At 41.9% G+C, this 576,716-nt stretch overlaps 2 protein-coding genes and 1 pseudogene across 2 annotated transcripts; 1 reads left to right on the top strand and 2 right to left on the bottom strand.

Moving 5' to 3' along the window:
* Window positions 1-15,349: 15,349 nt before the first annotated feature.
* LOC124553837 (neprilysin-2-like) lies at window positions 15,350-286,550 on the top strand. The gene is made up of 15 exons (XM_047127825.1): window positions 15,350-15,730; window positions 63,066-63,143; window positions 133,963-134,096; window positions 141,058-141,138; window positions 142,708-142,956; window positions 161,928-162,139; window positions 164,485-164,661; window positions 196,577-196,794; window positions 219,075-219,233; window positions 222,393-222,536; window positions 237,277-237,373; window positions 261,504-261,672; window positions 267,611-267,729; window positions 281,386-281,567; window positions 286,001-286,550. Exons 1-15 carry the CDS (start codon window positions 15,699-15,701, stop codon window positions 286,161-286,163), a joined length of 2,214 nt encoding a protein of 737 aa, XP_046983781.1. The 5' UTR covers window positions 15,350-15,698; the 3' UTR covers window positions 286,164-286,550.
* Window positions 286,551-347,512: 60,962 nt separating this feature from the next.
* On the bottom strand, window positions 347,513-347,630 carry LOC124554321 (annotated as a pseudogene).
* A 46,306-nt stretch (window positions 347,631-393,936) lies between these two features.
* Window positions 393,937-395,391, bottom strand: LOC124553207 (zinc finger protein 415-like). Its single transcript, XM_047127100.1, has 2 exons — window positions 394,954-395,391; window positions 393,937-394,260 (listed from the first exon to the last, which is right to left on the bottom strand). The coding sequence occupies exons 1-2, from the start codon at window positions 395,360-395,362 to the stop codon at window positions 394,094-394,096; spliced, it is 576 nt and encodes a 191-aa protein (XP_046983056.1). The 5' UTR covers window positions 395,363-395,391; the 3' UTR covers window positions 393,937-394,093.
* Window positions 395,392-576,716: the final 181,325 nt, after the last annotated feature.

The raw sequence follows: 576,716 nt of genomic DNA on the forward strand, positions 1-576,716 counted from the left end.
TTTTAGTCAATATATTTTTTTTCAAATTTCTCTCATTTTCTTGTTCCTATCATGCTTTCTCCACTTGAAATATCTCTTCATGTGGTTTTAATTATTGATATGTAGTAACTTCGAATTAATTTCTTCCATCCTATATTTTTGTCCATGCTATTGCATTCATTATTTCTGTTCCTAATTTTCCTAAAATTTCGTTTTATTTATAATCCCTTTTTTCGTTGAAATCTTCATGTGCTGTATTTTGTCCCTCGTGCAATAATTAATGTTTTTTATGTTTTATGACGTTAGCCATCGAAAAATTTACAAGAAACTGAACTCCGCCCGAACTGACCATCAATATCCAACGGTGCCGACCGGCCGCCGTGTCATCCTCAGCCCACAGGCGTCACTGGATGCGGATATGGAGGGGCATGTGGTCAGCACACCGATCTCCCGGCCGTATGTCAGTTTACGGAACGGGAGCCGCTACTTCTCGATCAAGTAGATCAGTTTGGCTCACAAGGTCTGAGTGCGCCCCACTTGCGAACAGCGCTCGGCAGACTGAATGGTCACCCATCCAAGTTCTAGCCCAGCCCGAAAGCGCTTAAGGTCGGTGATCTGACGGCAACGGGTGCTGCCATCGCGGCACGGCCGTTGACAAAAAATGTTCATCTTATGACGAAAAATACGTTTCTCACGCAACTGCACAATAAAAGTAAACAGAGTAATTGGTCTTTGTGTTTTACCGAATACATCGTCAGTTTTCAAATGTTTAAATATTATGATACATAAATAAAAATAACTGAATTCACAGGCACAAAGATCTCATGTGGAAAAAGCATGAAACAATGAGACGGTTTTAAAAAGTTAACGTGTTGATTTAAATGCTGTGACGAAGGAACAGAAATAAAAAAATACATTTAACCCAGTTAATTCAATAAAAAAGATTAAAATCATTGCGATAAAGAACGAAAAATGAAAATTTTACATTGTCCAACAACATTCGACCCCATAGCCTTTGGCACACAAGGCCTGTACCTTAACTGTTACGCTGCTAAATCAGTCTATTGTGTGTACCTTTTTTCAAAAGTTAAAGACTTTTCACGCGAAATTCCGAACCTTTATCTTCGATTACTCACGAACGAGAGCCCATCAGGATGAATGGCTGCAGAGATTGATACGTGGGATCTTAACCTACATCGCCGTATTGATCTACATCTACATCTAAATCTACATCTACATCTGCACAGATACTCTGCAAGCTACAGTACGGCGCGTGGTGGAGGGTACCCTGCACCACTACTTGTCATTTCCTTTCCTGTTCCACTCGCAAAGAGTGCGGAGGTAAAAACGACTGTCTATATGCTCCGTATGAGCCCTAATTTCTCGTATCTTATCTTAGTGGTCCTTACGCACAATGTATGTTGCCAGCAGTAGAATCGTTCGGTAGTCAGCTTCAAATGCCGGTTCACTAAATTTTCTCAATAGTGTTTCCCAAAAAGAAAGTCGCATTGTCTTCAGGGATTCCCATTTCAGTTGCCGAAGCGTCTCAGTAACACATATGTGTTGCTCGAACCTACCAGTAACTGATCTAGCAGCCCGCCTCTGAATTGCTTCGATGTCTTCCTTCAGTGTCAAGGATATGTCGCACCAGCATCCTATATGGTCGCACCAGCATCCTATATGTGGTTTCCTTTATAAGTGAACCACTCTTTCCTAAAATTCTCCTAATCCAATAAACAGAAGTCGACCATTCGCCTTCCCTGTCACAGTTCTCACATGCTCCTTCCCCCTCATATCGCTTTGCAACGTTACACGCAGATATATAAACGACTTGACTGTGTCAAGCAGGATACTAGCACTCCTTTCTTTCAGGAGTGCTACTTCTGCAAGGTTCGCAGGAGAGCTTCTGTAAAGTTTGGAAGGTTGGAGACGAGGTACTGGCGGAAGTAAAGCTGTGAGGACGGGACGTGAGTCGTGTTAGGGTAGCTTAGTTGGTAGAGCACTTGCCTGCGAAAGGCAAAGGTCCCGAGTTCGAGTCTCGGTCCGACACACAGTTTTAATCCGCCAGGAAGTTTCATATCAGCGCACACTCCGCTGCAGATTAAAAATCTGATTCTGAGGACACTAGTAATACTGTATCCGAACATTACAGGTTTGAGCTTCCTACCCATCCGTATTAAATTCCACTATTCCATATTTAGGTCTAGCTACCATTCATCACACCTGCTGGAAATTTTGTCTAAGTCCTCTTGTACCTTCCTACACTGACTCAACTTAGATGCCTTATCGTATCCCACGGCTTCTTCAGCAAACAACCACAGATTGCTGCCCACGCTGTCATCCAAATCATTTATGTATACAGAGAGCAACAGCGGCCCTATCACACTTCCCCTGGACACACGTGTAGCCGATGAACACTCACCGTCGAGAACATCATACTGGGCTCTATTACTTAAGAAGTCTTCGAGCCCCCACTTATTTGTAAACTTATTCCACATGCTCGCACCTTCATTAACAGCCTGCAATGGGGCAGCATATCAAATGCTTTCCGAAAATGTAGAAATATCGAACGCACCTGTTACCGTTCATCCATAGTTTTCAGTGTAACATGTAAGAAAAGGGCAAGCTGAGATTCGGAAGAGTGATGTTTTCTAAAACCATGCTGATTCATGAACATAAGCTTCTCAGTCTCAAGAAACTGTATTATATTCGTACTGTGAATATACTCAAAGATTCTACAGCGAAGAGAAGTTAGGGATATTAGTCTGTAGTGTTGCTGGTCCGTTCTTTTACCCTTACACAGCAGAGTGACCTGCTGTTTTCTCCAGTTGCTTGCTACTTATTGCTGGGCTAGACATTCACGATAAATGCAAGCTAGGTAAGGGACCCATCCGTAGAGTAGTCTTTGTATAGTCGAAATGCGATTCCATCCGGACCTTGTGATTTATTTGCTTTCAAGTCTTTCAGTTGTTTCTCTACGCCAGCTATGCTTATTACTACGTCGCCCATGTGCGAGCCTGTTCGATGGTCAAATGATGGTCCGTATGTACGATTCTCCTCTGTGAACTATTTCTGGAATATGAAATTTAAAGCTTCGGCTTTCGTTTTGCTATCTGCAGTTGCGACACGAATTTGGTCAACAACGGACTAAATGAAAGCCTTATACACGCTTAGTAATTTCATACACGAGCAGAATTTTGTCGGGTTCTCGGCCAGATCAGGTATGATATTGGAAGTTGTTGTATGCTTCGCACATAGATCATTCTACAAACGCACGAATCTCTACTGACCCTCGCTTGTCGTCATTGATGACTCCAAAATATCGACTCCAGCGTTGGGGACCTCTCTTTGTAAGTGAAAGTTTTTGACAGTATTGACCTGCAATACGCTGTAAAGTGCTGAGGGCAGCAGGGGTGAAATAAGGAGGCGGAGAGGCCGTTTACAACTTGAACAAAAGCCTGGCGGCAGTTACAGGGGTCGAGGGGCAGTGGTTGTGAAGCGAGTGAGACAGGGTTGCTGACCATATCTGCCTCCACATCAGTACCCTGCAAACCAGTGCAAAGTGCACGGCGGAGCGTCGGTCCTTTTCTACCAGTTAATAGGGCTTTTTCCCTTCCATAGACTGCTGGAATATATTCCTAGGTTCATCACTTAAAATTAGTTCCAGAAATTTACTAAATGCGTTTCCATGGTGTAGTATCCATCCTTCTTGAAGCGCCTCCCAGTGCAGTTCTTTCACCACCTTCGTGACTCTCTCGCATGCATCGAACCAGGCGATTCGTGCACCCTTTCTTTCTATCCGTTCACTGTCTCCTGTTAGTCGTATTCTATAGAGCCCCACACACTTTATTAATATTCTATGATGTATCGTACAGGTGCCTCCATTGTAGACTGTTCGCATATACCTGTTATTTTACACATGAAAAATGTCTGCCACCGACCTGCTTTACGTACAACTGAGACTTTGCGGTCGTTGCATTTCATTTCCCTACAACTTATCAGACCCCACTATTTCGTAATTTGCCTATTGAGTTAAGAACTGGACTACTAACGTACGTAGTAAACTAGGACATGATTTGTTCATACTATGACTTAGTATATAAATGTTCATGACCCAGTAACCAATTTTGTAACGTAATCAGACTTCTGAATTAAGAAAAAGAAGTAATCACAGTATAACGCAGTTACAACAGACCATACATCTAGTAAATGACGAGCACAGGTGTTACGACTGAACGTCAAACAGTGTGAAAATCACTCACATAAAACTTTTCAAATTTCAGAGTGCAGAAGTGGTCAACTTGTAGCCACAGACAGTGCAGAGGGATGATTCCCTCTGAATGTAACAACAAAACCTTAATCTGAAAATGTTTCGTTATAGGTAACACCTCACCAAGGCAAATGACTAATGATGGAGGTTGAAGGACAAGACCAGCGTGTACTATTGCGGAAACTGGACGGTATCATGTTCCCTGCACGCTATTTTGAGGGTACTTGAAAACATACACTATAAAAATCTGTCACAGATGTTCTGCATTCTATATCAAACATCTAAAATTACCTTTCACAACATAAAAATTATGAATGCAGAATATAATTACAAACAAAAGTAGGGAAACTGCACACAACTGAGCTAATTCATTATCTGTACTGTTTCAGTCGGCTGAATCGACAAAGAAGAGGTCATCAACGTGTGTGCTCGAGATGGAATCATATAAAGTGTGGGACACAATTAGGTGTGAAAATTAAGTACATGAGTTAGCAGAGTAGAAATGAGTAACAGTGGTACTGATTCGTTACCATGGAGTACTTTCAAATTGATCAAAGAGTGAACATAAGCCTGTGGGAATCTCCAATACACATCAAATCATTGACGGAAACACAAATCTTCTACACATGTCTTTCAATAAGGCAGTGGGTAAAGTCAACTGCTTCAATTATCCTGCCTTGTCGTCCAGAGCAGAGTATGATTTTAAACTCGCTCAGCTGCATGACGCAACTTAACTGCCCACTGCTCTGATTGACCGAAAGCGTGCTAAGCTCGTCAGAGCTGAAACACGCCACCAGAACAGAGCTTCACAGAGAGGTGACTCAAAGACTTTAAACACCAGCTACCTATTCTGGTTACAGAATGTGTTCACGAGAAATTTGCAAAGACTGTTTCGTGGCCTAAGGAAAACAAAACTTTGGCTAAACTGAAAGTGCCATTTAACATGCATCTGTTATCACCTTCTCGTCCTCAGCTGAATGAAATTTGCAATGTGCTCTGGAGGGAAATAGCAGAGGGTATTGCAGTCTAGTGTGGAAAACATTCTACTATATTATATGAACGTGTGATGTCTGTTCTTTCGGACATGTTCAAAAGAATGAACACTACGTGTTCACAAAACTTATTCGCCTCGATGGGTCATGAACCCACCACCTCCAGTGCACACGCACAATTTCATTCGATCCTCCACCGAAATCTCACCGTAGCGAGTATGGACGATGACTGCCGATCGGTGGCGCAAGCTGGGAATGTGGGCTGGCCAGGAGGGGTTTCGGGGTAATCCGAAGAAGTTCGATGAACACTGTGTCTGGAAGACGCAGTGGTTAACGCAAATGCCTCGTATGCAGGAGATTTCAGGTTCGAATCGCAGTCTGGCACCCATTTTCACTCAACCCTATTGATTGCACATATAGTCCCTTTCTTTTCTTCCTCCTCCACTTTTACTCTACACTGTCCTACTATACTTTTGAAGAGAAGTGTTGAACAATGAGAATTTCAGCACAAGTGATTATTCTTTGGAGCTAAATACAAACAACGGCAATTTTATTGTAAAGTTCATATTATAACAATAGGAAGAGAACATAAAAACAAATAAATTTAGTTATGGTACATATGATCCCTGATGGCAGTTTCTGATGCTAGGGATGATTTACACAGACGATAGTTTAGAAAGCTATTTACAGCAGTGACACTGACAGGAACTGCTCGAATGCTCAATCGTTGGCCCGTAAGGGCACAGTACAACATCACATCACAGACTGTCGTCTCCATGTGAAGGTGCCTGGCACATCCACAACGGTGTCTGCAGTGACAGCAGTCCAAGTGACGAGGTGTTTTTCTGTTTCCACAACGGTTTTCCGACACCAGGTGCTTCCTGTGTCCACACAGGAAGGAATCGAGACACGTGATCTCAGGTGACCTGGGACGCCAGGCCACAGGACCTCCTGAGTCAATCCATGGATTCTCGAAGGTGGCTCCCAGACGATTCCTCACAGGGATGCGAAAATGGGATGACACATCTTTCACCTAACATTCAGAGGTACATGCTCCAACCAATTGTGGCCACACGTTTTTCACGAAAATGGGATATCTCCATCCGTTGAGGTGAAATGGGAGAATGTATGGTTCGATCCACCTATCATCAAGAATGCAGGTCAACGCATTAACACCACATAGCTGTTGATGAGCTCTTAGTCAACTACCTCGTGAATCCACATGTGCCAAAGATTGTAATTGAGGTTATTGAAACAACTTTGACTTTCCCATTCAGCGACATTGACACAACAGATTACGTCACCAGAGCTAACAAAACGTTCGGTAACAGTGCAAGATAACTTCAGATACAATACGTTCGTTATCGAAATATACGCTGACGTAAACAAAGGATAACATCGAGAAGGAGTTGTGCCACATAAACGAAAGTTGTTGGACGTGTTTCTACGTCCGAAAGATGAGGTATATTCAAATTTCGCGCCAGTAAGAGTGGCCCTAGTGGCACTACTATGAGCATGCATATCAGTTTTGCTTTACATACTCGCTGTAAGTTTTGAGAGCGTTAGTGACCTTTGATACTGGACGTGGTGAGCTGATTCCAGTCAAGAATGCCTTTAAGACGGTAACGAAATCATTATCAACCCTTCACTGAGTTTGAACGAGGTCGCATAACACGGCTGGAAGAAGCTGGATGCTCCTTCTGTGATACTGCAGAAAGATTTAGCAGGAATGTAGCCACTGCAGATGATTGCTAGCAGCGGTGGTGACAAGAATGTAGGGTGGCTAGAAGACCAAGCTCCAGATGGCGTCATGGCACCACTGAGAGGGAAGACCATCGCGTTAAGCGTATGGCTCTGGCACATCGTACTGCAACAGCAGCAGCAGTCTTAGCAGCAGCTGGCACCACAGGGACACAACGAACTGTTACAAATCGGTTACTTCAAGGAGTGCTCCGAGCCAGAGGTCCTGTAGCGTACATTCCACTGACTCCAAGCCACCGCCATAAGTGGCTACAGCGGTGTCAAGTGAAAGCTGCTTTTAGCACAGGATGGAGGTCTGTTGTGCTCTGTGATGAAAGCTGGCTCTGTCTCGATACCAGTGATGGCCGCATGTTAGTTGGAAGAGCAGGTCAGGGCCTGCAACGAACTTGTCTACGTGCTAGACACACTTGGCCTACACGTGGATTTATGGTCTGGTGTGTTATCTCGTATCAGCACTCTCGTGGTTGTCCCACGCAACCCGATAGCAAATCTGTACATTAACGTGGCGATTCGACACCATTTTAGGGGGTGTTTTCCAACAGGATAACGCTAGTCCACATGTCGCTGTTTTAGCCCAGCATGCTGCACAGAGTGTCGACTTGCCCCTGGCCCTGCTCGATCATCAGATTGTCTGCAATGGAACACATGTGGGGCATGATCGGACGACAGCTCCAGTGTCATCCAGAAACAGCACTGACCGCCCCTCTGTTGACCGCCCAAGTGCAACAGGCATGGAACTCCTTCCCGCAAATTGGCATCTGGCACCTGTACTAGACAATGCCAGCACGTCTGCACGTTGCATTTAGCATTCTGGAGGTTATTAGTGTACCAACATTTCTCATTTGCAGTGGTTTTTCAATCTTATCCACATAAATATGTTAACTAGACGAAATTTCATTAATTTAATTATCTTTGGATGTTGTAAGTTTTTCTGGCATTGTGTTTGTTTTGATGTTTTCTGTCGCCTGTATTAATTAGAATGAATAATTTCAAAAGACCCTGTATAAAGCTAACACAGGAGTTCCAGTTTCTGAGTTCAGTAACAGTAAAGTTACTTACAGTATACCGTGAAAGCATAACCTATTATTCAGAAACTTATGTTCAAGAAAATGATGGCCTGATTCCCCATATTGAGCAGTCAAAACATTATTTTATATAATGAAAAATAACGTTTTACACTGAAAACTGACTAATTCTCTCGCACAAAAGAATAATAGAATAGTGTGAATACTCTGTTCTTATGTGAAATCAGATACAGAAATACATCTAGTACAAAATCAGGCTAACGCTTCAGATTATGTATTCAAAGTCGACAATCACATTTTTTTTCTGTCTGTACGTCAAGACTAATCTCAGAAACTGCCGCAGAAATGTTAATATTGTTCTCTCTGATAGACAGATTCATGAAGAGGGTTTCAGTATATAATTTATTACCAGTAGGCTAGCCAATTATTTCGCCCAGAGATACGTAGGGCTTACCTGGGTGGAGCCGAAATGGCTTTCCTAGTTCCGTCACGAATCACACTGGGCCAATTACCTCCTCGTAACGTTGACAGTCAATGATTCCCTTCCTTTATTGACTTCAAAAAACAGATCTGTAAACGTGTATTAGTTACTTTTACATATATTATGTTCAAATTGTCATCTCACAAATGTTTCAATTGCTTGTACTTCTTAAAACTGTCTATGAAACTAGCTTTGGCCACCCTCGTAGCACTACCGCTATCACTGTTCTACTTAATATCTCTGAATGGTGATGGGTCAAAACACTATGACCGCTGCCCACTGTGATGTTAGATGCCGCCTTGTGGCCTTGCGGGCACGTTACGCTATAACAAGAGTATGTAAGCAGAGCTGAAATGGACAGGGTATCACCCTAGCGAAGACATGGGCTGCAAATGGAGAAATCCATTGAGATAAGCGGCTTTGACAATTAACAGAGATTGTGAACAAGTATCTCGAAAGCGGCGAAGCTGGTCGAATATTCACATGCTATTGTCGTGAGGAAAGGTAGAAGGACAGTGAAACTACCACTAGGCGGTAAATTGTTGGACGACCACGACTCTTCACACAGTGTGGGGTTCGGAGGCTTCTCTGTTCTGTGAAGTAGGACAGATGGTGATCTTTGGCATCTCTACCGATAGAGCACGAAGCTGGTGCATGGACAAGTGTTTCGGAGCCCACCGTTCATCCAACATTGTCGAACATGAAATTCTGCAGCACACCACACATTTTTACCCAACGTCATCGTCAATTACGGTCGCAGTAGGCATGGGGCCATCTGGATTCGATCGTCGATCAGTGGAAACTGCTGTGAGCGAATCACGTTTTTGCTACACTAGGTCGCTCGTCGTGTACACAAACGCCGTCATCGAAGCGAACGGCCCCTCGAAACCTGCAGGCTCGTGGGAGCAGCAATATACCGTGAGAGACATTCTCCTGCGCATCCATGGGACCAGTGGTAGTAATCGAAGACTCGCTGACAGCTGCGAATCACCTGCATCCCTTCTCGCTCAATGTCTTCCCCGACTGCGATGTCATCTTTCAGCAGTGTAACTGTCCATGTCTCAGAGCCATAAGCGTGCTATAGTGGTTTGAGGAGCATTGTAGTGAACTCATGTTGATGTCTTGGCGACTAAATTCGCCTGATGTAGATTGAAAACAAACTTTTTAGTCGCCACAGACAGTAGCAGCAGCATCAAAGTGACTGCATTTGCACAATACGTATAGCAAAATGGTTCAAATGGCTCTGAGCACTATGGGACTCAACTGCTGTGGTCATAAGTCCCCTAGGACTTAGAACTACTGAAACCTAACTAACCTAAGGACAGCACACAACACCCAGCCATCACGAGGCAGAGAAAATCCCTGAGCCCGCCGGAAATCGAACCCGGGAACCCGGGCGTGGGAAGCGAGAACGCTACCGCACGACCACGAGATGCGGGCAATACGTATAGCACCAACTTGAGACCTTATGCTGGGGGTGCCATTGGCTACAACCACAGATCACAGTTGGTGCCTGTCCAGGGCACTGTGACCATTGTGACCCAAGTGAATGACATCCTGTGACCTGTAGCCATACCCTTTCCGCACAACACCTCGGACGCCATTTCTCAGCAGTACAATGCAAGACCACATGTTGCTACATGAACACATGCCTTATCGGTGTGACAGGATGTCAGGCTTTTGCCCTGGCACGCCAGATAACCAGACTTGTCACCAACGGAAAATGTGAGGGATGTGGGGCAGTGCTGTGAGCCAGTGCCGACCACCACAGGTGAACTATTGGATGAGGTGAATGCAGCGTGGCTGGCTGTACCACACTACGCCATTGGCGCCTTACACGCATTGATGCCATAACACATGGAACAAGTTATCAGAGTCTATGGTGGACCTTGTGCCTAATGGGATACAGGGCACATGCTGAACCGAAGTCACTGAAATGCTAATCATTTCTGTAGAACATATTAATGTACATGTTCCGTGAGTGTAGGTGTTCTATCTCTAGTCGTTGAGGGTGCTCCGTTTTTTCTGAACGTGAGTGTACAAATTTTCAAAGTCTGTAATGTCTGACTAGAGACTGAAACTAAAACATCAGCTAAACAACGGATCAATAAAAGGAAAATAACACTCCAAGCACACACGGCAAGAAGGAATTCTCATCAGACTAAAAAAGGGAGAAAATGTTGTTTATAACCTCGCACAAGCGACACTGATTACATGAAAACATGTAGAGCATTATTTACTGGCTTTCATTGAATCGCTGCCGTCAAAAAATAAGGATCGAAATCCATTCTCGTCATTGGTGTCGCTGGACTGGCTAGCATAAAAATCAATAACAATTTCTTCTATTTCGTCTGTTAATTATTCATGCTCAGTACCTTTCTTTCCGGTCCGCCCCAATGGCTGAATTGTCAGCGCGTTCGAATACCACACACGGGGTGCGCGGCTTCGATTCCCGGCTGGGGTGGGAGATTTTCTCCACACAGGGACTGGGTGTTGTGCTGCCCTCAACATCATTTCATCCCCATTGTCGACGCGCAAGTCGCCCCATGTGGCGTCGTACTCAGTAAGACTTGCACTTGGCAGCTGAACTTCCTACCTGGGAACTCCCGGCCACTGAAGCCATACACTCATTTGCATTTTACTTTTCTTTCCGACATCTTCCATATGACTTCAAACTGCTTGCCATTTTAGCTCACTCACAGAGGAAAATTTTTCCTCAGCCGTCTTCCATACATCCTCGTGCTTAAAAGTAACGTTCTCGACAGCCACTCAGTTCTTTACTTGTGTCCATACAATTTCCGTTGCACTTGCTCCTAACAAGATGAGTGCGGGGCTTATTTTATACCCACCTCTTGAGAATATTGTGGTCTAGTCAGATATTTTATATTTTATAATTTGTAAAATTATTATTATATTACTTATTTTATACCCACCTCTTGAGAATATTGTAGTCTAGTGAGATATTTTATATTGTAAAATTATTATTTACCGTTTTAATGAATTCTTCTATAAAAATTCCATATATACCTCAAATTTGTTGGTTAAAATTGAACCAAAAATTTTAGTCTCTTTTGGAGATGTCACTTTTCCCACTGACTGTCGTATTCAATATTTCCACGATCGGGATATGACTTTAACACATCCACATTTCTTTAAAAAGTAGCAATGAGCTAAATTTGCATTTTTAAACTTTTTGTGGGGGGTCATGAAGTCGGTCACACACATTATTGAAAGTGCGTTTATTTTGCTAAGAGTGGGCTAAAAGGCGTTTCCCGCTTCTAGACCATACTTACACATCAGTAGCTCTTCAAAGAGTATGTTGTTAACATAGTTCAGTAACAATTAACAAATTTAGTTTTTGTTTTTTAGTTTTTAATGAACCATGTACCTTGCCGTTGCTGATGTGGATTCTGTGCCTCAGTGATACAGATAGCTCTATCGTAGGTACAGCCACAACGGAGGGGTATATATTGAGAGGCCACCTTGTGGTTCCTGAAGAGGGGCAGCGCGGGCTTTTCAGTAGTCTGGACGATTGACTGATGTGGCCTTGTAACATCAACCGCCTTGCGAATGGCTGGCAGCAAGGGGGAACCATAGCCGTAATTTTTCCTGAGTGCATGCAGCTCTACTGCATGGTTAAATGATGATGGCGCCCTCTTGGATAAAATATTCCGAAGGTAAAATAGTCCTCCATTCGGATCTCTGGCTTGGTGACTACTTAAACAAAAGTGGTATTCCATGGATCACAGTGTGGAATCCTAGTCCCTTAATTGGGCAGGTAGGTTAGAAAATTTAGAGGGGTAAATTGATAGTTTAAAGTTAGATATAGTGGGCTTTCGTGAAATTCAGTGGTGTGAGAAACAGGACTTCTAGTCAGCTGAATACAGGATTATAAATACAAACTCAAATAGAGATAATGCAGGAGTTGGTCTATAATGAATAAGAAAATATGAATGTGGGTAAGCTACTATTGAAGACATAGTGAGAGCATTATTGTAGCCAATATAGGTACGGAGCCACAGCTTATCACAGACTAACTCTGTACATGATGAAACTGAAGAAATGTATGATGAGGTAAAAGAAATTATTCAGATAGTTAAAGGAGACGAAATTTTAATTGTGATGGCGGACTGGAATTCGGTACCGTAGTGGGAAAAGGAAGAGAATGAAAAATAGTAGATGAATATGGACTGGGGGCAAGGAATTAAAAAGGAAGCCGCCTGGTAGAGTTTTGCACAGAGCATAATTTAATTATAGCTAACACTTGGTTTAAGAATCATGAAAGACGATTGCACACATGGAAGACACCTGGAGACACCGGAAGGATATGGATTGACTATATAACGGTAAGACAGATATTTAACAACCAGATTTTAAATTTTAAGACATTTCAAGGGGCAGATGTGGACTCTGACCACAATTGATTGGTTATGAACTATAGATTAAAACTGAAGAAATTGGAAAAAGGTAGAAATTTAAAGAGATGAGACCTGGATAAGTTAAACGAACCAGAGGCTGTTGAGAGGTTCAAGGGAGCGTCACTCAACGATTGACTAGAACAGGGAAAAGGAATACAGCAGAACGTGAATGGGTAGCTTTAAAAGATGAAATAGTGAGGATAAGAGAGGATAAAAGACAAAGCCTGGTAGGATCTCTTCTATAATTCATAATATTAACACGTGAACTCGAAAACTGAAGTACTGCTTTTTAATAGTAATTGTACAAGGAGGCCAACGATCTTCATATAATTCGAAAGGTACTTTGCCATAGATGTACACAAAGCCACAAAGAAAAAATAATCTGTGTCTTTAGCTGTTAAGAGTGGAAAATGGAAGCAGAAGCTTTCGCATTTGTAACACTGATGTTACATTCTCTGTCACGCGTTAAAATCTCCAATATCTAAATATCGAAAACTCAAGGACTACCACCCTCCGCCCTGCGCACCGATCAGGTACAATGGTAGAAATGACACACGAAAGCGACATTTCGTGAAATCGCATTCTAGGGGCTTTCATGTTTACATGGTTCATTTGCAGTAAAACATGCGTACAGTACAGCTAGCATGCGACAACTGCTAGTTCGATGATGTTGCCAGCAGTGAAAATTAACATATAGTAGTAACAGTAGTAACGAAGTCAGTAAACAACTGTCTGCCTCAGGCTGTAACAGCAGCCTGTAACACTTACATCGATTAGGAGTAGATTTATTTGATGTAACGGTGTATTTGCAATTTATGAAATTTGTATTCTGTGCCGTTTAAACTCCTCCTCTATTGTGACAAAATTAGGGTTTTGTAATGTGTATATGAAAAAAGCAAAAGAATATGTTGAAATGATAAATTATAATAATATGGATATGTTCATGAAAAGAAAATATTTGTTAAAAGCTGGTTCATGCTTAAGGAAATTGTATCTGTAACATGTAAACGCTGTAGGGAAGTCCCTCCACAACGAAAGAGGCATGGCGCGATGTAAAAGGTAGGTTTGGCGGTCTAACTGGGCGGCTGCTTTGTGTGAACGACACGCAGTACGTGGCTAGCCTTAGCACGGTACTCTTCGACGGTGCTAAGAGAGGCAGTTGGAAGCTGCATTATAAGGGATTTGCCTCGGATGTGGATCTGGCTATTATTTGGTATTCACGGCATAATGGAATGGCTCTAATACGTTGAAAATTCGACGCCAAGAAGAGATTTTATAGGGCATTCGTAAATCAAGAGGCGTTCAGTTCGTACAGTTAGCCCCCATGTCGCCTGCCACCAATCTTCGCCGCTGCTTCACAAACTTCATACATTCAGTTAAGTAATGTATATGGGCACGGACCAGTTAATTTGTGTGTTGGTTCAAGAGGCTAGAACTACTTAAACCTAACTAACTTGAGGACATCACACACATCCATGCCCGAGGCAGGATTCGAACCTGCGACTGTAGCGGTCACGCAGTTCCAGACTGTAGCGCCTAGAACCGCTCTGCCACCCCAGCCAGCTACGTATCACAATATACTACCACACAACCAGGGAGATGTACAGAAAATACGGTAAAGCGTACCTTTCTACACTATGTCCTAAAGTGATAAGACCATAATGGGATCGTCAAAACATATAAACAGAATCAGCATAGCATCGTCATATAGATCTAAAATAAGGTGTAGAACAGGCCTCATCGTCCACACAGTCATTATTGCAACTGGCTACTGAAGTACAGTAGCTACCAGAAATCTGTTTGTCTACATCATCCCTAGATGTCCCTACTGTCGGTTTAGATGTAGTCATCATTTATGCAAAAATCATAATCTGATAAAAACACATTATATAAAATACATGTAGCAGACTTTTAAAATTGATAACTGATCATAGAAACTAAATTGTGATGCATTAAAAGACGAATACAGTTACCTGTACAAAATTATTAGAAGGAAATATATGAATAGAATAAGACCGATCCTTTTTATGGTGAATTTACAGTCAACAATTAATATGCGTATTACATTGCCTGTAGCAACCTATAAATTGTCTATGAAAGATAAAATGTCTATATGACAGCTGAAAAAAGGACAGATCAATGATCAGCGCCCTCTGTTGGGTCGGCCGGTCATTTAGGCGTGCACCGATCTTAAGAACTGAACCACTAGAGGGCTTTACATACAACGTGATATACCTCCCACGAGAAACTAAGAAGTTAGAAATCCCTCCAGTATGGATTAATTATCTTTAACTACGAACACGCCAATGAAATACCGCAGACATAGCCGGGAAGGAGATAAACTGGCTACACTTCCCCTCCCGCTGCCCCTTCCTTCGCCGCTACGTCGATTCCCCCATTTCACGGCCCGCTCACGGCACAACGCCATTGGCTGTCTGTCGCCTCCCGTTACGAACACTGCTGGTCTGCGCCTTCCCATCTCTGCGCCCGGCAGTCGCCGTCGGAAGCAACAGGTGGCTGCAGTGATTGGCATCATCTTTGCTGCCGTGTCGCGCAGACACGTCTCTGACACACGTATTGAAGAGCTTTGACGGCGATAGTACGAATCGTTCGTTGTTGCTTCGTGCGTTCTATTAACTGACGCTCCGACCTTCTGACTCGAAAAGCCGACAAACTGTGAGACAACGTGGAAAGTGGCACATGTTGCGAAATTATTAACTGGCCAGAGCTCGGAGTAGAGCATCGATCTTAATTTAGTTTTCTCCGCCCACAATGTCCAACAACACGACGCAGACCGTTGTAAAGTGAGTATCCTCTTTTTTTTGTAGTGACTTATCTCCTTTCCTGTTATTTTTACCTGTTATTTTACCATATTTCTTAGTGTGCAACATAAGTGCCATGAATCCGCTATTTGGTTTCTATATACTGCTGGGCCTACATTATATTCAACAGCCTCCAACCGTATAATAATGCCTTAAACACTTGTGTCTGTTTCTATTTCTCTCTTTCGGACCTGAATTTTTTTCACCAGGCAGGATATTTTTTATTTATTTTCGAATGCTCATAAATAATTTTTAATCATTATAGAAGCAAGCTGTTTATAAATATATGTATCCTTTATCATAATATACTTTATACACCCAGCTTCATTACGTGGACAAAATTAATTAATTTTACAATACATAAATGTTGCAATACATAAATTAATCATTCAATAATTCCCATGCAAAAGAACAATTATATTCTTCAATTACACAGTGGAATACAATTAAGAAACAGCTTCGGTGTATTCTGGCGGTTACGATCAGTAGCACATGCACTTGTTGATGCTTTTATAGCGACACAGGACAAGTGGCGGCACTTGTGCATGATATAAAGATTGAACAGTTGCAAATGTGTACGCGACGTTTCCATTGAGGAAAAATGTTTCTGTTGAAGTCAAGGTTCAAATTCAAATGGCTCTGAGCACTATGGGACTTCACAGCTGAGGTCATCAGTCCTCTAGAACTTAGAACTACTTAAACCTAACTAACCTAAGGACACCATACACATCCATGCCCGAGGCAGGATTCGAACCTGCGACTGTAGCGGTCGCGCGGTTCCAGACGAAGTCAAGGGAAATTAAAATTTAATCTACGCAATTGTAACCTGAAAGGGTTAAAATACAGGTGCGACTCGTAACTTGACAGCTAAGACAGATTTGCAATATTTTATCCGTAATTTTTTCCCTATAGCGCAATGTACCTTGGCTATATAGGCATACAGCACAATACTGTGAAATGTACGTGACACTCAGTGAGCTAGTAGACTAGAAAAAGCCAGACAGCGCTTAACTTTGGTGATCTGACGGGAAACGGTGCTACCACTGAGGCAAGCCCGTTGCGTTTACGGTCAATAAGGCGCATCTTAAGTTTTAGGCAATTTTTTTCAATAACATTTTTAACCATTTTTATTATTAGATTGCAAAGCCAGTCTAAAAAATGTTCTTATAAAGCTGAACTCACATTTAAGATCCTTGAAAATTGTCATCTGAACTTTCTTCTTCTTCTTCCTCTTCATCATCATCGTTGGCCTCTTCATATACTGGGTGATTCACAAAGATATGCAAATATTTTAATGTGTTATTCTACAAGTAAAACTAAAGAAAAGGGTTCATATAAAGATAGGTCCGCAAATGTTTAGTAACGGAGTTACAGCAAAAAAGATTTTGCCTGAAATTTAGCAACTTCGCTAATATGAAGCCATCGCTACACTTTACAAGGTTAAAGTAAAGCATGGTTTCCATTTATTTTGTTGTTATTGATCTGATGAATCTAATAAAACATGTCCCAGTCGTGTATCTGCAGTAATTTTCCAGAACATCCAGAGAAGCAAAGAAGTAATTTCGTAAAATTTTTGATTGATTAACTACTTAGCCCAATTCGATTTTTAAATTCCAGACAATTGCACAAACTTTTCAACGGAAGTTGCAGAGAATTTAATTTTGGAAAAATAATGGAAATAACATTAACTGAAACGGTATGAATGTGTCAGATAATCTGCTTTTATTAATGCCATAGCACACATGAATTCCTGTTAAACCGTAAAAAACAAAGCTCAGTGTCAAGGAAGTTGTACAGTGTACATACAAATTTACAATACACTCACAATAAATATTCAAAAATGTCCCCACCGAGTTCAATGCATTTAGCTGCACGTGTATGAACAGATTTTGTTCCTCTTTTCCGTTTCGCGAGGTTGTTCTTAATTTCGTCAACTGCATTCATAATTCGAGCAAGTAATGCCTCACGCGTACTGACTCTGTCCTCATAAACTATGTCTTTCATCCATCCCCATACACAAAAATCCACTGGCGTAAAATCGAGCGATCTGGGTGGCCATAGACTTGTAGCACCACGACCAATCCATTTCTGGGGGAAATGTTCATTTAAATGTATAGTAACGGCGAAGTGTGGAGCTGCGCCGTCGTGTTGACAATACATTTGCAATCGCGTAGCAAGTGGAACATCTTCGAGCAAGTGGGGCATTTATTCTTGAAGGAACTGTAAGTACGTCTCGCCTTTCCTCGGAAAATGAATGGTTCAATAAAGTGTGTGTTGATTAAATGATACACTTTTTGTTTATGGTAAGGATACAGATTATTGTACCTCACTGTACGCCATACCTTATATTGTGAAATGCCTAATCGTTGATACATCGTCTACTGCTACTCGGGCTACGCTGAACAGTATCCACAGTATCCTCATCATCGTCTTCACGTACCGACAGCTCGTTGTGATTATGAACGCTAGGTAGAGCACCTGTCTCGCGTTCGAAATACTCCTCTAACGCGCTAATGGTTCGTGTATTCCGAATGTTCCGAGTTGGGTAATCTTCAAACTACAGCCGTAGCATTACCATCGCATTTGCCATAAATATACATCATATCGACGTATTCCTCTGTCGTAAATTTGAAAGCCATCCTTATTTCATAAATAATATACAAATTACAACAGTTACTGCGTGGTTTCACTGAAACACACTGTTGTTATTATATTCTTTCACTGAACAATGCAGCAAACTAACTCGTTTCAAGATTAGGAAACGACTCAAACAACTGACTAGCGTTCGCAATCAATGACATAAACGCTTCTACATTGTTAATGGAAAGTAAATAATCCCTGGATGTTCTGGAAAACTACTGCAGATACACGTATGGGACACTTTTTATTAGACTCACCAAATCAATAACAACAAAATAAATGGAAATTGTGCTTTGCTTTAATCTCGTAAAGTTTTGTGATGGCTTCATAAGAGCAAAGTTGCTAAACTGCAGGCAAAATCTTTTATTAGCCGTAACTCCGTAACGAAACATTTGCAGACCTATGTTTATACGAACTTTTTTTCTTTAGATTTACTTGTAGAATAACATATTAAAATATTTGCATATCGTCGTTGAATCACCCTGTATAAGATGCGCCCTCACTGCCATCGAGAGCAGCACTTCATGAAATATTTAACAATAATGTCTTCTCGCACTCTAGACCAGGGGTCTCCAAACTACGGCCCGCAAGGGCCGGCAAACCAGCCCGCGTTAGCTGGCCGGACGTCCCCGGTATCCGGCCCGCCAAATATTTGAGGTGGTACCTGTACTGCCAACAACTGAGCTTCGAGGCCTATCACGACCAATACACCGCGACATTGTCGGAGCTCTATCTTTACAAAGCGGAAGGTCATGGTTAAACTTGTGGCTATCCACAATAAACAGACAGACCATTCTCCGTGCGATAGTGAAAAAGTAGTAGTCTGCCTAAACAAAATGCAATTGTACTTTAATTACTAAATTAAATACTCACAATTACACTGTAGTTCCACTAAAAAAGTCGTGCTATACGTATCTCGATTTTCAGATTTTCCTTGTCTATTCGATTTCAAACTTTCAATTGCCCCACACTTCGTCGTCTCACCTACTAGTACAGCACATAAAGCACTAAAAAACTCGTGAGACACTCGCAACATAGACACAGTCACGCAACAGAACCATCAAATATATGCTCTGGCTCTGCTACTCGCGACAAGACTACAAAACTAAACTTACTGTTGCGCCGCTTGAGATAACAATGCGTTGACTACCTCTGTTACGTCTTGCAGTAATAGTGTTGCTAACAATGATTTTGAGATTTCGTTAACTTTGCAGGACGCTTTCGTGAAGAATGTGCAGTGACATATTTTCTTGTCGGTGAAGTTCGCCAGAATAAAATACGCCAGAATTTCGGTCAGGTACGTTCACCAATCAAAATTATATAATTAAATAAAAATCGTAGTTCGTTTCAGTGCTAGCTATTCCCACAACCTTAGATTTTTGCGATTTCATCTTGCCTTTAGCCTTACATTACGGTAATCATGGAGTGCTAGGGTGCTTTAATCCCACTAGGACTCGTGGAGGAGTCAATGTGGCCCGCGGACTAAAAAGTTTGCAGAGCCCTGCTCTAGACCATGACTGTTTTATCCACTGACGCGCTTGTTTGATTGTAGGTCGTTTTAAAGCTCCATTTGGCGTGAATTCAGTTGGATTTCATCCATCATCCATCTGTTCCATTCCTCTCTCATGTAAACTTTAAATAGTTCATTTATCGAGACAGCAAGAGGCTGAAATTGCGAAGTAAGTTCTCCCGGAATAACAGCAAGCTCTGTATCTCACTGTTTCGATTTCTCTTTCACATATTGTTTCAAATGACTACTAAACTGATCTAGCACAAGAAGAGAACTCTTCTTCAATAAAGCACCTTTCTTCTACACTCCGATAATCCATTATTTCATAGCAGCCTTGTCCATCCAGTCCTTGTCATGTACGTGAGCAACAATACCTGGGCGAATTTCTGAAGGTTTTGGCTTTTTTTGCGCTAGAAAATGATCATTGGACTAATTTCAGTACCGTCAGCACAGCGTGAAAGGCCAACAGTGCAGTGTATTTTTTAAATGTCCACTTGTTTTTCTGGTTACAGTTTTAGCTCCTTTCATGGCAACAGTTCTGTTACTCGGCACATCAAATGTCACAGGCGTTTCACCCATATTTGCTACTCGGCTTAGTTCCACACGGGTCTTATTTCGATACGGAATAAAAACGACATGGAAAGATAATATTTTCTCTTCATACTGTTGTGGCGTTGTTTGAGATAGTTTGGTTTTGGCTTGCAAGCGAAGTTCATGGCGCTTCATAAACCTGTGTTGCTCCGCCCTTAAAGTCGGTTAAGTTGCACTATAGCACTAGTCTTTGAATGATTTTCGTATTAATTACAGTGCCATTTTGACGGTGTCCTTGAGTCGATTTCAATACGTCCTTTTCTAGTTTTGGCCATTTTGCATTCAGTTCTCTATTTGCACATTTAGTCTTCCTCCTTTTTTTCCTGTTCTTCCTTACTAGACCGCCAATCGCGAATAGTTTTTTCTGTTGGTGGATGGTGGAAGGCCGAAATGCCGCTCAGCTGCTGTTTTTCCATGTTCTTCTGCATACGCTGTTACTTTAAGTCTACAGCCCACATCATAAGAATACCGTTTATTTCCTGCCAAGAGCGAAACTACCTACTAATAAAAACATTGTACTGTTACTGAGAACACAAATCACTTTCAGTTCAAGTCACTGTCAGCGCAGCCTGCAGTGATGCATCATAGGCTAGACAGTGTGTTCTGGGTTTGTGATGGCGGGGCGGGAGGCAGACAGAGTTAACAAGCTGGTGAACCCCGGCAACTCGTGTTCGTCGCATGGTGTGTACTGCTGATGGCAGTTGACCCAGTGTTAAAGGTAGAGATAAGTTTCCCGCGGCGTCGAATATATGGCTAGTTTTAAGACTGCCGGGAATTTTAAACCAAACGCTGGAATAATTTATAGTATAAGAAGCACCTGAATTTTAGAGGCAATTTTTCGAAGGAAAACAATCCGTCTTTTAGTCGTAATCGGTTCTAGCGGCGACTTGAACACCAGCTGACGACGGCGCCGGGCAAAGCCGGAACTGCTTGGTCCCGTATGGCACCGACGCACGAGGGGGTATTTTGCCCTAAAAGCTGGTCAGAAGTCCGCTTTTGAAATGTGAGTAATTCCCAGAATGCGTGGCTTCCTGCTGTTGTCTGATAGAAGCGGCACTGCTGAGGCGGTGTGTTGCTTGCTCATTCTGTACTGATACGCGATACAGCCAGTCTGTACTTACGTCGCGCTTGCAGTACGTCTGAAGCTCCTCTACTGCCTTGAATTCACTCTGCGTTTCTGAATGTGCTAAAGTGTATTTTTACTTGAAATGTGGTGAAAAGCATATGGATTTCGAACATCCAGATATGTATTGTCATTTATAATTATTTTCATTCATACTATTTACTACTTTTATAGTAATCTTTTTTTTTGTAATAGATCAGCTTTTTTCCTGCATATTTGTTAATGTAGAGTGATAGAAAAGTCATTTCTCTGGTGGAAGTTTTTTTTAATAATAGCCGCTGAATACTGCAGTTTGATTTTATGCGATTGAAGATGCAACAGATCTACTAAAGAGACTGTGTAAACTTAGACTGTTCGTTTTCTTTTGGAGTAGCGCTGCGAGGTGTGGAATCCTTACCAGACAGGATTAACGGAATACAAAAAATGGTTCAAATGGCTCTGAGCGCTATGGGACTTAACATCTGAGGTCATCAGTCCCCTAGAACTTAGAACTACTTAAAGCTAACTAACCTAAAGACATCACACATATCCATGCCCGAGGCAGGATTCGAACCTGCGACCGTAGCAGTCCCGCGGTTCCGGACTGAGCGCCTAGAACCGCTAGACCACCGCGGCCGGCTTAACGGAATACATAGAGAAAGTTCAAAGAAGGGGAGCACGTTTTGTATTATCGAGAAGTAGGAGAGAGAGTGGCACTGATGTGATACAGGATTTGGGGTGTACATCATTAAAACAGAGGCGCTTCTCGTTACGGCGGGATCTTCTCACGAAATTTCAGTCACCAACTTTGTCCTCCGAATGCGAAAATATTTTGTCGGCACCGACCGACATAGGGAGACATGATCACCGTTATAAAATAAAGGAAATCAGAGTTCATACGGTGTTCGTTTTTTCCGCGCGCTGCTCGACGCTGGAATAATGGAGAAAGTAGTGCCAGGCACTAAAATGTGATTTGCAGAGTATACATGTAGTCACCTACAGAAAAGTCGTCTCCAGAATGAGTTCTTAAATCGTATTGGTTTTTATTCTAGGCCCTTCGGAAGTCAAAATTATGACAGGAAAAGAGAGATGTTCTGATAAAGAGTATGTAAAAAGATTGGACTTTATGAAAAATTATGTAGTATAAGGTCCTACCTTCCCTGGAGAAGGAAAGAAAGGTTTGAAACACAAACTGTGTTATATAAAAAGTCAGAATTTAAAAAAACGATGGCTTGCGTGACACAGCCTGAGAGTACTTTCTTAAAAAAATAACCATAAGTAGCTGAAAAGTACCAATAACAGTACGTGTTCTGGGATTCGAATTGGTAGCCATCAAAGTCGTTCGTAGAGTTAAGGGAATGCAGTAAAAGACGTAATACACACCTACTGACAAAATATTTTGGTGCTGTTGAATTAACGTATGCCAGTCAAATCAAGTTCCGAGAAACTGGAAATGTTGAGGGTTCCAAAGTGGTTAAAAATACTTCTTCACCTTCTACAACAGGCCCTAAATACAGGCAAGCATTAGATCGGAGTCATAGAGACTTAGAAGCAAAAAAATGACTTTCACGCATCTAAACCTTGTTAGTCTTTATGGAAGCCTCGCTGGAATACAAAATAATACGAGAAGCTGATAAGAAGGTACATCCCTGTTACAGCACACTTTAAGAGGTTAAAAAGCAATGCTACCTTGTGGTTTCGACGCGCAAGTTGCCGAAGTGGCGTCGGAGGCCCTAGTCACACGACATTTACATTTTACTTTGTGGCTGAATCCATCAGCAGACTGCAACATGACTGTAGATTCAATTTCCAGCTTTGTTTAATCACACATATGGGCGAATTGTATTATATTAGAAAGAGGTTTCAAATGATCTTCCAAATGGTGACATAAGCGCATTGGAATTTATCATTCAAAAGGGACAGCGTCGGTTAAATTTTCTGCCGGTATGCTTTCGCGCTAGAGGCCGTAGTTCTCGAATTATTGAAGAAAAACGTACAAAATTCACTTTCAAAGTCACATCCACTCCAACATTCAGTCCGTCAGGATTTCTAGTATGCTGTTAATGACAACTCCTTCCGACAACTGTACAAATATTTGTGACTGCATAAATTATATCCCACGTTCGATTTCGTTGGCATTTAGTGACTGGTCTTAATACGCCATCGGCTTAGCCGAGAACTTATAGATTGTATAAATTGTACCAAAAAATTTTGTGAACTTTCAGATGGTTGAAATGGCTCTGAGCACTATGGGATTTAACATCTGAGGTCATCAGTCCCCTAGAACTTAGAATTACTTAAACCTAATTAACCTAAGGACACCACGCACATCCATGCCCGAGGCAGGATTCGAACCTGCGACCGTAGCAGCAGCGCGGTTCGGGACTGAGGCGCCTAGAACCGCTCGACCACCGCGGCGGGCCCTTATGAATTTTAACATCATAGAATAATAACTACACTATTATACTCGTCAGGCTTTCTGACTGCGAAATTACTGTACTTGTAATGTTTATGTTTGGGTCGAGTTGTCAATGTAATTAGTTTATCGTAATATTTGCAAAAGCCGTTTCATTTCATAGCTCTCACGGGTACGCCTAGATTAATAATGTTCACTTCGTCTCCGACTATGCAGGTGGAGTAATAACCCGATCAACAGAGACCAAAATAGATCGAATGTCGAGAATACTTCGTGTGGTATAAATTTTTCTACATTGATTGGAGGTAGTGCTACAAACAACACACTAGAAATTCCGACTGGTGAGGGATGAGAGTGGGGATGGAGGTACGTTTGAATGTCAAATTTGTAAGTTTTTGTTCAGTAGCTCGAAAACCGTGGCCTCCAGCGAAAACGTATCCCAGTACAAAATTTATCTATATTACATCTTCTTCAAAAAAGATTCAATTCATTTTTTTTCTGTAGGACTAATAGTTTGTGCGAAGCGAGCGAGAGGATATGAAAATCTCGCTCGTGAGTTTTGAAGGCCAGACATAACATTGCGGGTTGCATAAAACGATATAGTTAGGGGAGCTGAATCGCCTTGCGTACCAGACCAGCATCGGAGTCGCGCAGCGTTGGATACAGGGCGCAGCAATGCGCTCAGTCGGGAAGTTTGCGATCGCCCCTTGTAATCTGAAGTGTAGTTCTTCTCTTAGCTTACCACTTGGTCGTGCTAATCGCTGTTTCTATGTCGTTAGGAGATATGTTCAGAAAAAAAGATTTGTCCTTTTATTTTATTTTTTTTCCAACCCTGAATGTCGATAATTTGACTTTGACATCAACGTTACGACTTTTTCAAGATTCAGTGTCGATAGTGAAACACTGATGTTAAAGCTCCCACCACAGATTTTTTTTTAATAGCGATGATCGTCGATCATCCCTAAATTAGTCATCTTCGCGAAAGACTGTTTACAACAGTTTCATCATGTTACTGCCTATATCAGCGCTGTATTTCGTGAAGGTGAGCCAAAATCGGTTGATAAAAACAAAATAAAAAATTAAGAAAAAGACATTTGTGCTCGGCTCAAGGTGTGTGACGTGACAGCTATGACAGCTCTTTGCTTAAATTTATGAGTTTTTAAGTGGTTTTTATGGTTTCTTGGTTACGTATAACTAATAATGGTGTATGTTGAAGCGCGGTGGCTAACATTACTTAAGAGCTAGGAGAAACTGAATTGTAGAGACGTACTACAAACTGCATCACAAGTTTTTCAGAACTGATTTGTAAGTGACGAAACAAAGTAAACTCTTTTATTCGCATCATATGCCTTTGCTAAATTCATTCTGATTGCTGCTCATTCCTGAATTAATTTAAGTGTATATTGAGAATATAATTGGACAGTAAAGTGCTATTCTAACTTGTGTATACTAGTTACGCAATCTCAGGCACAACTTAATTTCAAAAATACTGTCAGACGAGTGGAATACGTTACAAACGACGTTCTTGCGGTATAGTTTTGAATCGGCTTCACTAACATTTAACCACACTGCATATCTGAGAAAGAAATCCACAATTTTCGACATTGCGTTAAAGAAGTTCGATGATTTTCCTGATAGGCAGCACAGTAAATTTTTTTCAGTGACATTATACAAATCTCACAAGCCGAAATCACAGAGAACTTTGGCTTGGAGCGGGCTTATTTTATCAAAGACATTTATTAACATAAATTATGTTATATTAAAATGTTTTGTCTCATTAGCATTTCATACGAAAGAAGATTTTCTTGATAACAGTTTACCAAAAAAGGTACAGCAAGATTGGATTCCAGATTTATGTAAGATTTCATTGTTATAAGTAAATAAAAGTAATCATAATCTTTCACCGCGTACAATATTTGGGCGTGACTAGTAAAATTTTAAAGAAATTTATTTTTTTAAATTTTTTTATTCAATTAGATGGTACGACCCTGCATTCCTGAACCAACACTTCACCTGCCCTCTCTGGCGCTAGTCGAGTGCAGCTACTGAGTTGTTAGGTGATGGTGCTGAGACTCTTCATATGACAGTCACGTAATCCCGACCAACGTGACCGACAGTGTGGTGGAACGATAGACGGTGGTCTCCAGCAGGCCTCTATGCTGACACTGTCCAATTCTGACAGGTGCTGGCAGAGGTTTCTTCTCCTTGTATGAGGTACAGACGCGATATTCTCACAAAGTAACAAAATTCAAATGCGATTTCTGAATGTCAAACTCACAGCATGATCATCCCTTATATACAGAACATAGAGGGCATCACTCCTACATGCTATGTGCATGTGCTGAAATGTAAATAATTTGCATATCGAGGTACTGGATGCTTATAATTAAAGAGCAGATACTTATGGAGGTCGATGTGGGCTGTAAGTATCGTATGGTAGCGAAATTTGGTAGATATGTTGATGCATTTATACACTCTAGGTTCTGATGATCGAACGTCCATTCGAAAAGTAGGCCGCAACGGCCAACGCGCGTACCTCTCTTGCACACAGCATGGTCGCTACTAAACGAACCTTAAAAAAATCGTTAAGTCTCGCACTGTTGGTTCCACTGAAACCCACGCAACAATGCCTAATAGCTGCTGTGTGCCGCGCGTGCCAAGTAAGGAAGTTCCCGCACCGCACCCTGCATAAGAAACTTTTTGCAAGAGGTTGCCTCCTCCCTACCAGTGTACCTGTTCTACTCCGCAGTTTCGATAAACAGAAGTATAGCTTGCTCACAGGCTGTCTGAAAACTACCAGCATCCAAATTTATTTATGAGGTGCCGAGACCTGTTCTACTGCCACTTCTGTACATACCGTTGGTTGTATTGTGTTTGTCTTTCTGAATTTTTCTTTTATTTTAATTATGTCTATCTGTATGCTGTAATTCTCGTATTGTGTTATATGATGTTATTTGCAACTCTGTTCTTCAGCTATTCTACTGCTTATTATGTGATGTGCGGTGTTTGTCCTTCAATGTTTTGTTTTTTCTATAAGAGCAAATGTGTGTTTGTCATAACGTTATATTGTAGTTCTATTTGTAATTCTGTTCAGATGTCATTGTCATCACTGCCGCTGGTTGTCTGGTTTTCGTCTAATATAGCTTTTATTTTACTTTAAGAGTGTATTCATATGCTAACTTCGCCATTTTGTGCTATTCTGCTTTTTTGCTGTTTTTCTTTGGCACTTTATAAAAATAGTTGGCTGCATGGTACTTGTAACCCAGAGCCAAAGTAATGAAAAGGTTGTATTTCAGCAACGGAGCCGCGGTACGTCTGATCTGAGGAGGGTCGCGTGGTCGCCGGCCTTCTAAAGCGCCTGCCAAGGCAACACGGAACTTGGACCATTCGTAATTACCCTCGTCTTACTCGAAGAATGACGTCAGTCCCTAACTTATCTTAGTTATTTTCTCTTCTTTAATGCTATGACAAATGGCTTACACATTTACGAAAACGAGCGAAACCATCTGTAATAACAGCTCAGGTTATTCCATTTTCGTTTTTTGTAGCATCCCCACAATCACAGCAGAGCATCATATAGCCGATTACAGGTCTACGACCATTCTCGGATATATCTCAGTAGTTTGCAAACCCTTGTTGCGTGGTTGGACAATAAATTAGGAAAAAAAATAAACACTTTAAACCAAACCTCATCCCACAAGCCGTCCTTACGTAATGGAAGCTGCTACTGTCGGCAAAAAGAAATTTGCTCGTAACTTCTTTACTTTCTCTATAGCTTCTTTTTTTTTTACACGATACGAGGTCAATTCATCTTGTGATGTTTCGGAGCTATTGCAGTCTTGTTGCATGGCCTTCGTCTCTCCCTAATAACATGGCTGGTCACTAAAAAGGCAACAGACATGAAATTGGCATAAAATAAAATGGAAATGAGCGTATGGCATCGTTGGCCGGGAGGCCTCACTCGGGGGAGTTCGGCAGCCAAGAGCAAATCTTATCTCAGTCGACGCCACATTGGGCGACTTTTGCGCCGGTGATGAGGATGAAACGATGATGAGGACAACACAACACCCAGTCCCCGAACGGAGAAAATCTCCAACCCGGCCGAGTATCGAACCCGGGTCCGCTACCATCCAGCTAAGCAGGAGGACAAATTGGCATAAAGTGTACTACATATCGGGTGGTTGTAATTAAAGTGTAGTTACTAACACAGGTACTACTTGGTAGATATGCTGATGTGTTAATGTAGAACCGATCTGTGTTGTTCAATGTACCCCGGTGATGCCCCCACTCACAGCTGCCTGTGGAATAACTCCTATAGCGACAAAGAAATGCATTCTCGAATGTGTAATGAATGCTGTCAAATTCACATCTAGTGTCCTAGCAAATCCTGATGTAATAAACAAATCTGTTCAGAGCAAAACTCAAAATCCAACTAACTCTAAGAATGCCCTTATCTGCAAACATTATGCCAAGGCAACATTTCCATCGTTTATAGTTGCAAACTTGCAACGTATGATGTTATAGTTGTTTCTAATTGTGGAAACATAGGGAGAGCTGGTCTATGGCTTCCATTCAGTCCTTTGTTGACCAGTCTGGTGCGGCAGTTGAAGATATGCAAACGAAAGCCGAAGGTTGAAATTTTGCGTTTAAGAATCGTTGAAACAGGAGAATCGTGCCAACATACCGTCATTTGACTATCGAACAGACTCCCGCGTGGACAACATAGCAATGTGCATCCCTACCGTAGAGAAACAACTGAAAGATCTGAAAGCAAATAAATCACCAGGTCCGGATGGAATGGCAGTTCAGTTTCACGAAGAGTACTCTACGGCATTATATCCTTACCTAGCTTGCATTTATCGTGAATCTCTCCCCCCAGCACAAAGTCCCCAGTGTCTGGAAAAAAGCGCAGGTGACTCCAGTAGATAAGAAGGGTAAAAGAACAGACCCGCAAAATTCCTTAACTTCCGTCTGCCGCAGGATCCTTTGACCATGTTCTCAGTTCGACATTATCAGACTTTCTCGGGACAGAGAAATTAATGTCCACGAATCAGCACGGTTTTAGAAAGCATCGTTCGTGCGAAGCTCACCTTGCCCTTTTTCCACATGATATGCAGGGTATACTAAGAACTGTGGATGAAGGGCAACAGGCAGACTCCATATGTCTAGACTTACACAAAGCATTTGCCACAGTGTTCCGTTGCAGGCTGTTGAAGAAGATATGAGAGAGTGTGTGTGTGTGTGTGTGGCTCGCAGACTTCTTATGTTATATTGCCAGGTATGTTGTCCGTGACGGCTAGCGCTCCTCAGACAAAAGGATATCGTCAGGAGTGCCTCAGGAAAGTGTGCCGGACCGCTGTCGTTCTCTGTGTACACAAATGATTTGGCGGACAGGGTGGGCAGCAATCTACGGTTGTTTGGTCATGATGCCGTAGTGCACGGTAAGATGTCGAAGTTGCGTCACTGTAGGAAGGTACAAGGCGACTTAGAGAAAATTTACAGTTGGTGCCATGAATGGCTGCTAGCTCTAAATGTGGAAAAATGTAAAATAATGCGAATGAGTAGGAAGAACAAACCTGTAATGTTCGGATACAGTATTACCATTTATCTAATTGAGACAGTCAACTCGTTTAAATATCTGGGCTTACGGTAGCAAAGCGATGTGCAATAGAATGAGCATGTGAGAACCGTGGTAAGGAAGGCGAGTGGCCGACGTCCGTTTATTGGCAGAATTTTAGGAAGAGTGGTTCACCTGTATAGAAGACCGCGTATAGGACGCTGGTGACACCTATTCTTGAGTACTTCTCGAGTGTTTGGGATCCGTACCAGGCCGGACTGGAGGAAGACGCCGAAGCAATTCAGAGGCGGGCTGCCAGATTTGCTATCGGTAGTTTCGAACAACATGGTAGTGTTGACGGAGATGTTTTGGGAACTCAAATGTGAATCCTTGGAGGACAGGAGACGTTCTTTTCGAGCAACGCGGTTGAGAACATTTAGAGAACCGGCAACTGAGGCTGACCGACACCAGTTTGTGTTCTGCTGCAGTAGCAGTTACATAACTTGTTCGTAAAGCTACTGAGACAGCTTATCGTGACAAGCATCTGCAGTCTGTCTTTGGAAACATTGAAAAAAGTTCTAGAAACGGAGTGTGGACAGTGAAATACGCCTTGGGTAAAAGAAGATCAACTCATGAAAGACATAAGACCACCATTTTAGAGCAGTAACATACACGATGCAAATGTCATTAAGAGGCGATCAACCAAACGAGTGTTCTGGGAACACTACATTCCGTCGCATTTCATTCCTCTTCACCCTCCGCTGCGTCTCCACATTTACGGCAATGACTTCCAAAATTTGTTACAGCTGTCCGAAAGTCATCTACGGAATGTGCGAAGTGGTGCGATATATCCGAGCAAAACTTTGTTTAAGAAAGAATCATTGTTTACAAACCATGTCAATCTTCGCATTATGAACTAATGGTTACCTGAAAATCCACGACGACCCAAAGAGTCGCGTATCATGTCGTTACTGGAAACCCAGAATCTACTCTGTAGGAATCAACATGGATTCCGGAAACAGCGATCGTGTGAGACCCAACTCGTTTTATTTGTTCATGAGACCCAAAAAATATTAGATACAGGCTCCCAGGTAGATGCCATTTTCCTTGACTTCCGGAAGGCGTTCGATACAGTTCGGCACTGTCGCCTGATAAACAAAGTAAGAACCTACGCAATATCAGACCAGCTATGTGGCTGGATTGAACAGTTCTTAGCAAACAGAACACAGCATGTTTTTCTCAATGGAGAGACGTCTACAGACGTTATAGTAACCTCTGGCGTGCCACAGGGGAGCGTTACGGGACCATTGCTTTTCACAATATATATAAATGACCTAGTAGATAGTGTCGGAAGTTCTATGTGGCTTTTCGCGGATGATGCTGTAGTATACAGAGAAGTTGCAGCATTAGAAAATTGCAGCGAAATGCAGGAAGATCTGCAGCGGATAGGCACTTGGTGCAGGGAGTGGCAACTGACCCTTAACATAGACAAATGTAATGTATTGCGAATACATAGAAAGAAGGATCCTTTATTGTATGATTATATGATAGCGGAACAAACACTGGTAGCAGTTACTTCTGTGAAATGTCTGGGAGTATGTGTACGGAACGATTTGAAGTGGAATGATCATATAACATTAATTACTATTAAAAACAGTCTTGATCACGATTTATTTAACAAGACTGTTTTTAATAGTAATTATTTATAAGACATTGATCACTGCTGTTCCCGTAATGCATTCAAAAGTAATTCATATAACATTAATTGTTGGTAAGGTGGGTGCCAGGTTGAGATTCATTGGGAGAGTCCTTAGAAAATGTAGTCCATCAACAAAGGAGATGGCTTACAAAACACTCGTTCGACCTATACTCGAGTATTGCACATCAGTGTGGGATGCGTACCAGCTCGGGTTGACGGAGGAGATAGAGAAGATCCAAAGAAGAGCGGCGCGTTTCGTCAGAGGGTTATTTGGTAAGCGTGATAGCGTTACGGAGATATTTAGCAAACTCAAGTGGCAGACTCTGCAAAAGAGGCGCTTTGCATTGCCGTTTAGCTTGCTGTCCAGGTTTCGTGAAGGGTGCGTTTCTGGATGAGGTATCGAATATATTGCTTCCCCCTACTTATACCTCCCGAGGAGATCACGAATGTAGAGTTAGAGAGATTCGAGCGCGCACGGAGGCTTTCCGGCAGTCGTTCTTCCCGTGAACCATACGCGACTGGAACAGGAAAGGGAGGTAATGACAGCGGCACGTAAAGTGCCCTCCGCCACACACCGTTTGGTGGCTTGCGGAGTATAAATGTAGATGTAGATGTAGAGTGGATGAAAACAACGCTCTTGGCCTATTAACGATTGGTGCGTGTCTTGTCAAGACTCGAATAACTGGTCCCTGTTTTATTGATGCGACTCAATTATTTATTTTATTTTTATTTACACAAGTTCCGCAGGGCCAAATTGAGGAGCAAATTTCCAAAGTAATGGGACTTATCAGTACAGGAAATTACAACATAACAGTAATAAGAGGTAAAAATAAAATGTTTATGAACCAGAAAAAAGTGAAGCCGTAAGTTTAAGTAAACACAATCAACAATACAACAAGAATCAGCTTAATTTTTCAAGGACATTATCGACAGAAGGAGTGACCGATGTGGAAACTCTTCACTTTCGATTTGAAAGCGCGTAGATTACTGCTAAGATTTTTGAATCCTTGTGGTAGCTACTGAAAATGGATGCAGCAGTATGCTGTACACCTTTCTGCACAAGAGTTAAGGAAGTCCGATCCAAATTCAGGTTTGATTTCTGCCGCGTATTAGCTGACTAAAAACTGCTTGTTCTGGGGACTATGCTGATACTGTTAACGAGATATGACAGTAAGGAATACATATATTGAGAAGGCAATGCCAAAATACACAGACTCGTGAACAGGCGTCGACAAGAGGTTCGTGAACTTACACAACTTCTCGCACAAACCGCCGAAAATGTCCTTTTAGAACAGAAAGAGGTACCCAAAAATATAATACCTTACGACATAAGCGAATGAAAATAAGCAAAGTAGACAAATTTTCATGTCGAACGATCACATACTTCAGATACTGTTCGAATAGTAAAAATGGCAGCATTCAAGTCTTTGAACAAGATCTTGAACGTGGGCTTTCCACAACAGTTTACTACCTATCTGAACACCTAGAAATTTGAACTATTCAATTAATATTCCAATTCTGTGAAATTAAAACGTCAGGTTTCGTTGAATTGTGTGTTAGAAACTATAAAAACTGAGTCTTGCTGCGATTTAGCTTTAGTTTATTTTCTAAAACCATGAAGTTATGTCATGAACTGCACTATTTGAAACCGAGCCAATGTTGTACACAACATCGTTTACTAACAAACTAGTGTCATCAGCAAACAGAAACATTTCAGTGTTACCCATAATACTAGAGGTCCCCCCCCCCCTCCCCCCCATTTGACCGTACCCCGCCCAGACCCGACATCATAGCCATTCGCAACATTGTGAATAATGAACTTTTGAAGTACACTCAAGTATCTCGAGCTCCTCAGATACGCTGCTGCCTCAGCTACTGGAAGACATCACACTGCACCAGACATAAGGCAGTTCCTCCCATCCCCACCTGGAGAGCTTCGGAACAGGCGTACAGGCAACGCAAAATGGTCCGTACACTCACAAGACTTGACACCTATGTACTTTTACCTTTGACGAAAATTAAAACAAAGACTACTCCTAAAGGCAACAAATGCATTATAACGCGCACATGTGGCTGCCGCTAGCTCCAGATGAAATTCGACGTGCAGTATTGTTTCTCCGTTATCGCTTTACATTGTGTAACAATGGTCTAGGTCAACATTTTCAGCACTTGGTATGAGGGCCGTGATAATAAACAAGTGAATCGTGGCTAAGTTACAATTTTGCTTATGTTTGCTTTAATAGGGCAGACGTTCGTGGAACCTCTTCTCCTGGTAGCCAGTACTTTGAGGTACTGTTAACTTATACTATTTGATAAAGGCCCATACTTGTTACGTCGTTGAAGTTCTCTTAGAAGCTTCTGTTAAATGACAGAGAAAAAGTATTTAATATATAATTCCATCGGAAATAAACAAAGTCGGTGGCGTAATTCGGCGACTGTGAACGAGAAAATTACTTAAAAACGTCAAGAAATTCGGAACGCTCTCCGTTATAACTTGGCGAAAACCATACCTCGATATATTTGTTCATTCTGGATACATCTGGGCCGGTCTGCTGCCTCGCTCTGTGTTGCTGTGATAGTGGGTACAGTGCCCACCTTGTGAAGTGTGTAACCTCACACCTCGTAATCGGCCTACTGGATTGTGGTATAACTGACCGTGATAACGTATGCCCAATTACATTTTAGAGTAAGTAAGGCTATCGATGCCAAAGGAAAATAAAAGTTGGAGAGAAAGTGCACAACGGGCCCTTCTGAAGGAAGAATCTGTTCTAAACCTAATCTAAAGACTGATGATACCTTTGAAATGGGTGGAATATACTGGAATCACTCACGAACCATACATGGGGGAAAAGGGTGGAACATAATATTTACAGTACTACAAAAATGATTGATAATACAAAGAAAACACTGATTAGCTAAAAAGGGAATACTTAAATGTTCGCCAGCCTGCTTGGGCAATGAATCTCCAGAATCTTAAGGAAGGTAATGGCAAAGAAATTCAGGCAAATAATCACTGGCATGGCAACAGAAGTTTTTCACACTTTTCCACACCTCAACAGTTGACGAGAAAGTGAACCAGAAACCTCTGAGTTTCCAGTACTTGTTTTGAAATACTAAATTTTGAAAGTAATATTAATCCTTTAACTGCTCTGGACGTGTCAACGCGCGCGCCTTTGTACCTGTCCCTGTGTGCTCTGAACGTGTTTACGCGCGCCAACAGTCCTTCAGAGCACACAGGGACAGGTACAAAGGCGCGCGCGTTGACACGTCCAGAGCAGTTAAAGGGTTGAATGGAGTTACTGCCTAAATAAATGTTACTAAAACTTCGTTATGTAAAAAAAAAATACTTTCGGTAACCTCAGTGTAAAGTAATACAAAATTTAGAATAGGGCAAGCAATTTACTTTTGATTGTTGAAAGATTGAAATCAATTTCCTTTAAGCAATGAGCAACTGATTTTACTTGAAGTATAGCAACAATAAAATACACACTAAGCCGGCAGAAGTTACTCGCTAAGCTAAATATCTACATCGACATCCATACTTCGATAACCACCTGTACCCTGAGTACCTCTATTGGTTCTCCCTTCTATTTCAGTCTCGTATTGTTCGTGGAAAGAAGGATTGTCGGTGTGCCTCTGTGTTGGCTCTAACCTCTCTGATTTTATCCTCGTGGTCTCTTCGCGAGATATACGTAGGAGGGAGCAATATACTGCTTGACTCCTCGGTGAAGGTATGTTCTCGAAACTTCAACAAAAGCCCGTACCGAACTACTGAGCGTCTCTCCTGCAGAGTCTTCCACTGGAGTTTATCTGTCATCTACGTAACGCTTTCGCGATTACTAAATGATCCTGTGACGAAGCGCGCTGTTCTCCGTTGGATCTTCTCTATCTCTTCTATCAACCCTATCTGGTACGGATCCCACACTGCTGAGCAGTATTCAAGGAGTGGGCGAACAAGCGTACTGTAACCTATTTCCTTTGTTTTCGGATTGCATTTCCTTAGGATTCTTCCAATGAATCTCAGTCTGGCATCTGCTGTACCGACGATCAACTTTATATGATCATTCCATTTTAAATCACTCCTAGTGCCTACCCCCAGATAATTTATGGAATTAACTGCTTCCAGTTTCTGACCTGCTATATTGTAGGTAAATGATATGGGATCTTTCTTTCTATGTATTCGCAGCACATTACACTTGTCTACATTGAGATTCAATTGTCATTCCCTGCACCATGCGTCAATTCGCTGCAGATCCTCCTGCATTTCAGTACAATTTTCCATTGTTACAACCTCTCGATATACCACAGCATCATCCGCAAAAAGCCTCAGTGAACTTCCGATGTCATCCACAAGGTCATTGATATACATTGTGAATAGCAACGGTCCTACGACACTCCCCTGCGGCACACCTGAAATCACTCTTACTTCGGAAGACTACTCTTCATTGAGAATGACGTGCTGCGTTCTGTTATCTTGGAACTCTTCAATTCAATGTCGCAATTGGTCTGATAGTCCATATGCTCTTACTTTGTTCATTAAACAACTGTGGGGAACTGTATCGAACGCCTTGCGGAAGTCAAGAAACAGGGCATCTAACTGGGAACCCGTGTCTATGGCCCTCTGAGTCTCGTGGACGAATAGCGCAAGCTGAGTTTCACACGATCGTCTTTTTCGAAACCCATGCTGATTCCTACAGAGTAGATGTTTAGTCTCCAGAAAAGTCATTATACTCGAACATAATACGTGTTTCAAAATTCTACGACTGATTGACGTTAGAAATATAGGTCTATAGTTCTGCACATTGTTCGACGTCCCTTCTGAAAACGGAAATGACCTGTGCCCTTTTCCAATCCTTTGGAACGCTACACTCTTCTAGAGATCTACGGTACACCGCTGCAAGAAGGGGGGTAAGTTCCTTCGCGTACTCTGCGTAAAATCGAACTGGTATCCCATCAGGTCGAGCGGCCTTTCCTCTTTTCAGCGATTTTAATTGTTTCTCTATCCCTCTGTCGTCTATTTCGATATCTACCATTTTGTCATCTGTGCGACAATCTAGAGAAGGAACTACAGTGCAGTCTTCCTCTGTGAAACAGCTTTGGAAAAAGACATTTAGTATTTCGGCCTTTAGTCTGCCATCCTCTGTTTCAGTACCATTTTGGTCACAGAGTGTCTGGACATTTTGTTTTGATCCACCTACCGCTTTGACGTAAGACCAAAATTTCTTAGGATTTTCTGCCAAGTCAGTACATAGAAATTTACTTTCGAATTCATTGAACGCCTCTCGCATGGCCCTCCTCACACTACTTTTCGCTTCGCTTAATTTTTGTTTGTCTGCAAGGCTTTGGCTATGTTTATGTTTGCTGTGCAGTTCCCTTTGCTTCCGCAGCAGTTTTCTAACTCGGTTGTTGTACCACGGTGGCTCTTTTCCATCTCTTACGACCTTGCTTGGCACATACTCATCTAACGCATATTGTACGATGGTTTTGAACTTTGTTCACTGATCCTCAACACTATCTGTACTTAAAACAGATTACAGGGTAAATGAAATTGGTCACTCTTAATTTGCGCTATATCTTTAGTTATTAGTTTTGCCAATGAATTTTTACGTTACTTGAAGTGAATGAAGTTAATGGTGAAATTTACAAATTAGTTAAACCTATGTTATGCAATGCAAGAACGAGCAGTTACTGAAACATTAAATTTAGACTGAAATCTGTCATTAGCAAATACCCAAAAGTGCCAATAAATAATTAATCAATTGTCGTAATTTTACGGCACTCGGTGACTGCCTGGAAAGGAAAGGGACCCTGCTTGGCAATAGCTTCTGAGGACAATGACAACACAAGTTTTAACTATTGCAGGTTATTATGCAAGTTAGTGATATCTTCTGAAAAAATGCCGTTGGGTTCACATTTTTCACTTAACAGTGTTGCAATGTTGTGACGAACACTGTAGTCGACGACAGTGCTGAGCTAGGGGCTGAGAACCCCGAGCCGCCTCCAGAGCCGCGGGTAGTTGAGGGACAGCCAGCTGCGAGGACTGCAGCTCCCTCCGCCTCCGCCTCCGCCTGGCCACTCCCGCCGTGCTCTCAATACTCGCTGGTTGACGACACTCGCGCTCCTACACTGGCGCGTCTGCGAGAGCGCCCAACAAGCAACTCCCGCACTCTTCCACGACTCAAGCTGCTCTGCCCCCTCTCTGCTCGCAAAGCGACACAGACTGTCCATACGCAAAGATAAACAACGGCACAGCTACTGCCATTTCGTCGACGAAATCGATACCTCTAAATAAAGTCCCCTTGTGTATTACCCAGCAGTTTACAATATTTTTATTATAATTACACTCGATTATATACTGACAGAAATAAATACACTATTACGTCGATTAAGTATTAAATACAGTTTCTGTAATACAGCTTACAGATTCAGAATCACAAGGACAGTACAAGTTACCAGCGAATATGAAACGGCGAAACATTTTGAATGGTCCAGAAGGTATGTCATCTGCATTTTCGGTGTTACGAGTAGCCGGTAGAAGGTGCTTTCGCTTCCACTTTCCTTTTCAGGCACATAGACCTGTTGCAGTACATAAAACAAGCCTTTGCATGTAGAATATTACACATATTACTTAAAGAACCATTTGCATGAAATAACAAACGTACATTTCCTTCATTTAATGGAGCATGTAGTCTACATTGTTCCAACTGGTACCTAGAGGGTGCTATCACTGTATAAGAGCAAAAATATATCTTCCCATCTCTCAATCTCAAACGCTTGTATATTATGTTTGAAAGATAATTTGCGTCATTTCATAGTGCTCTAATATTTGCGGTAGATTTTTTTTCCTCTATAATAGCGATTTTCTATTTTAATGCTATAAACGTCGTGTGTCCCCTTTCCTGACTTACTAGTACTATTTTGCATTTAATTATCGCTTCTTCACTTTTGAGCGCTTAATCTATTTCAAAATAGTTTAGTTTGTTATGCACCTTCATCAAACTCGCCATTTTTTCAGTTGGTAAGTACTCCTCGTCTTTATATATCTCAAATATTTCTTTCCGCAAGTTTTTCACTCGCTCAAAAATAAATAAATAAATAAAAATAAAATAGGGATTCCGTACAAACGCAGATATTGCCAAAATGGAAAGTGCTACTGACATGTGGTTTTCACAGAATGGATTGGTACTCAGGGGCTCGTATTATTAGCCAACAAACAGATTTGCAATACTACTTAAAAAGTGTATTTTCTGTGAGAACTCACATTTTTTAAATATAACACTGCGTATTGGCATTAAGAAACTAAAATTAGAGTAAACTATGTCACCGGTGTTTGTTGCAGGATTCTAGTGCGAGTCGTTTACGAGACATCGTATTCTGAAAAGTTCCCACACCGAAACTTGTACAATACCCGTGATAGCACGCACTAAGCAACACCAGCTATACGGATTCTGACCAGTAACGAGACAATTGACGACGACAGGTGTTGAAAATAACCACCGGCAGCGGCAGTACACGCTTCCAGTGTGGTATGGAATGACTGCTGTACACGTGCAAACATTTCAGCGGAGGTGCCCGAGCAGACTGAACTGGTATGTCGTTGCATACCATCGGATGTAGTTGGTATGTCCTTATAGACAGCTTTCCCCGCAGAAAGAAAGCTACAGGCGTCAAATACGGGGAACGGGCCGGCCAAGGTACAGGTCCTCTGCGTGCAAACCAACGGTTTGGAAAGAACTCGTGAAGCCATGCTGCAGTACTTCGGCCACTATGGGCTGGACAGCCGTCATGTTGGTACCACAGGTTCCTTTGCAGAGGAACGTCTTCTACCATCCGTCTGTTAGGAGGCTTGCGATACTTGTGCACTTTCAGCGTTCCGCCTAAAAAAAACAGGCCTATGAGGCGCAACACGTTTAAACTCCATGGGCGCTGACGTTCCACCTGACGAAGCTAACGGGTATTGTCAACAGACTAATACTGCATGATTCGGTGGTTTACCTGGCCGTAATTGCTAAATGTGGCTTCACCGCCCTTTACAAGCAAGTTTATACAATTGGAACCCTTTTTTTAATGATCATGTACTGTTAACATGATTCTCATAATCGTATCCATGCAGCAGTCGATTGGGTGATATGCGGTAGCGATGGAACCTAAGTCGATGGAGAATGCGTAGCACACTCGCCTAACTCACGCCACTTCCTAGTGCGATTGCGCGGCAGCTACTATGCGGATCAAATGCAACAGCAACAAGAATATTAATTTCTCCCTCTTCTGTCGTCATTTGTTTCCTTCTGTTGCATTGTCTAGATGTTACACTACCACTTTCATATAACTGTCTGAAGAGGTTGATAAATAACTGCCGAGATGGCAGCTACTATGCGGATCAAATGCAACAGCAACAAGAATATTAATTTCTCCCTCTTCTGTCGTCATTTGTTTCCTTCTGTTGCATTGTCTAGATGTTACACTACCACTTTCATATAACTGTCTGAAGAGGTTGATAAATAACTGCCGAGATGGCAGCTACTATGCGGATCAAATGCAACAGCAACAAGAATATTAATTTCTCCCTCTTCTGTCGTCATTTGTTTCCTTCTGTTGCATTGTCTAGATGTTACACTACCACTTTCATATAACTGGCTGAAGAGGTTGATAAATAACTGCCGAGATGGCTCACGTCTATTGGGATATCTCGCCGCCTACACTATACAGGAAAATACTGCATTCTTCCTGCACTCTCCATACACTACGAGCATGTCGGCTTTTTCTGCATTGCTAAATCCCACCGTCCACTCACGACCCACTCCTGGGACTGCCACACACTGACTGACTATCAAGTCGCAATGTACTCAAAGAACACACAAACACCCTGTGAGTAAACATAACAATATGGTGCCTAGCAGCCACGCAGGTTGAATGGCACAAAGAAGGGTCGGTGTGGAAACTGTTCAAAATAGAATCCTGCAGCAAATACCACTGTAATTGTAATTTAGCCCAATTTTTGTCTGTTAAAGTCAAGAGCGATTGTCACATTCAAAAAAGTGCATGTTTGGACAAAAAATACACGTTCTAGGTATTATTACGATCTCTTTATTGTCTAACAATACGGGCCACTGATTACTAATAAATTCTGTGACAATCGCACGTCAGCAGCACTTTCCATTTGCGCAATATTTGTGGATCGAGTTTTGGATGATTCAGCATGTGTATAGACAGTTCATCCGTGGCAGGATCGGGAATCTCCACCACTTTTGATTATTATCGATACTGATACTGGCGACGTATCGGTCCCAGGGTTTTCAAGATTTTCGACAGTGTTTCAGTTTCAACAACATAACTGTGGAACAAAGTCACGCATCAGGCAGACGACCATTATTACATTAATGAGTAGTTCTCCGTCCGAGCTGACCAAGTCGCAATGGTACCAGTCAGACATCAGGCAAGGACGTCTTTATTGCTGATAAGACGCATTTCGAAATTTATCTGTCATCAAAACGCAATATCTATGTGGAGTAGTAGCTCCAGGTTATGTGATGATGGATAATTTCCGAAGTGTGTCATATGAGCAGTAGAGTTATTTCTCACCTGGTGTTTGACTTTTACCATTGCGACCCGGTGATTCTGAATGCCGGACTGCCGATTGTTTTAAGTTAAAATCTGACGTCGAATAACAAATGAGGAAAGAAATATTTTTCGTCTGATATAATTCACTTTAAATATTTTCGGATTTTTTTCTTTACTTCTACTGTGAAATTTTGCTTACTGCCAAATTTCATGATTGTAGGTCAACGGGCGGTACCCTACGGGTTTTGATGATTGAGTTTTCGAGTGCCAAAATACGCTGACGGACTAAAACCTCATGACCACTGCCCACCGTGACGTGGCGCGCTAACAAAAGGATGTTAGTCGAGCGGACACGGACGGGCGATCACCCTAGCGAAGATATGGGTAGCAAATTAGGAAATCTATTAAGATAAGCGACTTTGACAAAGGGCACAGTATTATTACGCAGAGCCTGTTAACTAGTATCTCGAAAATGAAGAAGCTGGTCGAATGTTCCCGTGCTACTGTCGTGAGCATCTTGGGACAGAGGTAGAAGGACAGTGAAACCGCCATTAGGCGCTAAATGGTTGCACGTCCACGACTCTGTACAGAACGTGCGGGTTCGCAGGCTTGCGTGCTCAGCAAAGCAGGGTAGATGGTGATCTGTGCCATCTCTGCCGAATGAGCTCAACGTTGGTGCACGCACAAGTGTTTCAGAGCACAGTGTTCGTAGTACATTGTCGAACATGGAGCTCCGCAGCAGACGACCCCTATGTGTGCACATATGGCCCATCGACATCGTCGATTACGATTGAAGTGACCACGGGACCATCAGGGTTCGAATGCCGATCAATGCAAACGTGTCCGCTCTTCGGGTGAATCACATTTTTGCTACACGAAGTCGATGGTCGTCTCCACAATCATCGTCGTCGAGGTGAACGGCGGCTCAAAAGGTGCAGCGCGCTACGGACTAAGGGTGGTGGGAACAGTATAATGCTGTGGGTGACATTACTCTCCGCTTCCATAGTACCTGCGCTAATAATCTAAGACGAGCTGACAACTGCAAACCACTGCATCCCTTCAAGCTTGATGTTTTCGTGACGGCGATGCCATCTTTCAGCAGACTGTCCATGTCTCGGAGCTACAACCGTCGTACAGTGGTTTGGGGAGCATTATGGTGAACTCCTGTTGATGTCTCGGCGACCAAACTCGCCTGATGTAAATCGTATGGAAGCCGTCTCGGTGGTTACCTGGCGCCATCGCCGCACACGCAGATCAGCGGCCCGTTAGTTACCCGAATTACGTGACCTGTGCGTAGACATCTAATGCCACACACCTCGACAAACCTATCAACAAACTTTCGGATCCCTGGTACGCAGAATCAGTGATGTACGAGTATTTCGTTCCAAAGGCGGAAAAACAAGCTGTTAAGCAGCTGGTCGTAACGTTTTGGCTCGTCATTCTATGTGACATAAATGGCCGTATCTTTCGATTGTATTAACTTAGTAGGTTTCAATTTTTAGACAGCCAATAGACCGTACACCATAACCTGTCACTTTAATCTGAACTTGATACTTGTACTTGTTGCCGAAAAAAAAGGGTTCTTAACAGCTGAACAAAAAGAGAAACGGACAACAAACTGATACTTTAAGATTTCCGTTTCTAGAGAGTGAGGCGCGGAACCCTGAGAGTTGTTCTATATTCGACTGTCCTTCTCTGCGTTATGTCCGCAGATTTATTTAGTAGAATCAATGAAAATGAACTTCTGTTCAGCCAGGAGAATGACGGTTCTGTGTTGTTATTTATTCTTAGTACTTCAGGTCAAAACACTTCGAGAATCTGTGTACTTTGATGGAAGACACTGGTTATTTTGAAGGGTAGTATTTTGAAAAAATAACATAAAGTTATATTATTCAGCGATTACTTCAATTTTAAATCATAACTAGTAACAGAGAAACCATAATAAAATTTTAAAAAATAATAATTTTCGACAAAATGTCGAAAAAACCGCCGTGCTGCTAATAGTTTTTTTTTGGCAGAGAACGAGTAATAGGAGGCAGATTTCCGACTACCCAACAGATCAAAACGAAAATTTCTGTTCCGACACGGACAATGTTGAGTGTTTATGAAAAAAGTTCAAGGCAATCGTAAAATGCGTTTTAGACAGGTACGTGCCGAGTAAAACTGTGAGGGACGGGAAAAAACCCACCGTGGTTCAACAACAAAGTTAGGAAACTACTGCGAAAGCAAAGAGAGCTTCACTGCAAGCTTAAACGCAGCCAAAACCTCTCAGACAAACAGAAGCTAAACGATGTCAAAGTTAGCGTAACGAGGGCTTTGCCTCAAGCGTTCAGTGAATTCGAAAGTAAAATTCTATGTACCGACTTGACAGAAAATCCTAGGAAGATCTGGTCTTACGTTAAATCAGTAAGTGGCTCGAAACAGCATATCCAGACACTCCGGGATGATGATGGCATTGAAACAGAGGATGACAAGCGTAAAGCTGAAATACTAAACACCTTTTTCCAAAGCTGTTTCACAGAGGAAGACCGCACTGCAGTTCCTTCTATAAATCCTCGCACAAACGAAAAAATGGCTGACATCAAAATAAGTGTCCAAGGAATAGAAAAGCAACTGAAATCACTCAACAGAGGAAAGTCCACTGGACCTGGCGGGATACCAATTCGATTCTACACAGAGTACGCGAAAGAACTTGCCCCCCTTCTAACAGCCGTGTACTGCAAGTCTCTAGACGAACGGAAGGTTCCAGGTTCCAAATGATTGGAAAAGAGCACAGGTAGTCCCAGTCTTCAAGAAGGGTCGTCGAGCAGATGCGCAAAACTATAGACCTATATCCCTGACATCGAGTGGCGCAGTGGTTAGCACACTGGACTCGCATTCGGGAGGACGACGGTTCAATCCCGTCTCCGGCCATCCTGATTTAGGTTTTCCGTGATTTCCCTAAATCGCTTCAGGCAAATGCCGGGATGGTTCCTTTGAAAGGGCACGGCCGATTTCCTTCCCCATCCTTCCCTCATCCGAGCTTGCGCTCCGTCTCTAATGACCTCGTTGTCGACGGGACGTTAAACACTAATATCCTCCTCCTCCCCTGACATCGATCTGTTGTAGAATCGCGTATCATGTCGTTTCTGGAAACCCAGAATCTACTCTGTAGGAAACGACATGGATTCCGGAAACAGCGATCGTGTGAGACCCAACTCGCCTTATTTGTTAATGAGACCCAGAAAATATTAGATACAGGCTCCCAGGTAGATGCCAGGTTACTTGACTTCCGGAAGGCGTTCGATACAGTTCGGCACTGTCGCCTGATAAACAAAGTAACAGCATACGGAATATCAGACCAGCTGTGTGGCTGGATTGAAGAGTTTTTAGCAAACAGAACACAGCATGTTGTTCTCAATGGAGAGACGTCTACAGACGTGTGCCACAGGTGAGTGTTATGGGACCATTGCTTTTCACAATATATATAAATGACCTAGTAGATAGTGTCGGAAGCTCCATGCGGCTTTTCGCGGATGATGCTGTAGTATACAGAGAAGTTGGAGCATTAGAAAATTGCAGCGAAATGCAGGAAGATCTGCAGCGGATAGGCACTTGGTGCAGGGAGTGGCAACTGACCGTTAACATAGACAAATATAATGTATTGCGAATACATAGAAAGAAGGAGCCTTTATTGTATAATTTTATGACAGTGGAACAAACACTGGTAGCAGTTACTTCTGTAAAATATCTGGGAGCATGCGTGCGGAACGATTTGAAGTGGAATGATCATATAAAATTAATTGTTGGTAAGGCGGGTACCAGGTTTAGATTCATTGGGAGAGTCCTTAGAAAATGTAGTCCATCAACAAAGGAGGTGGCTTACAAAACACTCGTTCGACCTATACTTGGGTATTGCTCATCATTGTGGGATCCGTACCAGGTCGGGTTGACAGAGGAGATAGAGAAGATCCAAAGAAGAGCGGCGCGTTTCGTCACAGGGTTATTTGGTAGCGTGATAGCGTTACGGAGATGTTTAGCAAACTCAAGTGGCAGACTCTGAAAGAGAGGCGCTCTGCATCGCGGTGTAGTTTGCTCGCCAGGTTTCGAGAGGATGCGTTTCTGGATGAGGTGTCGTATATATTGCTTTCCCCTACTTATACCTCCCGAGGAGATCACGAATGTAAAATTAGAGAGATTCGAGCGCGCACGGAGGATTTCCGGCAGTCGTTCTTCCCGCGAACCATACGCGACTGGAACAGGAAAGAGAGGTAATGACAGTGGCACGTAAAGTGCCCTCCGCCACACACCGTTGGGTGGCTTGCGGAGTATAAATGTAGATGTAGATGTAGATTCGCTTTTCGCCGGTGTTATACAGAACGAAGTTTGGGAAACCTCCCACCTGATAAGCACTCCAGTCACTGGAGCAGTTCCCTACAACTGATCGGAATGGCTTCTTGTAAGCGATCTCCTTTAGCATGTGTCGCACTTTCCTAAGGACCTTCTAGGTAATACAAGTCTTTATTACACTGATAAAAAAATAATATCGCAACACCAATAAACAGTTAATGTAGAGTGATGCAATTTCTGGAATATATTTTTGTACGGAACATATTTAAGTGATTAACACAGCTGGGTCACAGGTTAACTCCAGGTGTGGGTCCATTGTGTCTAGCACGCAGACAGGTAGGTTGCAGGACCTCAGTCGGCCGGTGTGGCCGAGCGGTTCTAGGCGCTACAGTCTGGAACCGCGCGACCGCTACGGTCGCAGGTTCGAATCCTGCCTCGGGTATGGATGTGTAAGGAGTTCTAAGTTCTAGAGGACTGATGACCTCAGATGTTAAGTCGCATAGTGCTCAGAGCCATTTGAACCATTTAGAACCATTTGCAGGACCTCAGCTGGTCTCCTTGTAGCCAACTCGGTCACCGCTGACTGTGAGGAAGTACCAGCTTTCATCAGACAACACTACAGGCGTCCATCCTAATTTCTATCACATCGTTGTGTTACTGCGGTGCCAACTGCTGCTGCAGGTGTAGTACGCTGTGGCAGAGCCACATACATAACGTGTAATGTGACTCGTTCCACATATTTTCGATAAGACAATAGTTCAAATGCTCCATGGAAAATGTGACTGACTAAAAACACTGCAGAGCCAAAGAAACTGCTACACCTGCCTAATATCGTATAGGGCACCATCAACAGTCAAATGTCGGTGTTGATAGGACCACGCGAGGTGTAAAACTTCGTGTCTTGCAGTCATCAAGGGCTCACGAGTGGGCTTTCGACTCCGAAAGCTCATATCGATGAGGTTTCGTTGAATGGTCCGCACGCTGACACTTGTTGACGGCCCATCACTGAAATGTGCGGTAATTTGGGAATGATTGCAATTCTGACACGTTACTAGTCTTCAGTCGTTGGTTCCGTTCTCGCAGGATCTTCTTCCAGCCGCAGCGATGTCGGAAATTTGATGATTTACCGGATTCCTGAAAGTCACAGCACACTCGTGAAATGGTCGTACGGGGAAATCCCCACTTTATCGGTACCTCGGACATACTGTGTCGCACCGCTCGTGCGCCGTCTGTAACACGACGTTCAAACTCACTTACATCTTCGTAACCTGCCATTGTAACAGCAGTAACCGATGTAACAACTGTGCCAGACACTTGTTGTCTTATACGGGCGTTGCCGACTTCAACGCCGTTTTCTGCCTGTTTACATATCTCTGTATTTGAATACGCAGGGCCGCGCGGTTTGAGGAGAAATGTCACGGATTTCGCGGCCCCTACCGCCGGAGGTTCGAGTCCTCCCTCGGGCATGGATGTCTGTGTTGTGCTTAGGATAAGTTAGTTTAAGTAATGTGTAAGTCTAGGGGTCGACGAACACAGCAGTTTGGTCCCGAAGCCTTTCCCTGGCCTCCCACACGAGTGAAGGCAGAGCCGAGGCGCAGCGAACGCGCGCTCTGCCACTACACGTGCGTACGTGTGAAAGTTTAATGTGGAACTTCTGAATGACGAATATAGAGGGTGAAGAAAAATTCTCAGGCTCGGACTTCGCAGCGCGATTTCTCACATACTCGCAATACGAAAATGTCTCTCACAAAAATTTCGTTCTGCGCTTATTTCGGGCAGTAAATGGACGTTAAAGATCAGCAATCCGGCAACACTGTTATCACATGTACTGTAACTACCTGTCTCAGAATACAGATTTTTGGATGACATACAGGAGGGCGAGGGTTCGACTCTGCGTCGATGCATATTTGTTTTTATTTGCAAAAAGTAGTCTGCGTGGCACGATATCTGACGCCTTAATCGTCATACAGCGATTACTGTGGGTCTTGTACAAAAAAAATTGCGATCATGTAGTACGAACACAGAAATGGAAGTACAATCGTTTTCATTGGCCAGCTTTTAAAGAAGCCTTTTGCACGTCGTGGACGCGAATTGTTTCACACCACTGCAATTACCACATTCCAAACCTGTTCTCTGTGTACTCTCCCCTAATGGTCCCATCGAAATTATTTGAAAACCGCGTTGCTAGCCCTACTGGTGGCGTAAGGCTCTGACGGATTGTAATGGACCTGAGTGCAGCATGTATAATATCTGGTATTAATCGATGGACCATTGGGGGATGGTACACAGAAAACGGGTTTGGAATCTAGCTGATGCAGCCGTGCGAAGCAATTCGCGTCTACGATAAGCAAAAGATTTCTTTAAAAGTTGGCCAATGAGAACGATTGTATTTCCACCCATGCGTTCGCAATACGTAGCTGCAAATACTTCGTAGAAGACACAGTGTAATCGCTGTATGACGATCAAGACGCCAGATACCGTACCAAGCATACTACTTTCAGCAAAAAAATAATAATAATAATAAAAAAAGAAATCAACAACACGGAATCGAACCCTTGACCTTCTGCATGCTCTACCCAGAACACTATCCAGTGGACCAACTTCACAGCTATACTGCGATATACTGTAAGAGATATGTTACTGTTCACACGATTGCAAAGTTGCCATATTGCCGACCTCTAACGCACATTTACTGCCCGAAATATGCGCAGGACGTAATTTTTTGAGAGACATTTTTGTATTGGCGATATGTGAGGAATCGCGCTGCGAATTCCGAGTGCGCGAATTTCTTTTCACCCTGTATAAAACTTATTCTGACATCTTAAGGTGAAAAGCTGCGTGCAGGGCAACAGAACTGTGTTAAAATTAAATTTTGAAGGAAATATATGAATCTCACGCTATACGGTGCGAAATCCCGGCTGGCTAGTACATCAAACGATTCGCCTGCGAAACAGCAATCCGTTTTCAATGAAATTTACATGTGCTATTTGACTGCAAAACAAATGTCTCAGATTAAAATGTTGACCCTGAATGTTGTTAATCTTTATCTTCAGAACTATTATTCTAATTAAACAGCAAATGGACATAAAATTTAACGCATCTGTCTTTCTGATAAAACTGCTTGAAAACCCACAAGATTGCACTCTCCTCAAATCTTTTATTAATATCAAACCACTGACCTGATACTGATATTTTCACACACACATTCCGACAATCACTCTACCTTACAGTGGATGAACTGTAATGATAATTAAATTTGTTGGCCTACCTTTACGCACGGAACGTTTGTCTGCTCTGCACCCTTTCGCCATAAATAATCATGATGTGACTGTCAAAAACCAAATTTCATTTACCGTACTTGCGATGTGCAATGCAAGGCGGTATCTTACCACTTTTTATAAAAATGCTTCTGCAACACGCAACTCGCGATGTGCAGTGCGAGAATGCAAACACATTGATAAAGATAAAGAATGAGAAATAAGGAATTTAACTTAACTACTGATAAACGCTTCATTAAGCCATAACAACACGCCTTTTCATAAAGCACTCACAACTATACGAGTTATCAAAACATAGGCCTATTTTAACAATGTTCCAGTGTAAAATTACTTTCCTTGGCACTTGTTTCAGTTATAAGACGAGGCCATGTGCTTAATTACAAAATTCCTACAGCATACCACAACCACACGCAACGTTCTAACAATAAGAAACTACACAGTTACAAATATAAAACAAAACTGGATTACCTTAAAAGTTCCTGTTATTGTTTCATTAATATTAGCTCAAAATCTTCGGCATTCCTCAAAACGCATTATTACAAAATCCTTCTTAAATAATCCAGAACAGCTTCCGTCCTTTTCAAACCGAGTTCAGTGCCAGACTGTCCAACACACACACACACACACACACACACACACACACACACTGCTCAGTGCTACTCTCTGACTTCCTCTAACATCTTTGGTCTCAAAACACAGACTTAACAAAGACTGTGATTATATCGATACTACAGATGCTGAGTACATTTATCAGATTCGCAACTCAACTTCGTTCACACTTATGGCCGAAATTTCTCGAAAATCGACATGCCAGATCGGATAGCCCCCTTGCACATGCTACGGAATCCACCTTTCCGTATGTGATGGAGGCTATTTCTCGTACCACTCACTGCTCCCCCTCCCCTGTTCCATTGTTGGTAAATATCCGCATTAACACAAATTTTTCGGATTGTCTCTTCGTAGTCATTTCGCAAAAGGTGTGTGCAATATGTTGTCAGACTCTGCCCAGAAGGTACTAATACATTCACTGAATGCTACAAGTGGTCCGTACGAACTAGAACTGCCAACTATCCCGTATATTCCGGGAAATCCCGTATATTGATTTAAATTGAACGAAAATCCTGGCTCACGTGTTTTACACTATGTATCCCGTATTTCCTGAATCTTTTAAATGAGATAATTATTGCTTTGTTGCTCTTGGTCATTTTATTTCCTTTGTTTTCCTCCCACCCTCCGCTTGATGAATTTAGGCTCAGCAAGCGCCCTCTTTGCATGGGGCCCCCAAAACCGGATTTCGTAAACCGATTTCCAAATATCCTTCTGGGTGGTCGTGTAAACACTTCGAAGATCGATTCTGGAAATCCGCTTCTAGTTGCGAGTTTTCCAATTCCGCAATCGATTTACCCTCCCATGTAAACACAACCGGTTTGTAACGTGCTTGGACTGTCGGGTTTCGTCTCGTTATTAAAAACTTTCGGCTAATATGGATGGAGTGCCTTAATGTACAGTGAAGGATATGTAGAAATATTAGTACGAAGCTGTTTACACCTCGTCTAAGTGATGAGAAATAGCGATTGTGTTTACGATATCAGACTGTAACAGCTGTTTTCCAGGCGCCATATTTAACTGGGGTAGCACAACCACTTCGGAACTTAACATGTAAACACGGTAGCGAAAAACTGTTTCCGAAATTCGGATTTCGTCTTTCAAAAGATGTGTCGCATGTAAACGTAGCGATCATGATTTCCGCGCGGCGTAGCAGCGTGGTCGAGGGCGCTTTGGCACGGTTCGCGCGGATCCCCCCGTCGGAGGTTCGAGTCCTCTTTCGGGCTTGGGTGTGTGTGTCTTGTCCTTAGTGTAACTTAGTTTAAGTTAGATTAAGTAGTGTGTAAGCCTAGGGACCGATGACGTCAGCATTTCCCATAGGAACTTACCACCACCCACCCATGATTTCCGTTCGGCGTTGCGTCGGCCAGATACTTCTCGATGCGGGCCGAGGTGTTCCTCTTTCACTGTCGGTCAGTGGTTGTATTTGTGTTCTGGGACGACAACGTGTACCAGTCAGGCAGTGAAATATTTTCCAAAGAGTGACAGGTGAGTGTTGCTGGTGAGTATACTGTACAAGAAAACTCACCAAGAAAGAGAATTAAAATTGTCACGTGTGTATCGCACTAACTGGAAGGAAACGCACTCGTCGATTTCACACGTAATGAGTAATCGTCATGAAGCACATTGTTCGTTCAGCAAATGGCATATTATTATTAGGAGGAGCCTGTGAACGAGTATCTCGAAAACGGCGAAGCTAGTCGAATGTTCTCGTGCCGCAGTCCTGAGGTAGAAGGACAACGAAATTATCATCAGGCGCTAAACGATTGAACGTCCACGACTCTTCACACAGTGTGCAGTCCGGAGGCTTGTCTGCTCTGCACAGCAGGACAGACGCTGATGTGTGGCATCTCTGTCGATAGGTCACAGTGCTGGTGCACGCACAAGTGTTTCAGAGCACACCGTTCATCGTACATTGTGGAGGGTGGAGCTGCGCAACATGCCACCCCTACATGTTAATATGTTGACTCAACGGCATCGTCCATTACGATTGCAGTGGGCACGGAACCGTCGGGATTCGCCGTCATCGAGGCGCACGGAGGCCCGAAACGTGCAGCGCGCCAGGGAAGCAGGCTGGTGGGGGCAGTGTTGTGCCGCGGGAGACGTGGGAGGGCCTGAGGCAGTAGTCGAAGACACGCTGACAGCTGCGAACAACCTGTATCCCTTCACGCCTGATGTCCTCCCTGACGGCGATGTCGTCTTTCAGCAATATAATTGTCCGTGTCTCGGAGCCAGAACCGTGGTACAGTGATTTGAGGAGCGTTATAGTGAAAACGCGTTGATGTCTCAGCGACCAAATTCGGCTGATGTGAATCCTATGACACCCATATGGGTCGCTATAGGGCGCTAGGGCGCCATCGCCGCGTGCGCAGATGGGCGGGCCGTTATTTACACGAATTACGTGACCTGTGCGTAGACATATGATGCCACATAGGCCTACCTCCATAAACCTACCAACAAACTGTCAGATCCCTGATAGGCAGAATAAGTCATGTATTTCGTTCCAGAGACGGACAAACAAGCTATTAAGCAGGTGCTCTTCATGTTTTGGTTCATCAGTGTCTCGTTTCAGTTTTTCTCAGCAGACATCCCTTTACCTTGATGTGTAATTTTGGATAACTCGAAATGCGTTATACTAAAAATATTTGACTTCCGTTTCATGTACTGGAACGTATTCATAAAAATAAAAAATTGTCAGAGTAACGCCATGAGATACGACGGTCAGTGAAAACCTCTTAACTCCAATTTGTTAAGCCGACTGGTGTGGCCGAGCGGTTCGAATCTTGCCTCTGGCATTGATGTGTGTGATGTCCTTAGATTAGTTAGGTTTAAGTAGTTCTAAGTTGTAGGGGACTGATGAACTAAGATGTTAAGTCCCATAGTGCTCAGAGCCATCTGAACCTTTTTTTTTTGTTATATTTTACTGGCGAAGCAAAAACCGTACCTTGAAACATAATGTGAAGTGATCCACAAAGTTTCTGCATACACTGAAGGGGCAAAGAAACTGGTACAGGCATGCGTACTGAAATACAGATCTATGTAAACAGACAGAATACGGCGTTGCGGTCGGCAACTCCTATATAAGACAACAAGTGTATGGCACAGTTGTCAGGTCGGTTACTGCTGCTACAATGGCACGCTATCAAGTGAGTTTGAACGTGGTGTTATGGTCGGCACACGAGCGATGCGACACAGCATCTCCGAGATAGGGATGAAATAGGGATTTTCCCGTACGACCATTTCACGAGTCCGGTAAAACATTAAATCTTCGACAGTCCTGCGGCCGGAAAAAGAACCTGCAAGAACGGGATGAATGATGTCTGAAGAGAATCGTTCAGCGTGGCAGAAGTGCAGTCCTTCCGCAAATTGCTGCAGATTTCAATACCGGACCACCAACAAGTTTCAGTATGCGAACCATTAAACGAAACATCATCGATATGGGTTCCAGAGCCGGAGGCCCACTCGTGTACCCTTGATCACTGCGTGACACAAAGTTTTACGCCTCGACTGGGCCCATCAACACCGACATTGGATGACTGGAAACATGCAGCCTGCTCGGACGAGTCTCCTTTGAAATTGTATCGAGCGGATGGACGTGTACAGTTGTAGAGACAACCTCATCAATTCATGGGCCCTGCACGTCAGTAGGGAACTGTTCAAGCTGGTGGAGGCTCTGTAACGGTGTGGGACGTGTGCAGTTGGAGTGATATGAGACCCCTGATACGTCTAGATACGACTCTGTCAGATGATACATACGTAAGCGTCCTGTCTGATCACCTGCATCCATTCATGTCTATTGTGCATTCCGACGGAGTTGGTGAATTCCAATAGGACAATGCGACACCTTACACGTCCGGAATTGCTCAAGAGCGACTCCAGGAATACCCTTCCGCGTTTAAACACTTCCGCCGGCCACCAAATTCAGCAGACACGAACATTACTGAGCGTATCTGGGATGCCTTGCGACTTGCTGTTCAGAAGAGATCACCACCCCATCGTACTCTTATGGATTTATGGACAGTCCTGCAGGAGTCATGGTGTCAATTCCCTCCAGCACTACTTCAGACATTAGTCTAGTCCATACGACGTCATGTTGCGGCACTTCTGCGTGCTTGCTGGAGCCCTTCACGATATTAGGCAGGTGTATCGGTTTCCCTGGCTGTTTAGTGTAAATGAGTGTGTAGTGGAAGTATAGCTGTTGACAGATGAAAGAAATCCGTGCAGTTGCAAATCTCTCTTTGATTATAGAGTTACTGGTTACCGTTATTACGAGTTTTCGCAAACAGATGGAGAGAAATCCACGCACTTACAAATCTCTCTTTGATGCCTACCAGCCATATGTTAAAGTAAGATATCTTTCAGGAATGACAATGAGATTAAGATACTGTAAAGTTGTGTCTTCGTGTGTGAGGAGAAGGGGCGACTGAAATCATCGCACGAGGTTGCAAAATCCCCTGCCAACCGGCTCTGCATGTGAGTCCCATTCGGAGCACTTGAAGTCACCTACCTTCTGTTTCTGATAGTTGCGGGCATCCGCGATCACTAGCGGCCATTTTTCTCCTATTTATTGCGCTGTACAGCAGACTTAATTTAATTTCACATTTCCCACTACAAACGAGAACCATACTTGAAGGTGATTGGCCGTGCAATGAACATTTACAACTACATGTTCCCGACTTAAGATTATACCGTAGCAGTTCATGCGTAACGCTCGCCTGTCAGTTGGCAGTGCTGAGCAAGAAATTCCCAATCATCTGTGCTTCTACGTTCTACCCCTCCCCCCCCCCCCCCCCATCAAAGCGGGTAGGCTATTGTACCTGTGCCACTTGCATCTCCCGTGACTAACTCTGCCAATTTTGCAAGTGCATACAGTACTTGCTATGGATATTGTCTGTTTACATTTGTGCACTCTACGATTAAAGCCTTAAACCACAGTTTTATTTGTTTATGAGGGCGATCCTGAAATTATTCAAATTCGTTGCGTAATCTCCAAAGCGACGAAAGCCTTCTGCCTAAAAGCTTTTAACTGAATTAAAAGAGTTAGCAGGACACTTTATCGCTTAAAGTTAGCCTATACGCTGCACTGAGTATTCTAATGCCTAATACCAAAGTTCATACGTTTATGAGAGGAGGACAATATAAAATTTTCAAATAATTTCGTATCAAATAACATACATCATAGCAGATGAAATATTGGAGCTAAACACAGAATTCTTTTCACACTACCCAGAAATTACCATAAAAACCACATGCAGAGTTTCATGAAAACAACTTCTGCACTTTTTGAGAAATTGGTACGTAAAGAGGGACTGATTTTTATACTTTACATTTATGAACTTATTATTTTTAAATTATGAATACGAAAGCCTAGAACCATGAAAATTTACGCCAATGTTGTTTTAGATATGTATCATATATTGTAAGATGTTCATTAAATTGCCCTTAGAACTTTAAGGGGTATGACGATTTATGTTCCGAACAAAAATCCTACCCGCTCCACTTCAGCGTACAACGTCATTTTAGAGAGTGGAAAATGCTCTTATTAGTGCTCGGGCGTAATTTCTTTCAGTTAACTCGTTAAAAGTGATAAATGGAAATGAGCGTATGGCATCGTTGGCCGATAGGCCCCATCTGGGGAAGTTCGGCAGCCAAGTGCAAGTCTTATTTCAGTCGACGCTACACTGGGCTACTTGTGCGCCGGTGATGAGGATAAAAGGATGATGAATACAGCCTGAACAGAGGAAAATCCCTTACCTGCCCGGGAATCGAACCTGGGCCCACTTGCATGGGAGGCGAGAACGTTACCACCCAGCTCAAATGGCGACTGTTAAAAGTGATAAAGGGGTATAATAAATAGCAGCTGGCCAGTGCACGCATATCTAACAAAGGAAGGAGTGAAGAAAGGAACTTTCATGTCCAGTCGACAGCCAAAGTTATTAGTTTGCTTGAAGGCAACGATGCGTGGGCAACCTCATCACGCCATCTGCGTAAAAAAGTTAGAGGAAACCACGGAAAATAAAAATTTGGTGGCTGGTCCAGGGACTGAACACGGGTCCCTCAAATCCGAGTCGAGCCGCTTTGCCACTATATGAGCCCCTCTCGGCCTCGCATATGTGTCGAGGTCAATATATATGACACTGATCAGACCTCTGATGACGTACGCAGCTCCAGTCTGGAGATATGCAGCTCCTACACGCCCGCAGATCATACAGAACAAACTCCTATGCATCTTTAGCAACGCTCCACGCTACACCCGCACCGTGGATCTTCATACTGAATACCGCCTTGGAACCCTCAAGGAAGTATTCAGAGTCGCCACACGACTATACAGTAGCTCTGGACACTCGAACAATCCTTTCATCCTTGCTCTGGAAACTAAGATCACAACCATAGGTGGTAGTATAAGCGGCCAAAGACACTTCTAGCTACGGTATAACCACCTATCATTCATTTCATTTCCATGTCCGGTCAGGATTTCCAAAAAATAGCAGTTGCAGTAGCTTTGTCATTTCCTTCGTAAACATCTTGTATTGAGCGCTGGTTATCCAGGAGGGGGCATACAAATAGATGGCTCGGATCTTCTACAGCCCCGTAGTCGCAAAAGGTGCCAGTGGTCGCTGGAAGGATTCCCTATTCTTCAGGTTGGTCTTGCATCGGGGGACGCCCACTCTTACGCGATTGAGGGACCTCCATACGGGGTATTGTACGTTTGCGGCAGGAGCTTGTTCTTCTTTCGGTGAAACGTCTACGAACAGTGAGCTCTTCCATGGCGAGCTAACATACACTCAAAAGCGGCAACGTTGGCAAGCCCCAGCCAAAACATTGACTGAATACGCCAGCTTCTTTCAAAGCCGACCAATAGGCTATAGCAGGGAAGCCGTCAAGCGACACGCTAGGCGCAAATTGAGACGCGTACAGCGCGTGTGGCGCGGCGCGGCGCAGCCCGCATTTTTGTGGCTACACAGGTTCAGATGGGAGCGCGAAAACTGGGACGCGACGCGACTGGGACGCGACGCGCGTCTGGCCCAGGTCGCGCGGCGTTGTGGTCGCGGCAGAGTTTCTCGCGCCCCGCGCCACGCGAGCGCTGAGGGAGGGGTGTGGCGGGGCGTGGGGTGGGACTCCTGCCATGTGCTCGCTTCGGCATGGCGCATATGGGCAGTGGAAGTACTGCCCATCCGAAAAGTACAGCCTTACACTATATTGAATTTTATTGTCACTGAGTAGTGTTTCGTTTTTCGCCGTTTAAGCGCTCTAACTCTTTTCGTTAGTACATAATAGTTTACAGTTGCATATATCTGTCTATTTTTTGTTTCGTTTATTCTTTTGTTAAGAACGATGCACAGTTCAGTAACTGACGAGCCATTAGCCAATGGGACTATATCTTCTGCCTACAAAATGTTTTCAGATCGTAAGAAGGGACAGATGATTTATCGTAAGGGTAGCGAATAAGGAAGTAAGGAATATTTTAAAATCATGTGATCTAGAAGAAAGGCAGGAAAGTAAAACAAGGTTATCTCCTTGCTGCCTGTTACGTTGATATCTCTACGATCTGTTACAAGAAGTCGAAAAGACGTAATTTCGAAGGGTACGACCCCTTTGTGCCCCTGGTAAAAGACGTCCAAGATCTGAAGTACATAACTTTCACTAGCATTACTTGGATATGGGTATAATAAGGGACGTTATACTATGTACATGTGGACAACACATTCCAACTGCAAGCTAGAAACAGCCGAGAAACCCTCACGAATAACAGTGTTTTAATTGGCTCTTCATGACGACAAGAAGCATTTCAGTGGCTGCATACGTACTATCAGCATTAATAAACTAATTACACGACAGGCTACACGAATGAAGATCTGGCGAGTACTATTCCGAAAATAAGATGGTTGGTTGGTTGGTTTGGGGAAGGAGACCAGACAGCGTGGTCATCGGTCTCATCGGATTAGGGAAGGATTGGGAAGGAAGTCGGCCGTGCCCTTTCAGAGGAACCATCCCGGCATTTGCCTGGAGCGATTTAGGGAAATCACGGAAAACCTAAATCAGGATGGCCGGACGCGGGATTGAACCGTCGTCCTCCCGAATGCGAGTCCAGTGTCTAACCACTGCGCCACCCCGCTCGGTCCGAAAATAAGAGTATCCTGGAATAGTGTGGTGTTTTAATATATGTAATTTGTTGAAATGTATTGCTGACAAAGGCAGATCTACTGTAATGACTAGCTGACAAAGGCATATCTATTTTAATGACAATGTTTTTCGAACGGCATGGACTCCAGTGTTAAAAATACCATGTTGTTGTTGTTGTTGTTGTGGTCTTCAGTCCTGAGACTGGTTTGATGCAGCTCTCCATGCTACTCTATCCTGTGCAAGCTTTTTCATCTCCCAGTACCTACTGCAACCTACATCCTTCTGAATCTGCTTAGTGTATTCATCTCTTGGTATCCCTCTACGATTTTTACCCTCCACGCTGCCCTCCAATACTAAATTGGTGATCCCTTGATGCCTCAGAACATGTCCTACCAACCGATCCCTTCTTCTGGTCAAGTTGTGCCACAAACTTCTCTTCTCCCCAATCCTATTCAATACTTCCTCATTAGTTATGTGATCTGCCCATCTAATCTTCAGCATTCTTCTGTAGCACCACATTTCGAAAGCTTCTATTCTCTTCTTGTCCAAACTACACTCCTGGAAATTGAAATAAGAACACCGTGAATTCATTGTCCCAGGAAGGGGAAACTTTATTGACACATTCCTGGGGTCAGATACATTACATGATCACACTGACAGAACCACACGCACATAGACACAGGCAACAGAGCATGCACAATGTCGGCACTAGTACAGTGTATATCCACCTTTCGCAGCAATGCAGGCTGCTATTCTCCCATGGAGACGATCGTAGAGATGCTGGATGTAGTCCTGTGGAACGGCTTGCCATGCCATTTCCACCTGGCGCCTCAGTTGGACCAGCGTTCGTGCTGGACGTGCAGACCGCGTGAGACGACGCTTCATCCAGTCCCAAACATGCTCAATGAGGGACAGATCCGGAGATCTTGCTGGCCAGGGTAGTTGACTTACACCTTCTAGAGCACGTTGGGTGGCACGGGATACATGCGGACGTGCATTGTCCTGTTGGAACAGCAAGTTCCCTTGCCGGTCTAGGAATGGTAGAACGATGGGTTCGATGACGGTTTGGATGTACCGTGCACTATTCAGTGTCCCCTCGACGATCACCAGTGGTGTACGGCCAGTGTAGGAGATCGCTCCCCACACCATGATGCCGGGTGTTGGCCCTGTGTGCCTCGGTCGTATGCAGTCCTGATTGTGGCGCTCACCTGCACGGCGCCAAACACGCATACGACCATCATTGGCACCAAGGCAGAAGCGACTCTCATCGCTGAAGACGACACGTCTCCATTCGTCCCTCCATTCACGCCTGTCGCGACACCACTGGAGGAGGGCTGCACGAAGTTGGGGCGTGAGCGGAAGACGGCCTAACGGTGTGCGGGACCGTAGCCCAGCTTCATGGAGACGGTTGCGAATGGTCCTCGCCGATACCCCAGGAGCAACAGTGTCCCTAATTTGCTGGGAAGTGGCGGTGCGGTCCCCTACGGCACTGCGTAGGATCCTACGGTCTTGGCGTGCATCCGTGCGTCGCTGCGGTCCGGTCCCAGGTGGACGGGCACGTGCACCTTCCGCCGACCACTGGCGACAACATCGATATACTGTGGAGACCTCACGCCCCACGTGTTGAGCAATTCGGCGGTACGTCCACCCGGCCTCCCGCATGCCCACTATACGCCCTCGCTCAAAGTCCGTCAACTGCACATACGGTTCACGTCCACGCTGTCGCGGCATGCTACCAGTGTTAAAGACTGCGATGGAGCTCCGTATGCCACGGCAAACTGGCTGACACTGACGGCGGCGGTGCACAAATGCTGCGCAGCTAGCGCCATTCGACGGCCAACACCGCGGTTCCTGGTGTGTCCGCTGTGCCGTGCGTGTGATCATTGCTTGTACAGCCCTGTCGCAGTGTCCGGAGCAAGTATGGTGGGTCTGACACACCGGTGTCAATGTGTTCTTTTTTCCATTTCCAGGAGTGTATTTATCGTCCATGTTTCACTTCCATACATGGCTACACTCCATACGAATACTTTCAGAAATGACTTCCTGACACTTAAATCAATACTGGATGTTAACAAATTTCTCTTCTTCAGAAACGCTTTCCTTGCCATTGCCAGCCTACATTTTATATCCTCTCTACTTCGACCATCATCAGTTATTTTGCTCCCCAAATAGCAAAACTCCTTTACTACTTTAAGTGCCTCATTTCCTAATCTAAATCCCTCAGCATCACCCGACTTAATTAGACTACATTCCATTATCCTTGTTTTGCTTTTGTTGATGTTCATCTTATATCCTCCTTTCAAGACACTGTCCATTCCATTCAACTGCTCTTCCAAGTCCTTTGCTGTCTCTGACAGAATTACAATGTCATCGGCGAACCTCGAAGTTTTTATTTCTTCTCCATGGATTTTAATACCTACTCCGAATTTTTCTTTTGTTTCCTTTACTGCTTGCTCAATATACACATTGAACAACATCGGGGAGAGGCTACAACCCTGTCTTACTCCCTTCCCAACCACTGCTTCCCTTTCATGTCCCTCGACCCTTATAACTGCCATCTGGTTTCTGTACAAATTGTAAATAGCCTTTCGCTCCCTGTATTTTACTTCTGCCACCTTTAGAATTTGAAAGAGAGTATTCCAGTCAACATTGTCAAAAGCTTTCTCTAAGTCTACAAATGCTAGAAACGTAGGTTTGCCTTTCCTTAATCTTTCTTCTAAGATGAGTCGTAAGGTCAGTATTGCTTCACGTGTTCCAGTGTTTCTACGGAATCCAAACTGATCTTCCCCGAGGTCGGCTTCTACTAGTTTTTCCATTCGTCTGTAAAGAATTCGTGTTAGTATTTTGCAGCTGTGACTTATTAAGCTGATAGTCCGGTAATTTTCACATCTGTCAACACCTGCTTTCTTTGGGATTGGAATTATTATATTCTTCTTGAAGTCTGAGGGTATTTCGCCGGTTTCATACATCTTGCTCACCAGATGGTAGAGTTTTGTCAGGACTGGCTCTCCCACGGCCGTCAGTAGTTCCAATGGAATATTGTCTACTCCGGGGGCCTTGTTTCGACTCAGGTCTTTCAGTGCTCTGTCGAACTCCTCACGCAGTATCATATCTCCCATTTCATCTTCATCTACATCCTCTTCCATTTCCATAATATTGTCCTCAAGTACATTGCCCTTGTATAGACCCTCTATATACTCCTTCCACCTTTCTGCTTTCCCTTCTTTGCTTAGAACTGGGTTTCCATCTGAGCTCTTGATATTCATACAAGTCGTTCTCTTATCTCCAAAGGTCTCTTTAATTTTCCTGTAGGCGGTATCTATCTTACCCCTAGTGAGATAGGCCTCTACATCCTTACATTTATCCTCTAGCCATCCCTGCTTAGCCATTTTGCACTTCCTGTCGATCTCATTTTTGAGACGTTTGTATTCCTTTTTGCCTGTTTCACTTACTGCATTTTTATATTTTCTCCTTTCATCAATTAAATTCAATATTTCTTCTGTTACCCAAGGATTTCTACTAGCCCTCGTCTTTTTACCTACTTGATCCTCTGCTGCCTTCACTACTTCATCCCTCAAAGCTACCCATTCTTCTTCTACTGTATTTATTTCCCCCATTCCTGTCAATTGCTCCCTTATGCTCTCCCTGAATCTCTGTACAACCTCTGGTTCTTTTAGTTTATCCAGGTCCCATCTCCTTAAATTCCCACCTTTTTGCAGTTTCTTCAGTTTTAATCTACAGGTCATAACCAATAGATTGTGGTCAGAGTCCACATCTGCCCCTGGAAATGTCTTACAATTTAAAACCTGGTTCCTAAATCTCTGTCTTACCATTATATAATCTATCTGATACCTTTTAGTATCTCCAGGGTTCTTCCATGTATACAACCTTCTTTCATGATTCTTAAACCAAGTGTTAGTTATGATTATGTTGTGCTCTGTGCAAAATTCTACCAGGCGGCTTCCTCTTTCATTTCTGTCCCCCAATCCATATTCACCTACTATGTTTCCTTCTCTCCCTTTTCCTACACTCGAATTCCAGTCCCCCATGACTATTAAATTTTCGTCTCCCTTCACAATCTGAATAATTTCTTTTATTTCATCATACATTTCTTCAATTTCTTCGTCATCTGCAGAGCTAGTTGGCATATAAACTTGTACTACCGTAGTAGGTGTGGGCTTCGTATCTATCTTGGCCACAATAATGCGTTCACTATGCTGTTTGTAGTAGCTTACCCGCATTCCTATTTTCCTATTCATTATTAAACCTACTCCTGCATTACCCCTATTTGATTTTGTGTTTATAACCCTGTAGTCACCTGACCAGAAGTCTTGTTCCTCCTGCCACCGAACTTCACTAATTCCCACTATATCTAACTTCAACCTATCCATTTCCCTTTTTAAATTTTCTAACCTACCTGCCCGATTAAGGGATCTGACATTCCACGCTCCGATCCGTAGAACGCCAGTTTTCTTTCTCCTGATAACGACATCCTCTTGAGTAGTCCCCGCCCAGAGATCCGAATGGGGGACTATTTTACCTCCGGAATATTTTACCCAAGAGGACGCCATCATCATGTAATCATACAGTAAAGCTGCATGCCCTCGGGAAAAATTACGGCTGTAGTTTCCCCTTGCTTTCAGCCGTTCGCAGTACCAGCACAGCAAGGCCGTTTTGGTTATTGTTACAAGGCCAGATCAGTCAATCATCCAGACTGTTGCCCTTGCAACTAGTGAAAAGGCTGCTGCCCCTCTTCAGGAACCACACGTTTGTCTGGCCTCTCAACAGATACCCCTCCGTTGTGGTTGCACCTACGGTACGGCTATCTGTATCGCTGAGGCACGCAAGCCTCCCCACCAACGGCAAGGTCCATGGTTCATGGGGGGGGGGGGGGGGGGGGGGAATACCATAGGTTATGGGAATTCAACCAAAATTCCAACAGAATTGGGGATTTCTTTTTGTGTGAATTGTTAACCTTTTCTCATTCGAAGAACATCATTTATTAGCAACGGCCACATTTCTCTTGTTAACAGGTTTAATAATATTTCTTTTCCCAAAATGCAGTACAATTTGACCAGCTCCTCTTGCAACAGCTATTGCGACAGAATTCTCAAACACAGTGTCCCATTAAACAAGTAATTAGCGACCAGAGAGCTCAATAGCTTACGAAAAACCTCATTGTGTCGGTTTGCAGTGACGTAAGAGAAGAAATTTCACGTTTTTTCCATATTAGGAAACTCTTGTTTCACTAGCTGTCGATAACTGTTAAAAAATTAGACTCCTGGGAATGAAAAAAATAAAATAGAAAGTATACTTTCTGACACGTCGCCATAGTTATGTTTGTTTACGAATTGGCAAAAGACTCTCCTCCGTGTGTGTGCTATCATTCGCCAAAATCTCGTGTCGAAGTCTCGAGCGGATTAAGAGATATGAGGGATGTTGTGAATATTTTATTCTCGCAGGCGTGAGATCGGGAGTGAACGCGCTACATTCGATCCATTTTCTCGAGATCGGAGACAGATAGAGACCTCCTCCCAATTCTGAAGAAAAATTCAGTGTGTTGGCTAAATTTCGCACACATGTGGTGAAATACAGGACAAAATGCAAAATCATAGCGACCTCTATTTTTCAATGCAAACTTTTCGAATTTTGCTTAGTGTCTTACTAAAATATGTACATCACAAAAAGTATGACCATTAGCGAGACGATGGGCACTTCGCCATGAAGCTGACACATAGTGCCACAAGTAAGGCAAAAATCAAATATTTTAACAGAATAATTTCTGCAAAAGGAAGATTACTGTGTGCGCGCGCTTCGATTCTGTCAGTGCAGAGCGTCGCTAACCAGTGCGTGCAAAGTCTGTGTACGCGTCTCAATAAACGATAATGAGTCCATATGTTACAGGTATGCTGATGCTGACCGAGAAGCCAACATCGTCACCCAGCTGCAGCCGGCGAGTGACATGGCTCCACGACGTCAGAGGTACGCGCCTGCATGATACCCACTACTAACAAAGCCTGCCCTTGCATGACCTGTCGCAGGCAGCATGAAATCCGCTACTCCTCTTACAACCCCACCCAACTACTGCAGAGGATTTTTTCCCTTGGCTCTTGCCTTGGCACATTTTTCCTCTGCCCTTCAAACCGCTACCCTTCATTCAACTTTCGTCCCAATCTATCTCCAGATGAGCGCGTATTAATGGATAACCGTAACCAGACGTACGCAAACATCGCAGTACCGACATCCTGCGAGACCCCACTTAGAGGAAACTAGCCAATATGCAGAGGCGGCAGTAAGCGTATTATGCCGGTGTGAGCATGGAGGGGCTCCACCATACTTAAAAAAAAAAAAAAAACCTCATACGTGGTTCACGAGCTGCGGACAATCGCATACGTGTATGAGTGGAGTCGCGACTCTCCATTTTCTTTGTCTTCCTTAAAATACTCACTAATAATACATCGAACAGTTCATTTATATCGCTGTATTAAATTTCAAGTAAGGACTACAGTACTTTTTTCGTAAAATGTACCAGAACATTTTGTGCCACCTAGTACTGCGCCACGATTTTCTCGTCCTCGAAATTTCAGCGCACTGAATTACTTGAAAACAAAAGAGAAAATTTCATTTTTTAATACTGCAGGTTTCCCGACAAGTGACCGAAATGATAACTAGTAAGTCGACGCCATTGAAACCCTGTCTTCCGCTTGTATAACCGTATAAACGCCACCGCCTAGACCACAGTCTCCATGGGTTCCAAGATCGATACCATGTATTTCTAAAGATGATTCTCGACTTCGGCCTGCGGTTTTAAATTCTGAAGTGATGCAGTATTTGATAGAAAACGTACCCAAACAAATCAAAAAGCTTGATTATCCTCGTGATGCTTAAAATCGAAGATTTTTCCACTTGTGCCGTGTCCTACGTGAGCGACAGAAGCGACCGACAGCGAGCGACTCCTGGATGCGCGACACTCCAGCGGCAGGCAGCAGCATCGGGGGAAGAGCCCGGCTGTCCTGCGTGCGAGCGGCCGTGTCGCGCTGCGAGATGGCTGCTGAGAGCCGACCAGCTGTCTCTGTAAAACGCCGCCCCTAAACTGTGGAATACTGTAACTGGAGGGTAAGGCTAACAAAACTAGGTTTACGTAAGCAAATAAAGCGTAAAGGAATGCTGTGCATGAAATTTATAAAGGGAGGAATCTCAATGGAGAATTTCATAAATATCATCAACTACGAAGATCACCAGACAAATTCTTCGAATACACGTGAATGAGCAGGGGAGCATTCGACTATCTCATCAATAAATTAAATGCAAATGTTTTTTACGTGAACAAGAACTTTAAACAGCCAATAAATGAGGAACAATGACTGACTACATGACTAACTACCCTAAATACACACATAAACACACAGACCGATAACCTGCATATCCAGCCGTGGTGTAGTGGTAGTGTTAGAATTTGTGGTTATGTGTGTCGAGAAGGTCCTCCGTTCGACAGTGGGTTCTTTGTACATTTTAACTGACTCAGTTATAGTTCTGTATACAGAGTTTTGTGTATACTATTTACACTGCATCGCTGAGTATATATTCGAGGTTTTGCCTAGTAACTTGATCTTTAAGTGTAAACACACCTGTCCCAGTATATCGCACACATGAATTTCCTAATAAATTGCAATGAACCATGAAATTTTACAGATATTTGATGTTGCGAACGTAATTCATCAGCAGTCAGTGCTAACGCCAAGGGTTTCAATTATTCTAAATAGTCTGTAAAAGTAGAGCATACTAAATTTTCGAAAAGAAACTCAAACGTTTTGTGTAATGATTTGTCCCAAAGGATGAAATAAAAATTATTAGCGAAACATTTGGTGCACCTCATTTTCTCTTCATGATTTCGAGCGTCATTCAAAGGCACTTAGAACGTTTCTCTGATCTGCTTATTTCTTTTTCAGAAATCATTTCATAATATATTTGACCGACTTCTTTCATTTTTATATTTTCGAGCTTGTCAGGAAGCATGATCGTACTGACTCCTCGTTTGCCTTCCTAACGTACTTGATTCGAAGGAAGCCTTATTGACATTTAAATACCGCACCAATGTATCTTTTTATGTGCAAAACAGCTCGGCCTTGCGCAGATGAAATTTTTGGCACATCATTTACTTAGCTTGGCAGCAACTTGTCGTGAAATACACTCCTGGAAATGGAAAAAGAACACATTGACACCCGTGTGTCAGACCCACCATACTTGCTCCGGACACTGCGAGAGGGCTGTACAAGCAATGATCACACGCACGGCACAGCGGACACACCAGGAACCGCGGTGTTGGCCGTCGAATGGCGCTAGCTGCGCAGCATTTGTGCACCGCCGCCGTCAGTGTCAGCCAGTTTGCCGTGGCATACGGAGCTCCATCGCAGTCTTTAACACTGGTAGCATGCCGCGACAGCGTGGACGTGAACCGTATGTGCAGTTGACGGACTTTGAGCGAGGGCGTATAGTGGGCATGCGGGAGGCCGGGTGGACGTACCGCCGAATTGCTCAACACGTGGGGCGTGAGGTCTCCACAGTACATCGATGTTGTCGCCAGTGGTCGGCGGAAGGTGCACGTGCCCGTCGACCAGGGACCGGACCGCAGCGACGCACGGATGCACGCCAAGACCGTAGGATCCTACGCAGTGCCATTGGGGACCGCACCGCCACTTCCCAGCAAATTAGGGACACTGTTGCTCCTGGGGTATCGGCGAGGACCATTCGCAACCGTCTCCATGAAGCTGGGCTACGGTCCCGCACACCGTTAGGCCGTCTTCCGCTCACGCCCCAACATCGTGCAGCCCGCCTCCAGTGGTGTCGCGACAGGCGTGAATGGAGGGACGAATGGAGACGTGTCGTCTTCAGCGATGAGAGTCGCTTCTGCCTTGGTGCCAATGATGGTCGTATGCGTGTTTGGCGCCGTGCAGGTGAGCGCCACAATCAGGACTGCATACGACCGAGGCACACAGGGCCGACACCCGGCATCATGGTGTGGGGAGCGATCTCCTACACTGGCCGTACACCACTGGTGATCGTCGAGGGGACACTGAATAGTGCACGGTACATCCAAACCGTCATCGAACCCATCGTTCTACCATTCCTAGACCGGCAAGGGAACTTGCTGTTCCAACAGGACAATGCACGTCCGCATGTATCCCGTGCCACCCAACGTGCTCTAGAAGGTGTAAGTCAACTACCCTGGCCAGCAAGATCTCCGGATCTGTCCCCCATTGAGCATGTTTGGGACTGGATGAAGCGTCGTCTCACGCGGTCTGCACGTCCACCACGAACGCTGGTCCAACTGAGGCACCAGGTGGAAATGGCATGGCAAGCCGTTCCACAGGACTACATCCAGCATCTCTACGATCGTCTCCATGGGAGAATAGCAGCCTGCATTGCTGCGAAAGGTGGATATACACTGTACTAGTGCCGACATTGTGCATGCTCTGTTGCCTGTGTCTATGTGCGTGTGGTTCTGTCAGTGTGATCATGTGATGTATCTGACCCCAGGGATGTGTCAATAAAGTTTCCCCTTCATGGGACAATGAATTCACGGTGTTCTTATTTCAATTTCCAGGAGTGTATTTACATTTTTCCTCAACTCATTAATTAAGTTTTCGTTAATTACCCTGATTACTTTCAAGCTGTTAAATACTTTCATGCAAAACTAGACCTCATGCTGGTCACTTTGATACGCCGTTTACCTGTTTCTCTCCGTTTGTTTGGCTATGAAAATTCGGACAAAACCTCATGGTGTAATTTATAGGCGATGTTGTTTCCGCTCCGCTCACGCGTTTACAAAAACGTGGCGAGTGTTGATCATACGATAAAGTAGTCCTTTCTGCGTGCTGTCACTTCCAGAAATCGTCGCTTCGATATCTTGAACCGTTTATGAGATACGACCATTTTTACCACCACTTGATTCCCTAAGCGCAGGATAGGTTGGGACGCGCCGCGACCGACCCGTCCGCGGATATAACAACCAATGTCTCAAGAATGAAAAGAGATATCATTCCGGCCTCTACTTTAAATACAATTTAGATATATTGGTTACATTTCATACGCAATAATGTGTGGCCTTAAATGAACTATCCTTAAAGTCTACACAATGTGATTTCACCTCTGCAAATTCTTAAAAATTTCGTGCAGCCATGTACTTATTTTCGTGCAGCACAGTAACTATGACGAATACTCACACTCACTCACCGGTCATACCGGACTCCATTACCGCAGCAACGTATTTTCACCACCTGTCCTTGTCTTGGGCTATTTCCTTCCATTCACCTTCAATACCTAGGCTCCTCAAATCAGACTTCACACTGTCCTCCCATCTACGCCTCGGTCCCCCCACAGGACGTTTTCCCCCTAGGTGCCCTACCAGTACTCTGCGCGCTGCCCTACCCTCATCCATTCGAGCTACGTGACCCGCCCATCGCAGACAACGTGATTTAATAATACTGATTATGTCAGGGCTCGAATAGAGTTCGTGAACCTCTTCGTTATGCAGTTTTCGCCACTCTTCGCTAATTACATCCCTTTTTGCTCCGAAAATTTTCCTCAAAATTTTGTTTTCAAATACTCGAAACGGCTTTTCATTTTGCACAGTGAGAGACCAAGTCTCACACACATACAGCATAGCTGGTAGAATAATAATTTTGTATATTCTAATCTTTAAATTCCTAGACAATATCCGTGATGAAAGTAATCTATTCAGTGGGAAGTACCACGCATTTCCCGCCAGTAATCTCTTCTTCAGTTCGGATTCAATCTCATTTCTCGAAGTGATGTCCACGCCTAGATATTTAAACGTGTTCACTTTTTCAAACTGCATGTCTCCAACTCTTAACATTTCCTGATCTACTGCTGTTGGAATTCTAGTAGTAACCAGGTATTTAGTTTTGTCTTCACTTATCCTTATACCTACATCTTCACTAGCGTTGATTAACGCATTCGCATTTGCTGTTACAGATTCTTTCCTATCGCTAATGATGTTTAGATACCCGAATATCTTAATATTTCCATTTAACTCCACACCCTTTGAATTATCTGCTGCCATTCGTACAATATATTCTAGGACTAAATTAAAAAGTACCGGAAACAGGGCATCTCCCTGCTTAAGTCCGTTCTTTATTATAAATTCTTCTGACTCCAATTTCCCCACTCGTACTCTACCTTTTGTGTTTTTCAAACTCGCTTGTATAAGTCTAACATACTGCTTTGGTATTCCAAGTTCCAAAAGAATTCTGTACAATTTTGATTGCAATACTGAATCATATGCTTTTGTAAAATCAATGAAAAGATTATAAACTGGTTTATTGTATTCCCATTTCTTTTCCGAAATTTGACGCAGGGTGAATATTATTAGGTCTATTGTTGATCTGTTCCTCCAAAGGCCAGCTTGGTAATCCCCCACAATTTCATCTGCACATGGTGTAAGCCTGCTTAGCAGAATATTCCAGAAAATTTTGGAACATACTGGTAACAGCGATATCCCTCTATAATTACTACAATCCATTTTGTCGCCCTTCTTAAAAATTGGGATCAGAATCGACTCCTGCCACTCTTCAGGTATCATCTCTGAGTTCCATACTTTACCTATCACTTTGTGAACTACTTACACCAACTTCTGTCACCCATTTTTAACTGTCTCGTGGGCCCCTACCACAACGGCACAGCGCGTCCCCAGGTTGCGGGTAGGGGATACGGCCTTCAGATATGAAGGGTAGCTGCGAATACAAAAAATAAGCAGTCGCGGACAGCCGCTGGGGAGCAGGCGATGGCGTGATGAACCATCCCGTTTCTTCTTCTCTTACTATCAAATCTATTCATCAATAATCAGAAACATTAATGGGCATGGGTCCCTTTGACGTAAACTATGAAGAATAACGAAAATAAATTCAGACTTTTATCGAGCAAAGATATAATGCTGTTAGATGCGGAAGAAAACAAAAAATTCACTGAATACTTTTCTTAAAATCGGATGATTAGTATTTCAAAGCTGCCGTCGCGTCCGCTCCACTGCTTTGCCGGGAAGACACGTCGTGCGTGCTGGAGCGACGAGATTCAAACACGTTTGAATTCAAACGTCGCCAGTTGCAGCGGGAGACAGGCAGCGACACAGATGTCGCTCACGTAGGACACTTCCGTAACTACACCTGCGGTTGTGTTTTGTCGCCTGAAGCTGTCGCGCGCTGCCGGTCGCTTCTGTCGCTTTTCATAGGACGCGGCCTGAGTATTACGAAAGGCGTTTAAGAAACGGCGCTAAGTACTACAGAGAATGGGTGTTCCAATCATATTCGAGAAATGCTGTTTCCTGCTCATTTCGTAAGCTTCTCGAAACAAAACATAACAAATTCCGTGACGGGATTAGTGAGTTCAGCTTTATTCCTTAACAGACATGAGAAAAGTTCTGTGCATTTCAGAAATTATAAAATATGAATTGAGATGAATAACTCTTTAAAAAACAGCCTGCACCAGAAACTTTTAGATGCTGAAAAGGAGCGTTGACAAAATGTTATTGTAAGGATAACGCACGTGATTCAGTTTCTTGAGTTCACAAAACATGGCGTTACTTGAAAAGAGCAGAAAACTGTATGACTGGAACAGTGATAACTTTCTGAAACGCACTGAAATGTTAAGAAAATTCGGTGAGCGATACGAGTTTCACGAATATCCTGACGTACCTCGGAGACAAAATTCAGAATGAAATAATTTCTGTACTTGCAAACCAAATCAAAAGTCACTTTTTAAATTTATGCCGAACTAATAACTATTTTTCAATTATACTTTACTGAACTCCCGATTATTCACATATGGAAAAAATTGATGTTGTTATTAGATCCGCTATTTTCGACAAATGCTTCACAGCTCTTTGTCCAATTTTTGATGCCACTGGCGCCAGTTTGACTTCTTTTATAATAGGAGAGCTACCAAAATATAATCTGAATGTAAATAGTCTGAGGACAGGGCTATGACAGTTGCTGAAATAAATAAACATCAACGATACATAAAGTTTTAATAAGGTTCATTAATCAATAATTTCTCTTCGTTTTTAAACATTTAAGCACAAATTCACCATTGTGCTGGAGCACTGTAGCCACCATGAAATGTTGGTTACAAATTTCTTTATATATATTTTATCGGAAATTCTGATGTTGAGACATTATTGCGCAACTACAGCAACCTTTACATGAGCACAAACAGTTGACAGTATTGAAGACTGGGTTACAAATGATGACTCTGGGTGATCAAAAAATACTGTTGATAGCAGATAAAATACCAACAGGCGAACATTAAAAACGCTTTAAAGCACCGACGTTGAGTGGAACTGACATTGTGGTTGTTGGCGAGAATTTACTGGCTTGACAGCTTGACGGTGATTAGTGATAATCTTCAGTGTGTCTGAGAAACCCATCGTTCGTATGATGCATTGTGATGCCTACTGAAATTTTTCAGAGGAGAGGAGGGATATAATTTTTTGATCAAGATGATTAAACCATTAACCAGTACAATGATTAACCCATTAACTGATACATACCAGTGTTGTGCTTCAATTCTATTCCTAGCAAAAGTTAATTATTCACTCACAGGTAGGGAAACAAACAAGGAGTTCAGCCGTATGAGCCTACCACTTGATGATTCGTCGAAAAGAGGACAATCACATACTGAAATCCCGCAGATTGTTTCATTAGTTCGCCATTGATATATACGCCACAACTGAAACGGTGCGTCTGTCATATATACATTTAAATCAACAAAAATTGCGAATGGAAGAACGCATTCTAGTGCGTTATGCCACGAATGTAGATGGAAATGTAAACCATGTCGGCTGACCCACCAATTTTCCAGCTGGAAGCCAGAGGCACGTGCACGAATACATGCAAGAAGCGATGATCTACGAAGTCTGTTCAAGAAAATGCGGAACTTTGTTCACAAAATTTTACTGCGCTTACCTTTTACTTCTTGTGCATGGTCTGCTTCGACGTACTCTCCTCCACAATTGATACACCGCTCCCAACGCCGTTTCCACTTCCGGAAGCAGTCTTGGTACACCTCTTGCTGGATCGCACGAAGCGCCGTCTGCAAATTTTCTTTTATCTCGTCTATCGTTGCAGAGCTTCGTCCTTTCAATTTTAGGAATAAAAAAAAGTCCACAGGACCAGGTCTGGATTGTATGGAGGATGAGGCAGCGCAGTGATTTCGTGTTTTGTGCAACAGTCAAGCACCAATAGGGAAGAATGCGCCGGTGCGTTATCTTAACGCAAGAGCCATGAATTGTCTGGCCAGATTTCACGTCGTTTCCTTCTCACATTTTCTCACAGGAGTCGGAACAGGTCGCGATAAAACATGTCCCTGTGCCACAAATTCATGACGAGGCAATCTTTCAAAGTCAAAGAAAACTATCATCATGGAACTGACATTTGACCTGACCTGACGGAGTTCTGCCCGCCTTTTGAAACCGTGTGAAGCATCCGTAACGTCGAATACAGCTCAATCACTCGTCACTGTAGGCTTCCTGCATCATTTGGTGTGTCCCTGTAAAGGTTTTCGTGATTCTCACTCAAAAATGTAATGTAGACACGTCGCTCCTCTAACTCTGGCGTTTCGAAGTTTGCAAGCTATGCGACAGAACGTTCTACTCAGTACATCACTGAACAATAACTAACAGACATACGACAATGAGACTTCCGGCAGTTACACATTAAGCACACGCGTGTGCAGGGATGCCAACCGCATTTCGCTCTGACTCGCAACTGGCGCGAGATTTCGAGTGTTCCGAAATTTTTTGAACAGATCTCGTATGCGCGCCAATACCAGCGACCAGACTTAGTGATCACTTCCACTTGCAACCCAAAATGGATCGAAATCTTGCAGCTGGTGGATCATCCAACAATTGCCGCGACACTTCAAAACGACTGTTCAAGAAAAAATTGAAGGCGGTCATAGACTTCATTACGAAATGTCCTGTCTTGGGAGACGTGTGATGTCGGATGTACTCTGTGCAGTGGCAGGAAAGAGGACTGCCTCGTGCACGTATTCTCCAGTGGATGGTCGCGAAAATAAGATCAGATGAAACTGACGCCGTAGTCTGCGCAGAAATTCCTGATCCCGAAACAGGTGCAGGGTCGTACGAAGTGGTGACGAGGAATATGACTCATGGACCGTGCGGCGATCACGACCAGAAATTTTATCCAAAACAAATGCTATAAACATTAGCCGCATGCTTTTTTTGGCTCACAACAGAACAGGAAATACCTGAAGCATCCCTTAATTGGAGAGCTTCATGGTATGTTGCACTAATTGTGCCAAGTGTTCACACTGCGGAAAGTATGAGTCATGCTCCACATGAGATAGCATCACATCCTCTTCTGCAGGTTGCTGCCATAAGCTGAAAAGCTGGTTTTATTTCTTATTAACAAATATACATTCAGCTATTTCACAACAATGAATATCTTCAGTAACAAGATTGCTGAACTTTATTTTATTGTGACAGTATATGTTTGAGACTAGCTGTTTCCAGTTGTTTGTTGTTGATGAATTTGGACCTCGCACCCTTATGCAAAATTAATTATGTGTGATGGTTATGCGGCCACCTCCTGTACCGTCGTCACTCTGCACAGGATGACGGCGTATCGATAACGTCGAAAGTAAAAAGTAAACACGTTGTACTGGACAACAGCTGGACTGTTCCGAATTGGTCGCTGCTTTCCAAAACAACCAAAGCGCACTGGAATGTTGAGTACTGCAGTTCTGTCGAGTTCATCAAGTATGTTTGCAAGCATGCCACGGGAGGAAGCGACATGGCTGTATTTGGTACTGCGGCTTCTGATGCCACCGATGAAGTTTCGCAATATCAGCAGCAATGAGACGGCGTGCAGGACCTTTTAATTTCCATACGCGAAACTCATCCCACGTGGTCCATTTTGGTGTGCACCTGGAGAATGGGCAACGAGTCTATTTGACGGCAGCAAACGCAGCGCAGAGAGCTGAAAGACCATCAGCAGCAACTTCGATCAGCTTCCTCTTGGCGTGCGCAGGTGATCCATAAGCGAGAACTCTGCTTTACACGGAATGCCGAGGTATTTCCGTGGAACGCATAATTAAAAAAAAAAAAAAAATTCTAACGAGTGGCACACGGAAAGCCCGTTGCTGGATACGTGAATGTACAACACCGATAAGCCAAAACATTGCGCCCACTGTCCACCGGGACGCTGGATGCCGGCTGGTAACGTTGCAGGCACGTGACGCGATAACGAAGGTGTGCAAGCAAAGGAACACGGACGAGGGATCACCCTAGCGAGGATATGGGCTGCAAATGGGGGAAATCCATTGAGATAAGTGACTTTGACAAAGGGCAGATTATTATTACACAGAGCCTGTGAATGAGTATCTCGAAAACTGCAAAGTTGGTGGAATGTTCAAGTGCTATTGTCGTGAGCACCTGCAGAAAGTGGTAGGAAAGTAAAACTACGACTAGGGGCTAAATGGTTGCATGACCACGACTATTCAACGAACGCAGAGTTTCGAGGCTTGTCTGCTCTGTAAAGTAGGGGAGATGGTGGCCTGTGACGTCTCTGCCGAAAGAGCACAGTGCTGGTGCACGCACAAGTTTTTCGGAGCGCACCGTTCATCGTACGTTGTCGAACATGGAGCTCCGCAGCAGACCGCCCATACATGTTCACATGTGGACCTGACGACATCATCAATTACGACTGCTGTGGGCATGGAACCATCGGGGTTCGACCGTTGATCAATGGAAACGTAAATCACACTTATGCTGCACTAAGTCGAAGGTCGTCTCCACAAACGCCGTTATCGAGGTGAACGGCGCCTCGAAACGTGCAGCGCGCCACGGATGCAGCTTGCTGGGAGAAATATTATGCTCCCGAAAACATTCTCCTCAGCTTGGATGGGACCTCTGGTAATCGGAGACATGCTGACAACTGTGAACCACCAACATCCCACCATGCTTGATGTCAGTCCAGACGGCGATGTCATTTTTCAGCACTATACACTGAAGAGCCAAAGAAACTGTTCCTCCTGCCAAATATCGTCTAAGACCCACGCAAACACGGAGAAGTGCAAAAACACAATGTTGCATGAACTCGACTAACGTCTGCAGTGGTGCTGGAGGGAACTGGCACCATGAATCCTGCAGGTCTGTCGACAAATCCGTAAGAGTACGAGGGGGTGGAGATCTGTTCCGAACAGCACGTTGCAAGGCACCTCAGATATGCTCAATAATGTTCGTGTCGGGGGACTTTGGTGGCCAGCGCAGGTGTTTAAACTCAGAAGGGTATTCCTGGAGCCACTCTGCAGCAATTCTGGACGTGTGGAAAGTCGCATTGTGCTGCTGGAATTGCCCAAGTCCGTCAGGATGCAAAATGGACATAAATGTATGCAGGTGATCTGATAGTATGCTTACGTACGTGTCACCTGCCGGAGTGGTATCCAGACGTATCAGGGTTCCCATATCACTCCAACTGCACGTGCACCACACCATTATAGACCTTCTATCAACTTGAACAGTCCCCTGCTGACATGCACAGTTCAGGAATTCATGAGGATGTCTCCATAGCCGTACACGTCCATTTGCTCGATACAATCTGAATCGAGACTCGTCCGACCAGGCAACATGTTTACAGTCATCAACAGTCCAATGTAAGTGTTGACAGGCCCAGGCGAGACGTAAAGCTTTGTGTCGTGCAGTCATCAACGGTACACGAGTGGGCCTTCAGCTCCGAAAGCTCATGTCGATGATGTTTCGTTTAATGGTTCGCATACTGAAACTTGTTGGTGGCCCGGTATTGAAATCTGCAGCAATTTGGGGAAGGGTTGCACTTCTGACACGTTGAACGATTCTCTTCAGCCTTCATTGGTCTCGTTCTTGCGGGATCTTTTTCTGGTAGTAGCCATGTCGTAAATTTGATGTTTTACCGGATTCCTGACATTCACGGTACACTCGTGAAATCATAATACGTGAAAATCCCCACTTCTTCACTACCTCAGCGACGCTGTGTCTCATCGCTTGTGCCCCGACTGTAGCACCACTTGTAACTCACATAAATCTTGATAACCTACCATTGTAGCAGCAGGAACCGATATAACAACTGCGCCAGAAACTTGTTGTCTTATATAGGCGCTGCCGACCGGAGCGCCCGATTCTGTTTACATATCTCTGTATTGTAATACGCATGCCTATACCAGTTTCTTTGGTGCTTCAGTGTAATTTCCGTGTCTGGGAGCCAGAACTGTGATACACTGCCTTGAGGAGCATTACAGTGAACTCACGTTGATGTATCGACGAGCAAATTTGCCTGATGTGAATTCTATGAAACCCATCTGGGTCGCTATAGGGCGCCATCACCACGTACGCAGATGTGCGGCCCGTTATTTACTCGACTTACATGACCTGTGCGTAGACATCTAATGCCACATACCCCCACAAACCTGCCAACAGACTGTCGGCTCACTGATAGGCAGAATAAGTCATGTATTTCGTTCCAAAGACGGACAAACAAGCTATTACAGGTGGCCATAATGTATTGGCTTATCACTGTATATTCAACTGATGCGTTTCTACAGTTCATCCGAACAATGATGAATATTTTTACTTACGCTTACTATTATTTAATGTTGGTGGACCGACTTCATTTGAATTTTTTATTAACTCTGAATGATGAGTTTTGCGCAGAATATCGAGACAACTGTCAGTGTTCACACTCGCTTGGGGATGACATTCATGGGGACCACACACTCGCTGATGCTGTTATTTTGTCCACTGGGCATCAAATACGATCACTTTCTGCCACCATCGTTTCAACGCGTTTTTCATCGGGTCCGCCTCATTTGTGGAACAAATGCGAGTACAGTGCTGCTGAAGCCATTCTCCATCGAGTGCGGACAACAATAGCAAATACCGAACTTGAATTACACGTGGAGGTCCACAGCGAGGGGTCAATTTCCGTAGAAGACTTGTGCCTGATGATGTCCGGCAAGATGTTGCACGATTAGGAACGCCAGCGACGAATCGCGCCCTGCACGATACACTCGAGAAAGTGAAAGAGAACGGCAATACGATCGAGATGCTTCGAGTCGGTCAGTACCAACTCAGGTCCCTCTTTTATCAGCAGCAGAAAACACTAGTGACAGCAGTCAACAACGGATACAGAGGAATCTTCTTCCTCGAAGCACGTGGACGAACTGGCAAAACGTTCCTGATTTCGTTGATTTTAGCTTCGATTCGTCCACAGAGTAAGATAGTGCCGGCCATAACACTATCTGGGATCGCTGTCACATTGTCACAAGGCCGACTGACTTGCTGATTCAGCGGCCGAACTGCCGCTGAATTTGCAGAGGACAGATGAACCGAAGTGCAATATCGCCAAAAATTCAGCAACGGAAGTATCATAGAACTGCAAAATAATTATTTGGAATGAGTGTAGCGTGGTGCAAAAACGAGAGTTGGAGCCATTTGGACTCCTGGAGGTACGAAGATTCTGGTGGCCGGTGATTTTGGCTAAACGATGCCGATCGTTCCCAGATCGACAGCTGCTGACGAAATAAACGCTTGCTTGAATTCATCGATCTTGTGGAGACACGTGGAAACTCTCAAGTAAACAACGAATATGAGTGTCGCTTTACAGAGTGATGAATAGCCGGAAGTGTTCTCCAACTAATTAATAGACACTGGCCACGGAAAAATTCTGATTGAGGCTTCCACTGGCCTCATTTCATTCCCACCCAATTTTTGTCAGTTCACAACATCGAAAAAAGAATTGATCACGAAAGTGTTCCCGAATAATGCTGCAAATTACAAAAACTGCGTTTGGTTGAGCGAACGAGCCATTTCAGCAGCGAAAAACAAGGAAGCACACGATTTGAAGGTAAATTGAATTTTTACCTTCAAATCGTGTGCTTCCTTGTTTTTCGCTGTTGAAATGGCTCGTTCGCTCAAATCGCTGGCCAGAGAATTTAGGAATTCAAATGGACAGTTGAGGACTTAATATGAATCGGTAATGGAATCGATCGAATCAGGTAAATGCACATTCAATTACTGATCCAGATGAATTGAATTATGCAATTGAATTCCTGAATTCCTTGGATTTTCGAGGTACAAAAACGCACAATTTGCAGCTCAAGGTCGGCACGGTGAGAATCACGTTACGCAACCTGGACCAACCGATACTACGCGATGGAACAAGACTCACTGTTGAGAAACTGACTACCAACGTGGTCGAAGCAACGATAATCATACGAAAGTTCAAAGCCGAGGATGTTCCGATTCCAAACAATTTGCCGTTTCAATTTAAGCGTGTCCAGTTTTCAGTATGTCTTGCATTCGCAATTACTTTTAATCTAGGAAGTGTGTGGAACGAACCTCTTAAACTGCCGTGTTTTTCCCACGGGCATTTGTACGCTGCGTGCTCGAAAGTCGGTAAATCATCGGCGCTATTCGTTTTCTCTCCGGACGGAAAGACAAGAAATATCGTTCACCACCAAGCGTTGCGATGAACGCATTAAAAACACCAACATATTATTGTCTAAAGAATGAATTCGATAGATTCCGTTTCAATAAATTCATGATGTTACTGAAATTGCTTCAGTTGACATAAACTGAAGGAAAGATTAGGTTAGATGAATCCCTTCGCGACCAACTGACTGAATCCCTTCTCGACCAGCTGACTGAATCTCTTCTCGACCAACTGACTGACTGACTGACTCACAACACATAGCTTAAACCACTGAAGGTATACGAGGTGATTCCAAAACAACTTGCACAGACTGATACGGCATATCGGGCATACAGCAAGGCTCAGTAATCACTAAGGAATCAGGATTTCACAAAGGCCATCCGGGCCACTGAATGGCGTTGCAATTACTCAGTCACCTGCGGAAAGTGTAATCCCACTGCAGGAGGTGCTCAGACTTTTGTCCAGATACATTGAGACACGCCTCACATCGAAGCTGCATTTGAACGGCCTACCCTGTCGAAGATACCTAGTGTATCTCGAAGACATCCGCTGTCGCAACATCCCTGCCCATTAGGTCCTCCAGCGATGTAACAGGTGTTTCGTACACAGGACCCTTCAGAGATCCCCCAAAGGAAAAAAATGATTTGGGACGGATCGGGTGATGGTGGCGGCCACGTGATTGGCCCACCATGACCAATACAGCGGCCGGAATGGTTGATTACAGGCGCGACCTGGCTTGTATCCTGGAACGCGCAGCGGCTCCTTATTACTACCAAACTCGAATGCAGCGACGGGTAGCCATGGGGACACTATTCAGCATGTCCAGCAGAATCTCTCGCAGCAATACGAGATGTGAGCTATCGTCAAGTCGGTCCGGGAGAAAGTACAGGCTAATTAAACAATCCTGACAGTGCCAGCCCATGCATTGAAGGTAAATTTGCGTTGTGAGGCATGCGTAGGGGTAGCATATGAGCTAACATCAGCCCACGTACGCCCGTTGTGAACGTCCGTCACACACTCGAGTGGGAACGCAGCCTCATCTGTGAAGAGGACGCTCGCTGCGGTCTGCCGTGGATGTTTGCAGAAACCACCGTGCAAAACCCTGGCACTCATTGTAGTCCCCCGACTGCAGTGCCCGGACGCCTTGGAATAGAACCAGAATCAATCCTTCGTCGTGTGGAATGCGCCACTCGGAAGGTTGGGGGGTATCAGTGGCGCGGGATACACCTCGTGTTCTTGTTGACGGCGTACGCTGCACCCTTCGAGAACGCCTTCTCCCTCCGCAACTGTCCTCGTACTTCGTTGGCGACCAGCAACCTGCTTGCGCACGTGAAACTGGTAGGTTTTGCACAATCGGCGGTACAGGTTGACGAATAATGTGTGGTGTGGTGTCTTTCTGTTAGGATATTTTTGCACAATACAATCGCACGGCTTCTCTCCCAGTGCAGTTGTCGTGCCATAAATCAAATGCATCTCAGCTGTTTCGCGATGCGTGTAGGTAGGTAGGCGCGTTATCGCAAAGGTTCCACGGCGTGCGATCCGCCCGTGTTTGTACAGCAACGCCCTCACGTGACCACGGCGCCCTTTTGTGGCGTTTGCGACCCCCGGTTCCTGTGTGACGGCTGATCCCTGCTGTCTGGCCGATGTGACACGTCAGTTTCTAGACGTTATTTTGAATCATCCTGTAGACGTGTTGTACAGGGTGGAGCAGAGGGTACGCATGTTTTTTGAACCGCTTGTACGCGGTAACGAGAGGGGGCATTGACCTTGAATGAATGTTGGCAGACTGCCCATACAATACAGTTTCAGTCGCTGTGATGGAGCGTTGGAGCGCAGAACATGGTGTGTTGCAATGCCACTTCCTCGGAAGAGAAATAAAAATCAAAAATTAGCTCCCAATACCCCGAAGATTTCCCCCCAAGTCCCAAATTCCCAGAAAAGTGAATAAGCGAACGAAGTTCCATTTATCACAATTATTAGGACAATAACAAGTAATTAAATCAGGAATCTATGACTTGACGATTTAGCAATCTACGAAAGAAAGATTAAATTTCAGTAAAATTAAAATCAAAATCATAATAAATTGCAAAATTAGCATAAGTTAACATTCGCAAAGTAGAACCAACGATCCCAAAGAATACTCCGTGTGAGTACTTTTTGGGAATCGTGAGTAATGACTAAGTATAATTCAATGCATTGTCACTACGTTACGAGAGTTAGCCGAAGCAGGTCGTATATTTGAATGCTCGTACATGTAGGCGCGCTTAGATTGTTTTTGAGATTGAATAATTGCGATCTATTATGACGCAATAATACTATCTTCTGACTTCAAATATCACGGCATTAGAATTCGAACGGGGGACTTTTACCTACTATAATAAAGTGAACTTTTAACTAGATAATTGAACTAAACATTACTTAGACAGTGATTTTGGCAACGAAAACTGATAGACAATTTTCATTCATAATAGCCAGTGGTTTATGGAACTTCAGTGATAGGTCCGAAGCATATAATTTAAATGCCCCCAACGTCTGGGAAAGTTTTCTTCTCAAGACTCGGTTAGGAAGTGACTGATATTGTGCAATAAAACACCCTCTCGTGCCAAGTCGTGCATTTGTGACTTAAAATTCTATCAAATTATTGACATGAAACTCCCGAGTAATAATTACTCGCAGCGATAATATTTGACTGTAGCGCTCGGCGCATGTGTAGCATCTTTGACTCAAATAATAAGCTCACTGTTACGATTTCTTAGATACTTAAAATTACGACCAGCTTGTAGGGAATTTGTTGTGGATGTGACTGTATTGATTTTTTTATCATTAATCAGTTAAACATCGATTACGAACGATTAATTACGATTCTTGGTGAAGTAAATATCTCACTCACGTCGACATTTCGGTTCAGCACTGTGATTTTGTGTAACGTCGTCTTCGTAACTTGATAACGATCTCAACACTCTACCGACTGTCGCCGAGTTTTAGCCGAGGCCAAGTACAAATCAAACCAAATCATCAAGAAGAAGAGGCGTTATAGTGTTCGTTGTCGAGCAGTACTTTTAGAAACAATGGTTCCGTAGTCACAGTGCAACGTCTTTTTCGTCAAAAGTTGAGAGTTGGACGTCGAGGTGCAGTGTCTGATCGAAATACTGTACTCCGATGGGTTGCAGCATTTACAAATACTGGATCTGTGATGGAAAAGAAGCCACCTGGTCTTCCCCGTTTAATTCGTACTGCGGAATATGTAGACCGAGTGAGAACGGCAGTTATTGCTAGTCCGAAACGACCGGCCGGGCGACAGCCTGAAGCGATGGGTATGTCACGTCGTTCGCTTCACCGCACCTTACGTGATGACCTTAAGTTTCACCCGTACAAGATAATGATCGTCCAGCAGCTTAGGGAAGGGGATTTCGTGCAGCGCAGAGAGTTTTGTCGCGTAAAGGACGAAATTTTTACAGAAGATGCAGATGCTACAGTCTTCATGAGTGATGAAGCACATTTTCATGTACACGGTTACGTCGATGTTCAAAATCGTCAGTATTGGGCGCTGGAGAACCCACATGAATTACACCAAAGACCTGTCCACAGTTTAAAACTAACAGTGTGGTGCTGCATTTCAAAGATGGGGATTGTTGGACCCTATCTTTTGAAGAGGAAGGAACTGGAAGTACTGTGACATCAGCGCGCTGCGTTAAAATGTTAAGCAGCTTTCTTCGTCCAGAACTTGAAAGGCGTCAGGTGAACATGAGAGAAATATTGTTTCAGCAGGATGGCGCCACAGCTCACACGGCGATAGTATCCATGGAAGTGGTTCGACAAATGTTCCCAGGCCATGTTACTTCGAGTTATGGTGATGTTTACTGGCCCCCTTGCTCACCCGATTTGTCGATATGCGACTTCTTTTTGTGAGGATATTTAAAATCAAAAGTCTACATGAACAAGCCTCGCACAATCGATGATCTGAAGAATTCCATTCGTCTGGAAATTGAAGCTGTGCCAAATGAAATGTTGGAGAGAGCCATACGTAACTTTCGGGAGAGGACCCAAATTTGTATCCAGCAAGAAAGACGTCATCTCCAAGACATTATTTTTCGAACATAGTTAAATTATGTATATTTCAAAATTGCATTAAGAAATCTATCACGTAATGCATGTTTTTATTATTTTTATCAAGCTGTGTCCCAGTCATTCGATAGTGAAAAACATGCGTTTCCTCTGTACTACATTGAAACTCCAAAGGAACTGGCATAGCCATGCGCACTCAAATACGGAGATCAGGCAGAACAAGGTGCTGCGGTCGGCGACGCCTAAATAAGACAACTAGGGTCTGGAGCAGTTGTTAGACTGGTTACTGCTGCTACAATGGCACGCTATCAAGATTTAAGTGAGTTTGAACGTGGTGTTGTAGTTGGCGCACGAGCGGTGGGGCAAAGTATATCCAAGGTAGCGATGAAGTGGTGATTTTTCCGTACTACCATTTCACGAATGTACCGTGAGTATCAGGAATCCAACAAAACATAAAATCTCGGACTTCGCTGCGACCGGAAAAAGGTCCTGCAAGAACGGGACCAAGGACGACTGAAGAGAATCGATCAAAGTGACAGAAATGCAACCCTTCTGCAAATTGCTGCAGATTTTAATGCTGGGCCACCAAAAAGTGTCAGCGTGCGAACCATTCAACGAAGCTTCATCCATATGGGCTTTCGGAGCCAGAGGCCCACTTACATACCCCTGATGACTGTACGACACAGCGGTTTACGCCTCACCTGAGGCCCCTCATCACCGATATTGGACTGTTGATGAGTGGAAACATGTTGCCTGGTCGGGCAAGCCTCGTTTCAAGTTGTATCGAGTGGATCGACGTGTACGGCTATGGAGACAACCTCATGAAGTTGGTGGAGGCTCTGTGATGGTGTCGGGCATGTGCACATGGAGTGATATGGGACCCCTGATATGTCTAGATACGACTCTGACAGGTGACATGTACGTAAGCATCCTGTCTAATCACCTGCATCCATTCATGTCAACGGTACATTCCGACGGATTTGGGCAATTCCAGGAGGACAATGCGACATCCCACACGTGCAGGATTGCTACAGAGTAGCTCCGGGAACACACTTCTGAGTATAAATACTTCCTCTGGCCACGAAGCTCCCCAGACATGAACATTATTGAGGATATCTGGGATGCCTTGCAACATGCTGTTCGGAACAGATCTCCACCCCCTCGTACTCATGGATTTATGGACAGGCCTGCAAAATTCATGGTGTCAGCTCCCTCCAACACCACTTCAGACATTAGTCGAGTCCATGCCACATCGTGTTGCGGCACTTTTGCGTGCTCGCGGGCACCCTGCACAATATTAGGCAGGTGTCCCAGTTTCTTCGGCTTTTCAGTGTATTTTATCAGTACCGGGGTCCTCGATGTTCGCTCATATGATAGTGAAAAGACGTAAATTTAAGTGAACAATGAAGCTTCCTGGCAGATTAAAACTGTGTGTCCGACCGAGACTCGAACTCGGGACCTTTACCTTTCGCGGGCAAGTGCTCTACCATCTGAGCTACCCAAGCACGACTCACGACCGGTCCTCACAGCTTTACTTCTGCCAGTATCTCGTCTCCTACCTTCAAAACTTTACAGAAGCTCTCCTGCGAACCTTGCAGAACTAGCACTCTTGAAAGAAAGGATACTGCGGAGACATGGCTTAGCCACAGCCTGGGGGATGTTTCCAGAATGAGATTTTCACTCTGCAGCGGAGTGTGCGCTCATATGAAACTTCCTGGCAGATTAAAAGTGTCCCGAGTTCGAGTCTCGGTCGGGCACACAGTTTTAATCTGCCAGGAAGTTTCATATCAGCGCACACTCCGCTGCAGAATGAAAATCTCATTCTGTTAGGTGAACAATGCCCCAAATTTATTGACAGCTGAGCTGGGACCTTGCCTGGTGCAGCGGTGCGGGTCTCCCGCACCGTCCCCTACTCCCTGTCAAGGAGTATGGGACTTCATCATCATCATCATCATCATCAGTCGAAATAACATAATTATCCTCCATGCTGGCAAGATGTATTATTTATACAGAAAACGAAGCGTCAGCATGGACGCCTTCAAAACGTGGAAAGAATGTACACTGTGAGAACAGTTCTCCTGTGATGTGATCTTGTAACTTCACAGTGTGAAATCAAAAACTTTTAAATATTTGCCATTTCTTCATACAGTATTAAAAAATATCGTTAATTAGTAGGGCGACCTTTAAAAAAATTAACTGCATTGTAAGGCATTGAGCTCTTTACATGTAAATAACAATAACTCGGTTTAACAATTACAAGAAACGGTGGAGATTTACGTATCGATCTCGGTGTTGATGCTACATCCGTCAGTTATTTTAATGTAACACCGGAGGTTAAGAACTGTGTCGCTAAATACTGTGCGAAGTAAAATAACTGCTTGCATACGGGCCGCAGAGATTTCGTTCTGCTTCGGCGACAGTGTGGTGGCTGTTAGGTCACGGAACATTCTTCGGACAGACAAAGCCCATTCCCATCTCCAAGGACATGTCAATACTCACAACTGTAGGATATGCGCAACGAAAAATCTGCACGCACGTCGACCAGTGGCACTTGATTGTGCAAAGGTGACCGTGTGGCGCGGGTTGGCGGCGTCGTTTATCGCGGGGCCGTAAGAGAGCGAGATGAGCCCTGCGGCTCCTGTTGCCTGCACCGTCACTGGTAAACGCTGCTAGAGGCTTTTTCCGCACCAATGTCATTCCTAACGTCCGATAACGTGGATGTATGTTAGGACCATTTTTATGCAAGATGGCGCTCCTCTGCACATCGGAGAGCTAGTGAAGCGGCTGCTTCAGAGGCATTCCGGAAATGCTCGCAGAATTACCAGCCGTCATTCCCCTACAGCCTAGCCGTCCGGATCACCTGGTCTTAATCCGCGTGGCTTCTGGCCGCGGGGTTATCTGGAAGGTGTTGTGTTCAGTGCTCTGACTGCGAAGGCGGCTGAATCAGCGGCACGCCTTACGCAGGGCATCCTGACCGTGACCCCTGAGACGCTCCCATCTGTTGTGCAACGTGCTGTTTCTGAGTCTCGGCTTGTGGCAGAAAACGGTGGATAGCATAATCAACATGTCGTGCGCCTATTAGAAACAGATGTCATTTTGATTTATATCCGCTTTTTGGCCCCAGAATAATTAGAAACATATGTCATTTTCATCTTTATGCGGTTTTTGGCCTCGGGACAGAGGTGGATGGGCTTAACCTAAGTGACAGTGCCGCTGATGTTGACTGCAGAACGTTTTCAGTCATGCACGTTGAACAGTAGTGCAGTGCTGTCCCATTCGCATAGGAAGCAGGGGTACGGAGTATGGCCACCCTCTACACCAAGGCTCATAGAGAATGCTTTCAAATCACTAAAAATGATGCACTCATATTCTTCGTAATTATGCTTGTCCGACTTAAAGGGTACAATATCATATTTTTCTTTCAGATATATTCAGTCTCCAACTGGCATGGAAGCTTGAAGCGCAGAAGCACAGCTGTGAGAATTCTGTTTGAAAATTTAATGAGGAGTCTCCACTTTCTTGTCTCGTGCTCAGTTCCAAACATTTTCATCAAACCAGGAACATTTGGGCAGCACACAAGGTCATCCTAATGAGGAAAGTGAGCAAGGAAATGTCTTTTTTTAAAAATCTGAAGCAAGAGAGAGAAGTTCAAAGGCCAAGTTATTTTCCTGTAGCGCAGAGGTTTTTAGAAATGACAGGTCTCTGATCAAATCATACCGTTTAAATTGTGAGAACAACTGTGGCACACGGCAGTCATGGAATTTCTAATCTTCATCAGATGTGTCACACGCCTCATTCTCCGAAAGTGGAAGCACTTCATTGAGATTAACAGATGGCAGAGGCACAGAATAAAAGATTTTCTTTTTGGTTTAAATCGTGTCGCCGTATGTTCCGAGCGCACAAGTAACGCTAATCTCTGTAATTTAAAGACTCCCTCCGGACCAATGGAATCCCCAAGTGGTAAGATTTCACATTATTGTTCCAATTTTGGTTCCAAAAAACAAGACGCAAAAGTTAATAGGAATTCTTGCGTCTGTAAAATCGATGCGCGGAGCATACAGCTTCCACCGTCCAACGAAAAATTTTGCCGAGAGTCCTAGAAAATTTTGGCCTAAGTAATACTGCTTAGGGGGCCGAATGGTTCTATCCAGTCACTCTTCAGACTCTGGTGCGACAACAGAAGACAACGAAAGAAAAATGGAATTTTTAGATTTTGCGTTGATGAAATGGCTCATACACATATAAGTAAAACATATCGTTTGACCATCGCACACACCTTCGTCTGAAGGACTTAGTAATAGAAATACCTATCGTAGAGAGACAACTGAGAGAGTTGAAAGCAAATAAGTCGCCAGCCCCAGACGGATCCGCAATCTGGTTTTACAAAGAGTGCTCTACGGCACTGGCCCCTTACTGGCCTTGCGTTTATCGCGAACCTTTCGCCCAGTGCAGAGACCCAAGCAACTGGATAGAAGCGCTGGTGACTCTTGTGTACCAGAAGGGTGAAATAATGGGCCCGCAAAATTAAAGATCAATATCCTTAATATCGGTTTCCGACAGAATCCTTGCATATATTCTCCGTTCGAAAATAATAGATCTCCTTGAGACGGATAAGCTTCCGTCCACGAATCAACATGGTTTTAGGAAGTATCGCTCGTGCGAAACTCAGCTTGTCCTTTTCTCACACGATATCCTGCGAACTATGGATGAAGCACAACAGACAGAGTTTATGTTTCTAAATTTCCAATAAGCATTTGGCATGGTGCCCCACTGCAGGCTTATAACGACGGTACGAGCGTATGGAATAAGTTCACAGTTATCCGAGAGGTTCGAAGACTTTGTAACTAACAGAACCCATTAAGTTGTCCCCGACAGCGAGTCTTCATCACAGGCATGGCTATTGTCATGTGTGCCCCAGGGAAGTGCGATAGGACCACTGTTATTATTTATATACATAAATGATTTGGCGGACAGGGTGGGCAGCAATCTGTGGTAGTTCGCTGATGATTCCGTGGTGTACCGTAAGGTGTCGAGGCTGGCTGACCGGAGGAAGATACAAGACGACTTGGGCAAAATTTCCAGTTGTGTGATGAATTGCAGTTAGCGTTAAATGTGGAAAAATGTAAGTTAATGGGGATGAAGAGCAAGAAAAGCCTGTGATGTTCGGATACAGTATTACTAGTCGTTTAAGTATCTGAGCGTAACGTTGCAAAGCGATATGAAATGCAACGAGCATGTGGGTATTGTAGTAGGGGACACGGATGTTCGACTTCGGTTTATTGGGACAATTTTAGGAGAGTGGGGTTGATCTGTAAAGGAGACAGCAATTAGAACATTTTTGCAGCCGATTCATGAGTACTGTTCGAGAGTGTGGTGTCCCAACCAGTTCGGATTGGATTAAGACACGGAAGCAAATCACAGGCGTGCTGTTAGATTTGCCACCGATAGGTTGGATCAACAGACGAGTGTTACAGAGTTGCTTCGGGAACTCAAATAGGAATTCCTGCAGGGAAGGCTACGGTCTTTCCGCGAGGCACTATTCAGAAAGTTTAGACAAGCGGCACTTGAAGCTGTCTGCAGAACGAATCTACTGCTGCTGGCGAACATTTGACGTAAGGACTACTAAGATGAGAGAATTCAGGGCTCGTATGGGGCGTATAGACAGTCGTTTTTCCCTTGCTCCTTTTGCGGGCGGATCAGGAAAGAAAATGACTACTGGCAGTACAAGATACCCCACGTCAAACTCCATGTGGCGATCTGCGGAGTATGTATGTAAACGTGTGTACGTATATGTTTGGTTGGACTGCATGCGGAGTGCATCCTGACGACTTGAACAGATTAGCTGTGGGGTAAATCACTTGTCCTCATCCCCAACCTTTACCCCAAAGTATGCAAAGTACATTTCTCGGACAAAGTCTCAAACGATGCGATACTGAAGTCCCTTTGTTCTTCGGAATTATGATGTGATGTTCCTTCGGACGTACATGCATGTTCGAAGGAACAGGTACTGCGGCGACAGCAGTCGTCATGAAATACATGACATGTATCTGCAGTTACGAATACTGATAACCATCAGCTTTACAATGAACTGACGACAATGAAAATTAATATGAGAACCGGGAGTCGAACCCAGATTCCCACATTGCACGAGGGGTCGCTTTACCATTTTTGTTTTGTTTTTTTCTTCTTTCTATATTGTTCGTTGAATTTGTTGGGGGCGGACGTCCGACAACACATTCACTCACTTTTTTGCTACAGAGGGTAGCTGACCGAACACGCTGAGCTACCTTGCCGGCACCATTAGGCTATCCGAGCACACTCCACGGCAAGACGCAAACTTCCGTATGTGGCTGTAGACACATGGTTGACGACATACACAAGTTTGGGTCTGTGCATATAGCGTGCTGTGATACAGTAATGGTAAGGCGACTGCTCGCGAAAAGTGGGAAACTCGGCTTCGAGTCCCAGTCTGGCACAAATTTTCATTGTCGTTATTCCATTGTACAGTTGATGCTTGTCCATGTAAATGTAAAAGTGCTTTTTAATTACAGATTTGCAACACTTGTTGCAGAAGCGTTCAGGCGAACTAATATGACCTCTTGAAGAAATGAAATTTCAAAGCGCAGTCACAAGTCGACTTATCACCCGTCACTGAAGTATGCGTGAAAAACTTGATTTGAAACAGAAATATGTTACTAGATATTACACTATTGTATATATATATTTGGGTCGTCAGTGTTCTGACTGGTTTCATGCGGCCCGCCACGAATTCCTCTACAGTGCCAACCTCTTCCTCCCAGAGTAGCACTTTTAGCTTACGTCGTCAATTATTTGCTGCATATATTCCAGTCTCTGTCTTCGTCTACAGTTATCGCCCTCTACAGCTCCCTCTAATACCGTGGAAGTCATTCTCTGATGTCTTCACGGAATTACTCTGTACTCATTAATCTGTTCATTCCATTCAGCAGATCATGTAATATTTCTTCACTTTGGCCCAGGACGGCAATGTCAACAGCTTATCGTATCACTGATATCCTTTCACCTTGAATGTTAATCCCGTTTCTGAATCTTTCTTTTATTTGCACATTTCTTCCTCGATGTACAGATTGAACGCTAGGGGTGAAAGACTACATCCTTGTCTTACATCGTTGCTAATCCGAGCACTCCGTTCTTGGTCGTCGACTCTTATTATTCCCTCTTTGTTCCTATTTTTCTCAGAATTTCGAACATGTTGCGTCATTTTCCATTGTTGAACGCTTTTTCCAGGTCGACAAATCCTTTGAACGTCTCTTGATCCTTAGTCTTGCTTCCATTATCAACCGGAACGTCAAAATTATCTCTCCCGTGTCTTTAACTTTCCTAAAGCCAAACTGATAGTAATCTAACACATCCTCAATTTTCTTTTCTATTCTTGGGGAAGAAATGTATAGGTAGCCGTATTATAGACTATAAAACAAAATATGCTTTTGTAGCAGGTTATTTTGGAAACCTTCGCGGCCGGCCGAAGTGGCCGAGCGGTTCTAGGCGCTACAGTCTGGAACCGCGCGACCACTACGGTCGCAGGTTCGAATCCTGCCTCGGGCATGGATGTGTGTGATGTCTTTAGGTTAGTTAGGTTTAAGTAGTTCTAAGTTCTAGGGAACTGATGACCTCAGAAGTTAAGTCCCATAGTGCTCAGAGCCATTTGAACCATTTGAAACCTTCGCAATACAATGCACCTGACTAAATAGATATATTTTGCTTATCCCACAGAAATTCTGAATTTGTGTCAGAACTGCATTCATTGCACATTCTGTGTACTTTATCTGAAATCACCACTGCAAAATACACAAAAAAAAACAGTTTGCCTTAAAGAAAAAAATTCATTGTTAACGAGAGTTGCGGTGACAATGATGGTTGTACGATAATGACATTTTTTTCTTTTTGAGTCATCAGTCTTCTGACTGGTTTAACGTGGCCTGACGTGTGCCAAGCTTTTCATCTTATAGTAGCAATTGCAACGTACGTCATCAATTATTAACAGGATGTGTTCCAATCTCTGTATTCCGCTACAGTTCTAATCCTCTAGTACCATGGAATTTATTCCTTTATGTCTTCACAGGTATCCTATCATCTTGTCCCTTCTCCTTCCCAGTATTGTCCACTTATTCCTTTCCTCTCCGATTCTGCGCAGAACCTCCTCATTGCTTACCTTATCAGTCCTCCTAATTTTCAACAATCGTGTGTAGCAACACATCTCAAGTGTTCGATTCTGTTGCGTTCCTGTATCGCCACAGTCCATGTTTCACTGCCATACAATACTGTGCTCTAAAAGTACATTCTCAGAAATTTGTTCCTCAAATTAAGGCCAATGTTTGATAGTAGGAGACTTCTCTTGCCTAGGAATACCTTTTTTCTTAGGGTGCTAGTCTGCTTTTTGGGTTTCCTCTGCTCTGTCCTTCGTGGATTAGTCCTTAACTTCTTTTACTTTGTGACCCGCTCATTACTTTCGCCTTTCTTCAGCTTACTCTCAGCCCGTATTCTGTACCCATTAGACTGTTCACCGCATTCAGCAGAGCCTGTAATTCTTCTTCACTTTCACTCAGGATAGCAATGTCATCAGCTAATCTTATCATCGATATCCTTTTACCTTGAATTTTAATCCTGCACCTGATATTATTATATTATTATTAGTAGTAGTAGTAGTAGCACTAGTGTTTTAGAGATGATTATGGTGACGGAGCACATTTTTATTACGGTGGCGATGGCGGCAGCGGTGGTTATGATTAAGACGACGACGTCGACGATAACTATCAATACATTACAGGTTGTTCTTCAGTGAAGTCTGATGCATTTCAGCCAGACTGACTGCCACAGTGGGCCAGCGATGGGGCTGTAACGACTGTCACATCGCCGGGACAAGCGCTCCGCCACGCCAACAGGTGTTTCTTTGGACTCGGAACGCGCAGCGGGCTGTGTTCAAACTTATCCTTCACCTCGCCGGAATTGAGGTCGGTCATGAACTTTGGCTCAGCGCTCCACGGTTGATTATTGGAGAAAATGACGCCGCGTGCCTTCTTATTGCAACGGTGGCGGGAATTATATGGTACCATCTTCCCGCTCAAGATGCTCCTGGCAGTGTGTGGCTGTTGCGTCACACTAGCATTAAAACCAGACCTTGGAAACTCGAAAACGACGCCCCACCCCCTTCTTCAGTCTGAATGGGAAGCTCGTCTCTAACGAGCATAAAACGAGAAACACTCTCTTCCATTAGGCCACAGCATCCAGTCCGTGCTGTTGCTAGTGCTATATGCTTCTTATACAGCGGACGTAACAGGTTTACCTTGAGGTAAAGGCTCAGACCTTCCTTCACCTGCTGCCATCCCAGCACGAGGTCCTACGGAGAGTCTGAAGTCTAAATCAAATATTGGGGGGGGGGGGGGGAGGGGTACTTGATAATACTAGGAAGAACTAGGCCGGTTTAGTTTTTGTAGTCAAGGTGGTGGTTCTGTGTCACCACGAGGGATGCTCAATAATTATAGGTATTTAGAAATTAACATCGATGTTTCAGTATCGATGCTTACGTATGAAACATTGCAACGTCGACGTTAAAGACGAATCATACGCAATACCTTCAATAAGTAATGCAATAATTTTTTTCTGGGAACAGGCCGATTTTATGCAAGTAACCAGTATACCGTATTATTTCGCACTCTTATGCCTACAAAAGCGTACTTCTCAACATAATCTCCGTGCAGTGAAACGGCCTTATACCATCTCACTGGGAGAGCCTATATGGTTAGCATGGTGCATTTCGACTGGTCGGTGTCAGAGCCGACGTCTTGTTGCCTCAATAAATTCCCCATCATCCACGTCCTACTTCCCGAAGAGTGCGTGGGCCAAACAGATGGACATCACAAATTTTGGCACACGGACTTTAGCGTCTATGCGGAACAACAGTCCGAAAAGTTGCGTGATCTCGTCCCGGGTGCGCAGTCTTCTGTGGAGCCTTGCATTGTCATAGAGGGGAAGTTGGTTTGCACTTCTGTGGCGACGAACACACTCGAGTCGTTTCTTCAGTTTGGTGGGGTCACAGCTGTGTGCGTCCGGCCGGCACGTGGGAGGTCGGACAGGTATGCGCGACCTTGGTTGCGATGACGACAGATGCCTCGCCCAGCGACTCACCGTGCCTTTGTTCGATGCCAGGTCTCCGCAGGCATTCTCCGAGCACCTTGAGGCGAAACAAGCGCTGTATCATTTGAGACATACAGAGGCGAGCGAGTGTGCCGGGACTCACCCTGGTTCACTGCTAGCAGCCCCGCGTCACCATAACGCGTCTGTGCGAAGTATAACATACCTAAATACATCGTTTTAAGAAAAATTGAAGGAGCTAAATATTTGACTTAGAAATGTGAGAATTTGTATGATGCTTCAGTTCAACAGAAAAATAATAACTACGCAACCCCATTAAGCTACCTCTAATAGTTTTCGAGTAATTTACTGAAAACTAAATTTGTAGTAGATTAAGTATCTGTTATATTAATACTAGACAGTTTTGGTTCAGCATGTGATAAAACCTATTAAATAATAGAGCTATAACAAGTCTTAGGACCTTGATATTAATAACAACCAATGCAAGGTCTCTTAAGGCCATAGTTCAGAGATCATGTTCTACTGTCAGTTCTGTTCAAAGAATTCTAGAAGGCAAAGTTTTAAGGCTAGCGAGCTAAAACTTATTCTGTGATTTTGATCAACTTACCCACATGCACTCAAAAACTAAGAAGATTCTAAATTGATTCATAACATTGTTATTAAATATTTTTGGCCGAGAAAGCGACCGTTTAAAGACTACTACCGTATGCATAGAGCTGATGACAGACAGCAGGTGTTCCCTTGGCCGTCCGCTACGCCACGTATATAAATACAGCCCGAGAGGCAAGACTAGGTTTCACTTCGCATCCAGCTACCATAAGATCTACGCCAATCAAACGCCGGAGTTCCAGCTGCCTTGGATGACGTCAGAGACGGGCTGTTACAAAACGCTTATTTTCAGTAATAATAGAAAGTGAATTCGCGAGGACTGTAAACCGTCCTGAATCACTTAGACTTTGTAGAAGTAACTATTACTGTAATGTTAAATGATCTGCGTGGCAAGTGGTAACAATTATTTTCTACTTTTGTTGCGACCATTTATTTTGATTACTAGTAGTTAGGGCGAAAGCCAATTTAGTAGGAACATACCGTAGAGGTCGCCTCTGAACTGCTCATAGTGCTATTTAGGATAGAGAGAGGTACTGTCAGTATGAACATAATGAATATAACAATGTTGTGCGTGTGAAACTTTACCAAATACATGTATCAATTAGAGCTCAAAATCTTCATATAAAGGGTGAGTCACCTAACATTACCGCTCGATATATTTCGTAAACCACATCAAATACTGATGAAACGATTCCACAGACCGAACGTGAGGAGAGGGGCTAGTGCAACTGGTTAATACAAACCATAAAAAAATGCACGGAAGTATGTTTTTTAACACAAACCTACGTTTTTTTAAATGGAACCCCGTTAGTTTTGTTAGCACGTCTGAACATATAAACAAATACATAATCAGTACCGTTTGTTGCATTGTAAAATGTTAATTACATCCGGAGATATTGTAACCTAAAGTTGACGCTTGAGTACCACTCCTCCGCTGTTCGAACGTGTGTATCGGAGAGCACCGAATTACGTAGGGATCCAAAGGGAACGGTGATGGACCTTAGGTACAGAAGAGACTGGAACAGCACATTACGTCCACATGCTAACACCTTTTTATTGGTCTTTTTCACTGACGCACATGTACATTACCTTGAGGGGTGAGGCACACATCCACACGTGGTTTCCGTTTTCAATTATGGAGTGGAATAGAGTGTGTCCCGACATGTCAGGCCAATAGATGTTCAATGTGGTGGCCATCATTTGCTGCACACAATTGCAATCTCTGGCGTAATGAATGTCGTACACGCTGCAGTACATCTAGTGTAATGTCGCCACAGGCTGCCACAATACGTTGTTTCATATCCTCTGGGGTTGTAGGCACATCACGGTACACATTCTCCTTTAACGTGCCCCACAGAAAGAAGTCCAGAGGTGTAAGATCAGGAGAACGGGCTGGCCAATTTATGCGTCCTCCACGTCCTATGAAACGCCCGTCGAACATCCTGTCAAGGGTCAGCCTAGTGTTAATTGCGGAATGTGTAGGTGCACCATCCTGCTGATACCACATACGTCGACGTGTTTCCAGTGGGACATTTTCGAGCAACGTTGGCAGGTCATTCTGTAGAAACGCGATGTATGTTGCAGCTGTTTGGGCCCCTGCAATGAAGTGAGGACCAATGAGGTGGTCGCCAATGATTCCGCACCATACATTTACAGTCCACGGTCGCTGTCGCTCTACCTGTCTGAGACAGCGAGGATTGTCCACGGACCAGTAATGCATGTTCCGTAGATTCACTGCCCCGTGGTTTGTGAAACCCGCTTCATCGGTAAACAGGTAGAACTGCAACGCATTCTCTGTTAATGCCCATTGACAGAATTGCACTCGATGATTAAAGTCATCACCATGTAATTGCTGATGTAGCGACACATGAAACGGGTGAAAGCGGTGACGATGCAGAATGCGCATGACACTACTTTGACTCAGTCCACCGGCTCTCACAATGTCCCGTGTACTCATGTGTGGGTTCATGGCAACAGCAGCTAACACACCAACTGCACCCGCTTCTCCTGTGACGGGCCTGTTACGGACCCGTTTGCGTGCTACGACCATACCTGTTGCATACAGTTAGCGGTAGATGTTTTGCAATGTGCGGCACGTTGGATGCTCTCTGTCCGGGTACCGTTCGGCATACACCCTGCAGGCTTCAGCTACATTTCGTCGACACTCGCCATAGATGAGTATCATCTCCGCCTTTTCAGAGTTCGAATACACCATGGTCACAATTCCTATAGCACTACACTATCACAGACGTCTGGTAACGCGATGTACTACAGTTGGTCTGCGTGCGGAGACGAATGCAGAATAACAATAGCAGCAAGCGCTACATGCGGACACTGCGATAGCTAGACCAAACCACAACAGTGCACTACAGCCACACTCGTAAACACGGTCGTCATCGTAAACATGTCCCTGCAGATGCTGCTCGCCGACTGTGGCCCGTGTTTGTTACAACACGCAACTGAACGTCGGAGGTTTCAAGCGTCAACTTTAGGTTACAATATCTCCGGATGTAATTAGCATTTTACAATGCAACAAACGGCACTGATTACGTATTTCTTTATATGTTCAGATGTGCTAACAAAACTAAGGTAGTTCCACTTAAAAAAACGTAGGTTAATGTTAAAAAACATATTTCTGTGCATTTTTGTATGGTTTGTATTAAACAATTACACTTGCCCTCTCCTCACGTTCGGTCTGTGGAATCGGTTCGTCAGTACTTGATGAGGTTTACGAAATATATCCAGCGGTAACGTTAGGTGACTCACCCTGTGTAATCATAGTTGTGATCCCGCTGAGCAAATAGAGAATATAAACAATTCTTTCAATGTGCTGGACAAGAATGTGGACTTGCAGACTGGGAACTATGGTTAGTATGTTCTCCATCACTTTCTGGCTGACGAGAGAAATAGTTGCCAGGCTCTCGTAAAAGACGGCGAACAATATTTACAACAATTCCAATTTCATCCTGTGACCAATTACTAGTATTACTGTTCAACCCGCCGCCCCACAACCTGTCAACATCTGCGATACTCTGGTTTTCAGCCAAAAGGAACTCAATGAGAGCTTTCTGTTTGGACACACCTCCGTTACGGAAGGCGACTTGCAGGCTACGGGAAGCGAGCCCTGCTACGTAACAGAACTTCATGAAACTACAGGAAGTGAGGTGAGAATATTCCACGACGTCCCATAACAAATTTCCCAGTTACGGAATAATATCACTCTTTTCTTGCAACGGAGAGCTGCAGGGCAGGAGGGGCCCTCTGGCGGTCACGCTTCTTCAACCACTTCCCGCCTATGCGGAATTCTGGCGTTGGTGATAACAGAGGGCGCTGATTATGTGCAGCACCATGTTTTCTGTCACTGTGGCTTCTTTAGCGATTTGTTTTATGGTTTTTAATATTATCCTGTGCACTATCAAAGGTGTTTATTACTTATGTCATTATCTACAATATTGGCACTGCAGCATATGTCAACTACTGTTTCTTAACTCTTCCTCTTTTTAACAATCTTATTTTTGTCGTATTCTATTTCATTGCTTTTAACTACTTTAATGCCTTTTATACGTTATAAGCTCATTACAAACTTCAACTATTGTATCTCCCTTTATTTTCGCGGTTCAATTAATTATTGAAAACTAGTATATGCCGACATTAGCGACATCTGATGAACTTACAGCACAAACATCTTGTGGCTACTGTACGGCAGCTTGTTTTGAACAGTAGTGCTACTGAGAACATGACTCGTGCTTACGATGTTATTTATATATGTTTGATGGTGCTGGAGCTGATGCTGCATTTAACATTTGGCGATGCCACTATGGTTGCAGTACATTAGGACATTGTTTTTATAAAACGGCTATGCCTCTTCATACTTAAAGCGCACAAATGCATATATGTCAGTAGTACTTTTCATTATTTTCTATTTATTGTTTTTAATCTGTAGACAATCTGCGAGTGTATTTATGTTTTTCCCATTTTTTGCTTCAGATCTGGTGATGGTTATTATAGACCGAAACTGGTAATCTGTTAACACAAAATTTGTGACCATAGACGCTAATTAAAGAAAATTAAATATCCCAGTTTTTCAACCGAAAGTGTCCGAGAGAAAAAGTTTTGTATTGCGTACTAAACGCCCCTCTTAGACTTTGAGTGTAGGCAAAAAAAAAAAAATAAAAAAAAAACTGTCTCCTCAGTACCCCTGTCTATAATTTTTTTCGCCTTTTAAATAAATATTTACCTAGACACGTGCCATAGCGACATCAGTGCAACACATTTGTGACTTGTCGAACACGGCCAGTACAGTGGTGGTAGGGGGTGGAGACGAAGGGCAATACTTGTGAAATGAGAAAGGCAGGAACCTTGGAAATCGTTAGCCGAGTTGTGGCGAGTTTTTGAGAGTTAATATCTTTTTTTCTTTTTTTTTTAAATTGAGTTAGTAGTTACGAAAGGCCTTATAGAGTTAAAGCAGATCCCAGTGTTACGTTAACTGTGAAGTGAGTATGAATTAGTATATCCGTGGATCATTACTGGAGCTACCAACATGTAAGAAAATTCGTATTGAGTTGTTACCTAAAAGATGGCCTCCTAGAGTTTAAACAAGGTGTAGGATAAACTTTGTGAGGCATTACCAAGTGACATTCTCAATGAATTTTGTTTTAATAAATAACTGCTGCACATAATAATCGTAGGTACCTGACCTTATAATTGTCCTTAGTCATATTGTCCCATCCGTTTCCAATGACTGAATACCCAAGTGTCGTTATTTACACTGTCAAAACATAAGTAACAAAAGACTATCATTTCCAGTTTTTTTTCTATGCTTAGAATATAACTAAAAAACATTTATAATGAACCCTCAATAAGTTTACAGTGTTGCTCAATAATATTCAGAGGCACTGACGTTCTTGCTAATTGAATGGAGTCAAAGTAAATGTTATTTAAAATTAAAGTACTTCTGCCAGTGTTAGTTCAAAGAAAAGAATAGATTTAGTTCATGTATTTCATTTATGGGTCTGTAGCAACAATAACATTGTGTTCTGTCTTGGCTCGTATTTCGGCTTTCCCAATGTGTTGGATACCAACAGTTGCTTATTTGATCCAGTAAATTTTCATAGTAATTACAATCTACTCAAAGTGCGCAGCTAACCATGTCCACGAACCTAGTGCTCGTAGATAAACTTTTATCTGAGGTTACGTAAATTACTGTCGTAACAAGAGATACCTCCACTCAGTTATTTACGTTTAAGTGAAGAGTTAACATACCTTTTCCAAATAACACATCTGATTATTAACTTTATAAGACAGTTGCCTTCTTTCTTTATTATTATTTAGTAACTTGGTGTGTTGTCAGGAACGTGTGCTAACCTTCTATTGCTACACATACACTTAAACGGTTACGTATTCATTGCTGTCCGAATTACTGATTAGACATTGGAGAGACAGTGCCCAGTTGGGCTGTCAACTGCATTAATTAAGTTGTGTATTGCTTCAATAGATTTGTTGTGGACTCTTTGAGTCATGTAGAGCATCTTTTTGCTTCGTATTTTACATGTCAGATATGCGCTGTTTAAATATTCAGCCAACTGCAAATAAGTAGATAATGCTTGGACAGAATAGGTTGCTCGTTAGAATAATCTGTGGCACACATATCTCCATTATGCGGTCAAATTTTCTTCGCAGACGAGAGCCTTGTCCAAATTCAGATTCATTTGGCATACACAATGACGTTCGAACACAGCCGATAAAAACTTAATACATTGTTTTTGAGGTTCCCATTCACTTAGTATTTATTGTTGCAAGAGTGCATATTGTAATCTCCCCCCGCCTTCCTAATTGCATCTGTTTTTCACATTAAACAATGTCCAGTCCAAGTTATTAATAATCAAAGTCGTTTATGAAGATTTAAGAGGAGTGAAGATTATAATTAACTTCCAAGTTTACTTATCTTGTCATGTTGAAATAGCTCCAGTTCTTCTTGTCTAGGGGTCTGATTCTTGAAACTGAAAATCTCACATTATGTCCTCATGTTTGGTTTGAACTAAAATAAATTTGAAGATTGTTTTGCAGCTTTTTCTACGTAAATATATTTTCTCACATTTTACTATAGCGTATAGTATTTTGTTTTTTCACATAAACTAAGTCTAAATAACATTTTTCACACAAAAGACCGTTCGATGACGTCAAGGTAAGCTTACGACAATCACACTGCGGAAATAATGATATTCGAAAGGGTTTACAATTTTTCTTAACAAATGAGTTTCTGCTAGTTTCCGTTACATTATTAATTTCAATTATTATTCAATAACTGCAGCCAGAAACAAACATAGAAGACAGTACAGGATTGCGTAATTAAAAATAGTAATTTTAAGAGTGCCAATAATTCGTAGTTTGAAATGATTCTGAAAAAAGATAATGTTAACCGTACATTCAGAACTAGTATTTATCGATTATAACATCGAAGCTAAAATATTTTATAAAGTAACTGCTTTTCATAAATTTTAGCTCTAAATATAACATACTGTGCATAAAACTGTATGAAAGTTTTCGAGCAAAGCCACCGAGACAGCATTGACCTGTCCAAAATTGGAAAAACAGCGCTGGCATCGACAAGCACTATTGAGGAAAAGCAACACTGGAGGAGAATGTCCCGTTACAGTATGCAGCACATGAAATGATCACGTCTGCAGATCAATAGCACAAGCGGTTCTGAGTTACCAGGTACCCATGATTCAACACCCATATGAGTACGTGGTGTAGCCTCAATGGGCGGCAATGCAGGAGCTCGAAAAATAACATACTGTGCATAAAACTATGTGAAAGTTACTCTGGCATCAAGTTGACTGTACAGATGGGGAATACTGTCATAGGATACGTCATGCCACGCCTACTCCAGCTGTTCACTTTGCTCTGTAAGAGTTGTGGGCTGACGAGTTGCGCGAGTCACTTCTTGTCCCATCGTATCCCACACGTGCTCAATTGGAAACAAGTCTGGAGATTGTGTTGGCCAGGGAAGTGGCTGCACGACTTGCAGAGCTCGTTGAGTTTCACGAGCAGTGTGTGGCTGAACGTTATACTGCTGGAATAACAAATCACCTTCGTGTTGCAGTAACAGCAAAAGTACGGGTCTAATAAGATCCTACATAAGGTGTGGGGTAGGGTCAGTGTGTCAAAGACTAACGCACTCACGAGACAGCGCTCGCCAGCTCCATGTCGTGTGTGCAAACGACCGTCACTTGCGTACAGCAGAACCTGCTTTCATCGCTGAAGACCACAGCGCGCCATTCCACGTTCCAGGTGATCCTCTGACGGTACTGGTCGAGCCTTGCACATTGGTGCTACCATGTGAGTAAGAGACAGGTTAGAGGTGTGTGAGCCCATAGTCACACTGGCAGTAACCAGTTCTCAACAGTTCGTGTTGACATGTCCGGGCTCACAAGTTCAAATGTTCTAATGTGTGTCAAATCTTATGGGACTTAACTGCTAAGGTCATCAATCCCTAAACTTACACACTACTTAACCTAAATTATTCTAAGGACAAACACACACACCCATGCCCGAGGGAGGACTCGAACCTCCGCCGGGACCAGCCGCACAGTCCATGACTGCAGTGCCTGAGACCGCTCGATTAATACCGCGCGGCGGGCTCACATGTCCTCTTACCTTGGCTGTTACAGCTGTGCCATCTGACACTGCCGCCCTTACACTACGGCGACCTTGGCGGGCATCTGTGCTGCCTGGACGTCCGTAACCTCGTCTAGCAGTGTGCGAATGTTCACGTGACCGGGACTGATACCAGCGTCTCTGCACAACTGACGCACCACGCCCAACTTCTGTGGCAATCGTGTGAGACGACCGTCCCGCCACTGGAAAAGCCACAATTTGACCACTTTCAGGGTCGCTCACTTGACTGTAGGAAGCACGAGTGCATCTCTGTGACACGGTTTCCTGCTTGCTTCACGTGTTTGCGCCACACTGAGCCTTCTGGCTGTGAGCATTACCTATTGAAGGATGGAGACACAGGTGGTGCTAGCTGTTGGCGGAATACGTTGAAACCGTTATCAGTACATCTGCTATCCCACAGGAGTGATATGCCGTCATTGGATCAAAATCGACATTGTCTTTACAAGCGTACTATTTTTTTTTCCAGCAGTGTACTATCGCATTAAAACCGATCATTAGGGGGAGAGGTTACAAACCAGCGTCCTGAAACACAGTCGGCAGACTCTAGCTGAACGCTGAGGTTGGAGCCGGCCAGGCTCACTGTGGTACATGACTCAACAACGACAGCTTCTCGTATGCCACAGCGTCATCAGCAAACAGCCACAGACTGCTGTCCACTCTGCCCGCCAGATCGTTTATGTATACAGAGAATATTATCAGTCCTGTCGGGCACTCCTGACGATACCCATGTCTCTGCTGAACACTCGCTGTCGAGGACAACATGTTACGTTATTATTTAAGAAGTCTACGAGTCACTCACATATATGCTAACCTATCTACATCTACATCTACATCCATACCCCGCAAGACACCTGAAGGCGCGTGGCGGAGGGTACTTTGAGTACCTCTATCGGTTCTCCCTACTATTCCAGTCTCGTATTGTTCATGGGAAAAAAGATTGTCGGTACGCCTCTGTGTGGGCTCTAATCTCTCTGATTTTATCCTCATGATCTCTTCGCGAGATATCCGTAGAAGGGAGCAATATACTGCTTGACTCCTTGGTGAAGGTATGTTCTCGAAACTTCAACAAAAGCCCGTACCGAGCTACTGAGCGTCTCTCCTGCAGAGTCTTACACTGGAATTTATCTAACATCTCCGTAACGCTTTCGCGATTACTAAATGATCCTGTAACGAAGCGCTCTTCTCTCCGTTGGATCTTCTCTATCTCTTCTATCAACCCTATCTGGTACGGGTCCCACACGAGCGAGCAGTATTCAAGCAGATGTGACTTCTTGGAATCCTGTTATTAAAATTATACAATCACAGCGGAATCGACAGTGTCATTCGATACTCAATGACTAGATGAACCTTTATTTCCACCACCGAGGGCAGCACGTACAACTCGGCTATGCTGCGCATGTCAACACCTGACGCATGCGCTGTAGGATGCCAGTACATTTCACATGCGCGAGATTCGGCATAAATACCGCGACTGCACCTGAAACATATCACCCCGGACTACAAGTCCATTAAAAAAAAAAAGGGCTCTTCAGTAGTTGTGTACTCACCTGATGATGGCCGGACGTCTCTGGGCCGAAATATCGTGGCAGAATGTCGACGGGATCCGGCTGCATACCCGGAAATTATTAGAAGTATTCAAGCAGTTGGCGAATAAGTGTACTGTAACCTACTTCCTTTGTTTTCGGATTGCATTTCCTTAGTATTCTTCCAATGAATCTCAGTCTGGCATCTGTTTTACCGACGATCAACTTTATATGATCATTCCATTTTGAATCATCCTAATGCATACTCCCAGATAATTTATGGAATTAACTGCTTCCAGTTGCTCACCTGCTATATTGTAGCTAAATGATAAACGATCTTTCATTCTATGTATTCGCAGCACATTACATTTGTCTACATTGAGTTCAGTTGCCATTCCCTACACCATGCGTCAATTCGTTGCAGATCCTCCTGCATTTCAGTATAACTTTCGATTGTTACAACCTCTCGATATACTACAGCATCATCCGCAAAAAGTCTCAGTGAACTTCCGATGTTATCCACAAGGTCATTTATGTATATTGTGAATAGCAACGGTCCTACGACATTCCCCTGTGGCACACCTGAAATCACTCTTACTTCGGAAGACTTCTCTCCATTGAGAATGACATGCTGCATTCTGTTATCTACCAACTCTTCAATCCAATCACACAACTGGTCTGATAGTCCATATGCTCTTACTTTGTTCATTAAATTCTGTATTTTCCTATCTTCGTTAACAGCCTCTAGAGCGGTAGCGTGTTAAATGCTTTTCAGTAATCTAGGAATTTGGAATGTGCCTGTTCCCCATCATCCATAGTTCCTAGTGTGTCATGTGATGAAAGGGCAAGCTGTGTTCCACAAAAGCAATTATTTCTGAAACCGTGCTGATTCGTGAACGTTAGCTTTCCAGTCGTCAGGAAGTGTACAGGGTGTATCAAAAAGAATCATCCGATTTGGCACGATTATATTTCTGGAACTAATAAACGCCTACAATGAATTTTTTTTTGATGAACACGAAACTCAAAAACTTTTTTCCATACCTTTTATAGGTGTTCACTATGCCCCCCTTTGAGATGCACGGCACATGTCAATGCGGAATTCAAATTGTTCCCACACTGCAGCGATCATGTCTTGAGTTACAGCTTCCACAGCTGCTGTTATGCGATGTCTCAGCTCATTCATTGTTGTTGACAGCGGAGGCACACAAAAAGAGTCTTCTACAAACTCCCACAAGAAACAATAACACGACTTTGGAGGCCAGGAATCTAAGGCTGAATCATCTGGTTCAGTACGACCGATCCATCGTTGAGTAATCCTTTGATTTAAAAGTTCCTGCGCTTCCAGATGCCAGTGTGACGGTCCTCATGCTGTTGGTAAATGAAATCGTGGGAAAAGAAAGTTTTTGCGGACTCCTTGTGAAACTATGCCGTATGCGTTCGACGTCTGTATCAGACACTCGGCGACGGCCTAGTGATTAGCCTTTACACATACAACCTGTTTCTCGGAATTGTTCAGGCCATCACCTAATGCTCTGTACTGTAGGAGGATTGTAGCGTTGCTCTTTGGGGACGAAAAGAAAAAGAATTGTTACTTTATTTTTTGAAAAACGTCGAAAAAGTGAATATTTTGGTGGGCCACTTGGCAACAGAATCAGGGATTGATTACACTATTATAATAACATACGTTGAGCATTAAATACCTGAATAAGAGCAGCATAATGATATATATATTTGAGATCGTTCAGAAGAAACATTAACATTTCTGGGCATTTTTATAGTCGCGATGTAGTCATACCCGGATCAACACTAAGGGACCAGAAGATTTATAGACTTTAAAAGAACTACACAAAAAAGTTGGTTCAGAAATAATAGGAAAACGATAATTTTCCTTCTGCCTCATGCTGCGTTCGGCCCATCAGCGTGATCGTAATTTCTGGTGATGAAGTAACACAAAATAATTATAATTCAAGTAAATGAGGAGATGGAAATCATCAAGGTTAATTTACTATAATAAGCACACTTATCTGTAACACACCTTTTTTTTAATGCTACGTACCTTTTCATATTAAATTACAATAGATGACCATTGTGGTTAAATACTTTATACATAACAGTAAAAATGTGCACTTGATGCTGTCTGTTCGTAATCAGTTACAAGAAACTACATGTTTTCTGATTGAAAAAAAATAACATTTAGCATATTCACTCAATATTTTCACATAGAATATAAAATACAGTTGCGGAACGCAGCAAGTCCGCGTCTGCCTTTCATAGAATACAAACAGTAAAAGGTGAGGCGCCAAAAGCCTCATTTGTCTTGAAACAGCAGAATTCTTTTTTATACCATTAATCGATACATGTACATAGAGATTTACAGGCACCGCGCAAGAACGGCAAAGATAAAGAATAATAGACTCTGTCGCTGCTATGCGATGGTTCATTTCTTTTACTTTACAATTGTTCGATAACTTTAGGCCATCAGGCATTTACTATTGAGCGTATATTAATGTTTGTGAGGCGAAAATTACTAATATTACACTGCCTCCCATGAGGAGGGAAGGAATAGTGAAGATATTATTTTCATCCTCATGCCCATTGGAATATTTGTAATTTTCTGGTGTAACATACAGGTTATTAAAAGTTTCATTTCACATTCATTCCACAATAAAAGAATTAACGTTTCAATTTGTAATTACTGACGGTGGATCATTGTGAATTTGTTCTGTGTTTCTATCAGTGTTTGCATGGATTCAGTCTTTCTTGATGATTCTTAAAATTAAGGCTATAAGTAAACATATTTACAAAATTTATAAGAAAATAGAGTGACACTTCATTTTTCATCGTTGCAAAAGTAATTTGGCTATCACAACTGGTACACAACTTTCTGTTTTGACTGTATTCATTATATTGTCATCGTCTTGTCGATTGATTGCCTTGTCCGTTGTCGCACTTGATTATACATTTATTTTCGTTACACATACACTATTTATGATAGACTTGGATTGTAGAGCGGCCACTGGTGATGGCTTCGACAAGGAAGTCCATATCTTTCACTTTCAGGGCTCGATTGTGGCTCTCCGAGTTATTTCACATATGAAACAGATAAAATATATTAGAATAGCTTATAAAACTAATTTTATATACATGTGGGATGGGATATAGGAAGGATCGGATCTTTTGACGTATTTTCGTGTGCTTATTTTCATTCGTATCGTGACCTCTCGTTAAAATTTACTTTTCAACAGTGTTCAGAGGTGAACTTGTGACTTATCTCTGTGTACAATCAGTCATTATACTAATTACGCTAACTTCTCTAGCTTAGAGTCTCTCGGAAGGTTTATGATACATACAAAAATGTTTTCAGTACTGGATGTGAATGTTTTTGCTACAGAATATAGCGCACAGCAACTGCTGTTGGCGGTTGAACGTTTACATTATTTTGTCACATGGTGGCGGTCCGCCTCCACTGTTGCGAGCAATCTTGAAATTCAGTCTGTGCGCGCGCACGTGACCGGAGCTTTCTTGCAGAGCGTTGATTTCGCGCTTGAGGTGCCGTGCGTCGCTTTTGTTCGGCGGATCGTGGCTTTGTGCTTTTTAGATTGCTGGAGGGAGCTTCTGCCACCGAAACTGCCTCACATCACTTCCTGTCCACTATCCAGTTACGGATTCACAGGTAAGTGGTAGCTACCGCTGCAACTGCATGTGTGGAATGACACTGATTATAACACACTGCACACATCAATGAATTTTTCACACATATGGTGCAGTAGAATACTGCCACCGAAAATCGTCGAACTGTAAAACTTCACTTGCTCTGTGGTGAGCGTCTGCGTGAACGGTGTATTAAAAGAAATTCTCGCTTCATAACATCACACGGTGTTTACAAGTTGATTTACATACTAATATTTACAAGAGTTCATTTAAATCGAGAAATAATCTAATTGACCACTTTGAATCAGAACAATTGTTTCTTAATTAGTCTTTTTTTAATTTATGCCTACGGTCACAGGTAAGCTATTATAAGTCCTTTTTCTTTGACCAAATTCATTCCAATCTCCTTTACAAATTAATTTCATTCATAGTAATCTTTATCACGCTTGCTTATCCATTTTGTAGGCTCAATACATTTTCTTATTTAGTGACTTGTGAGGGGAGCTTCATTTATGTCAATGTTTCTCTCGTATGTGTTTGTCTTTAAAGAAAGTTCGAGGACAGATTTGAAAATAGCAAATCCGCCTCTGGATTTCGTGTAGAAATACAAACAGTCGAAAAAAAAGGTGGGAAAAGCGGGCCTACTCGCGGATCGTCGACAGAATTTAAATTGCTCCTTAACGAGGTCGAAAATTTAATTTACATTGCGCATTACAAAAGCAATATGCGCGTCGGGAACCTACTCAATTTTTATACGTAGTGCCTCACTTCCCAAGCACATGTGCATCTTTACAAGTTGATCCTGGGGAGTGGATAGGATCAAGGATCTTAAAGGATTTGCACTAAGGAAAGGTGTTCAATAATCACATAATTACAGAGACAACAATAAATATTGCAGTACGCACTTAAAATAAAATCTGTCACTTCAAGCATGTATATCTAATATGTATCTTGCTGCAGCTTGCTTACTACTCTTTGTTCACTTCTTAGACTAAGTCAAGTTTATGCATTACCCATTTGGGTATTAATTATCATTTGTATATATAAGCCTCTCACTAGAGTGTTGTTTTTTGCTGCTGTCGCGACCTGTGAAGCTTGGGCGAGAGTCTTATTCTATTTGCTGCTAGCTTGTGAATTTGCAGTATCGCTAATGCTCAATAGTACCGTGTAGTTGCCATAATAAACCATGTTACTCATATGTTCTTTCACTCAGCTTATTTATAGACTGGACTCATCTTACTTTTCGTTATATAATAAACTTCCTTTTTATTCCATCACGCTTTTACTTAAGGTTAACGTCAGGCCTTTTTAGAACAATTGCACTGTGTTATCAATCTGTTCATGCTTAATCCTAGGTACCTCTTTACTTCAAAGAGATGTTATTTTATCGCTGGCACAGCACTGTGCTGGAATTTAGAAGTTAATTCTACCGACTGTTTTATGCTAACAGGTGGTGCCTTATTTACGTCACATTTGAAAATAGGGAATAACCTCATGGAATCGAATCTTTTCACACAACTTTCCTCTTTTGTCTGGACGTTTAAGTATTTCCTTTTAAAACAGATCATTAATTTGTCCTTGAGTAAATTTCACTTACTAATACTAAGCACGTATAATCATCATTTTCATATTACTATTTAGCGAGAGAAGTGCATTATTCGCGCCTTTCTCTTTCCTCATTTTAATACCTCGGGGCTAATTAATACCTCTCGAGTACATCATTTTTCTTACATACTAACTTATAACTAAAATTGAAAATCGCCTCTAGGACATGTCCTCCTGTTTACATAAAGATTATTCATGTAAATACTTGTCTACAACTTATTCTGTATTTTATTTTCCAGACACGTTGTTTTAATACATTAGGTTTCCTTTTAGCACCGGTTAACGTCCGTAGTCAGTTCAGTTCAGTTCTTGTTACTCATTGGTTAATCCTGATCTCCAATACCTTAGAATTTTCTTACAGCTTAAATTAACTTAATTCCTGGCGTTATAAAATTTTCTTAAATCATGATGGTGGATTTTATTCGTGGCAGAGTCAGTTAAAAAATAGCTACCAATGTGTGGTTTCCTCATTTTCACAAAGGGACCTTCATAAATGTGTTGCCACTTACGATTCTTCCTTAACAACAGGGATGGTTTCAAGTGAGTCCTGACTAATACCTTTTCTCCTTCTTTGAAATCTATAACTCTGTTTACCTTCTTATCAAATGCCTTTTTTCGGAGGTTAGCATACGTTGTCAATGACTTGAGGGCTTGCCTGATTTTTGCGTCTAGGTCCAATTCGTTGTCTTGTAACTTTGGAAGGGGGTCTATCCATTCATTCCTTTCTTTTGATCTTGACAGTAACTCATGTGCCGTGAATCCGGTCGACAGATGAGGAAGGTGGTTATAATCTGTTCGAAAGGTGTTACGAAGTCTACCCACTTAGATTGCTTATTCAGAATGTACGTCCTTATAAATCTGTTAAATTCTTTGAAGATTCTTTCTGTCGGATTCGATTGCGGTCGAAACAGGGATATCAAAATTTGTTTGATTCCATGGCGAGCAAGAAATGCACGCCACGGGCGTGATGTGACATTTGAAGCATTATCGGACAAGATTGATTCTGGAACCCCGAATAGTGTGAAATAATCATTTTCAATGCGACGAATTATCGGATTTGCACAAGAAGATTTCACTGCGTACAGTCTTATGTGCTTAGAAAAATTGTCCAGGATTGCTACTAAGTATTTAGTGCCTCCCCTACCGGTGGGTAGTGGACCTGCCAGATCAATACTAAGAAGCTGGTTTGGTGTTTCAGCAATTATTGGATTTAGTGGGATTGAAGTGGAAATGTTTAAGGATTTTGCCTTTTGACAGATGACACAGTTTCTCAATAATTTATGGATTCTCTGATGTAGATTCGGAACATAACATTAAGTCGAGATTTTCCTTTTACATTTTTCTGGTCCTTAGTGACCCCATGAAATGTGAGTGTACCACAGAAGACGTTCAATGAAATTTCGAGGGATGCAAACACACCATCTCTCAGATGACTCAGATGTCTTATGAAATAGCACTTGGTTATGAACTTTATAAAACTTGGACAACTTGTGGGCTGGATTTTCGTGAAGAATTTGTCTAACCTTTTTCCATTTTGGATCTGTATTTTGAAGAATCTGAATCTGCCTACATAACTGAAGAAAATACTTTCTGTGAATTGGATCTTTCATTAACAAAACTTTATAATTAGGCATTTGTTCCACCAGTTCGCTGGTTTCTGGTAAGCCCTCAGGTGAGCGAGAAGGTGTGTCTGCTATAACATTATCTTTACCTTTTATATATATAATGTCAAAGTCATATTCCTGCAGGAATAAGCACCAACGAGTAAGACGGGGATGTTGCAACTTGCATGAAAGGAGGAATGATAAGGCTTGATGGTCTGAATAGACTTTAATTTTTCTTCCAAAGATATAATAGTTAAATCGCCTAAAAGCCCATACTTCGGCGAATGCCTCCAACTCCGTAACCGCATAAGACTTTTCACACTCACATAACACTCGACTCGCAAAGCTGATCACTTGGATTTGCACGTGTCCATTTACTAATTGAATCTGGAAAAGACAAGCGCCGATACCCACAAAGGAAGCGTCTGCAGTAATGCAGAATTCCTTATCCATCTGAGGATGATGGAGAATGTTACTGTTAACCAGACAGTCTTTAATTTTCTGAAATCCGTCTTGGCATTCAGGTGTCCAATTCCAGTGTGAATTCTTTTTTAAAAGGTTGTGAAGAGCGGGATTGTTCAATACCTGATTGGGAACAAAACGTCTGAAAAATGACGTAAGACCGATAAATCCTTTCAGTTGCCTTTTTGTAACAGGGGTTGGAAAGTTTTTTATAGCAGTCAATTTTTCCGGGTCAGGTTTAATTCCTTCAGGGGTGATGATGTGTCCTAAAAATTTAATTTCACTTTTTCCAAACTTGGATTTCTTAAGATTTGCTGTAACACCATACTCCCTGAATCGTTGAAGTACCTTTTGCAGAAGGGCCACATGATCTTCCCAATTTTTCGATGCTACAAGAACGTCATCCACATAGACTGTTACCTCATCTAAAAGTTCAGGACCTAGTACATAGTCAAGGGCAGAAATAAAAATTCCGGAACTCACATTTAGTCCAAACGGTACAACTTTTAAATGGTAAGATCTACCTGCAAATATAAACGCAGTGTACTTCCTAGACTCCTGCGCAAGTTTTACTTGCCAGTAACTGCTTTTCAAATCAAGGGTGCTCAAATACTTAACTCCATGAAACTTCTGCAGATGCTCTTCAAGAGCCTCTAGTCTCGTTCTTACGGGTACTATAATTTTATTGATTAATCTTGCATCTAGGACTAGCCTTACGCTACCATCTGATTTTAGTACAGACAATAAAGGACTCGAATAAGGTGAATGAGATACTTCTATCACATTCCAGCGTAGCATTTTCCTGATCTCGCACTTGACAGCTTCGCGTCTCGCATATGGAATGGAATAGCTTGTTCTACAGTAGGTTGAATGGGGCAGGACATCCATTCGATATTCAAAGCCTTTTATTAGTCCAGGTTTCTTAGAAAATACTTGAACGTAATCTGTTAACAAATTGTAAAGCTCATTCTTCTGTTGTTTGGATAATTCAGTGGACTCACTAGCTTTACCGTATAATTCATTCTGAGCGGGAATTAGGTCTTTATACTCATCGTCATTGACACTTTCAAGATCTGTCATGTCTTCTGTCTGACTGTACTGTTGTCTTTTAGTCCATGGCCGTACTGCTATTTGAAGCACCCCAAAGTTTGTCTTCACCTTACTTCTTAACAAATTTACAGTTACTTGTTGCTGGCTCGCTACTAGAGTACAGATTCCACACTCGATGTCAATTTTAGCTTTCGTCTGCCTCAAGAATTCCATACTCAGATTTTTAACAATAAGAAAAATGCACGTTACTGAAATAGACTCTATCTGGATTTGAAGCTGAGTCTGAAGATTTACACGTTGTGTTAGTGGACCAATTGCTCCCGAAACGGTGCAACCTTGAATTGGAAGTGATAAAACTTTGCATACAGAGGATATTTGCTTAAATAAACATAAAGATAAGACATTTATATTAGCTCCTGTATCTACAATGGTTGTTACTGGTATGTTGGCAATTGATACTCTTATGGAAGCTTGAACTTGTTCGTCCCTTACGTCATCATTGTCTTTCGTCTCAGTGACTGCTACTAGATCATCCCGTAAGTTTGTCTCTTTGTCATACCTAATTGCTTTAATTTCGTGTGGACTAAGGGACAGGGTGCCCCCATTCAAACCTGCAGCATCCTCTAGGAGGCTCAAAGGTGCTGCTTTTAATTTTCCGCTCGACGCTTACTTTCCTGCTGATTTATATTTCTTAAAGTTTCTTCTGTCTGGAACTGGTGTTGGTTTTGTGGTACGAACTCGGTTGGAAATGGATCTTGTTGTCCTGGTGTATTCGCTTGCGCATAATAAATTTGCATATTATGCTGGCGTTTAGGCTTTAGACTTCCCGAAGGTCCATTCGCTTGTTGCGTGAAGTGTATATTTTGTGGTTGAAAGGTATTTTGCTGTGGCTTGTGTTGATTGTAACCGTTACTGAAAGGTGTACGTTCGTCTCCACCTTGATTATGCCATTTATTTCCTTTCCACTGACGATTTGAATCGTAAGACTGATCGTTTTGATAATTACCGTTGATCGGTTACGTGTTTCCATAATGCTGGGGCTGTGTATTATAATGTGCATTTCCGTACTGAGGTGGTGACGAATTATATGCTGGATTGTATCTCTGGCCGTTATTCTACTTATTTTTGTATTTACTGTTTGAGTACGTAGGGTGTTTATTTTTGAAACCGTTGTGGGGTTGGTACTGGCCGTCACTGTGACGCGCTTTCGCTCGGCCACCATTGTTGCCCGCGTATTCTGTATTGTGCTGGCCGCCAGCACTGAAGTGGGCGTTGCCAACATCAACTCTAGCGTCCTCATAAATCAGATCTAACGAGTCTAACACAGATAGGAAAGTGTCCGTATCGTCCTCAGACACGTTTACTAACTCTGATCGCAATCGGTAGCTTAGTTTTCAGAATCATAATAACGTCTTTGGCAGTGATCGGCGAAATACTTTTCAAAATATCTTCTCAAACTACCGCGCTTACTGTTAAACACTTCGGCGTTGTAAACCTCTTTTTTCAGGCGCTGCTGCACACCAGAACTCCAGAATTTAGCGAAAAACATCTGTTCAAACTCTTTGTAACATTTAGAAGAGACGACCATTTCGGTTCCCCCTAAGGCAGCATCGCCTACGATAAATCCAGTAAAGAATTGAATTCGCTGGCGGTCACTCCAGCTATTCGGGAAAATTCCTGAAAAATTTCGGAGGAACACTATAGGATGAATTTCTCTTTTCTGTGGGTGAAAGGTCGGAAAAACACGATGTTTGATCACGCTTTCTTCCTGCATCAAACTGACAAAAGTGGGTAGGCCGGTACTCTGGTTAAATTGCGCTTCTATAGAACTATGAGTTTGAGCGTTATCGAATGGTGAACGGTAATGTACCTGCTGTTGTTCATTACATCGTGGTGAATTATTCCACTCTCCTGACACGGGAGGTGGGGAATTTTCAACTTGACATTTTAGTGTACGAACTTCATCGACTATCTGTTGACGCCATTCAGGTAAATCTTGAGCTAACGTTCGTCTTATCTGACCTAATTCTGACATCACCGTGTCTCCTGTTTTTCCAGGGGCTGCCAATATTTCAAAGGTCACGTTTTTGACAGTTTCCCTGAGTTCGTTCTTGACCTTGTTTTCTATGAATCTGTCTTTGTTTTTAATCCACTCTTGGTAGTGGTGGGACAATGCTTCAGCATGTGCTTTAACAGTATTCTTTATTTGATCCTCTACATTAAGAGTCTCAGTCTGTTTGGAAAGATCATTAACAACATTCTCGATCGTGTCTACTGCGGTTTTAACTCCCTTGACCTCATCAGAGATTGCAGTATAATCTTCTTTTAAGGTCGCAGCTTGTTTTTGATATTCCATCACTTTTGAATTTATCTCTCCCTTGGCTGCTTCGATTTTTTCATCTAACCGTTTTGAAATATCCTCTATTTTTGACTCTTCTTGTGTGTCAATTTCTAGCCTCATGGTCGTGATCTGACTACTGATTTGGCTTTAGACATTACCCAACAGGGTATTTAAATCAGCTGTTATGTCTGCCTTTAGTTCGGCCTTTACCGAATTTAACCGTGTATTTAGGTTATTCATCTCCGTTTGCAGATCTGTTTTTACTGAATTTATGTCTGCTTTTACTGAATTGCACAAATTTGTAAGGACCTGATTTTTATTATGCCCTCTTTCGGCCTTCTCTTTTTCTTCGCGGTCCTTTTCATCTAATTTTTCCTGCTTTTCACGCTCCTGTCTTTGCGCTTCTCTCTGTCTTTGACTTTCGAACTTGCGTTCCATTATTGCTTCGATCATTGCGGCCAAGTCATTTTTTTCAAAAGCGGGAATAGTTTGCACACTAGGACCGGCTTCTAAAACTTCGGTCGAGGCTGCTTCTGCCTCCGCTCGTGTACCTATCGCGCGTGATCGTAATGGATAGTGAGGTCCATTCGCATCACCGCTGTCGTCTGCTTTTGTTTGTGTCCGCTGTTTACCGTCAGCCATGTTCATTAATGTCAAAATGCTACAGATATTGTTTGTCACTGCCGTCAGTCGTTTGTCTGTCACGTAGTGCTATGGCTTACTGGGGTCTAAGATGAAATTTTAACTCTGGGTAACAACTGACGTTCATGTACGCCAAGAAGACAAGATGGTTCCTACTAATTACAAACAAATGAAATATCACACGTTTTACCAGTTTCGAGCGTAGTTATCCGCCATATCGTAATTTTTTTTATACACTGACAACAATGGTACACTTTCACTGAATTTAACTACATAAGAATGGACTATGGACAAATTTAAATAAAGCTGTTTCAAGGCAAGGAAAGACAGGTTTACGTTCTGGTCAGCTCGAAAAATGCTACGTCACTACGAAAGCTTGGCTACTGCGTATAAAAATTTGACTTACTATGGCTGTCTTGATGGTGATACGGCTGGATACTCGCGTTTTTTGGTAATTTCATCAATTGTTCTTCTGAATTAATTAAAAGGTTTTCCCACTTCTCTTCCTCGGTTGAATTGCATCCACATGAAAAAATGAAACAATTATTAGAACAAGCACTGAAAAATTTTTAAACACCTACATGAAATGACTTTTGATCAAGTTCCTGTTCGGGCGCCAAGTGTGGCGTTGCTCTTTGGGGACGAAAAGAAAAAGAATTGTTATTTTATATATATATTTTTTTTTTTAAAAAAATGTCGGAAAAGTGAATATTTTGATGGCCACTTGGCAACAGAATCAGGGATTGATTACACTATTATAATAACATACGTTGAGCATTAAATACCTGAATAAGAGCAGCATATTGATATATATATTTGAGATCGTTCGGAAGAAACATTAACATTTCTGTGCATTTTTATAGTCGCGATGAAGTCATACCCGGATCAACACTAAGGGACCAGAAGATTTATAAACTTTAAAAGAACTACACAAAAAAGTTGGTTCAGAAATAATAGGAAAACGATAATTTACCTTCTGCCTCATGCTGCGTTCGGCCCATCAGCGTGATCGTAATTTCTGGTGATGAAGTAACACAAAATAATTATAATTCAAGTAAATGAGGAGATGGAAATCATCAAAGTTAATTTACTAAAATAAGCACACTTATCTGTAACACACCTTTTTTTTAATGCTACGTACCTTTTCATATTAAATTACAATAGATGACCATTGTGGTTAAATACTTTATACATAACAGTAAAAATGTGCACTTGATGCTGTCTGTTCGTAATCAGTTACAAGAAACTACATGTTTTCTGATTGAAAAAAAATAACATTTAGCATATTCACTCAATATTTTCACATAGAATATAAAATACAGTTGCGGAACGCAGCAAGTCCGCGTCCGCCTTTCATAGAATACAAACAGTAAAAGGTGAGGCGCCAAAAACCTCATTTGTCTTGTAACAGCAGAATTCTTTTTTATACCATTAATCGATACATGTACATAGAGATTTACAGGCACCGCGCAAGAACGGCAAAGATAAAGAATAATAGACTCTGTCGCTGCTATGCGATGGTTCATTTCTTTTACTTTACAATTGTTCGATAACTTTAGGCCATCAGGCATTTACTATTGAGCGTATATTATTGTTTGTGAGGCGAAAATTACTAATATTACAGGATCTACACCATACTTAGTCCGGAACCCCGGCTCAACAGTTATTACTGACCCCGCACTGCGCAGAACGTACAACAAAAACGCTTTCTGTTGTTCCAGCACCATTTTTACCAGAACAGACATGCTAATGTCAAACTTTAAGTGATCTGATGTCGTATTTCTATTCGTATATTAACGTATAATACAGTCAGTTGATGAGGAAGTATTTTAATCAAGATTGGCATTAACATGTCAATGCCAATCTTGATTAAAGTATTTGCTCCTAAACTGACTGTATGATACGTCAATATACGAATATAAATACGACATCAGATCACTTGAAGTTTGTTCTTGTAGTAATTCATTTCTTTATATATTTTATTTTGTCAGTCAGATTAAAATATTTGCCCTTGTATCGATTTTAATATAAGAAAACGAGCACAAATTACATCTCTTAGCAAAGTAGGCCTGTGCCATATCTTTTTGTCAAGATCTTTGTTGCATGCAACAGTCGTATAGAACACGCTGGATGCTGCCAAAGTTTCGCTGTCACAGTGTAAATCAATATAAATTGTGTAAAAGTGTGGGAAGTGATATTCCAACTGGCATCAAAACTGAGGCACACACATGGACACTAACGAAAAACGCCGCCGATATTGTCGCAGTACTTAAAAAACTGAATTTACATCCATAGCGCCAGATAAACAACAGTCATGGCAGCGTGTTCCATCATCTTGTCAGAGAGCCAGCACCAAGAATTATGCTAGAAATAGTGATGTGACTTCCGGAAACCATCTGAAGATGAACCTGAAAAGGTTCGAAAACCGGTTCATGGAATAATAAATAATTATTCAAAAAAGTGATTGGTTGCAGTTTTATGTATTTACATGCGAATAATCTGATGGATAGATCGAGTAAGTAATGAGGGAGCATTCGCGTGGAATCATTTGAAGAGGGCAGGGCACATGATGACACATGAATAACTGTCTCGCAATGAGGGAGGGGTGTAGTGTGAGCAGCAAAAACTGAGACAAACAATGAATATCGTAAGCAAATGGATGTAGGCTACAGCAGTTATTCACAGATGAAGAGTCCTTCGTGGGATATAGTGAAGAGCTGCATCATTCCAGTCTTTGGACTGCAGACCACGAAAACAACAATAACAACAACAACAACAAAAGACTAGAAGATAGCAAAAGGAAAGCTGAAGTTTTAAATTTCGCATTTAATGACTAGTTCACGCATGAGAATCGTACAAACATGTCGTCGTTTGACCATCGCAATCACCTATGTACGAAGGACATATTAATAAGCATCCCTGGTGTAGAGAAATAACGGAAGGATTTGACACCAAAAGAGTTACTTTTTCGGATGGAACCTCAGTTCGGTATTACAAAAAGTACCCTGCAGCGTTGGGCGCTACTCTCCTCGCATTCATCGCGAGTCTCTCGCCCAGTGCCACAAGTCCCAAGGAAGGACCTGCGAGAGCCGCGAGTGGCTCCTGTATACAGGATGAACAGTAGTGAAACGGAAAAGCTGCAGAGACGGATTTCTGACCTGAAATGGAAGGAAAAAGATCGTATGAACATGTGTCTGGAAATGGTCAGTGCACTTTCAAAGACAACAAACTGCCCAGAACACAGATCAGAGCTGCATCGCATCCACGTCACAACACATGTTCAAAGTGGCCTCCATACGCTTGCAGGTGACAGAGATAGTGGTGGTTTTCACGCAGGATGCACATAATCGTACTCTGGCTTACACTATGTTGGTGGGCCACTTACCTGGAGCCTGTACTGGGGTTCGTCTCAATGTCCCGTAGAACCTGGTCCACCAGATCTGGTGTATGCACAGCCCGCCGCTTCTCTGCACGTTCATCTATCTGTAAGGACCCTGGACCTCAGAAGCGCCCAAAAAGCACTTGGAATGTCGTGAGAGATGGTTGGCGTCTGTGAGAGTACTTGCTGTGGGATAGCCGTGCTGCCTCTCGGCCGTTTCCGCCTCCTTGGCTGTACAGAAACACTGTCTCTGCCTCTTTCTGACATGAATACCGGACCATTCTGCTGCTCACATTACACTGCGTCAGTCACACAGCCTACAACGACCACACGGTACGTGGTTAGAGGCACTTTCATTCGTCAGCGCCATCTACTGTGGCAACGATGCGTTTCCAGACACATGTTCATAGGATTTATTTTTCCCCGTTTCCAGTCAGGAATCCGTCCCTGCAGTTTGTCCATCTTATTAATGTTCACCCCCTACAAGATGGGTAAAAGAGCAGACCCACAAAATTACAGAACAATATCTGTAATATCAGTCTGCTTCGGAATTCTTGAACATATTCTCAGTTCTTATACAATTAATTTCCTTGAGGACGAGAAGCTTATGTCCACGAATCAGCAGCAGTTTAGAAACCATCGCTCATGAGAAACTTAGCTTCCCATCTTCTGACATAATATCCTCCGAATCATGGGGGAAGGAAGACAGTCAGACTCTACATTCCTAGATTTCCGAAAATCATTTGACACCGTTCCATATTGCAGACTGTTAACGAAGGTATGGGCATACGGGATAAGGTCCAGGGTATCTGAGTGACTGGAAGATTTCTTAACTAACTATATGAGTACGTTGTCCTCTACGGCGAGTGTTCATCAGAGACGTGGGTGTCGTCAGGAGTGGCCGAGGGAAGTGCGACACGACCGCTGTTGTTCTTTATACACGTAAGTGGCCTGGAGGACAGGGTGGGCACCAACACTCGCCTGTTTGCTGATGATGCTGTAGTATGCGGTGACGTGTCGTCATTGAGTGACGAATACAAGATGAGTTACACACAGTTCCAGCTGTCGTGATGAATGACAGATAGCTGTAAATGTAGAAAAATGTTAAGTTAACGCAGACGTGTAGGAGAAACAAACCCACAACGTTCGAATACAGTATTAGTATGGCGCTCATTGACACACTCAGGTCGATTAAATATCTAGGCGAAACGTTGCAGAGCTACATGAAATGGAACTGAGGACGCGAGGATTGTGGAAGAGAAGCCGAATCGTCGACCTTGGTTTATTGGGAGATTTTTAGGAAAGTGTGCTTTATCTGCAAAAGCGGCCGCTTGTAGGACACTACTGCGACCTATTCTGGAGCACTGCTCGAGTTTTCGGATCTGCACCAAGTTGGATCAAAGGAAGACATCGAAGCAATTCAGAGACGGGCTGCTAGAGTTGTTACCAGTAGGTTCAAACGACATACAAGTGTTAGTCAGATGATATGGAAAGGCGAAGTTCTTCTGTAGGAACACTAATGAGAACATTTAGGGGACCGACATTTGAAGCTGTCTGCAGAGCGATTCTGCCAACCCTCCACCGTCTACCTTACTGCGGCTTGCGGATTATTTACGTAGATGTCGATAGAGTCCGCCCTCATGAAGCATGGATGAATATAATCGTCTTTATGTTATGCTGCATAGCTTTTGTGAAAGACATTTTGGTGTAAGACCACAAGAAGCTGCTCAAACCTTATATTATTCTGCGTTTCGTTTAGAAATTAAAGACACTGTTTGCCAGACTTTCAATTTTTGTATTGTGCGTATAACGGGTCTACAAATTTAAAACAGATTATTATTTAGAATTATTGTGTTCTGAGCGGGACCTTCTACATTCACACGTGTAAACAGTTATTCAATACGTATTAATATAGTAGCCATGTGGTATACACTTTGGCTGTGATTATTCGAATAATTTCATTTTGACGATGTACCTCTCTGAACACAGCAGTGCCAGACTAATCTTATAGATATTGTTCGAAGAATGAAGATTTATATGGTCGTACTTGCTGCGAGAGCAGTTGTCATACTGGAATGAAATTGAAGCTGCCTAAAGAACTCGCGATTATGAGAGACTAGCTTCTGGCTATCCTTTTGGAAGCTCTTGGGTTTCGAGTTTTTTGTGGTAAGGTCTTATGGAACCAAACTACTGAAGTCATGGGTCCCTAAGCTTACGCACAATCTAACTTAAACTAACTTAGGCTAAAGACCACACACACACACACACACACACGCACACGCACACGCACACGCACCCATGCCCGAGGGAGAACTCGAACCTCCGACGGGGGGAGCCGCGCAGACCGTGACAAGGCGGATCAGAGCTCTCGGCTACCCCGAGCGGCGTTTCGAGTTCGTCATCCTCTCTGATTCAAGACGAGCGCTGCAACTATTAAGAAACCTCAAAAGCGGAAGATTCAACTGCCCCATAGCAAATGGCGCCATGAATCTGATACTGCAGATCACAACTAGGAAGCAGGAAGTTACCATGTGCTGGTATTACCACTGAGACGTTCATGCCGCTGATAGAGTAGAGAAGACACCCAAGGCAGCCGTCTCTGACTGAATGGGCAGTCGTGTGGAATTACCAGCTACACTTTCTTTAAACGTTAGTAAATCAACGATCAGGAAAACTGAGCACAAAACGGCATGAAACCTCCAGTTACGAAGTTAACAATTATGCTAGTAAAGAACCCGGTGCTGATTCCGAACTTCCAGCATGAGAGACATCGCAGCTCCAGAAAGTTAATATTGAACCATCGCTGTTAAGAAAGCTTCTACGAGGGTGGTTTTAAAAGTTCTCGGAATTACCACGAGAAGTGAGCGCTGTCGCAACGAATTGTTGACGTGATATTCGTTGGACTATTGCCTGTAAACACGTGCCTTGTCAATGCTCTTGGAAGAGAGCTGTGCCAATGACGTGACTCTGTTGTTTTTCCCGCGTACTGATTTGCGAAGATGGAAAAGAATCGAGATTCGATCAGTGATTAAGTACTTCGTAAAGAAAGGTATGAAAGCAAAGGACAATCGTGCTGATTTCCATATTACACTGGGGGACTCTGCTGCTTTATATTCAACTGCTGCCAAGTGGACAAACGAATTTAAATTTGGTCGGGAGAGCTTAGATGATGATCCGCGCAGTGGTCGGCCAAGATGTGTCACTACTCCAGAAATCATTGCAAAAGTGCACAAAATGGTCACGGAGGATCGCCTATTGAAAGTGTGTAAAATTTCTCACGCTTGAGATGTCATCTGAAAGGGTATATCACATTTTAACTGAAAATTACAAATGAAAAAATTATCTGCAAAATAGATGCCGCGGCTCTTGATACTATACCAAAAACGCATGAGAATGGACATGTTGAATCAATGTTTGGCCCATTTTAGGAGAAACGAACAAGATTTTTTGCGCCGATTTGTGATCTTAGATGAAACTTGGGTGCATTGCTATACTTCAGAGACAAAACAACAGTCAAAGCAATGGAAACATGCTGATTAAAGACAATTCGTTCGGCGGGAAAGGTCATGGCATCAGTGTTCTGGTATGCGAAGGGGATTCTGTTTGTACACTCATGCTCATAAATTAAGGATAATAGGAGAATGTGGTGCCACACAACGTGGCATACACAAAACTGTCGCTAATAGCTTAGGCACATAGGGAACACACACGACACAGGTCTGTAAGCCCACGGTATTGGTGATAAGTTGAGAAAACCGTCCCGAAACACATGTGCTACAAAACGCCACGGTTTCCTGCGCATGTACCCCCACATCAGTATGGGATATGATTACCAGGCACACGTACACAGGTCGCACGATGGTTTGGCATACTCTGCATCAGGTGGTCGAGCAGCTGCTGGGGTATAGCCTCCGATTCTTGCAACAGTGCCTGGCGCAGCTCCTGAAGTGTCGTAGGGGTTTGAAGACGTGCAGCCATACGTCGACCGAGAGCATCCGAGACGTGCTCGATGGAGTTTAGGTCTGGAGAACAGGCAGGCCATTCCATTCGCCCGATATCTTCTGTTTCAAGGTACTCCTCCACGATGGCAGCTCAGTATGGCCGTGCGTTATCATCCATCAGGAAGAAGGTGGGACCCACGGCACCCTTGAAAAGATGGACATACTGGTGCCAAATGACGTCCCGATACACCAGACCTGCTACAGTTTCTCTGTCAAAGACATCCAGGGATGTACGTGCACCAATCATAATCCCACCCCACACCATCAAACCACGACCTCCATACAGGTCCATTCCAAGGACATTAAGGGGTTGGTTTCTGGTTCCTGGTTCACGCTAGATGAAAACCTAGCGAGAATCACTGTTCAGACTATACCTGGACTCGTCTGTGAACATAAGCTAAGACCACTGTTCCAATGACCATGTACTCTGTTCTTGACACCGGGCTTTACGGGCTCTTATGTGACCATGGGTCAGTGGAATGCACCTTGCAGGTTTCCGGGCGAATAAACAGTGTCTGTTCAGTCGTCTGTAGACTGTGTGTCTGGAGACAACTGTTCCACTGGCTGCGGTAAGGTCCCGAGCAAGGCTACCTGCAGTACTCCATGGCCATCTGCGGGCACTGATGAAGAGATATCTGTCTTCTTGCAGTTTTGTACACTGTGGATGTCCCGCACTGTAGCCCTGGACACGTTTCCCGTCTGCTGGAATCGTTGCCGTAATCTTGAGGTCACGCTTTGTGGCACACGGAAGGCCCGTGCTACAATCTGCTTTGTTCCGCAGCCTCCAGTCGCCCTAGTATTCTGCCCCTCATAACGTCATCAATATCTGTTCTTTGAGCCATTTTCAACACACAGTCACCATTAGCACGTCTGAAAACGTCTGCACACTTGCTCGCTGCACCGTACTCTGACAAGCACCAACACACCTCTGCGTATGTGGACTGCTGCCAGCGCCACCGTGCGACGACCGCAGGTCATATTCACGGCACGGTCATACCCCGAGGTGATTTAACCCACAAACCGCCCACAAGAGGCTTGTTCCACCATGTATCAGTATTGTCCTTAATTTATGAGCATGGGTGTGGATTATGTCGCCACTGGGCAAACTATTACTGGAGAATACTGACCTCGTATGCTAACCTCCTGGACAAATTGCAACAAAAAATACGCGAAACAAGGCCAGGTTTAGAAAGGAAGAAAGTCATCTTCCATTAAGACAATGCGCGCCCATACACATATGCCGTCGCCATGGCAAAATTACACGAATTAAGTATGAATTGTTGCCAAACCCGCCTTATTCACCTCATATGGCTCCGTCAGACTTCCACTCTTCCCAAAACCGAAAATTTTTCTTGGTGGACAAAGATTCATTTCCTACGAAGAATTGATAGCGGGAATTGACAAACATTTTGCAGGTCTAGAAGAAAGTTATTTTCGAGATGGGATCAAGGCACTGGAACATTGTTGGACCAAGTGCCTTAATCTACAAGGCCACTACGGTGAAAAATAAAAAAGTTTCACTGATGTAAGTACTTTTTTTGTATTCCGTCTCGAGAACTTTTCAAACTACCCTCATACATTGTATAGGTGTGGTGGCATCACCACTGTGCGAAACCGGTGCAGAACAGGATGCCTGTCACATTACCCACAACGCCACGAACCTCCTACAGTATCTGGTCGCCATCCGATTCCTGTTTGCAGAGAGTATCACCATAAAAGACTTGAGAAGACATCACCTTTTATATACCTCTTTGCTAGACGAGGAGATCATCTTGTAATATGATTCTACTGCAGTTTTACGTACGTCTGTGGTGATATTTTATACCTGATACATGTATAGGTGTATGAGTCCTGCTCAGACAACAAAATGAAAAACCTAAGAAGAAAAAAGAATTCTGCCAGATAATGACGGTAATGTCAAAGTAGTCGCAGAATAACAACAATTTTTAGCAAATTGTGGTGGTTATATATCAAAAAGTCCTAAATATATTGATTCAACTTTAGAGTCCTTAACATCTGGATCTCTAGCGCCATTTCTGTTTCTGCTACCATGCGAGTACATTTAGATGCTAAGATACGAGAGGGACCTCAGGAAGTAGGTTACGCATGTCGACCCACACTAACAAAGATACTACCCGGTAATTGAATTTTTCTAAGTTTTTGTATTCGTGGTATGTGGAGTTAAGAACTCAAATACCCATGTCCGAAAGCGGTTCAATACAATTGTAAAAACGCTCGAGAAAATCGATTTTGAAATTTTTAGGGGACCAGTATTTCACTAAAATTAAGGGTTTCTAGCGGTGGCCCGTGTTGATCACTCAGTACCGTTGAAAACAGAAATCGCGTGATCGAATATCGCCATGGTCCTTTTTATTTTCGTTCCTTTTTCTTCGTTGAATTGGAATATCCTCATCATTTACTTATAGAATTCATCAAACATATTGTAATTAAATTATCTAGTCTTAATTCCTAATTATCGATATTTCATAAGATTGATAATAATGATGGCTTAAATTTTAAAAAGCGTTATAAAACTATTAATAATCTTTTATAAAGTATCTATAATTAATAATTTATATTTCCAGTGAAAGCTACAGTTTTGTGTCTGGTATGTAATAAGACACAAGAATATGAGGATTTTTTATGAAAAACTATGGTTAAATAGGTTTTAATTGGTTTATATTTGATGCATTTTATATTTAACAGATTAGGGATTCCAACTGAACAAAAAATAAAATGGAAAAGTAATTCCATAGCAAGATTCGAAGCAGCGACCCACTGATGACGCGATTGTCATTGTTAAACGCTACCGAATCAGGCAGGCGGTTCACTGTGAAAAGAGCCTTAATTTGAGAGAGTTACTGTAGCTCGGAGAAATTCAAAACCGATTTATTTGAGAATTTTTGAAAATTGCATCGAACAGTACGGGAAGACTGATGTTTCAGTTCTGCACTTCGTGCACCACGGATACGAAGATCACGGAAATCCGCTTGCCGGGCGGCCCCCTGCTGGGACCACTGAGCAACAGGTGTGGCGCGCTGTCAGGGGCGAGCGAGGACACGTGTAGCGGGCGGTCCCCCTGCAGAGCCGCTTCTGCCGCTGCTGGGACAGCTGCGGGTGGAGTGGCGAACCGGCTGGGGACGCACCGCACGGCTTCAGTGTGCGGCTCAGCAAGGGGCGGGTCTTTTGTCATCGAGCAACTGAACGATGCGTAGAACGCACCGACCGCTATTTACACGGACTTGGCGATTGTGTTCAGGAGTGGTGTCAAGCGTTTGTATAACTTTTAAATGTAGCGCAGAATTCAGTAAAAGTTATTTTGCCTGCCGTTATAACGTAAACTTACCTTTTAAAGTCCCGTCGTACATCTACAAGCGCGTCTGTAGTCTGCAAAGCACAGTGAACCGCACTTCAGTACGTGCTTAGCTTTGTCCAAATGTCAACCCCAAACCCACGATATTCTCTGAACTGGGGCAAAAGCTTAATAGTGGCGCCCCCCCTCTCCCACCCCCTATCAGCGTTTGAGATAGGACGTCAAAAATTGAAACGAAATCAATTTTTCAAAAATACGTCAATTTTGTGGCGCATATCTTTCTGAAGAGTTCAATATATGAAACATATATCTTGGAGGAAATGTAGGATTGGTCTCAAGTGTGCCAAAGTGCAATGCCACGCCTCTCCATGCAGCATTCTTCTACCACACGTCACTGTACTTCACTCTATTGAACTGAAACATGTACACACATCAAAAAAAGTCTTACATCACCTCGGTTCCGAGGGTTCGGAAGTCTGTACAGAAAATTGGAATGTAGATCAACAGAAACATCATTTCCGCCCTTTTTATTGCTCATGAGAACCACGCATAGCATGTTGTACCACCATACAGCGAGACCTTCAGAGGTGGAGGTCCAGATTGCTGTACACACCGGTACCTCTAATACCCAGTAGCACGTCCTCTTGCACTGATGCATTCCTGTATTCGTCGTGGCATACTATCCACAAGTTCATCAAGGCAATGTTGGTCCAGATTATCCCACTCTTCAATGGCGATTCGGCGTAGATCCCTCAGAGTGGTTGGTGGGTCACGTCGTCCACAAACAGTCCTTTTCAGTCTATCCCAGGCGTGTCCGATAGGGTTCCTGTCAGGAGAACATGCTGGCCACTCTAGTCGAGCGATGTCGTTATCCTAAAGGAACTCACTCAGAAGATGTGCACGACGAGGGCGCGAATTGTCGTCCATCCAGAGGAATGCCTCGCCAATATGCTGCCGATATTGTCGCACTATCGGTCGGAGGATGGCACTCACGTATAGTACAGACGTTACGGCACCTTGCTTGACCACCAGCGGCGTACGCTGGCCCGACATAATGCCACCCCAAAACAGCAGGGAACCTCCACCATGCTGCATTCGCTGGACAGTGTGTCTAAGGCGTTTAGCCTGACCAGGTTGCCTCCAAACACGTCTCCGACGATTGTCTGGTTGAAGGCATATGCGACACTCATCGGTAAAGGAAACGTGATGCCAATCCTGAGCGGTCCATTCAGCATGTTGTTGGCCCCACCTGTACTGCGCTGTATGGTGCAAACATGGACCTCGCCATGGACGTTGGGAGTGAAGTTGTGCATCATGCAGCCTATTGCACATAGCTTGAATCGTAACACGAGGTCCTGTGGCTGCACGAAAAGCATTATTGAACACGGTGGCGCTGCTGTCAGGGTTCCTCCGATCCATAATCCGTAGCTAGCGGTCATCCACTGCAGTAGTAGTCCTTGGGCGGTCTAAGTGAGGCATGTCATCGACAGTTCCTGTCTCTCTGTATCTCCTCCATGTCCGAACAACATCGCTTTGGTTCACTCCGAGACGCCTGGACACTTCCCTTGCTGAGAGCCCTTCCTGACAACAAAGTAACAATGCGGATTCGATCGAACCGCGCTATTGACCGTCTAGGCATGTTTGAACTACAGACAACACGAGCCATGTACCTCTTTCCTGGTGGCATGACTGGAACTGATCGACTGTCGGACCCTCCCCCCCCGTCTAATAGGCGCTGCTCATGCATGGTTGTTTATATCTTTGGGCGGGTTTACTGACATCTCTGAACAGTCAAAGGGACTATGTCTGTGATACAATATCCACAGTCTATCTTCAGGAGTTCTGGGAACTGGGGTGATGCAAAACTTTTTTTGTGGTGTGTATATCGTTTGCTTTTAGTACCAGAACAGAACTTACAAGACATCCTTGTCGACAGTCATTTTACGAAGTTTTGCATGCAAAAATGAAGTTCGATACTGTTGTCATACTGAATTTACGTAATTATTGAGAAATCACTTACGTAAAATATTGCCTACAATGCAATTATTTTCCCATTTGACAAATAATAATCCTTATGACAGAATTTAGGCAGACTAAACAGGGTGCAGCTGACATCACAAGGAAAGCCTTCTCGAGGCTCAACTGTTGCTGTGTTAATTCAAAGACACTACCACCATACTTTATGTTTAACTCGAGTCTGATTTTGCTTTACATGATTAACTGTGAAATGAATTATCAGTAGCTCGCCTTTTCACAAGCAGTGGAGGTGAGAACATGGTGTATAATTGCTTCCACAGCATCCGCAGTGTCACATGTTATTCAACTAGACCATACACGCCATAATGTCTAACTTCTGAAACCATTCTACAAGCAAGATGATGCAACTTTCGCAACACCATAAATTTCTCTGGAAATATCTTGCATGCACGGCTGCTGTTTTCATGACAAGATTTATTACTGCAGATGTACTAATTACTGTCGTCTTCTCCATGAACTGCATGTTAGCAGAAAATATAAAAGTCATGAAGAGAAAACGGTCTCAGTGAACCACTGTTAGCTGGCTATGTCCTTTACTTCTACCCATCTGCTGTACACCTCGTTCCAAAGACTGGGAGCTCCATAAACGGAAGTGACAAGGCCTTCCTGTAAAAATGGCGTTCCAGGAACGGAACGGCAAGGGAAAAAGCTTGATAGTTCACAGCCCTAATGGCTTCCTACTTTCGTTAGATGAACCCTACACCTTTACTTACAATAAGTTATTGGTTTCTCTGGAAGAAACCAGACTACACTAATGTACGAAAGTGTGTAACACTGAAATAAAATTTTCAGCTATAAGTCATAGTCTACTTTTAGGTCTCTTTCCTCATATTCATCTGCAAGTAACCATCAATAAATAATATTAGATGTATATATAAAACTCCTTAAATGTAAAAGCAATGCTTTTCCATTGTACATATTCTTTATTTTCTTTGAATATCTGAAAAAGATAACGTATGCCCTCAGGAATGCATTTGTTATTCAATATTTTATTTCCATCTCAAATTGCTGTGAGTATAGCCCCTATTGGATTAGTCGATGGAACAGCAAATAATTTTTGAGAAACGTTAAAGTTCTGTTGTGTATGTGAAGTACGGTTTTGTGCCCTCACAAATAATTCCAGAAGTGTTTACATCTCTTAACTGTTGTTGACTCTTCTTTTTCGGAAATGGTATAATGACTTTCATATTTACCTTACATCCGATTTACGAAAGCAAATGCTTTATGGACAACATGTGTAAGTAGGCTGTTTAGGTTTTTATGTTGGTAACGTCACCTAGCGCTCTGTATGAAAATCACTGGCTGTGCTGTGTGCAGTCTGTGGCTGGTTTGCATTGTTGGAATTTGCTATTGTAGTGTTGGGCAGTTGGCTGTTAACAGCGCGTAGAATTGCGCAGTTGGAGGTGAGCCGCCAGCAGTGGTGGATGTGGGGAGAGAGATGGCGGAGTTTTTAGAGCGGATGATCTGGACGTGTGTCCATCAGAGAGAGTAAATTTGTAATACTGGATATCATGAACTGATATATATATATATATATTATGACTTTTGAACACTATTAAGGTAAATACATTGTTTGTTCTCTACCAAAATCTTTCATTTGCTAACTATGCCTATCAGTAGTTAGTGCCTTCAGTAGTTTGAATCTTTTATTTAGCTGGCAGTAGTGGCGCTCGCTGTATTGCAGTAGTTCGAGTAATGAAGATTTTTGTAAGGTAAGTGATTCATGAAAGGTATAGGTTATTGTTAGTCAGGGCCATTCTTTTGTAGGGATAATTGAAAGTCAGATTGCATTGCGCTAAAAAATATTGTGTCAGTGTAAGCACAGTCATTTATAATTTTTCTAAGGGAATATTTCACATGGTCATCTTCTTCCTTCCACCGGAGAATGTAACTCTTAGACCTAAATCTGGACTTGCAATTCCCCTATGAAATGGTTTATTCAAATCGTTAAGATATAATATTATTTATTTGGCAAGACCTTCTCTTATCTTTTTGAATTCAGATTGTCATTTTGACGTCCTGACAAATGCTCTGTTCGATTTCAATAAATTATTCATGTGAGAATCGTTAAGTGCTTGCCCTTTCACATCTTTAAAATAAAATTCTATTATGAGTAGATGAGCTTTCAATTGTTTTTTGGACTTCGCTACTGGACAATATTTTATTGCATCTATTTTATGTGAATTCTTTCAGTCATGCCCTACAGACATAATATCCTTTCTTATGGGCTATTAACACATTGTCTACACACATTGTAATTTACGAACTTACTTCTGCATCCACTATTTTATCAGCTGTTGCGATAAATACTGGTAGTTATGTGTTTAATTCTAATGCTGTACTGCTAGCATTTTCCTACAAATAAAAATGCAAATACTTTTGTGATTCAGGTACTGATGACATCTGCCAATATTCTGTCATTCAGTCCGACCTAGCTGTACATCATAAATCATAAAAGTTTTGTAACAGTTGTTTAAATTCTCTGGACGGTCAGTTTCCCATTTTACTATTTTGTTCAATATATGAGCGTCTATTACAACCTGAACCACTCCATATTTCTTACTCACTGTTCCCAAGGGATTATTGTACAGACCACAGCTTTGCTCTACTATGCCTCATTCCATCATCTTATCACTTTATTTTTGTACTTCTTTCTTCTTCGAAATAGAAATTGGAAACGGATGAATGAAAACTGGTTCGTATTCTTTGGCATCTACCTTGTGTTCAAATCCTTTTACTAATCTATATGTATCAGAAAATGCTCGTTCATTGCCATTAACACCTGATGTAAATCCTGCTTTTGTGTTACTACCAAATCATTAATCGGCTCCACTATTTTCGTTAGCTCATTTATTTTGTTCTCATGATCATCAATGAGTCTTTCATTGTACTGCTGTGAACCATGACCTAAGCGGTCTTTTGTCCTAGTGTACTTTATTCTTAATGAATAACTCTGATTTAAGTATCTTCCACTTAGCTCCTCAAAAGCTATTTGGAGTTACTTGTCATTCACTACACATTTTATTACTTTTTTATTATGCTTCACCAACCACTCTATCCCAAAAATCACTTAGTTTGTTAGTTACATGCTTTATGGACCATTTGGACGATTCTTTTATCAAAGTAATGTGGACTGAGTCAGCTTAGAATATGCATGATTAGTGTTGACATTTAGGAATATATTATCATTATTATTGTTACCAGCTCTACTGAAGAACTTAATTTTCTTGCAACTACCAGTTTTTAATTAGAAGTTGGTCAGTGGAATAGAATGAGTAGTTCAAGAGAACTGATTTGAAATTAGATTTAAAATCAGCTTTGCTGCCTTTCAGACATTTTATGTTCCTGGGAAAATGATCAAAAAATGTTACTTGTGCATATTGAAGTCCTTTCAGAGCCACTGACAGCTTTAACAGTGGTCAATAAATGTCATATTTACCTCTATTGTTTACTGTTCGCTTTTGTGCAATCAATACTTTCTTTCTAAGTATGAATTACCCCAGAAAATTACTCTGTACATTATAGGGGAGGGGGTAAAATTGCAAAATATGTCAGAAGGTTGATAGGTTTGTTTCTAAGATTAAAAATTACATGAAGAGCAAAAGTAGCTGAACGTAATTGTTTGAGAAGCTCAGTAGCATTTTCTTCCAGTTCAAGTTTTCATCAACATGTACACTCAAAAATTTAGAGCTTTCTATTCCACTTACTGACTCCTGATCATGCACCACATAAGTGATTGTTGTGACTGTATTTCTTGCACAGAACTGAAATGTGGTGTCCTTGCTTTTGAATTTAGGGAGAGTCCATTATCAGAATTTTCAGAATTTTGTTTACCAAATCATCTGTTGCTTTTTATTTAATGGGATGTATTATGATACAAGTATCGTCTACAAAACACCAGTTTTGATTCAGTACTTAACTCTCGTATAACTAAGAATTCATCGCTAAGCCATTTACAATGTATTTCAGAATCTGTTATAAACTGTTTCTTGATAGTTTCCCCTACTTTTCCAGTTGCGCCAACTAGTTAATACCTACAACAGGTATCGCTACTATTCCTACTTAGTTCCTTATTGTTTCAAAACATGCATTTGACATCGGGCTAATTTGCATACTTGGGTCAAGAAAAACTTGTAAATTATTCTTGTAGTCATTTAATGATATTGTTGTCTGTGTTACGCTTACTAAAGACTTATTCTCATTATCTTCTCTAAAAAAAATGCATTTCTACTGCCAGTTAACTCCAAGATATTTAACTGCCTTTTTAAATGTTGACTTATCTGGAGGTCTTGTCTACATTTTGCCTCCTTACTTGCTTTCTGCTTATGCTGAATTGTCATATCTTCACCTGTTTCTGATTTGGTAATCTGTTTGTTCTCTACATCTGATAGTTTCTGAAATTCTTTGCTTCGTTTATTCATACTTGTGGAGATTACTGTTTCATTAGTAGTGTGTACAGGGTCATACTTTTTGTGTCTGCACATTGCACAATTTGTTGTACAATCCAGCTTTAACCTGATAAATACTGTAATTGTCGTGGCTTTACACCTGAATCATTTCAGAACTATGATTATTATCTTCAAAAGTTTCATCTTTATTTGCAGTTTTCATTGTCTGAGACTATAATTATTTCTCCATCACCATGCTTCTCTGTTACACACCCTACATCTCCCCTAATATTTTGTTTTATTTGCACTAGGTAGAACTATTATCAGATCTGTTCCTCCTTTGTTTAGTCTCTTGTCCTTCTCTTTCCCCTACTCTCTGAAACTGTTATACACTTGACCACATTCCTAAACTTGTCCATTTGATGCATTCTACTGTCACAAGAAGCTCTGCCATGCCCCTTCTTTAGCAACATCGACGAACTTCTGTATGATTCTTTATTTCTCTTGTAATACTATTCTTGTTATTACCTTTTTCTCACTTTCTGTGCTATTGTAATCATCTACTGTTTTCACTTGTTCTTCACCCCTGCTCTTTTGCCGATCTTTACCACAAGGACTGCTACTCGCTTTTGGAACATTTGCCCCACGTATTACATATCTGAATGTTTTACTTTGATTGGACCATTTAGTTCTTTGCACACTTGACAGGTCAGGTGCAGCATTTAGTTTTCCAAATCATTCCTCTGTTAATGGATAAGATACCGTGGAACATGGAGAAAACTTTGGCACGCAATTAAAAACAAAGGGCATGTAAAGCACAGTCAATGAATTGTGTTACTTCATGACAGTGCACGCCTCTATTCTGCTGGTCTCATTTACGAAACTATTCAACAGTTCTGGTGGGAGCAGCTGGATCACCTTCTTCACTGGCAGTATCTTTCTATGAGGAAGGCATAGAAAAGTTAGTTCCCCTCTATGATAGATGTCTGAAGAAATGTGGCAGCTATGCAGAAAAATAGTTTAAGAAAAGCTCTCTCTTCTCAAAATAAATTTTGGTTGGAAAAAATCTTTTTATGAGTTTTCTTCCAAATCATTTTCCAGGCATCCCTCATACTAATCTTACGGTCCTGATGAATTGATTCGAATTTGTCTTCTGAAACTCCTTCAACATTTATGACGAATTATTCTTCCTGGTCTTGTGGAAGATGACGTGGAGGGCTTCCAAAGTGTGTTACGGGAGTTGGAGTGTGACAGTGACGACAAAGTGTGGTAGGAACAACAATCAGTTTATTTATCTATATCCTTGGTCACAATGAAGTAGAAATTACGATCATGAGTTATCTGGTTCCCAACATGACGGGTAAGGCAATGGCAGATGAAGATATTGGGATGAAATACGGGACTGCAGTGTGAATAGTGATTATGGAAAATACATAAACACCTGGAATGGTAGACATTTTGGTAACTACATACGTAGCAGAGGTAATAACAGAGACGTTTATAGGTATGACAGAGATTCAGGAGTGCAGATTATGGAGGTGCAATCAGTTAATCCAAGGAACAATGTGTGTACACAGAGTCCACCGACATATGACTGACAATTTCAGTCAGCAGCTGACTGTATACTGAAAATATAATGAATACTAGCTATGAACAATTGAATGTGTTGAATTTTGAAGATGTGATGTAGCGTTTGCTTGGAGAGATACAGGAAAATATAATTTCTTTGGTGAGTCCAGTGCTTAAAATAGATGTTAATGGACTTATTTTTTCGTCTGTTCTTGATATGTATAGCACTGGATTTGTGTTGAGTGAGGTGCATTTTAGAAGTATGAAAGTGTAGCTTCATGGCTTACAGTGGACTAAGGTGAAGCGGGCTATCTTTGGAAGCAGTTTTGAAGCTAAGACACAGGTGTGTATCGAATTTTTGTGTCAGGGTGAGAGATTTTCTGTGAATTTTCTGATTGTGCTGAAGCTGGCAATTGATGTTATTTTAAGAGCTGATTATTTTTGTGTATGCATCAAGCAGCAATGGACGTGATTGGTGGTGACGTATTACTGCGGAACATATACAAGAAGACACAGCAGCGCATAGAAGAGCTGTGTGTTGTAGTCAGGCAGCATGTTAGTTGCTATTGGTTATGGCCTCATGATGGGTGGAGAAACTTTAAGTTATCACAAGAGGAAACTGTGACCACACTTCGTTCACATTGCATAAAACTGAAATTCCATGTGAAAATTAGACAATTATTTGCCTTATCCATCCTGGTTTAGCAAATTTTAATGTGCTGCCCATATTCAAAAACCACATGGTGGGTGGAACACTAAACTTCCCAATTTTAGGCGAGCTACATTAATTTGCATTAGCCAAACTGATAGAATTTATATAATTGTAAACATAATTCTGATTCTAAATTATGATAGAAGCTGAAGAAATGAGACATTTCTACCGAAATATTAGCACTGTCTTAGTGTGATGCAAAGGAGAGTAGAATATATGAGTTCCTTCTTGAAACCTCAGTTAAATGATTTCAGTAGCCAGTTCCAAATGATCTCACAGTCTCAGGCAAGAGGTTCTTTCAGCTATAGAGAGCTGGAATCGTGGACATGTAAGATGCCAACTACACGTAACTCATTTACGACTATTTTCAGATTACCTTCCTCAGTCGTTTACAGGTCCTTGTTATGTAGAGGACAATAAGTATTAAGATAAAAATGAGCAGATTGAAATGATACCTACTCACCTACCAAACCACATACCTAAAAGATCCTCTGGGTTCCAAATCTTGTAAGATAACCCAACTTAACAGCATTCCCATTCCAAAAATAAAAAAAGTGTCCTGAATACGAGAGAAAAGCCTTGCGGCTCCATAGTCATCGCAACTACCTTACGACCTTATTAAGTCAACTTGGTGGGAGCTAAGAATAGCTAAACAAGCCAAGGCAGTTGAACAGCAAGCACGCTAAGGTACTCATGGCCAGAGACGGATCATCAGTAGTACTCTCAAGACAAGTCCATAAAAAAGCGTCTACGTTTCGGGAAAAATGCCAAAAATTCGAACACTGAAAATGAAAACAACATGTCCTCTGGGACATCTGAACTCAATCCTCTCCCACTAGTATCTTCCTCCAAAGAAAATGGTTATCGTGCGTTTTTAGACAGGAAATTTTCGTAGGAACCTAAGGGTTAAATTTCGCTCATGTGCGTTAAGTGCTCGCTGTCAAACTATGTGGACTGTGATGGAACTGAAAAGGACGTACACATATGTGTGTTTTGTCGATAAACGACTCAGTGCTCGTATGCAATTTCTATACCTTTTCTTAATACATTCTGTATCATTTGTAAAACTAAACGCTGCAGTTGTTATATCAGATTTATACAGCGAAAATAGATTACATTTTCTGTCTTTTAATACATATTTATAATTTTGTTTAGTGTAATTTTCCTCATTTTTTGCAAACGGTCCAATTTTGGCAACTATCTCTCAAACCGCCAAGTGTAAGGTTCTTGAAAATAATTTTCATGGTAACGTTTAATTATAGTTTCTAAGAGTTAAATGTAAATCGTGCATAACATAGTAAAGAAAATATTACAGACTTTTAAAACTGAAATTATTAATATTTTTACATCAGAAACAAAATGGGGTACCAGTTTTGGGCAATTCCCTCTAAACACTTCAGTCTTTACTGTTACAACCCTACACATGACCAAAACATCCAAGAAGGATACTCCACAGCCATCTTCCATTTCGGTGGTAAACTAAGGCAGGCGGCCGTGTTGCGCCACGGTGCTGACTGAGCTGCCTCTGCCTGTTGCAGGGGGCCCACGTGCAGCCACGACTGTATCCCCATGGAGCGCAGGCTGACGCTGGTGGCTGCGACCACGCTGCTGGCAGCCATCGCTCTCGCCGTCTCGCTGGGCGTCCTCTTTGTCAAGTGGCAGCACCAGCCCAGTATGGCCACAAAACTAAAACAAGCCTAAACAAAGCTCTGCGTGTGCCTCAGCTGCTGCTGCTGCTGCTGGTGGTGGTGGTCTTAACACAGGAGTACGATAGCGAATTCTCTGTCACGACATCCTCTGGCTAGAGTTATAAGGACCCGTTCCCCGCATGGTATTCCTATGTGTTGTCCAGAACTTAACACAATCTATAAAACTTCTGGCAAATATCCTTAGACTGTATAAGAACCACACAAAATTTCGTTAAAACATCACATGCTCCATACATTTATTGTAAATTTGGAAAAAATCAAACCTCTGATACAACCCACTTAGTTTAACTTTTGAAGTCATAAAAACAGCATACACGATTCACTGGCAAAAATTCAGTATGTATAAAAATGTGGCATAACTAAGACTCTACAAGTAGATGTAGGTGCAGATACAGATGTAGATACGTAGAAGTACTCTAACTAGAAACGAAGTCGAACTCAATAAGGCGATGCTGAGGAAAATAGTCCAGAAAATGAGACACTGAAAGTAGCAGAGGAGTTTCGCTATTATGGCCGTAAAATAACTGATAGTAGCCAAAGTAGAGAGTAGAGAGGATATAAAATACAGACAGGCAATAGCAAGAAAAGCTCTTTTAAAAAAAGATATATTTGTAAATATCTGCCATAAATTTAAATGTGAGGAAATATTTTCTGATTGTATTTATCTGGAGGTTACCAATATATGGAAGAGAAAAGTGGTGATAAAGAGATCACTCAGAAAGATACGGTTCTGTGAAAGAATGTTGAAAATTAGTTGGGTAAATCGAGTAGCTAATTAGAAGGTATTGACTTGAATTGTTGGGAAAGAAATGAATGGCACAACATGACTAGAAGAAGGGAGTAGTTGGTAGTCACCAAAGAATATACAATCTGGTAATGGTGAGAAATGTGGGTGTTAAAATGAGGAGACTTTCTCAGGATAAGCTATCGTGGAAAGCTGCACTGAACCACTCTTCAGACTGCAAACTACAACAGCATTACACAATCAAATTTCTTGACTGGGCAAAGTCACTGCCAAACTGGGTCTTTCAAACTTAGCCCTGACAGTGGGCTCCCCTACAGGTCAACTTCTCCACCACAACCAACATCCTAGAAAGAATGCCCCTAACAAGGTGGCACAGTTGTTAACACAATGGACTCGCATTCGGTAGGATGACAGTTCAAATCCGAGTCCAGCCATCCTGGTTTATGTTTTCTGTCATGTCCCTAAATCGCACCAAGTAAATGCCACGTTGGTTCCTTTGAATGAACATGACTGATTTAGTTTCCCCTCTTTGAAACAACACTACCTTGAGCACTATCTGTAATGACCATGGTGTCAGTGGTATGATGAATTTTAATCTTCCTTCCTTCCTTTTCAGAAAAACTATAGCAGATAACTATATACTGTCGGGATTCCGATCAAACTCTTGAGTGAGCTTTCTTAAAAATTACCATAGCAAAGATCGCTTAATGGGGCTATTGAACATATACAAAAAAGAGTCGCACCAATGGCCCCAGGTATTTTTAATCAAAGTAAGACAGACAATGACATGTTGGAACACCTTTACTGCAGACACTCGAAGGTCGACGTCAATTCCCCCACAAAAATGTACTGACAGTGGCCAGAACTATCTTTATTTATCATACACATAGGCAGCCCAAAGAAAAGATTAGACTAATAAAGCACATACAGCGTGCAGAGAGGCGTTTACAGTAATTCTTACCACTGCGCGGAGGCCGAGCACCGATACTTCTGTGTGAAATCAGGACAGCTGTTGGAAACCTGTGATGCACCTTCTATGCTAATAAAATATTATTAGAGTTCACAGTTTTTACAAGCAGTTGTTTCTCTGCGCTAGCCTCGGCTACCCCTCATTCAGCTCCGTCGTGGATTCTAACTGACGTCTGTCCAGTTAGCGCAGTGGTCGCTCGCTCAGGAGAAGGTATTAGAGAGCCTGGCGCCACGGCAGGTTGCTGGCGAACAGGGAAGGTCGTCGCTCAGCGTGAAGTGGTCTCACTTCAGCTGCTGAAGTATTCTCCATCCCACTCTGAATTCTACGATGGTCCTTGGTGACCAATCCGCGATGTACCCGTGTCAGTAGTCGTGTGGTCGGTTGATCCCCTCCCTAACACCTGGTACATTTGTTCAAAAATGTGTGTGAAATCTTATGGGACTTAATTGCTAAGGTCATCAGTTCCTAAGCTTACACACTACTTAACCTAAATTATCCTAAGGACAAACACACACACTGATGCCCAAGGGAGGACTCGAACCTCCACAGGAATCAGCTGCACAGTCCATGGCTATAGTGCCTTAGACCGCTTGTGGTACGTTTGAACACCCTTAAATGCCTCTGTATTGAAGAGGCAAGTGGACCCCAAGAGGACCTGTGGCTGGCTTCGATGTTGGAGTTTGGTGCTGGCAGCACCCTGTGGTGTGGTGTTGTGAGAAGACAGTCAGTTTCTCCATCAGTAGACGGAAGGTGGCGGGCAGCCCGAAGTTCACCCGTTGAACACCATCGTCTCAAGTGCATTGTCGGCTAATTCATAGACTGTTCTGTAGTTTATAGGACACAGATTCACTGCAGCACCGTAATAATGGAATCATGTGTTATTATTGTGAATTCCATTGATCCCAATGATCACCTAATGACGAGAGTTGGAATGCTGGAGTATTTAAAATTTCTGTGTCCATTCCTTTCTCTATACTCTTATGTAAGAGACAGGTTTCCGTGCACCATGTCTTACGACCTAGCGAATAGGCTCGTCTTACTGTACTTAATTTTCTTTCGCAGTCTTATTTCCGCTGTATGCCTATTCCCACTCAGCACATGGTGTGGTAACGTGTTGACTGCCTAACCCATTTGTGGCATACTGGCGTACTTCCTAATTCCGCCTCTGTCTGTGGCACGACTTAATTTTCCTGTGGTAATTTTTATGAGTTGTAATAAAATTTTCTAATTTCCCACCCCTTTCTGTTCAGTGCTGTAACACCAGGCTCTGCATGTGCATACAAGAGCAAGAAACCCTATTGGAAGGACCCTCCTCCAGGAACTTCCCATTGCTTTACAGAGTGTCGATGAGGGCACATATGGACAACTTCACTGACCAGAATTTCATTGCATCATGGGCTAAAGCCGACTAGTCGCCTCAGTGGCTAACATGTGGAACTACTATTTGGAAAAATTTGGATCAGAATCCGCATTGGACAACATAATTTAAGTGCTCTGCACATTCTCAATGATCACTTTTCCTTAAATATTTCGAGCCCATTTATCTACTCCTTTCTCCTACAGCACTCTTAACCTCTGGTGACCTCATCATCGACAGAAGCTTTGTTTCTTATCTGGGAGGGTGTCTCTGAGGCAGAACTTTCAGAGTAAAAGATTATCCCTAACCTATGAAAGTTCTAATTTGGCTGTACATCATCATACTTGTTTAACACATTTGCTTCCTATGCTTCTTAGATTTACTACAATCACTAACTCGTTAAATAATCGGTTCAATAGATTATCTGATTCTGTATAGAATCAGTTCAGTGTTTGCTCTCTTCTGGAAAGCTCTGAGCACAACTACTGCAAAATGGTCATCTTTTCTTGTTGACACTTTTTGATGAATGAAAACCCAGTTAGAAACTGGAAAGATTGTGTGGTTATGAAAATGCGCAATAATGTGCTACACAGTCCACATCTGCCTCCACACTGGCGTCTGAAAAGCCAGAAGACGTGCAACATCTTGCAGCTACTGCATCAACACATGTTTCCTACAGCTACACCACAAAGCCTATTTGAATTGACTGCACACTGACAAACAAATATTCAAGCACCTATATGACTGCATGCAACCGACACGTTAACAACACACAGCAATATTCCTTCTGTGTCTGCTTTGTGTACTTCTGATGCACTGACTGACTTACAGTTGGATGCTAGTGTTTGCAATAGTGCCTCTCTTTGCTGCTGTGAAATAAGCGTGCGTACTAGGAGGAGTTTGCACTAATGCATCTCTGGTATTGCGAAATGGATATGCACCAACAACGGATTTGCTGATTTGTTTGCAGTTGGCTGATAATCCCTGTGCCCGGAAGTATTTGCAACATTCTCTCTTCATTTAGTATTAAAAACAGTCTTGGTCATGATTTATTTATCAAGGTGACCGGTTTCGACCACTACTGTGGTCATCTTCAGACCTACAAGTTGTATACAAAGCTTTAATTACACGGCTACATACATTAAATAAATTACATAAAGTTATAAAGCTATAAAACGATGAATTACCATTGAGTAGGAACCTCTTTCTGTTGGAGAATCACTACTGGATAAACCAGTGCACGCCTTACTATATATAATGGAGACTCCGCCCACTTCTGATGGCATGATGTCATTACTAACCAATGAGTTATAAGTCGAATAACAATTTAAGATTTCTTAGTTAAAACAACATTGTCAAGAATTACAAATAAATACACACAAAACTTAGCTTATTAAACAGCTATTGTCAATTACGAAGCGTTAAAAAGATTTAAATATGTAGGACAAATGAACTTCGGTTTGGCAGTGCATGGGTTGCTCTCTGAAGGCCTGTTAGTGAACTATTTGGAACCACTAGTTACCATGGTGAAGTTGGACGCCGTTCCAAAGATGAGGCAGCAGGCTTCTTTCCACTGAAGTTGTTGTAAAGTCGAACTTCATAGACAATGTTTCATATATATGGACAACAACTTCGTATCGTATTTGTGCAGCATGTAGTATACATGTCAGCTAAAGATTATTACAGCCTACTCATTGAAAATCGTTTCAATAAAATGTTGCTGCTCAATAATACATCGTCTGACGTGACAGTCTTCATCATTCCACTTTCACAACAACTTCGTTAGAAAGAAGCCTGCTGCCACATCTTTCCACTGGTGTTTTGTCCTCACCATGGCAACCACTAGTTCGCCTATCGACTTTGCAAAAACTTCAGTGGAAAGAAGCTTGCTGCCTCATCTTTGGAACGGCGTCCAACCACCATGGCAACCAGTGGTTCCAAATAGTTCACTAACAGACCTTCAGAGGACAACCCGTGTACTGCCATACCGAAGTTCATTTATCCTACATATTTAAATATTTTTAACGCTTCTTAATTGACAATAGCTGTTTAATAAGCTAAGTTTTGTGTGTATTTATTTGTAATTCTTGACAATGTTGTTTTAACTAAGAAATTTTAAATTGTTATTCAACTTATAACTCGTTGCTTAGTAATGACATCATGCCGTCAGAAGTGGGCGGAGCCTCCATTATATATAGTAAGACGTGCACTGGTTTATCCAGTAGTGATTCTCCAACAGAAAGAGGTTTCTACTCAATGGTAATTCATCGTTTTATAGCTTTATAACTTTATGTAATTTCTTTAATGTATGTAGCCCTGTAATTAAAGCTTTGTATACAACTTGTAGGTCTGAAGATGACCACAGTAGTGGTCGAAACCGGTCACCCTGATAAATAAATCATGATCAAGACTGTTTTTAATAGTAAATATTTGTAAGACATTGATCACTGCCAATCCCATAATGTATTCAAAACTAACTGTCTCTTCATGCTGCTGTGGAATGAATATGCACTGTGAACAGAATCGCTGGGTTACATGCTATCAACTACAATCACTGTGTGTGCAAATATTTGCAATTTTGCTTCAAAGTAGTGCTGTGGAATGGCTATGCACTGACAGTGGAATTTCTGGCATGCTTGCAATTAAATTGGCTGCGATCACTGTGTTCGCAATAGTTTGCAGTATTGGCTCTCTGTGCTGTTTGACAGGAAAGTTGCTGCCTTGCTTACAATTTAGTGTATTGCTGTGTTACCAGGGTTTCATTGCATTCTCTGCCATTGTGGAAGGAGGATGCACTGACAGGTGAATTCCTGAGATGAAGCCGTTATGAGCAGCTGCCATGTTAATAGCTTTGTAAAATCCCACACCACCACATTTCTGTGAACTGGAAACTGAGCTAAGACATGAGTCGCATGCTGTTTCAAATTCTCTTTCTCCCCTCTACAATTAGGTTTTCTACAGTTTCACAGACTCGTTTAAGCTGAATACTGGGACGCCTCCTGAGAAAGGGCGTGTCTGACCTCCTTCCCCATGGCTCCCCAATTCAGGCTTCATCTCCAATCTCTACATGATTAGACCTACAAGGTCGTTGCACTTTAAATTACACCATACACACATTCCTGGATGCTTGATGGATGGAACTGCTTCCAGTGATTGTTCAGCAATCGTGTAACCATACAACAACGGGTTTTCGTAGTATTTCTGTGCTATAAATTATATCTGTTGATGTTCAGTGCCAAATGCCAATCTCTGCACCAACCATCGATCCTGTGCAGGCCGTCCTCAGTTACTTTCCAATTTTATACAGCTAAAATTTCTCTATGTGGAGTCTCATCATCTGCAAAGAGGCTCATGGACTCTCCAACGGTATAAAACTAGGTTATTTACATGCGGTCTGAACAATAATGGTCCCAAAGCACTCCCTTTCAGTATGTCCAATGCTACTTTCACATCTGAAGACATCTCCATTAAGAATGAAACGCTTTGTTCCATTTGCTTGGAGCTCTTCAATGTCATCGCAAAACTGCTCTGATATTCTTTACACCGCAATTCGATGCTGCAGTAAAACCTAACCTTGCTTCCTATTTATGGACTGAGGCTGTGTGTGATTACATGACACTTCCACGTTTGCAGTCCCTTGCAGCTATTGCACCTGTACTCTTCTGAGAGCTGACGTTACAGTATTGTGTTCGGACTAGAAACTGCCAGCAGCCTGTGCATCGCTGCCTGCACCCAGGTTGTGGTTTGCAGCTTGCGGCATTAAGCTTTGCTAACGCTTGCACTAGCTAGCCTGTTGTTGTTAGTAGCTGCTGGTGGCACTGGGGGTTCAGTACAGAAGGAACATGTTTGCAGGAGCCAGTCAGGCGCCAGTATCCCAGTCCAACAATCAGAGCCAGGAGGACCTCTGCCTCACACAGGGATGCATCAAAGCAGGTTGGTACTTGTGCTCTCTTCACCTACTGCCTACAGCTGTAAATGTGCCCAGAGAAAAACAGGAAATACTCTTTCCAAGGAAAGTACCTGGCGACAAAAGTGGGCTCATCACATAGTAGATGCAACGTTTTGTGAGGAGAATGAGTATGTGAGAGCGACATTGTGATAGAAAGAATGGAAATTTCTTGTGTGTGTGTTGAGGGAGGGGGGTGGGTGACAGACAGATGCAGAGAAAGATTGTGTTTGTGTGAAGGACAGGAAGCTTTGTGTGTGTGTGTGTGTGTGTGTGTGTGTGTGTGTGTGTGTGTGTGTGTGTGTGTGGTGTGAGTGAGTGAGAGAGCGAGAGGGACATTTGGCGTTTGTGTAAGGGAAGAAAATTTGTTTAAATTTATGTTTGTGCGTGTGTCTGTGTGAAAGAGAGAGAGAAAGTTTGTGTTTGTGTAAAGCAGAGGAGGCCTTTGTGTGAGTAGCAAGTGTGCTTGTGTGTGCATGTGCGCGTATGTGTGTGTGTGTGTGTGTGTGTGTGTGTGTGTGTGATAGAGGAAGACAGCATTACATCACACACAAAGCTACATACAGAATTACAAGTGCATGTTGGAAGTAGTGCTTTGAATTTCTCGTGTGAAAACCCTAAAAGCTTTTCGACAAGGCAAACGTTATTACAATTCAGCCCCTTTAATATTCATTGCTACATATTTATTTCCAACCTAGTTACCCTCCCAATGAACACATCTCTCCCAATGAGAGACAAGTTTGTTGATTCTGGCACTGTAGAATGTTTGATTCTGTTGACAGAGCCACAACCTCACGTCTGCTTGCATCACTTCGTAACTATGAAAATAAAGTCCTAGGACATTCCCTTTACATTTTGGAAGCAGATGAAAATTGGATGGAGCCAAGTCAGGACTTTATGGAGGACGACCGATGACAGTGGACCCAAGGTGTCGCAGTGGTGTGTTCCGACACTGACTACCTGAAGGAGAGGGTGCTGCACGTGTGGACGAGCTGCTAGAATTCGAAAATTGATTGCTGCACCGTGTTTCTCACGCGCCTGCGTAGTTATATCACACACCGCCATGTTGCACGCTACGGCGTGGAGACCTCTAGCGACAGAGGGCTTCAAATACGCAGACATGAAGGACAGAGAAGCAGAATGTCAGTAACGTTAGTTTAATTTAAAAAGCTTTAACGGTTTTCATGTAAGAAATTCTGAGGTATTACTTTTCATCGCACCCTCGTACATGCCACAGAAACTTTTTTGGTGTGTGTCCAAGCAATCTCCACAGACAAAGGCAACTGTCAAATGATAATGTTCCATGAACAGGACTAGCAGTGAAAATTAAGGCCTTACCTGTGGTTACGATATAGACATATAAAGTACCAGTGAGTATTTTGATACGATGTAGAAAAGGCATAAAGACACTTCACTAATTATTAAATAGTGTAGTATTTACACGTCGTATGTTTCCCCTCAGGGAAATGGCCATCTTTAGAACTATTACTGCTCCAGCCAGGAGTTCTGCCTGCAAGGTCAGTGAGTGATTTCTGGTGTGGTGTTTGCCCGGACAGCGTCTGAGGTGCTGAGCAAACTGGACCCGTCGGCGGACCCCTGTGATGACTTCTACCAGTACGCGTGTGGCAACTACGTGCGCACCACCAACATCCCGGATGACAAGTCGTCGGTGGACACCATCTCAGCTCTCACCGACCACCTGCTGGAGAAGCTGCGCAACGCCATAGAAGAGGAGCTGACCGAAGCTGTCGTCCCACGGAGCCTGCAGCTGGCGCGCGACTTCTACAGGGCCTGCATGAACAAGCGTGAGTACTCGTGCTCCAGACTCTGGCAGGAGACACCTACTACCTGAGCGAGAGCGCTGTGGGTCAGTAACCTGCGCTTGCTGCTGCAGTGTTTCCATTTCGCGTGTGAGTACGGCTACTTGCCTGTAACACCATGATCAGCGAACACTGCGTAGCGGATCTGTCAGTCTGATGTGGTCCAAGTTACCTTCCACTGCTGTTCTTCAAATACAGTCGCCTGTCTCTTTTGTTCAAGCGGTCTGGCTGCTCTATACCACGGCCAAGTGCCAAGTTATTCTTCTCGACTTCTTCTCCTGGCTGGGTGATCCTGTAAGAGAGCGTCTCGCTATTTCCAACTACTAAATGATGAACAGGTCTTCAACGACAATCTGCCGTATTGCTTCAACTATTTATATCAGTTGTGAAGACAGATCCAATAAATAACTCATAGTTTCAAATACATCATGCAGCATACAAATACACCGAATTAAACTTGTGATCTAAGATTTACATTCTTTATTTGTCTTGAGTGTTTATATTGCAGTATGTCTGTCTACTCTAAGGTGTTCATGACAACTTCAAGTGACGTCACCAAGGCATAAACGTGCACCTCCAGCAGGTGCTAGCGCGCCTTGCCCTGCTGTGTTACGCCACTGCAGGGGCCGCATCTGCATGGATTGCACATCGGGATAGATGCACAGTGAGTTTTTGCCAGTCTATAAATTGTTGATAAAAGACACGTCCATTCTCCGCCAGCGTGAGCGTCTGCAGTGGAACATTGGTCATTCTCACTAATAACCCACGTTACACTACACTACTCTCCTACGAGGGTGACCTTTTAGGTTTGAACATGAGCTAGCACTGCTCTCCCAGCCCCTCGCGGAAGTTACTCACCACCAAACTGCAAGTTGTGTACGTTCAGCAAGTAGTACTTGCCACTCAGGTATGACGGTCATCTTTCAAGGTTACAAGTCTGAATGAGTGTGAGCACTCGTCCCCAGACCCTACAGAATGCTATCTAATGCTAACCTCGAGCACTGTATGTCTCTCACATACAGTGTAACTCAAAAGAATGGCAAATTTTGGAATGTGTTGCGGCAGTGCTGCAAGGTAGGTGGGCGCCGAATGACGGATACATTGATCAGCCAGAACATTATGACCATGGACCTACTATCTGTATAAAGCCATCCAGGCAGTAGCCGTGTCACCTGGCGAGGAATGATTGCTAGCCAGACATACGCTCAGTGCATGTAGTGTCAGTAATCGTGCTGTCCACCTGTAGAATGGGGAGGGATGCTATCTGCCTGACTTTGACCGAGGGCAAATTTTGATGGCCTGGAGGTTCTGCACGACGTCATGCGGTTGCGGGACCACCACTCACTACAGATGTTGGACGTCATAGGCTGGACAGACTGGTAAAGACAGGACAGGTGGCGAACTGTGGTGGATCCAACATCAGACTGTAATGCAGGGCAGAGTACAGCTGTGTCTTAACACACAGTGCACCAAACACTCCTAACAGTGGGCCTCTGCAGCCGACGACCTGTGCATGTACCAGTGGTAACACCACGGCATCGGCAACTAAGACTCAAATGGGGGCGTCACCATGAGCACTGGACGTTGGCGCAGTGGCAGAGCACTGTACGGTCTGATGAGTTCCCATACCTCCTTTATCATGCTGATGGGATGGGGCGATTCCGTCGTCTGCCAGGGCAACAGCTCCTTGACATCTGTACTTCGTGATGGAGAGAATCTGGCAGCGTCCTCATTATGCTTGGGTAGCATTCATGTGAGCATCCATGGGTCCAGTGAAGCTATAGCAAGGCACCCTGACGATCGAGGAGTACTGTACATTGGTTGCAGACCATGTAAACCCCTTTATGACAATCATGTTTCCCGACAACAATGGCATTTTTCAACAAGGAAATGCGCCACGTCACAAAGAAAGATGTGTATTGGAGTGGTTTAGGGAACACGGTTACGAGATCCAGTTGATGTGGTGGACTCCAACTCGCCAGCTATGAACCCCATTGAACACATGTGGGATGTGATTGAACGTGGTGTCAGAGTTCATCGTCACCTTCCCGGAATTTACAGGAATTATGTGACTTGTGTGTGCTGATGTGTTACAAACTCCCTCCAGCAATCTACCAAGGCGTCATAGCTTCCATGCCACGACGCCTTTCAAATGTTACCCGCGCCATAGGCGGACATACCAGCTGTCAGGTAGCTGGCCACGATGTTCTGGCTGGTCGGTGTAGAATGCTGCTCACAGTAAAGAGTAGAAATGCAACAGTGGAACTAGGTGCAGCACGCCATTATGGCAAAATCCTATTACACGAATGTATGTATGGAGGCGTCATTTCAACATGGGTCAACGTGGTCGTGTTTCTTTGGCGCGTGAAATCAGCATCTGTGTCCGTAATTCTGAAGCCACGGGTTCTGCATTGAAGAAGCAATCTGCAGGGATACTCCAAATGCATATGGGAGACAATATTGAGGCTGTGCGAAATGCTTTCGCAAGAAGTCCAAAGTGCTCTCTTCGACGTGAGACAGTCTGTCAACAGTTGTATCCTTCGACTGTTCAGTACACACTGAAAGTGAATTTAAAGTTCCATTGCTACAAGCTACGTGGAATTCTCTGTACTGTAAATTGACATAAATAAATATGTGTAAAATAATTGTGAATTGTGTTGATGCATTAGCCTCCATTCCAAAATTTGCCGTTTTTTGAGTCACTCTCTACTATTTGTTACACTGGGTACTCACACTGAGGGTACGTGGCCGATGTTCCTATAGAGAAATTAGTAGTGCAAGGTAATTCTGATACTTGCTGCTGACAACTGTGCAGAGTTTCAGTCACCTGCCACACACAGCGCAAGTTTTAGGTAAACACGAATGGCGACTCGTTTGGAAAACTGGTTCAAAAATGGTTCAAATGGCTCTGAGCACTATGGGACTCAACTGCTGTGGTCATCAGTCCCCTAAAACTTAGAACTACTTAAACCTAACTAGCCTAAGGACATCACACACATCCATGCCCGAGGCAGGATTCGAACCTGCGACCGCAGCAGTCGCACGGTTCCGGACTGCGCGCCTAGAACCGCGAGACCACCGCGGCCGGCTTGGAAAACTGGCTAGGTGAAGAAATCCGCCTGTGGGGGAAACATTTTACCGCGTGTGAGGTTCAGTGGCAGTGGTTAGGGGTTTATGGAGAGATTCTAATTTGTCGTCAGCGAACGACGTCGGAAGTCTGCGGCCAGTAGAGGAAATGTCACCGACGAGGACCGTTGTAGGCGACCCAGCATGGCTTCTACAGATTTTGACACAGCTCACGTCAAGCGACTTTCGCCTTTTTTCGTATTTGAAGGAGCTGAAGGCTGAAAACTCATCCCATGAAATGACAATTGCGTAAACCGATGTGGAGACAATGTCGAAAAACAACCTGCCGTATTTACTATGAATTGGCATCATTGGCTGTACGACATAAGAGATAAGGCTTTTTAACCTTAGTTTCTGGTCGTCCTTTGCATATTAGTTAACCACCGCAGAAATACACTGCTGGAAAAAAATCGCAGCACCAAGAAGGAGTTGATAGTCGTGTTTCTACATCTGAAAGATGCATCTGCTCAAATTTCCCAATAGTCGCATAAGTGTGGCTCTAGTAGTATCACTATCAGGATGCAAAGCAGGTTTGCTTTAAATACACACTGTAACGGCCGTGAGAGTTACTTACCTTTCAGACTGGACGTGGACAGTTGATGTTAGTCAAAAATGTTTTTAAGATGACAAAGACGCCATGATCAACACTTCACTGAGTTTGAATGAGGTCGTGTAAGAGGGCTATGAGAAGCTGGATGTTCCTTCTGTGACATTGCAGAAAGACTTGGCAAGAATATCGCCAATGTACATGACTTCTGGTAGCGATGGTCACGAGAATGTACAGTCACAACAAGACCATGCTCCGGATTGCCATGTGGCACTACCAAGAGAGAAGAACATCGTGTTCAGTGTATATCTCTGGCGCATCATACTGCATCTACAGTAACAATTTCAGCAGCAGTTGGTACCACAATGACACAGAAAACTGTTACAAAGGAGTTGCTTCGAGGACAGGTCCGAGCACGGTAACCTGTGATCTTGCAATGTAACCTTAGCAAGTGAAATACCGCACTTTCATTAGTCTACGTTAATCGTTGTTGGGTGTTGCGATTTTTTTCTGTCAGTGTACATATTTCCAAAAGCACTGGTTTGTGTTTGAGAAGAGTGTAATTTACAGAGAAATGTCATCATCAAACAAAAACATCAAGAGAAATTTTCTTTAACGATTAGCTGAGTGCTCGGAGTTTTCCAGGTAAGTATGTAATCCTTCCGCACTCTCTGTCCACAGTCTTGTCCCTCTTCCTATCTATCTCATCCTCCCCTTCTGACGCTCCATATACTCATACCACCTCTGTCCATCTGGTCTTTATCCTCTGTCCATCTCCTCCTCTACCCCTGTAAGTGAATCTCTTTCTTCATCTGCCCCTCACGACCTTCTTAGTCCATCTCCTCCTCTTTCCTTTCTCTGTCCATCGTCTGCTCTCACCTCTCTCTGTCCACCTCTTCCACCTACCTTTCAGTCATTTCCTACACATCCTCACTCTGCCCAGCTCCTCCTCTCCCTTTTCTGTGTCCATTATCTCCTTCCCTCCCCCTGTATGTCCATATCTTCTTCTCCCCCTTCTGTCTCAACGTTATTGTCCGTCCCTCAAAAGGAGGTAGTTCGTTCTTACCCGTAAACTATTCCTCCCCATATAGTAAGTCATGTGTGTCCATGTTTGGTTGAAATTGGTCCATGGATTTAGGAGGAGCTTCCTACCTGCAGCTTTGGCAGTGTACGCTCATGCCGTTCATATTTCACATATATTCAGCGTATTTCACACACCGTTTTACTCGTCAGTTTCGCCCTGCGGTTTCATTTTCACTCATCTCAATATTTCTTACGTTATATCCCTGAACTATCTTTCTTACAATGACATAATCTCGTAAGCACATTCAACGGCTTCAGTAAATACTGCCTGAAAAATGTTTCGTGAATACATTTTATAGTAAAGAAGTAATAAGTCACAACGTAATGCTTGATGAGGCGGTTTTACTGTATGAACAGTGAAACTGTGGTAAGAGATGCAGTTTCTTTTCCCTTTCAACATTTTGTGGGATTGTCAATGAGATAACGTATCACAATGGTTTGAAAGTTTGAGAAAAACACCTAACTGTTGTCATGCTCAAGTTTTCTTTTCTTTTGAGTCATCAGTTTTCTCAGTGGTTTACTGTGGCCCGCCACGAATTCCTCTCCTGTGCCAACCGTAACAATTGCAACTTATGTCCTGAATTATTTGCTGGGTGTATTCTAACGTCTGTTTTTCTCTACAGTTTTTACCTACTACAGCGCTCCCTCCAGTGCCGCGCTACTTATTCCCTGATGTCTTAACAGATGTCCTACCATCCTGTCCCTTCTTGTTGGCGTTTGCTGTATGTTCCTTTTCTCGCTGATTCTCTGGAGAACCTCCTCATTCCTTATCCTATCAGCCTACCTAATTTTCAACGTAACACCACATCTCAAATGCTTTGATACTTCTTTTTTGGCTTTCCCACAGTCCTTCTTCCACAACCACATAATGCTTTGCTGCGAAGGTACATTCTCACCAATTTCGTCCGCAACGTAAGACCTGTTTTTGGCTGACCTCTTGGCCATTCTCAGGTACTGAATGAATAAAGTCTGATATTCACCCATTTCGTAGGGAGGTGATTTTATCGCCATAAGGGTTGTTTCCAGATAGTAAGTGATATATGTACCAAGATAGGTCGAAATCTGGTCAGTGGTTAAGGAGGAGATGTGGATTCTACATACATACACAGATTTTTATAGTACACATCAATTGCTCATGACTTTCCTTACAGTCTTTCACCCTTTTAAATTTAGTAGAGCTGACTAATCACCTAAAACTTCCTTCTTTAGTTTAGTCTGCCCTTCTTTAGTTACATTAATTTGTTTTCTTTCATGTTAATTCCTCATCTCTTGCTTAATGCGTACTGCTTGTTCTTCAAATCTATGCATAGGGTCTTCCCAAACATCTGCCATGCAGTCTCGCTTCAATTGAAATGGTTCAAATGGCTCTGAGCACTATGGGACTTAACATCTGTGGTCATCAGTCCGCTAGAACTTAGAACTACTTAAACCTAACTAACCTAAGGACATCACACACATCCATGCCCGAGGCAGGATTCGAACCTGCGACCGTAGCGGTCACGCGGTTCCAGACTAAAGCGCCTAGAACCGCACGGCCACACCGGCCGGCCTTCAATTGAAAGTTAACGTCCTCAGAGGAGATACATGCAAATTCAACTTTCAGATGACAGACAATACCAGATTGGATCCACACTATAGCAAACATATGTGAAAATGCCTCTTATTTAACACATCTAGTCGAGAGAACTTGAATACACACAGAATCCTTACTTCACTGAAATATTGCCACTAAACGTCAGCTGATTAAAAAATGTAATACCATGTCTTCATACTCCCTATAGCCACTAAACAAAGCTTTTTACCCACTGAACTAACTCACTGAACTTGTAATTCACTTGTGATATTTTATAGTAGTCAAATAGATGATGATAACTGTCAACTAGTTGATGCACACTCTTTTCAAAAGTACAGGAACTTTCTCTGATGTAATTCCAATATAACTCCCAATACCGGAGCTGCAACTGAATGTTTAAGATGTGCTAGAGTACATATATTGCATATTCATAGAGGAGTCAAGACATATACTGAAACATTAAAGTGTGACCATCTAATATTCAAGTCACAGCAGCACTACCAAGAAACATTTCAGCCACCTGTCCCTTGACACAACAAATCAAAGTAGAATTTAAAACGGATTGTATGTCAAAGAAATTCATGTATGTCAAACAATATTGTTAATCAGGCCCCTGGTAAGGTAATCCTAACAGAAAGCCAGAATAGCTAATGTGAGTAATCATACATCACTGATAATACGAAATTAAATGTATTAATTCACTTAGTTCTAAAGCGTCGAAAACCACTAAACTTTTCCAGAAGCAATTCAGAATTTACAATGAGGTTCCACGCAATTGAAATTTTGTACTATCGTAGCTGTCCAGCAAATACATAAATAAAAAAATGGAAATAATTATCTCTACAAATTTGTAATACAGATGAAAATTTCTTCCCACAGTATATTCAATGTTAATAAATGCTGGAAAACACACCAGATTCCTTGCTTCATCAGCTCACGTCACAAGACATCAAATGACACTAGAAAAGTGTTACAGTACCACTACATCAATTCGAACTTTACAAATCCAAATTCAAAGATACGCTGAGCTGATTCATTACCTACATCAACGGTTCCAACATTCCTGAGACGATTACCCATAAGCGCAGTGAGATATTAGCTATTGTCCCACTCTCTACCCTTCGATCTCCCCCTTCCCCCGCTCTCTCGCTTCCCGCGCCCGGGTTCGATTCCCGGCGGGGTCAGGGATTTTCTCTGCCTCGTGATGACTGGGTGTTGTGTGATGTCCTTCGGTTAGTTAGGTTTAAGTAGTTCTAAGTTCTAGGGGACTGATGACCATAGATGTTAAGTCCCATAGTGCTCAGAGCCATTTGAACTAACCTTCCCCCGCTCTCACATTTCCACTAGCGCCTAATGAAACTTCAGAATGAAAAATAATTTGATTTGAACACTTTTATTTTTAAAATGACGAGAGGTAAATGACATATATAGTTCCTCTAAGTATTTTATTGAACCATAAACCGACGAGTCAAATAGTTGATACTCTTAATGTCTAACAAACTTTCTTTATGAAGCAGTTCTCAGTGCATCGTGATTGCTGTCTAAAACCCGTTATCATAAAATAAAGGTTACTATTCATGCTGAGGGTAGACACTTGCTACATAACATGCTTCTTTTCCATCACTTCTCTTCCGAGCGACAATTGCTTCACCTACACTCCACATCAGCACTCAAAGCAGACCAAGTTAAAATGTCTACACTAAACTTACTGCATGTAAATCATTTGCTTGAAGGACTCCTCACTTCTGATCTGGCAGATACTGGAAGACTACAAGCTGTCAGTGCTCTGTGTCTCAACGCCGCGAATGATGATGATGAAGATAGTACAGCGGAAATTGTTAAAACTGAACACAGCTTCAGAGCCCTACGCAGTGGCTGTCAGATTCTATATTGAATTTGCGGCTGAAGTAGACCCTGTTTTGACAACAATCTATCGTAGATTCCTTGAACAAAACACCGTGCCCAGTTCTCGGAGAAAAGCACAGGTCACACCAGTCTACAAGAAGGGCAGTAGAAGTGATCCACAAAACTACCGTCCAGTATCCTTGATATCGATTTGTTGTAGAATCTCGGAACATATTCTGAGCTCAAGTATAATGAGGCATCTCGAATAGAATGACGTATTCAGTGTAACCCAGCCTGGATTCCGAAAATATCGATCATGTGAAACTCAACCTGCACGTTTCGCATATGACATACTGAAAGCTTTGCATCAAGGCAGGCAGGTAGATACAGTATTTCTCGATTTCCGAAAAGAATTTGACTCAGTTTCTGTTGGCAGCGCCGACGCACTGGTCCACCCGCTGGGGTGTGTCGACGCTAGGTTCCCCGCCCCCTGACAGTAGACCATAGAGAACAACGAAGCTGATGGTGAGAATTTTTGCCGAACATCATTACAGGCTATGAAACATGGGTTCATCACTTCAAACTGGAAACAAAACTCCACCTCTCCTCCAAAGAAAAGGTTCAGAGCAACACCCTCAGCGGATAAAGTCAAGGCGATGGTCTCCAGCGACTCTGAAGGGGCTGTTCTGTTTGATGCCCTCCCTCGCGCTGCAACGATCAACTCGGATGTGTGTTGTGCTAACCTCGGGAAATTGAAGAAAGGACTTCGGCATGTTGCTCGCCACAAAAATGCAAACGAACTTCCCCTTCTCCATGACAACACAAGGCCTCATACAAGTCTACGTACCCGGAGGAGCTCACAAAACTTCTCTGGACTTTTCTTCCTCATCCACTCTACAGCCCGGGTCTCGCACTTTGCCACTCTCATCTGTTGGGCCCAATGAAGGATACACTCAGCGGGAAGGACAACGGGGATGGTGGGGAGTTTATTGATGCAGCAAGACGTCCATGTGGACATACGGGATGTTCTAGTAAGGTGTCATAACGTCGTCACATTGAAGGAAGATCATATTGAAAAATGGAGCCGGCCGCGGTGGTCTAGCGGTTCTGGCGCTGCAGTCCGGAACAGCGGGACCGCTACGGTCGCAGGTTCGAATCCTGCCTCGGGCATGGGTGTGTGTGATGTCCTTAGGTTAGTTAGGTTTAAGTAGTTCTAAGTTCTAGGGGACTTATGACCTAAGATGTTGAGTCCCATAGTGCTCAGAGCCATTTGAACCATTTTTTGAAAAATGGGGTTACGTAGTCAAAATAAAATGTTGGACTGGAATCCTGAATAAAGTCAATATGCTTTCCGAAAAAAAATATGTTGCATTACTTATCGAGTGCCCATCATATTTATATGGACAGCAACAAAGGAATCGAGAAACCTGCTGCCATTGTCGTATGCACAGTCCAGCTCATCGTACTCGAATTAAATTTTCTAACTCACTATTAATAATCAAAAGGAAACGTGGGTTAACTACACTGCAGTGCCAAAGGAACTGATACAGGCATGCGTATTCAAATACAAAGACATGTAAACAGGCAGAATACGGCGCTGTGGTCGGCAACGCCTATATAAGACAAGTGTCTGGCGGAGTTCTTAGATCGGTTACTGCGGCTACAGTGGCAGGTTATAAAGATTTAAGTGAGTTTGAAGACGGTATTACAGTCGGGGCACGAGCGATGGGACACAGCATCTCCGAGGTAGTGATGAAGTGAGCATTATCCTGTACGATCATTCAAAAAAATGGCTCTGAGCACCATGGGACTCAACTGCTGTGGTCATAAGTCCCCTAGAACTTAGAACTAATTAAACCTAACTAACCTAAGGACATCTCACACACATCCATGCCCGAGGCAGGATTCGAACCTGCGACCGTAGTGGTCGTACGGTTCCAGACTGTAGCGCCTTTAACCGCTCGGCCACTCCGGCCGGCTGTACGATCATTTCACGAGTGTACCGTGAATATCAGGAATCATGCAAAACATCAAATCTCCGACATCGCTGTGGCCGGAAAAAGATCCTGCAAGAACTGGACCAACGACGCCTGAAGATAATCATTCAGTTCTGCGCCATCAACAAATCTCAGCGTACGAACCAGTCATCGATACTGGAATTTGGAGCCGGAAGCCCACTCATGTACCCTTGATGACTGCACGACACAAAGCTTTACGCCTCACCTGGGCCTGTGAACACCGCAATTGGATTGTTGATGACTGGAAACGTGTTGCGTGGTCTAACGAGTCTCGTTTCAAATTGTACCGAACGTAAGGATGTGTACGGGTGTGAAGACACCCTCATGAATTCATGGTCCCTGCATGTCGGCAGTGGACTGTTCAAGCCGGTGGACTTTGTAAAGGCGTGAGGCGTGCGCTACTGGACTGATATGGATCCGCTAATACGTCTAGAACTGACTCTTAAGGTAAGCGTCCTGTCTGATCATCTGCATCCATTCGTGTCCATTGTGCATTCTGACGGTCTTGGTCAATTCCAGTAGGACAATGCGACACCCCACACGTCCAGGATTGCTACAGAGAGGCTCCATGAACTCTGTTCTGAATTTAAACACTTCTGCTGGCCACCAATCTCCCCAGACATGAACATTATTGAGTATATTTCAGATGCAACGTGCTGTTCCGAAGAGATCTTCATCCCCTCGTACTCTTGCGAATTTATGGACAGCCTTGCAAGATGAATGGTGTCAGTTCCCTCCAGCACTACTTCACACATTAGTCGAGTCCATGCCACGTCGTGTAGTGGCACTTCTGCGTGCGCTCGGGGACCCTACACTATACGTGACAGGTGTACCAGTTTATTTGGCTCTGCGGTGTAATTCGATGGATAAACACTCATGTCTGTCGTCCTCATCACTACTCGAAGCTTAGCGAACACAGCTGGGGACAGCTGCGGCGCATTATGAAGCTCAGCCAGATACACCGCAGGCGACTGACGACGGTCAATCGTGATCTTTTCATACAGTCGGCTTTTGAAAATTCGTAGATACTGGATATCTGTGGAAAGTAATCAACATATGTTAAAAGTCAAAATATATGACATAATTATGGGTTTACATCATGTGACAAAGCATTGTGTCATTATTCAACTATTTCATTATGTTTTAGACAGTTGCATAATGCCTTGTCTGAATGGTCATGCGCAAGTTAAGTGATTCCAGCTTGAGCTTGGCCGGGTGAAAAGGAAGTACCGAACTCATTCGCTCTGCTCCGCTTTCTTCCTAACACGCTAGTACATGTCTCGAAATTCAACACTGACACAGCCATCTGTATAGCTAAAAATTTTATTTAATAAATCTCGAATCTTCTCTGAGGGGTGGTTACCTCATTACACCTTTAAATACAATTTAAATGAATGAGGTTGTTTGCAGAATGTGGGTCTCGAGTGAACACACGTGCAAGTGTGAAAATCATAGAAGGTTAATTTAAACAAAAACCAGGAGTAGGGTGAAAACTGGCTTATAAAAATCGCAGTTATGCTCAAACGCAATATAATCACCAATGTTGTGGCGCGAGATAACATATTTCATGTGTAAATACAATTCAATGGACCATACGCCTCTGCATTACCGTGGGAGACAATGGACAAAAGCAAATAGCCACATATTAGAACTGATGCCTCAAACATGGTTTTACGAGTGAAAGAACAATGAGGTAAGCTAAAACTTGGGTGACTGAAGAACGATTAGATACTGATCAGCATACTCAAAGCGAAAACAAACACCCAAGATTCCTCACGGTAGTCGCCACTGCAAAATGTATCACAGACAGAAACCTAATTGCCCATTATTAGAAAAGCCACATAATGTCCTGTCACGTAGATACAGCGTAACTGTGCAAAGGCGGCAGCGATCTCACGATGTTACAGAAGGAGGTCAGGTGAGTGAGTCCATTTCACTATCACAAGTCAATGTACATACACTACAATGACAGAAAGAAAAATCCCCATACGAAGGAAGAGTTGTACGAGACAAACGAAAGTTTACAGGAGTGTCTCTACATCTCAGAGGTGACGCCTATCGAGATTTCGCGCCAGCCGAATAAGAGTGGCGTTAGTAGCGCCACTGTTGGGACGCAAATCAGGTTTTCTTTTTATACTCGCTGTAACGTTCGTGACCATTAGTTACCTTTGAGATCGGGCGCAGTGATTAAATGTCAGTCAAGAATGCCTTTGAGACGATGAATAAGCCATGATCAACAGGTAACCGAACTTGAACGGCGTCGTGTAGTGGGGCTACCAGAATCTTGATGTTACTTCTACGCTACTGCAGAAAGACTCGGCAGAAATGTTGCCACTGTAGACGATTGCTGGCAGCAGTAGTGACGAGAGTGCACAGACTGGCCTCTGGAGGGCCACGTGCCACTACCGACAGGGGGGACCGTCGCGTTCAGCGTATGGCTCTGGAGCATCTTACAGCAACGGCATTCGAACAGCATTTTACACCACAGTGAGATAACGAACTGCTACAAATTGAGTTCTTCGAGAACAACTCCGAGCCCGACACCCTGTTGGGGGCATTCCACTGACCCCAAACCACGGTCATCTGCAAATTCATTGGACTCATTGGATAGTAGACTGGAGGTATGTTGTGTTTTATGCTGAAAGCCCGTTTTGCCTCGGTGCCGATGGTCCCGTGCGCTACTTAGGGCCTGCCACCTGTCTGTCTGCTCGCTAGACACACTGGACCTACACCAGCTGCTATGGTCTGGGGTGCGATTTCTTACGACAGCAGGAGCTTTCTCGTAGTGCACCCATACAAGACGTGCAGACCCCACATTTCACACTTAGGCGTCCACTTCTAGCCTTGAAGCGCGTTTCACATGATTGCAGTGATCAATAGCAGGACCTCTGCTCGAGCATCAGTTGTGCACTCATCAGAAAAAATGACTTTCCCCCAATCGACATCTTCCTACGAACTGTAGTCTATCCACTACCTGTTCGCCGCACAAAGGTTCTTTGAAACGAACACTGCAGGACCTGTTTGCACGATCCTTTAATCTTATGAGAGCAGTTCTCGATAGGGCCAGGAAATATGAGCCTCTCCCTAGTTCCCAGTTGACTGACAAATGAGCATTGTGGGCCGCCCTGACCAATTCTTCATCCTGTCTCCATGTAGAGACTCGTGACCTTCTGGGTATTGGGCGTCTCGCTACCGCACCGTTATCTCTAAATGTAATCCATTTCCTTGCTGTGGAAGCATCAAACACGATAACGACGTCCTACCCCAGATGAACCAACACCGTTTTTAAAGAGAGCAATTTTTCGCTCGCGAACATCCAAATCAGCCATTTTGAAGCAGACCTATAACGTACGCCAATCGGCTGATATGTTTCTCTTAGCTGAAAACTACATAGACACCAGGTGGTGGTCGAAGTAATTAGAAATACGTACATCCATTTTCAATATTTTTACTATGAACATTGGTCTATTTAGAAATTAGCCTACTATAAAATGGAATCTTCTGAAACAATTTGGAACTTAGAAAAGCCTACAACTGCACAATTTGCAGCGAATTAAGATTTAAAATAAGGGAAAAGACAACTGACTACAGTAAGGTTGGAGCGCTCGTCTTTTATGTTCGTAAACTGTTAACCTATTCACTTTTCATTCATTTATTTATTTACTTGATCTCATTTTGTTCGTTACTGTTCTTTGCATTTATGTGGGGCGGACGTCACATGACACCAGTTCAAGTTCATCGTTTATCCATGCACTCCGTTTCTTTTATTATTATTATTATTATTATTATTATTATTAGACAGGGCAGCTAAGCCCGTGACCGAACGCGCTGAGCTATGGTGCCGTCTATGCACTAAGCCAATGAAAAGGCGTGAAACACTCACCGTTGAAGTAATCCTACCGACATGGGGTTCTTATATTTCAACCATGTCTACGTGCGCGAATAATGATTTTCCAAAGAAATGATATGACGAGTTAAACTGCTATGAATCTCGACGTATACTGTAGCCAAACTGTAATACTGCTTCTGTTTGACGATGTAAACACCAAACTGAAGCTCCAAAGGCCGCTACAGTTCTGAACAGTGACACTTGTGAACTCGGGCATGCACAATACTCTGTACTTTGGTCTGTAAAGTGTTGCGGCCGGGCAGTCTTTTCTCCTCTCATCGCACGACGCAGACCAGCACGGCACTCATCGCGGTGGCGGGAAGACGAGTGTGTCCCTGTCTGGCGGCTCGAGGCCTCGTGGAACGAATTATACCGTCCAGCTGTTGGCAGGCTCCAGTAAAGGCTCAAACAACCCGTCAAGACAAACCGTGCAGTTTCCCCGCAGTGATGTACTACACCAGCAGACAGACAGCTAACTGCAGATGTTTTGAGACAGAAAAGTGACTGTTGTCACATGCGTGAATATGCGGCACGAAATGTGCAGCTGCTTTTCAAAATGCGAGGCTTACAACCCACAGATCTGTGTGTTGGCCTTACAAGGACCCGTCAGGTCGCTTCGTTACTGGTGACTGGAATCTTGGGTCATTCGCCGCACTGTACCTACAAGCTACGTACCTTTTTACCTGTCAGTTAATTGTACCAACCGTGACGACAGTTAAAGATCAGTGTAGTGTAACATGGGTTATTCGTAAGCATAACCTACACTAGGTGGAAAAGTACCCCAAATACACGTTTTTCATATTAAGTGCATTGTGCTGCCACCTACTGCCAGGTACTCCATGTCAGCGACCTCAGTAGTCATTAGACATCGTGAGAGAGCAGAATGGGACGCTCTGCGGAACTGAGCTTCGAACGTGGTCAGGTGATTGGGTGTCTCTTGTGTCATACGTCTGTAGGCGAGATTTCATGGTTGAGCGGCTGCTCATACGCGACACATCACGCCGAAAAATGCCAAACGACGCCTCGCTTGGTGAAAGGAGAGCAAACATTGGACGATTGTACATTGGAAAAACGTTTTGTGGAATGACAAATCACGAATGTGGCGATCCGATGGCAGGGGGTGGGTATGGCGAATGCCTGACGAACGTCACTGCCAGCGTGTGTAGAGCCAACAGTAAAGTTCGGAAAGTTGGGAGGTGGTAGTGTTATGGTGTGGTCGTGTTTTTTATGGAGGTGTCTTGCACCGCTTGTTGTTTTGCGTGGCACTATACAGTGCAGACCTGTGTTGATCTTTTAAGCATCTTTTTGCTTCCCATTGTTGACGAGAAATTTGGGGATGGCGACTGCATCTTTCAACACGATCGAGCACCTGTTCATAATGCATGGCCTGTGACGGAGTGATTACACGACAATAACATCCTTGTAATGGACTGGCCTGTACAGAGTCCTGACCTGAATTCTATAAAACACCTTTGGGATGTTTTGCAACGCCGAGCCTGGCCTCACCGACGGACATCGATACCTCTCCTCAGTGCAGCACTCCATGAAGAATGGGCTGCCATTCCCCAAGAAACTTTCCAGCACCTGAATGAACGTATGTCTGCGAGAGCGGAAGCTGTCATCAAGGCTAAGGGTGGGCCAACACCTTACTGAATTCCAGTGTTACCGATGGAGGACGCCACGAACTTGTAAGTCATTTTCAGCCAGGTGTCCAGATACTTTTGATCACATAGTGTATGTTTCACTAAAGGCACTCACGCTGGCGAAAGATGGTCGTGTCTTTTATAAACATTTTATGTAATGGGAAAATTTCACTGTGCATACCCCGTTCTGTGCTCTGTGCGGCTGTTACGTATCCAGTGACGTAACACTGCAGGGGCGAGTCGCGGTGTGGTGACTGCAGTAGCTGCAGCTGCACATTTGTGACTTTGCGGCGAACCTTCAAGGTGTCATGGAGACCCTAGAGAAAACAGACGTATTACAGTGCAAATGCTCAAGACAAATGAAGACTAAATCTTAGAACTTAGGTTCAGTTCGGTGTGGTCATGATGTATTTGAAGCTGTGAGTTGCCGACAACTGGATCTATGTTCACAATTGATGTGCATAGTTGAAACAATGCAGCTCATTGTCGCTGAAGACGTACTCGTCATTGAGTAGCTGCAGTTTGTGAGACACTGTCTTACAGCATCACCCTGTCTGGAGATTAAGTCGAGAAGAATAAGTTAGCCCACAGCCGTGATACGGAGTACCGGACCACGAGGACGAAATAAACAGGCCACTGTGTTTGATGGAGAATAGTAAAAGGTAACTTGGACAACATTATACTGACAGATCCACCGCGAAGTGTTTCCACCAAGTCGCCACACGCCATACAAACACACGCGAAAGGAGAACACCGCAAAGTGTTTTGCACGTATTGCTTCGCACTTCAGGGCGCTTCCTAAAAATCTCTTGTGTCCTCACAGCCTCTAGCTCTAGATATACTAAAAAAAGACTCGCACACTCAGTATGTTATTTACTATGACATAATATACTGATGGAGCTTCATGCACATCCTACCGTGAGATATTCTCTGCCTGTTCTCTGTATTAATGGTCCTCCAGGAGACTGCTGGCTACCCTCACATACACACTGAGGCTGAAATGTAGATGCATGGAAGCTTGGGGGCCACTTGGAACACCTGTTCCAGATATCATTCCAGTCATGCATGAGTGAAACTTGGAAGACCTCCTGTGTATACTACCGAAACTTTTGTCAAAGCACACTTCAGCACTTCAATTAAATACACTCCTGGAAATTGAAATAAGAACACCGTGAATTCATTGTCCCAGGAAGGGGAAACTTTATTGACACATTCCTGGGGTCAGATACATCACATGATCACACTGACAGAACCACAGGCACATAGACACAGGCAACAGAGCATGCACAATGTCGGCACTAGTACAGTGTATATCCACCTTTCGCAGCAATGCAGGCTGCTATTCTCCCATGGAGACGATCGTAGAGATGCTGGATGTAGTCCTGTGGAACGGCTTGCCATGCCATTTCCACCTGGCGCCTCAGTTGGACCAGCGTTCGTGCTGGACGTGCAGACCGCGTGAGACGACGCTTCATCCAGTCCCAAACATGCTCAATGGGGGACAGATTCGGAGATCTTGCTGGCCAGGGTAGTTGACTTACACCTTCTAGAGCACGTTGGGTGGCACGGGATACATGCGGACGTGCATTGTCCTGTTGGAACAGCAAGTTCCCTTGCCGGTCTAGGAATGGTAGGACGATGGGTTCGATGACGGTTTGGATGTACCGTGCACTATTCAGTGTCCCCTCGACGATCACCAGTGGTGTACGACCAGTGTAGGAGATCGCTCCCCACACTATGATGCCAGGTGTTGGCCCTGTGTGCCTCGGTCGTATGCAGTCCTGATTGTGGCGCTCACCTGCATGGCGCCAAACACGCATACGACCATCATTGGCACCAAGGCAGAAGCGACTCTCATCGCTGAAGACGATACGTCTCCATTCGTCCCTCCATTCACGCCTGTCGCGACACCACTGGAGGCGGGCTGCACGATGTTGGGGCGTGAGCGGAAGACGGCCTAACGGTGTGCGGGACCGTAGCCCAGCTTCATGGAGACGGTTGCGAATGGTCCTCGCCGATACCCCAGGAGCAACAGTGTCCCTAATTTGCTGGGAAGTGGCGGTGCGGTCCCCTACGGCACTGCGTAGGATCCTACGGTCTTGGAGTGCATCCGTGCGTCGCTGCGGTCCGGTCCCAGGTCGACGGGCACGTGCACCTTCCGCCGACCACTGGCGACAACATCGATGTACTGTGGAGACCTCACGCCCCACGTGTTGAACAATTCGGCGGTACGTCCACCCGGCCTCCCGAATGCCCACTATACGCCCTCGCTCAAAGTCCGTCAACTGCACATACGGTTCACGTCCACGCTGTCGCGGCATGCTACCAGTGTTAAAGACTGCGATGGAGCTCCGTATGCCACGGCAAACTGGCTGACACTGACGGCGGCGGTGCACAAATGCTGCGCAGCTAGCGCCATTCGACGGCCAACACCGCGGTTCCTGGTGTGTCCGCTGTGCCGTGCGTGTGATCATTGCTTGTACAGCCCTCTCGCAGTGTCCGGAGCAAGTATGGTGGGTCTGACACACCGGTGTCAATGTGTTCTTTTTTCCATTTCCAGGAGTGTATGTCAGCAATCTCGCTGAAGTTACTTTCAACACTTTCTTTAGATATCATGAGAGCTTTCCTTATGTGATCAGTCAGAACACCAGCTCCAGATAACATGTCCTTGAGCTGACAACATAAACACTCAGACAGTAAAATCGAAACGATGAATTTTAAAGCGTTAAAAATATCAGGACCTCCATATACCAAGAAAGCCACATATGGTAACAACTCTTTTTTTGGGGGGTGGGGGGGAGTGTTTACATGGGTGCATTTGTAATGCTACATATGGATACCATGACAGCCTTCCTTTGCAGTAACTTGGAATATCTTTCCTAGATACAGTGGAACACTCCTTCCAGATACCTTGGAAACTGTCTTTAGAGGTATACCACAAACACCTTCTTTCCATGGCAATTTACTGCGTGTGGTGCTGCAGAGTAAGCGTAAAATTAGCTCTTGTATGAATATTGCCCGTTTCCTGACTCATTCATTGATGTTACTCGGTAATTACAGTCTCTGGCATCAGCCTACCATATTCTCGTCCTAGCCTTCCAATGTTCCCTCATGGAAGTGAAATTGCCCGGATGGTGCCCAATAGTTAAGTTCCGATGTGTGATCTGGGGCAGGAGTGCGTCCAAGCACTGGGAATCCGGTTAGCTGAAGATCCCCCTGTGGGGGCCCTCAGCACAGATCGAGTCCCGCGGCGTGGGGCCGCTCCAGAGGGTGCTGCAGGAGCTGGGCGGCTGGCCCGCCGTGGAGGGTGACTCCTGGCAAGAGGCGGGCTTCGACTGGCGGCAAAGCGTCTACCGCTTCCGCAGGGCCGGATTCAGCACTGACTACTTCATCAAGTTCTCGGTGGCGACCGACCACCGCAACTCAACGCAGCGCTGCATTTACGTGAGTACTGAAGTCCTGAGAATCAGTGTCTAGAGATGGGTACGTAGAATTGGGTTGCCTGACAACCTGCCTAGCAGGTCATCTGTCGGTGTCTAGAGATGGTTACACAGAAATAGGATGCCTGACAACCTGTCTAGTAGATTATAAACTGTCTTTCTTGTAGGAGACGAAACCAACTATAAGATTCACGATTCTAATCATGTGAGTTATATGGGCAAGGCTTATGCACTGAATCGAAGCTACTGCCAATACCTTTTAGGTCAGGAAGGACGCTTTGATCATCCTGATATATGTAAACCAAGAAACGAAAGTGCATCATCCACATAGGTTTTTTGAATAGGACTTTTTTCCTCCTTTTCGTCAGGAATACGTCCCTACAGTTTGTTGGATTTAGCGTGAACATTAATAAAACCAACTCTATATATATATATATATATATATATATATATATATATATATATATATATGTGTGTGTGTGTGTGTGTGTGTGTGTGTGTGTGTGTGTGTGTTTGTGTGTGTGTGTGTGTGTTGTGGTGTTACATACTTTCTTAACTTAAACTGAGTGTAATGGCTGCTTCAGTTTCTCAGATACATTCAATATAAATGTACGATACATGAATTGTCTTGCAATTTGCGTAATAGTGGTCAATGTATGTCTACAGTTAGTTGCTGTAGTTAAAGGAAATACTACTGGACTGTGATTGTGAAATAAATTATAAACTCTTCAGCTTAATTAGAAAAAAATCCAACATAAACACTCAGACAGTAAAACTGAAAGGTTGAATTTTCAAGCGTTAAAAATTTCAAACTGCCCATGCTGCTACACATTGCAAATCTGATAATTCAACACAACTATAAGGGAAAAAGGTTTCTTTGAGTAAAAAATTACTTTTAATGGTGCACACATAATAATTTTTCTATAAATAATACAGAATCAGTAGTTATAAGGAACAAAGCAAAAAACCTTAATTAAGAGAAAAGTCAAATTCAGTACTGAGGTAAATTAAATAAGGAACTGAAACCAAATCGAAATAGATCAGGACATTCCATCAGCGTCATTCTTCCTCTCTGTATTTCTTTTTCTTTGCATTACTCCCCCTCCCCCTTATTCTCTCTCTCTCACGCGTGTGTATTTGTGTGTGTGTGTGTGTTTCATTGCAGCCCATCCTTGTGTTTCTCACCTACTTCAGTGTCTCTTTACATATCCTATCTTTCCTTATCTTCCTTCCCCTAACTCTCCCTCTGACTCTATTATTCATTCATTGATTCTCGGAGCTATACTTTATCTCTTTCCTTATCTCACACTTCTCGTCTTTCTATCTACCTCCTTCTGCCATTTTCTGGCTTCACCTTCCTCTTTTCCCTTTCTTCACTGTCTGTCAACCTCACCCTTTCCCTCTCGGTCTTTCCTCTCTCTCACACAGTATGTTTTTCACTCCTTATCTCTTTCTTTCACGTCACTGTGTGTGCGTGTGTGTATGTGTGTGTGTGTGTGTGTGTGTGTGACGTCTTCTCTCAGATTATGCCTCTCATCCTCACCTCCTCACTCTCTATCTAATTTTTCTTCTGTCTTTCCATCTCTCTAATTTCCTTTCTCTAAACATCCCTGTTCTCTTTTTGTAGCACACTCTGTGTCTGACCCAGACTTTGTACATTAACCCCCCCCCCCCCCCATCCTTACTCTATAACCCTACGTATCTTCCACTCGCCCTCTCAGTCTCTTCCCCTCTCTCATTTTCCCTTTGCCTCCTTCTTTTCGTCACGGTCTGCGTTTCCTCCTCCCTCGTCATCTTGCTCACTATGTCTAATTCATCCTTTTGGTCTTTTTTGTATTGCTCTTCCTATGCTACTTTCTTTACTCCAATCTGTGTCTTTAGATCTCTCCCTCCCTCTCACTATCTTGTATTTTCTTATTCTCAGTTTCTCTCTTTATTTTTATTTTTTCTCTGTCTTTCTTTCACTCACCATCTCTTTTTCTCTCCCACTGTCTGCTACTCTCCTGCTTGTTTTCACAGTCTCTCACCTTCCCTCTCTCTCTCTCTCGTCCCCCTTCTTTGTTTCTTGCTCTGACTCGGCCTGTCTCGTCTCTCTCAGTTTAATACTGCTCTTTACTTTCTCTCACATCGCCTCTCTGTCCCTTGCTTGATCACCCTCTCTGTCCCTCTCACTTTTTGTACCTCTCTCACTGTGCACTTGCTTTATAGTTTTCTGTCAGTGTCTGTTACTCTTTCTCTCTCTGGATCATTCGTTCACTCCTTCTCGATCTCTGTCACCTTCTCTCTCCCACTATTCCCCTTCTTTCTGTATCTGTGACAGGAGCTAATACTTCCCTCACTCTTCTGCAGCTGGACCGGGCATCGCTAGGACTAAGTCACGAGTTCCTTCTGAGGCCTCCCCCAAACAAGCAGGTGGATGCATATTACAAGTACCAGGTGGACCTAGCAGTTCTGCTGGGTGGTGACAGAGTGCGCGCACAGCGTGAGCTCAGGCAGTCCCTCGAGTTCGAGAGACATCTGGCCATAGTGAGTATATGGTACGGTGAGTGAGGAGAGTACAGTTTCCATCACTGTCGTGCCAACTCTCGCTTAATCCTCGATATAACAATGGTTCTAAGAGTTTTCATAAACTTCAAATTTGGAATATAATATGTTTGAAAAATATAGTAACATCGTAAGTTGAATCCTTACATGTGAACCTCCAGCCATGTCATTCTTTGTTGTAGAAACGTAGATACTGAATTTGAGCGCCGTATAGAAACCGAAGCACTAAAGGAACTGGTATAGGCATGTGTATTCAAATACAAAGTAAACAGGCAGAATACGTCGCTGCAGTCGGCAATGCCTATATAAGACAAGTATCTGATGCAGTTGTTAGATAGGTTAATGCTGCTACAATAGCATGTTAACAAGATTTAATTGAGTTTGAACGTGGTCTTATAGTCGGTGTGTGACCAATGGGTCCCAGCATCTCTGAGGTAGCAATGAACTGGGTATTTTCCCGTACGACCATATCACGAGTGTACTGTGAATATCAGGAACCCGGCAAAACATCAAATCTCCGACATTTCTGAGGCCAGAAAAAGATTCTGCAAGAACGGGACCAATGACGACTGAAGACAGAAGTGCAACCTTAGCGCAAAATACTACAGATTTCAATGCTGGGCCATCAACAAGTGTCTCCGTGCGCACCATTCGACGAAACATCATCGATATGGACTTTTGGAGCCGAAGGCCCACTCTTGTACCCTTGATGACTGCACAACACAAAGCTTTACGCCTCGCCTGGCCCGTGAACACCGATAATGGGCTGTTGAAGAATGGAAAAATGTTGCCTGGGTGGACGAGTCTCGTTTCAAATTGTATTGAGCGGATGGACGTTAACGGGTATGGCGACAACCTCATGAATATGTGGACCCTGCGTATCAGCATGGTGTAGGGCGTGTGTAGTTGGAGTGATATAGGACTTCAGTTACGACTCTGACAGGTAACACGTACGATAGCATCCTGTCTGATCACCTGCATCCATTCATGTCCATTGTGCATTCCGATGCACGTGGGCAATTCCAGCAAGACAATGCGGCACTCCACACGTCCAGAATTGCTACAGAATGGCTCCAAGAACACTTTTATAAGTTTAAACACTTCTGCTGGCCACCAAATTCCCCAGACATGAAAATTATTGAGTGTATCTGGGATGCTTTGTAACGTGCTCTTCAGAAGAGATCTCCCTGTCTCACTCCTTTCTCAATCACTGCTTCACTTTCATGCCCTCGACATACCTACTGTGTGGTTTCTGTAAAAGTTCTAAACAGCCCATCGCTTCCTGGATTGTACCTCTGCTGCCTACAGAATTTCAAAGATAGTGTTCCAGTCAACATTGTCAAAAGCTTTCTCTACGTCTACAAATGATATAAACGTACATTTTCCTTTCAGTAACCTATCTTCTAAGGTAGGTCGAAGGGTAAGTATTGCCTCGCGTGTTCCTACATTTCTTTAGTATCTCAACTAATCTCAATGCGGTCTTTTTTGTTTCTACCAGTTTTGGCATCCTTCTATAAAGAAGTCGTGTTAGTATTTTGCAACCATGACACATTAAACTAATAGTTCTATACTATTCACACCTATTAGCAAGAGCTTTGTTGGCATTGGAATAATACATTTTTTTTAGACGTGTGAGGGTATTGCGCCTGTCTCAATAAAACTTGCACACTACATGGCTAGGTCTCCTAAGGCCGTCAGTAGGTCTGACGGAATGTCGTCTACTGCTGGAGCCTTGTTTCGGCTTACGACTTTCAGTGCTCCGTCAAATTCTTTTCGCAATATCATAACTTCCATTTCACCTTTATTTACGTCCTCTTACCTTTACACAAAATTGCCTGCAAGTTCATCCCGCCTGTGTATACACTCTATATACCCCTTCCACCTTTCAGCTTTCCCTTCTTTCCTTAGGACTGGTTTTCCATCTGAGCTCTTGATATTCATACCACTGCTTCTCTTTTCTTCAAAGGCCTCTTTAATTTTCTTGTAGACAGTATCTCTCTTTTCCCCTAATGATATGTGCTTATGAATCCTTAGTTTTCTCCTCTAGCCGTTCCTGCTTAGCCATTTTGCACTTCCTTTCAATCTTATCTTTTAGACGTTTGTATTTACTTTCTCCACCTTCATTTGCTGCATTTTTGTATTTTCTCCTTTCATTAATTAATTACCATTTCGCCTCTCAAAACTACCTATTCGCCTTCCATTGTATTCCTTTCCCCTCTTCCACTCAATCGTTCCCTAAAGCTCCCTCTAAAACTCCGAACAGCCTTTGGTTCTTTAAACTTATCCAGGTCCCATATCGTTAATTTTCTATCTTTTTTCAATTTCTTTAGTTTTAATTTAGAGTTCATGATCAATAGGCCCATATTGTGGTCACAGTCCACATCTGCCCCCGGAAATATCTTACAATTAAAAATCCAGTTGTGAAATATCTGTCTTAGCATCACAATTGAGTCTGAAACCTTCCAGTGTCTCAGATCTCTTCCACACATACAGCTTTCTTCCATAAATCTTAAACCAAGTGTTAGCGATGATTAAATTATGTTCTGTGCAAAATTCTAGATGGTGGTTTCCTCTTTCCACCATCCTATTATTTTTCCTTCTCTTACTTTCGCTTCTATCGAATTTCAATCCTTCATCACAGTTAAATTTTCATCTCCCTTAACTATTTGAATAATTTATTTTGTCTGATGGTACATTTCTTCAATCTCTTCATCACTTACGGAGCTAGTTGGAATATAAGCTAGCACTATCATGGCAGTTGTGAGCTTTGTGTCTTTTTTGGCTACAATAATATGTTCACTATGCAGTTCATAGTAGCTTACCAGCATTCTTATTTTTCATTCATTATTAAAGGCATTGCTGCACCACCCCTATTTGATTTTGTATTTATAGCTCTGTATTCGCCTGACCAGACGTCCTGTTCCTCTTGCCACCAAACTCCACTAATGCCCACTAAATCTACCGTCAACTGACCCATTTCCATGGCTAAATTTTATAATCTACATACAAAATTAAAAGGATCCAATATTCCACACTCCGATCTGTACAATGCCAGTTTTGGTTCTCTTGGTGACAACGTCCTCCTGTGTAGTCCTGGTGTTCCGAATGAGGAGACTAATTTACCTCCAAAATATTGTACTAAAGATAATGCTGTCATCATCTAACCATACAGGAGAGCTGAATGTGCTCGGGAAATATTATGTTTGTAGTGTTCTCTTGCTTCAGCCGTTTGCAGTACCAGCATAGCAAGGCCATTTTGGTTCATGTTATAAGGCCAGGGTAGTCACTCATGCTGGCTGTTGCCCCTGCAATCACTGAAAAAGCTGCTGCCTCTCTTCAGGAACCACATGTTTGCCAGACCTCTCAACAGTTACCCCTTCAATGTGGTTGCGCCTACAGTACATCTATCTTTATCGCTGATGCACGCAAACCAACCAACAAGGGCAAGATCTATCGTTCATGGGGAGGTCGGGGTCACCAACGTCTTACACTATTTTTAATGCGAGCACTACCTTCCTTGTCTCCCACTGTTACGGTTCCCTCTAGGTTCTTATACATACTGCATACTACTCATCGTTCTCCATAGTTTTCTTCCCTTTTTCTCAGAATTTCGAACATCTTGCACCATTTTGCATTGCTGAACGCCTTTTTCAGGTCAACATATTCTACGAACGTGTCTCGATTTTTTTTTTCCGTTCTTGCTTCCATTATCAAACACGACGTCAAAACTGCCTGTCTCGTGCCTTTACCTCTCATAAAGCGCAACTGATAATCACCTAACAGATCTTCAGTTTTCTTTTCCATTCTTCTCTATACTATTCTCGTCAGCAACTTGGAGACATGATGTGTTACGGGGACTGTGCGGTAATTCTCGCACTTGTCGGGTCTTACTATCTTCTTAATTGTGTGGCAGATGTTTTTCCGAAAGTCTGATGGTATTTCGCCAGTCTCATATATTGTACACGCCAACGTGAATAGTCGTTATGTTCCTACTTCCCTTAATTTTTCTATTTCTGATAGTAATAGCAAATTACTTGTTCAGGATTCACAAGTTGGGGAGATATATATGGAATTACCTGGAGACACGGAAAGATAACAGCTGGGTTACGTCATGGTGAGACAGAAACTCCTAAAGTAGATATAGCAGTGCATGGCGTACCCAGGAGGAGACGCAGATTCAGTTCAAAATTTAATAACGAGGAAGAGTAGACTGAAGTGGACAAACGACGATGTATGCTTTAAGTTTTTTGATTCTGCAGATACTGTGATAATGAATATTACAGTAACTAGTTCAACTAAAGAGAAATGTACATCCGTCAGAAATTGGACAGACACTTATTGGCACAAGGAAGGAAACTAGGAATAAACAAGTTTACTGTTACCAATTTTTTTATTTCCACAATGCGTTTCCATGGTTGGAACCTCAGTGGTAAGGCGTGTATTAATATGGCATGAGTGTGTGGTGTTAAGACTGTGGGGTAATCAGTGGCGGCATCTCCATTGGTCACAGGCTCCTTTCTCTGTCGTAATACGTCACATACACACCGTCGCATCTAGTTACTAGACGATATCTTTGCGTACAAAGTGTGGTAGTGTGTATTTAATGTGCATATAGACGTGAGAGCAATATTGATGCATTTTAAGCAGCAAGATAGTTATGCAGTAGTGCTAATATGGAACCAACTATTACAAATTTAGAAATGCGCTGAGCCTGTCGAACTTTCGTCGAAAACGGGTGCTGCTTAACCTAATAATTTCTGTCAGTACCGCCAACACGCAAGCTGTATGCAGAGAGTTTAAATGTTGGAATATTTAATTCGAAACTACACTGTGCTGGCAAAGGGTGAGAACTCTTACATAAAATACAAATTCATTATGCTCGAATTTTCGTAGAGCTCTTGCATATTACGATAAGCACGCAAGGTGTGTGCACTTTAATAAGTAATACAGGCGATTATGTGCTGCAGTGTTTAATTTGAAGCTTCATTTTGCTTGAGAAACGTGAGGAATTTCAGATATAACACCATAAATAATAAATAATTTCTATTAAAAAATTTTATTTTCGGGTTATCGACCCTGTCTTCGTCTCTGAAGATGTCACATCTCTCAGTGACTGTATCTGGTTATCTCATGAGTGTGTACATATATATATATGTCGGTCTGCAGTTCAAGTGATATGTCATGATAAAACACTTTCTTCCCTTCTCAAATATACGGGATGTAAGGTCTTCCTTCCAAAAACCAGACACCTTCTTCCTAACATTCTTTCCGTTCGTCTTTTCAGTATGTTGCGTGAGTCACATCCTTTATTGCAAGATGGTGTTATTTAATTTTTGATTAAAGGGAAACATTTAGAGAACGTAGCACCATATTTCTGATTTCTAAATATTGCAATCTTTGTCAGAAGTTGTTTTGTATATAACCTCTAGTAGACCTGATTTACTTGTAATAAAAGTGATAATAGTGATTGATTACATTATGCTTAAGATGTGCTATATTTCTTCATCTTTAACCGGTGCTTGAGAACAATTTAGAAGTGAAACTACACTCCTGGAAATGGAAAAAAGAACACATTGACACCGGTGTGTCAGACCCACCATACTTGCTCCGGACACTGCGAGAGGGCTGTACAAGCAATGATCACACGCACGGCACAGCGGACACTCCAGGAACCGCGGTGTTGGCCGTCGAATGGCGCTAGCTGCGCAGCATTTGTGCACCGCCGCCGTCAGTGTCAGCCAGTTTGCCGTGGCATACGGAGCTCCATCGCAGTCTTTAACACTGGTAGCATGCCGCGACAGCGTGGACGTGAACCGTATGTGCAGTTGACGGACTTTGAGCGAGGGCGTATAGTGGGCATGCGGGAGGCCGGGTGGACGTACCACCGAATTGCTCAACACGTGGGGCGTGAGGTCTCCACAGTACATCGATGTTGTCGCCAGTGGTCGGCGGAAGGTGCACGTGCCCGTCGACCTGGGACCGGACTGCAGCGACGCACGGATGCACGCCAAGACCGTAGGATCCTACGCAGTGCCGTAGGGGACCGCACCGCCACTTCCCAGCAAATTAGGGACACTGTTGCTCCTGGGGTATCGGCGAGGACCATTCGCAACCGTCTCCATGAAGCTGGGCTACGGTCCCGCACACCGTTAGGCCGTCTTCCGCTCACGCCCCAACATCGTGCAGCCCGCCTCCAGTGGTGTCGCGACAGGCGTGAATGGAGGGACGAATGGAGACGTGTCGTCTTCAGCGATGAGAGTCGCTTCTGCCTTGGTGCCAATGATGATCGTATGCGTGTTTGGCGCCGTGCAGGTGAGCGCCACAATCAGGACTGCATACGACCGAGGCACACAGGGCCAACACCCGGCATCATGGTGTGGGGAGCGATCTCCTACACTGGCCGTACACCACTGGTGATCGTCGAGGGGACACTGAATAGTGCACGGTACATCCAAACCGTCATCGAACCCATCGTTCTACCATTCCTAGACCGGCAAGGGAACTTGCTGTTCCAACAGGACAATGCACGTCCGCATGTATCCCGTGCCACCCAACGTGCTCTAGAAGGTGTAAGTCAACTACCCTGGCCAGCAAGATCTCCGGATCTGTCCCCCATTGAGCATGTTTGGGACTGGATGAAGCGTCGTCTCACGCGGTCTGCACGTCCAGCACGAACGCTGGTCCAACTGAGGCGCCAGGTGGAAATGGCATGGCAAGCCGTTCCACAGGACTACATCCAGCATCTCTACGATCGTCTCCATGGGAGAATAGCAGCCTGCATTGCTGCGAAAGGTGGATATACACTGTACTAGTGCCGAAATTGTGCATGCTCTGTTGCCTGTGTCTATGTGCCTGTGGTTCTGTCAGTGTGATCATGTGATGTATCTGACCCCAGGAATGTGTCAATAAAGTTTCCCCTTCCTGGGACAATGAATTCACGGTGTTCTTATTTCAATTTCCAGGAGTGTATTTAATTTAAGGGTGTACTGAGGCTTACGTCAAAAATAGGCGAGCTAATTACATTCAGACTGTCTGTTTCTTCGTATGCTTGAGCGCTTAGCGATGTATTTTAGCTAACACGTATTTTTTGCAGTTATAAGCCTGGTTAGGTTAGTTTTACAATACCGACCTCATTTTGGTCTAGTCTCTAAAAGTCAACTGTTTTTTGTAATTATTCTAGAACAGAAATAACATTATAGACAATCATGTTTTAGGCTCTCATTTGATAGCTATGTGTGTATGTGGAAAATAACGGTATGATACTTGATGTGAACATGGGAACGATTTCAGTTGTAGACGTACTTTTGCAGACAGTTTGGACTTGGAAAGAGTATTTTGATACTCGACAACTGTCATAGTTGCAGAAAATGCTCAGCTCTTATTTGAAATTGTTTAGGCATGGAAATTGCGTTGGGGTGCTTACTTAACAGTTCACAATCATAGATAGTCCCTAATATCCTGACTGTGTGTGATGTGAAAATTAAAATTACAACATTCGACATAAACATTGAAATTTTTTGCACTGCAGACATTTAGGAATCTTGTGGCATTTGACAAGCACCATAGATGAGGATAATAATGAATTTGATGCCCTTTTGTGTCATATACCACATGTGTAGCATAGATCGAACCTTGAAATTTTTACCAGTTCCGACATCTCCTGGTGACAGTAAATTACTCATGGCACAAAGATCAAACAATTAACGTTTTTACTAATGGTGTCACCTGTTGGTGACAGTAAGCAACTGTGACATGAAACAGCAGGTGCTTTTATTTTGCGTTTTGAGGGTTTTCAGAATGTCATTTAAAGCAAAACTCATATTCGATAACTATGCATTACTAATTGGTTAATTACATTTTGTAATTTTTGATTCTTAATTATTTTTAGAGTGTATGTTAAATACTCTTTCCAGTATTCCAAAATGTGTGATATATAGCTTGGAATGAAATTTAGTGATGTAACTCGTGAACCAATCCCTAAACTGGTTTTTTTAAGTCAGCAATTCCAATGTAGTTTCTCATGTTACACAGTTCAGATACTTTGACATATTTTTTGATAAGTATTTGGAAAACTTTTGGCCATATAGACACAGATTATAATTGGCTCTTCCATTTTAATAATGACTAAAATACTATAATAGAAGGAGAGGAGATGTAGGTCTGTGATCTGTTTTTTGATGAATAATTGATGTCATTTGGATGCTTTTGAGCACAGGTGATATGAGGCTAAGTTGTAATTGACTCGTATAGGAGAAGAAAAGAGAGAGAGTTATGTTGTTTCTTATAAATAATTGAAATAATTCGGACGCTTTTGAGCATACCCCAGAGCTGGATAACTGGCTCTTTAATTTTAATGGTATCAATGCTAGGCTATGATCAATGGTGAAGGGAGGGAGGTAGTTACATTATTCAGCGTGTGTGTGCACCATTTTCTATAAATAATATACATCTTTGAATGTGGAACCATTTTTACATGCCATTTTAATATATTGTGTTTGAAATACAGAGTTTGTATGAGTACATAACTATCTTTGACTTTCAAGTTGAGGTTATGTAATTTTTTCTGCCTATCTGACACATCATTTTAATGCTATGGTCTAATTGATAGGATACAAGGCTGAGGACTAAGGGAAGGAGTTTTAGTTATTCCTCAGCACAGTTGGATAAATTCCACGACCTTGTATTTTTTCAGTGGTTATTCATTATAATTCTGAGCTATGAATGGCTGCTGATAAGGAGCAGAGAGGGAGGGGGAGAGGGTTTTTGATTTCTATTAACACCATTGGCTTAGTTACATGTACTTCAATTATTGATTGGTGCTTTAATTTCTCATACTGGACAATGACTGGTTGGAGACAATAATTACTGCACTGTGATTGGTTGGAGACGGGGGAGGGGAGAGGGTGTTTAATTTCCCACTTACACAGTTATCCTATTTCCTCCATCTTGGAATCTTGATTGATTGTTTATTTTCAGTATTGCCCTATGATTGGTTGCTGATAAAAGGGGGAGAAAGGGAGAGGACTGGCTTCCCACTGATCGGGATGATGGTATCACTGATGACATCAGTAAGCCATTGACTTTGGTCACATGTTGTTAACGAAATATGCCAGACTGTCCCAATGTAACATGCCAAAATGTCACAATGTAAAGAAAGTGTTGTGGAATTAGCATAGCATTACTACTCATAGTATTTTAGGTTCACAGCCGTAATGAAGGTTAGCCTGTTCACAGAGTGTGACGATGCTAACGATATAGGAAGGTGACTCAACTTCTAAGAACGAGATGAGCCCAGTTAACATAGGAACACAATATAGCAACCATGGACTACTGAGGTTTGTAACTAACATCCACTCCAAAGAAAATGGGATTTATAAAGTCACCCAGAAGTATTTTACATAATTTAAGTTTAGTTAAGTAAAAATTGGTAATGTTGACTTGTACTGTTGTAAATAGTCACAGTCCTACAGATAAGTCAAATCCGCATTCTTGTCGGCATCTTCTAGGAATTGAGTGTTGCGTGCTGGCCACAATTTGTTCCCTAACTGTTCTGAAGTGCTTACGCACAATATTTTTCATAGGAAAGTTCGCAAGGACATGGAATTTGTAAACCTAGCAATAACACTGGAAAATGTTTCAGTAATTATTGTTCCATACCATTTTAGCGAATGTAAATATGTTTATTAAACATCTCAAGTTATAGAAATCGACCTATGATCCATCCCTACTCTTCTTTTAGTAGTCCTCCAAATCACCTTTCAGTTTACTCGCGCATTTGCCAAGATGGTGGTGGAACACTTGCTCTATGCAAAGTATCACCATCACCTCTGAGGCAAAGACCCCTCAAATTAATGTAGCAACAAAGATTAACAGCCTTAATAACTCGTGGTTTGGCCGCCAGGCTAGCCGAAGTCTGTGCACAGCTGGTGTGTATGGCCCTCTTTTGCCGCTTAAGCCGGTCAGCACTCTGCTGAAGCCTTGCCTATCTCCATGCCCCATTCGACCCACTATGGTGACCTCCCATCTTCCTATGACCAAATCGACTTCTGCAGCGTCTGTTTCAGAACTATGCTCCGAACATCAGACTTTCTGATTAGTGGTCCATCACACTGCACTTTCACTTAAACACACTAACTCCTTGCCAGCCTCCTTGAGTATGCTACCAGATCTTAAAATCGACATGATCCGATGTTTTGGCTCTCCTACTATCCGCCAGGAAAGACGCTGTTGTTGCTGAGTCACCCTGAAAACTGACGCCAAGGTTAGTAACTATTGCCCTATGTAGGCATCATACCATATACGACGCCCCTGCGTCTGGGCTTGTGACGCCGTCCCTGGTAGAAGACTGGTGCCAACGATGTGCTGCAGTCGGAGACTATCCTCGGACCACCAAGGAGCATGTGGTTAAATTTAACGAGACCCTGATAGTCGCTGATATGTCTGATTTCTAGAATAGTGTTTATAGGAGAGAAATTTCTCCTTGTTTGGCAGACAACTTGTTTAATAGAGACAAGGGTTTTCCTCTTAGAAGGGCGTTCTTTCTGGCATCGAGGGTAGCACCTTGCCTAGCGCCTACGTAAGTAACAGACGGAACTGAGCAGGTAGATACAAAGAGTCATGGTTGTGGCCAGACAGATGCACTCTGATCCAGTGGCTGTCTGCAAGTAGTTACTACTGTGGCCAAAAGCTGCCAACATCTTATTGACTGTAGAGGGATCAAGAAAAATGTAGACACTGTTTGGCAGTCATTATTAACGGAACAAAGTGACATACCGTTAAAATTCTTCCACAGGGGGAAAGTCGTTTTGTGTGTTCAAAGTGACTCCAGCAGCAGCCAAACATCGCCGATGCCGTTGAACTGTTGGCCGAACTACGGCTGTCAGTGCCCATAAAGGGTACCTCGGTGGTTTCTCGTAGCACGTTCAGTGTAGCTGACTTGGTGTTGATAAACTTTGTTTTTCAAGGTCCTCTATAAGTGGAAGTCAAGAGGTGTGAGGTCTGGAGACCGTGGTGGGTAGTCAGCAGCTCCTCTTCGACCTCTGCATCGTCCAGGAAGATTTTCATCAAAGTAGAATCCTACATCTCTGTGGTAGTGAGACGAGCGCCATCTTGTTGTGGGTAAAATCTTTCATTTCCAAACATGTCGCGGATTATAGGTAAAACGGATGTTTGCAGCATATGGAGATCCACCAGTTACGGTAACTTCGAAGAAGAATGGGTCAATCAGACAATATGATGAGAGACTACACCACACAGTAGATTTACGTGTTTGTCCAAGTGAACATGAGGATTTTCAGGAGCCCAGCACACGCAGCTGTGGCGGTTTACAGTACCATTCAGCTCAATTTACAGCTCGTCAGGTTACATAACCATCCCTGCAAACCGGTCATCCTCGCGGATCATGCCTTCAAACCACTCTCGCTACACAATCCTTCGATCCTGGTCGTCCCCATTCATAGCGTGCAGCGATCTTGGAAGTACACTTTCCACTTTGCAGCCTTCAGAATTGGTCGTACGCTTGATCAGCTTACGCCTCTTCCATGTACGCCCTGCTTCACAGGTTTCTGAGGTGATCTAGTAGTGTGTTGCATCACAGCAGCGCTGGAGACTGGACTTGTGGATGTTGTTGGTCGACGAGACCTTTCCTGAACAGTACCGTCAGCTTCAAATTTATCCCGAATACGATATACTGTTGTATGTGTTTGTGGCTGAGACCTAAACCTCCAGATTTCAGACACTCTGATCGATACCAAACGTTGTATGTCTACAGAGTATCAACCAGAACTCCGTACTGTGTGCTGTCGTCCAGTAGAACGGGCGTAAACGTTAATTAAAAGTGACACCAGAACTACCAGAGCACAGGAAAGCATAACTGTGAGTGACTAATGTGTGTATCTTTTGTGGGGAAGTTGGTAGAGCGTTAGATCCTCGTACCAAGGTTCCTGGATTCATACCCAAAAGATGACAACAATTATTTTTTATTGCATTCTGCTTCAAAGTGTTATACGGGACTATTAATAGTTCCGCACGTGTGATGAAATTGTTTCTTTACCCTCATGTTCCGATTATTTATGTTTCTTCTGTGAAACTACAACTGCACGAGCTGCTTCATCACGAGTGGTATCGCTTCCGTCGCACATGTCCGATGGAACATCACATCACATCATATCACAAATGTGCTCTACAGGTTTCCTACTTTCAGTCAAAAAAGTCCTTTTACATTTCAGGAAAATGGTCTCCCACACAACAATTTCAAGCTTAAACAGTAAAGAAAATTGTCATCAGTGGGGTTTGAATGCAGGACCTCACCCTCTACGCACTCACCGGCGCGAGATCTACAAAGCAATTATTCACAGATGCGCTTTTTCTGTCCTGCGACGTCCTTGTGTCAATTTTAATTACCGTTCACGCATGTTCTGCTCGAGGACAGCACGTAGTATGAAGTACATCTATATCGAAGTGCTGGTTGATACGCCATCGACATACAACGTTTGGTACCGATGTGGCTGTCACCTGGAGGTTTGGGTGTGTCTTTTACGTCATCGCCGTTGTACTTTGTAGCCGCACTCCGTCGATCTGCTGTCGTCGGCTTCTCTCAAGTAAGATGTTGATGTTGTTATCTACTGTATATGCCCAACTTTTCGTTATACCACGTGTCAGATTGACAGCCACAAACATCTTAACTGTAACGGCGACTAAATTTCAGGTTTTAATAATAAAAATTAATGTTGACATTTTGCACAGTCGATCACACTTCATTTGTTACTGCGTTACTGGATACAAGATAGTTAATAACGTCTTTGGATGTCAGTTATTATTTTAACTTCCTATTTCCGCCGTTACTACTTACCGTCACTGCTTTTCATTCTGTGTTATTTCTGTCCGATTCGAGATGAAATATAAAAAAGCTTTTAAGTCACAATTTACGCTTCGTCATATTTTAGAATCGACCCTTCCGTCATCCAGAGATACAATTTGCAGCTTGGCTATGATTATCATTGACTAGTACACACGCTACTGAGGGAATCACTTCAGTTTTTTATTAACAACATTTATATTAATTAAATGATCATGATGAATGCGTTTTGTGTGCAGGGAAAAGGAGGTTTGATCCTAGAACTGCTCTCAGCAATTACGGCAACTGAAATGTCCCTGCTTTTTATAGTTCGTCACTCAAACGAATTACAGCAAAGACTATGGTCCATTACTACACTTCGATACAGTCATTCAAACTTTGTTCGCTTTTACTTTCTCAAAGCTAAGGGTCAAATTCCGTTCTTACATTCAGTTTAACGTCCTTTCGTATAGTCAACAGATCCTATTATCGTTTATTCGGCATGTAATAGAATTTAATACTGAGCGCTACTTTTTCTCACGCACACAATTCCTCAGATACTTTTCGTTCGTGACGTTATGGCAAAAGTCTGTCCCGTACAAATTAACTATAGCCAATTTTCTTGCAGTTTATCAAACGTGCTCTGATCCCTTCCGTTGTGCATCACACGGATATGCCATATATCGCACCGCACGCCGCAGCTACGTAGACTTATTCAGAGCGCAGATAAGAAGACAAAAGAAGGGGCGATCACTTGCTGTCAGCTGCAGCGGGACATTAAGCGGAGTCAGCGGCGACGAGCGAAAATGTGTACGGGATTCGAACCCAGGATCTCCTGCCTACTAGGCAGGTGCGGTAACCACTGCGCCATCCGGGAGACAGCGTTATCGCACCTGCACGGACTGTCTCCGTTCGCCTCACGGCCCACCCACACTCCCCCCGAGCGCCACCTATCGGCAGTCCCTCCCAGTCCACTACAGTCCCGTTCGTTAGTCGGGGAGGTCTGACGTATTTGTGCATCAGCACTGCAGAAGTTGGATCCATTGCCCAGCTAGGCTTCTCATATGAATGCGTGGTGTGTGTTCTTTCGGACACGTTCTAAAGAACAAACACCACGCATTCATGTCTTACTTCATTCATGGCTGCACTGTCATTTGCTGGATAACGAGCGACAAGACCTGTTGAGAAAACAATGGCTCACGCTACCACGCACAAGTGCATAGACCACAGATACCATAGACTGTGCATGATGTCATTTTACTGATACCAAATTGTCAGTCACGTGACTCGGGGCACGAAGCCGAGCAAGCCATTAAGCATTTATGGTGCACAATTTATCATATTTTTGTTACAGATCAAATGCTGTGCTTTTTACTTGGTGCAGAAGTGAAGACCTTCACAAATGCTCAGGTTAGATAGTTGTTTAATATCCTACAGATTATGTAAAGTGACGAAAATCTCAGTTATGCAAGTTAAGCAAAATTCAGAAAACATACGTGCTTATTTTGCATAACTACATCTACATCTACATATATAATCCTTTAGCCACCAAGCGGTGTGTGGCGGAGGGCATAATTCGCGCCAAAGTCATATTTTCCCTCCTCTGTACCACTCGCGGATCGCGCGAGGGTAAAACGACTGTCAGAACGCCTCAGTACGAGCTCTAATTTCCCTTATATTTGAATGGTGATCATTGCGCCATTTGAAAGTTGGTGGTAACAATATATGCTCTACATAATTTAGTGAGCAGCTCCTTCCGTTTAGCGCGTCGTCTATCTGCAAGTGTGTCCCACTTCAAACTTTCTGTGAGATTTGTAACACTCTCGCGATGGCTAAATGTACCAGTCACAAATCTTGCCGCTCTTCTTTGGACCTTCTCAGTCTCTTGAATCCGATCCAACTGGTAAGCGTCCCATACAGACGAACAATACTCTAAGACTGGACGAACTAACGTATTGTAAGCAATTTCCTTTGTTGAAGGACTGCATCGATTCAGGATTTTACCAATAAACCGCAGTGTAGAGTTCGCCTTGCCCGTTACTTGTGTAATACCTCACATTATGCACTTCAAAGAATTTCCTTTCTTACAAACGCTTACTAAACCATTTCACACATATTGTTGCAGGATCGTTATAAAACTAATGCTGCGCTCTAAATTTTTATTTTGTCTTCTGTTGAAGCTGCAAACTACAACAATTCACAGTGAAAAAAAAAACAAGTACTCACTAAAGAACAGTCATTCTGTCGCTTGTTAGAAGAATTGTCAATATGTTTCAACTTGATCACATTTAAAAATGCTAACCACTGCTTTATTGTCAGACATTTCGGAGAAGCTATGTTTACTGGACTACTACATGTGTGAGAGTAGTATTACAGTTCAATCAACTGTCCAAATCAATGCTTGATCTCACCTATAAATCGGAGAAACTGTAACTGTCAGCCCCAATTCACACAGCGCGTAATGAAAGGAACTCGGCTTTTTGCCCCGAGTCACGTGACTTAGATGTTGGTTTCGAGCGTTAACACGGAAGAGGTAGGAACATGCGTTGTCAATGTTACGTATGGCCTATGCAAAAGTGCAACGATATGTCATTTTCTTCCAAAGATATTAACTATTACAGAGTGTCTACATTACTCTGGAACCCTCTGTATAAGATAATACGTAGTTAAAAGATATTATGAAAACAGAACTGAGCTATTGTGACTATTGAGACTTTCATTAATTATTGAAAATTTAATTTTCTTATTAAAATGAATGACGGTGCGAATGGAAAGTAAGATTACAGTCATTTATTATCTTACTTTCCATTCGTTCCGTCATTCATATTAATAAACATGTTATGTCTATTAACTGAGTACACTTTAGCATGAGAACAGTGTACTGAGTAGGTGAGTCATAATCACGAGAAAGCCAAGTTATTTAACGTGGGACTTATTTTCATAAATGTGAATTTTCTAAATTTGACCGATTAGGAAATCGTTCATTAAAGCTATTAAATTATGACTGATGAAAGGTAACAGACCTGGGATTGTGCTGATTAATAATAATATCGGGATGGCTAATGATGTATATCAGCCAGTAAGAGGACAGTACGTTCACCCATAATGCATGGACTAAAGAGTTGCTTCGTGAAGTCTAAAGAGTGCAGTTTGGAGCTTAGCCATCAGCATATGCGGATGCGGATCTATGGAGCTCTGAATAAATGTGAGAGCTCTGCAGAATAATGATTAAAGTTCGACCGTGGAGTGGCGCAAAGTGGATGCGAACGTGTGAGAAAAACGAACACGTGAAATTCCGGTTTTAATTTGTAAACTGTGACTTTTGAACAACCAAAATCGGCGTTGCAGGATATACAAGCCGTAACCACAAGTTGAACGTTAGTAGCGGTCAAATTGTGTAGTATGTGAGCAATCTCTCTGTCACAGATAATCCGTTTTGTTATTCTTTTTCGCATTAGATTTAGTGCGATGCCATAAGCTGGGATTACATGCGAATGTTGAAAATAGAACTGAAGAGCAGTATGGGCTTGACGGTGTTTGCATATCAAACAATTCCAGATACACCGAATTTTTCACACATAAACTACCGTTCAATTAATCGCGCAGATAACTTGATACGGGAGAACATATATTGCACCCATTGGATTTGTATAAAGCTACTGGTTCTACTACAGCTTTTTCCAGTAGAGGAACATCATTCGTTTTCAACAGGTAAGGCCTGTGGACCAGATTGCAGAAGAAGAAATTTACCACAGGATGAATGGACGCTTTCCGTACGACAACCAAACGTAACCGCGCCGTTATTGCATACAAAACATATTGTTCCTCAATGTGGCCAGACGTGGTGTTTGAGGGCAGTCACTGGTGGTGGTTTTCTGTTATGTCCAGTTCCAAGTGGCAGCGTCTGTGGTGGGCGTCGCACGTGCCGTGTAGACCTGAGGTGCTTGAGAGTATATGGGAAGACAATCTCCAACGTTTGCATCAGTTTTCAGTGGGACTCAGCTGCAGCATCGACTGTCCTGAGAAGGAGGACGAGTGGATCACCAAAATATCTAGTCACGTTAAAGGAACCCGGAAGCGAAGATGCATCGAAATAAAGAATTCTTTTAACTTTGTTTACACCCCGGTCCTTTCAAAACCAGATTACGTGTGGTGTTCGTACATCTGATGCGTAAGAAGAAAGAGCATTCTCTTAGCAACTACAAGACCCCTTCTACCTGGTGTGAATTGTTCTGCGTTTATTCAGGCTGCAGCGGCCTTTCTTTGTTTTTACCCCATTTATTACTTGACCACTGCTTTGCAAGTTGGTGAACCTGGTGCTAAGCGTATGTAAGTGACAGCTGAATATCATTTCAGCGTAGTGCTTTCGTTTCATACGCCGTAGTGATTTGAAACAGCGCTTGATTTTAGGATACAAGGTTATTGTGTTTGTAGTTGTCACCTACCACGGGAACGATGCTTTCTGGACACATGTTCATAGGACCTTTTTTCCTGTGCGTCCAGTCAGGAATCCTACCTTGCAGTTTGTCAGTTTTATTGATGTTCGCCCTGTATAGAGATAACCATCCCCTTCCACTGTCAGTCGCAGACGTTATAAAATCTATCTCTAGATTTAGCTAAGACGTAGCCAATAAATACTTGCTTGCTAAACACATACATGCAAGAAGTCAGAATCCCAACGAAAGCTTCAATAACTGTGAATGCAAACGCTTGCCCAAAAAAGTTTCTGTGGGCGTAAAACCCATAAAAACAGGCTTCATGAATATAGCGTTGTGTTCCAGTGATGGATTAGCCAGCAGGCTGAAACTTTTCAGTGATGTAGGTACAGAACCTGGGGTGAACGTGATGAATGCGCTACTGTCAACTGACCAGCTGAGGAAGGTATAGTACAGGTAAGAGAAGAGGCCAAAATTCGAAAGATGGATTCCAAACGTAAGCTGCAGGATACACAAACGCACAACGCTGACAGCTATGAACCTGGCAAGTCTTAACTTTGAATGTAGGTTGAAAAGATTACATAAATGCGTTTTCCTGAAAGCATGAAATTTTTAACTTTAGGTACAACTTTCTGCGAAACTACTATATCTGTGTTAATGAAACTTGTTACAGAGATTAATTACATCTTTTTCATTAAATTATACTAGAGTTATAGCAATCATGTAAAAGGTTTGGCTAGTGTCTTTTTTTTTTAAGCTCTTAGCTTCCCAGGTCTTTTTTTTGTCACACATTGTCCCAGGTGCGGTCTGACGACCGCTATATTTAAATAACCATAAAAATTGCATCCTCCTAATTCAGTGGAACAGAGCTTGAAAATACAGTTTCAGCTGTAAGGCTCTTTTTATTTAGAACACAAGCGGTTTCGTGCTCTTACATGCCCATCATCAGGTGTTATAACTTTGGGATGTGACCCCGAGCGCAGCGGTGGACGTGTACAGGATGCGGCGTATCACCAACGGGCGCAGAGCAAGATGACACACCGCGTCCTGTACCAGCACCCCCTATAGAGGAAAGCCTGCGCGCCCGGTCGGTGACGTCACGCACGTAGTCTGGTGCCGGTGCTCGCAGTCCGTTTGGCCACAGCAATAGACTGTTACGGGAACCGCACGAGGAAAATTCGTAAAGAAATCGGACATACCTCTCTCATGAATTACAAGATTTCCTTTCTCAAATGACCCAGTTCTTTTGTCTGTAACTTATTTCTGCATACCTTTTAGCCCCGACGTAAAAAGTGGCTGTAATAACTTTCATTATCTGAGGCATCAAAACTCCCAAATGAATGGACCCATTTCATTGTAGTTTATTTTAAAGTTGCTTTAATGGGGATTGTCACGACTTGTTTGATGGCAGCCTGGTTAGCCGGTCAAAGATCGTCAGCTACACAAAGTGCAAGTGTTTGCCACCAGTGTGCTCTTTCCCAATACCATTCCTAAACTGTAAGTGCTGTAGTATAAATTGTAAATCTCGAAAAGGCCAATCTAAACGTCTGCAACTGTAAACATTTATCTTTTATGGCTGACCACCATTCACCATTCTTCTGTTTTGCAGTTCCTGTGTAAGACGATTTTTAATGACAAAAATTTTGATTGAAAGCCACCCGCGAAAGATTCTCGTATGCTCTCGCGGACTTTCTTTTAGGGGTTTTGTTCTGTTTTTTTAAGTTAAATATTGCATCACTTTGACGCAGGTCTAATAATGTGGACGGCACTTTGCAAAGTAGCACAGTGGCAGTCAACATTTTACGGACACTGTTACTGCCGCTGTTTATTCCTTATGTAGCAAAATCCATTTTAAAACCTGATTGGATGATATACCTGTGAATTAAAAAAAAGAAACACGAAAATTGGGCAAATGGTGTTCGAATTATAACACCCCCTATAGAGAGGCACTGGTAATAAGCAACAGTATGAGTCGTTTCAAAAACTAACACTGCCCTGAAAGACATGTTCTGCATATGTTTTAGTCCACCATTTCAGCAACCTTGTATTCATGCTTTTTTTTAAATTTAAAGAAATTTCTCCTGTTAATATTTTTTAAGTGAAATGCAGTTCTAATGAATGAAATGATATCTCTTCTCAGTTTGTGCACCTTTCCCTAAGAAACTTTCTTTCCATTAAGAAAATCTCACTGATCTGAGATGAGTATGTAATGGTATTGCCATAAAGTTTTGGTATGCCAATACAAATTTCAATGAATTCTCTTTTCCCAGTAAGTTAACTAAATTTCCATTATGTATTGAAATTACAAGAGGTCTCAAAATACAGAATACCAGGTTAGAATTTCGCTGCTCTAAACTGAATACCTTTGAAGAAAGAATGTTTCTGTACTAAGAAGTATATACTTTGAAACAAACTGTTTGCATGAATTGCACATAAATAAATTTCAACCACGAAGTAAACTTTCATTTCATCTGTTGAGAAGTTTTATGATGTGATGTGACCTGTGATGAAATAATTGTGAAAAATGAACACTTACCTTCATTTGGCATCACATTTGTGCTGCACTCACCAGTGGCTTAGATATTTCATCCTTCCGTAAGTTTGGGGAAAGGGGTGGGGGTGGTGGTTCAGCTCTATTTAGTTGCAATACTTTAACAGATCATCATTCCAAAATATATATACTGGTAATTGTTTAAAAGTGGAAAACAAGTTTCATCTACTGACCATGCTGATATGAATGAATGCAAATTAAGTAAAAAAATTCTGTGTATGAATGAATTTATTTATTTCTTTTGTTCATCTTCCATACACTCTTGTCAATAATCACTAACACATGGAATGAGAAAAATTTTAGATTATAGTGGTTCACAATAGAAAATTATAGATGTACAGCATGAATACTATGTACGGACAAAATAATTAAGACTTATGGACACCAAGGCCAAACATTAACAATAACCACATTCTTGAGACTTAAGTTTCATAATTTTAGGAATAATAATGATAAATTTTGAACAACATTAATTATTAAATTGCTATTTTATAATCTCCAGGGTAGTAATGGAAGGTCTTTAAGTGGGACACTAAAAGAATGCAAATAAAACACTGCACCATAAAGTTTTGTGTAAGAAGAATGCATATGAAAGCACTGTAGTAGAAAAATGGCGATGCATATAGACATTATATTAGGTCACCCTGTAAATTGCAAGTAATTACCAACTGTAAGTGTATGTTATGTGGCAAAAATGTGTCAAGTGGTGTTGGAATATGATCTGGTTACATTAATTAGATTAGGTGAGTGAAAAGCAATTGTGACAGGCTTAAGCTTTTTTAATATTCTTTTATAAACAAATATATTCAAAAAGCCAACAGAAGGGCATACCTGAGAGTCCACCTCAGATATTTTTCTCCTCAGCAAAGATGAGCTAACAAGAAGACACTTTATGGCACAGAGCAAGCATCTATTTAAAGAGCTCAGTAATTAGTCAACCTGAGAATTAGTGGCACTCAATAGTGCTTGTAACAGAAGTGAGAGTTGTTGTTGTTGTTGTTGTGGTCTTCAGTCCTGAGACTGGTTTGATGCAGCTCTCCATGCTACTCTATCCTGTGCAAGCTTTTTCATCTCCCAGTACCTACTGCAACCTACATCCTTCTGAATCTGCTTAGTGTATTCATCTCTTGGTCTCCCTCTACGATTTTTACCCTCCACGCTGCCCTCCAATACTAAATTGGTGATCCCTTGATGCCTCAGAACATGTCCTACCAACCGATCCCTTCTTCTGGTCAAGTTGTGCCACAAACTTCTCTTCTCCCCAATCCTATTCAATACTTCCTCATTAGTTATGTGATCTACCCATCTAATCTTCAGCATTCTTCTGTAGCACCACATTTCGAAAGCTTCTATTCTCTTCTTGTCCAAACTATTTATCGTCCATGTTTCACTTCCATACATGGCTACACTCCATACGAATACTTTCAGAAATGACTTCCTGACACTTAAATCAATACTGGATGTTAACAAATTTCTCTTCTTCAGAAACGCTTTCCTTGCCATTGCCAGCCTACATTTTATATCCTCTCTACTTCGACCATCATCAGTTATTTTGCTCCCCAAATAGCAAAACTCCTTTACTACTTTAAGTGCCTCATTTCCTAATCTAATTCCCTCAGCATCACCCGACTTAATTAGACTACATTCCATTATCCTTGTTTTGCTTTTGTTGATGTTCATCTTATATCCTCCTTTCAAGACACTGTCCATTCCATTCAACTGCTCTTCCAAGTCCTTTGCTGTCTCTGAAGGGAATTACAATGTCATCGGCGAACCTCAAAGTTTTTATTTCTTCTCCATGAATTTTAATACCTACTCCGAATTTTTCTTTTGTTTCCTTTACTGCTTGCTCAATATACAGATTGAACAACATCGGGGAGAGGCTACAACCCTGTCTTACTCCCTTCCCAACCACTGCTTCCCTTTCATGTCCCTCGACCCTTATAACTGCCATCTGGTTTCTGTACAAATTGTAAATAGCCTTTCGCTCCCTGTATTTTACCCCTGCCACCTTTAGAATTTGAAAGAGAGTATTCCAGTCAACATTGTCAAAAGCTTTCTCTAGGTCTACAAATGCTAGAAACGTAGGTTTGCCTTTCCTTAATCTTTCTTCTAAGATAAGTCGTAAGGTCAGTATTGCTTCACGTGTTCCAGAGTTTCTACGGAATCCAAACTGATCTTCCCCGAGGTTGGCTTCTACTAGTTTTTCCATTCGTCTGTAAAGAATTCGTGTTAGTATTTTGCAGCTGTGACTTATTAAGCTGATAGTTCGGTAATTTTCACATCTGTCAACACCTGCTTTCTTTGGGATTGGAATTATTATTTTCTTCTTGAAGTCTGAGGGTATTTCGCCTGTTTCATACATCTTGCTCACCAGATGGTAGAGTTTTGTCAGGACTGGCTCTCCCACGGCCGTCAGTAGTTCCAATGGAATATTGTCTACTCCGGGGGCCTTGTTTCGACTCAGGTCTTTCAGTGCTCTGTCAAACTCTTCACACAGTATCATATCTCCCATTTCATCTTCATCTACATCCTCTTCCATTTCCATAATATTGTCCTCAAGTACATTGCCCTTGTATAGACCCTCTATATACTCCTTCCACCTTTCTGCTTTCCCTTCTTTGCTTAGAACTGGGTTTCCATCTGAACTCTTGATATTCATACAAGTCGTTCTCTTATCTCCAAAGGTCTCTTTAATTTTCCTGTAGGCGGTGTCTATCTTACCCCTAGTGAGATAGGCCTCTACATCCTTACATTTGTCCTCTAGCCATCCCTGCTTAGCCATTTTGCACTTCCTGTCGATCTCATTTTTGAGACGTTTGTATTCCTTTTTGCCTGTTTCACTTACTGCATTTTTATATTTTCTCCTTTCATCAATTAAATTCAATATTTCTTCTGTTACCCAAGGATTTCTACTAGCCCTCGTCTTTTTACCTACTTGATCCTCTGCTGCCTTCACTACTTCATCCCTCAAAGCTACCCATTCTTCTTCTACTGTATTTATTTCCCCCATTCCTGTCAATTGCTCCCTTATGCTCTCCCTGAAGAAGTGAGAGCTGTTCCACAATTACATTACTATTAGATGAGGAGACCTGCCAATCATTATACACAAAGAAGGCCATGAAAGTACTGCAAAGCCCTCCCCTACCAGCTTCTCCATTTGTATTGGTAGTAAAATATATGCAAACATGATCTACATAAGAAAATGTTGAGAAAACAACAGTTATAACAGCTGCAGAGAAAGTAGTAAACTCAGAAAAAGAGAGGCAATTGTCACAGCATGCACATCTGCACTCATAACAGTGACAGTAGTAGAAGACAGAGGAACACCACAAACACTACGTGAAATCGAAATTTGTCTACCTAAAGAATGCATAAATACTATAGTAGCTTTTTCAACAGTAACAATTAATGAATCATTACAAATTGGCAGATTTCCCACATGTATCACAAGCTAAAGTAATAACTTCAGTATACAAAGAAAAGTGTTGCAGAGAATGTAGAGAACTATAGAGCAATTTTGCTCTTGTCTCCCATTTATCACCAAAACAAACTAACCTTGTTTGCAAAAAAAGTGGAGTCTGCTATAGCACAGTTTGTGTAAGTTTTTCTCAAAATAATAAAGGAAGGTGATCAAAATGGCATTGTCTTGTCATTGTCAAAGGCATGTGCCATGTTGGGCCACATAACTTTATTACACAAATTAGAAATACTATGAATAAGGCATGCAGCAAAGAAGTGGTTTAAGTCATACTCGGAAAAGCAAGCGAATTGATTTTTAGGTTTCACATACTATAAAAAGATTACTATTGGTCCTCTCTGCCTGCCACACCCCCTCCCCTCCCTCCTGTATGTATCATTCACCACCCAACTTCAACTGAGAAAAAATTAGTGTAAGATTCTTTATATTAAAGATTAATTTCTTTGATAAAAATTTCACGTTAGGCTATTAGTGTTGATAGCTGTTAGCAGCTGTATATTAAAATATTTATACAAACTCTCAGCCATAAGTTGCAATTTGGTAAGTTTGACTAGTTTCAGATTAACCTGACTAGTTCAGCTTAAGAGGCATTTGTTGATGTGGCAATATTACGGATGACAGGTTTTGTATTAATGATTTAAAAAGAATCTAAGATAAATATTTCAAAGTTATGTTGTAAGAGTTTGCAGTTTTCGCTGAGTGTTTTTTGAAATTTTTTTTCCATTAACCTTTTTACAGTAGTTGTTTAAAAATATATTGACACCAACCCAAACAACACTTTTCATTATTGCCTGGGATGAATGTCCATTGCAGCATACCCCATCAAATAATAAAAAGTCATTTTCGTGAAGAGTAGCAAGTGCTACTGCACAGGCAATAGCACGTTGATTCGTACAGGCAAGAAAATCTCCTTCATGTTCTTTGAGAAGTTTGCTGATGACAATATAAGTGTAGACAATCATATTTAAAATAGTGTCTGATGGGTATTTTAGTCCTCCATGATCAAGTCTCTGTATCAAACTAAAATGTTCGTTTATTGGCAACTCCTTTTCAATCACAATTTCATTAAGGCAACTCTCACATTTCAGCTTCTTAATCACTGCATGAGCACAGTAGCCTGCAACGAAAGTTAAAGACGTTGCAATATCTTTCACTGAAAGAACATCGTCTTGAGTTACACTGACTTCTATGTCTAATGTGTCTGTTTCTTCAACTTCAGAAAACATAAAAATTTTTATGGCCCCTACTGTGATATTGCCATAGGAAGGAGAACATAAAACTAAAGGCATTACACTTTAAATTGGAAGCTTCTTTTCTGCTTCATAGACTTGTGTCACTGAAACATTGTATTGGGAACCTGCAAGCTGTCTATACTTTCCAAAACGCCGCTCAAGCACATCTGTTTGTAGCTTGGCTGTCAGTAAATAGCTCATACCTAGCTCTTCAGTACAGTATCGAGCAATCTCTACAACGGCATATGTTGTATGCTGAATAGCAAAAAATGTTTCTTTTGTGAGAAACCCACTTGACAAACCTTTTGCTTTCCACACATCAAGCCAGTCTAGAAAATCTAGCAAAAATTGCATAGAAACGCTATCAGTTGTCAACGGATCCATATAAGGATTCTGTTTGTGTTTCCCTTTAAACACTGATTTCACGTTCATGACATCAAACCATTTTGTTATTATTCGAATGTATTCTGCTGTTGATGGTGCATGTCTCAAATCAAATTTATCACTAGCTACCTCAAGGCCCTCTGACACATGTCGATTGAATATCTGCAGCACTAGTTTCATGCTCTGTTTTTCTAATGATATAGGGCAAAGTGATTTGAGAGACAATGTGTGACAATATTTTACTAAAGAACTGGAATCTATGTCATAAATCTGTTTCAGTGTTTTAAAAGAAGCTACAGAAAACTTATTTTCTTCCACTTCTTTCCTAACTGGAAACTGAGGATAAAACATATCTTTACCATCATTTTTTTGGTTCAGCCACACATTTCTTATGCATTTAACAATGTGTATGGCATCAATTAAAAAGAAAAGTGGGCGATTTGAATCAGATGGATGTTTAAAAACTATATTAACAGCTTTATCCAGAGAAAACATTGACATGGTTTTGCTATTGATTTTGTTGTTTGTTGCAACATAAATACAAATGCTGAATTTGCAGCACATTCAGAGTTATATGACATGCCCAAAACACTACCTCCTTTATATTCAAAATAAGAATTTAGATGAATTTCATCTACACTCAAAACAACATTGACATCATCGCTGTTCAAGTATTGAAATTTCTGTCTTGCATAGGACAGGAAATTACTTCCCCCAAGCCTTTCGTGAGATGGATTCACATTAAATTTGCTGCAGATCCTACACAGAGTGCTTGGATGTGGCATTTTCATTAATGAGCTGCTACGTAAAAAATTGTAAGCATGAGATGAAATTGAAAATAGCAAACAACACAATATCATAAATGTAGAACTAAACCTATGATTAAATTTCTTTACATTTATGAGACTAACTTGTTCATATATAAAGTCTACCATCTCCTTTTCACTCTCCTGTAAACTGTCTTTCAGCACTCCTAGACTGTCTTTCACTATCTCTACAATACTATCTATAGAAGTTTCTGAGTGCCCAAAATCTGTCTCTGAAAACTCCTGCAGTACACTGACAATTTCATGGATATTGGTTACAATTACAGGAAAAGATCTTTTTCCTAATGTCTTAATTTGTACATCTTTCTTAAACAATGAAACATTTAAATTACTATCTATAACGACAGAATGTGTGATTAATGGTGCTGGATTTCTTATTATCTTTAAAAAACAAACAAAATCACTGTGTTTTTCGATCACACTCCACTCGTTGGGCAAATCCACTTCCTTCGTACGCAACATCAACTCTTCTAAAGAACTGAAGCTGAAAGTGTTTTCATAGTCCTTCTGTGATGCTAAACTATATTGTAACGCTGCAGCTAACTGCTCATTTTCAAGCCTTTGCTTTTTCTCCTCTGGCCCTTCACGTCTACTTTCTTCCTTTGAAAGTGAAAGGTAGGAAGGACAGTTTGGGAGTAGTGATGGAACTGCATCTGGTCTCAAACGTGGTTTGAGAAGGGGGGCTCTTAATAACTGACCAGTCCTTTCATCCACAATTTGTGTTTCCCATATAACATCATCCTTGTGGAAGTGAACATGACATACCTGTAATTAAAAATGAATAAAAAATGAAAAAGGTGCTTACAACTGAATGTGATGACAATATTAATAGTGTGAAAACAATTTATGAATATAATGTTAGTTTCTAGTTCTAAAATACAAATACACTCCCAACTAAAATGCAGAAGAATACTCAAGTGATAAATGTGGCCATGGCATAGCAACTCTATAAAACAATAACACTACAATATCAAAACACATGCAGTTACATGTCATGGCAACAAGCTCTTAAAGAGATGGTGAAATGAAGAAAGTACTTTCCCCATCAAAAATTACAAACACTGACTAATGTTTGTAGCATAATTCAATAACAGTGACAATTTTTTTTATAATTTAGCCTTGAAGCTAATATATTCACAAGAGGGGTGGGATTTTTGCTTAATGTCTTGCTCTATTCCCCCCCCCCCCCCCACCCCCACCCCCACCCCACACACACACCTCGGACACAAGAAAGCATCATGACACCAAACTAACACAGGTGTAATCTATAGAAGCAACTGTTACACAGTAACAGAATAATACAAAGTAATTGTCAACACTGTGTAACCTTTAGAACTATGAAATACTTAAAGGTAGTGCTTTTTATCAGATAGACACTGTTTTGCTTTTGATATCAGTTCATAACTTACATAAAAACTGACAGTATGATGAACTAATACATTGCCACTTATGTGCTACCTATTAGGCTAAACATGAGCACACAATTGCTTTCAAGTACTTTAGCTGTGTATCTATAAGACAGCTGTGTAGGCCACTGGCATGTATCCGAAATTCCAGACCCAGAAAGTAAGAATTTGTAAAATCCACAAGTATTTTTTATAATATGTTTTCACAGTTTCTCCCTTTGCATTTTGTGATGGCCTGTTAATCCATTCATGTACTCATTCATTTTTCCTGTCTATGGTTCACTGTTAAGTCTAAAGCCTACTATATTCCCTAATAGTAACATTCCTTGCAATGACTTCAAATTCCCACCAATAATTTATTAAAAACAAGCGACTGACACACTGTTTTTACTTCATTTTCAATTTCTGGGTACACCACATTACTTGTTTTTGAACAGGCAACTTCCTAAAGACTTTTACAGCAAAAAGAAACACTAAATACAGAAGCAGAATACATCGAATGTCGTCTGTATCTTAAGTGCACGTACTTAATTATAAACCGACTTTTATTCCTAACAACAGGCAGCATAAACAGTAAGTATAAAGATATACTGAGATATTTAACTACGTAAGTATGACTGTGCTTAGACTATACTGGTTGAACTTGCAGAATACAGAATTCATATAACCTATACCAGCTAAACTGTAGAATTGCCAGGGCAAGAAAACGAAACGCTATTTTCTTCGGCACTTATTCAGTTAAGATCTGATATATTAGTCAAAATGTCGCTGACCTTCCTTACTGCATAAGTGCCTATTCTTTGTTAGCACACTTAACCTCTTTTAAGAAATAAACAAAACAAATACTTACTCTTGAACTTGAAGAAGGAGTGAAGTTATCTCTGCGAATACTTGACAACCATTTCTTCCTCGTTGCTTCATCCTCCGGAAATTTAAACACGGTTACTTTTGGTCCACCGTCGTAATTTCCTCTACAATTCGGCACACAACAACGATACGGCATTTTGCAGGCAACGAAATTTTCACAGGCAAGAAAAACAGATCACCAGTTTAGTGCACAGAAACTAAACAACCAAATCACGTACACTAACGCAGGAACACCATTCACTATAATAGTAAACTGACGCGAAACTCGCCGAACGACTATTCACAAGCACTGTTCCGTGAAACTATTGAAGAAGGGACTATGTGTGTAGCCATCTTGTGACGTCACGCACTACGTAGACAGGCTTTCTTTTACAGGGGGTGCCGCCTGTACACGTCCACCGCAGCGATTGGCGTCGCAGCAAAAGGTTATAACACCTGATGATGGGTGCATAAGAGCCTGAAACCGGCCGTGTTCTAAATAAAAAGAACCTTTCAACTGAAGCGGTATTTTAAAGCTTTGCTATAATGCTCAGTTGCAGATGTTCCCCCGATGGGACTGTTTCAGTGGAACAATTCTGGTTTTATGTTAAAGGCTGTATTAACACACACACAAAATATATTCCAAAAATATTAAAGTTAATTTTTACAAAAGAAACACGTTTAAACAGAAAACTGTACAAAATGAACATAATATTACTTGATACTAATGCTATAAAAATTCAGATACCCGGCACTCGATTTTACGTATTGCTATATTTTCATTGCTTGTTGTAGATGTAGAAACAAAAACATAAGGAACTCCTACAAATGATTCAAAAAATACAAATTGCATTAGTTCCTTTTAGGTCTTTAGTATTCTTCTCATAGGCTTTCTTTGCACTCGCTGGAAAAGTTTGTAGCTTCTTGCAGCAACTGCAAACATAAGGTGTCTGTCTCGTCTTTCTTGGGTCGCTGGTGGAGTACGTTTTGCGTTTTCTGCAAATCATTCTACAACAACTTCTCCTCTCTGCTACACCCAAAAGGATGCACGAAATTGACGGGGTATGTGATACTCGTCAACTCGCTTTTTATCTTTGGTGCCACCATACAGTTTACAAACTGTTTCAAAAATTAAAGCTGTTCATCTGAGTAATTTCTTTATGGGAATTGTGAAGGGTAAACGCATTCAGCCCACTAACGTCAAGCATGCGGAAAAATAATGCCGTTTGCCATCGTTAGAAGAAGCTTCGACAAGTAACGATATTTTTTTCTACCTAATGTATTTATAGCAGAACCTCTAGCTAAAGATTCAGTCTCCACACTTCTGTCTTCGTCACTTCGATCACTTGTGTTATTAAAGGAATTCACAGGAGGCAAAACAAATTCGTCTTCACTTTCCCATTGTTCCTATACTCTGTTATGTTCACTTGCAAACTCATTGTCGCTGTCTGGTCCAACATTACTTGCTAAACTGTCCTCAAACCATTTTAAAACAGTATCTTCAAAGTCAGGATCCGTTAAACATGAACAGTAGACGAAGATATGGCTACTGAATCCATAACGCAAAGGTGCAGTCTCAGAGACCGCTAGCACGAAAGAAGCAGTAATAGTGTAGTCCACGTCGCATTCAAGTGGCTACTGACAAAGTAAACCACGTCAGCTTCGGGAAACAACAACTGGACGCTGCTGTAATCTCCTACCCCACCACTATGCATTAGGAACGGAGTAACAATAAACGCTAGCGGTCTGTGAGACCGCATCTGGGACGTTACGAGTAAATGTTAATTGCTTAGGACGTATGCTTTGCAATTTCAACTCTGATAACAATGTTACTGTCATATAAGCAATACAACCTAAAGAAAATTTGACAACTTATCCAAGTTTCAAATTTGGTTTGATTTGAACAAATAGTTTTTGATAATAGTGTACCATCATTAGTATGTAAGTTTCAAATTGGGTTGGATTTGAGCAAATAGTTTTTGAGAAAAGTGCACCAACATTAGTGTGGTCGACCATAGGAATTTCGCTCGCGTCTGTGTCCCCTTAACTTTAGGATTCGGCAGAAAACCCGGGGAGACTACCAGTAATTTCTTACGAACTACTTCCATGTTTCAATTTGTCACAGATAATGTATAAGTTACTTCTATATGCACATAAATCATTACAGTCTTAACTGTTTACGTTTACCAGTAGTTTAAATGCTCATAACATTAAAGAAGTCTTCCAGACTCCACTTGGAAACTAATTTAGATGGTCCTGCGTCCGTTAACAGCAGTTCATGTTGTCAACGAGTTTTCGTTGAAAAGGCGCAAGACCCGTCTCAGATCACTGTTGGTTAGGATCTTCTTGCGTCACTACAATGAATGAAGTCTTCAGTGGAGGATCACATGACTGCATGGCACCAGTTTTACACTGTCTATAGCATGTAAAAGTGAACAGTGTGCTTTTTTATGGACGCGACTAATATTTTGTCCATATTACTGATTCAGTTCAAGTGATCTTACAAAACATTAGCCATCTCTGGCTGACTTTACGAAATTGTTTCGCTCTCTTTTAAACCATTGCTTCCCTTCCACACCCTTAGACTCTTATAATGACTATTCGGTTTCCAATTGCGACTGTCCGCACAGTTTCAACGAGTATATTCCAGTCAATAATGTCAAAAGCTTTCCCTAAAACTAGAAATCCCATAAATAAAGTTTTTTCTTCTTTTTCTTCTTCTAAATAGCTTTCAAGATGAACCATTGGCTCATTACCGCCTCCTGCTTTCCTAAATTGATCCGAAAGCCAAACTGAGCTGTAACAGGTTGACATCTGGCAGTCTTTCTTCCACTCTAAGTAATTCATTGTTGCAGCCATGGCTGATTATTGGTTTGTGATACTCATAGCTGTGAGCATATGCTATTTTTGGAATTTTGATTCCTAAATTCGGCATGAAGTGTGTGGGTATCTACCCTGATGTACTCATAAATATCTTCTCAACGAAATGGAATTGTTTTGTGATAACTGATTCTCTTAGTGATTTAGTATTCTGAAGAAATCTCGTCGACTTCAGGGCCCTCGTTCAGACTTATGTCTTTAAGTGATCTGTCAAATATTTCTCGAATATCGTATCTCCCATTCACATTCATCTATGTCCTTTTTCCCTATGTTTCCATTTCCATTGTATTGCCGTTCTAGATATTTCTTCAACCTTTGAACTTTTCTTTCTTTGCTTTGTACTGAGTTGCCATCTAAGCTATATCTCCCAAATCACCTTCATCTACACTCGCTTCCCTCTCTATAATATTTTCTTCGAATTCATTACGTTTATACATCCCTTCAATCTGTCCATTATCCTTTCTTTGCTTCATACTGCCTTGCCATCTGAGTTCTTCCCATTTGTCCAAGGATCTTTTGATTTTCCTCTAGGTGACATCTATCTGTCCCTACTTATGCACGCTTCTACAGTTTTGTTTCTGTCCTCTAGCCATTCACGATTTTGCTCATTATGTCGGTCACTTTTGTAGGCCCCTATATTCTCTTTTGCGTGTTGCGTTTGCTGAATTTTTTTGTATTTTCTCGTTTTATCAATTAGGTTCAATACCTCTACTGGGCCCTGCCTTTTTGGCTGTTTGATCCTCTGCTGATTTCACTGTTACATTTTTTAAAGTTACCAGTTCATCTTCCGTTGTTCCCCTCTCTTGTTTAATGCTCCCTTAGCCATTCTCCGCAATCAGTGGTTGTCTTAACTTATGTAGGTGCCATCTCCTTCGTTTCCTACCTTTCGGCAGTTTTTTCCGTATTAGTCCACAGTTCGTAAACAATTTCTTGTTGGATGTATTGCAACTTCCTAAAGTCTGATAGAGGAGACTGGACACGAGCGCAGTGATCGTGACGCGGCCGCCATCGGTTTACAGATCTCGCTGACAAGAGAGAAGAGGGGCAACGTGACGCGGCCGTACGAACCGCCCACCGTGGAGAAGCTGCAGCGGGCGTACCCGTCGGTGCCGTGGCTGGAGTTCCTGGAGGCGCTGCTGCCGCCACGCGTCACCGTCTCCAGCAGCGAGGCGGTCGTCGTCCTGGCGCCGTCGTACATCGAGCGCCTCTTACAGTTGCTCAGCCACACCCCCAAGAGGTACGTCACAGCCAGGGTGTCAGTGCACTGCCTGAGCTCCACCTCTACATCTAAGTAGGTGCTCGGCAAGCATCTGTAGAGTGCATCGCGGAGGGCAAACAGTATGTGTATTACCAATTTTCTTTCCTAATCCATTTGTGTGCTGGGCGATAGAAGGCTGTCTGTCTTAATGCATCTGTATGCACCCTGATGTCTCTTGGCTTACTCTCATGAAACCTACACGAGATATATGATGTTGGGAGCATGACAGCCTTTGTCTAATCCGGATTTTCTAAATTTACCCAACAGCAGCTCACTACTGCATTGTCTGGCCTCTGAAGATTCCCTCTTAAAATCTCCAGGAAGTTATGTCACTGATTCGCATGCGCTATTCTAAGTAGTTATTGCTCCATGTTTGTTATCATGTCCACTCGATAAGGACTCTAAAACTGAAACAATATTCTAGAACTTGTCGCACTGTGGTCTTTCTTGTATGCGATTTCTAGCACAGACGCTTTGCATTCCAAGAAATCCCAGTGTTACACTCGCCTTTCCCAATATTGATTTTACGTGACTGCCACATTTCGTATCGCTTTTTAGTACTACCCCAAAATAACTGCTAAGTGTGACCAGCATTGCTAATCCTTTAATCGGGTACTGTTGGGGTTTCCTTTCTGTCGTACGTCTAAAACTACGTTTACGTGGACACTCTGAGAATTACACTTAAATGCCTGGCAGAGGATTCATCGAACCAGCTTCACAAAACTGCTCTGTTATTCCAATCTCGACCTGTGCGCGTAAAAAAACGAACACCTATATCTCTCCGTTCGAGCTCTGATTTGCCTTATTTTATTACAATAATAGTTTTTCCCTATGTAGGTAGGCGTCAACAACATATTTTCGCACTCTGAGGAGAAAGATGGTGATTGAAATTTCGTGACAAGATCCTGCCGCAACCACAAACGCCTTTATTTTAATGATGTCCACCTCAAATCCTATATCATGTCAGTGACACTCTCTGCCCTAAAAGCGTGCTGCTCTTCTTTGAAGTCAGCAGGTCGTGGTCTCGCGGTCGCGTTCTCGCTTCCCGAGCACGGGGTCCCGGGTTCGATTCTCCGTGGGGTCAGGGATTTTCACCTGCCTCGAGATGACTGGGTGTTTCTGTTGTCCTCGTCATTTCATCATCATTCATGAAAGTGGCGAGGTTGGACTGAGCAAAGGCTGGGAATTTGTACGGGCGCTGATGACCACGCAGTTGAGCGCCCCACAAACCAAACATCATCATCACCTTCTCTGAACGTTCCCGATGTACTCCGTGAATGTTATCTGGTAAGGATCCCACATTGCGTAGAAGTACTCAAGAATAGAACGGACAAGTGTAGCGTACGCAGTCTCTTTAGCAGTCTTTGGTTTACCTTTTTCCAGTATTTTCCATGTGTTCTTCCAAATTTAAGTTGTTCGTAACTGTTGTTGCTAGATATTTATTTCAATTTACGGCTTTTACATCTGACTGACTTATCGTGTAACCGAAGTATAATGGATTCCTCATGTGGATGTCCATACATTTTTCATTATTTAGTATCAAATGCCAATTTTCGCACAATACAGGTATCCTCCCTGAATCGTTTTGCAATTTGTTTTGATCTTTTGATGACTATAGTAGACGATCAACGACAGTACCATCAGCACGGAACCCAAGGTGGCTGCTCAGATTACCTCCTAAATCGTCGGCATAGATATGGAACATTAGAGGGCATTGCATTTATCAGCGTTTAAAGAGAACTGCCACTCTTTACAACAAATGGCAGTTGTGTCAGAGTCTTACTGCAGCTCATCAAGACCGACCAGTGATGGCACTTCCACCTGCACAACTGCATTGTGAGCGAGCAGTCTTATACTGGGTGACTCATGACTAGTTCTGGGTTTCCTAAAGATTAGCTGCTACTAGCTAAAATTTGTTGCAGGATTGAGTCAGCATGTCTCCTCTCTCACTCCTAGTTCTAAGTCCCTATTCTCCCTTTAACGTCCTACTGACTGTATTCTTCTCGACTACACCTACAAGCTACGAAGGAAGGTGTAAGGTCTGTGTTGGAGTTTCTTTGGCACTGCAAGAGACGAGAGGCTCTGGACCTGCGGCGGATTTCCCTGGTGGCAAAATATGGCGCACACACAGAATGGATGGGGTGTCATGGTGAGAATACTTACTGCAACAAAATACACTGGGGTGACAAAAGTCACGGGGTACCTCCTAAAATCGTGGCGGACCGGCTTTCGCCCGGCATAATGCAGTAGATCGACGAGGAATGGACTCAAGAAGTCGTTCCACTGCAGAAATATTGAGCCATGCTGCCTCTATAGCCGTCCTTAATTGCGAAACCGCTGCCAGTGCAGAATGTTGAGTACGAAGTAATCTCTCGATCACTTCCCATAAGCGTTCGACGGGATTCACGTCGGGTGATCTGGGTGCTCACAGCCACAGCTGACACGGTTATACATCACTGGTCGACAGTGCGTGCAGTACAACAGCTGTTTAAGTACGGGTGTTAAAAGTGTTAAAAATATAAAACTGAATGAAAAGTCCGGGAATCAGCTGTAGCTGTATTTAGTTAATTCGATTAGAAACCAGTTGTGTGGCTCTCTAATAGACTTAAAGAAATAAATACAGCTACAACGGACTATTGGATTTTTCACTCACTATTATGTTTTCATAATTTTAACACCTGTATTTAAACATCTGTTTTACTATGTGAATTGTCAGGCAATCCATGTATAGTATTGTTTAAACATTTACGGTAGGAACAGGACAGAAATGTTTATATCTTTCTTTGAACTGAATGTGGAGGTGTGTTTATGAGACAGCTTCAGGTGGCTCGCAACGCAAATTGAGTACCATGTTGTAGAACACTCATTCCGGAACTTCGAGCGTGTTACGACGTGTCTTTAAATCTGACCTGCGGTTTCCTAGTTCCATAAATATTTTTCAAAATAGTGGCTGACAAGTGTGTGGAAATGTGTGCTAAGGAATTCAGGCAATTCGGCAGCATATAGGCTTTCTGGATTTAGGGCAAACGCTGATTGTAACAGGCAAAAAATATGGTTCACTGGATGTTGAAAACCCCATTCTAGTCATATGTAACGTAATGCGAAGAAAGTTTAGTGTGAAAGAAAAGCTTTTTCTTTCACACATGTACATTTTAGATTAACATAATATGTGTGGACTTTACAATGAACTACTTTGATCATTTAGAGGAATTCTACGAACCCACAATACATATCTCGAAAAATTCATTGAATTGTTATAACTGTGGTTATAGAAACTAGACTTCCAAACCTTACTTTAATTGGATCTGCAGTATAATAGACATCTTCATGTTCGTAAGTCCAAGGGATCTGGACTTCCGGAGATGGTTCTGTTACTACGGAAAACGCATATTACAGTAGACCTGATGGTGGTTTTAATTCAGAATAGCCAGTACTAGTCAAAAAAGAGAAGTTGCAAATAAACCAGACCCTATCGAAATAAATGAAAATGAAATACTCCGAAAAGGAAAAAAAGGGCAAATAAAATCTACTATTTTCTACCCTACAAGGACCCAAAATGAATTTCATTGAACCTCGTCTTGTAATACTCGGGTGACAAAGGCTTTTCATCAACTTCCTAACCCCACTCGTAACAATACAGTGAAAGCGTACAGAATAAACTGCTACGTAGTGTAGCATAGCGAGAAGACGGGCAGACAAGCATGACTACTGTAGCCTGCTTGTGTTGGGCGTAGCTTGACTGTGGAGTTAAGTAGTGTGCCCGCTCTGCTGGTAATGTGCGACAGCTTGCCTGCTTGGCTGACAGGCAAGTGTTGGCAGGTTATAAGCGGAATGTGTACACCCCTGGCCGCTGGCCGAGCGCCGCGAGTCGCGCCACGCTGCCTGCACTGCTGCTCCACTGACGTTAGCTGAGTGTGGGCGGCCGCGTCTCACCAGTTTTAATGTGCGAGTGCTTCTCTTCTTGCGGAAAAGGCACGTGTAATGCTGGTGGAACTCAAAGCTGCGAACAATTATTGTTTCACAGGACTGACATAGAAAGAAATAAAACGAGTGACTAGGCGTCAACAAACTAGATTTATTCGTAATATGTTTTTCTTAATATATATATATGTGTGTGTGTCTCATAGGCTGGACTAAGTTCACAGACTTTACATTTCGAAATACGTATATCAGTTGAAAGAGATCATATAATTTTACAGTTCAGGTCTATGTCCGCATCTACATGGATACTCTGCAAATCACACTTAAGTGCCTGGCTGTGGGTTCATCGAACCACCTTCACAATAATTCTCTGTTATTCCAGTCTCGAACAGTGCGCAGAAGAAACGAGCACCTACATCTTTCCGTGCGAACTCTGATTTCCCCACTTTTTTTATGATGATCGTTTCTCCCTATGTATGCCGGTGTCAACAAAATATTTCACAGTCGGAGCAGAAAGTTGGTGGTTGAAATTTAGTGAGAAGATTCTGCTGCAATGAAAAACCACTCTGTTTTAATGGTGTCTACTCCGAATCTTGTATCATGTTAGAGACACTCTCTTCCCGATTTCGCTATAATACGAAACGTGCTGCTCTTCTCTGAGCTTTCTCGAAGTACTCCGTTGATCCTACCTGGTAAGGACCCGGCACTGTGCAGCGGTACTCCGAAAGAGGACGGACAAGCGTTGTGTAGGCAGGCTCCTTAGTAGACCTGTTGCATTGTCTAAGTGTCCTGCCAATCAAACGCAGTCTTCGGTTTGCCTTGCCTACAACATTTTCTATGCGTTGCTTCGAATTTAAGTTGTCCTTAATTGAATTCGTAGGTTTCTGGTTGAAAACAGTGTATAAAAACTGTGTATCATGTTTAAAAAAGTGGTAGTGTCCACAGAGTACTCAGGTTGAAGATGTAGAAGGAACCAGTGTTGTGTTACTGATGGCAGCGCCACTAAAGCAGGGTTACTAAACACAGTTTTCCGAAACTCCATCACCAAAGAAGACGACGTAAATATAACAGAATTCGAATGTAGAACAACTGCCAATATGACTAACTTAGAAGTAGATACCATCGGTGTAGCGAAGCAGCTTAAACTGCTTAATAAAGGCAAGGCCTCCAGTCCAGATTGTATTCCAGTCATGTTCCTTTCTGAGTACGCTGATACAATAGTTCCATACCCAGCAATCATATTCAACCGCTCGCTTGTTGAAAGATCCATACCCAAAGGCTGGAAAGTGGAACAACTCACATAGATACCCAAGAAAGGAAATAGGAGTTACCCGATGACTTACAGACCCGTATCATTAACGTCGATTTGCAGTAGAATTTTGGAACATATGTTGGGTCTGAATATTATGAATCGCTTTCTAAGAAAATGACCTATAAAAAAATAGGCAGCATGGATTCAGAATACATTTTTCTTCTGAAACACTACTAGCTCTTTATTCTCATGGAGTAATGAATGCTATCGATAGAGGATGTCAAATCAATTCCATATTTTCCGATTTCCAAAACGTTTTTGGCACCGTTCCTCACAAGCAACTTCTAATCAGATTGCTTGCGTATGGAGTATCACATCAGTTTAGCTCGTGACTTTCTGTCAGAAAAAGTCACAGTTTGTAGTACCTGACGGAAAGTCATTGGAGTAAAACAGAAGTAATATGTATCGTTCCCGAAGCAAGTGTTAGAGGCCCTCCGCAGTTCCTGAACTATATAAATGACATAGTAGATCATCTGAGTAGGCCTGTTAAATTGTTTGAAGATGATTCTGTCATTTATTGTCCTGTAAAGTCATCTGACATAAAAACAATTGCGATATTACTTAAACAAGATATTTGTATGGTGCGAAAAGTGGCAGTCGACTCTTAATAACAAAGTGGTGATGTGATCCACATGTTAAAGAAATCAGCTAAATTGTAGTTACATGATGAATTATAGAAATCTAGAGGATGTAAATTCAACTAAATATTTAGGCACTACAATCATAAGTAGTTTAATCTGGTATCAACACATAGATAATGTTGTGGGGAAAACAAACCAAAGACTGCAATATATTGGCAGAACACTTTGAAAGTGCAACATGTCTACTAGACAGACAACCTACACTAAGCTAGTCTGCCCTCTTCTGGAGTACTACTGCGCAGTCTGGGAGCCGCATCAGATGGGTATGACGGAGGACTTCGAAAAGTTCGAAGAAGGGCAGCTCTTTTTGTATTATCTAAAAATAGAGGAGAGAGTATCACGGACATGATACGAGAATTCGGGTGGCAATCATTAAAATAAAGGCGTATTTGGCTGCATCAGGATCTTCTCGTGAAATTTGCGACAGCATCTTTCCCCTCCAATTGCGAAAATATTCCATTGACGCCAACCTAGATAGGAACAGATTATCACTATTACAAAGTAAGAGAAATCAGAGTTCAAACTGGGAGGAACACTTATAGTTAACACTGCCAAATTTAGAATCTTGCTACCCACACTGTGAGGGATTTATGCAAATAAATGAGTGCAAATCTTAATTCAGACCTTCGATGTTGATCGTTAGGTTGTTGACATCAGTAACGTACACATCCATTTGTTATGTGAATTCATGGGGATGATCTTTGGTTTGTGGAGTAGTCAACAGCGCAATCGTCAGTGTCTGTACCGAGTCCCAGTGTTTACACAGTCCAATTTTTACACAATTCACTGTAGGCACGGTCACGAATAATGATGATGATGATGATGATGAAATGATGAGGACAACACAGACACCCACTCCCTGCACACAGAAAATCCACAACCCGGTCAGGAATCGAACCCAGAATCCTGTGATCCAGAGGCAGCAACGCCAGCCACTACACCACGAGCTGTGGACTGTATGCATGGTATCTGCTCTTTCAGACATGTTGGAAAGAACACACACCATTCACCCATGTAACTGATTCGCCTCAATGGGTTGTGAGTCCACCACCTACACTGAGGATGCACAGTCACGTTCGACCTCCTACAGGAATCTCAAAGTAGTGAGCATGGAGGACACGAACAGGAACCACGGATAAACGGAGCTAGGTGGAAATATATTTCAGCTGGGATGTGTGCAGCGATAGTCCTCATCATTACCTTAAACACTGTGCAAATAGTGCAGTGGTTAACGCAATTGGCTAGTAACCAGGGGATCCTGGGTTCGAATCCCGGTCTGGCACACATGTTCCAAGCAACTTATGGTATAATTTTCTGAATAGGGTCTTGCATTATCCTGCTAGAGTATGCCATTTGGTATCCTGGTCATGAAGGCTATAGTGACAAGGTCTTCCATTCTTACTAGACACCGCCCAATATTCAGCCTCCCTTCAACTATTACCAAATCAGCCTCGTTTTTATTATGTTAGAGAATGAGTCGCTTTTGTTTTGCATGTTCGTATTCTCGTTGCTGTGGCTTTACTTATCGATTGCCATTTTATATCTGTAGTCGACGTTGCTATTTTTGTTTACATATTGCCATTTTGTCATTAGAATATACTGAGTGGAGCTGTGGACACTAGAAAATGGAGTGCCAACTGGAGAAATCGGAACAATGACGATATATTCTTCTGTTTGAGTTCAGTAAACCGAGACAGCAGCCAGACTCGTAAGCGCCAATTATGGTGGTAATGTCATTGAACAGAGCACAGGAAGAAAATTGTTTTCTCGTTTCAAGGAGGATCGTTTTGACATTAGTACTGTCCACGTTCTGGATGACGCTTGGGTTTTGGTCGTAGTCGTTTAAATATATTAATCCACAATGATCCACGTGAGCATGTTCTAACTGTGTTCGTTAACTATCGTGCGACATTTGTATGCAACTGCGAAAATTCAAGAATCGGGTGTATGGGCGCAGCATGCTCTAAGCCTAAAAAATCAGCGTGTGGCCAAATGTGGGTCTCTGCTTGCTCGTCTTCAGTTGGTTCTTGGATAACGCCGACCATTCCTATATATCGTTACTACTGACGAGGAACTCTGTCTTTATGCCAGCATAAGGAAAAGAGAGGAATGACTGAGCCCAAACGGTGCAGCAACTCCCCATACAAAGACCTGCGGCAATTCGCAAAAGATAGTTCTGGATCTAGTAGAACAGCGACGGTGTGGTGTACTACGAATTGCTTCCCGGAGGTGTGACCATCACTGCTGTAATCTGTTGTCGACCACTGCGACGTCTTGCAGACGCAGTCCAAGAGCGACGACCAGGAAGACAGCGTGATGTGACGCTGCTCCACGAAAGCGTCCGCCCGCGTTCTGGTAGACTGACAAAAGGCGTTATACGGGGGGAGCTGGGCTGGGAAGCCATTCCGCACCCATCTTATTCACTTGACATTGTGCCATGAGATTTTCACTTTTTCCGCTGTTTATCGGACAACCTTCAAGGAACTCCCTTTCCGGATGAAAATGCGCTCCGAAAGTGGGCCGGTGAGTTGTTAGCCTCAGGGCCACGTGATTTCTACTTTTGTGGAATTAAAAAGCTATCCAAGCGGTGGCAGAATGTTGTAAATAGTAAAAGAGAATAGAGTATTGATGACATAAAGTTCTGTTATGTGTATCCGTCGTGTTTGTTAAACTTATGGAGAAACGCTCCGAACTTATGCACCAAATCAATAGTTATAGCTCACCCTACCACATACAGTCACGACATCCCTACTTAGTTTCGCTGTACAGTGCGACGACAGCACACCAAGCTGGCAGTAAGACACAGTTTTCAATACGATAGCACGTGAATGTAAATGGTATGGTTCGTATCAGTTTCTAACGCAGTATTCATTAGTATGTAAACAATAAACAGCAGTAATAACAAAAAGAAGGCACCCCATCTGTCATCCTGTAGGTTTCCTAGAGGCCTAGAGTGGTATGAAATATCACATTACTAAACACGTGATTTAAGGTTCTCTTGTAACCTGTGGACACTTAATAACGAATGTCGTATCCTTTTAGCAATAAACATGGCTAGTAAACAACAGAATCTATCTAATAAATGGAAGTTCTGCTGACTGCTCCAGTATAAGTATACGTAAAATATGAAACTGGTATGGCATGCATTGCTTACATTATTTAACATGCCAGATAAGCCACAACGACTGGTCTCAAAAGAAAACTAGCGTTGCCGCCTAAAGATCACAGGCTCCCTGGTTAGATTCCCGGCCGGACTGGGGAATATCTCTGCCTGGCGACTGAGTGTTTCTGTTGGCCTCATCATTTCATCATCATTCGTGAAAGTGGCTAGATTGATCTGTGTAAAGATTGGGACTCTTTATGGGCGCTGATGATCACGTAGTTGAGCTCACCACAAACCAAACATCATCATCATCAAAGGAAACTACACTGGTGTGAGAACACAACGTTAAAAATAATATAACTATTTGCAAATTTAAAAAAAAAATCAATTGCACAATTATTGCTACATCATACCCTGATCACCCAGAACATTATGACCGCCTGGTGTGTCCACTTTTGGCACGGACAACAGCGGCGACGCGTTGTGGCATGGAAGCAACGAGGCCTAGGTAGGTGGCTGGAGGGAGCTGGCGCCACATCTGCACACCCGAGTCACCTGACCCCGAAAATTTCGGCGAGGGGGGGCGATGAGCTCTGACGCCACCTTCAGTCACATCTCAGATGTTTCCAGTTGGGTTCACGTCTGGCGAGTTTGGCGGGTGAGGCAGGGGGGAGGGGGAACAGCGCATCAATTGGAACTCACCACTGTGTTCCTCACACCCCTGGCTTTGTGACGTGTCTTGTTATGTTTTGTGAAAAATGACACCGCTGTCGGGAAAACATGATCGTCATGAAGGGGTAAACACGGTTTGCAACCAGTGTACGATACTACTTGGCCATCATGGCGCCTCCTGTCACACCCAGATCCAAGCGGTGGCGATGACCGCTGTTCCTGGATGGCGCAGTTGTCAGCGTACCTGCCCAGCAAGTAGGAGCCGCTGGACCGAATCCTGGTCTGGCACAAGGTTTCAACTTACTCCGTTGATTTAAATCAGGGTCCACAGGCAACTAATGTCATTAATTCCTTCGTATGTTGATTCGTAACAGCTGCAGTTTCAAAATTACGTCTGTTCTTTTGGAGATATCCGAAAGAACAGTCGCCACATATACAGACTGTTCATTTTAACGGAAGGCATTGAAATATCTCGAGAACTAGAAAGATACTCATAATTCCAATTTGTTTGTCTCAGTGGGAGACATCCAACGATACGACACTCGACCCGCTACACCATCCTCTGCGTCCAAGTTTAACATCTGCAAAGGGAACCGCGTTTTTATTGCAGATTACATTTGTGTGGCCAAATCTACAGTCTTCTTTTTGCCACAGATGGCGCTGTAATCGGTGGACTAGAAATGGGTACAAAATCGTAAATTGCGACATGCTACTCAGTGGCCCCCGAATATCCAATGGCATATGTGACCCCAACTCCATGCTGCAATGCTATGACAGGCCAGCATTTCATAACTTCTAATAGGAAACCCCATTCGCAACGTTGTATTCTTCCGGCATATCGAACCGAGGACTACACGACATGCCACCATGGTCATGCAGTACACTATGACCAGAGCTCACGTATTATGCAGACGTAGAATAGACAGAGGCTCTCAACATTACAGCACACCTACCTATCAGTTGGAGAACAGACGTCCAAGTGGACGATGAATGTTGCTACCACAGAAGAAAGAATTTAAATGATCCTGATTTACGGAGAATATACGAAAAATGTTGAGGCTGCTGTTGCCTTGTATGCCGAGCGTTTTCCAGAGAAAGCTCACTCCCGTTCTTTCTTTTACAAGGTTGTAAACGATTTATGTCTGATGGCAGCGTGCAGATAGGCAAAAGGGAAAGAAGCAAACGTGTTACAACAGAAGCTAATGAAATAGCTGTACTAGCGGCAGTGCACCACAACCTACGCATAAGCGTCCAGAAATTACAAAGCAACTTTGGCGTGTATTGTCACAATAAAGCATCTTCATAATTATCATCCATACCTCGTGTCACTGTATCAAGAACCTCATGGCGCTTATTTCCATAACCGGGTAGTGTTTGGTCAGTGGGCTCATGAACAAATGCAAGCGACCCCCACGTTCTTTGCTGAGGTGCTATTTTTCGATGAGTCCACATTAACATGCCATGACAGCGTTAACTGGCATAACATGCATTATCGGAGTGTATACAGTACCACTGTTAAGGCAATTTGACCATCGACATTCTTGGTGGCTTAACGTATGTTATTGCACCATGGATAACAAACTCTTTAGTCCATACTTTCTACATTGCGTGTTGTACGGATGCAAATACTGCACATTATTTGAATAGGAACTGTCGGTGCTACTGCAGGATGTTTCCCTGTATCTTTGACAACATGTGAGGTTTCAGCATGACTGTTGCCCAGTGCATAATCCAGCTGAAGCACGGCAGGTACTACTCTGTGTTTACACTTGTCGGTAGATAGGCAGGGGTGGATCTATCAACTGGCCCGCTAGGTGGCTGGATTCTATGCCGCCGGATTTCCTTCTGCGGAGATATTTAAAAAATATGCTCCACCAGTAAGCGCCAACAGCCATGAGAAACTGTGTGCTGATGGCGTAGCGGTGAGCGCATCTGCCCGGTAAGTAGGAGGTCAAGGTTTGAAACCTGGTCTGGCACGAATTTCCAACTTTCCCCATTGACTTAAATGTATGCCCTCTGGCAGCTAATGTCATTAACTCCTTTGCGTCTTCTCTGTATCTGAGTTGACTTTAGTTTCCTAGAGCAACGGAAAAAGTTGTTTCTGCCCCGTACTCCTAGCCATATGGTTTTGTGGCGAAATAAACCATAGTACATTTCATCAACATACGGGATTCCCAGAAAGTAATGCACCGCATTTTTTTTCTCGGCTGGAAACAATGCTACAAATGCGAAACATTACCTACACTACTGGCCATTAAAATTGCCACACCAAGAAGAAATGCAGATGATAAACAGGTATTCATTGGACAAAAATATTATACTAGAACTGACATGTGGTTACATTTTCACGCAATTTGGGTGCATAGATCCTGAGAATTCACTACCCAGAACAACCACCTCTGTCTGTAATAACGGCCTTGATATGCCTGGGCATTGAGTCAAACAGAGCTTGGATGGCGTATACAGGTACAGCTGCCCATGCAGGTTCAACACGATACCACAGTTCATCAAGAGTAGTGACTGCCGTATTGTGGCGAGCCAGTTGCTTGGCCACCATTGACCAGACGTTTTCAATTGGTGAGAGATCTGGAGAATGTGCTGACCAGGGCAGCAATCGAGCATTTTCTGTATCCAGAAAGGCCCGTACAGAACCTGCAAGATGCGGTCGTGCATTATCCTGCTGAAATGTAGGGTTTAGCAGGGATCGAATGAAGGGTAGAGACACAGATCGTAACACATGTGATATGTAACGTCCACTGTGCAAAGTGCCGTCAATGCGAACAAGAGGTGACCGAGACGTGTAACCAATGGCACCCCATACCATATCGCAGGTGATACGCCAGTATGGCGATGACGAATACACGCTTCCAATGTGCGTTCACCGCGATGTCGCCAAACACCATCATGATGCTGTAAACAGAACCTGGATTCATCCGAAAAAATGACGTTCTGCCATTCGTGCAACCAGGTTCGTCGCTGAGTACACCATCGCAGGCGCTCCTGTCTGTGATGCAGCGTCAAGGGTATCCGCAGCCATGGTCTCCGAGCTGATAGTCCATGCTGCTGCAAACGTTGTCGAACTGTTCGTGCAGATGGTTGTTGACTTGCAAACGTCCCCATCTGTTGACTCAGGGATCCAGAAGTGGCTGCACGATCCGTTACAGCCATGCGGATAAGATGCCTGTCATCTCGACTGCTAGTGATACGAGGCCGTTGGGATCCAGCACGGCGTTCCGTATTACCCTCCTGAACCCATCGATTCCTTATTCTGCTAACAGTCATTGGATCTCGACCAACGCGAGAAGCAATGTCGCGATACGACAAACCGCAGTCGCGATAGGCTACAATCCGACCTTTATCAAAGTCGGAAACGTGATGGAACGCATTTTTCTTTCCTACACGAGGCATCACAACAACGTTTCACCAGGCAACGCCGGTCAACTGCTGTTTGTGTATGAGAAATCGGTTGGAAACTTTCCTCATGTCAGCACGTTGTAGGTGTCGCCACCGGCGCCAACCGTGTGTGAATGCTCTGAAAAGCTAATCATTTGCATATCACAGCATCTTCTTCCTGTCGGTTAAATTTCGCGTCTGTAGCACGTCATCTTAGTGGTGTAGCAATTTTAATGGCCATTGATGTATGTATTAGCGTAGTTGCAGAACAGTTTCAAAATGGGATCTGCAGGTGATGTACGTTACAAGCGACGTGCCGTCATTGAATTTGTCACCGCAGAGAAAGACACTGTGGGTAATATTCACAAACGCTTGTGTCAAGTCTATGGAGTATCTGCTGTCCACAGAAGTACAGCTAGCCGCTGGGCACGGGGGGTGAGGTCATCAGAAGGCAGTTCGGCGGAGCTCCACGATTTGCAGCGGCCGGGGGAGACTACCGACGGCTGTCGCACCTGACACGTTGAAGCGAGCTGATGTCGTCATTTGCGAGGACAGGCGCATTACGACTCGCCAGTTCGTTATATATTGATTATTCCTTGCTACTATAGCGTTATCTTGACGCTGTGAGAAAGGAGGACAGGCGCTCCAAGGCGCGGAAGCAGAGACGATGCAGAGGGCAGACGAAACTAGGAGAGATATTGTTACATGAAGTAAACCGTAAGGGGAGAGCCTTGCGAAAATGCAGACGCCTCCAGACGCGGTCCCAGGGCGCTAGTTACTCTTCAAGAAATTAACAAGTAACTTCATATGTCGTCCAGACGCTGTGGTAGAACTTTGTAACCAACAGGCACGTAGTAGCGTATGAAGCCAGCTTGATACCAGCCCTGAGAACAGCAACGTCAGTAGGCTCACAAGGGTTAGAAACAGAGCGAAAACGCCCAAAACTGCTGACCTAGCAGTCCCTACTCCGGGGAGCCCGAGGCGCGGGGCTAAATGACGTATAATGATGTTGCAAGTCTTACTTGTCAGAGCAGTTAGGTTTAGCTTTCAGCTGAACAATGTTGATACCAAATACAGACTTAGCTAGCGCAGCTGCATTAACATCCCCGCCTAACTAAACCATGATCGGCAGGCGCCTACAAGAGACCTGCGGGATTGGCTGGGTGGCTTTAAGTGCCCTCACACGACTCTTTAAAACCCCTAGATTCCGCATTTTGGCGGTGTTCTCAGTCAGACGATCTGGGCGCCGCATCCGCGTCCGTCAATTCCAGCCTCGGTCCAGCTCCGCGTAAGTCTGCTCTCTCTCTTGGAGTGGCTCGGTGAAGAGTGTCACATTCAGTATGTTTTGTTTTGCAACTAAGTTGTTGCCTTAAGGTGCTGATACTGTTTGTTACTGTGGTTAACCTCCACTCCTAGGACTCCTGCACTGGTTTGTGCTGTAACAGTGTTATTCCCGCTTTTTCTAACCCTAGAACTGGCCTCCAGTGTATTAGTTAGTCCTGTCTGGAATAAACAACTATTTCAAAACCCTGTTTGTCCAAGAGTTCCCTACCAAGTCTCACCACCTGCATTTCTAGTAAATGCCTGTACCAGTGTTGGCTCAGATAGAAGAAAACTATCAAAAGCCTTCACTGTGAGTTGTCCTTCTGCCTTCTGCTCTGTACTGCTCGGGAGCACAGACCGACCAGCAACCCCTTTTCTGCCTCTCCCACCTATACCAGGACACGACGAGGTGGCACAGCATCTGTCAATCAGCAAAGGAAGTGTGGATGCAATTATCCGCACTCGTGGATATTCAAAAGTGTGTCCAACATGGGTCCCGCGGAGTCTAACGGTGGATCAAAAATCGCACAGAAAAAACATTTCTCTCGATTTGTTGCAGCTGAGGGGGAGCCTTCCTGACCTGGATTGTGACAGGTTTTGAAAGCTGGATGCACCATTTTGAGCCCGAAACAAAACGACAGTCGATGGAATGGCGCCATTCCCACTACCCACAGAAGAAAAAATCCAAAGGAACTGCTTCCGCCAGTAAGGTCATGATCACCGTGTTCTAGGACTCTGACGGTGTGATTCTCATTGATGTGATGCCAAGAGGCGGTACCATTAATTCAGAAGCATGTATCGACACATTAACAAAACTCAAGACGCGCTTTCGCCGACTTCGGCGCCACAGCAACCCAGGAGATGTTTTGCTGCAACACGATGACGCTCGTCCCCACACAAGTCGGAGGACTGCCGAACACATTGCAGAACATTCTTGGACAGTGTCACCCCATCCGCCCTACAGTCCTGACCTAGCGCCCCCGGCCTTCCACTCGTTTGTGTCATTAAAGGATGCCATTCTTAGAAGGCATTTTGACGAGGATGAGGAGGTGATTCACACAGTGAAGCACTGGCTCCGCCACCAGGACAAGGACGGGTACCGACAGGGCATACACGCCCTTCTTTCGCTCTGGAAGGCAGGCCATAGAACGGGATGGAGGTTACGTGGAAAAGTAGGGTGTGTAGATAAAACACCATCAACAAAGAGTTGTTGAAAAAAAAATAGAGTGCATTACTTTGCGAGCAACCCTTTTCATTGATGAATCACAGCTACCTGACCTGATCATTTCTAACCTATTTCTTTACCCTGTTTAATTCTTTTTCTATATAAACTATCTGTACATTAAGGTGTGTTTGTACCTTATCTTGTCATTCAGGCAAACCTTGTCTCAAGGCTTGCTGTGTGTGTCCTAATTCCTCCTAACAGCTTGTGCTGGAGTGCTCTGTTCGGAATACACTTCGGTTATAGTTCGCTGCAGGGCTTTCTGTACTTCCGATTCAAATCCCTTCTGTAATTTTTTCGTCCTTTTTCTTTAAAAATTCATGTAATTTCTTTTCGTGACCAGTGGAGAGATCTACTCGGGTTACTACCTGTTGAATGGTGGATTTAAAAGTTTCTTGCTCTATTTGCAAAGTAGTAAGATTTTCAGTCAAGTTCTCTACAGTTTAAGAAATGCCTGTAATGATGTGTTTCAAACCTGTAATCTCACTTGTTATGGTTTCTAGCTCACAACACACTGCTCACGTGATTTTTTATCTGTTCATTAATTTGTGTGACCTGACTAGTCAAATCATCTCGTTGTTGTTCCGTACTTTTCCGTCTCTGATTCACAGCATCTCTCTAATTTTTTTTCTCCAGGAGTTGTTGCATAATAGGATCTGTTGCTACACTAACAGACTCAGCAGTATTCTCTCCTGTAGCTGGTGACATAATTTCAGTCGTCGTGTTTTCTAAATTTTCGTGGCGAATTCGTCTTCTTAATCTGATTAGACTCAGTTTCAGTATGTGAAGAAGCCATCATTCTAAATTGTTGATGGGTTATCATTGCATTACCGTACAATACTGTTGGCGAATCTATTAATAATCGTAACGCAGCTAACAGTTTACAGATGGTATTTCAGCGCCTCTCAGCATTAAAATACGTTTCTTTGCAAAACAAGTGCTAATCTACACTGTACGTTGGGCGCCCCTAAGTATTATTACACGCAGTCTTGCGGCCTTCTTTACAGTATGTGTAACAGTTACATAATAATTTCAGATTTTGCAAAACCACTAAAATTTTCAAACAACAAGCTTCGAATAAATGGATGTTACTGCTATCACAGCTGGGACTGGTAGTACAGCTCAATGAGCATTGTTTACTGCCTTACCTCGTATTGTAGCCGTGAACAATGGTATCTTCACAAAAACTTATCAGTTATTATTTCTTTTTCTTTCGTGTATTTCTCCTTGATTTTATTGGAATTAATGAATTTCGACCTCTTTTGAAAATGGGTTTTTCACCCTTTTAAAACTCACAGATCGGTCTGACATTGCGCATACATGTCATTGGCATACATGAGAAAAGAAACAGACAATCATGCAACACCGATGGTTTGAAATAATATTACTCACGCCGTATAATAATTAACTATTTGCTAGTCCTACGAACACTCTGTCTGCACGAAATGCTATTTGTTTCGGGAGTAACTGGCTTGATTTTGTACTTTTGCATCTGTGCCAGGTTCGAGTATCTCAAGTGTGCCAGTATTGTTCTTACTAGCAAATACAACTTCGTAAATTGTAGGTTCTGAGTAACTGTTACAGTTCGTACCGATCGCAGTGGGACAGTCTTAATGGTGGCTAAACAGACATCGCGAGAGCTGGTTTTTCGCCTTCATACTCACGCTCACTTTCACTGTCAAACCTGTCAATAACATACTACGGTGCATCAGTGGTACACAATAAAATAATGTTACACAAGGTTTGAAATAAGCTGAGTGATTATTCTCAGTTAGAGAAAGACTCGCGCCTTAACAGATCGCGACTAGGAGTGTGACTGAGCGAGGTGGCGCATTGCTTAGCACACTGGACGGTTCAACCCCGCGTCCGGCCATCCTGGTTTAGGTTTCCCGTGATTTCCCTAAATCGCTCCAGGCAAATGCCGGGATGGTTCCTTTGAAAGGGCACGCGCGACTTCCCTCCCCGTCCTTCCCTAATCCGATGAGACCGATGACCACGCAGTTAGGTGTCTTCCCCCAAACAACCAAACCCCAACCCCTTTGGAGTGTGAATGGTGAAGCGCGAAGAGACGAGTGAAGCATGCCCGACAAAAGTAGATATTGTTTACAACGATAACTTTTTAAACTGATTACTCCAGATTTTATGCATTGTGTACATGTGTATTTTCTTCCTCACATGTAACATATTTATTGTCAGACTATTATTTTTGCTCTAAAATAGATAGTTGTATTGAAACAAAGATACACAGAGGAAATCCCTAACACGATTCTGCAGTGCGTGTGTTATTCCTAATTACGATGCAAGGTTCCTTCGGACGTGTTTGCGTGTCTGAGGTCACGACCACTGCCGCGAGTACAGCCGGTATGAAATACAAGAAATGTATTCGCAGTTGGGAATCTGGACAACCGTCAGCTGTATAATCGACGGACTGGGCCTCGAACCCGTAGTTCCCGCTTATCGCCGTCGGCCGCCTCACAGTCTCGCTATGCGTGCACGGCTCCTGGCCAGACCCAGACCTCCACATGTCGTCAGCCCTGCGCCTGCACCCCGTACTCCTACATCCGTCACGTATGTTCCCGTACAGGTCAGACGCTGTACTTGAAAGTTGCTTGCCCGGCATGTATTTATTTATTTATCTCTTGTTCCGGTGATCCATGTTGTGACACTATCACAGAATATGGAACGTGTAAATTTTACAAGCTTTTGGCCAGAATTTATGGTAATGCACAAAACAAAAACAGTACACAGTAACTTAGGTCCCACTACAAAAAATACATTTTAGAGATAGATAGAGATTACAAAACAAAAACAGTAAACAGTAACTTAGGTCCCACTACAAAAAAATACATTTTAGAGATAGATAAAGATTACAAAATAATAAGTGTTACAGAGAAATAAATATTGTAAAATATATGTTGACAATAAAAATATTCGGTATTACAAATAGAAATTTGGGCATACATTTGTAATTTACAATACAAGAAATGTTAAACACTGTAGTTCAGGAACTCTTCTATTGTATAAAATCATCCTTGCAATAGGAACTGCCTTAAGGTTTTCTTAAACAAGAGATCATCATTTACCAAACACTTCATTCTTGAAGGGAGGGCATTAAAAATCTTACAGCCACTGAAATGAACTCCTTTCTGCACCATACTTAGATTTAGCTGTTCGTAGTGGATATCATGTTTCCTTCTAGTATTGTGACTGTGATATGCACTATTCAGCTTACAGATGGAATTTTCTTTCCTTATGAAGCACATCAAAGAAAATATATATTGCGCAGTGGATGTAAGTATTTCAAGCTACTCAAAAAGATTCCTGCATGTGTCTCTAGGATGGACTCCACACATGATCCTTATCGCTCTTTTTTGTACACACAGCCAGTGGCTGATTTCCCCAAAATATAATTCCAAATGCCATAATTGCATGAAAGTAACCATAATACGATGACTTCATGGTTTCCATATTTCTATAAGAAGAAACGATGCGCAGTGCGTATGCATGTCCGAAGGAACATTGTATCGTAAATCGGAACAACACAGGCAATGCAACATCGTATTTATGCACAGACACCGGGCAAGTGACCTTCAAGTAAAGTGGTTTCCCCGCCTGGGAAGATACGTAGCGGATGTATCGTGGAAGTTTGCGTCTCTCCGTGAGTCGTACTGTATTGGCCAACCGGTAAGACGACCGCCCGCGATGGGCGGGAAATTCAGGATCAAGTCCCGGTGCGGCATAACATTTCATTGTCGTCAGTCCATTAAACAGCTGATGGTTGTCCATATTCGCAAGTGTGATTACATTTCTTGTATATCCGTAATATGTCGATATAAATTGTCAAGTGATAACACGTTTCACAGCAGTGCGACGACTGTAGATGTTGCAGTGCGTTTTTCAAGTCATGTCACTGCAAATAAAATGTTCGGGCATCGACACCTGTCTCTGGAATCGTTATCAGTAATAAAAAATAAAGCCACTGACTGCCAGAGCTGGCACAGTGTTTCGTTTCGACGCGGTAGCAGCCTCTGGAAACTTCGAGAGAGGGCCGTCATGATGTACCTGTGTGGAACGGAATTGGGAAACTCGTTGCAAATCCAGACCCAAGGACGAACCAAGTTACGCCAGGTGGCACATGGAATGTAACAGACGCTCCCATCTCCGTACAAGCAAAAGATTTTTTTCCCTCCTGATGACGACGGCTGACCCAATTGCCGAAAGCTATAGTGTTGCATTTGGATTCTCACGGCTTGAAAATCGAGAAGACTTTTTTTCAGTTATGTCACCATGAAAAACTATGAGAACATACATTATGTGATCTAAACTATCCGGACACCTAGCTGAAAATGACTTACATGTTCGCGACGCCCTCCACCGCTAATGCTGGAATTGAATATGGTGTTGGCCTACCCTTAGCCTTAATGGCAGTTTCCACTGTCTCAGGCAAACGTTCAATCAGGTGCTGGTACGTTTCTTGGCGAATGGCAGCCCATTCTCCCCGGAATGCTGCACTGAGGAGAAGTATAGATGCCGGTCGGTGAGGCCTGTCACAAAGCCGGCGTTCCAAAACATCCCACAGGTGTTTTATAGGCTTCAGGTCAGAACCCTGTGCAGGCCAGTCAGTTACAGGGATGTTATTGTCGTGTAACCACTCCGCCACAGGCCGTGCATTATGAATAGGTGCTGGATCGTGTTGAAAGATGCAATCGCCATCCCCGAGCTGCTCCTCGACAGTGGGAAGCAAGAAGGAGCTTAAAACATCAATGTAGGCGTGTGCTGTGATAGTGCTACGCAAAACAACGAGGAGAAGGAAGTCCCCTCCATGAAAAACACGATCACACCATAACACCACCGCCTGAGAATTTTACTGTTGCCACTACGCACGCTGGCACTACGCACTGGGCATTCGCCAGACCCACATCCTGCCATCGGATCGCCACATTGCGTACCGTTATTCGTCGCTCCACACAACTTTCTTCCATTGTTTTATCGTCAAAGTTTACGCTCCTTTCACCAAACGAGGCGCCGTTTGGTATTTACCGGCACAGTTTGTGGCTTATGAGCAGCCACTCGACCACCAAATCGGAGCTTTCTCACCTCCTGTCTAACTTTCATAGTACTTGCAGTAGATCCTGATGTAGTTTGGAATTCCTGTGTGATTGTCTGGATAGATGTGTGCCTATTACACATTACGACTCTCTTCAAGTGTCTGTAGTCTCTGTCAGTCAACAGACGAGGTCCTCCTGTACGCTTTTGTGCTGTGCCTGTCCCTTCACGTTTCCACATCGGAGACAGTGGACCTAGGGACGCTTAGGAGTGTGTAAATCTTGCCTACAGACGTACGAGACAAGTGACACCAATCAGCTGACCACGCTGGAAGTCCGTGAGTTCTGCGGAGCGCCCTAATCTGCTCTCTCATGATGTCTGATGACTAATGAGGTCGCTGATATGGAGTACCTGACAGTAGGTGGCAGCACGATGCACGTAATATGAAAAACGTATGTCCGGATACTTTTGATCACATAGTGTAGACTGCTCACTCAAAACATTATGACCACTACCTACCGTCTGGTCTTGTTGCAGCCACGTGACATGGTAAGAAAAAGGTGTGAGCAGAGGAGATACTGATGGGGGATCACCCTAGCGAAGGTATGGGTTGCAGATGCGGAAATCAACTGAGACAGCAGATTATTATTACACACACCCTGTAAACGAGTATCTCAAAACGGCGAAGCTCGCCGAATGTTCACAAGCTGTTGTCGTGAGCATCTACAGGAAAAGGTAGATGGACCATGAAACTGCGACTAGGCGGTAAATGGTTGGACGTCCAGGACTTTTTACAGAATGGGAGGGGGGGAGGGGAGGTAGGGTTTGCGGCACCTCTGCCTAAAGTGCACAATGCTGGTGCACATGTAAATGTTTTGGAGCACTTGTTCATCGTACATTGTTGAACATGGAGCTCAACACCAGATAACCACATGTTTTCACATGTTGACCTGACAACATCGTCAGTTACGATTGCAGTGGGCATGGGACTACCAGGATTCGACAGTCGATCAGTGGAAACGTGTCGGCTCTTTGGGTGAAACACATTTTTGCTACACTAGGTCGCTGGTCGTCTCCTCACTTTCGATGTGAACAGTGGCTGGCAACGTGCAGTATGATATCGATGCAGGCTGGTGGGAGCAGTATTATGCTTCCGTGGGACTTGCGGTAGTAATCGAAGACACACTGTGAACCGCTTGCACCCTTCATACTCGATGTCTTCCCCAGCGGCGATCTCATCTTCCAGCCATGTCTCAGAGCCAGAACCGTGCTACAGTCGTTTGATCGGCATTACAGTGAACTCACGTTGATGTCTCGGCGACCAAATTCGCCTGATGTAAATACCATGGAACCCGTCCGACTCACTATCGGGTGCCATCACCTGGAATTACATGATCTAAGCGCAGAGATCTAATGTCACATACCTCCAGAAACCTACCAACGAACTTTCAGACCCTTAAAAGCAGAATCGGTGATGTATTTCGTTCCAAAGATGGACAAACAAGCTATTAAGTAGGAGGTCATGATGTTTTGGCTCATCAGTGTAAGTGGGGCTGTGGTTGTAGGCTGATCGGAACAGCCCGCACGGAGTGCATGCACGTCACTACAGACGTTTCTGTCCCACAGGGTGATCGCCAACTATGTCATGTGGCGGGCAGCTGAGGCCCGGGTGAGGTTCATGACGAAGGAGATGCGCGAGCGCCAGCTCGACTACAACTACGCCCTGACCGGCAAGAGAGAGCGGCAACCCCGCTCGAGGGAGTGCGTCGAAATCGTCGCTACTGGGTGAGTTTGATACAACTGCATCAACACACGCAAGTACAGCTTTGCTTATTTTCTGGCACATGATAAACCCCTGTCGGTAGATCACCAAATTCGCAGCAACATTGGTTTTATTTACCTTCGTCGATACTGTTTCGTACCAGAGTTGCAGCTCCATGGTTTTATTTCTTGTTTTTGTTGATGTTTATGAATACTTGGTATCCGTCCTTTTAGACATGTCCAAAAGTACAGACGCCACGTGGAATCCTCATATGTGATACATGTTATGTAAATTGAAGGTGAATCATGAAGGGGGGGGGGGGGGGAGGGGAGAAAGGATAGCAAAGGAAAGGGACTATTTATGTCAGCTGCATCGAGACTTTATGCGGAATCAGCGGTGACAAGAGAAAATGTGCGACCAACCGGAATTGGAACCCGGGATCTGCTGCTTCCGTGGCAGTTGCATTAACCACAGCGCCATATGGACATTGTGCCTATCACAATTGTGTTGACTGTCTCGGAACACCAATTTGCCTACTCACATTCCCAGCCATCACCACTTGTCCACAGTCCCTGTCCACAACTTCCATGCTCGCTACTTTGAGATTCCCGCCAGAGACTGAATGTAATTATGCATCCACACTGAAGGTGGTGGATTCACTGCCCATCGAGGCGAATCAATCATATATGAATGCGTGGCGCCTTGTGTTTCGGTCTGACGTACATTTTCACTCGTTACCGCTGATTCTGCATAAAGTCCTTACGTGGCTGATATCAATAGCTCCTTTCCTTTCCTTTCCTTTCCTTTCCTTTCCTTTCCTTTCTACTCCTCCACCTTCAGTACATAACATGTTATTGTTATTGTGGTTTTTGTTATTGTTGTGATAGTGGTCTATAGTTCAGAGACAGCTTTGATGCTCCACACTGTGCTACCCATACTATACTGATCATCTATGCAAAACTTTTTCAGCCCCTTCTGAGCCTGCTTACTTTATCTGAGCCTTCGTCTGCCTTTCCAATATTTACTTTCCCTCACATTTCCCTCCATTACCAAACTGATGATTCCTTGATGCATCTGGAAGTATTCTCCCATCTGTGCACCATCTTTAGTCAGTTTGTGCCAAAAATTTCCTTTTTTCCTCAGTTTTATACAGTACTTCCTCATTAATTATTTGATGAATCCCCTGATCCTCAACATTTTTCTGTAGCAACACATTCCAAAAGGTTCTAATTTCTTATAGTCTCAATTGCACATTATCCATGTTTCCTTTATGTAGAAGGCTACACTCTAGGCAGAAATCTTCAGAAAAGATTTTCTACCTCTTGAACTTATATTTCTGTTTTCCAAAATGCTATTCATGCTATTGCCAGTCTGCACTTTACACTCTCTCTACTACAGCAATCATCAGTTACTTTCCTCCCTAAGTGGCAAAACTCGTCTACAGCTATGTCACATTTTCTATATAATTCTCTGAGCATTTGATAGTTTGACTACTCTCCATGAACCTGTTTTACTTTTATTAATATTTATCTTACACTGATCAGTCAGAACATTTTGACCACCTACTTAATAGCTGGTATGTCCACCTTTGGCATGGGTAACAGCAGCAGTGCATCATGGCATGGAAGCAATGAGGTCTTGATAGGTCGCTGAAGGAAGTTAGCACCAAATCTGCACAACAAGTCACCTAATTCCCGTAAATGCTGGTTAGGCGGACGATGGCCTCTGACGCCAAATTCAGTGACATCCCAGATGTGTTCGATCGGATTCAAATTTGGTGTGTTGGGAAGCAGCACATCAGCTGAGAATTGCTACTGTTTTCCTCGATCCACTCTATCACAGTCCTTGCCTTGTGACCTGGTGATTTATCTTGTTGAAAAATGCCACTGCCGTTGGGAACCATGATCGCGACGAAGGGCTACATGTGGTCTGGCCAGTGTACGATGCCCTTTGGTTGTCACAGTGCCTTGAACGAGCCCCACTGGACCCATGGATGCCCACGTGAATGTTCCCCATAGTATAATAGAGCTACCACTAACTTGTCTCCGCCCATTAGTACAAGTGTCAAGGAGCTGTCCACTGGGAGCCGACAGATTCGCGCCCTTCAATCATCTTGATGAGGAAGGTATCGAGATTCATCAGTCCATACAATGCTCTGACACTGCGCCAACGTCCAGTGTCAACGGTCATAAGCCATTTCATTCGTAGTTATTGGTGTCATGATCTTAGCATTTGCTCAAAGCACTTGTTGTCGACTGTGGAGGCCCATTGTTACGTGTGTTCGGTGCACTCTGTGTTCAGACACAGTTGTACTCTGCCCAGCATTAAAGTCTGACCTTGGTTGGGGCACAGTTCGCTACCTGTCTTGTTTTGCTAGTATACTTAGCCTATGATGTCCAACATCTATATAGGGAAGGGTGGCTGCACAACCCTACGATGTCTGCATGTACTTTCACCTTGGTTTCGCCATATATTGAAGGTATTCACCACAGTGCTCTGTGAAGATCCGACAAGGCGCGAAAATTCCAAAATGCTTGTGCCGAGCCCCTGGGCCATTAAAATCTGCCCTTCGTCAAATTCAGATAGATTGAATGTTTTCCCCATGCATTCTACACATGGACAACACGCTCACTGATAGTACATGCGTTGTGTGTATGTCTCACTAGCAGCCATTCCTCCCCAGGTGACACTGGTGTCGCCTGGACAGGCTTATATCCATTGTAGGCTGGTCATCATAATGTCCTGGCTGATCAGTGTATAACCACCATACATTCCATTCACATGGTCTTGTAAGTATTTTTCCATCTCTCATAGAATTACTGCATCAGTGTTCAACCAAGAAATTTTTGTTTCTTCTTGAGCTTTAATTTCCAAGTTTCTCCTTTGCTATCTCTATCAGTTGGTCAATGTACAGACTGAATAACATCATGGAGAGGCTAAAACCCTGACTCACTCCATTCTTAATTACTGCTTGTTTTTCACATCCTTCAAGTCCTAGAACAGAAATCTGATTCCTATACAAAATTCTGGGAGTTTTAATACAGCTGTATGCTGGGCATACATTTGTATTGAAATCCGCACCTATGTGTATGTTCCACTGTTGTTTCCTTGAATTCTTCGCGGGTTATGTTTGTGTGTGACATGTGGAGCGGTTAATATGAGCGACATATCTCATGTTCCAGCATGCCGCTGGCTGTGGGCTCCATCTATGTGCGCAGGTTCTTCGACAAGGAGGCCAAGAACGCGGCGCTCGAGATAGTGGACGACATCCGCCAGGAGTTCCTCCACATGCTGCAAGAGGTGGACTGGATGGATGAGGGCACCAAGTATGTCTCACCCTTAGTGTCTGCACAGAGCCCTAACTATTTTCGGCAGTATCCCACAAGAAAATTAAAATTGAAAGTCTTACTCCATGAAACATCACTTTCATATTTATCAACCTTTGTGAAGATGTTCATCACATAACAGGTATTAAATGATTTAGCTTTTAATTCCATTCCCTCATCAGTATTGCTATGATGTGTAACCACCAAATCATAAGTACTCTCTCTCGTTCACATTGGCATGGAAGGAAACAGCCTCACAATATTATCTAGAAGAATTTAACGCCCTGCTGAAAATATATGCTCTGTCAGTTCATGAAGGTCGCTGACTGGAGACTGGTGTGAAGATGTACGTCTTCCCATCACATCCCAGTTATGATTTATGGGTGACTTAGTCAGGGGGCCAGACAGGTCGATGAAGGATCCACACATTCTTCAAGATAGCTGTGAAGTAACTTGCTGAGTGGATTGTGGCATTTTCCTGCTGGTGTGTGAAATTTTGAATCCTGCTCATTAAGGGTATTATAATAGGACTTACCATTCTTGCTACATATTGTAGAATATTTAGCCTCCCTTTAGCTATTTCCAAATCAGTCTAGTTTTTATTAGGTTGGAGCATAAGCTTGTAGTGTGCTTGTTTTTCCTGTTCATGTTCATGTTCACTGTGCAGAGGAGTGGGCAGAGGTTCGGGTCATTCTCTTGCCAATGGGATGAGAAACTGCCCCTAAAGGCGAAAGAATCAGCAATGATCAGCTGCATGAGGGTGTAGAAGGCATTAGAAACCACTGCATTAAGCAGACACAACGTGTATCCACAGGACATGTGGCCTGTGATTGAAAAAGCGTCATGATGATCTCTCCATTGGTAAAAGATTCCGGAATAGTCCCCCATTCGGATCTCCAGGAGGGAACTGCCTAGGGGGAGGTGACCATGAGGAAAATATTGAATAATCAACGAAAGAATAACGTTCTATGACTCGGGGCATGGAATGTCAGAAACTTGAATGTGGCACAGAAACAAGGAAATCTGAAAAGTGAAATGCAAAGGCTCAGTCTATAATAGATGAGTGAAGTTAAATGGAAAGAAGACAAGGATTTCTGGTCAGATGAGTATAGGTGAATACGAACAGCAGCAGAAAATGGTATAACGGGAGCAGGATACGTTATGAATATGAAGGTAGGGCAGAGAGTGCATTACTGTGAACAGTTCAGTGATACAGTTGTTCTTATCACAATCTACAGCAAACCAATATCGGCAACGAAGTTGAGGTATAAATGCCGACGTCGAAAGCTGAAGATTAAAAGACACAGAAAGTACGGTAATACAATACGCAAGTACTTTAATACTCATGGGGGACTGGAATGCAGTTGTAAGGGAAGGACTAGAAGAAAATGTTACAGGAGAATATGGGCTTGGGTCAAGGAATGAGAGAGGAGAAAGACTAATTGAGTACTGTAATAAAATTCAGCTAGTAATTGCGATTAATCTGTTCAAGAATCACAAGAGGAGGAGGTATACTTGGAACAGGCAGGGTGATAGGGGAAGATTTCAGTTGGATTATGTCTTGCTCAGACAGAGATTCTGAAATCAGATACCTGGTGGTAAGGTGTACCCAGAAGCAGATACAGACTCAGATCACAATACATTACTGATGGAGAGTAGGCTGAAGTTCAAGACATTAGTCAGGAAGAATCAGTACGCAAAGAAGTGGGATACGGAAGTACTAAGGAATGACAAGATATGCTTGAAATTTTCTAAGGCTGTGGATACAACAATAAAGAATAGTCTAGTAGGCAGTACAGTTGAAGAGGAATGCACCTCTCTAAAAAGGGCTATCACAGAAGTTGGAAAGGAAAACATAGGTACAAAGAAGGTAACTGCGAAGAAACCATAGGTAACAGAAGAAGTACTTCAGCTGATTGATGAAATAAGGAAGTAGAAAAATGTTCAGGAATATTCAGGGATACAGAAATACAAGTCGCTCATGAATTTAATAAACAGGAAGTGCAGGGTATCTAAGGCGAAATAGCTGCATGAGAAATGTGAAGATATCGAAAAAGAAATGATAGTCGGAAGGACTGACTCAGCATGTGGGAAAGTCAAAACAGCCTTCGGTGAAACCACAAACAATTGAGGTAACATTAAGAGTGCAACTGGAATTCCATTGTTAAATGCAGAGGAGAGAGCGGGTGGATGGAAAGAGTACATTGAACGCCTCTATGTGGGGGAAGATTTGTCTGATGTGACAGAAGAAGAAACAGGAGTCGATTTAGAAGTGATAGGGGATCCAGTATTAGAATCAGAATTTAAGAGAGTCTTGGAGGGCTTAAGATCAAATAAGGCAGAAGGGATCGATAACATTCCATCACAATTTCTAAAATCATTGAGAGAAGTGGCAACAAAACGACTATTCACGTTGATGTGTAGAAGGTATGAGTCTGGCAACATACCGACTGAGCTTCGGAAAAATATCATCCACACAATCCTGAAGACTGCAAGAGCTGACGAGTTCGAGAAGTATCGCACAATCTGCTTAACAGCTCATGTACCCAGATTTGCTCATAAGATTAATATACCGAAGAATGGAAAAGAAAATTGAGGATGTGTGACGATCATTTTAGCTTCAGGAAAGGTACAGTAACCAGAAAGGCAATTCTGACGTTGCGATTGATAACGGAAGCAAGACTAAAGACAAATCAAGTCACGTTCATAGGATTTGTTGACCCAGAAAACGCGTTAGACAATGTAAAATAGTACAAAGTGTTCGAAATTGTGAGAAAAATGGTAAGCTGTAGGGAGAGACAGGTAATGAACAATACGTACAAGAACGAAGAGGGAATAATAAGAGTGGACGACCAAGAACGAAGCTCTCGGATTGAAAAGGGTGTAAGACAGGGATGTAGTCTTTCGCCCCTACTGTTCAAACTGTACATCGAAGCAGCAATAATGGAATTAAAAGAAGGGCTCTGGAGTGGAATTAAAATTCAAGGTGAAAGGGCATCGATGAGACGATTTACTGATGACATTGCTGTCTTGAGTGAAATTGAAGAAGAATGGAATGGACAGTCTAATGAGTACAGAATGTGGACTGAGAGTAAATCGAAGAATGGAAAAAGTGATGAGAAATAGCAAAAATGAGAACAGCGAGAAACTTATCAGGATTGATGGTCACGAAGGAGATGAATTTAAGGAATTCTACTACCTAGGCAGTAAAATAACCAATGACGGTTGGAGTCAGGAGGACACCAAAAGCAGACTAGCAGTGGCAAAGAAGACACTCCTGGCCAAGAAAAGCCTATAGTATCAAACGTATTCCTTAATTTGCTGAAGAAACTTCTGAGAATGTACGTTTGGAGCATAACATTGTATGATAGTGAAACACGGACTGTGAGAAAACAGGAACAGGAAAGAACTGAAGCAATTTGCGATGTAGTGCTACAGACGAATTTTGAAAGTTAGGTGCACCAATGCGGTAAGGACTGAGGCATCAGAGAGGAAAGGATTATGTGAGAAACACTGACAAAAATGACAGGATGACAGGACATCTGTTAAGACATCAGGGACTGACTTCCATGATACTAGAAGGAGCGGTTGATGGTATAAACTGTAGAGGAAGACACACATTGGAATACATCCAGCAAATAACTAAGCACGTAGGTTGCAAGTGCTACTCTGAGATGAAGAGTTTGGCACAGGAGAGAAATTCATGATGGGCCACTTCAAACCAGTCAGTAGACTGATGACCCAAGTAAAAATGAGGGGGAGGTATGCGTTTATTTACCGACTGCCATTTTTTTGTAGTTCATTGTTGCTATTTGAGTTACAAATTGTCATTTTATCAGTTGGAAATAGTGAGTGGAGCTGTGGAACACAGAAAGTAGAGAACCAACTGGAGAAATCGGAACAGTTCTGACGTATTCTTGAGTTTGATTTCAACAGAGGGGTGACAGCAGCCAGGAACATACAGTATGTGCTTTGTATGGTCATAACGCTATTGGACATAGCGTGACAAGGAAACTGTTTTTTCTTTTTAAGAAGAATCATTTTGACATAAGTGACTCCACATTCAGAGAGACCTTCGTAGTTTGATGAAAATCCTGAGGTGAGAACTGGAAAATATGATGAACTGTTATCATTGGGCCATCATGCGACATTTGCATTCAATGGAGAAGTTTCAAAATCCAGGTGTATGGCTACATTGTGCTCTAAGGTAAAATCACAAAAATCAGAGGTTGGAATAACATGTATCTCTGCTTGCTTATCAACAATTGACTCGTGGACAACAGTAGAGGGGCAAGACACATTCTGAGCCATCTTGTGGGTTGATTACATCAGGAGTAGGTATGCACTCAGGGGCGAACTTATTGTTCTCCTTTGATTGACAGGTACATAACCTACTGTTCTGTTAGTGTTTACCATGTCATCACAATTAACCTATTGTTCCCTACCCCACCCCATTCCCCTCTCCCCTTAGGACGAGAGTGCCAGGCCATTTCGTTAGTGTGGGTTACCTACATCAGGGGTAGGTATGCACTCAGGGGCAATTCTATTGTTGTCCTTTGATTGACAGGTACTTAACCTATTGTTCCCCATTCATTGACACCTACTTAACCTATTGTTCTCCTTTGACTGACAGATACTTAACCTATTGTTCTGTTAAGTGCTTTTGCTGGCTGCTGGTGGCCGAACGGTTCTAGGCACTTCAGTCTGGAACCGCACGACCGCTACAGTCGCAGGTTCAAATCATGCATCGGGAATGGATGTGTGTGATGTCCTTAGGTTAGTTAGGTTTAAGTTGTTCTAAGTTCTAGGGCATGATGACCTCAGATGTTAAGTCCCATAGTGCTCAGAGCCATTTGAACCATTTTTTTGAGTCCCATAGTGCTCAGAGCCATTTGAACCAAATTTTTGTTAAGTGTTTTTCCATGTCACCCCCATTTTCTTTTGACTGACAGGCACTTAACCTATTGGCCCCCTCCCCCCCTACCCCAAACACTCCCCCTCGCTGCTACAGGTACACTTTCAGGTATGAGTTATTGGAATAGGCCCCCTGCCCTTATTGTTATCAGTGATTGAATACTTAATTAAATTGATCAATTAGTTAACCTCTCCAGTGGGAAAGTGCCACACCCCACAGGTGAAAAGCTCAAATTCCATGAGGATAATGCAACCTCTACTAACCTAAGAAAATGGTGGGAATAAGGGCACCTCACCTAACCTAAGTCATCCGACTGCCACCTCTCCCTAGGAACTGGCTGGAAAAAGACTCAGTTGATCTATCATTTGGAGGGTATTCACTTGTAGTGTATAGAATATTGCTTAAACATTTTGGACATTATGTGGAATATTTTTTATTTAAACAATTTAATGGAGTCAAGGCATTGCATGGAATATGTGGAAGGATTTCATAGTGGGAAAATCAAGGGTATATTGTATATTTATATAAAAAAAATCAAATTGTGGGGTATGATTTCTCTTGCTATTTATTACCTAATGTCTGGAAAGATGAGGTCTTGTAAGAAGTAATTACATGGGACAAATATGATGAATAACCTAATGTTTGGCACTGTACTCTGGCTGTCTTAACATCTTTGGGCCTTTCTCAGCACTTAACCTATTGCCGGCTGGAGTGACCGAGCGGTTCTAGGCACTACAGTCTGGAGCCACATGACCGCTACGGTCGCAGGTTCGAATCCTGCCTCGGGCATGGATGTGTGTGATGTCCTTAGGTTAGCTAGGTTTAAGTAGTTCTAAGTTCTAGAGGAGTGATGACCTCAGCAGTTAAGTCCCATAGTGCTCAGAGCCATTTTAGCCACTTAACCTATTGTTCTGTTAAGTGGTTCTCCATGTCACACCTATTTCCTTAAAATATTCTACCGCCATTGGTACCAAATTTAGTAATTAGTTATGTCCTCCCACCATTTTCTGGTACACTTGTCGAATTTCACATCCTTTAGAACGCCATTTCTGGAGCATTCTTCTTTGCCACACACCCTCTTAAACTTTTGTACTGCGTTTTAAATAAAAATTATGGAAATTAACCTAGTGTTCGGCACTTAACCTGCTGTTCTGCTCCATGTCACTCACTCACGCTGTTCCTCCCATTCACTACTGTACAGCTAATACCACATTGATGTAAAAAATTTATGCAAATTAATTGAATTGGTATTCGTCGCATGTATGGGGTAGTATTTCTTAATTCGCAGAATCCTATTGGTCAGTGAAACCGATGAAATATAGCTTAGACAAAAGATTGCTAATAAAGCACACATCCTGCCACTCGACGCCGCCGCCGCCGCCGCCCCCACCGCAACCGCCGCCGTTACCACGATCCACCGCCGGACGCAAGCCACCACGAGCCCTCACCGCTGCAGGTGAAAGTTGGGTCCATTGTCGTGTATACAGTTAGAATTCTTCCAGTATTATACTGACATCACAGAACCTCTCGGCTCGCTCACACTGGTCCCATTCGAGATGATGCATAGCTGTGGGGCGGTGGAGCACCGAGAGAGATGTTCCAATGCTTCCCAGAATAGCACAGGGTGCATTGTTCCTCACGCAACATGAGAGACGCGTCAAACAGTTCTTAACTACACAGCGTGACTGGAGCAACACCACGAAGCCCACTCGGGTACACTGCTGTCCCACCAAGGACAGGAGCTTGAATATTAGAAAGTGAAACAGACCTGCGACTCATCATTATATCACTGTGTACCCTACATAACGTCAAATACGGAAAGTCTCTTGCTCGGATACACTGCTCTCCCACCAAGGACAGGAGTTTCAATATTAGCGGGCGAAACCGATCTCCAACCTTGCCATATGTCACCGTGTACCCCGTTGATGTAGTAAACATACAATTTGTATCCTGTGCCAGACAAAATCATTCCTTTTACATTATTCATACATATACCGCAAATACGGGCAGTATGATATATATAATCCTCTCACCACTAGAATTTTACTGCAGCCAACGATCACAACTCATCCACCCCAACACACGACCAGAGCACCCACAGTGGACCAAAGTCGCTCTCAGAACTGTTCTACAAATTCGGGATCGTTTTCCCAGGGCACAAATACGTTACTGTTTCTACTTCGAACCTGCTTCCTTGCCTGCTCGCTTTTCTACACACATCTCCAGACTCAGCAACTACAGGAACACATGTATTTTTTCGCATGGTTTGCCATAACATTATACCATTATCGTGGTATTTCTCGATATGAAACTCTAGGCAGCATCCTAATGATCGCTAGCGCAACATAATTTCCAAGATATAGACTGTAAATTAGTTCTCTCAAATCCAAAACTTTAGCTACGTGGGGAGAGCTGTAAACCACTGACTAGCTAGAAATTTGTTATGTCCGTGAAGACATGTCCTCAGCAACTCGAAACAGATAGAGGAAACTGATATTTCCACTCTCGAATACTGATGTCAGTGATGTAGTAGATTCCAAATCATCCCCATAATTTACAAGGTCAGCTAAAGTGTTTCCCATATCTAGAGAACCGGCAAACGTGTCTTCAACATGCTAAATGGACACACCACAGTCGATCTTCTCTGAACCAAATAAAGGGGCTGAATATGCAGAAGCAGTCACCCGAACAAATTACATGGGCGGGAATAACGATCCAGCTCAAACGCACGTCCATATTCAATCATCTAAAATTTCCATGGAATCACGAAACGCTATCCAACATATACAAAGTATTAGTTCGCTATTCGGTCGTCTAGGGGACAACACAGTTAATTCTTCTACATCCCTACACTCCAACGGGCATCACCAGTCTGACAGCTCCTGCTGCTAAGAGGAAATGTGAATCACACCCGCACAGGTCACCGGCGGTGCAAGCCGAGCATGTACAGGTTGAATGTTTATCCTAAGAAATAGGCCACATATATATTTTATCCCTGTACTTACAACTAAATGTTACAATTGTGGGTCTCATTTGAACAACATTCGACAATGAGCGAAGTATCGGAAATACACTCTGTTGATGGCTGTGGCTCTGGAAATAGAAGTATCAGTTCCATTCTTATGAATCGACATACTCTTCCCATGCTATCACAGTACTCCACGTCAGATCCAAAATTTTCCTTACAACTGGACATAGTCATTTCCTTTACACATGTCGGAACACAAACACATACTTTATAAGCCTGATGCTCAAATGCGAACATATCACACACCCCTTACTACTAACTATAATAATTCGTCAATAACCGATCGCTGGCGATACAAAATAATACTGAGAGAAAATTAACCATGGGTTAAGTTGTACCACTGTGTCCTAGAAATAGAGACGCAATCAGCCACATATTAAAAAAGCTTGATCCCAACAACTACTGTATGTTACTGTTACAAGTGGTCATGCTTCTACAGGTGCACATAAGTATCCATGTTAAAAGGTACACTGGCTTTATAAATCGAGGTACGACATTACCTCTGAATGAGGTGGTTTTTCTAACTGGACAAATGCCAAGACGGTGGTCTCTGGAGTGTATGCTATCAGCATTCCAGTTACTCGAAGTCCGCAATGCAATCTCATTATAAAATCACTGAATTTTGAAAGTGATTCGCCTAAGGGACGTGTCATGTAAGTGGTATTTGCGACTCCCTCACCCCACCCCAGCTGGATATTTCTATAGTACATGTAATGTATTCTGACTCAATACTGTATCAGACATTCTAGGATATATCAACTGAATTATAGACCATGACTGATTGAGAAAGAATAAAAGCAGTAGTTGTAGATGATGTACTGATTGACGTCGTAAGTAAATGTATACAAGCTTTTTTCAGATCTCTAGTGTTACACTACCTGCTAGAAATGATGTCCATTATTTGGAATCAAGTCTTTCCATTCAACCACATACCTGTGTCAGATCACACCCACAGGTGAATCATATTTCTGGCACTCTCATATCTCGAACCGAGACACCACTCTGGAGTATGTTTGCTACAGTAAAATTCCAACGTCGTTTTAGTCACCCCCTATGCATCTTGCAATTGTTCCCATTTCTACAGCTTAACACATCTGATCGTTCCAATTTAAGACGTCCGTTTAGGACCTGAGACATACCTCATAGTCGTGGCAGACAAACAAATGAAAGGCAGTGTACAAAACGTGTTTGAAAACAATGTTTCAAACAAAAACACTGGGTCACAGGGTGCGCCTCTTGTGAGTTACAGTATAGTCTGTGGGATAAGGTCATCATCCTACATTATGGGTGATGAAACCTTAAACTGACCTCAGCAATGGATCAAAATCTGCATATTTAATAGGATCATCCTGCAAAAGCAACAGTAGCAGTTTGACAGGTAAATTCGACGATGGACTGGATGTCATGTTAGGAATGCTAGGAGGAATTCCAGGCTGGGAAGCATTGTGACAACTCTCTCTCTGCGCCAGATCCACATCACAGCCAAGTGTCATCGTGTGCGCAATGGCGCTTAGGTGAGTTCTATATCTGATGAAGTTAGTGGAGCTTTTATAATTCGTTATTTTTCAATGTTGGATGATCCAGAATAATGATGATAGCATGTTGGGCTGATGGATTTGAATGGACACAGATTTACTTCAAACTGTAGTATCTGTATCTAGTTTAAGATGTACCACATTAAATGCATTTCCACCGAATGGTTAAAACATGGTCCTGTTGCACTAACTCAGGTAGTTCTGTTTCTACATGGGTTGCAGAGGGTGGTGTATATGTCTTTCTCTGAATTCTGCTCAGTTCCGACTTAAACTGGAAATATCACATGTACTAAGCTGTAGAAATGGGAACAGTTGCAAGATGCGTACGGGGTGACTAAAACAACATTGGAATTTTACTGTAGCAAACATATTCGAGAACAATGTCCCGTTTTGAGATATGAGAGTGCCAGATATATGGTTCACCTGTGGGTGTGATCCGACGCAGGTGTGTGGGTGAATGGAAAGACTTGATGCCGAATAATGGACATCATTTCTAGCAGGTAGTGTAACACTAGATATCTGAAAAGCTTGTGTACATTTTTTTATGACTTCAATCAGCACATCATCTACTACTACTGCTTGTATTCCTTCTCAATCAGTCATTGCCTATAGCTCAGTAGATATATCGCAGAGCCCTGATATGGAATCGAGTCACAATACATTAAATGTACTATAGAAATATCTAGTTGGGGTTGGGTGAGGGGATCGCAAATACTGCTTACATACCATGTCCCTTACGCGAATCACTTTCAAAATTCACTGATCTTAGAACGAGGTTGCATTGTGGGCTTCGAGTAACTGGAGAGCTGGTCTGATAATATACACTCCAGTGATCACTGTCTTGGCATTTGTCTTGATAGAAAAAACCACATCATTCAGAGGTAATGTCGTACCTTGATTTATAAAGCTGCGAATTAAGAAAAACTACCCCATACATGTGAAGAATACCAATTTAATTAATTTGCGTAAATTTTTATATCAGTGTGGTGTTAGCAGTACAGTAGTGAATGGGAGGGAGAGCATGAGTGGGTGACATGGAGCACAACAGCAGGTTAAGTGCAGAACACTAGGTTAATTTGCATATTTTTACGTAAAACGCAGTATAATATTTTAAGGGGGTGTGTAGCAAAGAAGAATGCTCCAGAAATGGCGTTCTAAAGGATGTGAAATTCGACAAATGTACCAGGAAATGGTAGGAGGACATAACTAATTACTTAATTTGATATCAATGGCAGTAGAATATTTTAAGGAAATGGGTGTGACACAGAAAACCACTTAACAGCACAATAGTTTAAGCGCTGACAAAGGCCCAAACATTAGGTTAAGACACCGAGAGTACACTGCCAAACATTTGGTTATGCATCATGTTTGCTGCATGTAATTACTTCTTACAAGACCTACGTGTTTCCAGACAGCAGGGAATGATGAGCAAGGGAAATCCAACCCCCACAAATTGACTTTCTTTTATAAATAAATAATATACTCTTGAATTTCCTGTTATGAGATCTTTCCTCTCCACCAATTTCCATATATTCCATACAATGCCTTGAATGTGCTAAGTTGTTCAAATAAACAATTTTTCACAAAATGTCTAAATTGTTTGACCAGTATTCCATAACTACAATCGAATACCCTCCAAATGATAAATCAACTGAGTCTTTTTGCCATCAATTCCTAGGAAGGGGTGGCGGTCTGATGACTTAGATTAGAGGAGGTGCCCTTTCTTACCACCATGTTCTTAGGTTAGTAGAGGTTGCATTGTCCTGATGGAATTTGAACTTCCCGCCAGGGAGGCGTGGCGGGGGGGGGGGAGGGGGAGTGTGGCCCTTTCCCACCAGAGAGGTTAACTAATTGAACAATTTTATTAAGTAGTCAATCATATTGATAAGTGTGAGAGAGGGCCTATTCTAATAACTCAGACCTGAAAGTGTACCTGTAGCTGTGAGGGAAACGGGGTTGTGAGGGAGATGGTGGGGTGGGCAGGGGGGTGGGGGTGGGGAGCAATAGGTTAAGTTTAAGTGGCTGTCAATCAAAAGGAAATGGGGGTGACATGGAAAAGCACTTAACAGAACAACAGGTTTAGTACCTGTCAATCAAAGGAGAACAGTAGGTTCGCCCCTGATGTAGGCAACCTGCGATAACAAAATGGTCAATCACTCCCTTCGTGAGAGAGGAATCGAGTCAGAGGGGTTGGGGGAACAATAGGTTAAGTGTGGTCATATGGAAAAGCACTTAACAGAGCAATATGTTACATACCTGTCAATCAAAGGAGAACAGGTTCGCTCCTGTGTGCATATCTACCCCTGATGTAGGCAACCCACAAGATGGCTCTGAATCTGTCTTGCCCCTCTACTGACAACACTGACCATTTCTGTCCACATCATTTCTGGTGGTATGTAATTGTGTCTTTTTGGTAACATAAGCAAAAGAAGGGAATCACTGAGGTCAAACAATGTATAAAGGCCTGTGCGCATCCGTAAAAGATAGTGTTATGCATGTAGCAGAACAGCGACAGTGTGACGTACTACGAATTGCTTCTCTAAGATGTAAACTTCAGTGCTGCAATTTTTACTGTCAGCAACTGAGACATCTTGCAGACGCAGTCCAAGAACAACGACCAGGAAGAGTGCGTGAAGTAAGGCTATTCGAAGATAACACTCGCCGGCTAATTGCTAGACTGACAAAAAACACTATAAAGGAATTGGGCTGGGAAGTCATTCAGCACCCACCTTATTCACCTGATCTTGCGACCTCAGATTTTCACATTTTCCGCTCTCTTTCGAGCTATCATCAAGGAACTTTCTTTCTGGATGAAAATGAACTCCAAACATAGCTCGACAACGTGTTCGTCTTGAGACGTGATTTCTACAGTCGCGGAATCGAAACGATAACGCAACGTCGTCAGAGTGTAAATAGTGAAGGAGAATAAATTATCGATGGCTAAAGTCTCTGTTACGTGTATCTGCAGTACTTATGGAAAAACGCTATGAACTCATGCACCAATACAATATATCCAACGAGCTCAACACACCATGCTTCCAGGAGTTTGAGTGGTACGGGTCTAGAGAGTGGCTGCTTCTCATAATATTGCACCAGGTCATACATAGACACGTTGGCTTCGACCTGACCGCCACTGTCAGAAGCGAGTGTAATTTCAGAAAAGGCCTACAGCAAATAAAAAGTAAATGATGTGATTTAAAAATGAAATAAGAAAGTATGTTAAACTTCTAGAAGCGAATCTGAGAAGTACAGCGAGGTACAACTCTCTCTCGTACTGAAAATAAGCTCGCACAAGGATAAAATTTTGATCCACACATCCTGCTGGTATGCAAATAGCAGAAGTATCAGTTTGGAACCATTAGATCAAGGCATTCATCACATAAACCTTTCCAGTTTCAGGAATGTAGTTCTTAATTAAGCAATTAGGTTTTAATTTTTTTCGAAATTTGGTCTTATGTTTTGCGAATTTGGGTTCTGTTTTCCGCCAATTTCGGAGATATTTTTGCTGAATTCAGTTTTTTTTTATTTTTTTTTTTTTATGTAAAGTAGATGTCATTTATTGCCACTTTTAGTATTGCTGAACAATTCAATAATGCGTTGTCTACTTCTGGTTCTTATGCAACCAGATATTCGGTGTAGCACTGATAGGTTGAGTTGTTGGATGTCGTCCTGAGGGATATTGTGCGAAATTCTGTCCAACTGGCCGGATAACACGGAGTGATGGTCTGGTGTGTCATTTCTTTTCGTAGCAGGACTGCTTTGATTATCATCCACGTCGCCCTTACAGCTCAGCGGTATTTCGACTGTTTCTGTCCCCCGTAATGTTCCTCTTCATGGCAAGCCATCCTGGGCTTACATTTCAGCCAATAATTCGTTTCCTGCTCATGACGAGAGTTTCTACTGCTAATCTTCGTGCATGCCAAACCATACCTTGGCCAGGAAGGTCGCCGGATCTATCCCAACTGATAACACTTGGACCATTACGTGTAGGCTCCTCCAGCCAGGTTTTAACGATCTGACGCACCAACTGGACAGAATTTCACACGAAATCCCTCAGGAGGACATCCAACAACTCAATCAATCAGCGCTAATCCGAATAACTGGTTGCATAAAAGCCAGAGCTAGACTGACGCATTATTGAACTCCTCAGTTTATGATACTCTCTTGAATAAATTATCTCGTTTTTTTTTAATACATTTCCTTGTCTGTACATGTACAGAACGTCTACCAATTCCATCCTGTTTGGATAACTCCTTCATGGTGCGTCATTTTCTTTTTTTACTCACAGACTGTACATCTCTAATAGGAACGACAGGGATAAGTTAAGAGAAATCAGGGTTCGTACAAAAACATTCAGTTTCCTCTTACTCCATTTGACAGGAAAACAGGAAAGTGGTGACTAGAAGTCGTACATGGTACCCTCCACCATGCACTGTATTACAGACTGCTTAGTATGTATGCAGATGAAGGTAAGTCGATAAGGTCCATTTTCCCCCTTTCTGAAATGATTTATTTCTTCATTTCTGATGTCACCTACTCGTCCAGAGATCTAACAGATCCTGACAGTTTTCACTGATTGGCTATAACAGAACATAATGGAGCCACTGCCAGCCACAGTACAGGTGCCGACGTGCTGTCCCCCTGGAAGATGACAGGCTCCCACATCATGAAGAAGGTACTGCGATTCATCAGTCCGTGTAATGTTCTGCCACTGTGCCAATGCCCAGTGCCTATGCTCACATGTCCATTCCAGTCATAGTTCCCAATGTCGTGATGTCAAATTTAAACGTGCTGGAGTCGTCGGCTGCTGGGCGCACTCTGTGTTCAGGCGCACTTGTGCTTTTCCGAGCATCTAAGACTGATGGTTATTTCTGCCACAGTTCCCCTACACAGTTCCTACGATGTCCAACGTCTGTAATGAGACGTGTCTGCGAAATGGCTTCACCTTGGTTTCGCCATCTGTGGAAGACGCTCACCACACCATTTCTCGAACTCCATACAAGTAATGTAGTTTCCGAAATGCTGATCTCGAGCCTCTGGGCCATCACAGTCTACCCTTGGTCACACTCAGATAGATCGTGCACCTTTCCCATTCTACACACGTACAGCACACTCACTGATACTACATGCACCATGTGTGTGTCTGACTAGCAGTCATTCCTCGCCAGTTGACACTGCTGGATTTATATTGATAGTAGGTCGGTGGTCATACTGTTCTTGCTGATCAGTGTGTAATATAATGTGGTGTGATTCAATGTTTAGGAAGAAGGTGCTAAAGAAGACCAAGTCCATGGTCGCCCACATCGCCTATCCTGATGAGTTGCTGGATGACAGCAAGCTGGACCACTTCTATGAGAAGGTAAGTCATGACAAATCAATATGTAAACATATGCATTGCCTGTAAGTGGAACCTCAGTATTGTCTACACATCTTGTTTGTTCAGCAATGCTTGTTTTATTCTGATCTCTCTGTACCAGCTGACAATTATCTTTCGGCATAACGATGTTTATATACAAAATTAAACTTCCTGGCAGATTAAAACTGTGTGCCAGACCGAGACTCGACCTTGGGACCTTTGCCTTTCGTGGGCAAGTGCTCTACCAACTGAGCTACCCAAGCACGACTCACACCCCGTCCTCACAGCTTTACTGCTCCCAGTACCTCGTCTTCTAAGGTTTCATATCAGCACACACTCCGCTGCAGAGTGAAAATCTCATTCTGGAAACATCCCCCTGGCTGTGGCTAGGCCTTGTCTCCACAATATCATTTCTTTCAGGAGTGTTAGTTCTGCAAGGTTCGCAGGAGAGCTTCTGTAAAGTTTGGAAGGTAGGAGACGAGGTACTGGCAGAAGTAACGCTGTGAGGAGGGGGCGTGAGTCGTGTTTGGGTAGCTCAGTTGGTAGAGCACTTGCCCGCGAAAGGCAAAGGTCCCCAACTCGAGTCTCAGTCCGGCACACAGTTTTAATCTGCCAGGAAGTTTCGTATCTGCACACACTCCGCTGCAGAATAAAAATCTCATTCTGAAATACAAAATTGTTTGAATAAAACGTCCTTGCTACAGCAATAAATAAAAAACTTTCCTGCTTCATGTTTAAAATATTACACACATGCCTGCTTGGCGGCTGTGACTGTTTATAATAATAAAGCACAGTGCCCAGTTAGGACTTTTTTGGATTTCCCGACATCTTAGCTTAGGACAAATGAGCCATCTTTCACTGCGATGTCATAAGAATGGCCCTTGGTAGAGGATGAGATGGAGAAAATTCTGTGATTGTCCCAGAACTGACCTTGGGGTGGAAAAGGGCTGGGATGACCTTGATCTGGTGGGGAAGGATAAGTGGAGGGGGCGAATCCTTTGTATGTTTCACGACTAATAGACACCCACTACTGATGTTCAGTCATGCATGAAGGCTCTTCTGCACCCCATATTCGAATCTTGTAGAGGTTAACCTTTTGATTCTGTGGAAGACTGCATCACTAAAACGTAGATGTGCAAAAAGATTTTCTTTCGCCATAGCTCCATCGTTGTACATCTGAAATAGCGTTGAACTCCTATTTTAATTATGTAAAGATTCATTTTAAGCTTCGTTTTACGGATACGCCAAGTACTTGATGTTGCATTTCTTTCTCCCTACTGGCTCCATGCATCATTTTCATGGACTGGGTTAGAACGAAAGGCGAATCCTCCCAAGGTTTTTGCTGATACATATGACTGTCTAGTTCTTTTTGCTTTGCTCAAACATCTTGTTTCTTGAAATTGCCGAGTTTTCCTGCGAATGCTGTTGGCGTTTGGAGGTGCTGACAAAATCTTCTCTACACTGTGTCACCATATCGACAGTTGAAAAAACTCTTAATACACAGAATTCCTTGTGTTAATGACCCACCATATTTACTTACAACAACAAATTTTTCACTTGTGCCACACCACACTTATGTGGGTTTCTGATTCACTGTACATGGGCAATGATCGAAACTTTAAAATATCTTTCACATTCTCTGTAATTGTTACCGATATATCCCAAGCAGATATATATGTTTGCACTACTCTCTTTCAACTGACCTGGAAATGTGTAGTGATAACTGTTTATGATGTATGCAAAGGGTGTCATGGGCATGGAGTATACATGGGGGATGTGACTGACACTTCAGAATGTCAATTGATTGGGGCCGGCTGCCAGCCAATCATAGATGTTTCTTAGGCGCCATGTTCTCGCAATGTAGCTTATTTTGTGCATTCTACCACGCATAAAAAATTGTAGAACTCCAAAGGGTGGCAGCACAGTCGTGTTAACAGATAGGGGAGGCTGCGACAGCTTAAATTCTGGTATTATTGCAGGTGGAGCGCCGACACACACTACACATTTGTGTGATAATGTCTGGTATGTTAGAGTAGTTAACACCGACCTGTATTTAGTGCACGAAAGTGGGTTTACCAAACTTGATTATTAACTCTTTCACTGACAAAGTGAATATTCCATAATTTGAATCGAGAATAGCTGATACACGAGAAAATTGCAGCGAAGCAGCTGGCTTTCATACATATTATAACAGTGTATGTATACATGTATGTACATAAGTATGTATGCGTATATGTACACTTATATCGTTGTACAATACATAGTTAGGAAATATGACGTCATAAGCACTGATCTGCATGAGAACGAAACTGCAGGGTGAATGTCACTAAATATACCATTTAAACATGCGTAAAAATATGTGTGACATGCACATATGCAGGCTACACCAAGGATAAAAAGCTTCTAAGTCCTTGCATCAGTTTGAAGCAAACTTGATGCACATATCATTATCTGGAAAGGATTACTGTGGAGCTAGTAAACAACAACCTCCTATTGGTATGGGGATGATAACATCGAAAGAGAAGGGTGAGGAAGAGAGGGACAAACAAAGAGAGGGAAAGAGGAGATGGACACAGATAGGGGGAAAAGGAGATGGAAAGACAGAGGAGAAATTGACATAAAACAAAGATTACAATATGGGCTAAGAAGGGGAGAGGATGAGATGAAAGGAGAAAGATGAGAGGAGGAGATGGACAGTGTGATGGAGGAAGAGGAGATGAATTAGAGGGGGAGTAGGTGATGGACATAGGGGTAAGGATCAGTTGAACAGAAGGGCTGGAGGAGATGGATACAGACAGGGGGATGAGCAGATAGAGAGAGAGAGAAAGGCAGGACATGGACAGAAAGTGGAGGTGTAGGAGATGAACAGAGAGAGTGGAATACAGGAGATGGGCAGAGAGAGGGCAGAAGGGCATGGACAGAAAGTGGGGGTGTAGGAGATAAAGAGAGGATAGGCGGAGATGGACAGAGAAAGGGGGACGTAGGAGATGGACAGAAAGAGTGGCATGAGAACATGGACAGAAAAGGGGGTGTAGGAGATAAAGAGAGGAGAGGAGGAGATGGACAGAGAAATTGGGAAGTAGGAGATGGACAGAAAGAGGGGCAGGACGACGTGGACAGAAACTGGGAAGGGAGCAGATGAACAGGTAGAGGAGATAAGAGGAGATGGACAGAGAAATGGGGTAGGAGATTGGCAGAGAGAGCGGCAGGAGGGCATGGACAGAAAGAGAGGGTGTAGGAGATGAACAGGAAGAGCGGAGAGGAGGAGCTGGACAGAGAAAGGGGCAAGCAGGAGATGGTTGAAGTGTGGTATAAATTCATACTGGAGCAATGTCAGCTACTCAGCTTGTCACTTAATAGAGAGAAGCCTTCTAGTCCAGATACGATGTCAGTTAGGTTCCTTTCAAATTACAAAAACTCATACTTAACAATCATGTACAACTGCTCACTCAGTCAAAGAACTGTCCCTAAAAACTGGAAAGTGGCCCAGGTCACACCAGTACTGAAGAAAGCATGTAGGAGTAATCCGCTGAATTATAGACTCATATCACTGACATCTATTTTCAGTAGGATTTTGGAACGTATACTCTATTCGAACATTATGAATTACATCAGAGAAAACGATGACTTGACAAATAGTATTAATGCAGAAAAGATCGTTCTTGTCCTAGACAACTACCTCTTTATTAGCATGACGTAATGAGTGCTATCGACTCAAGATCTCAAGTTTATTCCATAGTTCTGCATTTCCAGAAGGCTTTTCAAACCATTCCGCAGAAGGGACATCTAATCAGATTGCATGCCTATAAACTACCATCTCAGTTATATGGCTGGATTCGTCATTTCCTATGAGACAGCTCACAGTTCACAGTAACTGATGGAATGGTGTCGTGTAAAACTGAAGTCGTATCTGGTGTTCCCAAGACAGTGCTATACGCCATCTGCAGATTCTGATCCATATATAAGGATTAGGAGACAAACAAAGCAGCCATTTTTTAGACATCATTCTTCTGACTGATTTGATGCGGCTCGCCTCGAATTGATCTCTTGTGCCAAGCTCTTCATCCCAGAGTAGCACTTGCAACCTAAGTTTTCAATCATTTGCTGCATGTTTTCCAAGTGTTTACCCTCTGAATCTCCCTCTAGTACCAGATGTCCCATCATCTTCTCCCGTCCTCCTGTCGGTGTTTTGCATATATTCCACCCATTCTGCGGAGAACCTCCCCATTCATTACCCTGTGAATCTACCTAATTTTCGACACCTCAAATGCTTTTGTTCTTTTCTGTTCCGGTTTTTCCACAGCCAATGTTTCACTACCGATCTTTCACTATCATACAATGCTGTAATTTGAACGTGCATTCTCAGAAATTACTTTCTCAAATTAAGATCTGTGTTTGATATTAGTGGACCTATCTTGCCCATGAATGCCCTTTCTGTCAGTGATAGTCAGCTTTTTATGTCCTCTGTCAATCATTGTTCATTTTGCTGCCTAGGTACCAGAAATCCTTAACTTCATTTACTTCGCAATCGACAATTCTAATGTTAAGTTTCTCACTGTTCTCATTTATGTTAATACTCATGACCTTCACCTTTCTTCGGTTTACTCTCAGTCCATATCCTGTACTAGTTAGACTGTTCATTCCATTCAGCACATCCTGTGATTCTTCTTCATTTCCACTCAGGACAGCAATGTTGTCAGCGAATGTTATCATTGATATCGTTTCACTTTTAATTTTAATTCAACCCTTGAGTCTCACTTTTATTTCCGTAGTTGTTCCTTCGATACATAGATTGAACTGTAGAGGCGAAAGACTACATCCCTCACTTACACACATTTTCTACATCTACATACATAGTCCGCATGCAGTCGTACAGTGCGTGATGGAGGGTATCCTGTAGCACTATTAGTCACTTCCTTTGCTGTTTCAAAAAATCGCAAACAGAGCGAGGGAAAAACGACTGTCTGTGCGCCTCCATGCTGGCTCTAATCTCTTAAATCTTCCTGGTCCTTATGCGGAATGTACGTTAGTAGCAGTGGGATCGGTCTGCAGTGAGTTTCAAATGCCGGTCGTCTAAATTTTATCAGTGCCACTCCTTTAAATTTTCTCAGTAGTGTTCCTGGGAAAGAACGTCTCCTTCCCTCCAAGGATCTCATTTGAGTTCCCGAAGCATTTCCATAATACTTGCATGTTGTTCGGACTTAACTGTTAAAAGTCTAGCAGCCCGCCTGTGAATTGCTTCGAGTTCTTCCTTTAAGCCAATGTGGTGCGGATCCTGAATGCTCTGCGAGTACTGAAGAATGGCTCGCACTCTTGTTCTATATGCCAGTTATTTTACAGATTAACCACGTTTTCCTAAAATTCTCCCAAAAAAATAAGTCGAGCATTTGTCTTTCATACTACAATCCTTACTAGCTTGTTCCACCTCACATCGCTTAGCAACGTTGCGCCTAGATATTTAATAGATGTGACTGTGTGACTGTGTCAAGCGTGACACTACTAATGCTGTATCCGAACATCAAGGGATTGTTTTTTGTACTCATCCACACTAACTTACATTTTCCTACGTTTAGAGTTAGCTTCCATTCATCGCACCAACTAGAAATTTTGCGTAAGTCATCTTGTATCCTAGAAACATGGAATTTCCCTCTTGCTCTTCAGTGGTTTTCAGGACCTCATGCGAGAAAAGGGCAAAGTGAGCTTTGCACGAGTGATGCTTTCTGAAACCGTATTGATTCGTGGAGAGAAGCTTTCCCATCTCAATAAAATTTATTATTTTCGTACTAAGAATATATTCAAGAATTGTGCAGCAGACTAACGTTAGGGACAGTGGTCTGTAATTTTACTGATCCGTTCCTTAAGCTGTCTTGTATACAGGAGTAACGTCCGCTTTTCACTAGTCGCTTGGGACTTTGCCGTGGCGATGACTTGCCATTGCCGTAGAGAACTCACGGTATAACCGAAGTGGTATTCCATCCGGACCTGGCAACTTATTTGCCTTCAACTGTTTCAGTTGTTTCTCTGCGGCAGGGATGCGAATTGCTATGTCCTTCGTACGGCAGTCCGATGGTCAACCGACGGTATGATTTACGATTCTCCTGCGTGAATGGCTTCTTAAACTCGATGTTTAAAACTTCGGAATTCCCTTAGCTGTCTTCAACTGCCACAGAAGACTCGTGAACGAGAGACAGCAAGGATGCATCAGGACAGCTTAGCAACTTCACATAGAGCCACAATTTTCTCAAGTTCTCGGCAAGATCGTTTGCTACGACATGAAGCTGATAGTTGTTGCATACTTCGCGCATTGCTTATATGGACGCACTAATTTCTGCTAACTCTTACCTGTCGTCATTTGTGTGTTCTCTTTCGAATCTAGTGTGCAAGTACTCTTTCAGAATTTCCTGAATTTCGTTGTCAGACCACAGAGGTCTTTTCCATCTTTAATCCACTAACTAGGCACATATTTCTCCAGAACACGATTTACAATCCGCCTAAACTTTGCTTTTAAATCCTCTTCGTCTACTCAAACTGGAAATAAATGATGTCAGCTCTTTCCCTAAGTGGGACGTTAGCGACCTCTTGTCCGCTCTGTCTAGCAGAAATACTCTCCCGTAGCCTTCTCGGTTGACTTATTAACCTTAGTAACGGTAGTTGCTATAACGAGGTCATGATCACTGTACTGACACCGTCTACGGTCAGGTCTCTTTGTGGCTACCAAGGTCTAAGATATCTCCATTGTGTGTGGGCTGTCAAACTAGTTGCTCAAGACAGTTTTCGGAAAACGTGTTCAAAAGCACTTTTGCACGTATGTCTTCCTGTAACCCTGTGCAGTGAATCCGCAGACGTCCCACTCTATACTCGGTTGGCTAAAGTCCCCTCCAACTATCATTGCATGATCTGGGTATTTTCGCGCTACTGACCGTCGACTTTCTGTGAATTATCCTAGAACTGTCACAGCGGAATCAGGTGGTTGGTAAAAACATCCAATAATTCACTAGATTTCGGTTAGGTCACCAGGTAACTACACTGTCACATTCAGATTCGACCTCAATAACCTTTTTGTCAACTACAATGAACACTCCGCTACCCCCCCCCCCCCCCCAAAATCTATGGTGTCTAATTTGTCTTTTCAAAATAAATTCCATGAATTGCTTGTGCGAGTATCAGCCTTCCAGTCCTATTGGTCCCTCTTGGTTCTTGTGCATATGGACTTTCCCTATAGCTTACCCCTCTTTCTCTCCACATTTCGTATATGTTACACCGTTTCATATTGTAGGACGCTTCTTCCAGATCGACAAATCCTATGAATTTGATTTTTTTCAGTTTTTCTTCCGTTATCAGCCGTAATGTCAGAACTGACTCTCTGCTGCGAGTTGATCATCATCTAACAGATTCTCATTTTCATTTTCCCTTCATCTTGTCGGTAACTGGGATGCATGAGCTGTCAAGTTAACTGTTCGATAATTCTCGCACCTGTCGGCCCTTGCTATCCTCGCAGTTGTGTGGATGATGTTTTTCGAATGTCTGATGGTATATCGCCAGTCTCAGCACACCAACGTAAATAGTCGTTTTGATGCCATTTCACCCGATGATTTTAGAAATTCCGATCGAGAATTATCTATTTCTTCTGCGTTATTTGCTCTTAAGTCCTAAAAAGAACTTTTAGAATCTGATTCTAATGCTTGAACACCTTCCTCTTCCCTATCGACTCCTGTTTCGTCTTCTATGACGTCATCAGACAAGTCTTCCCCCTCATAGAGGCTTTCAGCGTACTCTTTCCTCCTATCCGTTCTTTACTCTGCATTTAAAAGTGTAGTTGTCATTGCGCCCTTAGTATTACCGTTCTTGCTTTTATCACCTTAAGCTGTGTTGATTTTTCTGTATCCTCAGTCAGGCCTTCCGACAATCATATATTTTTCGATCTCTTCATATTTTCCATGTGGCCATTTCGTCTTATCTTCCCTGCACTTCGTACATGAGTTCTATTTCTATATTTCTGAATTTCGCTGAACGTTTTTGTTACTCCTTCTTTCAACGATGAACTGAGGTATTTCTTCCGTTACCCATGGTTTCTTCACAGTGACCTTCCTTCTATCCACGTTTTTTTTCTTTTGAACTTGTGTGATTGCCCTTTTTAGAAATGTCCATTCCTCTTCAACTAAAATGCCTACAGGGCTGTTTATTGTCGCCTCAGAGAAGTTCCAGCGTGTCTCCTCACTCTTTAGTACTTCAGTACCTCTCTTTGCTTACTGATTCTTTCTTACTAGTCTGTTTTAAACTTTAGACTACTCACACTTTAGCCTACTTTTAATCAGTACTAAATTGTAATCTGAGTCTATATCTGCTCCTTACAATCCAGTATCTGATTTGGAAATGTCTGCTTGATCATCATCCAAGCTAACTCAAGTCTTCCAATATTCCTGGTCTTTTCCAAGTATATCTCATCCTCTTGTGATTCTTGAACAGATAATTCGCTATTACTAGCTATTTGTTGCAGAATTAAATTAATCCTTCTCCTCACTCATTCCTACTGCAAGCCCATATTTTACCGTAACTCTTTCCCTCGCTTCTGGGCTTACAACTGGATTTCAGTCTCCCATGACCATTAGATTTTTATCTTCCCTTACGTACTGAATTACCCATTTAATATCCTCATACAGGTTATGTATCTCTTCATCTTCTGTTTATGATAGTGGCATGTATACCTGAGCTATTGTTGTCAGTGTTGGATTGCTATCGATGCTGATGAGAACAACCCTGTCAGTGAACTATTCACAGTCTCTCTCTGTCCTACCTTCCTATTCATAACGAAGCCCCCATTAGACTACTTTCTGCTGCTGTTGATATTATACTGTACTCATATGACCGCAAATCCTTTTCTTCCTTTTGTTGCCCTTCACTGAAACCCACAATACCTGGACTGAGCCTTGGAATTTCCCTTTTCGGATTTTCTAGCTCCCCTCTGACATTCAATCTTCTGACGTTCCATATTATGGCTCGTAGAAAGTTACCCAGTTACTGGTTGTTCAGTCATTTCCCCATGGTCACCATGTCTTCGGTAATCCTCTTCAGAGATCCAAAGGGGTGACTAATCCGGAATCTTTTGCATATGGATAGACCATCGTCACACTGTTACAATTACAGACCTCTCAAGTCTTGTGGATGCACATTACGTGTCTTTCACGCAGTGGTTTCCACTGCCTTCTTCATCTTCATGCCGTTGATAATTCCTGATTCTTCCGCCTTTTAGGGGCAGTTTCCCTACCCAAGGGCAAGATGTGACTTCTTATGCTGGGAGTCTTCGGCTGCCATTTTCATTCTAAGTTCAAATAGCGGCTATGATCCTACCTGGGACTCAGGATGTTTTGATTACTAGACCAAGGCGCTACGCCTAGACTGTCATTTACTGTCGCATAAATTCATCGTAAGATCAAAACCAATTGCAAAATGATTTAGACAAGATATCTGTATGGTGCGAAAAGAGGCAGCAGATGTCAAATAATATAACGTGTGAGGTCACCCAAACAAGTACTAAAAGAAGACCAATAAATTTTGTTTACATGATAAGGAACGATAACATGGATAACGTTTTTGGGAAAGTGAACCAAACACTGCATTTTATCGACAGAATAATTAGAAAATTCAGTACGTCTAGTGACCATACTTACATATTTTTGTGGGGTATGAGGTATGATTGATAGAAGACATTAGAAATTTTAAATAAGAGCAACCTGTTTTGTATTATCGCGAAATAAGAGAGACAGTGTCACGTATATGATACAAGGGTTTTGGCTCGCACTCATTGAAACAAAGGCGCCTTTCATTGCGGCGAGACCACCCACTTTCTCCTAGAAATGGGGATATATTTTCTGGTCGCCCATCTACATAGAGAGAAATGACCTTCATAATAAAATAAGCGAAATTAGAGCTCACACGGAATGATTTAAATGTTGGTTTTATCCTTTGTGCTCCTCAAGAATGGAATGGAAGCGAAATAGATCGAAGGTGGTTAGATGAACCAACTGCAGGGGACTTAATTGCGAATTGCAGAGTAGTCTCATGAGGAAGCACATGGAGGTATTTATTTTCTAAATAAAATGCACCTTTTCTTGCTTCGCTGTATTTTTTTATTTCTCCCAGACACGTTTCGCCTTTTTCACTTTGAGGCATCACCAGTGGGATCTAGAATAATACAAACTTGTTTTGATACGTGTTATTTGTACAGTATAAAGCAGTTCACTCTATTTTTATATGTTTCATAATCTACAAGTGTATCAATCTAGATCCCACTGATGATGCCTTTAAGTGAAAAAGACGAAACGCGCCTGAGAGAAATAAAGTACAGTGCAGCAAGAAAAGGCTGTTTTTGTTCACAAAACAGTTATTTCTCTTCTTGCTGCTAACGATGGCCACGCGAACAAACTCGTAGATGGAAGTGTTTGAGTCTGTCACACAGTAACAGTATTTATTCATAGTGTAATGTGTACGGGTTCATGGTTCTTCTGAGTAAGTCAATGCATACTTTAATTCTGATGCTTCATTTCTTTCGTAAATACTTAATGTAGTAGGTACGTAATGCTTTACCACACTGACATTGGGTGACTAAACAGAATCTGTGATTTCATATTTTCATTGATGAAAAATTTTGTTACAAATCGTAATCAGCGTTGCAGGGCCATATTCGTCTATTCATTATCTCTAAAGAACAATAAATTTTTCTATTTATATTAAACTGCAGTTGCTCCAAAATCTCCATAATGAAACAGTCACAAGCAGAGGGCAGAAAGCGAAATGGTCACCTTTTCCTGTATGGTCTTTTGTAAACATCCATGATCGTTGACTAGTGATACTGGGATACTAGAAATATCTGTCGGCGTAGGTGACACATTTCATAAAATCTTTTCAATACACAGTTTCAGAGACGTTTTGCAGCAGTGTTAGTAGATCATATACTACGTAGGATCTCGTGGCAGGGAGTAATCCAAACCAATCACACAAAGAAAAGAAAAGCGATCCAGTTACTTTGTTAAGAAGATGATGAATGAATATCTTTCTTCGTGAAACTGAATTGGATCATTACCCACCATAAATTTCTACATAGGAGATTATAAACCCACTTAGAAAACTCTTGAAGTGTTTAATGTGAATAGTAAAGTACTGTGTATGTCTGCACTTCTCCAACATAAAGTAAAGTTGTCACAAACTTTGTGCAGAGAAAAAACTTGTAGTCGTTTGCAATACTTTTTACTACTACAACTACTGTCTTTGTTACTAGTTATAGTTATAACTAACAAATATGTTTTTAATATTTCTTTCATGTTGCATTATGATATTTTTATTATTAACTCACATTCAATATTTTATCGTGTTTTCGCTATATTTTACGTCTGCTCAATGCGTGACAGTTAATTTGTTTTCTTTATTCTACTCAATGCTGATATTCTTTCACCTCCAGTGTTTCAAAAAGTGGCTCAGTTGTCAGCTTTGAGGTGCAATTCTAGCTCTTGTATATTTCCACTCTGCCATTGTTCTATGCAGTTCCCTGTGACATATGTCTCAGGAGACCAGATTCATGGCGTGATGTTGTCTTCATCCCGGTCTTCGCCACATTTTTCTTCCCAGTAAGAACACAATGTCTACTGAGAGGTCAATTTGTGTGCCAGTCACATTTCTCCTTTATTCAAAAGGCGAGTGTATTCAAATCTAAATATCTTGTCTGGAAAGATGTTTTTAAGTTAATTTTTCCCATTATAGTTAGAAGAGGGGCAGTGGCCTTCTCAGTAGTTGCAGGGGCAACAGTCTGGATGATGGACTGACCTGACCTTGTAACACTAACCAAAACGGCCTTGCTGTGCTGATACTGCAAACGGCTGAAAGCAAGGGGAAACTACAGCTGCAATTTTTCTCAAGGGCATTCAGCTTTTACTGTATGGTTAAATAATGATGGCGTCCTCTTGGGTAAAATATTCCGGAGGTAAAATAGTTCTCCATTCGGATCTCCAGGCGGCACTACTCAGGAGAACATTGTTATCAGGAGAAAGAAAACTGGCGTTCTACGGATCGGAGCATGGAATGTCAGATCCCTTAACCGGGCAGGTGGGTTAGAAAATTTAAAAAGGGAAATGGATGGGTTAAAGTTAGATATAGTGGGAATTAGTGAAGTTCGGTGGCAGGAGGAACAAGACTTCTGGTCAGGTGAATACACTTTTATAAATACAGAATCAAATAGGGGTAATGCACGAGTAGGTTTAATAATGAATAGGAAAATATGAATGTGGGTAAGCTACTATAAACAGCATAGTGAATGCACTATTGTGACCAAGATAGATACGAAGCCCACGCCTACCACCGTAGTACAAGTTTATATGCCAACTAGCTCCACAGATAACGAAGGGATTGATGAAATGTATAATGAGATAAAAGAAATTATTCAGATACTGAAGGGAGAGGAAAATTTAATAGTCATGGGTGACTGGAACTCGATAGTAGGAAAAGGAAGAGAACGAAACGTAGTAGGTGAATATGGAATGGGTGTAAGGAATGAAAGAGGAAGCCGCCTGGTAGAATTTTGCACAGAGCATAACTTAATCATAATGGTAAGACAGAGATTTAGGAACCAGGTTTTAAATTGTAAGACATTTCCATGGGCAGATGTGGACACTGACCACAAGCTGTTGGTTATGAACTGTAGATTAAAACTGAAGAAACTTCAAAAAAGGTGGGAATTTGAGGAGATGGGACCTAGATAAACTGAAAGAACCAGAGGTTGTAGAGAGTTTCAGGGAGAGCATAAGGGAACAATTGACAGGAATTAGGGAGAGAAATACAGTAGAAGAAGAATGGGTAGCTCTGAGGGATGAAGTAGTGAAGGCAGCAGACGATCAAGTAGGTAAAAAGAAGAGGGCTAATAGAAATCCTTGGGTAACAGAAGAAATATTGAATTTAATTGATGAAAGGAGAAAATATAAAAATGCAGTAAATGAAGCAGGCAAAAGGGAATACAAACGTTTCAAAAATGAGATCGACAGGAAGCGCAAAATGGCTAAGCATGATGGCTAGAGAACAAATGAAAGGATGTAGAGGCGCATATCACTTGGGGTAAGATATATATTGCTTACAGGAAAATTAAAGAGACCTTCGGAGAAAAGAGAACCACTTGCATGAATATCAAGAGCTCAGATGGAAACCCAGTTCTAAGCAAAGAAGGGAAAGCAGAAAAGTGGTAGGGGTACATAGAGGGTCTATACAAGGGTGATATTCTTGAGGGCAATATTACAGAAACGAAGAGAATGTAGATGAAGATGAAATAGGAGATAGGATACTGTGTGAAGAGTTTGACAGAACATTGAAAGACCTAAGTCGAAACAAGTCCCCAGGAGTGGACAACATTCCATTGGAACTACTGACAGCCTTGGGAGAGCCAGGCCTAACAAAACTTTACCATCTAGTGAGCAAGCTGTATGACACAGACGAAATACCCTTAGACTTCAAGAAGAATATAATAATTCCAATCCCAAAGAAATCAGGTGTTGACAGATGTGAAAATTACCGAACTATCAGTCTAATAAGCCACTGTTGCAAAATACTAACACGAATTCTTTACAGACGAATGGAAAAACTGGTAGAAGCCGACCTCGGGGAAGATCAGTTTGGATTCCGTAGAAATGTTGGAACACGTGAAGCAATACTGACCCTACGACTTATCTTAGAAAATATATTAAGGAAAGGCAACCATACGTATCTAGCGTTTGTGGACTTGGAGAAAGCATTTGACAATGTTGACCGGAATATTCTTTTTCACATTCTGAAGGTGGCAGGGGTAAAATACAGGAAGCGAAAGGCTATTTACAATTGGTACAGAAACCAGATGGCAGCTATAAGAGTCGAGGGTCATGAAAGGGAAGCAGTGGTTGGGAAGGGAGTGAGACAGGGTTGTAACCTTTCCCCGATGTTATTCAATCCGTATATTGAGCAAGCATTAAAGAAAACAAAAGAAAAATTGGGAGTAGGAATTAAAATCCATGGAGAAGAAAGAAAAACGTTCAGGTTCGCTGATGACATTGTAATTGTCAGAGACAGCTAAGGACTTGGAAGAGCAGTTGAACGGAATGGAAAGTGTCTTGAAAGGAGGATATAAGATGAACATCAACAAGAGCAAAACGAGGATAATGGAATGTAGTTGAATTAAGATTGGTGGTGCTGCGGTAATTAGATTAGGAAATGAGACACTTAAAGTAGTAAAGGACTTTTGCTATTTGGGAAACAAAATAACTGATGGAGAGGATATAAAATATAGACTAACAATTGCAACGAAAGCGGTTCTGAAGAAGAGAAGTTTGTTAACATCGAGTATAGATTTATGTGTCAGGAAATCGTTTCTGAAAGTATTCGTACGGAGTGTAGCCATGTATGGAAGTGAAATGTGGACGATAAATAGTTTGGACTGGAAGCGAATAGAAGCTTTCGAAATGTAGTGCTGCAGAAGAATGCTGAAGATTGGATGGATAGATTACATAACTAATGAGAAAGTATTGAATAGAATTGGAGAGAAGACAAATTTATGGCACATCTTGACTAGAAGGAGAAATCGGTTGATAGGGTATATTCTGAGGCATGAAGGGATCACCAGTTTAGTATTGGAGGGCAGCGTGGAGGTTAAAAATCGTAGAGGGAGACCAACAGGTGAATACACTAAACAGATTCAGAAGGATGTAGGTTGCAGCAGGTACTGGGAGATGAAGAACCTTGCGCAGGACAGAGTAGCATGGAGAGCTTCATCAAACCACTCTCTAGACTGAAGACCACAGCAAAAGTTACCGTTAGAGCCATGACTACTTCACATTCTTAAAATGTAAAGGAAAAACATGTGCTTTTGCTCACAATTCTATACTTTAGAAGAAACAACTCCCTGAAGCCCCAATCGTCAGGTACTTACCATATTACTTTGTTGTTATTTGTACATGCCGATTCCCACCGCGCACATTTCATAAATATAGTGTAATGATGAAACAAATGTGTCAAGAAATAAGTACTACAAATAATCGCTTACACCTTCTGTTTCATGCTACAGACGTAACCTAAATACGATTTGCACTATAATAACGAAGATTTTGCACATTATTCTGGTGTTTCTTTCAAATCTTAAAATTTGAAATACCTGTACATGCTGATAAAAATTAATATCTCATAGAATAATTATATATACAAAGATACATTTTTTTCTACCCTGAGACTTGGCTATAGTTATGGTGATTGTTTGCAGTATGTTTCAGACATGCAAACACCATTACAAATATCAAATTCAGTTGTTTAAAACAAATGTATGAGTAATGTTTTTAAGGAAAACCGGTGTGTCAATATTAATCGTCTTAGAAGTAAATATTCTCAGTGTAATAAGGCAGCATAAATCACTCAACAAAAGCAAGGCCTTTTGTCCAGATTGTATGCCAGTCAGGTTCCTTTCGAGGCATGCTGATATTATTATCGCTCCATACTTAGCAAACATGTGTAACTGCTCGCTCGTCGGAAGACCCATACTTAAAGACCGGAAAATTGCACAGGTCACACCAGTACCCAAAGAAGGAAATAGGAATAATCCGCTGAATTACAGACCTATATCACTAACGTCGATTTGCAGTACAATTTTGGAACATATACTGTGTTAAAACATTATGAATCACCTCGAATAAAACGATTTACTGACAAATAGCCAGCGCAGATTTGGAAAATATCGCTCTTTTGAAACACAACCAGACCTTTATTCTCACAAAGTAATAAGTGTTGTCGATAGGGAATGTTAAACTGATTCCATACTTTTAGATTTCCTGAAGGCTTTGACACCGTTCCTCGCAACCAACTTCTGATTAAATTGGCAGAACACATACTAAATGTAAAAGGTATATTAAAGAGATTGCTTGCTTTATGCTTGTCCGCCCTCTTCTGGAGTATTACTGTCTGTTGTGGGATCCGCATCAGATAGGTTTGACGGAGGACATTGAAAAAATTCGAAGAAGAGTAGGTCGCGAAATAGGGGAGGAAGTGCCATGAACATGATACGCGAACTGGGGAGGCAATCATTAAAACAAAGGTGTTTATCATTGGAGCAGGATCTTCTCATAAAATTCCGATCACCAACTCTCTGCTCGATATGTGAAAATATTTTGTTGGCACCCACACACACAGAGAAGTGATCATCACAATAGGAAAGGAGGAATCAGAGCTCGCACAGAAAGATTTAAGAGTTTGTTTCTCCAGTATGCTGTTCAAGAGTGGAATAGTAGAAAAATATCTTGAAGGAGCTTCAATGAACCCTCTGCCAGGGACTTAATTTTAAACTGCAGTGTAATGATCTAGATGTACACTCGTCAGACAGAACATTATTATCACCTACCTAATAGCCCGTATGTCCACCTCTACACAGATAACAGCTGTGACGCGTTGTGGCATAGAAGCAGTGAGGGCTTGGTGTGTCGCTGGAGGGAGCGGGCACCACATCTGCACAATCAAGTCCCCTGACTCCAGTAGATTCCGGGGAGGCGGGCGAAGAGCTCTGACGCCGTGTTCAACCACATCCCAGATGCGTTCAACTGGGTTCATATCAGGCGACTTTGGGGGCTAGCACTACAACTGGACCTCACCATTGTGTTTCTATAACCATTCCTTCACACTCCTGGCCTTGTGACATTCGCATTGTCTTGTTGAAAAATGCCATTGACGTCGGTAAACATGATCGTCATGAAAGGGTGTACATAGCCTGCAACCAGTGTACGATACTACTTGGTCATCGTAGTGCCTTGCATGAGCTCCACCGAACCTACGGATACCCATGTGAATGAAACTTCCTGGCAGATTAAAATTGTGTGTCGGACCGAGACTCAAACTCGGGACCTTTGCCTTTCGCGGGCAAGTGCTCTACCAACTGAGCTACCCAAGCACGACACACACACATTAGTTCTGCATGGTTCGCAGGAGAGCTTCTGTAAAGTTTGGAAGGTAGGAGATCTGGAAGGTAGGAGACGAGGTACTGGCAGAAATAAATCTGTGGGAACGAGGCGTGAGTCGTGCTTGGGTAGCTCAGTTGGTAGATCACTTGCCGGTGAAAGGCAAAGGTCCCGAGTTCGAGTCTCGTTCCGGGACACAGCTTTAGTCTGCCAGGAAGTTTCACATCAGCGCACACTCCGCTGCAGAGTGAAAGTCTCATTCTGGAAACATTCCCCAGGTTGTGGCTAAGCCATGTCTCCGCAGTATCCTTTCTTTCAGGAGTGCTAGTTCTGCATGGTTCACAGGTGAGCTTCTGTAAAGTTTAGAAGGTAGGAGATGAGGTACTGGCAGAGGGAAAGCTGTGAGGACGGGGCGTGAGTCGTGCTTGGGTAGTTCAGTTGGTAGAGCACTTGCCGGCGAAAGGCAAAGGTCCCGAGTTCGAGTCTCGGTCCGGCACACAGTTTTAGTCTGCCAGGAAGTTTCATATCGGCGCACACTCCGCTGCAGAGTGAAAATCTCATTCTGGACCCATGTGAATGCTCCCCAGAGCATAATGGTGCCGCCGCCAGATTGCCTCCATCCTGCATTGCAGGTCACAAGGAGCTGTTCCCCTGGAAGACGACGGATTCGCGCCCTCCCATCGGTATGATGAAGAAGGGGTTGATTACACCGTGCAGTGCTCTGCCACTGTGCCAACGTCCAGTGCGAATGGTCACGTGCCCATTTCAGTTGTAGTTGCCGATGTCGTGATGTTAATATTTACATACGAACGGTTGATGGCCTCTGGAGGCCCACTGTTATGAATGTTCGGTACACTGTGTGTTCAGACACACTTGCACTCTACACAGAATTAAAGTCTGATGTTAGTTCCGCCACAGTTCGCCGCCTGTCCTGTTTTACCAGTCTGCCCAGCCTGCGACGTCCGACATCTGTAATGAGGAGTGGCGGCCCAGTCCCGGGATGTCTGGACGTGGTTTCACCTCGCTTTCACCACCACAGCACTCCTCGAACACCCGACAACTCGTGCAGTTTCCAAAATACTCATGCCTAGCCTTGGTCAAACTCAGACAGATCGCATGCCTTCCCCATTCTATTCACGGACAGCAAGCTCACTGATAATAAATGCATCACATGTGTGTGTGAGTAGCAGTCAATCCTTGCCATATGACACTGATATCGCCTGGGTGGATTTATATTGATAGTTGATCGGTGGGCATAATGCTCTGGCTGATTAGTGTAGACGTAAATGTAATATGGAACATCGGTGTTTCACAGTGAAACTTATTAGTTAGCAAGCCTGTGCAGGTGGTAACAGAATTAGGACGAGTAACTGAAAAAGTACAAGGAAGATAGGAAGAAGACCTTCATACAAAAGACCACTCTTCTAAGTAAATGTCCTACATGGGCCAAAGTTAATGGATTCATGCAGAAGAAGAAGAAGAAGTAATAAATACATTTATATCAGGCAGCTGCATTATCTGTAAAGGTCTCATCATTAGCAAAAAAAAAAATTATTCGATCGATTTGGGCAAACGTGGTTCAAGGAACAGGGTTCAAGTTTGCCACGCGGGATTAGCCGAGTGGTGTAAGGCGATGCAGTCATGGACTGCGCAGCTGGTCCCGGCGAACGTTCGAGTCCTCCCTTGGGCATGGGTATGTGTGTTTGTCCTTAGAATAATTTAGGTTAAGTAGTGTGTAAGTTTAAGGACTGATGACCTTAGCAGTTAAGTCCCATAAGATTTCACTCACATCTGAACATCAGAACATCTGGTTCAAGATTAATGAGTTATGCACCCATCAGTTCATTATTAAACTGCTCTGATCAATAACGTTAAAAGAAGCAGCTGTTTGGAGCGTTGATAAAGTGCCATAGGATAGGTGCAGGATATACTACTCTGTGTAAGACATGGATGATCGTCTCCCATTGGAAACTTTGAAACTAAGTTAAGAAATGTATTATGTGATGTTTCCGTTACATTTCATGTGGCACTGATTGTGGGGTGGTTACAAAACCATATGAGAATGGTAGCTGCCAATTAGTAGTCTTGCAAAGGACAGATGGCGTTGTCTTGTACAAAACACACCACACGGATTTGGTGAATTTTTGGTCTGTGTATACAGGTATCTGAAGTGAAACTTAATTGCTAACCATTTGGGGACAAGTGTGTGACAGGGCAGTTCTACTCATACAGTTCTCAGTTCTTACAAATCTATTGCAGTTTTCCACCTTCCAGTGGGGGATCAAAATCGTCAGACATCCTTAACTCGAAATGGGGTTTCGTTATCAGTTAATCTACTCGCAGTTAATATTCATTTCTTAGTAAGGATAGTATTCGTCAGTGAAATGTAATGCCAATGAAGTTACGCAACAGTTAGTAACTTAACTTTTGAAACTGCCGGTTTATTGGCACTTCTGGAAAGAAAGACACTCTCATACTCTCGTGCGATCAGTAAATTCCGTGTAAAATTTTGTGTGTGTAATGGGACCTTCTTTTTTTTTTCTTTGGTCATCAGTCTACTGACTGGTTTGATGCGGCCCGCCACGAATTCCTTTCCTGTGTTAACCTCTCCATCTCAGAGTAGCACTTGCAACCTACGTCCTCAATTATTTGCTTCACGTATTCCAATCTCTGTCTTCCTCGACAGTTTTTGCCCTCTACAGCTCCCTCTAGTACCATGGAAGTCATTTCCTCATGTCTTAGCAAATGTCCTATCATCCTGTCCCTTCTCCTTATCAGTGTTTTCCACATATTCCTTTCCTCTCCGATTCTGCGTAAAACCTCCTCATTCCTTACCTTATCAGTCCACCTAATTTTCAACATTCGTCTATAGCACCACATCTCAAATGCTTCGATTCTCTTCTGTTCCGGTTTTCCCATAGTCCATGTTTCACTACCATACAATGCTGTACTCCAGACGTACAGCCTCAGAAATTTCTTCCTCAAATTAAGGCCAGTATTTGATATTAGTAGACTTCTCTTGGGAAGAAATGCCTTTTTTGCCATAGCGAGTCTGCTTTTGATGTCCTCCTTGCTCCGTCCGTCATTGGTTATTTTACTGCCTAGGTAGCAGAATTCCTTCACTTCATTGACTTCGTGACCATCAATCCTGATGTTAAGTTTCTCGCTGTTCTCATTTCTACTACTTCTCATTACCTTCGTCTTTCTCCGATTTACTCTCAAACCATACTGTGTACTCATTAGACTGTTCATTCCGTTCAGCAGATCATTTAATTCTTCTTCACTTTCACTCAGGATAGCTATGTCATCAGCGAATCGTATCATTGATATCCTTTCACCTTGTATTTTAATTCCACTCCTGAACCTTTCTTTTATTTCTATCATTGGTTCCTCGATGTACAGATTGAAGAGTAGGGGCGAAAGGCTACAGCCTTGTCTTACACCCTTCTTAATACGAGCGCTTCGTTCTTGATCGTCCACTCTTATTATTCCCTCTTGGTTGTTGTACATATTGTATATGACCCGTCTCTCCCTGTAGCTTACCCCTACTTTTTTCAGAATCTCGAACAGCTTGCACCATTTTATATTGTCGAACGCTTTTTCCAGGTCGACAAATCCTATGAAAGTGTCTTGATTTTTCTTTAGCCTTGCTTCCATTATTAGCCGTAACATCAGAATTGCCTCTCTCGTCCCTTTACTTTTCCTAAAGCCAAACTGATCGTCACCTAGCGCATTCTCAATTTTCTTTTCCATTCTTCTGTATATTATTCTTGTAAGCAGCTTCGATGCATGAGCTGTTAAGCTGATTGTGCGATAATTCTCGCACTTGTCAGCTCTTACCGTCTTCGGAATTGTGTGGATGATGCTTTTCCGAAAGTCAGATGGTATGTCGCCAGACTCATATATTCTACACACCAACGTGAATAGTCGTTTTGTTGCCACTTCCCCCAATGATTTTAGAAATTGTGATGGAATGTTATCTATCCCTTCTGCCTTATTTGACCATAAGTCCTCCAAAGCTCTTTTAAATTCTGATTCTAATACTGGATCCCCTATTTCTTCTAAATCGACTCCTGTTTCTTCTTCTATCACATCAGACAAATCTTCACCCTCATACAGGCTTTCAATGTATTCTTTCCACCTATCTGCTCTCTCCTGTGCATTTAACAGTGGAATTCCCGTTGCACCCTTAATGTTACCACCGTTGCTTTTAATGTCACCAAAGGTTGTTTTGACTTTCCTGTATGCTGAGTCTGTTCTTCCGACAATCGTATCTTTTTCGATGTCTTCACATTTTTCCTGCAGCCATTTCGTCTTAGCTTCCCTGCACTTCCTATTTATTTCATTCCTCAGCGACTTGTATTTCTGTATTCCTGATTTTCCCGGAACATGTTTGTACTTCCTCCTTTCATCAATCAACTGAAGTATTTCTTCTGTTACCCATGGTTTCCTCGAAGCTACCTTCTTTGTACCTATGTTTTCCTTCCCAACTTCTGTGATGGCCCTTTTTAGAGATGTCCATTCCTCTTCAACTGTACTGCCTACTGCGCTATTCCTTATTGCTGTATCTATAGCGTTAGAGAACATCAAACGTATCTCGTCATTCCTTAGTACTTCCGTATCCCACTTCTTTGCGTATTGATTCTTCCTGGCTAATGTCTTGAACTTCAGCCTACTCTTCATCACTACTATATTGTGATCTGAGTCTATATCTGCTCCTGGGTACGCCTTACAATCCAGTATCTGATTTCGGAATCTCTGTCTGACCATGATGTAATCTAATTGAAATCTTCCCGTATCTCCCGGCCAATTCCAAGTATACCTCCTCCTCTTGTGATTCTTGAACAGGGTATTCGCTATTACTAGCTGAAACTTGTTACAGAACTCACTTAGTCTTTCTCCTCTTTCATTCCTTGTCCCAAGCTCATATTCTGCTGTAACCTTTTCTTCTACTCCTTCCCCTACAACTGCATTCCAGTCGCCCATGACTATTAGATTTTCGTCCCCCTTTACATACTGCATTACCCTTTCAATATCCTCATACACTTTCTCTATCTGTTCATCTTCAGCTTGCGACGTCGTCATGTATACCTGAACTATCGTTGTCGGTGTTGGTCTGCCGTCGATTCTGATTAGAACAACCCGGTCATTGAACTGTTCACTGTAACACACCCTCTGCCCTACCTTCCTATTCATAACGAATCCTACACCTGTTATACCATTTTCTGCTGCTGTTGATATTACCCGATACTCATCTGACCAGAAATCCATGTCTTCCTTCCATTTCACTTCACTGACCCCTACTATATCTAGACTGAGCCTTTGCATTTCCCTTTTCAGATTTTCTAGTTTCCCTGCCACGTTCAAGCTTCTGACATTCCACGCCCCGACGCGTAGAACGTTATCTTTTCGTTGATTATTCAATCTTTTTCTCATGGTAACCTCCCCCTTGGCAGTCCCCTCTCGGAGATCCGAATGGGGGACTATTCCGGAATCTTTTGCCAATGGAGAGATCATCATGACACTTCTTCAATTACAGGCCACATGTCCTGTGGATACAGGTTACGTGTCTTTAATGCAGTGGTTTCCATTACCTTCTGCATCCTCATGTCGTTGATCATTGCTGATTCTTCCGCCTTTAGGGGCAATTTCCCACCCCTAGGACAAGAGAGTGCCCTGAACCGCTATCCGCTCCTCCGCCCCCTTTGACAAGGCCGTTGGCAGAATGAGGCTGACTTCTCATGCCGGAAGTCTTCGGCCGCCAATGCTGATTATTTATCAAAATTTGGGCAGTGACGGGGATCGAACCCGGGACCGAAGACGTTTTAATTATGAATCAAAGACGCTACCCTACGTTGCAAATCTAATGAATTAATTAACCTGCATACAATGTTGCTAGGCAACGTAATCTATAAGGTGATATGTGTCTCAATTAAAACACAACCTCGATACCCTGAATGAACTTTCGGTTCATTTTTGTCAAAATCAGCTCTTGTCTCAAAATTAATTTCCGACATTGTGCATTACGTCCAAGCGCGTTTCCAACTATTTTACGCGATTTACTTGACAGCTCGATCACGCACTAGCGTGTAACATATTTCAAATCGAGCGCGCAGGTTTCAGTTTTCTCTAATGGGCTAAACGACTCTTTTGTCGTAACGTGATGTGTATAATTCACGCATAGTCTAAATGAAACTGGATTTGTCTCCATTCTGGTCAAAATCACAAAATAAAATTCACCGCACAGGTCAGCGGAGTGTACACGCGCACTTTTGGCACTCGTCTCAGAGTAAAGTCCGCAAATAAATTCACACTCTTTTTGTGCATACAAAAATCAAAACACCTTTATATTAGACAGATAAATTATGACATTCAGTTGCTAACTAAACATTACCCATTCTGAATAAGCTTCAAGAACTTATATTTCATAATCAATAAAATTTTATCGCCTGAGAGAAACTATTAGTTGTCTGAAACGGATTCAGATTACAGTCAACTCATATCTGGACGATGACGTCACGAATCGATACTTGCTTGGAATGAACGAAATACCAGTACTGAAAAATATTGTCTGTTGAGTAATTTACTTTTATAACAAATTTGGTGCTCCTTGCTTCGCTACAACGTGCAGCAACAGTCTCTGAGACTAGTGTAGTTCAAACTGTTGAGTCAAAAGACTTATGAGTTGAGTTAGAGAAACACATTTCAAAACTTCTGTCTGGGAGTCATAGTCACCCAGGACACACTAGAAAATGTTTGGACAGGACACTCGTTCGAATTCCCAGTCTCTCCCTTATCAGTACCCTACCCACTTCCATTGGTGATCATTGCCACTTTCAACTGTGACCAGTCTGTAAAACTTACATGCACAGGGATTCCAATGCAGATGCCTTGGCAGTTAGTGTCAGGCCATCATAGTTGCCCCATTTACTCTGTAGAATTTTGTAAGCCAGTAGTTTGATGACGTCTCATGCTATGCAATAACCCTTCCAAACACCAGTGGAGAACCCTACCAGGCTGATCTATCACACAAGAAAGTCCTCCAGTACCACATGCAGAGGTTTTCCAGTAGATTGCCAGTAAGCGGACAGAACAATAGTCTTCCCTTGGTCGCCATGCATACCTCTCTCCCTGTAAGCTACTACTCTGCTATTGTCTTAATGAGTGTTTGGTCCATGAGCGTTCCATTGTAGCTGGACGTCAACTCAACCCTCTACCTGGAGAGCTTGCTCAACGTGACCAAGTTCCTGATGGACTACTCCTTTGGTCAACTGCGGCAGCCCATCAACAAGACTTCATGGACCACCCATGGAGCGTCAGCTACTGTAAACGCCTTCTACGACCCCAGTGAGAACTCCATATGTGAGTACTCTGTACTGTAGCTTCTCTGCTACCAGAAAAGTGGTATTTGCAGCATACAAGATTTGGACGATCCAAAGGGCACTTTTTGTGTGTGTCACACAGTTTACACTTCTAAGATTCATTGCTTTTATTACTGCTGCGACTATATGAAACATTACATGAATTTTGTTTTTCGTTTGTCTCATTCTGTAATGAAGAGTGTAATTGCAGAGGGGGAAGGCGTTGATTATCTCTTTGTTCTCCCAGACAAACCAAGCAGGATAGAAGATGGAGGTGAGACGTGGGAGATCCAGTTCATGTGTGTGTGTGTGTGTGTGTGTGTGTGTGTGTGTGTGTGTGTGTGTGCGTGCGCACGCGCGCATGTGCGCGTGCCTGTGTTCCAACATAGTCCTGAAAAATGACTTCCAAGGAAAACTTAGATGGTGGCCTTTTTTACTTTGCTCCACACTCAGACGATTCGAAAGTCTGTGCCCAGAAATCAGTTTCTTGAAGCAGTATGACACAGTTCTCAAAAAACCTTGAAAAATCACCATTGAAGATCAGGTTTCAGAGCTCTGTTAATCACACCACCTAAAGTGTGACAGCATACAAATGATTTGAAAGTGCAGTCATTGCAATCTTGTTGTAATGATTTTCTATTACTTTTGTATCAATTAAATATATTTTATCAAATTTAATGCCAATTAATTAACCTTTAATCATGATTGATTAAGAAAAATTAACAACCTATCAAATTAATTTAATGAATAATTCAAAACAGTAAATTAAAATATAATATTTTTACTTATACTATTATATAACTAACTATATACTAACACTAATATTAGTGTATTACTATAAAATTATAAATCATAAATAAAGAATTTAAAACATAACAAAAAATCTGATTATATGCAGTGAATTCTTGGGAAATGACAAAAGAAGACTTGAAGCCAGGCACAAAGATTTATTGAAGTTGTAAAATTTCAAGTAAAGAGAAGGTCTAAAAATAAATAAATTGGGGTGTAAGAAAGAGCTTGCAAAAAAAAAAATTCTGTTTGTTTTTACTGTTCATTAGAAAATAAATTAAAATATTTTACAGGGATACAAATGGTCTAGTTGTTCAATGAATATAACTGCCCCATCTACAACACTGTTCAATCTTTAGAAATCTTTGATTTGATGTTTCACAATTTGTACCCAATTTTATTTTTTTGAAAATAGTAGCATTTTCATTCAGTTATTAATTAAAAATAAAAGATATTATCTTCAATAGAAATTATGATTCCATATAGTTGGATTACAAACAGCATATGTATCAGACTTCATTCACGATGTCTATGGAGTGTTTTAATATGCTAAATATTTAAAAGGAAACAGTCATAAGAGTATGGGGCTTATAACCTGTATCCAAAAGTGAAAGTGAGTTAGCTATTTAGTGAAATTAGCAATAAAATCTGGAACTCTGGTTCACAAGAAGTACTTTTTTGCTTTTAAAATTTTCAATGGCAGCTAGATAACAGAAAAGGCTACAGTCAATACATAGAAAAAATATGTCCCTAACTCTTTTTGTGTTTTGCATCTCCCACATTTGCTATTATTATTGCAGAACAATCCATTACAACTCTTTCCCCAGCATACCATGGAAAAATAATAATCCTATTATTCGTATGTAATGAAAAAGAATCATCATATCTTGAGAATCACATCGTTGCTGCTTCATATTTAAACCTCTCTGGTCTGGTTTAAGTTTTTCACTTAAAGATGTCACTCATGTAGACTGTGAAAAGTTTTCTGTTGAAGTTCTTCTGATCCACAACAGATGGCACTCGCCTTGTTCTCGCCAATCGTCTTTTCCTCTCTCCTGAGCATAGCCTTATGGTATTGCCTAAAACGAAATGGTCGCTACCTACTTCACTTCCTCTGTAAAAACTTACTTCTTGCTTGAGATTCTTTGTTTTATCATTAATTATTATATTGTCAAGCATAGCCATTGATCCTTGTGCACTCCATGTAGACTTGTGAATATCTTTCTTTCTATACAAGTATTAAAACTATTGAAAGAAGTATATTGGTGTAGTTCCTGCCAATTATTATTAAGAGTCCTGTCTCCCAATAATCCTACTATCTCTGGTACAGGTAGGTTTCCAGCCTGGAATATAGCTTTACAAAAGATGGAATATCTCTCTTCTAATTTACATTCAAACCCATTCACCAGTCCTAGACTATCAGAAAGGGCATTTTTTTCTGGTAGAAACCTATATCGCGTCTTCCCGCTGTTTAATTGCAGATTATTAAATATTTGCCACATTAGAGCATTTGCCAGCGAAAGGCATAGGTCCCGAGTTCAAGTCTCGGTCCGGCACACAGTTTTAATCTGCCAGGAAGTTTCATATCAGTGCACACTCCGCTGCAGAGTGAAAATCTCATTCTGGAATTTGCCACATTCTCTATGACCATTTCCTCCCAGTCAACCAACACCAATGTCGGTCTCAGCCATATTCCTTCAGCATCTTCATCACGACAGTGTAAAGGTAGTTCTACCGCATTTTTATCTGCCTTGGCAACAAATGGAACTCCTGAACACACTCCCCTAAACTGACAGCAAAACAACACTCTTTTTCAAAGCCTATTTTTCCTTTTATTTGATTGAGCAGATCTACCCCAAAAGCGTCCACCCCTGGTAGCTGAGTGGTCAGTGCGACGGAATATCATACCGGTACCTAACGGCCCGGATTTGATTCCTGGCTAGGTCGAAGATTTTCTCCACTCAGGGGCTGAGTGCTGTGTCACCATTTCATCCCCATCGACATGCAAGTCGCCGAAGTGGCGTCAACTCGAAAGACTTGCACCAGGCGAACGGTCTACCCGACGGGAGGTACGAGGGACATGGCGTTTACATTCATCCCAAAAAACAACTTTACGATTCGCAGAGGAGCGAGTAATACCGGAATTCTGTTTTCTAATATTGAAAGGTGCAATGGAACTTTCCACTTCATTGATTTCACCAACTTACCTGTCACCCCAACAATATTCACTCCTGTTACTGGCGTGGTCTGCAACTTCATCTGCTTAGCCATTGACTCATACCATGTCTGTGATATCCCACACACAACATTTCCATTCTCTAGGGAAGCTTTCATGGGAACACCCCTATTTCAGCTTAGCTGAGTGAATAGGTGGTTCCCTTTCACTTCCTCCATGAAGGACCTGCTCTGCATCTAATGATTTTGCACTAACGTGCAGCCACCTACCACAGTCGACTACGTCCAGCTAATCTCGTTCTTCACATTTATGTATGGTTCACAGATTTCCCAGTCTGTCCAATAGTTTCAGATTGCAACACCCTTCCAGATATTTTACCAGTATTACTTTGTCCATGACTGACTCATCACCATTATATTCAGATTAACTAACTTACACACCATCTTCATCAGAAACAAATTCCTGCGTACTATGTTTCCGTTTCCCCTCATACTCGTTTTCCATTTTTTCTTCCTCTTCAGACTTTCTCTCCCTTCTCACACTGCAGGCTACTCTGTCAATACTGACACTCCACGTGTTTAGCATACTATGCCTGTCATTTCTATTGTTCACTCTTATCTGGTGTATTAAATCTGCTGTAGTTTCTTGGCTCTTCAATGGTTTAAACTCCTTGAATACTTCCCATAAAATTAATAAATCCCTTAGTGCATTGGACTTGCATTGAGGACACCATTTCAAATCCAGCCATCCACATTTAGGTTTTCTGTCACTTCTCTAAATCTTTTTGGATATGAGCTATCTTTTCCTTCATTTAAAGCTATGTTTTGAGCTGTCTGATTATTTCCACTCCCAATAACCCTTATTCTTCCTCCCCTTCTGCAACTTAAAGAACTCGCCGCTTCATCTCTATTCTCCTTTCAATCTCTTTGTTCTTTCCATTAGGTCCTCCAAATGTGTGGTGCCTTGTGGCTTCCCCCTTCTCCCCCCTTCCCCAGCTCACAATGGCCTGTTTCCTTCCCCGAATCCTTCGTAATCTGCGCAAGTGCTATGTGTCTCTAATAAGTGTACTGTTGACAGGCTCTTAAATTCTAATCCTCCTTCAAGTCTCTGCTTTACACAGTTACTATCAATTCTAAAACCCTTATGATACGCCCTCTTGATGCTAATTTCAGAAAGCTGTTCAATTTGATCAATACATCTGCTCAAACACTCAAATTCCAGTCCTGCATCCCTAGAGGAGCTATCTTTCCCTTCATTTAAAGCTATATTTTGAGCTGTCTGATTATTTCCATTCCCAATAACCCTTAGTCTTTCTCCCCTTCTGCAGCTTAAAGAACTCGCCGCTTCATCTCTATTCTCTATGTTTTGAGCTGTCTGATTATTTCCACTCCCAATAACCCTTATTCTTCCTCCCCTTCTGCAACTTAAAGAACTCGCTTCCCCCCTCCCTCCCCCGTCCCCCAGCTCTCAATGTTGATCGTGTCCAGCCTCAACAGGAGATAATCCCTGTTTCCTGGCCACACTCTCTCAAGATGAGTTTACCCTTCACTTCTGTCTAGGTGTTCATCATTCCCATCTGTATAATGTATCTGCTCCCAGTCACGATTGATATTCCATGTGTTTGGCTTTCTATGCCTGTCGTTTCTGTTGCTTGCACCCATCTAGTCAAGTAAATTTTCAGTAGTGTCTTTTTTTAAAACTCTCTGAACACTTTCCATCAAATTAGTAAATCTGTCAAAACTGTTTCTAGGCAACCACCATTTGCTACACCTGTGTAGGCCATTTATTCTCAGGACCAAGCCATAACTGCCTCAGCATCCAATTTGTTACAACAATATTTTATCTTAGTAACTCACTTTTAAGCTCTCTATCTGTGGGATACTGCTCTTCCCTTCCAAGAAATCCCTCAATACAGGTTGCTGTTTATCGTTAAACAAAAATTCAGACAAGAACACCAGCTCATTTTGTGATATTAAATCACAGATTACCACGATTTCAGGTGCCCACCTATATTATTCACTACCCAGATGACATTTTATAAATGACACTTTTTCTTTATCCGATCAATATCTGGGTAACACATTACGAAAATCTTTCAGAAGCCCTACAGGATGCTTATTTTTCGTAGGACGAAATACATAAAACGTTTTACAACTACCAAGCAAGATTTCTGCAAGTACAATTGAATTACTATTAATATTGCTATTACTGATTATTTTATTGCATTCTTCTTAAATATATTGTTCAAATCTCGTGCATTTATTCTCTATTAACTGGGACTATATGCTCATTTGCGTCTTAATCACTTCATAGATCTCATTACAAATATGTGTAAGGTATACATCTTGGGAGACAAACAGACGGGCCAGGGGACACTCTGGATAGGGAGGCGATTCGTGGTGATCATACTGACGGATGTGGGCAGGACGTGTGGCTAGCAGAATGCGTGGCAGACGGAGCAAGGGAGTTCTCTGCTTGATTCTCAGACACGGGGAAAGACTGAGCTGATGGCCTGATGGGAGCTTGGGATGTGACATCAGGAAAGAAGCAGCGACATGGGTGTGAACAGCTGGTGACCAGAATCTGTGGAGAAGTCTGAAGGATGACGTTATCGAGCTATGGATGTATGGTGTATGATGATGGTGATGTGATAGCATCAACAAAGTTCTGTCTCTTTCAGTAACCCTCTAAAGTCCCAGCAGTGCATTCCATAAGCCAACTGGGAGCGTCTGGGACTACATGTCCGCTAGTTTGCATGTGTTTCTGTTAACCTCATTCAATAGAAAGTTCAGTGTCACCTGATCAAAAGTTAAGTGTTCCTTTTGTACCATCTAGGTTTGTCATTTGAACAAGAGAAATAGGCTTGTTGTTGAATCTTAGTGAGTAATTACTAGACTGCTAGATGGTGGTGGTGGAGACTCTGTCCATACCAGCAGTACATGTAGTGATGGAGGTGTGTGTGTGGGTCCCACAGTGTTCCCAGCGGGCATCCTCCAAGGAGCCTTCTTCAGTGCTGACCGCCCCAAGTACATGAACTATGGTGGCATCGGCTTTATCATTGGCCACGAGATCACACATGGCTTCGATGACAAGGTACCTACTTTTTTTTACATACTTTTAATACTACACACTTATGTGGGATATAGTTGTTGAAATGTCTTGAAATGTGAAATAGTGAACTTTACAGAAAACAGGAAAATGGTACTTCATGACTACAATATAAATTAAAATTTTTTAACTCACAGAAATACCTAGATATAACCATCTATGGGGATACAAAACAGAATGATATACGCTTTGCTGTAAGTAAAGCAGGTGATAGACTTAAGTTCGGTGGCAGTATGATGGGTAAATGCTATATGTCTACAAAGGAGATGCTTGTAAGACACTTGCGCCACCCATTCTATAATATTACTCAGGTGTGTACAGACCAGTTCCAGATAGGACTGACAGCGGATACCGGATGAATACAAAGAAGAATGGCACAAATGGTCACAGGTTTGTTTGACTCACACAGACATTGAAAAATCTGAAGAGGGACACGCTACTTACAAAGTTCAGAGAAACAGCATTAAACCAACAATCTTCGAACTTAGCACAGTGCTGTAGACATCACTCCTGTAGGGATCCTCAAGGCGAGATTAGAATAACTGCAGCATGGATAGAAGAATTTAAGCAGTTATTCTTCTGCACTCCATGTGTTAATGGAACAGAAGAAAGAAAAATATATTGTACAGTGCGGAGTACCCTCTCCCATGCACTTTTCCGTGATTTACAGAATATGGATGTAGATGTAGAATTAGGCCATAGAAAAAGTTTCATAAATAAGAAGGAAACGAATTATGTAATAAAACTGACTGCTGTACCTTTATCTACTGTCTTTACACGGTGTGTTGGAATGCTGTAATGTTAACTTCTATCATATCACCACAGGGCACTAATATAATATGGCCAACATCGAAATGCAACACACTGATGTTGTGATGTTGCAGAATTAATTACTTCAGAAGAAAATCTTTACCTAAAATTCATCCGATAAGGAGGCCTTAGCGACTGGCAGTCTTTGACTTGTTCTTTTTTTTCATTTTTTTTTCTAACAGGATTTGAAGGACAGCGACCTCACATGAATTTATGTTGTCGTCGCTGAATCGATCACCCTAGAGGCAATTTTACTTTCAGTTTACTTCTACATTTATTACCAAACTAAAATGTTTAACAACAAATTGAAGCATAATATTCATAATAAATTATTATTTGGCACAAAACTGCGAGATGCTTTATTACTGAATGGAAAATATATATGTGTGAATAATACAATTTCTAGAAAAATTGTCTATATTTGCTATTTATTGCCCCACAATTTTCTACCAAATTTTAATTTATTTTGTCTACATTTTCATGCAACTGGTTGTCAAAAATTTAACTTTTCATTCAGATTCAGTGTTCGTTAGTTAACCCACCACTAGTAAGCTGGATTGCATGAGGCAGCAACATTCACATAGTGTTACCATAATCTCTGTGCACTGGTCTTGCTTACTGTGCGAGCGGTACTGGACTGTCGTATGCAAATAGTACCTAGCACGTAGCTGCTGACGCATGCAATGTGGCCAGCATACATACATTATGGTAGCACTTACATGGATTGCTTGGTAATGGACCTTGTTCAGAAGCTGGTCGCCATTTCAATAAAAACAAACTTCTGCGCAACTTTGACGGTTTCGTAATGTCATTTGTTAATTAATATTTTAGTCTAATTATATACAAGTGAAATAAGAGCGAAGAAGAGAAAGTTCCAGTTAGCAAGTATCGAAGCACTGACTTTCCAACTGTATACTGGGACACTGCTCACTGAGGCAGTAAAAAATGGTCGAAATATTTTGTACTCAAGAGGAGTCAGAAATGCTCGATGTCTACTTCTCCGAGTGTTTTTGAGAAGTTTGGCATAGTGCTACAGAAAACTTATGTCCTACCTAGGGCTGATATTCAGAGCTTGTAAGTACTGAAGAGCGCCAGGTGGTGCCGTCTGGCATCCAAGATGAGGTTCGTAGTGATCGTCCTCGAATTGCTTCCATGGCGGGCAATAAAGAAAGATTTGAGCAGGTCAATGGACAGGAAACACTTACCACTTAAATGAAATTCGAAAAAAAAACTGCTGTTGGGTGTATTGCCATACCCAAACTTGTTCAAAGGTCGTGTTTTTCCATATTTTGTGCCCATTTGGTGTAGTGTTTAAACATCTGACACCACGAAGTTGAGAGCAGAACAGCTACCGAAAGATAAGAATTCTGGCAGGTTACATAAGCTGGTTCCATCATTACGAGCTTGAAAATGCAAGAATATGAAATGACACCATTTAAAATTGCCACAAAAATGCAGCCACACTTTACTTTTACTTTATCACGTCCGAGCAAGTGTTCAGCCATAGTCTCCTATCCCTGTTATCTGTTCCAAAATTTTCGGCACAGTATTGGACAAAGTCAATAGCTGTATTGTTTCTCACCCATAGATACTCGAGGATTCACTTATAAGAACTGATAGGGCAATGAAATTTCTATGCCATATCCTGCATCACACCACAATCATAGAAAATGTCGTTGTCCGCTAGTAATCCCCACATTAGTACATTTGTCTTACATTTGTCTTAATGGCGCAACATCTATTCCTAGTCCGTTGATGATCCCCCAATTTTTCTACTCCCACGGCACACATGTTGGCCATATCCTGCATCACACCACCATCATAGAAAATGTCGTTGTCATCTTGTAATCCCCGCCTTGGTATTATTGTCTTAACTGGCGCAACGTCTATTCCTAGTCTGTTGAGGCTCCCCCAACTTTTCTGCTCCAGCTGCACACATGTTGGCTCAACTTCTTATGGTGGGTACCGTTCAAGAAGTTCTGTGGCCACATGCTCTTCAAACTCATCCTAGATATTAATTCTGTTGGAACTATGAGGACTGTGTGGCTACAAACAGTAGTAACGTTGCAACTTTAGGCTAATCATGTTCCAAGCATTTGTTATTTTATTTATTCTTGCCATATCTTGTGCCCCTGTGTCTCTATGCAAACTACAGTAGATTAGTAAATGTATGACCTGTTACATGTATGTCACCAAGAGCTTACATCACGTAAAACAGACCAACTTTCCTGTTGAAAATGCATCTAGTCATCCCATGTTGCTGTTGCTAGGATATCCTGCTTACCAGATGTCAAACTTGTACCAAAAACCAAAATCCAGACCAAATTACAGTACTTGACGTCGCTCTGCAGTAGGTTTTAAGCACGTTTTCCCCACAGCTACACCAGCCTAATGGCAGGGTGAAAGAGAATTTGCCCCTCCACATAACAACTTGAAGCATTAATTGTCCTGGCATCTTCAAAACTGAATTTCACAATTGTCAGAATGTTATTCAGATCCAAAGACCGAAATTAACATAAAAAACCTTGTAACCACAGTAATCAAGAAAAATGCTGCTGAATGTCTTTCCAATACAGCGTGCACACTGAGTCCAATATATACTGTGTACCCTCCTATATAAGGTAACCCAGTAGGAATGCTATACATTCAGGAGTATGACAGGAAGGCTAACGTGAATCAAAACCTTCGTATGCACACGTACTCTGTTCTGAATGGTTTCTGAAATAGAACACATTTAATGTACATTTTTGTTTTTCAGCTTGTGGCGCACATGGATGTGTCTCGCCTGTCCAACCTCTTTGACCTTTTATTCTAGCCCATCTTACTCGTATTTCGCCACTTTCACCTTTGCTAAGTACGTCTTTCTGCTGTTAAACTAGCCCTTAAAACGCGCAGCTGTCGATGGTGTGTTGTGGGTGAAGTAGTGCGAGGGACTGAAAGTGTATCAGAGAAAATCATCGGTTAACTGGGTTTTACACATGCTAGATAAAACGCAGCACATGTACCCAAATGAAGAACAGGCATATTTGGTGTGTGATATGGTACCATCAGCTCTATCCGACACGTCGAATCCTTGATTGTAGAGTCTTTAGTAGAGTTTTCAACACCGTATGATTAGCAGGTGTAAGTTCTTGTTTTCCATGTGAACTCGCAGTTCAACAACCTGTGCAGGAACAGCAACACATTGCTGAATTGCTGCAGTGTAATCCTGCTACCAGCCAAGGAGAATTCTGGAGTTATTAGTGTCCGACAAATACATTTAGGGCGGACATTACATGCAGAACACTTGCACCCATTTCACATACAGCGTGTCTACAGTCTTCACAGTGGCGACAGGACCACATAACCTGTATTTTGTATTGGTTAAGTGACAATTGTCATTTGCTCCCATTAATACTGATGAAGCCACGTTTAAATTGGATGGAATCAACACTTCACATAATAATTATAGATGTTGTCAGGAAAATCCACCACAACTGTGGAAACGGTGAGGTAGGATTGGTAACATGTATAAAAGGCCAGTCATTTTAAAAGAGCAAATGACGCGACAGAATTAGTTGCATTTTTTTGGAAAATTAGTTTGTTGGACACTGAGAGTGTCCTTCGCACAGATTTTTAGTGTACTTGCAGGTTGATGGCACCCCTCCACATTTTACCAGTCATATGCGGTAACATCTCAACCGCTCTTACCCTAATCGCTAGATTGATCATCGTAGTACAATTAACTGGACACCAAGATCGCCAGTCCTTACACTATTAATTTTTTGTTCATGGGGTTGGATGAAGTCTCAGGTGCACAAATGGGAGGTGAGGGCACGCGAAGATCTGCTTGGTCGCAGCATGGATGCCCCTGCACTCACTGGGGTGCCAAATGCAATGTGTCAGCTTGGAAAAAAAACTGCCTAGCTCTGCTCCTGTCAAAGAGAGAATGATGAACAAGGTTCAAGACAGAGAAAAGTCTCATTTCTGACCATGAACGAAATTCGAACTTAGAACAAAAAGAACTGAGAATTATATTATTTGCTAATGTATATAAATATTTCTTCTGTAACAGTACAAGGCAAACATGAGTGACTTATTCTTCGCACTGGTCTGACCTGCAAGTTACAGTGCACCTGTCGAGCGCAGTACTACGATCTTTGTATCACACTCTGATGAAACTAAAACTTGTGTGTAATATACACATAAAAATTTCCATTATAACAGTACAGAACAAGCATCGCTTGCTTATCTGCACTACTGTTGTAACTTAGTGGTTAGGTACACTTGGAGATGAAAATAGTCCGAGGTTTGTAAAAAAATAAACTATGTTAATCCCACCTCTTAATTTTCTGTTGGTGGTCACAGATTTGTCTTATTTCGGTCAAACTGTTACAGCAACATACAGGGTCTGATTATGGAGGGCACAGCATCCACAGCGATGCCTGCCTTGTACCAGAACCCACAGAATGCAAGACTTTGCGCTTACATACATTCTGTGTAACACTGCATCTTGCCGAGAGCATTTCGGAATTTTAATTTTGCCTTTTGTTTCCTGCATATTAATACTGTTAAGATGCTGTATATCCTCTTGCGTGTAAGATGGAAACTCTTGCCTATAGAGATTTAAGTTCAACAGTTTGTTAAATGAGTGGTCATTAACCATAGTTATGTTCAGACCACCACATTTAGATACAATGCAACCATCCTTCTAAGCAAGTGAAAAAAGTGAGAGGTTTTCAAATTGCATTTTTCATCTACCCTCAAGTAGAATAAACATCCATTCATTTCTGCGAGTACTCCAATGTATGGTCACATTCCAGTAGTATTTACAGTAAATGCTGGTGGCTTGTGTTCCTTGCAGTTGTATTCAGATTTTTATTTAAACTGATTTGTAGCTCTTGTTTGCACATGTGGAATGGATTGCTCTTTTTTCCAGAAGCAGTCTGTATTCCTTCTTTTTATTCATTGTTTTTGACAAATAGTCTAGTTTGCTTTTTTTATTACATAGATATTATCAGTTTGCCTTTTCATACACATAACGCATTAGTAGTACTGAGAGGAGCAATTTATGTAACAGGGATCGGTTTCAGTATGTTCAATATGTTGTGGCGTAACAAGCTTGTTACGCCACGCTGAGAAGGGAGCCGAAAGAAAGGCACGCGTACACACACGCCGACTGGCGTCAAGTCTGGAACAGGATACGTTATGACTGCTATAAAGAAAATACGTAGCTTTGGAATTTACTTAACTTTTAATCACTCCTTGTGATACATCTCTCTTGACTATACAAATGAGACTCGTAAGATACATGCACTGTTACAATTGGCGCCTTGCTAGGTCGTAGCCATGGACTTAGCAGAAGGCTATTCTAACTGTCTCTCGGCAAATGAGAGGAAGGCTTCGTCCGTATTGTCGCTAGCAATGTCGTCCGTACAACTGGGGCGAGTGCTATATCGTATCTCGAGACCTGCCTTGTGGTGGCGCTAGGTCTGCGATCACACAGTGGCGACACGCTGGTCCGACATGTACTAAATGGACCGCGGCCGATTTAAGCTGCCACCTAGCAAGTGTGGTGTCTGGCTGTGACACCACACAATAAATTGCTTATTTTTCTTAAAACCAGAGAAATACATTAATCTTGAGAACCAATCCCATTCCGACAATACCTATATTTGACAGCATTGTAGAGAATGAGGTCCTGGATTGGCAAAAATATGTTTCTACAGATTTCATATAAGACTAATGTTGTCCTTTTGGTATCTGTGTTAACGATATCCATATAGTTTACAGGTAATAGTATATTCTTTAACCAAGAAATATGCAAACGTTTCTCATAAATGATAACAGAGATGCTTTGTATAATAAAATCAATAAGTTTGTGACATATGAGGGAGTTCATTACAGTTTCATTGGCGTCAGTTGTTTCATGCTCTCTGTAATCGAATATACAATTATATGGGGCGGGGGTAATTCGCTACAACCTCTTTGATGCTACTTGCTGTGGTGTAGCAACCTGTCCCTGTGTCACTGAATGTGTATTAAATTGAGATGTTAAGACTACTGTTCATTATGTTATTTCGTCAAAGTGTCATGTAAGTTTCACTGTGTGACAGCATATGACAGAAGCAAATAGAACAGTGTTTACAAAGATATTTGGTGGATTTTTGTGTAATACTTGTGTATTCGGAAATTATGCAGTTTAAGAGATACACTGCATTAAAGATCTCATCAAAACGAGCCGATTTTAGTATACCTTGTTGCGCTAAAGTGTCAGAAAATGAGACACCGGTGGATAAATGTCCTATTATTTAGTAATTGCTTGTGGAAATCCTGTATGTAAGCTTTTTTAGAGTCAGTTGGTACCACAGTTCCAATAACTAATGTTGCAGCCTTCCTCAAAAGTTCGCTTTTTTACATCATGGAAAATAAAAACAGGTAATCCCAAGATATAAATCATAAGAAAAAGGCTATATTAGCCAGTCAAAAGCACCAGTTATGTTTTCTGGTTTAGAACATGATGCTTTATCTTCCCACTTCTCCCCAAAATAGTGCTTTGTCAGGTAGTGAAAGTTTTTTTTTTTTTTGTGCTGCCAGTCACGTAGCCTCATTTAGTCGTAGGAGGAACTGTCAACTATCACTAATTTGCCTGTTCAGAGTAATATTTTAACTAACATGTCTTGTGTACAATTATAGAACAACAATACAGTCAATTTAGATTTGTAAATATTTAACTTGAGACTCCATTACGCCTTGCACCAAGTGTGGTACAAAGATATACCTTTGCTCATTGCCAATAGTGGGGGTGGGTGCAGAGAACAAGATGCACATTGACTCTTACATTCTAATAATCGCTGCATTACAGGGCTGTGAGAGAATTATTTGGTTTAAATGCTGGTAATAACTGGAATTCGACATGGTGGTCTAATGTCTAAATGTGTGTGTGTGTGTGTGTCTGTGTGTGTGTGTGTGTGTGTGTGTGTGTGTGTGTTTGTGTGTGTCTGTGTGTGTGTGTGTGTGTGTGTGTGTGTGTTTGTATGTGTGTGTGTGTACATGTGTGCTCATGCATTCATGATGTCATATTTGTCCCAGAAACCCCATTGCCTTTCTACTAATACTCCTAAATATTTATGAGTGTCTGTGTGTCCAGCTGCCCTCCTAGTATACAATGAAGAGCCAAAGAAACTGGTATCAGCATATGAATTCAAATACAGAGATATGTAAACAGGCAGAATACCGTACTGCTCTCGGCAACGCCTATACAAGACAAGAAGTGTCTGGAGCAGTCGTTAGATCGGTTACTTTTGCTACAATGGCAGCTTATCAAGACTAAGTGAGTTTGAACATGGTGTTGTAGACAGCACACGAGCAATGGGACACAGCATCACCAAGGTAAACATGAAGTGTGGATTTTCCTGCACAACCATTTCACTAGTGTACTGTGAATATCAGGAATCCAGTAAAACATCAAATATCCGACCTCGCTGTGACAAGAAAAAAGTCCTGCAAGAATGGGACCAACAACGACTGAAGAAAATTGTTCAGTTTAATAGAAGTGCAGCCCTTCCGCAAGTTGCTGCAGATTTCAATGCTGCGCCATCAACAAGTGTCAGTGAGTGAATTATTCAATGAAACATCATTGATATGGGCTTTAGGAGCTGAAGGACCACTCGTGAACCCTTGATGACTGCATGACACAAAGCTTTACACCTCACCTGGGCTGGTCAACACCGACATTGGACTGTTGATGACTGGAAACATCTTGCCTGGTCGGACGACACTCGTTTCCAATTGTATCGAGCAGATGGACATGTACGGGTAGGGAGACAACCTCATGTATCCATGCATTCTGCATGTCAGCTGGGGACTGCTCAAGCTGATGGAGGCTCTGTAATGGCTTCAAATGGCTCTGAGCACTATAGGACTTAAATTCTGAGGTCATCAGTCCCAAAGAACTTAGAACTATTTAAACCTAACTAACCTTAGGAGCTCACACACATCCATGCCTGAGGCAGGATTCGAACATGCGACCATAGCGGTTGCACGGTTCCCGACTGAAGTGCCTAGAACCTCTCGGCCGCACTGGCCGGCATTCTGTAATGGTGTGGGGCATTTGCAGTTGGAGTGATATGACACGCCTCATATGTGTAGATATGACTGTGACGGGTGACACATACATAATCATCCAGTCTGATTACCTGCATTCATTCATGTCCATTGTGCATACTGACGGACTCGGACAATTCCAGCAGGACAATGCGACATCCCACACATCCAGAATTGCTACAGAGTGGCTTCAGGAACGTTCTTCTGGCCACCAATTCTCCAGACATGAACCTTATTGAGCATATCTGGGATGCCTTGCAATTTATGGACAACCCTGTAGAATTCATGGTGTCAACTCCCTCCAGCACTACTTCAGACATTAGTCCATGCCATGTCGTGTTGTGGCACTTCTGCGTGCTCACAGGGGCCCTACACAATATTAGGCAGGTGTATCCGTTTCTTTGGTTCTTCAGTGTATTATGAGTATCTATATTGCCAGTTTAGATCTTACAAGACGTTGAGATCACAGATTTACTTAAAGCTTAGTATGTCTCTAGTAGGCCAGTAAAACAACATAACGTGCAAGTAGTAAGGTGCACTACTCTGGCAATTCAGAGAATTATATTATGGATGTATCTGTGCATAGGTGCTTGCCATTAGAGTTAATGGTGGTCAAGTGGTTAGTGTGTAGCTTCATAAGACAAACGTGTATGAGGTGACATGTGGACTCCCACTGAAACATTTATGTTTGAAGTTCCAGTTTAAGTTCCATGATATTCAAAAAATTTGCAGCTTCACTATTCGTTGTTGCTACATTAGCAATGTCTCACCACTACGCAGGTTAACTGCCAAATGAGACCTGGCTTCGTGTCCACTCCTCGTAGTAACAATGTGCAAAGTAGTTCCAGTTACCTTACTAGATTGAGTGTATATAGGACTTCACAAATCATGACAGGCATACATTTTCAGGAAAACTCAATGCATTTCATTTACTTGTCGATAGTTAAAAATATGTTTCTTCTAATAATTAAATTTAACGAAAAATGGTAAGTAGTAGAAAACATTACATTCACTAAAACTTCATGCAAATACACGTGGCTTTTTAAAAATTATATTACCTCTCAAATGACATATATATTAAATAATATGACCAGTGACGAAAAAATCTAAATTAAAAATTAAGTTTGAGGATGAATCGAACTGTCACCTCACACAGGCTCATCTTATAGAGCTCAAATGCTAACCAGTTTTTTTAAATTTCATTTTGTTTCTTCATGTTCATTGTATTTGTTTGTTACGGACGTCCCATGACACCTGGTGAAGCTCATTGACTCAGTTTTGTTTATTGCAGGGGGCAGCCTACTCTCTGACTGAACACACTGAGTTACCGTGCCAGCACCATGAACCACCACCATGAACTCTACCAGGTGGCACATATATATCAGTTACATAATACAATCTTAAAACTTCTCTTGCAATGTTCTCAGAATTGCCAGAGCAGTGCACATTACTACTTGCACACGATGTTGTTTTAATGGCCTGCTACAGATGCACAAAGCTTGAAGTAAATCTGTGAACCCAGTGTTGTGATCTCCCTTTGTTAGATAAAACGCATTTACTTTTTAAATATTTAGTGTCTTGACAAAACTGTGGTTCTAATGGTAAAGCATGCCCCTGTTCACCACACATCCACTTCACACTGTGAGTTTTAAACAATCATGCACAAATATCACCAGGGTACATACTGATCATTTGTTTCATTCACACCATTCAGATCGTCTGAATACTTTTAGTAAGACCAAGATGGCAGCTCTGGGGCCACATACTTATTGGCTATTTCATTTACACAATTCGGGTCATTTGGATATTTTGAACATATCCAATATGGTTGCATGATGGCTACATGATTTTTGACTTGATTTGGGTCATTGAGGATAACATGTGTTCATGATCAATGTCCATGTCCAATGTACTATTTCTCCAAGAAACCTCATTGCTTTGCCACTAATACTCCTACATATTTAGGAGTGTCTGTGTGTTCCAACTGCCCTTCCAATATATTATGAGTACCTATATTGTCAATCTAGATCTTGAATAAAATGCACATACTTTAAAAACATTTAGTCTCAATGCATTTTGTTTGTAACAAATTGATGTGATAGAGAAGGTCCGTGTTAGTTTCTCAGCAACAGGCTAAACATTTTTATCCTGTGCAGGAAGAACATGATCATATGCATAGGGAGGGAATGCTAAATCTTACTGAGAATTAAAAATTTTTGGGAACATCGTCCTTAAGAAAGCAGCAACTGATAAAATTACGTTAAATTTACTTCAACCTAGACTGTTGTATTGAAATAATTTTAATTACTGGGAATTAGTTGGTATTTTTTGTACAAATCAAATAAAATTGGTTCCAGCTCATTTTCCCAAGGCATATAACTACATTGATTTCTATGTCTACCTTTCTCTTGATCAACTCGAGAACTGACTAAATAACTTGAATAAAATGCTGATTTTTGGAATTGTAGAACAGCTTGGCCAGCAAAATCCTATGGTAATCAGCAGACAGATCCATCAGAGCAACTCTTGTGCTTAATTTATTTTGATATCCTTCCTCAATGCATTCTGTAAGGTGTAAAATCTGGCTTGTGTCGTCCTTTCAAGGTCTGAAACCTGCTTGTTGAGCTATGAGTTTTTATTCTGTGAGTGGTAGCAGTCTTCCTAATATTAGTCTCTCATATAATTTGAATTGATTTATAGTAGAGATTCTTCTGTGTTTTGGTACCAGTTTCCCACTCCAAGTACAAGAGGGTAGCTTGAGACTCTGTCCATTCCTCAGCACTCTTTAACAAAGCTGTTGGCAGCCTTCAACTGTTATTGTACAAGACTTTTGTTAAAAATTTAATCAGTGTGGGAGGGAGGGCAACCCAAAATCGGATCCCAAACATTTTGACTATTAATCAAAGAAGTTATTCCTAGTGCTACTCCACAGTGGATGGCACTGGGAGATATTGGAAGAAGGCCACATGCAATGTAGTCCATCCATAAAGACAGTTATTCAAACCTTAGTTTGATCAATGCTTTAGCGTTGCTTCTCATTCTAGAACCTGTCCCAGACAAGATAGTTAGAGGCAATGGAAAAGATACAAAGAAGAGCAGTGAATTTTGTCACAGATTTGTTTAGGAAGTAGGAAGACATCACAAAGATGCTCATCCAGTACCAGTGGGATTTGTGCAAGATTACCACGACCGTATGTTCCTATAAGGGTCAACCAATATGTCCCCTCATCCTATGCATAACTGGCAGTAAAACCATGAAAAAAAAATTGCAAGACTGCAACTCATATGAAGTCTTGCCAACTGTTCCTCCCATGCACCATTCAGGAATGGAACTGGGAAGGAGGGCAAAACAATGTAGATGGCTAAGAATCTGGAAAAAATTGCTATATTACAAGTATTTTTAACACAGCTTTAATGTTTCAACCATCTTCAGGGTCGTCGGTATGACAAGGATGGTAACGTGGTGGACTGGTGGGACCCTGTGACTCGTGACAAGTTTCTTAAGAAGGCACGCTGCATCATCTCACAGTACAGGAATCTCACTGATAAGCAGACAGGCATGCACGTGAGTAAACCTGCTGGTCTGGCCTAGCGCCTCCTTCTCTGAAAATATTGCTTATCCTCCTGTTTAAAGAAAAAAGTAGCCATACTGGTCCCATTCTTGAACACAATAAGCCTTGGTTTCTCCTGTTTCAGTAATCACAATCTGGATGAAGATTCACATCATACAGCTAATTTGACTAATCACATTCTGAAGGTGCACATCTAACCTGACACAGCTTTAGACCCAATTTTCTGACTACTATTCTGATGCAATGCACCTCCCATACTGAGTTCTCCCATTTCACTAATTATTTCAGTGACGATGGATTTCATACACTATGGAAGACTGGTCAAAAAAATTTTCAGATGTGTGTGAATTTCTAAAGGACCAAACTACTGAGGTCATTGGCCGCTAGACTTACACTTTACCTTAGCTAACTTATTTTCAGAACAACACATACACACACACACACAGACACACACCAGTGCCCGAGAGAGGACTCAAACCTTCAGTGGGGGGGGGGGGTGTCACAATCCGTGACATGGCGCCTCGAACCACGCGGCCACTCCGTGCTGCAGTCAACTGGCCTGGCTCATTTGATTCATTGCCATTCTGATGAAGAGACGCCTTATCTGACCTACCTGACCAGTCAACATGCAGATGCAGATGCGTATGATTTGAAATAGTTGACTGCCCCATTTTACTAGTAAGTACTCCAATTCAGGTGCACGATACCTAATACTTTTGAGTGGTACCACTTTACTTATCGCTGTGCCAGTCAGGATGCATCTTATCTGACTGCCCCACTCGACTAATCATTTCAATGAAAGTGGATGTCACAAGATAATTTTTTATGATTCATTTGAATACTAAACATACTTGTGAAGATTCATTTTATCTGGGACATTTGAGTTTTCTCATTTGGCTGATCGCCATTCTGATGAGTGTACTTCACATCTCAGGCATTTTACTTTACGAATCCCACATAATTTGGCCGTTATAAATTCTGTAATTCTGTACAATTTAGCTCAGTAAAAACGTGTTCTTCAATACATATGCTATTGGATACAACGGAGCATGCACTCTGCTTCATTTCACTCTATTTTCGCAATCATGTACATAGGTAACCAGCAGAAGACTACAAGCAGAAGCAAATGATGGTGGTGAGTGACGATGATTGATAGCGGTGTGTCATGTTGCAGCTGAATGGGCTCATCACACAGGGGGAGAACATCGCAGACAATGGCGGAATCAAGGAGGCGTACCGCGCCTACCTCGCCCTGGAGCGCCGCGCCGGCCAGCCAGAACTGAGGCTGCCCGCGCTGTCCAGCCTCTCTCCACGGCAGATGTTCTGGGTGTCCGTCGCACAGGCCTGGTGCTCCAAGTCAGTAGAGGGGTCCCATCCCTGAGAGTAACTCAGTGCATTCTATTTCTGTGTTAGTGCAACAGTACTGGCAATTCATAGCAATTGAAAATGGAGTCACTGCAAATGGCTGAAGTGGCTTCGCTAGGTAGTAAAGAAGGAACAAATTATCTTGGACGGGGCGTAATCAACAGATGTAGAAGCAACTTGGGGAATGCTCAAGGAAATTATCTTGGAATCCTTGCTGTTTATGTTGTCTATTAATGACATGTCAGACATTATTTGTAGTAACCTCACACTTTCCACAGGTAACACCTTTAGCTGTAGTACTGTCTAGAAACTGCATAAATATTCGTCAGGTCTTGATAAAATATCAAAGCAATGCAAAGATTTACCACATGCATCAAACGGTTAGAAAACAATCTCATAAATCAAGAGTTCATAGTATCCTATGACTAAAGTAACAGTAAGTCACAATAGTAATAAGTAAAGAAGCAATTTTAACTGATGAATCTAGGAATATACTACTACCTCCTACATATTGCTAGTATAAGGACACAAAAGACAAGATAAAATTATTTACAATATGCATAGAGGAGTTTAAGCAGTCATTTTACCAATACTCCATACATCAATGGAATGGGGTGAAACTATAATACATGGTCCAATAAGTGTATACCCACTGCCACGCACTTCATAATAGTTTGAAGAGTGTGGATGTTTCTTCATAACGTCTTTCAGGATTTCAGAAGACAACTGCTTCAAAACTGCAGGGCATACAGAAAACAGAGACACATCAATGGATAGAGCATCTCTCCAGTTTTTTAAATTCACACTGCGGGTTCTTAGTATGGCGACAATTGACGTCATGGTGAACATCATTACATGCCTGAAATTCACTGAACTCACTGACACAAACTGCCTACAATGGCACAACAGTAGCCTGCTTCGAAAATTTGTTCAGTGGGTTTCCTATCCGCACGTGTGAACTAATTCAGTGCAGCAATATTGAGCAGACTCCTTATCTACATCTTGTGACAAGCTTCCCTCCAAAGTGCAACTCCTCCATAACGATGCTTCAAGAGATGCTCTGTCGATTAATGTTGGTCATTTTTCTGTACATCTTGCAGATTTTCCACTGTCATGTTGTGAAGCCCTTGAGGTGCTTACAAATAACCAAATGTAGCAAGGAGGAAATGATCGAAAATAGTAAGCAGGGTCATGAGGATGTAGGCCACAGTAGTTATGTAGAGGTGAAGAAGTTTGCACTGGATAGACTGAGATAGAGAGCTGCATCAAACCAGTTTTCAATTTAAAGAGCAAAAAAACACATATATGGTAGTGTGGTTTATACACTCCTGGAAATGGAAAAAAGAACACATTGACACCGGTGTGTCAGACCCACCATACTTGCTCCGGACACTGCGAGAGGGCTGTACAAGCAATGATCACACGCACGGCACAGCAGACACACCAGGAACCTCGGTGTTGGCCGTCGAATGGCGCTAGCTGCGCAGCATTTGTGCACCGCCGCCGTCAGTGTCAGCCAGTTTGCCGTGGCATACGGAGCTCCATCGCAGTCTTTAACACTGGTAGCATGCCGCGACAGCGTGGACGTGAACCGTATGTGCAGTTGACTGACTTTGAGCGAGGGCGTATAGTGGGCATGCGGGAGGCCGGGTGGACGTACCGCCGAATTGCTCAACACGTGGGGCGTGAGGTCTCCACAGTACATCGATGTTGTCGCCAGTGGTCGGCGGAAGGTGCACGTGCCCGTCGACCTGGGACCGGACCGCAGCGAAGCACGGATGCACGCCAAGACCGTAGGATCCTACGCAGTGCCGTAGGGGACCGCACAGCTACTTCCCAGCAAATTAGGGACACTGTTGCTCCTGGGGTATCGGCGAGGACCATTCGCAACCGTCTCCATGAAGCTGGGCTACGGTCCCGCACACCGTTAGGCCGTCTTCCGCTCACGCCCCAACATCGTGCAGCCCGCCTCCAGTGGTGTCGCGACAGGCGTGAATGGAGGGACGAATGGAGACGTGTCGTCTTCAGCGATGAGAGTCGCTTCTGCCTTGGTGCCAATGTGGTCGTATGCGTGTTTGGCGCCGTGCAGGTGAGCGCCACAATCAGGACTGCATACGACCGAGGCACACAGGGCCAACACCCGGCATCATGGTGTGGGGAGCGATCTCCTACACTGGCCGTACACCACTGGTGATCGTCGAGGGGACACTGAATAGTGCACGGTACATCCAAACCGTCATCGAACCCATCGTTCTACCATTCCTTGACCGGAAAGGGAACTTGCCGTTCCAACAGGACAATGCACGTCCGCATGTATCCCGTGCCACCCAACGTGCTCTAGAAGGTGTAAGTCAACTACCCTGGCCAGCAAGATCTCCGGATCTGTCCCCCATTGAGCATGTTTGGGACTGGATGAAGCGTCGTCTCACGCGGTCTGCACGTCCAGCACGAACGCTGGTCCAACTGAGGCGCCAAGTGAAAATGGCATGGCAAGCCGTTCCACAGGACTACATCCAGCATCTCTACGATCGTCTCCATGGGAGAATAGCAGCCTGCATTGCTGCGAAAGGTGGATATACACTGTACTAGTGCCGACATTGTGCATGCTCTGTTGCCTGTGTCTATGTGCCTGTGGTTCTGTCAGTGTGATCATGTGATGTATCTGACCCCATGAATGTGTCAATAAAGTTTCCCCTTCCTGGGACAATGAATTCACGGTGTTCTTATTTCAATTTCCAGGAGTGTATGTTTCTACAGTATGTATGTATGTTGTACTTCATATGTATGAGTATGTCCATTTTCACAGTGTGAGTGCATCTGTGCACTGTGTGTTTGTCTATGTGTATGAATATGTGTATATATGCATGTATTCATGTACGTTTAGCAGTGTATATGTGTGTTTGTGCACATGTATTTTTTACAGTCGGTCTGTAGGTATTAATGAATGTGTGTTGCATGTACACTATGTGGTCAAGAGTATCCACACACCTGGCTGAAAATGACTTACAGGTTTGTGGCGCCTTCCATTCGTAATGCTGGTTCAATATGGTGATGACCCACCCTTAGGCTTGATGACAGCTTCCACTCTCGCAGGCATACGTTCAATCAGGCACTGGAAGGTTTCTTGGGGAATGGCAGCCCAATATTTACAGAGTGCTGCACTTCGCTGAGGCCTGGCACGAACTCGGCGTTCCAAAACATCCAAAAGGTGTTCTATAGGATTCACGTCAGGACTCTGTGCAGTCCAGTCCATTACAGAGATGTTGTTGTCATGTAACCAATCCACCACAGGCCATGCATTATGAACAGGTGCCCGATCCTGATGAATGATGCAGTCGCCATCCCCGAATTGCTGTTCAACAGTGGGAAGGTGCTTAAAACATCAATGTAGGCCTGTGCTGTGATAGTGCCACAACAAGGGGTGCAAGCCTCCTTCATGAAAAACACGACCACACCACAACACCACCGCCTCCGAAGTTTACTCTTGGCACTACACACGCTGGCAGATGATGTTCATCGGGCACTCGCCATATCCAAACACTACCAACGGATCACCACATTGTATACCGTGATTCGTCACTCCACAACGTTTCTCCACTGTTGAATCATCCAATGTTTACGCTCCTTACACCAAGTGAGGCTTCGTTTGGCATTTACCGGCGTGATGTGTGGCTTATGAGCTGCCGCTCAACCACGACATCCAACTTTTCTCATCTCCAGCCTAACCGTTATAGTACTTGCAGTGGATCCTGATGCAGTCTGGTATTCCTGTGTGACAACCCTCTTCTACTGTCTGCGGTCTCTGTCAGTCCACAGACTAGGTCGGCCTGTACACTTTTGTGCTGTATGTGTTCCTTCACGTTTCCAAATCACTATTACATCGGAAACAGTGGACCTAGGGATGTTTAGGAGTGTGGGCACCAGTGACACCCAATCATCTGACCACGTTCGAATTTCATGAGTTCTGCAGTGCGCCCCATTCTACTCTCTCACAATGTCTAATGACTACTGAGGTCGCTGATATGGAATACCTGGCAGTAGGTCGCAGCACAATGCACCTAATATGAAAAACGTATGTTTCTGAGGGTGTCTGTATACTTTTGATCACATTGTGTATGTGTTTCACATGTGTAGCATGTGCAAGCTTGTGGACAAGTTAATTATTTGTGTTGTTATGATGATCCGCCTATTTGTAATATTATTTATATATGAATAAAATTAATTCTGTGATGATCTTTATAATAAAAGTGAGAGATAAAATCCTGTTACTTAAAAACTGCTATCATACCTTTTTCTAAAATTTTACTGCCAGTATTTATATTCTCTCAGTTCTCTCAATTGAAGAGTGTTAGTTTTTAGTCCTCATTTGAGCAAGTAAGCACCAAGAAATAAAAACGGCTGTTTCTGCTCCATTTCATTCACAGGTACCGTGTTGAGCAGATGCGCCAGAGCATCTTGACTGACGTTCACCCACCGAGCCGCTTTCGCATACTGGGCCCATTCAGCAACCAGCCCGAATTTGCCAAGGACTTCGAGTGTCCACTTGGCTGCCACATGAACCCGAAACAGAAGTGCCAGGTGTGGTAAAGCGTCAAGAGCCTGATAGCCACACCGAAATGTCAGGAGTCTATCACCAGCTGCCAAGTTCCTGATGTCACCCACTGTCCATCGCACACATCCGACTCCCAAATGCACAGATATCCCGACTCAGTGATTCTGCAGAACAAAAGGGAATTTAATGCTGTCAACGATCGACCAATACTTCAGATACGAAGCTTTGTTTGTGTGTAATCCTCACTACACGGGCTCCGACGTGTTCACTATTGGACTGGATTCTCAAAACAGGCTATCAGATGTATCCACAGAGGACTGGAAACGGACTGTCCAGTTGCTATGGTTTTAGCACATGCTTAATGGGGATTGCCAATTGTGTGTGTGTGTGTGTGTGTGTGTGTGTGTTTGTGTGTGTTATCATTGTACAACCAGCTTCTTGAGGAGGATAAATAAATCTGTCTGCACATGCAGTTACCTTTATCCTAAATGTTAATAAAGTATTTCAGATACTATTTTCTTTTTGGCAAGTCCTGGAAATTTATTCTGTTCGAGTAATACCACACAGAGAAAAACGACACCGACAACAACTCGTAAGTTGTGGAAGAAAAAGAAAAAATTAAATGGACAAAAAGTAGTATAGGGATGATTCCAGTCATTTAAACCACAGACATAAATAGTTTATGCACTGAAAATATATGTTGCATTATTGGTGACAAGTGAAATTTACTGCAATACTAATCTGCAAAGAACGAGATGAGGCAAGATCTAATGAGATAGATTTACACAAGGTAGAGTGACATTTCAAGGAAATGTAAACAACGCCCTTGTATTTTTTTCTGTCTGCCATTATCAGCACTAAATAAGCAACGTGAAAAAAAATCAGTGGCCATCATTAAATAATCGTCAAGAAAGTGATTGGCAATCTAGAAACTGTTAGTTCCAGTAATCAGAACAGTTTACTATGAAGGGATATGGACTACAGATCTTTCTAACTGGAGACTAATTGTTCATACTATGTGAGAAAAGCCAAGATGACTGTCATTAAACTAATGCAGTACACTAAATGATAGTGGGAGCTGTCAACATTGAGATAACTTTTATGTATTTGATATTGTCATTGAGGACAGTGCTCCAAAAGTGTCCAAAGGTTTCAAGAATCAACAAGTAACTTCCTAATTTTTTAATGCTGCTATGGGATCTTATTTAATTGTATGGCAGTAATGACACACTGCATTCACAAACAGTGGCCATAGCAGATGAAGTAAAGCAAATCAGTAACAATATTTAATAACTGAAAGCTGCAATACTCTTACATCTCGTGAGACGATATTAATGGAGAGAGAGAGAAGAAGAGAGGGGGAGAGAGATAATGCTTCAGCGCTCTGAGTTGTATGATAGACGATTTTACCTGCCTGTGGAAATCAGAAAGAATCACCATAAGCTAAAACAGCATGGCGCAATAGCATTACAATAGACGTATCATACAGGCCTAAATAGATCACATTTAAGCAGAAACGTAATACACTTTATTCATGTATGACCAATTCCGTCTGCAGAAGTTTAACGCTGTCTCGTTAAATTCTCTTGGCGTTCAAAATGTATCACCCTTCTGCAGAAGCTAGAACTTTCAATGATTTTCAGCATCCTCGTGGTCGGGAGAAGAAGATGAAGAAATTATGCAAATGTCCAAAATCTTGAGTTTCTACTTGAAAGTGACTTTACTTGCGTACTGGCAGTACATGATACAATAAAGTCCGATTACAGAAATAGAGATATATTTGGCATCATTTTGTTACTACTGGCATCTACAACTGTGTGTATCCTCTAGACATCACTGTGAATTGCATGCCTAGTTAAACCAGTACTATCCATTCCCCATCCTGATATTTCTCTATAACAAGTGAGGGGAAACAGTCTCATGGTACATGTGAATTTTCACCCTAATCTCTCTTCCCTCTTGCCTATGAAGACACTATAAGTTCCAAACCTGAACATATTCTTGTTAACTGAAAGAGAGGAAAACTGAAAAAACTATTAGATCACTTTATACTGAATTAGAAAGCTATATAAAACAAATTCAGGGTCAAACACTGTTTCAAACACATGTGGCGTACCTGCTATAAAATACATTTTTATTTTTCATAAATAATAGCGGATGTTTATTGGACATGGTGACTTGGAAAGTACAAGAGGACATGCTTAGTTTTGGAAACAACTAACATGGACATAAATACGTTTTGAAGTGGATAAAACATATAGGTTCAGGAAATCATGAAATGTTCTCAAGAACTCTAAGGGATAATCCAATTTTTAAAATAATTATAAATTAGTTAAATGAAGAAAGTAATTACCATATGCAATATACATACTTTTTAATCATTTCCATATTACTGCAACAAAAAAAGCAGAAACAGCTTCTCTGAATACAGCTTAGATATGGTCAAGATCAGCTACCCTTGCTGCACAGTTTGCATTAATAAAGTATATATTTAAAAATATGTTGTGAATGAAAATTATAATTTCTAACAACTGGACTGAAAAATCTTCTTGTACAAAATTCAGAGGTTTTTCACCTATCCATGTGAAATACTTTCGGCTATTCATGGTGCACCCACTTAAGGTACATTCATTCTTATTGTAAATTAATTCTTTGTAATATAGCCTGGAATAAAGAAGCACCTCTCTCTTTAACAAAATTTCAAAAACATTTAAGACTTTATTGTTACCCAGGCAGTATAGTTCACGTTATTCATATATCATCCACTGAACACAACATGTTCTATTGCTGAAATAGCTGAAAAATAACAAATTATGGAGTACAAAACATTGCTTCATCGGATTGAGAGGCATCTTTGTCATTTGCTGGTTCATCGTTATCTTCTTCTGTACTTCTGCCTGTTCTGATTGTCTTAAGTTAAACTTGCAAAACCCCAGCAGTTCTTTGTAAACTTAAGTTTTAATGCAAAATCCTCTCCCGTTTGGTCTCCTTGAATGTGTTCTTGTAACTCAGAAAATTATGAACATTCATCAGCAGCCTTTGTGCCTTTAAATTTAGGTATATTACTGCTAAAACTCTTATAAAAGGGAGTGTTTTTCACTTTTATTTCAGGATTTTGTGCTGTATTACATAACCTCCAGAACTTTTTGAACACTAGTATGCTGGACAGCTACTAGCACTCTGAAAGTTGACATCAGTAATGTGATTCAGTAGGATTGAGAGACTGAATCCGTCTCTTTCATGCACAGGTAGAACACATATAATCTCTTTTTCTTGCTCATGGTTGTAACCCACCCCTTAGCTGTTGTTTACCAAGCCACTGAACCCTAAATTTCACAATTCCAAATCGGAAACAAATGTATATTGACACACCTGGAGTAATTCTGTATTTCCAGAAGTAAGTTTATGTATATAATAGTTCAGTGTGACATTTTGCATTTGTTTCTAGCACTCATTCTTGGTCTTTTACACTTCTGACATTCTTGTGTCCTGTTATGATGAATGAATTAATCTTGGCATATTTTATTGTGAGGCTCATTAAATGACTGGTGAAGCCTCCTGACATCTTGTACTCTGACATCATTGCATTTAAAATGCTGCTAGCTCAGAATTTGGGTCATTGTCTTGCATCGGTCATAATTTTTTTCTCACCTAGCTTGTTGTTTATTTTATACTTCTGCCACTCACTTGGACATACAACAACACAATTTATTATTGTATTAGCTGAAGCAGTAATGAAGGAGTAGGTATGGGCTCACAATTATAAATCAACAATGGAATGGTATGAAACAATGTTAATGTGATTGGCATACTTCATTCATGGGTTAATATTACATCCTTGCACAGTAGCATGATACCTACAACAATAAATGTTTCGTATATGCACAACATTTCTGATGACTGTGATTCGCTCTATCACATGACATCTCCACAAACCTATAGGACACACACTGTCAGCATCATATCCTCTCATCTGGCAAAACTGCCGCCTGAGTTATTCACTGTAGACGTGCTTCCAGATGGGTAAGGAAAACATCTTTTATAATAAGCACATTATTCATTCTTGTGGAATAACATTAAAGCACATGTGTAGACTTTGTTACTAGTAAAATCATCAACAACAAAAAATATCAGAGTGCTGTGCTGGCTACTAAAGCTTGAAAGCAGCTTTGTAGTAAACTGGTATGTCGTGTTATCTCTAAGTACCACAATAATACAAGCCCTGCATGACTGTATGTGTCAGCACCACATCTGACGAATGCTTATAAATTAACATAAAGATACTGTACAGTTACAGGATGTCATACAGGCCATCAGCTCTGTAATTAGTGCATTTCACAAGGTGCTGCATCCCATTGAAGTGTAATGAAGAAGTCACATCGCTGCAGCATGAATTACTGCTCAGCAGTATTTGTGCTACCACAGCCTGCTCATATCTTTTCACTATAAAAAAAAAGGATACACACAGCAGCATCACTCAATGAATGTGAAGCCTAATTCAACATGCAGACAATTTTCGGATGTGTATTGATTTCTGTATTTAATAACAATCTGCACCCATCTACAGGCAATATGGACATACCCAAATCACTGAATACAGAGGCTTCTGGGCAATCGTATTATCATTGACCCCATTTGCAAGTGAAACAGGAAACTGAGTCACTATAAATAAGGACATTATTATACAGGGTGATTCAAAAAGAATACCACAACTTTAGGAATTTAAAACTCTGCAACGACAAAAGGCAGAGCTAAGCAGTATCTGTCGGCGAATTAAGGGAGCTATAAAGTTTCATTTAGTTGTACATTTGTTCGCTTGAGGCGCTGTTGACTAGGCGTCAGCGTCAGTTGATGCTAAGATGGCGACCGCTCAACAGAAAGCTTTTTGTGTTATTGAGTACGGCAGAAGTAAATCGACGACAGTTGTTCAGCGTGCATTTCGAACGAAGTATGGTGTTAAACCTCCTGATAGGTGGTGTATTAAACGTTGGTATAAACAGTTTACAGAGAATGGGTGTTTGTGCAAAGGGAAAAGTTCTGGACGGCCGAGAACGAGTGATGAAAATGTAGCACGCATCCAGCAAGCATTTGTTCACAGCCCAGGAAAATCGACTCGCAGAGCTAGAAGAGAGCTGCAAATTCCACAATCAACTGTATGGAGAGTCCTACGAAAAAGGTTAGTTATGAAACCTTATCGTCTGAAATTGGTTCAAGCACTGTCTGCAGCTGATAAGATTAAAAGAATCGATTTCTGTGATTTTATCCTTGCTCAAATGGAAACAGATGAATCTTTCGGTTCAAAGATTGTGTTTAGTGATGAAGCAACTTTCCACACAAACGGGAAAGTCAACCATCACAATGTCTGTATATGGGGCACTGAGAATCCGCGGGAAACAACTCAGTATGAACGTGACTCGCCTAAGGTGAACGTTTTCTGTGCCATTTCAGCCAATAAAGTTCTTGGTCCCTTTTTCTTCGAAGGTGCTACTGTAACTGGACTACAGTATCTGGAGATGTTAGAGAATTGGCTGTTCCCTCAGCTCGAACAAGAAGCACAACAATTCATATTTCAGCAGGATGGAGCGCCACCACATTGGCACTTATCTGTCCGTAACTACCTGAACGTCAACTACCCGAGGCGATGGATCAGTCGCCAGGCAGCCCGTGACAGAGCACTTCATCACTGGCCTCCAAGAAGCCCTGATCTTACCCCCTGCGATTTTTTCTTATGGGGGTATGTTAAGGGTATGGTATTTCGGCCACCTCTCCCAGCCACCATTGATGATTTGAAACGAGAAATGACAGCAGCTATCCAAAATGTTACACCTGATATGCTACAAAGAGTGTGGAACGAGTTGGAGTATCGGGTTGATATTGCTCGAGTGTCTGGAGGGGGCCATATTGAACATCTCTGAACTTGTTTTTGAGTGAAAAAAACCTTTTTAAATACTCTTTGTAATGATGTATAACAGAAGGTTATATTATGTTTCTTTCATTAAATACACATTTTTAAAGTTGTGGTATTCTTTTTGAATCACCCTGTATTTTCTGTAAACACTCACTTTGACCATTGCTAGACATCCGAACAAGTAGTCTATGGGTAAATGTATGTTCTCTTACCGTTGGTACTGGTTTGGTGTTTTCACCATCAAGACAGAGTATCAACAAACTGTATTTCTCCCAAACGTTAACCCAACATAATACTAACCACCGAAGCCAAAACTTTACACAAAGTACTCACAGTGGGCATACATCTGCAAGTTGTCCAGTAATGTTGTCAGCATTTATCATAGTTGATGGCATCAGGGAATCTCAGTCAAATAGTATTTATGACTGGGAATGCATCTGTAGTGAATACTGAAGTTACTCTCCCATTAAGGGGAGCTGAGAGGAATTCCCTCACTTTCATCATTTTGGGCAAAGGTTTTATGTTCATCATCAGCAAGTAGAGGCCAAGTTGCAGCCATCTGTCCATAGCCCTATATTTCATGATGCATCATATAGCAGTAAATGCTCAGTCGGTATAAGAGCTGATGCTACAAACAAAATCACTTCTTCTAGTACCCTTAGCATGGCCTGTGAAAGGACAAATGAACCTCAAAAACTATCTCTACTGTAGAAAAAGTACCATCTGGCAATACTATAAACAACAATTATAACACAGCACAAAGTATTAGAAGAGCTTAAAGTCTTGCAAGACCTTATAAACATACTGGTGTGTACACTCGTTTTTATGTGATCAGTGAAGGTGTCTTGTGATTATGAGTAAGCATAAAGATGTATTTAATGTATAGGTATTGTCAGAAATCCATGTGCGTTTTTTTAGCTTGTGCATAAGCGTTGGCTTTCGTGGTTAGTATTGTGTTGGGTTAATATTTGGAAGAAGCACAGTTTCTTGGTGTTCTGGCCAGATCGTGAGAATACCGACCTAACACCAGCAATATGAGCACATACATTTATATGCAGACTACTTGTTTACTGTGTATAGCAATACGTCGTAGGTGAGCATGTAGAAAATAACATAACGTCTTCATTTTACAATAATTCAGTGCTGGACACTGAGTTCGCACTTCCCATGCATTGGGTGATGCAGCTGTGTGTGCTTCTTAGCGAAAAAAGACTTGTGGGCTGTGACAGCGCAAATGCTGCTGAACAGTATGTTGCAGAGGACTGCAGTACCTTGCAAAATGCGCTAATATACAGCTGACTGACTGTATCACGTACTGCTGTTGTACAGTGTTTCTAAGTTAGTTTATAGGTATATGTTAAGAGGTGGTGCTGACACATATATGGATACAGGATATTTGTTATTCCAGCGCTCCAGAATCACAGGACAATATTAATTTTATAATTGACGAAATGCTCAAGTAAAGGCAAGAAGCATTACATTAGTAGTGTGTGAATAAGTTGAGAAATTAGGTCTGGTGGGAAACGTGGTAGTCACTATGACCACTGTGTGTGAATGGCTGAGTCGTTTGAGCATCTGCCTAATAAGCAGGAGACATGGCTTCGAATTCCAGAAAAATTTTCACTGTAATTCCTTCACGTCTCAGTATTAATTTACCACGCCACCACACCTTGCCCGATATATTTTCTTTTTATCATGTTACTAATCCTAAGTTCATACATACATCTTTAAGGTCATTCTACACTGGAATAGCACTAGGGAATCACAGTCATCAGAGACTTTGCTATAGGTCTCGCTAAATTTTGCAAGGATGTAATACTAAAATATGAATATCTAGTGGGGAAAAAATGGTTAATGGACACTTTTGTACTGCTTACAGACAATCCATCGACTCTTTGATGAGTAATAAAAGTTTGTCTTTCCTTCTATGGCACACTCTAATTGACGCACACGCATGGATGTGTGTGATGTCCTTAGGTTAGTTAGGTTTAAGTAATTCTAAGTCTAGGGGACTGATGACTTCAGATGTTAAGTCCCATAGTGTTTAGAGCCATTTGAATCATCTAATTGTGGCACTGCCATTAATCGTGTTAAAGACCATCATTCAACTAGTCATAAGTAGGTGTGTTATCTTAACATAAGGTAATTCTGACATTATGTAATACTACCAATTTATTTATAATAGAAATTTCACCCCCTCAGTAACCCTTTATGGCTGGGAACACTTGACAAGGACGACATGTGGACATGCTAACATAGATTTTGCAGCACCCACAGTGCAGTAAATATTAAAAAAGTAAGTGAGGATAAGTTTTGCAGCTATAAACCTAGGCTTAACACATGAAAAGCAACATGAATATGGCACTGCAAGATGTGATAACAGCTGTTACACAAGACCATCTCGAATTCCTCGTGAAATATTTAAAGGCAGGTAATCGCTTTGGAGATGGAATGGTGTGCCGTGGTCTTTACTGATGAAATCAGATTCTGCCAACACACAACTGATGGTCGTTTGCACATTCAACATAGACCTGCTGAGTGCTGTCTCATAGAGTGCATTAGTCCAAGATACGTTGGTTCCACCCCAGATCTAATGGACTGTATTAACCTACAACTCTCATTCACCTTTGGTGATTATGGAGGGGATGCTAACTAGCAGCTGGTACATGCAGCATGTTGTTACACCCATTCCTCTGCTGTTCTTGCAAGAGGAAGGCGATGTTTAGCTTCTACAGAATAATTCTCACACACACCATGCCTCTCACACTCAACATGCTCTGCAAGATGTGCAGCAACTTCCCTGGCCAACACGATGTCTGGATTTTTCTCCAGTCGGTGTAGGGTATGGTGGGACTCGTCAAGGAACAACTCTTACAGAACTATGTGAACAGGCCAAGCAGACGAGGTGTGACATATCCCATGATAGCATTCGCCATCTGCATGGTCGACTGCATGCCAGCGTCAGCGCCTGCATTGCCACCTGTGGAGCCTACACAACATACTAATATGGGCATGTCAGCATGGGTCCATGTCTGGTACCTCAGTACCACTTACGTTATTGATCTGTAAATGTAATCATTTCATGTACTCCATATGCACTGTTGCAGTAGCAAATCTTGAGTGAATTGGAAACGTCTAAAAGGGTGTACTATTTTTTTCCAGCACTGTAAATTTTCGAAATTTGTGGTAAGGACTATGGGACCAAACTGCTGAGGTCATCGGTCCGTAGGCTTATGCACTACTTAATCTAACATAAACTAACTGACGCTAAGGACATCAAACACACCCATGCCCGAGGAAGGACTCAAACCTCCGACGGGGGGAGCCTCGCGAACTGTGGCAAGACTCCTAAGTCCTCACGGCTACCCCACGCAGCCCAGCAGTGCATTTTTTCGTGTACAATGTGACTGAGTGTCGTAGTCCAAGAAGAATTATAAAGCAGGTATATTAGGTTGAAACTATAGAGGCATATCTTTTCTACTGGTATGTTTTGCAAGTGGGGGTTATATTTACCTGCGTGCTCTGCACAACATTATGAAAAGTATGTCAGAGGTACGACATACTATTCTGTATACTAAGTTTTCTATCCATTCCATACATCGATGAGGTCTGGGACAGATAACTTGTAGTGTTCCTCTGTGTGACCTATTGCTTGTAGCTGGCGTCTACTATTAGCAATTAATATTACAATGAGGAAATATATGCACTAACTGTAATTGTAAAAATTTGAATTTCCTTAGATAAGGCGTGAAATGTAATTAACAGGTATTAACTTGGAAATAGTTTTGGCATCATTGTTTTTGATTGTACATACATTGGATCGTTATACTGCCACACAGTATAGAATTTACAAGTGCTATTAAACAGGTGAAATAACATAAAAGGCAGTACACATGATAAAACAACAGTAGATATACATTCTTATGTTCTTTGTTTATTTGGCTGATGTACATTCAAGGGAACTTTACTGTTTCGCATATTCATAAGTTTCCATCCAGAAGAAAGGTAATGTTTTATTAAAAACGACTACTGTTTACTCCTAAACGCTGAATCTGGAACAATTTTTGTTTCTTCTGGTATACTATTGTATAATATCATGTTACCATGTGTTGCACTTTTCTGACTCCATCATGTTCTGGAAAATATCTAACGGACATTTGTTTGTCATTTGGTACTATAACTGATCCAATTGTTCTCATTTGGTTAACGAGTTTGCCTGTGCTGGGGATATGTCACACCACGCCTTCTTGAACTGTTCACATAGTTCTGTAAGAGTTGTTCGTTGATGAGTCCCACCATACCGTACACCGACTGAAGAAAAGTACAGAGATCGTGCTGGCCAGGGAAGTTGCTACTCATCTTGCAGAGCACTTTGAGTGTCAAAGGCATGGTGTGTCTGAGAATTATTCTGTTGAAGCTAAACATCGCCAAGGACAAAGAACCATGTAACATTTGTTAGATCGATTTTAGTAAAATGAGGTTGAGAAGATAAAGTTTTTTAAGCGCACAAATTTTCGTAAGAGCCCAGTACTTCCACAGAAACCGATTCTGTAGAAAATCAAGGAATGGAACTGTGTTTGGTATGTCCACATCAGAGTTTCTTTACTTGCGACAGCTTTTAATATGTGCAGACTGTAGTACAGAGTTTCCTCGACAAAGTACCTAAACATATATCTCATTTCAGCTCTTGCTGAACCTACAGATCTAAAAATTTTGAGATACATTAGTAACCTTATGTGCAGTTTTCTAAGCTCGCTTCGATAACGTTTTTGATGAGATTTATGAAATAAAATAATGAATACACATGCGTTTTTGGATTATTTGGTTGTATACGAAAATTAATGACATAACGTGGGCCTCAACTGAGCTGCTCCATACTTGTTTAAAATCATCATAAATATCAGCTTACGAATGGACAACCTGTAGCGTTCTGCATTTTTCATAATAGTTACTGCTGTTACACATCAGTGAGCTCTTATTAGTAGCAATGACTGACAGGTACATCTCCTGAACTGTATCGGCACGAAGTTCCGTGTTGCTGCCTTTAAAGGCCGTTACTTGTCATGGCCTAAAGTTAGCGTGTTCCGTTTCCAAACTACAAAATGTTATATAAGAAGTGGACTCACTCAGTACACAACATTACATGTTAAGAAAACAGTACATAGTAAGTGTAGAGTAAATTTGTTCTTTCTTGGTTTTAAATATTTAGGTAAGGGGACAAGTATGAATATGATACTTATCATGTGGTGTTGAGGACAATAACATAAAGAGATATGAAGCCCAGTTCCTCTGTAGAGTATTAAGTCTAACTGGCACAGTTTCTCATGTGTCACAAACACGTGGCTTCAATCTGGAGTCGCAAAGTCTGAATCCATTTCATAATATCTAATAACATCTTTGTTGCATTTGCGGGTATATGAACTACATTTTCTGCCACGTAATGCACAGAGCATTCGATGTTTCCCTCACCACAAAGCCGGAGAAGTTTACACTGCCGGCTTAGACTGACCTTGTCTGAAGAGTCCGTGTATGAGGAATGTAAGTTTCTCATTCTTAGTGAACTCCTGTGAGACTATTGATCACAAGTATTATTATCTCCCTCCTCTGTTTAACAGCTTTCATTAGCACAAAACATTCAGTTTCCCTCTGCAAACAATATCAATGATATTAATAAGTATAGGAGAGTTTAATGCTCTTCATAATTGCCTAGATGCAGTTCCCACTCTGATAAATTGTTGCCCTAATTATCGTTCTGCGTCATCCTATAGTGAAGAATGGCCTCAGAATCAAAGGCTGTGCTTTGCAGGCCCGCAACTTAAGAGCGCTGCAGCTTGAAGCACAAGTGTTCCGACGATAAGCAAATTTGAAATAAACTGTGAGTGACTTGTTCAGAACAATCGAAATTCCCGTTTTCTCTTGTACGTGAAAGACATTCAATACCCCAAACTTTTATTGCCATGTAGTTCTTGACAATAGCTCCGTTATGAGCATTCGGTAGATTATACGCAAGTGAAGAGAGTGGGATGTACAGCTCTTCCAGTTAAATATTCAGTTGACCATTTAAATAGTTGAGAGCAATACTTGAGAAACTATGTCAAAACTTTAGCTATGTGCACTGATGAGCCAAAGCATTGTGATCACTGGCGACTGCAACGCTGGATGCCACCTAGTGGCGTTGCGAGCACGTGACGGGGTAAAAAAAGTACGTAACCGGAGAAGACGTGGACAGGGGATCACCATAGTGGAGATGTGGGCTGCAAGGTGGGGAAACTCGTCGAGATAAGAGACTTCGGGAAACGGCAGATTATTATTAGACAGAGCCTGTGAATGAGTAACTCGAGAACGGCGAAGTTGGTACAGTGTTCACGTCTTACTGTCGTGAACATCTGCGGAAAGAGGTGAAAGTACATTGACACTACCACTAGGCTCTAATTGGTTGGACGCCCAAGACTCTTCACAGAACGTGGTATTCTGAGGCTGGTCTGCTCTATAAAATAGGACACAATGCTGGTGCACGCACAACTGTTTCAGAGCACTCCGTTCATCGTACATTCTTGAATATGGAGCTCTGCAGCAGACCACCTCCATGTGTTCACGTGTTGACCCAACAACATCAGTTAAGATTGCGCTGGGCTTGACACCATCGGTATTCGACTGTCGATCAATGGAAGCGTGTCGGCTCTTCGAGTGAATCACATTTTTGCTACACTAGGTCGGTGGTCCTCTCCTCAAATGCCGTCATCGGGATGACCGCCTGCTCGAAACGTGCAGCGCGTCTCGGATCCAGGTTGGTAGCAGCAGTATTACGCAATGGGAGACATTATCCAGCGCTTGCATGGCACCTGTGGCAGTAATCGAGGAAACGCTGACTTCTACGAGCTACCTGCACCCCTTCATACTAGGTGTCTCCCCTGGCCGCGATGTCATGTTTCAGCAATATAATTGTCCCTGTCATGGTGCCAGAAATGTGCTACAGTGGTTTCAGCAGCATTATAGTGAACTCACATTGATGTCTCGATGACAAAATTCTCCTGACGTAAATCCTATGGAACCCACCTGTGTTGCTATCGGGCACCATCACTGCGTACGCACATCAACTGCCCGTTATTTACGCGAATTACATGGCCTCTGCTTAGACATCTAACGCTACATACTTCCACAAACCTACCAACAAACTGAAGGATCTATTATACGCAGGACCAGTGATGTATTTCGTTCCAAAGACGGACAAATAAGCTATTAAGCAGGTGGTCTTAATGTTTTGGCTCAGCAGTGTAATTGATTGTAATATTCATGAAAATATCTGCTTGTAAAATGATCATCTTTCGTTTGTTGCATCATTCTATTCCAGCATACTCGTACAAACTTTTAAGTAGTATGGGTGTGTTAAAAATTCCCTAGTAGTGAAGCATCACCTCATCTATATTGTGATTCTCCCATATGCATCGCATCAAAAAGGAATCCAATACATTTTCCAAGTTATTTTTCCAGAAAAGTGTAATCTCTCAGCGGATGTAGAAGTGTGTTATTGGGACTGTAAATATTTTGTGGTCAGTGTGATACTGTATACAACAACCGACTTAACTGCATATTTCTAACACTAAGTAGATTAACAGCCCATTTGTCTCCTTCAGTGGTATTGAAGTCATATGGCTGTGGTAACATTATGATTACAAAGTTGAAGAAATCGTTAACTTTGCTTAACACCTAAATACGTTTATGTGCATGGTTGTGTAGTTGCTAGTGTAGTGTAACATGGGTTATTCTTGAGAACGACCCATGTTTCACTGAATACGCTCGTGCTGGCAAAAGATTGCAGTGTCTTCTATAAATATTTTGCCTATTGGGAAAAATCCACTGTGCCTATCCCAATCAGAAGTCTGTGCAGATGGTGCGCATGCAGTGAAATAACACAGAAGGGGAAAGGTGCAGTGTGGTGAACATGGTAACACTTGCTGATCGTGGACATCTATTCCTTGACAATGTCCCTTGAAAGCGTCAAGAACACCTCAGAGGAAACAGGCGTAATACACTGTAAACGCTCAAGACAAATGAAGAGTGTAAATCTCAAACCTTAAGCTGAGTTCAGTGTGGTCAGACGTATTGAATGACGATTCGATGTTATCAGTCATTCATAACTGGATCTGTTTTCACGATTAATGTACAGTCTTAGACATAAAAACTGACCGCAGGCTGGCCGCCACAAACTAAGTCCGAGGCGTTCACGTAAGGTGGCCAATAAAACCGACCGCCACTGACAACGCTAAGTCCTGCCATCTGCACACTCTGGGAACACTGTAAGACACTGAAGTGTCAGAAGGAATTGTTGTCTACTTTCGAGATGTTGTCGTGTTGTTGAGCCCATGGTCTAGTGGTAATCGTCGTGCATTTTAATCTTCTAGTTGCGTGGTCGCGACCAACCGTATCTCCCTTTTTTACCGTGTTTCGGCCCTCGTCTGAAGTTATGACTCTGATGAAACATAGAAGATAATTCGTTTCACATTCTAGTAATAACAACTACTTCGAGAAACAATTTCGCAGGACAGCTCGTGGCTTACGCTCGAGCGTTTCCTGGCGCTGCAGCAGCTACCGGCCACCGGCCAGGCGCCACCCGCCGCCTGAAATCCGGCGCCGCCCAGGTGAACGCGGCACGACGCTGACAGTGTATGTGTCAACTGTCATTTTCGAACTTCAAGTTCTAGTTATCAACTTGCAGTTAAGCATTGGACTTTGCATACTTGAAAATCATGAACTACAGTTAAGCGTTGCTAAGTTGGGTTGCAAGTGGTAAAGGGTGTAATATCTGCCACACAATATTTGCTTTTGGTATAATAGAGGGATGAATGCAAAGGAGGCAGCTCGAAAGATTTGAACTGTGTGTAGAGCGAGTGTTTTTGGGACAGATAAAGATATTCTTGTTTCAGTGAAGATCGTTGTGGCAGGAATGACTTTCCACATTAAGGAGATCTCGACTACCGATATAAGTGATGTATTACCATTCAACTATCATGCGACATTTGCATTCGACAGGCAAGGGTCAGAAGTCTGGTGTAGGAGTACAGCATGCTCTAATTCGAAAGAACAGGAATCAACGGAATGACTGTTTTCGCAGTTTTGCTTGAACATCTTCAGGTCGCTGATTCAGGATTCCTATGCAATACTGTACTGGTGACGAGCTATGATGCCTTTATCGTTAACTTCCTAAGAAGAAATGAAAGGCTGAGCCCTACCAAAGAGTAGACTGAAATAATATTTTCCATCTGATAGCTCCAAAATTGTCTTTTACACTACGAACTCTTCCCCAAGGGTGTGTCCATCACGGTTGGAATTTTTTCCCAACAACTGAGACACCTTTCGGTCGTAGTGTAAAAGAATCGACCGACAAAACTACATTTCGTGTGCTAGTGCATGATAACGACTGTGTTGATTTGAGAAACAAAATTATGCAGGAGATTGATAGGGAAGTCATCTCTCATGCACTTGTATTGATAGGGAAGTCATTTCTCAGGCACTTGTCACTCTGATAGTATACTCGTGAACTTTCACCTTTCCCGCTCTTGAACGATTAACTGTCAAGGCAATTTTCATCACTCCGTCTGGAGACAAAGTCGAGGAGAATAAGTTTACCCACAGCCAATGTACACAGAAGCCAGACCATGAGAACAACACAAAAAGGCGACGGCACTTGAAAAAGAAGAGTAAAAGCCTACAGCAAACTGACATATGCCCCACGCATTGTATTCTACTCATGGTGTGACAATCAAATCGCCATACACACACACAAAAGGGAAATACCACTCTGGCATGACCTTGGGTGTTGATAAGTCTCTAAAATTCAATTTTTCTAAATAAATGAGTTGGTCAGTTTAGAGGTCTGTCATGCCACAAAAACTAAATTTTAAATGTGCCACAAAAACTTGTTGGATCGCAGACAATTTATGGTTACCTTTTTATAGGTACATTAGATGATAATAACCTGTTATACAGGGGTTTTAGTTTTCTGTCAGTAGTATTATAGATGTATAATGGACAAAAAGCTGCAGTGAAAGACTTTTTCATTTTTCATTTCGACTTTTTATTTGGACAAATAACTTACGTATAAATTCCTTACATAAAATTACATTCTTATACACTACATTTGATGTCTGGATATGTCACAGACACACATATATTTTCTGCTTGTTCGACATGTGGAAAAATAATGTACAGTTGACCATGTGAGACGAGAAACAGGGTTCCTTCCCTAGATATGTTGGGTCCTGAGCCTTATTTATTGTCATACTATAAAGTAATTTCACAGGAAAATGTTATCTTTTAAAAGAAAATGGCGTGTGAGTTTACGTTGGTAGGAGTCTTGGTAGGAACACCGAGTTTCCTTTTTGTTTACCAGTTAATGTTAGTGCTTCAATAATATTATGAAGTTGTTGTTTGACACACAATCTTGTGCCATTACATAAGATGGGTGAGTTAATATTTCTTACCAGCATTACTGGCGATCGAATTTTCAGTTTGAGTCTATGCAAAGGCATTTAATAAGTTTAAGAATTCGGTTGTGAAGTTGACAGTTTCTTCTTGATCCATTATTGTAACTACTGATTTATATACTGTTTCTGCTACTGGAATAAACTTCTGTATTTGCTGCACTACGTCATTCTTGGTGTTACAATTGATCACTCACACAGCCAATCTTTACTTAGCTAGTTCATTTCTATAGATGGATACACTTTGTCAATAATTGTCCCTCAGCTTCTGACATACTGCATAATTCTAGTGTTAAAATAAGCTTTCCAGAGTAAAGATCAAGAGGGTAAGGACCATATGCAATTTTCAATAAATTTTGGGCAAATATGTGAGCTCTTGGATCTCCTGTCATAATTGCATGCGTATTTTATTTCAAATATAACTTTTCAAACTTATTCCAAAATATAAATCTCTATAAACTTGCATTTATTTCGTCTGCTGGTGTTGATTTTGGAATTACTGGTAATGTTTGCCGAAAGTCTCCTGATAGTAGCAATAAAACTCCTATCATTAATGGGCAACTGTACATTCATCTCATTTTGCATCCCATTAATAGTTTACCATACACTGAAGATCTCATTGTATCACTGACTGCAAACTCTAGGAAGAGATTACACCAGGAAATTTGTGTTGGCAGCACACAGTCATAATTATATTAGCATTAAAATTTTTGCTATCCACAACCACCCACATCCATCCACTGTGAGAAAAACAGCATAGTGCGTAATGCGAGACTTACGGCTACTCCCATAAATAAAAGAAATTGGTCTGCTGTGAACAGTTTTGGCAACAAAATGAAACATGCAGACACACACACACACACACACACACACACACACATATATATATATATATATATATATATATATATATATATATATATATATTGCCACATAGAAGAAAGTTTATTCAGCACTTGCACATACAAAAGCACGAAGCGGACTGCCTCTGGCCAGAACACATATAGTATAGTACATACACAGCTACAGAACATTCCAGTACAATGCATCTTGACATTTGTGGATAGTTCTGCAATGTACTCGAACCGAATATAGAAGTTAAAATTGTACAGTCCAGGTGCCCTCCATGCAACAGTTTAGTACCATAGCCTCTACACCACGGTGCCACTCAGCTTCTTCTGTGACGTTCCTCCCTGCTTAAGTGAACAGCGTCTCGGTGTTACGGCGTGCTAGTCGGGAAACGAGTCATCGGTGCTGCATACTTCGACTTCTGATGGCTGATGTTCTCCCTGCGATGATCTTCTTACAACTCCTTTAGCCGCTACGCTCTTCGTCACTTTTCCGCTTGTTGCCTGTCGCTGGAGCTTCGAATTTACCCTGAGTGGCAGGATCCTTGTAGGGCTTCATTCGAAGGGTGTGGACCGTATCTCTGATTATTCGTCGTCTCGCGTCGGGGTCAAAATCTTCAACCTCATAAGTAACATCAGACAACTGTCTTACAACTTTATAAGGTCCAAAGTATCGCCTGAGGAGCTTCTCAGAGAGATCAACCTTCCGTACAGGAGTGAAGACCCAGACGAGGTCAGAAGGCTGGTAGACAACAAGGCTATGGCTCGCGTCATACCTTCAGAGATAGTTTTATGGAGCCTGCAGCGTGCACAGTCGAGCTACACTAATAGCCATTAAAATTGCTACACCAAGAAGAAATGCAGATGATAAATGGGTATTCATTGGACAAATATATTATACTAGAACTTACATATAATCACATTTTCATGCAATTTGGGTGCATAGATTCTGAGAAATCAGTACCCAGAACAACCACACTTGGCCGTAATAACGGCCTTGATACGCCTGGGCATGAAGTCAAACAGAGCTTGGATGGCGTGCACAGGTACAGATGCCCATGCAGCTTCAACACATTACCACAGTCCATCAAGAGTAGTGACTGGCATATTGTGACGAGGCAGTTGCTCGGCTACCATTGTCCAGACGTTTTCAGTTGGTGAGAGATCTGGAGAATGTGCTGGCAAGGGCAGTAGTCGAACTTTTTCTGTATCCAGAAAGGCCCATACAGGATCTGCAACATGCGGTCGTGCATTATCCTGCTGAAATGTAGGGTTTTGCAGGGATTGAATGAAGGGTAGAGGCACGGTCATAACACATCTGAAATGTAACGTCCACTTTTCAAAGTGCCGTCAATGCGCGAAAGTGGTGACCGAGACGTGTAACCAATGGCACCCCATACTATCACACCAGGTGATACGCCAGTATCACGATGACGAATACACACTTCCAAATGGTTCAAATGGCTCTGAGTACTATGGGACTCAATTTCTGAGGTCATCAGTCCCCTAGAACTTATAGTCTGGGAGACGAGTCTTTGGTATTGACAGCTCGGTAGCGTTTTTCCGTTGCCTAGCGACCGCAGGCAGGCAGCCAATGATGGCCTGACCTTGAGCGGGTAGCAAGGGCCACGTTGCCACTCTGAAACCCGGTCGCGCGCGCTTATGAAACTTACCAGTGTCTCGCGTGCAGGCGGTGCGGTCGTTCGTCGTTTGTCTGAAGTTGAATTCGCAGTTTATTTCGTTTTTGTTGTTTTTAGTGTTTCTTTGTTTATGTTTCGTTGTAAACAATGTCTAGTGCAGCGGGTAGTACCAGCCCAACACAAGAAGTGAAACGGAGGAAGAAAAGTGGGTCAATGTCAGCCATTCTTTACGTAGAGGCTGAAATGATGGAACGCCTGAGGGTACAATGGCAGCGCCTGTTGGCAAAGGAGGGCGTATTATTGTCTTACATGCAGGAACATCGAAAGGTTTTGTGACAAACTGCTTGAAAATGTTTCGGTCAAAAAAGACAGGACATTACCATGAAGAAATGAGCAGTGTACTATTTCAAGAATGGTTCGAGACATCGCTTATGACGAATCTGACAAGTCCATCAGTGATCGTTATGGACAATGCGCCTTATCATTCCGTTGTTCATGATAAGGCACCAACCTTGGCAACAAAAAAAGATGATATCATTCAGTGGTTGAAACGGCGAAAAGTAGATTTCAGAGAAGATTTAAGGAAGGCGGAACTGCTCGAAATTGTGGCACAAAAGAAATCCCAATTTGCAACGTATGTAATTGACGAGATTGCTAAAAGACACGGGCATGAAATCGTTCGGCTTCCTCCATACCACTGTCACTTCAATGCAATTGAAGGAGTGTGGGCGCAGATAAAAAATTACATTGCTGCAAACAATAAAAAATTCACCATCTCTGAAGTGGAAACTCTCCTTCCAGCAGCTATCAATAAAGTGACAAGCGAGACGTGGGCTAAAATTGTAAACAGCACTGCAAGTGCCATCAGAGAGGCGGCCAAAACCGAAGGGGTTGTGGAAGAATGCATCGAAAATTTAATTATACATCTGGGAGAGAACACTGATAGTTCGAGTAGTGCTGAGGAAGACAATGTCAAATCAGATTCTGACAGTGATGTGAGTGGTGTTTTTCCATTACAGTAACTACAACGTATTCAGGAATGTAAGGAGGGAGTTTGCTATCGATCTACAACCAGATCATCATATTGTGAGTACTTTCTTCAGATTATAACTCTTAATACACTGACCAATTATTCTGTAGCTTGTAGTAGAACAAATTAATAATGCTAATACTTAACAATGGAAACCAAAACTGCTAATGTTCAACAACTTGCGAAAATAATTTTCATTTCAGTTGTGAAGTTTAACAAATAACTTTATTATGTTTCAGCATCTTAGATACTTGTACTAAATAGCTCTTATCAGTTTTCGAGTTAATATATTTCAAGCATCAACTTTAAATAAATTCACGCGTACCAATACGACTTGTATTTTGTCTCGATTTTATTTCTGCTGCTAGAGAATGCGTGTAGCAGACAGGGCGCCGCGTGCTGTGAGCCACGTTCGGCAACAGCGCCGTCTGCCCGCCGGAACTGTCAGTACCAATCACTCGTCTCACGGACTATAGAACTACTTAAACCTAACTAACCTAAGGACATCACACACATCCATACCCAAGGCAGGATTCGAACCTGTGACCGTATCATCACCTGGTGGAATTGGTATGAGTCAGCCAGGTGGTTTCTGAGGAACTGCCTCTCTCCTCTGGCACTCTCTACAGTGCGACACATAGTGACGGACACTCCTAAATAAACCTGGCCAGAAAAATCTCTTGCTACTTCTATCGTAGGTCTGAATTGTTGGGGACTGCTAAGGCAGCCAGTCCACAGTGACGGGTAGCCGAAAGAAAGGCACGCGTACACACACGCCGACTGGCGTGAATTCTGGAACAGGATAAGTATTGATTCTAATAAGAAAAGTATGCAGCTCCTCGAATACTTAATTCTTTGTTGGTTTACAACGTTCTTCATGAGACATTTCATACGATAACTCTCAAACTATGTAAGGCTAATGGCGCCTTGCTAGGTCGTAGCCATGGACTTAGCTGAAGGCTATTCTAACTGTCTCTCGGCAAATGAGAGAAAGGCTTCGTCCGTATAGTCGCTAGCAATGTCGTCGTACAACTGGGGCGAGTGCTATCCCGTATCGCGAGACCTGCCTTGTGGTGGCGCTCGGTCTGCGATCACACAGTGGCGACACGCGGGTCCGACATGTACTAAATGGACCGCGGCAGATTTAAGCTACCACCTAGCAAGTGTGGTGTCTGGCGGTGACACCACATTAATAAATTCTAAATGTACGGCCTCAGGTGTGTCATGTGTTGTAACTGCGACCGGGACGGTCGCGGGGTTGCAATGACGGAAAGCGCGGCGGGACCCGCGGAGAGGCCCGTGAACAGCAACACAACGGGAGAGGACGGACACGACCAATGAAGGGCAGAACGAATACAACAAGATCAAACAACGGAGTCACAAGGAAACAAACACGTCCACTCGTACACAGAACAAGGAAGTAAACTAACGTGAGGCGAGGTGTCAACGGACGTAAGCGTGATTAGACTGGCTGGCTGAGCGAGAGGCAGGCGCTTAAGTACACTATCGGGGGCGCCGCTATTGGTCGTTAGAACCAAATGTTCCACTCTGGCGCCCTCACACTAAAAGCGGGCCAGGGTACACGCGCCGCGACAGCTTAAGGCGCGATGGTGCAGAGACCTCTATCGGTCTTCGACGTCCATGACGTCTGGCGCGAATTCAAATTCTGTGGCATACGGTACTAGATACTTCCCCCCTGAAACTTGCACGTAGGGGCGGAAACACCACGGACGGTGCCGAGGTGGGCGGCAGTGAAAAGAGGAACTGGGTGTATCAACCGCAATTGGCGGGGAGGAAGGGACGCCCGAGGTATCCATGACAGCTGATCCAGAGTCCAGGGTGGGGGAGTGAGCCCCCGATCCACACGGAGACTGAGAGGGCTGGCAGCAGGCCCGTGGGGAGATGGCAACCGGGGGCTGGGACAGTGACTCAAGGACCACGTCTGTACCCGAAGGAGTTAGGGAGAGAGGCGGCGGCGCGAGTCCCGTGGCAGCACGAGGGTGGAGCTGATTATGATGGCGGCGCTCCAACCATTTCGACGTCTGCACCGACGTCACACGCCGCCCATGGGCCGCGATGACTGGCGGGTGTCCAACCCACCTTGCTCTCATATTCGCTGGCCCACACAGCTGTGCCAGCGGCATACCGCTGCGAGGGCTGGGAGTGGGGGTGGGAGGAAGATGGCATCAGCAAATGGAGCAGGATCTGCGGCTGATGCCCATGAAGGAGCTCCGCTGGACTGCGTCCGTCAATTGGCATAGTGCGATAGGTGCTCAAAAACAGGGTGAGGGCTGAAGTGGGTGGACATGTGTCAACCGCCTTAGTCAACTGGTGTTTAAAAGTGCTGACATGCCTCTCCGCCAGTGGAAAGGGGGGTTACGGATATGTCTGATGCCGTTGGCCTGATAGAAGTTGTGGAAGGAGGACGCTGTGGATTGGGGACCATTATCGGAGACCAATTTGTGTGGCAGACCCTGAATGGTGATAACCTGGGCCAGGGCCATGAGTGTATCCTCCGTGGTCGTGGATGCCATGTGGAAAACATATGGGTATTTGGAGTAGGCATCAATGATGAGTAACCACATGGACCCCAAAAATGGGACCGCAAAATCGATATGGATGCGATCCCAGGGCCAGTGAGCCACAGGCCAGGGGACTCGCCTGGTGATGCTCACAGACAGTGCACCCATAGAACAGGCACTCAATATCGCCATCGATGCTGGGCCAATACACATGCCGGCGAGGCAAAACTTTCATACGGGACATACCCCAGTGCCTGCAGTGTAACAAACTGAGCACCTGAAGTCGCAATTCCAGAGGGATGACCACCCGGTGGGCATCTGACTCTGTGGCCAACAGAAGGACATCATCGACCATGGAGAGCCTGTGGGACAGGTGGCGCCAGGGGCTGAAATCGGACTGCATCCGCAGAGTAACATAGGATGGCCACCCGTGGACCACGTAGTTGAGAACCAGCCGCAAGATAGGCTCATGGCGTTTCTAACGGACAAAGTCGATGCCCGGGCCACATTACTGCAACAGCTTCTGAGTCCTTGGGTGTCTGATGCTTTCCCACGTCCGCCGTCGTTTCCACCATGTGAGTAGCCATAAGAGGCAGACTGTCCAGCGCATCCTAGCGGGCGGATTCAATATGAAAGCAGAGGACCTCCTGTTGGTCAGAGGTAGGATCGGGGCCAGCTGGGAGACATGACAAAGCGTCCACATTAGCATGGTGGCCGGTGGTCTTATAATGGATGGTGTAAGCATAATTACGTAAATACAATGCCCAGTGCTGGAGGCATTGAGCTGTCCACTTTGGAAGGTGAGGGTGGGGTTCTAAAAGTGTGACCAAGGTTTTATGGTCCATCAGGAGGGTTAACTTTGCTCCAAAGAGATAGGTGTGAAATTGTTGGATGGCGAACACGATCGCCAGGGCCTCCTTTTCAATCTGGGAGTAGTTCCGTTGTGCTGGGGTCAACATCTTAGAGGCATAAGCGATGGGCTGTTTGGAGCCATCGGCATCCTGGTGGGCGAGGACGGCCCAAATGCCATATGCCGATACATCAGCTGCCACAACCAAGAGGCGGTCCAGAGAGAAGGGAGTAAGGCAAGGGGCAGACTTCAGAATCGCCTTTAAACAGAGAAAAGCCTGGTCAAAGGTAGGAGTCCAAACAAAAGGTACCCCTTTGCGACACAAGTGATTGAGGGGTTGAGCAACAGAGGCAGCCTGGGGCAACATCTTTAATTAATAAGTAACCTTGCCCAAAAACACCTGCAGTTCAGATAAGTCCTTGGGACGAGGAACGGCCTCAATAGCCGTGACATTACGACCCAAAGGGCGAATGTCATCTTTGCTAAGCCAGTGGCCCAAGTATTCCACTTCTGGTTGAAAAAAACAACACTTGTCCAGCCGACAGCGGAGACCAGCAGACTGCAGAGCGTGAAATAAGGCGCTGAGGTTTTGCAAATGTTCCTGGCGGGAACGCCCGGTGACGAAGATGTCATCCAGATAATTCATACATGCAGAGATAGGCTGTGTAAGCTGCTCCAGGAATCGCTGGATAATGGCTGGCGCCGAAGTGACACCAAAGGGAAGGTGCTTGTACTTATACAATCTGAAAGGCGTGTTGATAACCATGATGTTATGAGATTCTGCATCCAAGGGCAACTGGGGGTATGCCTCAGCCAGGTCGATCTCTGAAAAATACTCACCCCCGGCAAGCTTGGAAAGGTCTTCTTGTCAGGGAATGGGGTAAGTGTCATCGAGGGATTGAGCACTGACTGTAGGGCCAAAGGAACCCATTGGGTTTCCGTATGACCACCAGTGGTGTCGCCCATGCACGGTAAGTTTCAGGCTCCAGCATGCCAGCGGCCCGAAGCCGATCAAGTTCCTGCTTGACCGCGGGCCGTAAGGCCACTGGAAGGAGCTGGGCCTGGAAAAAGCGAGGCTGCGCATCAAGCCTTAGGGTGATGTGCGCCTGAAAGCTGGAACCATATCCCAGATCCGACGCAAAAGCGGAGCACAGATCGTCCAAGTCCTGAAAGGGAACAGCCGTGGAAATGACCTTAACTTCATCAGAAACTGAAAAGCCAAGCAGTTGAAACGCATCCAGGCCAAAAATATTCGAAGCCGACGGATGGTCGACGACAAAGAGGGTAAGGAGCCGGGGAACATGCTTGTACGTCGCCTGGACGACGAACTGCCCACGAAGGGGAATGGAACAGTCTCCGTAGGCGACCAAACGGCGAGAGGGAGGCGACAACGCAGGAGAGCCCAGCCAAGTATATGTCGCCGTATTAATCAGGGAGACGGTGGCCCCAGTGTCGACCTGAAAACTGACACCCTCTGTGAAAATGCGGAGCGTGAGGAGAAGCTTCCTCGCTGACAGGTCATCCCGTGGGACGACCGATTGCAGAGCATGGACGGTATATTGAGGCCCAGGAGGGGCAGGACTGGATCGAGTCGAGCGACTACGACAAACCGATCGGATGTGGCCCTCCTTGTTACACAGCGTGCACGTTTTCCAGTGGTAGGGACAATCGGCCCCCGAATGGGCAGTAAAGCACCGTGCGCAAGATGGAAGTGGGCCGCGCTACTGGCGACGAGGGGCGACCGAAGGCGCCGACCCCATAGAGACGTCGGAACACGAGGAGTCCCGACAGCGCTGCCCCCTGTCGGCCGGGCCACGTCGACATCGCGAGGGCGGAACCCGCCGTGACACGTGATCGCTGCCAGCTGCGGTTGTGCCATAAGACGCTTGTTAGCCGCTTGAGCAATTTCAAAGGAGTAGTTGTCCAGTTTGAACGTAACAGTACAGACCTCAGGGTGGGGAGCCAGCTCAACCACCACATCCCGGATCAGGGGGTCTGCATTAGAGATGGGGGATGCGCTCTTGAACTAATTCATAGAGTTGAATCTTCCAAAGGAGTGAACAATCAGTGATTCAGAAAAAAAGAACGGTAGCTCCAAACGTTTCTCACAGCAGAGAGAGAGAGAGAGAGAGAGAGAGAGAGAGAGAGAGAGAGAGAGACGGAGCATATCAGCGGGGCCTTTGCTGGTCAGAGCACACTGAATGCCACACAACACAGCCAGCGCCGGCCTCTGCCCTGCTTCTACCTTGGCTGCCTGCACTGTGCAGTGCCCCATTGGATTTTGTGTTTCACATATGCCGTGCCGTCCATGTGCGTCGTCTGCCACGCGCAATGTCTGGCGCAGCTTAACTTCGCATCGCACTCTGTCGGCGATCGTTTCAGTCGCACGTCCTGCCCTCTGGGCGGTTGATGCGAGCAACAGGACAGAGAGCCACCTAGCGGAAAACATAGGAACTACTTGCAACAACCTGCTCGCAAGAGAACAGACGATTTGTTTCGGAGCAGGTGAGTTCACCGCTCCCCCCCACCCTCGGAACTCGCCGGCTCAACGCTCACCCCACCGTCTCGACTCTAGCCAGAGCGTTGAGCAAAGCGACTCAGGTGTCACTCTGCTCTCTGCGGTCTTAGCTCACGCAGTAATACAGCTCGCGGCTCGACCCGCTCGACTCAGCGCCTCTGCATCGGAGTTCGTCCCTACTGGATATTGTTCTTCATAGTAATACCGCTATGTATATTACATTATTATGTTATGTATACATCAATTGTTTTTATTTTATTTTTATTTGTTTAAACTGATTAGATTAGGTTCCTGATGACTCCTCTTACTATAGGATTTTTATTATGGACACTCGAATTTACGCTTTAATTACGAGCGAACCGATAAACGTATCGCAAAATGTGATACACCAATATTTTCCTTGTTTTATTCTGCGTAAGGCTATATGCAGCACTTTCGTTTTACAGTCAAATTTATATTTTTTTTTTCTTATTCTGGTACGGATTTTGCGATTTTAGGCGTCTTCGGAAGGAAACGTTCACTTTAAAAATATATGGCTTGCGATGAACTTGTATGAGGTTAATGAAATTTTAATACATTATAGCCAAATATATTGTTAATGTAAATCTCAAGTTACAACATTTTCCGATCACCCAAAAAACCACGATAGTGCAAAATAAATCAATAATCAAAAACTTTGTCATATCGTGGAAATTTCAATAAACAATACAAAATTCTTACTCATTATCTGTGTTACTTAAAAATAGGATCAAATAAGATCAAAATACAGGTGTAGTACTGGAATAAACCAAGTATAAAGGACAATGTGCCTTCCATTTATTTTCTATTGTAAATGAGTGGTGAGTCATGAAAAAGAGCTAATTCATTTCAGGGAGTGAACAGTTCTGATCCAATCTCTGAAAAGAACAGTTTTGCCCATCTCTAGTCTGCATACGAAGCCTTACACTGCTGACTGGGGCACGTAAAATCACATCGACGGCTGAGACCCTGCAACTCCGTTACCCAGGAACGATACGATTGACCAGGCTGTTTATGGTACTGGTGGAACTCCAGCCGAGAGGCGACTACATGGTAGCGTTGAGAATAATAGCTTGTCAGCAAAAGATATAGAGCCACAGGATCGGACAACGGTGCCGAATTGCGGAGAAGAAAGATCGTGTCAGGGCCAAGACAAAAACAACGACCACTGCAAGGAGTCGTCCGCGACTTGAAAAGCCGTGAAATTGTTTCAGCCGATTTAAGTAAGGTTCCCAGTCCTCTTTAGCGTCATTAATGGGTGGAAACGACGGCGGACGTGAGAAAGCATCAGACACCCGCGGACTCTGAAGCTGTTGCGGTAATGCGTCCTGGGCATCGACTTTGTCCGTTAGCAACTGCAGCGACTTTTGTAAGATGTCTAACTGGAGCTGTTACTGCTGCATGAGCTGCTGCTGTTGCTCCAGCAGACAGAACAACTTCGCCTCCATACCAACAACGACCACCATTTACCTCGTCGCCAAAATGTTGTAACAGCGACTGGGACGGTCGCGGGGTAGCAATGACGGAAAGCGCCGCGGGACCAGCGGAGAGGACCGCGAACAACACAACGGGAGAGGACAGACACGACCAATGAAGGACAGAACGAACGGAGTCACAAGGAAACAAACACGTCCACTTGTACTCAGAGCAAGGAAGTAAACTGTCTAACGTGAGGTGAGGTGTCAACCGACGTACGCGTGATTAGACTGGCTGGCTGAGCTAGAGGCAGGCGCTTAAGTACGCTATGGGGGGCGCCGCTATTGGTCGCTGGAACCAAATGTTTCACTGTGGCGCCCTCACACTAAAAGCGGGCCAGCAGGCGGGCTTCGCCACAGCTTACGGAACGATGGTGCAGAGACCTCTATGGGTCTTCGACGTCCATGACGTCTGGCATGGATTCAAATTTCGCAGCGCACGGTACCAGATCATGGAATTGCTGTAGAACATTTAAGCGCATGTGTTTAGGAATCACTCGAAGCCACCTCTTTCCAAACGTATCAAAGTTTTTCTTGCAAAGCCGGCCGGAGTGGCCGTGCGGTTCTAGGCGCCACAGTCTGGAGCCGAGCGACCGGTAAGGTCGCAGATTCGAATCCTGCCTCGGGCATGGATGTCTGTGATGTCCTTAGGTTAGTTAGGTTTAATTAGTTCTAAGATCTAGGCGACTGATGACCTCACAAGTTAAGTCGCATAGTGCTCAGAGCCATTTGAACTATTTTATTGCAAAGTTTTCCATTAAGTACCTGAAATTGTCCTTTCACGTCCTCTGACCGATCTAAGGCAAGCATAATTTGAGATATCTTGGCGTTCTTCTTCTGCTCAGCAGAGAGATCCTGGAGTGCATCTACATCTACATCTACATGGTTACTCTGCAATTCACACTTAAGTGCCTTGCAGAGGGTCCATCGAACCATTTTCATACTAGTTCTCTACCATTCCATTCTCGAATGGCGCACGGGAAAAAGGAACACCTAAATCTTTCCATTCGAGATTTCTCTTATTTTATTATGGTTGTCTTACGTAGGTGGGTGCCAACGAAATATTTTCACATTCAGACGAGGAAGTTGGCGATTGAAATTTCGTAAATAGATCTCGCCGCAAAGAAAACCGCCTTTGTTTCAGTGACTGCCACGCCAGTTCGAATATCACATCAGTGACACTCTCACCCCTATTGCATGATAACACGAAATGAGCTGCCCTTCTTTGCAATTTTTCGATGTCCTCCGTCAATCCTACCTGGTAAGGATGCCATACCGTGCAGCAATGTTCCAGCAGAGGACGGACTAGTGTAATGTAGGCTGTCTCTTTGGTGGGCTTGTCGCATCTTCTAAGTGTTCTGCCAACAAAGAACAGTCTTTGTTTAGCCTTCCCCACAATATTACCTATGTGGTCTGTCCAATATAAGTTGCTCGTAACCGTAATTCTTAGGTATTGAGTAGAACTGACAGCCCTTAGATTTGCGCGATTTATCGTATACCCAAAATTTATCGAATTTCTTTCGTACCCATGTGTATGACCTCGCACTTTTCTTTGTTTAATGCCAGTTGCCACTTTTCGCACCATATGGAAATTCTCTCTAGATCATTTTGTAATTGTAGTTGATCGTCTGATGACTTTACTAGACGGTAAATTACAGCGTCATCTGCGAACAGTCTACGGGGGCTGCCCCGATTATCACCTAGATCATTTATGTAAATCAGGAACAGCAGAGGGCCTGTGACACAACTTTGCGGAATGCCAGATATCGCTTCTATTCTACTCGATGATTTACCGCTTATCACTACGAACCGTGACCTCTCTGAGAGGAAATCACAAATCCAGTCACCAACTGAGATGATACTCCATATGCATTCAATTTGATTAATAGTCGCTTGTGAGGAACGGTATCAAAAGCCTTCTGGAAACTTAGGAATATGGAATATATCTGGGATCCCTTGTCGACATTACTCATTACTTCATTGGAATAAAGAGCTAGCTGTGTTGCACAAGAGCGATATTTTCTGAATCCGTGTTGGTTATGTATCAATAAGTCATTTTCTTCAAGGTGATTCATAATGTTCGAGTACAGTATATGCTCCAAAATCCTACTGCAAATTGAGGTCAGTGATATGGGTCTGTAATTCAGTGGGTTACTTCTTTCTTGAATATTAATGAGACCTGTGCTATTTTCCAGTCTTTAGGAACAGACATTTCATCAAGTGAGCGGTTGTATATGATTGCTAAGAAAGGCGCTATTGTGTCTGAATGCTCTGAAAGGAACCTGATTGGTATACCATATGGACCAGAAGACTTGCCTTTCTTAAGTGATTTGATTTGTTTCGCACCTCTAAGATATCTACTTTTGTGTCAGTCATGCAAACAGCTGTTCTGGTTTCGAATTCTGGAATATTTACTTCGTCTTCTTTCGTGAAGGAATTACGGAAAGCTATATACAGTAACTCCGCTTTAGTAGCACCATCATCGGTAATATTTCCATCGCTATCGCTCAGTGACGGTATTGACTGTTTTTTTTCCACTGGTGTACTTCCCATACGACCAGAATCTCTTTGGGTCGTTGTTGTTGTTGTGGTCTTCAGTACTGAGACTGGTTTGATGCAGCTCTCCATGCTACTCTATTCTGTGTAAGCTTCTTCATCTCCCAGTACCTACTGCAGCCTACATCCTTCTGAATCTTCTTAGTGTATTCATCTCTTGGTCTCCCTCTACGATTTTTACCCTCCATGCTGCACTCCAATACTAAATTGGTGATCCCTTGATGCCTCAGAATATTCCCTACCAACCGATCCCTTCTTCTAGTCAAGTTGTGCCACAAACTCCTCTTCTCCCCAATTCTAATCGACACCTCCTCATTAGTTATGTCATCTAGCCGTCTAATGCTCAGCATTCTTGTCTTTGGGTTATATACCATATTTTGAGACAATGTTTCATTGTGGAAACTATTAAAGGCATCTCGCGTTGACGTCCGCACTAAATTCCTAGCTTCTGTGAAACTTAGCCAGTTTTGGGGATTTTGCGTTCTTCTGAATTTGGCATGCTTTCTTCGTTGCTTCTGCAACAGTGTTTTGACGAGTTTTGTGTACCATGGTGGATCAGTCCCATCTCTTATTAAATCATGTGGTATGAATCTATCTATTACTGTCGATACTGCATTTTTTTTAATTTGAGCCATATCTGGTCTATACTTTAATAATTAGCTTGGAAGGAATAGAGACTCTCTCTTAGGAAGGCATCAAGCGAATTTCTATCTGCTGTTTTAAATAGATATATTTAGCGTTTATTTATAGTAGTTTTGGTTGATATGGTTTTGAACCTCGCTACTATGACCTAGTGTTTAATAATCCCTGTATCTGCTATAACGCTCTGTCTAATCAGGATTATTTATGGCTAAGAGGTCAAGTGTGTTTTCGCAACCATTTACAATCATGTGTGGGCCCAGGAACTAATTGTTCAAATTAATTCTCAGAGAAAGTATTTAGTACAATTTCGGAAGATCACTGGATTTGAACATGTATTTTCGCCACCAAATCGAGGGTAGATATAAGTCTCCACCAATTATGAGTGGGGTACTTATTTGTAATGAGATTCCAGTTTTCTTTGAATCGTTCAGATATTATATCATCTGAGTTGGGGGGGGGGGGCGGTAGAAGGAGCCAATTATTATTTTGGTATGGCTCTTGAGTATAGCTTCTACCCATAGTAATTCGCAGGAACTATCTTTTTCAACTTCACTACAAGAGAAATTACTACCAACAGACACAAACACACCATCACCTAATCTATTTCATCTATCCTTTCTGAACACAGTTTGCGCCTCTGTAAAAATTTCGGCACAATTTATCTCCGGCTTTAGTCAGCTTTCAGTTCCTATAACGATTTCAGCTTCAGTGTTTTCTATCAGTGCTTGAAGCTCTGGTACTTTTCCAACACAGCTACGACAATTTACGACTACAATACCGACTGTTGCTTGGTCCATTCTCGTCGTTTCTTTGCCCTGTCCCCTTTGAGACTGGAGCCCTTTTTGATCCTTCCTGAGACTGTATAACCTAAAAAACCGCCCAGTCCACAAACCCCTGCTACCCGTGTAGCCACCTCCTCTGTGTAGTGGACACCTGACCTATTTAGCGGAACCTGAGACCCCACCATCCTACAGCGCAAGTCGAGAAATTTGCAGCCTACACAGTCGCGGAACCCCCTGAGCCTCTGATTCAGACCCTCCACTAGGCTCTGTACTGAAGGTCCCGAATTGGTCCTCTTGACGATGCTGCAGATGGTGAGCTCTGCCTTCATCTCGTTAGCAAGACTGGCAGTCCTCACCATCTCAGATAGCCGCCGGAAACCAGAGAGAATATCTTCCGATCCATAGCGACACACGTCTTTAGTGCTGACATGAGAGACCATCTGCAGTTGGCTGCACCCTGTACCCTTCATGGCATCTGAAAGGACTCTTTCCACATCTTGGATGACTCCCCCCCGTTATGCACGCCCACATTGGCTTTCTTCGAGTCCTTAGCTGCCATATCTCTAATGGACTCCATTACACGCCTACAGGGCTCCAGTCAAAGGGTACAGGACAAAGAAACGACGAGAATCGACCAAGCAACAGTCGGTATTATAGTCGCAAATTGTAGTAGCTGTGTTGGAAAAGTACCAGAGCTTCAAGCGCTGATAGAAAGCACTGAAGCTGAAATCGTTATAGAAATAGCTGGAGATAAATTCTGCCACTCCCAATGACAAGCAATCCCACCCTCTGCACTTGTCCAGACCTGCCACTGCCACACCAGGCGAGGCCGCCCTTGCTGGCTCAGAAGTACTTTTCAGCAGTGGGCAGCACCTCAAACTTGTTACAGAGGCGTAAGGGTACAGTCTTGAGGCCAGCACCAACTTTGGTCTTCCGCCCAGGGATTTGCTACCCGCCATGGTTAGCAAATCACAGTCAGGCAAGTGTCGACCGGCAGGGACGTCCGAATCAGAGGTCGCAGTGGCATCAGAGATCTCAGGCGATGCTACAGGTTCCACATACGATAAAGCACTCGCCTCGGGTGTCCCAATGTCACCGCGGCCCGGAACAACAGCCTGGAGCCTGTCGACCACGGCCAACACAGTTTCCAGCTGTTTATGGACGGTGGTCAATTCCTCCTGAGTCCGTACACAATAGGCGCAGTCCCTATCCATCCCTAACAATTTTTTTTCGTCTCACTTATCTCAAAAGCCGTTCAAACAAACAGGTGACAGACGGCTACGCGAATTTACACTATACGGGTACTAAAATGCGACGCTACAACTCTAAAATATTATAATACGGCCGTAATTTGTGAATTAAACTGTGCAAGTACCCAAAAACACGTAAAGAAATTAAGAATTAAACGATAAATCAAATATGTGAGCTAAGAGTGCGACTGCTGGCTGCTGCTTATCCAACAGTGGCAGTGAGCTCACTGGCTTCATCAAAGTCTTGATGGTCTTGCACAGGTTTTCTAGAGAGACGGTCCGTATCTTGGTATTTTCTTCCACTTTTGTACAGTATGGTAATGTCATACTCTTGAAGACATACTGCCCACCTGGCGAGTCGTCCTGTTGGATCCTTAAGACATGTCAGCCAACAAAGCGAGTGATGGTCTGTAACAACTGTGAATGGCCTTTCGTAGAGATACTGTCGAAATTTGCACATGGCCCAGATCACAGCAAGACATCCTCTTTCTGTAGTTGAGTAGTTTCTCTCGGCTTTTGTAAGTGTTCTAGAAGCATAGGCTACAACCTTCTCTTTTCCATCCGAAATTTGCACCAGAATAGCACCAATCCCATACCCACTGGCATCTGTATGTAGTTGTGTAGGTCCTCTCTCATCATATAGACAAAGTACATGGTCAGTCGTCAGAGACTTTCGCAGCACATCGAAAGAATCTTGTTGATCACTATCCCAGATAAATTTAGCATCAGCTTTTAGCAACTCTTGAAGTGGCCAGACTTTGACACAAAAGTCTTCGATAAAACGATGGTAATAACAATATAATCCGAGGTACGTTTTCACATCTCTAATACGTTTAGGAATAGGAAATTCCTCTATAGATCTCACCTTTTCTGGGTCTGGCCGCACACCTTCGTTTGACACAAGGAGTACAAGTACTCTGATTTCTTTTGCTCCAAAGAGAGACATTCTTGGATTGAGTTTCAGTCCGCCTTGTTGGAGACACTTAAGAATGGCCATCAGTCTTTTTATATGTTCATCAAATGTCTCTGAGAACACTATAATGTCATTAAAATAAAAAATACACATCGTCCACTTCAGGTGCCTTAGAAGATTATCCATCATCTGTTCAAAAGTTGCTGGTGCATTACACAAACGAAACGGCAAACTCAAATAGGCCCTCAGGGGTGATGAATGCAGTTTTCTCACGAGCAGCCTCATCTACTTCGATTTGCCAGTATCCCGAGCACATGTCCATGGTCGAAAAGAACTTAGCCCCCTTCAGACATCTAGTGCATCGTCTATTCGTGGGGGGTAAATGTCCCTTTTAGTTATCTTATTAAGTTTCCTGTAGTCAACACAAAAGCACCAACTGACTTCCTTGTTCCTGATGAAGACCACTGGTGACGTCCATGGGCTCTGCGAAGGCAGAATGATGATATTCTTCATCATTTTCTCTACATCGTTGCGAATTATTCGACGTTCCATTGCTGACACACGGTACGCTCTCTGGCTTGTCGGTTGATGGTTCTTCACAATCGATTTGTCCAATTTACTCTTCACCCGTAGATTGAAGCATTCAAAGAACTCTTGAAGAATGTTGTTTCTTAGTGAGATGTGGTGATAGCCGAGCTAGAAGATCTTGCAGTGGTACGCTAATTTCGCCCACAGACTTGGCATGGGAAGTGTCTATGACGCTCAGCTGTTCTTCAATTACCGGCTCAGCGTTTGCTACGCACATGCATCTTGGAAGGATCTGCGGTTCTCGACGACAGTTAACCACCCACAATTCACCGAATCCGCTCTTAAACCAGACGACAGAGGCTGGGACGACCAAGTTACTCTTCAGTGTTATAGTTCTCTTACATTCCACTACAAGTTTCATGGGTTGATGCATGGCATGACACGTGACAGATCCAGCGCTGACTGCAGGAATGATCACTTCATCCAGCACACATAGTCTCCACACATACGAATGTGCATCTTCCTGTCCACAGTATCTCATCTCGTCTAGCATAATCTTCGAGAGACCACAATCTATAATTGCCTAAGAATCTTTCAAAAAGTCCCATCCGAGAATGACATAATGACTACCCTCTTGTAAGACGATGAATTCTAAGGGTTGTGTATAGCCAGTTATATCCACATGAACAGTACATCTTCCTGTAGGTTTTACACATTTCCGATTAGTCACCTTCAGCAGAGATGTTTTGATGTCGACAAATACGGATTTCGGCAACTGGCGACGGTACTTCTCCTAAATGACTGACTATGATGCTCCAGAGTCCACAAGAGCTTGCGCTGGTCAGCCATCCATGTGGATATAGATGTAGTTTCTTGTCATTTTTGTAGTGATCGAAGGCGGAGGATTTTTCTCTTTGGCGGCCTCAGCTCCAAGGAAGGTCGCACCCTTTAGTTTTCCAGGTTGCAGCGGCTAGCTGATCGGTTTGAGCATCTAAACGGCGATGGAGACCTTGATCAGCGTGTTGGGGAACGTCCTCTCCAGCGGCTAGGTTGCGGCGATAGTGATCTACGTTGTCCTGCACTCACATCTTCTTGTTTATCTTCGTCGTCCGGAGTTTGTGTCGGCTGAGGTCGGTCTGCTGTCTTCTGGTGCGGGCGTCATCAAATATCCGCCACCTTTCTCGACAACAGCGCACCACATGTCCAGGTCGTCCACAGTGGAAAAATACTAGTTGGTTACCCTGGGTCCTCCAGACGTCAGTCTTCCTTGGTGCCCAAACAGGTCCCTCATGCAGCATTGCAAGAACGTAACTTCGCCTGGGTCTCGATGTTTTCACCGTTTTAAAGTGAAATGAAGGACAAGAGACTGGGTTCAATATCTGTTCCACTTCCATCGTTATGACCTCTTGAAGCGTCTCGGATTTTTGCTCGCTGTGTAATCCAAGTGCCTTCTGAACTTATTACTATCTCATTATCTGACGTAGAGCACTTGTGAAATCAGTTGCTTCTTCCATCATAGACATCGATACGACGTTTGGAAGCCGTTCATTCTTTTTTGATGCTTTGTCTCGATATACTGACACCATTTTGTAAAGTCGTCTGCTGTCGAAACCAACTTCAGGAGTAGGCCTTGATACATGTCCTCAGTAACACCCTTCATGAAATGTGCAACCTTATCTTACTACTTCATTCTACGATCCTCTATTTTACACAGCTCCAAGTCGTCTTGAATGTAGGATGCTGCAGTTTCTCTTGGACGCTGTGCCCTGCACTTAAACTTATCTTGAGTCTTGCACTTCTGTCGTCGTGAGTCGCTGAAACACTTGCGCAGTTCAGCCTGGAATACCTCCCAGCTTGTGAACTTTTCCTCGTTGTTCTCATACTACTGCTTGGCAGTGCCCTGCAAGTGTCACGGTGTCATCCCATTTATTAAATTTGCCTGTAAGCTCATATACATTCAGCAACTTGTTTGGATCTTGGCCATCATCACCAGAGAACCCGGAAGGATGTCTCATGTGGTGGCAAACAGTTTATGTCATTGTAACATCCGGTTCTACTTCTGTCTGTGGTTGATTGCAGTCTGTTGTATATTACTCGAACTCGGGTATCTCGCCACGTAAACGGCGACGGGAGCCACTGTGTCGTCGATAGTGTGTGCCATCACAAGTTTCAATACCCAGGGCCTCCAGCAGAACAATGTCATGTAGAAGAAGTTTTATTCAGCTCCTGCACACACAAGAGTGTGGGGTGAACAGCCTCCAGCCAGAACATATACTGTATATATACAGCTACAGAATATACCAGTACAATTAATCTTGATGTTTGTGGATACTTCTATTATGTACTCGAACCGAATATAGAGTTTAAAGTTGTACAGTCTAAGTGAGTCTTGAACTCATGAGCCCTCCATGCAACAGTTTAGTATCATAACCTCCACACCACAGTGCTACTCAGCTTCTTCTGTGACTATATATATTTATATATATATATATATATATATATATATATATATGTGTGTGTGTGTGTGTGTGTGTGTGTGTGCATCATATATATATATATATATATATATATATATATATATATATATATATGATGCACACACACACACATTTATATATGGTTGTTTGTGTGTGTGTGTGTGTGTGTGTGTGTGTGTGTGTGTGTGTGTGTGTGATTAGATTACTTTGCTATTTAACAGGTATATATGATTGCATCATTATTTTCAAGGTACAGCTTTTTTGTCTATAAAAATTATTATATATGTGGCACATTTTTTGACTGGAACTGATACTACTTCCTTATGTGATTAAATGGAACATGTGTCCAGCAAAATGATCAATAATTTAGGAATCGAAGCAGTATGCATTGCACTCAAATTCCAGATTTTGGAGGGGGGAGGGAGTTTCCGAGTTTCCTTCTCAACAACTTCTTCAATGAAACAGTAAACATAATAATTGTTAAATTCAATACCAAACATGTTTCAATTTTCAATAACTACCTCCATTTACGTTTAAAATTTTTATTAACATTTTAAAGAATTACAGTACTTTTATTTACCAGACTAGTGGGTGAAATATCAAAATATAACAATTTAACATATACATTATCTCCTTTCTTGCTCAAAACTATTTCAAGAAGATTCGATTTCTACAGTTCTTGTTCAAAATGATTTCTTTTGAATTCTTCACCTTACAATCTTACAATTATGTTTGGATCAAATGAGTAACATCTTCAGTTTCAAAAATTTGTGTTGATCAACTTGCTATATATCCTTTTTCGGAAAGTCCATTCAGTTTACTTATTCTTATATATCACCAATTTCATATTTAGCATTACTGTCTAACATACACTCCTGGAAATTGAAATAAGAACACCGTGAATTCATTCTCCCAGGAAGGGGAAACTTTATTGACACATTCCTGGGGTCAGATACATCACATGATCACACTGTCAGAACCACAGGCACATAGACACAGGCAACAGACATGCACAATGGCGGCACTAGTACAGTGTATATCCACCTTTCGCAGCAATGCAGGCTGCTATTCTCCCATGGAGACGATCGTAGAGATGCTGGATGTAGTCCTGTGGAACGGCTTGCCATGCCATTTCCACCTGGCGCCTCAGTTGGACCAGCGTTCGTGCTGGACGTGCAGACCACGTGAGACGACGCTTCATCCAGTCCCAAACATGCTCAATGGGGGACAGATCCGGAGATCTTGCTGGCCAGGGTAGTTGACTTACACCTTCTAGAGCACGTTGGGTGGCACGGGATACATGCGGACGTGCATTGTCCTGTTGGAACAGCAAGTTCCCTTGCCGGTCTAGGAATGGTAGAACGATGGGTTCGATGACGGTTTGGATGTACCGTGCACTATTCAGTGTCCCCTCGACGATCACCAGTGGTGTACGGCCAGTGTAGGAGATCGCTCCCCACACCATGATGCCGGGTGTTGGCCCTGTGTGCCTTGGTCGTATGCAGTCCTGATTGTGGCGCTCACCTGCACGGCGCCAAACACGCATACGACCATCATTGGCACCAAGGCAGAAGCGACTCTCATCGCTGAAGACGACACGTCTCCATTCGTCCCTCCATTCACGCCTGTCGCGACACCACTGGAGGCGGGCTGCACGATGTCGGGGCGTGAGCGGAAGACGGCCTAACGGTGTGCGGGACCGTAGCCCAGCTTCATGGAGACGGTTGCGAATGGTCCTCGCCGATACCCCAGGAGCAACAGTGTCCCTAATTTGCTGGGAAGTGGCGGTGCGGTCCCCTACGGCACTGCGTAGGATCCTACGGTCTTGGCGTGCATCCGTGCGTCGCTGCGGTCCGGTCCCAGGTCGACGGGCACGTGCACCTTCCGCCGACCACTGGCGACAACATCGATGTACTGTGGAGACCTCACGTCCCACGTGTTGAGCAATTCGGCGGTACGTCCACCCGGCCTCCCGCATGCCCACTATACGCCCTCGCTCAAAGTCCGTCAACTGTACATACGGTTCACGTCCACGCTGTCGCGGCATGCTACCAGTGTTAAAGACTGCGATGGAGCTCCGTATGCCACGGCAAACTGGCTGACACTGACGGCGGCGGTGCACAAATGCTGCGCAGCTAGCGCCATTCGACGGCCAGCACCGCGGTTCCTGGTGTGTCCGCTGTGCCGTGCGTGTGATCATTGCTTGTACAGCCCTCTCGCAGTGTCCGGAGCAAGTATGGTGGGTCTGACACACCGGTGTCAATGTGTTCTTTTTTCCATTTCCAGGAGTGTATTTGTTACATAAACTGTTTTCTATAATTTTTTTGTTTTCTTTATTTATGTCTTTTGGTTTGATTTTTATTGTTGAATGATTTGTGTTATTATATTCATCAACAAATTTCGAAACTAGTTCAACCCATTTATAATTTCTTTGTAAGTCAAATTTAGTCCACATTTTTCATTTTAATATCATTCAACAACACATGCTTTTAATTCACAAAAAGTTGAGTAATGAATAATATTAAATTTTTTCATTAATGCTTTAAGTTCTTAGTTATAAAATACATTATCATTACCTGTTTGTAGTTTTTTGATTTTTTTAATAGAATAATTTTTTAAAGAATAACTATGTTTTACCTGTTTTATCTGCAATGGTCCAGGCGAATTTTGAAATACACTCCTGGAAATTGAAATAAGAACACCGTAAATTCATTGTCCCAGGAAGGGGAAACTTTATTGACACATTCCTGGGGTCAGATACATCACATGATCAAACTGACAGAACCACAGGCACATAGACACAGGCAACAGAGCATGCACAATGTCGGCACTAGTACAGTGTATATCCACCTTTCGCAGCAATGCAGGCTGCTATTCTTCCATGGAGACGATCGTAGAGATGCTGGATGTAGTCCTGTGGAACGGCTTGCCATGCCATTTCCACCTGGCGCCTCAGTTGGACCAGCGTTCGTGCTGGACGTGCAGACCGCGTGAGACGACGCTTCATCCAGTCCCAAACATGCTCAATGGGGGACAGATCCGGAGATCTTGCTGGTCATGGTAGTTGACTTACACCTTCTAGAGCACGTTGGGTGGCACGGGATACATGCGGACGTGCATTGTCCTGTTGGAACAGCAAGTTCCCTTGCCGGTCTAGGAATGGTAGAACGATGGGTTCGATGACGGTTTGGATGTACCGTGCACTATTCAGTGTCCCCTCGACGATCACCAGTGGTGTACGGCCAGTGTAGGAGATCGCTCCCCACACCATGATGCCGGGTGTTGGCCCTGTGTGCCTCGGTCGTATGCAGTCCTGATTGTGGCGCTCACCTGCACGGCGCCAAACACGCATACGACCATCATTGGCACCAAGGCAGAAGCGACTCTCATCGCTGAAGACGACACGTCTCCATTCGTCCCTCCATTCACGCCTGTCGCGACACCACTGGAGGCGGGCTGCACGATGTTGGGGCGTGAGCGGAAGACGGCCTAACGGTGTGCGGGACCGTAGCCCAGCTTCATGGAGACGGTTGCGAATGGTCCTCGCCGATACCCCAGGAGCAACAGTGTCCCTAATTTGCTGGGAAGTGGCGGTGCGGTCCCCTACGGCACTGCGTAGGATCCTACGGTCTTGGCGTGCATCCGTGCGTCGCTGCGGTCCGGTCCCAGGTCGACGGGCACGTGCACCTTCCGCCGAACACTGGCGACAACATCGATGTACTGTGGAGACCTCACGCCCCACGTGTTGAGCAATTCGGCGGTACGTCCACCCGGCCTCCCGCATGCCCACTATACGCCCTCGCTCAAAGTCCGTCAACTGCACATACAGTTCACGTCCACGCTGTCGCGGCATGCTACCAGTGTTAAAGACTGCGATGGAGCTCCGTATGCCACGGCAAACTGGCTGACACTGACGGCGGCGGTGCACAAATGCTGCGCAGCTAGCGCCATTCGACGGCCAACACCGCGGTTCCTGGTGTGTCCGCTGTGCCGTGCGTGTGATCATTGCTTGTACAGCCCTCTCGCAGTGTCCGGAGCAAGTATGGTGGGTCTGACACACCGGTGTCAATGTGTTCTTTTTTCCATTTCCAGGAGTGTAACATTTGTAACAGTTAATACATATTTACAACCTTATTTATTTTTGAAATTTGTTTCAATCTACCAGAAGCCATTTAACTAAATCAGTTTGCCATACTTCATCTATTCCAAAAGAAATTACATTATTCCTTTTAAAATTTTACTCATTTGTTTATGTAATTCATTAATAATTTGTTCACAAATACTCAATCCATTGTCTATAATTTTTTTTAACAAATTTGCCTTTTTTTACTGTTGCAAATTTTACAGAACATTCAATTCTTTGTTTTCCATTTTTAGTTGTTATTCTATGAGGATTGTGTGATTCAGTACACTTTTTATACATCAGACACTAGATACATTACGATTCTCCATTTATATAGGTTGAAAAATAAGTAAATCACCTCACCAGATATAATTAACTAAATATCAAGTAAAATAGATTTAACAGAATCTTATAGTCTTATAGTTAGAAAATTTGTGTTGAACACTATTTTTATTGATTGGATGTGTATAGTTTTTTTTGTAAAGTTTCTCAATAACACCATCACAACATTAAAGTCGTAACTTTGTAAATTCCTGTTTATGTTTTTACCAGAAACAACAACTTTTTAAAACTAAAACCACACTTACCATAATAATACATTTTTGGTATGTCTGCAGTCATAACAGTAAATACAATTAATTATTTATATTTATTGTACCTTCTTTAAATATGGAATTGACTCTGTTTCTGAGAAGTAACCTGAAAAAGCATATATATATATATATATATATATATATATATATATATATATATATATATATATATGTAAAGTAATTGGTTATATCATTTTTATTAAGCCAATTAAAATCTGTTTCTGTCATATAATTATTCAGCTTGTTAAAATACTTATTTATTCAGCATTAGTAAAAGGAATACTTAATTCATTACATATTGACTGTTCACTACATCTTTAACATCATATAGATCATTTATATTCAAAGTTCTTCTATCTTTAAAACTAATATAACCTCTAGTTGCTTTAAAAAGTAAGCAATTTTTGGTTCTAATAATTGAAAATATGATGTTTTTTCTAAATCTTTATTGAGTTTAGCACATAACTTTGTTCCAAAAATTCCCATTTATTAAATTTAAAATATCATTAAAGTTATAATTCGTATATAATAGTTTTAAAGCAAATAAACACAAATGACTACAAATAAATTCGTTTAAATTTTGTGTGCTTTTGATGTTATAATGTAAATCATTTTTCATAAATAATTTACTAGCAGTTTTAGATTATTGCACCATACAAACGTTTTTATTCTTATAATAACAAATCCAGTGAGTAGCAACATGATCAGGTGTACCTTCATTTACTATTCCAAATTCTAATTCTTTCGGTTTTTCAGTAATTCACCAGTCATATAAATGGCACAAGAATATTTGATTTTTCATTGTTTAACTAATTCTTCTATGTCAAAATAAGATAAAGGTTTATTAAATTTTTAAATATCTCTGATTTTTTACTCTTTTCAAACCACATAGTTTAGTTTCTGTTGCAGAATTACATCTTTTTTTTCTTCTAATTCTTTATCATATTTTTTCTTGTTTATAACCACATTTCCGATTGCTGCAAATGCTGAAGTAGCATCAAATAAAAGTGGTAGAAATACACCTTTGCGATTTGTGTCTTTTTGTTCATTAAATTGTCAATAATTATTTTCACAACAGGAATACTAAATGTAATAAACAAATTTCTACCTTTTTTATCATTTTTCTTTTTTATGCATTAGTAAAAATGGTTTTGTACTATTTAATTGTCCATTAGTTAATTTAAATTTAATTGATTTAGGGTTTATTTCACCATTTCAAAGTATACTATAATCAATTTCTTTCTGAAAAACTAGGAGAATAATAATACAACAATAGTTATTATCAAATAATTATTTCCTTTACTTGATTTAATTTTGTGGATCGTTGTCAGAATACACAGCATTTCAGTGAAATAAAATTCTAACGTAATTTTGTACATCAAGACAATCAAATTCTTTACCTGAATCACCTATAGTAATTTGTTTTTTAGTTAAAGTATTCATTAATGCGTCAATACCTTCATATTCTTTTTTAGCAGTTTTTAATTTAGCTTTAAGCTTTATGAGAAAGGTTTTTGTTTATAGTACTCTTTGGTACTTAACATACGAGGTCTCCTTAATTAAAATACCACTTTCCAAACGCAGTACAAAGAAAAGCCACTGCTCGGGATGATGTCAAATTTGAGCAGCACATTATTGACATACCCAAAAACGTTATGTAAACAAATAAATTACGAGAATTTTCCGATAAATTGAGCTGAGAGCCTTTAATGTAAATGGGGTCAGCTACAAATGACAAATGAATAGCAGTACAAAGACTGAGTCTTCAGATGCACATCACACCATCCACACAGATCCATGTCTGTAATGGCACAAGCTCGGCAGTCAACAGTTGTGGCACTGTTAGTTAGGTGAGCCCATTGACCATGGCATGTTCATGCTACATGAGATGTGAATATTCGGTTTTTAACGGTCATAAGGCCAAAAGACCACATATAAATCAAAATGACACCGGTTTCTAATCGTCTTGAGACTGATGCAAGGCATGTTCAATACACTGTCCATCATTCTCTGACACAAGTTGAAATCTAGAAATGGCATGTTTCATGACAGATCACAACATCTTGTGGGTCCTGTTCAGAAAGCGTTGTGCAATGTGTGCCTTCAGTTCAGCTACGTTTGTATCTGAAGCACTCAACACGCCTTTCGAATGATTCCACAACCAGAAGTCACATGGATCAAGACCAGGTGATCTAGACTGCCACACTGTAGGGAAATGACGGCTGATAATTCTAGCATTTCCGAAATGCTTCTGCAGCAGCCGCTCCACTGGCTGTGCAATGTACAGAGGATCGCCATCTTGCATTAGAACGATCCTATCCACGGATCCACGCTGTTGATGGTTAGGAATGACGTTGGTGCGCAAATTACCAGTGACAGTACAAGGACCCACATGACCTATCTCTTCAAAACAAAACAAAAAACAAAAAAATGTCGTCATCTCGGACCACGTTTGCGGAATGAAGTGGTACAAGTTCGTGGGTAATTTCCATTGCCCATATTCTGTAACTCAGCGCATTGACATGTAGTTGGAGACGGAAATGGACTTTGTATGTCCACAGAATGTTCAAAGGCCATTCATTGACCACTTCCAAGTGAGTAAGAAATCCCAGACGGAACGTTTGTCTTGCTGCCAGGTCAGCAGGAAGCATTTCCTGAACATGGTTGATTTTGTGTGGATAGACATGCAGTAGATTTTACCGGATTTTTAGCTCTGTGCTTGTGGGCATGTCCAACGTTCGGACAATTACCTGTGCACTGCATGTTTGCACACCACAACTCGGCCCCTCCTGTAATGCTGTGGCCACATCTTCAACAGACAACGGATTAACTGTTTTTCTCCCTCTGTACACCTCACTGTAGTTCAAAAGAACCTGTCGTTCTGAATGCGTAATTATTTTCTCGAGACCAGTAACAGACATCGACCCAACGCCTCCTTTCGCACCCCTGAGTGTCCAGAACTACTGCGGGTCTACTGGTGTGCAGTCGCCATTCTTGTAGAAGAACTTCACCAGCAGCGCACTATCCTTGGGATGACGATAGTCATGTTGGGCGCCTCGGAAGCGAACTCAGGTACAGCCGTGTGCCGCGCGTCTGTTGGTGTTCATATTCTCAGACTTACAGCGACATCTGCCGGTCAGTTGTTTTTTTTTTATTTTTTTTTTGTGCCATGGCGTTTGTCCCGGGGTCAGTAATACACTGTTCAAATCTGATGGCATTTTGAGCAGTCGTTCTCTCACTCCAGCGTTTTCAAAGACGAACTTTAACTTTGGACACCCTTTACATATTGTTGTCTAGTGACATAACATATACTATAAATTAAAAATCTGCGTTCACAATCGGACTTACATTTAGGAATCACCACTGTCCCTCAACCTCCCTAATGGTGGTGATTCTTAAATAAGGAACATAACCAGGGCATTTTTAGAAAATTTGCTTCATTGTGACGATTTCTGTTGTGTGCAGTGTCCAAACGCTATCTCTAAAGATATGCAGACATGTTACTGGATCACAAATGCTCACAGGTTTCTTGTATCAGGAGTAGCTGATGCAGAACCTTTACAAAAATAGACATAATGTCTGATGGGATACCGCAATCACTCACAAAATGTTACTTATAATCTGTCTCGATTTCAAAAATATTTATTCACATGACCGGTTTCATTTCCTCTAAAACCATCTTCAGATCTGCAATTTCGGTTACAGGAGTAACCCGTCCACTCACAGTAACCATCACATGCTGCGTCACATTCAGCATGTGAAGGTTGCTGTGAGTGGACGGATTACTCCTGTAACCAAAATGTGAAGGTTACTGTGAGTGATTACTCCTGTAACCGAAATTGCAGATCTGAATATGGTTCTAGAGGAACCGAAATCGGTCATGTGAATAAACATTTTTGCAATCAAGACGTATTATAAGTAACATTGATGCAGAACCTACTGAGTCTCATTGCGACCTCTCAAAGATGCGTTAATTGTGTCACTACTCATGTCTATTGCGTTTTGCTTCCTGTGTAGTAACATTCTGCGAAATTTGCATTTAATTTATGCAGGCATTGAATCAGCTAATTACACTTCCTTTATATAACATTACAACATGGTACTCGATTTTTAGTCTGTTACAAATTCACATTGCTTTCTGAGTGACACCTCGTGGCAATGATGGCAACTATGAGACGGTCAGCTACAGAGGAGGCGGTATCTATCGGCAAAAGAGATAAACTAAACAGCCGCCGCAACTCCAGACAACGACGAAGCTTGACCAGAATCTACCCATTACTGAGTATTGCAAATTAAAGTCCCTACCGTAGTCTTTCCGTGTGTATGACAAGGCTGATCTCAGGAACAGCTGCAGGGATTCTGATGCAGTTTTCACTAACCGAAAATTGGTATACGTGCTAATGCTTTAATGTGGAACCGGTTTACAATAGAAACAAAATACCAGTCTTGAGCTGTTCACCGTTTTTACAACAGTATGACACTGTAATTTGACGAGTCGTAACGTGACTCGTGTGGCTATCGAGAAGAGAGACTGTGCGCTGTTGGTGAAACTGTTTTATGCAGACGCCAGCAACTACAGTACCATATTGGGAGAGTATCGCTGACGGACAGTTCTGAGGACCGATGTCGTAAAACGATTTAAACTGTGCGTGTAATCTAGGCACTCTACATACCTGATAACAACACAGCTCATTCTGTTGTTAAATGCGTCAGTTACTAGTACTAGCTCGCAATTTCACCTGTCGGACACCCTGATGCAACAGTTTTGCTGACAAACACTTTGTGAGGTGGGCATTTGTAACAAAAGTGCTATAGTTATGAAAGGTCTAATTACGATAGTCTCCTGGCATTGCACCTGTATCAAACTTTATGTTCCAATTTTAGTACTGGAATTTATAATTAAATTTAGACATGATAAGTTTTCATACACAATCATGTGGGTGCTGCTATTATGAGCGAGAGAAAGTTCCTGATAATCATGAGTCAAGTCATTCAGACACAGGATCGGGTTGAGTCTGGTCCCGAAACTGCATTTGGTGTTAGCAGCCGCCTCAGTGAAGTCACTGCTTCCCTGTCTCGTGGTGCGATGTGAACAGGAGACTGTAGTGGCCAACTACGTGTGCAGTGTATGCCCTGTGAAATTTTGGCCCACAAGGAAGGTGCTGACTGTGGCACTGACGTGTATGTATGTGATTTTTTTTAAACAGTGATGTGTTTCCCAAAATTTGGAAGCTACATGAAACTTGATTTCTTTAAATAAATCTAAGTATGGGGACGATCTCCAAGCAGAGATCCATACCGGATGCTCCTAAAACTATATTTGATTTAATAAAACTGTCTTTCTTGCAACTTCTGGTTTAGTATTTTGAATTTATCTCATGGGCCGCAAAGTAACAGTGCAACTTTTTGCGACTGTTGTGCAACGTTCCAAGAAACAAATTACGGTTTTCCCCCTTGCAACGGTCCTGAAAATTTCTCTGATAAATTAGTCGGACATGTCATAGCATGCGGACACTATATCCTATGTAGACAATAAACAAAATGGGACAGCAAGAATGAAATATCATAGTAGAGTTCCATTACACCGTTTCTTCTAGTGTTAAGTAACCCCTCACCCACACAGACAGAGTTTATCCACGTACAAGGGTAACAGACTTCTCATACCACATTGTACTCGCCTTACGAACATTTTTTTTTTTTTTTTTTTTACTTTATTGTTATTTTAAAACCTGTACAATTCAGGTAGGCTGGCAGCGGCACACTACGCCGCTCTTCAGCCATAGCGGTTTACAAGAGTATAAAACATGGTGAATGACAATGAACAGAGTGACGGGCAAAAGAGAGAGGTCACAGAGACATAAAAAACACGGAGTCGTTCACATGTGACGATAACAACACTGAAAACACGTTGGCACGGCGCACAAAACACTGGTGAGTCCGACGGCACAAGTGAACGTAGGAGTGGGACGGCGGACACCAAAAACACTATATGACGTCACACACACGAAGCACAAAAGGCGACGATCTCCGGCGCGCGAATGTTCACTATACGTGTGCGAGTCCGGGGACCTGCCAAGAGAGGAGGAGGAGGAGGAAGGGGAGTGGGAGAGCAAGAGGGGAGAGCAGAGATGCTACGGGCAGGGGAGATAGGGGGGAGGGAGGAAGGGGGAGAGGAAGCCCAGGGGAAGAGGGGGAAGGGAGGGGACAGGGAGATGGAAAAGAAGGGAAGAGAAGAGAAGGGAGGGAGGGTGCCGAAAGGAAAGGACACGGGAAGAGGGGGGTGGGGCAGGGTCAAAGTTGATAGGAGGGGTAGATGGAGGGGACGAGGACATCATCAGGGAGAGGGAGCTGGCGGAAGCCACCTTGGGAGAGGGTATGGAGGGTGGAGAGATGGAGACCGGGTGGGACGTGCGAATACAGGCGCGGCAGCGGGCGGGGGTGGGAGAGGAGCGGGGAAACGAGCGGGTGAGGGGGATCAAGTTTACGTGAGGTGTACAGGATGCGTATCCTTTCAAGGAAAAGGAGGAGGTGGGGGAAGGGGATGAGATCATACAGGATCCGCGTGGGGGAGGGGAGATGGATGCGATAGGCAAGGCGGAGAGCATGGCGTTCAAGGATTTGGAGGGATTTATAGAAGGTAGGGGGGGGCGGAGATCCAGGCTGGATGGGCGTAACAAAGGATAGGGCGGATGAGGGATTTATAGGTGTGGAGGATTGTGGAGGGGTCCAGACCCCACGTGCGGCCGGAAAGGAGCTTGAGGAGACGGAGTCGGGAACGTGCCTTGGCTTGGATTGTCTGGAGATCCTTACGAACAGTTATGAAAGAAAATATATGCCATTTGCAATAAGAAACATGAAACAAGTGTCAAACACTCTCGTCATAAACAGTTCAAATTTATGTTCGATTATGACACTCTAGTAACCATCTAGATATGTGCAAATCTGGAGATGCGTCTTGTACCACTCAGAGCTTTACAAAGCTTCGAAACGCGAAGTAAAACCAGCGGCCGCCGTCTGAGGCTACTGACCGGACAGCCACGCAGCTGTTGCTGGGAGCCGCCAACAGATGACAGCGCAGCAGTCAGTCCTCTGCTCGCTGCAGTATAGGTTCTTTCTGAACTCTGCTTTTCACGCGGTTTTCATCGAAAGGCGAGTCGCTTCTTTTCACTGTGCGACTACAGCGTGTTCACCACAATTCGGAGACAGACAGAGATGAGGCTGCGTCCACAGTGGCGTCCACAGCGCCGTCAGACGCACGATGGCATCGGCAGACAGCGGGGTCAAAGCGCGTCCGACCTCCGTCAGTTGCTGGGGAAGGGGTGGATCCCACAACGCCTCTGTGTCCAGAGGCTAGGATTGCGTTGCAGCTTTTGCTGTTGTAACGAGGTCGAATGCGTGTTTATCTGTCTCAGGATAAGCGTGACAAATAGCGTATGCTATTTCCTCAGTCGCTACAATAATTTCACGAGTATATAATGAAGAGAGAAACGTTCTTTTACGGACTAGAGGTGATTGGTGGGGACACTGAGAAGTAGTTCAACTTCACAAAATGCATTTCAGCACCTCACCTGGATCCCTCATCTCCACTCTATCCAATCCAAAGCTCACAACCACCTCAAACTCCTCTCTGGCCAGACATGGGGTTTGAAACCCTCTACCACCCTCCACACTTATAAATCCTTAATCCATCCCATCCTCTGTTATGCCAGTCCCACATGGATATCCACCCTGCCCAAATTCTACAAGTCCCTCCAGATCCTTGAGCACCATGTACTCCGCCTCGCCTTCTGTATCCGCCTCCCATCCCCCATGCGGATCCTCTACGACCTGATTCCATCTGCTTCTATTCCTTGAACATATCCGCATACTCTACACCTCCTGCCACCTTGATCCCCTTCATCCCATGATTGCTCCTCTCCTCTCCAATCCCTGCCCTCTGCCACGTCTTCACTGTTGTGTTCCCCCTGCCCTCCGTCTCTACACCCTTCATCTCCTTTCCCAAGGTGGCTTCCATCAACTCCACCTCCTGGATGATGCCCTTGCTCCCTCCATTTATCCCTCCTATCAACTCTGATTCTCACCCCCCTCCTTTCCTTTGTCCTTTTCCCAGGCTCCCTCTTCCCCTCCCCCTCCCCCTTCCATCCTATTTTTTTCCTTGTCTACTCTCTCTCTCTGCCTCCCTTCTCTCCCCCGAGTCCTTCTGTGTTTCCTTCCTCTGCCCTTCCCCATTCCCTGTCACGTCTACCCTGCTCTCCCCTTCTGAGTCCCCTCCATCAGTTCGACCCCCCCCCCCCCCTCGCCTCTCCTTTTTCGTCTCCTCCCCTCTTTTTCCTTTTTTTTCCCCTCATCTGTCCAGTACCCCCCCCCCCCCCTTGAGCTCCTGCCTGTGGTGTGTCATCTTCGTGCTGACCTTTTAGTGCAGTGTTTCCAGTGATTGTTAAGAAGTGTTGCGTACTGACATCATACTGTCACAGGGTTTGATTTTTATATCTCTTGTGAATAGAATCCAGACTGTCACCATGTTTTTTAATTATCTACAATTTTCCATGTTTGTTTCTTGTGTATTTTATTATCATCGCCCACCATTTGTTTTTATGTTTAAACTTTCCACAATTTTCCGCTGTTTCACATTTTACATCACCATTTCATCGTTTGCTTTTATTGTTTCCTGTCTTCTTATGTTTTAAAAATTCTGTAGGCTGAAGAGCGGCGTGCTAAGCCGCTGCCAGCCTGCCCCCTTGGGGGGGAATCGAAATTCAATAAAGGAAAAAATAAATGCATTTCAGCGGAAGTGAGGCTAGTTGTAACCACACAGCAACTTTACTTTCTTTTACTCATACTATTTAATACCAAGTTCACAGAATTCAGGTTGCTCATATCTATTGCTATGTATAGCTTCTGTAATACTACTGGGTAGGGCACTAAGCCTGTTAAAGCCCGCCCACTCAACCATGCGGTCTTACACACAGCTTTCCGGATTGGGAAGGACTGCCTGGTCCTCGGCACGAATCCGCCCAGCAGACTCTTGTTGAGGTCTGGTGAGCTGGCCAGTCTGTATATGGTTTTTAGGCGGTTTTCGATCTGCCTCGTCGAACGTGGGCTGGTTCCCCTTTTTCCGCCTCAGCTACACTATGTCGGCGACTGCTGCACAAACAAGTTCTCCACATATGGGTACAGCACCATTACTCTACCCCTCAAACATAGGGGTTACACTCGTCTGGTGTGAGACGTGCCCTGGGGGTGGGGGCTCCAGCGGGGGCTGAACCGCACAATAACCCTGAAAGAGTGGTTCGGTGTGTGGCGGCGGAGGGGTGAAGTGAACTGCAGTAGTCGTCGTGGGATTGTGGACCACTGCAGCTGCGGCGGGGACAGAGCCTCTCCGATGTTTCTAGGCCCCCAGGTAACATAAAATACAATTCATACAAGCCTGGTAAAATACTATTATGAGCGGGACACAACTGTCCCACTGAATATGCTCGCATTTCATCTATGTCGTTTTAATTGTAAGCGAATAATTTTAATTCAGCTGTGGTTAACATATAATTCAGAGTTACCACAGAAACAACGATGCAGCTTTGAAAGTTATAAAGAAGGAAAATCATTTTTATTAAAAATATCTAATTGTAGTTACAGTTTACAGTCTATTTCTCAATCTAAAAATTAGATGTTCCTCATTGGGCCACGTCCAAGAAATGCCTGACGTCATGTGAGTCAGAATTTTCTGCTTGTTTCAATGCAACAACCATTCCTGTGTTTCGGCTGTCCTCAGCGTGATAAATATGGATGTGGCTCAAGTGTTGACAGGCTTTTTGAGGCGGTGGTAGGGTGTGGTGAATGATGAAATGTCAGATTTTCACTAAGACCTCAGGTAATTTAAGTTCAGGTGCTGTGGTGTGACACATAAATGTGGAAATAACCTCATAAGAAAGAAATTGTCTTCGTCACACTCTCCGGACTTTTGATTCTTGGAAATCATATCATCTGTGTATTCTTCCTTGGTTTCCTCCAGTTCTGCTGGATTGTAAATTGGACCCTTTTTGACACCTTTTCTTTCCCGGTTTTGGCAGTATTTTCGGTAGTAATACTTTCATCTTAGAGTGGGTGCCCTCGTCGTCACGTTGGTCTCAAAATAAATCCTGAAGTTGTGTCTATCATCGTATGATACAACTTGTACATCTCTACCGCCGACCATTATATGTGACGCATCGGATTTTGAAAGTTTCCAGCGAGGCGCCTTGAAGTATAACGTGTTGTAAAAAGCGCATTTGGTGAATATACTTCGGTTTAGAATCAAAGTACAATGATGTCCGATTATCCTTCGGAAGTTTCCGTTGATATGAAAGTTTTAAATTCTGGAAGTTTCTGTCGTTATGAAAGTCCTCAATTCTGCCACTTTCGTTTCACAGTGGAAGCTAAAAATGCACACACGATAAATCAACTTCTATTGAAACGTTCACAGGGATATTCGTACAATGATAACAGAAGATAAAACAGACAGCTAAAGTGCAGATGGGTTACGAACGCATAGCGGTCTTACAGAGTTTGTGAGTAGATGTTGGCAAAGCGTCAGTCACGTCGTAGATAGCCAATGGGACCATTGTAGAACTGCTTGCGGCACACGTTGCCGTCATAACATTCACGGTAAGCGCACCTCTGAACCCATCTGCACATTCACCAAGTGACACCCAGTGACATAAATAACATATTGCTTCAGGCTTATTTCTGCAGAGATGGCCGTCAGATTATTGGCATCCTCACTCAATGGCACGAAACACCATCGCAAGCGTTGTGTATGAAACGTGTGAAGCTATCTGAGTGGAGACGCTAACGAAACATATGCCTGTTCCGAACACGGAAGAATTTCGCAAAATTGCGACTGATTATGAGCGTCTGTGGAAGTGTCCCAACCGTATAGTCAGCAATGACGGCAAACACATTCGCATAAGAAGTCCTCCAAATCGGCATCTACTTATTTCCATTACAAAAAGTACTTCTCTACCCACCTTCAAAGTACTGCAGACTCCAGTCACAGATTTATTACCGTGTACATAGGAGGATGCGGCAGACAGAATGGCTGTTCCGTCCCTTTAGATATTGCCGCCTGTCATCGCTTGGAAAGCAATTCATTCAGTGTACCAACCAGCAGTACACCTCGTGCACTGCTGGGTGATCAGGGATACCCTCTGGAGGAATAACTGATGAGACTGTACCCCACTGGACACGGTATGGATCACCGAAAGGAGATCTTCAACTATGACCTATCTAGAGGCAGACGTGCAATTGAATGTCCCTCCTGGTATCCTTGTAAGCAAATGGAGATGTCCAAAGACAGAGCTCCAACTATATCCTGAACATGCCGATACTGCCGTAAAATGTGTTTGCCTACTGCACTGTTCTGACGCTGATGTGGAAGTTGTGAGTGAGAGCCAGTCTCTGTCACGTCAGTGTCAAAGGGGCGAGGCGTTGTGATCGGTCTTCAAGGGGAGCGTATGGAATACATGGAGCATTTAAGCAATATTTCATCAGCATAATAACTCAGTTTAAAGGGCTGTGACACATTTTTGAATTCCACTGTGTATGTAAAATATATGTATATCTGTGTATGTAAAAAATTTTTAATTCTTATCATAGTGAATTGTTTCTGTGATTTCATAAAATAACAAAGATTAACAGAGTCTGTCTCCTAGCAAGCACACAATTTACTTCGTGTACAGGTGCTCACAGATTGAGTACGGGAGTCCTTTATTTTCAATAAAAGAAAAGGGAATTTTTTTTAAATGCGTGAGCTATGGATGGCAATGGATGTTCACAAAGCCGTGCACGAGCCCTGGGTTGGCAACAAACCAGATTTTTCCAGTATGTGCCGCTATCCCACAGCTTGTTCACGTGCTCGACGAGCAAACAACCTTTCTGCTGGCGGGGTGACGCTTAGGGAAGCGTCGCTTGCCTAGGCAGAGCTCCTACAGCAGCCAATCAGAAAGGTCCAGGATATCACGTGTGAGCGCCCACCGCGCCGAGCTGCACAAACGAGGCGTGTGGATCGCCCTCTTTTACTGACAGGCCCCCGACGAGGTCAGACGCATTGGCCGGTTGCCTCCGTGCACTTTTCGAGCTCCGGCTCAATCTGTTTGCGCCTTAGGGCCGCTAAACTCACATAATGTACCCCGGCTAGGTCATCAATAAATGTTTTCTCAATAAATGGGAGGCAGTTTGCCGACCGGAGTTGAAAAATTAACACTTGCTCTTTTTTAGACCCCACTTCCACCTCAGCCACATCCTGACATGCACAACTGGTGTCAGGGAAGTGGGATCTGACCCACCATGCGGTCTAACAAGTATTGAAATTTCGGTTAGATGCCGGGACATTTTCTTTGACCTGGGGGCCATGCAGTGAATTAACTTCTTGTGGTGCTAGATGCACCGATACGACACTACATTATTACATGCAGCTGTTCTTGTTGCCGTCGCGTCGGCCTTGGTGGCCCATTTTATTTCAGCCTTAACGCACGCGATACAGCGACATCGCCGCGCGTTGACCATCACGCCGCCAGGTGAGCCGCAGTCAGCTGGATGCCACTGTACCAGATGCTGCCGGGGCAGCACTTCCCACCGCCGCTGTAGCGTCGCTGCGCAGCCGGCAGTCAACGCCCGGCTGCCGCTTCGTCTGCCTACGCCGCCTTCGCCGCCGCCGCCAACGTCGCCGCCTCCAGCATAATGAAGTAGTGTAAGTCGTGAGGAATTGCAGTAGCCTGGCCTCGCTATCTTTGTAGCAATTCCTTGAGTTGATTGTGAAGTCATTTTGTAAACAGGCCTGACACCCGTTCAAATGAGCAAGCAGGAGCTGCTGCCGAAATTCCTGGCGCAGACCCTGTCACTATGTTAGAAGAACAGATAAGACAGTTAACTGTGCAAAAGATGTAATTGCATGAGCAGTGCAATGCGCTTGCTGTGGAAAGCAACAAAAAAGTTGCAATTGAACAAGCAGCTGCAAGCGCTAGTCGCCCCTCTGCAGTTAGCACAGTTCCGCCTATGTCTACTCTTGTTGGCAGTTTCCCTGCCGTAAATTTCATCCCGACTTTCGCGGGTAAAACTAACAGAAATGTTACGACATTTTTGCAGTGTGTCAAAGATGTAGGTAGGACTTGCGGCTGGCCTGATAGTTTCCTTTTGAGTGTGCTGAAACTGAAACTAGCAGGAGACGCTCGAACATATGTTGAATCAGTCGACGCTCTGCGAGATGCTATCACTTTTGAAGCCTTGGCTAAAGGGTTAGCAGAGCACTATTCCGATAAGAGAGGTGTCAGTTATTATCGAGATTTGCTGTCTACCTTACGACAGAAAACCAATGAAGATTTAGAAGTATTTGCTGATCGAATCCGCACGGTATCGTGTGGCACTTATGTGTTTAGCAACTGCCAGGCCCGTAATGAAGTTTTAAGAGAGGAAGCAGAAGCAAGGACTATAGATGTGTTCATTCGAGGGATTAACCCGCAAACCGGGATGGAAGTGAAAATGGCTTCCGCTACTACATTGCACGAAGCTGTGCGAATTGCGCTGCTACGTGAGGAAGCAGGGAGATTTGTTACTAACCCAGCGCGAAGTAACGAGTCACGGAGCGTGTTTCTTAATGGTGCAAAATGTCAGCGCTGCGGGAAGTTTAATCATACTACCGCGCGCTGACGCATCGTGTTGTGGCAGATGCCACAAGATCTGCCATACTAATGCCACATGGCCCCAAAACAATGTAACCAGACAAAGGCAGCAAAATGTTCCACAGACAAACAGGCAACGGGGTAGTTACCAACAGGGAAATGGTCAGGGGGCAGGCTCAGCCACTGACCCTCGCCCCCGATAAAAGTAATGAAACCGCTGTATAGAAAACAGCAGAAAGATGAGGTGGCAAATGTTTTGTTAGAGGTAAACTCAGGGGTAGAACAATTAGAGTGTTAGTAGATACGGGAGCACAAATTAGCGTGCTGTCTGTCCCCTATCACCATAAGCGGAGGTTGAAACCGCCCCGCTATCACATTGCTGGATTGGGTGAGGGACTGATCATTCCTGCCGGATCATCTTTCGTTACTTTTCAGTTAAGTAAAAAAACACATGGTTTTAATATGGAGGTTGTACGGAAACGTAGGAGGGACTTTGATATCATTCTAGGCAATGATTTCCTCAATGAGTACTAAGGGGTAATCGATTATAGGACGCACACCGTCCGATTTGGTGAGGAAACTCACTTTTTCGGCGGCGTTCGGACCGAAAGCGCGCAAGGAAATTATGAGGGACTGGCGCTCTCACAGGATCCAACAGAACCGCGTACATGGCCCATTAAATCGTTATGCCCAGTTACCATTGAGAATGGGACAGGCAAGGTTCTATGGATTGATATCCAAGCTCCATTACCTACTAGTTCAATAGTTTTTGTGGATCCGCTCCGTCAAAACGATGTGCTGGACAGGTTTATAAGTTCCTGTGAAGACAGGTTTATGTGCTGTAGAGAGAAAAGGGAAGAAGTTTTGTGTACCTGTATGTGTCGATAATTTTTGTTTGAGAAAGATAGATATTCCACGTGGAACAGTTTTAGCAAGTGGTCAGGAAGTGATAAATGAAGGTAAGGGTCAAAATAGGAAGCAGTTCCCTATTAGAAGTGTGCGTACCCTGATACCCTCTTTGAAAAAGCAATTTAATGAAAAGTTAGAGCATTTGAGTAGAGCAGAGCAGAGGCTACTATGGCCCGTATTGGAAGAATTTGCGTGGTTGTTTGAGGAAAGGCAATATTTGCCTGCTACTGACTTCATACAGCACGATATTCCCACCGGTGATGCTAGACCTATATCTCAAAAGGCTTATACGATCCCTTATCATTTACAACCAATAGTGGAAGACACAGTTCAACAGCAGCTAGCAGCAGGGATTATTCAACCCTCTGCCAGCCCCTGGTCGTCCCCAATCGTTCTGGTTTGTAAGAAATCAATCAATGGCGAGAAGAGTTATAGGCTCTGTGTTGATATGAGAGCGGTGAATAAAGTAACAACACCTGATACTTATTCTTTGCCTCGAATTGACGAAACCCTAGATCAATTTGGAAACTGCAAGTATTTCAACACTTTAGATATGCGATCAGGGTATCATCAGATTCCTATAGTTCCCAAGGACAGACCTACAACCGCCTTTATTGTGCCTTCGGGTTTGTATAAGTTTTTACGCATGCCATTTGGTCTCAGGAATGCTCCTGCAACCTTTCAAAGATTTGCTGATTTATTGTTTCGTGGTTTAAAGCCCACCACATGTTTAGTTTATTTAGACGAAATTATTGTATTTTCTAGAACTATTGAAGAACATGCAGAAAGGTTGAGGTGTGTTTTGTCACGTTTGCAGAGTGACCATTTAAGTCTGAAGATAGAAAAATGTTCATTTGCACAGTCACAAGTCCAGTACTTGGGACATGTCATTAGTGCTGAAGGTGTCAAACCGGATCCTCGGTTGACTGAGGCTGTGAGAGATTTTCCCACCCCAACCACTGTAAAAGAGTTACAGTCACTGCTTGGCCTATATAATTACTATCGCCGGTTTGTGAAAGATTATGCCACCATAGCTAAGCCATTAACCAAGTTGTTGAAAAAAGGTGCTGTTTCCGAGTGGTCAGAAGAATGTGACGTAGCTCTAAAGAAGATTAAAGAAGTACTAACAAGCTCACTTCTGTTAGTCTATCCAGATTTTGAAAAACCTTTTATTCTTGCAACAGATGCCTCAGATTTTGCTCTGGGTGCAGTCCTTAGCCAAGAATATAACGGAGAGGAAAGACCTGTTGGGATGCCTCCCGTCAGATGAATCAGGCTGAAATAAATTATAGTACTACTGAAAAGGAATTGATTGCACTTATGTTCGGGGTAAACTATTTTAAATGTTATTTGTATGGTAGAAAGTTCACCGTAATAACAGATCAAGCGACATTAACTTGGATGTTGAATCTGAAAGATCCTAGCAGTCGTTTAACTAGATGGGCTTTAAAACTTGCCGAATATCACTACGAGGTTAAGCATAAACGTGGTAGACTGCATTCTAATGCTGAATCTCTGAGTGGTAAAGTAAGAGTAGTTGAAACAAATGATGTTTTGATTGAGGAACTGAAAGAGGCGCAAAGCCGAGATGTTGAATGTCATAGGTATGTTACCAGTGTAGATTTCATTACTGAATATGGTATTTTATACCGAAAGACTCCGGGTGGTAATAGAGTTGCAATTCCTAAGGAATTGCAGTCCAGAATAATAGCTCAATGCCATGATAGTTTTCAAGCATGCCATAATGGGCGAAGAGCAACAAATGCAAGGATAGCTGCACGGTATCGGTGGAAAAACAGAAAGAAAGATGTTAAAAAGTATATTCAAAATTGTTTACCTTGCGCTCAAAGAGCACCCCCTCCTAGGACCAAAATACCTTTAAAAAGCCTTTCAGAGGCGACGAGAACATTTCAGAATATTGCTTTTGATATTGTCGGTCCTTTGCCACAAAGCAATCAAACCAATAAATACATCCTGTCCATTATGGACCACTTTTCTCGATACCTTGTTTTGGTACCTCTCGCTGATATGACAGTAGAGACAGTTGCTAGAGAATTTGTCAATCACTTAGTTTTGCCTTTCGGCAGCCCTGACGCTGTTCTAACAGACCAAGGGACGAACTTTATGTCGGCTTTATTCGTTCAAGTGTGCAAGCTTGTATGAATCAAAAAGTGGAGAACCACCCCCTTTCATCCAAAGGCAAATGGCCGCCAGGAACGTGTCCAAAGGACAATTAAGAAAATGTTAAGTTACTGCGTAAACAGAACGCATTCAGATTGGGACCGTTATATCAATATAATCGCTTCAGCCTATAATAGCCGTGTCCATGAGTCAATAGGCTATAGTCCTTATGAGATTTTTTTTTTTTTTTGGCAAACGTATGAACTCACCTTTTGAATTGGATAAATTGCCCCCAGGTGTGGACATAACTGAAGTCAAGAGGTTAGCTCACCGTTTCAAGTCAATTTGGAAACAAGTTCAAACCAATAATTCCAAAGCCACCAAAAAACAATCACAGCGGAGCAATAAGAATGCAGTAATACCCCTTTACAAGCCTGGAGATTTAATCTTGTTGCGTAACCCGATAGTAAGACGAGGAAGAACAAAGAAGTTTGCACCTCAATATGAGGGACCATACCCTATCATTCGGTTAACCTCTCCAGTAAATGCTGAAATCCAGTTGCCAGATCGGTTAGTGATAGTACATTTTGATCGTCTGAAACCCTTTCATGGAAAAGCTCCTTCCATTCCGACAGTTTTGCCTGATCCATCGCCTAGTAGTGTATCAACTATGCCAGGACCTACAGTGACTAAAGTAAAGAAAAAGAAGGTAAAACCTTCACCTGCCAGACCTAGATATTCCTTAAGAAATAAGCATCCTTATGCATTGAGGTCAAGAGACTAAGTTTGTATCTTGCTTTGTAGTGTATCAAGCGTAGCTGTTAACTCATATTCATTTGAAGCTTCATGTAATACTTGTTCAGTTGCATGCGCTGCTGCAGCCTTAAGTGTAGCTTACTGATATGTAACTGCAAAGTGTAGAGTAAGTAGCGAGCAAGCAAGGTGCTGGAAGTATGGGTTGCAACGGCAGTATAATTATATTCGATGAGGAGATACCTGCTCAAATAGTACGATAAGTTGTCGCAGGGGCTCCTAATCACTTCCTGAATGGAAAAAGTAATTGACAAATAATGTGAGACTATCATGATCCTACACTAAGACGAATTTAAAACTCAATCCTGGAATATTAGAGCAGTTATAGCCACTGTCTGTATCTTCCATGTAATTAAATTCTCCAGAGCTTAAGATAACGGAACGAATACAGCTGTCCACATTTTCTGCAGTTCCTGTGTATCACACTAGAGGATGTCAGACGCAATGCTTGTAATCGCTGGGTCACTCTTATACTAGCTTCATCTGCCTCGTCGTAAATATCACACCACATCTCTCTCTCTGTTTCCCACCCTGAGAGTACAGATCCATGCTGGAACTATGGAGATTACCCCAGAGTTTAATCTATGTATCAATAAGGTAACAGGACGAGAACAGTGAGGTTTTGGAATCATTTATTATCGAAAGAAATAATTACACAGTACATACAAACCTAACATTTAGCCTGGAAGGACACAGAAATTCTAATGATATTTCTTTTCACACGTTCCACTGTCCATCTACACCTATGCAAGGTACGTATGACTATGAGTAACAAAATACACCTATTACTACCACTGTAATGAAAGAGAGCTGGTAGCTGCACCGAAGTTTTAGCGCGTCATGTGCCTACACGAAAATGCTGGAGAGTATGACAAAGAACGTTGAAAGATAAATGTTCTGTGAAGAGGAGTGGTCTGTGTTATGGTACCTGGTTATGGGAACTTCACTTGTAGTATTTATGCCATTCATCCTCCATACGACAGTAATGGTAACTTCCCTTTTGAATATCACTGCAATAGCTATTAACCACAAATCATTTTGCCTAATGCTCAAATAAAGTACACCTTTTCATAACGTCTGCCGACGTACACAACACAAATTGCTATCTTTTAAGAGGAACTTCTATTGATTGCCTAGAAGACGCTAGTGAAAACTTTTCCCAGGTTACAAACCAAGTGAATATTCAATGTAAATTCTTCAGCACTATGCGATGAAAAAGTAACTTATTTAGTCGAAGTTCACATAGAAAGATACTGGCACTACTACGTAATTGGTAGAGGACGCAATCATTTCTAATGTAATGCAGCTCAGTTCGTATAGCGCCCAGTAATATTTTTCCGCTATCTTGGAAAACAGGGATTAAAAGTTTTTGTGTTCCACCGTTAAAGAGACTATTGGTATTCGCGGTTGCAAGTTAAAGGAAGTAGTGCCGCTCTTGGGCGTCTTCGGGAGTGTACTCCTTCGCCATACACATCCAGGAATTGGCGGATATACGTAACTTAATGTAGCCGGCCACTACGATGTGCATTTCTGTATCCAACCTGGCTGTGTACGGAAGGGAGCTGGGCTCGGAACCGTCCGATAGAGAGCACTACTTTAAGAAGAATGGAATCAGAATCGTAGTTAAAGTATTGAGTATCGCAACTTCAATAGTTCGGCATAGTCAAACACTAGTGTAGTAAAGTCATTCACCCACATAGTGACAAATAACAGGCCACGCCATCGCAGACAAAAACAAAACATAACTAAGCGTGCGAAGGCGCGCACAGCCGCCTGATGGGGCGTCCTTGCTGGAGGCGCCAGAGCACCGCATTCCGTTAGATACGCAGCCGCACGCACACCCACACACTAGTACACACTACGTCGAATGAATCACTGCGCCACATTTTGTCGTTTGTTACGTCATCTAATGAACCGCACACGTCCTAGTTGATGAATTACACTACTACACGACGTACCTTATACCTAAGCAAATGCAAATTACATAAAACACACTAGTAAACAAAATTATTCCTACCTTATCTACAGCCTTGCAACTAATTCACACTCTTATGCTGCCTGAAATGCAACCTATGGCGTTCAACAAGCACGTATGAGAATTACAGGATACACAACTGCCGTGATACGCCATGAAACGGATTCTGCACTACATAGTGTAAATACGTCTCACATTTACACATTTGCTGTCTTCCACAATGCAAATAATCATTTTCCTTAGCTAATGAAGAATGGAACACTATCAGCTATCATACAAGTGATCATTATAGAAGGCTAACTCAGAGAATTATTCACTGTTTACATACTACACACCTATAAAATTATGTCTTACTGATCGCAACAGCGGCTCACCGCTTACCCCACAGGTAAGCCATGGATCGTCGAGATGTCGCCGTAGTGCTACAGTACGTGCTCAGGTAAGTCTCCAGGATTAGTGAGATACATGATAGAAAACGGATAGGGCATGACACACACCTACTGACAAAATAGAGTTAATGACAACTGGTGTGCATAATTACTCATACAAGTGTATACTTCACTCCCTCTTCAGGCCACAAGTGGCCCATCGGGACCATCCGACCGCCGTGTCATCCTCAGGTGAGGATGCGGATAGGAGGGGCGTGTGGCCAGCACACCGCTCTCCCGGTCGTTATGATGGTTTTCTTTGACCGGAGCCGCTACTATTCGGTCGAGTAGCTCCTCAATTGGCATCACAAGGCTGAGTGCACCCCGAAAAATGGCAACAGCGCATGGCTTCCTTGATGGTCACCCTTTCAAGTGCCGGCCACGCCCGACAGCGCTTAACTTCGGTGATCTCACGGGAACTGGTGTATCCACTGCGGCAAGGCCGTTGCCAAGTGTATACTTCGAGTCAAGCTCAATAGGGTATTCTTCCTTCACTAACGTTTTCCAGTCTGTTCCTTTGGCAGTGGTCCCGCTGGATAGTGGATAGCAAGCGAGGATCTCGTCAATCCGTTCATGCACGTCACTAATTAAATGACGAGATCCTCACATATCCTCACAGCCGTCGTTATTCAGCATGGAGTAGCATAACTATGGATAAAATATGCATACAGAATGAGATTTTCACTCTGCAGCGGTGTGCGCGCTGATATGAAACTTCCTGGCAGATTAAAACTGTGTGCCTGACCGAGACTCGAACTCGGGACCTTTGCCTTTCGTGGGCAAGAGCACTTGCCCGCGAAAGGCAAAGGTCCCGAGTTCGAGTCTCGGTCGGGCACACAGTTTTAATCTGCCAGGAAGTTTCAAAATTTGAATACTTTACCGCAACAGAGTAAGTGGATATAAAGAAAGAACCATTTATTAGACAGTGTGGCAGGGGTTATAGGTGGTACAAAACAAGTGAGAGAATCTCATCATTTTACTGCTACGATTTTATTACAATTTAACATCTCAATAAATTACATTTGACTGACATCACCGCAGTCCCTCTCGCTCCTACTTGCTATTACCGTCATTTACGCACTTTGTACCGATCACACCACCTTGCATTACAAGTAATGTTTTCACACACCCAGTGATGGATGTTCTTAGTATTCATAGCCATGGATCATGAGAGTCTCCTTTCAAGTGACGTAATTCGTCCGGAATTAAATGTCTTAATGCCAACTCGTAGCAAATTGCACATCTATTAGTCCTGAGACGACTATACTGTCTTCCAGTCGCTTTGCAATGCTTGCTCACTGATCTAAGTCATAAGCTAATTTACGCCGTGTGTTCCATTTTATTGTTTTGTATTATTTTATTGTGCTGTTAATTGCATTATGCCTCATGTCAGTTTATTATGTTGTATGTGTGCATTTTTTTGTCATTTTATGTTGTACACCTTCAGTTTGTATACGCAGGGAACACGGGGCCATGTCTCAACCCTCCCCCTCCCCTCACTGTATTAAGTGATAGTTACTTACTATTATCTTTCCTTTATGAATCAAATAGCACCTAAGCCATGCCGGTCATTCTGCTACCCTGCATAACAAGGAGCGGCTCCGCGATAAAAACTAATACACCTGTTTGTCTGTGGGAATGTTTCGCTGCCACCGCAGCGGTGGAAGACTATCTGACACAGTCACTGACGTGTCAGATTGATAGGTTGGACAACGAGTAACATGGACAACTATTTCGTTGGCTCGGTCTTTTCACGCTACTGAAAGCACACGACATGCTGGTATCTGTGCTGCCGAATCGGTGGTCACCTGCAGTCGCCTGTGATTGCAGTTAATTTTTGAAGACCTCCCCTTTTATTACTTACTCTACTGCCAAGCCCTCGGATCTATCCTGTCTTTCCTCTTTTGTTGTTGAGTATGCAGTGGTACTGTAAATTAATCCAACAGTACCGCTCCTATCCGTCTTTCCAGCCATTTTTCTCATCCCTTGTTGCAGTGTCCATGTTTAAGCTATTCTCCGACGATCTGTTGTGAAGTGAGAATCGTGTCTCTGCTATCTAGCTAAGCGAAGAGTCAGTGTCCTTCAACAGTAGGCCAAAAACCTGCGTTGGAAATTTTTAAAGACGTAACCATGGGCATTACTTGGTTGTTCCTAAGGAGAGCTTTGTCCCTCCCTTAAAGTACATAAATACAATCACCGTGTTCGCATTTTCACTTTTCCTTGCTGCTCGTGACTTTTCGTGACACTAACCACAAGTGCGACGCGTCATTTGCGTCGTAGCAACGATACGATACGTACTTGGAAGAGCCACCACACAGTTCTTAGTGCCAACATAAATTATCTCTCAGCGTAACTCTCTAAACTAAGTACGCCAATACTCGGTCGTGTAAGAGGGAAATTTTATTCCCCGCGCGTACTACTGTGAAGCAGTGCAGCGCGCAACACACGTGTGCGTGCGGGCACGAGCTGCCTGATCAGCAGACACGCGTATCACATAACGTCGTAGTAACGACGGGCGGTGAGTGCAAAGGGCAGGGGCGTAATCAACGCGAGCTTATGACTCGCGCTTACTGGGAATTCCCCGTTCATGGGGAACAATTGCAAGCCCCAATCTCTAGCACGAAGGAGGTTCAGCGGGTTACCCCGACCTTTCGGCCTAGGAAGACACGCTGATTCCTTCAGTATAGCGCGCGTGCGGCCCAGAACATCTAAGGGCATGACAGACCTGTTATTGCTCAATCTCGTGCGGCTAGAAGCCGCGTGTCCCTCTAGGAAGAAAAGTACAGCACGAAGGATGTCACGCGACTAGTTAGCAGGCTAAGAACGGCCATGCACCACCACCCACCGAATCAAGAAAGAGCTATCAATCTGTCAATCCTTCCGGTGCCCGGGCCTGGTGAGGTTTCCCGCAGCCACGCGCGTACGTACTGTAAACGGTAAACTTGACTGTTCAGCTACGCTTCACCTCTCAGAAGCTTTATCCACATAGTGGGCAGTAAGTCACTCTGAGCTTTAAAATGCTATACATTATTACAATATTGATCCGCCTTTTCTTGTATTACAGTCATTACATACTGCATTATTTCGCTTCCTTCTTAGAACCCGAGTATTATGCCAGGTGTTGGCACATTTCTTCTCCAACAGTCATGTCAGCGAATCTCGAGCTTTCATAGGAGTAAAGAGCCGAAGTATCTGTCTTGTTAAGTTGCTGTTCCCAATTTGCCTGAAGCAATCGGGGTGTAGTAACCACTTCAGTCATGCTCTTGATTGCTTAATGCCTTGATATCATAACGAGTGTGGTCCTTGGTTGTTGACAATGCTTTGCACGTAACCATCTCTCTGCAAATGTTTGCTATTTCATCCTTTTCTGCCATGCTCTGCCTTACTTTTACCTGATGCCGGGAAACATTTTGTTATCCTCGTAAATATGAGCTGGTTTGCTTAATCCACGAATCTCGACCACTCAATAACAGCAGTAGCAAGTCCTTCTTCAAGTTAGTTACTATTCAGCCCATCTGGCAATCGCAACCTTGCACACCAGAATCTCTTTCACGGCCGCTATCATCGGTTTTTCCTCTCATTACCTCTGGTGCTTCTATGATGAAGTCCCATCTCGCTTTGGCAACTCATAGCGAAGAATAGCCACATATTGTCAGACATAGTGTATGAACTACATGTTATCGCTTCATGAACACCCGCATAACGTTCCTTACACATTCACAGATGCCTCATCCTCATGATACGTATACACAGTCATACTCACCCCACCCTGAAAGGGAGAGTATGAACTCTACTACAGGAGATGTATTAAAAGGGTTAAGCTGCACTTGTTTTGTTTGCATTTCTGGTGGTTAAACCCTCTATCTGGTTATCGCTTTTGCATCTACTCACTTTATTTGGAGAGAATTATTCGTTAAATACTTCTCACCGGGAAAACCTGTTACAGTTCGCACAGAAAACACTTCTCAACATAGTGCGCAATGTGTTCTCTAGGGTACCTGATGCGATCTGAACAGTCACCCCAGAAATAAAAACTCCGTAGATAAAGGGCCTACGGAATTTTCTGAAAATTGTTATCACTTACAAAATGTAATTACCATCATTCTCTACCTGCGCGTAACCTTCTCTGTAAAGGAAACAAGCGGTCATGTACTTTATCGCATGGTTTAGGGCTTCCAGCAACAAGCTTAACCGTTTATCTGCATCTAGCGGCTAAGAAACCTTACACCTCAACAGATTGACTCTCGTTGATATCACACCAATATTCTGGGTGCAGGCCCATAAATGTCTATATATAAAACAAATAACACGTAGGCGCTGCTGATCCCCTTTCAGTCACACTTCTTACATAGCCGCAGGCTTATTCCGCTGACTAATTCACTCAGTCAGATTGTGAAATTGTCGTGTCAGTCTTCTACACGTGGTCGCTGACTATAGGTACTTGTCAGCAATGCTGACAACCCTCTTTTGGCTACTTGCTATTGTATAAAGACCTGTGACCGCTCACTTACTGGCCAGTTCAGTATTAACAGTGAAGTTGCATCTGCCTCATCAGAACATACTGCTCTCCGACTCTCTTGCATGGTAAATATTAACCAAACACTATTACGCACTGCTCTGTTATATTTTGTCGTCATTACTACATACAGACGCATACGAGGAGATATTCTCACGCCTTCTCTCTCTTCTGAATGCAGGACACTACTACACTCTGTCCTTTCATCGGCCACTTCGGCGGTGTCACTCATAATCTATTGGAGTTGTTGAATAACTACCAGGAGAATATCGACCAGACATTACACCATGAGGTGCTGTGCTTTGTTGATTCTTTTTACTGGAGCTGTCTCCCACCCTTTAGTAATCATCCGTCATCGTCAGGCATCATGTTTGAACATCTTGCTATATAACCCCCCATCAAGCGGTAATAAGTGCCGATATACGACTAACCTCCATTAAGGAAGAAGAGCTAGCTTTACAACAACTTATCAATCGCCTATTGGCCTGTGAACCTCTACTTGAACAATCAGGGCAGACTTCCACCTTAAGCACTCTGTGGGATTTAAAACAAGCACTGCTAAACACTCAAGAACATCTACGAAGCATCTTCGACACTGTGCCCCTAATTCGGGTTAAGAGAGCCTGGTTCAATGCCAGAGGTGTGATACTCAAAACTATCTTTGGTACCCCCGACCATGCTGACGCTAACCGCTGGGACCAAACCCTTCGCCAAGTAACTTTTACTACTAACCAAAATTGGGACGTACTGGTCCACCAGCAATTACACCTCACCCATATTGAAGACAGTTTATTAGCTGCTACTAGGCAAATTCGTGTCGTGGCAACTTACCTTGTACACCGGTACGAAACATTCAGGATGTTATCCAACGGGACCTTGAGTTTTTACATTATACCATAACTATGTGACCTACACTTTGGAGATAACGAGGGCGCTACATATCTTACTATACAACACCCATGCCATTAAGTTACATATTAACACCTTCCATACTATTACTCTGCTAGGACTACAGCATAAGCCTAGCCCAACGTTAATACCTGCAGAAATGTTCTTGCAAACTCTGGCTAATTTTTCGTTTCATCTTGCATCACCAATGCAAATGCTTTACCCTGTATGGGAATATTCACTACCCCATTATTATGTGGCAGCTACAGTACATCTTGTGCGAACTTCTCAAGGACTGTGCGCACAGATTTCTCTACCCATCACATGCGCTAGCTGCGAGTTTGAATATTACCGATTACACACCTTTCCGGTTACTTGGGTTGCCCTACGAAAGCAAGTGACTTGGCAAACTAATGATATCTTAGCTATTAGCAAAGATCGCCAAAGACATTCTGTCATGCAGCTGACTGACCTCCATCAGTGCCTTCACACTAATTACTATATGTGTTCAAACTTATACATTCATACTGGAACTAGGGACTGTGAGGTGGCCTTGTTTTTAGAGGAAACAAACCCCCCCCCCCTCCCCTGTCCTCGAATGTTATCGACCTTGCGTGAGCCTTGGTTTCAACCAGTAGGGGATAGTTTATTATATTTTGTACCTCAAACATCTACAATTGCTTTAATATGCTATGACCATGTTTTCGTGTCTCGGTCATATCGTTTCGCACTAGAAAACAGTGGATTACTGTTCAACATGTCCGCCTGTGATTTAATAACACCTACTGTCAAACTGGCAGCACACCTAACACAAGTGAAAAATTTGAGCCTCAGACCCCTTTCACTTTATTTACCTGAGGGACCCGTGGTACTACCATCACCCGATAGTGTACCCAGGCTACCCAACGAGTCCGATGCTCGACTACTTCAGTCAATTGACGAATTACTAGCTCACTAAAGGGCCAAATCGCCCTGGATCGAGCTGTTGCTCACATAGCTACCTGACGGTCACAGAAACAATTGTATACGGTTACTCTGCCTAGTGCCCTGACTGTTCCAACCCTGATTGTCGCAGGAGCCGTTCTCTGGTGCCTGTATAAGAAAGGATACTACAAACACATTAAGTCAAAACAAGCAACTGTCCCCGAGGCACAGCCCAAGGGTGAATTTCGACAAGAGCAATGTCAGGCATGGTCGACCATAGTGAAATACACTCTTTAACTGAAATAAAGTTTGTATTGTCTAATTTTCATTTAGTATTATTGTTATCATGTATCAATGTATCAATGTATCTAATCATGTAAACTATTGGGAAAGATAAATACTGTTTTAGCATTGTTATCAGGGAGTAGTGTAATTATCTTTTGGGGTCTAATATTTTGGGTAAAGATACTAGAGATGACCACCGAATGTAGGAAACCTTAGTTTATTTGCTACTGAAGCCCACCCCTGCAAACTTTACTGATACAATCCCTGGGGGAGTGTTTCAGTACCTGCCTACACAATAAGCAGCTGCCACCATGTCCCTCCTTCCCGCCGTCCCCACCTGAGGGAGCGACAGTGTATCCAACGCTGTGCGGCGCCCTGTGCTGCCTCATTCTCCGTCAGTGGCACATGGGCCACCCCATCACAGCGCCACATCTGACCCAAAGAGTCTCACTCTGTTTATTTTTCAATGATTGTCTATATTATGTGTGGAAGATATACCATCAACAGTTAGAGCTTTATTGTGTTTAACATATTTCAATCAGTGTCCCTATACAGAAGCAAATGCCTTTTATGTTACATTATGAACATGTTTTAACTTTCTATTATCTGTATATGAAGCAATTTTTTAGGTTGTTAGTGTTTCAATAAGTCTTTAATTATTATTTTGAAGCTATTGACCATAGACACTACCTTTCAGTTTGAGAATTTCTATGTTTTATCTACTTGTTTACTCTCTTCATATTCTGTTTATGTTAACTATGTTTGTCAACTGAAAACTTTCATTTTGTGGAATTAACTAATTTGTTACAATTACTGCCTTCATATTTTAGTTTATATTCTGAAACTGATTCCACTATGTAGCAACGAGTTTAACGTTTGCCAAACAACACAAACAATTACACATTTCTAGAGGCACCTGTAATCTTCAAAAGATCAGTGCTGATTCAGTTCGGCCAGCATCCACACATCTGCTACACCGAGTTTAGCGTTGCAAGTATATATGATTAACAGGATCTGTAATACTTCATTCCAATGTTATGAAACTTTTGACATACTTTTAACTTTTTGTGCTAAGATTTGCATTCTGATATAGTAATGATGATGGGAAATTATGGTATTGAATTACGTGTGATAAGTTCAATGTCTCTAAATGTTTTATGATTTTGATCACCAAACTCACAACAATCTCCCTGTATAATATCGTTTTTTAATAAAAAAGGGACTTTCTTTTTATGTTGTTGTATAAACACTCCAGTATGCATATATGGTTTTGCAAAACTTAGATTTTTGTGAATATTAGCACACCCTACTAAGAGAGCAAATTGTTTTCTTTTGTCAACGAGAACAACTAATTTTCGCCATAAAACCTCGCTCCCGCAGAAGGGGAAGGAGATGTACAGGTGCCGACAGATTGAGTACGGGAATCCTTTATTTTCAATAAAAGAAAAGGGAAACTTTTTTCAAATGAGTGAGCTGTGGATGGCAATGGATCTTCACAAAGCCGTGCATGGGCCTTGGGTTGGCGACACATCAGATTTTTCCATTATGTGCCTGTATCCCACGGCTTGTTCACGTGCTCGACTAACAAACAATCTTTCTGCTGATGGGGTGACGCTTAGGGAAGCGTCGCTTGCCTAGGCAGAGCTCCTACAGCAGCCAATCAGAAAGGCCCAGGAGATCACGTGTGAGCCCGCACCGCGCCGAGCTGCGCGGACGAGGCGTGCGGATCGCCCTCTTTTACTGACAGGCCCCCGACGAGTTCAGACTCATTGGGCGGTTGCCTCCGTGCACTTTTCAAGCCCCAGCTCAATCTGTTTGCGCCTTAGGGCCACTAAACGCACGTAATGTACCCGGGCTAGGTCAATCAGTAAATGTTTTCTCAATAAACGGGAGGCAGTTTGCCACAATGTTTTTGATATAGGATGGTAAAAGGAATTTCTAGAGAAGGTTGACAGCTATCCATTTTAATAATAAACTTCCGAAATCTACATAAACAACAAAAGGAACATTTTGGGTAAATTTATAATTTTTAAGGTCTATGTACTGATCTTTTCCTGGGTGCTCTGCTTTTACAGGTTTCATAATAGAACAATTTTATGTGTGATCATATATTATTCCCTTATCATTAAAATGTAGTAAACTAAAATCATACATAAATTTTTTATACTCCTTTTTTATTAATTTGGCTAGAATGAAGTCGAGGTAAATCTCTTATCCAGCAGCTTTGTGAATTATTTTCTTTTTAATACGATAAAATAATAACTTTTCCTTTTCCTAGGTTTTGTTATTTTTAATGAATATACATAATAATACATTACAATGGATGATTTTCCCTTCAAAGGAACAAAAATTAACAGAAACATCAGTTTCAGTCTTAGTTTTTGGGACATAATTAATTTCACCAGGGAAAGAAATATCTGGTACTTTTTCTTCAAGGTCTTTAGCAAAATTGTTATAATTACTTGTTGTGTTTGGATTTTTACATTTCTGTCTATCTACTGGTTTTAATGCAGAAGCTACTGCTTGTAGGAAGCTCTTTTGACTGTTATTTTTTACTTTAACATAAGCTTTTTTCCTTGATTTGTTCTGATGATTTGATGTAACACAAACCTCTTAGTATAACATCTTTATTAATAGCTAGATGTAGTCAAGTAATTCTATTTGATATCCACAGCAATCATTATGTATCAAAATAGGAATTTTTTGTCAAAGTATTTTTTGTAGCTTAATTTATTAATTATATCGTTTTCTGCAAGAATCCTATAATTTTGAGTTTGTTGTATAAATTCTGTTGCAGCAAAATCAATTAAAATTTATTTTCAAGCTATTAAACAATTTACGATTTCATTTAAAGATTTTCGTAATTTTTGTGTTTCATTGCTGTTTAGAAAATGTTAGGACTGAGCTACCCTGTATTATTTTCGAAATTTATAGCCTGTAACCTTTTTTCAAATGCTGTATCAACTAAATATTGTTTAATTTTTCTTTTTTTCGCAACCAAACTTACTAGAATATGGAAATATTTCTTCTAATGATTTATTATGTAGTTTCCAAAACAAATTGGTAGAGATAGAAAATAATTCTTTTAATGGTTTATCCTCATTATTTTTTAAAACATCATCACAATTCATATTATATAATAATTGTTGTGGTCTTCAGTCCTGATTGGTTTGATGCAGCTTTCCATGTTACCTTATCATGTGCAAGTTTCTTCATCTCCCAGTACTTACTGCAACCTACATCCTTCTGAATCTGCTTAGTGTATTCATCTCTTGGTTTCCCTCTACGATTTTTACCCTCCACACTGCCCTCCAATGTTAAATTAGTAATACCTTGATGCCTCAGAAAATGTCCTATCAACCAGTGCCTTCTACTTGTCAAGTTGTGCCACAAACTCCTCTTCTCCCCAATTCTATTCAATACCTCCTCATTAATTATGTGATCTACCCATCTAATCTTCAGCATTCTCCTGTAGCACCACATTTCTAAAGCTTCTATTCTCTTCTCATCCAAACTATTTATCGTCCATGTTTCACTTCCATACATGGCTACACCCCATACAAATACTTTCAGAAACGACTTCATGACACTTAAATCTAAACTCGATGTTAACAAATTTCTCTTCTTCAGAAACGATTCCTTGCCATTGCCAGTCTACATTTTTATCATCTCTACTTCGACGATTATCAGTTATTTTGCTCCCCAAATAGCAAAACTCCTTTACTACTTTAAGTTTCTCATTTGCTAATCTAATTCCCTCAGCATCACCCAACTCAATTCGACTACATTCCATTATCCTCGTTTTGCTTTTGTTGATGTTCATTTTATATCCTCCTTTCAAGACACTGTCCATTCTGTTCAACTGCTTTCCAAGTCCTTTGCTGTCTTTGATAGAATTTCAATGTCATTGGCGAACCTCAAAGTTTTTATTTCTTCTCCATGAATTTTAATACCTACTCCGAAATTTTCTTTTTACTCTTTTACTGCTTGCTCAATATACATATTGAATAACATCGGGGATGTGCTACAACCCTGTCTCACTCCCTTCCCAACCACTGCTTCCCGTTCATGTCCCTCGACTTTTATAACTACCATCTGGTTTCTGTACAAGTTGTAAATAGCCTTTCGCTCCCTGTATTTTACCCCTGCCACCTTCAGAATTTGAAAGAGAGTATTCTAGTCAAGATTGTCAAAAGCTTTTGCTAAGTCTACAAATGCTAGAAATGTAGGTTTACCTTTCCTTAATCTTTCTTCTAAGGTAAGTTGTAAGGTCAGTATTGCCTCATGTGTTCCAATATTACTACGGAGTCCAAAGTGATCATCCCGAGGTCGGCTTCTACCAGTTTTTCCATTTGTCTGTAAAGAATTCGCGTTGGTATTTTGCAGCCATGACTTATTAAACTGATAGTTCGGTAATTTTCACATCTGTCAGCATCTGCTTTCTTTGGGATTGGATCTGTTATATTCTTCTTGAAGTCTGAGGGTATTTCGCCTGTCTCATACATCTTGCTCACCAGATGGTAGAGTTTTATCAAAGCTGGCTGTCAGTAGTTCCAATGGAATGTTGTCTACTCCCAGGGCCTTGCTTCGACTCAGGTCTTTCAGTGCTCTGTCAAACTCTTCACGCATTATCGTATCTCCCATTTCATCTTCATCTACATCCTCTTCCATTTCCATAATATTGTCCTCAAGTACACCGCCCTCGTATAGACCCTCTATATACTCCTTCCACCTTTCTGCTTTCCCTTCATTGCTTAGAACTGGGTTTCCATCTGAGCTCTTGATATTCATACAAGTGGTTCCTTTTCTCCAAAGGTCTCTTTAATTTTCCTGTAGGCAGTATCTGTCTTACCCATAGTGAGATAAGCCTCTACATCCTTACATTTGTCCTCTAGCCATCCCTGCTTAGCCATTTTTCACTTCCTGTCGATCTTATTTTTGAGACATTTGTATTCCTTTTTGCCTGCTTCATTTACTGCATTTTTATATTTTCTCCTTTCATCAACTAAATTCAATATTTCTTGTGTTACCTGAGGATTTCTACTACCCCTTGTCTTTTTACCTACTTGATACCTCTGAGCTACCCATTCTTCTTCTACTGTATTTCTTTCCCCCACTCCTCTCAATTGTTCACTTATGCTCTCCCTGAAACTCTGTACAGCCTTTGGTTCTTTCAGTTTAGCCAGGTCCCATCTCCTTAAATCCCCATCTTTTTGCAGTTTCTTCAGCTTTAATCTACATTTCATAACCAATAGATTGTGAGCAGAGTCCACACCTGCCCCTGGAAATGTCTTACAACTTAAAACCTGGTTCATAAATCTCTGTCTTACCATTTATAATCTATCTGATACCTTCTAGTATCTCCAGGATTTTTCCATGTGTACTACCTTCTTTTATGATTCTTGAACCAAGTGTTAGCTATGATTAAGTTATGCTTGGTGCAAATTTCTACCAGGCAGCTTCCTCTTCCATTTCTTAGCTGCAATCCATATTCACCTACTACGTTTCCTTCTCTCCCTTTTCCGACTATCGAATTCCAGTCACCCATGACTATTAAATTTTCGTCTCCCTTGACTACTTGAATAATTTCTTTTATCTCATCATACATTTCATCAATTTTTTCATAATATGCTGAGCTAGTTGCCATATAAACTTGTACTACTGTAGTAGGTGTGGGCTTTGTGTCTATCTTGGCCACAATAATGCTTTCACTATGCTGTTTGTAGTAGCTTACCCTCACTCATATTTTTTTATTCATTATTAAACCTACTCCTGCAATACCCCTATTTGATTTTGTATTTATAACCCTGTATTCACCTGACCAAAAGTATTGTTCCTCTTGCCACCGAACGTCACTAATTCCCACTATATCTAACTTTAACCTATCCATTTCCTTTTTAACATTTTCTAACTTACCTGCCCGATTAATGTATCTGACATTCCACGCTCCGATCCGTAGAATGCCAGTTTTCTTTCTCCTGATAACGACGTCCTCTTGAGTAGTCCCCGCCTGGAGATCCGAATGGGGACTATTTTACCTCCGGAATATTTTACCCAAGAGGACGCCATCATCATTTAACCATACAGTAAAGCTGCATGCCCTCGGGAAAAATTACGGCTGTAGTTTCCCCTTGCTTTCAGCCATTTGCAACACCAGCACAGCAAGGCCGATTTCGTAAGTGTTACAAGGCCAGATCAGTCAATCATCGAGGCTGTTGCCCCTGCAACTACTGAAAAGGCTACTGCCCCTCTTCAGGAATCACACATTTGTCTGGCCTCTCAACAGATACCCCTCCACTGTGGTTGCACCTACGGTACGGTCATCCGTATTGCTGAGGCATGCAAGTGTCCCTACCAATGGCAAGGTCCATGGTTCATTGGGGGGGGGGGGTAATAAGGTAAACATTTCCGATTCTTCGTTGCCATTACTTCGATTCTTATTAAACATTTAATTACTAATTTAATCACCTTTATTTAATTTGTAACACCCTTTCAAACAATTTGTTCTACAATTTTCTCGAAGGTCAAGGTGAAATTTCTTTTAAGATATTCTCAAATGGAATCCAAGCTTTTAAATTTCTCATTTATAAGGGAAAATATTAAATTTTTATTATTAAAATGCACAGTGCGTTATGTATATCAAAACCAATATAATTAATTAAAATTAAAATAAGTGTTTTACCTCATCTCACGTACAAATAAAATTCCATCAATTTTCATCAAATTTATATCATATTCATTGCAACAGTGAAATAATTTCTTAGACGTTTTTTATTGTATTCTCTGCTTTCTAAGCCTCTAGATCCAGATTTTTTTAATTATTAAGTGAGGAATTTTAAAAATAATGTATAATCATGACTATAATTTTTAACATGTTTGCTAAATTTTTTATTGCTAAATCATAATCATAAAGTTGATAATTCCCTAATTTCCAAAAAGATAGAATGTATGTTTTCCATTTCTTCCCATATTTCTATATCCATTACCTCATTGCTAAGTATCAAATCCCCTTTTCTATTCTTCTTCTGCATAAATTACTTTTAATACATCAATATCAAGAATATGTTTGATTCTTCTCAAATTTTCTATAATGAAATATAGTTTAAATAATATTTAGAAATACCTCTTTGAATTTTCGTTTGTTATTTCTGTCAACAAAAATGTGACATTTTAATTCATTCCACAAATAAGTTATGTTTTTTGGTTTAATTTATATGGAAACATTTATTAGATTTTAAGAAAAGCAAATTTTTCTTATAATTTTTTTAAAAAAATTTCTGCTTTATGTCAAATCTAATTTGTTTCTTGCATAAGACACTTTTATTTTTATAATCAGTTAAAATATATAACTATCCTGAATTTCTTTTCAGTTGATAGATGTTGGCAAAATCTACTAATTAAATTGAAGATGAGGAGGGTGGGAGGGTGTGTGAAATCTGTATTAATAGACAGAAATGGCCTGTAGTGCCTGGCTTGCCCCTGGCCTGGGGCATAACTGGCCATTTCCATCTACTTTTACTGCATATATGAAATTTGTGACTAATCTGTAAAAAGAGTTTAGGATAACATTACACTGTATAATTATGCTCCAACCACGAAAATATAAGGATGACAAAGAAGACATGGCTCAAAGAGCTCAAACATTTGTTGCTAAAGTCGTTGTGCATAACACGACAAAAAACATCTAAGTGGGTTCTGTATGGAAGTTTGATCAGAGTCAGTTCAACTACAACCTTTTTTCTGAATGAATGCTATCAAATGAAAGGGGAGAGAAATACTCTTTCGGCGTCACAATCGAATGACACTACAACACACACCTACATGATAGATGTTGCTATAACAATGGATGGATGATTGCCAGAGAAACCCTATATGTACTCCCCAGAACCAAATGGTGATTCTGGACCTCTTGTGTCAAGGGAAACAGAAAAATTGCGCTCTACAAATATTTTATTAGATGCAAATTTAAGCAGGAAGATGGTGAAAGAACATTTAAAGAGGTTCTTGTTATCTGTTTTGAGTCAACATTAGCGTACAGAGTCATTAGTACGTTGTGACTCAGGCTCTGTATGTAAGGATGTGGAAGTAGTACTGGAAGTCTGGAGAAAAAGATATAGTTTTAAAAATTATTGCACCTAAAACTACAAAATATGCACAACATCTGGATGCGTATTTCTTTGAGCAATATAAAATATATGCAAATAAAATAGTAGATTTCCTCAAACTACATTCCACGAACCTGCGGCCAACATTTGAAGAGAGATTCTTTGTCATGAAAATTAATTTTCTCATTTACAAAGAATTATCTGCGGAATTATATAGGTCATTGCTTCGTTACGGGTAGCTCGACGCTGGCTGTGATGTTGGTGAACCTGTGGACAATTTTAATTTATTTAGTCACAAATTTCATATATGCAGTAAAAGTAGATGGAAATGGCCATTTATGCCCCAGGCCAGAGGAGAGCCAGGCACTACAGGCCATTTCTGTCTATTAATACAGATTCCACACACCCTCCCACCCTCCTCATCTTCAATTTATTTAGTAGATTTTGCCAACATGTATCAACTGAAAAGAAAATCAGGATAGTTATATATTTTAACTGATTATAAAATTATGATGTTGCATTCAGCACTGACGTTATAGAACTTGCAGTTATGACTTATGGTAAGCTTGCTTTTCTTAACTGTGTGTTTCGTCGTCATTCATATTGTTTTGAGCATTTTATTGAAAGTCTTCACTTGCAATTATAGTTGTGATACCTGCACTGCACGTGGCTTCTACAGCGACATCTGCAGTGAAATCTAGAGCAGGTCTGCAGTTTCTTGAAGAAAAGCTACACTCATTGGCATATTGAGAGGCACGTAAGGGCCTCATAACCAAAATTTCATACAGATATGTTCGTCCAAACGTAAGTACTTTCCTTGTAAGAATGAGTTTTATCTCATTGAAGCAGCAAATAAGATTAAGACTTTTGAATGTCCCAATAATGTTAATCCATTCCTAATGTGCTGACTTGCTCGATGGCAATAGGCAGCAACGTACTATGATTCAATAAAGTTATGAAACCGTCAAAGCTACACAGGAGTCCGTTTTTTTTTTTTTAATCGTGACCTGTTTCCTCCCTTAGTATATTGTCAAGCTATACTATGTGTAGGAAAATGTACATTGGCCACATAGCTTGCAGCAGTGGCTAAGTGCTGCATACAGTGCAGAACTATGGTATGGAAACAGTACCTTGCACTTGACCACTCACACACGCATTATAATAGCATTTGTGTGGATGGATTAATAACAGACGAAGGTCCAAAACAGGTCACCCTTTAAATAAAAACAAACTTGTGTGGAACTTTGCAAATTTCTTAATTTCATTAGACCACACTTCTGTATTGTGTTTCTATTACCCTCATCAATTTATTTTGTCTCTAAGGCACGTGTCATGTATTAAGTTGCTATTTTAAAAGCTTGGTTTGCTAACCAGCTACTGGAATTGGTACAGATGGTCGCCGCCCACCTGCATGCAGCAAAGTTGCTGAGATGGCACAGACATGGAGTGAGTGTCTCTCTCGGCTCAGAGTGGAGTCTCGGTAAATCCATAATTACTTGGCGATAGGGCTACAGGCACAGTGATGATGGGTCGGCGTAGCATGCGCATTACTACTTTCTGCTTGGCGGTGGGGAGGGGGAGGGGAGGGATAAACTGGTGAAGGTTACTTACTCAGTGTTCACGTATTTCTCCACCTCACAGACCTAATTTCTATGTCGCACATCAAGTAACACAGGTCTCTCAGGCAAGGGAGCCTCCCCTCCCCCTCATTTCTTCTTTTTTGAAAAACTCTGTAAGGTAATCACCTCATGTGGAAACATTTTCCTTTTCCATTAGTAAAGACGCATAACCCGGCTTAACTCACAGAATATGCTTTGTACTTGGTTTCATTGTGAATGAAATTTTGAGATCAAGATTAGCCCTGTGTCGTTTTTCTTTAATTAATTTTTCCACTATGTGTGGGTAAACTGATTTCTAGTAATATCCTTAACTACCTGACTCGACGATGGATGACCACGTATCTTCGTTCTGTGCGAATGCTTTTCAACGCTTTATGAAGGCAGAGTGCTGTGGAACAACATCTTCCTCATGGAAATGATTCGCATATGTCAACATACGTAAGATGTGTCGGCTCAATTGGCATTATCGGATTAATTTCTCTTTTTATGCACGCTGTTGGGGGGCTTGTTTCCAGTAATGAGTACTTTCCCAATAACATCTGAACTCAGTCCCACGGTTATAGGAGTACTGTTACCTTTTCGAGTCAATTTTACGACCATTAGGTGACTCTGTGTTAATTTGTATGCAAAATTAGAATCTCTTCAGCCTCCAGCACAACCCAAGTGTCTCTTTCATCATTACATCTGTAAAGACATGCCTTTCAAGCATGTATTGTGTACAAAGCTTCCTTCTGTTGTTGAAGCACTCTTTCTTTTATGGGCAGCCACTATGGATCCTGAAACACATAATTTTACATATATCCAAATTAATAATCGCCTCTTTCAGTAGGAATATTTTTGTGAGAGAATTTGCTTAGGAATTTCTACTCCTGAGGCAACCAGTTAATGGAACCAGCAAAGATTTTTTGTTCTCCTTTAAAATGAACTTTTTAAGATCTACACTCTTGCACCAACGCTTCAAGTTCCGTGACTAAATGGGCTTATTTAAGATTTATACCCTTGCACCAACACTTCAAGTTCCGTGACTGAATGGGCTTTACACCCAGCATGCAAAGCCACTCACGCATGTCTATTGCTTTGGTGCATGTGCTGGATCGCGAGTAATGAAGGTCTGATTCCAACATTTCACGCAATTGGAAGCAAAGCAAAACTGTTGTCGTGTTTGATTGATATAACATACTATTTTTGGTAGCTGCAAAATACTATTAACATTCTCATGTAAATTTCCGTGCAACATTCTTCCTTTGTGGCTGCACTATTTTGGACATGATTTGACTCAAATCTTGTAATAGGCAAGGCATTTAATTCATTCATAGCGCAAGTATTTATAAGATCCCATAAAACCCTGGATTTACTTCAGGGGAAGAGGAAGATTTTATTTCACAATCACGGAATGTATGGCATAGGCTCGGATGGAACAAGGAAAATAACAGGAGTCCATATCTGTGGGAACCATCCCAGCATTCATCTCAATTTGTTCTACATTATCTCCACAAACTGTTAACTGTTTCTTGATGCCTGACAATGAATCTATATTCCTAATTAAGAACTCCAAGTTTCCCATTGAGGATCTATAGGCTGTTAAAATCAAAGGAGAAGTATTCTGCAGTAACAACTCACAAGCATGTGCTTCCAGCTTCTTGTCTAAAATAAATATCACTGGTTTCACTACTTCAGCCTTTATACTGAATTATAAAATATGAGACGACTCCTCTTCCTCCACAATACTCTGCTTGAAAAAGGTGACAGCTAATAGCCAGTTATACATCGCTGCTCTATTCCTATGGGTACATGACGTTCAGACAGGCAAACAACAACAACCTCATCAGAACAGTTTAAATATACTGAGGATAAAAAAGGCTCATATACATTTTTTTCATCCGTCTCCTGACGTTCTGATCTAACAAACGCACCCTGCTTCTGAGAACGGTAGCATCTGTTTCGGCCTTTTCATGTCCTAATTACTTCCCAGACCCCCTGTCTGGAAGCTGAACGCGAGCTACGAAACGCGTTCCCCTGACTCCAGCAATTTTAGAGGGCTGTCCTCGTGGGGCTGTCACTCTCCTTCAGCTCCTGCATGAAGCTCTGCTGGTCTGTGGAGCGACAGCTTGGTGATCGGTACCTTCTGTACCTCCTTTAGCTTGCACGCAAATTCCTTTACGTGTTCGTTACTGATTGCAGCTGTTGATCGTGCAAAGTCCAAGGGGTGAATGCACCGTTCTTCCACATAAAATTTCATACTGACTTAGGCCAACTGTTGTGTACATTTTTGCATTTTAAGTACTCACGACGTATGAAAGTCATCCAAGGTATCACGCTTGCTGCTTAGGAAGTGGCTACCCATCTTAATGATTGTTCTGCGAACTCACTTGATGTATCCATTTCCTGTAGGGTGTGCTGGCGTTGTTCTTAGTTGCATTATTTGAATTAACTAGCAAGCCTGTTTAAGTAGTTCACTCATGAAATTCGAGCCTTGGTCACAAATTATGCTTAATGGTAATGCAAATTGTAGAATCAATTATTTTACAAACGCTTCAGACATGGTCTCGCCACTTTGATCAGGTATTGGTATCATGAGAAGATAACTGGATAAATGATCTAAAATGATTAATGTGTATTCATTAACTTCTTTAGTCCCTTACTCTTAGGCAATTATTCAACGAATTTAGGTCTCTTAATGCTTCCACGAAACCAACAACTGCCTCTACTGCTTCCTAAAACAGCTTGCATCGTGGCAATCTCACTGTTTTGCTTACTTCCTCGCCATACAACACTAATGAATGAGTCTCTCTGATCAGCTTAAAATACTTGAATGCGATTCTCTTTCTCGTCTTCTGGCAGGTCGTATGTTTGAGTTCTGTTAGCAAACAGTTCAAGAGATCCATCCCATTGCATCCACAGACTAAAAAATTGCTCTCTGTAGATCCGATGAGACTTTTGCGTTTTAATCTCTGAACAAATGTAGCCTGTAATATCCTGATAGCACGGAAGTAGGCTCTCTGCTAATTAAATCTTGCCTGGCTGCTTGAATTCTTAATTTAGCAACTGTCAACTGCTAATGTATCTGAATCAGTTTAGGACCCAACACCACAGAGCCTTTGAGTTTCCAAAACAATACTTTAATAGTGGAATGAAGCCCATATAGCACAATTTTTGCCTTGTTTGCCAATATGTTCAAGATGGCGGCGGCAGATGATATCATCAAATGTCATTACGGGTTCACTCCCATGTCCTGTAATCTCACCCACTTAAAATTTGGCTGGAAACGCTCCGTCTGTGCTCACTTATGGGTGTGGAAGAACATAGGGAGGTTTTTCTTTCTTTAATCATTTTTGGGATGTTATCCTGTTGGAAAATGTCTCCTTGATTTTTACTGTGTATGTGGAAGTGTGTGTGTGTGTGTGTGTGTGTGTGTGTGTGTGTGTGTGTGTGTGTGCGTGTATGTGTGTAATTGCATGTTTTATCTTGACATGTGGAGGTCGACTGACAGCTGACAATACTGCCACCAGAGCACGGGGAACAGAATCTTGCAGCACTGCATCCAGTCACATGATTGTGATGTCATGGGGGAAAAAGTGGTTGGAAACCCTCTCCAGAATGAGATTTTCACTCTGCAGCGGACGGTGCGCTGATATGAAACTTCCTGGCAGATTAAAACTGTGTGCCTGACCTGGCTGCTGGCCAGGACATACAAATGATGATAACAAGACAACAGACTATTGCTGATGTTTAGGAGAGTGGACCACTGCCAGTCTACCAGTCTACTGGGAAGGATATAAGGATGGGTAGTAATATTAGAACAGTGACCCACAGACCCAATGCTGCTATAAATTCCCGCCCCCTATATACAGGAGTCATGTAGCGACAGGTAAGCATTATTACCCTTAGGTGCTACACTATTTGGTGAGCATCACACTGGTAGTAGTAAGATGCTGAACTAATAACGGTTGCGCCCACAGCTAAACAGATGGGGTTGAAGCAGACCATCCTCTTCCACAGGCTCAGAACAACCAATGCCTTTGTGAGACACTACTGTGCCATGTGGCAGCACTGTAGGTATAATGTTGGCCAGTCCCACCAGTGGAAGAACCATGACACATCAGCAGCACCTGAGATCGCCCAGCACTCCCAGTAGAATAGGAAGACGAGGAGGAGTAAGTGTTCCCTGTATGATGATATTGCATCTTTAACTGTTAAATCTATATCTGTAGTTGCAATTCCTAATATCACATGTAATGGTTCTTCTTCTTCTTCTTTGTTCAGTGGTGCAACTGGGACCTGTAAAGGCAGTGTCCTCCATCTCGTAAGAACCAGAAGCAGTGGCAGTGACCTCCCGCACGTGGGATCCCTTAGCGGAACTAGTCTTCACGTTGGAGAAGGACAAGAACCTGCTATTTTCTCCGCTGCATATCGATGAAGGCACCCAACAGCATAAACTGACATATCTATCCATGAGTCCCAGAAATGCGCCGGAGCCTTTCATTTTCTGCAGCCACAACCTGCTGAACAGCATCAGCAGTGCACTGGGAGTCTCACACAGGTGAGTACTTGACTCCAACGTATGCACTATACAATGAAACGGGGGGAAACTGCAAGCATAGTGTGGATGAAGTGTATGGCAAAATACCAATTGCTCTAAGTGTGTTACTACAAGTAATCACTTCCACATTTATTTTAAATGTTAGTAGATGAAAGCATCTGAGTATAGGTGTAGAAGCAGCAGATAGTGACTCATGTGGTGATTAACATTTAGAATGTGATGAAGGGTGTTAGTGCAGTTTGTTGACTTGGAGTGGGGAACAGTACGTCACACAATGCCATACATCAACGCTCAGATGACTACAGATAATAACCCATCTCCTCCTCCCCCAGAAATTTATGGTGCTCATCTGATGCTGTTTGTCACATCAATGTACAATCATGCACAACTCAGGATCAAATCTGGCACCCTATTGCCCGAACTTATTTGGGCCAGGAATGTTGCTGTTTCTTGTGTCATAGATTGAATCTCTGGATATCACATATTCAAGCTCTATACAATGACATTGAGAATTATCTTTTTGTTTATATTATATGAGTGAATTATTTAGAACAGGGCTTCAGTTAGTATATTGATACAGTGCAGGAGTAAGCAACTATTGCTTCAGTAGGTACGGAACCCACCCACTCCCAACTTGCAGACAGAATACCTAAGATCTGCAATACTCCTATCAGTTAGGGAAATACAAGCAGAATTTAGTGCTTACAAGAAACAGTTATTCAGAAAACACTGTACTACTGTGAAAAATGAACCACTGGATTTTGATGTTACATTTTTAATGAAACAAATTATATCACAAAGAGCTGAAATATATCTATCATTACATACATCTGTGTCTAAAAGAATTTTTATTAATGAATTCATTACCATATGTCTTTGTTGTTATTTACAGAGAAACCCGTCCTGCATTGTATATACAGGGTGAACATGAATAAAACCTGCAAATCACAGTGATGATGTCCAGACTGCAAATGAAGGAAAAAGAGTCCTACGAACATGTGTCCAGAAATGCATCATTGCCATGGTAGACGCCGCTGACGGATGAAAGTTATTCTGATCATGTGGCATGTGATCCTTCTATGTTGCGGGCTGTGTGATTGATGCAGCGTATGATACGCAGCGGAATGGTTCGTTATTCATGTCAGAACCAAGCCATGATGGTTTACAGATAAGGAGATGGAAACAGTTGAGAGGCAGTGTCGCTATAGCAAAGCAAGCACCATCAAAGACACAAGCCACATGACACAACATTTTAAGTCTTTTTTGGGCATTTGTGTCATCATGGGTCCTCTCAGACAGACGAACGTGTTGGCAGGCCACATGCCTGGCCTTCTACTGCAGTTCATCTCAATATGCTGTAGAAGCTGGTTCTCCAAAACTGGTGTACTCAAAGTCCGCCACCCCTCTGCACGTTCTCCTGTCTGAAAGGACTCATGATCACACAAACACCAAAAAAGGGCTTGAAATGTTGTGTAATGTGGCTGGTGTCCATCAGAGTATTTGGTTTGGTATAGCTGCACTGCCTCTCGACCATTTCCATCTGCTTGCCCACACACGAACACTATCTTGGCTTGTTTCCTACGTGAATACTGGACAATTCTGCTGTTCACTGTTTACCGCAACAGTCACACAGCTCACAATACAAGAGGAACACGTAGCACTTTGTTGGAGGAACCTTCAATCGTCAGCACCATATAATGTGGCTCATGGATACACAGGCCTTTTTTCTTCCATTTACAGGCACGAATCCGTTCCTGCAATTTGACGGTTTCATTAATGTTCACACTGTATGGAGGGTGTGAAAGACACGCACACGACATTAGTTTGAACGTGATTGCTATTAAAGAAGTGAAGTATAAGATGGAGAATAATAAAATATATGAAAAAGACTAAATGAAATGACCACGTGGCACTGATGGCAGGGACACCCCATCTGGGGAAGTTTAGCCACTGTGTGTAAGTCTTATTTCAGGTGATGTCACATTGGGTGACTTGCTCGTTGGTGATGATGAGATGATGATGAGGACGACATAAATCCCAGAGTATGAGTGGAGAAAATTTCCAATTAAGTGAGGAATCGAACACAGGTCTGCTAAATGGTTGGCAAGCATGTTACTATTCAGCTAAGCAGGCGGACACAAAAAATATGGAATGGTTGCATGGAACTTTGGCTAATGTGCTGCATGTATTGAGTCGTGAGAGCAGGTAGAAGGTGACTGTTTCCAGAGACCTACAGCAAACATGGCTAAAATTATATCACCTCTGCTTGAAGAAAATCACGTATCTAATATCTGGCAAAGTAGCATACTATACAGCCATACACATAAATTACACGGCATGTAAGGTACAAATTCATTTATTTTTCATCCAACTTAAAAGTAATGTAACTATTCCAGAAGCAAACACAAAACTGTTTTGTTTACATCCACAGACCTTCTTGAGCCGATGGCTGCCAAGGTGCCTATAGAATTTCATGTCTTGAACAGTTGCATACTTGTAGATTCCACACATTCATGGAATCTTCTCCTTCCCTTAGAAGTAGAGTGTGGTTTCCATGTAGTCAAATAATCGATGCGATGGCATCATATCTTTATCGTCCCAGTGAATTCCATGAAGCAAACATGTTTAACATATTCCACTCTGTATTTTAGTAGACTTCACATCTTGAAAATCTTTGCAATACAATGCTTGCTGAGAATGTCTCTATTACACCGGCATCTTCTGTGAATGTAATGGATGCAATATCTTTAAATATGAACCATCTGCATTCATAATCATAGAAACTTAGAATGTCTGCAATTATGTCCACACTGTGAGATGCCATTGTGAAATGCTCATGGTTGACACAACAGACATTCATTCATACAACTCGCTGCGCAACACTAATGGGAGTGCAGTAGTTAAACACATGGTCATGTATAGCTAGAGCATATGCTGCAGTACGTTCTGTTTCACCTTGAGTTCATACTTATATTGGTCCCGGTTTAAGTACGTCATTCTGTTTTGAGCAGTCTATTGTGATGGTTGGTGCTAGCTCTATGAATTTCTGTCGACTGAGTAGACATCTCCATCTTCAGCAACATCATAGTAAGAAGTGCAGAATCTCCCATACATGTCAAATGCTATACAATGTACATTTCCTTCTCACTGTAGTAGTAAATTGCCATAAGGATGTAACTATGTATTCACGTGGAATTTGGAATTAGTTAACTCGCGGTTGTCAAATACTGTGGGATCATTTGCTGTATTGGCCCTTCAGACGACCTGAAACGCAACTATAATGAATCGAGGTATCCTTTTAATAGTCCTTTTAATAGTCCACGCTTGTCTGGTCACTGTCGGTAGCAATTGGTAATCAAGACGCTCCCTTGAATGGAAAGTTAGTGGTACATATATACCAACAATCAGCAAGTTTAAAAGTTTCAAATGCTCTTCATCTGGTATAGTGATGTTCGGAATTTTTCACATTTTTTTATTGGCTCAAATGGCTCTGAGCACTATGGGACTTAACTTCTGAGGTCATCAGTCCACTAGAATTTAGAACTACTTAAACCTAACTAACCTAAGGACATCACACACATCCATGCCGGCTGTAGGATTCGAACCTGCGACCGTAGTGGTCGTGCAGCTCCAGACTGTAGCGCCTAGAACCGCTTGGACACTCCAGCCGTCATATTATTTTATTGATAATGATCTCGTTCTCCTCTTGGGTTTGTTGAGTGTATGAGTTGTTATCCATCACAAGAATGAGTTCCTGTTTAGCCTAAATAATAATTTATCATATGTCCTCAAAGTACCCCATAACCATTTTTAAAGACATGTGTGCAGTAAATCAGTTGTACTCACCCACTGTTCTACCCACTGGCTTGTCTATGAACAATCCTGCATTTTCTAAGATCGATGCAGAGACATATGTTTTAATGGTCGATAATATGCCTATATTACATGTACGGTCAATCTCAACACTATTAATTTTATATGATATCTCCTGAAACTGGAATGCTAAAGTATTACATGTAAGTTTGGATGCCACTTTAGCAAAATGATCCTTTTTTCCTATACATTCCACTCAGACATTTAAAGTTCTTTCATGGAAAGGTTAAAGCACCTTGGTGCTGGATAACAATCCTAATTTCATCGTTCTTGTTAAATGTGGCTGAAGCATAAAGTTTGTGTGAGAAGTATTCCTGGTGTATAATTCACTCATTACATTCTACAGGAACCGTAATATTGAACAACGTCATTGCAGAGTTTCAAGCTTACTGATACAAGAAACTTGCAGTGTGCACACGTTATCAACTTGCGGTTGTGCTGGGAAATGTAATGTTGTGGGTTGTGTGGGCTGTTTTTATACCTTACATCCATCCTAACTTACATGTAGTAGTACTTTGATTTCCTCACCACAAAAGTCAAAAAGTTGACTATTCTGCTCCACAATTCTCAGCTCCAAATAGTACAGTGTCTGAAATATCACATTGTGGGGGTCTTAACAATCTTATAACCCGATCCAGCTGTGAGGAAGAATCTGCAAATTGTATGTACCAGTCCATCGTTGAGATAGGAGTTCTTTGTTATGTTACACTCAACACAGTTTGTAATTAAAGGGAGTATATCCAGTCTGATCATACCTGTAAAATTTACTGGGATCCTTCTTCAAAGTTATCCCTTTATGAAACCCAATACTCATCCTATTGAACATTTCTGATTAAAGTCAATCGTTGCTTTCACCGTTCTTATTTCTCATTTAAGTGAACTGATGTTTGCATGTGGCTCAATCCCTTTTCCAAGTCGTTTAAAAAAATCATCAATATCACATCCAATTGATTCTATTTCCACAATTTCATTTCACCATTAATTTCCAGATGCTGTTTATTGTTAGCCTCTGTGATATTTGGGATGCTGTTGTATGTATCCAGTCCAATCAGCGCAATAATCAGATCTCCAATTCTTGAATCAACTGGTGGGAAGTAAGTGACATGTAACGCTAACGATGTTTCTTTTAAAGTGGCAACACAGGTACGCATTGTAGTGTTCATATCGTTGAAAATTGTAGAACATGTGTCTTCTGTTGTTGAAGTATCACTGAATTCTTCCAGACGTTGCAGGTCACCAAATGAGTCAAAATAGTAGACGTTGTTTGTATTCTGAATACACGCCACCTAATGGTTTCCAGCTCCTCCAATAACAGCTAAATTCACAATTACATTTCCTTAGAATTTCGACATAGTCTTAGCTAATGTATCCTACATAAATACAATGTGGAATCTGCGAATGTTGAATTTATTTCTAACAGACTCAAGCAGATCTGTATTGATGAGCGCTCTATGTGGTAGGATGGTTAAGGGGCTTTTTTATTTATGAAGAGACCTAGTCCTTTCTTGTATAGTTTCAAGTATTCACCTTTCTGAGGGCTATTGATCCCATCATGTGGTCACGTCTGCTTGTTTCCTGTAGCTGCTTCTGAGAGTTCTGTGCTTTCTTGACTGTCCTTTCAATAGCCACAGCACCGCCAATCAATGATCCCACTGCTGAGATACCCATGAGGGCTAGGATGAGAAAGGGAGTGATTCCGTCTGATATATTGGGCATTGGCAGAATCCTGGGTGCTTTAATCAGCCTTTTCTCTCCTTCTTCATTCAGAGCGCTTTCAGCAGCATACATAGCTGCCAGGATATAACTTTTTAAACACCCTTGCTCCAGCTTCTTCTTTTTCATTTTCTTCTTCTTCTTCATCTCTATTGTCTTCTTCTTTTTATTCTTCTTCTTCTTCTTCACACACGATGTGTGGCGTTGATAACTTGGTTAAAATTCTCACTCAGACTCAACGTAATTTTCCCAAGCATAGTTTTATCAACCGCAAATGCTACAATACCATATCCTATGCCTATATCCCTTCTCTCACGTATTGACTTAGTGTAGTCAGTTAAACTGTGATCTGTAATGTGATGTCCTGGGAGATCTTTATTTGCTGTGTATAGAACGTCATGTTCCATACATGCCTTATCAAGCACACTCATCACCTTATCACCATGGACTAACTGTTTTTGTAGTTTTGTTCTGGGACCACAGTTGGTATATCTGTAGTTTATCTAGAAGACCACCACTTTCTCTAATGCGTCTCCTATAATGCATTTTATGCTGTTGCCGTGGTTGTGGTCTGCAACAACAATAGAAAATCGTTGGCGTCCATCCAGCTGTTTTGTGTTGCGAGAAAATTAAACGTTTAAGTAACACTCCATTCCCTCGACTTCTTATGACCCTATCTATGAGAAACACATACAGTTCCGACCTGTTCTGTATTTACTATGTGTAAAAGCATCCAGCAATTTCAGTACCACTACTATCCTTTGAGATGTAGGTTCTGAGATTTGTTCTCTGTCCTTTGGAAACTGTAAATACCTTACTCGACCTGTTTGGTAGGTATAATTTCTCAAATACTGTCTTTTGTTTTGAAATCAGTACTAAATCGCCGACATCAGATTTATGTTTGCGTGGATCCACCATTTTAATGAGATTGTGTACCATATCTAGGACTCCACTAGCAAAACATCGATTGGTATCATTTTTATTGTGTGATTTTTTTTCCATTACACTGTGCAATTATTTGTGAGAGCATATCTACTCATCTGTAAGAGCTGCGAAGATTTAAGTCCACCAATTTGAGCTTTCACTGTTCTGTTCAGACGTTCCACGATACTTTCCTTTAGTCTCCACCATAGTCTTGAAATATCTATTGCAAATCTCTCCACTGTGATCTGTTTAAAGGATGTCTGGACTTCGATTCACCCCTGTCTGCAGCAATCACTCAAAGACTAGTGGAGCATCCCTCGCCATTTTTCTTTTCACCACTAATGCCCAGGCGAATTTATTATATTATCAATGACTATTAACATATATTTGCAACGATTATTCTCACATTAATGTTCCCTCCTAACTACAAGATCAGCCTCCCATAAGTCATCCAAACCTCGAATTATAGTTTGTCTCTGAGGGTATATTTTGTGAGCCGGTTTGCATAGTTCTCGAGCAACTGTTTCCATACTTATTCTATGGTGCTTCTCTCCCTCTAAGCACTGAAATTATTCAAAGAACCCCATTTTAATGAGGTACATTACCAGCAGCAGGTGGTGCCATGAGAAATCATAGCTGATCCATTATCTTATTGGGATTTTCAGTATATAAAAGGAGAACATTGGTAAAACCAAGAAACTACAAGGATGTAATTCCTTACTGGAAATGGAAGAAAAGAGATTCTATGTTGCTGTCTGTAGGGGTTTAGCTGTGCTGTCTCTCAAACGATTCCATGTGCTTGGCCATACATAGATAATATCTGGCTTCTTCTTGACATCAGTACAGGACCATTCTGCTTCTTACAGTATGTTACCTCAATTACACAGCCTACAACACATAAGGAACACATGGCACCTGATCAGAGGAACTGTCATTCGTCAGTGCCATCTACGATGGCAACAGTGCATTTCTGGACACATGTTCATAGGACCTTTTTTCTGTTACAGGAATAGTGTGAAGAATTGGCGCAAAGGGATGAAACTGAGCACAAAGTATGTCTGACAGCTGCAAGCTTTTCAGGAACCCCTACAGCTAGTTCTGCAGCAACCTCTGCAAGCAGCTCCCCTGCAGTCTCTTTTGGACCTACATTTTCGGGAAAGCAGAATGGAAGTGTTACTGCATTCTTACAGAATGTTAGCGATCTGGGGCATCTTTGGACTTGACTGAATGGAATTTTGCTAAACATATTGAGGCTAAAATTGTGAGATGACAGACGTAAGTACGTTGAATACGTTGATGAGTTAAAAGATGCAATAAAATTTGAAGCAATTCAGTTCAGTTCAATTCAGTTTATTACTACGAATTTTTCGACCTGTTTTCTGGAAACCCTAAACAGGTCGTACATATTCGTTAATAATGGTAACACACAATGTTTCATATTATATATGTAGTAGTAAATCATATTAACAGCAACCGGTGGTAATATTAACGTAGAAGTGAAGCAGGACATTGATAAATAGGAATTAATTAAAAAAAAAAAAAAAAAAGAACAGAAAATAAGGGGAATTAACTCAAGATGCAAGTGAATGACTTATGTCTTAAGAACATCATGTTTTCCAGCTAACTACAGCTACACCTACTTCTGAACCTATTGCTGCTACACTATTCTACATCACCCACATTGGTGTGTGTGTGCCTTGACAATCCTCAAGTTAATGCATATCCTTGTTGGTGGTCTCTTAGTTGCATGTATATGTGCCTATTATTATCTATAACTGAGGAAATGCTTTTTGTTAGTTGTTGACATTATTTTAATACTCAGAGCGTCCACTTGATCTTGTAGACTGAAAGTTAAGAAGTTGCCTTTTCGATATCTCATGTGCTATCATTTTGAATTTAGTCTAAAAATCTTGATCACTTGCAATTGTTTGTAGATTGCAGTCTAATTGTGCGCAATGTCTCTCCACCTGAAAAGGGGGCCATCTGAGAACGACATGATCATCACACCCTTCCTATCCACATTCACAGATTCATGTGTTACAACATCCCACATGGTGTAGATGTTTGGGATATGGACCACGCCATCGATCTTGACCTCGTTTACCATACCTCATGTAGGGGAAATGTCACGCAATTTAAACCTGTTCCTGATGCTTGACTATATACGTTAAACACTCCTTGTAGCGCTCCTAGTGTTCCTATCGGACTGCTATTCATCTAACTTCCATGCTCATAAATGTCATTTACCAGTAATATGCATTCCTGTGGTATCATACACATTATCATATTGCTCACACCCTAACCAAAACAGCACTGCCCTGTAACATACCATGAAATCCACTAGACATATCCCCATTATCACCATTAAACCCTCTACAGGTGTAGAGCGAAAGGCACAGTGATGCACAGAAGTAGGCTCCACTGAATTTGTCGCACTATTGTTTTCTTGCTCCTTAGTCTAAGATGATGTGCCAAGACGCTGGCAGTGAAGCCCACAATAGTGTCGAAATGAGCTTCATGATATGACCACACCACATTTAATGGTAATTTATAGTCAGCAGTACCAGCGCAGGCAATATTATGCATAAATTTGGCCGCTTTCTGAGTAGCAGATTTTTAGTGTTCTAGACAGCTTCTTTTCTCGTCTAGAAGAAAGCCTAAATATCTACAAACAGTGCTGAATTTTAAAGGTATTCCGTCAAGCCTCAGGAAACGATTCCTACTAAGAGGAAGTCTTCCATCCAAAAGTATGTATGTGGTTTTACGAACAGCTATAGCCAGTTTGTTGCTCTTGCACCAATTCTGCATCTGAGCAAGCACATCACTCGCCTTTCCCTTAAGCCTCGCCCTGGTGTCTGCAGACACACCTACTAGGATGTCACCTGTGTATGCGACAACACCTTCAATACCATCTGCCCCAGAAGTAATAGGGCTCAACACTAAGATCTCAAAAGAGTGGACCACTTATGGAACCTTGATGACAGCCCTTGGAAATCTTTTTAATTGCCAGTCTCTGAAGCTCTGGCATACGATTTAGCAGAGCACTCTTCCGACAAATGAGAAGTCAGCTACTGCAGTGACCATGCATCCACTTTAAGGCAAAAGCCAAATAAAGATTTTGAAGTTTTTGCTGATCGAATAAGAGCTGTGTCATGTGGCACATATATTTTAGGATGAGATGCCTCATGTAATGACGTCTTAATTGAGGTAGCTGGAGCCAGAACAATTGACATCTTCATGCGTGGAATAAATCTGCAGATATGTATAGAAGGTGGCCTCACCTACTTCACTACATGAGGCAGTAAGACTGACACCTACTTGCAAGGAGGCTGACAGATTCGTTTCTGCTCTGTCGCAAAATAATAAGATGCGCCATGTCTTTGTAAGTGACACGAATCCCAAACGCTGTGGAGGGCCAAATCACACTGCTGAACGATGTTGTGCACTGTGTTGTACCATACACCATGTTGTAGGGCATGCAAGTAATGCCTACCCAGAAGATCCGAGACAAAATCAATAGCGGAATTTACCACGTGATAATAGACTAAATGTGAGTACAGAGTGGGGAAATGGTCAGGGATCAGACCCCACCACCTATCCGCCACTTAACATGAGTAATGTGTCCAGCCCAGACAGAAGTGTAAATGATGTGGCTAATATAATTTTAGAAGCCAGTATCAGAGGAAGGGCTGCCAATTAGTACATTATTTGTTTCTCTTAATGATAAAAGTGCACTGAAATCGTTCGCTGTAACATTAGTGGATTAAGAGAAGAAGTAATACTGCCCACAGAAATATGTTTTGTAAACCTGTAGATGGAGTACCATTCTAGAGAATGATTCCTATACCAGTACTTGGTGGTGGTAGATTATGGGATGCATATTGTTCGATTCAGTGAGGCAACTAATTATTTCGGTGGAACTCGCGACCCTCAATCGCTAGGAATTTGTGGAATGAGGCCTCTTCCACAACCTCCAACAGAACCACATACATGGGCATTTGAAACTTACGCAACCGGTAACAATCAGCGGTGGCACAGGAAGAGTTCTTTGGATACACTTTACAACCCAAATGCTACCTTGGTTGGACTTTCTGGTTGATCCACTCGGTCTGAACCACGTTCTCGACAGGTCATAGATTCATGTGAGAAGAAAAATAAATAAAATAGAGACAGTAGTAAAAAAGTTTTGTGATTCAGTATTTATTTATAATTTTCGGTAAGGAGATATACAGATTACACAAGGAACAATACTTGTTAGTGGTCAGGAAGTTGTGAGGAAAAATTTCACTGTGAAAGTAAGTTAAAGTGATTGAGCAACAAGGAGCTGACAGAAGGAGAATCCGGTCTATGTTAGCGCATTTGCCACTGTTAGTGAAATCTTTTGTGCCTGGTATTAAAGGAATAAGCTTGGTTGTTCGAGGAACAGCACTATATGTCAGTCACTGACGTTGTACTACACGAAATTCCAACTTGAGACATTAGGCCAATTGCTTAGAAACTGGACAGTCTCGGAAATGGACAGGTTCCTACTTTACCTACAATACATTGTTCAGGATGTTACACAACAACAGCTGGCTGCAGGGATAGATCAATCCTCTGCCAACCACTGCTTGGTCCCTATCGTTGTGGCACCCAAAAGGACAGATTGGGGATCTGTAGGTATTTTACTACCTTTCATATGTATTCCAATTACCACCAAATTCCGATTGCACGAGAATACCTAAAAACCTCATTTGTGGTTCCATGTGGGTTGTATGAGTTATTACACATTCCTTTCAGCCTTAGAAATGCGCCTGTCACTTTCCAAAGATTCGCTGGCTTGTTACTAAGATGATTGAAGCCTACAATGTCTTTAGTGTATTTGCATGACATCATATTTTGAAGGATTACTGAGGAACATTTGGTGAGACAGACGTACGTTTTATCAAGGTTACATCATACATATTTATATTTAAAGTTTTTTTTTGTTTTGTTTTTTGCACAGTCACAGGTTAAGTACCTGGGACATATTATCAGTTCAGATGTTGTTAAGCTACATCCACAGTTAAGCAAAGCAGTTAAGACTTTTCAAGCGCTCACTAACATTAAGGAGATGCAACTTCTCTTGGCCTCACTAATTATTAACGTCTTTTGTAAAGGATTATGCTATGACAGCCAAACGATTAACTAAGTTGTTAAAGAAAGATGCAGTGTCTGAGCGGACAAAAGGATTTGAATTGGCTATAATGAAACTTAAATATGTATTGGCAGGTTCACATTTATTAAAATATATATAGACTGTGAAAAGCCTTTTATCCTTTGGACACCTCAAATATGCTATCAGTGCTGTTCTTTGTCAGGAATATAATTGTGAGCGAAGGCTCACAGGCTACGCTTCTAGATAGCTAAACCAAGCAGGGCTAGTTACAGTACCAGTGAGAAAGAATTGCTAGCACTTATATTCTGAGTCAACTATTTGAGAAGTTATTTGAACAGAAGAAAATTCACTGTACTCCCTGATTATACTGCTCGTTTGTAGCGGTGCAGTTTAAAGCAGACCAGTAGTCATTTAACTCGTTGGGCATTAAAACAATCAAAACACGGTCATGATGTATGCCACAAACCAGGCCGTTCACACCTGAAATCTGATGCACTGAGCCATAAGGTCAAAATGATTCAGACTGACAATGTTTTAATAGAAGAACTGAGAGACATACAATGTCACTGGTACAATTCTCTTCCACATTTTGTCCAGTTGATTGTATACTATGCCACATAACTGCCACTGAGCAACTGAGTCGAAATTGCAAAAGAGTTGCAAGCATGTATAATAGCTCAGTATCATGACAGTTTGCAGGCATGTCATAATGGGCAAAAAGCTATAATGCCAGAATAGACACATGGTATTGATGGGAAGATAGACAGACTGATGTTCAGAAGCACATACACAACTACTTGCCTTCTGGTCAGACGTTAGTCCCACCATGAACGTAAATTGCCTTGCAAACACTTTCAGACGCTACAAACCTGTTTCAGAATGTTGCCTTAGATATTGTCAGACCGTTCCCACAGAGCACACAAAACAATAAGTATACCCTATCTATCACTGATCTTTTTCTATACATCTAATTCTACTACAAGTTGCAGATATGACTGTAGGAGCAGTAACAAGAGCCTTTGTCAATAGTTAAGTTTCATCACTCGAAAGTCCTGGTGATATTTCGACTGATCAGAGGACTAATTTCATGTACACCTTGTTCTTACAAGTTTTCAAATTACTACAAACCAAAAAATAGAGAAACACTCCTTTTCACCCAAAAGCTAAGGCCATTTCCAACGTTTATATCAAACAACTGTTCAGATGTCGTATTACTACATAAATCACTCAGTGACTGGGACACATAGGTCGCCTATGTAACTTCTGTGCAAAATATTCTCATATGTGAATCAACTACAATACATCCTACAAGGAAGTATAAGGGCAGACTATGAGCTCCCCATTTGAACATTGTGAACTCCCATCTGGCGTGGATCTGGACGAAGTTGTCACCTGAAGGCTATCTGGAAGCGGGCAAAGCAAAATAAATATAAAGCTATCCAGAAACAAGATGAACGAAGTAACAAAGGAGCTGTACTTTCTCAGTAGGAACCTGAGGACCTAGTTTTGATTTGTAGCTAACTTCTGAACATGGCATAAGAAGCACCTTGCAAAGGAACTTCGTAACATAACATAGGAAGCACCCACCCTCCCAGATGTCGACACACTGGTGGTACAGGAATTTCATGCAGACAGGAAGGGTTGATGCGAAGCATCGTACTGGATGACCTGGAACAAGTGAAGCTGATACAGAACAGAATTGGATAGCTTTTCAACGTTCACTGTAGAAGTTCATTTGTGGGGGGGGGGGGGGGGAGGGGCATCACAGGACCACCCAATCTCTAGGGAAGACTAAGAAATTCCTGCCTCAATATGAAAGCCATGATTCCATCATATGAGTGACTTCTCCTGTTAATACAGATATTTATTGTCTGATCACACAGTGGTATTACATTATGACTGGCTACAATTGTACCATGGTCACACTCTGCCACCCTCTGCAGTGTCTCTTAGTCCTGCTCAAAATAATTTATGATAAAGTACATATACTATCATGCAGAAATGCAGGAAAAATAACACAACTTGCTGTCAGCATATTCTCAGTATGCCTTGAGAAATAAGCACCCTTATGCCTTGAGGTCGTGGGATTGAGGTACTGTTCATTTGAACGAATTTCATGAAGTATTTTATTCTGTGTAGGAGTGATTTCACTATGGGAAGAAATGTATTTTATTGATACTGTTGTGAATGATAATTCTGTCATTCAGTCAGTCATTTTGACTGACTAGTGCAAACGAATTATGCTAGACTGTAGAACCAGTCTCCAGCTGAGGCTAGTTTCCCGTTTTCATTCTGCAGTATTGTCATGTAGGAAGCTGCAAGAACTGCTTTTAAGTTTGCCTTGCTGTATTATAAGTTACTGTATATTAACAGCAAAGTAACGAGACCAGTGATAAAGTGATGATGTAAATGTATAAGTGTGACCACAAATAATTGCTTATACAGTGGACAAGAGTTTAGAGAGACCAGTTGTTTTATAATAATAATGTAGCAGTAAAAGAGAATGTGAGAGGCTACTATTCAACATCATCAGGAGATTACTACGTTACTCAGTAAAGCCTTAGACCTTCGTTTAAGTGAGAAACGCATTATGGTGATACCTACATGAAGTAACTGTTAATTTTGCATTATTTGCACTAAAGATTTTACATCATTTGAAATGGACTTTTTACGAACGTATTTACACTATTGCAAAAGAGGTTTAATCAGTACTATTGTTATGAGATGAGGATTACCGTTTTGAAACAGAAGAAGATTTTACTTAGGCAGCTCATAAGCAGTTTTGAAGTGAAATAGATAATTGGAGGCGTTAAGTAAAAAAGTGTCCTTCCCGTAGCTACTATTCATCGAATGGTTTCTTTAAAGCAATACATATTTTTCTTTGGCCTAGTTTCTTACGGAAAACACATACACCAAATAGGTATATGTTCAGTGATTATCAGACGTCATGCTAATGCCACTTTACTATTAAAATTTACATTACAATTCATAGTTTTCTTGTCCACTATAGGCAAGTAAACTACTTAATTAAACACATTAGGAGACAAGAGATAGGTGCATTCATTTATATAACAGTTAAGAACCAAAGTTGCAACAACCAGAGGACCTATATATCAAGTGTTTCGAGTTAACACTAAAGACTAATTCATGCAGTGAGTAACCTACAGAGATCATGTACTTGACACACTCACCTAACATCTGCAAACGAAAGCTATTTGAAATTACCCAGGACTCTCGTAGTATACACTAGTGGGAAGTTATAATCTATAAAACAATACTATCTGGAAGTTGCGTTAGCCATTAGTAAACAAAGAATAACTCACACTATAACATTTTACTAGTAGTAAGGCCAACGCATACACAGAGTGTAGCATAAGTTACTGTTTGGTATCATCTTTGCATGTCTGTTGGCCTTTATTCTTTGTATGTAAAGGATAACAAAACAAAAACATGTCCTCGTCTTTGTAATTTGTGATGGAATGTATCGTGCCTCATGTGGATTGATCTGGTGAAACAAGCTACTTATGATTACGAATTTTGCTATATACCATTCTAGAAAATGTATTACACCTTTAAAAGAGCTACTTCCTCAATTCATCTCCTAATTTACAATAGACTTCTAACGTGACATTGTGCCTCAAATCGCGCGGCCACGTCGCCCAGCGAATAAGAATTACTTACAGTTCTGCAAAGAAGGGTAAATGAATTGTTTGTTGAAATTACAGTGATGGGCTAATTGCTCGTCACTGTGACAGTTACTCTGAAAGCATGCCATTCATAAATGTTCATTTGCGTTTCACTTTAAACATTTTTATGAGTACCTCTTCTTACGTCTTGTGTTTTTTTTCTGTATTTTGTTTACTGTATTTCATGTGTGATAGAAATGAGGACATGACATTCACTCTCCCCTGAAATTAGCCAAAACCAGTATGCTACTTCGTTGTAATGGTATGTGGTACATTACATTCCTTTAAGCTTCAACACAGTATTTCATCTTAAATACTCTGATCAGTCAATGTTCATAATTCTTATACAATATTGATTTTATTTCTTTCCTTCATAGGTAATCCAGTGATTGAGATTTTATATCCTCCTGGGAAAACCTATTTAATATACGCACTACAGTGACGCATGTTATCTCTCCATCCACTTATGGTATCATGGACTAGACTGTGCGTACTCTGGCCAAGTAATATAGTACCATTTCTTACTTGAAGTTGCGCTTCTACTGCATCTGCCACTATTCAAATGTGTAGGCATAATTAAAACGAGTTGTTCTCACAAGATCTGCTGTATTACAACTGGTTAATTTCCAAGTGGATATAATTTTGATCTTCTCAATGATGTGCTTTCTTATGCTACTGCTAAGGCAAGATGAACAGTCATCCTGTACTGCCGGAGAAATTCCGTAGTCACATATCATTGCAGTTAGTTTCTTAATCCGTCCCAGTTATTCCTGTCCCTACCACTGAGTCCGTGAATCTGTTCTGTTCTTCTCCTTCTTCCGTTAAGAAGATATTAGTCTGAGCTCATCTGGACCATGTCACTCTCATAGTACCAGTTCTATCTCACTATCGCAGCCTATACTACAGCAGCATCGCTCCTGCTTTGTTGCAGTGTCTGCTTTAGCTATTCTCCAAAGACTCACTGCGTGGTATGAGCTGTCTCTCAATTGGTTAGTTAAGCAAGGAACCAATGTTATTTTCTAACGGAATGATTCAGCACATCAATTGTCAAACAGTAAGTGTTTGAGCAATGACAGGAATATGGCTAAGTAATTCCTCTTGGCCTCCACTAAGCCTACCTATGATTTATTCACTTCATCTTGGCTCATATATCATGGCAATGGGAATATCATCCCTCCATTCATGTGTTTCACTAATTAGATGTATGCCCTACTAATTATGAAATCACCACTCCATAAGCGAACTATCTGAAGCCTTGATCATTCTTTTAAGATATTCATATGGTATGTTTCAACTGGACAAAGGTGATCCAGCAAAGTTAGAACTGCTTCCAATGTGCATCCTAATATGAAAAATAATAATACTGCTATCTTTTACACTGTCTTTCTTTACAACCACTTACATTTAACATTAAGATGTAAGATCATTAAACAACGATACAGTGTGAGAAATGTGATATGCCTTGAACGATGTACAGGCCTCCTGTTTATTCCATATCATTAACCACTCAACAATTTGTGGTTGAAAGGGGTTCGCTAGATAGGAAGTTAGTGTCTTTCAACATCGATCCCATACAAATGAGACAGGAGGATGTTGTTTGGCGTTCTGGCTCCTCCAGGGGCGTCCTCCTAGCACAGTACAATTAGCCATCACAGAGACCCTGGTCTAGTCATAGCACTTATTTCTGATTCATCTTTGTACTATGGTCCAATCTACCATCTTTCATCTTGCTGTCACACAAAAATATATGTGCCTCATTTGCACATTGAGAACTACAGGACCTCAACTAGGGTTGTATACACAACACAAACACCTATGAAACACAATGTTCGCTCTTAGACACTTACAGAGTGTTCCCTTAGCGGGTAACTATTTGTAATTCCTACACCACCGTATTATTTTGATACATTATGTTTCATCTACCAATGACACTGCTTTAAAACTATGTGCATACAGGCAATAATATTCCACATTGTTTCCACTTTGAACGCTGGTCTACCCTTGCGTATCTATCTGTTTAGTACATCTTTATAATAATACTGGAGCCTCATTTGATGCTTATGAACACTTGTGCTACATTACTCGTCGCCTGTCATTTGTTGTGTAAAAGGTGACCTCAGACATTGTCTACATCCTCCATTGATTAAAACGTGGCATTTAGCAGCACAGAATCACATTTATCAAGCAGTTCACACCAATTTTAGCCTTGCTCACTCCAAGAAAAATATGAATAATGAAGTATTTTCCCAATGTTGTGGCCACCAAAGATTTTAATTATGCTCATACTCTAATTAATCACTCACTATCCCACAATTATGTGCACTTGTCCCTCCAGTGATATGTTTTACCTACCAGTTAGGCTCTGCTATTTGGATGATGTGAATGCAAACTCATCTGATGATGACCATTCTGTTTATGGAAAGAATTAGAATGCTTCATGCAATCTCTTTCATTTCCACTGAGACATACCACATTATGCATTCACAAGTACTACACTATAAATAGTTATACAGTTGGACACACCGCAGTGCCTTACACACCTACAAAGTTAATGTAGTACTTGCGAGAACTGCATCACTGAGGAAAAACTTTAAATGTTTCGCTACTTACCTCATGTATCTACAGGCGTTTCTGCTCATCTCACATTCCTTTACTACCTTTAGTTTTGACGAACTTTTATAGCAGTAGAATAAAATCCGATGGCTTAACGACACAAACCATGTATGGCAGCAGCACACTCATTTTGACTCCTACCACTCGTTAAGTTCATTCCACCTTGATATGCTGATGAGATGACGAAAAACGTCTGATTCATCTAGTAACAAGCTTCTGCCCTTACTATTGCTTCCCTTTATGATTAAATGTAAATTGCAGTAATTGTAGTGCATGATGTCACCTCTTTTTCTGTTTCTGTATATCTGTCTTTCATTTGCTATTTTCATGTTCTGATATTTGTTTCTATCACCCAATTTAATTAGTACTGGCATGAACCAGTTATGTTCATCAACAGTCACAAGACTACAGTCCTTTTCAACAACTGACTACTGTGAACACCTGTTTTCAGTTCATTACATTGGCTACCCTGTGTGGTGCACAACATGTCAGTTTGCTTGAGACATCATGAGTTCAGACAGTTGATCATGATTCCCTCCCTAGTTCACATCCTATGCTTATTGCAACGTCCGTTGTGTATTAATACATTATATAATCTTCACTTTAATTTTGTTACAGACAATCAAAGCTGGTTTGACCATTTTCGTAATAGCTAAGCCCTGTATTCTTTCCCATAGTTCACGAAGAAGGTTAGCACTACTGGGTGGGCCTACTGGCTCCCATCTTGACACCCTTGTCCTAAAGCTAAGATCTCCATATTCATGCCAGTTTAATAATGGACACTTCCAAAATGTGGTTTCATTTGCATTAGATTTTCAGGAAAGTGCAGGTAGAAAATCACATTTCGTTTCACAACAAAATATAGAATTAGCACAATTACACTAAATCATACACATTAGCTAACTGTTGACCTAATTCTGCAATATGTCAGGCCATAACGTCTTCTATTCTTTCCCAAGGCGTGCCAAACACAACTGGCTGTGAATTCAGTCCTCTCAACATTCATCCCTACTCAGCATAAATCATCACTATTTTTTCGAAAGAATAATAAACTTTTAAACTTGTGCGAAGTTTCAAGACAACTACCATCTGTCAACACACTATAAATACTGCTGATCAATCATCTTGTTTGCGAAGCCATCGAACCCTGGTAACCTGTTGCAAATGCCTCCCTATGAGTGCTAACTCTTGCAACTTGCAAGCAGAAACGATAAGACAATGTTTACTATCATCTCTGTCTTTTCACACTGATTTGATTCTCCTTCACTGCATTATATTCACTGTTCATCCTGTTAATATCTGGTCACAGAACCACTTCGCCATGCTATGCGAGTTTGGTTTAATGGAAATGCAGCTATGCTGAAAACAAATTTGGTACCCCTGAACAGACTGATGCTGATCGCTGTGATAAAGCCACCCAGTGGACATCATTCTTTGTTACTCAGTATCATGAAATTCCAGTATGCTGGCATGTGTGGTTCACTCAAATCGAAGACAACATTTTGGCTACCAATTGACAAACCCATAGTATAGCCACTGTGCTACTACTGCAATATTAGGAACTCAAAATCTTGATCCAGTGCGACTTAGTAACTATAAACAGGGAACTGTGAAAACTGACTGCTACTTTGGAAGTAACCAAAGCCTTACAGGTCTTGTTGTATAGCACCCACACAACACTGTTGCCTGCTAACATCTTGCACATTCAACAGAGGATCAGCCCTAACTTACTGCCAGCTGAAACTTACCTGCAAACCATAACTAATAATTCATTTCATGCATCAGTGCACATGCCAATGATCTACTCCTTGTAGGAATCAACCTTGCTTTATTATCACACTGCTTCTAAGATAAACTGTCATCATCTATAAATGTGTTAAATGTGCCCATAGCTTGCACCAGTTGCAAAGCTGAGTGATATCGCCTTCTCTTTCCCTGTCGCCTGTGTAGCTGCTTATGAATGCAATGTTTGGCAAACGAAGGACATCCTGGTTGTTAGCAAGGATTGTCCATCAGACTGTCATGTAATTAGTTCGAGTTTCAACTGTGCATTCACACAAATTATTACAAGTGTACTACCTTATTACTGTTCATTAGTGTCGTGAATTGTGAAATTGCATTCATTTTCGAGGAAACTAAAGAATTCCCTTGCTCTCGCACTGTTGTTGCAATGCACAAACCTTTATTTGTGCCCACTGGGAACAAATTACCGTAGTTGGTACGACAGTCAATTATAGCAGTTCTCTGCTATCATCATGTATTTATTCTTCAGACTTATCGAGTTTCTCTAATGGTAGACTTTTATTCAACGTTCATATTATGATGTATCACACCCACTATTAGGTTATCTGCTCATTTAACTTATAGACACAATAGCTTTTAACTTTTACTGCTAATTTGCCTGAAACACCTTTTGTACCGCCACCCAACCGACAGCCTCCCTACACTAGCAAAAAAATCAGACTCGCCTCCTGCAAACCACTGATGAATAGTAGCTATGGAAAATTACAAGTTACCATTTACGACAGCACTGTACACATTACTGAATGGTGTAAGATAGAATACCTACATAGAGTGGTTGCCCCAGTGTCATTTCACTTACAGACACTGTAATCGTCCTCAGAATGGTTATATGGATCATATGTAATCAAGAATATTGAGAACTATTCAGTTCATCAAAACCACTGATGCACGAGCAGCAACTGTTGGGTGATTATTACACTTAAGTGGATTTTGGAACCTGGCACAATTAAATCACGGCTTTCGTTTATGACTAAGCATTAGGAGATGGGATGTTAATATGTATTAGTTTGTTTCCATTGTATAGTTTTGTCATTTTGCGTATTTTGTAACATGGGAGAGCATTACATGCCACTTAGTTAAGGACCATACCAATGACAGGATTTAACAGCCAGTATCAATTAAGTACATGAATTAAGATTTAATAAAACAATAATAGCGTTACTATTGTCTTAATGAGATTAGTTTATAATGGATATGTAACCAGTTTGTAATGTATCCTTCAATAACTTTGCAATTTTAATTTTTATACTACAAACTGCAGAGATGATAGGAAAAGTAATGAGTGTTATCAATATTATTGAGCTAAACCTCCTTTTGTATTAAAATACCTCACCCCTTCACTGATGCAGCCTTTGATGGAGTGTTACAGTCTTCCATGATCTGCGAGTTTAGACCATCACAAATGGTAACAACATTTGGTGGCCCCAACGTTGTCATTCCTGAACACAGTATTCCATCACTGCCCACAGGCATCACCATTACACCAGCCTAGGCACTGCCTGGCTGATGCATATTGGCAGCCCTCATGCTGTCCCTGCTGGCTCAGTACATGGTTTTGCACACCTGTTGCTTCTGTACTACCACACCACTGTATCAATGCATCATTTCAGTTGGCTGCATATATTTCTACAATAACCAAAAATCAGCCAATTCGAACTCGTAACTTATTGTACTATTATTTGTAACTTCTTAAATACTTTTGAGTTTTGTATTCTTGTCCACATTTTTTACTACATTTTGGAATTTCTCTTTTTCCCCTATTAGAACACTGGAGAGTGAAGTGTGCATGGTGGACTGAGTGGAAAAAGCTTTATGAAACATGTTTCACTGCAGAGCTGTGGCTAGGCAGGGGCTGGTTCTGTATCAGCTACCACTGTGTATTGTCAGCAGCCCATGCTCCGTTCACTTGCATACCATTCTGACAGTGAGGATGCTGATGGGGTGACACTTCCGACAAGTCACTAGCGAGGAGAAACTTGTAGGAAACCATCCAGCAACCAATCAGACAGCTGTTAATGGTCACATGTGGCTATAGAGCATAGCCGGGATCAATCTAACTCGCTCTTGGGAACCAGCTTTCAGTCTGACCAGATGTGCCCTTCCATCCATTTCTCTGGCACTATGCCCCTCAGTCTGTTAGTGGCCGTAGAGTTATAGTTCTGATAGAAACACCAGTCACTTGTTTTAAAGCACACTCCATCGTTTTTTTTTTTTTTTTTAACAATGTGCTCGATTTCAGTGTACTCCGCGATACAAATTATACAATTGACTTGTCCTTGGCAATTCTTGTTCAATAGTTTATTTTGTCATGATTAGCTTAGGTTGTGATTTTATTAGGTGCAATTACAATCTTTTATTCATGGGTATCTACTGTGTTTATATAGACCCAGTTCTTTGAGTGGTTTTCCACACAAGTACTGATTATTACGTTCATTTTCTGCTTACATCTCATGTACCAGAGACAAACTATATGATCCATCTTTAGCTGATACATATAGATACTCAGTACATATTGTGTACCCTTTTTAACATGTTACTGCAAATTTTAGTGTTTTTCTTAGAGATTCATAATATGTATAGTCGCCACACTTAGCAGTATATTTTCAGATTCATCTGAATATAATGTTGTTGTCCAGAAACCTGTTTTTTCTTTCATTTTATTGGAAAACACCTAATACAAATATATGTGGATGTTGTCAATTATGAATAAACGTTACAGAAGTTGTGGATGTCCTATCATGAAAAAGATGGAACGAAATGTAATCACATCACTACAAAGTGTCATAGATAAAGTGTAGCAAAATTGAACAGTGCCAATCAATTATAACTATCTCCAGTTGTTACCTGTATGATGGGACACACTAAACTACATTCACCAATAATGAATAGGTAGGAGATCAAAAATAACCATTCTGAAATTAAAAGTGAATCATGAGTACACATTTCCAAAACGTTACGTTTAATTACACAAATTAACAAAATATCCACAATGGAAACATCTTTGAAATACGGGGGTCACTCCAAAAGAAATGCACACTACTTTTGTAAAAATACAGTTTTCATTCTGCATGTGTGAAAGTTTTACAGTGTGTAGATACATTCTACCTGCTTGTTTTCAAACTTATTTCAACCTGTTCCCGTGAATAGCGCCATCACAGAATGTCTTCAAGATGGCTGCTACACTTGACATTCGTCAGAAGCAAAGTGCTGTCATAGAACTCCTGTGCTGTGAAAACGAGACAGTGGGAAACATCCACAAGAGGTTGTCGATTGCAGTACAGTTAGTCGGTGGGCAAGCAGGTTATGTGATGAAAGCGGGCACAGCAATACAGAGGATTGTCCTCGCAGCAGCACACGTCGTACTGCACACACTCCAGACAATGTGCAGAGAGTTAACAAACTGGTGACTGCTGACAGACGCATCACAGTGAACACATTGTCACGCTATGTTGGGATAGGGGAAGGAAGTGTTTGCAGAATACTGAAAGTGTTGGCGTTAAAAAAGGTGTGTGCCTGGTGGGTTCCCAGGATGTTGACAGAGGCTCACAAAGAAATGAGAAAAACGGTATGCAGCGAACTTTTGGAACAGTACAAGAATGGTGGAGATGAATTTCTGGGAAGAATTGTGAGAGATGATGAAACATGGCTCCATCATTTTTCACCAGAGACGAAAAGACAATTAATGGAGTGGCATCACGTAAATTCACCCAAAAAATTCAAAACCACACCGTCTGCTGAAAAAGTTATGACTACGATGTTTCTTATTACCAAAGGGCTCTTGCTTGTGGACATCACGCCAAGTGGAACCACCATAAGTTCTGATGCATATCTGATGACACTGAAGAAACTTCAAGCTTGACTGAGTCATGTTCGACCACATCAGCAAAAGCAGGATGTTTTGCTGTTGCATGACAATGCATGGCCATATATCAGTCAAAAAACCAAGGAAGCGATCACAAAACTCAGATGGACAACACTGAAACACCCGCCTTACAGTCCTGACCTGGCTCCATGTGACTATCATCTCTTTGGGAAACTGAAAGACTCTCTTCGTGGAACAAGGTTTGACGATGATGACTCCCTTGTGCATGCTGCCAAACCATGGCTCCAACAGGTTGGTCCAGAATTTTACCAAGCGGGTATACATGCGCTGGTTCCAAGATGGCGTAAGGCAGTTAAGAGGGATGGAAATTATGTGGAGAAATGAAAATATTATTCCTAAAGGATGTATCTACACACTGTAAAACTTTCAAACATGTAGAATAAAAGATGGATTTTAAAAAAATAGTGTGCATTTCTTTTGTAGTGACCCTCGCATAACACAACTAATATTTAGTACTCATGTTCTGAGCTCTACCAAGTGTTGTCCTTGTGTATACAAATAACTGGAATCGAACTTTAACACATAATGTTTGTTTACCTATTTCATTTTGCATAGAACTTATGCAGTATTAAATGCTGAACAGATAATTAAGAGTCATGCACACAGCTTTGTGAAACACCAAAATGTTTCCAAAAAAAAATATAGCTACTGTGCACTGGTGTAAACGGCAACCAAGCAAGTTGAGTATGTTAGATTACACATTTTCGCATCTGACCCACTTACATGAAGGTGCACTGATGAGCAAAAATGTCATGAACACTGCCCATCAGGACACTGAATGCCACATGTTCTAAGCACATGATGCAGTAAGCAGGATACAAGTATATAAGCAGAACCGAGATTAACAAGGAATTATTCTACCAATGAGATGTGTTGCGAATGTGTAAATCCAATGACATAAGTTACTTTAGCAAAGGGCATGTTGTTGTGGCACTGCAGTTGGGAACTTGTGCCTCAAATGTGGTGAAGCTAGTTGGCTGTTTCTGTGGTACTGTTGTAGACATCTGTGGAAAGTAGCTGAAAGATGATAAATCCATAACCTTAAGAAAATATTTAGTACATCTATACATCACAAATCATGGATGTCAGAGCCTTGGCTGCTCTGTAAAGTTGGGCACGTGGCAATATGTGGAATATCTGATGACAGAAAACAATGCTGGAGTAGCCATACACGTTTTGGAACACACAATTCACTACAAATTGCTGAATGTGGTGTTCCATGTCACTGTATGTTCCCATACTGATCCACCAAAATTTTCAATTCCAACTGCAGTGGGCAAGGGAGGCATTTTTCAGAAGGATAACTGTCCACGTGATATATCCAGAATCACTCCACAGCAAGATCTCCGGATCTGTCCCCCATTGAGCATGTTTGGGACTGGATGAAGCGTCGTCTCACGCGGTCTGCACGTCCAGCACTAACGCTGGTCCAACTGAGGCGCCAGGTGGAAATGGCACGGCAAGCCGTTCCGCAGGACTACATCCAGCATCTCTACGATCGTCTCCATGGGAGAATAGCAGCCTGCATTGCTGCGAAAGGTGGATATACACTGTACTAGTGCAGACATTGTGCATGCTCTGTTGCCTGTGTCTATGTGCCTGTGGTTCTGTCAGTGTGATCATGTGATGTATCTGACCCCAGGAATGTGTCAATAAAGTTTCCCCTTCCTGGGACAATGAATTCACGGTGTTCTTATTTCAATTTCCAGGAGTGTATATCACAATTCACAATCTTCTTGTCTCAAAATCGATAGGAAAAAAAGCAGTGTTAATGACAAAAACACATTTGATTCATATTTCTGGAGTATACAGTAATACAATTTTTTGACATCTTAAGCTACAGATATGGATTTTCATATTGTAACATTATCTGCTACCACACTGTAGTTCACATTGTTGCACATTTTTTCAGAATTCTACCACATTTTAATGTTATTTCACAGTCATTACAATTTATTGTCTCCCTGCTACATCCATTATTTTATAGGCCTTGAGAGCAGCAACCAGAGAAATCCATTTGTTTAAACTAACACTAACTTGCACTTGCTTTCTGATGTGAAGTAATGCACGAGTCTTGAGAGTACCCAATTGACTGAAACTTCTGCCACAGACAACATTTGTGAGGTTTCATTCTAGTGTCAATTAATGTATCTGTCTTGAGATAGGCTGACTAGGCAAACGATAGAGCACAAATATCACATCTCTGACGTTTCATTCCTGTGTGAATCAATGTGTCTCGTGAGATTACCTAACAGAGCAATGGATTTGCCACAAATATCGCATTTGTTCGGTTTCTTTCCAGTGTGAATTAATTCATGTGTCTTCAGACTACCTGACAGGGCAAACGATTTGTCACAAATATCACATTTGCCAGTGTGGATTAATTTGTGTCTCTTGAGACCATCTAAACAGCAAAAGATTTGCCACAAATATCAAATTTGTGCGGTTTCATTCTAGTGTGGATTAATTCATGTGTCTTGAGACTACTTGGCACAGTAAAAGATTTGCCACAAATATCACATTTGTGCAGTTTCCTTCCAGTGTGAATTAATTCATGTCTCTTGAGATTGTCTGACGTAGCAAAACATTTCCCACAAATCTCACATTTGTGAGGTTTCTCTCCAGTGTGGATTAAACTGTGTTTCTTGAGACGACGTGAGACGGCAAACGATTTGTCACAAATCTCACATTTGTGAGGTTTCTTTCCAGTGTGGATTAATTTGTGTGTCTTCAGACTAAATGACAAGGCAAACGATTTGCCACAAATATCACATTTGTGCATTTTCTTTCCAGTGTGAATTAATTCATGTCTCTTGAAATTGTCTCACATAGCAAAAGATTTCCCACAAATCTCACATTTGTGACGTTTCTTTCCAGTGTGGATTAATTCGTGTCTCTTGAGACTACCTGACACAGCAAAAGATTTGCCACAAATCTCACATTTGTGAGGTTTCTTTCCAGTGTGGATTAATTTTTGTGTCTTCAGACTAAGTGACAGGACAAACGATTTATCACAAATATCGCATTTGTGAGGTTTCTTTCCAGTGTGGATTAATTTGTGTCTCTTGAGACTGGATGACAGGACAAACGATTTGTCACAAATATCGCATTTGTGAGGTTTCTTTCCATTGTGGATTAATTTGTGTGTCTTGAGACTAGATGACAGGGCAAACGATTTGTCACAAATATCGCATTTGTGAGGTTTCTTTCCAGTGTGAATTAATTCATGTCTCTTAAGCCTACCTGACACAGGAAAAGACTTACCACAAATACCACATTTGTGGTGTCTGCTCGCAGTAAGCAGAACAGCCTGGGCACCGACATTAACAGCTGTAGATAAATTTCCATAATGATTTGTTATCTCCATATCATTTGTCATATGTGTGTTACATATGTCATTAGAGGACCTGTTTGAAGCTTTCCAAGTTTCCTTATATGAAGATAGCTCATTGTGTTCTGTGACAGGAACTTCTGACACTCTATCTGAGAAGATACCGCTTTGATGCTTATCACTAAAGCCATATTTTTCATGATTGGCAGCAGTTAAGTCTTTATAATTCTCACTCATTCTCAAATGTTTTTTCAAGCTTACATTACTGTGAAATACCTCACCACACCACTTACAAACATACAAAGGCGGCTGCATGCCATCAATGTGCATAAACACATGCATTATGAGTCTGTATTTTGAAGGAAAGCTCTGTAGACTGAAGTTACAGCTATATACATGAAATTCCTTTTCCCCTCAAACTCCAGTCATATATGGTGGCAACTGAGCATTCCTTATCCATAATCCCTTCTTTATGTCTACCAAACTCGCGTGGTGACTTCTCTCTGTCTATCTCCAAGTCATCCAGGACCCGTCCATGGTGACAAGTTTCTTCACATGATGTGCCACAGCTCCCACCAGTACTATGAATCAACCTGAAGAGTGAGGAGTAGAGTGATAAATATACAAAATGGGAACAATATTTAAGTGTCCATAAATTCAGGACTATAGGCCACATGTCACAATAATGCATAAGAAATTACATTTTCAATAACAGTTACTAATTTAAAATTAAAATATTCTACCAGAAGGAAAGAACTGATGAAGTAAAATTGGTTTAAAAAGAAAATAACCATAGGAGATTCAATAACGATTAATCTGAGTCACTGATTTGAATTGGGAGTTTTTAGATGAGAATTAAAATAATTCACTTTGGAGTATTACAATATTTTTAAAATATGGCGCCAGAAGTTAATAGTCTACACCAGTTTATTAAATGTATCAAAAAATGTTTGTTAGATGTTTAATTCATAATTCTTATGTTCAAGGTATTTCAGATTTAATTAAAAGTAATAATGAGAAATAATTTTTAATGCCCTCTTCCATCATAACAGCTCCGGAAGTGCCTTATCTTTGTTTTGGAAACACTTCCACTTTTGGAAATGAGAAATCTCTTTCACCTAGTAAAACAGAATTTTTTTTTTTGTTTGATTCCCATTGAGTCAAGAACTAGTGAAAGGTCCAATATTTTTATTGGGTATCTACTATGGTTGTCTATCATCTAGATAAAAACCGTTCATGAACAAGTATCAATATCACATCATTTAAGGTAAAAAAATTTGCATACTGATGAATGAATTTGAATGTTACACTTACAGATGGTTTCAATCCAAGACTGTGTTTTTGGTACTGCAACTTATATGGAGCCTTAAGCAAATGGAAATATTGCCTGGAAAGTTGGAAGTGAGTGTAATTTTTCCAGTACATTTGCAGTGATCCTTTTTTTTTTTTAAAAAAACTTTTACCTCTTTCCAGCATGTGGTCACCTCGCATTGCAGAACACCATTGACAGAAAGACACTTGTATAAATGGCCACATAACCCATTAGCCTCAGTGCAGGAGACATCATACTGAGTGCCAGTGATAACAGCTGATGCATGAGCAACCCCCGTAGTATCTGGGTCCCATGATTACATCTGCAATTAAACCCTTTCTCACAGAACAGAAATGTGTGATGCCTTTCAGGTCCCCAGTATGTGCAGCATGTTGCACATGAAAGATTACAAAATACTGTGGGCAAGCATGCTCCAGTAATTTCCTTCTGTTCTGATTGTAACTCTTGACTTTTTTTGTGTTAGATGTATAGTTTTGTTTAGTATGGTAACTGGCAAATTTCGAGTGTTTTTAAGCTGTAACTGGCATCATACGATTTTTTTACATAACTGGTATCATGCTGTATGTCAGATTCCAGAATTTAACAAGTTTTTTTAACTGAACTAGTTACAGCATGTGTTTTCACACACATTGAAGTGAAGTAACTGAATATTAATAATGAAGAAAATCGAAGAATTTCAAATAAATACTTTTCTATGATTCTCAAAGCACTGGAAATAAAAGTTACAATTAAAATTTGTATGGTATGCCAGACTTTGATTAACAATCAAGGACGAGGAACAGAATTTCTGGAAAACTTCAATGAGAAATCAATTTTGATGTTAATTACTTATAAAGTATTTTAGACATCTCCATGTAAGCATTGTATAGATACTGGGTACTAGTGTGTGTCATATCCTTATCGTTACCCCACAACAATTTTCGTGACAGGTGCATCTGTAAGCTATTCATGCAGTGATGGTGAAAGTGAACAAGTATATTATCAACAAAAATATTACAGCCTGGACAGTAACACTGCTGATGGTTTACACTACATTTGTTAAAAGTTTTGACACTGTATCTGTTACCTCTACTGTATACCTTCCTTTGTTATCTCGAGTCTCAAACCAGAGATCTGTCATTATGAAGAAAACCAGTTTCTTACAGTACCATGAAAAGTATTACATCTGGTTCCCCTAGTAAGGAAATTTTATCAATGTAAGCTTTTATCTCAGAGACATCAACAACAAGCACAAAAGTTATGTTCTTATTAATATTTTCATAGTGTCAAAATTTTGTTTCATCACTGTTGAATCGCATCTAAAATACCTTGAGGGAAATGTACACCTGATTCCTTGTTCAATGTCTCAATTCCTACCCAGCACATTACCCCTAAGTCACAGGGCAGGAACCTGCAAAGCAATATTATATTGCCTTGTGCACACATTGCTTGGGTTGTGCATTTCTCCATTTGGAAGAGTTTCCCCTACCATAAAATCAGGAATCATGGTGATAAGACTATGTCCCCTGCTATCATCATAATCATCATCAGCAGCATCATCCAGTCCGTCATGAAGTTGTATCACCAATTTCTATCATGTTATGTTAATGAATACCACTGCCATCCAAAACTTCATAAATCATTTATCCAAAATATACATTGAAATATGGTTCACTTACTGTCAAAACTTGGGTAGAATAATAGGTCTGTTCACGCTGGTTTCAATGGTCAGAAGGACATGGCATACACTGCATCTTGTACAAGATACTGACAGAAGTCACCGAAAGTATTATGCTGCAATAAATACAAACTGTTGATAGAAACCCCTGCTAAGTAGCCAAAGTAGAACGAGCATGGTATCTCTTCAAGAATTTACTGAGGGTCAAATTGTCTGAGTAGCACCCTGCTTTCATAACAAGATGTTGATCCTAGACCTTCCAAGTGCTTATAATAAAACTGACTGTGTTCCAGGTGCTGCAGTGGGGGCGCTCTATTTTGCAGAATGCTGTAACATTGTTGGATGTTCCAGAATGAGATTTTCACTCTGCAGCGGAGTGTGCACTAGTCCAGAGTTCGAGTCTCGGTCGGGCACACAGTTTTAATCTGCCAGGAAGTTTCACTGTAGGATGTTCATTAACTGGTGTCCTCACTGAGTACCCAGAAAAATAATTTTTCACTTTCTGCCACCAGGTGAAAATATGGCGCTACAAGCTGTCAGAATGAGGTGACAGGTCAAGAAAAAGGGAAGAAACGATGAGTAAAATGATAACAGTGGTTCTGTTACATTTATTAGGATATGGTAAGAAGTTGCATGTTCAAAATGGTCTACTGACCCAGCAACGTGCTGTATCTGTAACATGACATGGTTACAGTTGCTTACAGCATATCCAGTGTAATCAGATTGATTGTCGTCATACGATATCCTTCTGATCAGGATTAGTCTGGATATATCCCTGATAAATCTTTCAAATATCTCAATACCCACTTGTCACATTAATTTAGGTAGAGGGCTCTCGAAGACCACACATTTTGAAATTGCCTAGATATAATGCAATTGATACCAAAGGCTTTGCAATACCTATCTTTCACATGACAAGTGAATTATCATGTAACACCATCTCACATCAAAATAATGGTGCAGATACTAGCGTGTTCTTGAAATGTTGAATCACGAGTTGCATAACAAGTTTCTTCTGAAGTTCACACGTCAATGTACACCTAACAGGCCCACGAGATGTCATCTCGAAGGAACACTGACTGAGAATGAAGGCGCTTGTGAAACTACACCACACTGTCACATAAGCTGAGTGCAGTGGATGCTCCTGCACGTTTGGGAGGACAGCTCCATATGCGGCAGTTGTGTGCATTCACAGCCCCATGCACAGTAAAATATGCCTTGTCCACCCAAAGAATATTCCCCAGCCAAAAGTCACTTACTTCCATGCATGCCAAAAATGAAGGCAAAATGAAAGTGTTGTAGCCTATCCTGGGGCTTCTTTAGCAGCTTATAGAGATACTAGTGTAAAATGTGCGACAAAATCTGTTGAACTTTTGATTTGGGGGACACACAGTCAGAGACACACTGTGTGAGTGAGTGAGAGAGAGAGAGAGAGAGAAAGAGATCCTGTTACAACTCTAGCACTTACTGCAGAAGTTGAGGCATCTGCTGCATGGTCAGCTGCAGCTAAAAGAAACTTCAACAGCTGCTGTTGGAATCTGCTGCACCACTCAATTCACCTCTTCCTTCAATTTTCTTGATCGTATTCTTTATTACATTTATTGACATGGGGTCGTTTCTCAGGCATTTATTTCAATTATATTCCTGCAATGCAGTGCTGTTCTGATAAAACAACTGTACCACCACTGCATGGCGTTTTTTCTCAATAGCCACATCATTTCATCTCATATGGAAGGCAAAAACATTAACTGGGTGTATACCCGGACAAGAAAAAAAAATTCCCATATTTCCCAGTTAACACTTTCTAGGGTGAAAATGAACTATTTACCCGGTGGAAGTACATTTTTCAATGTTAAAAAATGATACTGTTTCCCCACAATCCTTTGAATGGTGATGAATTTGTGAACAGATATAGAACTTTCTGGCACTTTAGGAATCTCAACCTAGCAAAGAACGAAACATTTCCTCAATGCGTAGAAACATATAAACAACTTATTTTCGTATCATGGAAGTATTAACACAAATTTCACCAATTACACCACAGTACTTCCAAATCGCTAAAATCAACATTGTGTTGTGGTTTTGTTGGCCAAGTATTGCTCATGTCACATGATATTGCCAGCCAGTGACAGCAGACATTAAGATCATACGAAACATGATGATGTCAGCTAATAACAACATGAATTTTAGGCCGTGCAAACACACAAACAGAAAAATTTAATGGTTTAAATTAACACACATCAGTACAACCAAAAGAAAAGCTAAGTTTTCATACATAGTACTGACATTCGGAAAGTTGGTGCTGTTTTTTCCGAGAGTGTTGTTAGGCGGGACTAAGAGCACCAGCTTTAATTGCAGCAGCTGAGTATTTCTGACTGACGTGCCCTGGACACTTTTTGGGTTACCTAGCAGAATAATATTCTGTAGACAACTTTTGACTTTTTTCATAGTAAAGCCAGTTACATGTGAAATCGCTCAAGAACTTACTTCACAATTTTTTTTTAAAGACAACTACACTTTTTGCCAGCATTATTGCATAAACTGTAATCAATGAAAGAACAAAAATAAATATGAGAGACTAACCTCGAAACCAGGTCATTTTTGTGTGTATTACCTTCTCAAGATATATGAAAAGCAAGTGTGCCACCAAAATATAAAATTAGGGCATAAATGGCTGGTCTTCTACACCTAAAATAATGCGCATACCTGGTCCTCAGCATTAAGTTTTGAATGAGAATCTAATGTTCCATGGTTTAAGAAATTCATAAAAAATTCTGACACGTATCATCATCTTGCATAAAAGGAAACTTACTTTCAAAGTAATGCTTCTGAATCCAGCATTCGCAATATTTCCCCGCGTCCATTAGAAATGTAACCAGTTGTGACGTCACTCATGAAAATGGCCCAGTAATAAGACATACTGAAAGCATTTTCTTTCTACGAAGTATTGCAGAATCTTTAACATTACTGTCGGAAGATGTTTGTGTGTACACTGGTTTTGTTGTAGTGAACGCCCATTTTCTTTGCAACTATAGATTTTGGCAACATTCCCTCGTTTATGTTTTATTGCTGCACTATTATTCTGCAGTGGAGGGCTAAAGTAATTTTTTATTAGCGTATCCATACGTAGCAATCAAAATTACAAAAAATTTAATGGAAAAATAAAATAAACATTCCTGGAATTCTCAAATATCTCTGGTCCTAATCTGAACAGATCTGAGTCGCTTTTGTGTGGCCATATTAAAGAAAAGATGTACAGCAGCAATCCCAAAACCATTGCAGGCTGAAAATAGCCACTTGGGGAGTCACTGACAGCATCGAAGCTCCGACACTTTAGTGGGTCATGCAGAATTTTGCTGTCTGTTTGTGCCACATCATTGCCAATGACAGATGCGTATTAAAGATATCATAACCTAAGTCTGAATACCTGCAGTGCGTTTACATATTGAATAGAGTGTGTGAATGCCATGGTTTGCAACTAATTTACGATTTTTTTTTCATGTAGTTCAATAATTGTCACCCTGTATGTTTCCTGTGTGAGAGACTGGGCACTGGGCTGCACATCCTGCACTGCCATCTATATTTGAATGATTAATTTTATTACAAATGTTGGTGTGGCTTTCTGCCCAAGTTGAAAGTGAAGTTATTATTTCTTGTATCATAATACACAAGAAGTTGAAATCACTGAATGTTCATCATTCTTCCCCCACAGAATCACTCCCTCCTTACCTCTCTCATTCTTTCATACAAACAATTTGTAGTAAAGAGAAAATTTAAGCGACTACTGATTGAAACTTTCTCCTTTTGGTGAGGTTGGTTTACTGGGCAATGCACATCATCCAAGTACATGTACATAAATATCACTTTAGAACCATTTAGTCTGTATGTCTAATCAAATATATTTCTTTGTCATTGGTCAAAATGTTTGCAGTCACTTTATTGCTTAATAGTATTAACTACTTAGGATGTTACACATTGTGTCTATGATGAATTAAAGATTTTAATTTAAGAAGAAAACAATTACATGGCCTTACATACAAATTTCCAAGTTAATGCGTTAACGTTATATTCCACTTGTTTCTGTATTCTGTGTTTAAAAAATATTTGCCTGTCTGGTACTCATGTAGCTACATTTCTTATGCACCTGCTTCCAGATAGGACAAGTAACACATCATAGAGGTCTAGTGAATCCAGTTCAGATACTACTCAGAAGATTGAAGCTTTCAATATCCACAGATGGCAAGTGCTTAATTTCTCACGCCATGCTCGAATGAAACATTGGCATACAGATGGTCAGTGCATTCCAGCTACCAATAGTGTTCAAGGTGGAGTGATACCATCTGAACCCAGGCAGGCAGGGTTTTCTTGGATTCTATGGCCCAGGTGGAACATATGCTGACCAAACTTTTCAAATTACTTTTCTTACAGCACGTAAAAAAATGGTTCAAATGGCTCTGAGCACTATGGGACTTAAATGCTGAGGTTATCAGTCCCCTAGAACTTAGAACTACTTAAACCTAACTAACCTAAGGACATCACACACATCCATGCCCGAGGGAGGATTCGAACCTGCGACAATAGTGGTTGCACAGTTCCAGACTGTAGCGCATAGAACTGCTCAACCAGGTAAGATACAAATTATAGTAACTATAGACAGATGTGCGGTCCTTGCCTGGTTTCATGATATTACACTACATTCCACCACATCGATACTTGTTCCACATACCATGAATATGACATTTTGTAATGATGTGCCACTTGTCAGTTTACCATTAGGTTTCATTACACAATGTAATTTATTTTTTCACCACTACAATTTCATATCTAGAAGTTCATCTACTGAGTAAATGATGTCATTCATAAGTGATTTTAATTTTTTTAGATGCTGATTGGCTGTCTGTCAGACTGTTAATGCTATTTGGTAAATGACCAAAGACTTACGTGGGAGCACAATTCATCGCTTTCTGTGCCAAAGTCAGATTTAGCCCATTGTACTTTGCTATTATTTTTGTATGGGGATTCGCTATTAATGACAAATTTCGTAAGTGAAGGTATCTAATTTGAAGGTACTGTGAATGTCCCTAGTTCCTTAAACAAGTGTCTACAATGTGATCTTGAGTGCTCTCCAACTATTATTCTGATTACAACTCTACAGCACAGTATATACTACGTCTTCTAAAAATTTACTGTGAGACCATCTGCAGAGAGCCACCTAATTTCCTGAAAGACATAATGACATAATTTATAATTTCCTCACTTAATTCTTGTTTCTTGGGTGTGATTACTATATCATCAGAAAAAAGAATAGCTTTGGATCTTCAGGGTTAATGTAGAATGCCAAGTCTCACACACACACACACACACACACACACACACACACACACACACACACACACACACACACACACACACACACACACACACAATATATGACACCATTCTTGATATCTCCCCAGTTAGAAGACTGCTGACTTTTGCACACTATCTCTATTGTTAATTTCAGCCTTCTGCATTCTTCCAGTTAAATATGAATTAAACCATTTGTGCATGTCATACTCATACCACAATACTTAAGCTGATATATAAGATTTTCATGATTCACACAGTCAAAAGCTTTTGAGAGATTACAAAAATCCTAATGAGTGATGTAAAGTTACCCAGACCATTTAATATTTCAGCTGTGAAAGCATGTATAGTATTTTATATCGCAAAGCCTTTCTGAAAATCAAACTGACTTTTCTTAGTACTGCATTTTTTATGAATAGGTAAAGGCAGTCTTGAATAAGTTACTTTTCAAGAACTTTTGATGGAGCTGTCAGAAGTCAGATTGAGTGGTAGTTATTAGCATCAGACTGATCTGCCTTTTTACACAATGGTTTAAAAATAGCAAATTTCAGTCTATCTGGAAAAGTGTCCTGTTTCAGTGAGCTACTTCATATGTGGCTGAGAAATGTACTTATCTGTTGACAACACGCTTTTAGTATTGTGTTGGAAGTGCCATCAATTCCAAGGGTGAATTTATTATTTTCCTAATTTCAGTTTTATCAAATTGCGTAGCTATTGCTTCTTTCATATACAGCCTTGTATTTTCTAATGAACAGCTGGATCCTATTTTCTCTACAATATGTAAAAAATGTTTATTAAAAATACTTTGTACTTCAGGTTTTGGTTAACAAACCTTTCATTGAGTCTGATAGAAATACAACCCTCCTGTGATTTTGACTGTCCTGTTTCCTTTCTAACAATATCCCAAATTGTTTTAATTTCATCAGAGCTGCTACTCCAAGACCTAATGCACACACTAATGGACTTTTTAATAACTTTTCGTAATACAGTGAAAAAATTTTTGAAATGTTCGGCTCTTTCTGCATATTTACTCTTTCTGGCTGTAAGATACATTTCCCATTTCTGTTTACAACATATTTTTATCTCTTTAGTTAGCAACAGCTTTTTAGATGGTTTCTTACAATTACGTTATGTTGTTTGCTTAGGGAAACTATTTTCACATTAAATTTTAAATTAGCATCAGGTTCCCTGTACATCTCATCCCACTCTATTGCTAGATTTGCAATTGTTAAATTGAATGCACTAATTTGAAGTGTTTTGCATTACTTATATGGCACTATGTCATATAGTATAAATAGGTGTGCATCATGATCATAAGGACCAATGTTGAAAGGAAAAGTTTTTGATTGAGTTTATCTTCAGTCTGTGTGCTGCTTTCCTGTACAACCTGTGCAGGAAAACCAATAACTGATGTCACATTGAAAGAACCAAGTAATACTTCAAGGTCGTCCTGTCTATCAGATTCTTTCAGAAAATCTACACTGAAATCTCCACAAACAATTTGCTTATCTCTGACTGCCAGACAACATAATAAGGAATCCAAGTTTTTCAGAAATCGCTTGAAATTTCCCAATGGGGACCTGTACACAGCTACAATTATGAAAGTCCCATTTAGCTTCAGCTCGCAGCTACATGCTTCTGAATTTGATCTACACAATTTTTCTTTCAGTTTCTGAATTTTTCATATTGTCTTTAACTTCAACATATGGAGTGTGTTCAAAAAATTCCTGAACTTTGTCCGCAAAATTTTTCTGTGCTTACATTTCACTTATGTTGCATGATCTCCTTCGACATACTCTCTTCCATTATAGATACATCACTTCCAACGCCATTTCTACAGGGTGCTTCAAAAATGACCGGTATATTTGAAACGGCAATAAAAACTAAACGAGCAGCGATAGAAATACACCGTTTGTTGCAATATGCTTGGGACAACAGTACATTTGCAGGCGGACAAACTTTCGAAATTACAGTAGTTACAATTTTCAACAACAGATGGCGCTGCGTTCTGGGAAACTCTATAGCACGATATTTTCCACATATCCACCATGCGAAGCAATAATATGGCGTAGTCTCTGAATGAAATTACCCAAAACCTTTGACAACGTGTCTGGCGGAATGGCTTCACATGCAGATGAGATGTACTGCTTCAGCTGTTCAATTGTTTCTGGATTCTGGCGGTACACCTGGTCTTTCAAGTGTCCCCACAGAAAGAAGTCACAGGGGTTCATGTCTGGCGAATAGGAAGGCCAATCCACGCCACCTCCTGTATGTTTAGGATAGCCCAAAGCAATCACACGATCATCGAAATATTCATTCAGGAAATTAAAGACGTCGGCCGTGCGATGCGGCCGGGCACCATCTTGCATAAACCATGAGGTGTTCGCAGTGTCGTCTAAGGCAGTTTGTACCACCACAAATTCACGAAGAATGTCCAGATAGAGAGATGCAATAATCATTTCAGATCTGAAAAATGGGCCAATGATTCCTTTGGAAGAAATGGCGGCCCAGACCAGTACTTTTTGAGGATGCAGGGACAATGGGACTACAACATGGGGCTTTTCGGTTCCCCATATGCGCCAGTTCTGTTTATTGACGAAGCCGTCCAGGTAAAAATAAGCTTCGTCAGTAAACCAAATGCTGCCCACATGCATATCGCCGTCATCAATCCTGTGCACTACATTGTTAGCGAATGTCTCTCATGCAGCAATGGTAGCAGCGCTGAGGGGTTGCCGCATTTGAATTTTGTATGGATAGAGGTGTAAACTCTGGCGCATGAGACGATATGTGGACGTTGGCGTCATTTGGACCGCAGCTGCAACACGGCGAACGGAAACCCGAGGCCGCTGTTGGATCACCTGCTGCACTAGCTGCGCGTTGCCCTCTGTGGTTGCCGTACGTGGTCGCCCTACCTTTCCAGCACGTTCATCCGTCACGTTCCCAGTCCGTTGAAATTTTTCAAACAGATCCTTTATTGTATCGCTTTTCGGTCCTTTGGTTACATTAAACCTCCGTTGAAAACTTCGTCTTGTTGCAACAACACTGTGTTCTAGGCGGTGGAATTCCAACACCAGAAAAATCCTCTGTTCTAAGAAATAAACCATGTTGTCTACAGCACACTTGCACGTTGTGAACAGCACACGATTACAGCAGAAAGACGACGTACAGAATGGCGCACCCACAGACTGCGTTGTCTTCTATATCTTTCACATCACTTGCAGCGCCATCTGTTGTTGAAAATTGTAACTACTGTAATTTCGAAAGTTTGTCCGCCTGAAAATGTACTGTTGTCCCAAGCATATTGCAACAAACGGTGTATTTCTATCGCTGCTCGTTTAGTTTTTATTGCCGTTTCAAATATACCGGTCAATTTTGACACGCCCTGTACTTCTTGAAGCAGTCTTTGTATGCCTCTTGTTGGGTCGGTGAAGTGCCGTCTGTGAATATTCTTTTATGTCGTCTATCATTGAAAATCTTCCTCCTTTCAATGGTGTTTTCAACTTTAGAAATGAAAAAAAGCTCCAGGTGTAAGGTCTGGAGAGTACAGAAGATGAAGCAGCACAGTGATTTGGTTTTTTGCACATTAGTCATGCACCAACAGGGATGAACGCGCGGCTGCGCGATTGTGATGCAAGAGCCATGAATTTTTTCGCCACATTTCAGGCCATTTCCCTCTCTGATTTTCTTCCAAGTGTCGTGACATGTCGATACCACCGTCAATTAACAGTTTGTCCCTGTGATACAGATTCATGATGAACTAATCCTTTGGGACTTCAAGAATCGTTCCCCACCGATTGTAAATATTTGTCTCAGTATCATAACCAGTAATGATTCTCTTAAGCAACATCTCGTTCTCGTTTGCGCGATCCAAAAGCTCTTAACAGACTATGAGATGAACGTCTTTCTGGTCTTGACTTGAACCATGGGATGAACTTTGCGGCAACATGATGCATTCCAGGATGCTGTCAGGATTTAATGAAATCATCCTACAGAAATGTTACATTCTTCTGCCATCTCTCCAGCAGTCCATCTTCGATTGGCATGCGCAATTTAGTTGATGTTCCTGACATGTTGAAGGGCATCCTGAATGAGAGTCATCTGTAACATCCGTCCAGCCACATTTAGACTACGTGAACTATTCGTAACACCGAGTATGACGTAAGCACTTACCGCAATAGTGTTCGTGCATCATTTAATGTGCCTCTGTAAAGGTTTTCTTGAGTTTCATACAAAATTTAATGCAGGTTCATGGATTCTCTAACTCTGCTATGTCGAAATTCGCTAACTGTGTGACACATTCTACTTAATACAGCACTGAACAGTAACTGACATACAACAAGGAAACTTCCGGCAAACCCACATTAAACACAAGCATGTGCAGGGATACCAACTGCATTTTTCACAAAGTTGCTATTGGCGAGAAATTACGAATGTTCCAGACTTTTTTGAACACTCTTGTATGGCAACTCCTGCTCTTTCCATAATGTGCCTACTTGCATATGCGGAAACCTTATAGCCACCTACATTAACCCTCTCCACATCTTTGATAACATGATGTTCGCACAGGTTTGGTACATCTATTCCACTCTCAGTTTCTACATCTTTTAAATGAACAAGAAGCTACTCTAATTTTTTAATCCAGACATTCTGATGCATTTGACTAACATTATCTTTCACTGTTCTTTTCTGAAAATATCTCTAGTACCCACTTGTCTGAGATTCTCATTCAACGTTGAATAGTTGGATACTGATCTTAGCCTAAAAAAAGAAGTTCTCTCCTGAGTTTCTAGAACCTTTTATCATCACGACCAATTAACCCTTCTTTTCCTATTGAGATGCAGAAGTGAAGTCCCTCTTACCAATAGCATCAACAGGAACAAACCCCATGCCAGAAAAAATAGCTGCCCAAAACAGCTGATCTGACTCCATATTGACCTTCCTGACAAAGCTGTTCAATTGGGGCAAATCTAACCCCATGAAATCAGGAACTAAGCCCACATTTGTAAGGCTCATGGCAGATGAGACTTTTAGCAGGTCATATGCAATATTGTAGACCTGATCCATATAAATACTGTTTCCTGTTCTTACCTTGAAGACATGATTTACCTACAAATAGCCGACACATACTCAGAAAACATAATTCTTGTGAAGCACAAGAAGCTATTTATTCTCATGAAGTAATGAATGATATGGACAGATGATCCCATATTTTTAGGTTTTCATAAGTCTTTTGACTCCATTCCTCACAAGTGACTTCTGATTACATTGTGTGCCCATGGAGTATCATCCCAGTTGTGTGAATTGATCCGTGATTCTGTACCAGAAAGGTCACCGTTAGTAACAGCCGACAGAAAGTCATCGAGCGAAACAGAAGTAATATCAGACGTTTCCTAAAGAAGTGTTACGCGTCCTTTGTTGTTTCTGATCTATAAACATGATTCAGGAGACAATCTGAGCAGCTCCCTTAGATTGTTTGCAGATTATGCTGTCATTTACCTTACTGTGAAGTCATCAGGCGATAAAAACTAATTGTGAAGTGATAGACAAGATATCCGTATTGTGTGAGAACTGGCAGTTGGCTGTAAACAAGCAAAAGTGTGAAGTCATCGACATGAGTACTAAAATGAATGCACTAAATTTCGTTCACACGATAAATCATAAAAAGCTAAAAGCTGTAGACTCAACTACATTGATAGGGATTACACTTACATATGAATTAAATCCTAACGTTCACATGGAGCATGCTCTGGAGAAAGTAAACCAAAAAATGATTTATTGGCACAACACTTTAAAACCATAACAGGTCTACTAAAGAGGCTGCTTAGACTATGCTTGTGTGCCCTCTTGTGGAGTATTGCAGTGTGATGTGGGCCATCAAAAAAGTTCAATGAAAGACAGCTCATTTTGTGTTGTCGCCAAATATGGGGGAGAGTGCTATGGATACAGTACCTGAATTGGGGTGGTGGTAATTAAGGCGTTTTTTGCTAGGCCAGAATTTCTCATGAAATTTCAATCACGAATTTTGTCATCAGAGTGTGAGGGAGAAATTATCATCATAATAAAATACGAGAAATCAGACGTCCCATTGAAAGATGTTAAGTGTTAAGTTTTCCTTGCACACACAATGGAATAGTAGAGAAGTAGCTTAAAAATTATCTTTCAATGACCCTATGAGAGGCCCTTAACTGTGAATTGCAGAGTAATCATGTAGATATAAATCATCATCATCATCATCATCATCATCATCAGTATGTCTTTGTTCGTTAGCTAAGGACGTTTAGGTGGTGTGGCTGATAATTGTCTCAGAGCGAGAGGTGACATGCCAGTTGCTGTTCACACAATTGCCAACAGTATTCTCATTACATTTTCTGGAATACAACAGCAACAACAGAAAGTTGCTCCAATATCTTAATCAGCACTGCCATTACATCATGCTGTGGACAAAAAGTAAATTAACTGAGTATAGAAAATTGGATGCTTAGCAGTGAGATTTCTTTCTTGTTTCTAATACTTGCAGTGGAAGTCTTCATCAGTAATGGTCAAGATGCAAATGCTGTAAGAGTGCCGTGCATAGATATTAAAACAAAACCTACGACCTGCCACTGATATAAAAGTAACAAAACATAATGAGAGTTATAGGTTTAGACGTTCACTTCATAGACAGGCATATTTAACAATTTTAACATAGGCAACACTTCATACATACTAGTTGCAGTAATGCGATATGACATCACAGATGTAGATACACGAGTTGAATGTGGCAGTGTGTGCTACATGAAAGTTGCTGGAGCACTGGCTGTGGGAGTGGGGGTTCTCATGGTTGGATGCTGGTGCTCATATCAGTGAAACGTGACATGCATCTGAACTGTAGTAGAATCTTGGTCCTGTGAATGCAGAGCAGAGGGGCACTCATAATGGGAGATGGCACAAGTAAAATTAGCAGAAGCGCAAGGAGGAGGCAGGAGGGTCCTCTCTTCCTTTCCCATATCCCCTTCCCGTCTTCCCCGACCCTCTCCCGTCTTCCCCGACCCTCTCCCGTCTTCCCCGACCCTCTCCCGTCTTCCCCGACCCTCTCCCGTCTTCCCCGACCCTCTCCCGTCTTCCCCGACCCTCTCCCGTCTTCCCCGACCCTCTCCCCTCTCCCCCGACTCTCTCACCCCTCTCCCCCAACTCACTCACCCCTCTCCCCCAACTCACTCACCCATCTCTCCCAACTCACTCACCCGTCTCCCCCAACTCACTCACCCCTCTCCCCCAACTCACTCACCCCTCTCCCCCAACTCACTCACCCCTCTCCCCCTCTTCTCTCCTACTCTTCTCTCCACCTTGCCCTCCTCCTGTCTCCCCTCAATCTCCCCCTCTTCTCTCTCTTCCCCTTCTCTGTCCCTCACCCTCTTCTCTCTCGCCTCTCAAACCTCTCCCCCCTTCTCATTCTCCTCCCTCATTCCCCCTTTTCTCCCATCTTGTCTCTCTGCCTCCAACCCCCTTCCTGCCTCTCTGCCTCCACCCCCCTTCTCGTATATCTGCCACCAACCCCCTTCCCATCTCCCTGCCTCCACCCCCCCTTCCCACATCCCTGCCTCCACCCCCTTCCCACATGCCTGTGTTCCCCTTCCCATCTCCTTGTGTCCAACCCCCTTCCTGCTTCCCCTCCTCTCTTATCATTCCATCTCCCCAATGCATTTGCCTCTCCCATCCTGTCTCTCTGTGCCTCGTCCCCCCTCCCTCTAGCCCCTCCTCATCACTAGCAGCATTAAATGGAGTTACTTTTCTCTTCCACGTAATGTGGAATTTTCTCCTTCCTTGTTCTTGAACTAGGAAATTTCTCCTTTATCCTTGAATTGTAACTAGCATTGCTGATGACAGACACCCTCTTTGAATACACACAATAAAAGTAAAAACAAGCATTCAGATACATAACTGTTGGGTACTTCATAATAATTATTGGATATGCAGGATGTAAATTCTAGCTTTTTGTATTATTATTCCATGATAGACAGTATGTGTGTTTCCTTTGCCAAAGAGTGCTTTCAACCCTTCATTGCTCTTTGAACCCTGTCACATGTTGTTTATTGCACGATTTTGATTGAGTCACATATCATCAAAATAAGAAATAGGGGAATGATTATTTCCTTTCCTGATAGTCTGAGTTTGTCTCAAAGAAGTGGTTAAAGTTACTACAGTATTGGATCCTCCATCAGAGTGAATCTTTCATCATTGCATTTGCTGTGTGTGTATCCCAAAGGTTTCAGAATTCTTCCTCTCCAGTGATGGCCCCCTGTGAAAGCTATGTTATAATATAAAACATCTACATTTTGCCTTGTAGGATACTCACCATGGTAATAAAATTCCAATATAGTACACTGAGGAACATCTCTCTGTAGATCTTCCAAATCAGTGTTCTTCTACTAATGTCTTTCCTTGGGGACAAACTCAGTTTCTTGAACACAGGTTTCCATCGACTACACTTCTGCAAATATTCTCAATACAGTTCATGGTCAAACACCATATGCCTATGTTGTTGAAGTCTGCAGTCCTGATAAGCTTTCGCCTGGTTTGGCATTGTCTTTAAGGTTATGAATAAATAACTTTACCTTGTATATAACACTATTTGCGGCTCTGTGTGTTTCAGAACTGAGTCATCCTAACTCGGAAATAAAAATTGCTATACTAACCTATGAAAATCACTGCTCTCTTTGCAGACACATTCTTCTGTCCAGTATGCGCAAGCACATGTTGGATAGTGAGTATCAAAAAATCTACAAAACCATGTCAACAGCAGCATGAACTAAGCACAACTTCACCACATGACCTTGTCTGTCTGGTAGCCATTGCTTATTATGTTACTTGGAAGGCTCCTGTGGTGGAAACGGCACTGTAGCAAAAGTATTAGCTAGCAGCCATGGACCAAGCCAAAATAGGCCAATGGCTCCTAGTTGTCATTCAAGTAATGGAGGTTGTGAAAACTGACATAATCCCCTCAAGCACCACTTCTTGTTCCCTGATGTAGAGAAGCACCAACTTTATGCAAAGAAGCAATCTCGTTTCCTGTAACAAGTTTTGCAAGCTCAGTGCTAGTTTTAGATATGTGGTAGAGGATGTAGGATCATTGTGCAAGGGTTTAACAAAGCAGGATCATGTTGTGATATTGGATGGAACAGGAAACAGGTAAAATAATGTTCAAACAGATTATACTTTCCAAAATCCTACTGCAAAGTGACGTTAGTGGTATGGGTCTGTATTTCATCGAATTACTCCCATTTCCTTTGTTGGGTTCTGGTGCGATTCGTGCAACTTTCCATTCTTTGGGTACCAATCTTTCTGCAGTTGAAGAGTTGTATATGTCTGCTAAGTAAGTGATGGAGTTCCTCTTCAAGACTGACGATGACTGTCACATCGATTCACAGAAAGTTGCTCCCTGTTTATGGGGAGGGCACACTGGATCGCAGCAGTATACAGCGGTGGCTGCAGAGGCTTAAGGAAGGTGATTTCTGTCACTGGAAATCCACGATGCAGTAGATCATCGACTGCAGTGAGTGATGTGAATAAGGCGACAATTGATAAAATCATCCCAAATGACAGATGTGTGACGACTTGACAGCTTGCTGAAACCACTCATTTCTCTTTGTTTAGAGTGGTATCGCTGGTACAGTCACTAGGATACACAAAAATCTGTGCACATTGGGCACCTAGGTTATTGACAAGAGAAATGAAAACGATGAGGAAGAATGTGTGCAAGGGTCTCATTAAGATCCTTATTGAAGAGTAGAGACAGTGTTTTGACAGTCATTACCAAGGATGAAACATGGTTGTTTTTCTCCGAACCTGAGAACAATACCCAGTCCATGGAGTGGCGTCATCTGGGTTCCCCTTGGATGAAGAAACCAAGACTTTCTCAAACAGCAGATCGAAAGGTGATGGCTTCCTTCTTCTGGGAAGTGTGTGTTGTCATTTTCATAGACTTTTTGGAACTTGGCTCCACAATTAACCGGGACCGTTAATGTTCGTCATTGGACAAGCTGCGATGTGCCATCAACACCCACAGACCACAGCTTCAAGATCAGCTCATCAGACTATATCATGACAATGCCAAACCCCAGACAGCCCTTATGACTAAGGAGAAAATCAGGAAAATTGGTTGTAAAATTATTCCTTATCCTCCCTACAGTCTGTCTGGCTCGGTCTGATTTTTAGCGCTATGGACATCTGAAGGCCCACCTGCCAGTAAAACATTTGATACTCAGAAAGACCTTGTTTCCTATGTCAACCGATAGTGTAAAAGTCAATCCCCAGAATTTCACCAAAGTGCATTTACATCATGAAAATGAACGTTGGGCCAGATGCGTCACAGCTGATGGAGGCTACATTGAGTAGGCTCAATGTATAGCTAAATGTTCCAAGTATGTTCACAAAAAATTTCTAGACTGGAGGCACTGCCTTCCTTAAGTGTTTTAAGCTGCTTCGCTACATTCAGGATATCCACTTCTAAGTTACTCATGTAGGCAGTTATTCTTGATTACAATTTTGGAATACTTACTTTGCTTTTTTGTTAAGGATTTAGGAAAACCGTCTTCAGTAACTCTGCTTTAGTAGTTTGCAGTAAATTTCGAGCTTCTGTGAAACTTTGCCAGTCTTGTGAATTTTGTGGTCTTTTCAATTGGCATGCGTTTTTTATTGCTTCTACAACAGTGTTCTGACCTGTTTTGTGTAGCATGGAGGATCAGTACCACCTCTTATTCATTTATTTGACATGTATCTCTCAGTTACCATTGATATTATTTCTTTGACGTCAAACCACATCTGGTCTATGTTTAGAAAGATGTATCTGAAGGACTGGAGACAGTCTCTTTGGAATGAGTCAAGTGAATTCTTATCTGCTTTTTTAAGTGAAAGTATTTTGCGTTTATTTTGGTGAGTTTGGATGTTACAGTATTCACTCTTGCGAACTCTTCATGGCTCAACAACCTTGTGGTCACTAATATCTGCATCTGCTGTTATGTTCTCTGTCTGGTCAAGGTCAACAAGACGTCAAATATGTTTGCACAACCATTTCCACTTTTAGTGGGCTCCTGAACTCCTGGTTCAAAACAATTTTCAGGGCGCCATTCAGTAGGGTTTTGGATGACGGTTTATGCCTACCACTGACATTAAACATGTATTTTCACCAATATATCGAGGGTAGACTGAAGTATCCACCAACTATAATTGTACAAGTGGCATACCTATTTGAAATTACACTCAAGTTTTCTTTGAACTGTTCAGCAACCGTATCATCCAAGTCAGAACATCAGTAAAAGGAATTGATTATTAATTTATTCCAGTTGTCAGGTATAGCCTCTACCTGTACTACCTCGCAGGTACTATCTACTTAAATTTCACTACAATGTAAACTACTACTAACAGCAATGGACACTGCACCATCAACCGTATTTCATCTATCCTTTGTGAGCATGGTTAGGCCTCTTGAAAAAATTTCAGCTGAACTTATTTCCATACCAATAATGATTTGAGATTCAGTGCTTCCTGTTAGCGCTTTGAGCCCTGACTTTTTTCTAATACAGCTACTACAATTTATAACTAAAATAGTTATTGTGGTTTTATCTACTATCTTTTGGTGTTCTACTTTTAGGCTTTGAAACTAAAGCCCTTTCTGCACTTTCCTGAGACCCTCTAACCTAAAAAGAGTCCCATCTACTCTTCACATCTGCCATACTCGTGTAATTGATTCCTTTGTGTAGTGGACTTCTGACCTATTTAGCAAAACCCGTAAATCCACCATCTTTTGGCGCTAGTCGAGGCATCTGCAGCCTACATAGCTGCAAAACTGTCTGTCATTCTGCTTCAGACCTTCAGTCGACTCTGTACCAAAGGACCACTGTCAGTTCTGCCCATGATGCTACACATGGTGAGCTCCACCTTTATCTCGCAAGACTGGCTCTGCCACACTCTTCACGGCATTTGGAAGCCCCCACTCCTCATCTGGAAAGTCTTCCCAGTACGCACAAAGAATGCACATTGGATTCCTTCCCCTCCTATGCAGCTTTATCTCGAAGGGGTTCCATTGCACACCTAACATTGGAGCTCCCAATTACCAGTAATACTACCATCTGCAAATGCCCAGTCTTGCATGCTGAGAGGCTTCCTCTGGAACATGGCAACGATTTCATCTGGCTCATGGACTTCGTCAGCCTCAGACAGCACCCAAACCTGTTCATCAGACAGACTGATCTGGCACTTAGATTGTGTTCCATGATGGTGGATTGTGTTAAAACAGCATATGATGGGAAGAGGTGCAGAGGACTAAACGAAACACCAACTGTCTAGTTTTGAATGGACAAGGGATCGGAAAAAAATGGAGGAGGGTGGTCTGATCCACTCCCCAGAAAGTACCACTTAGGAGATGTAGGACACTGAGGGACTGGGTACAATGTACAGCCAGGTAAGAAACATGGGAGGACCAAGGAAGGTTCCTATCCAGCATGAGCCCCATGAATTTCTTAGTTTCAGTGGTTGGAAGAGCAACAGGCCCAAGATGTAAAGATATTGTAACAAATTCATACCATCACCAAATATTAATACAAAAGGTTTTGGCCATGGAAAAGTGAAAGCAACTCCCTACACTTCATGAGTAAAAACAATAGGAACGGCACTGCAGACGCCGCTCATTGACACAAGTTTATGGAGAACTGCAACAGATTGGAAAATCATTGACAAAAAGGGAGCCACAGATGACTGATGGGAGGCAGTCCATAATATGGTTATTGGGGATAGCAAAGACAATGATACTCAGGACGAGGATTCAGGCACCCCATTTTCCTGGATATGTGTGTCTGACAAGGCCAAAGCATATAAAGCTTGGGAAAACATCTTTCAAAACTTCCTCTAGTAAATGAGCAGATGGCCCCTGAAGCCCCACATGTATGGACTACAGAGGATACCAACCCTCCAGCAGATTTATCAGAATGATGGTTCAAAATGTGAACAGCAAATCTCCACAAGTTAATCACATCACTGCCTGCTTCAGTCCACCAGGGAACAGGACATGCTACAGTTAACTTGAAGTGCATGATATCAAACATTCTGCAGCAGTAAAGATAACGTTTGAAAGACACTTTACCTAGTCATCGCAGCTTCGTAAAGGTCGTGAGGAAGGGGTAAAGCCTCCAGTCGGCCTTAGAAAGCTGCCAATTGGATTTGCATTTAGGTGGGGTAGGAATCGGTAAATGGATAGCGCACAGAAAGTGATCACTTGAGTATGTGTCAGAGGGATCGGGTACTGAAGATGACAGGCGAGCTGGACAGCGCAGAATGAGAAAATCGTAATAAATGTGCATGGAATCTGAAAGGAATGTGGGTGCTCCAGTGGTAAGAGAGATGATTCAGAAGGTCAGCTAAGAGGGAACCTCTTGGACAGGTTCTCTAAGAGCCCCAACGCAGATGGTGAGCATTAAAGCTGCCAAGCAGCAAAAAGGAGTGAGGGAGCTGACCAATGAGCTGGAGTAAGTCCGACTTGGCAACAGCAAATGACGGAGGGGTGTAGATGTTACAAAGAGAAAAGGTGAAATGAGGGAGGAAGATGCAGACTGCAACAGCTAGCAGTCGAGTGTTAAATGACATGGATAACCAGCATGGCTCCCAGATGAGGTGGAATGCTGCCCTTGGGGGTAAGGTCACAGAGGACCAGAAGGAAACATGAGAGGTCAAAGGGGTTGTGAGGACAATTTTTTTTCTTGGGAGGACAAAACAGGTGGACACTGCAATTCCAAGAGCAGCTGTAATTCCTCATTGTTGGATCTAATGCCACGAATGTTCCACTGGAGAAAAGTAATTATGGGGAGTGGGGACGAGGGAGCAAATGAAGGTTAGTCACCTTCGTGGCTGCTGAGTGCCAGCCTTCAAAAACCCAATGCTACAGGCAGTGGAGGCTGGAGAATCCTGTTCCATGCTATCTACAAAGGCATTGGCATTCTCCCTAGTTCAGCCTGTGTATTCTGTGCCAGAAAATCGGTAAGCAGTGGGCACCAGGAAAATAGAGGTCAGCCAGGTGGGGGTATTATGTGGCAACACCACTGAAGAGGTTCTTCCAGTTGGGGAAGGAGAAGATAATTTGTTTTTGTTTGATTTCTTAGAACTTTACAGTTGGCAGATGTGGACTGTTTTTTTAACTGTAGAAAGTCTTTGCAGGAGTGTTGCTTTTGTCTTTTCAGCCTGATAGCTGTGTAGCAGGTGGTTTCGCCACCAGGGGCAAAGATGTGATGGCTTGTTGAGCAGCTGTGGGAGGAGATGGGGACGCTACTGTGATTTGCGTGATTTCATGACTGCAATCCTTAATTGGACGTTGCAAGTCTGGGTGGGCATATCCTCTGTTAAGCATTGCATAGCAAGAACAGTACTGTAAATGCCATATAGTACAATGCACGGCTTTTGACTAGCTAACAATTGCAAGTGGCAGGTTGGGGTTCGATTTCCTTCATTCAGATCTCCTGGAAGGCTTGCTCATTAAGACACACAGGATATTCATATGATTAATCGATATAGTGGGGAGGAGGTGGACAATTGCCGTTGTGAGCATCTCTGAAATGAGTAACACATTTGGCAATGACATCTTGGGTTGTCGGGTGTTCTGCCGGATATCAGTGTCGTACTTGCACGATATTTCGGTCACGTAGCTCGAGACCTTCATCAGGTGCAACCTGAGACTGCTCCTCGAGTGGACCTGGTCCAGTATTTATGCCTATGGCCCTCCCCACTCCACCAACGGCTGCAGGCGCTTCCTCTGTGGTCCGCGCCCATTCCCTGTGACCTGCAGGAGCGTTGCTGCTCCGTTTTCCGTCCGCTGCGGTTCTAGGTGTTCCCTCTGCGGTCCGCGCCCACCAGTCCCACTTCTGGGTGTTCCATCTTCGATCTGGTGCTCCTGGCCGTCCGTCAGGGGCTCGTTTACCATCTCCATGTCTCTGGTTCTTCTGTTTGTGTAGTGTTGCAGCTGGCCCCGTTGCTCCTTTAACAATTCCAGAGCCAGATCCCAGGCTCTGCTTAGCTGGTACCCTGTGTCACGATTCATAAGATCGTCAGCCATTTTAATCTCAATCGATTCTCTTATAACACTGTCCCAAAATCTGGGTGTTTGTGCTAGAATCTTGGTATCCTTATACTTCATGACATGATCTAGTTCTAGACAGTGTTCAGCAATGGCTAACTTAGTCACCTGTCTTAATCTAGTGTGCCTCTGATGTTCTTTGCACCTGATCTCGACAGTTCTTGTCGTCTGGCCAATATAGGACATGCCACATTGACAAGGTATATTGTAAATCCCTGGTTTTCGTAACCCCAAGTCGTCTTTGACACTCCCCAGCAGTTCCCCGATCTTGTTGGATGGACAGAAAACACACTTGATATTGTGTTTACGCAGGATCCTACTGATTCTGGCAGAAATAGAGCCAGCATAGAGCAGATATGCCACCTTCCTTGCTTCATCTTGGTCCTCTTCAGGAACCTGTGGTATAGTGGCTGGTCGGAGTGCCCTCTCAATTTGTCTGTCCATGTATCCATTCTTGGAGAAAACTGTTTTGAGACGTTCTATCTCTATGGGTAGATTCTTTAGGTCTGATAGGGCACGTGCTCTATGGACCAAAGTCTTCAGAACCCCATTCTTCTGTGCAGGGTGGTGACAACTGCTGGCCTGCAGATATAAATCAGTGTGTGTAGGTTTTCGGTACACACTGTGGCCAATTGATCCATCTGCTTTCCTCTGGACTAGTACATCCACGAGGAGCAGTCTCAGGTCGCACCTGATGAAGGTCTCGAGCTACGTGACCGAAATATCGTGCAAGTACGACGCTGATATCCGGCAGAACACCCGACAACCCAAGATGTCATTAGATTGCCGGGAAAGCCTGAAGAGTTACATCAAAAGTCTCTATGGGGAGGAGATGTATCAGAATATCAAGAAGCTGGACAAGCTACGGCAGAAGAAAGGGAAGATGCTGAGTTCTCTCAGTTTTTTGCTGAGGTGTCGAGATGGAGAAGTGGTACCAGTATTTGCCACAATTAAACATCACATCAACTCCAGAGCGGCCTTAGGCACTGGTGAGAGAGAGGATTCTAGATATGCGCCACAGGTTAGATGTTGTGGCCAGGGAGCTGTTACACATTCATCTGTACATGGCAGCCTCCTTAACAAGAGAAGATTGGGATTGGGTAGACCGTGCCTACTGGTCTTTAGCTGAGTGTGCTAGAAGGAATGCCTCATCTTGCCAATCTGCAGAGTTTGACCGCATGAGCAAGAAAGCACAGCAGATGGAAGAGACACGCACTGTGACGAATCTGAGTGGCATACAGTTTGATGATACAACCTTAAAGGTACTCAGCAGGGGTCTCAACATTGCTACGACCCCTAGAAACGTACCCATTTCAGGTTTCGTCAGTGCAGTAGAGCAAGTTGCAGCCACACTTCCACCTAATGTGGCAGAGGAAGTCCGCCGAGAGACCTGCAGGGCTCTCACCAAGGCCAGGCCGCCGAAATCGAACATCACAACCGAGGAGAGGCTTGCACTCAAGAAACTACGGGAAGACAACAGCATTGTGGTACTGCCAGCAGACAAAGGGAACTCCACTGTCATCTTGCAGCGAGTGGATTATGATGAGAAAGTACGCCAACTTCTGGAGGATCCTGCATACAGAATTCTGGAGTGTGACCCCCATGGACAAGGTGGCCAAGAAGACTAGTGCTCTCTTGAAGGAAACAGGGATGCCCGATAAAATCATCAGACAACTACGGGAAAAAGCGCCAGTGCCACCTAGACTGTATGTCTGCCTAAAATACACAAGGAGGGTGTGCCCCTACGTCCTATTGTCAGTAATATTGGGGCACCTATGTACACAACAGCCAAGTACTTGAAAGGTCTCCTGGCTCCGTATGTGGGGAAATGTATTCACCACATCCGCAACTCAGAAGATTTCCTGCAACGCCTCAAGCAACTGCACATCACAGATTCGGACATCATGGTTAGTTTTGATGTGGTATCGCTGTTCACCAGGGTCCCACTGAAGGACTCACTAGAACTGATTGCAGAGAAATTTGATGGTGCTCTGTTGGACCTGTTCAGTCATACACTGACATCCACGTATTTCCTGTACAGAAACGAATATTACGAGCAAACTGAAGGTGTAGCTATGGGCAGCCCACTGTCCCCTGTGGTTGCCAACATGTTTATGGAGAGTTTTGAGGAGAGGGCATTAGAGACAGCCACATTTAAACCCACATGCTTCTTTAGGTATGTGAATGACACCTTCGTGATCTGGCCACATGGGATGGACAGGCTCAATGAATTTCTTGAACATCTTAATATCAAGTTCACCATGGAACTGGAGAAGAATGGCCAGCTGTCATTTCTGGGTGTACTAGTCCAGAGGAAAGCAGATGGATCAATTGGCCACAGTGTGTACCGAAAACCTACACACACTGATTTACATCTGCAGGCCAGCAGTTGTCACCACCCTGCACAGAAGAATGGGGTTCTGAAGACTTTGGTCCACAGAGCACGTGCCCTATCAGACCAAGAGAATCTACCCATAGAGATAGAACGTCTCAAAACAGTTTTCTCCAAGAATGGATACATGGACAGACAAATTGACAGGGCACTCCGACCAGCCACTATACCACAGGTTCCTGAAGAAGACCAAGATGAAGCAAGGAAGGTGGCATATCTGCCCTATGGTGGCTCTATTTCTGCCAGAATCAGTAGGATCCTGCGTAAACACAATATCAAGTGTGTTTTCTGTCCATCCAACAAGATCGGGGGACTGCTGGGGAGTGTCAAAGACGACCTGGGGTTACGAAAACCAGGGATTTACAATATACCTTGTCAATGTGGCATGTCCTATATTGGCCAGACGACAAGAACTGTCGAGATCAGGTGCAAAGAACATCAGAGGCACACTAGATTAAGACAGGTGACTGAGTCAGCCATTGCTGAACACTGTCTAGAACTAGATCATGTCATGAAGTATAAGGATACCAAGATTCTAGCACAAACACCCAGATTTTGGGACAGTGTTATAAGAGAATCGATTGAGATTAAAATGGCTGACGATCTTATGAATCGTGACACAGGGTACCAGCTAAGCAGAGCCTGGGATCTGGCTCTGGAATTGTTAAAGGAGCAATGGGGCAAGCTGCAACACTACACAAACAGAAGAACCAGAGACATGGAGATGGTAAACGAGCCCCTGACGGACGGCCAGGAGCACCAGACCGAAGATGGAACACCCAGAAGTGGGACTGGTGGGCGCGGACCGCAGAGGGAACATCCAGAGCCGCAGCAGACGAAAAACGGAGCGGCAACGCTCCAACAGGTCGTGGTGAGCGGGCGCGGACCGCAGGGGGAACGCCTGGTACCCCAGACCGTAGATGAAATCCCCAGGAGCGGGTTTGGTGGGCGCCGACCGCAGAGGGAACACCTAGAACCGCAGCGGACGGAAAACGGAGCAGCAACGCTCCTGCAGGTCACAGGGAATGGGCGCAAACCACATAGGAAGCGCCTGCAGCCGTTGGTGGAGGGGGAAGGCCATAGGCATAAATACTGGGCCAGGTCCACTCGAGGAGCAGTCTCAGGTCGCACCTGATGAAGGTCTCGAGCTACGTGACCGAAATATCGTGCAAGTACGACGCTGATATCCGGCAGAACACCCGACAACCCAAGATGTCATTAGATCGCCGGGAAAGCCTGAAGAGTTACACATTTGGCAATGTTTTGACAGGACACGTGTGGTGTTATAATGTTGACACTGGTAGTAATTCATCTGATTTGGAATGTACGGTTAGACCATGATTACTGCCTTAATCTTTGAGGCAAACACTAATCGAGCAATTGGTAGAAAAGAAGAGCATGTGGGCACTCAGTTTGCATTCATCTTTTTCATTACCCAATGGGCCACAGTGATGCCCTGATCAGAGAGATAAGTGTTGATTTCTTCCTCGGTGAGGCCATCAAGCATCTGAATGTAAAGAACACCACGTTAACAATTCAGAGTATAATGGTCCTCGACACGAGTACGATAGCTATGGAGGAGTGATGCTGTCAGCAGATGTTGGGCTTGAAAATCACAAGTGGTCTTCATAAGAAAAGTTCCTTTACATAAATGAGAACAGAGTTTCACAGGGCCTGCAAATGCAACAACTTTTAGAATAATGCAAGCATTAACCATAACAAAGGACTGACCACCTGTGGTACATGATACTATGAGGAACCGATGTGCAGCTGGGAGTGTTTTCGACTCTCGAATCTCATTCTGTTTACGTTTAGTAGACACAGACTAAGATGGTGATTGAGTCGAGGCAAAAAAATCCCCCATGATCACCAAAATATCTAATGGCATGCTCCTTCCAACTGGGGGCCCCCTTGGAGGGGGATTCACCTGGTATAAATGACTGTTCCCACCTCAGGTCACACCTCCCAAACTCTAGACAGAGGGACCAATTGCCATTTGGGAAGGTAACAGCTCAGGCAGTCACCCCTCTCTGGGCCTGGCCTGTATCAGGAGGTATGTGCAAATCTTACCCATTGCCCTGGGACTGGTAATTGTATTACCCAGTCACCTGTTATGTGTGTAATGCATGGGCCAACCTTCAGGAACACACAGGAAGGAGAAACAAAGAAACCTCAAATGCCAGTAAGGTGAGGAGATGGAGAACAAAGAAAGAAAGAAAGAAAGAAAGGAAAACATATCATGGACTGTTCCCAAGCTAGGCCATTGAAATATCAGAACACATTCCTGAAACTATGCAAAATGTGTTCCTCAAGCAAGGGGAGAAAGAACAGCAGGAGCATAGACATGGGCACTGAAAGGAACAAGGTGCTGCAAAGGCTGGGGTCCCATGGCAGTGAAGCTTGAACTTGCCAAAGGGTGGTGAGTCCCATTGCGCGGATTTTCTTTTATTCTGAGAAAACATACTTTCCTCCTGTGATCTGCACTTGATAATTAGTGTTGTAACTGCGACCAGGACGGTTGCAGGGTTGAAATGACAGAAAACGCGGCAGGAGGCGCACGTCACCACAGCTTATGGCGCGGTGGTGCAGACACCTCTAGGGGTCTTCGATGTCTATGACATCTGGTGTGGATTCAAATTCCACAGTGCGTGGTACCAGAATTAGTATAAATTTGATTAGCATGACCAATTGAAACAGTGGCCTTTGGTTTTGCTGCAACAACACTAGTCACCGTATAGACAATTTTCCTGTGGCAGATTTTCAATAGTGGACTTCATGGTTTCCACGTGTCCTCAGTTAGTTCTATGTGACATAGAAACATAATAGTATCTCTGCAATCAATGAAGATTCACCATTTAAGTCTTCACAACCTTACTGAAACTGGCACCAGCTACTTAAGATTCTTCTTGATGGTGGGTCATACACCGTCACTACGACAAGTTTGTACATTTACTGAGCACCACTGTCACACAAAACTGAAAGAGCAGTTCAACACTATATTTGTTAATCTGAATGGCTGGGAATCAGCTCCAAGTTTTGGATATGCAGCCACTCACCCTTTCTTCTTCCTTGTTCTACTGCAATATGACATTAGCTTGTGTCCATCAAGATGAAGCTATTCTATTTCAGTGCCTTTCAAGTGATGTTCTGCATTAAGCACAATACAGCTGCTACATTTACTTGAACTTTTTTTTTCCTTGTATGGATATTAAAAGTTCGCTCTGTTTATTTAGGAAGTCACATAATGGTTGTTGCAGAGGATAGTTTACTGACCATACTACATTGTAATGTTGTTGCTTAATAATACTGAATAATTACAGAAGTGCATTTTATAACTTAAGTACCTCCACAACTAATAAATAAAAATTTATATTTCTCAAGAAGTTCTGCAGTGAATTACGAAAACTTACCGCACACTATCAGATGCATATCTTTCTGAGACTGCCACCTGCAACATTTCAAGAAATTGCCAGTGATTTACAACTGGTGAGAGAGTAAATAAATACAATTCTATTAACACCCACCAACATGTGTTTGGTCCATAAAATGCTGTATTTGAAGCTTGAAAACATCATTACAGATGACATGATAAACTGTTGCAGTTACTGAAACAGAATGTTAGTAAGAATTCACTCTATTTCCTCACTTTCTCTTCAGTACTGTAAATAACTATGCAAGCCAGTTTTTCTGTTGTAATCATATTTCCTACTAGATACTTCAGAAAAAAAAGTGACCTTAGGAAAACTGCCATTCGCTGAGAGATAAATCCACTACCATAAGTGACACGTTTAGGTCTTTGTGATATAGGCAGCCCAGACCAACTTGCAGAGGTGAGGAGTGACTTCTAAACCCAACCATAAGTTCACATCCAGAACTGCATACAGGCATGGACCATTAAATATACAAACATTAATAAATATTGGAAAACTCAAAATAATTTCAGACATTGTAAATGAACAAGTTAAAATTGTCATTACAAAATAGCACATTCACAGATGAAGAAATACCACATTCAGAGCACTGTAGATTTTTCACAGAGAACACAGGGAAGAAATTCGGAAAATACTCCAGAGCTAGGCTCTGCTTTCATCAATGGCAAATCAATGTTTCAATTGGTACCAAATTTTTCATCACCTCCAGGAAGACTCTCCCTGCAATAATTCAGTATTTAGATGAGAGGTACACAATAATTAATGCACATGCACCAATATATCAGGATAACAAGAACAATGCAGAAAGTATAACAGTCCTAAGAACAATGATGAGAAGCATCTAATGAAGTGCCATAGGAAAACATAAAAATTTTATTAAGTTTTAATCCTCAAACTTGTACAGAATGCAGGTGAAAACATTTTCTGCCTAAACTGCTATTAAATGTATTTATTCACAACTGGAATTTTGACTGTTACACCATTCTCTGGCGAGAGATTACTATGAACTAAGTCAAGTTATTAAATGTCACCCCTCGTGCATAGGGAGTGGAAATTAAGATGTGCAGTGTGACATGACTTCGATGGAAATTATTACATGAAGTACTATCATTGTGTAGGGATACAGACGACAATGACTCCTGTCATTCCTAAACATAGTTAATGCAAGGAAAGTGTTGTCACAAAAGAAAGTATAAAGCATTCAGGCATCAAACTGAGCTATCTTCGAACTGTCAAATTAACAATTTTGAATAATACATTCACTAACAGTCTGTGACAAAGCAAGCTGGGATATTTTTACATCCCCTATTGTTTTGCAGTCTGCCTCCTTAAAATTCATTTTTTCCTGTCTAATTATCATTAACATAAAGAGAAAGAATATGTAATAGATTTTCTAATTTATTTTGACTATTCATAGTTAGTGTCTTTTATTATAGGGTGAAATCAGTAATTATTTCGTAACTTAAATTCTGTTGTTGACGTATAAGCAAATATACATTCTGTACTAATTATAAACATTTGGAAGACAAAATACTCGAAATCTTAAGATATCTATTTGGCTCTATTTGAAAACATGTTAGCAAAGCCAGCCCTTAATGCCAAAATAATTAACAGTTTTGTCAAAAGTTCTGTTTACTTTACCATGTATGTTAATTTCATAATTTAAACAAATAATTTGGCTTAACCCCTGCAGTGTGAGAAACAGTTAAAAAGAAGCAAGTTTTCGATGTATTTAGTTAATTTAATGAGTTAAGTTTTAATTGTAGTTTCTGTACATTTAACTTTGAACAATTTGTAGTTTCAGACCTATTATTGTGAGGATATATAAGGAACTGGTTTTTGATCATGAGACAGTCAGTCCACGGCCAAGTTTCAGATGAGGAACCTGTACTGGTTAGATAAACAACAATGCATCTGTGAAGTAAGTTTAGACACTTAGGCCGTGTGTAAAAACAATGACACTGTCTGCTCCATACGTACCTTTCTATTCTTCAAGAACTTTGAACTTTATGGTTAGGTTTTTACTGCTCATAGATATGCAACAATAAACCACTGTAGCAATATGTGGATGTTTGCCTGCAACCTATGAGAATTATCGAAAGCTAAACAACAGTACACTGGCCATATTAAATGTATATATGCGGGGTTGTGAAAAAGTGATAGTAAATAATTGTGAAACACAACTGTGTATCTGTTGACTACATCACTTACAGTAGACAGTAGTTGCACTTCCACCCCATAATTTTTCAGCCAGTACGTCAACACTGAGAACAACAAAGAAACAAAGCATGTGAGCACCATCACAAGTCCAGGGCGAAACAGTTTTTTCCATTTATAAATTTCTGCCCATCTGTGGATGTAAGAAAAAAGGAAAAATGGTAAGAAAAAACATTTAACAAAATTATTGGCAGCAGAACCACCCCTCTCCCACCCCTGTGACACACACACACACACACACACACACACACACACACACACACACACACACACACATCTCTAAAGGGAGATGAAGTCAACAATAATATGATTTGAGAATATCAGATAGCTTATGTGCCAATAACAAAGCACAATTCCAAAAAGATAATGCTTTTCAGAGTCATACATAGATATCATACATAGATACATGTTGAAATTGACCATTACCACCGAATAATAAAAGTAAAATTTCTGGTCTAGAATAACTAATAACCATATTCCCAGAAGATTCAAAGAAATTCCATGAGAAGTCCAAGGAAAAACAGCAGAAATTCAAAACTACAACATGTATCAGCAATGGCTTAGGACATGGAGGCACTGTGAAGGAAAAAATTGATCAAGGACTAACGGAGCAAAACAATACTGGAATACATTTGTAATATTTTATTAGGCTTATGACTATAAACCAAGACTGCATTTACTGAAAATTCTTCAAGAATCTGAAAGAATCTGAAACACAGAAGAGAACACGGGTCCTCTTAAAAGAACTACAGCCTTATTTGAGATAAGAACAGACTTTAGCCGAGGAAATGGATTAACTCCATTCTTCTTTTGGACCATACTTGAAAAAGTGAACATTGAACAGATGGAGCAGTTGTCAGAATCTAATGCCAGAAGTTGAATACAACTTGGTTAGAAAATAGACAATGTTAAAATCGTCTGTTCAACTTTTATAGACAATTTAGCAATATTGACAGTGTAGAGAAAGCACAAAGACAGACTGGAAAAAAAAACGGTAGAGAAAGCACATCGACACATCTCCTCAGATAAAAAGAGGTACTGGCTATAACAAGACTGCAACATCCAAATCAAATACGAAGTATGGGAGTATCAGGGGATGACAAATTTGAGGACTCATGAGAAGTCATATAACCAAATGGTTGGAAAAATGGAGCCACAAAAATTCATTCTCCACAATTGCAGAACCTTTGACTAGCAAGGCAGTCATTTGGCCAGAACACACATCTGCACCACAAACACTAATTTTAGAATCAACAAAAGATAGTGTAAATTGTGAAAAAAAAGGAAAGGTATTAGGAAACAGAACACCAGCACAAATATTTAAATTAAAAAACTATACACAAATATAGATAGATACATGGGAAAACACTGCAGACAAAATTTGGAAAAGAAGGCTAAATATAGATACATAGGAAAACACTGAAGACAAAATTTGGAAAAGAAGGCTAATGAGTATAAATATGCAAGAAATTCAAAATCAAACTGAATACAGAAACATAACTGAGTTGGTAAATTCTCCACAGCAAAATAGTTCCAAAAAGACAAGACAGAAACTGGACATCAAGTGAGTGGAAAGAAAAAAGTGGACAGATGAAGCAGTAGCATAAGGAAACATGAAACCTTAGCTGGCCTGTAATGGAGGAGCATGAACAAAAATTTTGTTCCACATTTGTAATACCTTCTCAGGAAAGCATACTGCTGGTATATGCACTGAAAACAAATTACATTAACGAGGTCAAAGAGTCTCTGATAATATGCAGATAACAGTATTTCGAGTGTTCTGTTAGGTTACAGCAGTGATCAGAAGTATTTTGCAGTTGCGTCATTATGCTGTCAGTACTGCCTTCATGCAGTCACAAACGAGCGATATATGGAAGTGTCGCTTCATCAACAGCTTTATGCTGCTGTGGTTACATATCTAGTTAACGATCAACATCATACTACAGCAATGTAAATATATATATTCCTTTGCCTTGATGATATGGTATTTACTTGTAGAGAACTAGAAGTATACCAAAACAGAACATTTGCTTGATGTGAGACAAGTTGTTTTGCACGTCTTCAAGATTGGGATTTTGCAGCCTAGCACTTATACAGACTATGGCATATCACAACTACTAACATGAGTGCACAGTCAATGGCAAGAACACCGAATTTGGAATGCCACAGATGGGTCTAAGGTTTTACAGAGTGACAAAAATAAATGTAATGTATTTTTTCTGATGGTGTGAAGCATATACAGAACTAAAAAGCTTAAGGGCCACAACAGTATCAGATACAGATCATTAATCATGGTGTGGGAAATGTTATGGTGTAGGGATGTTTGCCGTACAGTCACATTTTAGAAAAGGATATGATTCTGTGTGGGAGAAAGAGTATGTGTCATAATTGGATATTTCAGCAGGTCAACGATTGAGAACACATCTCTGTCTATCTTCAAAAAAATTCTTTTCAGTCTAAAAAATGAAACTTCTGGAGTGCCTAAACCAGAGCCTGGATCTAAATCCAACTGAATGCCTCTGATATGCACTGAATTCATGTGTTCATGGTAGAAGCTACCCAAACACAGATCAGTTTGCTGGTATCTTATTGGACCCATAGTCAGAACTCCCAATTGGCCTATTACAAAAGCTTGTGGATTCCATGCCAAATTAATGTGCTGCTGTTATCAAAGATCATTGGTATGCAACGAATACTGATTTGTTCTTCATATTCCAAAATAGTTTTATTCTTATACAGGGTGTTACAGAAAGGTATGGCCAAACTTTCAGGAAACATTCTTCACACACAAATAAAGAAAGAATGTTATGTGGACATGTGTCCGGAAATGCTTAATTTCCATGTTAGAGCTCATTTTAGTTTCTTCAGTATGTACTGTACTTCCTCAATTCACCGCCAGTTGGCCCAATCGAAGGAAGGTAATGTTGACTTTGGTGCTTGTGTTGACATGTGACTCATTGCTCTACAGTACTAGCAACAAGCACATCAGTACATAGCATCAACAGGTTAGTGTTCATCACAAACGTGGTTTTGCAGTCAATGCAATGTTCACAAATGTGGAGTTGGCAGATGCCCATTTGATGTATGGATTAGCACGGGCAATAGCCGTGGCGCGGTACGTTTGTATTGAGACAGATTGCCAGAACGAAGGTGTCCCGACAGGAAGACGTTCGAAGCAATTGATCAGCGTCTTAGGGAGCACAGAACGTTCCAGCCTATGGCTCGCGACTGGGGAAGACCTAGAACGACGAGGACAGCTGCAATGGACGAGACAATTCTTCGTGCAGTTGATGATAACTCTAATGTCAGCATCAGAGAAGTTGCTGCTATACAAGGTAATGTTGACCATGTCACTGTATGGCGAGTGCTATGGGAGAACCAGTTGTTTCCGTACCGTGTACAGCGTGTGCAGGCACTATCAGCAGCTGATTGGCCTCCATGGGTAAACTTCTGCGAATGGTTCATCCAACAATGTGTCAATCCTCATTTAAGTGCAAATGTTCTCTTTACGGCTGAGGCTTCATTCCAATGTGATCAAATTGTAAATTTTCACAATCAACATGTGTGGGCTGACAAGAATCCACACGCAATTGTGCAATCATGTCATCAACACAGATTTTTTGTGAACGTTTGGGCAGGCATTGTTGGTGATATCTTGATTGGGCCCCATGTTCTTCCACCTACACTCAATGGAGCACGTTATCATGATTTCATACGGGATACCCTACCTATGCTGCTAGAACATGTGCCTTTACAAGCATGACAACATGTGGTTTATGCACGTTGGAGCTCCTGCACATTTCATTTCAGTCAAAGTGTTCGTACACTTCTCGACAACAGATTAGGTGACCGACGGATTGGTACAGGCGGACCAATTCTATGGCCTCCATGCTCTCCTGACCTCAACCCTCTTGACTTATTTCTGGGAGCATTTGAAAGCTCTTTCTACTCAACCCCAGTACCAAATGTAGACACACTGTGCTTGTTTTGTGGGCGGCTGTGATACAATACGCCATTCTCCAGGGCTGCATTAGCGCATCAGGGATTCCATGCGACGGAGGGTGGATGCATGTATCCTTGCTAACGGAGGATATTTTGAACATTTACTGTAACAAAGTGTTTGAAGTCATGCTGGTACGTTCTGTTGCTGTGTTTCCACTCCATGATTAATGTGATTTGAAGAGAAGTAATAAAATGAGCTCTAACATGGAAAGTAAGCGTTTCCGGACAAGTCCACATAACATAGTTTCTTTCTTTGTGTGTGAGGAATGTTTCCTGAAAGTTTGGCCGTACCTTTTTGTAACACCCTGTATACTTAGACCTACTAATTACTTTTGAGTCAAAAGAATTACTTCTCTCTTGATGTAGCATAACCTTGTTTAAACTATACGCAGACTTTTACTAAATAGATGACAATTTCATCTTCTCCAATTATCCAATGGCAGTTTTTTTCTATTACACACTTATGTTTATGTAATTGTAACTAACGCTTTTGATAGAATATTTTTGAGTGCTACTGTTTTAAGACTGTATTTAGACCCAGGGTGAGATAAAAGCAGCAGATAGTAAACAGCAGTGGCTGAGTACAACTACTGTTTTGTTCTGCAGAACACTATAAGCAAACTGATGTCCCTCTGGACAACAGCAACAATCCTTAAGTATATTGTTTGATGTGAGCTCATCAGATTGAATCTAAACTCATTCAAAGAAAACAACTACCATATTTAATGGACGGTAAGGTGCACCTTAATTTTCAAGCAATTTCTTAAGAAATTACATTTTTACCATTTTTATTATTAGATTGCAAAGTCAAACTACAAAATATCTTAGTTCATAAAACCAAAATGACTTTCAAAATCACTGAAATTCATTATCTGAACGTTCCTCTTTCCTCAGAATCATTGTCCTCTTCATATATATAAGATGATCTTCACCACCACTGAGAGGAATACTTAAGCCACCCTTCCTGAAAGATTTAACAATGATATTATGTCTCACTCTAGACCACAACTGCTTTATTGACTGACAATTTTGTTTGTAGATTGTTTTATAACTCCCTTTGACATGAATTCATGTTGGACTTAATCCATCATCCACTTGTTCCATTCCTCTCCCATATACACTTCAAATCCACTGAGGTGCTACAGAAACTGGTATAAGCATGCGTATTCAAAGACAGAGATATGTAAACAAGCAGAACATGACACTGCAGTCGGAAATGCCTACATAAGGCAACAAGTGTCTGGCGCAACTGTTATATCAGTTACTGCTGTGACAATGGCAGGTAATTAAGATTTAATTGAGCACACAGCATTTCTGAGGTAGCAATGAAGTGGGGATTTTCCCATATGACCATTTAAAAAGTACACAGTATCAGGAATCTGGTAAAACACAACATCTCCAAAACTGCAGCAGCTGGAAAAAGATACTGCAAGAAAGGGACCAACGACTGAAGAGAATCATTCAACGTGATTGAAGTGCAATCCTTCGGCAAATTGCTGCAGGTTTCAATGCCAGGCCATCAAGAAGTACCAGTGTGCAAACCATTCAAGAGAACATCACTGATATGGGCTTTTGGAGCCAACGGCCCACTTGTGTACCCTTGATGACTGGACGACAAAGCATTACGCTTGACCTGGGCCCGTCAACACCAACTCTGGACTGTTGAAGCCTAGAAATATGTTGCCTGGTCAGATGAGTCATTTCAAATTGTATTGAGTGGATGGATGTGTACGGGAATCGAGACAGCCTCCTGAATCCATGGAACCTACTTGTCAGCAGGGGACTGTTAAAGCAGGTGTAGGCTCTGTAATCGTGTGGGGCATGTGCTAGAGTTATATGGTATCCCTGATACATCTAGTTACGACTCTGGCAAGTGACACTTACATAAGCATCCTGTCTGATCACCTGCATCCATCCATGTCCAGTGTACATTCTGACAGACTTGCACAATTCCAGCAGGGCAATGTGACAACCCACACATTCAGAATTGCTACAGAGTGGTTCCATGAGCAGTCTTCTGAGAAAAACTTCTGCTGGCTTCCAAACTCCCCAGACATTAACATTATTGAGCATACCTGGGATGCCTAGCAACATGCTGTTCAGAAAACATCTCCACTCCCTCATACCCTTTCGGACCTATGGACAGCCCTGCATGATGTCAATTTCCCCCCCCCCCCCCCCCCCCCCCGTCCCTTCCTGCACTACTTCAGACATTAGTTGGGTCCATGCCATGTCGTGTTGCGGCACTTTTGCATGCTCACTGGGGCCATACAGGATATTAGTCTTTCTTTGGGTTTCAGTGTAGTTTATTTGTCAAGTCATCAAGCAGCTGCAGTTCGTGAAATAATACAAAGCTCTGTATTTAACTGTCTCCATTTCTCTTGCACAGAATTTTACAAATGACTACTAAAGTGATCTAGCACAAGAAGAGAACTCTTTTTCAACGAAGTGCCTTTCCCTTGCTTCAACACTCTTGATCCATAATTTCATATCAGCCTTGTCCATCCAGCCCTTGTCATACACGTGAACAACACCTAGCGGCAGTATTTCAGTAGGTTTTGACGTTATTTAGCACTTGGAAATAATCGTCAGATTAAGTTTAGTATCGTCAGCACAACATCAAAGGGCAACATGTAGTGTATTTTTTCATGTTCACTTGTTTTTAGAGTTACCTTTTTAGCACCTTTCATGGCACCACAATTTTGTTACTTGCTATATCAAGTCCATATTCACTATTTGGCTTAGTTCCACATTGGTTTTCTTTCTATGTTGTATAGTAATGTGATGGAAGGATACTACTTCCTCTTCATACTCTTGTGGCATTTTATGAGATTTTTGGCCTTGGTTCACATGCTAAGTCCATGACACTTCATAAACGTGTAGCACCATCCAACTCCACCATTTATAACTTACTTTACACTAGAGCACTAGCTTCCAAGCATATATTTGAGTCATTTTTTGTAGTAACTCCAATACCATTTATATCAGTTGTCATCAAACTGTGGCCCATGGGCCGCATGCGGCCAAGATCATGCTTTGGTACAGCCCGCGACCCTCCTCGGCTACGCACAGGTAGCATTGGTTATCTACTTGTCTGGTGTAGTGGTGTTTTGTTTACAGAATTGTGATTAAAGTCTGAGAAGTAATTAGGTAACTGAAAACCATCCATCACTTTCATTTAAAGCGCCACTTGCTGGTGTTCCGCAGCACTAAAACCAACAATGTGAGCCATGCATCAAATGCGCCGTGTGCCCACGGCCGCTCGTTTGTTGGTGGTGGGGTTGTCCCACAGCCACCTCATTGTTAGCTTTTTCGTGATGGTGTCAGTCAGGAACTAAGTTTCACTGCCCCTGAGCGTTCGTCGCATATTGAGTGAATTTGTGCTCATGTTTGGTGCTATAATTATTAGTGGAACTAATAATGTCTGATGTACCCTAAAGAACAGTGAGTAAGAGGAAAATATGTGAAGAGAAGTTTCAAATAAATATGGGAAGAAGAGATTTGCTTTATAAGTCGACACGAAGAAAGGACTGCTAATTGCTTAATATGCCGGGATACGATTGTTGGTCTGAAGAGATACAATTTATTTCGCTACTACGCAAATAAGAAAAATTCATTTACAGTAGCTTTTTCTTTGAATTCAAATGAAAGGAAGGAAAAAATTGCTGATCTAAAATCTACCATTCGTCGTCAACAAAACGTTATGTTAACAGCAGTTGGGCAAAGTGAGGCTGTCACAAGAGCATCATACCAAGTATGTAATATTCTGCCACGAAATATGGAAAGCTTTCACTGATGCTGAATTAGTGAAGCGATGTATGATGACTGTTTCTGAAACTTTGTTTCAAAATTTCACCAACAGTAAACTAATATCAGCTGAAATAAATAAGCTCACACTTTCAGAATCTACCTGTCGACATCATATAGACGATATTTCAAAATATATGTTTGAGGCAGTAATTAATAAAGTCACACTATACAAATATTCAGTCTTGCATGTGATTCCACTACAGATTTAGCTTCGATGGCTCAGTTTTCATTATTTGTGCGTTACTGCACAAATGATGGGGTAATAGAGATTTTTTAGCAGTTATAACCATGAAAGGTCACACAAAAGGATGTGATTTTGTGGATGCAATTAAAGACTTTGTAAAAAAAAAAAGACTTATCTGTGACCAAATTAATATCAGTATGTACAGGTGGTTGTCCGTCAGTGATGAGTGTCAACAATGGTTTGATAGCACTGATTAAGAAGGAATGGAATTTGCCAAATTTACTCTCAATTCACTGCTTACTGTATCAAGAAAGTTTGGCATGTCAAATTTTAAATACCATCTAGTATGAAATAAAATTAAGGCTGTTGTAGTTCAGTAATGTGACCTTAAGAAAAATGACTTTCAAAACACGTAGAAAACAGCTGTGATCATGTATCATGTTACATAATACATTTACATGTTAAGTCCATTTGCTGTTATTAACCATCTGTTCACAAATACAACACAGCAACATTTCATCGGGCAATTATACTGTTACAATTTACAGGTCATTGAGGGTGGCAACAATCTGAAATAGAGAACATTCTACACGTAGTGTTCCAAATGGTATCGACTTTAGCGACAAGTGCTGGAAAGTCAGTGGTAAGCCTCTCGCTTCTTTACTATAGCTAGTCTACTGGAGGTTCATAACACACCATTTACATGGTTTGCCAGTTAATAAAAAGACCTGGAAATCTGTGGCCTGATGTGCCACCTTCTGCTTATGCTATTACTTTCAATTTATAGCCTGCATCATATGAATACTGAAGAAAATATTCCTCTGTTACCAATAACACAAATAAAAAAAAATTGTGCAAATGGCTCTGAGCACTATGGGACTTAACATCTGAGGTCATCAGTCCCCTAGAACGTAGAACTACATAAACCTAACTAACCTAAGCACATCACACACATCCATGCCCAAGGCAGGATTCGAACCTGTGACCGTAGCGGGCGTGCGGTCACAGGCTGAAGTGCCTAGAACCGCTCGGCCACATGAACACAAATCACTTTCAGTTCAAGTTTGCTGGTGCTGTACACTGCAATGACACATCACAAGCTAGACAGCGTTCAGGTTTGTGATTGTGGGGCAGGAGGGAGACAATGTTAGCAAGCTTGTGAGTACCCACATCTCATGTTCTTTGCACTGGTGCACTGCTGCTACCAATTTAATCCAATCTTGATAGATAGAAATACATTTCCTGCACCACTGAATATATGTCCATTTTTAAGGCAACCAAGAATCTTGACTCAAACACTGGACTTGTTATATTAAATTCGAGTAGAGGACACACCTCAGTTTTAGAGGCAATGTTTTGAAGAAGCAAGTGCATTTTATAATCCTTAATATAAGGTATCAAGTCTTTGTAAGCAGGGCTGGAAATTAGTTTGAACAAATAATTAAGGTAACTGAAAATTCGTCGTGCATTCAAACTTTCGAATATTACAATTAAGATAGTCATGTGAATCTAACATCAAATACAAAGGATTGTTCGACACTAAACATTTCCCACTTAACACTGAAACACAGACAGATATACATTTAATATTCTGCTCTGGTGAACTATGTTGTTCTTAACCCGAGAGAGGTGCCCAGAACCTGCCAGCCATTGGGAATACTTTCATGTGAGAAAAGGCCAACAACTGTGAGGCAGAATTTAAATTCACATTCATAAAACTTTTGCACTAGTATCTTTGAGGAATTTTAGGACTTTTCCAATGTCAATGCTATGATAGCAAGCAGAATATTTGTCACACATTTAACTCACTGGCAAATAAGAGATGAATGCAACCAAATTAAGTGAGGAACAGCAATAAAAGAAGGATTCAATGGATGAAGTATTCGCAACTCTGCTGACTGATCTCTTAAAAAAAATCAGATGTATAGCCAATTGCTAATTTGTCACTTTCCAACTATAAAATATTGCTCACTAATGTTACATAGAAAAACACTAAAATTGAATTCAACAGTACTCTATCAAACTGTGCATCTCAACTTCTGTAATTAAATATAGCACTGTACAGATTTTCATTAAATAATTTTCGTAAACACTGATTACAATAATGCTAAATTGTACTACTGATAAGCCAGAACTACCACAAGCATAAACAATACATCAAACCAATTTGACTAAAAACTACTCAATTTGACCACAGCTAAATATACTCATCAATCCCATATACCAAAAAGACAGCATATTTTACACTACACCCTTACCTTCATCCTTAGTGAATGTGTGTTTAAGTCTTTTTTTGAGAAATTAACTCTTATGCAGTGTGATCAAGATGTGTCCAGTTCAGTTGGTTGTAATTCAAACTTGGTATGTGCTAGATAGTAACCTAAAGCACCATGCAAATGAGCAGGACATAATAATCTCATTTGATATGACACACTTGTTTGTATAGAAATATTTCTGTGTATTTGTTTATTTTAACAGTTGTATATGATGTCAGTTTAAGTACTTCCACAGATATTTAATGTGATATTTATCTTAGAATGTTTCATAAGGTTTTAAAGTGACCAGCATGGGGCTGTGCTTATTTCAAGTTATTTAGTTTCAATAAAATCAGTGTACTTTTAATCATTGTTATTTTAATGTACATTTGTAAGACTTTTTAAAATGATTAGCACTGTATGGTTTTATGAGGTTTTAAATAAGCAGTGCTGCTGTGCCTCACAGCCTTTGGTAATATATTTGTGTTTCTCACATGGTCTAGGCCAGCGAACAGTTACTGTTAAGTTTGGGTAGGTTTTGACAGCCATTGTACAGAAGTCTCTTTGCACCCAACCATTTCAACTCTCTGAAATTGCATGGACAATAGGATTTTGAGCAATATGTGAGGATTTTCGCATTTTCTCACTACTTTCAATTGTTGTGTGTTTTTTGATTGACGAACTTTCACTTTACGCAACTGATAGTTCTGTTTTGTGATCAACTTTGACAGACAAATGACACAGCATCACTGATGACCATAATATTAACACATAGTTGGAACTTAGATTTTAGTTCTGATTTCACAGTAGCTTATGTAACTGGGAAATCTGCCAAATACTTTTAGTCACACAATTTAACTGTATTTAGTATTTAAGCTTCCTATGTAAACCTATATAATTCAATTTATTGATTACAAGTATGGCCATTTATATTTTAGCGTCTTACATTGACAGCATACAGCATTCAGTTTAACTTTGGCACTCTGTTTACATTTCCTTATTTATTTCCTTTCCACTGCATTTAAAATCTGTTTAAATGACTTGTTTAATTGTGCATTAACTATTGCAATATATGCCTAACTTCATAATTTTAGATGTTGCTTGACTAACAAAATCTAGTGTAGACCGCTGGTGCTTTTATCAGGCTACATGCTCATTGATGGAAGGCCCTGACCCATACATGGGACTGTAGAGGTACATTCCGACATCAGCTTTCTTCACTACCCTGAAACTCAATACTTCATAGGACCAATTTCAGAACATTAACATTATACATGTTGAGTGAATTTTCTCAGTAAGGGGTCAGCTCACAGTGTCAGTAGCTGCACTGAAATCACTATCGATGCCCCTACTGGCACACAAACTGAAGATAACTGACACGAGGCCAAAATATTCAATTTGCTCTTCTAAATCTATTTCATCATGGATCATCATAATGCAGTTTCTCCTTTCAGTACAGGCCTCAACATCAAAAGGACAGATTTTGACATGATCAATTTCCGTTTATTTTCTTCTGCATGACCACTTAATAGAAAAAAAGGGCACCTGGACCAGTTGAGATACCTGTACAATACTGCTCATATTACACTGAACTTGTTCCTTCTCCCACAGCAGCTTATCAAACATCTCTGATGTCATGAAAGTTTCCGACTGATTGGAAGAAGGCACCAATCAATCATACTCTCAATTAGTATCACCTCACAGATGCACGTAATCACAGCAAAATGAAGTGTGTGCACGAATAATGCTATATGGCATATTTTGCCATTTTCAGGAAATCGATAAAAACCCTTAACAATAATTAATAGCAGATATGTATTGTTTGTGCATGTGGACTGTTGAAAATAGTGTTTTTTAAAATTGTGCTAAAGTTCAAATGGCTCTAAGCACCATGAGACTTAACATCTGAGGTCATCAGTCCCCTAGACTTAGAACTACTTAAACCTAAGGACATCACACACATCCATGCCTGAGGCAGAATCCGAACCTGCTACCGTAGCAGCCATATGGTTCCAGACAGAAGCACCTAGAACCACTCTGCCACCACGGCTGACTTGTGCTAAGGATAGGTTTTGGAAAATAACTACTAAAATAGAAAAAAACACTGTATAGCAACTGATATACAGCATTACTGCAGGTCATTCTTACTCTACTATAATGATAAGGTTGCCTAGAATCTGAAAGTTTTAAGTGAGAAACTTATATCAAGATACAAACTAATATTTATTGTAAACTGATTACTTTGGACTTAAAAAATATAACATGAGTTTATCATCAAGTTGAGACACAAAGCTGGTACATTACACTCAGCTGGCACACTGCATGTTTTCATGAAATGCCTGTATTTTGATTCCATGTATTTCGTCACATCCAATAGATCGCTTTTCTTCTCCTTACAAGTTTCAGTACCCCATTGCAGAGCAACCAAAACCGAGAAGGCAACAATTTCTTTTGCTTCATGTTCACAACCATGTTTCAAAATAAATTGTCTTTCATGTGGATGAAGCAAGCATATGCCTCAAGGATTTTCACTGCATAACTTCAACCAGAGCACACCAGTTATTTTCAAAGCAGGTGGCGTTTTGAGAACCAGCTCAATGGATCTATGCTCTTTAAGTCCTCCATCATCTCCTGAATGGACAGTTTTGAAGGCTCTACAGAGGCCTAAGCTATGGCATGCTTCTATTCTAAAGGAGCCATAACTTTTGACACTGTCTTTTCTCAATCATTGTGAAGTTCCTGTCACAAGGTACGAAACTATGAATGGAACATAAAAACTTTTTATGTATTTCTCCACAGTACTTGCAGTTGACCAGATAGAAATAAAGTGCTAAAATTCTCCAGTTATTCCAGAATGAGATTTTCACTCTGCAGCAGAGTGTGCGCTGATATGAAACTTCCTGGCAGATTAAAACTGTGTGCCCGACCGAGACCCGAACTCGGGACCTTTGCCTTTCGCGGGCTAGTGCTCTACCAACTGAGCTACCGAAGCACGACTCACGTCCGGTACTCACAGCTTTACTTCTACCAGTACCTCGTCTCCTACCTTCCAAACTTTACAGAAGCTCTCCTGCGAGACATGCAGAACTAGCACTCCAGAAAGAAAGGATATTGCGGAGACATGGCTTAGCCACAGCCTGGGGGATGTTTCCAGAATGAGATTTTCACTCTGCAGCGGAGTGTGCGCTGATATGAAACTTCCTGGCAGATTAAAACTGTGTGCCCGACCGAGACCCGAACTCGGGACCTTTGCCTTTCGCGGGCAAGTGCTCTACCAACTGAGCTACCGAAGCACGACTCACGTCCGGTACTCACAGCTTTACTTCTACCAGTACCTCGTCTCCTACCTTCCAAACTTTAGCTCAGTTGCTAGAGCACTTGCCCGCGAAAGGCAAAGGTCCCGAGTTCGGGTCTCGGTCGGGCACACAGTTTTAATTTGCCAGGAAGTTTCATATCAGCGCACACTCCGCTGCAGAGTGAAAATCTCATTCTGGAAACATCCCCCAGACTGTGGCTAAGCCATGTCTCCGCAATATCCTTTCTTTCAGGAGTGCTAGTTCTGCATGTCTCGCAGGAGAGCTTCTCTAACGTTTGGAAGGTAGGAGACGAGGTACTGGTAGAAGTAAAGCTGTGAGTACCGGACGTGAGTCGTGCTTCGGTAGCTCAGTTGGTAGAGCACTTGCCCGCGAAAGGCAAAGGTCCCGAGTTCGGGTCTCGGTCGGGCACACAGTTTCAATCTGCCAGGAAGTTTCATATCAGCGCACACTCCGCTGCAGAGTGAAAATCTCATTCTGGAAACATCCCCCAGGCTGTGGCTAAGCCATGTCTCCGCAATATCCTTTCTTTCAGGAGTGCTAGTTCTGCATGTCTCGCAGGAGAGCTTCTGTAAAGTTTGGAAGGTAGGAGACGAGGTACTGGTAGAAGTAAAGCTGTGAGTACCGGACGTGAGTCGTGCTTCGGTAGCTCAGTTGGTAGAGCACTTGCCCGCGAAAGGCAAAGGTCCCGAGTTCGGGTCTCGGTCGGGCACACAGTTTTAATCTGCCAGGAAGTTTCATATCAGCGCACACTCCGCTGCAGAGTGAAAATCTCATTCTGGAAACATCCCCCAGGCTGTGGCTAAGCCATGTCTCCGCAATATCCTTTCTTTCAGGAGTGCTAGTTCTGCATGTCTCGCAGGAGAGCTTCTGTAAAGTTTGGAAGGTAGCAGACGAGGTACTGGTAGAAGTAAAGCTGTGAGTACCGGACGTGAGTCGTGCTTCGGTAGCTCAGTTGGTAGAGCACTTGCCCGCGAAAGGCAAAGGTCCCGAGTTCGGGTCTCGGTCGGGCACACAGTTTTAATCTGCCAGGAAGTTTCATATCAGCGCACACTCCGCTGCAGAGTGAAAATCTCATTCTGGAAACATCCCCCAGGCTGTGGCTAAGCCATGTCTCCGCAATATCCTTTCTTTCAGGAGTGCTAGTTCTGCATGTCTCGCAGGAGAGCTTCTGTAAAGTTTGGAAGGTAGGAGACGAGGTACTGGTAGAAGTAAAGCTGTGAGTACCGGACGTGAGTCGTGCTTCGGTAGCTCAGTTGGTAGAGCACTTGCCCGCGAAAGGCAAAGGTCCCGAGTTCGGGTCTCGGTCGGGCACACAGTTTTAATCTGCCAGGAACTCTCCAGTTATTGTTCTGCCCAACATAGTGATCAGTCCATATAGTTAGTCTGTGTTCCATACCTTCTTCAAGCATCACAAATTTATCAGGCAGGAAACTATTATGACTAAACCACACCTTGCACCAGATCCATCCCACAAGTTTACAGTGTTGGTTAAGTACCAAAGTCATGAACCATGAAATTATAGGACGGCAGCTGTCTCCAGCAGAATGCCATGGAATGTGTCAATGTATGACATAGTAAAACCTGTTGTACATCAACAGATGTAACATTTATATTGTTGTTCGTTTATAGCCATTTTTGTAAATTTTTCTGTCACTCTGTATGCTTGGCCTTCTTTTGCATGACGTAACTGACGTAAGTTCTATGAGGTGATATTAAAAATTTTTGGGACTGGTGTTGCCATCTGTTGAAAACCTTACCTTTGGACTAATGGTCGCCATCACCCTTGAAGAAGTTCACATCTGCACATACACACCGGTCCCAGCACTTCTGCCACTGGTCAAACGTTTTCTCGAAGTCCTGTCTGTTGAGAGTGTTTATCACTGCCAGCGATGCTTCTTGAATCCTCTCTAGAGTGTCAAACAAATGGTCTTTCATCTTGAGTTTCAGTTTTGGGAAGGTGCCAAATCTGGCGAGTAGAGTGCATGGGTGTACAACTGCCATGTTGTTTTTTGCCAAAAAGGTCCTGGTGAGTAAGGATGTGTGACAGGGCACATTGTTGTGATGCAGCAGCCAGTTCCCTTGACGCCAAATTTCGGGCCATTGTCACCGCATGTTTTCACAGAGCTGTCACAAAACGTCACGGAAGTATGCAGAATTCACTGTTTGATCGGGTGGGACGAGTTCTTTGTGCACAATTCCCTTGGTATCAGAGAAAATGATGATCGTGCTCTTCACCTGTCTCGCTTTTTTGGGTCATGGAGAGCCCAGGCTCTTCCACTGGGATGATTGTTGCTTTGTCTCTGGGTCATAACCGTAAATCCAGCTCTTGTCGCTGGTGATAACCCATGACAAGAAGGTTGTGTCATCAGCTGCGGTCTGACAAATGTCCGTGCACACTTCAACACACTGTGCCTTCTGATCGGCACTCAAGATCCTTGGCACAAATTCTGTGGCGAAACGATGCATGCCCAATTCATTACTCAACAGTCGTTGACATTTGCCATAACCAATACCCATTTCATCTGCAAGGTCTTGAATGGTTCGACATCGATCTGCAAGGACCAATTGTTGAAATTTAGCAATGATGTCTGGCAATGTGTGGCTAACGGGCCTTCCAGTGTGAGCATCATCTTCGACGTCTGTATGGCCAGCCCTGAACCAAGCATGTCACTGAAACACACATGTACGGCTCATGCTCTGTCCCCCCCAACACTTTTTCAATTATTGAAAGGGTCTCCGTAGCACTTTTCCCGAGATTCGCACAGAATTTGATACACACGCACTGTTCTGTTCGCTGATCCATTGTAAAATTGCCACAAACCAAACACATAGTATTACGGAAATCACTATAGACACAGAACACGTCCTTGCACCTGAATGCCACTCTGCACACCGACTCATCAGATATGCAGTTCTCGCCACCTAGCGGTGCAAAGATCTACTATTCTTCCTTTCCGGATGGCAGCACCAGTCCCGAAAATTTTGGATTCCATCTCATATGTCGTGCATTTCTATTTCATCTGAAGCTGCGATCATAAACAATCTATACATTCTGCAGAGGTTGAGGTTGGAGCACAGACATTCTTTGGAGATTTATTCCTGCTTTGAGAAACTCTAAATGTCTCTTAATCAGAGCACTAACGTCATTTTAGATGGCTTGTTGCATGCTGAAATGTTTTCCTCAACCATCTTCAGGAGTGGTAACTCCACTTTTCAGTTTATGTTGAAGAGAATGTATTCATTGTTGGATGATGCAGAATATGTCAAGCAATGTTTTTAGACAGTTCTTTTGACTAGGCATCATATCTGAAAGCACTTTGTTTCTACGTATTGTCTGTCTTACCTTCCTTTCATCTGGCTGGCATGCCTATTTACATGGAGTTTATCAAGTAAATTGACTGTTGATTGTGCATCCAGGCACGATATTCTTCGTACAGCTGTAAGTTAATTTCCAGGCTTGTGTCCTTGCATCCTGCTTTTGAACATACTTCTGCATTGCATACGTGATCCTGAATCATGCTGGCAATATTACTACCTAATATTCAACTGAGTTATCATATTCCACACTCTCTTGATAACATAACTGTGTATTTTACTTTTTCATCAATGACAAAGACAGAAACTGAAAAGTGGAGTTACCACTCCTGAAGATAGTTGAGGAAAACATTTCAGCATGCAACAAGCCATATAAAATGACGTTAGGGCTCTGATTAAGAGACATTTAGAGTTTACTTATGTCAGAAGATACACATAATGTATATTGTTAGAGCCATGTACTCTATAGGACACATATGCTGCCATTCAGGACACATGTTATTCAACAGACACATGTCCTTTTACAAAACCAATCCAGCATTATTCCACTCATCTGCGTTGGTGGCTGTTCTGAAGAATTACCTTTCCTTTCACGATTTATGTTCCAATCCAGTGTCATGAAATCTTTTTCTCTATATATCCTGCCAATCACCCAAGATAATTTTCCTTTTCTGTGCATTATTTGCACATTTCAAACCACTTGCAGTAAGCATCACCTTGCTACACTCTGCCATTCTTGTAACACCTTGAAAGCAGACAAGATTGTGGTCATCTCACATTGTCGTCACAATGTGTTCTCCAGTAACCGTCTCCACTGGTTCCACATCTGCCTTATTGTTGATGCTGCAGGCTTTGTATGAGCCACATCACAGAATGACAAAGCTGCCTTCTGGCAACCATTAATTCTGCCCCATTTGACCATGGCAAGGAATAGTTTCACATGATTATGCATTTCTATTTCGTATGACATCTCTGCAACAACTGAGTGCTGTGTAACAGTGATCTGTTTGACCATACAAAGGAGGGCAATACAGGACCTATGTGCACACCACCTCTCTGTTATTTAAATCATGTAATATTTCTCTACTGTTCTACAATCCTCTTACCATGGCATGCTGCAGACCATGGCTTCTGAATGTTTTACTCTGTAGAAACAGTAGTGTATTATTTTAACAATATTACTGTATCCATATTCTGGAGCAGCTATAAACGCACTTGAAGATCAAAATGAATAACCCAGTCAACTTCAGAATTATTATGAATTGACGTTATCTATTTTTGGTCTACATTTTGATCATGCCAATTACATTAAGAACAGTGCATGTCCTGCAAAATGTCCTTCAATATAACAATGCCAGTGGTATATTCTAAAGAAACAAAGAGAGCTATACTACTACTGCAACAAGACATTCATTCATTTACACTGCACTTGTGAATTGCAACATAATAATATTTGAAGTAAAGAGACCTCTATCACCAGTTACAGGTCGGAAACCACACACTCAAAATGAATAAAACATAAGAGCACAACCAAAACATTATTTCACAACCCTTTACCCACTCGACAGTGTAGTATTTGTTGCTCAGGCATTACGTGGCTCCATTGGGGTGGCGTAACAGACAACTGGTGCATGTACATCTTTAAAAGCTGTCTTTCAGTTGGTTGCAACTGCAAAATATTATAATTATAGCCCAAATTCCAATGTGGGATCAATTGCAGCGCTGATGTCTTGCAAGTATCATATTTCATAGACTCAAATAATGGAAAATACAGAATGGAATATAACAATATTATTTAGAGGAAAGTTGACACCATATAATGGCGATGCTGAGTTGCAAACAGGCACAAAAAAGACTGTCACAAATTAAGCTTTCAGCCCATAAGGCCTTAGTCAAAAACACATATATACACACACACACACACACACACACACACACACACACACACACACACACACAGAGTCTCAAGCAACTGTAGCCACACCGAGCAGCAGCACCGATGCATGATGGGAGTGGTGACTGGGTGTGGGTAAGGAGGAAGCTGGGGTAGTAGGGGGTGGGAGAAATAATATGGAAGGAGTGGCACACAGTGGAGTGCGGCTGGGGAGTGTGCAGGGATGAGGTGGAAAGATGGTAGGGCAGATATGTGCTGTCAGGAGGTAAGACGGTGGGCAGGGGAGAGTTGGCGATGGGGGTACTGGAAAAGATGAGAAGTAAAAAGACTGGGTACAATGGTGGAATGAGGTCTGTGCAGTGCTGGAATGGGAACAGGAAGGCTGGATGGGTGAGGACAGTGACTAACAAAGATTGAGGCCAGGAGGGTTACAGGAACGTAGGCAAAGTTCCCACCTGTGCATTTCAGAAAATTCTGGTGTTATTGGGAAGGATCCACATGGCACAGGCTGTGAAGCAGTCATTGAAAGGAAGGATGTCATGTTTGGCTGCATGCTCAGCAACTCGGTGGTCCACTTTCTTCTGTGGCCACTCATATGGACAAATGGCTTGTTGGTTGTCATGCCTGCATAGAATGCAGCACAGTGGTTGCGGCTTAGCTTGTACATCACAAGACTGGTTTGTCAGGTAGCCCTGTCTTTGATGGGATAGGTGATGTTTGTGATGGTGGTGGGAGGATGTATGGGACAGGTCTTGCATATAGGTCTATAACAGGGATATGAGACACGAGGTAAGGGGTTGGGAGCAGGAGTCATGTAAGGAAGAATGAGTATATTGTGTAGGCTTGGTGGATGGTGGAATATCACTGTGGGAGGGATGGGAAGGATAGTGAGCAGAACATTTCTCATTTCTGGGCATGGTGAGAGGTAGACAAAACCCTGGTGGAGGATGTAATTCAGTTGCTCCAGTCCTGGGTGGTAATGAATTCCAGGGGGAATGCTGTTCTGTGACCAGACTGTGGGAGACTGGAAAGATAAGACATGAGAGATTTGTTTTTTTGCAAGGTTGGGGGGATAATTGTGGTCTGTGAAGACTTCAGTAAGACCCTCAGTATATTTTATAGACTGTAAGATGCTATGGGCTATAAGGCTAACTTTCATTTTTGAGTTTTCATTTTGAAGTTTCCTGAATGAGCGCGCGAAGTTTCTGTCACTTTCGACAGAAAGTGTAGCTGCAGGACAGTTTCAGAGTGGTGCCTGTAAGTGAAGTACGTTACAAGCAACGTGTCGTCATTGATTTTCTCACTGCAGAGAAAGAAACTGTAGTGAATATTCACAAACCCTTGTGCAAAGTCTATGGAGCAGCTGCTGTCGACAGAAGTACAGTTAGTCGCTGGGCGCGGAGGGTGAGGTCATCAGAAGGCGGTTCGGCTGAGCTCCACGATTTGCAGCGATCTCAGAGACCATCCACGGCTGTCACAGCTGATATGTAGCAGCGAGCTGATATTGTCATTCGTGAGGACAGATTAAAGGATGCCATTCGTGGAAGATATTTTCAGGACGATGAGGAGGTGACACACACAGTGAAGCACTGTCTCAGTCACCAGGACAAGGATTGTACCGGCAAGGCATACACGCCCTTGGTTCACACTGGAGGAAGTCCATACAACGGGATGGAGATTACGTGAAAAATAGGGTGTGTAGATAAAATACCATTCTTTCGTATGTGCAATTTTCATGTTCAACAAAGAATTGTTGAAGAAAGTGAATGCAGTGCATTACTTTCTGGGCAACCCTCGTAGATTGAGCCTTTGCATTTCCATTTTCAGACTTTCCAACTTCGCTGCCACATTCAAGCCTCTGATATTCGACGTCCCCATTGGTAGAATGTTATCCTTTCATTGGTTATTCAATCTTTTTCTCATGGTGACCTCCCCCTAGGCAGTCTCCTTCCAGAGATCCAAATGGCTGACTATTCTGGAATCTTTTGCCAATGGAGAGATTATCATGACACTTTTTTCAATTACAGGTCACATGTTTTCTGAATACACATTATGTGTTTTTAATGTAGTGGTTTTCATTGCCTTCTGCATCCTCATGCTGTTGATCATTACTGATTCTTCCACCTTTAGAGACTGATTGCCGCAGCAAGAGCAAGCGAGTGCCCTAAACCTCTGTCTGCTCTTCTGTCCTTTTTGACAAGGCTTTTGACAAATGAGGGCGACTTCTTCTACCAGAAGTCTTCGGCCGCCAATGCTGATTATTATTCAAAATTTAAGTGGTGGCGGGTTCGAACCTGGGACCGAGGACGTTTTTATTACTAAACAAAGATACTGCTCATGTTTAGGGGTTTATGGAGCTATCTCTTTATCTAACTAAGCTGAAATCCCAAAATTATGGAGCTATCTCTTTATCTAACTAAGCTGAAATCCCAATAAAAAGAAATGAAAATCAAATCTACTACTACCTGGTGACACCACTTCAACCGTACCTCAAAAAAAGAAAAGAAAACGAAATGAACTATCTCTCTTTAGGCACTGCCCCTACCTTTTCCAAGAAATTCTCCCAAGGTGATAGGCTACACATGTCTATAATTTTTTTATTTACATGATTATAATTAGTAACTGAGTACAAATGAAAATGCTATAAAACAGAATATTACAATAAAAATATGATTCAAAACATAACCTAAAATAGTTATGTATACTGCTTGTTTAACGTGAATTCTTTACAGACGAATGGAAAAACTGGTAGAAGCTGACCTCGGGGAAGATCAGTTTGGATTCTGTAGAAATGTTGGAACACGTGAGGCAATACTGACCTTACGACTTATCTTAGAAGAAAGATTAAGGAAAGGCAAACCTACGTTTCTAGCATTTGTAGATTTAGAGAAAGATTTTTGACAAATGTTTTTCTGACATGTTCCACATCCTGGAGGACCTCCTCACTACGGATCAATTGGAATGAAAGTAAATCTAATCTAATCTAATCTAAAAGCACTTCTTAAAAAGTACAATTTTTACAATTTTTAATATTAGATTGCAAAGTCAGGGTAAAAATATTATTAGTCTATTAAACCAAACTGACCTTAAGGTCCCCGAAAATCAAAATTGAACTACTTCTCCTTCACGACCATTGTCCTCTTCATAAATGATGGTCTTCACTGCCAGCCAGAATGTTACTTATGCTGCACTTTTTGAAAGATTTGACAATGTCTTCTCTTACTCTAGACCATGACTGTCTTTTCCACTGACACACTTGTTTGATTGTAGGTCATTTCAGTGCTCTCTCTTGTGTGAGTCTTTGTTGGGTTTAATCTGTATCATGTCAACCGCATTTGGTAAAAAAAAAACGCCACAGTAGAAGTGAGCTGCAACAACTAGCGGTAATAACTAAGAAAAATACAAAAACTGTGGAACAATTTGCAGATAGGATAATGAAAATTAACGGATGCACCTATGCATTAGGGCAGGATGCTGACGTCAATGACATTATTTCACAAGAAGCAGAGCAGAGGGTGTTCGATGCTTTTTTAAGAGGGCTGCATGCAGAAATGTCAAAATGTGTGCAGACAGGGTATCCTATAGATTTGCTCACAGCAGTGCACTTAACTACATAGTGTGAGGAGACAAATTTGTCGACTGGAATGCAGGGCAAATGGACAGTGTTTTACAGCTAATATAAAACATATCAAGTTTGGAAAAACTGGCCATGTAAGAATGAAGTGTCGCCAGCCTCAGGGTGATGTGAATAAAGTAAGAAGAAGTAATGTTTTAAAAGTAGAGGACCAGGGAGGAACCTATGGTGGTTCCCAGTATGATCAGATGTTACAAAACTGTATTCAGAAGTGGATGTGATACGAACTGTATGCGATAAGAATAATAGTAGAAAAAATTGGACACAGGGGAGCATGTTCCAGTCTCCAGTAGTGATCTGGTGAAATGTAAGCAATGGGACCCACCACAGCACAGGCTGCACAGAATGGGAATAAAGACGTCACACCATTAGGACAATGAACAGAGATCCACCTGGATACAGCTTAATTTAAACAATATTTAGAGATTGTGTCACATGCAATTGACGGCTACAACATGAGTCTGGGATTAGATTTCTTATATCAGTGTTGTGCCATAATCAACTTCTACCTTGATCGAAAAATGTTTCAGTTAGGTTAAGTCATGGTAGAGAGGTGGCAAGGAACGTCTGTTGCAAAAGATGAACCAACTAAACCATGAACAACCATACTAAGACTTGATTCACATAATTACATACCTAAGGGTACTGGGAAATGACTTTAGGTCAGTGCTGTGTCTAGCTTGCTGGTAAGAACTTTGTGTGTGGTGGAACCATTAGAAGAGTATGAAGTATTAGATCAGGTGGGTTGTTTGTTTAACAGGGATACCATACAATACCTGTTTATATATATATCATTTTAGCATACAGGGCACAGGATTAACAAAGCAGTTGTTAATTGTTCCACCATCACAGCTTATGCCACAAGCCTGTGACACCCAGAGCGACATTGTGGAATGTAGCATGGCGTCACCATTCAAATACAAGACACTGCAGCCTGCCCTGAGTCACAAGCAAGCCACCTGCCCACTCTAAATGTTTCCTTCTGTGAAGATGTGTCGGAGGTAGACATATAGCAGGTCTCCGACAATAAAGGACACACTGCCAAAGCCATCTGCACACAGCTTACCTTCGTATTACATGTCCAGTGGATGCTGCAAACTCACATGCCAGTTGCCATGCACTGTTGTGACCTTACAACCAAATAATGGTAATCTCTTTTTAAGTTACATGCAATCCAGCCCTGGACTTTGGGATACAGTTTCAGTCTCTATAAAGTGTTGCCACATCTGAAAAACAGAACGATTCACACTAAGCCATCAGGCCACATCAATTTGCGACTGTTCTGCTTCCTTTCTATGGCGCTCCACCGTCTAGTCTGGTAGGCATTTTCTCTCTGTCTTAGTGGACTGTATGTGGCTGTGTACATGGCGGTTGTGGATATGGGGCTACCCAGCAAACACTAATCGTCTCATAGGTGCCCTGAAATCATTGGAATAGTTGCCAGTTGACCAGAACGCCATTTTCCATGCAGAACACGATTGTACGGACATCTGGTTGACAGTTTGTAGGATTGTATTGTGAATTAAACACAGAACAGAAAAGTAGTTGTTTGTTACTTTAATTTTGGATACAAGTGTAGTTTTGGCATTTTTGCATCCAATCATCAATTTGCACATGTAGTCTTCTACACTTTTGCAGTTCTTGCGTACTAACAAGCCAATAACTAATGGGTCTTTCTGTTGGAGGAGGACCAAAATGCCACTCAGCTGCTATGCTTCCATATTGTTCTCCATATGATGTTACTTTCAATTTACAGCCTGCATTTCCATTAGGAAATTACTAAAGAAAATACTCTTCTGTTACCAATAACACAAATCACTTTCAGTTCAGGTTCACTGGCACTGTAGACTGCACTGACACATCAAAGGCTAGACAGGGTTCTGGTTTTGTGATGGCAGGGCGTGAGGGGGACAGTGTTAGCAAGCTTGTGAAGCCCCAAAACTCATGTTCATTGTATCAGTGCACTACTGCTGCCAGTTGAATACAGTGTTGCCAGATAGAGAGACGTTTTCCACAGAAATATGACCTTTTTTAAGCCTGACAGCAATTTCAAATCAAACACTGGACTTTTATAGTAGTTTTGAGTATAAAATGCACCTGGAATTTGTAGGTAATTGTTCGAAGAAAAGGTGTCATACTCCATAAAATATGATATACTTTTGTTGTCTCAAAAATATAAGGTCAAATGGATGATGTTTCCTTGTGACTGACACTCTTTGGGTCTCAGTGACCTGTCCTTTTTCCTAACCTTCATGTATCTATTCCTAACTGTTTCCAGATGACACAACTTATATTTCCAAAAGGTAGGGAAGTTCTTGTACATTTGTGAGCATGTGTTGTCAGTACTTGTAGTTTCCCCTCCTGCAGTGAAGTGAAGGACAGCCATTTTGTGTGACAATTTTGAAGTTTCCAGAATGTAAGCACAAGAGCAAAATATATTTTTCTGAACCTTATCTTTGTTTTTTCATCAGAGTTTATGTGTAGTATCTATTTTCCTGTCTGAGGAGGAACAGTGGAAATAATTTCCCGTGTCTAATTTTTGAAAGGTACAAGTAGAGGTTACAATAATATGAAGAATCTTTGTCTTCACATTACATACCTAACTTACTGATCAGTATGACACTTCCTGTGTGCCGATTTGAACTGCGTAAACCATGTTACAAAATACATTTTGTTTGGCTACAGTGTTAGAGGCATTTTAAGTTTAAATTCATCATGTTTGATGTCAGATATGAAACTAAAAATACTGATTAAGTTCTGACATCCGAAGAAGAATTTAACAGCAAGGATTCTTACTACACAGAAGTTAGGTCAGGAAGAAAGTTTACATTTTTTGTTAGTTAACTTTAGCCTAAAAATTTTTTTTAAAAAAAAAGTTTAATTTTTTTTAGAACAGATGACAATCTATCAAGCACCTGACAGATGGGATACCAAATTATTTAAAGATCGCAAGACTAAGATGCAAAGAGTTTTGCAAAAACACTACATAGTACTTTCACCTCATGGAGCTTATAAGCAGTTTTAGCAGACACGGAAATGGGGAAAATAAAAAAATAAAAAACACTTTCATTCATTACACATTTTGTTGGTTTTGAACACACCTTAACGTATGTGTGAAGGTATCATGCCAACTCTGATTATCTGGTGAATGTACTGAAAAATGACACTGAAAAGAGCATTTTTTCCATGAGATGAGGAGTTCCTGGAACATTTAGTCTACTGTCAAATTCATGTATACTATGAACTCATGCATAAAGCATAGAAACCGTAACTCCACAATAAATGTGGAAGTTGATTGACAAAGAAATAAAATGGAAAAAACTGGATTGATGTTGACAGGCTACAAAAATATGCAGAAGTTAATGGTACCATCGCTGATGTAGTCTCAGAAATTGATAGGCAAATTTTATATTTAATATTTCACTGCTTCATTAAACCTCACAATCTGCTGAATTTGGGATATATGCAAAATGGATCTCCCAAATCTGATGATCTATCGACAGACTTTGTAGATAATGTTTCTCTGATTAATGAAGACAAAAGTCAAAGTGCTCATTCATCACATGAACAAGTACACGCTTCACAGGTTGTGCCTGGATGCCGCAGAAAAATTTTATCCTGACATCATCATAATGAGATCAACACATGAAACCGTTTCTGTTGCTGTGTTCTCATATAAATTATAGCTGATGTAAAGAAGAAAATCTCGTGTGTCAAAAAAATGACAATTAGTTGAGATGGCTGTGCCTCCCTATTTGAAAACAAGTACACACTATCCAGTTTGTGTTCGAAAATATTTGAAGTGGAAATGGACTGTGATATTCTTTGCTGCATGCATAGTAAAGTTGTGATGGATGCTATTGGTGGTACAATGAGAGGAGTGTGGAACCAGATGAAATACAGAAAACTGTATGCTGGCTGAGCTACAGATTTTTATGAATATGCACAAACTCAGATTCGAGCAGAAAGCATATTTTATGGAACGAGAGAATGGTTTCTGGGCAACTGAGTGATCATAACTTCCATTCAGGTCAAACTTTTTGCTCATATTCAAAATGATCATTATTTACTGCCTTAAGCTATCATAATATTCTTGTCACAACAACCCTGAAGTTTGAAAAAAAAAAAAAAAAAAAAAAAAATCTCATAACTGAGGATGCAACCCATCAAAGATGTGCTGGGTATTCAGAAGTGTAACATGATTCTTGCTGCACATGTAAAGACAATTGGAACAGAGGCTGGCAAGGATATGCACGTTGATCTGATATACCCTGGATTGTTTGTCAATGTACATATTTCAAATGAGGAAGATATAAAACAATTTCCATGGAATCTCTGGAAATGGAAAAGCTATGGTAATGTTTTTGAATCCCATTCCCAAGGCTACAATTTATTCACACAACACAAAAGTGGCAGCTCTTTTTGTAAGAATAGAACAAATTTGAACATTAATAAATGACCAATGATTATTCAAAAAAGCAATTGATATTACTTATGTCTTTAGAATTGGGACCTATGACTGCTGCAAGATAAATAAACTATTTTAAATAAGGAAATGAAATATAATGAAAAATTGAGAGAGATGTATGATTTATATATAGTTTTAGTTTTTTAGAGTATCAAGAATTGCGCTACGAATGACACTATTTGTGCGAGCTGTGTGTACAATCTATGGTGTCCCAAATGCAATTAGTTTTTTACTTTTATCTCCAAGATTTCAGGTTTTAGATACAATTACTGCATGCCTAATGTAACATTCCTTATGTACTTGTATTTAAAGGAAGGGAACAATTCAAATAATTTCCGATTTAAACATGATTTAAAAAAATTCTTTCAGGAGCTATCTTTAATTCCACACAGCCTACAGTGTGAATGCATTATCAATCATTTAGAAAAGGATATGTTACTGTAACAATTAATAAAACTCAACCTTTCATACGTGTGATTGCCCAAGAGGAAACTAGGAATCACTCCTTCCTCTGCTGAATTTTACTTTTGATTCAACTGACCTTTAATGAGTAAGTATACTGTTGAATACCATTAAGATATAATTGTATCTCTATCCACTGCAACTACCATGCCTACTGATCATGAAACAAATTCAAATTATTTCCAACATCAATTGGTGGACTACTGAGTGCCTCAGTCCTTTCTACAATGAACTAAAGAAATTTATTAACTAATTTACAGGTTCTGTCATTTCTTCACTGCATTTGCTTCATACAAAATTACTTTTAAAAGCTATGTTCATTTGTTGATAACCTACAAAGTATTTCAATGCATCCTTGGAGTTGTTCATCAAAATTACCTAAACTGATACCTCAGAACAAGAGTAATCAACTTTTATGTTGGATAACTGTCATAACACAACTGACCCACACACTACTACTCAAATATTATGAGAATCAATGGTGCACGAATTATATTAAACTCTCAACAGAGCCACATCCTTTTATGACACAAAATTAAGACTCTTCTGACATTTACTCACATATACCCTCACTTGGGGATCAGAATTGTTTCGAAAGAATGTGAAATTCTTTATAAACTTGACAACCAACAACAATATGATTCATCCTCGAACACTTAGGACACATGCACTGAGTTAATTGTATTGCAAAAGATATGTACAATACCTATCCATGTTTGCAATATCTGTACCCAGACACTGGGCTTAACAGACCAAGTGTAATTTTGAATGTTATACATACTGGTTAGACAGAGACGAAAGGAAACTAAGTTTAGCAGCACAATGAAAGGAAGTTATGCATATGTATCTATTTGCAGTAAATATCAGTTGGTATTTTTCCAGAAGTTTAATACGCACAACAGAAACAAATAAGAGAGACTTTAATAACCAGTGAAATGTTCTCCTTCACTATTTACAGCAGTCTCCCAATGCTGGGGCGACTTTTTCATTCTGTAATTGTAGAAATCATGTTGTATTATGGCATAGTACTCGTTGACCAAGGTTCAGAGTGCATTTTGATCTGGAAATAAAGTTCTTTGAACGTTGCTCAATAAAGAGCAGAAGAGGGGAAAATCTGAGGGTGCAAGTTCAAGTGAAGAAGGGGGGTGTGTAATAGTTCAAACCCCCAACTCCTGTATACTGTTTTTTGTAAGTCTAGCAAATTGTTGGCAGGTGTTATCATGGAGTAGCGACTTCTTGGTCATTGTTCTTGTACTGCATCTGCAAAACATGTTGAGTTATTGACAATAAATGTCAACAGTAATCAGTGGTTACATGTTGAGGAAGCAATTCATAGTAAACCACTTTGTCCCTGTCCCACCAGATGTACAACAATGTTTCTGGCTGCCTCCACTAGTTACCCTCTATTGATCCCTTAGAGATGAACATGTCCACAGTGCCTCAATTCCTCTACTTGGCACTCCACTTTCTAGTGACCACCATCCCACTCAGTATCTCCAGATGACAAAATGACAATGTGTAAACTCAAATACATGTAAACTCAAATAGCAACAATGAACTACAAATAAAAAATAGCTATTGGTAAAAAAACCTCAGCAACTGGAATATCAACATGCAAAACGGAAGTGCTATCAACTTACGCACCAGCCTAATATTTAGAAAAACTGACAAAATATCAGCCCATGAAAACAATTTCTTAACAGTTGCTGAAAACATTTGAGGAGAAAAAATGACTATTGAAATTAGATCCATCAGACTCAGTCAGGAAGTGTATACTCAACCAGACATCAGTTTCATCAGGTGAATGGTCAAATGAATCACAAGAATCGTCTGGTGACAGAAGCAGAAATTATTCTTGTTATGATCGTAACAATCTAATTACTAAAATATTGTGCTGACTTTATAGAATGAGAAATATGCAGTACAAGTGGAGAAAACTTACTGGCACCAAATTAAACTCGTGATATCCCTTTACTTGAGAAACTACATTGTTATGGTGTTAAAAGAATTATACTTACAAGAACTGAATCTTAGCTTAGCAACAAAAAACTGGGTCTTAGTAACAAACGATACCCTGGGAGGAAAACTGAATATAGAATGGGGAAAAATTACATATGATGTCCCACTGGGCTCAGCATTTGACTTATCCTGACCCACATTAATGTAGTGCTAACCCCAATGGAGGAGCCTTCAAAATCTGCTATGTTTGTTGATGACACAAGCACACTAAAAACTGACAAACTCATTCAAACTAGAAACAGCCAGGTGAATAATGAAACATACCTGAAACTGGTTTACAGGAAAGAGAACAAAAATTCAACCTTTATACTTACAAAACCACACATCGTGCATTTCCATACAAATCCGAAAGACTCATAGATACAAGGAGATATCAATAACAGACACTGAATGAGGATACATGAGCGAAGTTCTTGGACATTCAGATTGATAATACACTACTGGCCATTAAAATTCCAACACCAAGAAGAAATGCAGATGATACACAGGTATTCTTTGGACAAACATATTATACTACAACTGACATGTGATTACATTTTCACGCAATTTGGGTGCATAGATCCTGAGAAATCAGTACCCAGAACAACCACCTCTGGCCATAATAACAGCCTTGATACACCTGGGCATTGAGTCAAACAGAGCTTGGATGGCATGTACAGGTACAGCTGCCCATGCAGCTTCAACACAATACCACATTTCATCAAGAGTTGTGACTGGCGTATTGTGACGAGCCAGTTGCTCGGCCACCATGGACCAGACGTTTTCAATTGGTGGGAGATCTGGAGAATGTGCTGCCCAAGGCAGCAGTCGAACATTTTCTGTATCCAGAAAGGCCCCTACAGGACCTGCAACATGCAGTCGTCCATTATCCCGCTGAAATGTAGGGTTTCACAGGGAGCCACGGGTCGTAACACATCTGAAATGTAACGGCCACTGTTGAAAGTGCCGTCAATGCGAACAAGAGGTGACCGAGACGTGTAACTAGTGGCACCCCATACCATCACGCTGGGTGATACGACAGTATGGCGATGACGAATACATGCTTCCAATGTGCGTTCACCGCGATGTTGCCAAACACAGATGTGACCATCATGATGCTGTAAACAGAACCTGGATTCATCCGAAAAAATGACGTTTTGTCATTTGTAAACCCAGGTTCGTCATTGAGTACACCATCGCAGGCGCTCCTGTCTGTGATGCAGCATCAAGGGTAATCGCAGCCATGGTATCTGAGATGACAGTCCATGCTGCTTCAAATGTCATCTAACTGTTTGTCCAGATGGTGGTTGTCTTGCAAACGTTCCCATCTGTTGACTCAGGGATCGAGACGTGGCTGTATGATCCGTTACAGCCATGCAGATAAGATGCCTGTCATCTCGACTGCTAGTGATATGAGGACATTGGGATCCTCCTGAACCCACTGATCCCATATTCTGCTAACAGTCATTGTATCTCGACCAATGCGAGCAGCAATGTCGTGATATGATGAACCGCAATCGCAATAGGCTACAATCCGTTCTTTATCAAAGTTGGAAATGTAATAGTACGCATTTTTCCTCCTTACATGAGGCATCACAACAACGTTTCATCAGGCAACACTCGTCAACTGCTGTTTGTGTATGAGAAATCGGTTGGAAACTTTCCTCATGTCAGCACATTGTAGGTGTCGCCACTGGTGCCAACGTTGTGTTAATGCTCTGAAAAGCTAATAATTTCCATTTCACATCATCTTCTTCCTGTCGGTTAAATTTCACGTCTGTAGCACGTCATCTTCGTGGTGTAGCAATTTTAATGGCCAGTAGCGTAAATTAAGCAGACACCAGCATGAGAATAATTTAACCAAAAAGCTAGTATCTCTCTGCCTTGCAATTATAAATGTTCCTCCAGAGTGTCACCTTGCAGGAATGCTTCCTAGCATGCTTCCAATCAGTACTATCCTATACGATAATCTTATAGCGCATAGCAACTATGAACAAATAAGTATGTATCCTATAGACACTTCTAGTAGGATTGTGATGTGATGTTAAACAACTGAACACCTTGCATAAACCTCTTCATTGATCTAGGGCATCTTGAACCTATGTGTCACTAGGGCACACTCTCTTGGCTTCTACATTAAATAACATATAAATATTTTATTTATTTATTTCTAGTTGGCTGCCCCAAAAGATAATTCCAAAAACAAGTGAAAATCCAAAAGAAGTCATCATAATTGCCTTTAGGTGAGTTATGCTGAGTGGATTAGCTGGACAAGTTTACCAATTTCTTGACCCCACTTCAATTTGAAATCCAAGCAGACACCAAGGAATTGTACGCAGTATGTTTCATTTAGTGTATGACCAAATGTGTACTACTTCCAGCAGGTCATTTCTCATTGCTTTAAAACGTATAAAATGAGTCATTGAGGGATAAGAGTTGAACAGATTGCTGCAAAATTAATAAGGGTAATGTGCTGTGCAATACAGGACAGGAAGCTTGTTGGTAGTGATCATTACTTACTATCCAACTCATGTAATGTGATGAACAGGTTAGTGAGATTAACACTGAACTTAATCTGAAGAATAGGGAATTCTTTAACAAACTGAAGAAAGTAGACAATATTAGAAAACACATAAATGGACCAAAAACAGCAGAGACGGAAAATTACAGAAATATAATTTTTCTTCTGGATGGTGTACCACTGCATTGGAACCTTCACAAAAGAGCACTTCTGAACATTAAGCTGCCTGAGGAATTTATCAGCTATGAGGGGCTGCAGGTCTCACAACCTGGTATCTTTTTTAGTTGTGGGAGATTGTAAAAGGCTCCACCTAGTTGTCTCCTCTTCCAACTACTTTGGATGAACTATGATGCTACATGGGAACAGCAGTGAGTTTCCTAAAGTGACATGCTTGCAACTGCTTGGATCAAGTCTATTGCCTGGATGCTTAAAGGCATTGAAATGAAATTTGATATTTGTGATCAGTAAATGATGAATCTGATCCTAAGCACAGCTGTGAAAGGCACCTGAATGTTGTATGTGCACCCATATAAATCATACACAACGGGAAAATCATACAGTTCCTTTGTAAATAAAGGCTTTGCAGGTATGTAATGAGGCACAAATTTTACTCCAATTCTGTATCTTTATTTATGGCAAAGTTATAGCCTTGTCAAATCTGATGATTTTAAACACCCTGAGGAACTGCTTATGTAGGCATAATTTGTTTTCAGTAGAATATAACCTTAATTTGTCTTGATGGGTTGCATTTATTATTGAACGTTTCAGTATTTTTTTCATAAAATTAAGTTTTCTTTCATCACTGTAACCTCTGCTCTGGCTAGAGATGGGGTATGAAGGTTATTAGTTTGTTCATTCTTTGTTTTACACATTGCATTCCATAAATGAAGAAGTGGATGGAAGTGGGGTGAGCCAGGCTGCAAATCTTAAGGCAGAAGCTCCCACAGGAATTTACCTCTGAAGTATACTGACAACCAGCTGTTTGTGACTAGTGCTAATCTACTCACACTATTACTTAATGGAACTGCTAACAGATTATTTTCTATGTATGTATATGTACACTTACTACCATGAAAAATATTACTGTTACCCCTACTACATTAGTCAGCTACTTATTTTACTTAATATCTCCACATACATCAATACTCCACTATTCACCTAATGCTGCATGGCAAAGGGTCCCCCATAACCCTGTGGGTCATTTCCTTTCCCACTCACCTCGCAAACCTTTGTGCCTCCATATCAGTCCTGATTTCTCATACTTTATTTTCATAGTCCGTATGTGCAAAGCATGTTGGAAACAACAGAATCATTTGGCAGTCAGCTTCAAATGGCTGTTCTCTAAATTTTCTCAATAGTGTTACTTGAAAGATTATCACCTGCCCATCAGGGATTCCCATTTGAGTTCCTGAAGCATCTCCACAACACTTGTGGGTTGTTTGAACCTACCAGTAACAAATCTAGCAGCCTGTCTCTGGATTGCTTCTCGAATAAACAATTAATACACCTTTACACAGAAATTATATCAGCTGTCTACTTACTGTCGAAGTCAAAACCCATTCAACACAAAAACTAAAGTGAAACTTGCATCCTTGATTCAAAATATTCTGTTGAGCACAAGAGTGACTAATAAGTTAGTACTGAACTCTGTTTTAGATACATGATATCTGCTGGAAACTAAATATTCTTGTTCATCCACTCTACAACCAATCAAAACAGCAAAATTATGCCCTAATACTCTACACACACAATACAAAGGAACCCAGCTCAGTGAATGAAAAATATACCCATGCTTAATTACGTATTCATTCCATATGCATTCATTCAAATGACTCTGCACGACACTGCACGCTCTCATCTCACCCCATAGCTCACTACTTCTTTGCAATGTCACTGCACTGTATAACACCTTATTCTGAAATTAGCTGTATTCTAATGGAACTGGCTGGAGGTTTTAACACTCCCAGTTATCTGAACATACAACAGTCTGACACTCTACGTGTTCTCTAATTAGACACTGCATAGTCCTTCAGGGTTCCTTCCCAGGACACCTGATCCCAACGCACATTTTTGCCATCCACTTTCCCTTATGATACTTGATGGTTCAAAAAGATGATTCTCCCATCTCAATAATCACATCTCCGAATCTCAATTTTCCGTAACTTCATTAAAGCTGACTAAATTTCACTACATGAGAAAAATCAGCCATCGGCACTCTATCTCCTTAACTGTACCATGCAACGAGTGGATGAAACATACGTAACCAGGATTTCCAATAAAAATTTCTGAGACTACATCTTACATTTCTAAAATCATGTGCCATTACAAACCAACCTTCCCTTTCAGTTTTTCAAGCACTACCACATCAGCCCATCATGACATTTAGCTGATGGAACCTTAATGTAGGACATGGGCTTTCAACTATTAACACATACATATTGGTCTGAAAGATCACCAAACCTTCACAGAAATTCAAACAACCGATAATTAATGTTTAACAGCATGCAAGTGATAAAAAGCACTGCAATGTCTTGATTCCTACATCTAATCTCATGACTTAATTCACTAGGTAATAGGTCTCTTACTATTATCTTTCTAATACTATCTTCACATATGACAGCAATTACAATCACAAAAATCTTTAAACACAGGCAAATAATAATATTCAATGAATGCATATCAAAATTAAGCCTGACAAACAAATTTCTGATGTAGGAAGCAGTTGGGACAGGTTTTCAGGAAAGATCGACAGTGGGCACTGTAAATGAGATACCTAGGAGTACAGTAACCAAGACTTGCTCAAGATTCTCACGCAATTACCAACTATAATTTCGAGTTACACAATTAATAAACAATCTTGTTGGCCATGTGCCAGTATCAAAATAATCAGCCCTATTTTTATGCATTATTATTAAGCATTTTATGCTCACGAGACCACAAAAATTTCATGTCACTCCAGCTGACAGCTAAGGTGTTCACTGCACAGCTGTATGTGCTACTCAGGATCACTTATGGTCACACATCCTATTCATAGATTTGCTCAGATGTCTAGCACTATTTAATCTAAGTTATGCATTTTCAAAGTAACAAGTGCGGTACACATCAGTGATTTCAGTGCCAACAATATGACATGGTTTTCTAGGCCACACAACTAGCCACACACTGTTCTACACACTTGCATCGGGAGCAACACTCCATGAAGGAGACACTATCTCTGCACCTCTGGCCCTGATGCCATGGAGGCATCTTGTACTACATGATCTCTTGCGCTGCATATGAAGGCCAGTATTGCCGTTTATATTTTCATGGTAAGTGGTCACCAAATACAATCAAGCTGTTTTGACAACTACAGCTATGCTCTTCAACACCCTACAGTTCATTGTTTTGGCCAAGCTCCTCATTTGCACAAGTGTGGTGTTCTCATTTCTTTAAAACCCTTCTTGTGGAACAACACTACTATTATTTCACTTACCATCCTTACCCCCCCATGAACCATGGACCTTGCCGTTGGTGGGGAGGCTTGCGTGCCTCAGCGATACAGATGGCCGTACCGTAGGTGCAACCACAACGGAGGGGTATCTGTTGAGAGGCCAGACAAACATGTGGTTTCTGAAGAGGGGCTGTGCCCCTGCAACAGCATTTTCAGTAGTTGCAGGGGCAACAGTCTGGATGATTGACTGATCTGGCCTTGTAACATTAACCAAAACGGCCTTGCTGTGCTGGTACTGTGAACGGCTGAAAGCAAGGTGAAACTACAGCCGTAATTTTTCCCGAGGGCATGCAGCTTTACTGTATGGTTAAATGATGATGGCGTCCTCTTGGGTAAAATATTCCGGAGGTAAAATAGTCCCCCATTTGGATCTCTGGGCGGGGACTACTCAAGAGGACGTCGTTATCAGGAGAAAGAAAACTGGCACTCTACGGATCGGAGCGTGGAATGTCAGAACCCTTAATCGGGCAGCTAGGTTAGAAAATTTAAAAAGGGAAATGGATAGGTTAAAGTTGGATAGTGGGAATTAGTGAAGTGCGGTGGCAGGAGGAACAAGACTTTTGGTCAGGTGATTACAGGGTTATAAATACAAAATCAAATAGGGGTAATGCAGGAGTAGGTTTAATAATGAATAAAAAAATAGGAGTGCGGGTTAGCTACTACAAACAGCATAGTGAACGCATTACTGTGGCCAAGATACACACAAAGCCCATGCCTACTGCAGTAGTACAAGTTTATATGCCAACTAGCTCTGCGGATGATGAAGAAATTGATGAAATGTATGACGAGATAAAAGAAATTATTCAGGTCGTGAAGGGAGACGAAAATTTAATAGTCATGGGTGACTGGAATTCGTCAGTAGGAAAAGGGAGAGAAGGAAACATAGTAGGTGAATATGGATTCGGGGGAAGAAATGAAAGAGGAAGCAGCCTTGTAGAATTTTGCACAGAGCATAACTTAATCATAGCTAACACTTGGTTCAAGAATCATAAAAGAAGGTTGTATACCTAGAAGAATCCTGGAGATACTAAAAGGTATCAGATAGATTATATAATGGTAAGACAGACATTTAGGAACCAGGTTTTAAATTGTAAGACATTTCCAGGGGCAGATGTGGATTCTGACCACAATCTATTGGTTATGAACTGCAGATTGAAACTGAAGAAACTGCAAAAAGGTGGGAATTTAAGGAGATGGGACCTGGATAAACTGAAAGAACCAGAGGTTGTAGAGAGTCTCAGGGAGAGCATAAGGGAACAATTGACAGGAATGGGCGAAAGAAATACAGTAGAAGAAGAATGGGTAGCTCTGAGGGATGAAGTAGTGAAGGCAGCAGACGATCAAGTAGGTAAAAAGACGAGGGCTAATGGAAATCCTTGGGTAACAGAAGAAATATTGAATTTAATTGATGAAAGGAGAAAATATAAAATTGCAGTGAATGAAGCAGGCAAAAAGGAATACAAACGTCTCAAAAATGAGATTGACAGGAAGTGCAAAATGGCTAAGCAGGACAAATGTAAGGATGTAGAGGCTTGTCTCACTAGGGGTAAGACAGATACTGCCTACAGGAAAATTAAGGAGACCTTTGGAGAGAAGAGAACCACTTGTATGAATATCAAGAGCTCAGATGGCAACCCAGTTCTAGGCAAAGAAGGGAAGGCAGAAAGGTGGAAGGAGTATATAGAGGGTTTATACAAGGGCGATGTACTTGAGGACAATATTATGGAAATGGAAGAGGATGTAGATGAAGACGAAGTGGGAGATAAGATACTGCGTGAAGAGTTTGACAGAGCACTGAAAGACCTGAGTCAAAACAAGGCCCCGGGAGTAGACAACATTCCATTAGAACTACTGATGGCCTTGGGAGAGCCAGTCATGACAAAACTCTACCATCTGGTGAGCAAGATGTATGAGACAGGCGAAATACCCTCAGACTTCAAGAAGAATATGATAATTCCAATCCCAAAGAAAGCAGGTGTTGACAGATGTGAAAATTACCGAACTATCAGTTTAATAAGTCACAGCTGCAAAATACTAACGCGAATTCTTTACAGACGAATGGAAAAGCTGGTAGAAACGGACCTCGGGGAAGATCAGTTTGGATTCCGTAGAAATGTTGGAACACGTGAGGCAATACTAACCTTACGACTTATCTTAGAAGAAAGATTAAGAAACGGCAAACCTAAGTTTCTAGCATTTGTAGACTTAGAGAAAGCTTTTGACAATGTTAACTGGAATACTCTGTTTCAAATTCTGAAGGTGGCAGGGGTAAAATACAGGGAGCGAAAGGCTATTTACAATTTGTACAGAAACCAGATGGCAGTTATAAGAGTCGAGGGGTATGAAAGGGAAGCAGTGGTTGGGAAGGGAGTGAGACAGGGTTGTAGCCTATCCCCGATGTTATTCAATCTGTATATTGAGCAAGCAGTAAAGGAAACAAAAGAAAAATTTGGAGTAGGTATTAAAATTCATGGAGAAGAAGTAAAAACTTTGAGGTTTGCCGATGACATTGTAATTCTGTCAGAGATAGCAAAGGACTTGGAAGAGCAGGTGACCGGAATGGACAGTGTCTTGAAAGGAGAATATAAGATGAACATCAACAAAAGCAAAACGAGGATAATGGAATGTAGTCAAACTAATTCGGGTGATGCTGAGGGAATTAGATTAGGAAATGAGACACTTAAAGCAGTAAAGGAGTTTTGCTATTTAGGGAGTAAAATAACTGATGATGGTCGAAGTAGAGAGGATATAAAATGTAGACTGGCAATGGCAAGGAAAGCGTTTCTGAAGAAGAGAAATTTGTTAACATCGAGTATAGATTTAAGTGTCAGGAAGCCGTTTCTGAAAGTATTTGTATGGAGTGTAGCCATGTACGGAAGTGAAACATGGACGATAACTAGTTTGGACAAGAAGAGAATTGAAGCTTTCGAAATGTGGTGCTACAGAAGAATGCTGAAGATAAGGTGGGTAGATCATGTAACTAATGAGAAGGTATTGAATAGGATTGGGGAGAAGAGAAGTTTGTGGCACAACTTGACTAGAAGAAGGGATCAGTTGGTAGGACATGTTTTGAGGCATCAAGGGATCACAAATTTAGTACTGGAGGGCAGCGTGGACGGTAAAAATCATAGAGGGAGACCAAGAGATGAATACACTAAGCAGATTCAGAAGGATGTAGGTTGCAGTAGGTACTGGGAGATGAAGAAGCTAGCGCAGGATAGAGTAGTATGGAGAGCTGCATCAAACCAGTCTCAGGATTGAAGACCACAACAACAACCATCCTGTCTACTTGTAATGCCAATGCATCCCTTTAATTTGTTTAAAATGGCATAATGTGAGTCTGTGTGACATTAAGTCTTGGCCTGTTAGCTGTGAATCAGCTATACTCCTTTACATTCTGCCAGAACTGCCCCCAGTATGATAGTTTGGTTCCTTGATCTGTGTGCTTGTATTATCACCAAACATTTCAGTGCCTGAAGAATCCTTTATAACTACAGCAAGTTTGTTTATGAACAATGAGATCGAGAGAGCCAGTAACTAACCTTCTGAAACTGTGCGTTGAATGTTCCCCCCCTCTTTCTCTAATTTTAAACCCTGTGACATTTTTATCAATGTTAACATCGCTTTCCCTTAGCAGCGTCATAAAGTGTATTCAAAAAATTAATCTTTCTTTTTTAGATCATCCAGGACTGAAATGTTGAGGTCATACATGGCTTCATCTGTGAACAATCATTCACCAAAAGCCATACAGAGTTTTTCTATAGTTGAAAAATATATAGCTAATACAACAGGTACCACACAAGCTGCCACAATATGTACAGGTTGTGGAAAATGTATCAGGGCTGATTTACAACACACAAATTTTATCTCTTTTTTCCAAAACCCAAAAAATTTTTAGGACAAACTGAAGAATAACTATGATTCACAAAAAAGGTAAGACCAGCCACTGTTCTTTTGAATTGTATTGATCAGGATTTATTGAAAGGAGGAATGTTTCTCAAGTGACCTATGCTATTAGAACTTCCACTTCATCTAAATGTGAATTTTGTGTCCATCACTCACAGCCATTATAAAATATAGTTGACATCAACAAGGGCTACAGAAAACAGGATTATACCAACCACCAGTCCCCATCCACTTCTATTTACAACAGTCAGCATGTAAAAGGTGATGTGGAAGTTAAGTGGACGAGAACAAAAATACTCTAGAAATGTGAACAGCAACAAGTTCCAGGAAACTGACACACTGTGCCAACTCCACTGCAATGCATCCTTTATTCTACACTATTAACAGACGACTTTTTACTTGACTACATGCAATACATCAGAGATGTGAATACTTACAATATTCTCAGTTACATTCATTTCCAAATTTAGTTCAGGATCCTCCTTGATAAAATCAGTGGGCCATGATATTCCCAATGGATCTTTAACAGACTGAAAGAAGAAAACAATCTGCGAATTATAGCTGCTTATTAACTTCTGTATGTATGACACTGGTCTCAATATTCCTTTCTTATGAATATCATCCAACTTTGCACAGATTCCTATCACTTGGGACGAGAGTCAGAATGCATCCAAATCAGTTCTAACATCTCTGATTATGCTAACAGCCATTGAGTAATATTTATATTGATATGCTTTCACTTCCTATTCCTGTCACATAATCCACTCTGATTTCAGAGGCACCATGGCCTGCTCTATCGGGTGGTCGTACTCCCATATACAAACTGGATACACGTGTGTGGCAACATTTCAAAATTACACTCAGATAATATAGAGATGCAAATAATCTTCCAGCAGTAAACCCATAAACAAGAGGACATTTTGGCCATTAATCAAATGAATATGGCATTCCACACATTATCGTCAAAATTGACCAAAGTTAATGCTATTTACACAGCTTCTTGCTCTGTCAACATGTATTTTCAGTGCCTGCTCTTTAGGAAACAATGCAAACTTAGGTCATGTGTACGGGAGGAAAATCATAAGGAATTACATACAGCCAATGCAGGATTTCAGTAATGATGTAAATATTACAGTGAACAGTGACTGGCAACTCTAAAATATACACTCACAACATATCGTAAGTGCCAAATCCTCTGTTGCGACACTGTGACACAAAGGCACATAACAAGATTAACAATTACTTCCAAGAGGAAGCCTTCATTGCTCCGTTAATACCAAATATGTACTTAAGGCATTCATTAAATAGAACCATAATAAAAAATTAATAAAACGGTAATGGTTCATAATGATATGCTTGTTACAAGTTCTGTTAAAATACTATTGGTAATAGCCAACAAATAACATATGTAACTAGAGTCAACTGACAGTCCACAAAAGTTCTTGAAAACAGCTGGTATCATAGGTTACAAATGTTGAACATCCATGGTAATTTAGCTTGAATGCCCCATAATTGTGTCATGACAGTCTTACTACACTTCCTCCACAATACAGTGCTTGTGTGAAAACTTACATTATGCTCAGATCCATCAGCATGTTGTTTCAGTTCTGGATCTTGCTTTACTGAAACACTAGTGCCTTCCGTGTTTAATTGGTCTTCAAGAAACTGGAAAAAGCAAAATAAAAAAAGTTACACACACACACACACACACACACACACACACACACACACACACGAGAGAGAGAGAGAGAGAGAGAGAGAGAGAGAGAGAGAGATCGATCTTGCGTGAAAGCAATTACTCACACATATTCATCAATTGGAACCAGGCAGCGAGAATATGTGGTGCTACAATTCAGATATTTGAAACCAAAGCATTGGTTATTCTTGAAGGCAGGTACAACAGTAAGCTTTTTTTTTTTTTTTGGTGGGGTTTAAGGGCGCTCAACTACTGAGGTCACAGTTGTTAGAGCACATGGAATCTAGTAAAACTCAAGGGGAGGGGGGCCACCTGAAAGTCCTGACAAAGATGCAGATAAAATACGTAAAAAAGTTAGATGTCTTTGGACAAGCCAGTCAAAGTTATAAAACGCAGAACACGAGCAGCTGCTCGAGCGGCATCAGCTAAAATATCCGGTAAAGTAGATGGCAGGGACAAGACAACACGAGATTGACTAAAGCGGGGACACGACAATAAAACATGGCGCACTGTTAATGCTTGACCACAAGGGCACTGCGGGGCCGGGTCACCGGAGAGCAGGTAGCGGTGGCTAAACCGGCAATGCCCAATCCGCAACCTGGTCAGAAGGACCTCTTCTTGCCGAGATGGTCGGGAGGAGGATGTCCAAGCAGTTGGGAGCGGCTTTACTGCCCGGAGCTTGTTTCCTTGGAGGGATGACCAAGCATCCCACCACAACGACACAAGCCTCTTACAAACAACCCCACGAACGTCAGATGACGGGACACAATGGGAGGCTGGCCGAGGCAGGACGACTGCAGCCTTGGCTGCAGCATATGCAGCCTCATTCCCAGCCACTCCTACATGTCCGGGAACCCACAGAAAGCTGACAGGAGAACCATTATCAGCGAAAGAATGGAGGGACTGCTGGATCTGTTGCACCAAGGAATGGACCAGATAGGGAGCTCCAAGGCTCCGAAAAGCACTGAGGGAATCAGAGCAGAGTACATACGATGAATGGCGGTGGCGGCGGGCATACTGAACGGCCTGATGGAGAGCAAAAAGCTCGGCCGTAAAGCTGGAACATTGGTCGAGGAGCCGGTATTTAAAGGTGACGGCCCCGACGACAAAGGCACAGCCGACACCATCGTCAGTTTTGGAGGCATCGATGTATATAAAGGTGTGACCGGCAAGTCGAGCACGAAGTTCGACAAATCGTGAACAATACACTACAGCCGGAGTACCCTCCTTTGGGAGTGAGCTGAGGTCGAGATAAATATGAACCGGAGCCTGGAGCCAAGGTGGTGTCGGGCTCTCACCCTCTCTGAAGGTGGTAGGGAGGGCAAAATCCAATTGTCGAAGCAGGCGACAGAAGCGGACTCCAGGGGGCAGCAGGGCAGAAACATACAACCTGTACTGACGGTCGAGAGAATCGGCGAAGAAGGACCGATAAGAGGGGTGGTCGGGCATTGACAACAGCCGGCAGGCATACCGACACAGCAGTACGTCACGCCCGTAGGTCAATAGTAATTCGGCAGCTTCAGCATAAAGACTCTCAACGGGACTAGTGTAGAAGGCTCCGGTCGCAAGACGTAACCCCCGATGGTGGATGGAGTTGAGACGGCGTAAGAGGGATGGCCGAGCAGACGAGTAGACGAAGCTCCCATAATCCAGCTTCGATCGGACTATGGACCGATACAAGCGAAGCAGGACAGTGCGATCTGCTCCCCAAGATGAACCACTAAGAAATCTGAGGACATTAAGGGAACGTGTACAACAGGCCGCCAAATAAGAGACATGCGGAGACCAACAAAGTTTCCTGTCCAATGTGAGCCCTAGAAGCTTAGTTGTTTCCATGAATGGGAGAACAATGGGGCCGAGATGTAAGGATGGCAGAAGGAACGCTTTATATCGCCAAAAGTTGATACAAACCGTCTTCTCTTCAGACAACCGGAAGCCATTTGCCACGCTCCATGAGTATAGGCTGTCTAGACAACGCTGAAGGCAGCGCTCCAGGAGGCATGTTCTCTGGGCACTGCAGTAGATCGCAAAGTCATCAACAAAGAGAGAGCCTGAGACATTGGGTGGAATGCAATCCATAATTGGATTGATCGCGATGACAAAAAGGGCTACGCTCAAGACGGAGCACTGAGGCACTCCGTTCTCCTGGAGGAAGACGTCGGACAATACGGAACCCACATGTACCCTAAACTTTCGATCCGTTAAAAAGGAATCAATAAAAAGGGGCAGGCGACCGCGTAGGCCCCACCTGTGCATAGTGCGGAGTATACCTCCTCTCCAACAGGTATCATAAGCCTTCTCCAAATCGAAGACCACGGCTACCGTTTGGCGCCTTCACAAAAAATTGTTCATGATGAATGTCGACAAGGTCACAAGCTGGGCAACAGTGGAGCGGCGGCGATGAAAGCCGCATTGGACATTGGTAATTAGCCGTCGAGATTCAAGAATCCAGACTAACCGAGCATTAACCATGCGCTCCAACACCTTACAGACACTGCTTGTAAGAGAAATGGGGCGGTAACTAGAGGGAAGCTGTCTATCCTTCTCAGGTTTGGGTATAGGAACAATGACGGCGTCACGCCAACGCATGGGGACCTGACCTTCGGTGCAGATGTGATTGTAGGTACGAAGAAGGAAGCTTTTGCCTGCCGGAGAAAGGTGTGCCAGCATCTGAACGTGAATGGCATCTGGCCCCGGAGCAGTGGACCGGGACAGTGCAAGCGCACGTTCGAGTTCCCGCATAATGAAGGGGGCATTATAAGTTTCCAGATTCAGCGAGTGGAAGGAAGGTCGCCAAGCCTCTTCTGCCTCTTTCCTGGGAAGGAAGGCAGGGTGGTAATGGGCGGAGCTTGAAACCTCCGCGAAAAAGCGGCTGAAGGCGTTGGAGACAGCCACAGGATCAACAAGGACCTCATTACCTGAGGTCAGGCCAGGTACCGAGGAGTGGGCCTTAATGCCTGACAGCCGGCGCAGGCCACCCCAAACGACAGAAGAGGGAGTAAAACTGTTAAAGGAGCTGGTGAAAGAGGCTCAACAAGCTTTTTTGCTGTCTTTGATGACTCTACAGCATTGCGCTTGGAGTCGTTTGTATCCAATACAATTCGCCAACGTAGGATGGCGGCGAAAGGCGCGTAAAGCACGTCGTCGAGCACGGATAGCGTCCCTACAAGCCTCATTCCACCAGGGGACGGAAACGCGACGTGAAGAGGTAGTATGAGGAATGGAATATATGGCAGCATTGACGATAACAGCCGTGAGGTATTCGACCTGACTGTCACAACTGAGAAAATCATGGTCCGGAAAGGTCGCCAGGGAGGAGTTAAGTCCCCAGTCAGCTTTCGGTATGTTCCAGCTCGAAGGACGTGGGGATGGGGTGTGGTGCAGGAGACGAACGACACAGGGGAAGTGGTCGCTCGAATAGGTGTCAGAAAGGACATACCACTCGAACCGACGGGCAAGAGTGGTACAACAGATCGAAAGGTCCAAGTGGGAGTAGGTATGAGTAGAAACCGAGAGGAAAGTCGGGGCGCCAGTATTGAGGCAGACAAGATTGCGATGGTTGAAGACATCCGCCAAGAGTGAGCCTCTTTGACAGGATGCAGGAGAGCCCCAAAGGGGATGATGGGCATTGAAGTCGCCAAACAATAAAAACGGCGGAGGAAGCTGAACAATCAGGTGCATCATATCAGCCCGACTAACTGCTGATGACGATGGAGTGTAGATGGTACAAACTGAAAAAGTAAAAGCAGAAAGAGTAATACGGACAGCTATTGCTTGGAGTGAGGCGGTCAATTGGATGGGATGGTAATAGACATCGTCCTGAACGAGCAACACGTCCCCACCATGAGATGGGATACCGTCCACAGGGGTGAGGTCATACCGCTCCGAGGTATAGTGGGTAAAGGCAATACGGTCAGTTGGGCGCAACTTGGTTTCCTGGAGACCAAGGACGAGCGGACAGTGCAGGCGGAGGAGCAGTTGTAATTCCACCCGATTAGATCGAATACCTCTTATGTTCCAATGTAACAAGGCCATCGCTAGTCAAAAAAAGAGGGGGAACGAGACGGGGGGAGAGCTGGTCACCTCGACGGCCGCGGAGTGCCAGGTTTCGAGGGAACAACGCTACAACCGGCGGGAGGTGGATCCTGCTCCATCGAGTCGTCGCCAGCTGCGGCCGCTGTCCCGGGTTGTGTAGGAGGGGCAGCATCATTTGCCGACGAGAGGCCAGCTGAGCGCCTGGCAGCAGAGCGTCCCGGCGAAACTGAGGACGGCTGGGAGCAGCGACTCACGGATGGAGCGTCAGACGAAACGCGCCGGGGGGAGAGGGGGATAGAGACTTCTTCTTGGAGGCCTTCTTGGAAGTCCGAGGAGGCACAGGGATGGTGGGCTGGACCCGAAGAAGGTCCTCACGCGCGGGGTCCGTTTTGGAACGCCGGACCTCAGAAGCTGGGGTCCGGAACGTTTCCCTGATGGACGCCTGAGAAGAGGATCGCTTCTCAGGCAGCGGGGGGGGGGGGGGGGGGGGGGGAGGAGGAGGAGGAAGGGTGGCCCCTGGGGCAGAGGGGGCGGGGGCCGCGGGGGAGGAGGATTTGGAAGGGAGGGATTTGGGAGGTGGAGGCATAGACCCCGGATGGGGGGAGGAGGTGGAGGGGGGACAGGATAGGGGTGAGGATACTGTGGAAGGAGTGGACACGACTGAGGCAAACGAAGTGGTCAACGTCACGGGATGGAGGCGGTCATACTTCTTCCTGGCCTCAGAATAAGAGAGACGATCCAAAGTTTTGAGTTCTTGAATCTTCTTCTCCTTCTGATAAGCGGGGCAGTCTAAGGATCTAGGCGAGTGGATGCCAGGACAATTAACGCACTGAGGTGGTGGGGTGCATGTATGTTCCTCACAAAGAGGACATCCACAATCGCCACAAAGGGGCTCAGCCTCACACCGTGACAACATGTGCCCAAAGCGCAAACACCGAAAACAGCGCATAGGAGGTGGGACGTAAAGTCGCACGTCGCACTGGTAGCACATCACCTTTACCTTCTCTGGGAGAACATCCCCCTCGAAGGCAAGGATAAAGGCCCCGGTGTCGATGCGACGGTCTTTCGGGCCGTGCTGGACTCGCCGGACGAAATGCACGCCTCGGCGCTCCAGGTTGGCCCTGAGCTCCTCATCAGATTGCACCAGGAGGTCCCGATGAAAAATAACCCCCTGCATCCTATTCAGTGCCAGATGCGGGACAATGGACACTGGGATGTCCCCTAGTCGGTCGCACGCCTGGAGCACCGCCGACTGTGTGGCGGAGGTGGTCTTTATAAGAACGGACCCCGAACGCATTTTACTAAGAGCCTCGATTTCCCCAAAGATGTCCTCGATGCGCTGAACAAAGAACATTTGCTTGGAGGTGGCGAACGTCCCCCCATCGGTTCGAGAACAGACCAAATAGCGGGGGAAGTACTTCGCCCCAAGCCAGCGGGCCTGTCCTCCCTCCCAGGAAGTGGCCAAGGGGGAAAGGGCAGGAGAACCAGAACCAGAGACAGTACCCTTCTTTTTAAAAGACTCAGCCGCAGAGCGACCTGATACATGTTGACGTTTCATCTGCGAAACATCCGCCCCCATACCACCCACTCCGACCAGGGGCTCTCCCCACGGGCACCACCCAGCCTCAGCGAGGGCCACCTGGCAGGATGACCGTTGCCGGGAGTCCTGATGCCCCAAGGAGACGAGCATCTACTCCTTGGCCGACGTGGGGAAGGTGCAGCTCAGGTATCGGCAGTAAAATCCCTGTGTTGTCAGGGGGCTACAACCTAGAGGGTACATGACGACCCCACCACAACGGGCTGGCTACCGTGCCGGATTTCGGGTGCCATGGAAAGTCCATCATGATCGTAGGTGCAGATGGGGACGCACTATGGGCGTAACTTGTACAACCCATCAGGCGTTTAGGCCCAATTTGAAGAATAGTGGGTATGGTTACAACGCCGTTACAATGCTGAGTGCCAAGATCTTAGTGCACTGAGGACCAGTGGTACACCACGTAAGGCATCCTTCCCCAAAAGGCTCATACTTCTGTAGAATTTTGAAAAATGGAGGGCAAACCCCAAGGGGGACCATCACATGGAAGGCCGAAACGGTTGACACTCCTTTTAGTCGCCTCTTACTACAGGCAGGTATACCTCGGGCCTATTCTTACTCCGGACCCGCAGGGAGTGCAACAGTAAGCAACTGACCCCGAAATATCAATCAAAATTATTTCTTACATGCCAAGCAGCAATCAGCATACACAGTAACCATATGTACATATCATGAAAGTGGATGTGTTTTACATCACCTCCTAAACCACTTTTTCGAATTCAGCCAAGCCAGGTACACATATTGCGTACCATCTACACTAAAATGGAGGTGGGCAGCATGACGTGGAGAGAGGAGGGGAAGGAACAGATAGAGAGGTGTCAGGAACAGATGGACAGGGAGAGGGCAGCAGATGAACAGAGATGGTTGGCTGATTGAATGATTAAAGGGACAAAACTAATAGGTCATCCATCCCTTCTTCCTCAAACAGGCAGGCAGGTCTACATGACTGTAGGTAATGCAGAGCCTACCACACACAATCCAGAGGAAGAAAACCCCAATGTATATGAAAGGTTAGTGAAACCAATATAAGAGACAGAGAAAAAAGGGAGGCAGAGAATAAAAGACAGGCTTGAAACCCCATTTAGGGAGCAGCCGGAAGCACCAGAGGGCAGACTGCAATGAGGGGACACATCCAACAGTCATCACCACTTACCAGAGGTACTCTCCTCACAGTGCCTAGGAAAGACTAGCACCACAGACAGGACAAGATAAGTACAGAGAAAAAAGATTAATTCGTCTAACAAACCATGCAAGAGGGGGGAAAAGAGTAAATTAGCAGGTAGGGTGAAAATCGGGCTGAACCACCAAGCCCAGAAACTACAGACTGGTCTGGGCAGAGGAGGCCACAGAGTGTTCTGCCAACCCCTCAATGGGCTGATAAGCTTAAGTTGCCCTCCCTTAAAGAGAACAGTAAAAGCCCTCCTCATTAATAAAACATAAAAGTCAGCTACTGAGGCATCATCTCCTAACACCAGGGGTAGCATGTCAGCAAGATTCTGCTACAGGGTGCTAGGTTGGACAATACAGCAAAATGTAGACCACTGTTGAATGGGAATGAAGTCAGTGGGGTGGCACTGGAGGAGATGACCGGGAGTCAGCCAGGTACGGCTGATGTGGACCTGGCAAAGGATGGTAGAATCCTTGTGAGAGGCCTGCATGGAGTACCTCCACAGATTTGTAGTCTCCTGTATCACTGGTAGTTTGAAGTCAGAGCCATCCATTCACAGGTTCCTAAAACTTGATGGTATATTACCAATCAGAGTTCTGTTTCCAGAATACTGATCACCAGAGCTGGTTTACTGGTAGCCAATTCGAACAAGCTATCACCAAGTTCATTCCCAGGGATCCCAACATGACCCAGAGTCCAAACAATGGTCACTGAGCATCCACATTGCTCATGGGCATGCTTGGAATACTGGTTAGCAATGACCAAGGGATGCTGAAGGCAATACTGGCTGAGAGCTTTCAAACAGGTCAAGAGGTTGCTACAGATGAGGATGCACCCACCAGTGGAGGAAAGGACATTCTCGAGACAATCTGAGGTAGCTACCACCACTACAGCTTCTGGGAAGGAAGTCAGTTCAGTATACCTGTGACAGAGTAAGCAAAGCCCATGTGATCAACAACCATCAAGAAATCAATATAGACTACTGCTGAATTCCAGGATGTACAAAGGATGGAGAAAAATGGGTGGCAGAGGGCCTCAGGAGAGACCGTGTCTTTAAGACCTCATGATGGGTCAAGACAAAGCTGTGACCAAGGGTTGCCCACAGAGGTGTATGCGAGTGGGCCCAGAGGAGAGGTGCAGGAAGAAATAACTGGAGTCCAGAGGAGAGGGACAGGATGGGGATTGCGATCATAATCCCTGATCTGGGCCACCATTGTGGAAGATGATTTGCTGTGTTTGGCGTTAAAAACATAGGTAGTGCAACAGAGAAGCTGTTCTTGGCACCTGGTACACAATGAATGGACCCCAGCCTCCATGAGTAATCCATCCACAGCACTAGTTTAAAAGGCTCCTGTTGTAAATCAAACCCCTCAGTGGTGTATCAGATCCACTATCCACAATGCTTAGGGTGATGCCGAAGCATATGCCAGACTTCCATAACCGAGACAGAGTTGTATCATAGCTTAGTAAAGCTGCAGAAGGGTGGTGCACTATGCACCCCCTGCTGGTGTTATTCAGGCGTCAGTCTTCTGAGTTGCGGCAAGCACTTTCTCTTACACTAGCAAAGATTGTGAATTCATGTCTACTAAGAATCAAAGACCAGTCCTAAAAAGATGCAAGTTCCTGCCACATTGAGTAGTTCATCATCAAGATAAAGTTCTGATTGTGGATGAACCATATGACTTTGACGGAGAACAATGACATGAGTCTTGTCAACTGAAAACCAAAAGCCATAGGTGAGTGCCCATGACCATGTCTTTCATATGGTGCCTTGCAGTCTGCATTCAGTGACACCCACACTGTAAAAGAAATAGTAAGAGGCAGAAGTAGTCAACATACGAGGAGGGTGATCTGATGACCCCACAGTTGGAGGTGACCATTGATGGTTCGTAGAATGACAAGGACACTCAGTACAGAGCCCTGCAGAACTCCATTCTCTTGGATATGGGGAGTGTTGTGGGAAGCACCAACTTGAACCTGGAAGATACACTGTGACATGAAATTCTAGATAAAAATTGGGAGTGGATACCACAGACCACATTCATTTAAGGTAGCAAGGATATGATGTGACCTCCTGGTGTCATACAGCTTTTGCATGTCTAAGATGATGGCTATAATGCATTGACATTGGGCAAAAGTTGATTGGCTGGCAGACTGCAGGGAAACCAGATTATTGGTAGTGGAAGAGCCTTGGCAAAAACCACCCTGGGACAGGGCCAGAATTCCCTGAGACTCAAGGAGCCACACAGCTGCCAGCTCATTGCACATTCAAGCAATTTACGGAGAACATTGGTGAAACTTACTGGGCGATAACTGACCATCTCTAAAGGATGCTTACCCAGTTTCAGCACTGTGGCAATGATGCTTCGTAATTGTTGCGATGGGAACTGACCCTAGCTCCAGAACCAGTTAAAGATGACAATAATATTATACTGACATTCCACTGATATTTATTGGTCCTGTGAATCAAACATTGTACAAGTAGGTTACGTATTTTGTTTGTAAGTGTGAGTGTGTGTGTTTCTCAATCAACATGCCAACACTTTCGTTTGGTAAGTTACATCATCTTTGTTTTTAGATAAACATTGTACAAACGTACATAATGATATAGGACACATCAAATGATTGCAATAAAGTTTAACAGAATACTGTTTTATGGTTTCCAGTACATAGCAATATGAGTCTAACATGTGGGAATAACATTTCACAAAGAAACAAAAAAATTTTACACATATGCATTTCTTACTTTCAGCCTTGATTATACGGACACACCCATATATGTTATAGACCACATATAATACACAGATAATACACAGATAAATCTACATGCACACTCTTATTATTTTGGCCGTAATTGTATAAACTATTTAAATTTTTCACATATTTACATTGTAGATAAATATTCATCAACACTATAGCAGTAATTCTGTTGCAAGTAGTCACTCACTGCAGTTTTGAATATATGCACGCCAGTTATTGCTTTAATTTTTTTAGGTAGTTTCTTATACAACTTTTTCCTGCTTGCAAGGGTCCTTTTTGTTATAGTGTTGTATTTGAAAATTGCATATGTAAATCTTGATTATTCCTTGTGTTGTATCAATGGATACTTTGGTTTTTTGGTCAATCTTGCTATTTTCATCTACAATTTTCCTCATAAATATTATTGTTTCTAGGATAAATAGGAATGGTAATTGAAGAATATGAAGGTTTTTAAATAAGGGTTTGTATAAAGATCGAGGTGCTGTGCCTTCCATGGCTCTTATAATTTTTATTTTGTGCAATGAAACACCTTTTGCTGGGTGACGAATTTCGCCAGCAAATTAACCCATATCTTAGTAGTGATTCTGCTTGGGCATAGTGCACATTTTTTATGACTTGCATTGATGTGCATCCAGCAAGAATTTTTATACTATAATAAATGGTATTTAATTTATCGCATAGGTGTTGTGTGTGTTTCTGCCATCTTATGTCATCCTCAAGCCAAATTACCAGAAATTTGGTGCTATTTACAATTTCAAGATTTTTGTGTAACAGTCTTTACGCACTCATAACCTGGGCCTCTGACGCCAACATTTTCTAGCTTTCTAAGCAACAGACCATCATTAATGGTGTCAAATGCTTTTGAAAGATCTAGGAATATTGCTGCTGTGTGTTCTTTTTCATCTGATGCATTTAAAGCTTCATTTAAAAAATCGATAATAGCTGTCTCAGTGGATTTACGTTTTCGGAAAGCATGCTGCGTAGCTGAGAAAAGTTTATTTTTTTCAATGAAATCTACGAGTTTTTTATAAAAGGTTTTTTCAATTATTTTAGAAAAAACAGATTGTAGGGAGACTGGCCTATAATTTGTTATACCTGTTTTTCACCCATGTTGTACAATGGCTCCCTTTCTGGGAGGATTCCCTTACAAAGTGAACTATTACATATGTTTACCATGGGTCTAACTACTAAGGGTGCACATGTTTTAATGATATGGTCTGGTATGTTGTCAGTACCAGAGGAAAATTTAGAGTTTAGCTCCCCTATTGTTTTTAGCATTTCCTTTTCATCTGTTGGGTGTAGGAAGAGAGACTTGGTACTAGGAATAGTTTTAATCTGATTTTCGCTGGCAGCATGTTGAAAGGTTTGCTCCACCAGAATATCAGCTGTCTGAGAGAAATATTAGTTAAAATATTTTGCAATCTGCTAGGGATCAGATATAACAGAAGAGTTTTCTTTCAGTTTGATATTATGATATTATCTCCATTTTACTACTGTTTCATGCCTTACAATGTCCCATGTGGCTTTTAATTTATTTGCCATTCTTTTTGTTTCATTTATGGCTGTAGTTAAAATCTTTTTGTAATTCTTAAAATAGGAATAAAATTCTGGGGATGTGACGTGCTATATAGATATTTCATAAAGTAATCTCTTTTTCTTCGCAGATGTTTGTATCCCTGTTGTGACCAATTTTATTTTCAGATCCTTTTTTTTTTACTGTCTTTTTATGGAGCAGAAAAATTCAAAATGACAGCTAAAACTATTTAGGAGTTTGTTGAACTTATCATTTGTACTTTTACATTCATACATGTCTTCCCAAGTTTCTTTAATCAGATAGTTAAGGAAGTGTTGTATATTCTGGTCATTATACTTCCTAGATGTAGTTGTTAAGACATTCAGTTGAACCAAACTGTTTTCCTATTCTTAAACTAATTTTTTGGGCTGTATGGTCCTCAAAGCCTGTATTGTGGGTTTGAGTTGAATATTTCAATGGCACATTTGTAAATATTTGATCAAGGATTGTGGCTGAGGCTTTTGTTATGTGTGTTGGTGTTTCTATAGTAGCCTTTAAATTGAAAATTGCTAAGAGGTTCATTAAAGCAGTTTTTTCTTTGGCCTCAGGTGCAAAGTCAGTGTTGAAATCCCCACATATAATTAGTTTTCTATTTTTTTGTGTAGTCTTGTGTAAGATATTTTCAAGGTTCTTTAACACGATATTAATATTGCTAGTTGACATCCTGTATAGACAAATTATGGCAATTTTTTCATCCACGATTTCAATTCCATGTACTTCAATATCTTTCTCTATGAATTATTTTTCTACGAAAGGCATACATTTAACATTTATGCTATTTTAACATAAATGTGACTACCACCATCTTTAACCAATTTCCAACAAAAATAACTACCCAATACAAAATTTGGAATGTATACCATATGAAGTTTCTCTTTGTCAAGCAAAATGTTCAGTAAAACATCATACAGAAGTCTTTTTAATGTCATTTTCTAACAAAATACAAAATTTGTTTCCTTTGTTGGACAGCAATTGTACATTTTGATGAAATACCGTCAAGTTTGGAGTTAAAAACGAGTTCTGAAACTTACTGTCCTTAGTACTTGTATTTATATTGGAATTTCTGCCTGGAAGATACTTTTTATTTTCAATTTTCACTTTTTAATTTTCACCCCCTTCATATGGTATCAGTTTCTTTTGTTCTTAATGATTTTACAGATGTCTGTAATCATTTTACTGAAATTCATTGAGCCTAGTCTGTTTAAATGCACACCATCCTTTCCCAAGCATTTGCCACTTAAAAATTTGTTGGGTTTAACAAATATCGTGCCGAGTTCGTCACACTGTTTCCTGATAGCACTGTTTATGTTGTTTATATAAGAACTGTTTACTGACCTTCTGTGCAGAATTCCACTTATAACCAGTCTTGAGTTTGTGTACAATGCTTTTGGCTGAACAAATGATGTTTCTTGTCTCACTTAGAATTTCTTCCTGAGTGCTGCTTTGTATTGAATTCATCACAGAGTGATTAAATACACCATTGTAATTGGTCATTGGATCCTTTCCATTTTTAGTGGTAGATTGTTTTGCACTTTAGAGATTTTTAAAATGTTTGTTCAGCTAATGAGGTCAGATACCACGGCGAACATCGATTTCACAGTTTGGTGAAATTACATTTTTTTGTATACAATTGCCAATAACAAAGAATTCATTTCGTTAATCTGCTTTTGTGAAGAAATTTTACGTTTCACCCTTTAATTATATGTCACTGTTTATCAGGTGTATTTACTTACAGGTTTTCAACAGTTTAAAAACTCTGCATCTTTTTCGGTCGTATTTTTCCCATGAGAATTTTCAATGTTCCTTTTGCACACAAGATTGCACACAAGAATTTTCACATTTTTTTTCTGTGTTTGGTATTGGATTTTCACAAACACAGGGTGCCAAACCACTTAGTAACTTCGCGTTTGCTTCCTTGAGACACACAATTCCACTCCTAAGCGATTCAATATCATTTTGCAGCAGTTTAATTCGTCCTTCAATTTGATCATACTTTCTAGGTTGATTGTTTCACTTCGTAAACGTACTGGGCATGTCCACAGAGAATCGTCGTTTACGAGTTTTAGATTTAACTTTTGCGCACTTTTCATGCACCCAGAAATTGCACTTTACGTGTAAGATACCTTTCATAACACACTTGTTGCACTATTCACACAATGAATTCATTGTTTTTTCCCTTTTTGTGATAGAGCGATGTGTCGTTCCACTGTATACTGGGCGTCATATTTATAGAATAGGTGCTTCATCACTTGGTTGTGGATGAAACCTGGACCTGGGGCTGTATCAGGGCAAAGGGCTAGGACACTGACGAATTCCACTATGTGAATGGAGCTTTATTCATCTCCACGTGGCATGTAGGAAAAGATATTGCTTTTGCTCCACCCATTGCTTGAGAACATGAAAGACACAAAGATAATTCTCAGATGCTGTGACTCGAGCATATGCAGAGTAGAATGTTCAGGAATCGTATCTGGGTCAGTGGAGACAGTGCAATTTCAAGGTAATAGCAGATACACCTTCTAGCGTCTACTAGTATATGTAGGACATCTCATCTTAGGTCAAACCCACGAAAGAAAGGTGTGTGGTCCGATGGTTGAAACATGCAGCTCCCAGCATTCTTGTTTACATTGTTTTATCAGGTGGCAGTCCCGGGCACGAAGCCATTTAAAGTGGATGATATGCTCCATCGATTTGTGCCACTTACGGTGCTGGAGAGCTCAGCTGCTATTGCTAATGGCCTCTGTAGTTTCTGATTACTGCCAAGGTACTCTCATGTCAGGGCAGGCATGAGGAACAAGGGATTACTAAATCAGCTGCCAAATGAATGGCTGTAATTACATTCTAGACTGCCTTGTTGATGTCTCGAAGCCATGGGGAGTTAAGGCCGACAGCAAAGGCAAAAGCACTCCAGTCAGCAAAGTTGAGAGCCCCTCTGGGCACGCATCCAGGGTAGTGATGTGGAAGGAGGAACAGGAAGATATGAAACGGTCATTACCACACAGGTCATCATGAACATCCCAGCGGATGGGAGAAGCCAAGGGCTGCAAGTGGAAAGGTTAATGGCTGAGAAAACTCTGTGTGCCATGCTGAAGTGTGTGGGGGCATCAGTATTTAAGAGTCAAAGTTCAAGTTGTGCCAGTAAGTGCCAGCTAGTGATCGTGGTTAAGAACCACAAAGGGTTATGGGTGCTGAAATTGCCCAAGATTAGCAAAGATGGGGGGAGATGAGACACCAATGCAAACAATATATCGTGAGATGCTTCATCGGGAGGGAGGTCAAGACTGCAGACAGTACTACCCTGAAATGCACTTACCCCAACTGCCCAAAGGTGTATCTACAGGCAAAAGTTTGCTATAGAGTGTATCCAGAACACATGTGCAAACTCTGTTCCGGGTTCCACTGAGTGATGCAAACTGGGGCCTGAGCGGTTGCTGGAATCTCTGCCTTGGCCACAGGAGTTGAACAGGTGGGATCTGCTGGAGTGGAGGTCCACTGGAAGGTCCTACTCGGTGAAGCACTTTTCTTGTGTTTCCTCTTCTTAGAGGATTTGATGATGGCAAGAACTTCTCTGAATCAGTTTCACGTAAAAATTATCCTGAAGCATGGCGACCAACAGCCTGTGGATCCTTCAGCAACTTGCTGTCCAGTTGTAGACCAATGTAACCCAAGAAGGAACTGTCCCTGAGGACCTATTCCTGGCAAGGGAAGCCAGAAGCAGCTTATTCATCTGAGGCTGGGGGTGGGGACAAATGTCCCTGGTGGATGGGAAGCAATTGATCCCCAAACAATCAGGGGGGCAGGGATGGTTGAGTGGCCCTGAGGGACCACTACAGAAAGAGTAACATGCAGGAGTACCATCAGCAAAGTGGAAATATCTTTGTAGCTGTAGCATGTAACATTGTTGTAAATGCTGGGGAGGGATGGGGGGGGGGCAACTGCTTGCACTTCATTTTGGCCTCTTTGTCAGTAGGTTTGTCCTGAGTCTTGTATTCTTCTATCTTCTTCCCTCTCTAGAAAATAGCATAATCTGGTGAGCAGAGAGTGTAGTAGAATGAGATTTTCACTCTGCAGCAGAGTGCATGCTGATATGAAACTTTCTGGCAGATTAAAACTGTGTGCTGGACTGATACTCGAACTCAGGACCTTTGCCTTTTGCAGGCAGGTGCTCTACAACTGGGCTACCCAAGCACGACTTACGACCCATCCTCACAGCTTTAATTCAGCTAGTACCTCGTCTCCTACCTTCCAAACTTTACAGAAGCTCTCCTGCGAACCTTGCAGAACTAGCACTCCTGGAAGAAAGAATATTACAGACATTGCTTAGCCACAGCCTGGGGGGTGTTACCTGAGTGAGATTTTCACTCTGCAGCAGAGTGTGCACTGATATGTAACTTCCTGGCAGATTAAAACTGTGTGCCGGACCGAGACTCATACTCAGGACCTTTTGCCTTTCGCAGGAAGTTCTCTACCAACTGAGCCAAGAAGTTTCATATCAGCACACAATCCGCTGCAGAGTGAAAATCTCATTCTTGAAACCCCCCCCCCCCCCCTCCCTAGCTGCGGCTAACAATGTCTCCACAATATCCTTTCTTCCAAGAGTGCTAGTTCTGCAAGGTTCACAGAACAGCTTCTGTGAAGTTTGAAAGGTAGGAAACGAAGTACTGGCAGAATTAAAGCTGTGAGGATGGGTCATGAGTCGTGCTTGGGTAGCTCAGTTGGTAGAGCACTTGCCCACGAAAGGCAAAGGTCCCAAGTTCGAGTCTCGGTCCAGTAAACAGTTTTAATCAGCCAGGAAGTTTCAGGGAGTGTAGTGCTTTCCACCAGTGGACACAAATGGGGTGAGAGGCACATGGGTCATTTGCATGCAGTACTCATCCACAATCTCTACAGATGAGGCTCGTGTTGCAATTCGAAGACATGCCCAAATCCAGACACTTAACCGCCACAGATAATAGGGGTGGAGTAGGTTAGAAGTGGAGTAAATATATAGCCAGGTGAAGCCTAGTAGTCAACTAGTTTTCCTTAAATAAAAGTTCCTTCATTATGAAAAACAATGCCATATCTTTATTGTACAAAGTAAGAGATCATGACAACTTTGTTTCTCTCCAGTGTCACAGTCACAGTAGTGATGTGGTGAATTATGGAGGCTACATAAGTTACAAATTTATGTTATTTTACATTTCAATTAAATTGTGAATTTGTTCTAAATCTGTACAAATAAAAATAAATTTAATCGTTTTGCTTGCACCACTAGCAAGCCTTCAGAAGTCACAGAAAACAACTCACATATATGCCATCTGGACACATGGTTGTTGTACTAGTAATCCTAAATTAAAGAGAAATTTTCCATGATAATGAACAGGCACAAGGAATGATCTTTGACGTAAAACGCAGTGACCACTTGTTTTATGTGCAGTAGACTAAAAATTCGCAACTGGTTTACTCTCCACCACTTTTCCTAGTCAAATGATCCAATGACACAGCCACACCCTTGGTACAATTATATATGTCAGTGAATGTCTAGATATGCCCCCAAAGTTAAGTTTACAACAATTTCCCTCTTGTTACATCAGAATTTGTTCTTCCATGATTGATATCTCCTACCTGATGTGTGAACTTTCTCTGCATCCACCATATCCAGTATCACAAATTTATACCTACACAAGCAGTGGCACAACAAATTAAGTTTTTGGGCCATGATTCTCTTAGCATTTGCTGCAAATAAAATTAAAATAAAAAAGCTAATTGAGCAGTACAATGTGTGCGACAAATACAGCTCTTCTGCAGTGGCAGTATTAGCAGGTGCACAAATATATTTGTGTTAATAATTTTCTTTTACTGCATTTTTCTGTATGGAAACCAATATTTTCCAGTGTAAATAAATTGTTTATTCAAGAATAATTGGCACCCAATTTACTTGCATCGTAACAACATATTAAAATAGATTGTCATGTAATACGAAAAAAAGTAGAAACCATTTGAAGATTCTGGTCACCATTGAGCCACAAAAACCACCACCAGATGTAATGGCAGAGCCCAGCATTTGTCGAAACTTCCACAACAAAGTTCATCAGCTGATTCCTTTAATCCCACAGATATGGGCAATTATTTGGATATATTAGCATCAGGAAATTTTAGTGATAAGATAAAACACAAGCTTTTCACAGCTCCAAGGAAACCTGATAAATGTTTTATCTTTCCTACTTCCGGGCACAACAATAGAGGATGCGTTGAATGCAGACAAGTGTACCATAATCACTTTGAACAGTATGTAATCTCCCCACGGAAAATTACCCTCTACCACGCAATAATTAATAATGGTCAACCAAATCATCCACATGTATTTACGTTTGAAAAGTATCTGATCAGATTTTCTAGTAATATATGCGCCGACAGCTCGTCGACGCCAAGGTATTTTTCTAGTACGTTTATTCTTTGGAACAACAGAGGTACAGAGATGTATGCTCCATGGTTATTATGGAGAGAGACAGGAACAGCTTCGGAAGTATCGGTTGGAAGATTGTGGGATTGCTAAAGGAGATTTATTTACTCTTCTTCGCGCTAAAGCGAGTTAGGAAAGTTTGTGCCGCTAGCGTGATAAGTAAAGAAGAAAAAAAAACCTGTAAAAGAAAATTACATGAGACTTGGAACCAACAGAAAAAGGAACATGTACGGAAATGGATTCAATATACAATTTTCTTCAGAAATAAGGTTTGTGACCATTTTATTCTAGAGTGAATGACGAATGAGTTCTCTGTCTGAAACATTGATGATTGTCTGGGCCCTGTAATTAATTGGGAAGTTTCAGCTGTGACGAAGAGAGCCTGCAATCTGAGTTTTTTATAAATCGTCCAAAAGGCTTCGTCCACATCTGAAATTTTAGATCTGTCGTAAACTGAACGAATTGTTCCAACGATCGATTTTCCCAACTGAATGCAGCGCTTAATAATAATAACAAATGTAAAGATCTTTTCCAGCAAGCCAGCCGCTGAACATTAAGACGAAGGGCTCCACCAGAGATTCTACTAGGCTGATTTCACGTAATTAATATTTTCAAACTGTACACAGATAAAGTACAGAGAGAGAGAGAGAGAGTGAATGGAATTCGAGAAATTACTCAGAATCCTCCATTAGCATAATTGTTTGTCTGTCTTTTCACGGATCAGCGTAATAAGAAAACACGAAGCCCTGACTTTATTGTACCGATTTATGTGTGAGGGTGAAAGAGCGATAAAGGCGACAGATACACTTCTGTACAGACAAAACATTACACCAAGTTAGCGGCAAGCTGCATTCATATAGACTTTCATCATTTACAGAGTAGAATTCATTATAATGGCGACCGTGACAGGACACGTTTTTGGACGTTGTTAAAATAATTTTGTTCTCTGTTTCATGTGAACTACGAGGAGACAACTTAACTTGGAAAAGAGAAGAAATACTCGCAGGCAAATTAAGTCCATCTACAGATAAAAGCAGCACGCTGGGCTCGGAAATAAGGCCAGATCTATAATTTTTTATTAAAGCTTGCTAGTTAGTATTGAGGAAGTAGACGTAGATTTGAACATTTACTAATTGTGTTCATGCCAGGCGTAGTTTGATTGACCTGCCCTAGTTGCATTTGCCTGTATAAGTACTATAAGAAAGTAAACACGGAAGTATACTTGTGTGAAGGGAGAGATATATACATATTGACTGTAGGACATTTATATGGTTTTAACTAGGGCAATGTTTAAGATGAGTCAAGCAGAGCAGAGCAACACACAACAGCCTTCAGCTGTTAGCACTAATGATAATGATGTAGTAAGAAGTGTTGTAGAACCGATCGCTACAGATAGCGCAATAGAACGCCCTGTAGACACGGTTGGAGATGTAACAGCAGGTATGCAACATGGATTAGATCCATTAGTAATTATCATGAGACAGATGCAAATGATAACCGAGAGTATGAATAATATGAAAACCGACATTAACGCGAAATTAGCCTCAGTTACTGAAGGGCAAAATCATTTGAATACAAAATTAGCCTCAGTTACTGAAGGGCAAGAAAATCTGAAAATTGACATTAATGCGAAGTTAGCCTCAGTTACCGAGGGGCAACATGATTTGAATTCGAAGTTAGCCTCAGTTACTGAGGGCCAAAATGATTTGAACGCGAAATTAGCCTCAGTTACGGAGGGGCAGGAAAATCTGAAAGCTGAGATTAAGCAGCAGTTACACGACAGTTTTTCCGAATTAGAGCAGCGGATAGAGGCGAAGACAAAGGAACTTAAAGATCAGGCCGAAGAGACGGAACGAAAATTAACTGCACAAATAGAATTGGTTAAAGCTCAATGTGAGGAATCTACTCAACGCGTACGTGTAGAAATGAAGGAGTATGTGGCTATTAAGATAGATACCATACGGGAACAGGTGGAAATGGTTCCGCAATTAGTACAAAAGCAAGATGCCATGTCATGTGCAATTGCGCAACTTCCTGAATTGGCACGTACGCAGACGAACCTAAAGGAGAGTGTTGAACATCTGACAGAACGTCAAGACGTTATAGACCACCAAATGAATGTATTAACGGGTAAATTATCCGAAATCACATTAGAAAACAAAAGGCTAATGTGTGAAAACGTTGAGCAACATGTTAAAACAGCATTCCAGAGTCTATGTGGCAAACAGGAAGAGAATTTGTTTGCGAAAGGACTTGAGGAAGTGCGACAGCAGTTACGGGCTGATTTCGGGCATTGGAAACAAACGATGGAAGAGTCGATACGCGTTTCACAACAAGGCTCAGAACAAATGAATACCGGCCAGCAGCAGAAGTTGGCAGCGTCTGTAGAGCCAGTTACTGCACATTCGCACACGATACCGACTTGTGTGAGTAACTCGAATATTAAATTGCCACGAGCTAGTTGTTCGCGTGAAGTTTTATCTGACGGAGATTACGAAAGTCTTTGCCATGCTGAAGAAAAAATGATAGAGCATCGGCAATTTCAGATTTTTAACACTGACAAAGGGGGGGGTCCATCCGATTGTTTTTATTAGAAGTTTTAGAGGAGTGCTACCCAGAAATTGGTCGGAGTGGCAGAAAATCAGTTTCGTGACTGGGTATATACAAGGTTCGGGGGCGATCTGGGCCTCCGACATGACTTCTGTTTGCTCGACCTATGACGATTTTGAGAAAGCGTTTTTAGCAAAATTCTGGTCAGAAGGGGTACAGGAACGCCTAAGGCAGGAGGTGCTCTACCCAGAGCCTTTCTCTTTTTCAAAAGGAAGCCGTAGGAAGTATTTTGAAAAATATATAAATAAAACTAGATATTGGGACAGACCTATGCCTTTGCCAGACATAATAAACATATTTAAGGCGAGATTACCAACTAACATCCGAAATAAATTAATTTACGGGAACGATAAAGACTTGGAGTCGTTCCTCACGACGTTAGATCATATAGACATTATAGAAGAGAACAACCAGAAAGCACGTAACAACAGATTCCAATATAGGGAGATTGAACCTCCGCCAAATGGTAGGCAAGGGAACGCACAGAGATCGATAAATAGTGGAGAAACCCCTCAAAATCTCAATAATAATACCGGCAATAGTCTTGCGAGGGGCTATCCAAGGAACAACAGGAATGGGAAACGATACAATCCCGTATGGGGAAACGAAAGGAATTTCAGACCGCAAGCCTGGAACAATAACGGTAATAGAAAGTGGAATCAACCGGGGGGAATAAATTCAAATAACCAACATCAGTGGGGACGGACATCTACGAATCAACCGGTAATTACCGAAGTGACGGACGATGTCAACCACCAGGCGAATCAAAATCCAACAAACTTGTAAGGACCCACTCGTGCCCCGGAGGAGCGGTCAACAATTGGTTGAGGGGCAACAGGATATGTGTACCCATGCTAACGTATAATGATGGACGATTACTGGCAGATGAATTGACTGAGGACTTAGAACTCCAAGATGAGGATAAGGAACAGGTGGCAGTAGCCGAAGTGCAAGTCATTTTGGAGACTGTACCTATAGTGGCGGTTTTGGACACAGCTGCAACCACGAATGTTATTTCGGAGGCTCTATTCAACAAGATCAGAAATATAAGACGAGTACCAATTTATCCAGTTCAAAATTGTAGAATAATAGGCGCCGTTGGGGCTAGATCGGCTAATGTAAAAGTGCAGTCACTACTTAGTGTAGAAGTCGGAAATGTAGCAATATTAAGCACATTCCTTGTTGTGAAAAATTTGGTGGTAGACTGCATTATCGGAGTCGACAGCCTACGTCAATACGGATGCAGAATAGATTTTAAAACCGGAAAAATTTGGTTAAATGTAAATAAACAAGAAATTGAGTTGGACTTGTTGAAAAAGGAAAGCCTTACCAGAAAATATAATAGTGGGATCAGTGTGCAAGTAATCAGGACTGCACAAAAGTCTAAACAGCACGTAAGTAATGAGTTCCAAGTCAAAGGAGATTTCGGTCAATCAGTGTGTGAGAAGTTAAATGAATCCGACTGTATTACTGAAGAGCAGAAGAAGCAGCTCAAAGAATTATTATTAGCGTATGAAAACGTGTTTGATGAAAGGCCAGGAGTTATTAAGGGATACATATGCCATCTCTACGTTAAGCCGCACGAAACACATTGTAGAACTTTCTATCCTGTTCCCTGGAGGTTAAAGGCTCAAGTTCAAAAAGAAATACACTCCTGGAAATTGAAATAAGAACACCGTGAATTCATTGTCCCAGGAAGGGGAAACTTTATTGACACATTCCTGGGGTCAGATACATCACATGATCACACTGACAGAACCACAGGCACATAGACACAGGCAACAGAGCATGCACAATGTCGGCACTAGTACAGTGTATATCCACCTTTCGCAGCAATGCAGACTGCTATTCTCCCATGGAGACGATCGTAGAGATGCTGGATGTAGTCCTGTGGAACGGCTTGCCATGCCATTTCCACCTGGCGCCTCAGTTGGACCAGCGTTCGTGCTGGACGTGCAGACCGCGTGAGACGACGCTTCATCCAGTCCCAAACATGCTCAATGGGGGACAGATCCGGAGATCTTGCTGGCCAGGGTAGTTGACTTACACCTTCTAGAGCACGTTGGGTGGCACGGGATACATGCGGACGTGCATTGTCCTGTTGGAACAGCAAGTTCCCTTGCCGGTCTAGGAATGGTAGAACGATGGGTTCGATGACGGTTTGGATGTACCGTGCACTATTCAGTGTCCCCTCGACGATCACCAGTGGTGTACGGCCAGTGTAGGAGATCGCTCCCCACACCATGATGCCGGGTGTTGGCCCTGTGTGCCTCGGTCGTATGCAGTCCTGATTGTGGCGCTCACCTGCACGGCGCCAAACACGCATACGACCATCATTGGCACCAAGGCAGAAGCGACTCTCATCGCTGAAGACGACACTTCTCCATTCGTCCCTCCATTCACGCCTGTCGCGACACCACTGGAGGCGGGCTGCACGATGTTGGGGCGTGAGCGGAAGACGGCCTAACGGTGTGCGGGACCGTAGCCCAGCTTCATGGAGACGGTTGCGAATGGTCCTCGCCGATACCCCAGGAGCAACAGTGTCCCTAGTTTGCTGGGAAGTGGCGGTGCGGTCCCCTACGGCACTGCGTAGGATCCTACGGTCTTGGCGTGCATCCGTGCGTCGCTGCGGTCCGGTCCCAGGTCGACGGGCACGTGCACCTTCCGCCGACCACTGGCGACAACATCGATGTACTGTGGAGACCTCACGCCCCACGTGTTGAGCAATTCGGCGGTACGTCCACCCGGCCTCCCGCATGCCCACTATACGCCCTCGCTCAAAGTCCGTCAACTGCACATACGGTTCACGTCCACGCTGTCGCGGCATGCTACCAGTGTTAAAGACTGCGATGGAGCTCCGTATGCCACGACAAACTGGCTGACACTGACGGCGGCGGTGCACAAATGCTGCGCAGCTAGCGCCATTCGACGGCCAACACCGCGGTTCCTGGTGTGTCCGCTGTGCCGTGCGTGTGATCATTGCTTGTACAGCCCTCTCGCAGTGTCCGGAGCAAGTATGGTGGGTCTGACACACCGGTGTCAATGTGTTCTTTTTTCCATTTCCAGGAGTGTAGATCGCATGTTGAAATGGGGTTTGATCGAACCCTCTACAAGCCCATACTGCTCCCCATTGTTGGTCGTGCCAAAAGCAAATGGAACTGTGAGACTGGTAGTCGATGCCAGGGAAATAAATAAAATCATAATTCCAGTGAGAACACATCCGGAAAACATAGACGAATTGATACAACGGTTCCAGGATGTCAAATATTTGACGAGCATCGATTTGCGGAGTTCGTATTGGCAGGTCAAGCTGGATGAGTTATCAAGGAAATATACAGTTTTCATTTATGCTGGAAGAAGTTACCAATTTACTGTAGTTCCTTTCGGACTCAACATTAGTGCTGGAATCTTTATAGCAGCTCTAGATTATGCACTAGGCCCAGAACTAAGAAGCAGGATAACAGTATTTGTTGATGATATGCTTATTGCATCGAAGACCTGGGAGGAGCATATTACCTTACTGAGTCTGGTGTTGAACGTGTTCAAAACCATGGGAATAACTGCTAACCTACAGAAATCACATTTTGCACTAAACAGAATCAAGTTCCTGGGGCATATAATTGACGCAAAGGGAATTTTACCAACCAAGGAGAAGCTAATTGCGATTAGTAAGTTTCCAACACCAAGAAATAGGAGGCAATTAAAAGGGTTTATGGGTCTTGCCTCATTTTTTAGAAGATTTATAACGAATCAGGCCATGAATGCAGCAGCTCTAAATAGTTCGCTGAAGAAGGATGTGCCCTGGCTCTGGACATTAGAGTGTCAAGAAGCATTCGAAGAGATAAAGAAGCAACTAGTAAATGCACCGCTTTTGTACCATCCGGACATGCAAGAGGAATTCTACTTGTCAACAGATTCGTCAAATGTGGGTCTTGGAGTGTGCCTTTTCCAAGTACGCGAGATAAATGGACAGCTTACCTTTTGTCCTATTGCGTTTGCTAGTCGTGTTTTGTCCAACTGTGAACGAACGTACACGACGACAGAATTAGAGGCTCTTGCGGTCGTCTGGGGATTTAAAAAACTTCATTATTATTTATATGGGTCGAAGACTATCGTATATTGCGATCACCAATCATTAACGTTTTTACAAACGTGTAAACTGTTACACCCCAGACTGGCTAGATGGACGCTCGCTCTGCAACAATACCAGTTTAAGATCGTACATGTCTCAGGGCAGCAAAACATTATTGCTGACGCTCTATCAAGGTCACCGCTGGTTTTAACCAAAGAGATTGAAGTAAATAATTCCTCAGAATTCCCTGTATTGCTGCTGCAGGAAAATCCATTTAAGACGTACTACGTCAATTTGTGTGTGCATATGGCCCAGTTACAGAAAAAGGATGCTCAATGGGGAAGTGTCATTCAAAGGTTACAACAGCAACCTTCGGATCAAATGGCAAACTATTACAAGCTGGTAAATGGCGTATTATTTTTCCGCTGTGGAAGGCCAAACAAAGTCCGTTGGTGTGTTTGTATACCTGAGGCACAAATAGAGAAACTTGTATGGTTCACTCATTTAACCTGGGGACATTTCGGTGCGACAAAATGTGCAGACAAAATAAGTGGTTACTGTTATTTTCCCAACATAAAGCGCAGAGTGCATGAGGTCTTAAAGAGATGCATAATATGTCAAAAAACAAAGCCGGATTCAAAAGGGACTAAGCACCCATTATGCTCAATATTAGTACAAGAACCAAAAGAATTAATTTCATGTGATCTGTGTGGACCGTTACCTACTTCAAGAGGTGGTGTTAAATATGTGTTGGCATTTCTCGATTGTGTGTACGAAATACGTAAAGCTATACCCGATAAAGGCGGCTACAGCCAAAGTAATTGTATTAAGATTGATAAGGGATTATCTTCCACATGTTGGTACACCTAAGGCGATCATAACAGACAATGCTAAAATATTCACGGGACTCCGATGGAAGCAGACTTTGTCTCAAGTCGGTGTGAAACATATACCAACATCATTTTACCACCCACAAGACAATTTGTTTGAGAGGATTTTTAGAGAATTCAATCGATTTGTGAGGACGTATTGCCATAATAAGCAAACTGCGTGGGCATATTATGTGGAAGAGTTTGAGTAAATATACAATAACATGCCCCACTCCTCAACGGGATATACACCTAGTGAATTGATGTTCGAAACAAAAGAGGAAAACTTCTGGACTGACCATATCCCCAAAACTCAGGAAACTGAGATGCCTTGGGAAGAAAAAATAAGACAAGCTATCATAAATATGACGAAAAAGGCTGATCAAAGAAAACAACGATATGACAAATTAATAAAAAGGGTCCAGACATACCATGTCGGAGAGAAGGTACTAGTCAAACGACATACCAAATTATCCGTAATAAAGAAAAGTAACAAGAAATGGGAGTTACTATATACTGGACCATACATTATCCTACAAATTCCGAATCTGGGGGCTTATCTGTTAGCATACCCGGGATCAAATAAAATAAAAGGGTTATTTTCTCATAACGACTTAAAAAAATATAATGAAGATTAGAAGATAGTGAGGAATGGTGTTCCGATTGACAGAAATGAACGCTCGTAAAAAACATAATAATAAACTGTGTGTGTGTAGTGATAGAAACCTTTAAATTGAAATAGTTAATCAGTGACAGAGTGTAGAAATAGTGACTAACTATTAATATCAAGTGTTGTAAAGAAGATAGTGGAGATAGGCTTCACCTGTGTTAGGGTGAATATAGAACTTTAGCATTGCTAATGTCATCAAGAATGATTAAGGATCTAACTGACCTTCAAGAAGAATGAAATGTTTCCCGCAAATGACGCTGAATAATCAAAAGAGGTTCCGAGTGAATATTCATATATAATCTCATGTGAACGCTTAGATGTGTAAACGTGTGAAGGGATGTGTTGTGGTAGTGAATCGTGAGTGACGGTTAACGCCGCAAAGATAATTTCCCGCGCAAAACAGTTGACGTCGGCGCGAGAATTAAAATCGATATAGACGATACAGATATGCTTTGTAAGAGACTCGCACCAAACGCGAGGATAAACTGATTCATGTTGAACTTTAAAAGGAATAGGTGTTATAATTAGAAGTTAAGAGTTTTTAATTTATTAATGAATGATTAAAGAAAGTAATATTCATAGATTCAGTAGTAATTTAATGGTTCGTGTTCGTTTGGGGATTTTGTGTGAAAAATCCATTTCCATATTTGAGTATGGATGAACACCGTATGAATCAGAGAGTAATTGAAAGAAGCAAATCCGCATTCCTCAATGCTAATAACTTTTACATTTCAGCACTCAAGCGAAGAAATATATGTATTTAGAATAAAAAGTTTTGAGTATAGCTAAATTATATGACTTATCAAGGAAATATGGATGATGTCTTGGTATAAAATGAACTACACTTTCCATTATTCGATGATTTGAATCCAAAATCTATAGTAAGTTACATGAATCCTTTAAATTACGAAGAACAAATCAGTGATAGAAAATGTGTTAGAACTTTTGGACTTATAAGCACAAGTGGGGAGACAAAGTCAAAAGGAGTATTCAAAAGGGAGTAAATCGGATGATGCTTTTCGCAACATCATTAAGTAATGGTTGAATTCCTTGAAGTACGTCGTAACAAAAAGGATCCATGAAGCCATAAGGATTTTGCTTTCAAAAAGGAGAATCTTGGACGGTGCAACCTAATCAGTTCTCTTACAGGAAGAGTTTTCCTTTTGGTCATTGCTAATTCTTTTGGAAAGAATGTTGCATGTGAATTCGAGTATCCCTGTTCCTTCTACTCTTCCCATTGTGGGCCGCGTAGAAGATCAACTACAGAGGGGGCCGCGTAGAAGACCGACTACAAATGTGGACGCCGGGGACATGCAAAACCCGGGGGAGTTTAGCACCGCAAGATATTGTACTAGGAGCAAGATTGTAAAACGAGAATTCACGTTATTCATTGTAAAACGTTTTTTTTGCTAGAGGCACAAACCACTCTTCTCCAAATCGTGATACAAATTGATCCCTGTTTTTCCTTTAGAGATGAATTTCAAAATTATTTTTGTTCTTCTATAGGCTTTCCTATCTTCTATGTACCGTAGGCTGGGGGTCTAGGCTTAAGAGGTTTTCCAAGGCTTCCCTGCTTAAGAAAGTTCCCGAATGGGTAGACCCTGACATCAGTTCATAAAAGATCATCTTCCTTGGTTGTGCACAGCAAACATAACACCTAGATGCACGTAAAAGCAATACAGCCGCGGTACCTGTCTTCATTTCTTGTGTGTTCAACATTTCTTTTCTTCATCTGTCTCAAATATAATATTCTTTTTCAGTCGGAGGACTGACAATCATCACTTCCGGGTTATTCACGCTAATAGATAGCTCGCGAAGTGTGTTCGGTGAATCAAAATTGAGCTCACAAACTCCGCTCGCTGCGAGGGGCATTGTAATCTCCCCACGGAAAATTACCCTCTACCACGCAATAATTAATAATGGTCAACCAAATCATCCACATGTATTTACGTTTGAAAAGTATCTGATCAGATTTTCTAGTAATATATGCGCCGACAGCTCGTCGACGCCAAGGTATTTTTCTAGTACGTTTATTCTTTGGAACAACAGAGGTACAGAGATGTATGCTCCATGGTTATTATGGAGAGAGACAGGAACAGCTTCGGAAGTATCGGTTGGAAGATTGTGGGATTGCTAAAGGAGATTTATTTACTCTTCTTCGCGCTAAAGCGAGTTAGGAAAGTTTGTGCCGCTAGCGTGATAAGTAAAGAAGAAAAAAAAAACTGTAAAAGAAAATTACATGAGACTTGGAACCAACAGAAAAAGGAACATGTACGGAAATGGATTCAATATACAATTTTCTTCAGAAATAAGGTTTGTGACCATTTTATTCTAGAGTGAATGACGAATGAGTTCTCTGTCTGAAACATTGATGATTGTCTGGGCCCTGTAATTAATTGGGAAGTTTCAGCTGTGACGAAGAGAGCCTGCAATCTGAGTTTTTTATAAATCGTCCAAAAGGCTTCGTCCACATCTGAAATTTTAGATCTGTCGTAAACTGAACGAATTGTTCCAACGATCGATTTTCCCAACTGAATGCAGCGCTTAATAATAATAACAAATGTAAAGATCTTTTCCAGCAAGCCAGCCGCTGAACATTAAGACGAAGGGCTCCACCAGAGATTCTACTAGGCTGATTTCACGTAATTAATATTTTCAAACTGTACACAGATAAAGTACAGAGAGAGAGAGAGAGAGTGAATGGAATTCGAGAAATTACTCAGAATCCTCCATTAGCATAATTGTTTGTCTGTCTTTTCACGGATCAGCCTAATAAGAAAACACGAAGCCCTGACTTTATTGTACCGATTTATGTGTGAGGGTGAAAGAGCGATAAAGGCGACAGATACACTTCTGTACAGACAAAACATTACACCAAGTTAGCGGCAAGCTGCATTCATATAGACTTTCATCATTTACAGAGTAGAATTCATTATAAGTATCCATGGCTGATGTTCTCACAAGTTAAAATGGGCCTTCTTTGCATTAACTGTTCAACTTTTATGAATAATAAAATGGCTGGAGGAAAGAAAACCATTATCGTCAAGAAATTTGTGACTGAACCACTAACAAAGTTTGCCAAACTTACTTGTGAAGATGGTGACCTTGAGACTCACTCTCAGCTCATGTACCATGTTGAAGTGTCAACAGATGCAAAATTATTTTTGACAAGAAGAGGAATGCAAACTTTATGCGATAAATCAACTGTCGAGACAGAGAATGAAAAGTATTAGGGAAAACCTATAACATAAACAATCATATTTTATGTAAAGCAAAATATTCCCCTGCAGGGCATAGAAATGATGCGAATCTACTATAAAAAGAAAATTATAGTGAAAGTATAGTACATAACAAGGGAAACTTTAGAACTCTTCTACGATCCAGCTTTGACACTGGTGACTTGCAACTGAAACATCACCTTGAGACCACTAAAGCGAATGCCACTTACATACATAAAACAACATGTAACTAACTTATTTCATGCTGTGAAACAGAGATGTTATCGAGAATATTGAGGAAATCAAAGATTCTCGTTATTACAGCATAATCTTTGATGAGACTGCAGGCATAGCACTCATCGCCCAGCTGAGTTTAGCTGCAATATATGTTGATCATGATGGGGAATTACACGAAGATTTTTACATATCATTGACATCAATAAAGACAACGATTGCAGTGGGAACATCGACGAACTTCACGAAATTCCAGATGAAGAACATAGCACTACTGGTGAAGTATCAGGTACTAAGGTTCTAAGGAAAATGGAAAGCCTTTCTCTGTCCCTGGAGAGCTGTGTGGGTATAGGCTGTACAGTTGCTCAGTTAATACGTCAGAATTGAGAGGAGCTGTGGCTAGAATAAAAAAGAAAGCTATCAATGTGCAAGTAGCACTGTATCGAAGTCTTCAGCTCAACCTCACCGTCTCTCACAGTTTAAAGTTGCAAGTGTGAGAAACTCACTTGGTACTATTGAAGAAGGAGTATCATTCTTTACAGCATCTAGCAAGCGGTTTGCAACCTTGAGGGCTACAACACTCACTGCAGTCACACTGTCAAATGAGATGGGTTGAGCAACATGATGCTGTTTTTCAATTCACAGTTGATCTCTGAACAGTTTGCAAAGTTCTTCAGGAAATACAGTGTTGGACGGATAGAACAACGGCTGCAAAATACAATATTTTTCCTCAAGCTCTCTCTAATTGCAAGTTTCTTATCACAATCTTTACACTGAGTGATGTTATGTGTATAACATATCCAGACAGCAAAATCTTACAAGGCCCCTATCTTGGACATCGCAATGGCAAAAGCAAAATTAGATTCAACGCTCAAGGTGTACATCTGCATGAGGGCTAATGCTGATAGCCACTTTGCTCATATTGTTGATGTGGCGAAGGCACTGGTGGAAGAGTTAGAAGTGGAGATGAGTGTTCCTTGTTTTCAGGCAGACAAAGACACAGGGAAAACTGCGATCATAATGATGATGCTATGACATATTGGAAAAGAACTGTTTTTTATTCTAACACTGGAGCATGTTACGACTGACATGAGAGAACATTTTGCTGAAGAAAACATTTATCATTTAAAATTCAACATACTTTTGCCCTCATAACTACTGAAACACGGTAGTAATGATCTGGCACATAAATTGAATCAGTGCTTAACTGAACCACCGTTCCCCGAAGAAGAATCACACTTTGTGATTAAAAAGAGAGTAATGGGAGAGATTCTTCAACACAAGTAAGGGAGAATAAATGTCGTTAATGATTGTGATTCTGTTACAGAAGTGATGTCTGTCTGTCCTAGATCTGACTATCCTGCTTTGCACACACTGTACAAAATATTTGCTTGTCTACCTGCATCTATTGCTACACTAGACAGAAGTTTCTCAACATTGCGGCATACAAAGACATGGCAGAGGTCAACAATGAAGGAGGATCGACTTCATGGCTTAGCTCTGTTGGACATTCACCCGAACATCGATTGTCCTATTGACGATGTAATTAACCAATTTTCCAGGAAGAACAGGCGCACATTAAGGAAGAGAACCACAATTGTAACTTTTTAATATCATAAGATGGCATTGTCTTGTATCTGTCTATAATCAGTTTAAATAAAACTTTCTCAAAATTTGCATGTGACTTGATAATTTTTTATTCCATAAAAGGAAAGGTAGTTCAAGATATCTTTAGCGCCCTGTCCTCGTGGTTTTTCTCTATCCGCCACTGTCTCATATGAGATCTGGTTTAAGTTCTTTTGGCCATCTCCAAACTGTGGCTCATGTGCAATGACAAAATTTGTTGGTTGGGCTCAGAGGACATCCTACACTCACTTTTTTGCTGTTGGCTGAAGAGGCAATGAACATTTGTTAGTGAGGCAAAAGAATACCTTTTAATTTGTAGAGTCAAGTTATGGATGAACTACTATCATCCAATTGGAGCAGAGCTTAAGACTCAGATCAGACCTTTTATTGGTTTTGTGATCTCCACTACATATTCTGTTAGTATGTTTACAAAACTGTAATTTGTAGATTCGTTCAGTCTGTTGCACAGTTATCTTTTGTTTTGAATGACCAGAAACTGGTTCTCTCAGTTTAGAAAGATTCAAACTGCTGTATGTGACACACCAGCAGAGCACTGTAAGGAATGCACTATTGCCTACTGAAAGATAAGCATATTATACTCACACCAGTAGAAGATACCAGGTATTGGTAGTCAATCACTTAATGCTCCCAATATGCATTGTTGCTGCTTTCAGATGCAGTGATGCAGCTCCACAACAGAGTGTTGATTGTAATGGCACAGTGAGAGGAGTAATATATCACTGGCTGAATGTGTGTCCCCAATGTTGTGGGTTGACCCCAGCAACCCAAAGTTATATCATATTGTGAAAATTGCTTTCACCAAGAAATTATGTTAAATATGGGATGCCAGTATTACACGTTCATGTCCACAACACTGGCCAAATGATTGCAGTACGGAAAACATGTTCTGATTGTTGGAACAGGATGTGACAATACATTGACATGTCCAAAAGAACAGATACCACATACATAATTAAGGTGATGTCAGCCAATGATCCTTTCTGTATAGATTCACACCACGTTTGAACTCTTACAGGAACCATGTGTAATGAGGATCATGAGCATGAGCACTGTATTGGTAGCGGGTGATTAAGTTGAGAACTTGCGTCTGACAGGTAGAATGCTAGAACTGTCCATGCAGATGTGATGACCACAGTGTCCAGATGGCCTAGTTGTCAGTGCATTCGCCTAGTCAGCACGACTCAGGTTCCAATCCTGGTCCAGTACAAATTTTCAATCTTCTCCATTTATGTAAATTAACGCCCAGACAACTAATGTATCTATGTCCTTTTTGCTGAGTCATTGTGGCTGCAGGATCACAATGCTGTCTGTCCCCTTGAACATGTCTAAAAGAATAGACAACACACGCATATTTGATGTGTCAAGATTAGATATGAATAATAATTTATTTTTCAATGATAGTGACTCCTTCCATTTATGTTTAGCAAAAATATGTAACTTTCCTTTGGGCTAACTTGTATGATCTTGTTTAATCAAAAATCTCTACACCCTGAATGTAGCCTTATTGAGCAGCCAATTTCTGACTGAAACATCCATAGCAGTCAAAACGAAGTAACATGTATGCATTAGGCTACAGTTATTTAAAACCAAGCTTAAGCTGGTACATGTTCAACAGCTAACAATACCATAACTTAATCAGGGATGTTTCAGAAACAAGTTACATATGTAACTCGCTCGCTCGCTCGGGCTCTCTCTCTCTCTCTCTCTCTCTCTCTCTCTCTCTCTCTCTCTCTCTCTCTCATTTTATGATTACATTCCTTCTATGTTTTTGTTGTCAGGAGGAGCATCCCATATTTTAGTAACTTTAAGGTGTATTCGCAGTCTGTTTCAAAGCTGTCAATTCTTTTGAACTAACAGCTACAGAGCGCAGTAATTCATTAGCTGCCACTGGTGAAACATCGGAACAGTAACAAGTTAGATGGTTTGCCTTCTCTGTGTGTTTTTATAGTTAATTTTCGAATAGTAGTAGCACATAGGATATAATGTGTGCATGCTGTGTGCAGATGGAGGAGCTGCCCTCAGTTTGCAAACAGCTGAAGATACTTCTTCCCAGGTTCAGCAGCGTTCAGGCTTTCCAAACTTAAAAAGGATGAAAACGATTTCCACATGGACTCTGCAATTTGATTAGCCTCTTTCTGGTTGCTGTGTATCTACATCTACATAAAAACTCTGCAAGCCACCAAATGGTGCATGATGGATGGTACCTTCTACTACTACTACTACTACTACTACTACTACTAGGTGTTTGTATGGTGTTCTATGTGTGGTGTCCTTCACAGATGAACAACAGTTTTCTCAGTAAACATAAGTTGATCATTCCCCATCGTACTACAATCCTTATGTGCTTGTTCCATTTTATATCACTTTGCAATATAATGCCTTGACTTTTTATTCACCAGACTGTGTTAATCTGTACAGTACCAGTGTTGTATTCTAACATTATGGGATTCTTTTTCCTACTCATCTACATCCACTTGAAGATTTCTACACCAGCCATTCATCACAGCAAATAAAAATCTGTCCAAGTCACCTTGTATCCTCGTCGTCACTCAGTGATGACCCTTCCCCCACACACAATGCCATCAGCAAACCGACAAAATGCTGCTCATCAGATCATTTCATATATAGATATGGCACTATTCTCTGTGGCACTACTGATGATACTCTTGTCTCTAAGGAACAGTCTCTGTGGAGGTCAAAATAATGGCCTCTGTAACTTGAGAGGTCTTTGTGCAGTTCATATATCGGGGAACCTATTCCATATGCTCACACCCCCATTAACAGCATGCCATGGGGCACTGTGTCAAATGCTTTCTGGAAATGTAGGAATGTGGAATCCAGCCTGTTGCCCGCCATCCATGGTTCACAGTATATAATTTGAAAGAAGAACAAGATGAGTATTCCACAAAATCCATGCTGATTTGTGAACAGAAACTTTTCTGTCTCAAGAAAAATAATTTTATTCAGGAACTCTGGAGCAAATTAGTGTTGCGGATATTGGTCTGTAATTTTGCAGGTACGTTCTTTTACCATTCTTATATACAGAAGCCACCTGAACTTCTTCCCAGCTGCCTGGTCCTTTGCACTAAGTGAGAGATTTGCAATAAATGCAAGCTAAGTAAGAGGCCAATGCTGTAGATTACTCTCTGGAGAAATGATTTGTGATTCTGTTTGGACATGGCAACTATTTTGAGTTCAACTCTTCCAGCTGTTTCTCTACTCCAGGGAGCCTATTACTATGTCCCCAATACACGAGTCTGTGCGACATTGTTATTTCAATGTTTGTATTATCCTCCTGCACAAACTTTAAAACTCCAGCTTTCCTTGAAAGCCACACCACACTGGTCAATTACTGCATGAATAGAAATCTTTCACTCAATGATTTTATGAAGAACCAGAAATGTCTCATGTTCTCAGTAAAATCTCTTGCTCATGTATGACGATGGTAGTTGTATACTTCATGCAGTGATAGTTTTACAAAAAGCACAAATTTCCAGTAACTCTCGCCTGTCACCATTCTGCATTCTTTTCTGTACTTAGTGTAGAACAGTCTGCTTCCTCAGCATTTTCAAATTTTGGCATTACACCACAGAGGGTCTTTTCTGTCTCTAATCCAGTTACTCACCACATACTTATTCAGTGTGTGATTTACAGTCCATTTAACGTTTGCCCATATTCCTCTACATACATCACACTCAAACTAAATGACATTCACTCATTGTTTAAATGGGATGCTAAGATCTACTTACCTGCTCTTTCTAGAAAATCTTTTCTCCTAGCCTTCTTGAAGAATTCATTAACTTCATTTACCACTGTTGCTGTGCTGGCATCATGATCACTAAGCCCTCTTTCAATTCTGTGTGGGTTGTTAAACTAGCAGTTTACAACAGCTTTAAGAAAACTGTTCAAAAGTACTTTAAAAGACTGCCTGTCCATACCACCTGCAATGTATGCACAGACGTCTTAGCCCCTTTCAGTAGGTTAGGATCACCTGCTTCTTTTGCACTACTTTGTTTAGGTTCCCCTTGAATGATTCTGTAATTGCCACAGCAGTATCACGCAGCAAATAAAAACATCCAGTGCTGGAGTTCACATACATGATACCATTAAGTTAACTGCCCATTAAAACAGGATCATGGCTTGAGTCTAGGTACCAATTTTCATATAACTTCATCAACGCAATCTCATTCAATTCTAGTTTGTGCTTATAATGTACAGAAGCTATTCTACAAACTTACAAGCTAAACTATTTCACCTGCTCAAAGATAGTGTTTAAATCCACATGGGGTTAAGTGTAACAAAATATTCTATTTTACCTGTTTCCTTGTTTCCAACCTGGGACACACAAAAATTCTGTAAGTGTTGTCATCTTTACCCTAAGAGTAAAAACAAGACTGCTAAAGTGAATAGACACACAATTGCCAACCATCTCATTATTTTCACCCCAACTCAGCAATGATTAATTCCATGCAGTCATAAATTCTAAAATTACCTCTTTATTCTCACCCTCCTCCTACTCTTCTTTTACATTCATGCTGAATGGGTAAACCTGAGCCTGTGGTAAAAATAACAAACTGTAATAAGTGCATTTAAGCAGTCACAGTCCTCTCATATAATATAAGTGTGTCATATGTACAAAGCCCAACTGTCAGACTTCGTAAGAATTAAATAGTAGTTCTGGATAAACGTTCTTAGTTTGACATTCTGGTGATACGTTCACTATGGTCTATTTCAATGGGAGGTAATAAAAAATTGTAAGACTGATTACAGACACCTTTGAAAATTGATTATGATCTTGGACTTCAGCGTTCTCCCTATGCTATTATTTTCAATCATATTTTCTAGTTTCATTATCTGCATATACAAACAAATGAAATAACACAGCCACTACCTGAAACACTGACATCAATGTCGTTCATATCAAACGACACAATACAGTGCACACGAACTGTGTGAGGGAGCAGGAACTGGACTGTCAAGTGCCATGTCACTCATACTACTTTTACCATCAGAAACATAAAATGTCTAGAACAGTTACAAGGAAAGCTTTTGTTTCACTGAACACTTATTTACAATAATATTATTAAAAAACACAGACCCCCTACCTTGGCACACTATTTACTAGTGTTCTAACTTCATGAAATCCTTTTGGTGGAACAACCACATTTCTAGCTGTGAGATAAGAGTGTAGGCTACATGTTAAACCAGTCCTATTCTATGGATCAGGATGATGGGTTTTACATGCTAATCTCAAAAGAAGGCAGAGTTCTGGAAACATTATGAAGGAGCATCAACATATCAAGACTGAAAGAACCTGTAAAGTTGATCTACGTTCTGGAATGAAGACAACTGAATCAGTGATAACACAAAAAGGAAATCATTAAACAGGTATAGACATTTGTTGGAAACATTAGCTAATTAGCAGCCATAGAATAGTTTCTGATTGTAAATCACCTTACTGACAGAAACACAGTTGTTGTTGTTGTTGTTGTTGTTGTTGTCGTCGTCTTCAGTCCTGAGACTGGTTTGATGCAACTCTCCATGCTACTCTATCCTGTGCAAGCATCTTCATCTCCCAGTACCTACTGCAACCTACATCCTTCTGAATCTGCTTAGTGTATTCATCTCTTGGTCTCCCTCTACGATTTTTACCCTCCACACTGCCCTCCAATGCTAAATTTGTGATCCCTTGATGCCTCAAAACATGTCCTACCAACCAATCCCTTCTTCTAGTCAAGATGTGCCACAAACTTCTCGTCTCCCTAATCCTATTCAGTACCTCATTAGTTACGTGATCTACCCACCTTATCTTCAGCATTCTTCTGTAGCACCACATTTCGAAAGCTTCTATTCTCTTCTTGTCCAAACTAGTTATCGTCCATGTTTCACTTCCATACATGGCTACACTCCATACAAATACTTTCAGAAACGGCTTCCTGACACTTAAATCTATACTCGATGTTAACAAATTTCTCTTCTTCAGAAACGCTTTCCTTGCCATTGCCAGTCTACATTTTATATCCTCTCTACTTCGACCATCATCAGTTATTTTACTCCCTAAATAGCAAAACTCCTTTACTACTTTAAGTGTCTCATTTCCTAATCTAATTCCCTCAGCGTCACCCGATTTAATTTGACTACATTCCATTATCCTCGTTTTGCTTTTGTTGATGTTCATCTTATATCCTCCTTTCAAGACACTGTCCATTCCGTTCACCTGCTCTTCCAAGTCCTTTGCTGTCTCTGACAGAATTACAATGTCATTGGCGAACCTCAAAGTTTTTACTTCTTCTCTATGAATTTTAATACCTACTCCAAATTTTTCTTTTGTTTCCTTTACTTCTTGCTCAATATACAGATTGAATAACATCGGGGAGAGGCTACAACCCTGTCTCACTCCTTTCCCAAGCACTGCTTCCCTTTCATGCTCCTCGACTCTTATAACTGCCATCTGGTTTCTGTACAAATTGTAAATAGCCTTTCGCTCCCTGTATTTTACCACTGCCACCTTCAGAATTTGAAACAGAGTATTCCAGTCAACATTGTCAAAAGCTTTCTCTAAGTCTACAAGTGCTAGAAACGTAGGTTTGCCGTTTCTTAATCTTTCTTCTAAGATAAGTCGTAAGGTTAGTATTGCCACACATGTTCCAACATTTCTACGGAATCCAAACTGATCTTCCCCGAGGTCCGCTTCTACCAATTTTTCCATTCGTCTACAAAGAATTCGTGTTAGTATTTTACAGCTGTGACTTATTAAACTGATAGTTCGGTAATTTTCACATCTATCAACACCTGCTTTCTTTGGGATTGGAATTATTATATTCTTCTTGAAGTCTGTGGGTATTTCGCCTGTCTCATACATCTTGCTCACCAGATGGTAGAGTTTTGTCATGACTGGCTCTCCCAAGGCCATCAGTAGTTCTAATGGAATGTTGTCTACTCCCGGGGCCTTGTTTCGACTCAGGTCTTTCAGTGCTCTGTCAAACTCTTCACGCAGTATCTTATCTCCCACTTCGTCTTCATCTACATCCTCTTCCATTTCCATAATATTGTCCTCAAGTACATCGCCCTTGTATAAACCCTCTATATACTCCTTCCACCTTTCTGCCTTCCCTTCTTTGCTTAGAACTGTGTTTCCATCTGAGCTCTTGATATTCATACAAGTGGATCTCTTATCTCCAAAGGTCTCTTTAATTTTCCTGTAGGCTGTATCTATCTTACCCCTAGTGAGATAAGCCTCCACATCCTTACATTTGTCCTCTAGCCATGCCTGCTTAGCCATTTTGCACTTTCTGTCGATCTCATTTTTGAGACGTTTGTATTCCTTTTTGCCTGCTTCATTTATTGCATTTTTATATTTTCTCCTTTCATCAATTAAATTCAATATTTCTTTTGTTACCCAAGGGTTTCTACTAGCCCTCGTCTTTTTACCTATTTGATCCTCTGCTGCCTTCACTACTTCATCCCTCAGAGCTACCCATTCTTCTTCTACTGTATTCCTTTCCCCCATTCCTGTCAATTGTTGCCTTATGCTCTACCTGAAACTCTCTACAACCTCTGGTTCTTTCAGTTTATCCAGGTCCCACCTCCTTAAATTCCCACCTTTTTGCAGTTTCTTCAGTTTCAATCTGCAGTTCATAACCAATACAGTGTGGTCAGAATCCACATCTGCCCCTGCAAATATCTTACAATTTAAAACCTGTTTCCTAAATCTCTGTCTTACCATTATATAATCTATCTGATACCTTTTAGTATCTCCAGGATTCTTCCAGGTATACAACCTTCTTTTATGATTCTTGAACCAAGTGTTAGCTATGATTAAGTTATGCTCTGTACAAAATTCTACAAGGCGGCTTCCTCTTTCATTTCTTCCCCCCCAATCCATATTCACCTACTATGTTTCCTTCTCTCCCTTTTCCTACTGACGAATTCCAGTCACCCATGACTATTAAATTTTCGTCTCCCTTCACTACCTGAATAATTTCTTTTATCTCGTCATACATTTCATCAATTTCTTCATCATCTGCAGAGCTAGTTGGCTTGGCTAGAAACACAGTAGACCACTTAAATTTTGGAAAGAGTATACCAACAAAATAATGAAGCAAGATGATGTATGCAAAGAGGATGCTTTGAAGAGATATTTTGGGTAGAAGATAGAAAGAACGCAGCAACATGTTATTAATTGATCTTTGTATTAATTAACTGCCTACAATAATACTAATATAATAGTGCAAATAATGATAACGATTTTATTATTATCACTGCCTGAGGCCAGGCCGGCTCCCTCTTTGACTTCCCACCCCACACTGGTGTATGTCACTTCTTTTGCTCGGAGCTTCTGATGCCATGTGGCATTGTAGAGCCACGCAGGGTACAGAGACAGTATTTACCTTTCAGCCAAACTTGACAGAATGGAGCGACTTGTAGCTCTTTAAACATTTTGTCAAGTTAATAGTTGTAGGCACAGGTGTTAAAAAAAGACAGAACATTTGTGTGGTCTCGGCTATCTGTATTTGCTGTTGGTTCTTCTCACTGAAGGTCACATTATGCAAGGAGCTTTCTTAACTCAAAAACTGTCTGGTTTGGGTTGTATTGCACGACACAATAGTTTGTGGTGTTGCCTTGGAAGGGGTTATGGTAATGTCTAGCAACCAGATAAGCTTGTTATTCCTATTCAATTCCCCATGTTGAGCAGTGGATTCAATGATTTGGTAATCCTGAACACTGTTTTAAGTGTGACCATGTTTAGCTTTAGACCGAGTTTTTGATGAAAATCATCTGACAAGTCCATTGATCTGCAGAACTACTTTGGTCATGTGGTTGTATTAAGTGAGAATGACAGTGCAATTTAGATGTTCCCTTAGTCTGTTTTAATTTTCTACTGTTGTGGTACACTGTCTTGGACCTTGACTCACTGTGTGCTCATCATCATAGTGTGGGTGATAACATTGCCTCTGTACATCAGCGTCATGGACTGCCACTGCAAGCTACCCTTGGGCTGCCTTCACCCAAGTAATGTAACTTACTGTTTGAAATTTGTACTAAAATGTTGTACATTTTGAAGTTTGGAGGTTTGTTGAGTCAAGTGCTCTTCTTGTTCATAGTGTTGATCCCTGTTAGCATGGCCACATGCTTATCGGTTCTATGTAAATCACACGTGTCATATTCAGATGTCATCTAGATTTGCGAAAGTATAGCCTGTTGGTAACTGGCACATTTGAGGTTCACAGACTGGAAAAAGCAAAAGTGTGTAAAACAGTCAAGTGTTACTGAGTTCTGAAGGTTTTTTGTATGTTCGTTAACTGAGCACTTGTGAGCTGGAGAGTAAAAGAAATTTATTCTATGTCAAGGCTAGTTACTGCTTACTAAATTCAATTGTTCAACTTATTTTAAAGTTGTCATGGAGTGACCTTTTCTCACCTTTTATTTATTTATTGCTACAAGGTGGTTCAGACTACTAATTACTGGTTCTCCTTTTTAAATTGCGTTCTTGAACTGTTACGCATGTACATTCACTTATTGAATAACTCACGCATTTTCTATGGTATACCTTAATAGTATTTTCACTGTGTCTGAAGCCAGGTATATCAATCTTGCACCCTCATTCACTTATTAATTACTTAACTGCTCACTGGGGGCAAGATTTAAAGAGACTCTCTCTGCCTGCCTGAAGGCAGCTCTAGAAATCAGTGCACCTGTTTACTTTATTAAATTATCTAGATGACCTTGGACGTGTATTTTAAGAATTTCCTCGTTCTAGTAGTCCCAAGGCAGCTGTAAATTACTCTTTCTTCCAGTATAGCTATTCAGTTTTAACATTTGAGATGAGTTATCCTTCTGTGTTGTCTTAAAGAGCCATCTGTCTCCAAATATTTATTTGTTCATTTGTTGAAGCATTTGCCTAGTTGCAGTTTGTGAAGGTGGAAATTTTGAATCTAAAATCTACGAACTGGTGTCAAAAACAGCTTTTGTCTAACTATTGCCTCATTTAAATTGGTAGTAAACTAAGATGTGTAATGTCTTAAATTTGGAAAGTTCAGAGTGCTGTTTGTAATTCTGCTAATGTATCTGATTTTAGTTATTTTTCTTAAATAAATACATTTTAATAAACTATAGTGAATTATGTGAATACCTATCTGTCCAGTCCTTCCACTTAATTTCCACTTTTCCTGCTGGATGTTTGTTTGGTTGCTAACAGAGGACAGTTATTTTCCTGAAACTAAAGGGTGGCGGTATCCTAGTACTGTCATTCATCATGAGATGCTGCTGAACATTGGGTCCTGTGACTGTCCCGGATTGCCCTTATTGAAGAAGCAACAGTTTACAAATTAAAAGTGTCAGCTTCCACGTAAGGACAGTTTTATCAAACTTATAGCTCGTCTGCATGGCAGTGTGGAAACCCCTTGGTGATTAGTACCAACTGCATCAGGGGGAGAGGTGTTGCAGAAGCTGCTGGAGGAGGAGTAGGAGATTTGTGTTTATCGTCCCGCCGACGAGGCCATTAGAGACGGAGCACAAGCTCGGATTGGGATAGAATGGGAAAGGAAATCGGCCGTGCCCTTTCAAAGGAACCAGCCCGGTATTTGCCTGAAACGATTTAGGGCAATCAAATAAAACCTAAATCAGGATGGCCGGAGACGGGTTTGAACTGTCGTCCTCCTGAATGCGAGTCCGGTGAGCTAACCACTGCACCACCTCGCTTGGTTTCGTTATCAGGAGAAAGAAAACTGGCATTCTATGGATTAGAGAGTGGAATGTCAAATCCCTTAATTGGGCAGTTCAGTTAGAAAATTTAAAAAGGGAACTGGATGGGTTAAAGTGGGAATTAGTGAAGTTCAATGGCAGGAGGAACAAGACTTCTGGTCAGGAGAATACAGGGTTATAAATACAAAATCAAATAGGGGTAACAGAGGAGTAGGTTTAATAATGAAAACAATATGATTGCAGAGTTCGAATACACCATGGTCACAGTTCCTACAACACTACACTATCACAGACGTCTGGTAACACCGTGTACTACAGTTGGTCTGTGTGCGGAGATGAATGCAGAATAACAATAGCAGCAATACATGCGGACACTGCGACAGCTAGACCAAACCACAACAGTGCACTACAGCCACAATCGTAAACATGAGTCGTCATCGTAAACATGTCCCTGCAGATGCTGCTCGCCGACCGTGGCCCGTGTTTGTTACAACACGCAACTGAACGTCGGAGGTTTCAAGCGTCAACTTTAGGTTACAATATCTCCGGAGGTAATTAACATTTTACAATGCAACAAACAGCACTGATTACATATTTGTTTATATGTTCAGATGTGCTAACAAAACTAACGGGGTTCCATTTAAAAAAAACATAGGTTTGTGTTAAAAACATACCTCCGTGCATTTTTTTATGGTTTGTATTAACCAATTACACTAGCCCCTCTCCTCACGTTCGGTCTGCGGAATCGATTCGTCAGTATTTGATGTGGTTTACGAAATATATCCAGTGGTAATGTTAGGTGACTCTTCCTGTATAGAGGGGTTAGAGGGGTCTATATAAGGGCAATGTACTTGCAGGCAATGTTATTGAAATGGAAGAGGACGTAGATGAAACTGGAGATATGATACTGCATGAAGAATTTGAGAAATCACTGAAAGACCTATGTCGAACCAAGGCCCTGGGAGTAGACAACACCCATTAGGGCTACTGATAGCCTTGGGAGAGCCAGCCTTGACAAAACTCTACCATCTGGTGAGCAAGAGGTATGAGAAAGGCAAAATACCCTCAGACTTCAAGAAGAATATAATAATTGCAATCCCAAAGAAAGCAAGTCCTGACAGGTGCGAAAATTACCTAACTATCAGTTTAATAAGTCATGGCTGCAAAATACTAACATGAACTCTTTAGAGACGAATTGAAAAACTGGTAGAAGCTGAACTCGGGGAAGATTGTTTGAATTCTGTAGAAATGGAACATGCGAGGCAATACAGACCCTATGACTTATCTTAGAAGATGGATTAAGGAAAGACAAAGCTACATTTCTAGCATTTGTAGACTTAGAGAAAGCTTTTGACAATCTTGACTGGAACACTCTTTCAAATTCTGAAGGTGGCGGTTGTCAAATACGGGGAGCGAAAGACTATTTACAATTTGTGCAGAAACCAGATGGCATTAATAAGAGTTGAGGGGCATGAAAGGGAAGCAGTGGTTGGGAAGGGAGTGAGACAGGGTTGTAGCCTATCCTCGATGTTGTTTAATCTGTATATTAAACAAGCAGTAAAGGTAACAAAAGAAAAATATGGAGTAGGAATTAAAATCCAGGGAGAAGAAATAAAAATGTTGAGGTTTGCTGATGAAATTGTAATTCTGTCAGACAGCAAAGGACCTGGAAGAGCAGTTGAACGGAATGTTCAGTGAATTCAGAGGAGGATGCAAGATGAACATAAACAAAAGCAAAGTGAGTATAACAAAATGTAGATGAATTAAATCAGGTGCTGCTTATGCAATTAGATTAGGAAATGATACAATTGAAGTAGATGAGTTTTGCTATTTGTGGAGCAAAATAACGCATGATGATCAAAATAGAGAGGATATAAAGTGTAGACTGGCAATGGCAAGGGAAGTGTTTCTGAAGAAGGAAAATTTGTTAACATCAAGCACTGATTTAAGTGTCGTTTGGGGAGACCAAAGCATGAATGCACTAAACAGAGTCAAGAGGAAGTAGGTTGCAGTAGTTACTTGGAGATGAAGAAGCTTGCACAGGATAGAGTAGCATGGAGAGCTGCATCAAACCAGCCTCAGGACTAAAGATCACAACAGAAGGGGTGGGTGTGGTTTGCAACCAGTTTACAATACTCCTTTTCTGACAGTCTCTCACACAAGCTCCACTGGACCAATGGATGCCCACATGGACGTTTCCCAGAGTATAATGTAGGCCCTGCCAGTACACGAGTCAAGGAGCTGGTCCTGTTGTGGGTGACAGAAATGCACCCTCCCAAAGGCATGATGAAGGTATCAGGATTCATCACACCAGGCAATGCTCTGCTATTGTGCCAACATCCAGCATCAATAGTTACATGCCTATTTCAGTTGTAATTGTCGATGTTGTGGCGTTAACACTGGCACACTGATGGGTCATCAGCTGCACAGACTCATCATTAGGAGTGTTTGGAGCATTGTGCATGCAGACACTTTTACTCTGCCCAGCATTAATGTCTGATGTTAGTTATGCCACAGTTTGCTGCCTGTCTTGTTTTACCAGTCTGCCTAGCCTATGATATGTACCACCTGTCATGAGGGGTGCTTGTCCCATCCCACAATGTCTGGACATGGTTTCACTTTTGTTTCACCATGTGTTGAAGACAACCACCACAGCACTCATCAAACACCCAACAAGTTGTGCACTTTCCAAAATACTCATGCCAAGCCTTCCGGCCAGCAAAATCTGCTCTCAGTCAAACTCTGATCATGTGCATTCCCCATTCTATCAGTGATTATAATGTTTTGACTGATGTGAATATGGATATAATATTACCACTTCCAAATGAATGCTGGGCAATGCCAAGGGAACTATTCTGCAACATTCGAGGCAATTGTCAAATGCATTGATTTATTACAATTGTGTGCTGGAAAACAATGAGTCCAAATTTTTATTCTGTTCTTAATATCAGTGAAGTATGACTTGTCATGTGTACTGCTCTGTCGATGTTTCCACTCTCCTGACACAATATGCACCACCCTCCTGCTGGAGAGTTCTGAACTGCAGATTGTAACATAGGTGTGTGTTATTTAACTGTGTTGGCACATGAGAAAACCCTCAGAAAACAGAGCACAAATTCAAATAGTTCATCCACACATGGAGCACCCTCTCCTTCAGCATAACAATGCCAGACCATACAGAAGTGTTTCTGCACTTGCAACCTTTGATTCATTATTATCGATCATCCTCCATAATGTCCCAGCTTGACCCAATGAATTTTCAACTGTTTCCAAAACTTTAAGAACACCTTCAAGGATAATAGTGATGAATTGGTGTGGGCAGAGGTGAGGCTGGGGTTCTGCCAACAAAGTCAAAGATTCTACAGTGATGACACCAACAACTAGGATGTCTCATTGGGAGGAAAGTGTTCACTGCCAGGGCGACTATGTTTGAAATAAATATATAAACATGAAGAATAAAAATGTAAAATGTTTATAAAGTTTGTTTTGATTAAAATGCTTCAATAATTTTCAAATAAAAATTTTGAGCCATTACTTTACAGCAAGTCTCATGGCCAAAATATACACCAATAAAATTTAAGTTTTAATTAATTAGACAAAGACCACGGCTTTCAATTTATATAATGTCAACGTGCATCGCTTGAAGTCATAGGGAAGTTCAGTCCATTAACTAACACAGGACACAATGTAGAAGAAGACTTCTTGTGGGTATAAGTTACATTCTGGGCACCATCTGGATTTTTCGGTAAACATTAGGCTGTGCTACTGGTCAATTTGTTACCACATCCTTTATTTGGCTTTCATATTTCTTGGGTTTCTCAGCTCACAGCTACACTGCCACCTTTCAACCTAGGCTAGGCCTTGAGCTACACTATGGATCAGTTTCTCACCACAACATATGTTTCAAGGGGGGATGGGATCCTAAACCCCATTTTAAACTTTTAGCTTTTGAATAGTCCTCACATTCAGGTGCAAGATCAATGACTGTTCAAACTGCTTTTCATTCACACAATATGTGTTGTGCATACATATTCCATATGCCAAACCATCATTACATCAGGGGTCAAAGCCACAGCCTGAACTTTATTGGATCTAACCACTCTTTTACTGTATTTCATAAAATTTAGTATATTTACTTTCTATCATTCTCATAGTGATGGTTTAGGATTACTGTTGTGATACTGCTAGTCAAATTAATTGCAAGCTGTTCACGAAGTTTGAATGAAATATAATGAATCACTCACATATATTCAAACGCAAATGTGGCATTAATGCTATCACAGTACTTCTGCAGTTGCACCCAAGATTTATATCGAAACAAATAAATATGGTCAGCACAGATAGTTCACAAGTAGTTTGCATGATTGAGTCAGGACCCTCAATTCTGTTTTACAGAATAAATATACTAGTGGCGCGAAGTGAATTTGTATGACTGCTGACAGCTGAATACCCCACAAATGGTTGCACTGCATCAGATTTTAAGTGACAAATATATGTCAGATTATTTCCATCAGTAACTGGAGTATCCTGGTAATTTTACAAACAATATGTGTAACAATGTGCAGCAAATGCAGAAAGTGGTTATGAACAAACCTGTCAATATTTAATGTATAACTCAATAGCTTCACCAAACCTTTGCTACCGAAATGACATGGATATCGAAACAAATAAATGTTCAGCACAGATAGTTCACAAGTAGTTTGTGTGATTGTGTTAGGACCCTCAATTCTGATCGTCAGAATAAAAATACTAGCGGCATCTGCATTCTGCACCTACAGGCTGTGTAACAATTTATGCTTCCATGTATTCTTTGCCTGAAATTTATATTTACTGCTGAGAGTTCTACTTACACTTTATTCACATATTCAAAGTCAACACCTAATGTTAATAGTACTACAAAATGTACTACTCAGATTATTGACCATGTGAATGTCACTTCAAAATTATTCGCAAATAATTTGTTTTACATCATCAATAAATAAATTACAATTCCATTGCACGACACACTGTAACAATGCATTAACTGCACCCATAACATATATAAATTTAATGGCACTGCTCACATTCACAATAGTCATAGTTATTCGTAAGTTGCACATTAAGATTCTTATTTAAAAGAAGTGTATACAGAGCAGAATATACCCACTTTATCAGTATAATTGGGTTGTGCATTAAAATTTTCCATGTTTACTGAACATCAAATTGAAACTCTTGCTCAATTCTATGCGAGGTTTAGTACAACACTAATTTCAATGCACTGTGCAAAATTTTACAAATAAGACAGTTCATCAGTTTTTTAGTAAACAGAATTACTCATGTTGGTTGGTTGGTTGGTTGTTTGAGGTTAAAGGGACCAAACAGCAAGGTCATCAGTCCCTTGTTTCAAATAGACTCCATTCTGCTAACGGGACATCTCAGAAAAGTCAATTACTCATGTTTCCAGCAGTATGACATGAATTGTATGTATTCACTTATGATACTACACACAGAAAAACACTGAAGAAATACAAGTAAGCCACTTACCATGGAGTGTAACTCAGTTTGTACTTCATCTGTTTCCTCTTTTTTAATCCACATTGTTGGCACCTGGTACATAGCTTCAGTTCTACAGTGTGGGGAAAGAAAAGCAATCAGATAAGATCAGCTGTACACAGTTTCCATTGTTACCATGAGGTATAGCTCAAAGACAGTATTATCACTCATCTACTGGGTGCAGTAAATGGGTGATTACACAGGAAACTGATTCTAAGTGGTTGAGGAAAAGTGTGTTCAGTGACAAATTGATTTACATTTCTCAGGTCATGAAGGGTGGGTACAATCATAAAATACTATGCACTGGAAATGGAGAAGTTACAGTTGCTACTGCTCCTTTGTAACACTGGCTTATGGATACTGTCTTATTGTGACAATTATGGAAGATACGTATTTTTTTTTGTGCATTCACTAACTTTGGCATTACCAACAAAGCAGTCAATAGATTGCAGCGAAATTACTGAATATCACCAAATATTTAATTCTATACTTTATTCGTTGTGTTATTTTCAGTCTCATAGGGACATGATGAAAATCCAGACGTATGGATTGTTTGCTTACCAGCGAATGTGCGTTTTCAACATAGGTATTACTGAAACTTTCTTCATCTGTATTCATTCACAATTGTATACTCAATTTACAGTAAACAATTTGGAATCTTTACCTGCTATTAAAGATAAACATATACCTGTACTGTAGATTGCACACTGCAATGTGGAAGTTCTCATTCTTGATTACCATCAAGATTAAACATTGTTGAGTTTTTTCTTACAACACTGATTCCCAGAAACGACTTCCTACTAACTGTAACTATGATGAAGATCTATTGAGTTCTGATGAATGCTTTTTGTTAGAGAAACTACAGTTAATTTGAACCTCATATTTCGACAGTTACTGAATAATGTTACAGTATTCTTATACAGAACTCCATTAAAACTAACACTACAGCAAACTGGTATTTACACATGATTAGACGAATACTAACGACACGAATAACCAAAGCACAGTGAAAATTAACAAAATGCAACAGACTTAATAACTTCTACAGCATTTCCTGTCATACGAACATGCTCAAACCGTGAAATGGTGTAGTAGCTGTGGGCACTTGAAGAAATGCGATGACGTTAGCCGAAAATACGGAAGCTTCCGATCCCGCCCGTCTGCTTCGACGCATGTCACAAATATGGCGGAAACGACCATAAACCACGATTCCAATATGGCGCATATAAAGTCGTTACGTACACATTATGAGGGCGAAAATACATCGGAAAACACAGACACGTTCCACAAAAAGCCTAATGACTAACGGGACAAGCGCGGGATATAGGGGTTTTTGGGTGGGGACAAAATATAAACAAATTTAGACACTCACCCCCATACAAAACAAAACGACGAAAAAAACCGACATCACAAAACTCCACAAATACCACTAAACACAATATCATCTGGAATCGGACACTTCCCTTGACCTATATAGCTCAACAGTAGCTAGCGATCCCATAAATTAGGATCAAACACTTCCCTTGACCTATATAGCACAAAAACATCTCCCGATACCTGCGCACTGTCAATTTTATCCATCATATTCATTCCTGAACGAAAACAACAACCGATCAATTTTACTAAAATTACCACAAGATGTACAGCGAACAACACTAAATTAACCTTCACACAAAATCGTTAACTCACTGAAACGAATTCGACTACAAACAGCCGACACTCGAACAGTTATGGATAATGAGCAATAGCAAACTGAGCCCATTACACCACACAAACGAGAACTCTTAATATACCACCAGAGAGCACCACAAACCACAACACGACGACATCTACAAACATGCCACACACTCAAACCAAACTCCGCGCCGTCATGACGTCACACACAACACCCTTACGTCACGGGTCAAAGCCGACGCGTGGGATCGGACGCTTCTGTCGACCCCTTTCTTCCTCTGTGTTCATTCACGGATGTATACCCAATTTACAGTAGGCACCATTATTTTGGAATCTTTACATGCTATTAAAGAAAACCACATACCTGCAATGCGGAATTTCTCATTTTTTATTACTATCAAGATTAAAGATTGGTTAGTTTTTTCTTACAAAACTGATGTACTGAAACGACTTCCCACTATCTGTATATATTATGTATGACCTAAGTTCTGATGACATGTAATGCTTTATGTTAGACAAATTACAGTTAAGTTCATCTGTACCTCGCATTTCGCCAGTTCCTAAATATTGTTAAAGAATCCTTACACAGAACTCCAGTAAAACACACACACTACAACACACTAGTATTTACACATGATTAGACGAATATTACCGACACGAATAATCAAAGCACAGTGTAAACTAACAAAATGCAACACAATTACAGCATTTCCTTTCAAGCAAACATACTCAAACCATGAAATGAGGAAGTAACTGTTGGCATCTGAAAAAAATGCTTACGTTAGCCCTAAAATCTGGAGCCGCTGTATGACTACATCAGATCACAGCAAATTATCATCACACACGTTATTACACCTAAGTCAACATAACCGTACTAACATAGTGATTGTTCGAACTTCACTGTCCACCTTTCCTCGTATGTCACGCATGGCAATCATTGCATAGACAAACTGCTCCTGACAACACGTCACAATCTTAGCCGATACTTTTATGAAGATACACGTAATGATTTTACCGGGCAGACCAAAACAGCAAGCACTAGTAAATCAGGTATTTGATTGTTATGAACATAACCTGAAAAAATTACAACATTCACACACCATCACCAAGCATACTATAGGTGATTTGATCACAATTAAATAAAGAATAAAACAAAAGAAGACAGCAGCATCAATTATAGCTACCACAGCGTCTGCAACGGATATCATCGAACTATTACACTCATCATACTCAACTGTTATGGTAATAGAAATGAAGTACCATGTGAATTTACTTCGGAAACAATTTTTTTCACTAATTTTTGTTTGCAGTTTATAAACGCTTATAGATTACCTGGAGTATGTCACACACAAATTTCCGCAAAACCAAGAGATTGCAGCTGATTGCATACACGAACGAGCAAAACCAATGAGCTTGCAGCAAGACAAAGCACTATGCTGTGGGCTGTGACAGAAGCAGTATCAAAGAACTGAAAAGATAAAGTGCGAAAATTAAATTCCATAGGATATTCAATCTCTTTGGTAAATACGTATCGTTATTTTAGAACAACAACTAGATAACATAAAATAGCTGTTATTGAAGGAATCCGTTTGAAAATTTCTTGGACTTTTAAATCTTCACTGTACTGTGTGGGAACACTGATCTGAACAGGGATATCACATGATTGTAATTTTCCTTTGTTACAGGGAGCACGCGCATCTACAGGGTGCTTGACAGAGAGTCTTGTTGATTTTCCGTGTTGTTTTCTCGTTAGAGTTATGAGCTCTAAACACTTCGTCAAAGTTTTCATTAAATCACATAACAAATGGACGCTGTTTTATGACATTCCCATCCGAAGAAGGAAGGAAGATCGTATTTAACGCCACATGGACATCAAGGTAATTAGAGACAGTGCACAAGCTCGGATTGTGTTAAGGATGGGGAAGGAAATCGGCTGTGCCGTTTCAAATAAAACATCCTGGCTTTTGCTTCGAGCCATTTAGGGAAGTCACGCAACACCTAAATCTCTATGGTCAGATACTGGTTTGAACAATCGTTCTTCCAATTGCGAGTCCAGTAATCGGTCTTAGTAATCTGACTGGTTTCCTTTTCAAATCTTCTTTTGTAACAGCAATGTAATGAATCGGATGATACAGCCAGTTGATAATCTTCTCACGGGTTGTTTGATGAACAATATAAGGTTAGTCACTCCCTTCTTGTCGCATATTCACCAACAATATTCCAGTCAGCAAGCCAGTTCACTTTAACCAACTTTTTTAAAATTCTGTAGTTATTGCCAAAGGCAATGAGATACATTCCATTTCACTGTGAGAATAAGCACAAATTTTAAATCAATGAATTCTAGGTTAGCTTTTCCAGTGTTTGATTAATTCTAGGTTAGATATTTCCTGAATAGCGGACGAGCATGTCGCAGCAACAAATTTGTTTGGATTCTGCCCTGCGCAACAATCGCTAAAATGAGCTTTACCATTGTTGGTAGAGACTTCAGCATCCATACAAACAGCTTTCTATCTCGCATCTTACTCGTTTTCCCTATATTTCCGAGCACATGAAACAGTCTTCTTATTTTGACTTTATGGCACTGTCTAAAAAATTTAAAAAAATCAGTCGCTGCTTATAAAACAAAGTATTGTTCATGAGATCAGTTATTGTCAACAAAACTTGCTGGAAACAGCAGTTGCAGCTTACAATTCTTTTATATAAGTTTTGGGCCCACTCCATCTCTCGTACCTTCTCCTCTTGAGCCCTGTCTTCTTCTAAAAGGTGAGCATTATAATTAGGTGTAAATGCATCTTTATTGACTCCAGGCCATGTACAGACATCACTGATCTTTATGACTACGAAGTCTTTCGCGACGGAGTCCTTGCACAAAAAGTTCTCGGTTTACTTGCCGCATGAGATTTGGATAACATCCAAAGCTTTCGATGACTACCTCCATCATCTTCGTCAGGGGTGAAACTGACTGTCGTGGACCAGTGAGCTTCCGCTTTTATAAGCAGTGGATGGCATCTCATTGGCTGGATTACGTCACGGTGAAAACGGCGCGTACCGAGGTGGCGGCCTCTATATCTATAGATTTTCTTTGCGCGCTTTATCCAGCGTTGCTTGCAGCGCCATCCATCGCAACAGGTGGAGAACTGCGAGGAATGTCAGAAGTCTCCCTCTGCGCTTTTTTCTTTATCAATTGCGCGCTTCCATGCATTCCTGAGTGCATAACCAGAGCCTCTGTAGAAGTTATTTTCACAGATTCTAATTTCAACTGCTTCCCTGATGACAGAGTCCCAATAGTTTGAAGCGTGAGCAAGTACTCTTGTTTCATCGAATAAAATCTTATGTTTATTTAGCAAACTGTTCTCAGCCACCGTCGATGTTTCTAGATACCTGTTGTTCAGGTGACGCTGATGTTCCACACAGCGATCGGCAACAGTTCTTATAGATTGGCCCACATAATTTTTGCCACACTCGCAAGGAATGCTGTATATTCCCGGTACTCTCAGGCCGAGATTATCTTTCACGGGTCGCAACATTTCCTTAATCTTCCTGGGTGTCCGGAAGACTGGTCTGATTCCCTGCCGACTCTGGACTCTGCCGATCTTGCTGGTCGTTGCACCCCAGAATGGTAGCCGCGCGATGTGTTTGTTGGTCCTCTTCATCTGCTCGAACAGCGCCATTCCTATGTTTCTTCTCCAGAGTAGATACGATATCACGATCGGGATATCCATTTTTTCTGAATACCGTCGTCAGATGGTTAATCTCGGAGCCGAGGTGATCCTTGTCCGAAATAGTCCTTGCTCTGTGTACCAAGGTATTCAGCATAGCTCTCTTCTGAGCTGGGTGGTGAAAACTATGCGCGTTTAGATATAAATCTGTATGTGTCGGTTTTCTGTACACAGAATGTCCGAGACGTCCATCTGATTTGCGTTCCACCAGCACATCTAAGAAGGGTAACTTCCCATCTTTCTCCACCTCCACTGTAAATCGTATGTTCTGATGTATACCATTCAAATGATCAACAAACTGCTGCAGTGCCTCATTGCCATGTGTCCAGATTAAAAATGTATTGTCAGCGTACCTGAAAAAGCAGCATGGACGTAAGGGAGCAGTGTTCAACGCTCGTTCTTCGAAATCCTCCATGAAGAAGTTAGCTATGGCTGGTGACGGTGGCGAACCCATGGCTGTTCCGTCAGTCATTTCATAATATTTTCCACCATACAAAAAGTAGGTGGTCGTCAAAGTGTGTCGAAATAACTTCAGTATTTCAGGAGAGAAATGACCAGCCAACGTTTTAACGTATCTTCCACCGGTACCTTTGTAAACAAAGAGACCACATCGAGGCTGATCATGATGTCATTCGGACCTATCCTCATCTGCTTTATGATGTCGACAAACATTTTTGAGTTATTAATATGATGGCTACAGTGGCCGACTATCGGTGCTAATAATTTGGTTAAGTATTTTGCCAACCGATATGTAGGAGACCCAATAGCACTAACAATAGGTCTCAACGGGACCCCATCCTTATGGACTTTGGGTACACCATGTAACCTGGTTTCCTTGATGCTCTTGGTCGTAGATTCTTGACTAGTTCTTCTGGGAGGCCAGAGTTCTTCAGTAGCTCCCCTGTCTTCCTGCTAAGTGCTGCTGTAGGATCCCGTTTAAGAATTCGGTGCGTGGCATCTTCCAATAATACGGCCACTTTCTTATGATAATCGGTAGCATTGAGGATAACTGTGGCATTCCCTTTGTCGGCTGGTAGTACAACTAACTCTTCATCCTTCCGCAACGATTTCAATGCCAGTTTCTCCACTCTGCTTACATTGGACTTAGGAGGCTTGGCTATTGCTAAAATCCGACTAGTTGCAGCCTTTACCTCATCTGCTGCCTCTTCAGGAAGATGCAGAACCGCTTGTTCTACTCCATTGATAAGCTCGCCACTGGTAAATTTTGTGGAGCTGGAGAAAAGTTCAGTCCCTTACTGAGAACTGAGATGGTGGCATCATCAATTTCCTTGTCGGAGAAGTTGATAACTGTGCGATGTGCGTCGCTGGACCATGAAATTCCTTTTCCCCAGTTTAGGTGCACAAATTTATCAGCCTGTTTTACTGTAGTCTTGCTTAAATTAGCACGCTGATGTGCAGCCAAGGTCGTGTCTACCCATTCCCAGTCCCATAGTGACAAAACTGCAGACAAAAACAGATGGCAACTATATAAAGAGTTAGCGTTGGCATCCAGTTCATACCTTGTATGGTGTATCCTCTCCCTGACGATCGCAAGACTTGTCTTCCGCAAAATTCTATCCACTGTAGCAGTTCGGATGTGATGTTTGACAACTGCGAAATTTGGTACAACCTCCTGTCATGTCAACGTTGTAGAAAAGCCACATTACTCAGCAGCTGTGACTGTTTCAAGCGCATCTTCTCCAGCTGACGAACGCTGCGCGCTACATCCTCCCCGTAGAGGAAACTAATATGACTACGAAGTCTTTCGCGACGGAGTCCTTGCATAAAAAGTTCTCATTTTACTTGCCGCGTCAAATTTGGATAACATACCAAGCTTTCGATGACTACCTCCGTCATCTTCGTCAGGGGTAAAACTGACTGTTGTGGACCAGTGAGGCTTCCACTTTTATAAGCAAGTAAACGGAGAACTTCTTATTCAAGGACTCCATCCCGAAAGACTTCGTAGTCATATTAGTTTCCTCTACGGGGAGGATGTAGTGCGCAGCGTTCGTCGGCTGGAGAAGCTGCGCTTAAAACAGTCACAGCTGCTGACTAATCTGGCTTTTCTACAACGTTGTCGTGACAAAGATCTTGTACCAAATTTCGCAGTTGTCAAACATCACATCCGAACTGCTACAGTGGATAGAATTTTGCGGAAGACAAGTCTTGCGATCGTCAGGGAGAGGATACACCATACGAGGTATGAACTGGATGCCAACGCTAACTCCTTATATAGTTGCCATCTGTTTATGTTCGCAGTTTTGTCTCTATGGGACTGGGAATGGGTAGACACGACCTTGGCTGCACATCAGCGTGCTAATTTAAGCAAGACTACAGTAAAACAGGCTGATAAATTTGTGTGCCTAAACCGGGGAAAAGGAATTTCTGGGCCCAGCGACGCACATCGCACAGTTATCAACTTCTCCGACAAGGAAATTGATGACGCCATCATCTCAGTTCTCAGTAAGGGACTGAACTTTTCTCCAGCTCCACAAAAGCTACCAGTGGCCGAGATTATCAGTGGAGTAGAACAAGCGGTTCTGCACCTTCCTGAAGAGGCAGCAGATGAGGTAAGGCTTGCAACTAGTCGGATATTAGTAACAGCCAAGCCTCCTATGTCCAATGTAAGCAGAGTGGAGAAACTGGCATTGAAATCGTTGCGGAAGGATGAAGAGTTAGTTGTACTACCAGCCGACAAAGGGAATGCCACAGTTATCCTCAATGCTACCGATTATCATAAGAAAGTGGCCGTATTATTGGAAGATGCCACGTACCGAATTCTTAAACGGGATCCTACAGCAGCACTTAGCAGGAAGACAGGGGAGCTACTGAAGAACTCTGGCCTCCCAGAAGAACTAGTCAAGAATCTATGACCAAGAGCACCAAGGAAACCCAGGTTACATGGTGTACCCAAAGTCCATAAGGATGGGGTCCCGTTGAGACCCATTGTTAGTGCTATTGGGTCTCCTACATATCGGTTGGCAAAATACTTAACCAAATTATTAGCACCGATAGTCGGCCTCTGTAGCCATCATATTAATAACTCAAAAATGTTTGTCGACATCATAAAGCAGATGAGGATAGGTCCGAGTGACATCATGATCAGCCTAGATGTGGTCTATTTGTTTACAAAGGTACCGGTGAGAGATACATTAAAACTGTTGGCTGGTCATTTCTCTCCTGAAATACTGAAGTTATTTCGACACACTTTGACGACCACCTACTTTTTATATGGTGGAAAATATTATGAAATGACTGACGGAACAGCCATGGGTTCGCCACTGTCACCAGTCATAGCTAACTTCTTCATGGAGGATTTCGAAGAACGAGCGTTGAACAGTGCTCCCTTACGTCCATCCTGCTTTTTCAGGTACGTTGACAATACATTTTTAATCTGGACACATGGCAATGAGGCACTGCAGCAGTTTGTTGATCATTTGAATGGTATACATCAGAACATACGATTTACAGTGGAGGTGGAGAAAGATGGGAAGTTACCCTTCTTAGATGTGCTGGTGGAACGCAAATCAGATGGACGTCTCGGACATTCTGTGTACAGAAAACCGACACATACAGATTTATATCTAAACGCACATGGTTTTGACCACCCAGCTCAGAAGAGAGCTATGCTGAATACCTTGGTACACAGAGCAAGGACTATTTCGGACAAGGATCACCTCGGCTCCGAGATTAACCATCTGACGACGGTATTCAGAAAAAATGGATATCCCGATCGTGATATCGTATCTACTCTGGAGAAGAAACCTAGGAATGGCGCTGTTCGAGCAGATGAAGAGGACCAACACATCGCGCGCTACCATTCTGCTGTGCAACGACCAGCAAGATCCTCAGGGTCCTGAGCCGGCAGGGAATCAGACCAGTCTTCCGGACACCCAGGAAGATTAAGGAAATGTTGCGACCCGTGAAAGATAATCTCGGCCTGAGAGTACCGGGAATATACAGCATTCCTTGCGAGTGTGGCAAAAATTATGTGGGCCAATCTATAAGAACTGTTGCCGATCGCTGTGTGGAACATCAGCGTCACCTGAACAACAGGTATCTAGAAAAATCGGCGGTGGCTGAGAACAGTTTGCTAAATAAACATAAGATTTTATTCGATGAAACAAGAGTACTTGCTCACGCTTCAAACTATTGGGACTCTGTCATCAGGGAAGCAGTTGAAATTAGACTCTGTGAAAATAACTTCTACAGAGACACTGGTTATGCACTCAGCAATGCATGGAAGCGCGCAATTGATAAAGAGAGAACGCAGAGGGAGACTTCCGACATTCCTCGCAGTTCTCCACCTGTTGCGATGGATGGCGTTGCAAGCAACGCTGGATAAAGCGCGCAAAGAAAATCTATAGATATAGTGGCCGCCACCTCAGTACGCGCCGTTTTCACCGTGACGTAATCCAGCCAATTTGAAGGAGGTAGTCATCGAAAGCTTGGAATGTTATCCAAATTTGACGTGGCAAGTAAACTGAGAACTTTTTATGTCACTGATCTTTTTTATGTTGATGGAGACTATAATCCTATGAAACTTTCTTCCTGTAAATATGGTCTGTATGATCAGATTTGTACAGGGATTACATGAGTGTGATGTTAAGTGACAATCCTAGGAATTTAATTTTTTTTTTTCCACAGTGAAAGTAGTAAGACTGAGCCATTGAAAACTTTCAGCTTCATTAGTCTCTCCATCCCAAAGTTCTGGTGAACTAAATTTTCTTAGATGATGGTCCTTCTGCCTTCTTCACTTGTGTTTTTGAATGCTCTTTTCTTCATCGCTATAACCACAACACCTTAACGTAGCCCAAGTTTAATCAGAAACATGGTCTTACAGAAGTTGATTTACTCTGTTCTTCGTAGCAAGTAGAACATAACAGTGAAGTTCCTTTTTGAGTTCACTCATATGCTAGCGTTTTTTTAACGATCTTGCCTGAGTTACTGCAAATAAGGCCCCTTTTTCTCTCATACATCTCTAATTTGTAATATCTTTAAAAAATGTTCAGCATTTTCTGCATGAATAAACTTCTTATGACATTTACTTCTGCAGTTTTCTCAATGTGAATCTTTCATGTAAGCTCCTGGAACATGGAGTTCCCTGAGTGAAGTGTAGGATTCTTTGCAGTGGTATCTGATTTTGAAAACATTTATATCCCTGTGTTCTCAATATTTATATATGTTTTATGGCGTTGCTTGTCCTTGAAAGTGTTTCTCCTATGTCTCTAAATTCTGTTCTTTACTGGGGTGCCCATCAGTAATGTCACCTTCATTTGCTGTCTACAATAGCTTTGAACCTTGTTACCATCACTCGACTTTAATGGCCTCAAATTAAGATTTCATTATTTTTGTTGCTCTTCATCTGATTCATTACCAGATGGCGGTTGGTATTCAAAAATAAGACGAGAGATATCCGATGTCGAATGTGAATCATGATTGTTGTAACCTGCAAGGAAAGTATAGGGAAAGTGTCTGATTTGAGTGGTATCTCATTCAGGAAATATGAAGAATCAAGGCAACGTACAGAAGAACAGAGACAAAGTCTTGTATCTTGTGTATCCTGTATTTCATACTTCCCTTACCCTCCAGCTTTGCAAAAATTAAAAAAAAAGAAAAGGTTTCCATTCTGCATCCATAGAAAATTAAGAGAACAGAAAAAAGAAATAAAGCTTTGAAATTTGATGTCAAAGCAACGGTATTTCAGAAGACTATTGTTATACATACAAGCAAGAGACTGCAAATTCTATAGAACAAATTCCATCATATTTTCCTCTGGAACTCATAACTAACAAATTGACAATACATGAGAGCTCTGAAATCAAACAAACGTCCCTGATTTTTTAACTCTTTATGGCATAAATAGGAAAAACCAGAAAGAATGGGGGAAAATGCTCACCAAACGTTGTTGCCAATATAAATATCTGCCTCAGGCATTACAGTTATGGTGCCATTAGTAGTTCGTATTAAGAAACACCTGCGCAATTCAAGATAGCTATTTGTAACAGAGAAATGTTCACTGACATAATGTTTACATATTTGTTGAAGTGAGTATTGCGATCCAACAGTAAATCCTGAGAGATACCTAGCTGTAGCAGAGGGATGAATAATAGTAACGACTCAAAGGTGCAAAAGATCGAGTTATTGTATTAATGTGACGATATATTTTTTAGCAGTTGTAAAGATTGGTTGAAATACTATGAATATCTATACAGCAGCTAAAGACACAATGACCACACTAGTAAAAACAGCCTTATTCAAAGCAGCCAGCAATATCTGAAAATGTCAATTGAAAAAATATCACAAAAAAATAATGCTAAGTTAAAAAATATATTACCGACAAAATAGAGGATATAACCTACACATAGTTTAATGTGGATTAAGGTATGATAACTGAGCTTAACATTTTATCTGGAAGCATCTATTAGATTTTAAAGAATTTCAAGTAAAACAAACTTGATACCATTTTAACAATGGTATCGTCATTCGAAGAATCTTTCACCTAGGTTTTAAATTTATATCAGCTTGAAACAAAATGCCCTTTTGAGAATTTTTGGAAGTTGCAAGTGCTATGCATAGGACATTTTGCAGTAAATTGACGTTTGTGTTTATAAGAACAGTTTTTCGTTCTGATGCGATTTGATGTCACTTCAGATTAACTTCAAATATGTGAAAGCACTAATAAATTTTGTGTTGATATTTCATTATAACATTTGTGACCAAACACGAAAATGAATTTACTATACTGGAATTATGATATCTTAAAATACTGATAGTTGTGCAGTAATGTAAATATCTACTTGCCTGTACTGAATGTTCTCTAAAATTATTGTCACTCTTCGGTGAGGAAAATGGAACTGTGTTACCTAACTAGCAAGCATCTATTGAAAGTAATTGCTGAAATATAGAATGAGATTCCTTTCACAAAATTTAAGTTTATTTTGCCACTTAACTAAAATTTTGTTTGCATTTCATACTTGAAAAATGATAGCTCAGAGAAGATGTTAAAACAGTGTCTATTCATTAGTTAATTAGAATCAAAATCCAATAATAGAAAGTTGCAACATCAGCTACATCTATACTACTTTACTTAGTTCCTGTCGTTCCCTCTGGAACATAGGGCTGTGACGAAATTCCTCTACCTGGTACGATTTCTAGCAAGTCTCTTCACTTCACTCCAGGTTTTCCCATCCTCTGGAACTTCTCTCTCGATCATCCTTTTCCATGTCTGTTTGGGACGACCACGTTTTCTAACTCCTTGAGGGTTCGAGTATAATGCCATCCTTTCAACAGCTCCATCTGGTTTCCTCCATGTATGCCCAATCCTGTTCCGGTTTCTTTCTTTGATTTGTATATTGATTGGTTGCTGATTTGTCTCCGTCTAAAGATCTTCTTTTGTAATTTTATCTGGCCATCTCACATTTAAAATACGCCAATCAAAAACCTGTCTCCTATCCTCTTCCCATCCCTAGCCCATACTTTTTCTTTTCCTTCTCATTTCCCCCACGTAACAGATTCTGGTGGTCATCCCACGAATAGGGGTGCGGAGGAAATGCCAAGCGAATATGCCGTACATCTGGCAAATCGTCAGTGCCTGGGCGATAAGGCGGCAGCCCCACCAAGGCAATTGGAAGCAGTGGACTAATCACCTGCTCTCCTTAAATAACCTGATTACTGAAACCGAAATGAGAATATAAAACTGGATGGATAAACTGATAATACATCTATACTGAATTACCTAATTTCTTTTTCTGGGACAGGCTATAGGGTTTCCTCCTTCTGTAGTGTTTAAAAAAGTACTCACGCTCAAGCTCAGTGCAAAATACATATCACAAAGCTACTCATACTAGGCTCGATACAATTTACAAATAAAATGAAGTTTCTTTTCTTAAGAGATATATGTGCCAATTAAGCACCAAATAAAAGTTGGTTGTAGTGTCTACTACTATAGTGACAAAACTGACCTGCTGATACAAGACACAGTGAAATAAAAATCACAGTTTGGATGCCGTATGTCTTCTTTGTTGCATGACAGCAGGCAGGCAAATACATATTAATTAAAACACTAGATAAAAGTGCACTTTCAAAGCCAGCTGTCAACTGCAAATCTGGAAGCTCATTCGGAATATTCTATGGCATTAAATAAAGTTAGATGGTATTTTATTCTGTTAGGTTACAATTTAATCACTTAGGCACAGTTTTTGGCAAAATCGGAAATAAGATACACAAGTAGATTACTGCAATGACGAACATATGTCTCAGGCTACAGTACACATCAATTTTTTATTTCAGTAGTACTTTCATCTTTATTGATTTTGTAACTCAAAACTGAACTGTCACATTCCACCGTTTCAAGGTCTTGCGCTACTAGTACTCTGCAGGTCAGAATGTCAACACACCTATGTTTCCTTCCATTCACATTTGTTGGCTTCGCAAACTCACAGTCAAAGTCTCAAACTCCAGCCTAACCTAGGCTTCAGGCTTCACTAAAGGTCATTGTGTCACTAATCTAGTTTTTCCATTCATCAAACAACTATGAAAATCAGTAACAAATCCTAAAATGCATGATAACCAGACACATAAAAGTTATTTTGGCACTCTGCATATTAAAACTAATGTAATTAATTCATTCCACCTACTGAAAGTAATAATTATGTTAAGTGATTCTTATTGGTTTACATATACTGCCATCCAATTGCCTATGGCCAGCATCAATAAATTTCCATCAGCACACAATGCAAGAGCCACCAACCCTGTATGGGTACTCTAGTCACATTCTGTAATGAAATATAAATCTTAATCACGTGTTACATATCAAGTGCATGTTAGGTAATGGTAACATATTATTAAACACCCCAGATTCTCATTAGATGTAATTTACTTAATGTTACCACATGTCACTGGCCATAACTGTAGGTATTTTAACCATAACAATGCTTAGCAAAAACGAAAATTTATTCACAACCTGCAAATATGCAGCCAGCATTAACTTGTACCAAATGAGAGAGACAGTTTGTGTATGTGTACCAATGAGAGCTGATAGTTTGATTTAAGCACCACAGAGATGCAATGTGCCTGACAAATGCTGTATGTCAATCTCTCGTCACATCTACTCCCACAAGGCCACTCCCCTAACCCCTTCCCACCCCCCAACTCCCTTTCTGTCATAGAGCAGAATTTCAAATGTGTGGGACTTTGTGGCAAACCTGATGAACGACGCTTATATAAACAGGTGTCAGGGGCTGTGTAGCACGAAGGGTGTCCTCAGTAGTGGATGGTGGCGAAGGTGTTGCTGTCATCTGTGGTTCAATGAAATTGCTCATTGCTTTTTGTGTGCCAGGGTGCAAGCAGGTCACCAGGTAACAGGTAAGCTGGCTTTACCTTCTGAGTGACACTGTTTTTGGGTTATCATTGTACACTGTTTCCAGTTTATACAGACAACCAGCCCATTACTTTCGCTTTACGAGGCCTAAGGAAACCTTTCCCTGACGTAGTTTTGTGATTTTGGCCGTTAGAGTTATTATTAGTCAATTTGCCATGGATGTGAGACACCTTACCGTGCCTGCTGCTGTTTTTCGCAAGCAAGTGTTCATCAAAGCGTACGAAAACACGCAATCTGTAGCTAATACCACAATTAAACTTGCCAAGGACAGATACACTTGTCCGATTGCTAGGAAAGGCTGTTGATCATGCACTAGAGCATGTGTTACACTTCATTCAGCGAAAGCAACCACTATGTACATTGGCCAATAGGTCATTTTTCTGATTCCACGTAGCGTTTTTCCTATGTACACAATGACTCAATGTGCCCACTGCCTCAAGCAGAATTGTTCTGGTAAATCCTCAAGGCAACTGAGAGATACACCTGTTGGGCTGATATGACTCAAATTATGTACATTTCTGTGGAAAGGCCAGCCAGAACTTTTCTTGCTACATGACCCACTTGGTTTGACAGCCTGGTACACATCACAATGGACCACAGACCACAGTTCAAATCACTGTCATTCCACAAACTGGATAAGTTGTGTTGTTGCCAACACCATCATTCCACTTGTTATGAAAATCTTGTACAGTACTGTGGCACGGACTATATTTCCCCAAGTATGCTCTCATGAGGTACAAAAAAATGTTAATATCAGTTTAATATCCGCCCCGTCCTGCTTCACAAGACTAGAATATTAAGCTCATTTTTGGTTCCTGATGGGGTGCTGAAAGCATTCTCTACCTCTGTCTCACGATGTCTCCTCTTATTCGAACTATCTTAAAGTAACCAAATGCCACGTCACCTACAAAGTCTTCCAATGTAGCAGCACAGAGGAGTTGTAAATATCAGGCTCATACTACATATCACTTTGTAAATTCGGTACTGTACCCAAATTTAATATAATCATCTGTCCCTGTGTAGTTGGGAGATTCAAATTCCGTTAAAAAATTTCACCACAAAGAAAAAACGTCTGATTACCAATTCAACTCTCGAATAATATCTGTGGTAATTTCTCCTTCGCTTCCACCCTCCTAGCAGCACGTCATTGATATGAAATTGATTGACGAATTAATTAAATTGATCATGAGAGTCGCTTTCCATGGTCAGTAATTTTTTTTCTCGCAGTCAGATTACACTCGTTAAGTAACTGTTGCAGACGCTCCTGTGGCGTCTCTGGAGGCTCCCCACAGGCTAGGTACTTACTTCCTCTGATACCAATATGGATGCTACGCTGTCTTAAAATAATTGACGATATCCATCTCTAACTACGGTCTGTCTCTCGGTTGCCTTGTCATGCTGGTGGAAGTAAGTGACTTAGAATCCTGGTTTCCCACTCCCAAACCAGTCGTGCTGAGACCTGTCGGTGTATGGGCGCAGCAGGATGTTTCACTCCTCTCACCAGTCCCGCATAGCCTTCACCCCCATCACCACCCTGCCACTGGGTTGCATGTGAACAGCTGTCACTCCCACCCCTCGTATCAGGGCTCTATTGCTCCTGTCCAACAACCCACTGCTCACTGTGTCAGGCAGCTGATTCCATGCGTGCTAAAGTTGTCCTATCTTTCTCTGAAGGAGTGTGAGGTTAAATGTCACTGGGGTAAATACCAGGATGCTCAACAACATGCTCCTCCTCACCTCTTCTGCAAACCAAAACGTTCTGAGAAATGTTTCCGAAATGGGAATCCATAGAGGGAGTATGATGTTCTTTTCAAGGAAATCTATTGAGAATCGTCATCTGAAGCTGACTGCAGAAGGATTATACTGCGGCTAACATACATTCTGCGTATAGATAAGATAAGAAAAATTAGCGCTTATACCGAGGTATGTAGACCATCTTTTTCTCCCTCACCCTGTGTGCAAGTGGAATAGGTAAAGAAATGAGCAGTAATGGTACAGGGGTATCCTTAGCCAATCACTGTACAATGGCTTGTGATGTATGAATATCGACGTAGATGTAAATTTAATATACATATTAAGATGTCAGTTCATCCATTTACAGGCACACTAAATAATTAAGGAAGAACGTCGCCTCTAATTTATCGAGAAAACAAAGACAGAACTTCTGCTGCTGACTGTCTCACTGTAGAAATGTTCGTATTAGCCCCTAATTTTCTAATTGCAGTCACTTCTCGAGATGTATGTGAGAGGTTGTAATGTGTTTCGTCAGATTATCGTTTATCTGTCTTATTCTCATGATTCCTCCAGTCTTCGATAATACAATTTGTGTACACCTGATTTCGAGAGCAAGGAATGTCCTCTGCCAAGTTACAGACGCCCGCTGTTTGTCTGGTAATCACATTCCAAGAGCTCTATTCCATTAGTCAGAAGGCTGTCTACACCTGCACCCGTCAATGACTAGGCAGAGAGCTATCACAACGAGAAAAGTTGCACACTAATGTACAGGAGGAAATTCACAACCAAGCAGAGTGTGCATGGACTGCACAAAGAAATTCAGCTATCTACACATATCCCCGATACATGTCCTAATTCCTTTATCGTATTCTGATGATTACCACATCAGAAATACGACAGTGCAATGATCTCTAAATCTTTTTTGATAGCACATCGTATCTCTCTCTCTCTCTCTCTCTCTCTCTCTCTCTCTCTCTCTCTCTCTCTCCCCTTCTCTGTCCTCGTTATTTTTGTAAGATCCATGGAGTAAACCTATAAACTATAAAAATTTCGGTAGAGAACTGAACAAAATTTTACCGCCTCTCTCTCTCTCCTGTTATCTCAAAAACAAATACCGTATGGCCGGCCGCGGTGGTCTCGCGGTTCTAGGCGCTCAGTCAGGAACCGCTAGACCGCTACGGCCGCAGGTTCGAATCCTGCCTCGGGCATGGATGTGTGTGATGTCCTTAGGTTAGTTAGGTTTAAGTAGTTCTAAGTTCTAGGGGACTTACCAACTCAGCAGTTAAGTCCCACAGTGCTCAGAGCCATTTTTGAACCAAATACTGTATGCTTGTTGACATCGCCCATATGAGGTGATCCCATTATATATACATGTTTTGGTCCACTGGACCAGGTGGCTAGCGATCGAAGACGTTTCTACGGATCTGAGTAAAGTTTCGCCGCGTGTACTGGACGAAGATCCTAGCCCACAGACTATCAATCGTAAGGAGAGGGTTGAAATGGTTCAAATGGCTCTGAGCACTATGGGACTTAACATCTGAGGTCATCAGTCCCCTAGACTTAGAACTACTTAAACCTAACTAACCTAAGGGCTTCACACACACCCATGCCCGAGCAGGATTCGGACCTGCGACCGTAGCGGTCGCGCGGTTCAGGACTAAAGCCACAATGGCTGGCTAAGGAGAGGGTTCTTGTGTTGTTGTTTCATAAGCAATTTGATACATTGTTTTTGCTGTAAGACACTGAAGCAGTGTATGACTACAGCAATATACACAGACATGCACGATGTTTTTCTACCATAATTTCCAGGTCCATGTCAGGTTTGATCCAACACTAACACGTTTGATCCATTGGCTCTCACACAAAAAACTAGACATCAAATGCTGTAAATTATGCTCCTGCCACAATACATGGGGTGGTTGGAATAAGAGACAGAGTTGGTGTTTCTTACTGACAAAAATGTGGAAGGTACTACAACATATGGAAAATGGAAGAGTTTGTGGTGTTGTGCAATGTTTCCAAACAGCTGTCAAAATGTGACGACCTCTACATTTAATCTCATCTTCTACAGTGATTACGTATTCTCCATCAATTTCGCAACTGTACCACATTTACCCTAATTTTAACACATTTTATCCAATTACGCAAGGTCCAAGCCACCACCCTCAACGAGTTGTCAAGCCAACAAAATGTCTCGTCACGTCACTGCCGCTATGTTGTCAGCCGAAGACATTGCAGTATGGTTCTCAATTTATGTATCATTGCAAAACCATCCCCCCCCCCCCCAATTACTTTGCGAGGACTATATATGTATGGATATATCATGAAGCCTGTTACACTGCCAATATCACATGACACAATGCTGCTTCTTTGTGTAGGAAATACCCACCTGCGGAGAGAGGGTGCGATAACTACGTTCCTTAGGCGAAACACTTCATACATTTGGTAAGATTTAATTACAGTTTGCCATCTTACTCTATGTGGACGGGAATCATGAAGTATTTTCTCATTTATAGAATAAAGTTGGAGACTGAAAGAGCTCTTTGCATTGTCTTTGACCAACCCTCTCTGCAACACAGTCGCCGAATTAATTTGCAACTGACCATAAGTAGGAGGATACGGTACCCACTACATTCCAATTCTCATGCAGGAACTGTGCGAGCTCGGGCTGAGTATGTAACTGCTGCACAAGAAAGAGTGTTCCATATCAACCTTACTCTCAGCATCCATGCAAGCCCACAAGATCTCTCCAAATGTGTGTATGTCGAGGAGGTGAGCACCCCTTATTGATGTATAGTATATATGAGAGTGCTGTGGTGATGTAACAGACAGTTAACAAGAAATGTGTGGTTTATGCATGATGGAGGTCCAGGCGAATGGAATTTGAAACGTTTTACGTAAATCAACTGTGATATCAATTCTGGAGTCAGTACCAAGAAGGTACTGGCAAGAGAAAAATGATTGTAGAACATAAACACATACACTCCTAAGGCTATACAGTTCTGCACTTCCACACGTTATAATGTTAAAGCCATGTGGTTTCTGAAATACACCCCTGGAAATGGAAAAAAGAACACATTGACACCGGTGTGTCAGACCCACCATACTTGCTCCGGACACTGCGAGAGGGCTGTACAAGCAATGATCACACGCACGGCACAGCGGACACACCAGGAACCGCGGTGTTGGCCGTCGAATGGCGCTAGCTGCGCAGCATTTGTGCACCGCCGCCTTCAGTGTCAGCCAGTTTGCCGTGGCATACGGAGCTCCATCGCAGTCTTTAACACTGGTAGCATGCCGCGACAGTGTGGACGTGACCCGTATGTGCAGTTGACGGACTTTGAGCGAGGGCGTATAGTGGGCATGCGGGAGGCCGGGTGGACGTACCGCCGAATTGCTCAACACGTGGGGCGTGAGGTCTCCACAGTACATCGATGTTGTCGCCAGTGGTCGGCGGAAGGTGCACGTGCCCGTCGACCTGGGACCGGACCGCAGCGACGCACGGATGCACGCCAAGACCGTAGGATCCTACGCAGTGCCGTAGGGGACCGCACCGCCACTTCCCAGCAAAGTAGGGACACTGTTGCTCCTGGGGTATCGGCGAGGACCATTCGCAACCGTCTCCATGAAGCTGGGCTACGGTCCCGCACACCGTTAGGCCGTCTTCCGCTCACGCCCCAACATCGTGCAGCCCGCCTCCAGTGGTGTCGCGACAGGCGTGAATGGAGGGACGAATGGAGACGTGTCGTCTTCAGCGATGAGAGTCGCTTCTGCCTTGGTGCCAATGATGGTCGTATGCGTGTTTGGCGCCGTGCAGGTGAGCGCCACAATCAGGACTGCATACGACCGAGGCACACAGGGCCAACACCCGGCATCATGGTGTGGGGAGCGATCTCCTACACTGGCCGTACACCACTGGTGATAGTCGAGGGGACACTGAATAGTGCACGGTACATCCAAACCATCATCGAAGCCATCGTTCTACCATTCCTAGACCGGCAAGGGAACTTGCTGTTCCAACAGGACAATGCACGTCCGAATGTATCCCGTGCCACCCAATGTGCTCTAGAAGGTGTACGTCAACTACCCCGGCCAGCAAGATCTCCGGATCTGTCCCCCATTGAGCAAGTTTGGGACTGGATGAAGCGTCGTCTCACGCGGTCTGCACGTCCAGCACGAACGCTGGTCCAACTGAGGCGCCACGTGGAAATGGCATGGCAAGCCGTTCCACAGGACTACATCCAGCATCTCTACGATCGTCTCCATGAAAGAATAGCAGCCTGCATTGCTGCGAAAGGTGGCTATACACTGTACTAGTGCCGACATTGTGCATGCTCTGTTGCCTGTGTCTATGTGCCTGTGGTTCTGTCAGTGTGATCATGTGATGTATCTGACCCCAGGAATGTGTCAATAAAGTTTCCCCTTCCTGGGACAATGAATTCACGGTGTTCTTATTTCAATTTCCAGGAATGTATTAGTCGTGCAGTAAGCAATGGTCTCAGTGCTCTACTGCAGGCACATATGTCCAACATCAGACATACATCCACCCTGCAAGTTTTCTTTCCCACTTACTACGTTGACAGACTTTAAGATGATAAAACTACTTCCTTATATAACAAAGAAAAACACAGATTTTTTGTGATACATGCGCGATATAACTTTCCAGGGTGTCTAGCGCTCACCGTTCACAACCGATTACAGTTCAGTCCTATAAAATGATCGCCAGCAATGTAAAATGCGGCTTATGAGGAAATAGACAAATGCATAGCATTGGTATTTGACATGTGAAATAATGCACCAAGATGCACTAACTCTGTGAACAGGACAACTGTCATGCAAATGCACAGACAGGATTAGCAGTATCTCACAAAGCTATGTCAGTGGCTTATAATCAAAGTAGTTATGAAACTGATGACTCGATTCATGTCCAAAATGTGACTGGGAAATGGTGTACTTCGTATGCATCTGAAGGAGGGCTCCAAAATAGGTTTTCCATTGGTTTGGTGGATATGCTGCACTAATTCCATGTACAGAACACTCTCTCTTTTCCTGACAAAGATACACACACACACACACACACACACACACACACACACACACACACAAACACACAACTGTCAAGCAAATGTATGCACGGGGCCTGCAGTACCTAAAAAACACCCTGTCAGTGACTTAGAAACAAAGTAACAATGAAACAGCGACTTGATTCATGTCCAAAATTTGACCAGGAAATGGCGAACTTCACGTGTATCTTCGTTCATCTAAAAGAGGTTGCTGAAATAGGTTTTACATCTGTTTGGTGGACATGATTCGTCACACATGCGTTGGAAGTTCTCTGTTGGCTGTGGTATGGAGAGGTTTGGTGTTAACGATTGCAGGTAGCACTCTCACACCCTGAGCAACTGTCTACAAAATCATCCATTATGGCAGTCAGTTTGTACGTAGTCCTACCACTTCAGTAGACATATTGTATAATATTGTTAAATAAACAATGCAGCAACTCTTCTGTAAGGTAACTGAGCTGTGGCAAAAATTGCAGTTTTGAAGAGCGCGCCACAGTGCGTAGTGTGAAACAGCAGCCCTCCATTTCTGGCGACGGCGCCGCTCTGGCAGTCGCAGCTTTGGTGTCTCCCTCTGTTGGGAAAGGGGAAAAGTTGCCTGTTCACGTGCATTTAAGGGGCGCTATGAGCCCGCCAGTGAGTCAGTGTGGGTCAGTCTCTCGTCCCCAGCTTCCTAGTCTGTCTCTCGTCCGCTTTTCTTAGGCACTTAGTGTCGGTCTGTCGTTCAGAGTGCTAGTATGTCTGTCGTTCGGATCAACCTTTAAAGCCGTCAAAATGAGAGTCTTTCCACTCCGCCAGTAAGAGAACTCGACGAGTGGTCGCCTGGTCAGAGCATAGTTCCTGCATGTGAGTCTGCACGTTAGGTCGCCAGTCTGCTCGAGTTTGCTCAGGCAATCGCATTGTAGGTTGGATCGATCGGTTGGTCGGTCGCGCACTTGAGACACAAGATGACTTGTCCGTCTTGAGCGTCGGCGCATGTGAGGTCGCCATGTGCGTCCAGCGGGCTGCGGCGTATAGCGAGGGGTAGTTGCTTCGTGGTCTACACGAGAGCAACAGGAGTCAACCCACGACATCAGTCTGGCCGGTACGAGCTGCGACGATGTGAGATGGGAGATCGGCGCACCTTCCTGCTTCCGTCGAAGAAGCTGGCAGCGGACGGTTTGGGAGAGCGATTTGGGAGTGCTGCGCCAGGTCTTCTCGAGAAATCGCAGTTTATTAGAAGTTGAGTGATTGGTGATGTGTTGTTTGATTTACTCTTGTTAGATTCTATTTGTTTTCTTGGTGAGGTCGCCAGACGTTTTGCTTTGGGGTCGTCCCACCATTCTTCTCTGTTTGACCACCCGCAGGAAGGTGGTTGTTTATAAATTGGGTGGTCCGTTTTTCCCTTGTGGAGTAGGGGTGGGTTAGAGGAACCTGCAGTTCAGGTTGTTCGGTAATCTCACTATCAATTTACCGTACGTTAGTAGCTGCATCTGTCGTATTTGTCGGATCTGGTGTGTTAACGAATTTATCACTTGGAGTGTAATGACCTAATACCTGAAATATGTTTTGATCTTTGGAAACTTTGATATTATTCCCTATGATCTTGAGTGCGGTATCTGTTTACTGTAGAGCATCTTAACTACTGTTTGGCTAAACTTGTAGAATTTTATATAAGATCGCATTTCATGGGCTTTTATTTAAATGATCATTTTAGTATATTAAGTTGCCACCCTTTCTTAGAAATCAAAATCAAGTTACACCTACGGTGACAAGGTTACTATTTTAATTGTTAGTGTTCTATACCATTTCCATACCTCCTATGGGGGGGGAGGGTGTGCATAGATTTGGTGATGGTGTAAATTGTTAAAACTCTTAGTTTAAAGTTATCTGGTGTGTTGTGGATTTGAACCAGTGTACTCTTTCAGAGGCTGTTGTGAGCGGTCGTAATTACAGCCGTGTCAAAAGGGAGCAGTAAGATTCTCAGCTCGAAAGCTCATACAGTCAAAACTTGTTTCTTGTTGCTCTGAATAAATTGTAACCTTGATATTTAGAGGGTGCTTTCTGATTATAATTTTAAATGTTTCTTTTCAAAAATGCCTTTAGGCACTATTAAAGTGAATAAAATTCCCATTTGTTAAAAGGAATTTGGTTATGATTTCATCAGTTACTCCCTGGCAACTACTTCCATGCTTGCATAGTGTGATTAAATGTGTTAATGTTCTTGATGAATCGCTAGTAAATAAAATAAATTCTTAAGAATATTCTTTGAAAATAAATCAATGTTCAGTAACGCTAAATCGTTACCGGGATCATATTGTTATGATTGCTAGAGAACACAGATAAGCACATTGTAAATACTGTTAGTTAGAGTCTGAAACGCTTAGGCAGTATTCCACAGGGTCAAACATACAATCCATTCAGTAGCTGCATATTGCAGCCCCAAACCTGGTAGTACAATACTCATTACGTAAGGAGGATGTAAAAGATTTTGGTAGTCACATGTCCAGACATTTTATATAAATCTGTAAGATTGGTGGTTACAGATAACTTCGTGGTCAAACCAGGGCTTGTGATCTGACAAATATAAAGTGGTTACTCTACATTTCTATGTCATCCATGTTAAACAGTGTATTCGAGCTGTCTTACTGTAGTCAATGATCACTGTTTCTCTGGGTCCCAGAGCTTCCATTTCGTTCTTTTTTCTCATATCTCTTTTGCTGTCACACACTCGTTCCCCTGTACTAGAATTTGCCAGCAGTAAACAGACACGTAAATTCTCTCTTTGTCCCCCAACTTTCCCCGCATTTGGTCATATCGCCGCTGGGTTTATACGTACTTTCCCTCAATTTTCGTACTTTTTACCGTTTTCAGGTCTTTTTCTCCACATTTCTTCTATTTGCATATGCTCATATTGGTAACCACGTGTGGTTTTATTTCATACATGCAAGGTACATCAACCTACTAAAAAATTTCATACAAATTTCCCTCTTTCTGATTATCTAGATGCATCCATTTCCTACGGGATGAGCATGAAAGTAATCGAACTACATAGATAAAAGTTGTGGTTTTGTAGCTATGTGAGACTCTACAAGTGCAGCATATAAAGGATATAGTGAAAACCTGAACGTTGGAAACATTTCAATGTCTGACACCGATACATCATATAATGTCTCATCAGACTCGTGCTATGCAGCAGTTGACAGGAACTCAAAAGTCTGGAAACAGTTATGCATGCTGACTTGATTCCCACTGCTACTTGCAGGGAGCTACAGCAAGGAGATAAGTTGTGTACGCAGGTCCATGGGAGCGACTTTGGTCACTGGTCCCCTGGTCCAGTGGACCAATACATACATATTTAATGAGATCACCACATATAGTCGATTTAATAAGCAGAAGCTATTTGTTTCCGATATATCGGGAGGCAGAGATGTGGTAAAATGTTGTTGAGTTCTTACCAGGCTACGTTCGTGTAGTTTTTATAGTTCTTATTCTTACTCTGCTGGATATTGCAAAAATAAGGAGGAATGCGGGAGGGTGGGAGAGAGAGAGAGGCGGTGGGAGACGGGAGACACTGTGCTCTCAACATTAGACTGTCGTATTTCTAGCGTGATAATCACTGTTTTTCCATACCTTACTTTATGACTTATTATCGTGTTATTGCTTTCATCATTCCATTTCTTGGTTCACTCTCCTGATGCTTCTCAATTGCAGACATTACTTATGTGTTTCATACATGGAACAGAAAATACATTTAATTACAAACAAGAAATTGTTACAATTATGTATACAATATGGAAGACAATTTCAGGTTGTGAACTATTTTTATATTAAAATGAAAAGCAATGGCGACAGTGTTAAAAGAAATGGGGGCCTCTTTCATTAAATGACTAACTTAATTATTAACTTTTAGAAAAGTTAATGCAATGCAATGCACAATAGGGGTAATGCAGGAGTAGGCTTAATAATGAATAGGAAAATAGGAACGTGGGTAAGCTACTTCAAACAGCATAGTGAACGCATTATTGTGGCCAAGATAGATACGAAACCCACACCTACTACAGTAGTACAAGTTTATATGCCAACTAGCTCTGCAGATAATGTAGAAATTGATGAGATGTATGTTGAGATAAAAGAAATTATTCTGGTAGTGAAGGGAGACGAAAATTTAATAGTCATGGGTGACTGGAATTCGAGTGTAGGAAAAGGGAGAGAAGGAAACGTAGTAGGTGAATATGGATTGGGGCTAAGAAATGAAAGAGGAAGCCGCCTGGTAGAATTTTGCACAGAACACAACTTAATCATAGCTAACACTTGGTTTAAGAATCATGATAGAAGGTTGTATACATGGAAGAACCCTGGAGATACTAAAAGGTATCAGATAGATTATATAGTGGTCAGACAGAGATTTAGGAACCAGGTTTTAAATTGTAAGACATTTCCAGGGGCAGATGTGGACTCTGACCACAATCTATTGGTTATGACCTGTAGATTAAAACTGAAGAAACTGCAAAAAGGTGGTAATTTAAGGAGATGGGACCTCAATAAACTGACTAAACCAGAGGTTGTACAGAGTTTCAGGAAGAGCATAAGGGAACAATTGACAGGAATGGGGGAAAGAAATACAGTAGACGAAGAATGGGTAGCTTTGAGGGATAAAGTAGTGAAGGCAGCAGTGGATCAAGTAGGTAAGAAGACGAGGGCTAGTAGAAATCCTTGGGTAACAGAAGAAATATTGAATTAAATTGATGAAAGGAGAAAATATAAAAATGCAGCAAATGAAGCAGGTAAAAAGGAATACAAACGTCTCAAAAATGAGATCGACAGGAAGTGCAAAATGGCTAAGCAGGGATGGCTAGAGGACAAATGTAAGGATGTAGAGGCTTATCTCACTAGGGGTAAGACAGATACTGCCTACAGGAAAATTAAAGAGACCTTTGGAGAGAAGATAACCACTTGTATGAACATCAAGAGCTCATATGGAAACCCAGTTCTAAGCAAAGAAGGAAAAGCAGAAAGGTGGAAGGAGTATATAGAGGGTCTATACAAGGGCGATGTACTTGAGGACAATATTATGGAAATGGAAGAGGATGTAGATGAAGATGAAATGGGAGATACGATACTTCGTGAAGAGTTTGACAGAGCACTGAAAGACCTAATTCGAAACAAGGCCCCGGGAGTAGACAACATTCCATTAGGACTACTGACAGCCTTGGGAGAACCAGTCCAGACAAAACTCTAGCACCTGGTGAGCAAGATGTATGAGACAGGTGAAATTCCCTCAGACTTCAAGAAGAATATAATAATTCCAATCCCAAAGAAAGCAGGTGTTGACAGATGTGAGAATTACCTAACAATCAGTTTAATAAGCCACAGCTGCAAAATACTAACACGAATTCTTTACAGACGAATGGAAAAACTAGTAGAAGCCGACCTCGGGGAAGATCAGTTTGGATTCCGTAGAAATACTGGAACACGTGAGGCAATACTGACCTTACCACTTATCTTAGAAGAAAGATTAAGGAAAGGCAAACCTACGTTTCTAGCATTTGTAGACTTAGAGAAAGCTTTTGACAATGTTGACTGGAATACTCTCTTTCAAATTCTAAAGGTGGTAGGGGTAAAATACAGGGAGCGAAAGGCTATTTACAATTTGTACAGAAACCAGATGGCAGTTATAAGAGTCGAGGGACATGAAAGGGAAGCAGTGGTTGGGAAGGGAGTAAGACAGGGTTGTAGCCTCTCCCCGATGTTATTCAATCTGTATATTGAGCAAGCAGTAAAGGAAACAAAAGAAAAATCCGGAGTAGGTATTAAAATCCATGGAGAAGAAATAAAAACTTTGAGGTTCGACGATGACATTGTAATTCTGTCAGAGACAGCAAAGGACTTGGAAGAGCAGTTGAACGGAATGGATGGTGACTTGAAGGGAGGATATAAGATGAACATCAACAAAAGCCAAACGAAGATAATGTAATGTAGTCGAATTAAGTCGGGTGATGTTGAGTGTATTAGATTAGGAAATGAGACACTTAAAGTAGTAAAGGAGTTTTGCTATTTGGGGAGTAAAATAACTGATGATGGTCGAAGTAGAGAGGATATAAAATGTAGACTGGCAATGGCAAGGAAAGCGTTTCTGAAGAAGAGAAATTTGTTAACATCGAGTATAGATTTAAATGTCAGTAAGTCATTTCTGAAAGTATTTGTATGGAGTGTAGCCATGTATGGAAGTGAAACATGGACGGTAAATAGTTTGGACAAGAACAGAATAGAAGCTTTCGAAATGTGGTGCTACAGAAGAATGCTGAAGATTAGATGGGTAGATCACATAACTAATGAGGAGGTACTGAATAGGATTGGGGAGAAGAGGAGTTTGTGGCACAACTTGACCAGAAGAAGGGATCGGTTGGTAGGACATGATCTGAGGCATCAAGGGATCACCAATTTAGTATTGGAGGGCAGCGTGGAGGGTAAAAATCGTAGGGGGAGACCAAGAGATGAATACACTAAGCAGATTCAGAAGGATGTAGGTTGCAGTAGGTACTGGGAGATGGAAAAGCTTGCACAGGATAGAGTAGCATGGAGAGCTGCATCAAACCAGTCTCAGGACTGAAGACCACAACAACAACAACAATGCAAAGTCTTCTGAAAGTAGCAACGGCCCACAGCTTTGGCTTGGAAAGCAAATCTTTTGGTAAAATTTGTTACTGACTGTGAATTGAAATATGTGCCGTTGTGGAAATTAGTATTAAACTGATTATCGGACTTTGTAATATTTAAATTCTATCAGATTTCACAACCTAAAGACTATGGTGCACGAAATATAATAACAAAAAGGAAAGCTTCCATATTTAAGAAAACACACATAATTGTGTATCTCTAAAGGGAGGACCGGTTCATAAATGAAATATGATTAAACTTTAACAGTATATTTTAAGGAAATAAAAGTCAACTTACACTATTTCGCACAGCATAATATTGAAAACAAAAGATCCTGTACAAGAAATGAGAGATATTCAAATGCACACACTTGGTATTCTGATTTATAATAACAGTTGCAAATAATTAAGTACCAATCTAAGAAAGACCTCCTACAACCAATTTTTCGAATCCACAGAATTAAATGCGTAACGTGAATCAAGGTAACCAAGAGAGACAAACACAATGGCAAAAAGAAAAGAGCAAAAGAGAAAAGAGAATGACACCCTTGTTTGACAACTGTTTATACTACTTACACGTTATGATCTTTGCATGATTATCGATGTATTATGTAGAGTTTTCGAGCATATTTACATTACTTTGGGTAAATTTCTTGTAAATGTTGTGGACATTATAATATGCCCCATAAATTTTGAGATGATACTGTTTTGACTGTTGGAGATAAGCATTTAACTAAAGTCACTTAATTTGCTGTTTTCATAGTACAAAGGGGATAAGTTCACAGTTTTGACACGTTACATGGATACCACTTCTTTCATTTCAGAAAAAGTGCGATAATTTGAGTACATTCACATTTACGCATTATTTTTGCCATTGTTATTTGACTGCAGCCTGTATTCTAACTTGTACCCAACTGTAATTAATAGACCACCTATTCAGATGTGGTCCCAAGAAAACATGGGAAAAAATCAAAGGATGGAGTACAATCCTCAGTCTATTTTCTAATTGAAAATCACTTGAAATTTGAATAGCAAAGGATAATAATATTTAACAAGTTACAAATATTATAGAAATTCACAGGCATTTTGTCATGTCATTTGGAAAACACATTAGATTCTGATGTCCATAAAACGTCAACGATAACACATGTCAAGCGGGATTATTAAATAAAATGTTCAGTTTTTAAACAATTCTTTAGTGTAAGAGTCTGTTATCATACAGCTTTTTCATTTAAAGGTCACATTATGTGAGTTTGTCATAAATGTTCGTTTTCACTAATCAGAATCGTAAGTCTTTACAAAACTGTGAACGATTAAGAATTATCACATTTTTACAACGTCAAATAGAATGGTTTGTAGTTGCGATGATATATGTTCCAACTGATTACTGGAACGATCATTCTTGCCGGTAGACGGGAGTTGATGCCATGACTATCAGGTGCAGACAGGAACATTGGAACACATGTCAGGATTTGCTGCTGGTTACTGGATACAGTTGACTAGGTGTTGTTCTTTCGCAGGACAAGCATCTCAGCTATGGGGTACATGGAATACAATAGATCAACCATTAATATACAAGCATATAATTGTGCAGTTTGTCTGAAAGAGGATATATTAGTACATGTATTGTCCTATGGATGGACATAATGATTGTATATTCTCTTTGTGGTGATAGTTTACAGTTCGCTCTGTTCATTTATTTCTTTTGTTTACGTTTTGTTTGTTACAGTGAAGTTTCGATAGCTGTACTGTTGTCCACATTGTCAATTCTTTTCGATTGCATCATGACTCTTGTTTGTTTGCAATGAGCATTGTAGTTTATTTATTGGCATATCACACTATCACCATATGCATTAAAAGAACTTTTATAGCTTAGCGGTGACAAGCCTCTATGTTTTGAATTGCTCTGAGTACTGAGCAATCACGTGGCTTGCATTCCACCTCAACAATCCAGAGCTTCATATGGGAGGTTGTTGAGGTGTGCACTCTGAGTACACTCAGTTCGTAGCAGTGCGAGTTCCCTAGAATGGCTACTTGTGCTTTACCTAAGAGATTTGTTTATTTTTATTTACGTTTACATCAAGTTCTGGAGGACCAAATTGAGGAGCAAATCTCCAAGGTCATGGAACGTGTAAGTACATGAAATTACAACATAAAAGTAATAAAAGATAAAAATAAAATGTTTATGAACCTGAAAAAAGTCGTGCCATGAGTTTCAGTAAACGCAATCAACAATACCACAAGAATCAGGTTAATTTTTCAAGGAACTCCTCGGCAGAATAGAAAGAGTGACCCATGAGGAAACTCTTCAGTTTCGATTTGAAAGCATGTGGATTAGTGCTAAGATTTTTGAATTCTTGTGCTAGTTTATTGAAAATGGATGCAGAGGTATAAAGGATGCTGCACCTGCACGCATGACTGAACACTTCACTGAAGTTAAACATCAACATTATTGCATAATTTGAAACACTAATATTTTCACTTTTCTCATAGACAAATTCTGTTGCACATTTTTGTTTATTTGTACACAAATTCCACCTACTGTGGTGTTCTCTGAAAGCCTTTAATAGCACTGACTTTGGCTTTCATTTTGTTACTCATTTGCAGTTACTTAGTGTTTTGAGTCAATTACGCTGATACTGAAACTATCCATTTCATATAACATCCAAATTATCTTGTTTGTTTGCTGTTTGGATAATCATTGGAAATGAAATCACTTTACACTACTTGTTTAACATTTACATTGGAATCATGGCTGCACATGAATGTTAATTACGTCAGTTTCTGCAATATCTTTGAAAATTTGTGGTGCAAACTGTTCGGCCATTATTTTATGTGTTGAGCGCCCATGCTTCACAGGTATTTGTTTCTTTCGCATTTGGCAAATACTTTATTTCTTTATTCCAAGGAAAACCCAGTTCAATGGCCATTTCCAGTCTTGTACCGTATTGATAAGGAAGCATGCATAAAAACAACACTAAAATGGAAAATTAATCCCCAAGGACATCAGTAAGTGCCGAAATAAGCATGCAGTTTAATTGCAAGATAGATGACCTGAGCCCCCCCCCCTTGCATGCTGGCTAAACACTGACATAGGACATCATCCTACAGAAAATATGTCCTTCGGTATTTATATGCTTGAGTACATATACTATTACACCAAACTTTTATCTTTAGCTTGTTGGACATGTACTTCTGATATGAATAGTGCACAGTTATTTACAACTAATCACATATTTTCGACACAAAGTATAAATTAATACTCTTAAAACTGACACGCTATCTACAAATTCTGTTTGGTAAACAATACTACAATTTACAACTTATTATGTGAGGTATCTTTATAACACAGGTTTTGGCTTTACAAGTAAAACTGAGTGTTGACAATCATATTTTAGTGGTCTTTATATGCATTTCACCTCCTCTTTACAATATCCATATATCTGCTTTGAGACATCTGTTCTCACAACTAACTCTACTATGTGCATAAGATAGAAATGAAATATTTACACAGATATATACAATACAAATGTTACATTTATGAAATAAATTTCTTGAGTTTAAACAACTCAAGAAATTTGTATTTTTATGTGGTAGGAAGTTTGCTGGTAAATAGCTTCCTTTATGAGGAATGTCCTCAATTAAGCGTGTACCATTTTACTTCAGCTGAAACTTCTTATTCTTCTTTTTCAATAAGAATGATTTTAAAATTGCTTTTAGTAACATTCTGTCCCCAATGCGCTACCTCTGTACCTTACCCAAGGCTTTATCATATTTGTGTTTTCTAACCTGTGCTTAGTGAACTAACGAAGCTTCAGCACATTTTAATTTTTCCTCCTAAGCAATTTCTGTTCTAGGCATTTGTGGAAGGGATTCAATCCATTCATTATTTTCATATGTCTTTAGCGTAAGTTCTGCAGGCGTAAAAGTGGTGGATTAGTGTGGCAAATTCTCAGTAATTTCATTGAAGGGTCTGTCTGTGAGGTCTATAAGATCTGATAATCTACTGAATTCCCTAAATACTCTTTTAGTGGGATTCCCTTCCAGGTGGTAGCGTGATACTAGAATTTGCTTAATGTTTTGTTCTTTCAAAAAGGATTTCTTCTTACGGCTGGTGAAATTACTGGAATTGTCAGGAAGTACTGCTATAGGAGCAGAAGTAGTGGTTTCTGTAGCATACAATTTCATATGTTTTGTGACCACGCCTATAAAAGCTACTACATACTTCACGCTCCCACGTGACCTTGGCAGGGGTTCTGGGACGACAATCGCCATGGTCTCGAGTGGTTTAGTTGGTAATATTGCACATAATTGTATCCAAGAACATACATTCATGGGTTCAGCTTTCTGGCATGTTATACACTTTCTCAGTATTTGGAGAATATACCATTCTAAATTGGGAAAATAACAATAACGTTTCAGTTTCTGATTAAAATTGTTTATGCCATAGTGGCTGTTGGTATAGTGTGTACACCTTACCAAAGACTCTTCGTATTCCAATGGAATACACACGCACCATTCATCTTTTCCTGTATCACGACGTTGGAACAGAATGCCATTGTGTGAAGTAAAATGTGGATTTACTGTCCCTGAGCTATTGCTTCAATAATTGCGTTGCACCCTGTGTCATCCCTCTGTAAGGCCTGCACATTACAACACATGTTCACTTATGACCTCTAGTGTGTATGTTCTTTGAGCAACAGTACTTTAAACTCAGTAATCTGTTCAACAAGTTCTGAATACTCACGCAATCCTTGCAGTTGGCAATATAGCACGTCCACTACCAAGTTTTCGTTTCTAATAATGTGAACAAACTCTAGGTCATATTCTTGAAGCACACAATGACCAGCCCGCCAAACGCTGTGCAGCAACTTACATCTCACGAATAAACTCAAGGCTTGGCGATCACAAAACACCTTGACGTGTTTACCATTTAAATCGTAATTAATTTTCTTTCATGACCATATTATGGCCAATGCCTCGAATTCGGTGGCAGAGTAAGATCTTTCACACTGCGATAGAGTCCTACTCGCAAACCCTACGACTCTAATGTCAACATTGTTGCCATTAGGATCCGTCTGGAATAGGCAAGCACCTAGTCAGGGGAATGATGCATCTGTCGCCAGACAGAAGTCTCTGCTCATATCCAGGTGATGCAGAATTTGTGCTTATACTAGAGCATATTTGATTTTATCCAATGCAATCTGGCACCTGCTTTTCCAACACCGAGGTGTGTTTTTTCGAAGTAAGCTTAATAGTGCTTCACTATTAAGCAACTGACTCAGGACTAAGCGACAAAAGAAACAAGCTAATCCTAAGTATGCTTTTAGCTGTTATTTAGTACAAGAAGGTGCCATGTTCTTCAATACCTCAATCTTGCTTGGTTCTGGTTTTATACCTTTATGACCTAAGAATTTTGTTTTGTACATTACAAACTTGGATTTATGCAAATCTGCAGTGATATCCGCATTCTGGAACTTGTGAAGCATCTCTCAAGTAACTCAATATGCTCGTTCCACGTTGCAGTGGCTATCAGCAGATCGTCTACGTATGCTGTTACTTAACCCATTTACTTGGGACCTAATACCGTATCTAGAGCGGTGATAAACACACCAGCAGTCACATTTAACCGTAAAGGTAGTACACGAAACTCATAAAAATTCTGCCACTGAAAATGAATGCTTTATATTTTCTTGATTACTCGGACAGCAAGATCTGCCAGCAGGAATTTCGTAAATCTGTCGAAGATAGATATTGCACACCATAAAATTTCTGTATTTGTTGTTCTAGGTTTTCTGGCCTTGTTTTTAAAGGTGTTGTAATCTTCCTGATCACTCGTGCATTCAGCACTAATGGTAAACTACCTTCTGGCAGGTAGTAGAGACTTAACTTGCATGTGATATACGTTTCTTTTATTGTAGCTGGTTTTTCTGCATAGACCTATAGATATCTATACAAGACATTGCATAGCTCGTTTCTCTGCTGCTCACTTAAGTAATCTGATTGTCTCGAGATCTTTCTAGTTGTCGTCAACATTAGCACACTTGGCTACATAAGCTAGAGCAGTTGAACTACCACCTGTCAGTGGGGGTCCAATACCTACAAAGTTGATTTCATTCGCTGGCAGAATTTGCCATGGCGACCTTTTGTTTGAGGAAACCCAGAATTGTATTTTTTCAACAACTGTAATGCAGCATTTGCCTGCTAAGAAGTCGATTTTTTCGTCCTCTTGAAGGAATCCTAGAACAGTATTACAGTTGGCTGAGAAATCCTCAACCACTAGGAACGTGCAGTAAGAGATCCATTTCCTGTCAATATTTCCAACTGAGCGTGCCAGCTAATGTTCTTCACACTGGTGCATATTGCACCAATAATTCTACAATTCTGGACTGGTAACGTGGGAGGTGTACTCTTCTCACATAATTGTTTAAATATATTATTAGAAATAGCATTCGCCAATGCAGCGGTGTCAATTATTACTACTACTGGTACTTTACCTACTTCATCTTCAAATGCAGACTGTACCACTGTATTATGTTGCTCTCTGCAGGAAGTTTCCTCAGAGAACAAGTCATCATGTATATCAACTGCGTTACTATAACGGATCAGGCTGATCTGTTTTTGCGAATTACCCCTACACTATTCTCGACCACTATCTAAGGGCTCGATGACACTGAAATTAGTTTATTGGCAGACTGTTTGAAGGATGATTACTTTTGGTCACTTCAGTTAGCCTCACAGGTTGGTTTTGTACCCGCCAGTTCACAATATTATTATTGTTATTCTGATTACTTTGGTTTGGATAGTTATTCTGTATCGGATGCTGCTGCCCACTGTTTCATTGCGCAGTATTCGATTGCCAATTCGTTTGTTTGTTGTTTGCCAATGTTGGTGGCGTTATTTTGTAACACTGATTATTCCTGTGATTACTATTCCGATAACCAGGATTACACCGATTATCATTCCTTCCTATCTTTCCATAGAGCTGTTGGTTGTTACCATACTGTGCATGGTCACTTTTATAACCTTTCTGGGGTGTATTTCAGTTTTTTCCATGCCCATTACCGACACCGTTACTGTTTTGGTTTGGTTTCTGGTTCCCGTTAGCACTATTATTGTGGTCAATCAATCAAAATGACAGTCACAATCGCGTTATTTATTTTGTCGCCAACCGGTTTTAACCCGCGATGGGATCATCTTCAGGGCAATTTACACCATATAGTTACCAACCGTGCACAGGCACGGTGACAACTCCAGCGAGCGACCAAATGGTGTAAATTACCCTGAAGATGACCCCATCGCGGGCTGAAACCTGTTGGCGACACAATAAATAACGCAATTGTGACTGTCATTTTGACTGATTGATTATAAGTAAACCAATCGCTGCTATCTCCACGCAACTATGTTGTCTAAAAATTTATTATTGTGATGCCTGCCCATTGTCTGCTTTGAGTCCTCATGTAACAAGTCTATTGAGACAACAACAGACATAAACTGCTCAGTGTCATTTCCAGGGGCATGCAATAGCTTTTCTCTTAAATTTAAAGGGAATTTTGCATTTAAAATTCGAATAACATCTTTTACTGATCTGGGATCATCTCAGTATCTTGTCTCTCTGATATGCTTCTCAAAGTACTTTCATAGAGTATCCTACTTACTGTTGTAAGCCTCAGGTGAGTACAATTCTTTTCTTGATCTCACTTAGTGGTCTGGAGGCTAGTACTTTGATAGAAACGCTCTCTCGAATTGCTCATATGTTTAACATATCTGCATAATTTCTGATGCCCACAGCGCACCTTTACATTGTACACGTTAGGCAAAGAACTGTATTCTTTGGGTGTCTGTCCAGGATCTGGGGAGTATTCCTCTGAAACTCTTTATGAAAACCACAGGGTGTTGACCCCTTTCTAGTCTCGGATGTACATCTGAAATTGAAGATGCTTGAGCAAACTCTCTGGCAACAAGATGTTAGTCAAAGCATTTGCCGCCCCCGTATTACACGGTAGTTATCCTACATTCGTGTAAGTGTTGTACGGTGTTTCTCTGTACAACTATACGACTGTGGAGACGGTAAATACATATGTGGATTGTTTGTTGCCGCAGCTGCTGGGTTTCTGCTTGCATTTCTGGGCATGGCTGACAACTCACAGTGCTGTTTGCCTACTTGTTTTTCCACGTCATGATTCCACTTAGGAAGATCACGTTTTAGCATAGCTTCAGTTTGTTCTAATTCTGTTTTTACACAAATATTCGTCTTGTTGTGCTGAGATAACACTTCAGCACTAGAATTTTGAGTTATGGTGTGTAATTTGGTCCTAAGTGCTTTGTTAACATGTTAATCCTTTTGATGCAACCAGTTCACAAAGTCGCTATTATTTGAAAATTGTTAAGGCTTTCGTGGTCACTTGTTGGACAAACTGCCAATTGGCTTCTGTCTCGTGTTCTTCGGCCGACGTTCATCTAATGATTTTACTGACGTTTCGCCACCACGAGTGGATGGCATTATCAAAGATTCACCTTCCATTGCCTGTGGTGAACTGGAGGCGAGCTCGCGGCCACAGACTATATGTACCTGGCGCACCAACGTCCGAGGGCTTCTCCGAGGTCATTTCCGGTGTGGTTCTCTTGCTACCTGCGACGTTCGTTGGCTGCAGTACGGTAAACCAGGATCAGTTCCCCTTAAGGCTTTCCTCTTTCTTGTTGAAGTTTCGCGTGGTTTTGTATTTCTACAGCTTCTCTGAACAAGCGCGTGTGATAGTGCTTTTCTACAGCCAGAACTTCGGTGTCGGCGAATTTTTTACGTGGTCGGTCTCACTCACTGCGTACTGCCACGGCCGATTTCTCCACCTGCCCCAACCTGCAATGTCGCTTATGTTCTTTGATTCTGGTGTTAATTGATCGTCCAGTCATTCCGACATAAACTTTTCTGCATGTGCATGGTATACGGTATATTCCCGACATTGCAAGTGGGTCCCTTTTTTCCTTTGCCGATCTTCCTTGTCGGTTTGAAAATCGTCTTTACGCCATGTTTGCGCAATATACGGCCGATTCTGTCCGTCACTTTGCAATGTATGGCAGAAAGGCCGTACCCGACATTTCTTTTTCTGATTCCTTACTCTGCCGAGTGTTTGGCTCTGTTACACTTCTAATATAATTTGTGGTGTACCCATTGCTCCTCAGAACACTTTCCAGGTGTTGCGTTTCGCGTCTGAGGTGCTGCGGCTCACATATTCGTCCTGCTCGCGTTACGAGCGTACTAATCATGCCTTTTTTCTGGCTCGGTGGTGGTTTGATAGTTTGTGCAGGTATCGGTCCATGTATGTCGGTTTTCGGTACACGTTGTGTCCCAGGTTTTCGCCATCCCTTGTGACCAGTACATCTAGAAATGGCTGTTTTTTATCCTTTTCTACTTCCAATGTAAATTCTACGTTGGCATGGAGGCTGTTCAAGTGTCTTAGGAAGTCACCGAGCTGTCCTTCACCATGGCTCCATACGAGTTTTGAAACAAAAGTTCGAAAATATTCACAAAAACAATTTATTCGTACTACTACAACGTGAGACTCAAACTAAAAATAGGAAATCAGAAATAAGAAAAGAAATCAGAATGACTGAGGAAATCCTGCTGCACATCAATATAACTGCCGCATTAATAAACTTTAAAGTGGATAAACGAGGCAATAAACTATAAGAAAATCTTGTTTAACAGTGATGCCATCTGTAACACTTTGTTTGCTTAAACAACTTCACAGCTGTACGCGACAATGCATTGCTTTCACGATTTCTGAATTTTAGTGTCGAATGCCGTAACACGAGTTGAGCAAAGTGTTCGGAGGGCGACAATTTGTTGGGTTTGTTAGGTGAAGGGTAGCTGCGTCGCACCCACAGACCCTGGGGAGGTCCCAGTACTAGAGGGCGCAATTTTTAACCTCGACATCTCACACACTCTTCTTTGCTCTTCTGACGCAGGAAATAGTTTTTTCGAGAGATGTGACTGAAGGCTGAATGAGAGAGTGACAGAAAAAAATTGAAATAGATATGGTTGTGTGTGACGGCTGACTGCAGACCCACTCCTAAACTGCAGTGCAGCAAAGCAGTCGGTATAATTTTCCACGTATCGAACGACAACTAACAAAACCCAAGCTACGTAGGGACCAATGAGGTTGCAGTATTTCTTGTCGTCACCGGCAGTATTGAGTCTGCAGTTTACCGGTGGCTCAGACAGTGAGTGGTAGAAATCCGAGAGAACTGTGCAATGAATAAAAGTCTGTATCCAAATTCCAGGAACGGGCAAGTGTCCCCTCTTGCCTCCCCACCCCCCGACTGTGTCTTTGAGAACCGACTACCTCATCTAACTGCTATGAGGCAGAGAAAGGCACACGCATTTTGAAATATGACACAAAATTAAGAAAAGTAGTTTTACATTACATTCAAATAGCTTTCAAGAGTGATTAGGCATTTATTGTGTTCAGTTAAGAAAATTGCATAAGTGACCAACAAGTTGACGAGCAGGAGGAAAATAGTGCTGGTGTGAGGCGAGCACCTATGCTCAAAGCAACACTGACAATGCAGAATGTCCCATAGTGGTCCCACACACAAAACTGCTTATACAAACATGACTTTCAAGTAATCAAAAACTTACTTGTTGAAACAAAATTAGAATTACGGAAGGTATGTAAAACATCAGTATTTTTGTTAACAGACAACGAGGAAGAGGATACACTGAAGAAACATCATCAAAGCATCCAGTTCGAACATCCTTCAAATCGACAGTGGCGTCATGCGACCGAATATCCCAGACTGCAGCACTGGAGTGCATCAAGCTGATGGCCAGCAACCAGCTTTGCTCCAGCCAGTCTTCACTGTGGTGCCGGCAACATGTGCACCACAGGTAAACTGTTACCCTCACCTTGTGGGTAGTCCATTTATTGCCATCCCGCCAACATCTGTTGCACCACCATATCTCTACGATTTACAACCTGTCGGCCCACCTCCCATCATGTGGTGCTCGCCACCACCCATCAGTCTAGTTCTGCCGACGACCGTCGTGTGCACTCAGCCACCTGCGACTACTTGGGTTGTTTGGAAGGAGAGACCGCATTGGTCGTATCACATGTGATCGCTGTAAGCTTGTTGACACCAGTGCTTACCAATTTAAATTATATATTACAGCACTGAAGATGGTCACTAAGTTACCGAAAATCGATTTTGCGGTAATAAAACAAAAATATACGACCAATGCTGTCTCTCCTTCCAAGTATACCCATTATCTGGTCGTGGTGCACAGGACACTCCATGGAGTCGCTAATCAATACTTGGGTTGTACCGCAGCACTATTTATCTGGCCCACTGTCAGTCTTGGTGTGTGGCCCACTGCTGCCAAGCTTGGGCTACCTACTTCTGCCTGATGGGTGGGGACCCACGCCTATGCTCTAGTTGGATTCCACTGTTGCCCTATGTTTAGGTGCCATTCCTTCCTAACTCCTTTATGCCACCTCCACCAAACGTCTGTGGCTCACCCAGCCCACCTCCTTTGGTCCAGCACCACCACCCACCTAATTTGTTCTGCCACTACCACCCACCTCATTTGGTCAGCCACCACCGCCAGCCTCATTTGTGCAACCTCCGCCCACCTCATCTGCACCACCACTGTTGCCCCACTCATTTGGCCCACCACTTCTGCCCACTGTGTGTGTGCAATAGCTACCACCTTACTCGTTTGGACCACTGGGAATGACTGCCTCTTTTGGTCCACTTCCAGTGTCCACATAATTTAGGGCAGTGCCACCACCAAACTCATTTGGGCAACTCACACCACCTACCACATTTGTGCCACTGCAACCACTTGTCTCATTTGGGTCACCACCATCACCTGCCTCGTGCCAGAAAGTGCTACAGTCCACTTCTCACAGGACACTGCCACTGCCTGCCTCTTGTGGGACAGCGTCATTGCCCACCTCACTCGGGACTTCACCCCTGATTGCCTCACATGAGACACCAGGACTGCATGTCTCATGTGGTAAAACGCTATGACCTGCTTCGCTCTTGACATTGCAACTGAACCCCTCACTCGAGACGGAGCCACTGCCCACCTCACACAGTATGCTGGCAGTACCTGACTCGTATGACACACTGAAACCACCTGCCTCGTGTGGGCTGAAGCTTCTTACCTTGTCCTCACTGATGAACCACAATCTGGCGACATCCCATTGTGCGCAGCAGGTGGTCTCTTCGCCTGTACTGAAGAAAATCACAGTAGCTGAATGGCTAATTGAATCGCTTGAGCATGCAAGAGCTGCCCCACTTAGCCCACCACTGCTTGCCTCATACTTAGTAATGAACCACAGTCTGGCGACACCCCAATATACACAGCATGTAGTTACTTTGCCTACAGCGAAGAAGGACCCAGTAGCTGAATGGCTAATTGAATCGGTTGAGAGAGCAAGAGCTCAGAAGACGATAACTGAGCGGATCTTCAAAATGGTCAAAGCATCATAACTGTACAATATATTACAATAGCCCAGAAGCTTTTAATGGCTCAGGCAGTACTGAAGAACTCCTGGTGTCTCATGTGAGGCAATCAGGGGTGAAGTCCCGAGTGAGGTGGGCAATGATGCTGTCCCACAAGAGGCAGGCAGTGGCAGCATCCTGTGAGAAGTGGACTGTAGCACTCTTTAATTAATGACCAAATTTCTCGCTCGTCAAGCACGTGTTCTCCCAGGCGATACAGTTCACCCTGCAGTTCCACATATGAAACCACTTACCCTGCAGAGAGCCCAAGAGCAGGTGAACGTTCATCGGCATTGCCTAGTACATTGACTGACTTCCTTAAGTCCTTGGGAAGAAATCAGTGTATCAGTGGACATGAACGTTTATGAACAAAGTGCCTCGCCTACTGCATCAACTGAGCAGCATATATTTCTGAACTCGAGTTTGTCTTCTTTTCAAAGTGTTGATCTGGCCGAGAACCGTACAACTTCTCTTCCATCATCGCGTGTACTGAACTGTTTTAGTGAATAAATTTTTATTCTTCAATGTTCCACATTTGATGTTCGTTTTTGGTAAGGTTTCACATTGTATTTGCGATTAATAAATTTGATTTTTTACATTATGAAAATGTATTTACTGGAACTAGCAAAATACGTAAGATGCGATCTGTAGTTTCAGTGACGAATGGCATACATTTGTGAGAATCTCAGTCATGTTCGCCATAATATTAAACTCCATTCTCAAGACTATAAGATGTGGGGTGAGCCTAAAAGCTTTGAGTAAACACGGTTCACACGTTACTTACGTTACTTCTAACAATATCTCTTGCTTCCTGGGAGATCTGCTGTCACATATCAAGTAAGCGAAATAAAAATACCTCTCTCGTCGCTGGCATATGAGCGGATGGGAGTGCTTGACATAGCCCTCCACTGGGCGCCCACAATTTTACATTCGTTACTGATTCAAGCGAATTGTAAGTAGGCTGTTTAGGTTTTTTTATTGGTAACGCCACCTCTGTATGAAAATCACTTGCTGTGCTGTGTGCAGTCTGTGGCTGCTTTGCATTGTTGTAATACTCGCCATTGTAGTGTTGGGCAGCGGCAGCTGGATGTGAACAGCGCATAGCGTTGCGCAGTTGGAGGTGAGCCGCCAGCAGTGGTGGATGTGGGGAGAGAGATGGCGGAGTTTTGAAATTTGTCATGAACTGCTATATTTATATATGATGATATCAAGGTAAATACATTGTTTGTTCTCTATTAATATCTTTCATTTGCTAACTATCCCTATCAGTAGTTAGTGCCTTCAGTAGTTTGAATCTTTTATTTAGCTGGCAGTAGTGGCGCTCGCTGTATTGCAGTAGCTTGAGCAGCGAAGATTTTTGTGAGGTAAGTGATTTGTGAAAGGTATAGTTTAATGTTAGTCAGGGCCATTCTTTTGTAGGGAATTTTGAAAGTCAGATTGCGTTGCGCTAACAAAATATTGTGTGTCAGTTTAAGCACAGTCTTGTATAAATTTTCATAAGGGGACGTTTCATATGTCGACCCTTAGCCGAGGATACCTCACTGGAATCTTCTGATTTTTTCTTGTAGTTTGTGTAATTAGTGTAGCTATTGTTTATTGCTAGCGCGTAACTGTAGAGAAAATCTGCTTTGTAGTTGCAGTCTTTCATTGTTGTACAGTAAAACAGTTGTGGCATGCATGTAGATTTGCACCAAGTATTTCGCAGCTGCAATTAACTAGATATTATTTTCAGTGCTATGTTAATGTGTTCTCTTATTTTTGATCTTCAAATTGTGTTTTTCTGTGTTGTCGTGTGAAATACTGTGACAATAATGGCGTGTAAAAAACGTAATACTAGGCTCCAAAGTAAACTGAGAAATGACAGTGAAAATGAAAGCAGTGTGTTAGCGCCACCGAGTAATGAATTAACTGATGTTCAAAGTAGTAATTTGGTAATTGTGCATAGGGAAATGGAGCGGGCTGCAAACAATGGTGTAGACAGTGAAACAGGTAGTGAACAGGGAAGCATTATCGATCGATCGGTCGGCAACAGCTCGCCTCAGGAATCCGAAATGACAGGACACAATTTCGCAAATACTGTAGATTCAGGTTTTGGGTCATCACCGTTTTCTCAAATAAGTCAAGACACATTTTCTGCTTGTCAAAATGTGAATGTTGCCGGTGCAAATGCACTGCCGAAAAGCGTAGAGAAACAGATTCCAGACACTAATACATTATTATTGCAATTAATGCAACAAATGGAACAAAATCAGAGACAAATGGTACAAAATCTTAAAAAGTTAGACACAGTGGAACAAAATCTTAAAAAGTTAGACACAATGGAACAACACCAGACACAAACACAGCAACAGTTAGACACAATGGAACAAAATCTTCAAAAGTTAGACACCACACTTGAACAAACACGTGAAGATTTAACTACTGAGTTACATAACATTGAATCGAAATGTCAAAAAGTCTGTAATGACGTAAAAACACAAATTTGTGAGCATTTTCAACCTATTTTTTCGCGGCATGAAAATGCATTACAGAATCACGAAGCAGCCATAAAAGAACTGCAAACCATTGTTCATGAAAATCATGAGACCTTGTGGGCTAAAATTGACTCAGTTGCATCTACCGATTCGGTTACGCAACTTGCAAAAACTCAGGAAAACTTAAAGGACACAGTAGATTCGATTTCAACACAAATGGACACTCTGAAACTTGGTTCAGAAAAACACACTGAGGAAATGTGTTCACTATCGGAGAAAGTAGCCGAACTTTCGGATCAGGTCACTAACTTGAATCTGAATGACACAAGACCTGTAGCCTTCACTGACACAGAAGAGTATGATCAAATTAGAAAATTCAAACAGAATCAAAATCAAATCAATACACAGTACAAAAGAGAAATCCGGGAAGTACAAGATCAGCTGACACAGGTAATACAAGAATTACGTATTTCAGAGGATACTCCCGCCCCAATACGGGAAGAGGGACACAGAAATACGGAACATCCACAAAATAATAACACAGGGCATTTCGGAAGTTATGAAAGAAATTGGCAATGTGCACCGAATTTTGAGATGGAACGGCCGACAAGACCTGACAATGACCGATATGCTACTCGCCGACATGATGATTTTGACTATAAGCTGTTCATTACTACACGTAAATTCAAAACATTTAAGAATTCTGGCAACGGCATTCATCCACAAGCATGGCTCCATCAATTCTCGCATTGTTTTCCTCCCAACTGGTCGTTAGAACACAGATTAGAATTTATGTGTGGCTACTTGGAGAATGAACCAGCTGTAAGAATGCGATCGGTAATTCACGATTGCCACAGTGAAGGAGAGTTTTACCATGCCTTCCTCTCAGCATATTGGTCTCAAGCCACACAAGACCGAGTAAAACATAGCATCATAATGATGAAACGTTTCGAACAATCTGAGTTTTCCAGTCTTATGAAATATTTTGAAGACATGTTGCATAAGAATCAGTATCTTTCAAACCCATACAGCCCCTCAGAACTCATCCGCATTTGCTTAATCAAACTGCCTGAACATTTACGACATATTATTTTGGCAGGACGTTGCAAAGACGACATTGAAGCTTTTCAGGGACTGTTACAAGAATTAGAAATTGACACAGACAGTCGCGAGATGCGAAAACAGGAAAACAATCACTACAGGTCACATACGTCACAATTCCGTGACGACAGAAACAATAACTGGACACGACAAGGCTATTCTTACAACGCAAATCGTGACCAAAACAGACACCATCCATATGACAACCACTGGCAGAGTAATAATAGTTACCGAGAAAGATCGCATTTCTGTAGTAATGAATATGACAGAGAGAACCACAGAAACAGACAATATGGGAACCAAAACAATTATTACCAGGGGAGACAGAATAACTTCAGACGCAACAGTTCAGCGCGGAGTTACGATTCAGGGAGAAATTCTCCACCACGTGACCGACAAGGAAGAAACTACGGAATCTACCGACATGACGACAGACGATATAATCATAACGACAGACGACAATTTCATCAGAACTGGCGGGATTCTAACACGGCTGGGCCCTCTCGGCAAGGCGAATTTGTAGAAGTTAGGTCTCCTAATCCCAATAACGACGCGCGCCAACAAAGAGACAGACAATGACTCGCACAGCAGGCAGCCGCGTGCGCCAGGTGGCTCAGAGAAAAATAACATAGACGCTAACCATAAGAAAAATTCCAGTATTCTTCACCGACGTATACCGCATGACAATTGCATTCAAGTTCAAACTCTGAGTACTATGAAGAGTAAAGGATTGCACCACACTTCACATGTACAACCGCTGATTGAGAGATAATCTGCTTGTCTTTGCCATAAAACTCTTAACTTCACATTTCTAGTATGCATTGTCAGATTTAGAAACTGTTACCATGCAACAATATTTGAAGTTAAATATCCAATCAAGAACCTAGGGAACATTTTTAAACAGAAATTACGAATGCATTGTTATTGTGAAGAGACGACCCAGTGTTATTGTGTGTGTGCATTCTTGCTTGTTAGTTGCATGATTATGGAACGACTACAAGGCTTACATACTTAGAACATTTACCAGTACTGCTAATGAGATTTTAGTGCAACATTTTGGTTTACTTGAAAATACATTCTGGATTGAAAAGTACTTTCTGTGAGATACCAGATGACACAGTGGTTAGTTTATGTAACAGATACACGATTTTATCACGACGCTACTAATGAGTGACAATTTACAATGTTGCTTTTGCGCTATATCTGTTTTATATCTGCACAGTTTTTCTGAATTATTCTGGAAAGTAAAACAGGTTTTAGTAGTAACTTTTGTGGTATAGCTACAATGAGACTGCCTTTTCCGTAGCACAACAATACGTTATAGCACAGTACTTTCCTCATCACGGCAATAAGCGTAATAACTAAGACATTTATACGCAAAGCATTTCACTTTTGTGTATTATGAGGTAAGTACATTGACTTCTGCAGAACTTAGCTTTCGGAGGACGATAACTACGACACTTCCACACAGATTATGTTGCAACAAGGCGCACATTTAGCGCTACAGTACACGTATTTGAGTGATTAATTTTGTACTTAAAACATTTTTTTTAAAGATATTTGAATTACAAAGAAAGTTTTCCGTGATACATTTCATTCCATTGCTGTAATCTGTAACACCTGAGGGTATAATTACATTAATCTTCAGGGGGGTACACGCTTACTTTGTGTATCATGTGTGTGGCAAGCACAAGGAGCCCTAGCTAATATGGTATTTGCTTATACAACTTTACACATCGGTACCATATTTCTCCCACACAGAATTACACAGCTACCTGATTGTTTAACAGAGAAACAAACATTTTTTACTACATCAGTGACACATGTTTACGGAATTACACAGTTGGGTAACTTCACACTTATGAAATTGTATTTTGTCTATACTTTGTGAACTGTTCATATTTTTTTGGAACCATTGTGATACTATTAGAGCTTTGAATGATACATTTGGTGAGGGAGCATGATTTTTAAAGTACGTTTGAGGTAGATGACACTATTGAAATGAGCAGAGAATTTTCTTTAGGTTTTGAAATTATTGGAGGAAGCTACAACGGTTTTGAGAGTTGACTGAGGTGTTATGATGTTATTATTATGACGATGATGTGTATTATGTTGTTGAGGAATGTTTATTATGCTACGTATTTCTCATGATGAAATATTGAAGAAGTGTCGATGAATATGTATATGTATAATGAGGTAAGGAATAATGAGTAGTGTTTAGGGACTCTGATTTGTGGAAAAGGTTGTTGGAAACCAAGAATCGTTCTTTAAGAGTTATGAAATGTGTGTAAATGCGTGAATGTATCACAATGCTGGCGAAAATTTTTGGACTCTGTTATATTTACAGGATTTTGTTTCTACAGATTTGTAACGCAAATTCTTAACCCGTGAATTTTTTTATATGAGACTGTCACTGTAGTGGAAACTGCTGTCGTAAATATTTCTGTAAGAAAATTAAGTGACCACCTGCACGTAATGCATCGTGGGCACCCAGCTGTGTCAGACGCCTGGAGAAAAAGCCATTAGCGCGTGCCTTTTCAGAGCACAGGAAGAAAAAAAAAAAGGGGAGGCCATTATCCTCGCTATCGACATTCCTTTGTAGAAAGCACCGCAAATACGACACGCTCATTACTTGGAAAGATACTTACATCTGTACACCTGATTATGACAAGCGTTTTTCTCGAGAATTGAGAGATTTTTTACTGCCTTATGAAATGCCATATGGTTAATGAATGATGTTTCATGCCGTCCATTGTACATATTTACTCATTTTGTTTAATATCTAGTTTCTAGCTGCACTGCAGCATTGGTTAAAATAAAATTTAATATATGTACTAATATAGTTATTTTATGCCTACAGATCCAGTCAATAAGAAATTTATGATCTACTTCCAAGAAAACGAGGGCACATAAATAGACATTTCCCTTCACAGGAATTGCATAAATAATTTCTTTACGATTTGGTAACTTATCTGCTAGTGTAAGTTCTTGTGATGCATCACTCTAGTGTTAAGATGTGACATAGGTATTAGACATGGCCATTTTTAGTGTACTATTTTTTCTGCTTGAGCTTTGTCATGTTTAGGTATAAGTTATTTCATTTTCTGTTGTTGGTTGCCAGGCATAGTGCTACTGAATTTCAATTTGTGTTACTCTGCTAAGCCAGATTTATTTTTCTTGTTTGCTGCGCATTGCCTCATATAAGTTGTAATGTTGAATTGCTTGGTAATTTCGATTTACTGTAGCTTGCTTTGCAAATTTCCATTTTTTTATTGTTGTTTGCGTTAATTGTTTTGTGCTGCTGCATTGTCTCATCCCTTAGTTTAGCATCTGAGCTCAGTAGATTTAAGTTAGTTTAAGAGGGGGTAGACTATATAAGAAACTGATTATGGACAATAGGGAAAAAATGCATTGAGAAGTTATATGAAAAAGATTTGGGCCAAAATGAGTATTGTACACTGAGAAATAATTATTTTGAAAGAAATATGAATAGAATACAGAAAGCAGGTATAGATAGCACCTTTTGAAATAATGAAGAACGAAGGGAGATCTCCAAGAAGTAAAGAAAGTTTTGTTTACAAGGACTGCAGTACCAAATGTTACACTGAAAACAAACCCTGTCCTTTCCTTTTGTGTCATCCCTCTATATGTTTGTGTACCCTTGTGTGTTTGTGTTTTTCCTGTCTTTATGTGTTTAGCTGATGAGAGCTATGTTGTAGAATTTTTCTAATACTATGTTATTTACTTTGTAAAGATGTTGAGACATTATTTATTCTGTTCTGTTCTCATGTGTGAAGTTGATATTCCGAAAGTTATTCTGATCTTTTATCTATGTACTCATGTCCTAATTCCTGTGACACTGATGTATATGTTTATTTCTATTCTTTTGTAAAGCCCCTATTACTACAAATGTTATCTGTATCATTATGTTTTTAATGATGTATTTTGTACCTTTGTAATTGTATTCTCATGTTATAAAATTGTAATTTACACCAGTTCATCATATTATTAACTTGGAAGTTACATTTCACTGCACACGTTTCTGTTGGTCATAATATATGGACAATATGTGAGAAGTAGGGACTGATAGTGTTTGCACGTGTGTTAATAATTCAGCAAGGGACTGGATAACAGCATTGCTGGTTCGAAGGACATTTAAAAAAAAATTTTGGGAGTGCACAAGTGGTGGTTCATAGACTTGCTATATTCTCCGCAAGACTCTTCGATGGTGATTGTGCACCTGCACAGTCACAACAGATGCTTGCTGGCCGTCTCTACAAAGACTACAGTGCGTCTGCATCTTTGATGACTCACCAATACCATTATTTCTACAAGGACTGCAGTGGGTCTGCACCTCTGGTGGAACACCAATACCATAACCTCTACCAGGACTACAGTGGGTCTGCTCTGTGATGACCTACCTACCAATACTCTTCAAAATTTCGACTGATTCTGCTGTGGGTTTGCTCTGTTGTGGCCCACTACCTGTCTGCATGTCAAGAGTCAGCATTGTATTTTCGTTGGAAGGACAACACTACTTCTTCAAAACTGCATGGAAATCCACTACTTCTGTGTGCATTTTCTTTTACTGCTCAGACTTTGAGAAAAACTCTGCATTTTTACCGTGATGAACGATCAGGACTGTCTTTATAGACTGTGAGAAAATTTGAGCTTTTGACCAATATAGTATCAATAAGTGTGTGCATTTGATTTCTTTGTTATTGTAAATATGAAAAAATTTTTTCAAATCTGTATTGGCCACTGCCCAATCCAATTTGTAAAATTTTTTGTCGGGAGCATGGGGGCTGTGTAAGTAGGCTGTTTAGGTTTTTTTATTGGTAACGCCACCTCTGTATGAAAATCACTTGCTGTGCTGTTTGCCGTTTGTGGCTGCTCTGCATTGTTGTAATACTCGCCATTGTAGTGTTGGGCAGCGGCAGCTGGATGTGAACAGCGCATAGCGTTGCGCAGTTGGAGGTGAGCCGCCAGCAGTGGTGGATGTGGGGAGAGAGATGGCGGAGTTTTGAAATTTGTCATGAACTGCTATATTTATATATGATGATATCAAGGTAAATACATTGTTTGTTCTCTATTAATATCTTTCATTTGCTAACTATCCCTATCAGTAGTTAGTGCCTTCAGTAGTTTGAATCTTTTATTTAGCTGGCAGTAGTGGCGCACGCTGTATTGCAGTAGCTTGAGCAGCGAAGATTTTTGTGAGGTAAGTGATTTGTGAAAGGTATAGTTTAATGTTAGTCAGGGCCATTCTTTTGTAGGGAATTTTGAAAGTCAGATTGCGTTGCGCTAACAAAATATTGTGTGTCAGTTTAAGCACAGTCTTGTATAATTGTTCAAAGGGGACGTTTCAGAATCAATGAGTGTTCTGTTTGCCTGCTTATGCAAAATACCTTACCGTTATTGACCTTCCTCTTTGGTGGGTAGGTATGTGGTTACTTGAGATGAAATTCTGCACCTGAACACCTGTACTGTGCACAACCGTTTTTCAGTTACTCTAGTGTAAAATTTATACACGACGGAAATGAAACGCAAATGAGAAGATATTTGGCACTGCGTAGTGGAACGGAAGATGGCATAACGTATTTTATTCCAAAACTGCAACTATCGTCTTAAAGGTAGGTAGAAAAAATTAATAAATTTGGTAAAGGAATCTTGTCTCCCTGCATAACGAACAGCTCTGAATATCGCGACAGATTTATTTCCGCCGCGCGGGATTAGCCGAGCGGTCTCAGGCGCTGCAGTCATGGACTGTGCGGCTGGTTCCGGCAGAGGTTCGAGTCCTCCCTTGGGTATGGGCGTGTGTGTTTGTTCTCAGGATAATTTAGGTTGAGTAGTGTATAAGCTTAGAGACTGATGACCTTAGCAGTTAAGTCCCATAAGATTTCAAACACACACAGATTTATTTCCACACGACGAGAATGAGACGGAACATAACACACCAGTTATATTTATGTGTATATTGATAAAATAACGTGTGTTGGTGTGTTGCCAACGTTGAACGGAAGATGGCAAATTCACTCTGACATTGACTTCAGAAAATGGGTATTTTGCTAATGGAGGTAATGGAGGGGAAAGGGGAGTGGCAGTGGGGTTACAACGGGGGACGGGGAGGACGACAGAACGGCGAAGTCGCGTGTTTGGGTCTGTGCTCCACAGCAGCCGAGAACACTCAGCCTCGCAGCCGTCTAGTGGCTGGCATGGAATGAGTACAAACAATAAAGACCGGCCTCTGGATAGACTCGTGGCACTACGGAGAGGGAAGCTCTTCGTGTTCGATGTATGACTGCGGCGCGTCGTACTGCATCTGCAGCAGCTGGCACCGCAGTGACACAACGAACTGTTACAAAGCGCCTACTTCAAGGGCCGGTGCGAGCCAGATGCCCTTTACCGTGCATTCCACTGACCCGAAGCCACCGCCATTTGCGACTTCAGTTGTGTCAAGAAGAAGCTCGTCCGAGGGCAGGCTGGAGGTCTGTTGGGTTTTCTGATGAAAGCTGGTCCTGCGTCGCTGCCAGTAATGGCCGTGCGCTCATTAGAAGGCAGCCAGTTGATTGCCTGCGTGCCACACAGACGGAGGACCGACGTGTGGAGTTGAGGTCTGGGGAGCGACTTCGTATGACAGCAGGAGCGCTCTCGTGGTTATCCCACGCGCCACGATTTGGAATTTGCACGTCATTCTGGTGATCCGACCTGTTGTGGTGCCGTTCGTGAACACCTTTCTGGTGGGTGCTTTCCAACAGGATGACGTTCTCCCACATATCGCTGTTGTAACCGAACGTGCTCTGTAGAGAGTCATAGTGCATCGGCCTGGTCGATCACCAGGTGTGTCTCCAATGGAGCACATACTGGTGGTCGTCGGACGACGAGTCCAGAGTCATCCACAAACAGCGTCAACTGTCGCTGTGTTAACCGACCAAGTGTAAACTGCCAGCGAACTCCGTCCCACAAACTGACATCCGGCACCTGTACAACACACTGCGTACACGTCTGCGTGTCTCCCTTCAACATTCTGATGGTTATACCGGTTACTAATGAAGCAGAATTTCATTTTTGCAATGGGTTATGTCACGATTACATTAACCTGTGACCTTGCAATTTTAATCACTTAAATAAGTTATGTTAGATAAATGTATTCCTGAAATTTCATTACTCCACATTACATAACTTTTGATGTTGCGATTTTTTTTCCGGTAGTGTATTTGAAGGTCAGAGGACAGATAGGAAGTTTTCATTCATCGCTGCTGGGAAATACGTCCCTAGTCTGTGTGTTTTCTTTTCTTTTAAATAAATGCGACGTTCAGCTTGCTCTGTCTTCTTCTTCTTCTTGTCCACTTTTTCTGGTAGAGGCCACATGGCACATCGCACGAGATATGCCATTATGCAGTACGAGTCACTTTCGTACTTTAGGAGCAAACACACCGATGTAGTTAATATGTATTGCATTGAGCACCATACGAGAAGATACTAAAGCGAGGCTAAAATCATTATTTGTGTAATTCATTTTGTAGATAATTTTTGAGTGAATGCGGTCACTGTTTATGGAAGTTACCTATGTTTGAGAAAGTCATCTTTTGCGAGAATATTTGTGTCGGCACTCATGTATTACTACTGTGAGTGAGACAGACACCTGAAAAGGGAACATTGTGACATATTTGTCGCCATGCTGTCACATGTATGAAAAGAGAGAGAGAGAGTGGTGAGTCTTTAGTGAAAGTAGCGATATATCTATTTCAGTGTCTGTAGAACGTCATTGACGTAGAACCAAATAACAGAGCTTATTTAACATTTTTATCAACATTTTGAAGCCAAAATGTATGACTTTAAACTAACTAATAATATCTGTTTCTCCAATTTTCGACACGGCTGTGGTACAGTGATGACATGGGCAGCCGGGACGTGGTACTCCACGGGCTCCACGGCTGCTCTGCGAGGTCGCGTCACTGTGAAGGCCTGTGCGACTATTCTGGCCGACCACACCAATCCCGTGGCACAGTGTTCTCTCCCTCCCCAGGGTTGGAGCTGTGTTCCCAGACGGCTCGGCTCACATCGTCCGCGACTGGTTTTGTGACCCGTCACGCCACCTCTGGCCACCGTAGCGACCAAATCTCAGTACTGCTCAGCTTTCTGTGTCCGACCTTTGGAGAGAGAGGTCGGTTATCGCTATCGACCTCCGTCACCTGGACTTGCCACTATTTTGTAGGACGAACCGTGTAGCACTCTCTCGAAAAGCACACAGGACCTGTATTTCCAGTCTGAGATGACTAAAAGCTGTTTTGAATGCCAACTGGTACCCTGCATCGTTTTACGCACGGTAATGTGTCCTGTGTTTAGTTTTGGAGATTTTTAATCCACTCCCTATATACCGTACTTTTTAATTTAGACGATTTGTATTGTTGTGTAAGCGGGACTGTGAAAACAGCCTCGAAATCTGTGGAAGAAGTGTTCATTTTAGAATATTTGGAAGTACGTAGTGTACTGTTCTTTGAGCCTTCACAGATAAGCGCACGGCGCGGCTCACATCCGGAAGACCCGGCTTCGATTCCCGGTACTTCCTGTGGGCTTTCAAAAAATAACTACGCACCCCCCGACTCAGAGTTGCAATATTAAAAGTTTTGGCTGGTTTCGTTGTCTAGAGGCTGGGATACGTAGTTCCCACATTACAAGCCAAAAGCTGCTGAGTCTGCAGTATACAATATGAATACACACATGAATCGAATGGTCGAAGGTTCTTATCACTCGGCAATTGCGAATTAATATAGAAATTTATAAATGAAAGGTTGCAATTGAATAAAATCTGCAGGTGCTATTTTAACTACTTTAAATGATGAATACGATAGTAGAAGTACTTTTGAAAATGCCGTATATTTCTGCAAACACTTATTGGTGTCAATGGCCCAGAAATTAAATAAACGATAAGTTGAATAACAGGGAAACAATAGGTTCATTCTGCACGTAATTAGTTAGGAACGACAAGAGATATTCACTTCCAAACGCACACTACGTCTTCACAGTGGAAGCCACGGAAATCTCGTAAGTACACAAGTCGGCACTCCGAAGTATTTCTATCTCTCGCGACCACGCGGAAACCGCTCCACGCTCTCCAAGTCCTTCCGCGACTCTTCGCCCGTGTGCCGGCCGAAGTGGCCGTGCGGTTAAAGGCGCTGCAGTCTGGAACCGCAAGACCGCTACGGTCGCAGGTTCGAATCCTGCCTCGGGCATGGATGTTTGTGATGTCCTTAGGTTAGTTAGGTTTAACTAGTTCTAAGTTCTAGGGGACTAATGACCTCAGCAGTTGAGTCCCATAGTGCTCAGAGCCATTTGAACCATTTTCTTCGCCCGTGCCCTGTGCCGCCCTCTCCGGAAACGATGCTCCTCCCCACTTCCAAACAGCCTCTCCGTTCTCTAGGTCTGTGATTCGCTAGAGCGATCGCGCCATCTCTTTAATCCAACATACTCTCAAAAACATGATGGAGCATATTCGAAATACTGGACTTACATTCAAATACTTGAAAGTAAATAAATATTCCTACGGCTGAACCATAAACACGCTACAACATACATAATTAAATACGTAAGCAATTAAATAACCATAAATGAAAAGAAAAGAAGCGAAAGGTAGGCCAGGAGCCTAATGTCCCTGTGCGTTCTAAAACATAGTAAATTATTGACCAGTTTCTTCATGAATAGCATATATCCAATATTAACAAAGACATGGATGAATCAATATATTTATAAGCATGCTGCTACCGTTTTTTCGTGTAACTCTGAAGTACTTACGGCCTGACGCGATCGATAGCAATCGGCCACTTTGACCTGCAATAACTCATGTACTATTCAACTTACATGCCTGTCATTTAAACCAATTTAGGTTTACTCCAACAGCTTTCTAAAGACATGACGATCGACAAAATCGGATGAAGCGTTTATATTTCGGAAATTCGTTGCTGGGTATTACTTGTATAATTTACCGTCACATACTAAACTTTAAAATAATAAAAATATTGAAAATGTGATAACACCATCAGAATCGTCATGCAAGTAATAGTAATGTCCATGTTTCTTTTTGAGAGATCATGTTCATCTGGCTACTATTAATTTCTATGTGAAATGTCTGCCATTAAGGTTTCACAAAGTCCGCCATCTCTGGCACGCCCGGCACAGACATCTCCTTCACCGACACAAAGCACCGTCCTCGTCACAGAGTCGACATGGAATTCCCAGCCACGCGGCTGGACCGGCCGTTGTGCGGCATGCCGCGGTTGCTCAGCTGACGCCCGGGACCACGTGGTCGCTGCCGGGCCGCGGCTTTGGCCAGCGTCCTGTGCGGCCGCGCCAACTTGGAATATCTTCAGGGCGCCACAATTCGCCCGTTACCTCACACACTCCCACTTATTAACATTCTGGCTTGCCAAAGTGTTCAGAAGTGGCACCCTTCAGTTCATACAAGTACATATAAAACAAACTTCAAAGAACAGAATTAACTGATTAAAATGCCTGGCCAATAGTCCAGTAGTGTTTACAGGATTTTTGTAGTGGTATGGGAGCAGCTTGAATTTCGAAATGAACTTAAACTAACACAAATTTTGTACGAAACGACATATTAAATAAATGCCTGTATTTCAGTAATGCATACACAGTTTTTTGGACAAGAAATAAAGTTTCTTTCATGCACATTCACATAGGTGTCATTTTGTAAGCACTTCTTCTCCCACTTTACTCAGTACTTAAGATGCCTTCTTGCACTAATTTTTCCGTCGCACTACACACGCTCACACGGATTTTACCACGAAGTATTGATCAACTCACATCAGTCTTTTGATCAAGTGCCTCGCATAAATCGTGTCTGCCTCTGAATTCCGAGCTCCACCGTTTATCGTGACAAATCTGTCTACAACGAAAACCAAAAGTAGAAACCCGTCAACAACCCATTTTCCAAAATCAACCAGGATCCTCGCTAAAGATTCCCTCCAGCGGAGAAGGACACTTTAGGAACAAAGTCACAAGGCAAACGACTGAATTACAGTAAGCTCAACTTCCCACGAGTTGTATTTAATTGACTTTAATCAATCCTTCCTACCTCCACACGCCAAAAATTGGATGCACATACAATCACAATTTTAATACCCTTCAAATTGACCACTAAATTCTTTGACACACTCTTATACAAAGCACAAATCAATACATATTTTACTGAAATCTACGAGGTCACTGACCTCCACTCCCCTTTTTGCACACGTACAGTGCCACAATAAACCAACAAATTACTAAGGAATCCAATAATAAACATATAAATTATCCCTCCAAAATTACTACCACTAATTACAGATTAGAAGAGTTTTTCACTTCTGCCCTTTCTCTACATACCCTTAGCAATCTTAAACCTCTCTCGTTTCCACATATGTGGCGGCAACGACTGCAGCGTTCTACCGTACCAACGCCAATCACTCTCGCTACAATCACTCCCCTCCTTCGTATACCAATTCGTACCAACATCATTACACAAACTATCCCCATCCACGCTATTTACTTCAGCGCTCTCTAAATTTTCCGTTAGTTCTTCCACACATTTTGGCGATTCAATACCCATAGCATGCACAACTTTACTGTTTTTCCCCTCCAAAATATCGACACTTGCAGCTTCAACAAACTCACACATCGATTCACTGTTAAACACTGTATCTTCCTGAAATAATACATCGATGCCTAAGCCATAGATACCCATCTCTGCAACGTTACCTGCTGATACACCATTAAAATCACTACAAAAATTCACGTCAGAATACTTTCCTCCGTCGACAAATTAACTTTACGTGAATCGTACACAACTTTATCCTCCGCCGCTACATTACACAAATTGCTGCTACCTTGTCGTACAATTTTGGGACTTCCAGACTTGCTATATTCCGCTGTGATCGGACAAAAATTCAGCACACACTGCCATTTCTACACACCTTTCATCCAGATTAACCCCCGATCCTATTTTACATACATTCTCACTTTCACACTCTGACAAACATTTTAGATTCACACATTCATCAAAAAGTTTCGTTTCGACTTCATTCGTGACTAGAAACGCGTAAATTCCTTCCTCCAAAGTATCAATACCAGTAACTTTTACATCATTACGTAAATTATCATTACTCTGTTCCTTTAAACAGAAATGATCTACCTCCGCACATACATTTTTAACTTCAACTGCTGGCGAGACCAGTGCTAAGTCTCCCTTAGTAACATCGACGCTTTCCTCCGACAATCACCCTCACTTGTAACTGGCGAGACTGAAGCTACGCCGCCTTCACTAACATCGACACTTTTTGCCGACTCACAAATACTTGCTGCTACAACACCTTCCTTACTGCAATTGCTACCATTTGCTAATACCTCTTCAGAACTCTCCACACAATTTGCTTTCACAAAATTCATCTCCTCTTTGACTTCCTTTTGAATCGCTATATCTTTCGATTATCACCATTCGCACACTCAAGTGGTTCAAATGGCTCTGAGCACTGTGGGACTTAACTTCTCAGGTCATCAGTCCCGTGGAACTTAGAACTACTTAAACCTAACTAACCTAAGGACATCACACACATCCATGCCCAAGGCGGGATTCGAACCTGCGATCGTAGCGGTCGAGTGGTTCCAGACTGAAGCGCCTAGAACCGCTCGGCCACCGCGGCCGGCTCGCACACTCATTCATTATACATTCATAACTTACATCATTCCCCGAAAATTTATTCCCATTACTTGAATCTCCCACAAATCTATGCTTCCGCCGTAGCCTTTAACATACTCCATATTACATATTTGTTGCCCTTCTCCAAACCTATCAACATTTCTACCATTACCATTATCTCCAGTCCTTTTCATCGCCTGTTCTGATCGCCATCTTCGGACCTGAGATGTGTCGAACATCATTTTTGCGACCAGTTGTTGCGCGATTGCACTTCGCGCAAATTTCCACACTCAAATCTGCGTTCTTTACTTGGCTCCCGTTCACAGAAGTTATCACCCCAATTCGTTCTCTGACCATTCTGCTCATTCCAGCTACTATCCCCTATCTCCCTGAGAATTCCTTTGATTTCTCTCACTATTATTGTTTTGGTGATGGTTATTTGGATGGTTATTTGGATTCCCATTTTGGTAACTACCGCCCGGTTTGCTCTGTTTGAACTTCAAAGCCCTCTCCAATTTTTCTACGACTTATAAAAATTCGTCCACGGAATAACATGGACTATGGACAAGATCCCACTGCAAATCTTTGGGTAATCGCCTTTTTAACGTGGTGATTTCCGTTAAAACCCCCAACGGATTTTTCACATGCATAAGTTTGCCAATTTCGCGCTTGCAAAAATCTCTCATCGTCCCATTACCGTAATCGGCCCGTAGTCGGCCCGTTTAAAAATGCATTTTGGATCCGCGTCTGTTTTGCCTCGCTCCTTAATTTATTCAAAAAATTCTTTTCGAACTCGTCGTACGAGTCGCACGAACTACATCTAACATTTACCCAAGACTGTGGGTCTCCCTCCAAATGCCGTTTAACGTATTTTATTTTCGCTCCGTCCGACATGCTGTGAACAAAATCGTCCCTACACGCAGCCAATCTTCCGTCATCTGTGTAACATTTCACAAATCCGGTATTAGCCCGAGGGATATTTATAACCGCCGTGGCCTGTTAGGAGGTTAACGAATTTAAATCACTCTTCGTATGTTGCATTTGTTTTTTTTAATTGATTTTCACTAATGATACAGGACTTTATTTTATCTTTAATTTTTCTTCCTTTCTTTCTCCCCCTCATCTACACGATTGGCAATGTCACTAATTGCTAAATTTATATCGCTTTTATGAGCATCTTGCGCATTTATACAGTCGCTTATCCTGTCCCAAGTTCCGTCTGTATCTTATCCATTTTTACCCCAAGATCTATTTCCACTGATTCGATTTTAGATTTTACTATTACAACTTCGTCTGTAATTTTCCCCATATCCACTCGAACACATTTTAATTTATCATCAATTGCTTTTCAAAATTACTCGTAATTTTTTCAACTATTTTAGTTCGCATTGTACCCATATCAGTGAGAATTGTATCCACAAACTGTTTGAATTATTTGCCATTCCCTGGATCATTTGCATTAGCTGTGACACCATGTTTCTCCCACATTCATTCCTCTTGCCTGAATTCCTACTAGTTACACTTTCGCGCTCTGATTTAGGACTAATCGGCTCACTTCCGTTTTCAGAATTATGCTAGGTGACTGTTTTATATCCGCGAGATCTATAAGTGGACCTTGAAATTCAGAAACAGACACTATCTCTCTATTTGCGCAGGCACTTACCTGATGTGGGAAGGTTCCCTCCGCCATGGTGAAGCGGTCGGTTGTAGTGGAAGTCGAGACTGAAGACTGCCCTTGAGTACTCCAAGACGCTGCCGTCGTACTGCTGTTGAACTGCGTCCGCCACCAGAGAAAACCGCCTGATGTAACTGTAGCTGCTGGCGATGACCGCGTGTTCCAACCATCTCCGATACCGCTGTCCGTTAAACGCGCTAACCACTACTGTTCTCTGCACTCAACTTATTTAGACTCTGAGCCCCCACGCAAATAGCCTTTAACGTGACAGATTAGGACCTCTATCGATAGCATGTGTTAATTGTGAAAATTACTGTGTAATTTCATTATTTTCAGAAACCTACTTGCGAAAAAAACCGATCTCACACTGTGTTTTGCGAGACGTTCACTCTACAGAAATCTCTACTGGTTTTGCAAAGGTTTCTACACTTCGCATAGTATGCTCAATAACAGAGAGCAAGGGAATTACCACTTTGCAGGACACAAATCCCGGACGAGAAACCCTCAATTGTGGGCTTTCCAAAATAATAACTACACACCCTCCGACTCAGAGTTGGAATATTAAAAGTTTTGGCTGGTTTCGTTGTTTAGGGGCTGGTATACGTAGCTGCCGCATTACAAACCAAATACTGCTGAGTCTACAGTATACGATAAGAATACACACATCAATCGAATGATCAGATCAGATTACATTGGATTAGTTCTTTTTCCATGGATCATGAATACGACACTACGTAATGATGTGGAACGTGTGAAGTTAATAAAAGGTGTCTATACAAGATATTACATCACACAAAATATTACATGACACTTAATATTTTTAATTTTTTTTTTTTTTTTGTGGTGGTTGGGGAAATTACCCACTTACTCTGTCCAAAAATTCAGCTAATGAGTAGAAGGAGTTGCCATTAAGAAATTCTTTTAATTTCCTTTTGGATGCTATATGGCTCTCTGCCAGCCTTTTCATGCTATTAGGTAAGTGACCAAAGACTTTTGTGGCAGCATAATTTAACCCCTTCTGAGCCAAAGTTAGATTTAACCTTGAGTAGTGAAGATCATCCTTTCTCCTAGTGTCGTAGCCATGGACACTGCTCTTACTTTTGTATTCGTTCGGATTGTTAATACCAAATTTCATAAGTGAATATATATATATATATATATATATATATATATTTATTTATTTATTTATTGTGAGGCTACAGTAAAGATCTCTACCTCTTTAAATAAGTGTCTGCAGGATGATCTTGGAAGAGCTCCTGCAATTATTCTGATTACACGCTTTTGTGCAATGAACACTGTTTTACTCAATTATGAGTTACCCCAGAATATGATGCCACACGACAGCAGAGAATGAAAATAGGTGTGGTAAGCTAATTTACTGAGATGTATATCGCCAAAATTTGCAGCGACCCTAATAGCATAAGTAGCTGAACTCAAACGTTTCAGCAGATCCTCAGTGTGTTTTTTCCAGTTCAATCCCCCATCAATGTATACACCTAGAAATTTTGAATATTCTACGTTAGGTACCGATTTCTGATCGAAGTCTATATTCATTAATGGTGTCATTCCACTTACTATGTGGAACTGTATGTACTGTGTTTTGTCAAAGTTAAATGAGAGCCCATTTGCAGAGAACCACTTAATGATTTTCTGAAAAACATCGTTTACAATTTCACCAGTTAATTCTTGTCTGTTAGGTGTGTGTGATAGCTATACTTGTATCATCGGCAAAAAGAACCAGCGTTGCATCTTCGTGAATATAGAATGGCAAGTCATTAATATATATTAAGAACAGGAGCGAAGCCAAGACCAAACCTTGCGGCACCCCATTCTTGATTGTTCCCCAGTTTGAGAAATCACCAGTTTTTTGCATATTATGTGAACTGCTTATTTCAACTTTCTTCACTCTTCCAGTTAGGTATGATTTAAACCATTTGAGCGCTGTGTCATTCATACCACAGTACTTCAGTTTATCTAGAAGTATTCCATGATTTACACAATCAAAAGCCTTTGAGAGATCACAAAAAATCTCAACGGGTGATTTCCGGTTACTCAGAGCATTTAATATTTCATTAGTGAAAGTATATATAGCATTTTCCGTTGAAAAACCTCTCTGGAAACCAAACTGACATTTTGTTTAAACCTTATTTTCACAAATGTGTGAATCTACTCTACAATACATTACTTTTCCAAGAATTTTGGATAAGGCAGTCAGAAGAGAGATTGGGTGGTAGTTGTTGACATCAGACGTATCCCCTTTTTTATGCAGTGGTTTAACAGTGGCATACTTCAGTCTATCTCAGAAAATACCCTGCTTCAGAGAGCTATTACATATGTGGCTAAGAATCCTACTTATTTCTTGGGAACAAGCTGTTATTATGCTGGTGGAAATGCCATCAATTCCATGTGAGCTTTTATTCTAGAGAGAGTTTATTATGTTCCTAATTTAAGAAGGAGAGGTGGGTGGAATTGCAATTGTATGAAATGGTGTGGGTAAGGCCTCTTCCATTAACAGCCTTGCTTTTTCTAATGAACGTTTAGATCGTATTTTCTCTACATCATTTAAAAAATGATTATTCAAAATGTTTTCGACTTCCGGCTTGTTGTTTGTCAAGTTTCCATTCACTCTGATGGTAATACCATCAACCTGTACTCTTGGTTGCCCTGTCTCCCTTGTAATAATATCCTAATTGTTTTGATTTTGTTGGCAGAGGTATTAATCTCAGACATGATGCACATGCCTCTGGACTTTTTAATAACCTTTCTTAATGTAGCACAGTAGTTTTTATAATATTTGGCTGTTTCTGGGTCATTACTCTTTATTGTTGTTAGATACAGTTCCCTTTGTGGTTACAAGATATTTTCATTGCTTTATTAAGTCAAGGTTTTTTGCATCGTTTCATGGGGAAACAGTATACAGATTCTCTTACAAGTCTATCATGAAATAAGTTATATTTTAAATTAGCATCGGGTTCCTTGTACACCACATCCCAGACTAACTGCTGAAGGTTTTCTCTGAAATTTCTCAATTGTGAGTGATTAACTTTAACTTTGGAGGGTAGTTTTGAATTACTGAATGGAGCTATGTCATATACTGTAACTAGCTGAGCATCATGATCAGAAAGGATCTCGCGAACTAATGTAGAAATTTATAAGTGAAAGGTTGCAATTAAATAAAATGTGCAGGTGCTATTTTAACGACTTTAAATGATAAGTACGATAGCAGAAGTACTTTTTAAAATGCCGTACATTTCTGCAAACACTTATTGCTGTCGATGGTCCAGCAATTAAATGAAAGATAAGTTGAATAACAGGGAAACAATGGATTCCTTCTGCACGTAATTAGTTAGGAGCGACAAGAGATATTCACTTCCAAACGCGCACTACGTCTTCACAGTGGAAGCCACGGAAATGTCGTAAGTACACAAGTCGGCACTCCGGAGTATTTCTATCTCTCGCGACCACGCGGTAACCGCTCCACGCTGTCC

Source organism: Schistocerca americana, chromosome 11 (assembly GCF_021461395.2).
Source record: "Schistocerca americana isolate TAMUIC-IGC-003095 chromosome 11, iqSchAmer2.1, whole genome shotgun sequence".
In the NCBI taxonomy this organism is placed as follows: domain Eukaryota; kingdom Metazoa; phylum Arthropoda; class Insecta; order Orthoptera; family Acrididae; genus Schistocerca; species Schistocerca americana.

Bases quoted from the DNA above. Each gene is read 5' to 3' on its own strand.
- LOC124553207 (XM_047127100.1), bottom strand. From the start codon at position 395,362: ATGCATGTGTTTATGCACATTGATGGCATGCAGCCGCCTTTGTATGTT. The intron at 394,261-394,953 runs GTAAGTCTTTTC...TTGCTACGTCAG, and splicing joins CCACAAATGTGGTATTTGTG to ACAATCTCAAGAGACATGAA.
- LOC124553837 (XM_047127825.1), top strand. From the start codon at position 15,699: ATGTCCAACAACACGACGCAGACCGTTGTAAA. The intron at 134,097-141,057 runs GTATGGCCACAA...ACATGTTTGCAG, and splicing joins CAAGTGGCAGCACCAGCCCA to GAGCCAGTCAGGCGCCAGTA. The intron at 222,537-237,276 runs GTATGTCTCACC...TTCAATGTTTAG, and splicing joins TGGATGGATGAGGGCACCAA to GAAGAAGGTGCTAAAGAAGA.